At 41.0% G+C, this 576,716-nt stretch overlaps 2 protein-coding genes and 4 pseudogenes across 3 annotated transcripts; 2 read left to right on the forward strand and 4 right to left on the reverse strand.

Annotated features, from left to right (window-relative positions):
- Window positions 1-20,350: 20,350 nt before the first annotated feature.
- COG6 (component of oligomeric golgi complex 6) lies at window positions 20,351-133,838 on the reverse strand. 2 transcript variants are annotated; one of them, XM_070409135.1, is made up of 20 exons: window positions 133,671-133,838; window positions 130,605-130,748; window positions 123,776-123,847; window positions 113,027-113,085; window positions 100,108-100,219; window positions 98,252-98,334; window positions 97,837-97,907; window positions 92,793-92,886; window positions 87,356-87,484; window positions 87,186-87,277; window positions 85,658-85,722; window positions 84,486-84,577; window positions 71,375-71,492; window positions 54,365-54,421; window positions 49,717-49,848; window positions 49,211-49,378; window positions 45,715-45,822; window positions 43,561-43,614; window positions 33,733-33,812; window positions 20,351-27,454 (listed from the first exon to the last, which is right to left on the reverse strand). In XM_070409135.1, the coding sequence occupies exons 1-20, from the start codon at window positions 133,821-133,823 to the stop codon at window positions 27,307-27,309; spliced, it is 2,031 nt and encodes a 676-aa protein (XP_070265236.1). In that variant the 5' UTR covers window positions 133,824-133,838; the 3' UTR covers window positions 20,351-27,306. The 2 variants fall into 2 exon arrangements, with proteins under 2 accessions (XP_070265236.1, XP_070265237.1); XM_070409136.1 differs by lacking the exon at window positions 54,365-54,421 and having other exon boundaries at window positions 20,352-27,454.
- Window positions 133,839-161,159: 27,321 nt separating this feature from the next.
- On the reverse strand, window positions 161,160-162,406 carry LOC139005099 (small ribosomal subunit protein mS27 pseudogene; annotated as a pseudogene).
- An 8,684-nt stretch (window positions 162,407-171,090) lies between these two features.
- LHFPL6 (LHFPL tetraspan subfamily member 6) lies at window positions 171,091-437,192 on the forward strand. The gene is made up of 4 exons (XM_070409137.1): window positions 171,091-171,370; window positions 172,603-173,181; window positions 409,665-409,763; window positions 436,889-437,192. The coding sequence occupies exons 2-4, from the start codon at window positions 172,797-172,799 to the stop codon at window positions 437,005-437,007; spliced, it is 603 nt and encodes a 200-aa protein (XP_070265238.1). The 5' UTR covers window positions 171,091-171,370; window positions 172,603-172,796; the 3' UTR covers window positions 437,008-437,192.
- On the forward strand, window positions 273,638-275,162 carry LOC139005101 (rab-3A-interacting protein-like; annotated as a pseudogene).
- Window positions 285,623-341,467, reverse strand: LOC139005070 (nuclear factor erythroid 2-related factor 3 pseudogene; annotated as a pseudogene).
- An 89,673-nt stretch (window positions 437,193-526,865) lies between the features above and the next one.
- LOC139006251 (glutamate dehydrogenase 1, mitochondrial-like) lies at window positions 526,866-530,108 on the reverse strand (annotated as a pseudogene).
- Window positions 530,109-576,716: the final 46,608 nt, after the last annotated feature.

Here is a 576,716-nt window from a genome sequence, read left to right on the forward strand (position 1 = left end):
CTTGGGGACACACGCAGCGCTCGACTCTAGATCTAAGTCCACAGCCGTGGGAGGCTGCGCCCAGAAAGGCAGCCTGAAGTTGTGCAGTGCTGGGGCGGGGCGGGGGGCGGAGACCAGAGACTTACAGCGGCATGGTTGCTCTGTCTTATTATTTCCTTGCTTTTACTCGCTAAACCCAGTGCATAGGATCTTTCAATTGCAAACACTCACCAAGGCTGCAATGCAGGGGAAGGTGGTTTTGTGAAAGCTGGGGAGAAAAATAAGGAGAGGCGATCAGGAAGCCAGCTCTGGGACAGTCTCATCCCACCAACCCTGAACAGACATTTTTCTCCTGAAGATCAGACCCCTCCTAGCAGCCCAGCTGCACCCAGCGTTGAGCTCAGCAGGGAAACAAAGATTCGAAATACTCCCAGGGAGACCTGGGGGAGGGGCCACTTGGTCCCAGAAACTAATACAGAAACACCGCCACCTAGAGGCCATGTCAGAAATAAATGCTTGTGTAAATACCACTGAAAGCAGGCAGGAAAACAAAGCAGGCAGATTGATCCCACCTGCCTGAAACCAAGGCTGTGGCGTCTGATACAGAGGAGCAGTCAATCACTGGGAACTAAACACGGTGCTGACTACCTAAGAGGAAACTGAGATGTGGCAGACAGAACAGTAGAGAGGGGTCTTAAACCAGCCCCCATGGGACATTAAAACTCAGCTGAAGCCATAACCGGTTTGGCTCAGTGGATAGAGCGTCGGCATGCGGACTGAAGGGTCCCGGGTTCGATTCCGGTCAAGGGCATGTACCTTGGTGGTGGGCACATCTCCAATGGGGAGTGTGCAGAAGGCAGCTGATCGATGTTTCTCTCTCATCGATGTTTCTAACTCTCTATCCCTCTCCCTTCCTCTCTGTAAAAAATCAATAAAATATATTTAAAAAAAAAACTCAGCTGAAGCTAACAAACTTCACTACTTCACTTTATTTTTTCTCTTTTACTTAAGAAACTAATTTTTTTCTCTTTTCTTTTTAAAATTATTTTTATTTATTATTATTATTATTATTATTATTACTTAACCTTTCACTTTTTTGGATTAGTGTTCTACATTCTATTATTATTTTATCATTATTTTATTCTATCTCATTTTTTCCTTTATGCCAACCCTTTCTTCCTCACTTCCCCCTTTTTCATCCTGTTTCTCTTCTGTTCCTGGTTTTGTTTTTCTCTCTCCTTTCTTTTTACTCCTTGTTAAAAATTGATCTTCTTTATCTGCTTTATTGACGCATTACTATTATAGTAGTCTCTGTTGGGTTACTCATATATCTAATTTCCTGTCCCTTGCTCCAAGTACATGCACCCTTCTCTTTTCTCTTTCTTTGCTAGACAATTTTTTTGCTGTTGTTGTTGTTTGTTTGATTGTTTATTAGTTTGTTTTTATTTTTGTTTTTTATTTTATGCTTTTCTTTTTCCTCTCCTCACTTGTTCTCTTCTTCTACTAATAGCTTAATTAGTTTCACTCACCAAACTCAGGCTATCTGCTCACTACTCTATTCTCCTTTTCCAAAAATAGATTAATATATAGATAGACAGATTAAAGAAAAGGGAAAAAATTATTTATATATATATAATATATATTTAATTATTATTTATTATTATTATTTCCTTATTTTATTGAGTGCCCCGACCTGCAGGGCATGCTTCGTGGGTATACCACACCAAATCCTGCAAAGGAATGAGAGGATAGGAGACACGAAGAAATGGAGGCAAGACAAAGTTCTGATCAAGCCTCAATTTTATTTTTACAGCGGGTAGTATTTATGTTGTTCTAGAGGGAGGGGGTGGGCAAGGGGGTCCATGGGCGGTAGCCTATCATTAAGGATGTAACAGGCTCTGGAATGTCGCAGCTATGCGCTTATCAGCGGAGATGTAGCAGCTGTGTGCTTAGGGTGAGGGTATGTTATCTTTTAACTCCAGGCCAAACCGGGAGTTGGCTTGGAGGAGCCATAAACCTATTATGCTGTAAACTGGAGATGTATATGTGATTTATAATGGCTCCCAACAATTGAGTATTTTGTTTTTTACTTTTCTTCTTATGTACTCATTCTCTTTCTACTTCCTCTATACTGAATCGTGGCCATTCCTCCATTCGTTCAATTCCTTTACCTTACTTTCTGGAAATCAGCTCTGTCTCTTCAGATTCAGGCCCCCTGAATTTTTCTGGGTGTTTGTTGTTTACATTATTTGGTTTAGTTGTTGGTTTTGTGGAGTTTTCTCCCCATATATGTATATTTTCCCCCTTTTTTTCTTCTTTTCTTTTCTCTCTTACCTTTTTTTCTTTTCTCAATATCATTTTTGCACTCTTTTCTCTCCACTAATTTTCTTATCACTGGTGGTCACCTTTATTTGGGGTTATCAGTGTCATGAATAAATTCGTGTTTTGTTCCCTCTGTGTCGTGTCTTGTCGAGTTATATTTTTTGCCTTTTGGTCAACCTGGTAGAGAGTGAGCCACATAACCAGACACCCTGAGAGGAGTGAAAATGAGGAGACAAAGAAATAGCCCACATGCAAAAGAAAAGGAGGAATCACTGGAAAAGAAAGTAAGCAAAATGGAGGCAAGCAATTTGTCAGAGGAAGAATTCAGAGCAATGATCATAAGGATGCTGAAAAGGATGGAAGACAAATTCAAGAACCAAGAGGAAATGAAGAAGATCCAAGAAGAAATGAAGAATGACATAGCTGCAATAAAGAACGTAACAGAAGACATCAACAGTAGACTAGAAGTAACTGAGGACTGCATCAGTGAGCTAGAAGACCAGGTAGAAAATAACACCCAAGCAGAACAACAACTGGAAAGCAAACGCAAAAAATAGAAAGAGAGCCTAAGGAAGCTATGGGACAACACGAAATGATACAACATCCACATAATAGGGGTGCCAGAAGGAGAGGAAACAGAGCAAGGAATAGAAAACCTGTTTGAAGAAATTATAACAGAAAACTTCCCTGATATTGGGAAGAAAAAACTCACATAAGTCCAAGAAACTCAGAGTTCCAAACAAGATGAACCCATAAAGACCGACACCAAAACACATCATAATTAAACTGGCAAACACCAACGACAAAGTAAGAATCTAAAAGGCTGCCAGAGAGAGACAGGAAGTTACCTATAAGGGATCTCCCATTAGACTACCAACTTATTTCTCAACAGAAGCACATCAGGCCAGAAGGAATTAGAATGAAATATACAAAGTGATGCAAAGCAAGAGGCTGAATCCAAGAATACTATACCAAGCAAAGCTATCAATCAAAATTGAAGGTGAAATTAGGAGCTTCACAGACAAAAAAGGGCTAAGGGAGTTTATTACAACCAAACCATCAATGCAAGAAATGCTAAAGGGACTGCTGTGAAAAGAATAGATAGGAAGGAAAGAAGGAACACAGGCATAAAGAATAAAAATGGTGACAAACAAGTACCTATCAATAATAACCTTCAATGTAAATGGATTAAATGCTCCAATCAAAAGACATAGTGTTGCTGAATGGATAAGAAAATATGAACCATATATCTGATGTCTACAAGAGACCCACCTCAGAACAAAGAATGCACACAGACTGATAGTGAAGGGATGGAAAAAAAATTTTCAGGCGAATGGAAATGAAAAAAAAGCTGAGGTAGCAATACTTATACCTGAAAAATTAGACCTCAAAGTGAAGACCATGACAAGAGATAAGGAAGGCCACTTCATAATACTAAAGGGAGCAATTCAACAAGAGGATATAAGTCTGGTAAACACATATGCACCCAAAACAGGAGCACCCAAATACATTAAAAAACTCTGGAAGATATCAAGGGAGAGATCAACAACAATACAGTCCTAGTAGGGGACTTTAATACCCCATTGACACCACTGGATAGATCCTCTAAACCAGTGGTTCTCAACCTTCTGGCCCTTTAAATACAGTTCCTCATGTTGTGACCCAACCATAAAATTATTTTCGTTGTTACTTCATATCTGTAATGTTGCTACTGTTATGAATCATAATGTAAATATCTGATATGCAGATGGTCTTAGGTGACCCCTGTGAAAGGGTTGTTCGACTGCCAAAGGGTTGAGAACCACTGCTCTAAACAAAAAATCAGCAAAGAAACATCAAACCTAAATGACTCACTAGATCAGATGGAATTAATTGACATCTTCACTTAATTGACTTCAATTAATTGAGATTTCACCCCAAAGCCACAGAATATACATTCTTCTCAAGTACACATGGGACATTTTCAAAGATAGACCACCTATTGGGACACAGGCAAAGTCTCTTCAAATTCAAGAAGATAGAAATCATATCAAGCATCTTCTCAGATCACAATGGCCTAAAATTAGAAATCAACTACAGTAAAGACAATGAAAAAAATCAAACACTTGGAGGCTAAATAGCATGCTATTAAACAATGATTGGATTACCAAAGAGACCAAAGAAGAAATAAATAGCATCCTGGTAACAAACGACAACAAAAACTCAACAATCCATAATCAATGGTACACAGTAAAAACAGTCTTCAGATAGAAGTTCATAGCTATACAGGCCTACCTCAAAAAACAAGAAAAATGGTAATAAATTATCTAACTCTACAACTCAAAGAGTTAGAAAGAGAGCAACAAGAAAAACCCAGAGTAAACAGAAGGAAGGAAATAATAAAGATCAGTGGAGAAATAAATGACATAGAGACCAAAAAAAAAAAAAAACAACACAATACAAAGGATCAATAAAACCAAGAGCTGGTTCTTTGAAAGGATAAACAAGATTGATGAACCTCTAGCCAGCTCACCAAGAAGCAAAGAGAGAGGACCCAAATAAATAAAATCAGAAATGAAAGAGGTGAAGTAACAACTGACCCCACAGAAATACAAACGATTATGAAAAATACTATGAAAAACTCTATTCCAACAAACTGGACAACCTAGACGAAATAGACATATTCTTAGAAAAATACAAGCTTCCAAAATTCAATCAGGAAGAATCAAAAAACCTGAATAGGCCGGTAACTACTAAAGAAATTGAAGCAGTAATAAAAAATCTTCCAGTAAACAAAAGCCCTGATCCAGACGGCTTTACATAGGAGTTCTACCAAGCATTCAAAGAGGAACTAAAACCTATCCTCCTCAGACTATTACAAAAAAAAATCAAGAGGAAGGCACTCTTCCAAGCTCTTTCTATGAAGCCAGCATTATCCTAATTCCAAAACCAGATAAAGACACCTCAAAGAAAGAGAACTACAGGCCAATATCCTTGATGAACATAGATGCTAAAACCCTCAACAAAATTCTACCAAATCAGATCCAGCATTACATTAGAGAGATCATACACCATGACCAAGTGGGATTTATTCCGGGAATGCAAGGATGGTACAATATCCGCAAATCAATAAATGTGATACATCACATAAACAAATTGAGAGACAAAAATCACATAATCATATCAATCGATGCAGAAAAAGCATTGGACAAAATCCAACACCCTTTCTTGATAAAAACTCTCAGCAAAGTGGGATTAGAGGGATCATACCGCAACATAATAAAAGCCTTATATGACAAACCTACAGCCAACATCATACTCAATGAGCAAAAACTAACTCCATTTCCCCTAAGAACAGGAACCAGATAGGGATGCCCACTTCCACCACTCCTGTTCAATATAGTACTGGACGTGCTAGCCATAGTGATCAGACAAGAAGAAGAAATAAAAGGCATCCAGATTGGAAAAGAAGTAAAACTGCCATTATTATCAGATGACATGATACTGTACATAGAAAACCCCAAAGAATCCATAAAAAAAACTAGTAGACTTAAATAAATTTGGCAATGTAGCAGGATACAAAATTAACACCCAGAAATCTATGGCTTTGTATACACCAACAATGAACTCAAAGAAAGAGAAACTAAAAAAACCCCAATCCCATTTACAATTGCATCAAAAAAATTAAGATACCTAGGAATAAACTTAACTTAGGGGTAAAAGTCCTGTACTCAAAAAACTACAGGACATAAAAAAAAAAAGATAGAGGAAGACATAAACAAATGGAAGAACATACCATGTTCATGGATCGATAGAATCAACATCATTAAAATGCCCATACTACCCAAAGCAATTTATAGATGCAATGCAATCCCCATTAAAATACCAATGGCATATTTCACAGATCTAGAACAAACTCTCCAAAAATTCATCTGGAATAAAAAAGTCCCCAAATAACCACAGCATTCCTACGAAAAAAGAACAAAATTGGAAGGATCACAATACCAGATATCAAGCTATATTACAAAGCCACGGTTCTCAAACCTGCCTGGTACTGGCATAAGAACAGACATATAAACCAGTGGAACAGAACAGAGAACCCAGAAATCAACCCAAGCCATTATGCTCAATTAATATTTGACAAAGGAGGCAAGAACATACAATGGAGTCAAGAGAGTCTCTTCAATAAGTGATGCTGGGAAATTTGATCAGATACCTGCAAAAAATGAAACTAGATCACCAACTTACACCATACATACACAAAAACAAACTCAAAATGGTTAAAGGACTTAAATGTAAGATGGGAAACCATAAAAATCTTAGAAGATTCTATAGGCAGCAAAATATTAGACATATGTTGTAGCAATAGCTTTACCGATAGAGCTCCTAGGGCAGTGATGGCGAACCTTTTGAGCTCGGCGTGTCAGCATTTCGAAAAACCCTAACTTAACTCTGGTGCCGTGTCACATATAGAAATTTTTTGAAATTTGCAACAATAGTAAAACAAAGACTTATATTTTTGATATTTATTTTATATATTTAAATGCCATTTAACAAAGAAAAATCAACCAAAAAAATGAGTTCGCGTGTCACCTCTGACACGCGTGTCAGAGGTTCGCCATCACTGTCCTAGGGCAATGGAAACTATAGAGAAAATAAACAAATGGGACTACATCCAAATAAAACGCTTCTGCACAGCAGAAGAAACCATTACAAAACAACAAGAAAGCCCACTGCATGGGAGAACATATTTGCCAATGCTATTTCAGATAAGGGTTTAAACTCCAAAATTTACAGGGAACTCATTCAACTTAACAAAAGGAAGATAAACAATCCAATAAAAAAAAATGGGCAAAAGATATAACTAGACACTTTTCAAAAGTGGACATACAGAAGGCCAAGAGACACATGAAAACATGCTCAAAGTCACTAATCATCTGAGAGATGCAAATCAAAATGACAATGAGGTACCATCTCACACCTGTCAATGACAAATGGCTATCATCAACAAATCAACAAACAACAAGTGCTGGCAAGGATGTGGAGAAAAAGGAACCCTTCTGCACTGCTGGTGGGAATGCAGACTGGTGCAGCCACTGTGAAGAACAGTATGGAGTTTCCTCAAAAAATTAACATTGGAACTCCCATTTGACCCAGTAGTCCCACTTCTAGGAATATATCCCAAGAAACCAGAAACACCAATCAGAAAGAATATATGCACCCCTATGCTCATAGCAGCACAATTCACCATAGCTAAGATCTGAAAACAGCTTAAGTACCCATCAACAGATGAATGGATTAAAAAAACGGTGGTACATCTACACGATCAAATACTACGCTGCTATAAAAAAGAAGGAACTTTTACCATTTGCAACAGCATGGATAGACTGGAGAGCATTATGCTAAGTGAAATAATCCAGTCGGAGAAAGATAAATACATGATCTCATTCATATGTGGGATATAATGATAAACATAAACTGATGAACAAAAATAGATCCAGAGACAAGGTAGCACTGAACAGATCGTCCAACCTCAGAGAGAAGGCAGGGGAGGAGGGGTTAGAAATCAACCAAAGGACTTGTATGCATGCATATTAGCATAACCAATGGACACAGACACTGGGGCAGTGGGGGCTTGCCCTTGGGGGTGGGAGTGGCCAGGGGGGGCAGTCAATTGGGGAAAAAAGGAGCCATAAGTAATACTTTAAACAATAAAAAGAAAAAAAGAAAATCAGTAAGGATTCATTCAGTCCCCATGGGAGACCCCCATGCCACCTTCCTGAAGATGAGCATTCTTGTTGTTATAGCACCACCCTGGGGAGCGCAATGCCTGGTCTCCGGCTGCTGGCAAGGTCCCTCTGTCATTCTAGGGTCCTGTGAAGGGGTCTGTTGGCTGCACATAGCAGTGAATTTGGGGGCCCTCTTTTTCTGGGGGAGGCTCTTGGCAGAGATTCAGACAGGGACTAAGCTGTGTGGCATTGGAAAGAGGGACAGTCTCTCCCACCTTGAACACAAAGCTGGCATTCCTCCCATCTGTTGAGTCACTTGACTGGCCCTGAACTGAGTTAAACCCCAGGGATGACAGAGTGCCATACACACAGAGCTACGATATTGGGACCATGTTTCTCAAGGAAGCTTTTGTTCAGAAACCAGACAGGCTGGTACCAGGGTTTGAGGCTAAATCATGGGGGAGGTAGGTGTGCGTGTATGTTAGGGGCACTCCTATCTCCCTGGTGAGCTCAGCCCAAGCTACACCAGGAAGGGGAAGGAGTGTCCAAACTCCTCCTACAGGCTTATGGGCACCTCCGCCAATGGGAGATTGGCTGTTTGGATCAACCCTGCCAACTTCCAGATATCTCGTTCCACTGGGCTCAGTTCCATGGGAGGAAGAGAGAGCAGCTCAGAAATAAGACATTCAAAGTGTGACTCCCTCAGAGGCTATTGTCTGGGACCGGGATGAAGTTCTTAGCTTCTTCTGCAGACTGGACTGGCACCGCCTCCAATAAGAGATGCTTTTGATCAGTCCCCCTGAACCTGGGGTGGCTGAGCTTGCTCTCCTGCAGAAGGGATGGCTGACTGCACCCAACCTAAATCTCCTTGGGAGAACTAGAGTTGGAGACTCTGGCAGAGAATGAGTGGTTTGGCTTTGGAATAGGGGCAACTTTTCCTTCAAGGATGAGTGCCTAAGAAAGGGACCAATTAGCCCTGTCCTCCTCATGCAAGTTGTCCTGCCCTACCAAGCTCACAACCTGTAGAAGTAACTGTGGTTCACGGCCAGCAAAGGCCCACTCTACAATCTTTCTTCAGAAGTCTCTGGAGGAAGATCAGGTAAGTTTAGGGGGTGGGGGGGAGTAGCAGACAGGTGGAGGCGGACCACAGGGTGCCTTAGTTCTTTTATAGATCTGACCCCAGCTGGAAGCTGGGGAAAGCCAACCCTTATGCCCAGTTTGGTCCCTCTCATGCACACTCAGGTCCAGTAGATATAGCCACAGTGAACAGCATGGTAGCTAAAGACAGATAGACCAAGACCAGTTACAAATAACATCTGAGATTGATTTATACCTAAACCGCCCCTGCCAAGTAGACCCATAACCAAAACAAGCAGTGGTGGGTTTCAGAACACACCAGAGCTTGACCCAACTAGCCACACAAACATCACACCCAAAGGGAGATTCCAGCAGACACCAGAACTGCAAGAAACAACTCTGCCCCTAGAGGGGAGGCCAAGCACTACACAGTGTCTCATAAATGGTGATTAAGATTTATGTTTATAGTCAGCCAGCCTGAAGGGTTGACGCCACCCATGAAAGGGCCAACAGCATTCAAGACTCAACTATGAGTCTTTTTCTCTTCTTTTCTTTTTTTTTTCTTTTCTTTTCTTTTCTTTTCTTTTCTTTTCTTTTCTTTTCTTTTCTTTTCTTCTCTTTTCTTTTTTTTTTATAAAGCATCATCTTTTTATTTAAGTTAAACAATTTTCAAGGATGGTTTCCATCTATATAATGGACAAAGCACAAGCTCTGTACAGCAGTTCTTTTAAAAAATCAACTGAAAAAAAATTACCAAACTATATTTTGAATTTGCAAAACAGACTCACAGATACCATCACTGGATCTCCAATGGAGACATAGGAGAGACCACCACAGGGAAGACGGGGAGCATCGCCTCGCTTTGCTCAAGGTCCTCTGGGGAAGAATCTTTGTTTGTAAACATGGGGTGGGAGAAGTGGCGGGGAAGACAGGCCCCATGGCTACAAAATAACGCCACCACAGGAAGTCACTTTGGCACACAGTGTCCTATAAACATAGCTCGCCTGGGGGGTGGGGGAGAGGGGCAGCCGCCTCTGCTCCTAGCACCCGCACTGTCCAAGGCCACGGCACCTGCCAGCTTGGGGACAGGGAGTGCCCCCAGGGACTGCATGTGCCAGTTCCAACAGAACAAAGGGTGCTGAGACTTCTGGGTTGGGTGGAGGTGTGTGGGCGAAGGATCAGGAATCTGATCAGAATTTGTTTTCTGTCTGAGCCAGATCTGTTTTCCATTGGGGACATTTTTTTCTAACAGTAGTAACAGCTCACAGGTGACAGGTCTGATGAGGGGACCCAGGCGTGGGGCCGAGTGTGTGGGCAGTGCCAGGGCCTGCCCCATCAGGACTCAACAGCCTGACACAGGTACCTAACTCTCCCAGGAGCCGACTTGGAGTCAAGACCAGCCTCTGGAGACGTAAGTGTGCAAGTCCATCCCTTGGCCACTGCCTGGCAGGGGACGAAAAGGAAGACAGGGGAAACAGCCCCCAGCCATGCTGCCTCACCCCATCCACTGCCTGGAGCAAAGGCACTCAGAGGAAGAGAGACCAACAATGTTCTCTCTCCTAAAATAAATGATCAGGGACCGGCGGTGTGGCTCAGTGGTTGAGCATGGACCTATAACCAGGAGGTCACGGTTCAATTCCCAGTCAGACACATGCCCAGGTTGCTGACTGAATCCCCTGTAGGGGGCATGCAGGAGGCAGCCAATCAATGATTCTCTCTCATCATTGATGTTTCTATCTCTCCCTCTCCTTCCTCTCTGAAATCAATTTAAAAAAATTCATCTTAAAAAAAAAGGAAATGAGCAGGAAAGAGTGGCCCATGGCAGTGTGGACTGGCAGGGTCTTCCAGAGCCACTTTTTACCTGGCTACTTCCCAGTGCCTCCCAGAGGGGCCTGGAGATGTGCCCTCAGGAGGCACACACCACCACCTGGCAGCAGCCAACCTGATATGGGCATGGGTGTGGGAGGGTGGGCAAGGGAGGCGAGAGGTGGACCATGGCCAGGTGACCACAGAGCCTCCTTGGGGCTGGGGCTGGCATGCCCCTGCAGGTGGGGACATTTCAAAGGCAAGGAGGTTCTACAGGACACACCTGTCATTCAGGGCAACACCGCGGCATCTCTCCCTGTGGTTACTTTTTGTTTGTCACTGTCCTTGGTTCACACTGATGCCTGATCCCCAACCACACAGCTGCTTCAGGCCCTGGATCCTCAGTGTCACTGAACAGGCCGGGCCATTCCCACCCATCCTGACAATGATCCAAAGCTCAGGCGTCACCTGGGCCTGGGGTAGATGGACAGGCAACCAGCATCCAGGAGGGATGGACAGGGGAGGGTAGAAATGGATGATCTCAGTAAGAACATAAATAAAAAGATAGTTCGCATTAAAAAAAATAGAAATCATAAAAAAAACAGTCAGAAATGTAGAATACAATATGTGAAATGAGGAATACACTAGAAGAAATCAACATCAGGTTACATGAAGCAGAGGATCAAATCAGTAATCTAAAGGACATGATAACAGTAAGCACTTAAACCGAGCATCTAAAGAAAAAGAGAAATTTTTTTTTAAATGAGGGAAGTCTAAGGCAGCAGTTCTCAACCTGTGGGTCGCGACCACTTTGGTAGTCAAATGACCCTTTCACAGGGGTTGCCTAAGACCATCCTGCATATTAGATATTTACATTATGATTCATAACAGTAGCAACATTACAGTTATGAAGTAGCAACAAAAATAATTTTATGGTTGGGTCACAACATGAGGAACTGTATTTAAAGGACCAGAAGGTTGAGAACCACTGGTAAGGGACCTCTGGGACAACATCAAGCCTAACAACATCCACATCATAAGGGTACCAGAAGGAGAAGAGAGTGAGCAAGGGAAAGAGAGTGTGTTTGAAGAAATAATAGACTAAAACTTCCCTAACCTGGTGAAAGAAAATATCACACAAGTTCAGAAAGCACAGAGAGTCCCAATCAAGATGAAACCAAAGAGACCCACATCAAGATACATCACAATTAAAATGGCAAATGTTAAAGACAAAGAGAGAATCTTCAAGGCAGCAAGAGAGACAGTTACCTACAACAGATACCAGAAGGCTGTCAGCTGATTTCTCAACAGAAACACTTCAGGGCAGAATGGATTGGCACGAAATGCTTAAAGGGATGAAAAGCAAGGACCTGCAACAAAGACTACTCTAACTAGCTAACTATCATTTAAAATTGAAGGTGAAACAGCTTCCCAGACCAAAAAAAGCTAAGGGAGTTCATTACCATCAAATGAATATTGCAAAAAATGTTAAAGGGCCTGCTTTAAGAAGAAGAAATAAAGGGGGAGGGGAGATATAGATAAAAAGAATAAAATGGCAATAAATGCGTACCTATCAAGAATAAACTTAAACATAAATGGATTAAATGTTCCAATCAAAAGAAAAGATCTAAGGTAGCTGAATGGATAAGAAAACAGGACCCGTATATATACTGTCTACAAGAGACCTACCTCAAAACAAAAGATACAAACAGACTAAAAGTGAAGAAATAGAAAAAATATTCCATGCCAATGAAAAGAAAAGAAAACAAAAAAGCCGGAGTAGCAGTACTTATATCTGACAAAATAGGGTTCAAAATAAAGACTGTAACAAGAGACAAAGAAGATAATACTAAAGGAATTGATCTAATAAGAGGATAATGCCCTTTAAATATATATGCACCCGACAAAGGAACACCCAAATACATAAAGAAAGTCTTGGAGCACATAAAGGATCAGACTGACAGCAATACAGTCATAATAGGAAATTTTAATACCTGGCTGTCATCAATGGATAGATCTTTCAGACCAAATATCAACAAGGCAACAGCAACCTTAAATGACACACTGTATGGGATGGATTTAATTGATATTTACAGAAACTTTCATCCCAAAGCAGCAGAATACATGGTCTTCTCAAGTACACATGATACATTCTCAAGAATAGACCACATGTTAGGACACAAAATAAGGCTTAACAAATTAAAGAGGATTGAAATCATATCAAGCATCTTTTCTGACCACAGTGATATGAAACTAGAAATCAACTAGAATAAAAAAACTTAAAAACATTCAAACACATGGAGGCTAAATAGCATGGTAGTAAACAATGAATGGGTTAACAATGAGATCAAGGAAAAAATAAAAATTACCTGAAAACAAATGAAAATGAACACATAACTCCAAACCTATGGGACACAATGAAAGCAGTCCTGAGAGGAAAGTTTATAATATTACTGACTAACCTCAAGAAGCAAGAAAAATCTCAAATAAACAAGCTAAACCTACACCTAAAAGAACTAGAAAAAGAAACACACACACACACACACACACACACACACACACGGCCCAAACTAAGTAGAAGGAAGGAAATAATAAATATCAGAGTGGAAATAATGACATAAAGACTAACAAAATAATATAAAAGATCAATAAAACCAAAAGCTGGCTCTTTGAAATGATAAACAAGATTGACAACCTTTAATCAGACTCATCAAGAAAAAAAGACCCAAATAAATGAAATCAGAAATTAAAAAGAAGTAACAACTGACAATACAGAAATACAAAGGATTATTTTTTTTTAAATCTATGTATATAAAAGCCTAAGCGACTGTTATAACCTGAATGACTGGAACAACTGGTCGACCAATCGCTATGACACGCACTGACCACCAGGGGGCAAATGCTCAGTGCAGGAGCTGCTCCCTGGTGGTCAGTGTGCTCCCACAGAGGGAGCCCCGCTCAGCCAGAAGCTGGGCTCATGGCTGGCGAGTGCAGTTGTGGTGGTGGGAGCAGTGCTACTGAGCGCTGGTGGCAGCAGGCACAGCAGAGATGGGATGAACTGTGGCACAGCAGCTGGCCCTGGCTCAGGCTCCTCCCCAGCGCTCAGTAGCTTCACTGCTTCAGCACTGTTACATCCCTCAGGGGATGTCGGCCTGGCCTGCAGGGATCGGGCCGAAACCGGCAGTCTGACATCCCCTGGGGGGTCCCGGATTTCAAGAGGGCACAGGCCAGGCTGAGGGAGCCCACCCATGCACGAATCCATGCACTGGGCCTCTAGTATATTATGAACAAGTATATGCCAACAAATTGGACAATCAGAGAGAAATGGATAAATTCCTAGAAAAATACAATCTTTCAAAACTGAATCAGGAAGAATCAGAGAACCATCTCTTGTAGCAATATTTTTGCTGATATATCTCCTCGAGCAAAGCAAACAAAAGAAAAAATAAACAAATGGTACTCATCAAACTAAAAAGCTTCTGCACAGCAAAAGAAACCATCAACAAAATGAAGAGAAAACCCACTGTGTGGTAGAACACATTAGTCATGATACATCTGATAAGGTGTTAATTACTAAAATATACAAAGAATTTATATAAAACCAGAAGACAAACAATCCAATTAAAAAATGGGCACAGGACCAGAATATATATTTTTCCAAAAATGACATACAGATGGCCAATAGACATATGAAAAAATGCTCAAGGTCACTAATCATCAGAGAGATGCAAATTAAAACCACTTGCCTGAATGGCTATCATCAAAAAATAAACATACAAGTGCTGACGAAGATGTGGAGAAAAGGGAATCCTTGTGCATTGTTGGTGAGAATGTAGACTGGTGCAGCCACTGAGGAAAACAGTATGGAGATTTCTCAAAAAAATTAAAACTGCCTTATGACCCAGTGATCCCATTTATGGGAATATATCTTAATAACCCCAAAACACTAATTTGAAAGAATATATGCACTCCTATGTTCACAGCAATGTTATTTACAATAACCGAGATCTGCCATCAATAGATGAGTGGAATAAATAGTTGTGGTACACAAAGAACATATATGCATATATGCATAACTCATGAACACAGACAATAGTGTGGGGGATGGCCTGGTGTGGGGTGCAGGATGGGTGGAAAGGGGCAAGGAGGGGTGGGGGGCATCTATAATATTATTAACAATTAAAAAACTGTGGTACATTTACACAATGTAATATTATACGGCCATTAAAAAGAAGGCAATCTTACCTTTTGTGACATGGATGGACCTTAGAGATTATTATGCTAAGTGAAATAAGCCAGTCAGAGAAAGACAAATACCATTTGATTTCACTTATATGTGGGATCCAATGAACAAAATAAAATGACAAACAAAATAGAAACAGAGGTATGGATATATGGAACAGACTAACAACTGTCAGATGGGAGGGAGTACTGGATAAAAGGTAAAGGGATTAGCCAAAAAACATATATACATAACACATAGACACAGAAAACCTTGTGGTGATAGCAACAGGGAAAGGTGGGTGGGGGTTAGGTGGAGGTGGGCAAAGATGGGAGAATTGAAGATGGAAGAGACTTTGCTTGGGGCAATGGGTGCATGATGCACTATGCAGATGATGTTTTATTGGGTTGTACATTTGAAACCTGTATGGTTCTGTGAAGCAGTCATCCCAATAAAATCAATAAAGAAAAAAGAATCATGCTAGGGAAAAAAGTTTAACTTTGCAAGGTAATGGATATTAACTAGACTTATTGAGTAAATATATATCAAATACTTATGTTTTACATCTTAAACTAATATGTTATATGTCAATAATATATCAATAAAACTTAAAAAAAGGAATAAAGTAACATGAGAAGTGGGAAAAAAACTGACAGATAAAGAAATGGAGCATATGAATAGGCCTATATATAGTTTAAAATTTGAATCTGTAATTTAAATCTTTCCCACAGTCATCTCTAGGTAAATTGGTCTCACCTGGAATTCTTCCAAATATTTAAGGAAGAAGTAACAACAATCTTACATGAAACTCGGATAACAGAAAAGTAGAGAATATGACCCATGAGGCCAGTATAACCTTGTTACCAATACCTGACAGGGGCATTAAAAGAAAGGAAAATTACAGGGCAATCTCTCTCATGAATACAGATGAAAAAATTCTGAATAAAATATTAGTAAATCATATCATGAGATATATAAAATTTATTTCAAGAATGCAAGGTTGTTTTGACATTTGAAATTTTCCATATTAAGGAAATAAGGGGGAGGGAGACTATATGGTTATCTAAATAGATATAGAAAATAATTTTGATAAAATTCAATACTCATTCATAATTTAAAGCAGAGGTGCGGAATTTCCAGCCAGCGGACCATACAAAGCCTGCAAAATTATTTGGTCTGGCCCTGCTAAGGCATTAGGTAGGGGTGAGTTAATTGAATGTTTGACCAAATATAGTAGGCTAATTTTTAAGTTGATAATTCTGTATGGCCTGTGAATGATGTTATAAATATCCAAATGGCCATTTACAAAAAAAAGGTTCCCCACCTCTGATTTAAAGTAATCATAACAAACCAGGAACAGAAGGGAACTTTCTGAATTTGATAAGGTTTATCTACAAACAATCTTACCTAAATGTTTTCCCTTCTTCCCCGCATTTTGGAAAAAGATAAGAATGACCACTATTACCACTTCTTTCTAACACTACTATTTTACTAGTTGAACATTACAGTCATAAACCCAGAAAAGGATAAAAGAAACAAAACTGTCATTACTCACAGACTATTGTCATTGAATCTATCTATATAAATAAAACCCTAATATGCAAATAGACTGACCAGCGAAAAAACTGAACACCTGTTTGCTATTACATGCACTGACCACCAGGGGGCACGCACGGAACATGGCAGGCATTGCAGCAGGCGGCAGAGCACGGAACATGGTGGGTGTACGCCGTTGCAGGATGGTGGAGCAGGTGAGCAGGGACGCCAGACCAAGGCAGGGTGGCAGTCGCTGTCATTGGGGCAAGCCTCTGGTGGTTACTGAAAATTCTTTGCTCCCCCAAGCCGCAGTCCCACCTGGCACTCGCACCTGATGCTGGCGCCCAGCTCTGGCCCTGATCACTTCGTGCTGTCAGCGGGTGCAGGCAGTAGCTGCCAACCCTGATTGCCCCTCAGGGCTTCTCCATGTCCACCTGCTCCCGAGGGGCAATCAGGGCCAGCAGCTGCCTCTCACATCCACTGCTGGTGCCGGCCCCACTCGCACCCACAGACAGCACTGGCCCCAATCGCTCTGCACTGTCAGCAGATGCAAGTGGGGCTGGTGCCATAAATGCATGGGAGTGGGGCTTCCGGCAGACAGGGGACCGATGGCCATGGCGGAAGGGGTCGGGCGGGGGCGCGAAGGATGAGCCGAGAACTGCCCCTGTGCCCACCACAGCCTTGAGGCCCACAGTTCCTTTCAAGGTGCTCGAATTCGTGCACTGGGTCCCTAGTCTACACTAATAAAAGAGAAACATGGTAATTGGCGTACGACCGCTAGCCTTTTCATTGGCTAATCAGTGAGTATATGCAAATTAACTGTCAGCCAAGATGGCGGCCAGCAGCCAGGCAGCTGGAAGGGAACATGAGGCTTGCTTGCTGCGGACTCCAACGTTCCCCGCCTGCCTTGCCGGCCTCTGAGCTGGCAGTTTGAAACATTCTAACAAATATAGAAGCTAAACAAACGGCCCGGGATCTCAGAGCTGAAGTTATACATTGTTTTGATTATAGAACCCAAACAAACCAGCAGAAGCCTCAGAGCTAGAGCCAGAGCTAAAGCTGGCCCAGAATAAAAAAAAAAAGAAAGAAAGGAGTGGTTGGGAGCTTCAGTTAATCACCAGCCTTAAGGCAGCCCTCAGCCCCTCACCCAGACTGGCCAGGCACCCCAGTGGGGACCCCCACCCTGATCCAGGACGCCCTTCAGGGCAAACCAGCCTGCCCCCAGGCCTCTATCCTATATAGTAAAAGGGTAATATGCCTCCCAGCACTGGGATCAGCAGAGCCGCGAGGCCTCCTGGCACAGGATCAGCGTGACAGGGGGCAGCGCCCAAACCCTCTAGTAAAGATTATAAAAAACTCTACATGTAATGTTTAGAACTAATAAGTAAATTTGGCAAAGTCATTAGTAATGTACCAAAACAATACTAAATCCATTGAGTCATGCAAAAAGAAGAAAATAATATGATCAATTTAAGATTATCTGAGGAATACAAGAGTGGTTTATCATCAGAAAAACTACAAATGTCATTTATCACATTCTATATAATAAACAGGTAATATACAAATTGACCATCACACCCTCACACAAAGATAGCTGCCCCCATGTGGTCACAAGATGGTCACCACAAGATGGCTGGCAGGGAAGGGCAGTTGAGAGCGACCAGGCTGGCAGGGGAGGACAGTTGGGGGCGACTGGGCTGGCAGGGGAGGGCAGTTAGGGGGAACTGGGCCAACAGGGGAGGTCAGTTGGGGGTGATCGGGCCTGCAGGGGAGCAGTTTGGCGTCAATCAGGCTGGCAGGGGAATGGTTAGGGGGTGATCAGCATGGCAGGCAGAACCAGTTAGGGGCAATCAGGCAGGCAGGCAGCCAGGGATAGGGCCTAAACTGGCAGTCGGACATCCCCTGAGGGGTCTCAGATTGGAGAGTGTGCAGGCTGGGCTGAGGGACACCACCCCCCCTGCAGTGCACAAATTTCATGCACCAGGCCTCTAGTTAACATATAAAAGAAAAAACCACATGATCATCTCAATAGATTCTGAAAGTCATTTAATAAAACAACACTTATTTATAATTAATAATTAAGAGCATATAAGAATAAAAAACTTCCCTCTGGTAATATACTAAAAACCTACAGGAAACATAATTCTTAATGATGAGATATTGGGAACATTACCTTTAAAATCTGAATTAAGAAAATTGTCCATTATCACTGCTATTAACATTTTGCTAGAGGTGCTAGCCAGTATATTAAGATAAGAAAAAGAAATAAAGGGCATACAAATAGCAAAGATAGAAATAATGTTATTCAGTTTCAAAAATATAAATGTCTTTACAGAAAATCCAAAGCAAAATCATTAGAAGTAATAAGTTAGAACAATGCTTGGATCTAATATAATAAATATATAAAAGTCGATTCCATTCCTATATACAGCAAGAAATGATTTTAAAATATAATTAAACATAGATACCATTTACACTATGTACAAATAAGTTCCTTAGGAATAAATATACCAAAATTTTGTTAGATTTCTATGGAGAAAATTATAAAAAAATTTAATGGACACTACTACCTTAATTTAACAGGGAACATTTAACATGTTAATGATCTGAATTATTTAATATTATAAAGAAATTAATTCGACAGCCAGTCGGCCTGGTGGTCAAATCCCTCTAGTGTTAACTACAACAATTAAGGCTTGGCTAGAACAAGACTGCGCACAGAGACCACAAGGGGGTGCACCAAGAAAGCATAAAAGATGCGGAGACAAAAAAACATGACAGAAATGGAGGATATGGAGCTAAGAATCGCAATTTTGAGGGCTTGCCATAAATTTGTGCAGAGCCTCACGAAAACTAATGAGACCCTCGATGCTACGATAAAGAAATTAGAAAGTAAGCATACACGGACTGAAATAAAGAATATTATACCCAATAGCAGACCAGAGGAGCACAAAAATCAAAACAAAGATTTGACAAAAAACACCCAATTGGAAAAGCAAAATGAAAAAAGAATCCGAAAGTGTGAAGATAGTGTAAGGAGCCTCTGGGACAGCTTTAAGCGGACTAATATCAGAGTCATTGGAGTGCCAGAAGATGAGAGACAGCAAGATATTGAAAACCTATTTCAAGAAATAATGGCAGAAAACTTCCCCCACCTGGAGAAAGAAATGGACTTACAGGTCCAAGAAGCGCAGAGAACCCCAAACAAAAGGAATCCAAAGAGGACCACACCAAGACACATCATCATTAAAATGCCAAGAGCAAAAGACAAAGAGAAAATCTTAAAAGCAGCAAGAGAAAGAGGCTCAATTACCTACAAGGGAATACCCATACGACTGTCAGCTGATTTCTCAACAGAAACTTTGCAGGCCAGAAGGGAATGGCAAGAAATATTCAAAGTGCTGAATACCAAGAACCTACAACCAAGATTACTTTATCCAGCAAAGCTATCATTCAGAATTGAAGGTCACATAAAGAGCTTCACAGATAAGGAAAAACTAAAGGAGTTCATCACCGCCAAACCAGTATTATATGAAATGCTGAAAGGTATCCTTTAAGAAGAGGAAGAAGAAGAAAAAGGTAAAGATACAAATTAGGAACAACAAATATGCATCTATCAACAAATGAATCTAAGAATCAAGTGAATAAATAACCTGATGTACAGAATGAACTGGTGACTATAATGAATCAGGGACATAGAAAGGGAATGGACTGACTATTCTTGGGGGAAAAGGGGTGTGGGAGATGCGGGAAGTGACTGGACAAAAATCATGCACCTATGGATGAACTCAGTGGGTGGGGAGTGAGGGTGGAGGGTGGGGTGGGAGCTGGAAGGAGGGGAGTTATGGGGGGAAAAAAGAGGAACAAATGTAATAATCTGAACAATAAAGATTTAAAAAAAAAAAAAAAAAGAAATTAATTCTACACAAAGTGATATACAGATTCAAAATCATCCTGCCCATATTCCCAATTGCTGTTTGAGAAATATAAATGATACTTAAACCTAAGTGGAATAACAAAAAGCCAAGAATGCTTGAGGCAGTCTAGATGAAAATAAAATGGAACATCCTACTAGATACCAAGACTTACTTTAAAGCTATAATAATTAAGACATTTGTTATTGGTGCAGGAATAATAAACGTATGAGAAGAATGCAAAAAAAAAGATCCAGCAATGTATCCACATCTTTGGAAATTTGATTTACGACAGAGATGGCACTAGATTCCCCACAGTTATCACACACAGAAGGTAGGGAACAACATTAATTCTGCACCATTCCCAGAGATCTGCAGTTACCAAGAGCCACACCATGGCTAATGACTTACCACTTGCAAAGAGTCTCTCAGTGAATCATAAGAATGTATTTGTACATTTTTTGGTACCTGCATAATCTATTATGGTTTATTATTAAATGATTTATTACATTAGTAACTTGTTAATACTCAATGGATAAGTAATTTTCCTCTTTTGAAGATTCAGAATAAAGACAGGGTACTTTGATATGCTGTTTTTGTTTTTATTTTTGTTTTTTAACAACAGCTTTTTGCCTTTGAATGCTTGTTTTGCTTACATCTCCATGAAAAGGAACTAATACAGTTTTTAAGCAAAACAATTCCTGGTAGGCTATTAAATACACATTGCAAGTCTGTGGAATATTAATTAAATATTTGGTTTCCTTTTTAAGATTTGGCTCCTAAGGCAAATGCATTTTTCTACTTCAGTTCATTCCTCATTGCCATTTTACATTCCATTTGAGGCATGAATAGCAAACAGCAGCCAGCTCTTTCTTGTCTGAATCCTGCAAACTATGCTCATACACATGATACCCATAGAAAGGCTCATAGCATTTCAACACAGGAGACCCAACTTTTGATGCTGGCTTGCACAAGAAAAACCATTCTTGTTTCTTGTCATTTTGCTTTTTGCAGGCCAAAATCTAATGCTTGCTCCACTAGAATTTCAGGTCCTGAAACTGAGGGAAATAGAATTTAAATAAATTTCCTGGTAGCAAAGCTATAAACTTTGAAAATCCTACATTGGCTTGGACTTTCACTGTTTAAAATACACAATGACAAAACACTTTGTCAAAAATGACATAAAGCTAGCACAAGTATTTCATAAGAAAACCTTTGGCCCTATCAAAAATTTTCCCCAATTCAGCTCATTTTTATAAGCTTAGTATCAGTTATTTTTACTGATTAAATTATCAGTGCTAGGAAAATTTTTACTTTTAACATTCATTGGCATTAATGTTAGCTGAATTTAATGGACTAGCATGATGTTATGAATATGGTTATTATATTAACTTATTAGCTAATTTATAGTAATTTTATATTTAGATCTGTAAAAATACATAATTATATTATCTATCTCCAAAAGCACATTCTCTCTGAGGAGATATAAATATGTATTTTCAAGCTAGTTGTGCTTAAATACAGTTGTAGCCTCCAAATAACCATATGGAGGCCTATCTATATTTTAAATAGCATATTTAACTAAATATGAAAACTGACTTGTTGCCAAGTTTTTAGCATTATTATGTAACTCTGCTTTTTACTTATGTATTTATTTTAATTTCATATTATATAAAAGATGAAAATTGATTGCCTAACACAAGACCAAAAGATTTACATCTGTTTCCTTCTGTTTTATAATTTTTATAAAAACTTATATTTAAATATTTTATCCATTTTAATTTTTGCATATGGTATGAGATATGGGTCCAACTTGAATATTTTTTTAAATATATTTTGTTGATTTTTTTTTTTACAGAGAGGAAGGGAGAGGGATAGAGAGTTAGAAACATTGATGAGAGAGAAACATCGATCAGCTTCCTCCTGCACACTCCCCACTGGTAATGTGCCCGCAACCAACGTAGATGCCCTTGACCAGAATCGAACCTGGGACCCTTGAGTCCCCAGGCCGATACTCTATCCATTGAGCCAAACCGGTCAGGGCTTGAATATTTTTTTTGAAATATAATTTTATTGATTTTAGAGAGGAAGGGAGAAGGAGAGAGAGATACATCAAAGATGAGAGAGCACCACTGATCGGCTGCCTCCTGCACGCCCCCCACTGAGGACCGAACCCACAACCAAGGCATGTGCCCTGACCAGGAATTGAAGAGTGACCTCCTGGTTAATAGGTCAATGCTCAATCACTGAGCCATGCTGGTTGGGTGCCAACTTGAATCTTTTGCTTATGAGTTTCCAGTTGTTTCAGTGCCATTTGCTAAAATGACTATTTTTTCCCCCATTAATGGTCTTGGCAGCCTTTTGAAAAATCAACTGACAATAGCTATATGGGTTTATTAATAAAACAATTCAATTTACAGTAGCACCACAAAGAATAAAATAGGAATAGATTTAAGCAAGGAAGTGAAATACTTATCCACTGAAACCTACAAAACACTGTTGAAGGAAATTAGAGGTGAATAAATAAATGGAAAGACATTATATTGTTGTGGATTGAAAGACTTAATATTAGAAGATTTGATAAGGATTAGTATTATGAATTCTTTAATCATTTTGTAGAATTCACCAATGGAGCCATCTGGTCCTGAGCTTCTTGTTGTTCAAAGTGTATAGATTACTGATTGAATCTCTTTGCTATAATTTACTAGTAGAGTCTCTATTTCTCCTTGAGTCAATCTAGTTTGAGTTTGTATAGGTATTTGTCCATTTCATCTGAATCATCTAATTGTTGACATATAATTATGCATAATTTTGTTATCCTATTTATTTTCAGAGTAATGTCTCCTCTTTCACACCAGATTTTAATAATTTGAGTCTTCTCTGATATCTTGATTAGTCTAGCAAAAGAATAGTCAATTTTTTCAATCTTAAAAAAAAAACAACTTTCCTATTCTATATTTTTACATATATATTTAAACAACTTTCTACATGCAATACTTAGTGGTAAGCACACCCAATAACTGAAATAACATTATTCTCAAAATGACTGAGCAGGAAGCACTCCTAGAAACATTGTCTTACATGTGTCTTTAGACACTTGTCTGTATGCATACAGACATAATGGTCAGTCCAGGCTATAAAGTCTCAAAAATAACATTCTTGTCAATAGGCTGTGTAAGAAAATTTTTTAAACATCTTTTTTATGTGTTCAAACATCTGTATTCAAGCACATCTCCACGTGTTGCAGAATGGTTAGCACATCCACTCGCTAAAATATTTTTCCATTCTATATTTTCTGTCTGTTGTAATTTTATTATTTCCTCTTTTCTTTCCGTTTCTTTTGCTCTTCTCTTTCTAGTTTTTCATGGTGTAAGACTAGAGGCCCGGTGCATGAAAATTCGTGCACTAGGGGGGACCCTCAGCCCACCCTGTGCCCTCTAGCAGTCCGGGATGCCTCGGGGGATGTCCACCTGCCAGCTTAGGCCCGCTTCCCAGGGGATTGGGCCTAAACTGGCAGTCAGACATCCCTGACAGCCCAGGAGGCCCCGGGAGATATCCAATTGCCGAGGAGGTGGGAGAGGCTCCCGCCACCACTGCTGCACTCATAGCCATCAGCCCAACTTGTGACTGAGCGAAGCTCCTCCTGTGGGAACGCACTGACCACCAGGGGGCAGCTCCTGCATGGAGCGTCTGCCCCCTGGTGGTCAGTGTGTGTCATGGCAACTGGTCGTTCCTGGTTGTTCCACTGTTAGGGTCAATTTGCATATTACCCTTTTATATGGTGTAAGATTATGTTAACTTATTTTTCTTTAACGTAGGCTACACATTTCCTTCTGAGCACTGTTTTTGCTGCATCCTACAAGAATTGGTATGCTGTTTCACACCAAGCTTTCATTCATCTCAAAGTTTTCTCTAATTTCCTCTGTGATTTCCTCTTTGACCCACTGGCTATTAAAGAGTGTCTTAATTTTCACACATTTATGCATTCTCAAATTTTCTCTTTGCCATTGATCTTTCATTGCATGACACTGTAGTTGGAGAACATACTTGGTATAATTTTAATCTTTTAAATGTTATTGAGAATTAGATTATGGCCTAATATGATCTACCTTGGAGAATGTAGCATTCGTACTTGAGAGGAATGTGTACTCTGCTATTGTTGAGTAGAATGTTCTACAGACATCTATGAGTTCTAGATATTTTACAGTGTCACTGAAGTCTTCTGTTTCCTTGATATTCTTTGTTTTGTTTATTCTAATTATTGTCTAATATCAATTCATTTCAGCCTCAACGACTCGCTTTAACATTCATATAGGGAAGATCTAATAGTTTTTATCTGGGAATGTCTTGGTTTCACCTATAATTTTATAGGCAGTTTTACTAGATATAGAATTCTAAGTTAACAGTTTTGTTTTTCAAACACTTTGAATGTATCATCCAATGAATGCCTTCTGGCCTCCATGGTTTCTGGTGGTAAATCAGGTGTTAATCTTATTGAGAATCACACATGATCGTTAACTCTCTTGTTTTCAAGATTCCCTCTTATTTTTTGGCTTTTGATAGCTTATGATGTGTATCTGTGTATCTCTTTGAGTTATTTTACTTGGAGTTTGGTGAACTTTCTGAAAAAAAAAAATATATATATATATTTTAATGTTTTTTAATGAAATTTGGAAAGTTTTCTGCCAATATTTCTTCAAATATTCTTTCGGCCCCTTTCTTCCTCTCTTTTCCTTTGGAGACTCCCATTGTTTGTATACTGTTGATGATATCCCACAGGTCCCAGAGGATCTGTTGTGTGTTTTTTTCCATTACTTTTTCTTCCTGTTCCTCAGACTAGACAGTCTCAATGATCTACCTTCAAGTTTATTGATCCTTTTTCCTGCCTTCACAAATCTGCTGTTGAGCTCCTATATTTAATTTTTAAAATTTCGGTTATCATTTTCAACTTGAATCTTCACTTGTTCCGGTAAAGGCCCAGAGAAAAAAATACAGCAAAGTTCAAACAGAGTTGGTTTTTTTTGCCAGTTAAATACCTCTCTCTGAAGGAAAGGCTGGCATGCATTATCTAAGGTTATACTTATGCCACATCAGAGCAGTTCAAAATCCAAACTATGAAGTATATGGAAAATCAAAGTGTTACACTAATGGATTAACACTTTTAATCTCCTTTTTTGACTTAGATCTCAAGATCATATTAATACCACATTCACCACATCAGCCTTCCATTGGTTATCTCAATTTGACCCTATACTGTACTTCCCTTTCTATTAGTATACTTTCTAAAAATACTTTAACAAAATGTATAAAAATACAGCAGATAACTGATCTAGAAATAGTTTAGTATTTTATTTCAGAAAACTAGGTAAAAGGTCAAAATATGCTTTTTTTGTAGAAAACAAAGGAATTCACTAATGCTAAGGCAGCAATCTTTTTCTCAGTAAAAATAAATTACATAAAATTAAAGCTCTTGATTTACATCATACTTTATTTTCTATCTTTTATATATCACACAAAGTTATTGAAGGAAAAAGTCTAAAAATATACAAAAGAGATGATATATAATCTTCTTGCTCCAAGAGAATCATTTAATATAAATAATTATAAATTTCAGAGAGATGAATAGGCTATGTCCTGCAAATACTAATTTGTTATGTATATTTTAATATAAGTGTTAATTTTATCTTACTACTTTTCAAAATATCTTAACCTAGTCAACTTTCCTATGCTTTGGTTTTCTAATTTATAATTTAAGACTTCTTTTGGTTGATTTACCAGAAATTAAGATATTTTGCTAATAAGAAGTATTCTCAAAATCTTATTAACAAAGCAAGGTCACATGAATCACTGAAAATTTTTTTAAAAAAATACACAGTGATTTTGAATATTACTCATAGATAAAGTTCTAAAGTGAGAACTCAAATCATTCTTGGTAAGGGGCCACCATGGAGAGAGATATCAATTAATGTCAATTAGCAATTGCTATTCTGGCATTTTTCTTCCACTGTTAAGAGTAGGTCATTATTTCTTTGGTTTGAACATCAGACAAAATTTGTATATGGTTGAATTTATAGTTCACATTGTATAACAAATATCTATCTTTAAATACTAGAGTTACATGCAGCACAGAATGCTACACACCTAAACCCCATTCTAAGTGCTAAACTTCACATTGAATTAAGCCCAAGGCATACGCAGAGTGGAATCCACACTGTTTAAATTATTTTTTTCCCTCTCCTTTCCCCCTTTTTGCTGAGTGTATATTTCTGCTCCTCAGTTTAAGTGCACCTACTCACATAACTAATGAGAAAGCAAACAAATCTTTAGGTAAAGAGACATTTGTTAGGTCATATCCTCATACTAATTCTTAAATCTAATTTTTTACATATAGTTAATTTAAAACTAATCTTGTAAAAAAAAATCCCTCTAACTTCATCTACTACATACAATCATATTCCAGAATAGAGGGGACACTATAGAGCTGGAGAGGTAGCTAGCAGCTAACAGAGCATCTCTACATAGAGAGTAGAAATGGAGCAACACTAATTCAGGTCAACATACTAGTACGTTACTTAATTCCACAATATTGTGACCAAAGAAAGTAATTATGGGGACTTACAATCTTATGACACATAGAAAACTGTAACTATCAAATTTCAAAGTAAAGATTAACACACTAAATACCAAGAAAACCTTCAGTGTTCTAGGGATGCAATACTTTGCTAACATTCAAATAATATAATCAGGAGAGAAGTGTCTGCACTTGCTGCGGCGATCGGTGTAGAATGCTCTCTGGATCTTTGTATTCATTGACTGGATTCATCACAGCAGTATACACTTCACCATAGGCTCTGCAGACTAATTCAGTAGACTGTTTGATGATCTGCTCTCTATTGATAAACAAACAAAATATGAAAAGATAATTTAAAAATACTAAGAATTGTAAGAAAGCTTTACATTTGAATTAATGCATTTCATTTTCATAATTATCATATCGATAAAAATCATTATACTGCTACCAGTTATCTATCTCGGTTTTGGGATAAAAAATTTATATTTAGTATTTCTTTGTTAAATTTTCCTGATTAGTATGTAGGTTTCAAGAAGGCAGGGACTGTATTTTGTTCACTGCTATATATCTTTTGGGCTGGAACAGTGCCTGATATATAAACAAGAAACAGAAACTGTGATCCACCATCAATGTATTGATTTTGCAAACACAACTGATAACACATTAAAGAAAGGCTTATAATTATTCAAATTGATTAATACTTCAAATCTCAGAAACACTTAAAATAATCTGCCTTTTCACTTATACTAACAGACCTTGTTTTATTGTGTTTTGCTTCATTGTGCTACATAGATGTTGCATCTTTTTATAAAATGAAGGCAAAATCAACTCACTTTATTGTGATACTCTTTTCATTGCAGTGGTCTGGAACTGAACTCACAATATCTCTGAGGTTTGCCTGTAGCTCCTACACCAGTGATGGCGAACCTTTTGAGCTCAGCGTGTCAGCATTTTGAAAAACCCTAACTTAACTCTGGTGCCGTGTCACATATAGAAATTTTTTTGATATTTGCAACCATAGTAAAACAAAGATGTATATTTTTGATATTTTATATATTTAAATGCCATTTAACAAAGAAAAATCAATCAAAAAAATGAGTTCGAGTGTCACCTCTGACACGCGTGTCATAGGTTCGCCATCACTGGCCTAGGGTGAGTGCCCTAACCTCTCTGAGCCCTGGCAATGCCACCTGCAGGAGAGGAGCGCAGGTGGCTGAGGTTTGAAATGACGCAGGGGCCGAGTAGACAGAGCTCAGTCTAGGACTCCTCGGTTTGGCAGTTACATCCGAAATCCCAGGAATTTTCAGCCTTGGCTGCTGCTCATGTTTATGTAGGACTCGCGCAGTTGGGAGAGCCAGGTGTTAGCGCTTCTTTCCTTTGCAGCTGAGAACCAGTTTATCCTTCCCCCTCCTCCCGCCCCGAGAACCCTCCTCTCCTCAACGGTGCCTGGAGAACCTTCCCAGCGGCCATTGTAGACACACGACCAAGGACACACAAAAATATACCCAAGCAAGCACATAGTGACTGTGTAGACAGTTGGGCAAACACAGACACACGACACAGGTTGCTGTGAACAGGAATAGAGCTTCCCAGCACCGGCAAGAGGACTCATTAGGTGGAGCAGTGGCTCTGCAGGCACGTTCACCCCGAGCGCAGCTTCCAGGCCTGGAGTTGGTGAACTGAAAGCCCGGGATAATTAGAGCTAATTACATGTGTGCAAACAGCTGCAGCAGAGGCCGAGGGCGGGCAACCCCTCCCCCGGCCTGGCCCCTGCAATCCCGCCGCAGCAAAGGGCGGATGCCTGGATGCACGACAGGACCCGAAACAAGTGACTTTTCTGAGCTTTCATTTGCACGTCCATACCGTGCATGCCTCCTCTGAGAAGTGGAGTCCAAGGGGAAGGAGAAAGGTGTGAATTCCTCACATTGAACTGCTAGCCTGAATCAGTGATCTAATTTTGTGATTTCAGGAGCCTTTGGCAGGTTGGGTTTGATTGGTGGCGGGGTAGGGTTTTATATTTCTGAACAGGCCCAGTGCACAGGTGGGGACCGCCCGGGGCCAATCGGGGCTGGGCTAGTGGGGGGGAGGGGCAGCAGGGGACTAGCTGGCTGGCCCTGCCCACAATTGGGATGTTGTGGGCCAATCGGGGGCAGGGCCAGCTGGGGAGGGGTCACGGGCAGTTGGCTGGCCAGCCTCACCCCTGATCAGGGTGTTGGGGGCCAACTGGGGGCCAGGCTGGCGGGAGGGGGTGTGGCGATTGGGGCCAGATCAGGCCAGTTGGCTGCCGCAGTGCACGTCATAGCCACTGGATGTTCCGACGTTCGGTCACTGGGCTTTTATATATATACTAGAGGCCCGGTGCACAAAAGTTTGTGCACTGGGGGGGGGGGGGGTCCCTCAGCCCAGCCTCTGCCCTCTCGCAGTCTGGGACCCCTCAGGGGATGTCCACCTGCTGGCTTAGGCCCGCTCCCCAGGGGATCCGGCCTAAGCTGGCAGTCAGACATCCCTAAGGCAGCCTGGGAGCCCTTGGGGAATGTCCACTTGCCAGCGGGGAGCAGGCCTAAGCTGCAGTCGGACATCCTTAGTGCTGCTGAGGCGGGAGAGGCTCCCGCCACCACCGCTATGCTGGCAGCCAACAGCCTAGCTTGTGGCTGAACAGAACTCCCCCTGTGGGAGCACACTGACCACCAGGAGACAGCTCCTGCATTGAGCATCTGCCCCCTGGTGGTCAGTGTGTGTCATAGTGACCAGTCATTCCCAGTCGTTCTGCTCTTAGGGTCAATTTGCATATTACCCTTTTATTATATAGGATAGAGGCCTGGTGCATGAGTGGGGGCCGGCTGGTTTTCCCTGAAGGGTGTCCCAGATCAGGGTGGGGGTCCCGCTGGGGTGCCTGGCCAGTCTGGCTGAGGGGCTGAGGGCCGATTTCAGGCTGGCGGGTGACTGAAGCTCCCAACTGCTCCTTTTTTTCTTTTCTTTTCTTTTATTCTGGGCCAGCTTTAGCTCTGAGGCCTCAGCTGCTGAAAGCAGGTTTCTGGCCTTTGTTTACCTTCTGTATTTGATACAATGTTGCATTCCGGCTGGCTGAAGCCTGGCTGACTAAAGCAGGTTTCTGGGGTTTTGTTTAGCTTCTATATTTGTAACATAGTTGCTTAGAGTAGCAGCTGAGAGGCCGGCAAGTCAGGCGGGGAAAGTTGGAGTCCTCCGTCACTGGAGCAAGCAAGCCTCCCTGTTCGCTTCAGTGCATGGCTGCCGGCCGCCATCTTGGCTGGCAGTTAATTTGCATATCACCCTGATTAGCCAATGGGAAGGGTACCGCTAATTACCATGTATGGCTAATTACCATGTTTCTCTTTTATTAGATAGGATAGACTAGAGGCCCTGGGCACGAAATTCATACACGGGAGGGGGGTTCCCCTAGCCCAGCCTGCAACCTTTCCAATCCGGGACCCTTCAAGGACAAAGAGATGTGAACAAATTTTCAAAAGATAACATGAAGACTGGCTCAAGCCTAGGGTTAGAACTTCAATCTGAGCGCTGCAGAACAGAGATGCAGACAAGAAAGAGGCCAAAGGCTTATTGAACCCTTCTAAGAATCAGGTCTTTTTTAAAAAATATATTTTTATTGATTTCAGAGAGGAAGGGAGAGGAAGAGAAATATAAACATCAATGATGAGAGAGAATCATTGATCAGCTACCTCTTGCATGCCCCCTACTGGGGACCAAGTCCACAACCTGGGCATGTGCCCTTGACTGGACTCGAACCCGGGAGCCTTCAGTCTGCAGGCCAACACCCTATCCACTGAGTCAAACCACTTAGGGCTTAATATTTTTCATAAAATTAAGAAACTCAGACAATATAATCTCTCACTTTCTTCAAACTATCTATCTACACTAATAAAAGAGAAACATGGTAATTAGCGTACGACCGCTACCCTTCCCATTGGCTAATCAGCATATCCTTATGCAAATTAACTGTCAGCCAAGATGGCGGCCGGCAGCCATGAACTGAAGTGAGCAGGGAGGCTTGCTTGCTCCAGTGACGGCGAACTCCAACGTTCCCCGCCTGCCGCTGCCGGCCTCTCAGCTGCAACTCTAAGCAACTATGTACTATGTTGCAAATAAGAAGCTAAACAAAACCCCAGAAACCGGCTTTCATTCAGCCGGGCTTCAGCCAGCCAGACCGCAACATTGTATCGATGTTTTCAGCAGCAAGGCCTCAGAGCTAAAGCTGGCCCAGAATAAAAAAAAAAGAAAAAGAAAAAAAGGAGCAGCTGGGAGCTTCAGTCACCCGCTTCCGGAAAACAGCCCTCAGCCCCTCACAAAGAATGGCCAGGCACCCCAGTGGGGACCCCCACCCTGATCCAGGACACCCTTCAGGGCAAACCAGCCAGCCCCTACCCATGCACCAGGCCTCTATCCTATATAGTAAAAGGGTAATATGCCTCCCAGCACCAGGATCAGTGGAGCAGCGAGGCTCCTGGCACCGGGATCAGCGTGAGGGGGCAGCGCCCAAACCCCCTGATCAGCCCTGCTCTGTGCCTGATCGGGGGGAGCTCCCCAATCCCCTGATGGCCCTGTGGCTCTGTGTGTGACAGGGGGAGGGGCCACAACCTCCCTATCTGCCCTGCTCTGTTTGTGACAGGGGAAGGTGCCCCAACCCCCTGATCAGCCCTGCTCTGTGCCTGATAGGACGGAGCTCCCCAACCCCCTGATCGCCCTGTGGCTCTGTGTTTGACAGGGTGCGGCGCACCAACCCCCTGATCGTCCCTGCTCTGTGTGTGACAGGGTGCGGCGCCCCAACCCCCCCTCCCCCCCACGGGCCCTGCTCTGTGTGTGACAGGGTAGAGCCATAACCTCCCCATTGGCCCTGCTCTGTGTGTGACAGGGGCCGGTGTCCCAGATCCCCTATCGGCCCTGCTCTGTGCGTGACAGGGGGCAGCGCCTCAACCCCCTGATTGGCCCTGCTCTGTGAGTGATAGGGGGAAGCGCCCCAACCCCCTGATTGGCCCTGCTCTGTGCATGACAGGGGGTGGCATCACAACCTCCCCATCGACCCTGCCTTGAGTGTCACAGGGGGCTGTGCCCCAACCCCACAATCGGCCGTACCCTGAGCGTGACTGAGGGTGGCATCGCAACCTCCCGATCCGCCCTGCTCTGTGCATGACGGGGCGGCGCCCCAACTCCCCAATCGGCCCTGCTCTCAGCCTGACCAGGGGCTGTACCTAGGGATTGGGCCTGCCCTCTGCCACCCAGGAGCAGGCCTAAGCCAGCAGGTCATTATCTCCCGAGGGGTCCCAGACTGCGAGAGGGCACAGGCTGGGCTGGGGGACCCCCCTCCCCCCCCCCCCGAGTGCACAAATTTTTGTGCACCGGGCCTCTAGTCTATATATAAAAAGCCAGTGACCGGAACACCGTAAGAACCAGAACAACCAGTGGCTATGACACCCACTGCGGCCAGCAAACTGGCCTGATCAGCGGGTGGGGCAGGCCGGCCAACTTCCCGCAGCCCCTCCCCCTGGCAGTCCCTGCCTCCAATGGGCCCCCACCACCCAGATTGGCCCACAGCACTTCCCCCTCAACTGGCCCTGCCTCTGATCGCCCCCCTCCCCAACTCCAATAGGGGGTGGGGCTGGCCAGCCAACCTCTTGCAGCCCTTCCCCTTGGCCAGCCCCACCCAAGATGGGCCCCCACCACCTTGATCAAGGGCAGGGCTGGCCGGCCAACTACTCGTGGCCCCTCCCCCCAGCAAGCTCCACCACCAATCGGCCCCCCATACTCTGATCAGGGGCAGGGCCTGCCAGCCAACCACCCAGAGCCCCTCCCCCAGGCCACTGGCCCCCTATCGACCCCCTCACCCCATTCAGGGGTGGGGCCAGCCGGCCCACCGCCCACAGCCCCTCCCCATGGCTGGCCCCACCCCTGATCAGTCCCCACCACCCTGATCAGTCCATGGCCCTTCCCCCCAGCCAGCTCCACCCTTGATTGCCCCTCCCCACACCAATCAAGGGTGTGGCTGGCAGGCCAACCTCCAGCTGTCTCTCCTCTCGACAGACCCGGCCCCGATCTGCCAATTGGGGCTGGGCCGGCTGGACCCCACCCATGCACGAATTCGTGCACTGGGCCTCTAGTAATAACATAATGTTTTAATGTTTACAATTCTTTGTCCTGAACACATTCCTGATAAATATATAATACTGAACAATTTTATAATATATCTAGACAAACTGTATAGGTCAAAAACAGTCTATAAAGTAGCTTATCTGCATGACACAATGAATAGTCCATGACACTCTGACATGTTTGTTAATATATGGGAATTTGGTATTATGGTTACATAGCTCCAATTACATTCATGTTGATTTAAAAAATAATTCACTAAATAGAGATTTTGGAGTTTTATGCATGTAAGAAATAAGTACAAACAGGGTAAGGTCTGCTCTCTTAGAGGTGTTGAGGAATAAAAAATGATTGAGAACTATAGATCTTCAATAGTAACTTTCCTCTTAATGAAAATAATTTTGTTTCAAAGAAATGTGCTTAATATTTAAAAATATGTGAATCTTTACCAACTAATTGGAACCAAGATATACTTACTTTACTGTGGTACTTAGAAGGAAGTTCAACTGTGGCATTAACAGGTTGTCTGGGGCTGATAGGTAACGATCAAACTGAACCTAAATGAAACAGAGAAATGTAAAATAAAGTATGTATATTTCCTAACAGACAACTCAAAATATATTACCGTATCTTTTAAGGGTTAAATATTAAGCAAAATTCCATATTCAAAATAACAAGTTCTTTGTGATCAAAATGAGTTACTTCCTTAAATATTCTAACTAAACTCCCTAAAAATGTCAACTTTTTAAAGTATTCAATAACCAGCAATGCCTACTTTTAAAATTCTGAACCTTAGCCGTTAATTTTCATCTCCCTCACCAAGCTTTTGAGCAATAATATTAGCAAGAAGTAAAGTCATTGGATTTCAAATCTACCTTACTTTCTTAAATCCATTGTATTTGTTATTTATTCACTCAACTAATATTTATCAAACATCTATCATTAGAAACGTATTATATTAGGTAATGTAAATATAATGGTGAGTGAAAGAGGACAGTCCCTACCCTCACAGAGCTAATGGCCTAGTAAGAGAGGTAGTAAACAAATAATAATGTAAATAAATATATATTTACAAACTGTGTTAAATGCTAGTAAGGAAGAAACCAAAGTACTATAAAAGCATAAATCAGAAGAACAGACCTATTCTGTATGTTTGACATTTTAAGTAAGATCTTAAGAATAGACATTAAGTAAGTGTATGTGTGTGTGGTGGGGGACTCAGGGAGCAGGGATAGCATGCATGAAGGCTTAAGGACAGAAAGAGAATGGCTTATAGTTAATGTTCAACTTGTATGCTTTTTCAAAGGATTTCAATTCTGACTGTAAAAGCACTAGGAAAGCACTGAAGTAAGGGAATAATCTGGCTATAACAAGAAGAATGGATTGGAAGTTTGTAATGGTAGTTGCAAGGACAATAAATAGAGAACTACTACAGCATCTTAGTCTATAGGGCAATAAAGGTGAAGAGGAAAAATTTGAGAGAATTACAAAGTAAAATTATCAAGATTTGGTTAGAGATAGGATGAAGGGATTGGCTCTCAAATTTTGGATCTGTATAATTTAATTCACAGTATTATCACAAATTATAACTGTATAATTTAGACATTTATTTAGTTGTGTAATAGCTGCATCCTTTACTAGATCATGTCTCTTGTCATCCCAATTCTTAGTATGTTGCCTAGAAAACTGCAGATACTTGGTCAGTAACTGTTGATATAATAAATGGATAGATGCTCTTACCATTGTGGGTTAAGAACACTTGGAAGAACCTGGGATTGAGGGTGGGGCTGGGGAAGAGTTAGAAGAGTTCAGTTTTAGAGATGCTGAATTGAAGCATCCAAGTGGAGGCAACAGACAGTTATATATAAAATGATAGATCACAAACCAAACTCAATCCAGATTTTGTTTCTTTAATGACACATAATGTATCCAAGATAAATATTTTCACCCTGGCCAAGTGGTTCAGTTGGTTAGAACATCGTCCTGTACACCAAGAGAATGTGGGTTCAATTCCTGGTCAAGGCACATTCCTAGGCTGTGGGTTTGATCCCCACACAGGGTGCATATGGGAGACAACCAATCAGTGTTTCTTTCTCCTCTCTCTCTCATCTTTCTCTATCTCTATCTCTGCTCTGTGTGTCTCTCTCTCCCTTCCTCTCTCGCCAAAAAATCAATAAAAACATATCCTCAGGTGAGGATTTTAAAAAAGAATTATTTTCAAAGTTTAAAAGAGGGCAAATAAGAATTTGTAAGGGGTTTAAATATATTTTGTGGGTTTATATTATAGACTGGATATGTGTTGGGTAGAAGAAGAAACAGAGGGAGAAAACACATTTATTGAGTACTAATTATGGTTACTGATCTTTGTGTAGACATGTCCTCATTTTGGGGAGGTAAATATCTTAAAGTGGAATCACTGAGTAGTATGGCAACTATATAGTTAACTTTCTAAGAAACTTATCTTTTAAAATAAATCTAAAATGTATTCATTTTAATTTATTTTTATTTGAATGTTTTATAATAAGAATTTTTGCATTTCTAAATTTTTACTTTATGTTTCACATATAGAGGTTATAAATGTTACTTCTATATATTTTTTTTTATCATGGCATAATGTTCCTATTCATCTCATTTATTCTTTTTAAAATCTACCTTGTCTAATATTAATATTATCAGCTATGCATTCTTAGCATTTGTTAGGTATACTGAGCCTATCCTTTTATTTTCAGTTAAATTATCTCTGTAAGGTGATAGAAAGGAAAGCCCTGGAAATAAAAAATAAAAAAAATCTAAGAGAATTATTTATTAAAGTCAAACTATTGTGGTAGTGAGTATATGTGAGTATTTAAACACTTAGGATAGGCAACATAGTACAGTAGTTAAGAGTGTAAGTACTCGGCCCTGGTGAGCCTGCAACGGCCCCGGTGTGGTTGAAACGGCCCCGGTGAGGTTGAGGCGGCCCCTGTGAGGCTAAAATGGCCCCCGTGAGGCTGGGACAGCCCCTGTGAGGCGGGGACAGCCCCTGTGAGGCTGACATGGCCCCTGTGAGACTGAGATGGCCCCTGGGAAGCTGAGAAAAATACCACATGAACTCACTCATTTATGGATAATAAGAAACATTATAGACTGATGTACAAAAATGGATACAGAGGCAGAGCAGCATTGAGCAGAATGTCAAACTACAGTGGGAACCCTGGGGAGGGTTGGGGGGAGTAGGAGATCAACCGAAGGACTTATATGCATGCATATGAGAATAACTAATGGACACAAGACACTGGGGGGTAGGGGAAGCCAGGGGAATGTCAAGGGGGAGAAAAAAGGAGACATGTGTAATACTCTTTGTAATACTTTAAGAAGTAATAATAATAAAAAAGAGAGCATAAGTACTGGGTTGAATGGGGTTGTTAGAAGGAATAGAGAGTTCACATCTGAAAAACGTTTAGCAGGCTCAATAAAGTTAATGGCTGTTATTATTCATACTTGGTATTATTATTATTATTATTAGTGTTATTATCATAAGTCTTCCAAAAGGGATCATTTTGTGAGCTAAATGAGTATAGTCCAATAGAGGAATTGGATGCAAAGAATATATATGCATACAAAGAATATACATAAGCATGGACATGCTATAAAAAGTGGTGCTCATACAGAAAGGGATGTGCAAGCAAGGTCTTCACTTGAAAAGCAATAATGTGGAGATTCAGTTGAGTCTAACAATGAAGGGTAATATAGTACTTTAAGACCTAAATCAAATTTCAGGTATCATCTAAGAAAGAAGTCAAAAACCATAAGCCAAAGATCACTGACAATAAGTAGAAAGTCTAGAATGTTACAGCCTAACTTTTTCGTGTCTGTCATTTCTGTTTCTCCATTAGGTTAAGAGTAAAATTCTGAAAATGAAAAAACAAAACAAAAACTAAACATAAATAAAGAGTCTACTGGGGTATGATAGAATATTACTACAAATGTATGCCTTCATCAGACTTCCTCAGTAGAAGGAATCCATGTACAATCATTATTATTGGAGCCAGTGTGAATACAGAGATAAAAAAAATATCACCAAATGCAAAATACTTACACAGAAAAAAATTAAGAATAATGTTCAAAAAGCAGCATAAGAAATACAATTAATTAACTATAAGGGAGCTCCCATAAGACTGTCATGTGATTTCTCAATAGAAATTTTTTCAGCTCAGAAAGAATTGGCACAAAATATTCAAAATGATTAAAGCAAGGACCTACAACCAAGACTACCCTACCCAGCAATGATATCATTTAAAATTGAAGAAGAAATAAAGGGCTTCTGAGACAAGAAAAAGCTAAAGGGGTTTATCAGCAACAAACCAGTATTGTAAGAAGTGATAAAGAAACTTCTTTAAGAAGAAGAAAATAAGAACATACAGTAAATGTAAATAATAAAATGGCAATAAATATGTACCTATCAATAATTACATTAAATGTAAATGTATTACCCCCAGTTGGGTGGCTTAGTTGGTTGGAGTGTCGTCCAGTACACCAAAAGACTGGGTTTGATTCATGGTCAAGGTACATACCTACGTTGTGGGTCCCATATCTGGTCAGGACACATATGGGAATCAACTGATTGATGTTTCTCATCTCTCTCTCTCTCTCTCTCTCTCTCGCTCTCTCTCCCCCTCCTCTCTCTGTCTCTTCCTCCCTTCCTCTCTCTCTAAAGTCAATAAAAACATATCCTTGGGTGAGGATCTATAATAATAAAAGTGTAATATGCTAATTAGACTGGACAGCCAAAAGACCTTCCAGACAAACTTCCAGACAAAGCCAGGGGGCCAAGGCAGCCACCACGGCTGCAAGGGCCGAGGCAGCCGCCATGGCTGCGAGGACCGAGCCCATTGCATGAATTTCGTGCATTGGGCCTCTAGTTTAAAAATAAAATAATATAAAATAATATAAATATAAATGGATTAAATGCTCCAATCAAAAGACATTGGGTAGCTGAATAAGAAAACAAGACCCATATATATGCTATCTACAAGAGACCCATCTCAGATCGAAAGACTCAGACTGAAAGTAAAGAAATAGAAAAAGTTATTTCATGCAAATGAAAACAAAGGAAGCTCACTTAGTAATACTTACATGAGACAAAACAGACTTAAAAACAAAGGTTATAATAAGGGACAAAGGAGGATAAAGGGATCAATCCAACAAGAGAATATAACCCTTGTAAACATTTAAAGACACAATATAGCATCTAACTATATAAAAGAAACTTTTGATGGACATAAAGAGAGAGAACAATATTAATACAGTTATAGTAGGGTACTTTAAATCCCATTGACATCAATGGATAAAGCTTCCAAACAGAAAATCAACAAAGAAAGGAGGGCCTTGAATGTCACCTTAGACCAGATGAATTTAATTTATATTCTCAGAGCATTTCACAAGAAAATAGAATATACATTCTTTTCAAGTGCAAATGGAACATTTTTCAGGACAGAACACATGGTAAGCCACAATACAAGTTTCAATAAATTTAAAAAGATTGAAATCATATAAAGCATCTTCTCCAACACAATGAATGTAGAAATAAATTACAAGAAAAAAACTGAAAACACACACACAAATACATTGAGGCTAAATAACATGTTACTAACAAGGACTGTGTTAACAAGGAGATCAAGGAAGAAATCCAAAGATGCCTTAAGACAAATGAAAAGAAAAACTCAACAACCCAAAATCTATGGAACACGACAAAAGCAGTCCTAGGAGGACTCCCATCTCAAGAAACAAGAAAAATCTCAAATAAACAATATAAATTTACACCTAAAGAAACTAGAAAAAGAACAACAAACAAAGACCAAGTAATTAGAAATAAGGAAATAATAAAATTCAGAATAATAATAAACAAAATAGAGTCTAACAAATATACCAGATATATATATATAGATATAGATATATAGATAGATATGTGTATGTGTATATACACACACACACATACACACACACACATACTAGAGGAGGCCCTGTTGCACAAAATTTGTGCAAGGGGCTTGGCCCTCGCAACCGCGGCTGCTGCCTTGGCACTTGCAGCCCCGGCATCGTCTGGAAGGTCATCCAGAAGGACATCTGGTCTAATTAGCATATTACGCTTTTATTATTATATATATGAAACCGAAGACTGATTCTTTGAAAAGATAAACAAGATTAAAAAACCTTTAACCAGACTAATAAAAAAAAGAGAGAACAGCAGAGTAAATAAAATCAGAAATGAAATACAAGTGACAATTGACACCACAGAAATACAAGGATTATAAAAAACATAATGTGAACAATTATCTGTCAAAAATCAGACTATCTGGAAAAATGGGTAAATTCCTAGAAAGATACACTCTTCCAAGACTAAATCAAGAAGAAATAGAAAATCTGAACAGACTGATAATGACCAGCAAAATATGATTAAAAAAAGAACACCTTTCAATAAACAAAAGTCCTGGAATGAATGGTTCCAAAGAAAAACTAACATCTACCTTTCTCAAACTATTCCAAAAAGTATTTTGAGGGAAGGAAGACTACCAAGCTCATTTTACAAGGCCAGCACTATCCTAATTCCAAAACTAGATAGCACTACCAAAAAAAAAAAATTATAGGTCAATATCTCGGATGAACATAGATGCAAAAATCTTCAACAAAATACTAGGACATCAAATCCAATAATACACTAAAGATGATCCCACCATGATCAAATAGGATTTATTCCAGGGATGCCAGATTGGTTCAATATCCACAAATCAATTAATGTGACACACTACATAAACAAAGCAAAGGATAAAAATCACAGGATTATATGCAGAAAGAGCATCTAAGAATATCCAGCACCCATTTATGGGAATAACTCTCAGCAAAATGGAAATATAGAAAACATACCTCCATATTATAAAGGCCATTAATGACAAGCCCGCAAGATAACATCATACTAAATAAGGAAAAACTAAAAATGTTTCCCTGTAAGATAAGTTACAAGACAGGGATGTCCACTTTCACCACTTTTATTCAACACTAGAGGCCTGGTGCATGAATTCATGCACGGGTGGGGTCCCTTGGTCTGGCTGGCGATTGAGGCCTATGGGGGGGGGGGGGGGCAGCCGGCTTGGGGGAGGGACCACGGGAGGTTGGCCTGCTGGCCCCCTCAATCAGGGCCCAGAGGGAGGGACCACAGCAAGGTGACCAGCCAGCCCCCTGACTGAGGCCAATGTGGGGGGCTGGATGGGGGGAGGGGCTGTGGGAGGTTGGCTGGCCAGGGAAGGTGGGAGTGTCACAGGAGGGTGGCCAGCCAGCCAGGAGATGGTGGAAGGGGCCATGGGAGGTTAGCCAGTGGAGGGACCGGTCCGTGGGAGGTGGGCTGCAGGAGCATATTGGCCACCAGGGGGCAGCTCCTGCATTGAGCAACTGCCCCCTGGTGGTCAGTGTGCAACATAGTGACTGATCAACTGGTCGTTACGGTTATTAGGTCATAATGGTCGCTTAAGCTTTTATATATATATTAGAGGCCCGGTGCACGACATTCGTGCATTGGGGGGAGGGGGTCCCTCAGCCCAGCCTGCGCCCTTTCGCAAACCAGGAGCCCTAGGGGGATGTCCAACTAACGGCTTAGGCCCATTCCCCACAGGGAGCGGGCCTAAGCTACAGTCGGACATCCTTAGCGCTGCTGCGGAAGTGGGCCGCTGCGCTTGCCAGCTGTCAGTCCGGCTTGTAGCTGAGCAGTACTTCCCCTGTGGGTGCACACTGACCACCAGAGGGCAACTCCTGCATTGAGTGTGCATCATAGTGACTGGTCATTCCGCTGTTTGGTCGATTTGCATATTACACTTTTATTATATAGGATAGGTAGTATTGGAAGTTTTAGCCACAGCAATCAGACATGAAGAAATAAAAGGCACCCAAACTGGAAAGGAATAAGTAAAACTGTCCTTATTTGAAGATAACATGATACTGTATATAGAGAACCCTAAAGATTCTACCAAAAAACTACTAGAATTCATAAATAAAGTCAAGTAGCAATGTACTAAATACTCAAAAATTGGTTGAAATTTAATATACCAATAATGAGCTATAAGAAAGGGAAAGTAAGAAAACAATACCATTTACAATTGCATTTTTTAAAAAAACCTAGGAATAAATCTAACAGAGAAAGTAAGAAACCTGTACTCAAAAAATTATGACATTAAAGAAACTGAAAAATATACAAACAAATGTAAGCATATGTACACTGTGCTCATGGATGGGAAGAATTAATATCACTAAAATGTCCATACTACCCAAGCAATCTACAGATTCAATGCAATCTCTATCAAAAAATCAATGGCGTTTTTCATAGAACTAGAACAAATAATCCTAAAATTTATATGCTACCTGATATCCAACTATATAAAGACTATTGTAATCAAGAGTATAGTACTGGCATAAAAACAGAACCACAGATAAATGGAAGAGAATGAAGCCAGAAATAAACCTACATGTATATAACCAATCCTATATAATAAAAGGCTAATATGCAAATTGACCAAATGGCAGAATGACTGGTAGCTATGACATGCAATAACCACCAGGGGGCAGATGCTCAACACAGGAGCTGCCTCTTGGGGGTCAGTGCGCTCCCACAGGGGAAGCTCTGCTCAGCCAGAAGCCGGGCTCATGGCTGGCGAGCACAGCGGTGGTGGTGGGAGCCTCTCTTGCCTCCACAGCAGTGCTAAGCCATCAGTCAGACATCCCCGAGGGCTCCCAGACTGCGAGAGGGTGCAGGCCGGGCTGAGGGACACCCCCCCTCCCCGAGTGCATGAATTTCGTGCATCGGGCCTCTAGTTAATATATGAAAAGGGAGACAAGAACATACAATGGGTTAAAGGTAGTCTACTCAGTAAATGGTGCTGGGAAAACTAGACAGATACATGTAAAACAAAAAATGAAGCTAGACTCATTCTTACACCATATACTGAAAAAAAAAATCAAAATGCATTAAAGACTTAAATGTAAGAGCCAAAACCATAAAACTCCTAGAAGAAAAAACAAAGAGCAAAATCTTTGACATCTCTCTTAGCATTATTTTTTCTGTCATATCTCCTTCAGAAAGGGAAACCAAAAAAAAATTAAACAAATGGAACTACATCAAATTAAAAGGGTTTTGCACAGAATAGGAAACCATCAACAAAATGAAAAGAAAACCTAATGAATGGGAGGCGATATTTGCCAATTCTATTTCTGATAAAGGGTTAATATCAAAATTTATAAAGAACCCATACTACTCAACACCAAAAAATAAAAATAAAAAACCCCATGCAATCCAATTAAAAAATAGGCAAAAGACCTGAATAGACACTTCTCCAAAAACAACAACATAGAGAAGCCAATGCTCAATTTCACTAATCATTAGAGAAATGCAAATTAAAACCACAATGAGATATTACCTCACTCCCGTCAGAATGGCTCTCATCAATAAATCAACAAAAAAAGTGTTGTTGAGGATGTAGAGAAAAAGGAACCCTCATGCACTGTTGGTGGGAATGCAGATTGGTTCAGCCACTAAGGAAAACAGTATGGAAGTTCCTCAAAAAATTAAAAAATGAAACTGCCTTATGACACAGCAATTCTACTTCTGGTATATACCGGAAGAAACCCAAAAAACTAATTCAAAAGGATACATGCACCCATATGTTCATTTCAGCATTATTTATAATAGCCAAGCTACAGAAGCAACCCAAGTGCCCATCAAAAGATGAATGGATAAAACAGTTGTGGTAGATATATACAATGGTATATTACTTGGCCATAAAAAAGAATGAAATCTTACCATCTGAAAAATGGGTGAATTTCAAGGATATTATGCTAAGTGAAATAAGTCAGACAGAAAACAAAAAATACTATATGATTTCACTCATACATGGAATCTAAAGAACAAAATAAGTGAACAAACAAAACAGGAATGGACTCATAGACACAGAAAATGGACTGATGGTTGCCAGAGGAGAGGGGAACTGACGGGCTGGTTGAAGAAGGTGAAGGAATAAAGAAGTACAAACTGTTAGTTACAAAACAGTCATGGGGATGTAAAGTACAGCATATTGTAATAACTATTTATCATGCAAGCAGATACTTAAAATAGCAGGTGGATCACTTTGTAAAGTATATGACTGTCTAATCACTATACAGTACACCTGAAACTCATACAAAATAACAATGAATGTAAACTGTAATCGAAAATTATAATAAATTTTTAAAAAGAATAATGTTCCGTAAGGAAACCTATATTGAAATGCTTTATTATGGACTTACCATTGCAGCCTTCAGTGCCACAGAATCTAGGTTGGGAAAATTAGCTAAAGAACCCTAAAATAAATAAATAAATAAATAAATAAACAAACAAACAAAAAAGAAAAGGAAACAAAATACAAAAAACATGCTATGCATTTCAGTTCATTTATAAAATACTAGAGGCCCAGGGCATGAATTCGTGCATGGGTGGGGTCCAGCCAGCCCAGCCCCAATCAGGTGGATTGGGGCCGGGCCTGTCGGGAGGAGGAGATGGCAGAAGGTTAGCCGGCCGGCCACCCTGATCAGGGCCCTATCAGGGCCAGGCTGGCTGGGGAGAGGGGCCGAGGGTGATTGGCTGGTGGGCTCCACCCCCGATTGGGGTGGGGGGACCGATCAGGGGTCAGCAGCCAGGGGCTCTGCCGTGGGAGGTTGGCTGGCCAGCCCCACCCCCGATTTGTGTGGGTGGTGCCAATTGGGGGTGGAGCTGGCCAGGGGGAGGGGCTGCAGGCTGATCGGGGTGGTGGGGACCCATCAGGGGTGGGGCTGGCAGTGGAGAGGGGCTGTAGGAGGTTGGCCGGCTGGCCCCGCCTCCTACTGGGATGGGATGGGGGGCGCTATCAGGGACGGGGTCGGCCAGGGGGAAGGGCCGTGGTGGGGACTGGCCAGCTGGCCCCACCCCTGAATTGGACTGGTTCACTGGCTGCAGTGGGCATCATAGCGACTGGTTGTTTCTGGTATTATGGAGTTCCAGTTGCTGGCTTTTTATAATATAGACTAGAGGCCCAGTGCACAAAATTCATGCACAGGAGGGGGGTCCCTCAGCCTGGCCTGTACCCTCTTCAATCCGGGACCCCTCAGACATCCTTCTCACAATCTGGGACTGCTGGCTCCTAACTGCTCACCTGCCTGCCTGATCACCCCTAACCCCTCTGCCTGCATGCCCGATCACCCCTAACTGCCCTCCCCAGCCGGCCAGATTGCCCCTAACTGCCCTCCCCTACCGGCCTGATCGCCCCTAACTGCCTCTGCCTCGGCCCCCGCCACTGTAGCTTTTTCCAAAAGGAAGGCAGGATGACCAGAAGATGGCCGGTCGACCCGGTCTAATTAGCATATTACCCTTTTGTTAGTATAGATATTCCATTAGTGAATTGCCCACATTTGGAAATTTAGCTTATTTCCAAAGAACTCAAGTATCATCTCTTCAACCTTAATTATAACAGGGATCATGATATGTTCATTTTTATATAAGTAGCAGAAAGGCACTCAATAATATTTGTTGGAGATAGTAAAAAGCACATGTTTATTAACAACGGAAAAATCAGGATATCTCAGATAAGCAAAAAAAAAAATGCAATCAGTTAGAGAATGGCAATGAGACATAGAGGCTTTAAGCGTTAAACTTTGACAATTTTATATAGTATAAAAACACAACAGCATTGGTTCCTTCTGGAAGAAATTTGCTTACTGCTTTATCAAAAGAAAAAATTTATAACATGATTTTTGACAGCTTCATTTAAGAATTCCTGGGATATAAAATATTCTTTTTTTTTCTTTATTGATTAAGGTATTACATATGTGTACTTATCCCCCCATTGTAAAATAGTTTTCATGTTGACATCATTTAAAAGAGTTTTTTGCTTTTTAAAGAAGGATGCTTACCTAATTTTCAAGGGTTTCTACCACTCCATTATCTATTTCTATTGGAATTCTATAACTTAATAAGAGCATATGCTGGCCCCAGAAGTATTTACCTTTCCAAAGTAATATACCATGATTTGCTAAATTAAAGAAGGGATGACTGCTATTCATATAGTAATGCATGAGTTCAATCAACTGATAATGATATAGTTAATATATAGTTAAAAATATAGATAATATTTTCCAGAATATTCTTTATATATTTTATACTAATTTTTGAATATTTTCATTACTTTTAACCCAAACTGTCTGTAATAAAAAGATAATTCATAGAACTATACATGTATTATCTCATTTAATCTGAGACCAACCCCTTGAAGCACATATTATTACCTCCGATCTACAAAAGAAGAAATGGAGATACGTCATTTTCTTAGTGAAAACAGTGGCATAGCCAAGATTCAAACCAAAGTCTAGCTCTAGAACCCATACTCTAACCTGAGGTATTTCTCTAATTAGGTACATCCACATGCTTACCTGTTCAGGTTTATGTTGCTGTATGGTGTTATAGATGTAACTCAATCCTGATCTAGTTAAAACATAAGAAGCTTGCTCATTTATAAGTGTGTCCAAATGTGCTTCAATCTAAAATAAAACACAATAAAAAAATATTTTAAAAGATTGCCCTAACTGGTTTGGCTCAGTTAGAGCGTCGGCCTGTGGACTAAAGGGTCCCAGGTTCGATTCTGGTCAAGGGCATGTACCTTGGTTGCAGACACATCCCCAGTAGGGAGTGTGCAGGAGGCAACTGAATCAATATTTCTCTCTCATCGATGTTTCTAACTCTCTATCCCTCTCCCTTCCTCTCTGTAAAAAATAAATAAAATATATATTTTTAAAAAAAGACTTATAAGACTGATGAGAGTAGAAGTAGACTATCCTGCAATCTTAGTTCTTCACCAAGGGGCTGTTTCTTGAAGTGGCTATGATACCAGACTGTAGGGCACAGGGACTGCTTCTGTAACAAAGGCACTTCCTTCCCCTAAAGAGGAAGTGCTTCTACAAAAAGGAGAGAAAGGCAGATGATAAAGATGATAATCAAAGAGGATTCCAAGACTAGCCACTAGTTCAAAATTTTGAGTTGCTCCTCAGCTCTTTTAAAAGCTGGTAATAAGCCCTAGCCGGGTTGGCTCAGTGGCTAGAGCGTCAGCCTGCGGACTGAAGGGTCCCAGATTCGATTCTGGTCAAACCTGGTTGCCCAGATTGCAGGCTTGATCCCCAGTAGTGGGTATGCAGGAGACAGCCACTCAATGATTTTTTCTCATCAATTATGTTTCTATCTCTCTCTTCCTCTCCCTTCCTCTCTGAGATCAATAAAAATACATTTTAAAAAAAGCTGGTAATAAGTAAAACACAAACAAAAACACTAACAAACGGCAGTGTAAAATAAAATACTTAGTAAGAATTCTGGGAAAATAAGGACCTGATGTTCCTAACCTCCTCACTCCCTCACCCTCCTAACTTGCTGGACTGACTCCAACACAAATACGCCATCTGGAAAAGCCTGAAGTAAATCCCATTAGGGCTGAGGCAGTAAGTTCTCTTGAGGAGAAAGCAGGTCTGTGACAACAAGGGGAGAGTTGAGGAAGGTTGGTTAAAGATTTCAGGTTCAAGAGCTCCCTAAGACCCAGGTAGCAGAAATGACTTGTATGTGCTATCTGCTTTGTGCTGTCTTTGGGAAGCCAGAGGCAGAAGCCACAGAAGGGAACTACCTATTGGGTTGAAGTATTTCCTAGTGGGAAGAAATCTGCTGTTCCCTTAATTTTACCAGTACAGGCCTGAGAGTCTGGAGGTCTTCCTTCTATTCCTCACCAGGAAGTTCCCTCAGTTTTACCAGTTTGCCAGTAACACAGTACACTACTAACTGCTATTATCATCATAATGCTTGCCACTGACTAAGTAACTCCAATAGCTGAACCTCTCCCCCTAAAAAAACTTACAACTAATTTAAAAGAGGTGAATAGCTTCTAAGAGGAAACACATCTGAATAATCAGAACAGGTATCTCTTCTTTTTATTTTTAAATATATTTTTATTGATTTCAGAGAGGAAGGGAGAGGGAGAGAGAAACATCAATGATGAGAGAGAATCATTGATCAGCTGCCTCCTGGAGGCCCCCTACTGGGGATCAAGCCTACAACCCCGGCATGTGCCCTTGACTGGAATCGAACCTGGGACCTTTCAGTCCACAGGCCGACACTCTATCCACTGAGCCAAACCAGTTAGGGCAGGTATCTCTTCTTGAGATAACATTACTGAAAGATACAGAGTACTTTTATTTTTTTTAAGTGAATGCCCAAGTAAGTAAAATGAGTCCTTATTTACTAGACTTACTGAGAATCAAAGAAAAATGAAATGTGCAAACGTAAACATTAAATTAAAGAGTTACTGATAAGAACCAAATCATTATCTGAAAGAAAAATGTGAGAAAAGTAACACGGAATAAACATCAAAGAAATAGATTACAGTGAAGAGATTTAAAAAGAAATTAGAAGACAGACTCAAGAGATAAAGTCAAATAAGTACTGGAGCTTCAGAATATAAAAAGTAACAGATGGACAAGTAATAATTAATTAAAGATAATAAAAACTTTATTGAGAAAAAGAAAGGGTTAAATCTTCAAACTCAAATGGCTCTGAAAAGTCCAAAATAAAAATAAGGGAAAAAGAGATATACCAAAAAATATTCTGAGGAAATATATGAACTCAAAGGAACATCCTCACAAGTTTCCAGATGGATAAAACAGATTCCCACAAACAAAAGAGAAAAAGACTAGCCTGGACTTTTTACTTGAAAGACTAAGTGAAGCTGAGTTAGAGTAGAAGAAAATTAATAGAATTAATAGAAAAGGTCTGAAAATCAAGGATCTTTTACTCAACAAGGTAAACTGCTACTTTGCGGGCCTAAAAAACCATGTCTTCCAGAATCCACATCCTTGTATAATCCGTTTGCACACTATGGGCTGGTCCATGCCACTGGGACCAGTCAACAGCCTATCAACGAGAAGAATGCAAGTGCACACTTAAGCACTTACATAGTGGGCCTGCTCTCTTGAAAAGCAAAGAAAAAAAAGAAAAAAAAAAGTCTATGAATATTTAAGAAATGCAGGTAATTGGTGATAAAACATATTGATGAATACCTGATATACTTAAATACCTAGAAAAAGATTTAGACAAATGAAAGAATTTGAAATTGAATTAGTGATACAGTAAAAACTAATATTTTAAAAAGAAATTTACTAATTCTATATAAAAACATTATGCAAGAAAGGAAAATTAATCACACTTCATTATATTTCTTTTTAAATAGAAAATATCACAAATTTAGATGGAGCACACTCATTCCTCAGAAAACCCCAAAACTTTACAAATGAATGTTTACTATAGCCACTGCCAAACTGTTTATGTACTGTGGTAACACAACATTCAGAGTTTTAAAAAATTATATCTACCAAAAATCACTATTTCAAAATCAGAATTCAAGTATCTGGTAAATTTTCTACAAGGCTTCGTTTTAGCCATTTTATAAAATCCTGAGAGATACCATTTGGTTTAAGGAAGAGAGTGATTGGTATAACAAATTGTAATGTTTTGCCTAACATTGGTTTACACACAGATAAAAATATAATTGTCATCTATAACATCTTCTGCACTAGCCACACCATAGCATATTATTACTTACAGTTCAGAAACTGAAATCTGCATATAGAATGTTCAAATTAATCAGAAAAGCTTCATTCTACCACCACATACTGTGGCTTGAATATACTATCTTACCCATTACATATTCTGACTTCTCCAAAACAAAACTAAAAGACTGAATGTGTGTGTGTGTGTGTGTGTGTGTGTGTGTGAGCAGCCTTCCATCAGACTATAACGAAGAGTTTATAGGAATTAGGGCATAAAGCTAGTAACTGAGATCATGTATGGAAAAATGATTCCATAACAGTGAAGTCATTTTATGGCAAAATTAACCTGAAACTGTAGCATTTCCAGACGTCGGTCAGTAAATTCAAATAGAGCTAATGTTGTCTTCATCATATATAGTGAATTGACCATGAAAGTTGCCATGTCAGCTGTGCCTAAATTGCTGGCTGACACAGTACACATCTGAAGGAGAGGATCCAAGATACACGATAAAACCTATAAATGAAATATAAAATAAAATGTATTATTTAATTCCCAATCAGTGATACATGCCTGGGTTAATGGCACTTCAGAATGAAAGCCAAACTAATTTGAAGGGTGCCAACTTACAGAATCACATAAGAAAAGATTAAATGGCATAATAATCAGAATACTTTTTTAAATGAGCATAATGGAATGAATATTTTTTAAATTAAAGAGGATTAATTTAATATTTGAAAGAAAAATCAATGAAAAAGTTTGTCAAAATATATGGATCATAAAATACCAGAATTTCAACAGAATTTATAATAGAAGAGTAATAAGCAATAATTAAAAATAAATTTACAACATACCTGCACAAAATCAGCTTGACGGGCATCTAATGGTACAACTGAAGAATCGTGAGATGCCAAAACTTCACGCAACAACATGAGTGTCTGATTTAATGCAGAACTTGGTCCAAGATCAGGTGGTGGGAGTTCAACCTAAAATAAGGTGTGGTTTATCCACTGCTTTAATTTTTCAACTAAATTTTAATGTATAAATAAATGACAGTTCACAGTAAAATAATACATGCAAAAGTTATAAAGCATTGGCTGGCACATTAGAAAATCAATTAATTTTTCAATAGCTTATATTATCCCAATCAACACAGAAAGTGAAAACAAAAAGTTTTGTTAATTATCTCAGAATTAATATATCACAGTTAGAAGTAAAGAAATTGTACGTCTAAAATTCAAAAAATTGTGAGAAAATTTAATGTTCTTTGAATTGTAGAATAATATTTTCATACAAATTTGAAGTGGCCCACTGTTTTGTTTCTTTTAGCCAAAGTTACAAGAAAAAAGCAATCCAGAGACACCAAATCTCAAAGATTTTGGTTCAATATGTATAGGTTTGGGGTCTAGGAACTCATCTTTCAACAAGTGCCCCAGGCAATTGTCAGGAGACTTGTCCATAAGGCTACATATACACTTCACAGAAAAAGTGTAACACAGCCACTAAAATCTTAAGCTCTGGAGTTAAGGAGATTAATTTTACATTTTGGATCTACCACTTACTAGTAGTGTGTCCTAGTAAAAATTATTTAACTTCTCGGAGTTTCAGAGGGATTCTGTAAGCATTAAATGGGATTGTTGCATCTAAACTACTGAATAGAGTATTTGACATTTACTAACTGAAAGGTATGCCAACTTCATTATCCCTACTTGCTGGGATCATGATAGCCAAAAAGAGGTGCCTATGAATTTTAAAAAGCAAACATTTTTCATAGTACTTATAATATTAACATAGATTTGTAAGTGAAACAAAATCCCATACTTAGAAGTCCATGTAGCATACTTGTATTTTTTAAAAAATATATGTTTTTATTGATTTCAGAGAGAGGAAGGAAGAGGGAGAGAGAGAGAGAAGCATCAATGATGGGAGAGATTCATTGATCGGCTGCCTCCTGCACACCCTCTACTGGGGATTTAGCCTGCAACCCAGGCAATGTGCCCTGACAAGGAATCAAACAAGACCTCCTGATTCATGGACCAACACTCATCCACTGAGCCACACCAGCTGGGCAGACTATACAGTCTTGTGTCAGGCAGACAGAAAGGCATAAGAATTTTAAAATATCTGATTTATATTAAGAATATTTTATGTATAAAAGCTAATACATAAGTGATATCAGCAGAAATGATAAAGTATGATCTCTAAAAATACTCTCTCCTTCATAAAAACAACTAAAACAAAAAATTATCAGACATGCAAATAAACAAAAAATTATGGTCCATGCACAGAAAAAAAAAATGTCAATAGGAAATTTCCCTGAGAAAGTTTAAATGCTGGAAGCCAAAAACTTTAAACCAATTATTTTAAATATATTCAAAGAACTAAAGGAAGCCATGTTAATAAACCTAAGTATGAGAACAATGTCTCACCAAATAAAGAATATCAATAGAGAAATAGAGATGATAAAGCACAATAACTGAATTTTTAAAAATTCACTACAGGGAACCAACAGCAGATTTGAGCAGGCAGAAAAAATAATCAGTGAACTCAAAGATAGGTCAATTAAAATTATCCAGTCTGAGAAACACAAAGAAAAAAGAACATCAACAAAAAAAATTAACTGCACCTCAGAGACCGCTGGTACACCATTAACAACATAAGTAAAATGGGTGATCTCAGAAGAAGGAAGGGATGCCAAAAGAATATTTGAAAAAATAATGGCAGAAGACTTCACAAATTGATTTTTAAAAATCTATCTAAACATCCAAACTCATGAACTCCAAGTACAATAAACTTAAAATGATCTGCTCTGAGATACATCATAATCAAACTGTCAAAAGACAAAGAGAGAATATAAAAGCATTAAGAGAAATAACTCATTATGAACAAAGGATTCTCAATAAGATTAACAACTGATTCCTCATCAGAAAACATGAAGACCTGAAGATAGTGGATGAAACATGCAAGAGTCGAAAGAAACAGACTGTCAACCAAAAATTTAACATTCAGCAAAATTATTCTTTAAGAATGAAAGAGGAATTCCCAAAAAACACAAAAATTCTTCATTAGTAAGCCTGCTCTACAAGACGTTAAAGGGAATCAATGCTTCAGGCTAAAATGAAGGGACACTAAACAGTAACTCAAATTCTCATGAAGAAATAAAGAACACCATTAAAGATTCTGACATAAGTAAATATAGAAGACAATACTAATGTACTTTCTGTTTGAAACTCCCATTTTTTCTCCTATCTTAATTAAAAGACAATTGCATGAGGCAATAATTATAAATCTATGTTGGTGAACACACAATGTAAAAAGACATAATTCAAAACAATAATACCATGAAGGAAGAGGATAATAGGTCTATATAGGAGTAAAACTTTTGTATATTATTGAAAATAACTTGGTATTAATCAAAATTAAAGAGTTATAAATTAAGATATTTAATTGTAGTTCACAGGCCACCACTAAGAAAATAACAAACTATTCACACACATATATTTAAATAAACAATAAGGGAATTAAAGTAGCATACTAGAAAATATTTACTAAACACAAAAGAAGGCAGTAATGGTGGGACTGAGGAACAAAAAAAATTAAGAAATACAAGAACAAGTAACAAAATGGCATATATAAATGCTACTTTATCAGAAATTACATTAAATGTTAAAGGATTAAACGTACCAACCAAAAAGCAGACACTGGCAGATGGATTAAAAAACAACAACAACATTGACCCAACTATATGCTGTCTTCAAGAAACACACTTTAGATTTAAGGACACAAAAAGCTTAAAAGTAAAAATATGGAAAAAAATATATACTTTGCAGACAATAATCAAAAGAGCCAAAGTGGCTATAGTAATTTCAGACAAGAGACAAAAACTACTACTAGAAACAAAAGGACATTTTTATAATGTTTATTATCATAAAGATATGACAATTATAAAAATACTAGAGGCCCAGTACACGAAATTCGTACATGGGTAGGGTCCCTAGGCCTGGCTGGTGATCAGGGCCGATCTGTGGGGTAATCAGGGCCCCCCGCTTGCACCTGCCTTGGCTGGCCTGTCACTGCCCGCTCGCCAGCCCCGCCACCCACCACCAACACCAGTAGGGGCCTGAGGGCTGGGGGAAGCTCCTGCGCTGAGCGTCTGCCCCCTGGTGGTCAGTGCATGTCATAGAAATCGGTTGTTCCGCTGGTCAGTCTGCCATTCGGTCGATTTGCATATTAGGGTTTTATATAGATAGATGTGTACCTAATAATTGAGCCCCAAAATACATAAAGCCAAAACTGAAAAAATTGAAGGAAAAATATCTCCCATAAAGGAAATATTTACTTCAAATTTCATACCTCCTTCAGTTTTATTTCCCCTTTTCTATTAAATGCAAATAAATTTGACCTAAGAAAAATTTCAGAATATAAAGTCATCTTTATAAAAGTAATTTTATCCATTTACCCCTCCCCCCTTTTTTTAAATTCTCACCCAAGGATATTTTTTCCCCATTTGGGCTTTTAAAAAAAATATTTTTATTGGTCTTAGAGAAAGAGGAAGAGAGAGGGAGAAACAACAATGTGAGAGAGAAACATCAATTGGTTGCTTCCAGCACTCCCCAGCACTGGGATCCAGCCTGCAAACCGGGCATATGTCCTGAATGGGAATCAAAATGGGGAACTTCTGGTGTATGGGAGACTCTTAACCAACTGAGCCACACCAGCCAGGGCCATTCATCCATTTTTAAAGAGTATCTACTAGAATGTTGTTAAACTGATGGTTAACTGTTATTTCCAAGTTGAAAGATTTTAGAAACTTTCACCTTTGTGCCTTTCTGCATGGTGTGAATATGAGTAAATGCATATCAATTTTACAAAAATTGTGATCCCTGTTCCCAGAATTGAATAAAACATGCCAACCTGTTAGTAACAGTTAATTCCAAATGACAAGGTATGGGTGATTGTTAGTCTCTTCTTTGTGTTTTCATAAGTTTTAAAATAAAATTAAACATTTATTTAATAAAATAAGTATATTCATAAGTTTATAAATTTAATTAAAATATGCAGTTATAACATATTAATTCATATATACTCCTAAGTAATGTAAAATGAACAGAAGTTACTCATATAAAAATTATTCGGTGAAATCTCTACAAATCATAAGATTCACCAGAAGTCTAACAGCTTTAATTTAGAATAGGGAGCCACATACATCAGAGAAATGTGTGTGTCTCAGTTTCAAAATACCTTTCATAAATAGAAAAAATAATAACCAAGAATTTACTAAATCCTCCAGGAAAGGTAGGTTTGGTGTAGACCTTTAGTATAACTACAAATACTACATCATTAAGATCCTAGATGTTTAATGTGTAATTCTCTCTTTTTAATTATAAATGACAACATAGTGGCTTTTAGAAACAAAAGAACTTAGAGAATATCTTTCAAAAATTATTTAAAAGTTTTTAAATTGCCATTCAAAACAAGACCAATGATAGAAATCTTACGCACAGATGCAGGAAAGCTGAAAATCTTCTTTTCGTCCCCTTGAATTAAGGTCTTTAAAAGCTGTGCAAATTTAAGCAAAAGTCATACCCTGTCATAATTAGACCTAATCTATATATATAAAACCCTAATATGCAAATAGACCAAATGGCAGAACAACTAAATAACCGGTTGCTATGACGTGTGCTAACCACCAGGGGGTGCACGCAGAACATGGCAGGCGTCGGCAGCAGGCAGCAGAGCACAGAACATGGCGGGCATCAGCCATGGCGGGATGGTGGAGCAGGTGAGTGGGGGCGCCAGATCAAGGTGGGGCACCAGTCACTGTCATAGAGGTGAGCCTCTCGTGGTTACTGGAAATTCTTTGCTCCCATGCTGCTGTCCCGCCCAATGCTCGCACATGATGCCGGCGCCAGCCCTGCTCACACCTGTTGCCAGCACCAGAGCTGCTGCTTGCACCCACTGCAGGCACTGGCCCCACTCACACCTGCAGCCAGCACTGGAGCCTCCATTCGCAACCGCTGCCGGCACTTGGCACCGGTCCCAATCGCTTGGCACCATCAGCGGGTGCGAGTGGCAGCTGCCAGCCCCGATCACCCCTGAGGGCTTCTTCACCTCCCCCTGCTCCTGAGGGGTGATCGGGGCAGCAGCCACTGCTAGCACCCGCTGCTGGAGCCAGCCCCAATCACTCTGCACCATCAGCGGGTGTGAGCGGGGCCAGTGCCGTCAGTGCATGGGAGCGGCGGTGGGAGCAGGGCTGCCAGCAGACAGGGGACTGGGGGCTACAGCAGGAGGGGCCAGGCAGGGACGTGGAGGATGGGCTGAGACCCACCCCTGTGCCCACCACAGCCTCGTGGCCCACAGTTCCTTTCAAGGTGCACGAATTCATGCACTGGGCCCCTAGTGGTAAATAATACAAATGGGTACTACTTGAACTCACTTCATTCAACAACTGCCATTCTATAAGATGCTATACACACATCCCTCAGATCAGCAACAGGTCAGAATCATACTTTTTTTTTCAGTAGAGTGTTAAGTTTTATTTTTTCTAATTAACACTTTAAACTGTGCTCTGATAAGTTTTCCATTTCCTGTTTCTTAATAGCAACTTTTTTTTCAGTTAAAAACAATTTTTATTGTTTAAAGTATTACAAATAGTAGTACATATGTCTCCTTTTTCCCCCATTGACCTACCCCTAGCCTCCCAGAATCATACTTTTAAACAAAGTGAAAAGTATTGCAGTTATTAGATAAACAAGATCTATGACTTTATAATTCTTTTGTAGAAATAACAGAAAGAAGAGAAAAAGAGAAAAAACTCATGGACATGGGCAATAGTGTGGTGATTGCCAGGGTGGGGGTAGGTAGAGGAGGTTATAGGGGGGATATGGTGATGGGAAAAATTTGACTTGTGGTGGTGAACACATAATACTGTGTACAGATGATGTGTTGTGGAATTGTGCACCTGAAACCTTTCTACTTTTGTTAACCAGTGTCACCTCAATAAATTCAATAAAAAAGAAACAATACATATATATTGCTATCCTTCCATCACTTCAATGTAATTTCATTTAATTAAGTGAAATTAATTTCTAATGGTTAATCTTTATAAAACACAAGTCTATTTCTTTGATATCCCTCCCATTCCTGTGCTTACTTCATAATGACCTTGTGTATCTACATATGGCGCTGTGGAAATCAAACACTAGAATTAAGTGGACTTTGTGATTTAGAGAACTATAGGAAGTTATAGCAACTGTTAAAAACAAACAAATTCTATGAACTTCATGTATGACAATAATCACAATACAGAAATTCTAAGCAGTTTTAAGGTGTGCAGCAAATACCAAGTTCTTTACACTCTACTTCCTTGAAAACCAGTCAGCACCAGCAAATGAGTGGCAGATGCATCCTCAGAGTGACGTGAGGGAGAAAGAGGTGTTAATATTATCACTGATACTTGGGCCAGGACTCCAGCTAATGATAAAAATTTTACCCACTGGTGGGAAATAATGTTAAAGAAAATCTAAACTTTTGCCCTACAAATAAATAGCTTCTTCTTTCTTTGTTTGACCTTTACCTCTACTTTTGTCATGATTTTCCTTTAACTCTCAGAAATCTTAGCTAGAGGTTAACCTGAAGCTGGCCACACATGCCAAGCACACAATGTTTTTGTTTGTTTTCCTGGAAGAATAATCTGTAAGGCATAATGTTTAACTCAAAGTTAGAATAGCACTTCTCAAACCCTAACTTGCATATAAATAGCCAAGGAATCTTGTTAAATTCATATTCTGCTTTAGGGCTGGAACTTGAGATTTTTGCATGTCTAATAAGCTCCCAAGCTGCTGGCCCATGTACAATACTTTAAACAGTAAAAAGAAATTCTAAACAGTAACTATATCCTAGAATTTAAATCACAATTTGTTTAAAGGACCATTTGGGTTTTTATTCCAGAGGTCTGGGCAAATTAATCCTAACTACTGTTAATTTGATATAGATTTCATTTAAGACATACTGTATCCTTTTAAATTAGAATTATACTATTACTATAGTAAAAAGAAGTGTAGAAAATATTGTCTAGCTTATATTGATATGGTGTTGTCTTTTGCAGTATAGATACATATTTTCCTTAGACTTGGCCAGATTTGCAGTTATGAAACATTTGTAGAATGTTTTAGGAGAGCCAGGAAGGAAGTACATATACTTTAATACTCAAGGGCTTAAAAATGCTTTGTTAGGGAAAAGGCACATCTTTCAACAAATTGATGTTCTTGAATTTTTCTTTTTTTAATGATAAAGAATTAGGTCCCAAATAGGTCTTTTTAAAAGCACAGAAGGAATTATATGAAAAGAACTCTCCTTTCGCTATACCTTTATTTTAAAAGCTATTGTTCTTGACCTGGCTGGTTAGAGTGGATAGAGCATTAGCCTGTGGACCAAAGGCCCTCAGGTTTGATTTTGGATGCAGGTTCAATCTCCAGCGGAAGGCATCCTATCGATGTATCTCTCTCATGTCAAGGTCAGTCTGTGTCTGTCTCTCTCTCTTCCTCCCTCTGCTTCCTCCCTGCCTTCCACTCTGTTTAAAAATCACTAGAAAAAAATATCCTCAGGTGAGGATTAAAAAAATTAAAAGCTATTGTAATTAGCAATATTACTATCCACTTAAAATTATATTAACAGAAATCTCCATTTGCGAGCTTTGCCAATAATGAAAACAAACCTGGAACAAATGTTATTTTCTTTAAAAGGCTAGAATGTTTTTAGAAGTGAATGGTTTATAATATGCAGAGTAAGATGTAAGTAGTATAAAATATGGAACATTAAAATTTAATAATTATTGGAAGAAACCTGAAATGGTTGTAGATATAAGCAACATAAAAGCTATAAACAGTTATCATACTCCAATCTCAATTTCATGTTTAAAAAAAATACCTGAATGGTCCAATTCACATCTGAGGAAAACATTTCAGGGCACAATTACCCTATATAATAAAAGCCTAGGTGGCATCGCGCGGCGCCATCACAAGATGGCCACCCCACGTCATCACAAGATGGCTGCCACAAGATGGCCACCACAAGGTGGCTGCCCCGCATTGTCACAAGATGGCCACCACAAGATGGCTGGCAAGGGAGGGCAGGTATAGGCGATCAGGCCAGCAGAGAAGGGCATTTGGGGGCGAACAGGCCAGCAGGGGAGGGCAATTATGGGCGATCAGGCCGGCAGGGGAGGGCAGTGGGGGTGACCAGGCTGGCAGGGGAGGGCAGTTAGCGGGGACCAGACCTGCAGGGGAGGGCAGTGGGGGTGACCAGGCTGGCAAGGGAGGGCAGTTGGGGGCGACCAGGCCTGCAGGAGAGGGCAGTTGAGGGGGAGCAGTTAGGCGTCAATCAGGCCAGCAGGGGATCGGTTAGGGGACGATCAGGCAGGCAGACAGGTGAGCAGTTAGGAATCAGCAGTCCCGGATTGTAAGAGGGATGTCCGACTGCCGGAAGTTGGACAGCCCCCAAAGGGTCCCAGATTGGAGAGGGTGTAGGCAGGGCTGAGGGACATCCCCCACCCGTGCACAAATTTCATGCACCGGGCCTCTAGTTGATATTAATGACAATAGTAAACAATAAAAATAGTCATAGCCCATTCACTGCTATAAACTCACATAGGATATAGTAATAATTGGTACTTCATATGTTCAAATTGCAATTACTTTCTTTCCCTGTTATAACCCTATTTTATTTTAACTGTTAACTGGAAGATGCCATCTTGAAAACTTGCTTGTTTTTATTCATTACATTTTCCAATTTTCTTGCAAATTTCATTTTAAACTGTACAAGAGAAATAAAATATATAAGGACCTGGTGATTTTCTTATATAAAACAAAATAAATAGATAACCATTTGGGAAAAATAAATAAGATCCTCCCTTCCCAGCATGGACAAAAATAAACATCAGGCAGGTTATCCTATATAATAAAAGGGTAATATGCAAATTGACCCTAACAGCAGAACGACTGGGAATGACCGGTCGCTAGGACACACACTGACCACCAGGGGGCAGACACTCAATGCAGGAGCTGCCCCCTGGTTGTCAGTGCACTCCCACAGGGGGAACTTCACTCAGCCACAAGCCAGGCTGACGGTTGCCAGAGCAGCGATGGTGGCAGAAGCCTCTTCCGCCTCTTCAGCAGCGCTAAGGAGGTCCGACTGCAACTTAGGCTCACTCCCCACTGGCAAGTGGACATCCCCCAAGGACTCCTGGGCTGCCAGAGGGATGTCTGACTGCCAGGTTACAGAGTAAGATATAAGTAATATAAAATATGGAACATTAAAATTTAATAATTATTGGAAGAAACCTGAAATGGTTGTAGATATAAGCAACATAAAAGCTATAAACATTATCATACTCCAATCTCAACTTCATGTTTGAGGGAGTGAAAGCACATAGGCCAGCAGATGGACATCCTCCAAAGGGTTCCAGACTGCGAGAGGGCATAGGCTGTGCTGAGGGACCTCCCCCCTCCCACTTGAGTGCACAAATTTTTGTGCACAAAATTTTGGGCTTCTAGTAAATTTGATATAAAAGTGAAACCATAGAAAGATCAAAGAACATAATTTAAATGAATTTATTAAATAATTTAACATTTTCCCACTGATAGGTGCTAACTTTAGCAGATATTAAATTCTAAATATATTTTCTTATTGTCAGGAAGTTTTCAAGTATGGCATGCTCCCAAGGGAGAAACAATAAAAAGAAAATAAATAAAAAGCACATTACATTTTACTATGTAAAAATTAAAAGTGACATGTCAGATAATACAACTGGTAAATTTAGAGGCAAATGATAAAATACCTGTAATATATATGACAGTTAATATTCTTAATGTATAAAGAATAACAGAAAATAACAAGAAGATATTTGACTTAGTAGGAAAAAAATGGCAAAGAACATGGAACAAGCAATTCATAAAGTTAATAAACGATTTAAAAACATTCATTCTCACTAGAAGCACCGAAATCCAAATGAAAAAAAAAAAACAATGAGATACAAGTTTTGATGATATTGGTGGTTTTCATAGGAGGTAGTATGGTAGATTTGAGGAAATGGGTGAAAGGAAGTAAATATGAGTGGATACCTAATGACATGTAAGACTGCTGGACTTACATGTCCTTAACACTTCACTAATGCTAGAGACTGAATTTTAGTGACTTCAGTTTGTGTGGTTATATGATTTTCTTTAACAGTGCTCAGCAGTCACAGTACACAAAGAAGAAATTGAAAAGTTAAGTAAATAAAGGGTAGTTTTGCAAAGTAAGTGTGATAAACTATCAAGGGTAACTGAGATTGAAAGTTAATGGCAAGATAATGATAGATCACAGATTAATAGAAAATGAAGTGAACCAGTTATTCATGTAACTAGTATTTACTGAGTCCCTTGTGAATTGGATTATAGGAAATGTATTTAATCACCTTAACCATTTTTAAGTGTACAGTTAATGTTACCAAATATATTCATAATGTGCAACCATTACCACTATCTATCTCCATAGCTTTTCATCTTATAAACTGAAACTCTATACCCATCCTATATAATAAAAAGCTAATATGCAAATTATCCCCTTGACCAGGAGTTCAACTGGGAGTTCAACCGGGGGTTCAACCAGGGGGCGGGGCTGGCTGGCCAACCTCCTGAGGCCCTCCCCCAAACCGGCACCGCCCCTGATCGGCCCCCTACACTCCTAAATCACTGCCTGGCTCCCTGGTGCATGTACATTTAGTGAAAGCACAAAAAAATAACTATCAGTCCCTTCTGCCCCCTTTTTTCTCCCATTGGCCTCTTCTAACCTGCCTCCAGCCCCCACCCCAGGCCTTCACCACCCTACTGTCTGTGTTCATGGATTATCCATATATGCATATAAGTTATCTGGTTCATCTCTTCCCACCCACCCAGCCTCCCCTGCCTTCCCTCTGAGATTCCACGGTCTGTTCCATGCTTCTATGTCTCTGTATCTATTTTGTTCATTAGATTCCACACATGAGTGGGATCATGTTATACTTGTCTTTCTCTGACTGGCTTATTTCACTTAGCATAATACTCTCCAGGTCCCTCCATGCTATCTTAAAGGGTAAGAATCCTTCTTTTTTTACTGCTGTACAGTATTCCCTGAATAGCTATTTTAAGCACTCATCTACTTATGGACACTTGGGCTATTTCTCTTTCTTAACTAATTGCTCTGGCTAGAACTTCTAGTACTGTTAAACAGAAGTGATGAAAGTAAGCATCCTGGCCTTATTCCCAAACTTAAAGCAAAAGTATTCAATCTTATATAAGTAGGTATAAGGTTAGCTGTGGGTTTTTCATATATGGTATTTATTATGTTGAGATAATTTCCTTCTGTTGCTAGTTTGTTGAGTTTTTTATTATTATGAAAGGGTGTTGAATTTTGTCAAATGCTTATTCTGCATCAACTGAGATGATCATGTGGTTCTTTTTTTTGTTTTGTTAAAGTGATAATTACATTAACTTCCATATGCTGAACTATCCTAGCATTCCATTGAATAAATCCCACTAGGTCATGATCTATAATCTTTTAATATGCTTCTTAACTTGGTTTGCTAATATTTTGCTGATGATTTTTGCATCAATATTCATAAAGAATACTGATCTGTAGTTTCCATTTCTTAAAGTGTCTTTTTCAGGCTTTGGTATTAGAGAAATGCTGGCCTCATAGAATGAGTTAGGAAGTGTTGCCTATTTAATTTTTTGAAAAGGTTTAAGAACTAATACTAGTTTTTCTTCAAATGTTTGATAGAATTCACCAGTGAAGCCATGAGGTCTGGAACTTTTAGTTTAAAGAGATTTTTTACTAACTGATTTAATCTCTCGACTAGTTACAAGTCAATTCAAATCTTCTAATTTTTCATGATTTGTTTTTGGTAGCTTTTGTATTTCTTGAAATTTGTCAATTTTATCTAGATTATTCAATTTGTTGGTATACAGTTGTTCAATAATACCCTCTTAAAATCCTTTCTATTTCCACAGATTGGTAGTAATGTCCACACTTTCTTTTCTGACTTTAGTAACTTGAGTCTTCTTTTTATTCTTACTCCATATAGCTAAAGGTTTGTCAATTTCATTGATATTTTCAAAGAACCACAGTTTAACTTTATTAATTTTCTGCATTGTTTTTCTATTCATCAATCTCTGCTCTAATCTTTATTTCCTTCCTTCTCCTAGATTTGGGTTTAGTGTGTTCTCCTTCTAGTTAAATTATAAAGCTAGGTTTTTGATCTGAGCTTTTCTTGTTTTTTAATGTAAGCATTTATAGCTATACATTTTTCCTTGACACTGCTTTCACTGCATTCCATAAGTTTTGGGTTGTTGTTTTCATTTTCATTCATCTCTAAGTAGTTTCTAATTTTTGTTGTGATGTCTCCACTGACTGGTTGGTTGTTTTAAAAATGTTGTTAAATTTATACAAATTTGCGGATTTTCTAGTTTTCCTTGTTATAGATTCAAACTTCACCCCGTTGTGGCCAGAGGAGATAACATGTGGCTTAACATATAGTCTATCCTGATAAATGACCCATGTGCACTTGAAAAGAATATGTATGCTGTTGTTGGATATAATGTTCTGTGCATTTCTGTTCGATCTTATTGGTTTATTGTATTAATTCCTCTATTTACTTAAGTATCCTCTGACTAGTTGTTGTGTCTGTTATTGCAAAAGGGGTACTGAAGTCTCTAACTCTTATTTTAGCTCTAGTTTCCCTTCAATTTTGTCAATTCTTGCTTCACATATTTTTCTGGTCAATTAAAGGCATATAAATGTTTTAATTGTTGTATCTTCTTGCTGTATAGAAACCTGTCTTTTTATAAAAGAGTTTAATCCATTTGCATTTAAAATAAGTACTGATAAGGAGAGCCTTACTTTGTCATTTACTATTTATCTTCTGTATACTTCATAGTCTTTTCTGTCCCTAACTTCCTTTTTTAAAATATATTTTTATTGATATTTTACAGAGAGGAAGGGAGAGGAATAGAGAGTTAGAAACATCAATGAGAGAGAAACATCAATCAGCTGCCTTCTGCACACTCCCCACTGGGTATGTGTCCGCAACCAAGGTACATGCCCTTGACCAGAATCTAACTTGGGACCCTTGAGTCCGCAGGCCGATGCTCTATCCACTCAGCCAAACTGGTCAGGGCCTGTCTCTAACTTCTTGCATTACTATCTTCTAAGTTGATTTTTTGTACTAAGTGAAACACTTAAATTCTTTTCTCATTTCCTTTTATCTATATCCTTTAGCTGTTTGTGGTTATTATGGGGATTTCATTAACATCGTAAAGTCATAACACTCTAATTAGAATTTATAAATGTTTTAATGGTATGTTAACTTCAATAACATACAAAAACTCTGCTCCTTTATAGCTATGTCCCTGCCATTGTTGGTTGCTGATGTCACAAAATTACATCTTTTTACATTCTGTGTCCACAAATATGAACTAATACTTTTAAATGCATTAATCTGTTAAATTCTGTAGAAGACAAAATATGAAATTACAAACCAGTTACAATACCAGCTTTCAGGCTAATATTTTTAAAATTATATATCAGTCTTTTAAATCATATAGAAAACAAAAAGTGGAGTTACAAATCTTTAATACAATACTATCTTTGAATTGCCTGTGTTTTTCCCTTTATTGAGATGTTTATTTCTTCATTTAGCTTGAGTTGCTGTCTACCATCCTTTCATTGTATCCTACAGGACTCTCTTGAACAGTTATTGCATGGCAGGCCTTGTGGCAATGAACTCTCTCAGCATTTGCCTGTCTGGAAATGTCATAATTTTTTTCCACTCTTAAAGGACGGTTTTGCCAGATATAGAATTCTTGGTTGACATGTGTTTCCCCCCAACCCCTCTGAGCACTCTGAATATATCTGCCATTGTTTTTTGGCCTCCTAAGTTTGAAGAAAAACCTTCTGATAATTTTATATGATAAATCATTTCTCTCTTGCTGCTTGCAAGATTCTTTATCTTTGGCTTTCAAATTAAGTGATTACTAGTGGCTCAATGCACGAAATTCATGCATAGGGGAGGGGGGTTCCCTCAGCACGGCCTGCACCCTCTCCAATCCAGGACCCCTGGGGTGATGTCCGACTGCCGGTATAGGCCCGATCCCTGTAAACCGGCAGTCGGACATCCCTCTCGCAATCTGGGACTGCTGGCTCCTAACTGCTCACCTGCCTGCCTGCCTGATTGCCCCTAACTGCTCTCCCCTGATGGCCTGATCATCCCTAACTGCTCCCCTGCTGGCCTGATCGACCCTAACCGCCTCTACCTCGGCCCCCGCCACCGTGGCTTTGTCCAGAAGGACGACTGAAAGATGTCTGGTTGACCTGGTCTAATTAGCATACTACCCTTTTATTAGTATAGATAGATTAGTCAGCTCAGACAGATATAACACAATATCATAAATTTGTGTGGCTTAAACAACAGAGATGCATTTTTCTCACAGTTCTGGAGGCTGGAATTTGGGGTCAGGGTACCAGCATAGCATCATCCCATACACCAGAAAGTGGTGGATCAATTGCCAGTCAGGGCACATACACAGGTTGCAGATTCAATACCCAGTCCAGTGAGTGCAGGAACAACAGAACAATGTTTCTCTCTCTCTCTTCTTCTCTCTGAGATCAATTAAAATGAATGATACATAAATAATGTTCTCTAAGTATGGTTTTAACAGGAAAGATATTAGTGATCTATGAAGCGAAAAACTCATTATAACACATATATACAGCATGACCCCATTTTTAAAAATATATATATATTGATTTCAGAGGAAGGGAGGAGAGATTGAAACATCAATGATAAGAATCATTAATCAGCTGCCTCCTGCACGCCCCTACTGAGGATCAAGCCCAAAATTTGACCAGGAATCATATCGTGACCTCCTGGCTCATAGATCAATGCTCAACCACTGAGTCCCACCAGCCGTGCCTCATTTTTATCAATACCAGGCACATGAGGTACATTGGCGAGATCTCATTCCTAGATGAAAGTCTGAAATTGCCCAAACTTCTTTGCAGCTAGATTTCTGGGTATGAATTCATTTCTGCCGATTGGATGCGTGTGCATAATATTTTGAAAGCAGAAGTGGGGCATAGGCATCTTCCCGCAGTTTGGGCTATTTGCTGCTGGTGATCATGTTTGCAGAGATGTGGAGGTTTTCTGCTTCGGAATCCAGGCTGTGCACAGGCAGTTGTGGCAGAGGCAGTGCCCAGTGACCTGTTTTGTGGGAGCTGGAGAGCATTTGCGGGGGCAGCAGTTTCCTGATCCCCAGGTCACAGCTGTGCCAGAGTGTCCTAGAATTCAGTTGTGGCTGAGGGGGCAGCTCCTCCCACTGGGCAGGGAGTCTTTCCTGGGAGCCCAGCCCAATACCCACTCCTCCAGCTTTCCAATGATTTCCCAAGCAACAATCCCCTGTGCTAAATTCTTTCCTGCCTAAAATAGCAAAGATCTAAAAACATTTTGGATCCTCTACTTTCAACAAAAACAATGCTGCACAGGGTCAGGTCTGAGAAGTGGGTGAGGTGTTGTGGAAGGCTCCCTTCTTTTAGTCTCAGCTTCCTCTTCTGTAGAAGGGAGACCAAAGATTATCTGTTCATAGTTACTGAAGACCGTGGCAGCTATGTTTCCCGAAGATGGACACAACATTTCCTATCCCTCCTGTGGCCTTACCACTTTCCGCCATATCCTCTCTCTTGAAGTGGGGCTGACCTCTGAATTCCAAGGCCAAGGCCGAAAAGGCTTGGGGCTGCAGCCCTACCCACCTCTCCAGGGTTTCCAGTTCTGGCCCCACCCATGCTGCTCGGGGCTCTGTCTGGCACAGGCCTTGCCCTCCTGGCTGGCTTTCCCTCCCATCTGCGGCCCAGTGCCTCGATACACATCATGGCCCACCAGCTGGTGCTGCTGGACCCAGTGAGTGGGGTAAGAGCCCACGTTGGGCCTCGCACCTCCTGGCTCCTGTGTGCCGCTGTCCCCTGTGCCCCGCAGCCCCTATTCCTGCCGCTGTTCTGACCGGGGCCAGATACCCAGGTGCTGTGCATGGTTCGTGGGGACTGCTGTGGCCACCAGGAAAGCCTCCTCATCCCTTCCCCAACTCCAGCACCCTGATCCCGGGTCCCCTTCCGCCAAAGGAGAGCTTTGCCCACGCCACAGCCCAAGACTGTGACCAAGCAACTCCAAGGTCCCTGGACCCCAAATTTCTGCCAGCCAAGGCGGTTGGCCAGTTGGTCCCACCCTGATCAGGGTGTTGAGGGTGATCTGGCCCAGATCAAGCTGGTTTGCTGGCTGCAGTGGGTGTCATAGTGACTAATTGTTAGGTCATTATGGTCGTGACGGCGTTACGGTCTCTGGCTTTTTATATATATAGACTAGAGGCCCGGTGCACAAAAATTTGTGCACTCGGGGGAGAGAGGGGGTCCCTCAGCCCGTCCTATGCCCTCTCGGAGTCTGGGACCCCTTGGGAGATAACAACCTGCTGGCTTAGGCCTGCTCCCGGGTGGCAGAGGGCAGGCCCAATCCCTAGGTGCAGCCCCTGGTCGGGCTCAGAGCAGGGCCGATTGGGGAGTTGGGGCGCTGCCCCCTGTCATGCACAGAGCAGGGCGGATCGGGAGGTTGCAATGCCACCCCTAGTCACGCTCAGGGTACGGCCGATTGGGGGGTTGGGGCACCGCCTCCTGTCACACTCAAGGCAGGGTCGATAGGGAAGTTGTGGCACCAACCTGTCACGCAAAGAGCAGGGCCAATCAGGGGGTTGGGGCGCTGCCCCCTGTCATGCACAGAGCAGGGCCCATCAGGGGGGTTGGGGCTCCATACCCTGTCACACACAGAGCAGGGCCGATCAGGGGGTTGAGGAGCTCCCCCCTGTCACTCACAGAGTAGGGCCAATAGGGGAGTTGGAGCACCGCCCCCTGTCACACACAGAGCAGGGCGGATCAGGGGGTTGGGGCGCTGCACCCTGTCATGCACAGAGCAGGGCCCATCAGGGGGGTTGGGGCTCCGTACCCTGTCACACACAGAGCAGGGCCGATCAGGGGGTTGAGGAGCTCCCCCCTGTCACTCACAGAGTAGGGCCAATAGGGGAGTTGGAGCACCGCCCCCTGTCACACACAGAGCAGGGCGGATCAGGGGGTTGGGGCGCTGCACCCTGTCATGCACAGAGCAGGGCCCATCAGGGGGGTTGGGGCTCCGTACCCTGTCACACACAGAGCAGGGCTGATCAGGGGGTTGAGGAGCTCCCCTCTGTCACGCACAGAGCAGGGCCCATCATGGGGTTGGGGAGCTCCCCCCTGTCATGCACAGAGCAGGGCCCATCAGGGGGTTGAGGAGCTCCCCCCGTCACTCACAGAGTAGGGCCGATAAGGGAGTTGGGGCACCGCCCCCTGTCACACACAGAGCAGGGCGGATCAGGGGGTTGGGGCGCCACCCTCTATCACCCACAGAGCAGGGCCAATCAGGGGGTTGGGGCGCCGCCACTGTCACACTCAGGGCAGGCCGATGGGGAGGTTATGGCTCTACCCTGTCACACACAGAGCAGGGCCCGTGGGGGGGGGGGGGGTTGGGGCACCGCACCCTGTCATGCACAGAGCAGGGCCCATCAGGGGGTTGAGGAGCTCCCCCCGTCACTCACAGAGTAGGGCCGATAGGGGAGTTGGGGCACCGCCCCCTGTCACACACAGAGCAGGGCGGATCAGGGGGTTGGGGCGCCACCCTCTATCACCCACAGAGCAAGGCCAATCAGGGGGTTGGGGCGCCGCCACTGTCACACTCAGGGCAGGCCGATGGGGAGGTTATGGCTCTACCCTGTCACACACAGAGCAGGGCCCGTGGAGGGGGGGGGGGGGGGGTTGGAGCACCACACCCTGTCACACACAGAGCCGCAGGGCGATCAGGGGGTTTGGGCGCTGCCCCTGTCATGCTGATCCCGGTGCCAGGAGGCCTCGCTGCTCCGCTGATCCCGGTGCCGGGAGGCATATTACCCTTTTACTATATAGGATAGAGGCCTGGTGCACGGGTGGGGGCCAGCTGGTTTGCCCTGAAGGGTGTCCTGGATCAGGGTGGGGGTCCCCACTGGGGTGCCTGGCCAGTCTGGCTGAGGGGCTGAGGGCCGTTTTCAGGCTGGCGGGTGACTGAAGCTCCCAACCACTCCTTTTTTTTTTTTTTTTATTTCTGGGCCAGCTTTAGCTCTGAGGCCTCGGCTGCTGAAAGCAGGTTTCTGGCCTTTGTTTACCTTCTGTATTTGAAACAATGTTGCGGTCCTGCTGGCTGAAGCCTGGCTGACTAAAGCAGGTTTCTGGGGTTTGTTTTAGCTTCTATATTTGTTACAATGTTTCTTAGAGTTGCAGCTCAGAGGCCGGCAAGGCAGGCGGGGAACCTGGTTTCCTCCGTCACTGAAGCATGCAAGCCTCCCTGTTCGCGTCAGCTGCCTGGCTGCCGGCCGCCATCTTGGTTGGCAGTTAATTTGCATATCGCCCTGATTATGGGAAGGGTAGCGGAGGTACGGCTAATTACCATGTTCCTCTTTTATTAGATAGGTATATATATATATATATATATATATATATATATATATAGATTATACTAGTGTCCTAGTGCACAGATTCATGCACATTCAAAGGAAATTAATTAGAATAAATATTTTAATATCACTATTTGCATCTTGCTAATGAAAAGAAAATAGGGCCCTAGCTGGCTTGGCTCAGTGGATAGAGCATCATCCTTTGGACTGAAGGGTCCCAGGTTCAATTCTGATCAAGGGCACATGTCTGGGTTGCGGCTCAATCCCCAGTGGGGGGTGTGCAGGAGGCAGCCAATCAATGATTCCCTCTCATCATTGATGTTTCTATCTCTCTCTCTCCCTCTCTTTCTCTCTGAAATCAATAAAAAATATATTTTAAAAAAAAAGAAAAGAAAATAGGATTCTACTGAGTCTCCTATTTACCTATTCCAGGACTTCCGTGAGGATCAAATGAGATGAGCCACGGGAAAACACTTCACAAACATTTGGTTAAACTGTAAAATGTTTGCACCTGGCTATAAAGCAAGTCAGGTTCTTGCGCTGAAGAAACTGCAAGAGGCTAGTCACTAGGGAGAGGAAGCCAGGCGTTGCTACATGACGTCATTACCCGGCACCCACAGCCACTGTTTCTGGGCTGAGCTGGGCTGTGGGTCGCATTTTGCACAATGGGGTCTTGGCAGCATTGGCTGCAATTTGGTGGTGTGTCGCTCTGGGGTGGTGGCGGGGCCTGTGTCCTACTTGGGGGAAGCCGAGCGTTGGTTTGTCGGTGCCAGGTACATGGTGCCATTTATTTTTAAGTGGCCAATGCACGTCATGGAAGCTCCTACATTGAGGGTCTGCCCCTGGTGGTCAGTGCATGTCATAGTTACCGGTCGGACAGATGGACACTTAGCCTTCTATATATATAAACAGATGGGTCTCTTTGAGCTCATCTTATTTAGAGTTCCTTGAGCTTTTGGATATTTTTACTCATGTCTTTCAGCAAACACAGGAATTTTTAGCTATTATTTCTTCAGATATTCTCTCTTCACCTTTCTCTCTTCTTTTTCTAGAATTTCCACAATACTCATGGTGGTCTGATAAATAGTATTCCACAGGTCACTTAGGCTCTGTATTTTCTTTTCATTCCTCAGACTTGAAATTTCCATTGAACTATCTTCAAGTTCATTAAGTCTTTCTTCTACCTGCTCAAATCTTTTTTTTTTCATTGTTTTTGTTTTCTTTTTAGGTTCTCTAACTCTGATATTTCCAATATGTTCATACACTGTTTTCTTACCCTCTGTATTCTAGATACTTATGATTAATATCAATATTCCCAAGTGAATAACTTAGGAATTATTTTAGACCCCTCCCTGTAATTTACTAATATTCAGTCAGTCACCAAGCTTGGAAAATTTATCTTTATCCTTCAAGAATCTATCCCTTCATGGCTCTTCCTAGAAGCCTTAGAGCACACACTTCCATTAAAATCACTTCATTACTGCCCTAATTGTCCTATTTGCAACCTGGTCTTTCTCCTATTTATATGCCATACTACTTTCCAAGTGATTTTTTTACTAAATGAAAAAAAATTTTTATTGGTGACTCACAGCTTGTGTTCTTGCATGTTCTACTTATTTCCTCTACTCAGGATGATCTCTACCCAGTCCCCTTTTCACCTATCTAAATCCCCTATGTCCTTCAAAGTTCAATTCTTATATGTCCCTCTCAGAAAAGCTCCTCTCTGCAAAAGAGTATATGAAGGTATACTCCTCTTAATCTGTTAAAAGGCCTTGAACACACACCTTTCAAAAAACATGTGATTCTGTAGTAACTACTAATTTATTGGACTATTTTCTGCTAAAGGAGAAGCAATTTGACACCAATAGACATTGATTGTTTGATTTGAATTCTCATCAGCTAGCACATTTATTCATGTTAAAAGTTTTTATCATATACAAATAATTTCTTAAAATTGTATCTAAATAAAAATGCCTATAAACATATATACATAACCAGAATTGTTAGTAAACTTCTTGGGCAAACAGAAATACATAAACAGGAAAAAGTATAAGATAAATACGCCAGCTCTACAAATTCATGTTGCTTTTCCAAAAGAATTTGAGTCATGCATGGGGGTCAGAAAGAAAACTGCTATTAAGGTTTCTCTGCATTCAGGAATGTAAAAATTGACAAGATACTCTAGACTGGATTGCTACTGACTGTCATACACTTTATTATAAAACCTGTGCCTAATATAACCAGGCTATTAGATACAACAGCATAGTTAAAAAAGGAGAAGGAGCCAGTAGTGACTGTGATGCATCCTTGAAAAATTTTAGTCTTTAATAATTATAAGTAAAAAAAAAAAATTGATCACTATAAACCCATTCCTTTTGGTCCTATCACAACACACTGCTCAATTTAAAATAAGTTCTCATAGGATTCTTTCAGGTTTCTGTTGTTGTTATTTATTTGGTTTTATTTCCTGGGGGAGGGGTTATTATGATGTTTATTCCCATAATTAATTATAGTACTAAACTCAAAGGAGCATACATTTCATAAAGACAAAGCTGGACCATCGGAGAGTAAAAATACAATAAGCTGTTTGGAAAAAACATTAAGTAAGAGTTCCAGTTTTGTAATTTGTATGTCATTTTAGCCCTGACCTAAATACAGTAAGTTTGATTTAGTTACAAAATTTTGGTTATAGAAAAACGGTAGTGAAACTAGGGCTTAAGATCCTATCTCCAATTATGACTCAATGTTATGCTGTTCCAGGAACACAGGCTATAAACCTAGATCCAGTAAGCCATCTCAAAATGAATTTTGTTATTCATAGGAAGAACCCAAAAAAACATTTTATGGAATGAAAAAAAAATCACCAGTGTAAAAACAGCAAAACATTAAATGTGAAAGATACACATTCAAATAGTTTAAGAATTGCATTTTTCAAACATACCTTGTCCATTAATTTACTTGCATGAAGACTCAAGCTATTGAAGAATATTTTTTTGCTTAGCAAATGCATTTCTTCAATGGTAGTCAACAATGTGGTAGCACTATTTCCAACAATGCCACTAAAAGCAAAGAACATTTCAGGTTGCAAAACAGGCTAAAACAATTCAGTTATTTAATTGAATTATTTAGAAAGATCTAGATTTAAATAAAAGTTTATTTTATTACATTTATTGGGGTGACACTGGATAATAGGATTATACAGGTTGCAAATGTACATTTCTATAATACATGAAGTGTATATTGCATTTTGTGCCCACCACCCAAAGTCAAATAGAAAAAATAGAAGTTTTTATATAGAAGATTGATAATGATGTAAAAATTTACATCACTAACTATGAATTAAAACCAATTACTCTGGTATCACATAAAAATGACAGTTTGGTGTGTGTGTTTTTCATTTTGAGTTAGATAATGAAGAAATGAAAACAAAGTACTATATTTTTAATACTTCATAATCTCTTTCAAAAAAACAGTGTGTTAGAACAAACTCATAATATGCAAACCTGTACTTCTATTTTTCCGCTACTAAAATAAATGCGTGTCTTGTTTATCTAAGAATATATAATTTTAATTGTAGGAAAACCATTCCATCAATAGCTCTACTGATAGAACATTTAAATTTTATTAATACTGAGTTTTCCTTGAATTAAAATTGTTATACCATATCAGTAACACACCTATAAATGATACTTTTTTTTCAAAATTTATAAAACTACCTAAGTAGCAGATATATATTTAGACTAATTATGAGTAATGTGATATTTTAAAATAATCAGCCCATCTGTAATTCTCAATTTGCCATTACAAGGATATTTCTTTAGACCCATCCAAAGGGGTTTCCCATTTTTCCCAGGGTATAAGACAATCATGTATATAAGAAAATTCCCAATTTGATTTTCCTAATTTGTGTACTGAAAGTGATTTTAAAATGTGTTTTTAGGGGAAAAGGGTTTTGTTGATGCAAAAATATACTGTAATCCGCAGGAAATAATTTCCACAGGCAAAATAACATATTACTTACTATACTAAAAATTGTTTTAGATTGCTAAAAATACATATAATGGTATTAATAACAGTAAATAATAAGCAAAAAATACAGCAAATTGACTGAGAACTGACATACTGCATATGCTATAAGAGTAAACACTAATCCTATCTAATAAAAGAGAAATATGGTAATTAGCGTACGACTGCTACCCTTCCCATTGGCTAATCAGGGCGATATGCAAATTAACTGCCAACCAAGATGGCGGCGGGCAGCCAGGCAGCTGAGAACAGGATGCTTGGTTGACCCAGCGATAGAGGAAACCAAGGTTCCCGCTTGTAGCTGCGGGGCTCTGAGCTCCTCAAGCAACAGCTCCAAAAGATACAATGTTTCAATTATAGAAGCTAAGAGATGGCGGTTAATCTGCATACTCAGGCTCCAAGCTGTAGAGCGAAGCCAAACAGCCCTGAAGCCGCAGAACAGAGAGGCTTCACTGCCCGGGGATCAGCGGAGCCGCGAGGCCTCCGGGCCCCGGGATCAGCAGAGCCGAGAGGCCTCCTGGCCTGGGATCAGCGGAGCCTGATGGAAGCCCTGTGTGTTTATGCACCCTGGGGGTGCAGAGGTCCTGTCCTAGGCAGAGGCCTATGGCGAAATTTTCGACTCTGAGAAGCAGCCTACGGGCTGGAAGGCGGCTCCTCTGACCTCAGTGCTGGAGAAGACCATTAAGGAGAAATCTAAAGAAACCAATTTTACATCATTTCCCAGGTGGAGAACAGTTGGCATGTAAGCCCCTGACCAGTGCCCAGCCTCTCCTCTGTCAGTCTATCTCACTCTTAGGTACCATGTTCTTTGTTCTGTCTTAACTGCAACTCATTTTTAAACTAGATTACTTTTAAAAGAAGACTAAATAAAGTTTCCCTTAAGTTATTTAGGTGGTGCTGGGGCTGCTGGGGCTGCTGGGGCTGCTGGGGGCCTGATAGAAGACACAAACACGCAACGGGGGGCCTGTACCCAGCAGCCCCAAGGCCCGCCACCTTGGTCCTGGGGCTGCTGGGGGTATCAGAGACACAAACCCGCAGGCCCGGCACCCAGCAGACCCAAGGCCTTCGTGGAAGCACTAAGGAGCAGCAAGCCAAGCGGTAGGAAGCAGCAAGCAGGTGGGCAGTAACAAGGGAGGGGTCCCGGACTGCAAGAGGGCACATGCTGGGCTAAGGGACCCTCCCATCCATCCCCAGTGCATGAATTTCGTGCACCGGGCCTCTAGTACTATATATTTTAATATATTCTGAAATGAAAATATATTGGGACAAATTCCTATACAGTTAATGGAGACAAAGCAAATTATCAATTTAAAATATATAAGCAGAAAAGTAAAAGCAGATTCCTAAACAGGGAAACATAATAGTAGTATTTTTTGAAAGTTAAAGTATCTCAGTTAAAAATATTATAAGCTAAACACCAAAATAAACTGGAATTCCCACATATGCCTACCCATATGATAAAAATAAATATGCCTCTTAAAAGTATAATACATCAAGTGAAGAGGAAAGAAAACTAAATGGATACAAGAAGAAATTGACATTTTAGTGAAAAATTTAGAGCGAGAACAAGATATATTTACATAATTTATTTTAAAAAACTTGAGTTATCAGCCATATTTTGCAGTTACTCAGATCTAGAATTTACTAACGTTTACTAAGTAATCACTAGACATCAGTAACCAGACCAGCTACTTGTAGATGCTTTTCTGTTTTTGTTTTTCCTTTAGGCTCCCTGCCTGAATTTATTTGGATTCAGACGCCACTTTCCATTGAGCCTACTCTGGTTTCTTTAAAGCCATGAATACAAAGGCTAATCCTTATTATCATGACTCTCAATCATTATCTAGCTTGTCATATTCTGAAGACCAATTCATGGTTTCTAATCACTCTCTTTTTCTCTTTTCTTTTTTTTATTTCCTTCCTCCCTCTCTCCCTCCCTCCCTTCCCTTTTCCTTTTTCCTTATTTTAAAAGTACAATTGACCTATAATATTATATTAGTTTCAGGGGTACAATATAGGGATTCAACATTTATATACCTTATCTTTTGGTATTTCACTTCATATTTCTACCCAATTTGCTCATACTCCTATTACTTAATTTTTCAATGTTAGGTATTACATACAAATTCCCTGATATAGAAGACGAGAGCTAAATTCTATTACACAATGCTCTTCCTCCACCTCAATACATCCAACTTCATCTTTTCCAGGCTTCCTAATTGTTATATCATAGCACTCTAGTAAATAAATATTCAATGTTTCATTATTACAAGCATGTAAATACTATTCAGAGCTGACCAAGGAATCAGGGAATCCAACACAAGAGAACGAGCAGGCTTGTGAGAAGACAAATCCCAGGGTAATATCCATGTGGTAGCCTAAAGAGCAACTAGTTTAAACTGGAGAAGTAGAATGGGGGCTCTGAAAGGGATGTGGGGAAGAGAAGAGAGGAGGTAAATTGGGTGTTCTTGAATATATGGTAGAAAATGCAGAGTCTACTTAATAGTTTAGGTCTAAAATAGTGATAAGGACATAGAAAAGTAAGCAAGTATAAAACCAAGCAATTATTAACTACAGAAAGAAAAAGTTTTACCAGAAAGAAAACGCAATCAAAGTATACTGGATTCCCTGTTTCCTGGATTCCAAATCTTCCCTTTTTTGGTTTACTCCTGCATTGTGATGGAATCTATATCCTCCAGTAGTTTTAATGTACAGGAGAAAAAAAATTTTGGGGACTTGCATTATCTCCTATTTTTCCCCAACTTCAGTGCCTATTCCTTCCCAGTTTTCTTTGGGGGTTTCTTCTCTTCTTAACCACTAAATAAATAAATATTACAAGCATGTAACTCTTCAGAGCTGACCTCATCTAGTTCACAGATATGTCCTACTGGCTATAACTGGCTATCTCCAAAACCAACTACTTTTCACCATCTCCAAGACTATCACAACTGCTTCCTAAATGCCTTCTTTGTCCCCCTTTTGCCCCACCACATTACATTATCCACAGAGTACCCAGAGTCAAATTAATCATAAATCAGCTCAAGTCTTTCAAAACTCTCCCACATCTTCCCCAACCCACTCAGTATAAAAATCTAAAACCCTTGGAGAAAAAATGGTGACCAAATAGGCAGACATGTCATGCACCTCATCCAGGGGACAGGTGGAAATATAACTAAATCAGAAAACAACCAACTGGAATTAACAAACTAAGCACAGCTGAGGAGACAAGCTACAAAAAGGAAGGGCAGAAAACACCTAGAGACCAGTAGGAAGAACAGGACATGGGTTTGAGAGGGCTGGCAGGACGAGAGGTAGAGGAAGAAGCTGCATTACAGGAGTGCCAGCTCCCTCAGGAAAATAGAAGCCCTGCCCAGGCTAAGCACCAAAGCTGCATCCCTTGGCAACAGGCTTAACAGTCAACTGTGTAAAGAAGCAACAGAGCTGCTGGCTACCATGATGCCATGAGGGGAAAACAGCACGGTGCTGTGGGGAGAGAAAGCCGTGATTTCCCTTCTTGTTTTTGGTTTGTTTTGTCTTTGTTTTTCCTCTCTAATCCCAGAACATGGGACTTTTCAATTGCACACACTCACCTGAGGCTGGAGCTCACAGAGGCAGGCACAGACTCAAGGTGCCTGAGGAGGGAAGCAGGTCAGGGAGACATTGGCCAGGAGCCCTGCATCTGGTCTTAAGTGTCCAAACTTAAGCGGCCATTTTCCCCCAGAGAAGCTAGCCCCTCCCAATAGCCTCAGGTGATATAGCCTGCCACACCCTTTATTCCAAGCTTTGGAGGGGTCCTTAATCTACAGCCCTGCGGGCCACATGCAAATACAAATATTGTATTTGTTCCCATTTTGTTTTTTTACTTCAAAATAAGATATGTGCAGTGTGCATAGGAATTTGTTCATAGTTTTTTTTTTAAACTAGAGTCCGGCCCTCCAACGGTCTGAGGGACAGTGAACTGGCCCCCTGTTTAAAAAGTTTGAGGACCCCTGCTTTAGAGAAGGAAACAAAGGCAAAGGCCAAGCCTACGGGTCTGAATAGGAGCCCTTAGTGACTGCATTGGAAGAGGAACCTTCAGCCCTGCTATTCTGGGAACCAGACCTATAAAAACTCCAGGTTTCCAGCCAACCCCAGTGATCTCCTTACCAACCAATGATTCCTGACCAACCAAGGGCAGGGTAATATTTTGGGCCACTCACGAAGGAGTAGCTCTGGGTCAGGAAAAAATACCTATCTTATTCCCTGAAAGCGAAACAGCACCAACTGCACCTAAAACCCGATCAGAAACAGATGCTTGAGTGATTAAAACTGACAGCTGGCACATAGGAAAAGAGAGCAGAATGGCCCTGCCAATTTGTAGCCAAGGCCTACAGAGACTGACATAAGCAGAGGACCTGCGGATCGCTTGGAGCTTCAAGTAGGGTGCGAAAAGCCTGACAGTGGCCAGCACCTAAATACCTAACAGAAAGTCCAGAATTAGCAACAGAACAGAAGAGTGTGGTCCTAAACCAGTTCCCAGGGGGCATTAAAACTCAGCTGAAGTGAACAACACTTCACTTTATATTTTTTACTTATTTTTATTTTTTATTACTTTTTAATATTATTTTTTGCACCTTTTTCTTCCTCTCTTCTCTCATTTTTTACTCCCATTTTGCTTCTCCTTTTCCTGTTTTAGTATTTCTCTTTCTTTTTTCCCATTTAAAAACATTGATCTTCTTTATCTGCTTTATTGATGTGTCATTATTCTAATCTCTGTTGGTTTATTCCTATATCTAATTGCCTCTTCCCTGCTCCTACTCCATCATTTGCGCTTCTCTTATCTATTTGTTAACTACACATTTTTTTTTCTTTTCTCTTGTTCTTTTCTTCTATTTTTTTTAACTTGTTTCACTTCCTAAATTTAGTCGTATCTTCTCTCTCCTCTATTCTCCTTTAAAAATTTTTTTAAATCTTTTCATCTTTACTTCTCATTTCTTTTCTCCTTCCTCTATTCTAAACCATGATCCTTCCTCTATTCATCCAAATCCTTAACCTAATTTTCTTTATTTAAGCTCTGCATAAACAGATTCTGCCCCGCCCTTTTCTATGGGTGTTTTTTGTTAGTGCTTTTAGGTTTATTTGTTTGTTTTGTTGTGTTTTCTCCCCACATTTCTTTTTTTTATTTCCTGTTATTATTCTTGCTCTCTTCTCACTTTCCTCATTCTCTTCTCTCTGGTGGTCACTTTTATTGGGGTCATAGGTGTCTTGTATACATTCGTGTTCTGTTCTGTCTGTGTTGTGTCTTTTAATGATGTATTTTGTGCTGCTCTGTCAGCTTGGCATGACATGGTTCCACATAATCTGACACCCTGAGAGGAGACTTCATCCAAGAAAGGGACAATAACATTAAAGACCCAACTATCTGGAGAACCCAAATATCTCAAGTAAGGAACCTCCCTAGAACATCCAGCCCAGGAGACCTGAGATACTGTGCCACTGGGTCCCACAAAAATCTACTACATAATACCAATTTTAAAAATCTGAGTGGCATAGCAATCTGATTTAATACATAGAAATAATTACAAAGGAACAGCAAAAAGAGGGAGACAAAGAAACAATGCCCAAGTGAAAGAAAAGGAGGACTCACCAGAAAGGGAACTAAATGAAATGGAGGCAAGCAATTTGTCAGAGAAAGATTCAGAGTAATGATTATAAGGATGCTCAAACATCTGGATAAGAAATTCACCAGCATGTGTAAAAATCAAGGGGAAATGAAGAATGACATAGCTGCAATAAAGAACACAATGGAAGGTTTCAACAGTAGACTAGAAGACGCTGAGGGCCAAATCAGCAAGTTAGAAGTTGGAAGAACACCTAAGCAGAACAGAAACTGGAAAAAATAATTAAACATCAGGAGGAGAGTCTAAGGGAGCTTTGGGACAATACAAAACAACACCCACATAATAGGGGTGCCAGAAGGAGAGGAAGCTGAGCAAGGAATAGAAAACCTATTTGAAGAAATAATAACAGAAAAATTCCCTGACTTTGGGAAGAAAAAAAGTCACAGAAGTCCAAGAAGCACAGACAATCCCAAACAAGATGAACCCAAAACAACTGACACCAAGACACATTATAATTGAACTGGCAAATGTCAATGAAAAAGTAAGAATCTTAAAGGCTGCCAAAGCGAGGCAGAAAATTACCTACAAGGGATTTCACATTAGACTATCAAGTGACTTCTCAACAGAAACACACCAGGCCAAAAGGGAATAGAATGAAGTATACAAAGTAATGCAAAGCAAGGGCCTGAATCCAAGAATACTATACTCATCAAGGCTATCATTCAAAATTGAAGGGGAAATCAGGAGCTTCACAGAAATAAAAGGCTAAGGAGGTTTATTACCACTGAGCCAGCAATGCAAGAAATGCTAAAGGAACTGTTGTAAAAAGAAGAAATAGAAAGGGACACAGGCATAAAGAATAAAAATGGCAACAAACATGAACCTATCCTATATAATAAAAGGCTAATATGCAAATCGACCAAACAGTGGAATAACCGGTTGCTATGATGCGCACTGACCACCAGGGGGCAGATGCTCAATGCAGGAGCTGCTCCCTGGTGGTCAGTACCCTCCCACAGGGGGAGCACCACACAGCCAGAAGCCGGCTCACAGCTGGTGAGCGCAGTGGCAGTGGCAGGAGCCTTTCCCGCCTCTGCAGCAGTGTTAAGGATGTCCAACTGCTGGCTTAGGCCTGCTCCACAGGGCCTAAGCCATCAGTCAGACATCCCCCAAGGGCTCCAGGACTGCGAGAGGGCACAGGCCAGGCTGAGGGACCCTCCCCCCTGAGTGCACAAATTTCGTGCACTAGGCGTCTAATAAACAATAACCTTAAACATAAATGGATTCAATACTCCAATCAAAAGACATAGGGTAGCTGAATGATAAGAAAACATGACCCATATATATGTTGTCTACAAGAAATACACCCTACAACAAAGGACACAGACTGAAAGTGAACGGATAGAAAACAATTTTCCAGGCAAGTGGAAATGAGAAAAATGCTGGAGTAGCAATACTTGTATCTGAGAAAATAGGCCTCAAATTGAAGGCCATCACAAGACATAAGGAAGGTCACTTCATAATACTAAAGGAATCAATACAATAAGAGCCTCTAACTCTCATAAACATATATGCACCCAATACAGGAGCACCTTCTGAAGGATATCAAAGGAGCGATTGACAGAAATACAATCAGAGTAGTGGACTGTAATAGCCCGTTGACATCACTGGATAAATCTTCTAGACAAAAAATCCACAAGGAAACAGCAATCCTAAATGACACTCTAGAACAGTTGGAAATAATTAACATCTTCAGAATATTCCACCCCAAAGCTATAGAAAATACATTATTCTCAAGTACACATGGGACATTTTCAAAAATAGACCACATGTTAGGACACAAGCTAAGTCTTTACAAATTCAAGAAGAATGAAATCATACCAAGCATCTTCTCAGACAAAAATGGCATGAAATTAGAAATTAGCTGCAATAAAAACACTCAAAAACATTCAAATACATAGAGTCTCAGTAGCATGCTATTAAACAATGAGTGGGTTACCAAAGAGATCAAAGAAGAAATAAAAAACATCCTGGAAACAAATGAAAATGAACACACAACAATCCAAAACCTATGGGACACAGTGAAAGCAGTCCTGAGAAGGAAGTTCATGGCATTACAGGCCTTCCTCATAAAAACTGGTAATAAGTTATCTCACCCTGAAACTTAAAGAACTAGAAAGAGAGCAACAAGAAAAGCCCAGAACAAGCAGAAGGAAGGAAATAATAAAGATCAGAGCAGAAATAAATGACATAGAAACCCAAAAAAAAAAATACAAAAGATCAATAAAACCAAGAGCTGCTTCTTCAAAAGGATAAACAAGATTGATGGTCCTCTAGCCAGGCTCAACAAGAACAAAAAGAGAGGACCCAAATAAACAAAATCAGAAACAAAAGAGGTAAAGTTACAAGTAACCTCACAGAAAAACAAAGGATTGTAATAAAATACTATGAAAGACTTTATTCCAACAAATGGGACAAGTTTGACAAAATGGACATATTCCTAGAAAAATACAACCTTCCAAAACTCATTCAGGAAGAATCAGAAAACCTGAATATGCCAATGACTACTAATGAAATTGAAGCAGTAATAAAAATAAATAAAATAAAAAACTCCCAGCAAACAAAAGCCCTGGTTCAGAGGGCCTCACAGGAGAGTTTTACCAAATATTCAAAGAAGTGATACCTCTATTCAAACTATTCTAAAAAATTCAAGGAGGAACACTTCCAAACTCTTTCTATGAGGCCAGCATTACCCTAATTTCAAAACCACATAAAGCCATGACAAAGAAAGAGAACTTCAGGCCAGTATCTCTGATGAATATAGACACTAAAATCCTCAATAAAATTTTAGGGAGGGAGAAGGATAGGAGCAGGCCGGAAGAGGTTAATGGGGGGAAAAAAGAGGACCTACATAATACTTTCAACAATAAAGATTTTTTTTTTAATCTAAACCCTCACCGTGTCCTACAAAGTCCTATATCATCTGGCCTCTGCCTATCTCTGTGATTTCATTGCCCCCTAATTCATTCCACTCCAACCACTGGCCTTTCTTCTCCTCTACAATGCAAACTTTTCATGGCTTTAAGGCCAGAGTATGAACCTACATAGAGCACTCTTCTCCAAGATATTTTCAATCCCAACTCCTTTACATTATTCAGATCTCTATTTAAATATCCTCCACCAAAAGACCTTCAAAAACAGTCACACATATATACAACTAGTCATTCATGGCCACTCCTTATACTTTCTACTTTCTTTGTCCTGCTTTATTTCTCCTCAGTGTCCTTTCACACTACTGAAAATTATTTTATACTTGTTTGTCTCTGCTATTAGAATGTAAGTTTAAACTTTGTTCATTGCCATTTTATTAGAACCTAGAAGAATGACATTTATAGTCAACTTTTCAAATTGACTAAATGATAAAATGTGTGTACAAGTAGAAGAGTACATGCAAAACTATCAAAATACCTCAACTGTCATCTTCAAAATTATCTTCAAAGGTAGAAAAGTTATAATTGTCAAAGCCTTAAAAGTTACTACTGTATTCAGAATCCAAATTATTTTATTCTTAACACTAGAGGCCTGATGAACGAAATTCGTGCACGGGGCGAGGAGGGGTGTCCCTCAGGACAGCCTGCACCCTCTCTAATCTGGGACATCCCTCTCACAATCCAGGACTGCTGACACCCAACTGCTCACCTGCCTGCCTGCCTGATTGCCTCTAACCGCTTCTGCCTGCCAGCCTGATCACTCCCTAACCACTCCCCTGCTGGCCTGATTGATGCCTAACTGCTCCCCTGTTAGCCTGATTGCCCCTAACTGCCCTCCCCTGCAGGCCTGGTCACCCCTAACTGTCCTCCTCTGCAGGCCTGGTCACCCCTAACTGTCCTCCCCTGCAAGCCTAGTCGCCCCCAACTGCCCTCCCCTGCAGGCCTGGTCCCCCCCAACTGCCCTCCCCTGCTGGCCTGGTCACCCCCAACTGCTCTCCCCTGCAGGCCTGGTCACCCGCAACTGCCCTCCCCTGCCGGCCTGGTCACCTATAACTGTACTCCCCTGCAGGTCTGGATGCCCCCAACTGCCCTCTCCTGCAGGCCTGGGTCCCCCCCCAACTGTCCTCCCCTGCAGGCCTGATCACTCCCAATTGCCCTCCCTTTCAGGCCTGGTCCCCCACAACTGCCCTCCCCTGCAGGCCTGGTTGCCCCCAACGGCTCTCCCCTGCTGGCCTGGTCCCCCCAAACGGCCCTCCCCTGCAGGCCTGGTCCCCCCCACTGCCCTCCCCTGCAGGCCTGGGTCCCCCCCAACTGTCCTCCCTTGCAGGCCTGATCGCTCCCAACTGCCCTCCCTTTCAGGCCTGGTCACCCCAAATTGCTCTCCCCTGCAGGCCTGGTCCCCCCCAACGGCCCTCCCCTGCAGGCCTTGTCACCCCTAACTGCTCTCCCCTTCAGGCCTAGTCCCCCCCACTGTCCTCCCCTGCAGGCCTGGTCACCCCCAACTGCCCTCCTCTGCAGGGCTGGCCCCTCCCAACTGCCCTTCCCTGCAGGCCTGGTCACCACCAACTGCCCTCCTCTGCAGGGCTGGTCCCCCCCACTGCCCTCCCCTGCTGACCTGATAGCCCTCAACTGCTCTCCCCTGCCAGCCATCTTGCAGGGGCCATCTTTGACCACATGGGGGCGGTCATCTTGTGTGTTGGAGTGATGGTCAGTTTGCATATTACCTCTTTATTAGATAGGATTCTCTGCATTAGTATTGAGTTATCATTATCTTCAAATAATAAATTTCATTCACTTCCATATCGGCATTACCACATAGATAACTTAATTATTTTACCACTGTTGTTGCATAATACAGCATAAACTATGTGTTAGCTGCTTTCAGCTCTTAAGTATGTATCATTCTCTTATTTTAGGAAGCCTATACCTTACAATTAAAATTAATTTATTGCTTTTGAGTCATGGCAAGTGATAAATTTATATCTAAAATTTTAGAGAACCCAAATCCTATCTCTGATCAGTTGCATGGTTAGTTTTATTTGAAAATCTACCAGTAGGACAAGAAATCAATCTCTTAGCTGTGAAGTTTTGAATGTTTAATCTCAGTCATTAGAATCTAGGTAACATCATTGCCAGTCTTTTGGTGATTTGCAAACTAGTGATCCTTACACCTCTCCAGGAACTATTAGTTATAATAATTATCTTCAATTTTAACAATGGACATTCTATTCCTCATACTGTCATATTGGATAAAAATTATTTTTTAAATCATTTTTAATGAACTAATATGGAAACTATCAAAAATAAAGTTTGAAAAGACAGGGTTTTAACATAACAACATATATAATATAGTCTTAAGGTGACATTTATAATAAAGCTCTGGTGTAGGTGAATACCATCAACATATATATATGCAAAGCTAAAATGAATGCAAACTTTGGAGTCAAAGATTATATTTTAAACTAGAGGCCCAATGCATAAATTCGTGCACCAGTGGGGTCCCTCGGTCTGATCTGCGAGATTGGGCCAAAACCGGCTCTCCGACATCCCCTGAGGGGTCCCAGATTGCAAGAGGGTGCAGGCCCGGCTGAGGGACCACACCAGTGCATGATCGGAGCCGGGGAGAGATATGAGAGGTTGGCCAGCTGGGGAGGGACCACGGGAGGGCTCCAGGGCGTGTCCAGTCTGTCTCACTCAGTCCTGATGGGCTGGTCCCCAGCAGCAAGCTAACCTACCAGTCGGAGCATCTGCCCCCTGGTGGTCAGAGCACACCACAGTGACTGGTGGACCGGTCGACTGTCTGCCCCTTGGTGGTCAGTGCACATCATAGCGAGCAGCTGAGCGGCCTTAGCATATTAAACTTTGATTGGTTGAACAGCCGACTGGTCGACCGGACACTTAGCATAATCGGCTTTTATTATATAGGATAAGACAAATGGTCCTTAATCAGATAAAAGTAGGTTTTATTTAGAGACACTAACGCAGCTTTTATTTAAAGATGCTAAAGTAGCTTTATTTAGAGAAGATAAAGCTATGGTTTTGTTTTGTCACTAATAGAAAACTAAATGGTAAAAAAAATTTGTTATTTACATCCAGAATAGGATATTTAACTTATTATGCCTTCTTCTGAGTATAATATATAGTGCTCTGGGTGCTATAAATCTATTTTACTAGTGCATTTACAATGTTATCTATGTTGTGGATGTATGTAAGCATGTATATAATTTTGTTTGAAGAATAAAAGCAAAAGGAAACAATAGACCTGAAAAAATGACACAGATAATTATGCATATGGTTCATTCATTCATGTGGAAGTTTTACCAGTTATACTTAGTCATGCAAACAATGAAAATTAAAAAAAAAAAAAATCTTACACTGTTCTAACTGAACTGAGGTATCACAGGATTTAACAAGCACATTTAACCATTCCACTTACCTGATTGTATGATGGTAAAATTTTAGAAGGTTAGAAATTTTATATAATAAAACCGCTCCAGGTTCAGCGACTATTACTTGTTCAATTCGAACCTATTAAAACATGTGAGAAAAATATTAAACATTTCTTAAAAGCATAACTTTTCTTCACTGATCATTATGTTAAAGAAAGCATTAAAAATAATAAAACTTTATTGTGGCAGAAATCATAAAATCCCTTCTAAATAAAAGATTTCTGAATATTAAATGATACAGGATGGAAAAATAACAAAAATACTTTAACAGATATACTTTACAAAAAAATAATTGCTTATCTACAGAATTTGGCTCAAAGCAGTTGCTATCAGAAATAATCAATAGAATAATGAGCCCAGCCAAAGTGGCTCATTGGTTAAGCATCAACCTTAACCACTGAGGTCAGGGTTTGATTATTGGTAAGAATAAATCATGAAACTTCTGGATTTCAATGTCTATACAGTAAACTGAAGTCAGTCAACAAGGAAAAATAAACCAAAAATTGCAAATTACTCTTTAATAAAGAAAAACAACATCTATTGCAGGCCTTATAGAAGCCAAGAACTACATACTTCATCTACAGTTTTCTCAGTTCATCCCTACACCCCTTGATGGTAGATATTTTTATAGACAGGTTTAACATGAGAAAATTAAGGTGCAGAAGAGTTAGACAATTTGAATAAGTGAACACAACTAAGTTGCAAAGTGGGAATTCTAATTTTGACTTCAAATTCTGTTTCCTGTACTACAAATAGTATTGATAATAACACACTTATTATTTTATCCTTGGATTTATTATTTATTGCTATCACAAAAGTTTACTATACTTGAAGCAATAAAATAAATGGAAAAGTTGTTAGTAAATCTGTTAAGTGTTCAGAAATTAGTTACTTCAATTCAAGGGATTGACAAATTACTATTGGAAACATAATAGGTAAAAATAAAATCAACATATGCAAACTAAGAATGTCTCAAATTTTCTTTCTTAGAAAATTAACAATAATTATTTTTAAATATACATTATTATGTACAATACTGTGTTAATTTGACAAAATTACAGCTTTAATTCAGGCTGTTATCAGTGTGTTTAAACTCATAAGAATAAGGGCATAATCCAACCAGATACCATATAACATACATAAAAACGAAATATTTTACCTTTAGAGGCCTGCACACCCCCTCAGTGATATGCCCAACAACTTCTTGAATATTTTCTTCAACACCTACAATTAATTATAACATAACTCAAAAATTTTTCCATATTACATTTCACTTTCAAAAAACTGAAAAAATACTACATATGACTAATGGCACTAATAACAAACATTTGAAATAAATGTAATCATATTTTATTAAGTTCAATATCCCTTAGGCCATTATTAATTATGTTAATATCTGAGTTTAGAGCCTTGTTAATTCATTTGACTAACAAATTAATTTAGTGATTGATAAAGTGAACACATTTTTTTGTGAAAAAGTAAATATGAGTCAAAAGGGAATGTAAAAGATATTAATTGAAGGAAGCACTGTGAAGATTTATTAGCATTTGTTCTCCAACCACCTTATTCTAGGCAGTGAGAAAAATGGAAACCACACCTTGTAATCTAATAGAAAAACTAAAACTTACTAAGTACTATTTATCAAGCTCTGTACTAGGTACTTGACATTTACTGCTTACAACCACCTTCATTTTTACAGATGATAAAACCGAGGCTTAGAAGAATTAAGCCATTCCCATAGAATAACCTATTTCATCTAACTCCAATCTATTTTCTTCTCAGGTCTTAACACTGTCTCTCATATTAAGTTTTCTGAAACATTTTTTAAGAAATACATTTTCTTAAACTGGGTACTTAAGGATAACAGAAACCAACTTTAAAAAGTTCAGACTTGTGTCTATCTAACAAATATGCTGGAATACCAAAGAGTTAAAAATGAGGAGGTTAAGTCTTATCAGCAATTTGTACAATGGCCTCTTGTGCAGATCATGTGCTGAACCAGAATGATGAGGGCCCAAGCTATGCAAAACAAAAGTGATTCCAGTGACAATAATTCGCTTCACTGCCTATCAATAACAGAATATCTTAATTATCCATTAGCCCCCTCTATGACATTCAACTTCAGGTAGTCAAAACAAAGATCTGAACTTCTGTGAACAAAAGGCTTTAGCAATTCAAAAACAGTAATTTTTCTTCCTTGAAATGAAACCAAAATTTTAAGTACATTTAGTACATAGTTAATTATGCAAAAAACTTTAAAACTCATGAGAATTAAAAGAAGGGTTGGTTAGTAGGAGTCAAAGAATTAGCATCTGAATGACCATAAGCAAGTCACTTAGTCAGCTTACTCACACCTAAATTGCCTTTAAAGTGATGTGGCATGGAAGATCTGAGATAATGTATGCTAAAGCAATGCCTTAAAAGAAAAGCAGAGGACTCCAGATTTGATATGGTAGGGTCCACTATAAAGGTGTGAACAGTTGTGTGACAAGGATAAAGGGGATAGAGAAGAAAGTTTATTAGCAGAAAAAGAAAAACAGGAAGAGGAAATTTAATTAGGATGCTTATTGTACCTTATAGGTGAGAAAACCTTATCCTCGTGAAGGAGTCATCAGTAAGTATAGAAACAGAGAAGTCTTGTGTAATTTTATATATTTAGACATTAGCAATACAATTGGAGGGCCCACCTTGTGTAGTTACATGCTTTAAGAGAGCTTCAAGGTGTTCTTTTTCAGAAGCAGTAGCTTGATGGAGCCAAGCCAACATATCTCCTACATATCTAATGAAAAAACTAAATATTAGTAAAGATTCCCTTCAGAAAACCATCAAATATTCCAATATTGTCTGATTACCATACCTTAAAGGGTCATGGGAGTGCATTTCAATGGGTCTAGGTGTACCTCCTGGGCCCCCTCTTGTAAGAGCATCAATAAATCCACGGACAACTGTACTTCTTCTGGCTGTTCCAAATTCATCTAAGGTATACCTAGAAGAAACAAGTAATATAAAAAATAGTTGTTTTCTTCCTAATGGTTATATCAAACTATTCATGCAATTTCTAAGATAAGCAAGACATCTATAAAGCTTCTTTACACAACTCTCTTAAGCAATACTGTTTTTAAACAAGGAAAATATAGGAAACACGGTATCACAATGAAAATTCAATCTAAAAGTATAAAACTTCACTACTGTTAAGAAAGAATGCTGGGATCTGGGATTAATCACAGGGCAGTGGCAAAAAAAAAAAAAAAAAGAAAAAGAAAAAAAAGGCAGTAGAGCCCCGGCTGATGTGGTTCAGCTGGTTGGACGTTGTCCTGTGCACTGAAGGGTTGACACTTTGATTCCTGGTCAGGGCACATGCCTGGGTTGCAGTCTCAATCCTGAGGTGGGCATGCAGGAGGCACCCGATTGATGTTTCACTCTGACATTAATGTTTCTTTCTCCCTCTCCCCCTCTCTCTAAAAATCAATAAAAATATTTTTTAAAAGCAAAAAAAGCAGTGAATTAGGTAAAAGTAAAAATCAAGGTTAAGGTAGAAATCTTGGACTATTCAGGTTTCATTATCCTCCTAGTCCAAACATGATGCTCCACTGTTCACATAAGGCCATATTATCTAATTCTCAGGGCCAATTACAACTCCGCAATCCAAACTACTAGTACAAGTTTCTTCCTTCTACATTAAAAAACTCTCCTTTATACATATTATCACAACCTACCACCAAGTTTGTCCAAAACATACTATTCACATTTAAAAGCTTATTTTGACTTCACTAGTAAATATATGTTTCTTAAATTTACTGATCACCTTAGCATACATAGCAAATAACTTTCTTTTACATATGTTTACATGTCATCAATTCTAGTTGAAAAAGGGGGGAAAGGCTTTCTAAGGTGAGGGAATTTTAGAGAAGGAAAACTTTGAAATGGGAGATCAAACAATTTGGGGTGAAATTATAGGATGGCTTGTAGTTGCCACAAGTACCCATTTCTTTGATTAAAATCTCCCTTTGTTTCCCATTATCACCACTATTCCTTACACCCATCACCCAAATGAAAGTTCTTTCTTTTTTAAAAATACACAGAAAACAAAATTTTTTTTCACAGTCCAATGGCAGCAGATTCTAGATCCATTAACTTATAAATGCCTAGGCAGTGTTCTAATAGACTAAATATTAAGAATTATTTTATTACTGTACATATAAACTAAAGCTACCAGGATTTCACAAAGGTTTCCAAAGAATTAATTCCTTCAGCTATACTGCTTTCTTAAATATGCTACTGATTTTTTAATAGAATACATTTTTTTAACACAAGCTGGAAGAAAAAATATTTTTAAATAAAAGTGAAAGTGTAGTGAAGTGATCAATAACTATAAATTTTTAGGAATCTGAACCTTTTAAAAGACCATTCAGCAGTAACCAGATCATGGTTCTTTGTATGTGTTTGCATTCTGTTAAACTGATTTTGCAATTCCCTGCAATGACATACTAGCAATACGTCAAGATGGAAACAATATCAAGCTGAGTTTTGTTAAACTGTACAACTGCCTTGCATTCACTTTCTATTTTATAAAACAAATTAGAACAAAAATTTCTATTTTTCCCCTCATGCTCTTAAATTCTCAATGTTTTAGTGTAAAAACTGCATTCTTTTAACTCAGGGGTAAGGAACCTATTTTCTGCCAAGGGCAATTTGGATAGTTATAACATCATTCGCAGACCACACAAAACTATCAACTTAAAAATTAGCCTGCTATATTTGGTCAAACATTTAATTAACTCACCCCTAATGCCTTTGCAGGACCAAACCAAATGATTTCAGGGGCCTTATACGGTTTGAGGGCCGGACGTTCTCCACCCCTTTTAAATAATCACCAATTACATTAAATGACTTTTGATCAAATGACTACTTATCACAAAACAAAATTCAAAAACTTTCAACTTTTTAAATATAGAAAATTAATCCTCACCCTCAGAACCCAACAATCTGATCAAAAGTTATATTAGAAACCACTGGCATTTTAAAAGAGAAGGGGGAAGTTATCAAATCCCACAAACCATGGAATCTAATCTGTATAACTCTATAAGATATCAATAAACAATATTAATGGTAATCCAATTGCAATAATAGACATAATCTGAAGAAAGAATAATGTAAGCTACAATAAACCTTCAATGATATCTGTAGACATGAAACATCTCTTCCCAGAAATAGAAGAAAACTTCTTTAACCAAAACCAGATTCTTTTCCAACAAAGGTCAAAAATTCAAAATGCACATTTACAAAGGTGAATGTAAAATTATGTAAATATTTTAAAATGCCTCTAGTAAAATTAAAATGCCCATTTTTTATAATATCTAGCTATAGTGAAAAGGAAAAATTATGGTCAAAAAGCAAATTAAAAGATGAAAAATTTTGGTCAATAACAAATTAAAGGATAAAAGAACAGTATAAAAGCCTCCTAAGAAATGTAACAAATACAGAAAGAATGAAGAAAAATCAATACTGTACTTATTACATTCTTTATATTTATATTCTGAAGGTTTAGCAAAGAAGACATCTTTTTTTTTCATTTCCACATATAATAAATTTCATTTTGAAGAAATTTCTGTATTTTGAAGAAATTTCAAAAGTTAAGAATGCATTAGCATTCCAGTTATATATTACTAACAAAAACTGAGTATGGCAACTTTCCCTAAGGACTTCAATAACTGACATTTTTCTTATACATGATACCTACACATCTGAGACACAATAATGAAAAGTAAAGCTAGTGTACATTACTTAAATAAAGTTCATATAATGCCATCTGGTGGTTAACATGATACATTAAGTTTGTGCTAAATTTAAAGAATCCACCACTTTGAAGATACATGATTACTTCATGAAAGGCCAATTTTCTTTTTCAGCACTCATCTTATGGTAATCAACTGGTCTTAAAATCCTCCCTTCTCACTCATCTTCCAAGTGCTTCATCTGCACTATTGTCCCCCTATTGCCTATTCCCTGGCATGTGCCATTCAGAGAAAAATCATCTTTCCTCTTGATTATAGCTCTATTCTTTGTCCTTCAAGCTTCTGCCTGGCTGTCATGGAGACCCTAAAAACATTCCTTTTTAGTTGACAACTTTCCAGTTTATCTCTTTTCAAAATAAAAATAATAGCTAATATTTAGTGATGAGCAAAGTATTATGCTAACCACCTTAAGTGAAAAATATAATTTAATCTTCCCAAGAACCTGTAAGATAGGTACTAATATTATCCTCATTTTACAGCTAAGGAAACAGAAGCTTATAAAGGTGCAAGCAAAGTCTTCTCAAAAAATGTAACTCAGAACACACACACACCTTCTAAGCCATTAAACAGTATTGCTCCTTTCCAAATGTTGATCAAAAAGCAAAATTTAGTGAAAATATATTTATAGAAGTCAGTTGACCTTTTCAAATGTCCAAACATAACGGCATTTTTGTTTAAAAAAAGGTTGACTTTGTGAACAAACATGAATCTGTGGACAATGTAACACTTATTAAAATCAAACATCAAATGTCTTAGGTACTAAATGACTTACAACCAAACACCAATACCTTAAAGTGAAGAAGCTAGGAAACAAATTTCAAAGTAAATATAATCTAAAGAGCTGGTGACCCATAGTGAACATTAGCTGATCATATGTACATGCACAAGATTTACGGCCATTATGGTCCGGCTCTTACTACTAGCCCAATGACCAGTGCAAGCTTTTGCAATGATTGCTCAAAGTTGCATGTTCTTTCTTAATCTGCATCTTGGCAGCTGCTGTTCTCTCAACCTAGGATGTTCTCTGCTCCCATTCTTCCTGGAAAATGGCTATTCAACCTTCAGAACTCACTTTACCTAGTTTCCAGAGGAAACTTTCCCTACTGTTCATCCCTATCTCTTACCACAGAATACTTGAAACATGACCTCTAGAACAGCAACTAGTATACTTATAAAATGGATGTGTTTATATCTGGCTTCATAAACTAAAGCAATTTGAGGGCAGTGTTTCATTGATGTTGTATCTCTAACACTTAACAATTCTGCTTAACACAAGAGTGGAATGATATTTTTACACAGCTGTCCCAGCATTTGTGTTCTAGAACCTTATTACAAGCTAAGTAATGTTCCAATCAGAAAGCAGAGTAATGGGAAATCTTGTAAAATATTACTAGCATCTGAAAGGCGTGATTCAGAGTAAGATTCAATGTGTATGTACAAGTCCACTTCCTTTCTGTCTCCTGAATTATAACTACTCATTTGGTCTCCCTTTTTTCATATTATTCCAGTCATTAAAAATAAAAAGTATTTCCTTTTATTTTATACTAGAGGCCCAGTGCATGAAATTCGTGCACTTGGGGGGGGGAGGCGATCACCTCAGCCCAGCCTGTGCCCTCTAGCAGTCCAGGACCCCTTGGGGGATGTCCACCTGCCAGCTTAGGCCCGATACCCCCGGGGATCGGGCCTAAGCCGGCAGTCAGACATTCCTCTCACTGTCTGGGACTCTCACAGTCCAGGACCCCTTGCTCCTTACCGCCCACCTACAGCGGAGGGAGGAGAGGCTCCCACCACCGCCACTGCGCTCATCATTCATGAGCCCAGCTTCTGGCTGAGTGGTGCTCCCCCTGTAGGAACACACTGACCACCAGGGGACGGCTCCTGCGTTGAGCGTCTGCCCCCTGGTGGTCAGTGCATGCCATAGTGACCAGTCATTCTGCCGGTTGTTCCATCATTCAGTCAATTTGCATATTAGAGTTTTATTATATAGGATGAGAAATAAAATAATAAAATTAAAATGAAGATTAATGACAAATATGTAAACAAGTTAATAATGCATAAGTTCTTTTCTATATATTATCAACTTATCTCTTGGCTGGTATAACTTACAGGATCAAAGACCTGGACCCTTTTTTCATTTCTCAGTCTTCTATTTGACCTCTTTCTCTCCAAGATAGTGTTGCTACAGGAGTCTTAGTCACAATTCCAAGGTAGTTAATAAAATGACAGAATGGGGAAAAGCCCCTTAGCCTCTACATAAATATAAGAGGTAGTTTAGATACAGGAACACCTGGGTTTTCCCCTCCATATTTCATTCTTTAGCATATAATATGCAAATGGACTGATGCTAGCATTGATATAGACATAATATGGGATGAAAATATCATTGTAAGTTATTACAAGTATCACTAAAACTACTGTATTTAATAATACCAAAAGTTAAGGTGCATTATAAAAACAAAAGTAGGGCTTTTCTTTTTTAATTAGGAAAAAGTCACTTACTTATATAAGACAGGTCTATCCTGCAGGGCTTCCATTGCCTGAGTTAATACTGGAGATATGTCACATGATTCTTGTGTCAATGTTCTGCATTCACCTGAAAAATAATTAACATTAGAACCTCTGTTAAATTAAAGTTAGGTCTTTATTATGTCTGTTGTACAATCATAGTCTAAATTCTATAGCAAATATTGCATTTTTTTTTTTAATATATTTTATTGATTTTTTACAGAGAGGAAGGGAGAGGGACAGAGAGTTAGAAACATCGATGAGAGAGAAACATCGACCAGCTGCCTCCTGCACACCTCCTACTGGGGATGTGCCCGCAACCAACGTACATGCCCTTGACCAGAATCGAACCCGGGACCTTTCAGTCTGCAAGCCGACGCTCTATCCACTGAGCCAAACCGGTTTCGGCAAATATTGCATTTTTAAAATGCTTGGGCAAACCTAGAGAATATGTCTATCAAGAACTGGTTTATGCTGTCAACCAAACTAAAAATTTAAGCTTAAGTATTTATATAACTCTAAATGACCACATATGCTACCTGGTACACCCCAAACTTATATTTTATTATTGTTTTAAAAAACTATATTTCTAAAAAAAGCATCAATGAAAAAATATTCACTGAATAACTGCTATATACACAGTAATGTTCAAGGCAAGAGGGGAAGAGTATTAAAAATACACACACAGAGACACACACACACAATATATACATATATATTACAAAGTTCCTTCCCTTGGGAGTAATCTTTAAGCATATACTTAAAATGTTTATATGGATAATATGTAGTAATAAGAATATCATTTTAAAAGTTTAGACTTTCAAGTTTCAAAAATCCTTACACCAAATTTTCTTTATTTTAATATTCTAATATTATCATTAAATATCTATTAAGAGTCCATTATGTTTAAAGAACTTCAAACTTGTTTCAGAAATACCAACCTTTAAGATATGAAGACAAAACACTAGCACTGTCCCACAGTTTGGAACCACTATGTTAGAGGTCATGAGAGCACAAAGAAATTTGAGGCCTTTGAAAAAGAAATCTAGATAAAACTCAAGAGAGAGAATCGAAGATGGCGGCATAGGTAAACACCGGAGACTGCCGCCGTGGACAACCACTTCAAAAATACAACTAAAAGTCGGAGTGGACATCAACCAGAACCACGGGAAGGCTGGCTGAGGAGAGTCTCTTCAACCAGAAGCAAAAACAACAGCATTCCGACGCTCAGCGGAGGCGCAGTGTGGAAAATTTAAAGGTACGGCGGTGCGGTGGTGAGGGTGCGCGCGCAAAGCGGGCTGGCGGCTGAGGGCGAGATTGTCGTTTTCAATCAGGAGCGAGTCTCAGACTCTGGGCTACAGATCCGGGCGAGTCTCTAGGGACCCAGACTCAAACGGGAGAAGCGGGACTGCCTGGCTACGGCCCCTCCGAGGTTTGCAGCGATTGCTGGGACAGAGAGGCAGAGCCCCTGGGGACGGACTGAGAGCGGCCATAGCTGCTCCCTCCCCCCCGCCCTGTTGAGCCCGCCCCGCCCAAACCCTGCGCACAGCCATTTGCCGATTGCCTCAGGCAAGGGCTGGACTAGCGCCTCCCCTGAGGACTGAAGTTTTCCCACAGCTGATTTCCACCGCCAGTCGGCCTGGTGGTCAAATCCCTCTAGTGTTAACTACAACAATTAAGGCTTGGCTAGAACAAGACTGCGCACAGAGACCACAAGGGGGTGCACCAAGAAAGCATAAAAGATGCGAAGACAAAAAAACATGACAGAGATGGAGGATATGGAGCTAAGAATCGCAATTTTGAGGGCTTGCCATAAATTTGTGCAGAGCCTCATGAAAACTAATGAGACCCTCGATGCTACGATAAAGAAATTAGAAAGTAAGCATACATGGACTGAAATAAAGAATATTATACCCAATAGCAGACCAGAGGAGCACAAGAATCAAACCAAAGATTCGACAAAAAACACCCAATTGGAAAAGCAAAATGAAAAAAGAATCCAAAAGTGTGAAGATAGTGTAAGGAGCCTCTGGGACAGCTTTAAGCGGACTAATATCAGAGTCATTGGAGTGCCAGAAGATGAGAGACAGCAAGATATTGAAAACCTATTTCAAGAAATAATGGCAGAAAACTTCCCCCACCTGGAGAAAGAAATGGACTTACAGGTCCAAGAAGCGAAGAGAACCCCAAACAAAAGGAATCCAAAGAGGACCACACCAAGACACATCATCATTAAAATGCCAAGAGCAAAAGACAAAGAGAAAATCTTAAAAGCAGCAAGAGAAAGAGGCTCAATTACCTACAAGGGAATACCCATACGACTGTCAGCTGATTTCTCAACAGAAACTTTGCAGGCCAGAAGGGAATGGCAAGAAATATTCAAAGTGCTGAATACCAAGAACCTACAACCAAGATTACTTTATCCAGCAAAGCTATCATTCAGAATTGAAGGTCAGATAAAGAGCTTCACAGATAAGGAAAAACTAAAGGAGTTCATCACCGCCAAACCAGTATTATATGAAATGCTGAAAGGTATCCTTTAAGAAGAGGAAGAAGAAGAAAAAGGTAAAGATACAAATTAGGAACAACAAATATGCATCTATCAACAAATGAATCTAAGAATCAAGTGAATAAATAACCTGATGTACAGAATGAACTGGTGACTATAATGAATCAGGGACATAGAAAGGGAATGGACTGACTATTCTTGGGGGAAAAGGGGTGTGGGAGATGCGGGAAGTGACTGGACAAAAATCATGCACCTATGGATGAACTCAGTGGGTGGGGAGTGAGGGTGGAGGGTGGGGTGGGAGCTGGAAGGAGGGGAGTTATGGGGGGAAAAAAGAGGAACAAATGTAATAATCTGAACAATAAAGATTTAAAAAAAAAAAAAGAAAAAGAAATCTAAACTAGAGAGCAAAAATATACATATACAAAAAGTAATAATAGAGTAGTAAATTACTAAATGCCAAATAAATATTTCCCAACAGTGTTCAGAAATGGGGAAAAGTCACTGTGATTAAATGTAGCCATGGAGAGTTCCAGAAAGATGTAAAACCTACACTCAGCTTTGAAGATTGAGGTAGGACTTGTATATAAAGAGAGAAAGAGACAAGACTCAAAGTAGGAGTAAACAGTGCAAAAAATGAGAGGCAGAAAAAGAAACACATTCTGGAGTAAATCATCTGAACTAGATAAATCATCTGAACCAGGTTTTCACAGTACAGTACAGGTGTTACCGGTTAACGAGATTTAATCCCAACTGCTTCAATCGTCAGTTGGTAACACCTATTAAAATTTCTGTTCTCCTATTCCATTCTTGCTCTTAACTATCTTCTTTGGTTTTAATAGAAAATTTTGAGAACTTATTGAAACATTTTTAAACAAAACTAAAGCAAATAAACCATTTGTGGTAGGCAAAATAATGGTCCTCCAAAGATCCCTAATCCCTGGAACTTGTGATAGTTTACCTTACATAGCAAAGACACTTTGCAGGTGGAATTAAGGTGATAGACCTTAAAAAAGGGCAATTTCCCCAGATTTCCTTAGTGGGTCCAAAGTAATCACATAAGACCTAAAAGTGGAAGAGGCTGGCAGAAGAGGTAGAGATATAGATAGAAGAGTCAGGAGATATTCAAGCAAGAGAGTAACTCGATCCTCCGCTGCTAGCTTTAAAGATGGAGGAGGCCATACGCCAAAGAATGCAAACAGCCTCTAAAAACTGGGAAAAACCCTCAGTGGCAGCCATCAAGGAAATTCAAACCTCAGTCTTACAGACTCAAGGAACTAAATTATGCCAACAAACTGAATAAGTGAGGAAACAGATTATTCCTCAGAGCCTCCAGAAATGAATAGAACCCTGCCAACAGTTTAATTTTATTTATTTTTTAAAATATATTTTATTGAATTTTTACAGAGAGGAAGGGAGAGGGACAGAGAGTTAGAAACATCGGTGAGAGAGAAACATCGATCAGCTGCCTCCTGCACGCCCCCTACTGGGGATGTGCCTGCAGCCAAGGTACATGCCCTTGACCGGAATCGAACCCAGGACCCTTCAGTCCGCAGGCCGACACTCTACCCACTGAGCCAAACCGGCTAGGGCAACAGTTTAATTTTAGTGTGGTGAGAACCATATATGATTCCTGACCTGTGGAACTACTAGAAAATAAATTTGTATTGGTTTAAGCCACTAAGTTTGTGGCAATTTGTTACAGCAGAAATATAGTATTATTCACTATTTATAATAAAGTTATGTAAATAACAAGAAATGTCTAATCGAGATGGCAGAATCTCAGAGGAAAGTCGGGGGAGGTTGAGAGGGTGGGAAGAGATCAACCAAAGAACTTGTATCCATATATGCATAACCCATGGACACAGACAATAGGGTGGTGAAAGCCTGGGGCAGGGGGCAGAGGTGGGCTAGAAGAGGTCAATGGGGGTAAAAAGGAGACATATGTAATACTTTCAACAATAAAGATTTAAAAAAATAATAATTAAAAAAAAATGAAATTAAATAATCTAATCTAGCCCGGCCACCATGGCTCAGTAGTTGATCATTGACCTATAAACCAGGAGGTCAGGGTTCAATTTCCGGTCAGGGCATATGCCTAGTTGCAGGCTCCATCCCCAGTGGGGGGGTGTGCAGGAGGCAGCCGATCAATGATTCTCTCTCATCATTAATGTTTCTATCTCTCCCTCTCTCTTCTTTCCTGTCTGAAATCAATAAAAATATATTACACAAATAAAAACAAAATAATCTAATCTAGATCAGATAAAGTAATCTAGATTAGATAGAATAATCTAATTAGATAAAATAATCTAGAAATGTTGACTTTATTTTTTAATTTCCATCCTTAATCAACATATTGCTTGACTGATGTTAAATGTTCATAATATGTTCAGATGTAAAGTTTGTTTTCTTTTTAAAAGTACTTTTTGATAACTAAAATCAAAATATATCAAATAATGACCAAGTGAGATAAAAAATATTGTAACACTGATATTCACAAATCCAGACCACATGAAAGAAATCACTTACTTTGAGCCCATCGATAAAGTCTTTCATAAGCTGTTTCTTGAAGCAAGGCCATCTGTTCCATAATTTCTAAACTAAAAAAAAATAAAAATAAAAAATGCATTACAATTTAAACTTTAGCCAACAGCTACATCTAAGCACCTAAATATTGTTTAATTACAGAATGATTTGGTTACATCATGTTAGTATTTTATCTTTTTATGGAATGATTTTCAATTTTTTTATAGTCAAACATATGTCAAATTTTATTACCATCACTTTGTTACCCAATTGCTGTTTTACTCTAAGCACATCAGGATATAACTCCATCCTTATCCAAGGACACATAAAGATTAAACTTTTTCAAAAAGAACCTAGAATTTTTTTAATTTTGGAAATATAAGAGGCAATGCAATTATGAACTGAAAAGGTTACTCACCCTGCTGTTTGTTGGTTTGTACGCAAGAGAACTTTGACATCATTATGAATCTGTTTTACTCTTCCCAATCCCTTGAAAAAATCCTTTAAAATTAAGAATGCAATCTTAAAATGTTCATGTTTTCAGGTAAAATTACATTACTCTGAAATATTACTACAAAGGAAAAACAAATACTTTCCCTAGTCTGATCCTTTCTATACTGATCTCAACTTTCTCTAAATTTTTATGTAAAGTGTAATATATTTATTCAAATTTCAAAACATATACTAATTCAATGTTTACTATATGCCAATTGTCTGCTGCCATCGATGAAAAATTTATAAAGAGGAAGTGCATAGTCTAGTGAAGAGAAATGCAAACCTAAAGATTATCACAAAGAAAAATGTGCTATGGAATGCACATTTTATGACTTAGTTAAGCATGGCTTTCTTATCATAAAACATGACATTTTATATATCTTTTATATACCCATTCCTGTTCCCACATCTAAGAGTAGACTGCACAGTTGGATGTATAAAAGATGCTCATTAAATATTAAAAGCTGACAGATACTGAACTCCAAGATATTTTTATTTTAGAAAAACATATTGGAGCCTTAGTTTATAAAAGCAACAGTGTTCTAAATATGAAAATAATGAATGTGTTACTTTTCTTTGATGAATTCAATTTAAATAAAAAACATCCCCTCTAATACAGTTTATTATTTCTCCCAAGAAGAGAAAAGGTGAGATGTCAAATATTTAAAATGTGCAAAGTTCCTCAAACTACAAGGGCTAATAAGCAATGTCTCTACCCACAGGTAACTGCTTACATTCCAGCCTGGACTGTAAGATAACAGTGACATCTATCAGAGCCACTCCATGAGACTCCACCCCCACTTTAATAACTCTTCCTGCCCTCAGACCCCAGAATAATGACAGCAAGTGTACATTTGTAGTTCCTCCCAGTTAGGAGAATGAAAAATTCCTTTCTGGAAAATCTGAATGTTTTCAAGTAAAAAAAAAAAAAAAAAAAAAAAAGAAAGAAAGAAATAAAATGTTTCCCTGTTGTTTAGCATTTTGAGAGGTTTTATAATTCTATGTCAGTTTGGAAAGAATGGCCTAGGATAAAAAATTCATTAGATGAAAAAATAAGGAATTTCCAAATCTAGAAAAGACAAAAAATTGTAAAGTGAAGAACATGTAATCACTGTAATGTCATTGAAAGGAAAACGGAAAATGCCATGCTACTGTACTGTGAGGTACAAAGGAAAGAGAATGTGTGTGTGTGTGTGTGTGTGTGTGTGTGCGCGCGCGGAGGGGGGGGTGGTGCTGAGGGGAAGAGGCTAAATCTTCATATTTCATGTTAGGAAATCAGTAAAAAATAGTTAACACAGATAATTAAAACATATTTGTTAAATGAAAGAACATATAGTTTATTCTTTATAATTGATCTAATATCCTGTACACCCCCATCCCCGGAATAACAGGCACTAAATTTAGTACACATAACTAATAGTAATCTTTAAATGCATTTGATTGGATAACTTACTGCCTTTCCATCCCCACTACATTAAAAGCAAATTCTTTTTAATAATAGCTCTTAAATATAGAATTTACAAAAGGAGCAATTAACAGGTTTGAAATGGTTGACAAAAGACTTAGAGATAAGGAGGAGTAGAAGAGGTGATGTAGCTTTTCTTTATAGGCCTTGTACCCTTTAAAAAGAACATGTATTGCTTTGAAAAAAATAAAACAATTTAAAATATGCATCTTAATTTCCAAATTTAAAAATATTTTCAAATCAAATATTTTTTAAATGATAAAATAAAGCTTGTAACTGCAACACTTTAAATGAATATAACAAAAGCAAGATACCTCAGTAATAGGTCCTTCTCTTGTACCTCGGAGAACACTCATTTCATCAGAAGTTAGTTGGAACTTGGATAAGAAAGCATCGGCAACTTGTGCTCTTATTTCTAATCTTTGACTGTAGTAACAAAAAACAAAAACATAATAAAAATCAAATTCATTGTGCATTTGCACAGCTTTAAAACAAATTATGTCTAACATACTAACCTTTTAAAATAAAGGTGTGAAAGATTCTCAACATCTCTAAAAGTATAATTTCTACCTCAAATACTGGAAGCTCATCAGGTACGTAGGTGATAAAATTAGCTGATATCATTCTACCTCAGATACTTGCACATAGTAAAAGGAGTTAACAATTATAAAAAAGAAGAAAAAAGTTCACATATGGTCCCTACAAGTACTTAAATAGTTCACACTGTAATAGTAAGGTTATCTTACAGGAGAAAACTATGCCCATGTTCAACTATTTTCTTCTCAGTATTAAAATTCCTAAGCTTTGAAGTTTTCACATGAAGTACACAGCAACCAAAAATCAGGTATATTGTTTTTTGTTTTTTAATTTTCAGTTAGAGCTAGAACTCCAAAACTCATTTACTAATTTCCTTATAAACCTATAGTCACTTCTCACTTTTGCCTTCCTGGCTTTTTCTGTACACTATGATAATAAACAAGTCTTTTAAAATATACTAACCCTTTGCGGTCGTATTAAATTTGGACATGGGTGTCGTACTGGTCGGAATTAATTTCCATTGAAAGAGCAGTGATACATAACATGCAAGATTATGAAGGATAAACAAGATTTATTCTTTTTTGGAACTACGTCACTACTAGTTAGAATCACTACAAACGTTATCACTTTCTATGTCAGAGTCAGTATTCAAGGTGCCAAAATAAAACTCTTCATCGTTACTTTCAGATTCGCAGTACACTTCTTTCGGTAACTTTCTTTTTGCCATTTTGGAGTATTATTTTGAAATATCTTAACAAGCGAGAATGCCTAATTACAGTTAAACGTAATTTGTAAAGCTTTATTTGAAATTCTGCGAAGTATCTCCGAAGCTTGTCGATTCCTTCACTCTCAAAAGGCGACTGACTCCCACGGTGTTTTGCATGGCGAGTGTGGAACAACCGCGTTTGTTTATATTGAGTTTCGATATCTCCGATTTGTCGGGGCAATGTTTTGGTTCGTGACAAGGTCGCTTAGACACTTAAGAGCTTTCAAAGAAATTATGAACTGATACATGAATGAATAGAGTTAAGATTGGTACGGTTCCTTGCTGTGGTGGCTGAGAGCAGACATACGACCGGAACAGTAAAAAAGCTTTGGTGGCTGAGAGTAGACAAACGACCGCAAAGGGTTAACTGATTGCAACCTATTTAGACTAGTTGAAAATTAGGAAAAGGCCAACTATAATGTGGAATGCAACTTGCCAGGACCTGAAGGACTGAGCAGACTGACCATCAAAAGGCAAATTAGGAATACAGTGGGGCCTTGACTTACGAGTGTCCCGACTAACGAGTTTTTTGAGATACCAGCTGTCTCTCAGCCGATTTTTTGCATTGAGTTGATAGAGTAATTTGAGTTAATGAGCTCCTTAACGAGCTCCTTAACGAGCTTGGTCTCAAAACAAATTAAACTCGTAAGTCAAGGCCCCACTGTACAAACTACCTGAGCAGAACCTCAACATTCCTGGCTTCTGTATCTTAGCTTTGAAGATATATAAATAAAATTCTAAGTGCTTCTTTAGTAATATTCACAAGGCAGTAATATTCTATAATCTAATAATACCCCCCAAAAATGAACAAAGATAGGTATTAACACTATTTGTATAGATAGTCCAATGTATCTATCATCTTTGGTTTGTACTCTTGGGTTGTGAGGTTTTAAATTCACAAAGTCAAATACTCCTGCTGAGTAACATAAAAAGCTAAAAAGGAAAATTCTTCCAGGTGGCAGTAATGTTCTATTTATAGCAAATGATAACATAAATCACCTAATTAAAGATATAGATTTAAATGGCATGTGTCCTTAATCATCATATTACTGATTATGAAAATTTACCTTAACAGGTTTTAATATTTTTTTAAAAGATTTTGTATTTCACATTAATATATTAACTGGATTTTTTGGTCAAATAAATAGGGAATTCTCTTTAACCATCTCCTCACTTCATGGCAGTCCAAGAGCAAATAAGAGCACATTTGAGTGCATCCAGGGGCACATCGCCAACCAGGCATGAAGCTTAAAGGGAAGAGAGCTGGCTGCGGGGCTGCCAGAGGTTGTGGTCAGCACATACCCCTGTTAGGTCCCAGAGGTCGGGGGCATTTGTTCCAGCCCACCCAGCACATCCCAAATGGCATGCTGGGCAGACACGCTTCTCCAATTCCAGAAGCCCCTTCGAGAGGGGAAAGAGAGAAGGCAATGGGAAGCAAATTCCAGAAACACTAGCAGGAAGCAGAAGGTTCCCCTCCTTGCGCCTCAGAGGCCTGTTCCTGATGCCACCCAGCCCCTGGAAGCTCATGTTAAAGCTCCAAAAGTCACACTGTGGTGGCAACAAAATGACCAAGGTCAGGGCAGAGAAGGCAGGTGTGACTGGGGCAGGAGGCTAGCTGGCAAGGGAATGTGGCCTCCATGGCTAGTCACAGCCCAGAGTGCAAGTACAGAGAATGTGATCAGGGCTGACAGGGTTCTCAGGAGGACCTGAGGCTGAAGATAAAGTGGCTAAAAAATGAGGGAGCTGAAATGGCGGAGGCGGAGGTGGCCAGAGAGTCTCCCCTTGGGTAGAAGCTCCTAGAACAGGGCAGGAACTCAGAGAGGCGCTGAGACCCCACGGAGAGCCCCAGAGATTCTGAGAAGGAAGGGCGCTGAGCAAGTGTCAGTTCTGGGCTAGTGCGGGAAGCTGCAGGCAAGCAGCCCCTCCCTTCTGTTAAAGCCAGTTCCTGGTGTTTTGCAATCAGACAGGGAAGAACGGGCCCCTCACCCTCACCCCCACCCCATCACCCTTCACCCCAGATTTGGCCCTTAGGGGAAGGAAAGGAAAGAGGATGAGAGGCAAAAGGCAGAAGGTGAGGGGTCTACTGGATTTTTTTATCTTCCAGAAGAGGGGTAATGGGCGGGGGGTAGGGGCTGGTTTGTGGGCATGTAGAGTTTGTGTGGGTTGCCCAGGTTGTAATAGGCACTAGCAGCTGCTTCTGCAGCCTTCACTCCGGCTGCAGGAGTGGAGAGGACATCAGGGCTGCTGACCTGTGGTTCTCTGGGCCCAGGGTAGGGTGGTGGTGGGAGCTGCACATATCCCCTGGCCCTGTCCATTATGGGAGGTCTGAGATAGAACTCAGGTGGGGGTGGTGGGTAGGGGTAGCCAGGAAGCACGGGCACATTCCATTGGTGATAGGCAGTGGAAAGACATAGACCCCACTGGGGCAGGTAGTAGTACTCATAGGTTCCAGTGGGGGCTTAGCCTCTGGAGCAGCGGTTCTCAACCTGTGGGTCGAGACCCCTTTGGGGGTCGAACAACCCTTTCACAGGGGTCGCCTAAGACCATCGGAAAACACATATATAATTACATATTGTTTTTGTGATTAATCACTATGCTTTAATTATGTTCAATTTGTAACAATGAAATTGGGGGTCACCACAACATGAGGAACTGTATTAAAGGGTCACCGCATTAGGAAGGTTGAGAACCACTGCCTGGAGGCTTGCAATGCCACCTGTAGCTGTTTAATACTCTTAGATAAAGCTCCATTATCATAGAGGATTAAAGTAATTATAAAACTTCATAAAATTCTTTAAGACCATACAAATTAACTATTTCAACTAAAATATTTCTGGAGCTTCTTTTGAATCTTTAGAGTCTTTGTTAGGCACAAAGAAAATTAATCTCTTTATAGTTTCACTAGAGGCCCGGAGCACAAAATTCTTGCGCAGGTATGGTCCCTAGGCCCAGCCTGTGATCGGGGCCATCTTCCCCAGCTGCCTGCAGCCGGCCCCGACCCCCGCTGCCACCCACCTCGGGTTCCCCGCTTGCCATCGGGTGATCGGTGCCTGACGGCCAGGGGAAGGGACCAAGAGGTCGGCTGTTCCCGCCCGCTCGCCAGCCCTGCCCCTGCAATGGGTGGCCATCAGGCGATTGGAGCCTGCCGGCCGGGGAAAGGAACCAAGAGGTGGTCAGTGCACCTCACAGTGACTGGTCCAGTGGTCGTTCTGGTCATTCTGTCATTAGGGTCAATTTGCATATCACCCTTTTATTATATAGGATAGAGGCCTGGTGCACAGGTGGGGGCCGGCTGGCCTGCCCTGAAGGGGCCCCGGATCGGGGTGAGGGGGGTCCCTGCTGGGGGATGGGGCCGCTGGGGCAGGGGCCACGGGGTTTGCAGGCCAGCCCCACCCCCGATCAGGGTGGGGGTCCCTGCTAGGATGGGGTGGCCTGGGCAAGGGGCCGCCAGCGGTTTGCAGGCCGACCACGCCCGCGATCAGGGTGGGGGTCCCCCCGGGGGGCGGGGCCAGCCTGGGCAAGGGGCCAGGGCTGTTTGCAGGTCAGCCACGCCCCCGGCTTTGTCAGGAAGGATGTTCAGAAGACATCCAGTCTCATTAGCATATTACCCTTTTATTAGCATAGATTTTATTTTTACCAAATCAAGTATTACTTTTTTTTTTGGTTTCAAAATTCATTTATTTATATTATCACAAGAATTTGAACATTACATTTGCCATTTAAAGAAAAGGAAGAATTATTAGTCTTCAACTTTTGTAAACTTTAAAATGATTATAAAAACATTTATACTTTTTTTCATTTACTTGTGTGAACAAAGTTTTCTCTGATGATTACAATCAAGAATTCAAAGAGCTCATTCTTAAAATGTCTTGATCAGGAATTGATAGTACGCATTTCAAGTATACATTTTTATATTAAAAGTTATGAAGAAAAGGTTATTAAAATTTCTACCAAAAATTTGAAAAATATATTTGATATTTATACAATTCAATGTTTAACATTGTCTCTAATACTGTGCATTTATTTTTTAAAATTACATGGTGTGAGAAAGCAATGGCATTTTTATTTATTTATTTTTAGTCTTTATTGTTGAGATTATTGAAAGGGCGAGGGCTAGGTTGCCCCAGGGTAGGGGCTACGTCCTACTCTGCTAGCCACACCCAGGCGGCAGAGCACAGTCCTTTCTCCTCCCCTTACTCCAACCCCCCCTATATAACCGGTCTCCAGGTGGGGTTCGCTCGCTCAGCCACTTGGTTTGCCTTGGTGTCGGTGAGCCTGGTGGATGGGGAGCCCAAGCTAGCTTGAAATACAGATTCTTATGCTTTTGCATCGAATTGGCTCCCTGATGTGGTTTCTTGGGAATCTTGAAATCTGGGCACAACATTTGGGGGGTAGCCCGGGGTTCCCAAGACCATGTAGGGACTCCCCCAATTCGTAGAATCTGCGTGGCCGCGGTAAGTGTCTGTGTGTTGTGTTTGTCTGTTCTGTGTGCTTTATCTGTTCTGTGTGAGCTCACTTCTGAAATCTGTATTCGCCCACATTGACCGTGGACGCACATGGGGGTCAAAGGGCGGGAGGAGTCGGGGGACGCCTCGATCCTCCATCTGTATCTGTAGGGGTGTAATTTTGCTTCCGCCGAGTCGGAAGGTCTGTAGAAACCCCAATCTGAGACGAGGTGGGCAGCTCCCACCGGGTTGGCATAACGCCATCTGCTTCCATAGAGTTGGAAGGCTGTATTTTCGGGCCGATTTAGTTTTCTGTGTTTGTATGTTTCTTTCTGTGAACTTACTGGACGGACATTATGGAATGGACTCAGACTGCTCTTTTGGGTATTGTGATTGATCAGTTCAAGGAGATTGCGGGAGGCTTTAGAGCTCCCTCAGGAATTGGGAAGTTGTTAGGAATTGAATGGATTGTTTAAACTCTGAATGAATGTCTGATAAAAGTATGTGAATGTAAAGGCAGGGGAGGGGTCCCCGCCCGCCCGCGCGCATCCCAGGCAGGGAAGGTGAGCGGGGAATCACTGTGCCTTGGGCCGCAGGAGAGGAAAGATGCGCCTGGATGCGGAGGCTGAAGCCGGCGCGCAGAGGCTGAGGCCAGCGCACCAAGGCTGCTTGCTGCGCAGTAGGGGCGGGCGCCCGGGGGCAGGTGTGCAGGAGCGCGGCGAGCGCAGCCCTCGCCCCAGAGCCCGGCCGCGCCGCGGGCCCAGGCGGCTTGGCGGCAGCAGCGGGCGGGCAGCGGCCCCCGGGCGTGTGGCGAGCGAGTGGAGCCCGGTGGAGCGCGGGGGGGCGGGGCCGGCGCGTCGCTCACGGGAGGCGGGAGCGGCGAGGACCCCGGCGGCGTCGGGTCTTGGGGGGAGGTCGCCCCAGCTAGATCATAAAAGTTAAATATAAAAGTTTTAAAATGCATCTGGGATTTCTGTGCACGTGTAAAGGGGAAAGGCCAGTTTAAAAACGAGTGCGCATAGTTTTGAGCTGAACCTGACCTTTTGCTGTGTACAGAATAAAAACCTGAGACTGTTTTGGCCTTAAAAAGTGGCGGAGATGAACCTAACAAAGAAATGCAGGCTGGTTTAAAATAGCTCTTTTGAAATTTCCCGCCCTGAGGCAAATACCACCAGGAAGTTGAACAGTTTTTCCAAGGGAAAAAAAGATGGTCCTAAAGAATGTGGTCAATTTACATCTGAAAAGACCAGGAAGGCCAGAATCTGTTTGCAGGGCTCAAATGTGGTTTTCCAGAGCCCATTGGAAGTAAAAAAAAAAAAAGCAAGCAGTTTACTCTAATTTGCCTCATGAGAAATCTAAAGAACAGGTTTAAAGTAAAAAAAACTGCTAATATTTGACTTGTGGGCTCTGAAGGTCAAAATATGTTACCCATTGGTCTGATTTAAAAAAAAGGGAATTAATTTTAATATCTCAACTGAATTTTTAATACAAAAACCAGTTTAAATTTACAATTATAAAAGGTATAAACAGTTAATAAGATTTCTGTTTGTCTACAATATAATGTTGGCCATCTATCTTTTAGGGATTTTGGTTTGCTCTTCCCTTGTTTATTGTGAGAATAAAGAAATCATCTTTTCTGTCAGAGAACAGTTTAGACAGCCACAATGCTGAGCTGCGTGACTTGGCAGCCGCCACGTTGGCCGCATGGTTTGCCGCTCCCCGGGGGGCCGCCATCTTGAAACAGCAAAGGCCCCTCCCTCTGATTTAGTCAGGGGTGGAGTTTTAAGGCGGAGTTTTATGGGGCTGCAAGCGTGCTTGCTTCGCGGATTTATTTTTAAACTAATCTCTTAAATCTAGAAAACCCTGCTTTCCTTAAACTAAAGACAATTAAAGGTTATAGCCAAGTCTTTAAAAGGAACTGATAGCAGTAATCCAATTTCTAAAGTATGATTATTTCAGGTAGAAACTGGTTTCTGTAAATTGATCTGTCCTTATTGCTTAAATATATATAACTAGTGAAATTTCTGTGTCTCTTAAAAATTTTGAATGTATTACTAATCTGAGAAATGTTCATTATTTACATGACACCTAAAAATTAAGGCCAAGAGTTCTAACTGGAAGGCATGGCTTTGGTATGATGGAAAAATAAAATAAAATGTTGAATAAATGATAGGCCAGTGAGCTGGGACTGGTCACTGGTGGATTGTGAGAAGGACTGGACGTGGCCTAACTTCTCCTCCCTTGGTACCCCTGAAACGTCAGAGGGTACTTCTGGCCTTGGTTTTCTTGGGTTTTGGTTTTGGATTTGTTTGTTTATTTATTTGTGATGAATGCCATTTCTATCTGGATAAAACATAGGTCAAGGACTTGTTCACTGAAAGAATGTAAATATAAATATTTATTTAATATTTGTATATCTACTTGGATATAATTGTTTGTTCATATACATATGAAAGTCTGAAAAAAAAAAAAGAAAGGCACACGCTTGACTTCTTAAGGCTGAGTGCTCTGACCGATAGCAAAGCACCCTGAGCGGCCGCTGGGATCTTTCCCCAAGGGCGCTTGCTCTCTGCCAGAGGTGGAATCGGCCGCCTAACTAGTAAACATCTCTATCTGTTTGTTTGCTGGGAACTTTGATTTGCTATGTGATATTCTGTGCTGGGTTGGGATTTTAGAATTCTAGGATAAATTTAAAAGGTATTTCTGATTGGGACATTTAAGGATGGGGCTCACAGTTCCTCAAGGCAAAGATTTAATGGGCCCTTCCCCCTGCCTGTGCTGAATTAGATAATACAGGCCAGTACTAAGACAATGGGCCTTGGAATCTGTAAAGATAGGCGGGAATGAAGCTGGTCTAATGTACTGAAAGGATTTGGTACCTGTCTGCTGCTAGCAAAGGAGGGGCTGATACCCCCTCCTAGCGCACTCCCTTGAAACAAACCATGGAACCTGGTGGGGGCCATGGAGTGAGACCCTCTCGAGGTCTGAGAGTCACTGGAGCAGCCGGCCACCATGGAGCCCTGGGGAGAACCAGAGCTCCTGGTGTGGCACCCAGAGGCAGTAGCCTCGGCTCCCCCACTGCCTGTGGGCCTGGAGGTGAAGTTGGGGACCCTGGTGCTCCTGCTGGTGCTCACGCTCATCTGCAGTCTGGTGCCCATCTGTGTGCTACGCCGACCGGGAGCCAGCCCCGAAGCCTCAGCCTTCTGCCAGAAAGTCCTGAGCCTGACGAGGCCCTGGCAGCCCTGCACGTGCGACCTGGGTCCATCACACCCACGTCCAGTCAGCGGACCCATCCATGGTCCAAAAAGACTTCATCACCAAATGGAGCGTCGATCGAGATCAACGCAACCCGCTCAAGCTCAAGCTACGGCGTGCTCCACCTGCCTGATGCTGGTAACATGACTCGCGATCACCCCTGTCGCCAGGAGCCCCCACAGTAGACTTAGATGATGCCTGCATCTTCATGGACATGGCTCCAAAGAGACAGGGACAATTTATAGGAAGATCAGGAATAGACTTTAGTATCACATGTTTAGTAGCGGAAGATTTGGCTGCCTGAAGCGGCCATAATGCCAATATTATGTTTCATTGTATTGATATGTTATATTGACCTTTAATTCTCTTGCAGGTTTGAATGTATATTGGTTATCCTGAAAGAGAACTGTGTGGGGTGACCCCCAAAAGTAAAGGGTGCCTAGCTGCCAAGAGGGCAGGTGCCCAACTGAGCAGGGAACGGTGCCCATCAGGTTTTGGTCTCTGTTGAGAGACAGCTAACAGTTGGCAGCCTGTAATACTGTCTTGCAGGCCTTTGTGACGATGCCCATGTCAGGGGTAGTAAGCTGGGAAAGGCCTGTTTAGAATAGAAGGTCTGAGGCATGGTTATGCATAAAAGAAAAGTCAGAAAATCTTAGAGTAAATCAGTATATTTTTCTTCTTGTGTAATTCCTCCGAAATTTGGCAATGCTAACATGGCAATACGTTTCTTTGCATAGATTCAATAAGACCAGTTCCTAATAGTGGTTTTATTAACGGAAAACTTTGACTGGAGTATCATGTTTTAAAGAGCCCTGTCTGAGCTCTAAAGACTTGAAGCCAGTAAGAATGCCACGAAGAAAGCCTGGTATCCTGCTTGGAAGCCCTGAAGATGGCTGGCGCTGGAGCGTCAGGCCCATGCCCTACCATCACTGGCGGTTGGTAAGAGTAAAAGGGGAGCAGTAGGGATGCCTCTGCGTTCCTGCGGAGCCCCCACACGCTCTGGGCCGCAACAAGTAGGAGAGCTACTGAGATGGGCTTAAAGCCTGGAGCGTGGGCTCAGGTGGAATTGCTACAGGTGAAGGATTCACCTAACTCAGCAGATACTGCAGGCGGGCCTGATGGCAGCTGGGTGGCGTGGCTTCCTGGCCCTACGGGGCACATTAAGATTCAACCATGAGATTCCAGCAAAGGTAGTCAGTTACCATTCTTGTTGTGTTTATGCAAACATCAGGACAGTAGATAAATTAATCTTGATTTGGCTTTTTGATAGCCATGGAGGAATTTTAAGAAGAAAAATCTTATTTCAATAGAAATTGTTAAAGCTAAAATGGTTTCTTTCCCCTCCACCAGACCATTTGTTAAAATATGCCCAGTACGGGCCTCTAGCAACGGTGGAATCAGTCCGTCTCATGATTGAGCAGGAAGTTCCAAGACAAAGGGGGGAATGAAAGGGCGAGGGCTAGGTTGCCCCAGGGTAGGGGCTACGTCCTACTCTGCTAGCCACACCCAGGCAGCAGAGCACAGTCCTTTCTCCTCCCCTTACTCCAACCCCCCTATATAACCGGTCTCCAGGCGGGGTTCGCTCGCTCAGCCACTTGGTTTGCCTTGGTGTCGGTGAGCCTGGTGGATGGGGAGCCCAAGCTAGCTTGAAATACAGATTCTTATGCTTTTGCATCGAATTGGCTCCCTGATGTGGTTTCTTGGGAATCTTGAAATCTGGGCACAATAATTATTACATATGTCCCTCTTTTTTCCCCCATTACTCCCCTCCACCTGGTTCCTGCGCCACTCCAGGCCTTCGCCACCCTATTTTCTGTGTCCATAGGTAATGCATATATGCATATAAAATTTTTGTTTAATCCCTTCCCATCCCCCCATCCCCTAAGTATTACTTATCTTGATCATACAACATTAAAGTTAATTCCCAATAACACAGTTGACTTTTAAAATAAATACTTTGAACCATAGGTTCTAAATCTGCAAGAGATTTGGCCCAAAAATATACTTAACAATGACCACACTGCTAAAGCAAGGGTTTGGATCTCCAGGTGACAACTTTTAAAGTAATGATGGAATAAATTCTAATAATAAAATCATACTACTCTTTAATTTTACCACATATGTTCCTCCACTCCCTCTTCTCTCCCCCGCCGTCTCCCTCCCTTCCACTCTCTCTAGAAATCAATGAAAAAACATCATCAGGTGAGGATTAAAAACAACAACAACAAAAAAAAAACTACTAAAAAATAAAATAAGAAATATTCAGATAGAATGAGAAAGCAAGTAACATAGCTGAGTAAAGCTACTGCAATTAAGCACAAAAGAGCCTAAGCTTGCTAGCCACCACAGCCTATTAGAAATAAGCTATGCTAAACAGGTTTCTTTATCTAACAAAAGAGGAGGGGGATGGAGGAGTACAGTTTCCTGATATATGTCAAGAGCATTCTACACCTATATAAATTAGTTAATCATCACACAGACATTATTCTCTTTTATCAGAGGTGGAAACTGAGGCCCTGGGAGATTAAAAAATAACTTGTACAAAATAAAAAATCTAATGAGATTTAGATTAGAAGTCAGATTTTTGTCCTCAAAGCCTACATTCTTTCCACGTTAATATAGTATACCTCAAAAAGAAACATTCACCAGAGATTTTTTTTCAGTTCAGAGAGAAATGGCGGGTGGGCTTTTACAAGAGATAATAATATATATAATAAATAGTTATTTCAATTGTATTAAAAAAGATGGAAGTATGATCATGTAGATTTAGTCTTTCTGGACCATCAATGATCTAAATATTAAGGGGAAATGTTAAGGTGCAGTTCTATGAAGACAATTCTACATTGAACTTTACCTATCAGAGCATCAGCTATCATAATGACTGACCTTTTTCAACACCAGTTAGAAAAATATTCATATCCTGTATACATTTACTGTCTGAATGAGGATAATATGTTATCCAAATAAGCCCACTGAATTTCTATTTCTAAAGCTAATTGTTTAACAAAGTTTCTTGTAAAAAAAAAATTTAAAAATTTATTTAAAAATGGGGAAAAAACACCTCTGCCAGCTCACAGGAATTTGTTATCATAATTTCTGCTATGTAATTTTCCTTAGATACAGTCACACAAAATCCACTTGGTACAACATTTCTGTAGCTCTTAGCATACTAGAATGTCACAAATTTTCACTTGCTAAAAGTATACCAGGCCAAAACACTCTGATAGGCTTACTAAAATAAAATAATGATCATAACCTTACTTAGTTTTGAAAAAATATGAACAGAAGAACAATGTTCTAATATTTCTTCCTGTAGACATTAATCAGAATCCCATATATGTTATAAGCTCCAATACAATGCTTATTTTTCAGTTTTTATGTTCCTTCCCTGACATTACAATAATTGCATTCCACATCCATGCACTCAAAAATTTTTTATTGAATCCACATGTTAGGCACTGGAGACGCAAGGAGAGTAAGAAATTGTCACTGTTCTCAAGGAACTCACAATTTAGTAGGAGAAAAGATACAATGAAACCAACAATAAATTACAAGAGAATATAATACACACTATGATACATGACTCCATATTGTATTGATTAAGTCAACAAATATTAGTATACCTATTTGTAAACCACTCCAAGAAGAATTTATACAATTACCTCTTGAATATACCAGAGAAAATAAATCATAGTTAAAAACAAAATAGACAATGATTGTAAAAAAAAATTTTTTTTAATCTAAAAATACTGCCCGACTGATGTGGTTCAGTGGTTGAGTGTCAACCTATGAACCAGGAGGTCATGGTTCAAATTCTTGGTTAGGGCACATGCCCGGGTTTGGGGTTCGATCCCCAGTGGGGGGCATGCAGAAGGCAGCTGACCAATGATTCTCTCTCATCATTGATGTTTTTATCTCTCTCTCCCTCTTCCTTCCTCTCTGAAATCAATGAAAATATATTAAAAATATACCTACATTTTAAATAGTAATCATTTTTAATCCTATAGCAAATAATAAACAACACATAGTCAACTCCAAAAAAAGGAATAAATCCCTTAACCTCAATATCAAGTTTTATGTTGGACAATAGCTTAAACCTTATATGTTATAACAATTTTGAATCATGTTTTTTAATATTTTGTTTTAAATTTGAGTTGGTTTTGTCTATAATTTTCTTTCCATTTAACATCCAAATTAATGAAAGGGTGATTATATACAAGAAGAACTTACCTTTCAGCTTGAAGCTTAGTGGTTTTTACTATCAAATCTTGAGTCTGTTCTTTTGCTGCCTAAAATTATAAACATACCTAATATCAGTACATTTGAATTTTATTATACTTCATAAAACTAATACTACCACTTACTGGAGTTTAGACCTACAGCAAAGGAGATCATACTCCAGAACTCAAAAGTTTATAAAAACACTTGAGTTGTAATTAAAACATAAGTTTTAAGGCTCATATACTACCTTTACCAAGAAGAACTCACTCAATGTTCTCAAAACATACATCATACTAAGGCTTACAAGAAAGAAAAAGATATCAGGATGCTGACTAAGGAATTTAACAATTTTTGATGCTTTTTGTGAAAAAGAAGCACTGGAAGAGCAAGGTAAGAATGAAGAATATGACTTGTTATGCACATGTTGAGACACCATGAGACCTCTAAATGGAGTTGCAAGTTAAGTCACTGAAATAGTCATCAGAAATGGCCAAGATAGAGATAAAAATTTGGGAGTTGAGATATAAAAACTACCTCTCATAGAGAGTTTTGGTGAAGATTAGAAATAGCCCTACCTAAAAGACACAGGCTGCTCCTGACCAAGTTCCATACCACGCAGTCCTCCCTTCCCACAAGCCAGAGCTGAATCAGGAGCAAAATCCTGAAAAATAAGGTGCTCTATCCAAGAATAGGCAAATATTTATAAAGTGGATTAAAACAAAAGACAGATTCTCTCAAAAACCTGAAATAAGGCAGTTGTTAATGAGAGAAGAAACAAATGGTTGTAAGACAAAAAGAGACAGAGGGTCTAAGCCTTGAGGGGATATTGAGTCAAGAGTTTCTACACTATGCCAAAACTGGTTTGGCTCAGTGGATAGAGCATCGGCCTGCGGACTGAAAGGTCCCAGGTTCGATTCTGGTCAAGGGCATGTACCTGGGTTGCGGGCACATCCCCCGTGGGAGATGTGCAGGAGGCAGCTGATTGATGTTTCTCTCTCATCGATGTTTCTAACTATCTATCTCTCCCTTCCTCTCTATAAAAAATCAATAAAATATATTAAAAAAAAAAAAAAAAGAGTTTCTACACTAATAAAAGACAAACATACAAACTGACCATACCTTCGCTATGCCTTAAGCCACACCCACCAGCCAATCAGAGCGATTATATGCAAATTAACCCAACCAAGATGGCGACCGGAAGCCACGGAGCTGGAGCAAGCAGGAGGCTTGGTTGCCCCAATGATGGAGGAAGCCAAACTTCCCGCTTGCTGCAGCGGCTCTGAGCTCCACTCAAAGCAACAAAGTTTCAATTATAGAAGGTAAATAAACCCCAGATACCTGCTTTCAGCCGGCCGTGGCCACGGAGCTGGAGCAAGCAGGAGGCTTCCCTCCCACCCGCTCTGGCTGGCTCTGAGCTCCTCTCAAGGCTACAAAGTTTCAATTATAGAAGGTAAATAAATCCCAGAAGAAAAAAAAAAAAGGTAAAAGGAGAGGCTGGGAGCTTCCGTCGCCGGGGGGCTTGGCCAACCAGAAAACGGCCCTCAGTCCCTCACCCAGACGGGCCAGGCACCCCAGTGGGGACCCCCCACTCTAAAGGGGGCTTGGCCAGCCTGCAAACAGCCATCAGCCCCTCACGCAGGCTGGCCAGGCACCCCAGTGGGACCCCCACCCTGATCAAGGACACCCTTCAGGGCAACCAAGCTGGCCCCCACCCATGCACCAGGCCTCTATCCTATATAATAAAAGGGCAATATGCAAACTGACCCTAAGAGCAGAACGACTGGGAATGACTGGTCACTATGACACACACTGACCACCAGGGGGCAGATGCTCAATGCAGGAGCTGTCCCCTGGTGGTCAGTGTGCTCCCACGGGGGGAGCTCTGCTCAGCCACAAGCCAGGCTGATGGCTGCCAGTACAGCGGTGGTGGTGGGAGCCTCTCCCGACTCCTCAGCAGCGCTAAGGATGTCCAACTGCAGCTTAGACCTGCTCCCCACTGGCAAGTGGACATCCCCCGAGGGCTCCTGGGCTGCCAGAGGGGTGTCTGACTGCCAGCTTGGGCCCAATCCCCCAGGGAGCGGGCCTAAACCAGCAGGTGGACATCCTCCGAGGGGTCCTAGACTGCAAGAGGACATAGGCCGGGCTGAGGGACACCCCCGAGTGCACAAATTTTTGTGCACCGGGCCTCTAGTATATACATAAATTCACTAGTAACTGGAAATTATAAAAATTATAAAGTACTAGGACTCTATCCAAAAAAACCAGAAACACCACTCAGAAAGGATATATGCACCCCTATTTTCATAGCAGCACAATTTACAATAGCTAAGATTTAGAAACAACCTAAATGCCCATCAGCAGATGAGTAGATTTAAAAACTGTGGTACATCTACACAATGGAATACTATGCCACTATAAAAAAGAAGGAACTTTTACCATGTGCAATAGCATAGATGGAACTGGAGAGCATTATGCTACGCAAAATAAGCCAGTTGAAGAAAGATAAATACCACATGATCTCACTCATATGTGGGATATAATGATCAACATAATTTGATGAACAAGAATCAATCCAGAGACAAATGGCAGGGGAGGAGGTGGTTAGAGAGCAACCAAAGGACTTGTATGCATGCATACTAGCATAACCAATGGACACAGGCACTGGGCCAGTGGAGGCTTGCCCGAGGTGGGAATGGCTTGGGGGTGGGGGGGTGGTGTCAATTGGGGGAAAAAGGAGACATATGTAAAACTTTAGACAAAAACACACAGAGTGGAGGGCAGTCTGTTAAAGAGAGAATACCAGAAAAAAAACACATGAAGGTGGTTGGGGGTCATTTTCATGCTGGGTCAGTCCAAAAGAAAACTTCTGCTGCTAATGTTTCTAGAGCTGCATTAGATTTAAAAACACCGCCCAACCACCACCTAGTTCTGGGTTCTTAAAGGCCAAGTCCAGATTGTCAATGACATTTTCTCTTACGGATTTATCTACCTCCCCTCAGTCATTAACAGAGCCCCACCCCCATCTCTAAGGAATCTATATTGAGTCTGTTTTCCTTGCAACCAGATTAAGTGCCCAAGAAATAGTAGATATTTTTAAGAAAATAGATTTAAAACTAGATAATTCAGCAGATCATGAACTTTTAATGAGTGGTGCCAAACATGATAGCTTCCATGATACTCTTCTAAAATTATTACTCTTCAGCCGAAACCGGTTTGGCTCAGTGGATAGAGTGTCAGCCTGCGGACTGAAGGGTCCCAGGTTCGATTCCGGTCAAGGGCATATACCTGGGTTGTGGGCACATCCCCAGTAGGAGATGTGCAGGAGGCAGCTGATCGATGTTTCTCTCTCATCGATGTTTCTAACTCTCTATCTCTCTCCCTTCCTCTCTGTAAAAAATCAGTAAAATATATTTTAAAAAATAAATAAATAAATAAAATTATTACTCTTCAAATCCAATAACTTCTTCAAATGTTTATCTTTCCTAATTTCATTTTGCTTTAAAGATCCACTTCCACCCTTTACCTTGCTTTGTACAATTTTTTAAAATATTACATTTCAATTCTAAAACTTATTAACATATTTTAATATGTGTGAAAAACAGTGCTTCGCTAAATCAATATCATAAAATGCTTGTTAGCTTCTTTTTAGCCTCGTTAATTATTAAATAGAGGGTATATCTTACAAACACCACCATCAACTAATCACTGAAATATGATACTTGAGTAAAATGTTATGCAATTAGAATTTTTGCATTATTTCCCGACTCTTCATTTATAAATTGTGGTAATAATTCCAAATTAATGTTTAATAATACTAGTAAAGATTACCCTAAAATAATTTTAGTCAATTTATCTTCAGTGTTAAAGATGATTATTTCTCATTAAATTATAAAAACTACAAATGTAATTTATTAAAGTACAACCACAGCCAAAGGGATAAACCATAGCATAGCAAAAGATTTCTGATTAAATTTCTGAATGTATCTCATAATATTAATTTCTAAAATGTCCTAAATCCAAAGCATTTAGAAAAATTAATTAATTAAATTATAATACTCTATAAGTCATTATAACACCCTATAATGTAAAAGAGAGGGGATATACCAAGAAATACTTCTTTTTATAAATAAACTAGAGGCCCAGTGCACAAAAATTTGTGCACTTGCGGGGGGGGCCCCCCCAGCCCGGCCTGTGCTCTCTCGCAGTCTGGGACCCCTAGGAGATAACGACCTGCTGGCTTAGGCCTGCTCCCGGGTGGCAGAGGGCAGGCCCAATCCTTAGGTGCAGCCCCTGGTCGGGCTCAGAGCCGGGCTGATTGGAGAGTTGGGGCGCCGCCCCCTGTCATGCACAGAGCAGGGTGGATCAGGAGGTTGTGATGCCATCCTCAGTCACTCAGGGTAGGGCTGATTGGGGGATTGGGGAACCGCCCCCTGTCACACTCAAGGCAGGGTCGATGGGGAGGTTGCAGCGCCACCCCCTGTCACGCACAGAGCAGGGCTGATCAGGGGTTGGGGCGCCGCCACAGTCACACTCAGGGCAGGGCCGATGGGGAGGTTATGGCTCTACCCTGTCACACACAGAACAGGGCCTGTGGGGTGGGTGGGGGGTTGTGGCCCCGCCCCCTGTCACACACAAAGAGCCGCAGGGCGATCAGGGGGTTTGGGCGCTGCCCCCTGTCATGCTGATCCGGTGCCAGGAGGCCTCGCGGCTCCGCTGATCCTGGTGCTGGGAGGCATATTACCCTTTTACTATATAGGATAGAGGCCTGGGGGCCGGCTGGTTTGCCCTGAAGGGTGTCCTGGATCAGGGTGGGGGTCCCCACTGGGGTGCCTGGCCAGCCTGGATGAGGGGATGATGGCTGTTTGCAGCTGGTCACACACCCTTCAGGGTGGGGGTCCCCACTGGGGTGCCTGGCCAGTCTGGGTGAGGGGCTGAGGGCTGCTTTCAGGCTGGTGGTTGTTGACTGAAGCTCCCAACCACTCCTTTTTTTTCTCTTTTTTTTTATTTTATTCTGGGCCAGCTTTAGCTCTGGCTCTAGCTCTGAGGCTTCCGCTGCTGAGCGTTCTATAATCGAAACAACGTATAACTCCAGCTCTGAGATCTGAAAGCTGGTTTCTGGGGTTTTGTTTATCTTCTATATTTGTTACAAAGTTTCAAACTGCCGGCTCAGAGGCAGGCAAGTCAGGTGGGGAACGTTGGAGTCTGCAGTCACTGAAGCAAGCAAGCCTCATGTTCGCTTCCAGCTGCCTGGCTGCTGGCCGCCATCTTGGCTGACAGTTAATTTGCATATACTCACTGATTAGCCAGTGAAAAGGGTAGCGGTCGTACGCCAATTACCATGTTTCTCTTTTATTAGTGTAGATGAATTGAAAACATTATTCTAGAGTTGATAGTATAAGTGGGTACTATTAACACTATATCTAAATAAATTAGTGCCAATAATTAAGATTTGCAAAATAACACCTTCTGAGAATAAAAAATGAATGTATCATACATGAGTGAAATCATATGGTTCTTATCCTTTTCCACCTAACATTGCACTTAGGATGGTGAACACACAATGCCATACAGATGATGTATTATACAATTGTACACCCGAAGCCTATAAAATGTTATTAACCAACAGTAACCCCAATAAATTAAATTAAAAAATAATGAATGTAAACAATAAGTAGTATAAAATATTTTTAAATATCCTATACTAGTAGCCCAGTGCACAAAATTCATGCACACTATAAGGGAATTAATTGCCCTAACTGGTTTGGCTCAATGAATAGAGCATCGGCCTTCGGACTCAAGGGTCCTGGGTTCGATTCCGGTCAAGGGCATGTACCTTGGTTGCGGGCACATCCCCAGTGGAAAGTGTGCAGGAGGCAGCTGATCGATGTTTTTCACTCATTGATGTTTCTAACTCTCTATCCCTCTCCCTTCCTCTCTGTAAAAAATCAATAAAATATATTTTTTTTTAAAGGGAATTAATTAGCAGAGATATTTTAATATTGCTATTTGCCCTTTCTCTATAATAGAAGTGTGAGAGATGAAAGGAAATTAGTAAAATGTATATGAAAATAATATATAAATTTATTAATAAATAAACAGTAACAAAAGGATGTAACAGAGGCATGATATAAAAACGACAAAAACATGATATGAAAACAACAAAATATGATATGAAAACAACAAAAACATGATATAAAAACAACAGTGATGCAAACAATGACTGATAAAGTGATTAAACTTATTCTAATATCTCCCTGTACACCACATTAAGAGTGAAAACACTTTCAGAGTGTTTGACTAATTTCCCTTGTGATGAAGTACTTAGAACTTTAACTGTAACATCACATGCTCTTCAAACTCAACAGAAAGCAACATATAACTGACCATGTGCAAAAAATGGGTTCAGGTAGGAATATGCCTACTTTGTCTAGAGTTTGTCCTTGTGATTTATTAATAGTCATCACAAATGCTGGCATCACGGGAAACCGTCGTTGAATCAATTTAAATGGGAGGCCAGTGTCAGGTGCGGACAAATTAATTCTTGGAATCAGAACAGCCTCTCCCCTCTGCAGATCCTGTTAATACTTCAGCTTCGATAATGTTAGGTCATAATCTTTTGATAATAAATCTGGTACCATTACAAAGACCCCATTTACTATTGAGATTTCTCAATAGCATGATGATTGCACCCACTTTCAATTTAAATTTATGACACGGCATTCCCAAAGGAGTAATACTATTAAGAAATTCGATGGGAAAAGTTTCCTTTTCAGCATCATCTGTGGAATCAATGGAATCATCACTCAAATATGTGTGAAAATCTCCATTGAGTATATCCAAATTTTCTTCATTTAATTTTTGAACATGCTCATTTTTTTGGACAAAGAATTGCACATTTAGATATATTTTTAATATTATCTATAGCAGTGGTTCTCAACCTTGGCTGCACATTAGAATCACCTGGGAATCTTTTTAAAATCCTGATTCCTGGGCCTCATCCTCCGGAAATTGTTTCTTTGTTATGGGGTGGGGCCACAACATCAGTAACAAAGAAACATAATTAAAACTTTATTGCAGGGAGCCGCTACAGTGTTTTGGACAGGTTCAAGCCTTGGACTGATGAGAGGGCACAGTCCTCTCATCGCCACGTGCAAGTCCCAGCTTGGAGGGCAGGGCCCTCCCAGCACAATTATAGCCAACAGCTATAGTTGTAAGCTTGAACCTATGGTCCAAACACATGGCCCCACGTGCCTGAGTGATGTAGGCTTGATAGAGTTCAGGTGCATGTAGCTGACTAGGATTGAAACCCACGAGAATGTTATAAACATCTTGGTCACACCCTTACTTTGCCTCGTAGCATCTGCTATAAAATAAAGGCATGGCTGCGGGCGTGGTCGCTGTCTCTCAGAGAAGCAGCATCCCACCGAGACCCGGCTTTCATTCTCTTGTCTGTCTTTCCTAAGCCTTTCAGCCGCCCCCAATCACGTTCACCCCTGGCCATGCTGGTGCGGCACACTTTAGAAAGATATGCCTTCACGCTCCCAGGGTGCGTTCTTGCCTCAAACCCCACCCTTACAAGAAACAGCTCTGGGAAACAGCTCGGGGGAGGGAGCAGCCGTTGCCAAGACATCCCCTGCAGGACTGACTTCCTTCCGCTTGGTCGCGGTAGTTGTGGTCGTGATGACCACCACCCAGGGTTTTTATATTATATAAGTAGACTAGAGGCCCAGTGCACAAAAATTTGTGCACTCAGAGGGGTGGGGAGGGGGGGTCCTCCAGCCTGGCCTGTGCCCTCTCGCAGTCTGGGACCCCTCAGGAGATAACAACCTGCTGGCTTAGGCCTGCTCCCAGGTGGCAGAGGGCACGTCCAATCCCTAGGTGCAGCTCCTGGTCAGGCTCAGAGCAGGGCTGATTGGGGAGTTAGGGTGCTGCCCCGTCATGCACAGAGCAGGGAGGATCGGGAGGTTGCGATGCCACCCTCAGTCACGCTCAGGGTAGGACCAATTGGGGGGTTGGGGCACCGCCCCCTGTCACATTCAAGGCAGGGTCGATGGGGAGGTTGTGGCGCCACCCCCTGTCACTCACAGAGCAGGGCCGATCAGGGGGTTGGGGCGCTGCCCCCTGTCACTCACAGAGCAGGGCCAATCAGGGGGTTGGGGTGCTGCCCCCTGTCACTCACAGAGTAGGGCCGATAGGGGAGTAGGGGCGCTGTACCCTGTCACAATCAGGGCAGGGCTTATGGGGAGGTTTTGGCTCTACCCTGTCACACACAGAGCAAGGCCAGTAGAGGGGGGTTGGGGCGCCACCCTCTATCACCCACAGAGCAGGGCCGATCAGGGGGTTGGGGTGCCGCCACTGTCACACTCGGGGCAGGGCCGATGGAGAGGTTATGGCTCTACCCTGCCACACACAGAGCAGGGCCATTGGGGGGGTGGAGGTTGGGGCACCACACCCTGTCACACACAGAGCAGGGCCGATCAGGGGTTTGGGGCGCTGCACCCTGTCAAACACAGAGCTGCAGGGCAATCAGGGGGTTGGGGAGCTCCGTCCTATCAGGCACAGGGCAGGGCTGATCAGGGGGTTGGGGTGCCTTCCCCTGTCACGAACAGAGCAGGGCGGATAGGGAGGTTGTGGCCCCGCCCCCTGTCACACACAGAGCCGCAGGGTGATCAGGGGGTTTGGGCGCTGCCCCCTGTCACGCTGATCCCGGTGCCAGGAGCCTCGCTGCTCCGCTGATCCTGGTGCCGGGAGGCATATTACCCTTTTACTATATAGAATAGAGGCCTGGTGCATGGGTGGGGGCTGGCTGGTTTGCCCTGAAGGGTGTCCTGGATCAGGGTGGGGGTCCCCACTGGGGTGCCTGGCAAGTCTGGGTGAGGGGCTGAGGGCTGTTTTCCGGGTGGCGAGTGACTGAAGCTCCCAACCGCTCCTTGTTTTCTTTCTTTTTTTTTTAATTCTGGGCCAGCTTTAGCTCTGAGGCCTCGCTGCTGAAAACATCGATACAATGTTGTGGTCCGGCTGGCTGAAGTCCAACTGAATGAAAGCCAGTTTCTGGGGTTTTATTTAGCTTCTTATTTGCAACATAGTACATAGTTGCTTAGAGTTGCAGCTGAGAGGCCGGCAAGTTAGGCGGGGAACGTTGGAGTCCGCAGTCACTGAAGCAAGCAAGCCTCCCTGCTCGCTTCAGTGCATGGCTGCCGGCCGCCATCTTGGCTGACAGTTAATTTGCATAAGGATATGCTGATTAGCCAATGGGAAGGGTAGCGGTCGTACGCTAATTACCATGTTTCTCTTTTATTAGTGTAGATAATAAAAGGCTAATATGCAAATCGATCGAACAGGATGCTATGATGCACACTGACCATTGAGGGTAGACGCTCAATGCAGGAGCTGCCCCCTGGTGGTCAGTGCACCAGAAGCCAGGGTCACAGCTGGTGAGCTCAGCGGCGGTGGCGGGAGCCTCTCCCGCCTCCACAGAAGCGCTAAGGATGTCCGACTGCTGGCTTAGGTAACGGGCCTAAGCCATCAGTTGGACATCTCCCCAGGGCTCCTGGACTGCACTATGAGAGGGCACAGGCTGGGCTGAGCCCCGCCCCCCCTGCCCCACCGAATGCACAAATTTCGTGCACTGGGCCTCTAGTTCAATATAAAAAGCTATGAGGAAATCTTGCAAGTGCTGGAAAGAAAAGTCAAACAAAATCAATTACTATGCAACAAAAGTAAGTACAAAAAAGTGAAAAGAATATATAGAAGTTTATATGATTATTTAGGTATTGTATAATTAACAAAGATCTAAAAATTAGAAAATAAATATAGCAATAATATTTGATATGTTAGTTAAGAATAAAAAAATTAGAAACACTAGGAAAGCTAAAATTTTAGAAACAGGAAATTGACTAGTTCTGCAGACAGATCACACAAGTACCTACAATTATTCTATAGAATATGCATAGATTCATGATTCTTCCTATAATAATTGTAGCTGACAATAGGTCCAAGAGAAGCTTATAGATAAAAGTTTGTAATAAAAATGTGAAGGTAGTGCCCTAGCCGGCTTGGCTCAGTGGATAGAGCCTCGGCCTGCAGACTGAAAGGTCCCGGGTTCGATTCCGGTCAGGGGCATGTACCTTGGTTGCGGGCACATCCCCAGTAGGGGGTGTGCAGGAGGCAGCTGATCGATGTTTCTCTCTCATTGATGTTTCTAACTCTCTATCCCTCTCCCCTCTTCTCTGTAAAAAATCAATAAAAATATCTTTAAAAAAAAATTAAAAAAAAAAAAAAAATGTGAAGGTAGTAGAAATAATGATGACTGAATCTTAACTTAGGAAGAACCTATTCCAGAATCACATGACTGAGGGTAATTAGATTAAATGCTAACTCCACAGCCAAAACAGAGGTTCAGAACAGTTTTAATAAACAGACTATGAGTAAAATTATACATATTTTCCTGAGATTTTTTTTTTAGGCTGAGCATGAATCATAATTAAGCTTAAATTTGAACTTACTCCTAAGGCTTTCTATTAAGAAATTATTTCTGCTGGACTTACAGCATATATGTGGGATTGAAAGGTTTATCAAAATTCTACACAGTTAGCTCTGTACCAGCCAGATCAAAATATAAAGGCTTCTGGAGTTAACTGAACAATATTACAAACTTCCTATAGGGCATGATGTAGTAGATATCCATACATTTTGTAGACCTATCTAACAGTTACTTTGCACCAGGAACTATGTTAAAATCTAGCCATTATACAGTACCTGTAAGCGACTTGTCATATCTTGACAACAGCTACTCATTGCTTGAACATCTTCATTTATGCTTTCAAGTTCCTAAAAGGAGAAAAGTAACACCATTAAATATACTGTTAAAAATCTTTTTCTTCTCTTAGCCAAATCCTGATTTTCAACCCATGAATTTTTTTTTTTCCCCAAAACATAACTAAATATCCCATATTTATGACCGGAAATGATGAAAAAGAATAACATCTAGCGTTAGAAAAGGTGTAAAATAAACTAGTGAAATAAACAACGGCAAATGCTTAACTGAACCAATCTCTTACTATGAAAATACGTCACAAATCACATTTAGCTTCATAATTCACTGTTACCTTCTTTTTCCTACTTCAATTCAGTGTCTCATAACAGAAAGATATGCGAAGAATGAAAGTTTCAGTGGTAGACTGGGTCTTACTGTCGCCCCATTCAACACAATGCCCAGACAGACGTTCCAGTAGAAACTGGACAGTTTTATGAAGGGGTGGGCCAATTGGGGGCATCAAGCAGCCAAGCCCTAGCCAAGTAGCTCAGCTGGTTAGAGCACTGTCCTGAAATGACAAGGTTGCAAGTTCCATCCCTGGTCAGGGCACATACAAGAATCAACCAATGATGTGGAAAAAAGGGAACCCTCATTCATTGCTGGTGGGAATGTAGACTGGTACAACCACTAGGAAGTCTGGTGATTCCTCAAAATATTGAGAATAGAGCTACTGTATGACCCAGCAATCCCTCTTCTGGATATATACCCAAAAATCTCGAAATCATGTATTCACAAAGATATATGCAACCTTATGTTCACTGCAGCATTATTCATGGTGGCCAAGACATGGAAACAACCAAAGTGCCCTGCGATAGAGAACTGGATAAAGGAGATGTGGTACATATACACAATGAAATACTACTCAGCCATAGGAAGGATAAAATACTGCCACTTGCAACAACATGGATTGACCTTGAGAACATTATTCTAAGTGAAACAAGTCAGTCAGAAAAAGACAAGAACCATATGATTTCACTTATATGTGGGATATAAAACTGAAACTCGTGAACACAAAGAACAGTGTGGTGGATACCAGAGGGAAGGGGGTGGAAGAAGAAGGCGGTCCTAATATAAGGTGACGGGAGAAGATTTGACTTTACATGGTGGGCACAGTGCAATGTACACATCTTGTAACATAGAAACCCACACCTAAAACCCATATATTTATGTTGACCAATGTCACCCCAATAAATTCAATAAAAATAAATAAATAAATAAATAAATAAATAAATAATTTTTCAAAAGAATGAATGCATAAATAAGTAGAACAATAAAAATTGATGTTTTTCTCTCTCTCTCTCTCTCTTTCCCTTCCTCTCTCTCTCTAAAATCAATAAAAATAAAAATAAAGCAGCCAAGCAGGGCTATAAATAAACATGAGGATGAACCAGAATTAGGAAGTCACTTATAAGAATATAAGCATAAACCTCAGTTCTAGAATTAAGATTTTTTCCCTTCTCTCTATTAAGTACTTTATATTATAAAAATTATAGCACCAGATGTTTTAGATATTTTCAAATGCTACTCTTTATATCTGTCTATAATCAGTATGTAATTCAAATTACTAAACTAAGTTCTAAACTGTTTTGATATAAATAATAAAAGAAGCAGGTATCAATTGATATCAACAATAGCAGATACACAAACTCATCTCACCATTCCCTTAAATTTTACCGTATAATATAAAAAGAATAGTACTATGACATTATCAGTCAGCTAGGTCAAAAATAACGACTTCTAATATTTACTTTAGCTACCATATTAAATGGGTTTGCTTTGTAAAATAATAGAAATTACATCTCTTAATATATGACTTAAATCTAGAGATTTGCTAAATTGTAATTCAAGGGCTTTTTACACTGTAGTCTTTGAACTTAGAGTAAACTGTCTTCTTTTTTCCCTAATTAAATAAAATTATAGGTTGTGAAATACAACTAGAGTATGATAAATTCTTTAAAATCTTTTTTGTTATGTAGAATTTTCAAAAATATCCAAAAGTTGAGATACTATGAATGCCCATGTACATATTATCTGGTTCAACAATTACCAACTTGTGACCACCTTTGTTTCATCTCTACCCACTTTCTTCCTCTCTCCCCACCCACTTTCTCCTTCCCGCACAAACAAAATCATTTTGAATTCCAGGTATCATATAATTTCATCCATAAACATATCCATATGTATTTCTATGAGGACTCAAAAAAAAAGACACAATGCTATTTACATATCTAATCATTTAATAATAATCCTCTATAATAAAAGGCTAATATGCAAATCGACCGAATGGCAGAATGACCAATCGCTATGATGCGCACTGACCACCAGGGGGCAGACAATCAATGCAGGAGCTGCCCCTTGGTGGTCAGTGCACTCCCACAGTGGGAGCACTGCTCAGCCAGAAGAAGGGCTCACAGCTGGTGAGCGCAGCTGCAGTGGCGGGAGCCTTTCCTGCCTCCATGGCAGCACTAAGGATGTCTGACTGCTGTCAGTCGGACATCCCCCAAGGGCTCCCAGACTGTGAGAGGGTGAAGGCCAGGCTGAGGGACACCCATCCCCTGCCCTGAGTGCATGAATTTCATGCACTGGGCCTCTAGTCTCTTAATAACAAATATCTAATCAGTGTTCAAATTTCCCCAATTGTCTCAATTTTTTACCAATTTGTTCACATCAGGAACTAAAGAAGATTCACAAACAGTAATTAATTGAATATTTCTTTTTTTTTCTTTATTGCTTAGAGAGAGAGAAAGAGAAACATCAATTTTTTGTTCCACTTATTTACTCATTCATTGGTTGATTCTTATATGTGACCTGGATCAAACCTGAAACCTTGGCGTATCAGGGAGGCTCTCTAACCAACTGTATTATCTAGCCAGGGCCCTCCCCCTCCCTCCCTCTCTCTCTCTTTTTCTTTCTTCCTTCCTTTTTTTCTCTCTTTCTCTATCTATCTATCTATCTTTTTTTTTTTTTTACAATTTATTTGTTGAAGAAACCAGTTCATTTGCCCATACAGTTTCCAACATTCCAGATTTTGCTGACAGTCTTTGTGCTGTTAATATACTCCTCTGATGCCTGCATTTCCTATAAACTGCAGTAGTTAGATCTAGAAGCTTGATTATATCTGGTTCCATTTTCTGGCAAGAATTCTGGTGTTGTATACCTTTATTAATAGTCACATATATGGTTTTTCCTCTTTTTGTGAAGGTAGCAGCGAGTGATGACTAAAGGCTTGATCAATGGTTCTCAACTGGGGCAGTTTTGCCCTGCAAGAGGGCATTTGGCATTGTCTGGAGACATTTTTTGATTGAAATAACTGGGGGGAAATGGTGTTACTGGCATCTAGTGTTTAGAGGCTAGAGATGCTACTAAACATTCTACATTATAAAATGTAGAATGTTGAAAAACCCTGAGCTAGACCCACATATTCAAGAGTGGTTGCAACTTCTAATCTAATTCTACCATTTCTTCTTCATTTATTAGCTGGAATCCTATATAATAAAAGCCTAATATGCAAATCGACTGAACGGTGGAATGACTGGTTGCTATGATGCGCACTGACCACCAAGGGGCAGATGCTCAACGCAGGAGCTGCTCCTTGGTGGTCAGTGCATTCCCACAGGGGGAGTGCTGCTCAGCCAGAAGCCGGGCTCACAGCTGGCTGGCGAGCACAGCGGTGGTGGGAGCCTCTCCCACCTCCATGGCAGCGCTAAGGAGCAGCAAGCAGGCAGGCAGTAAGCAGTGAGAGGTCCTGGACTGCGACAGGGCACAGGCTAGGCTGAGCCCCCCCCCCCCCCCCCCCGCAGTGCACAAATGTCGTGCACCGGGCCTCTAGTATTTCTATAAAGAAAAGCTTGCCCTCAACAATCGTATATAATTGGTATAAAAGATAGGATTAATGCTTAATTCTTTCCTTTTATTTAAAAGTTTTCAAAATAATAAGTTGGTTCTCTTATATCCACCAAAGATAACTAATGAGGGTTTTGTTTGGTTTTCGATATCATTGAGAATTCACAGACTAAACACGTTTGATGTGTTTCAGTCCACTGAGTTATTCTTACTGATGCTCAGATAGTCCTACGTTTGGTCAGTAGAAGCCTTTTCAAGTAGCTCCAGTCTTTCTGATACTTTCCCAATCATCATAGACAGCTTTCTTGCTTTCTGGTACTGATAGCATTGTTTCTTTCAGTGGGAAAGGGTGTTTAGAGAGCCAAATCTGGATGTGCTCATGGCTACCAGTTCTTCCTATTTTGGTGAACACCACTTTACTTTCCATTTAACCTTCTAGATTATTAGTCTTTACTCAATGAAAACCTACTAAACTGTTTAAAATGTTTTTTATTAAGTACTCATTGAAACCATGTATCACTCTCATACAACTCACACAGAAATATTAACTATGTAATATTATGATGTCATATTAACATAACTAACAATATCTACACTAATAAAAGAGAAACATGGTAATTAGCGTACGACCGCTACCCTTCCCATTGGCTAATCAGCATATCCTTATGCAAATTAACTGTCAGCCAAGATGGCGGCCGGCAGCCAGGCAGCTGGAAGCTAACAGGAGGCTTGATTGCTGTGGACTCCAATGTTCCCCGCCGGCCCCTGAGCTTCAGTTGGAAACATAGTAACATTTATAGAAGATAAACAAAACTCCAGAAACCTCCTGTCAGTCAGCCGGGATCTCAGAGCTGGAGTCGCAACATTGTTTCGAATACAGAAAACAAAGGCCAGAAACCTGCTTTCAGCCGAGCCTCAGAGAGAAAGCCAGCTCTCAGCTCCAGTGACAGCCATGGAAGGTAAATAAATGCCGGAATAAAAAAAAAAAAAAAAAGGAGAGGTTTGGAGCTCCAGTCGCCCGCCAGCCTGAAAACGGCCCTCAGCCCCTCACCCAGGCTGGCCAGGCACCCCAGTGGGGACCCCCACCCTGAAGCAACAAGATGGCCGCTAATTTGCATACTGAAGGCAGGCGGCAGCAGGCAAGGCTGTCTGCGGTCTGGGACCCGGATCTGTGACCCTGCCGGGTGGGATCAGCAGAGCCGCGAGGCCTCCCGGCACTGGGATCAGCGTGACAGGGGGCAGCGACCAAACCCCCTGATTGCCCTGCGGCTCTGTGTGTGATGGGGGCAGCGCCCTAACCCCCTGATCAGCCCTGCTCTGTGGGTGATAGAGGGCGGCGCCCCAACCCCTTGATTGCCCTGCGGCTCTGTGTGTGACAGTGGCGGCGCCCCAACCCCCCCACGGGCCCTGCTCTATGTGAGACAGGGTAGAGCCATACCTCCTCATCGGCCCTGCCCTGAGTGTGACAGGGTGTGGCACCTCAACTACCCCCACCCCCACGGGCCCTGCTCTGTATGTGACAGGGGGCGGTGCCCCAGCTCCCCTATTGGCCCTACTCTGTGCTTGACAGGGGGGAGCTCCCCAACCCCCTGATCGGCCCTGTTCTGTGCATGACAGGGGGGAGCTCCCAAAACCCCTGATTAACCCTGCTCTGTGCATGACAACGGGGAGCTCCCCAAACCCCTGATGGGCCCTGCTCTGTGTGTGACAGGGGGCAGCTCCCCAACCCCCTGATCGGCCCTGCTCTGTGCATGACAGGGGGGAGCTCCCAAAACCCCTGATTAACCCTGCTCTGTGCATGACAAGGGGGAGCTCCCCAAACCCCTGATGGGCCCTGCTCTGTGTGTGACAGAGTACAGAGCCCCAACCCCCCCTGATGGTACCTGCTCTGTGTGTGACAGGGGGCAGTGCCCCAACCCCCTGATCGGCCCTGCTCTGTGCATGGCAGGGGGCAGTGCCCCAAGCCCCTGATCAGCCCTGCTCTGTGCATGGCAGGGGGCAGCGCCCCAACCCCCTGATCGGCCCTGCTCTGTGCGTGGCAGGGGGTGGCGCCGCAACTTCCCTATCGACCCTGCCTTGAGTGTGACAGAGGGCGGTGCCCCAACCCCCCAATCGGCCCTACCCTGAGCATGACTAGGGGTGGCATCGCAACCTCCCCATCTGCCCTGCTCTGTGCATGACAGGGGGCGGCACCCCAACTCCCCAGTCAGCCCTGCTCTGAGCCCAACCAGGGGCTGCACCTAGGGATTGGGCCTGCCCTCTGCCACCCGGGAGCAGGCCTAAGCCAGCAGGTCGTTATCTCCTGAGGGGTCCCAGACTGCGAGAGGGCACAGGCAGGGCTGAGGGACCCCCTCTCCCCCCCGAGTGCACAAATTTTTGTGCACCGGGCCTCTAGTATTACATAATGAAAATAGACCATAAAAAATAAAATTCATTTTACCTGATGATGAGTAGACTGCTCACTCAAGTATGATGAATCATTATTTACACACTGAAGTATTCACCTTAATTAATCTGAAATTTTTATAATTTAAAATGTATTAAAGGAATTCAACCTTAATTACCTCCAACGGGGAAGTGGTTATCCAAGGGAGGTTTATTCAATGAGGGACTATCTCTACTGGAAAACTATTCAGAGAAATGTTATTTATTATTATCATTATTATTGTTTAAAAAGCTAAAATTCCACAGAGAATATCCTAGAAAAAAATGTTACAACTTTTTAAGAACCAGCATTAGTGGAAGTCACAAATTCAGAAATCACTCTAATCCACAGACCTAGATGCTTCTAGAGTAAGTAGTTAAATTTTCTATTTGAACATGATACATGAATAGCAAATATGTCAACCTAATTAATAAAAATACTTAGTACAGAGTCAGGCATATAGTAAATTTTCAATAAATGCTTAATGAAAAGAGTTTACATACTTCCTTCACTTCCTTGAAAATGCTCACAAATTCTTCATTGATGGCTAAACTTCTGCGTTCAATATCTCCACGTAAATTTCTTCGAGTCCGCAAACTATTTTCAACAAAAAAGGTTGAAAGTGCCTTGAGAGCTTCCAACATTTCCTAAACAAGTGATGATAGAAGAAAATTATTGGGAACAATTTTCAAATGTTTTCCTAGTCTCGAGCCAAAAATTAATAAAATCATTTTCAAATAATTTTTTTTCTGTTAAACAACCCCCAAAATGTTGAATGACCTTCACATTACTGAACAGTACCAGTATTATTTCTGAAATATAATAAGGGTATACTTACTGTGTATTGTGGCATGTACACAAGGTTATTTACTTCAGAACTGTTTGTAATTGCGAAGATTAGAAATGACTTTAATGTCTATTTAAAGGGGATTGGTTAAAGAAATTATGATACATCCATTTTAAAAAGGTGAAAATTTGCCCTAGCTGGTTTGGCTCAGTGGATAGAGCACTATCCTGCAGTCTGAAGGGTCCTGGGTTCGATTCTGGTCAGGGGCACTTGCCTGGGTTGTGGGCTCGATCACCAGTGGGGGGCGTGCGGGAGGCAGCCGATCAATGATTCCCTCTCATCATTGATGTTTCTAGCTCTCTCTCCCTCTCCCTTCCTCTCTGAAATCAATAAAAATATATATATATACTTTTTAAAAAGGTGAAAATTCTTATATGCTTATATAAATCTTTTTCTGGAAGGATATATAAAAGAAATAAATACCAATGGTAGCCTGCAGGCTAGGAACTGAGTAAATAAAAGCAAAATGTAAAGAAACTTGGATAGGAAGGCCTCTTTGATGTGACTTTTGAACTTAGGCCTCAGTGATAGAAAAGAGGCATCAGTGGGGGTAAAGCCTTCTACAGACAAAGGAAATGAATACAAAGATCCTAAAGCAGTAGAAAGGCCAATGTGACTAAAGCTAAGGGAAACTACTAGAGGTTTTAAGCAAAGGAGTAATGTAATATGCTTTACATATTTAAACGTTTGTTCCAACTTTGTGAGGATGGGTGGTAGAAGGGGGCAAGAAAAGCAGCAAGTAGGGAAAAACTAAAACAATCCAAGCAAGATTTGACAGTAGCATACACCAACATGGTAGTAGCACTGCAGGTGACATTGCAAAAAATATTTTTTTCAAGGTAGAGCCTATAAGACTTGTTAATGGATTGGATGTGGGATGTGAAAAAAAAAAAAATGACAGGTATCAAACATTACTTACATGCTTCTTGATTATATGGGTAAAAGATTATGTTCTTTACTAACAGCGGGGAGAGAACCAGTTTGGAGAAAAAGAGTTCTAGTGATGTTAAGTTTTTATTATGTCGATCAAGTATCCAATTGGAGATGCCATATGGACAAATGATTGTACACATCTGGATCTCCGTAGAGATGTCAGAAATAGGATTATAAATCTGAGAATCATAATGCTTTTTGGTATTTAAAACTATGAAAGTAAGAGAGTTCTTCTATAGAGAGAGATGAATAGAGGAGAGAGGACAGAGGACCAGGCCCAAGATATAAAACAGGAACCTAAATCTTACATATATGAATTCCTACAACCAAACTAACACACTATATAGTCTAACAGGCTTACCTTTCCATGTTTCAGTTACAATGTTATTTTGAAATACTGGCTAGATTGACAAAAATAGTAAAGCTATTTAAATTCAATTTAATACTTAAGAGAGAGAAAAAATATCTTTTTTGTCATTGTTGACACTATTACAGATGTCCCCCATTTTCCTCTTTGCCACACCCCCTCCCCAGGCCTTCACCACACTGTTGTCTTTGTCCATGGGCTCTTTAGACTACCATCTTGGAATGTGTTAGGGCTTGGCTACAGCATTTACTGACTACAAAGAAGTAGTCAGTAAATGCTGAATGAACAAAATCACACAGACTTGAGTGTAAATTACAACTCCACCAATTACTAGTTATATGATGTAACTTACACTCTCTACATACCTTCTTTTTCTCATGGGTAAAAGGAAATAATGTCAATTTATTGGAGTAGCTGTATTAAATGAGAATAAATATCAATATTTGACACTGTTTTAAACACTTAATAAATTGTATGATAAAATTAACATTTAATAACAAACAGTAAGTGCCTGGCACTTGTCTGAGCACTTCACCTGGATTCTTTCATTGAACCCTCACAACAATCCTGAGGTTACTAGCAGTATTCACAATTTAGAAATAATAAAACATAAGCTTAGAGAAGTTAACAGATTTACTTAAATCATAATGCACCAATTTGGTGGTTTTATCTAATAAGTGGTAGCCTAGAGACAGTCTTACTCATTACATTAAGCTGTTATTTTTTACACACAAATTCTTATCGACAGCTTGTTTTCAGTAACCTACAAATTTATAAAGCTCAGTGATATATTATCACTGAGGCCAATTTACCTAGAGACTCGGTGATGGAGAAGAGATCACCAGCTATGACAGGAGCTAGAAAGTCCAATCTAAATTTCAGGAAATACTTGGGAGAGGATGTGGACAATCTATTTTGTACAGAAATACAGCTTGAGCCCACAAATCACAGGCATTACTTAGACCAGTAAATATTATTTCATCTTAGCCACGAGCAGGTTCTTTCGCGTTGCCTTACATAAAATATAACATAAATAAGAAATAAAATAAAGTCATATTTTAATTGTTTTCACTTGTCAATGGAAATGCTCAGTTACACCTGACCCTGCTCTCCTGGTCCTCGTGCCCCCGACTCACGGTGTCTCTTGTATGTTGCTCTTTGTCATCGGTTTCTTCTCCTACCCTCTCCCAATTCAGACCCCAACGACCCCGAGGTTTCGCGAGGGACCCCACGCTTTTCCTCCCAGATCCGAAGTTATCAAGAACCTTTCCAAATAGGAGTGATACCAGGAAACCTCTTTCCTTTCCCAGGGCTCCTCGCCCCCACTCGTCACCCTCCCCGCGAGGGACTGGGTGTCGGACAGAGGGTCCCGGTTCAGCCTCGCGGGCGACGCGCGTCCCAGGTCCAGCCAGCTCCGGTTACCTTGTCATTGTCCAACCGCGTCTCCAAAATCTTATGCAGCTTCCGCGACAGCGGGTTGTTGGGTTGCGCCGAGGGCCCGCCTGCCCCATTGCTGAGGCCGTTGGCAGCCCCGGACGCGGGGACTGCGACTGCCTCCGCGCTCCCCTCGGCCATAGCGCAGGAGCCCGCCCCGCCCAGCCGTGGCCGCCGCGGACCGGCAGCCGAGTGCTGCGCGTGCGCTATGTGCCGCGCATGCGCCCGGGGAAGGCTCTGCAGGGACGGCTCCGCTCTGCCAGGCCCAGGGAAGCGATAAGGGTGGAGAAGCCAAAGGGAGGCGGAGCGAAGCCCTCAGCGTGAGAGGAGGGGACCAATGTGGTCTGAATTGCAGTCAGGTTTAGCGTTCTGGATTAATATTTATGGGATTAAAAGGATTTCATAATCCTGAATCTATGAAAGTATAAGCTCATGTTATAGTCAGCCCCCTCTCTCCAAAACCAGAGAGGTGTTACGGACAGGACAGCCCCCTGAGTCAGTGGGAGAAAGCTGCTCCCAATCTCGATTCTTGTCTTCTCATATAAATGTGTTTATATGAGAGACTTTGACTGTATTGTGAAAAGCCAATTTATTAAAGCAATTAAAGCATGCACCTTTATTGAAAAAGCAAAGCAAGCGAACTGATACATCTGGTTTATGACAATGCAGACAGGCTTACAGCTAATTTGAAGAGCAGGTTGGGTGGGGATCCAAAGTGTTATATACCCTTTTGTTTATAGGATTTAAAATTTCTTCGTTGAATATTTGGTATAGATTAATTTTCACAGTTCCTTTTTTTTTACTTTGTTGTGGCTTTCCCAGAAATCATGAGAAGCACCTGGCAACTTTATCTTAAAATTGTTGGCTTCTCTGCTTAAAGAGTAAAACTGCCCTTTTTTGCTTTCCCTGTCTCCCCTCCCTTTCTGCATTGTCTCAGTTGGGAGGGGTTTTTTTTAACCATTTGCTCTCATGTCCTTGGCTGGGGAAGATAATGGCTTGTTGGTTACAAGCTGGCTGCAAATTTCCACACTGTTTGGCCTTTATTTAATTTTCCTGTCTTAGTTTCCCTATTCCTCCTGACTTGGAATCCTGTGACATAAGTATTAGGAAAACACACTGAAACCTATGCCTGGCATTTAAATTCACTAAAAGTTAATTCAAATCAAATTCACCTTCCCTGAATGCTTTTCTTTCTTATTTTATTTATTTATTTATTTATTTATTTATTTATTTCCATCACCATTTTTCCTCTCTATGCCCTCTACCACCTCCCCCTCTTTTGTTTGAAAAGTATTTATTGAAGGCATTTTATGAGCCAGATACTCTGGTAGGCACTGGAGGATCTACATTTTGTGTCTGAGACAAAGGATTTAAAAAAATGTTATTGGACTGTGATTAGTGCTAAAGGAAAGAAAGTGCTGTTCAATGAAATAGTAATGGAGAGAGAGGCCTACTTCACCCAGGAAGGTCTGGAATGTAATTGCCCATTAAACAGATTTGAAGAAAGTGAAACATAGGGTAAAATCATTCCCGCAGGAGAAAGTATAAATACAAAGTTCCCAAACCAAGAAAGAACTTGATTGTTCCACAAATTGGCCAAAGCCAATGTAGCTATAGAATAAATAACGAAGAAATGAATAACTATATTAGAAATATATTCCTAGGAAGGTCTAGATGACAAGCATCATTATTTCTATTCTTTCTTTTCTCACTTTTTAAAATTTGGGTCAGACCCCACCGGTGTGGCTCCAATGGTTGAGCCTTGACCTATGAACCTAGTAATAGGTCAAAACACTCTATAGATTTAATACAATCTCTATTAAAATATCACAGTTGGATTCTTGGTCTGGAAGCATGCCCTGGTTTCCAGCTCTGTTCCTAGTAGGAAGCATACAGGAGGCAGCTGATCAATGATTCTCTCTCATCATTGATGTTTCTATAACTTTTTCCCTCTCTCTTCCTCTCTGAAATCAATACAAATATATATATTTTTTAAATAAGTATTTTAAAATTGGGGTCAGGATTAAATCTCTGAACCTCTTGTGATGCATGTGCCTGCTTTTATGCCAGCACCATGATGTTTTCATTAATATAGCCTTATAGTATAGCTTGATATCAGGTTCTTCTTTCTCAATATTGCTTTGGCTATTCAGGGTCTTTTGTGGTTCCATATAAATTTTGGAATTATTTGTTCTACTTCTGTAAAAAATGTCTTTGATATTTTAATAGAGATTGTATTAAGTCTATAGAGTGTTTTGGATGGTATAGACATTTTAATAATATTATTCTTCCTAACCATGAGCACAATATATGCTTCCATTTATTTGTATCTTCACTTTCTTTCTTCAGTGTCTTATACAGGTATTTTACCTCCTTGGTTAAATTTATTACTAGGTATTTTATTTTTCTAGTACAATTGTAAATGGGATTGTTTTATTAATTAATCTTTCTGATAGTTCATTATTGGTGTATAAAAGTGCAACAGATTTCTGGATATTAATTTTGTAGGAGGAACAGAGAGGGAAAAAAGAGAGGAAAAGAAGGAAAGAAATGCTTTAAAAAGGAAGAAATGGCCTGGCTGGTATTGCTCAGTGGTTGAGCATAGACCTATGAGCCAGTAGGTCATGATGCAATTCCCAGTTGGGATGCAAGCCTGGGTTGGGGCTTGAGGCTTGCAGGAAGTGGCCAATCAATGGTTCTCTTTTATCATTGACTAGAGGCTTGGTGCACGAATTCGTGCACGGGTGGAGTCCCTCTGGGTGGCCTACAGGGATCAGGCTGAAACCCACAGTCCAATGCTGCCTGCAGCTTCTACCTGTGGCTCCCACTCATCCCGGCCCCACTGTGCCTGCCACAGGCTTGTGCCCAATTAGTCCCCTTTGGGAGAGGCTTGTGCTACTGCAGCAGCTCTAGCCAGCCATGAGCTCTGCCTCTAGCACCCTCCCAAGGGGAGTGGCCTGTGGGATCAGGCTGAAACTGGCTCTCCAACATCCCCAAAGAGGTCCCAGATTGCGAGAGGGTACAGGCCAGGCTGAGGGACCCCACCAGTGCACGATTAGACAGGGGAGGGACTGCAGGAGGGCTCCAGGGCATGTCCGGCCCATCTCTCTCAGTCCTGATCGGCCGGACCCCAGCAGCAGCAAGCTAACCTACTAGTCAGAGCACCTGCTTCCTAGTGGTCAGTGCATGTCGTAATGACTGGTCGACCAGTTGACTGTCTGCCCATTGATGATCAGTACATGTCATAGTGACCAGTTGAGCAGCCTTAGCATATCATTAACATATTATGCTTTGATTGATTGTTCGGTTGTTCTGCTGTTTGATCTAATTGCATATTACCCTTTTATTATATAGGATGTTTTTCTCTCTCTCTCCCTCTACCTTCCTCTCTCTAAAATCAATAAAGGCAAATTCTTTTTTTTAAAAAAGGAAGAAAGAAAATGCCTTTATGCAATTTTTACTAAAAATCCAGTGTTATTTTCTAAGTGTGGTTCCTGGAAAACTTGTATGAGCATCACCTGGAAACTTGTCAAAAAAGCAAATTCTCAGGCCCCACCCTACACCCACTGCATCAGAAACTTTTAGGGTGAGGCCCAATAATCTGTATTCTAACTGTCCTCCAGAACACTAAAATTTTGTGTTCTTCTGTTCTGGCTTCATCACATGTGTTTTTCAGTGATGTCCAAATATGACAAGTCCCAAAGAGAAACTTTATTTCTGCAATAATTTTGTTCTCTCTCTCTCTCTCTCTCTCTCTCTCTTTCATTCTCACAAACCTAGAGAGTTTGTGGAAAAATAAGTAAGAAGTGGAATTTGTATGTGGTTTTTGCATACATTCCTCATCAGTGTCCTTGCTTATAAGATACCTTAAAGAACAGTGTTATTCATCTATATATCCCACAGTAGAAATTAGTATAATAACTTATGCATTCAATAAATATTTGTTGATGAACAAATACATAAACTTTCTTATATAAAAATTAAGGTTTTTGGGGTTTTTTTAATTTACAAAGACATCCAGTTAGGATGGTGGTTGTTTATTTACTCTTTGGTGGGCACATGGTCATCTAATGTTACAACATGACATATGTGTTTATAGTTTAAACACAGAGGGAATAAATTGCCACAATCAATAAAAAAATTCAAACTAAGTATCACTAATTTGGGGTAAGGAAAATCAGATTCTTAGTTCAGTCTTAGGTTCTTAAAATATATTCAGTAAATCATGTTTAATGATGATAATATGCATATCAGGGTTATTAAGCCTTTAGGTAAAGATCTCACTGGAAAATTAGGTTGTCATTCCTGGCAACCTAAAGCAAAGTTATGCTGATCAGAAAATTGGAAAATATTTTCTAATAACCAACCTACTAGAAAAAGCACATTAGATGTTATTACTGAAATATGATGAATTTTGAAAATGCTAAGACCATAAAATCAAACACAGATGGTTAAAAGCAATTCTTTTTATGATCACAGATTTATGGATCAGTTAATCAATATTTGAATTATATGTATGTTGCTTAGTTGTTAAACCATTTCTCTACAAACTACAAGTGAATATTAATGAGAAATTCCATGGCATTCAGCAGTAGCATTCTGTCACTGTGTTAGAGTACTTGTCGATTTTAATTTTAAATATTAATACAGTGGAATTTTGGGGTTCAGCTTAAAGCAGTAAGTACACAGAAACAGCAAGATCTAAGTCAGGCAAGACTCTATCATAGGAAATTTGATAGCAAAGCTGTCAACAGTAACTGGTTAGCAAAATTGAATTGCTCTCCAGCAATTGGTGTATGATTATGATTGATTACATTCCTCATAATGAAGAGCTGACACCTAGGGTTATTTGGTTTTCAGTGTTCAGCCAGTCTGTTCAAAGAGATGCCTGGTGTCAAAGATGAAGTGATTCATTCTGAACAAGAAATTCAATCATGAGACCAAGGAACAGAGCCTTCAAAACTAGCTGGCACTTTGTACCATGGAGAGAAGAACTGAGAGAAAAGCTTGGGGAGCCACCTTTGTGAAGCACCAGCTTGGTGTGAGAGGCCTGATAAAATATGGACTGTGAATTATTGAGGTCAGCCCTATTCCTTATGTCTAAAAGAGTGAAAACAGTGTGCTGTAGTAATCTCAGAGGAGAAAAGAAGAGGAAGACTGTTTGATTAAGATGAGATGATTCCAGCCCTAGCCAATTGCTCAATGGTTAGAGCGTCAACCTGAGAAGTGAAGGGTTTCAGGTTCGATTCTGGTTGAGGGCACGTACTGCAGTTGTAGGCTCCATCCCCAGCCCCTGTGGGAAGCAACCAATCAATGTGTCTCTTTCATATCGATGTTTCTCTCTCTCTGTCTCTCCTCCTCCCTTTCACATTCTCTCTAAAATAAAAATAAAAATAAAAATAAAATGTCCTCAGATGAGGATTAACAAACAAACAAAGCAAAAAAAGGAAAAGAAAATGAGATGATTCCCAAAGCCTAATGAACAGAAATGCTGCAAACAAAAAGTATCCAGATCCTGTCACCCTGGCAGGATCCTCAATCCAGACCCAATCTCAGACTTAAAAACATATCAGATGAGTGATGCTGTACAACAAGCGTGTCAAACTCAAAAGCTAACACAGGCCAAATAAACAAGGGTTAAGTTTATATGGGCCGCAAAAACACAAAAGCTTCCATTTTCATAGAAACGTAGGTTTATTTCAATAGAGACATGCTGAATACAAAGGGCTGAAATAAATGAGTAATCGTTAACATAAAATAATAGAACATTTTAATAAAAATTAATATTTTTTCTTGAACATTAACTTACCAGACACTGAATAACTGCATAAATTATTAAGTGTAACCCAAATAAACCTATTTTTCTTGTTCTACAAAAGTGAAATATTTCCTGTTGTGCACACCAAGCAAGTCATTACAAAACTAATGACATGGCAATCGGCTGCTAAAATATTTGCTGCTAGTATTAGTGGAGAGAAATGGTGTGCCTGCACATAAGGCACGTAAGAGAAATGAATGCAACATGATTATAGTAATCAGTCATTATTGAACATTGTAGTTCATTATTAATAATTATGTATAATAGGATATTGTAAAAATTAAGTTACAAAATTTTTATTAAAACATTTCTTACTTACCGTTATATTGGCTGGGTCAAAAAATATTCATTGTGGGCCACATGCGGCCTATGGGCTGCGAGTTTGACATGCTTGCAGTGTACAAGGAAAAATGCTCTCTTTCTCTTGCATAACTGCAGTCTGGCTCCCCAGAGTCCTGTCTCTAAAATCTATTTCCTATTTTTTTAAGTAAAGGATAGGTACTGTTATTACTTCTGACTTATAAATCACCTGCCTCTGATAGAAAGTCAGCATCAAATAAAAATTACTTATAAAGTATATCTCTACATATTTTTCCATACCTGACACAAATTTATGATGATGAATTTTTTAATCAAGAATTTTTTAAGGTCATTGAATTGATGTTCCTTATTCCTGCTTAACTTTATCTATATAATAAAAGCCTAAGCGACCATATGATGTGCACTGATGACCAGGGGGCAGTCGCTTAATGCAGGAGCTGCCCCCTGGTGGTCAGTGCACTCCCACAGAGGGATTGCCACTCAGCTAGAAGCTGGGCTCACAGCTGGCAAGCACAGCAGCAGTGGCGAGAGCCTCTCCCACCTCTGCAACAGCACTAAGGAGCAGCGAGCTAAGTGGTAAGGAGCAGTGAGCAGAAAGCGGTAAGGAGCGAGGAGTTCCAGACTGCAAGAGGGCACAGGCTGGGCTGAACAACCCCTTCTCCTCCAGTGCATGAATTTCATGCACTGGGCCTCTAGTAAAGGAATATAAACTTTTTGTGAACTCTAATGATGCTAATATTACTTTTTTCTTTACAAAAAAAAAAAGCCATTGCTCTGGTAGGTGTGCCTCATTCGTTAGAGCTCTGGCTGGCACGCTGAAAGATTGTGGGTTTGATTTTCAGTCAAGGTCACATACTTGGGTTGCAGGTTCTATCCTTGGCCCTGTTCAGGGTGCATGTGGGAGGCAACCAATCAATGTGTCTCTCTCTCCATCAATGTTCCCCCCGTTCCCACTCCCCTTCCTCCCCTCCCTCCCACTTTCTCTGAAAATCAATGGAAAAAATATCATCCAGTGAAAATTAACAACAAAAGAGCCATAAAATACCATTGAGTTTATTTTAGCTCCACATGTTAATTAGCCATGATTTCTGAAGAAATTCAGGTCAATTTACAGGGTAATTTTCTTCTTCTTTTTTTTAAACTGTACTTTTATTTATTTGTTATTTTTTTGTTAATCCTCACCTGAGGATATTTTTCCATTGATTTTTAGGGAGAGTGGAAGAGAGAGGGGAAGACAAAGAGAAACATTGATGTGAGAGAAACACATCAATTGGTTGCCTCCTGCATGAGCTCTGACCAGGGCCCAGGCCAGGGAGGAGCTTGCAACCAAGGTATGTGCCCTTGACTGGAATCGAACCCGGAACCCTTTGGTCCACAGGACAACACTCTATCCGCTGAGCCAAACCATCAAGGGCCAGGGTAATTTTCTTTAGAAGTAGAAAGCAAAGTTAATTATTTGTTGAAATTATGATATCCTCCAAAAGGTAAGAGATCATTTAAAATTAAGTGTAATAAAAGAACACCTAGTTAACTAGCTATAACTTCTTATAAGCAACAACATTAAAATTACTATTAATGATTTAATAATGAGGTTTTTCCCCACTGGAGAGAAGTAAATAAAATGGAGATAGTAGTCAGAAAAATGAATGCATATTATTGGGCCTAACATTTCCATTTGCTTCCAATAGGTGCAAACAATATCTCCTGGTAAAGTTTTATGTTTAATTCAAAGAAAGTACTTTTACCCAAAATGCCTTAAATAATATTTAAATTGGGATGAATACTAAAACTACTCACACTTTTCCACCTTTAGCATGCTGTATTTAAAATAGCTATGTATATTTGTATAATATTTTGAATGTCTATGTACTATATTGAGTTTTGATTATTAAATGTATGAAAGTGCTACATTAAGTGTATTTTGGGATTAAGAGAGTATAAATAGTAAAAAAAATTAAAAAGTATGAGAATATTCACAAAATTGTTTTAATCTTCACCCTAGGACATGCTTTCAGAGAGAGAGGAAGGAAGAGGGAACAAGAGAGAGAAAAAGAAAGAGAAACATCAAAACCAAAATCTGGGTATATGCCCTGACTGAGAATTGAATCCATTCCCTATCCACGTAGGGGGAGGGCACTCCAACCAACTGATCCACACTGACCAGAGAAAGTATAAGAATATTAACACAAATATATTTTATACATTTTATGTAAATTTTCATTTTATATACATAAATGATTGTATAGACAAACTATACATTTATAAATAATAATATAAGTAGGGAGAAAAATACCAAATTTTCAAAAAGTCAGAGAGATCATATGGGAGAACACAGAAAAAAAAAGGCTTCATTAAAAATGACAGTATATGTTCTTATTTATGTAACACTAGAGGCCCGGTGCACAAAAATTTGTGCACTCGGGGGGGTCCCTCAGCCCGGCCTATGCCCTCTTGCAATCTGGGACCCCTCAGAGGATGTCCACCTGCTGGCTTAGGCCCGCTCCCTGGGGGATCAGGCCCAAGCTGGCAGTCAGACATCCCTCTGGCAGCCCAGGAGCCCTCGGGGGATGTCCACTTGCCAGCAGGGAGCAGACCTAAGCTGCATTCAGATATCTTTAGCACTGCTGAGGAGGCATGAGAGGCTCCCACCACCACCACTGTGGTGGCAGCCATCAGCCTGGCTTGTGGCTGAGCAGAGCTCCCCCTGTGGGAGCACACTGACCACCAGGGGACAGCTCCTGCATTGAGCATCTGCCCCCTGGTGGTCAGTGTGTGTCATAGTGACCAGTCATTCCCAGTCATTCTGCTGTTAGAGTCACTTTGCATATTACCCTTTTATTATATAGAATAGAGGCCTGGTGCACGGGTGGGGGCTGACTGGTTTGCCCCGAAGGGTGTCCTGGATCAGGGTGGGGGTCCCGCTGGGGTGCCTGGCCAGCCTGGGTGAGGGGCTGATGGCTATTTTCAGGCTGGTCAAGCCCCCCAGTGGGGACCCTCACCCTATGGGTGTTTGGCCAGCCTGGGTGAGGGGCTGGTGGCTGTTTTCATACTGACAAAGCCCCCTGACGAGCGAAGCTCCCAGCCTTTCCTTTTTTTTTTTTTTTTTATTCGCTCCAGCTCCGTGGCCATGGTGACTGGAAGCAGGTAACTGAGGTTTATTTATCTTCTATAATTAAAACTTTGTTGCCTTGAGAGGAGGCAGCAGCCAGCCGGGAAGCTTGGCTTCTTCCATCGCCGGGGCAACCAAGCCTCCTGCTTGCTCCAGCTCTGTGGCTGCCGGCCACCATCTTTGTTGGGTTAATTTGCATATAGTCACTCTGATTTGCTGGTGTGCGTGGCTGGGGCGTAGCAGAGGTACAGTCAATTTGCATGTTTGTCTATTATTAGGTAAGACTAGAGGCCTAGTGCACAAAAATTTATGCACTTGGTGGGCGGGGGGTCCCTCAGCCAGGCCTGCACCCTCTGGCAGCCTGAGAGCCCTCAGAGGATGTTCAACTAATGGCTTAGGCCCGCTCCCCAGGGCAGCAGATGTAAGCTGGCAGTCAGACATTCCTCTGGCAGTCTGGGAGCCCTCAGGGGATGTCTGACTAACGGCTTAGCCCTGCTCCCTGCACAGGTTGTGGGCCTAAGCCGTTAGTCAGACACCCTTAGCACTGCCGCAGAGGTGGGAGAAGCTCCCGCCACTGATGCTGTGCTGGCCAGCCATGAGCCAGCTTCTGGCTGAGCAGCACTCCCCCTGTGGAAGCACACTGACCAGCAGGGAGCAGTTCCTGCATTGAGCATCTGCCCCCTGGTGATCAGTGCACATCATAGCGACCAGTCGTTCCCGGTTGTTCTGCCTTTAGGGTCAATTTACATATTATTCTTTTATTATATAGGATTTTCATGTGAAGGTAGAAAAATTAGACATAGACATTCCAACTATAGAAAAGTCCATGACAAATTGTCAAAAATATTAGAGTTTTAAGTCTATAAAGTTTGTTATATAATGGAAAACAAACAATGAAACAAAGAAGAGACACTGGAGATATTTTTGTATAAATGATGATATTTGCTTGTTTAACTAGGAGGATATATAAAAAGATGCATCTGGCCTATTAAAAATGGATAATCCAGGGGACGAGGAAGCCGTGAAAGCTCTTAGCATTTCCTTTACACCTCTTTGTATTATTTCACTTATACAATAAACATATGCTAGTATTTTTTTCACATTTAAATCTTTTGTTGAAGTAAAACAGAAAACTGCATAGATCATGTGTTCAGCTAAATGAAGTATCACAGAGTGAACATAACCATATTATCACCAAACTGATGAAAAAAAACTACTGTCATCTCAGAAGCCCCCCTCATGTCCCTTCTAGTCAGTACCCTCGGGATCCCATCTCTCTTACCTCTATCTCCACAGATTAGTGCCATTACTTTTCAACTTTATATATATAAATGAAACAATGCACTATAGACATTTTTTATATATATTTGTGCTCGGTAATTTAACTTATATTTGTAAGATTCATCCATGTTGTTTTATGTAACAGTAGTTCATTCCTTTTTATTGCTACAAATACTCAGTTTATGAATACAATTTATACTCTACCATTGATGGGAGTTTTGTTGTTTCCAATATTGAGGTAGTAGAAATAATACGAATACTGCTGCAAAAATTCCTGTACATGTTTTTACTGGACATATGTTTTATTCCTTTGGGAATGTATCAGGGTTCTATTTCCACTGAGCAACCTTGACGTGTGAGGTAACATTCTGGACAAAGATCAGGCTTGCTTACTGTTTCCTATAAAACAGCAGGCTCCCCAAGTTCAGTGTTTCTTCTCCCTGTATTGCAACTCACTGTATATGCAGGTGCCATCTGGGCTCTCTGTGTTGCGTCCAATGGAAATGGGGAATAGACATATTTCCCACTGTTCACACTATTTCCTATGCCAGGAGTAATAAAATACTTTGTCTCTGGCCCAGGTCTCTTCTACCAGCATCCTTGAAATAGTAACAGGCTAACTGATTAGCTTATAATAAGAAATAAAATCCCAACTCCACACCCATCACTCCAAATGTTTCAGTGTATATTTTCCACAAATATAACCACAATAAAAACATCAAAATCAGGGAAATAACATTGAAAAATTACTGGCTGTGTAGATTGACTGGCTCAACAACACCAAGTCCTTTGAGGACAGCCACCAGCACAAGCTGTGAGACAAGGAAGGGGGTGATGAATTCCGAAGACTCGCCCACGGTCCTTATAGGGAACAGCGTGATCTGGCTGGGGCTACCGCGGCTACTGCATTCCCTTCATCCTAAAGCATTCCCTTCATCATAGGTCAGCTGGCCAGGATGTACCAGGGCAGCTGCTCTGGCTCTGGCTCTGGCTCTGGCTGTAGCTGTCTGACACTCCAGGACCCTCAGAAGCATTGTGACAGGGCGGCCCCTGGCGCTGGTGTACAGGAGGTCTTCTACAAGCCGGTGTGTAGGGCAGCAGAAGGTGCGCATGCTGAGCCTGCCGGACGGGGGCAGCCCAGGCTGCGTGAGCTGCCAGTGTCTGCTCTCCTGGCATTGCTAAATCCACCCTGAAGTCCCCATAGAACCTTTGTGCCCCGCTGTGGCACTGGCGCAAGGCGGGAGGGAGAAAGGGGGCCGTTGAAGGGAAGAGGTGCAGACGAAGGAAGGCGGAGCAAAGGAAGAAAGGAAATCCCCGGGAAGCCCGGTCCCCCCAGAGACAGGGGATCCAGGTGCCGCAGATTCTCCCACAGATGCTTTGCACAGCCTGTCCCAGACGCTACCAGCACCCTATCTGTTTACTCTCCTCCCAGCCCTTTCCTGGCCTGTCCACAAAGGTTGCGTCACAGTAAATTATTTGATGGTCTTGAAAAAGAAGGACTCAGATCCGTCCAAGTTTCCTAAAGACAAGAATCACAGATGCCTTTCTTATCACTTCTTTATATTCTTCTCAGTCTTGAACAGTTTCTCAACCTTTCCTAACTTTTATGGCTGACACTTTTGAAGAGTATAGGTCAGCCATTTTATAGAATGTCCCTCAATTTCACTGCTGAGCTGTTTCCTCATCATGAGATTCAGCATGCAATATTGGTAGGGATGTCACTGTAATTGATCCTGGGTTCTCTTTGCATCTTATCAGGCAGTGCAGAATTTTATTTTGTCTAATTTCTGATGATATTCACCCTGGTCATTTGATTAAGGTGGTGTCTGCCAGGATTCTTCACTGTAAAGTTGCACCTTTTTTATTTCTAGTTAATGTGTTTAATGGGAAGTAATTTGAAACTATTTAAATATCCCATTTCTCATCAAACTTTAAACTTAGTTGTTTAAGACTTGTAGTTTCTCATTTTATTCAATGAGTCATAATTCATTACTATTATTATTTATTTTTATGCTCAAATTGTCCCAGACTTTGCCAGTAGGAGGCCATCCAAAGTGGCTTCTGTGTCCTTTTTAAACAATTTCACCAATTATTTGCTTGCATTCTGTCATAACATATTTCAGGCTCATTTCATGCTTTTGGTGCTTACATATCCATCCACACATTCTGAAAACCATGAGTTCACATCAATCCTTCTATTTCCTATCGACACCTCAGGATTCATTTTCGTTTTCTTCCTTTCTGATTGTAATTCCCTTCTTAAACAATGGGAAACTTGGCTTCCATTATCCCTAAATTAGTTACTTATTTGTTCAATCACCTCTATGTAAGCTAGTAGAAACCGCCCCCCCCCCCCCAAAAAAAAATGGACAGGCCAGTCACATAAGAAAATATCTAATTGTCAATACGCATAGGGTAAGGTGCTCAATATCATTAATAATTCAAAAATGCAAATTAAAACCACAATAAAAATCTCATTAATACCCAAGTGAAGTTAGGATGGAGAACATAATATTACATTATACTAGTCATCTATAAATTAGTATAACTACTTTGAAAAAGATTTTGGACTTCTTTACAAAAATATGATAGAACAATTCTTCTACTAAAGTACATTCAAAGAGAATATCTATAATATATGAAAAGGAATATTAATAGTAACATTATTTGAAATGAAAACTACCTGAAAGTCCATAAAACTCTAAATACATGAATACATAAGTATATTCATATAAAGAAATGTCATATTGCAATGAACATGAACAAACTGCAAGAGACACCTAACAAAATAGACTAATCTCACAAACATACATTGAGCAAAAGAATGACCTTAAATGATGGTGTTATATGAGGTTTAAGAAAAAGCACCAGGCAGAACTAAACAATGTTGTTAGAATAGTGATGCCTACAGAGGTGAGAGAAAAACTTCTCTTCAAGAAAGGGCTGAGGAGACATTTCTAGAATGCCAGAATATTCTGTCTGTTGGCTTAGAGCTGCTTTGTAATTTTTTGTTAATCTTTACTTATACCTTCATGCCACTTTCTATAGACATATTATATTTTATAGTTTTAAAAGGTTCAAAATCAATTGGCCCTTCCCTGATGCAGATAATTGATGTAAAGTCTTATTGTTTAATATATTGTCTTTAAATGCTCAGTCAGGCTTTTTTTTTTTAATTAAATCTTTATTGTTCAGATTATTACAGTTGTTCCTCTTTTTTCCCCCCATAGCTCCCCTCCACCCGGTTCCCACCCCACCCTCCGCCCTCATCCCCCTCACTGTCCTCACCCATAGGTGCACGATTTTTGTCCAGTCTCTTCCCTCATCCCCCACACCCCTTTCCCCCCCAAGAATAGTCAGTCCACTCCCTTTCTATGCCCCTGATTCTATTATAATCACCAGTTTATTCTGTTCATCAGATTATTTATTCACTTGATTTTTAGATTCACTTATTGATAGATGTGTATTTGTTGTTCATAATTTGTATCTTTACCTTTTTCTTCTTCCTCTTCTTAAAGGATACCTTTCAGCATTTCATATAATACTTGTTTGGTGGTGATGAACTCCTTTAGCTTTTTCTTATCTGTGAAGCTCTTTATCTGACCTTCAATTCTAAATGATAGCTTTGCTGGATAAAGTAGTCTTGGTTGTAGGTTCTTGGTATTCATCACTTTGAATATTTCTTGCCACTCCCTTCTGGCCTGCAAAGTTTCTGTTGAGAAATCAGCTGACAGTCGTATGGGTACTCCCTTGTAGGTAACTGACTGTCTTTCTCTTGCTGCTTTTAGGATTCTCTCTTTGTCTTTTGCTCTTGGCATTTTAATTATGATGTGTCTTGGTGTGGTCCTCTTTGGATTCCTTTTGTTTGGGGTTCTCTGTGCTTCCTGGACGTGTAAGTCTATTTCTTTCACCAGGTAGGAGAAGTTTTCTGTCATTATTTCTTCAAATAGGTTTTCAATATCTTGCTCTCTCTCTTCTTCTGGTACCCCTATAATTCGGATGTTGGTACTCTTGAAGCTGTCCCAGAGACTCCTTACACTATCTTCGTATTTTTGGATTCTTTTTTCATTTTGCTTTTCCGGTTGGGTGTTTTTTGCTTCTTCGTATTTCAAAGCGTTGAGTTGATTCTTGCGATCCTCTAGTCTGCTATTGGGAGTCTGTATAATATTCTTTATTTCAGTCAGTGTGTGCTTAATTTCTAGTTGGTCCTTTATCACAACCTCGAGGGTCTCATTAGATTTCTTGAGGGTCTCATTAAGTTTGTCAGCAGTTTCTAGAAAATTCTTGAAAAACCTTAAAAGTGTGGTTTTGAACTCTATATCCAATAGTTTGCTTTCCTCCATTTCTGTCATTTGTGTCCTTTTTCTTTGTCTCCGCATTTTTATGCTTCCCTGTGTTGATAAAGTGGCTTTCTGTGCTAGGTGTCCTATAGGGCCCAGTGGCTCAGCCTCCCCAATTACCTGAGGAGGAAACTCTTGGTGCACCCCCTTGTGGTCTTTGTGCACAGTCTTGTTGTAGTTTAGTCTTGATTGTTGTAGGTATCACTGAGAGGAATTGACTTCCAGGCCAATTGGCTGTGAGAATCAGCTGTGTCTGCAGTGGGAGAACTTCTGTGCTGGAGACACCCATCCGGGGCAAGACTTGCTTCAGTGGGGCTTTGGTGCTCACTGAGTCTGCCCCCTGAGTGTGTCCTTTATGGTTCCACGGAGCTGCAAACTGGATGGTCCCACTCTGACCTCTGGGTACATTGGCTCCTGGATCTCTAGGGAGGTGCTAATCTAGCCTCTGCCTTAGGCTATCCAGCAAAAGCCTCCCTGCAGGGCTTGGACGGGGCGGGTCCCTCGGGATCAACAGGGCGGGGCTAGCAGTTATGGCTGCTCTCAGAGGCTTTGCTTCTCAATGTCTCGGCAATCGCTGCAAGCCCCTCTGAGAGAAAGCTGCCCTCGAGTTCCAACCGATGCCAGACAGTCCCGCTTCTCCCGTATGAGTCTGGGACCCCAGAGACTTGCCTGGAACTGGAGCTCAGAGCCTGAGACTCCCTCCCGATTGAAAACGATAACTGAGCCCTCAGCCGCCAGCCCGATCCGTGTGCCCCTCTGTACCTTAGTATTTTACTTCCACACTGCGCCTCCTCTGAGTCTCGGTATGCTTTTCTCTTTCCTTCTAGTTGTAGAATTTCCACTCAGCCAGCCTTCCTGTGGTTCTGGATGATGTCCGTTCCGTCTTTTAGTTGTATTTTTGAAGTGGTTGTGCGAGGCAGCAAACTCCGTTGTTTACCTATGCTGCCATCTTGGTTTTCTATTGGAAGGACACTTTAACAACTGACCTACCAGGCCAGGACTCACAAGTTTTTGAAAGGCATATTCTGCCGCATCCATTTATGGCTAGGGTTCAGGATCTGAAGACGGGGCCACGCACAAATGAAAACACTAGACAAGCAATATGAATTTAGAAGGCATGGGGGGCCAGGCAGAAACTTCCCTCTAGTGGAGAAGCTCCCCGAAACCGTGGATGTGTCAGCCTTTATTCCATTTTAGATACACATCTTGCCCTCAGTTAAGCACGGAAAACTGGTAGCAGACAGACTATCTCAAAGGTCGGTAAAAGATTTACTTTGAGGCTATTAGGTCAGGAAATTGCTTTGTGCCATCACTATCTCAAAAGAACAATTGGTGCATGGTATTGGCCCTGCTAATCGTGTAAGGTCCATTGGCCTTCCGAGTTCCTTGTTGCACTTTCATGATAATGTTGACAATGGATGGCTTCCCGCAATGTTCCACTTAAGGAACAACTTCTATCCATTTTTAGTCTGATCTGAAATATGCTTCTTCATAAATGGTTCTGTCCAGTGGATTAGATTTAGTTATTCTGTGTCTCAGAGGTCTTGTTCAATTGATAATTGGCTTCTACATCTAATTAAGCATTTTAATTATAGTAGTATAAGTAATCCAGGTTATTTGAAGAGAGATTCAGAAATATGAATAAGCTAAAAGAAAAAAATCTCTCAATATTATCACTTTTTAAAAAAATCCTCTCCCAAGAATATGTTTTCCATTGATTTTTGAGAGAGGAAGGGAAAGAAGAAGAGAGAGAAACATTGATGTGAGAGAGAAATATTGATCTATTGCCTCATGTATGCACCCTGACTGGGGTATGTACCCTGCCTGGGAATTGAATCTGCCACCTATCAGTGTATGGGGCGATGCTCCAACCAACTGAGCCACACTGGCCAGGGCTCAATATTAGCATATTTTAATAATTTTCAAGTAATTGCTTATTTCAATTACCTAGTAAAAATTTTAACTGCATCAATCAAGGAATAGCTGATTTAGTTAATATATTTCTAAATATGTAAGGATTTTACATTTCAAACTTTTAATTTTTGCTATATGACAATATTTCTAAAGCATCTATACTAATAAAAGGATAATATGCAAATTAGACCAGGAGACCTTCTGAGAGACCTTCCGGATGTCCTTCCGGACAAAATCATGGTAGCAGGGCTGAGGCAGAGGAAGGTTAGGGGCGAGCAGGCCGGTGGGGGGGAGGAGGTTGGGGGCAAGCAGGCCGGGGGGGGGGGGCAGTTGGGGGCGAGCAGGCTGGTGGGGAGGGCAGTTGGGGGTGATCAGGGGGGAGCAGTTGGGGAGAGCAGTTGGGGGCGACCAGGCAAGGGGGAGCAGTTGGGGGCGACCAGACAGGCAGGCAGGTGAGCAGTTAGGAGCCAGCAGTCCTGGATTAGAGAGGGTGCAGGCCGGTCTGAGGAAAACCCCCCCCATTCACAAATTTCGTACACCAGGCCACTAGTATTGTATAATTCAGTGCCTTTAAGAAAAACATAAAAATATGTAATGTAGTTTTTTTGATGTTATAGGGTCTTACATTAATTTTTTCAATCAAGTATTTATTCAACACTTTTCTGATCCCCTCCTAATCACCTCCTTAATGAGGAAGAAGTCTGTTAACCTAAATAGGATGAGATGGCTAAATACATGATACCTGACACTGGACACATGAGGTGACAGAAGTTTATTAATCTTATATACCATAGCCTGGGGAAGGAGAAACCTGCACACTATGCAGGGCCACACTTCTGTTGCACTTGGGAGTAGAGTGAACAAGCAGTGGGTGTGGGAAGCAGGTTTTGTAGTAGCAAGAGGGGAAGGTACCCCCTGGTTTCCAAAGAAGGATGTGATTGACTTATTTGAATAATTTTGGTAGCTGGCAGGGAGGTAACCCATTAAGTTGAGGACCTTGTGGGGTATAGCTGATCTGGCTGATAGGGAGCCAGTCAGGTGATCAGCCTTTCTTTCTGGATGGGGAGGCCCTGTGAGACTCAAAGACATCAAGGTAGCCCATGAAATGTTAAGCCTTACAGTGTAAGCACCTGCTACATGCTTAGCAGACTGAGTAAGGTAGTTCTTAAAGAGTAGTCAGGCTTGGGGTCCATATTCACAACCACACAATTACATTGCATTGTAATAATCTTTTTTGAAAAATTTTTTCTTTATTGATTAAGGTATTACATATGTGTCCTTATCGCCCCATTGCCGCCCCCCCCCCCCACCTCCCCTACTCATGCCCTCACCCCCCTGGTGTCTGTGTCCATTGGTGGAATAAAATGAACAACATAAACTGATGAACAAAAACAGATCCAGAGGCAAAGAAGCATCTATCAGACTGTCAATCCTCAGAGGAAAGGTAGGGGAGGGTGGGAGTAAGAGGGAGAAATCAACCAAAGGACTTGTATGCATGCATATAAGCCTAACCAATGTAATAATCTCTTTAGTGGAAGTAAATTGATTAGAAGCAGAGAGGAAGAACTGGCTAATTGCCTGAGACAGTTGGAAAAGCCATCACATCAAACATCAATTATTATACTGGATTGTCACTATAGAAGTTGAAAAGGTTAGCAAGTATAGCTTACCATTTCCCTGCATATAGTGAATGCCCCTCGAACTGTTAATGCTTCCAAGTTGACATGTATTCCTCATGGCATACCAATACCCACGAGCAAAATCATTGGATCAATATTTTTCCCATTCCTCACCAGACATGGAAAGTACCCTATGTTTGTGCCTTCAAGGTAGACGACACAGCATAGCTATTTGCCCCTCTCTCCCTGGAAACAAGAAACCCCAAACCAGAAATAGAACAGTTGTCTTGTCTCTGTCTTCTCCCTCTCCCCTTCCCTCACTCTGTCTCTATTTCCTCCCTCCCTCCCACCTTCCCTCCCTTCCTCTTTACCTCTTCCCCCTCTTTTTCCCTCTCCCTCTCTCTCCTCCACCTCAACCCTGCTGTTTATCACACTCACCATCACTTTTAATGTCTATCTGCAGATGTGGTTGATGTTGTATACTACTCTTAAATCCATTTTTATTTTTGTATCTTCTGCTTTTTGTCACCTCACCCGTGCTCTTTAGCTTTTAACACACAGATACACTGATCTCTCAAAAACATAACTAGCCAAATAGCATTCTCTTTTCATCTACATATTCACACTGGTTGACAAGTCAACCAGGCACAGCATTTAAGATACAATATTTGGCAATTTGTTTCAATATTAACTGCTTAAAATTAGCTCCCTCTTTTCTCCTTGACCCCATTAATACAGACCTGGTGTTGCTGGCATATTAGTCACAACATAGTAATCTATACTAATAATAGCCTAGGGCCGTCAGGACCGTTGGGATGACCCAACAGTGGGGTGTGGCGGCAGGAGCGATGGGTGGGCCCCGAGCCACTGGGGCGTGGCAGCGAGAACGACCACTCCACCTCGCGGTCCCTTCCCTAGCCGGCAGCTCTCATCCCCCAATGGCGAATGGGGAACCAGGGGTGGATGGCAGGACATGTGCTGCGCCAGGCCAAGGCCCCGCCCCCCATCACCCCACACACAGAGGTCGACCAGCACCAAGGGCAAGGGTGGGGGTGGTGGGGGAGTGGGGGGGGGGTGTGGAATCGTGAACAATGAAAATACATCCTGCATATCAGATATTTACATTATGATTCATAACAGTAGCAAAATTACAGTTATGAAGTAGCAACAAAAATAATTTTATGGTTGGGGTCACCACAACATGAGGAACTGTATTAAAGGGTCGCGGCATTAGGAAGGTTGAGAACCACTGGACCAGTTTCCATTAGTGGGAAGAAGATACAATAAAATAGTCTGGAAACGGCAAGTCTTTTTCCTTATTGATTCTTTATCGCTGGGCTCTAGAGAAATAGTGGCCAGGTCCCCTGTTGGGTCCTTCGGAGTGTCCCAGAGCAAGAGGCAGAGAAAAGCTGGACTTAGCAACCCCACCCACCCGAGGGTTGGGGGTAGCAGAGGGACGTGGTGACTTTGGAGTCACACAGACTCTGCCAGTTAGACCTGTGTAACCTCTCTGAGCCTCGGTTTCTTCATCTATAAAATGGGTATGATAACAGTACCAGCCTCAATGGAGTGTTACAGGTGTGCATAAGATTATGCACGTAAGGCTCTCAGCCTGGTGCTTGACAGGTGCTAAGCACTCACTGTTGACACTGTGATTATCTGCCCCCTGCCCTCACTGGGCCTACGAACCCCAGTGCTTAACTGGCAATGTGGGCAGGTGTGGAAATTGCCTGCTCCGTGTCCCGGGGCCCCTGGGAGAACTTGGATTCCGGATTCCGGATTTCCGGGAAAAATGGCTCTGCAATATAAAACCCCTGAGGGTCAGGAGTCCAGCCGGGTCCCAGCACGTGCTCCTTGGGTCTCCGGGGCAATACCCGCTGCCTTCCCTCTCTTCCCGGCACTGTCTGTCCTGCCTCAGTTGTCACTCACGCTGGGAATTGCTGCGTCATCAGTGTGCACTTCTGGTCCCCAGCAGCCCCCACTCCGTGTGCCTCCCAGCTCTGTCCTGCACTTGGGCAAATCACTTAATCACTCCACGCCTTTGTTTTCTCATCTGAAAGCTGGGAATAATAGTGCCGGCCTCCTGGGGTTGTGGATCAAACCAGGTCACCAGGTGAAGCACTTAGAAGAGCGCTGGGGCCTGTTTTAAGTGGCCATTCCGTGTCAGCTGTTCTGTTATTACTGTTAAAAGGTCAGTCTCCTAGGAGTAGGGGTTCTACGAGGTGCCACTGTCCTGTGAAAACCCTGAATGAGAATCTTCAGCCTCTTTCAGATATGATGAGCTCATTAGCATAGTAAACAACCTGTGAAGGACCTTTTGACTCCTATAAGCATTAACAACAAAGAGTAAGAAGCCTGAGGCCTGGGCCTGGATGTCTGTCCTGTACACCAATAGGTTGCTGGTTAGGTTCCCTGTCAGGGCACATGCCCAGATTGTGGGCTCAATCTTTCTCTCTTTCTCTCTTTCTTCCTCTCTCTCTCTCTCTCTCAAATAAATGAAAACATATTTAAAAAAAATAAAGTTACAGGTGAAGCCATTATGGCTGCAAACTAGAAGAAAATATAACTCAACAAGAATAACAGACTCTTAAAGAAAAGAAATTATAGCAATAAAAATAACATAGAAAACAGGCATCTAAAGGAATCCATGTGGCTACAGGGGAAATCGCTAATGAGCCTAGATTTTAAAAGTTAAACTGGGAAAAATGTATTGCAGAAAATATTTGATAAATACTTAGTATCTTTAACATATAAGAGCTCACACAAATCCTATATAATAAAAGCATAATATGCAAATCAACCGAACTGTGGAAGGACCAGCGGAACGACTGGTCACTATGACGCGCACTGACTACCAAGAGGCAGACGCTCAACACGGGAGCTGTCCCGTGGTGGTCAGTGTGCTCCTACAGGGGGAGTGCAGCTCAGCCAGGAGCCGGGTTCACAGCTGGCTAGTGCAACGGCAGTGGCAGGAGCCTCTCCCACCTCTGTGGCAGCGCTAAGGAGCAGTGAGCCAAGAGATAAGGAACAGGGAGCAGGCGAGTGGTAAGGAGCGAGGGGTCCTGGATTGTGAGAGGGATTCCGGACTGTGAGAGGGCACAGGCCAGGCTGAGGGACCGTCTCCCACTCCCCACCCCCCAGAGCATGAATTTCATGCATGGGGCCTCTAGTATTTAATAAATATTTAAATGTGCTTACTTGCAGTTTGTGATAGTTCCTATTAGGGTCTCTGATAGAGCTGATAAGTGGCACTTTTCCTCTACAGTCACAACTGAACAAATTGAGGGGGAAAGTGGCAGATGAAGATCAAAATATCACTATTATTACTGATAAAGGCTAAAGTGGAGGGGAAGATGTAGCCAACGGGCATGCTAACTAGCATCTGAGCAGGCAGACTTGCCCAATCTCTGTCTCAGCATGTGTCCTCCCTAGAGTTACAGAGGTGCTCCTCCTTGTGAGGAAGATTCACAGAAGAGCAGACAATCAAGAATGCAAGTGCAGTTCCTCCTGGAGTTTCCAATTGCCCCAGGTTCTCAGATGAGTGGACAGAGGCCAGGTGCATTCAAGAGGAGTTGCTCCTGAGGAAAATCAGAGAACTGGGGAAGAAGCATTTCCCCTCTGCTATTTCACAATGGCTGTGATAAAAAATTACTTACTTTAGAAAAATCAGTGTCTAAGTCCCATTAGTGTGATAATACCAAATCAAGTATTTAAGTTTTGGATTTCCTCTGTTAGGTCATTTTATTAGTATATTTGGTCCTTGCAATGCATCTTGTTTTGATGGGGGTAGGGTGGAATTTACAATTTTAAAATACTGTAGAAACAAGTCTTTGTGAACTTTCTTATGAGTTATGAGTGGTTGATGGCAAATATTATTTACACTAATAAAAGACAAACATGCAAATTGTCCGTACCTTTGCTACACCTTAAGCCACGCCCACCAGCCAATCAGAGTGGCTATATGCAAATTAACCCAACCAAGATGGCGACCAGAAGCCACGGAGCTGGAGCAAGCAGGAGGCTTGGTTGCCCCAATAATGGAGGAAGTCAAGCTTCCCGCCTGCCGCAGCCCAGCTCTGAGCTCCACTCAAAGCAACAAAGTTTCAATTATAGAAGGTAAATAAACCCCAGATACCTGCTTTTAGCCGGCTGTGGCCACAGAGCTCGAGTGAGCAGGGGGCTTCCCTCCTGCTCGCCCTGGCCAGCTCTGAGCTCCTCTCAAGGCTACAAAGTTTCAATTATAGAAGGTAAACAAATCCCAGAATAAAAAAGAAAAAAAGGAGAGGCTGGGAGCTTCCGTTGCTGGGGGGGCTTGGCCAGCCTGAAAACGGCCCTCAGCCCCTCACCCAGACTTGCCAGGCACCCCAGTGGGGACCCTCCCACCCTAAAGGGGGTGTTGCCAGCCTGAAAACAGCCATCAACCCCTCACCCAGACTGGCCAAACCTCCATGAGGTGAGGGTCCCCACTGAGGGGGCTTGACCAGCCTGCAAACAGCCATCAGCCCCTCACCCAGGCTGGCCAGGCACCCCAGTGGGGACCTCCACCCTGATCTGGGACACGCTTCAGGGCAAACCAGCCAGCCCCCACCCATGCACCAGGCCTCTATCCTATATAATAAAAGGGTAATATGCAAACTGACCCTAACAGCAGAATGACTGGGAATGACTGGTCACTATGACACACACTGACCACCAGGGGGCAAATGCTCAATGCAGGAGCTGCCCCCTGGTGGTCAGTGCGCTCCCACAGGGGGAGCTCTGCTCAGCCACAAGACAGGCTGACAGCTGCCAGTACAGTGGTGGTGGTGGGAGCCTCTCCCGATTCCTCAGCAGCGCTAAGGATGTCCAACTGCAGCTTAGGTCTGCTCTCCGCTGGCAAGTGGACATCCCCTGAGGGCTCCCGGGCTGCCAGAGGGATGTCTGATTGCCATCTTAGGCCCAATCCCCCAGGGAGCCGGCCTAAGCCAGCAGGTAGTAATCCCCCGAGGGGTCCCAGACTGAGAAAGGGCACAGGCCGGGCTGAGGGACACCCTCCCCCCCAGAGTGCACAAATTTTTGTGCACCCGGCCTCTAGTCCACAATAAAGAATTCTATATCTTTTTATAGAACTCATTATACTCATCTTTGTACATATGCTAGGGAATTTTTTAAAAAATAGAAAACATATTTATAACACTGAAAAAGTCTGAGATGTCTTGATACTGGAAGGGAAAAAAAGAAGAATTTGACAGTATCAAAAGCATAACACTGATTCAATATTAAACATAATTGTGTACAGCTTTAAAATGCATACTGGTCATGTATAAAAGATATATATATAATGTATTGTAGACATTTTCCATTTTGATTGTTTAATAGAAAATATTTTATAACATCACATTTTTTTTCTTTGTATGAATAACTTATTGATTTAAATTTGTATGCCATATCCTATATAATAAAAGCCTAATATTCTGGAGAGAAACCAAGACGGCGGCATAGGTAAACACCTGAAATTGCTGCCTCCCACAACAAATTCAAAAATACAACTAAAAGACAAAACGGACATCATCCAGAACTACAGGAAGGTGGGCTGAGTGGAAATTCTACAACTAGAAGGAAAGAGAAAAGCACACTGAGACTCAGAGGAACTGCAGAGGTGGAGTGCAGAGGTATGGAGGCTCGAGCGCACACAGCAAGGGCTGGCGACTGAGGATGCGGCTGTCTTTTTGAATCGGAAGGGAGCCACAAGCCCCCGACTGCTCTGAACTCCAGTTCCGGGTGAGTCTCTGGGGACCTAGACTCATACAGGGAGAAACTGGAATGTCTGGCAGCGGGCAGAACTCGGAACTCGAGGGTGGCTTTCTCTCAAAGGTGCTTGCAGCAATTACCGGGCCCCTTAGGGCAGGGCTGAGGATCAGCCATAGCTGCTTGCTCCACCCTGCTGTTCCCCTGAGATCCCGCCCCACCCAACCTGCAGCAGAGGCTTTTGCATATGAATGCCCTGGCCCTTTGCAATCTGAAAATTACCTAACAAACTGCAGCTAGGCCAGACAGACCAAGAACTTCCAAGAGAAGGCCCAAGGCCCCACAGCAGCTTGCATTGCTTCACAGCTGGGCCTCATCTGGGCACCTCCAAACCCCAAACAAGGAAGGGGAATCTTCAGATCTCTTCGTAGCTCCTGCTGGGTAGCCTCAGGCAGAGGCTAAATTAGCACTTCCTTAGATCCAAGAGCCAGTGTACCCAGTGGTCAGAGTGGGACCATCCAGATTACAACTCCTCAGATCCATAAGGGTCACACTCAGGGGGCAGACTCAGTGAGCACCAAAGCCCCACTGAAGCAAGTCTTGCCCTATAAGGGTGTCTTTAGCGCAGAAGTTCTCCCACTATAGACACAGCTGATTCTCACAGCCAATAGGCCTGGAAGTCAATTCCTCTCAGTGATACCTACAACAATCAAGACTAAACTACAACAAGACTGTGCACAAAGCTCACAAAGGGGTGCACCAAGAGTGTCCACCTCAGGTAATTGGGGACACCTAGCACACAAAGCCACTCTATCAACAAAGGGAAGCATAAAAAATGTGGAGACAAAGAAACAGGACACAAATGACAGAAATGGAGGAAAGCAAACTACTGGATATAGAGTTCAAAACCACACTTTTAAGGTTTTTCAAGAACTTTCTAGAAACTGCCAATAAATGTAGTGAGACCCTCAAGAAATCTAGTCAGACCCTCGAGGTTATGATAAAGGATCAACTAGAAATTAAGCACACACTGACTGAAATAAAGGATATTATGCAGAGTTCCACTAGCAGACTAGAGGATCACAAGAATCAAGTCAAAGATTTGAAATACAAAGAAGCAAAAAACACCCAACTGGAAAAGCAAAATGAAAAAAGAATCCAAAAATGCGAAGATAGCATAAGGAGCCTCTGAGACAGCTTCAAGTGCACCAACATCTGAATTATAGGGGTGCCAGTAGGAAGGAGAGAGCAAGATATCGAAAACCTAGTTGAAGAAATAATGACAGAAAACTTCCCCTACCTGGTGAAAGAAATAGACTTACACGTCCAGGAAGCACAGAGAACCCCAAACAAAAGGAATCCAAAGAGGACCACACCAAGACACATCATAATTAAAATGCCAAGAGCAAAAGACAAAGAGAGAATCCTAAAAGCAGCAAGAGAAAGACAGTCAGTTACCTACAAGGGAGTACCCATACGACTGTCAGCTGATTTCTCAACAGAAACTTTGCAGGCCAGATGGGAGTGGCAAGAAATATTCAAAGTGATGAATAGCAAGAACCTACAACCAAGATTACTTTATCCAGCAAAGCTATCATTCAGAATTGAAGGTCAGATAAAGAGCTTCACAGATAAGGAAAAGCTAAAGGAGTTCATCACCACCAAACCAGTATTAAATGAAATGCTGAAAGGTATCCTTTAAGAAGAGGAAGAAGAAGAAAAAGGTAAAGATACAAATTATGAACAACAAATACACATCTATCAACAAGTGAATCTAAAAATCAAATGAATAAATAATCTGATGAACAGAATAAACTGGTGATTATAATAGAATCAGGGGCATAGAAAGGGAGTGGACTGACTATTCTTGAGGGGGAAAGGGGTGCGGGGGATGAGGGAAGAGACTGGACAATAATCGTGCACCTATGGATGAGGACAGTGGGAGGGGGGGTTAGGGCGGAGAGTGGGGTGAGAACCGGGTGGAGGGGAGCTATGGGGGGAAAAAAAGAGGAACAACTGTAATAATCTGAACAATAAAGATTTAATTTAAAAAAATCAATATAAAAAAAATAAAAGCCTAATATTCAAATCTACCGAACGGTGGAACGACCAGTCGCTATGACGCACACTGATCACCAGGGGGCAGATGTGCAATGTAGGAGCTGCCCCCAGCCCACAGCCCCAGGCTGGCCAAGGCGGGTGCCCAAGGGGGGCCCTGGTCACCTTGCTAGTCACCCCACAGATCGGCCCTGATCGCTGGCCAGGCCTAGGGACCCTACCCATGCATGAATTTTGTGCACTGGGCCTCTAGTTAATTCATAAAAGAATAATATAGATAAATTATATCACACTTTATATTTCCAAAGTAATTATCAAACTTTTTTACTCATTTATTTTTTATCCTTTTTGATACAACTCTGAATGAGATTGTTTCTTTTTTTTTTTCCAACAAAAGAATCCAAGAACATTTATTTCCACAGGTTCTTGATAAAAGACCACAATCCAGAATAGAAGTATACTGCACTTGAAGGCAAAATTACACATCAAGCAAGAGCTGCCCCAACCCCTTTCACAGAGAAACTTCAGGAATGTTGGCCTCCTGAGGGTTTGATAATTACCCATTCTTTCATGCACTGGAAGCCCACGCTGTCCCAGATTTTCTGCAACTTCTCTGACTGAGATGTGTGTTCACAATCTGTATGTGTGAGTGCATGTGTGTGGGTGTATGTGTTTGTGCACAAAAGGCTCATCTGACCTACTTAATGAAGGAGCTGAGACAATGGGTTGGAAAAAGGTACCCCAACATGATGGAAAAGCTCCCAGCCAAGAAGACTAGCTTTCTCCTCAAGAGTCCGTACATTCTAAAATGCCACAGAGGTTCCTGCAATTTGAAAGCCATTGACTGACCTCCCAGTTCAGGTCTGGGTGAGACACAGTGAAGGAGAATGTGGAGACGGCCCCAGAGAGGAGAAGGGACTGAAGTCCCAGGGCATGCAGTTTGCTTCAGGTGGGAGGAGAGAGACCATTCAAAAGCCTGTGCTTGAGACTGGATACCTGAACCCTGGCACCCCATCAGGAGCTCCGAGGTAGCTGGTGGTTGCAGTCTGACGGTTTTCCTAGTTCCACAGCCCCTGGAACTAAGAGTGGGCAGCCTGCACAGGCAGACACAAGGCCTCTGTCTGTAGAACATCTTGGCGTTCCTAGCACAGGTGGACGTCTAACAGAAGGAGAAGGCAGATGGAGGAGGCTGAGGCTGCCATCACGGTCACAGTGAACCCATGATGGTCACAGTGATCCCATGACGGGGCTGGTGAAGTCCCTGTGTTGGGGCTGGGCCATGGGGCTCTGTTAGGCAGCTGCCTTTGCTGCTTCCTGAGCCAGGTGCTCCTGCTTTGCCTTCTCCCTGCACTCCTGTTCCCGCTGAATCAAGGACAACAAATCCCGATGCCACTGCTGCAACTTCTGCTTGTAGGTGGCGATGTCGTCTGCTTCACAGGCAGGCAGCTGGTCTTTGATGAGCTGGGTGGTTAGTGTCAAAAGACTCTCTTACTCAACTTTGCCCAGAGCCTGAAGCTGGGAATGTAAGGCCTTAAATCACTCCAGGTAGCGGGGAAGCTTGGACTGTTCGATTTCCTCCACGTCCAACTGCTCCACCGCTCTTCTGGGCCCTGGCTGTCCTCCCCTCCTTGGGGCTGTTCCTCTGAGGACTTCTGGGCTGGAGCCATCAGAGCCTGCAGTGCTCTGTCCAGAACGTCGAGCGCTTCTCTACATAGCTTTCCATCTTCTGGGTAGGAGGCCACCTTCTCCATCACCTGGAGGGCTCTGTCAAGGTAGCCTGGTGGCCACAGGAGAGGCATGTTGTGGTACACAGCCCGCAGCCCTCGCTGCAATTCCACCTTCCCCAGAAGTGCATAGCCATACAGCTGGGAACTCAAACCCACTGAGTTCTTTTGCTTTAGGCCTGGGAGTAACAGGGATGCACCGAAGTTCCTCTCCTTTTCCCAAGTGAAGTCTGTCTTCTTTGCCAGGCAGTGGTATAAAACATAGAGGGAGAGAAGCTGGGTGGAAGGTACTTCAAAGGCTTCTTGCATCATGACCTCAAAAACCACGGAAAAAGCATCTTGGTAATTTTCTTTCTTTATGAAATAATCTATCAGTAAATTGAATGTAAAGTTATCTGGGAAAATTCCATATTGAAGCTTATTTACAAGGGTATATAAGGCCTTGTCTTGTGCACCATATTTTAGACACTGCCTAATCCAGTTGTGGATAGTCCATTCTCTCAGGTACCAGCAATTGGGGCTGTGCCGGAATTTGTAAAGCTAATATTCTGCATGATCTATCTCTTCTCGAGATGAAATGTTGTCCACAAACCGTGATATTGTTAAAGAACTGACAGGCAACTTTTTCTTGTATGTTTTATCCATTAAAGATGCCAGATCAGCGAGGTGACAATCTTCTTTTTCTCTTGCTTCCCATTTCTGGCTGTCCACGTATGCTGCAGAAAGCAGACACCTTTTACCTGCCAGGGAGAGGTGAGGCAGAGGCACTTTCCGCACCAGGAGGACCCTGTGCCGCACCATGGGGGCCGCCATCTTGGACTCTCTGAGATTGTTTCTTAATTTTCTTTCTGATTGTTGTACAGATTTTTGTATATTGATTTTGTATCCTGAAATTTTTCTGAGTATATTTATTAGTTCTAACAGATTTTGCTGGAGTCTTTATATATCATTAAGGCCAATGTTTTTATTGATTCTGTCTATTTCATCAATCTATTTATTGATGAAAGTGGAGTAGTAAGGTTCCTTGTTATTATTATACTGCTGTATATTTTCCCCTTTAATATTTGCTTTTTATATTTAGGTGCTACTATGGTGGGTGCATAAATATTAACAAATGTTATATCCTTTTGTTGGATTGACCTCTTTATCATTAACAAATAATAGTAATATATATGTAAAATCATGTCATCTATAAAGAGACAGTTTTACTTCTTGATTTTCAATTTGAATGACTTTTATTTATCTGTCTTGCCTAATTGCACTGGCTAGACTTCCAATATTATATTGAGTAAAAGTAACAAGAGTGGGCACCCTTGTATTGTTTCTGCACTTAGAGAAGAAGCCTTCAGCTTTTTATCATTGAGTATGTTGTTAGATGTGGCCTTGTTATATATAGCTTTTACTATGTTGAAGGATGTTTCCTTTATATACACTTTGTTGAGAGTTTTGTTATGAATGGATATTGAATTTTAAAAAACTATATTTTTATCGATTTTAGAGAGGAAGGGAGAGAGAAAGAGATAGAAACATCAATGATGACAGAGAATCGTTGATTGGCTGCCTCCAGCACACCTCCTACTGGGTATTGAGCCAGCAACCCAGGCATGTGCCTTGACCAGAATGGAACCCTGACCTCTGGGTTCATAGGACAATGCTCAACCACTGAACCATGCTGGCTAGGCTGGATGTTGAATTTTATCAAATTATTTTTCTGCATATATTAAGATGATTATATAATTTTTATCCTTTACTTTGTTAATATGGTGTATCACATTGATTGACTTGCTGGTGTTGAACCATCCTTGAATCCCTGGAATAAATCTGAGGTCATCATGGCATATGATCCTTTTAAGTTATTTTTGTTTTTGTTTGCTAATATTTTGTTAATAATTTTTGCCTGTATGTTACTGAGAGATATTGACTTATGATTTTCTTTTTTGTGTTTTCCTTTTCTGGTATTGGTATTGGGGTAATGCTGGCCTCACAAATGAGTTTGGAAGTATTTCCTCCTCTCCAATGTTTTGGATATGTTTCAGAATAACTGGTCTTAACTCTTCTTTAAATGGTTAGTAGAATTCACTAGTAAAGACCTGTAATCCTGGACTTTTGTTTTTTGGAAGTTTTTTGAGTAATGATTTAATATCCTTAATAGTAATTGATCTACTCAGAATTTTTATTTCTTCACGATTCAGTCTTGTTAGGTTATATGTATTTAGGTATTTATCCATTTCTGTGTTGTCCAATTTTTTTGTATATAATTGTTGCTAATTGTTTTATATGTTTTGGTATTTCTGTGGTGTCAGCTGTAATGTTTCCTCTTTTATTTCTAATTTTATTTATTTGAGTCCTCTGTCTTTATTTTTCCTTAGGGAATCTAGCTAAAGGTTTCTCTATTTTGTTTATATTTTCAAAGAACCAGCTCTTAGTTTTATAGATCTTTTCTATTGTCTTTGTAGTTTCTTTTTCATTTATTCTGCTCTGATTTTTGTTATTCCCTTCCTTCTACTAACTTTGAGCTTTGTTTGTTTTTCTTTTTCTAATTTCTTGAGTTGTAAAGTTAGGTTACTTAATTGAAGTCTTCCTTGTTTCTTAATATAGACATTTATCATTATAACTTCCCTCTTAGGACAGTTTTTGCTGGATTTCAAATGTCTTAGTGTGTTGTACTTCCATTTTCACTTGGCTCAAGGTTTCTTTTCTACTTCCCTTGTGTTTTGTTTTTTCGCCCACTGGTTGGTTCGATTGCATGTTATTTAATCTCTACACATTTATAATTTTTTCAGTTTTCTTTTTGTAATTGATTTATAGTTTTATACCATTGTTTTCAAAAAGATATTTGATATTATTTCAATGTTCTTAAATTTATTAAGATTATTTTTGTGACCTATGATATGATCTCTTCTGGAGAAGTTCCCATGTTTACTTGAGAAGAATGTGTATTTTGTTGCTTTTGTATGAAATGCTCTCTACATGTCTTTAAGTCCATCTGATCTAATGTTTCATTAAGGCCAATGTTTTTTATTGATTTAGCATGAATTATCTATTTTTAAAAATATATATATTTTATTGATTTTTTACAGAGAGGAAGGGAGAGGGATAGAGATTCAGAAACATCAATGAGAGAGAAACATCGATCAGCTGCCTCCTGCACACTCCCCACTGGGGACCTGCCCGCAACCACGGTACGTGCCCTTGACCAGAATTGAACCTGGGACCCTTGAGTCCGAAGGTCGACGGTCTATCCACTGAGCCAAACCAGTCAGGGCATGAATGATCTATTTATTGATGAAAGTGGAGTACTAATGTCTCCTACAATTATGGTATTGCTGTATATTTTCAGTTAAATTTGTTAATATTTTCTCTGTACATTTTGGTACATAAATATTTACAAATGTTTTATCCTTTCGTTGGATTGACCTATTTATCATTATGTACTGACCTTCTTTGTCTCTTTGTTTTATTGTCTACTTTGTCTAATATAATATAGCCACCATAATTTGCTTTACATTTCTTTTGTTTCCAAGTTATTTTAATTTAAAACACCACTTGAGTTGTTTTCTTAATTTTTTCCATTGTGATTTGGGATTTTTTAAACAAGAAACGCAGAAATGAACAAGGACCCACAGGGTTTTATAAGATGGTATACCTAATTACCATATTATGAAGATTCTGGTAGCATGCAACAGGAATGAGACATAGAACCAGACAGACCTGGGTTTAAGTGTGAGTACCAACTCTTACTACTTGTGTAAGTTTAGATATATTATTAAAATCACTACATCTAATTTTTTGCACATATAATTGTAACAGTTGTGGTTAATGTTTTCATTAATTTTGAATGAACTTGACTCAAAACTTCATACATGGGTCCCATTATTCATTTTCCATAGATCAAGGTGTTCTCGTGTTTCTTATGTTTCTTTTAGTCATCCCTGCCTCTGACTTCATGCTCCTATTGAATTTGTTCAATTTCCAGATCATCTCACTTTTCTAAGTGTGTTGTTCTTTTTCTGTGCAACTTGTGCCCACGCTAGACTGTACCTTAATAACTTGGCTCACTAAAATAAGTTTACAAAATTTGTGCAAGGGACAAGCATATATTCTGAGATGTAACAAGCAACTTAAAATTGAATTGAAGATATTTCCGTTCTTACCAAATCTTTGGTGATTCCCCACAGCAATTTCTCACTGGATGTTTTATTTTCTCTCAGGCTCAGCCTGACACCTTATTGCTCATTCTTAACTCTGTCTTCGCTGGTTCCTTCCCTCTCTTGTACCCTTCTCCCAAAATACTTGTTGACAATGATGAAAATGGCACCAGATGTTAGACTGGAGGTGTCAGGCCAGACCGCCATTCAGCAACCTCGATAATTGAGTTCAGCTAAGAAAGAATTCAGAGCCAAGACTCAAACTATAAGAGAAAGTTTATTTATAACACCATAGAGGTAGAAGAAGTGATTTATTGAAGAAATGGGTGCAGGAAACAAGTTACATAGGCAAAAGAAGGGCCCTTAGGAGAGAGAAGGGTAAAGGTAATGCACCTGAGGGGAAAACGAGGATATAGGAAAAGTGCAGGTGTGCTTCTGAGAGGGAGAGCTGCCTCAAACGTTAAATGAATAATGAGGACAGCACACCTGGGAGCAGACCACACACTATATACACCTTATTTTCATCAGCGTTCCTGAAGACTATAGTCATACAAATCACTATGTTTAGAAGCTGTACATAACCAGGTATATACAATTTCTACAAGGAAGAGGGGTCTTGAGTTTATCAAACACATGAAATAAAGTTCATAGAAAAAAAATAGGCAACCCTTTTATAACAGGATGTTGGGATAGCTATGATAAATGTATGTGTAAAAGGGAGAGAATGAACATTCTAAAAGCAAGATCCCACTCAGAGACTACTTGAAATGGAGACCAGGAAACCCAAGAGGTCACTTATCTTGTGGGTTTTTCCCCCCTATATTGAAGAAATGGACACAATGCAGTAAAATATAGCAATTTCCATTTAAATTTGTCTTAAAAGGGAATTCATGAAAGGAAAGGGTAGTTTAGGAAGGAAGTACAGGAGGAAATGGAAAACTTACCAATATCTCAAATTGCTTATTTTATATCTTTCTGTACTGAAGACTGTGATGACAGTTTAAGCCAGTGGAGCATTTCCTGGGGTATCTCACAGTATCCATAGAGGAACAAATGATATATTCTAGTAGATAGCTGAGGAGCTCCACAGCCAGCAGCAGCTAAGAAAAATTTTTCTTCCCTTGCTCTATTTAGAGTCTCTGTTGTTATCCTCTAGTTCTCTTGTATATAACACCTTTCTGCATCTCTCTCTTCTTGGTCTGTATTCAAGGGGACCCTTCCTGGATCAGGCCATTTTATAATACTGAGAATTTCTGTCTTTTTTAATTTCTCAAAGTTAAGACTTAAGGGGAGGCATTTTGTAAGCTATTTTCTTAACTATCCCTGTTTCTATTGACAGATTTTCAGAAGGACCATCTTCTCTAATATGTGTTGGAGACAACGAACACCCACTGCAGCCACCATTTGCTGGAGAATCAGTGCTCTCTTGGCACTATTCTATCCTCTTTTTGCTCTGCTTAGTGCCTCTGTATTTTGTGTTTAATCCACTTTACTGTGGTGCTGACTCCTGGACTGCAAGTGCGCAGTTAATTTGAATAGTATAGCAGGCATATTTTAATTGCTAATAACAATGATTTAAAGAGCTAAGGGTTATTGTTCTCATTCAAGAGATGTCTGAAGATAATGCATCAGCCTAGCAAAGATACCAAGTATCCAGACTCTGTCCACCATTTTACTTCATTATGCTCTGTGTGCTGGCTTTTGTTTTCATCCGTGTCACCTCATGATTGAAAGATGGCTTCTGTGCTTCACGGCACTATCACATCCATTTTAAATTCAGGCTGGAAGAAAGAAGAACTGGATGTGATGGTACCAACACCCCTCCACTTTCATCTTATTGGCTAGCACTGTCACACAGCAACTCAAACTTCAAGGGAGACTGGAAAATGGAAGAAGAGGGCTGGAAATGGACATTGTATCAGCCAAATCATAGTGCTTGCCACAAATGTGAACTGAAGAAGTCCTATTCTAAACTCTCTCCAATGATCAAAAGTAATTGATCCCATGGTGTATGTTCCATATATTTCACTATTCTACTCCTTCCCTAATTTCACATAGCATACCCCATTTTTTAAAAATTAAATAACTACTCTGTAAGCTGAACTAGAACAAGGGTAATAATCACAATGATGTTAATTTGCTCATTAATTACCTCAGCTAATGTAGAATTATTAAGTATCTATCGCTTATTGCCAAGCACTGGGACACAATGTTAACCAATGTGCATTTCATGTCATTGACCATGTCTTAGCTGCACAGTGCTTCACCAATTAAAAATGCTCTCAGATATTAAAAGCAGAAAATTCAAATAACTGTGATTTAAACCATATTATCACTCTATAACTTTCTTTTTAAAAATTCTAAAAGAAGTTTGTAGCTCCACAATATTAGGGTACTGGGGTTATGTCTCTGTGATTCCTTTCATGGTTACAAGAAGGCTGTCACATTTCCAAACATCTCATCCTGCAAGAATGTGTTCAAAGGCAGCCAGGAGGGTGAGAGAACTGTTCTCTCTTGCCTCTTCTTTTTATCAGAGAATGGGAGAATTCAATCTTCCCCAGAGACCTCCTCAGCAGACTCACTGGCTAGAACAAGGTCATGTGGCACCAAAAAGTATCCAGTGAACAAAGGCTAGTGGGTTGAGAATGAATATTGGGTAGCCAGCTAAAAGTGATGTCATAGATGCTTTATAGCTTTCCACACACTTTCACATTGATGATCTCATCTTATGAGACTACTTTCCAAACATACAGAAACTCAAACCTAGAATAAGAAGTATAAATGGTATCTGCTGTGTGGGAACTTCTGGCTGGGAAGTAATTTAAAGGTCCTTTGAAGGTGCAAATTTAATGCAAGGGTTTTAAAGATATAATGTATTTAGCCTATAAATTATACATACAACAGCCCAAGGAGTAATTCAGAAGATTTTTATAGTTTGGGAAGATAATTACATGGTGGAATGAAAAGAGAAATTAGGGTACATGGATTCTAGGCTCAGACACTGGAAGGATTCTGAAGCTCTATTTCATCATTTGTAAAATTATGTATTTGAACAAAGTTAGATGACTCCTAAACTCCTTCTCAAATATAAGAGTACCTATCTAGTTATCATGCTGGAAGTCATGAAGTAGAAGAATATTAAAAGTTGTCTATTCCAACCTCTTTTTACAAGTGAGGTCATTTAGGCTCAAAAAAATCACCATTTGTCCAAATTCACTCATCTAAGTTAGAAATTTGAGTCTTAGTATATAACACACTATGATTTCACAAATAACTGGTATTCCATAGATTTTTTAAAAATTCAGCTCTTCCTTTATCTTCTTTTTTACCCTAGGCAAGATCTCTCCATTAGCCTTTACTCTATTTAACAGAATGCAGATAATAAAATAAAAAAAAATTTAAAGCCTATTTTTTAGCTGTAAGATCTTAACCTCTCTGAAAATGATAATTGTACCTTTCCCATAGTTTTTTTTTCTTCTTTTTTGAGAACTAGATGAAGTAACCTATTAAGAAAAGTTAGTGTATGACTGACACTGCAAGTACTTAATCCCAGCCACCCATCTCAGTGCTTAAAACTCATCCAAGAGTGAGAAAGGTCCTAGACCAATTTCCACAGCAGTTAGTGTGAAGAGTGAATCTGAATCTCATGATCATTATTTTGTCTTCACACAGTCATATCTTTTACCTTCACATTATGTAGATCTGAAGGTTCTGTGTACTAGGTTAGGTAGGATGTAGTACATAACTGGGAGTCAGTCACTATGCTGTCATTGAGCTCAGTATCCAGTGTTTTGTACAAGACCATTTGAATCACTTATATCTGGGATTCATGGATGGGCTGCAGGGGAACAGGGACCCATCTAATATTTCATTGAAAGGGGTTTTTCCAACCATGGTACTACTGACTGGATCATTTTGAGGAGCTGTCCCTTACATGGCAGTGTGGTTAGAAGCATCACCTGCCTCTAACCATTAGACACTAGTAGCACCTCCCTGATGACGGTAATCAAAAAGGAGTACCAAGCTTTGGCTGGGGCTGTGTGGGATGTTTCGTTCTCACATCCCTGTTTCTCTTTCTCTCTCTCTAAAACTCAATTAAAAAATCTTTTAAAAAAAATCATGTGTCTTAAACTTGCCAAATGTGCCATGGGGAGCATAATCTCTCTCCCCCCCTTGTTCCACTGTGATAAAGCTTAATATGTATGTGCACTTCTTTTCTGGGAGGCTTATCAGTTTCATCATATTCTTAAAAGTGTCTATGACCTCAAAAAGACTCTTACTCAAAGCCTTTCAAAATAATAATGAAAGAATGCACATTTCCAGCTGTAATTGTGGGGGAAAATACACCATCATTGCTAAATAAAATGGTGCAATTTGAAAATTTGCTATATACATACTCATTTATTTCTTTCAATTACTTTGAAGAAGCAATTCACAAACTATATCTGGGAAAGTATCTACTTCACAAACTGCTATTCCCAGACTGCAGGATGATTTTCAGTCTTCTACTGAATGTAGCTCTAAACTGCCAAAGGGATAGCGCTCATGAAAAGTAACAACAAACAAAAATCCCAAACCTCGTCTGGAAGGAAAATAAAAATCAGTTGTTTCTTAGAAAATAAATCCAATGTCAGTATTGATTTCAAGATTGACTGGAGAGAAGGAAGGGAAGGAAAGGAGTGGGAGAAGGTGAAAGGAGAGGTGGAGAGGGAGAGAGCGAGCTGGAACGCTAAGCCTTGAAAGTTCCCAAAGGGAGTGTCTTGGGAGAGGCTCCCTTTTGCTGGGAGTCGCCCCCAGCCTCCTCCCTGGCCAGCCTACAAAGACGGCCGCCAGACTATTCATTTCTCATTCCCAAGTCCACATTGTTCACCCACTTCCGAAGTGACCACATCCCAAGAGCGTCCTCAAAGCTCAAAAGGGTCAATTCACCCAGTCTTTACGGCCCCCGTTCTCATCTACAACCGGAGCTTAAATCCCAAATACCAGACCTACAAAAGCAAACAGGAAACGTGTCTCGTCTTCCAAGTCCCCTAGCGAGCTCCCCAAAAGACAATTAACTTTCTCTCCGACTTCTCGGTCTGTCTGCCTCCGCCGCTCTCCCTTTTGAAAGAGTCACAATGAGAGGAGAGCAGGAGGAGGCTCGGGGCTGGGGGAGCCGCGAAAGCCACCCCAAGAGATGGGCTTGGACCCCAGCGCACAGAGGGGTGCGCCCCTCCGCGCCCCGCGCGCCTTGTCCCCGCCGACCGCGCCTCGTCCGGGTCTGTCTGCTCCGGGTCCGCGGGGCGCGAGGGGAGGGAACAGGAGAAAGAGGAGGGCCGGGCAGCGGAGGGAGGAGGCGGTGCGTGCCTCGCCTGCCAAAGAGAGGTCTGTGCATCTGCGTGCGAGCCCCCGCCCGAGACACGCGGGGAGCGCGGGCTCCACTGGTGGCGGCGCAGCTCGTCCTCTTGGGCAGCCTCCGGAGCCGGGCCCTGCTCCTTCTCCCAAGTCTGGCCCGGCCTCTCTGTGGCTTCAGGGGCAGCAGCGAAGAAGGAAGAACGGTCTTCTCGGCTGTGGATGTTCCGTCCGGGAAAGACAGCAAGTTGTGTGTGCGCCCAGCGCGGGGAGAAGGTGGCCGCCGGCCGCCAGCCATGTGAGTGAGGAGCTCGGCCGCCCCGGGGCGTGGGCTCCGCCGCTTTCTCTCCTCGGCCCCCGGTCCCCGGACGCCGGAGTTGCGCGGCTCCCGGGCTCCGACTTCCTGCGCGGGGCTGCCGGCGGGGCTCTCCCGACCCGCCGCGTCGGCTGTTGGCGTCTGCCTCGGGGCGTTGCTGCCTTCCCATCCTGGTCCCCTCCCTTCAGAGGCCGGCTGGAAAATGCTTTGCTCCCTCTTTTTGGATTCAGGGATCTTATGTGTCTTCGAGGGTGGGGGTGGGTGGGTGAGGACATTGCAGGGGCTGATTATGGGCTCGCCTTGGCCTTACCCCAGGGCTCCTTACCCCAGCTCTAGATGATGGCCCCCCGTCCCCTATGTCACCCCCGCTCGCCTTCCCCAGCCTCATGACCCAGACAGACAACTTTAATCGTTAACGCTGGCGCTGGCCGCAGTTGACAAGATAAAAAAAAAAAAAAAAAAAAGTAGCGGGAGCTCCCCTGGAGTGACACACTGGACTGTACAGGGGGCTACGAGGTGGAGAGGAAGCCGCAGGGGCGAGGCTTGGGAAAGAGGAGAGGTGAGGGAAGGGGGCATTTGCTGTGGACTCTGAACGCTGGGGTTGAGAGTTCTGGAAACGGAACTCCAGGGTGCATGGGCTTTGGGCTTCTGTATTTATTTCTTTATGGAAAGTGTGGGAAATGGTTCAGGAACTCTTTTTGAAACAGACGCAGGGGTGGTAGTCAAATGCTTGTGGAACTATTTGAATAATTGGGGTTGGCTGTAGAGTACTGGAAAGTATGGATTACTTTTCAGATTAGACACTGACAATCATTGAACTGGAAAGATAGTTCCAAAAATTTTATTGGCACCAATGAATCAAAATTGCAGAGATGAAAATAAGTCATACACTGGCTTTCTTTCACTTACTCCAGGAGAGGATAGTTAAGATTGAAGGGATTCACAGATGCTATTGCATGAGTACTGGGAGTGCCTATTAGCTCCATCCATTCTATGTGTCTAGACAGTCTATAAAGTTTGGTGAATTTATGGTGCTCTGGAAGTGTGAAATTTATTCTAATCATTTTGTTTGGGCTCATGCAGAGACTTCCCACTTTTGAAGTCTTGAGGCAAGTTTGAGTGTTTATTAATTAAAAGTTGTAGACTAACTGAATTGATGTTATCTACTTCACTAAAAAACATTGAACTCTCAATATTTCTTATTGTTTTACCAGGGATCATCACCCTTACTACAGCGGACCGGAAGTTGAGGCCCAGTGAGGCTGAAGATCCATTCTGTTCATAGACACTCCCCATTACGGAACTGTGGATTACCTGTGGTCCCAACACCTGGTGGTTTCACATCTTCACTTACTCTTGCAGCCCCAGAGCAGTTACTTTGGGTCCTCATTGCCCCATCTGGAGAAAGATGGCATCCAGCCTGACGTGTGCTGGGGTGATCTGGGCTTTGCTCTCGTTTCTTTGTGCTGCTACCTCCTGCGTGGGGTTCTTTATGCCTTACTGGCTCTGGGGATCCCAGCTGGGCAAGCCTGTGTCCTTCGGTACTTTCCGGAGGTGCTCATATCCTGTGCATGATGAGAGCCGGCAGATGATGGTGATGGTGGAAGAATGTGGGCGCTATGCCTCTTTCCAGGGCATTCCCAGTGCAGAATGGAGGATCTGTACCATCGTGACAGGCCTAGGTTGTGGCCTCCTCCTCCTGGTGGCTCTCACTGCTCTCATGGGTTGCTGTGTGTCGGAGCTCATCTCCAGAACAGTGGGAAGAGTGGCTGGAGGAATTCAGTTTCTGGGGGGTAAGTGACTTGCTACATTTGAGTTGTTTATTGGAATCCCAAGTAATATTGAAAATTATGTTCCGGTTGTCTATTGAGATTATTATAATTGACACTTGGAATGCTCTGGAGAAATAGACATGAAATGGCTTTGGTGATAGATTACCAAAGTCAGAGGTTTTTAGTGGAATTGCTTTACAACTTGAGAGTTCTTAAATTTCTGTACATCCTTACACATATATCCATCATTAGCCTGTGAGGCAATAACATGTGAGGTCATTTATAATGTAGTAGGGGAGACAGTTTGCATTCCATCACTTCTCGCTCTTCATGTTCAACAGTAAGCAATTAGATTATCTGTGTCTTACTGGAAACCTCAGGTCTTTAATCAAGAAGACATCATAGAAAAGTAGAAATGTTTTTGATTCAGCATTGTCATCGTAGATCTTTTAATACTCTTTGGTAAAACTACCCTTACCCGATCTTAAACTATATTTCTAAATAAGTGATTACTGTTTTAAATAAGATACCGGTTTTGCATTAAGAACTATGAATTTCACTATTCTACAAAGATAGCTATAGCCATAACTATCTTGTTAGGATTTCATTTCCCTAGGTACTCTTGCTGTTAAGAAAAAAAAAAAAAAAAAAGAACATTTAGCAAATGATGTCTACTTGTCCCAAATGGACTGGATAATGTCACTAACACCAGGACAGGTTTGATTTTTACTTGGGTTTCCTCCAACAAGTACTGCTTCAATATCTCTGGTCATATGGTTTTAATTATACTTTACATATTTTCCGCTGTGCCTTTCACCTCCATTTTTCAACCTGAAAGGCTGAACTTGTCTGATTTATAATCTACCCTGGTGAAATATGACAACTATCATAGATAATGCAGAGTGAAGGGGAAAAGCTAGGAAAATATGTAAAATGTATTTGTAACTTCATTATAAAGTAAGAGTCTGTTACTATTTCATTTGGTGTTTCTTACAGAGTTTTGTGAAAAATCCTGGAAAAACAATTAAAAATTGATAGTTCTGAGATAGAGTCTACTTACTGGAGAAACCCCAACAAATTATTTTAGATTATTTAATATAAAACTTACAAGTAATGTTTAAGTAAGAAAATTCTTGTGCTAAAAAATGCAAGTGGCAAAAAGTTTTGTGTTTTAAAACAAGAGATAGAGTTGCTTGCAGTTCTTTATTTCTTTACCAGATATAACTTTGTTTTCATCTGTTTTTTCTCTGTGGTTTTGCATCTCACTCTGCACTAGAAGGCAATTTGGGGGCCTTAACTCTCCTTTCTTTATTGCTTCAGTGTTCAACATTAACCAAAGTCTTGCATGTGATATGTGTATTCATACAGAAATAAAGTAAATAAAGTAAAACTATTAGGAAACAGAAAGATTATTGTTGAAAGTTGCAATATAAATCCAGAGCTTGAAAACGTGATACCACGGATTTTAAGAATAAAACTAATGCCACGAGTATTTAAATATCTTTAGTTAAGAATAAACTTGATTTGATGTTTTGTTTCACTTGGCTCAGGAAAAGTGCTTAGGCAGTTTCTTTTTTTCCTCTTATGGTAAATATTACTCTCCTCCCTCCCTCTTCATTTTAGGGAAGGAACTGCTATTATATCTGGCAGAACAGGAAAATGCTTACAAAGAGAAATCATTTTTTATTGATTATCTTTAAACATACAATGAAAGAAGGCAACAGAAAGTGAATCTGAGACCCATGAGATTTTATGCTTCCCTCTCTAAACTATGTATAGATTTTTTGGATTATATAGAGCTAAATGTTTTACTTAACAGAAAAACTCAAGAAAGACCATTGTGGAAGTTAAACATATATTTAAAAGGTACTGGTTTTTCTCTTTAGATTTTCTTTTCATGAACTCTGGCTTGGTAAGTGTTACTGACATTAAGCTAAGGATATAGTTTATTACTAGCAGTTGGCATTCTCTCATTTTTCATATATATTTTTCATAATCTGGCAAAAAATTCTGAATGTAAAACTTAAGAGAGTTTTTCTGAATTGAAACTCTTCAGGGCACAAGTAGGTAAATACATACTATTACTCAAATAATAGTAAATTTAGAATTAAAAAATAACTTGAATTATGGAAAAGGCTTTGGGAAAATCTGCCATTGATTGCTATCATTTAATGGTAAACCAGTTGACAGACGCAAAAATACTTCAAAAAGAATTTCTCCTGTTGTTTATTTCATAATTGTCTGAATTTTTATTCATAAACACTTAAGTGGTAAGTAATTTTATTTTATGCAAAATACCAAACCAGTGAGTTCTATGAGTTCCACACATGGCAATACTTCAGAAATATAGTCAACATACTCTCCTATAAGGCGGATTCTCTTACTAAAAATGGTTCACCAAGAGGGTTATGTTTAGCAAAAGTTAGGGTTGTTCCAAAAACACAGGAAGCAGCGGAATGGTGAAGTACAGAGGCATCCTGCTTAACCCTGCCTGCTGTGTTGAGAGTTTGCACATATGGTGTAACATCAGGCAGTAAAACCCCTGCAGTACTTTGGAACTAGTTAAAGGACAAAATGTCAACCTTAATTTTGAATAATCTTGCTATGGTTGATTAGAGGTTAAAATGTCACCTGTCAGCTGATAGAACAACACAAAAAGAGACTGTTGTACATGGGCATTTGCTACCTATAGGAGGAATACTTCTAAGAGTCAATGACTTCAGCTTTTCCTGTGGTAACATAAACTTTGCCACCATCTCCATCTTATATTTGAAGTCATTTTTTTGTCATAATTTTCAAAAGCAAGTCTGAATTCAGTTTTACCCTTAAGAGTTGTGTTTTTGGGTTTTTTAAAAAGATTTTTTAAAATGATTTTTAAAGAGAGAAGGAGGGAGCGGAGAGAGAGAGACATTGATGGGGGAGTGAGACATCAACCGGCTGCCTCCAATACACTCCCTACTAGGGATTGAGCCTGCAACCCAAGCATGTGCCCTGACTGGAAATCAAACTGGCAACCTTTTGGTGTACAGGATGACACCCAACCAACTAAGCCACACTGGCCAGGGCCTTAATTGGGTTTTTAAAAGGCATGCAGAAAGCCTTTGAGAAATATAAGATAACAAAAATGCTAACATTTGCATCGTGTGGAAATGTGCTATGAGAAAATAGAAGCTTTAATGTTTATTTGTTTGTTGAATATAAAATTATTTGCTTTTAAATATTGCTGTGGTCATTAAGTACTATAACAGAGTTTTAAAAAGTTAACATCAAACTTTTTGATGTAAGTGATAGTAAAGTATGTGCTCTGTAGATGAAACAGGTAAGGACATTATAAAGATATATTAACTAAGTTCTTGCAAATGTTGGTATCTGAATTTATAGATTTCATTTTAGGAAACTTCTGGCGCTGTATGTAATGCGGATTTGGAGTAATCCACATTTAGTTTGAATGTGAGTCACATATATTTATAAAATGGGTGTAGAATGCTGATCAGTAGCAAACAACTATCTTTCCAATTTAGAAATTGTTCTGTCCTCACAGGCCATGGGAGACCATCTCCTCAATTAATTGATAGTGAAGTGCTGCTCAAGACAGTAATGATGACAAAGGGTTTCTTTGAGCAGCCTTTTCTCTGTCTGCTGAAAGTATCCTTGCCTTTCTAGTATTCCCTCACTACAGGCTTTCACCTGGGCCTACCTTTCACCCCTTTGGGATAAGGGCTTGGGACTCCCCTTCCTTCACTCCACTTTAAACCTGACCTGTCATATGATATGCCACATTCTGCTTTCCTTCATACCCAGGTTCTTTGTCAAGTGACAGCTGAGGAACAATATAAATGATAAGTGTTGGCATATTAATGAGCATAGTAGCTTTATAGTGACAGTGTCTTAACTGGAGTTGCTCTAATTTTAAGAAATCCAGGCATTTCTTGGGCCAGTTCAGGGTTTACTTTAAATTACATCTTATAGATATTTTATTCATCTCCCTGTAACCTACAACTTAAGGTTGCTTTGAGATCTAAGCCAGGGGTTCTCAAATTTTAGTATGCATCAGAATCACCCATAGGACTTTGTAAAACACAGATTTTGGGGGTCCACCCAGGAATTTCTGATTCAGTAGGTTTGGTGGGGGACTAATAATTTGTATTTCTAATAAGTTTCTAGATAATGCTGGTTCTGAGAACACATCTTAATAATCTTGTTTTAAGTTAACCATTTCGTGTTTTTAAAAATGTGACCTCTGGTAGATGGTTTACTTTCAGAACTTAAAGTTGAGATGTATCATGATCGGATATAAACCTCTTTAATTGGACTATAAAAAGACTCACCTCTGTAATTTAGTATTGTCTGAGCATATCCTCATTCCATCTCTCCTTGTTCTTGTCACAGAAAGTTGTTTTCCTGGAGTTCTCTCTCTTAATACATATTTTATACATATTATAATTATAATATATGCATTATGCAATATATATATGTATGTGTATGTGTATGTATATATATATATATATTCTTTCATTTACAATTATCCTTTACCAGAAACAAGATTCTATAGATGGAGAACTTAAAACAAGACCTTAATGTATCCTCTGTAGTTTTCATGCAGTGGCTTTTCAGTAAGGAATTACTAACTGAAAGACATGAAGACCGCTCAGACCACAGAGTCCAGCCAAGACAGCCTTTGTCCATCTCTGAAAAACCATGTATATCTTGGAAAAGCAGAATGGTTAGGTCAGGAAGGCACTGAGGAATCAGCCAGTCTGAGCTTCTGCTGCTAGGCAGAATGATACATTACTTAAACCAGCTTTGACCTGGTCTTAAACATCTCTAGGGAAGATGTTACACTCTTGTTGAGTAGTAGTACTTTCTAGGGCCATAAATCACACCTGCCATCACAATCAGATGTCCCACTTTACATCCTATTTAATAAAAGGGTAATATGCAAATTGACCCCTGGGAATGACCAGTCGCTATGACACACACTGACCACCAGGGGACAGACGCTCAACACAGGAACTGCCCCCTGGTGATCAGTGCACTCCACAGGGGGAACTCCGCTCAGCCACAAGCTGGGCTGATGGCTGCGAGCGCAGCGGCCGTGGCAGGAGCCTCTCCTGCCTCCTCTGTAGCACTAAGGATATCCCCCGAGGGCTCCCAGGCTGCCAGAGGGATGTCTAACTGCCAGTTTGGGCCCAGTCCACCAGGGAGCAGGCCTAAGCCTGCAGGTGGACATCCCCCCAGGGGTCCCAGGATGCAAGAGGCACAGGCTGGGCTGAGGGACCCTCGAGTGCACGAATTTTTGTGCACCAGGTCTCTAATTGATAATAAAGAGGAACAAGCTTGAGATGGATAGTGCAGCAGTGTGAGCAGGGTCTTGCCAATGAGGAAGGAGTGACAGGGAGATGCAGTGCAGACAACCAGCAACAAACACCACACACAACATCTACTGTGGCTCTGGATTTCTTAAAGGCAGGACATCAATCATTTGACTGATCTTTTATAAAATCTGAAGCATCAAACTTTATATAGTTGTAGCTAATAATGTTTTAAAATTACATTTTCAAAAAGTCGTTGTCCAGTTTTACTTTTTTGCATACTTTTCTCAGAAGAACTGTTTTAAGCCTTAATTTGGAGAGTTTTTCATGGTTTTCAGACCCAAGTCCCCCATATGAATAATAGATATCAAAATTCAATACAATATTCTTTTAACTCTCTCTTGGGCCTAAAAGTCACCTGAGAGTTTATTCCAAGTAGGGAGTCCAAGGCCCAGCCCCAGAGGGTCTGATTTAGTAGGTCTGGGTGGGGTCCACAAGAAGCACTTTGAACAAACTCCTCATGGGTTCTGGACACAGGTGGTCCACCGACCACGTTTTGAGAAACAGGAGCCAATTTTATTAACTTAAATTCTTCTATGATACTGGTGTTGGGGAACGTAGACTTATATGTAAACTAAGTATGGTTTATCCAATCTCTTACATCCATAGTTGTTATTTTGGGGATGATGTGATATAAGCAGCAAATATCAGAATTAGTGTAGGAATGGAGCAATTTATAACTGTGTTTTCCTTTAAGGCATTTTACTGACCTGAGGTGTTACTGTTAATGGGCAGTCCTGTAAGCAGAATAACCAAATTTTTTCCATGCTATGCTTTGACGAAAATTCTATTTTTGTTGCTGGTGGAAATGGGATTCTCCCAGAATCATGGGTCCTTGAAAAGTCATGAGAAAAGCATTTCGGGGACCCATGCATAGGAGGATGTGATCAATTACGACAAGGTTTATTGGAACAAAACCAAAGGACTGTCCCCAGGTGCCTGGTGTCTCATCCAGGACCAGGTGGCTTAGCTCTGTCCAGCTGTGAAAGAAGACCAGCCTCTGGAGCAGCAAGCTTGCACTCAGGCCTATCAGGCCCAGGAGGGCCAGGATGCAGAGATGCAGAACTTCCCTATGTCTCATTTCCCCATCTGCATGTCCGCCGCCAAGGCCTAGTGGAACCAGCATTGTGCTTGGGTGCATGAACATATGAACAAAGAAACAAACTAATGAACAAACGAACCTTGGGCCTTTGTTAAGCTTTGATCATAGCTTTCTGAGTTTGGGAAGGTTGTAAGCTTTCTTTTAAACTATCCAATCTCTTTCCTAGCTCTTTGCAGGCTTGTGCTGGGGCCTCCTTCCCTTATCCAGCCCTTTCCTGGATCTTCCAGGGATCTGTGTCCCTGCCCAATCCAATCCTTTCCCCAGGCTAGGCACCGTCCCTTTATGGTTGCCATCTTGGCTCCTATTGAACATGCTGATACTTCCCCACCATGCTCTGTGTAGTCTGGGAGAATGGACCAGTTGTCCCCTGGGGAAATTGGAAAGCTGGTCCTTTCTCCCTACTGGGGATTAGCTGTAACTTCTAGATTTAATCAGGGTTAGGCTTAGCTAGTTTTGTTCCCTTCTCTTTCATTAATATCTAACTAGCTGCCCAGGCTAACATTTAAATTTGTGACTCCAGCTGCATATTACAAACCACTGTCATTCCAGTGCTATGTTTTGCATCCTTTACCCTTCAAAAGTGAACTGCTGCTGGTTTATGTTCAGTTAGGGTGCGCTCAAAGCCCTGGTTTCTTTTTTAATATATTTTATTGATTTTTTACAGAGAGGAAGGGAGAGGGAGAGAGAGTTAGAAACATCGATCAGTTGCACAATCCCTACTGGGTATGTGCCCGCAACCAAGGTACATGCCCTTGACCGGAATTGAACCTGGGACCCTTGAGTTCGCAGGCCGACGCTCTATCCATTGAGCCAAACCGGTTAGGGCAAGCCCTGGTTTCTTTACTGTCAAGTGTACTCAATCTTTCCCTATTTGATTTACTTGTTTTTACTTCCTAGACTGTGTCTTTGAAGTCAAATGTAACAATAATCATTCTTAAAAATGGTGGAATGAGGAATTATCCATTGCACTGGAAGCTATTGTATTAGAAGCTATGCAAGACTTTCTTCTTAAAATGGTTTAGATTGTTTACTTTTTTTTGACATGGTCCAAATCTTCATTTACTTTATACAGAGTTTTTCTAGAGTACCATTTGATTTTTAACTTACTTCCCTTTGTTACCATCAGCTAACACAGCCAGAGCCAGGCACCACTGAGGCAGGGTCAGTATTGACTAGTTAGCTTTGCTAACTCATAGACTGCAAATATCTATTTTAAAAAATTCAAAACACACACTCAAGAGACCTTTTACATCATCCTATACAGTATCACAAGGTGCATAAAATGTTGCACTCCTACAGAGTTATTGTTGTTACTCTATTAGTATTTTAACTATCTAGTACATTTACTTGGCAAGAGTTGTGTGTTGGTTATAACCAGAAAGAATAACTGCATCAAGTTCAAGAGTTTTACTTTGGATGTCATCGAAGTTCATATTTTTGTTCTCTTAAGGTATCACCTGCAGATGTGTTCTGTAGTGTACCAGTAGGCATTAACAGGAAAAAGCAAAACAGGTTTGGAAAGATACATTTGAGAAACACTTGGTTATAGGAGTTAATAGATTTCATTACAGCAGAAGACACAGAGCCTTTAGTATGTTGATGCCTATTACCAATCTCCTGGGTGCAGGGAGGGTATACTGTTTATTAAGTGTAGTATTAAGTGTTTTCTAACTTATTTGAGCCCAGCACACCAATGGGACCACTCATCTATAGAACACTCAGTTCTCATTTCACCCCAGGGAGGCAGGTAAATTTTTTTCTTTACAGCTGAGAACACTGAATTTTAGAGAGTTATTGGTTGAGCTGTGAATATTATCACCATAAATAAATGTTAATTGAAATTCCACGTTGAATTATATGTAGAATTCAGGATTTCTGACCATTATGATAATAGGTCTCTGAACATAACATTTTTAATGTTTCTTTGGTATTCAGTTTCTGTTTGTAGTACAGTAGAACCGCTTGGAATAATACAATATACCAACATTTGCCAGTTCTCAAGAAATAAATACATTCATTACAGGTTAGTGTTCATAATGTTATGTGTAGTAGAGAGGCCATTAGAGGAGTATGCCAACACATCTGACCAAAGCAAATATTCTGTCTTTAAAAATTATTTAACAGAAGAATTTTATCTTTCACTGTTGCATGCTGGCCAAGTTTTCTAGTTATATACCCCTTGTTAGAAGACTTTGTAATAATACTTTGTTAAGGATAAACATAATGTTAATTCCAGAAGACACTCTTCTTTAACAAAACCAAGGACCTTGTGTCTCTCTTTAGAAATGAAGGATAATATTCTATGTTGTAAGTCTTGATCAATAGAATATTATGATAAAAACAAAGTTCTAGCTAAATCATTCTGATGGAGTCTACTTCTTTCCCAGGGACTTTTGAATGATTATTTTTAGAAGATCACGAGGTTGGAGTAACTTTGCCTAACTTCTGACGCATTGATAGTGCTGACTCATTATTGGGGGATCTCATTAGCTTTTCTTTTTTTTTTTTTCTCTCTCTGTTTTTTTTTTTTTTTGTTAATCCTCACCTGAGGATACTTTCCCATTGATTTTAGGAAGAGTGGAAGAGAGAGGGAAAGACAGAGAGAAACATTGATGTGAGAGAAGCACATTGATTGGTTACCTCTTGCATGAACCCTGACCAGGGCATGGGCCTGGAAGCAGCCCACATCCAAGGTATGTGCCCTTGACTGGAATCGAACCTGGGACCCTTTGGTCCACAGGCCTGCTGAGCCAAACCAGGTAGGGCTCATTAGCCTTTCTTTATATAGTAGACATCTTACCGATTAGTGATTTGTTCTTGGAGTCATGAAGCTCAAACTGTAATGTAAGCTTCGGAACTGATCTGCTTACAAGTTCAGTAAATAATTTTCCTTTCAGTTGTCTCATTTTTAATAATCAGACAACACCAGATACCTTGATGTACTAAGACATATATAAAAATATTGTTGGGTAAAAATAAAATTTCATTATATGGTTCTCTGTTTTTCTTGTCTCATCTCTCCAAATAAAGCAGGAACTTTATCTTTCTAGTCCTGCAGTGAGTAGAATAGTAAACATCTTATATTTTCAATTACTACTTGATGTATTATTTAGTTTTAATTATTTATTAGCAACACTTTTTTTTTTTTTTTTTTTTTTGATGGTTAATCTTTTTTTTATTTTTTTTTATTTTCCTCTTAAAGTATTACAAAGGGTATTACATAAGTATCCTTTCCCCCCCCCCCCCCCCGCCCTTGACAAACCACTACCCTCCCTTACCCCCCAGTGTCTTATGTCCATTAGTTATGCTTATATGCATGCATACAAGTCCTTCGGTTGATCTCTTACTCCCCTCCCTCCTGCCCCCCAACTCTCTCTGGCCTTCCCACTGCAGTTTGACAATCAGTTTGAGGCAGCTCTGCCTCTGTATCTATTATTGTTCAAAAGTTTGTAATGGTCTTTATTATCCATGAATGAGTGAGATCATGTGGTATTTTTCCTTCATTGACTGGCTTGTTTCACTTAGCATAATGCTCTCCAGTTCCATCCATGATGTTGCAAATGGTAGGAGTTCCTTCTTTTTAACAGCAGCATAGTATTCCATCGTGTAGATGTACCACAGTTTTCTAATCCATTCATCTACTGATGGGCACTTAGGCTGTTTCCAGATCTTAGCTATGGTGAATTGTGCTGCTATGAACATCTGGGTGCATATATCCTTTCTGATTGGTGTTTCTGGTTTCTTGGGATATATTCCTAGTAGTGGGATCACAGGGTCAAATGGGAGTTCCATTTCCAATTTTTTGAGGAACCTCCATACTGCCTTCCATAGTGGCTGCACCAGTCTGCATTCCCACCAGCAGTGCACAAGTGTTCCTTTTTCTCCACATCCTCTCCAGCACTTGTCGTTTGTTGATTTGTTGATGATGGCCATTCTGACAGGTGTGAGATGGTACCTCATTGTTGTTTTGATTTGCATCTCTCGGATGATTAGTGACTTTGAGCATGTTTTCATATGTCTCTTGGCTTTCTGAATGTCCTCTTTTGAAAGGTGTCTATTTAGATCCTTTGCCCATTTTTTGATTGGATTGTTTATCTTCTTTTTGTTAAGTTGTATGAGTTCCCTATAAATTTTGGAGATTAAGCCCTTATCAGATATGACGTTGGCAAATATGTTTTCCCACGAGGTGGGTTTTCTTGTTGTTTTGTTGATGGTTTCTTTTGCTGTGCAGAAGCTTTTTATTTTGATGTAGTCCCATTTGTTCAGTTTCTCTTTAGTTTCAACTGCCCTAGGAGCTGTATCAGTGAAGAAATTGTTTTGGCATATGTCTGAGATTTTGTAGCAACACTTTTTTTTATCTGTAAGGTGTGACCTTGTTCTTCTGTACCTCACAGAAATATTTCAAATATCAAATAATATAATGTTACAAATGTGGACATATAAAGCAAAGTCTCCTTAACTAAAGTCCCCTATATAATGTTAGTCCTTTGGGAATAGTATTCTCCAGTCATAGATGCTGAAATGATGCTGCATAACACATCCCTCTCTTCAAGGACATTTTAAAAGCCCTGAATAGGTTTTGTTTATTTTCTGCAATAAGAAACCAGCTGCTGCTATGTTTTAATGGTGTATGCCCCACAAATCCTTTGTTGAAATCCTAATGCCCCATGTGATATTATGAGGAGATGAGGACTCTGTTAGGTGATTATGAGGATTGAGCCATCATGAATGAGATTAATGCCTTATAAAAGAAGTCTGAGAGCCCGGCCGGTGTGGCTCAGTGGTAGAGTGTCAACTTATGAACCAGGGGTCACAATGCGATTCCTGGTCAGGGCACATACCTGGGTTTTGGGCTTGATCCCCAGTCGAGGACATGCAGGAGGCAGCCGATCAATGTTTCTCTCTCATCATTGATGTTTCTCTCTCTCTCTCTTCCTCTCTGAAATAAATACAAATATACTTTTAAAAAAAGAAATCTGAGAGAGCATCTTTGTCCCTCCTGCCAGTGGGGATACAATGAGAAGAGTGCAACCCACAACAGGGTCCCTACCCAACCATGCTGACTCTCTGATTTCTCACTTGCAGTCTCCAGAACTGTGAGAAATAAACTTGTTATTTATAAGCAACTTAGTCTAGTATTTTGGTATATTAGCTCCAAAGGTCTAAAATACCAGCTTAACTTTAATACTGTGTTTCAAAAACTTATTTGGGAATGGCAGAGCCTGAAATATACATTAGCACCCATTTTTATTAATGGCCAGCAGAACAAGCTTTGGGAAATGCTGAGTTTTAAATCCAGGGGATCAGTGTTTATTGAGTGCCTACTATATGTCAAATATTGTGCTAGATACAAATTGAGATAAGAGCTCTGCAGTTGAGCTCATAGTCTTATGGAGAAAACCAACATGTGAAGTATAATTACAGTCCAGAAGACTCATGATACATACACACACTTCCATGCTTGGCTGCACACATGATGAGCGAGGCCCACTCAGCAGCCTAGTGTGGTGCTCACCAACCTCACATAGTGTGCCTGTCATTTTCCATTCTGCCTTCTGCTTGGTCATGTATTTCAGAAGACTACATTTCCTGGAATACTTAACACCTGCCATTTGAATACATTCAGCCAATGGAGGCAGGGAGAAGCCAGGGTATTTCTCCCTCTCTAGCTCTTTTTGGGCATTACCTTTGACAGCAGTTGTCTCTCCTCCTAGAAATTCCAACCCTTCATGGTCCCAGCTCCTATTAGTAAGCCATTGCCATGATCCTACGATAGTCACACAGCCAAGCTCCTCTGTCACTGGTAATACTATCTTCTTCCAATATCACTCCAGTCTAATGGATGGTAGCAGTTTTCTGATGTTGTAAATTTCTGGACCACTTCTTTAACTCCTGCTTGACTTTTTGGCTCTTCCATAATCTGTGTAACCAATTTCTTGTATCATATTAAATTCTCTGTGTTTGAAATATCTAGGGCTGGAGCCTGTTTAGAATACAATACATAATTCAAGTTCCTACCTCAATAAAGTGGTAGATTATGAACTTTTGGGATTTTTGGTGAACAGACAAAGTCATAGATATTTAATCTAGGAATGTCTGGGCCCATTGAAGTGTGAACAAAATGCTATAGGAGCACAGAGAGGGAGTGACCTCCTGTCTGGAAAGGTCTGCCAGGGCTTCATAGCAGAGGCGCTATTTGAGCTGGGTCTGAAAGATGAGCAGAAGACTCCCTGGGCCTTCAGGCAGGGGGAACATCAAAGTTTTCAGAGCCAAGAAGTTATGAAAAGAGCTTATGTGAGTTCAGGGAATGGCAACATATTATAAGGAATGGAGCAGGGATGATGTGACAAAGGATGAAAGTGGGGAGGACAGATGGAATCAGGTTTGTAAGGTTCCTATTTACATTCCATGCAAATAATTCTATACTTAACTACACTTAAGCTTTTCAGTGGTTATGGCTGAAAGTGACTTAGGAACTATATAATCTAGTAGCAACAAGGAATAAAGATTGATTTGAGGAGCCACCAAAACCAGAAAAGTCAGTGAGAGTTGGTATAGTAGTCTAGGACAGAGATGGTGAGAACCTCATTGAAAGGATTTATTTTTGTTCAGAAACCTAATAGATTACTGTCATACTTATGATAGTCATGTTATAGCTGCATAATAACATACAGCAGGAAAGGAAAGTAGTTATCCTTTTATTATTATCTACTAGAGGCCTGGTGCACAAAAATTTGTGCACTCGGGGGGGAAGGGGGGACCTCAGCCCGGCCTGTGCCCTCTTGCAGTCTGGGACCCCTCGGGAGATAACGACCTGCTGGCTTAGGACTGCTCTCAGGTGGCAGAAGGCAGGCCCAATCCCTAGGTGCAGCCCCTGGTCGGGCTCAGAGCAGGGCCGATTGAGGGGTTGGGGCACCGCCCCCTGTCACACTCAAGGCAGGGTCGATAGGGAGGTTGCAGTGCCACCCCCTGTCACACACAGTGCAGGGCTGATCTGGGGGGTTGGGGCTCTGTACCCTGTCACGAACAGAGCAGGGTTGATCAGGGGGTCGGGGAGCTCCCCCCTGTCATGCACAGAGCAGGGCCCATCAGGGGGTTGAGGAGCTCCCCCCTGTCACTCACAGAGTAGGGCCTATAGGGGAGTTGGGGCACCACCCCCTGTCACCCACAGAGCAGGGCCGATCAGGGGGTTGGGGCGCTGCCACTGTCACACTCAGGGCAGGGCCGATGGGGAGGTTATGGCTCTACCCCGTCACACACAGAGCAGGGCACGTGGGGGGAGGTTGGGGCACTGCACCCTGTCACACACAGAGCAGGGCCGATCAGGGGGTTGGGGCACCGCCCCCGTCACACACAGAGCCGCAGGGCGATCAGGGGGTTTGGTCACTGCCCCCTGTCACGCTGATCCCAGTGCTGGGAGGCCTCGCTGCTCCGCTGATCCCGGTGCTGGGAGGCATATTACCTTTTTACTATATAGGATAGAGGCCTGGTGCACGGGTGGGGGCCGGCTGGTTTGCCCTGAAGGGTGTCCTGGATCAGGGTGGGGTCCCCACTGGGGTGCCTGGCCAGCCTGGATGAGAGGATGATGGCTGTTTGCAGCTGGTCACACCCCCTTCAGGGTGGGGGTCCCCACTGGGGTGCCTGGCCAGTCTGGGTGAGGGGCTGAGGGCTGTTTTCAGGCTGGCGGGTGACTGAAGCTCCCAACCTGTCCTTTTTTTCTTTTTTTTAAATTCTGGGCCAGCTTTAGCTCTGAGGCTTGGCTCCAGCTCTGAGGCCTTGGCTGCTGAAAGCAGGTATCTGGTTTGTTTGGGTTCTATAATTGTAACACTCTTGCGGTCCTGCTCACTCCAGCTCTGAGATCCCGGCTGGCTAAAAGCAGGGATCTGCATTTGTTCTATAATTGAAACAATGTTGTGGACCTGCTGGCTGAAGCCCGGCTGGCTGAAAGCAGGTTTCTGGGGTTTTGTTTAGCTTCTATATTTGTAACATTGTTTCTTAAACTGCAAGCTCAGAGGCTGGCAAGGCAGGTGGGGAACGTTGGCTTCCTCCGTCACTGAAGCAAGCAAGCCTCCTGTTCGCTTCAAGCTGCCTGGCTGCCGGCGGCCATCTTGGCTGGCAGTTAATTTGCATATCACCCTGATTAGCCAATGGGAAGGCTAGTGGAGGTACAGCTAATTACCATGTTTCTCTTTTATTAGATAGGATGAGTTAATATTTATGATGAAGGCCATGAAATATGAAATGTACTTTTGTAATTCCAATGTAATTTGTAGTTCTCATATATTTGTCATATAAAATCTTTGAAAAACTTCTTTAGGTTCTAAAATAGTATGATTCTATGACTAAATTTTATCCTCATTTGACATAGTACTCCTAGGTGAGAATTGCTGTGTCTGAGGCATAATTTTTTTTCTTGATGTTGCATGGGATTGGGCACACAGATACATGTGGCAAGAAAGGAGGCCCTAGATCAGGGGTGGGCAAAGTTTTTGACTCGAGGGCCACAATGGGTTCTTAAACTGGACCGGAGGGCCGGAACGAAAGCATGGATGAAGTGTTTGTGTGAACTAATATAAATTCAAAGTAAACATCATTACATAAAAGGGTACAGTCTTTTTTTTTTTTTAGTTTTATTCATTTCAAACGGGCCAGATCTAGCCTGTGGGCCATAGTTTGTCCACGGCTGCCCTAGATGGTTTAGCTCAGTGGATAGAGTGTTAGCCTGCGGATTGATGGGTCCCAGTTTCAATTTCGGTAAAGGGCACATGACCAGATTGCTGGCTCAATGGGTAGGGGGCTTGCAGGAGGCAGCCAATCAATGATTCTCTCTCCTCATTGATGTTTCTATCTCTCCCTCTCCCTTTCTCTCTGAAGTCAATAACAATATTTTTTAAAAAAAAGAAAGAAAGGAGAAGCAGAGGTTTATAGTCAAATTTGGTATAGCTTTATGTTATTCCTGGTCACAGTTGGCTCCCCTAAACAATCCAAGCTTTCCATATTATTTCTCCTCCTCTACTATGTGTGCACAGTTATCTTGGATAAAAATATAAGACTTTTCATATTCTCTTCAATGATGGTAGAGCATCCTTTTTATTGCTGTTCCTTTCTTTCGTTTTTCTTATTTGTCATTGCAATACCTAATTTAAATGGAAAATTTTAATCCTTAGGTATTAAAGGCAATTCCTTTATTGTCTTCATTGTCACTTCTAAGTAAGTAAGAATTAATTCTTCTGATAGCCGAGGAAGAATATCAATTCTAACCTTAAGAGAAGTTACCCTGGTATTTACAAGGCTTGCAAGTGTAGACATACTGGATGTGACAACATGAAGAAAAATTTACTGTGGTGCTTTTATTCATTCATTTACACAGCAAATGACTTTTAAGTGCCTACTATGTGTCAGGCTGTAATTTAGGCGTGAGCTAGAAAGCTGTTCAGAAAGGTATGATTCTAAACTACCTAGAATTTTGGTAAGAGAGATGAACATTAATCAAATACTCCCCCAAATGAATGTAAAGTTATAAATCTGATAGATGTTAGGAAGGAAAGGTGGATATAGGCAATTGTGATCTAGATGGGGTACCAAGGAAGGTTTCTCTGAAGATATCAGGTTTGAGATGAGACCTGAAGCATGGAGGGGTAGGAGGGATGAACATCCCAGTGAGGGAACAGAAGGGGCAAAGCCCTCAGTGTGTCAGCAGGATGCCTTTGAGGCACTCTAGAGCAGAAAGCTTGGGGGATGATATGTAGATGAGGCTGGAAGGCAGGGGCAAGAAGGATTAGTATTAAGGATACTCATGAGATAAGAAGCCAATGAAAAGATGAAGAAGTTTGAGCAGGAAGGTATCATGAGAAGTCTGTTAATTTAAGGCAAGTTGTTAGAGACTTAAGCTGAGAGATAGTTGGCTGGAAATCTCCTGGATTCTTTTATTTATACCAGTGCTTTTGAGGTAAAGGTAACCATTGTTATCATTTGAAAAAAGAAAAAGTCATTTTGGAATTTCTGTGTGTGTCATTTGAATATAAAAGTTAAGTAATACTGATGTATAGGTATTTTGTTAGGAGATACAACTTAAAATTTTGTACCCTTCAAACAAATGCAATGGAATAAAAAATAAATGGAAAAAATTACCGATATACAGTAATTTTTTTTCATGTTGTTGCGTCTAGTGCCTTCATGGCATTGGTAGACTTGTGATTACTTACATAATTTTTGCAGTTTTGTGTACAGTGTCTTTCTTTTCTGATTCGGTGTAACACCTTGATAGCAGAGGCCTCTTTTGTCTTATTCACAACACTATTCCCAGAGCTTAGCAAAGTGCCTAAGAGAGAATAGGCAATAATAGTTTTCTGTGTGCCTGATAATATAACATGGTCTCTATGGAAAGCCATTGTATATATGTTTTAAACCACTTCAATTTTGCAGCTATTGATCAAATTTCTATTTTGCTGAATAGCAGATGTTGGGCCTGCTGTTGAGTACTGACTTGAATATGGTAGTGTCTGGCTTCAAGAGGCACAAACTCTAATATGAGGAATTGTACAGACAAATGTCACACAGATGCTCAGATGATTCAGGGAGATGTTATTTGGTCGATGTCCTCACGATCCTGTGAGATATACATATTGAATAAGCTGTGGAACAGGTCAGGTTTAGCCAGCCTTAGCCAAACACAGCTGCAGACCCTGAGTCTTTTTCTTCTGAATCTTCATTGAAAAAGCCCAAAGGGCCAGACAGGGGTACAATAGAAGCTCTGTAATGTTTTGCTACTGATCAAATTCCTTTGTAAAATACTTTTCCATTTGATGGGGGTGGGGGAAAGCCTAGGTAGCAACATGATCATTTAATGGCAATCTTCTCCAGCTATCTTGCTTTACAGGATTGGCTTGCCTTGATTTCCTTACTTTTCCTAGTCTTCACATCCCCCAGTAAGATAAAGTTTCTCCTGGCTGCATGTCACTTGGTTGGGCTTTGCTGACCCTGCCTAGGGATCTATAAAGTGAGGCTCTGGACCCTGGGAAATGTAAGAGTGAGATATGAAGAATGAGAGGAAAGTACAATGCATGTAAATAGGCAACTGATTGTCATTGGTGAGAATGAATGTCAGTAGTGGCTTTCTCTTTTTACGTCTGTGTGCCTCCTAGAATGAGGCTGCCCCCGTGAAGAGTGAGGTGACTTCAGGAGGCATGTTTGTGAGGCAAGGTGATGAGTTCAGGTCTGGACAGTATGTGGTTCAGGTTCTAGTGGAACTCAAGGTGGAAGGTCAAGTGGGCAATTGGAAACATGGGCAAAGAGCTCATGAGAAAGATCAGGATTGCATATGTACATGTGTGTGTATATATATATATATATACACATACATACACACTAGAGGCCCGGTGCATGAAATTCATGCACTGGAGGGGTGTCCCTCAGCCTAGCCTGCACCTCTCCAATCTGGGACCCCTCGGGGGACATCCCTCTCACAATCCTGGACCGCTGGCTCCTAACCGCTCACCTGCCTGCCTGCCTGATTGTCCCTAATGCTTCTGCCTGCCAGTCTGATTGACACCTAACTGCTCCCCTGCCAGCCCAATCACCCCCAACTGCCCTCCCCTGAAGGCCTGGTTGCCCCTAACTGCTCTCCCCTGCAGGCCTGGTCCCCCCCAACTGCCCTCCCCTGCTGGCCTGATTGCCCACAACTGCCCTTCCCTGCTGGCCATCTTGTGGTGGCCATCTTGTGATGATATGGGGGTGACCATCTTGTGACAACATGGGGCGGTCATCTTGTGACGACATGGGATGGCCATTTTGTGGTGGCCATCTTGTGATGACATGGGGGCGGCCGTCTTGTGAGGGTGTGACAGTCACCTAGGCTTTTATTAGTATATCTATATATCTATATCTATATTTATATCTATATCTATATCTATATCTTTATCTATAGATATATGTGTGTATGTGTGTGTGTATATATATATATATATGTGTGTGTGTGTATATATATATATGTGTGTGTATGTATATGTGTATATATATGTATATATATGGATTGGGCTCCAGCTCATGCCCCCAGCCTTGCAGCCCCACCTGACACCCCGTCTTGGCCTGACACCACCCCCTCACCTGCTCCACCATTTCACCTGCAGGGCGATCGACTGGGGCTGGGCCCCCTGCCAGCTCCCTCAGTGCCTGGGGGCAGGGCAGCGACCTCGCCCCTCCCATTTCTCCGCGTCCCCCCATCGCTGCCACTGGTTGCCATCTGTGGGGCAATTGGGCCCCTGCTCGCACCTGCCTTGGCCTGGCACTGCCCGCTCACCTGCTCCACCATCCCGCCATGGTCCCACTCTCCTCGGGGCCCATTGGAGCTGGCAGCACCTTCACTGCCACCCGCTGCCAGCCCAAGCTTGCCATGTTCCACACCGCTCCCTGGTGGTCAGCACATGTCATAGTGAGTAGTTTAACTCCTGGTCTCCCACTCGAATGACTGCACAAGGGGACAATTTGCATATTAGGCTTTTATTATATAGGATGTCTTTGAAAGCCTTCATATGAAAGTATTAATTCATTTACTCTTAAAAAGACATGGCTCTTGCCCTAGCCAGTTTGGCTTAGTGGATAGAGTGTTGGCCTGTGAACTGAAAGGTCCCAGGTTTGATTCCGGTCAAGGGCACATGCTTAGGTTGTGGGCTCGATCCTCAGTGGGGGGCTTGCAGGAGGCAGCCAATCAATGATTCTCTCTCATCATTGATATTTCTATCTCTCTCTCCCTCTTCCTTCCTCTCTGAAATCAATAAAAACATATTTTTTTAAAAAAGAAGACATGGCTTTAAATCTTGACACTTTTTTTTTTTAACCATTTAGCTGTACTGATTGGAAGTCAAGCTCTTAGGTACATATAACTTAATCATCAATTCTAAACCTCCTTGGATAGTGCCCATTACTTAATAGCTACTATGCTGATTAGGATTATGGAGGAGTTTGCATTTTGCAGGAGTATGTCTTATTTTTCTGGAATAAATTACCAGAAAAATTGAGGTAGGAAAAAAATCATTTTGCATGATGTTAACTAACACAAAGGTACCTTGAGGAAGGAAGAGTCTAGACATGACCATGTAGTGAAAAGGCAGAGGTGTGAAGGATATATAGCTTAACCTTTTTTTTTTTTTTTTTTGGTTTTCATGCATAAAGATGGCATTTTATTTTGATCACTTAGTGAAAGAAAGTCAGGTCATTTATCTCATCTACCCACTGGTGGCTTCCTGATTACTTCTGTAGGCACCATTGAAAATTCAATTTGGCCTGTGCCCTTGGTGCTCAGTAGGTTTCATTAAATCACACAGCAGCGAGCTCTTCTCTGTGCAGGACTGTTTCATGCATATTTGACTTCAGTGTAATTTCAGACAATTGTGCTTTGTGTGGAGTGGTTTTACCATAATAATCTTTTAGTACAGTTAAGGCAGATCTGAAAATTTGAATCTGGTGAAATTTTAAGATGGTGGAAAATATTGGACAGGGGAAATGTTTTTATTCCTTTCTACTTTCTCTATTTAGCTTGTTAGGCTTGTAAATTGTGGCGGATTGTTTTGTAGCATTACTTAAAACATAAGATTAGAATAACAACAGGTTTTTCCACATGGGATGCTTCATAATTTTACATGCATTCAGATTCCAGAAAAAAATGTTTCTATAAGACTAAATAAAATAAAAATGTTAGCAATTTTTTCTTATGTTACCAAATCTTCAAGTACTGCCTTCTGTTCAGGGGTCCTCAAACTACGGCCCGCGGGCCACATGCAAATACAAATATTGTATTTGTTCCCGTTTTGTTTTTTACTTCAAAATAAGATATGTGCAGTGTGCATAGGAATTTGTTCATAGTTTTTTTTTTAAACTATAGTCCGGCCCTCCAACGGTCTGAGGGACAGTGAACTGGCCCCCTGTTTAAAAAGTTTGAGGACCCCTGCTTCTGTTCATGTATTGTGTTCACATTATTCTTTGGCATGTTCGTTGTGTAAAGCAAGTGAACACAAGATCTGGACAACAAGGTTGAATTCTACCACTCAGCAGCTTCATGGCCCTGTTTCCAAACTCAAGGGGTTTGCTGCATGGGGTGTACTATTCAAGAATGACAGGTGGTTGTCACAGGTAGTTTATTTACTTTCAACAAGTAAAGGAGACGGATTCATATTCAAAGCTTTGGCTCCCTGACGGGAGGCTTAGCTATTGCTTATATACACTAATCAATTACATGTTGATTTCCTTTTTTGCAGTTGACTACATTTATCCAGTTTGTCAAACTTAATCTGTTTATAGATTGTCTGCAAAATGTTGTGCTACATTTTAACGTTTAGCAAGAATAGCAATTAGTAAAAATGGGCCAGACCTTGAGACTCTTGTCCTATCTAACAGTCCTGGGAAAGGTACTGGCGCTCAGCTTCAGTTTTCATTTAATACTAATAGTGATACCAACTCACTGGGTTTTCGTGAAGTTTGAATATGTGTAAGTCATGTAATATCAGACCTCGTAAGCCAGATTCCCAATGAATGGTAGCTATTACTAATAGTTCCTTTGACTTAAATTTTTAAACTTAACTTAAAAAGTTTATATGCTTCATTCATTACACAGATACTTATGGAATCCCTATCTGTGCTAGACAACATTCCAGATATTAGGGATAAAGAAGTGAATAGGAGCAGGCTAAGAACTACAGAGAACTATCAGGAAAGAACTTTGGTTATACTTCCATCTACATTTAGTTTGCTATTGCAACCTACTGCATTTCCCCAACCAATTTTTGAACCAGTAATATTCTTACCTGCAGGTATGTTACTAGCTATATGTGACTGCCATAGATCTTAATTTGAGGCACAATATAGATATCTGTATAGATATCCTCAACATCTGAACAAGTGGGTTTCTTTTTTAGCATGTACCCCCATATTGTGGTTTTCTTCATTAGGGTGTCTGTTTCTTTTATATCACCTTAGGTTTTGTGAGTTTTTCTCCTTTAACCCTCCATTTCTTCTTCCATACAATCCCATGTATTTGTAGTTTGATTACTACTTGTCTATATTTTTAAAATATTTTTTATTGATTTTTTACAGAAAGGAAGGGAGAGGGATAGAAAGTTAGAAACATTGATGAGAGAGAAACATTGATTAGCTGCTTCCTGCACACCCCCTACTGGGGATGTGCCCACAACCAAGGTACATGCCCTTGACGGGAATTGAACCTGGGACCCTTCAGTCCGCAGGCTGACACTCTATCCACTGAGCCAAACCGGTTAGGGCTTTTCTATATTTTTATCCCTTATGAATAACAACAGAGGCCTATTGAAAGTAAAATTAGTTCTTTAGAGTTCAAGTCAACTAATGCCAGCTACTTTTAACATAGCATTTTATACTATACAACACACCTTTGTACACATTTTCTCAATCTTAAAAATCCTGCTGCAGCTTTGAGCTCAAAACTGTGATAGGTACTATGGGAGACAAAAGAAGTAAATACAATACAGGGTTGTGACCTCAAGCAGTTTATAAATGCATGGCTTTGGTCACTAGGCTTGCCTCAGAAAGATGTACTTGTTATTCTCCCTCCCCCCTCCTCCAAAAAAAGCTTCAATATTGTGTTATATAGCTAGATTGCTATTTTATCTTCACAAAATGAACCTTGCCAGTGATATTTGCAGGTGTATGTTGAGGTGATATTTCCTAAGATTAGAGCTCAATTCAGGGCTTTTGGAGCTCTGGTTTCTGATCCTCAGGGGAATTGAGCAAAATAAAACGAAAATACCTTTGATGGTTATATATAATTCTTTTAAAAATATACCAGGTATATTGTAAGAGAAAGATAAAATGTATTTTGAAATGGAGATAGAAATGGGGCAGAAGAATGTGCTATAAAACAACACATTATCTATAATATAATATGCTAATTAGACTGGACGTCCTTCCGGATGACCCAGACGATGCCGGGGCTGCAAGGGAAGCCTGGATCCTGGGTGCCAGAGGGAAGCCAGTGCTGGCAGCCGGGGGAAGGAAGGCCTACTCTTGCACAAATTTCATGCCTCTAGTTTTGATATGAGGTTGAATCGTGTAGAATGATGAGAAATTTTGTTGTTTTGAATATACTGTGAGAAAGTTAATGTAATATCCCCTATAATAAGGAGGTAATATGTAAATTGACCATCACTCCAACACATAAGATGGCCGCCCCCATGTGGTCAAAGATGGCCAGCAGGGGAGGGCAGTTGTGGGTGACCAGACCAGGCCTGCAGGGGAGGGAAGTTGGGAGGGACCAGGCCTGCAAGGGAGGGCAGTTGTGGGCAATCAGGCCTGCAGGGGAGGGCAGTTAGGGGTGACCAGGCTGGCAGGGGAGGGCAGTTGGGAGGGACCAGCCCTGCAGGGGAGGGCAGTTGGGGGAGACCCAGGCCTGCAGGGGAGAGCAGTTGGGGGTGACCAGGCCTGCAGGGGAGGGCAGTTGGAGGGAACCAGGCCTGCAGGGGAGGGCAGTTGGGGGGGGACCATCCTTGCAGGGGAGGGCAGTTGGGGGGGACCCAGGCCTGCAGGTGAGGGCAGTTGGGAGCAACCAGACCTGCAGGGGAGGGCAGTTGGAGGGAACCAGGCCTGCAGGGGAGGGCAGTTGGGGGGGACCAGGCCTGCAGGCGAGGACAGTTGGGGGCAACCAGGCCTGCAGGGCAGCAGTTAGGCATCGATCAAGCTGGCAGGGGAGTGGTTAGGGGGTGATCAGGCTGGCAGGCAGAAGAGGTTAGGGGCAATTAGGTAAGCAGGCAGGTGAGCAGTTAGGAGCCAGCAGTCCTGGATTGTGCCCTCAGGGGGTCCTAGATTGGAGAGGGTGCAGGCTGAGTTGAGGGACACACACACACCCTGTGCACAAATTTCATGCACCGGGCCTCTAGTGTAACTATATAATTGAAACATACTACTACAATGCTCATGATTTCTGAGTGCATCATTAAAAAAATCAATTGGCATTAAATATTGTTTTCATTCAGTGTCTTGGTGTACTATATTTATTTCAAATGGCTTAGAAGGCCTGTGCTAGGTAGTGAATGTCTATCATTTGTCTGGGCTCTCTTCCTGCCCACCTGCCTTCCTCCATAACATGTTGCCTTCAGAGTAATCTTTTTGTCAGTGATCATGGCTCTTCATGGCTCTCCAAATACCTCGGTTACTCCCTGTGTGATATAAACCTTCTGCACTGTGCTTCTAAGTTCCACTTGTCATATTGTCATCCACTGACATCCTTCCTGGGCATTCCACTGGGGCCAAGCTGAGGTTTTGTTTGTTTGTTTTGTTTTTAATTTTTATTGTTGAGAGTATTACAGATGTCCCTTCCCCCACTTTCCCCCCATTGCCCTCCTCCACCTGGTTCCCACCACACCCCAGATCTCTATCACACTATTGTCTGTGTCCATGGCCTATGCATATCTATACTAATAATAGACAAATATGTAAATTGACCATCCCTTTGTGATGCCCACAGCCAATCAAGAGTGAGTATGCAAATTAACCCGACAAAGATAGTGGGCCTGCGGGCAGTGCACACAAACACAGGCAAGGAGTAGCCAGGGGCAGGTGTTCCTGCCCCCAGCTGTTCTGGGTCTATGTGCGCAGGCACCAAGCGGGCGGCGGCGGGGGGGGGGGGGGGGGGGGGGCAGGGCAGAAACACCCACCGTGTTGCTATGGTGATGCGGAGGGTGTTCGCGCCCCCTAGCCACTCTGGGCCTACGTGCGCAAGCGCTGAGCAGCTGGGATCCCTGGGATGCCAATGGAGTGTCTGGTCCTGTCAGCTCGGCCTGGGGGTGGCTGAAGTTCCCAGTCCTTTTCGTTTCTGCAGCCCGTGGACCAGAAGCGAAAACCAAGAGCACGGGGAGCACCAAGAATTCTGGGAATCATAGTTCTGGTGGCAGCCCCTGGACCTAAAGTGGTAGCCCAGAGCATGGGGAGCACCAGGAATGCTGGGAATCGTAGTTCTGGTGGCAGACGCATTGCGGGATCTCCTAGACCAGTGATGGCGAACCTATGACACGCGTGTCAGAGGTGACACGCATATAAGATCTCATTTTTTTGGTTGATTTTTCTTTGTTAAATGGCATTTAAATATATAAAATAAATACCAAAAATACAAATCTTTCTTTTACTATGGTTGCAAATATCAAAAAATTTCTATATGTGACACGGCACCAGAGTTAAGTTAGGGGTTTTCAAAATGCTGATACACCAAGCTCAGAAGGTTCGCCATCACTGTCCTAGACACTAGAGCAAAGTGAGCCTGGAGCAAGTTACTGTTGCAGTTGGGGATGGAGGGAAAGCAAAGGTGAGAGACATAAGTAAAGTCAGAGTGTCGAGGAAAAATTAAAAGGAAGATATCCTGCAATTTTTAGGAAATCTCCACCAATGGAGCAAAGAAAAAAAAAAAAAAGAAGACCTCTACTTTTATGAGAGCACAAAACCAAACTGGGTTGGGGTCTCAGACAATTCGCTCATCTGATTGCAAAGACAGACAGAAACTCCCGGATTGGAGAGGGCTCCCCTGAGGGCTCCCAGATTGGAGAGGGCTCAGGTTGGGCTGAGGGATCCACCCCCCATGCACGAATTTTGTGCATCGGGCCCCTAGTATGCATATAAGTTCTTTGGTTAATCTCTTCCCATACCGTCCTCCCCTGTTCCCTCTGAGAGTCATCAAGTCTGTTCTATGTTTCCTTGCATCTGGTACTATTTTGTCAGTTTATTTTTATGTTTCTTGTGCACTCCCTACACAACCCCATTTTATGCCTTTGCTGAAACTATTCCCCTTCACCTTTCTCTTCCCCTTCTTAAAGGACCCAAATCTACTTATCTTTCAAGGCCTGATATGAATGTTGACTTCTCCATGAAGTCTTCTATGATTGCACAGCTTGAAGGAACCCTGCCTTTTCTGAGTTTCCTTTGAACTTTATCAACTTTACCAATTTTTTTTTCTTCTGGTGAGGTCTGGTGGAGGCAGCACTATCTACCATGTATGATTGTCATACCACCTGCTATAATGTCCCAGAACACTATGTACTTATCACAATTTTTACATTTATTTGACTGATGATTTGCTTAGAACCATTCTGGAAAATTTTAAATCCAGGTATTCTCCTGTGCAAGATATTTTTTCTTGTCTTATTACTCCAGGATTACAGGATATTTTTTCCATTGATTCTTAGAGAGAGTGGAAGGAAGGAGAGAGGAGAGAGAGAGAGAGAGAGAGAGAGAGAGAGAGAGAGGAAAGAGAAACATCGATGAGAGAGAGACACCTCAATTGGTTACTTTCCCCACGTGCCCCAACATACAACCCAGGTATATGCCCTTGACTGAGAATCAAACCTATGACCCTTTAGTGGGTGGGCTGATGCTCTAACCACTTAGCAACACAGGCCAGGGCATCATCTGTGCAATATATTAATCTGGAGTCCATGGAATTCTTGGCCTATGTTCTCTATGTGACACTTTTGGCTAGGTCACTTCTTGTGTTCAGTACTCTCAGACCTCATAGCAAAATACAGATTCTATGAAATTTTCTGTAATAGATGCCAATAGCCCTATGCTTGAAATAAAGATCTGTTTATAACTTTTTCTTTTTTAAAAAAATCTTTATTGTTGAGATTATTACAGATGTCCCTCTTTTTGCCCCCCATAGCTCCCCTCCACCCCTTTCAAATAGTTTCCACCCCGCCCCAGGCCCTCACCACCCTATTGTCTGTGTCCATAGGTAATGCATATAAGATCTTTGTTTAATCTCTTCCCACCCCCAACCCTCTTCCCTCTGAGAATCGTCCGTCTGTTCCATTTCCATAGCCCCGATTCTATTCCATTTACGTTTATTCTGTTAATCAGATTTTTTATTCATTTGATTTTTAGATTCAATTGTTGATAAATATGTATTTGTTGCCACTTTGTTGTTCATATTTTTTATCTTTATCTTTTTCTTCTTCCTCTTCTTAAAGAACACCCTTCAGCATTTCCTATAATACTGGTTTGGTGGTGATGAACTCTTTTAGCCTTTTCTTATCTGTGAAGCTCTTTATCTGACCTTCAATTCTAAATGATAGCATTGCTGGGTAGAGTAATCTTGGTTGTAGGTCCTTGCTATTCATCATTTTGAATATTTCTTGCCACTCCTTTATGGCCTGCATAGTTTCTTTTGAGAAATCAGCTGACAGTTTTATGGGAGGTCCCTTGTAGGTAACTAACTGTCTTTCTCTTGCTGCTTTTAAAATTCTCTCTTTGTCTTTTGCCCTTGGCATTTTAATTATGATGTGTCTTGGTGTGGTCCTCTTTGGATTCCTCTTGTTTGGGGATCTCTGTGCTTCCTGGACTTGTAAGTCTATTTCTTTCACCAGGTAGGGGAAGTTTTCTGTCATTATTTCTTCAAATAGGTTTTCAATACCTTGCTCTCTCTCTTCCTCTGGCACCCCCATAATTTGGATGTTGGTACATTTGAAGTTGTCCCACAGGCTCCTTACACTATCTTCATATTTTTGGATTCTTTTTTCTTTTTGCTCTTCTGGTTGGGTGTTGTTTTCTTCCTCATATTTCAAAATCGTTGATTTGATTCTCAGGATCCTCTAGTCTACTGTTGAATCCCTGTATATTATTCTTTATTTCAGTCAGTGTATACTTAATTTCTGACTGGTCTTTTTCCAATTTTTTTGTCATTCTTACTAAGATCCTTGAAAGTATCTCTAAGTCCCTTGGAGGTTTCTAGAAGATTCTTGAGTAACTTTATAACTGTGGTTTTGAACTCTATATCCATTAGTTTGCTTTCTTCCATTTCTTTCATTTGTGACATGTTTCTTTGTCTCTGCATTTTGGCTGCTTCCCTGTGTTTGTTTCTATGTATTGGCTAGAGTTTCTAAGTCTCCTTGAGTTGATAGAGTGGCCTAGTCTAGTAGGTGTTCTATAGGGCCCAGTGGCTCAGCCTCCCCATTCACCTGAGGTGGACACACTAGGTGAACCCCTTAGTGGGCTGTGTCTACAGTCTTGTTGTAGTTGGGCCTTGATTGCTATTGGTGTCATTGGGAGTAATTGACTTCCAGGCCAATTGGCTTTGGGGACCAGCTGCAACTACAGTGGGAGAGCTGCTGTGCAGGAGACACCCTTATGGATCAGCACTTGCTTCAGTGGGGTTTTGGTGCTCACTAAGTCTTCCCCTTAAGTGTGTCACTTATGGATGTGGAGAGTTGTAATCTGGTATGGTTTCACTCTGACCACTGGGTCTTGGGTTTCCAGGGAGGTGCCAAGTCAGTCACTGCCTGGGGCCACCCGGGAAGAGCTACAGAGAGATCTGCAGATTCCTCCTCTTTAATCAGGTTTGGAAGCGCCCAGACGAGGCCCAGCTGTTAAGCAAGGCAGGCTGTTGCTGGTGCCGGGTCTTGGGCCTTTATTGATAGGTTTGGGGCTCCCTGACCCAGCTGCAGCTTGTTTGACAGGTTTTAGGCTGAGCAGGGACAGGCCATTCATATGCAAAAGCCTCTGCACACAGCTTGGGTTGGGTTGTAAATTGGGTGGGGTGGGGTCTCAGGGAATCACAAGGGTGGAGCAAACAGAAATGGCTGCCTGTCAGCCTTTCAACTGAGGAGGTCCCAGCATGGGAACAATGACCACTTTGAGCATCTCCACCTGGAAGAAAGCCACACCAGAGTTCCTTCCCCGATGACAGACAATCCAGTTCTTCCTCCCTTGTACGTGTCTTGGTCCCCAGAGCCTTGCCCAGCACTGGAGCTCAGAGGAAGTAGGAACTTGTAAGTTTTCAGTCTTTTAAGAGGAGCAGCTGGGTCTCCAGCAGACTCTGTTTCTCTGAGCCCCAATTCCCACTGGTTTTTACAGCCCGTAGTTCATACTGCCCATAGAGACTTTTCTTCCCAGCTCTAGGACCCTGGGCTGGGCATCTGATATGGGGCTGGGACCCCTTGCTCCTCCAGGTGGCCTCTGCAGAGGCGATATCTCTCCCAATTAAAAAAGAGGCACATGTAGTGCCAGATCAGCCTTTTCTATGCCTCCGCACCTCTTGCCAGTCTCAGTGTGCTTTCTTCTTGACTTCTTTAGTTGTAGGACTTCTATTTAGCCAGCTTTCCAGTGGTTCTGGATGATGGTTGATCTGTATTTTAGTTGCAGTTTTGATGTGGTTGTGGGAGGTGGCGAGTACAGACATTTGCCTACACTGCCATCTTGTTCCTTCTCAAAATAAAGATCTGTTTAAATATACATATTTCTGATCAGTTAATTTCTAAAAGGTATCTTCTTTACTTGTTCCCATTTTAGTTACATTCAGACCAGTGGACAGCACTGAAATTGTCAATGCTACCACGACAGAGTTCACAGCTATTACTTCATGTTGATTCAGTCTTTAGTATGTCACGGGTCTTTAGTATGGTGCTTTTGTCTTGTGACTCCCCAATGATTGATTCAGCCATTTACCTCAGATAAAACTTAAGTTGGTTGCTATTTTCCTAAAAAGGAAAAAGAGAAATTGTCAGTGATATTGGTTGAGACATCCTGCCAGTGGGTATTTTAAAAGTGGTGAATGTACTGAGAATTCTTTTCAATTCATTCTTTGTTGATAAAGAGCCTTTCTTATTTGTCAAGCTGCCAGGACATTCTTGCTAAAATATTAGCAAATTTAACCATCAATATTGAGGTTGTTAGAAGGAGACCCATAAGCCATCAGTTAAAGCAGATATTGCTATGTTCATTAGGGCCACCATGCCAGACTCTTTCTGGTAGATGGTCACAGTCCTTATCATGGGACAGTAACTCTTGGGGTATGTAGGACTTGATACTTTTGAAACAAGTAGAACTCTTGAGTGCGTGGGCATTGAGTTTCATTCCTTTAACTTGTGTTGGAAGTACTTGTGCTCCTTTCCAAAATGCTAACTTTTTCCAATTTGTAAAATGATTTTCTAAAACTGTGAACTATAATTGGCCCTCAAGTATTGGCTCCCTCAATTTCACTTGGAGGAGCACTGCTTTGTTACTCAGCAAGTAGCATGGAGGAGAGAAGGGGAAGGAGGAAGATTAAGAAGAGCAGCAAAGTTGGGTATATTTGTTCAATTTAGTAATATATCCTTTTTAACTGCCATGTGGAATTTTTGTTTAAAGTTTTAAAGGTCAGCTTAGAATTAAAATATTTTTTTCTATTTAAAGGCTATTTTTCACTATTTTGTTTATTTCTTCAGTCTGTTAACAGCATGAGGATAATGAATATATCTATCTTAGAGTTTCTCACATTTTTAGCATGCAGTCGGTATCAACAAATAGCCATTTAATGAATGGATAAATGAATTCTATTCTGCTAATAAAAAGATAAGGACAATAGATTGATAATGGTCACACCTCTCAAGCAGGATTGGTGACATAATTTTGGGGGTCCAATGCAAAAGAAAAATGTAGGACCCTGTGTTCAATAATTTCAGATGGTGGCAGCAGAGCATTGAAACCAAGTGTGACCCTGTGAGGGTCACATCATGAAGCTGCCCTGCTCTAATGCAGAAAGAAGCCAGAGGTTTGATTTCCCATTCTACTTATTTTTGCTTGCGAATTAAACATATTTTATTATTTTGTTTCTAATAGTATGAATGCTTGCTTCTTTCAGTTCCTAATGAAATAGGGAGAACAAATACTTAATACTAGTACCTGTCACACCAAAAATTTGAACTGATGTTTAATTTACCATTTTTGAAGTCAGTCTGTGCCAGTTTTCTTAGCATAATATTTATTTATTTTAAATTTTATTTTATTTTTCCCCATCACCATATATTCCCTCTATACCCTCTTCCAGCCCCAGCCATTCCCCTCCACCCCCACAATCACAACACTGTTGTCCATCTCCATGAGTTCTCTGTTTTCTTTTTTGCTAACACTCCCTCCCCGCAGCTGTCTTCCTGCTCTCTGTTTATGAGTCTGTCTCTATTTTTCTTGGAGTTCAGTTTTTTCATTAAATTCTACATATGAGTGAAATCATATTGTACTTGTCTTTCTCTGACTGACTTATGTTCTCCAGGTCCATCCATCTTAGCAGAAAACTTAAAGGAGTAAACTCTACCAACCTAAGCAATCTATTCTCATCCACAGTACTGTGTTTTACTGACTTAGTGCTGCATTAGTAGATGATTTGACCCAAATTTAGTCTGTATGAACTCTGGTAAAACTCAGTGAAAAATTAGCTTATTCCTCTAGCTTTGAATTCTTTCTTTGCCTGTGGCTTTATGACCTGGTGGCTCAGAGACCACTTGACTGTGGCTGACTTAGAGGGAAGAAATTAATGGTCTCTAACTGAAGTCTCCCACAAATCCTCTTGTTTAGAAGAAAGATAAGTTTTTCTACCAGTTTTTGATGGCTCGGGTACATAAGCTCACGAGGTTAAGGTTTGGCTATTGGTGTAGTAGTTGAGGATTAAAGTGGATGGTGATGATCAAAGCCAGCAGTGGGTACATTGGACAAGAAGACAGAAAGAGTGAAGGAGACAAAGACAGCCAAAATGAACAGAGGAAGATAAGTGGCTAAGCCTACCTTGTGTAGAAAATTGTATTGTGGTGTGTTTGCCTTTTCAAAAGCCACAAAAATTAGTTATAAAGCTTTTGCTTCTTAAAGAGAGATTTTGAGTAACAGGAAATGCACATAGTGTATATATCATTTATTGAACAAAGGACTTGAACCTCTAAATTAGGACTTCTTACTTCATACATTAATAGAAGATTGACATCTAGACCCTGCATTTGAGTGTGTGCCTGTTAGGGTTGCCCAAGAAGGAATGCAGGAGACCAAAGTGGTAAGGGATTATAAATTTATTAGATCATCTGGATACCAGATAGGCTGAGCCCCAAAATGGTGCCAGCACCCAAGGATGGGGAGTCACAGGTTTTTAAAGGACTCTAGGTGAGCTTTTTCTGGGTGGAGAGTTCTCTGAGTGTGTCCTAAGGGGAAAGATAATGGTTTTAGCAAGTGAAATGTGGTCTCAGTGAAAGGGAATGTCCATCGTGAAGTGGCCTAAAGGTTAGTTCCCAGAGGAGGAGTATCGATTCAATTATTTGATCAAACCTAACAGTACCCATTCTGGAAAGAAGTCTCAGACTTTCACCTGATTTCCAATGGGAACTATAATACACAAAGTTTAAATAAGCAAACAAACCATTACTACAACTCTGAGCCTTAGAAGAGTAACTCTTTTGATCTTAAATGTTTTATTTTATATGTAATTGTATTCAATTTTAGGCGACTTTCAAGGATTTCTTTGAAAGCTTGCCATTTTCCTATCTAATTGTTATTTATGTAGGATGCAAATACTAATCTACTCTAGGAATTCCTTGTCCTGTGGTATACCATTGTCCAGTTTACGTTTTTCCCCCCTGATTTAATTACTACATTTGTAAACTTTCACATATATGGTCAAAAACATTGATTCTTCAGCTTATTTATAATATGAGGCTTCTCTTGAAATTTCCTAAAAAGAACAAGTTTGGCTAAAATTTGGACTGTGTAAAATGCTTTGTTTTTTTCCTTGTTTATACTTTCAATCAAATGGTTATGTGGCTGTACTAATGGGAATTAAGGATTATTGTTTTTGAGTCTGATTGGATGAGAGAATAAAGAATGTAAACCAAAAACTGCTGGTAAAAGAAATAATAGGGTTCTCCCTACATTGAACATTCCTCTTCAAGAGATACGTTAATTTGTTTTAGCCTACTTCTTCAAACACTGAAGAGAAAAACAATAGTATGTGTCCCTGAGCATGGAGACACACACACACACACAGACACACACACACACACACACACACACACTCTTGTTACCAGACTGATAGTTGATATTACTTAAAATGGAACTGTCTTACATCTGCTATGGCTTTAATCACAATTAAATCATTGTTGTCCACAAATGCTAATTGTGTGGCTATTTTCATGCTTAGCTCTTTGATTATCATTCTATCAGATAAGGTCCTACCCCCATCTCCTCTTTTCATGAAATGTTTTTAATGAATCCTGGATATTTTAAATTATATAAATCTTCTCAGGTATGAAGGAGTTCAGCTATTTAAATTTTGTGAGTTTGTGTTTTGGAATGTAAAAGAAATCATTGAGGGGAGTATAAATTTTCCTTGCTTCAAGTTCCTAAAGCTTTCCAAGAACATGTGAGGGAATGCAAGAGGCAAAACAAAGAACGATTTGCTTATTTTTATTGCTGAGAGTTTGATGCAACTTGGCTTTCGTGTTCAGTTCGAAAAGAAGAGTTGGCAAATATAGTATGAACAATATGGCATTTTGGTGAAGGAGGGTTTAGAGTCAGAGCCCTACTTTAGGTTTTAATCCTTAGCCCAGGGGTGGGCAACCCCTGGCACGCGTGCCAAACATGGCACGCCAGTAACTTTTGCTGGCACGCGAAACTCTCTCTTATAATCTTCCATTTACTATTTTTTTCTTAATATCGACTTTTTTATTTTTCAGATAAATTCAGTGTAGGTGCATCTTAGATAAATAAATAATTTTACATAACAAGTGATCTTAAAGACCATAGACATGGATTGACGAGAGAGGGGAAGAGCAATTTCTATGCCTCTGCCTTAACTCTCCCTGCCTCCTAGATCCGACCAGTGTTTTGGTTTCATCCACATACGCTTGTGAATCTTTGTTCTCAGTGATGAATTTTGTTAAGTCTCGTAATAGGAGTAGCCTGACGGAAGAAAGTAGTAGCTCGTGCATATCTCTGAAGGTCACGAAATATAAACTTGATGTAAAATCTCTGGCATCAGTGATGCAGCAGCAAAAGTCCCACTGATAATATCAAACGGAGTCATAAAGTTTTCTGTCGGACTATCAGTGTACATGTATATATTAAAAAAAATAAATGTATTTTTCATCATCATATACTGTGTTTTTGTTGCTCAAATGAATTTTATTATTTCTTCAAGGTTCTTCACATACGTACACCTTAAGAGATATCAAGTAGGTGTAACATGTTCTCAAAAAATTAGGGTTGGCACGCAGAAGAATTTTGAGTCAGAGATTTTGCTGGTTTTGGCACACACTCACAAAAAGGTTGCCCACCCCTGCCTTAGCCTCTACTATTTAACCTTGTGAGCTTAACCTTAAGGAACTTGGACTTTCATTTGATATGATGAGGAGACGTTGAAGGGTTTAAATATTGCAAAGTTATTGTTGTATTTGTTTTTTAGGTAGACCACCTTTACTAGAATAGATTTATACAGAGATATGATTCAGGGTACGGGATCATAATGAGATTAGTGTTCCATTTGGGTCAGAAAAGATGAGGGCACAACTAAAGCACCAATTGAAGTGGAGAAGAGGACTTAGATTTGAATCTAGGTAGGATTTCAATCATCAGAATAAGTCTGTGGTCATGTCACCAATTAAAATAAGGAATTTAGGGGTAAAGATACTGAAGGATTGATGACTTCAGTTTTGAACACTGCTGAGTTGTCAAAGTTCTGTCTTGCAAGCAGTCAGATATGTGATGGTCATGTTTGAAGGAGACATAGCCTGGCAAGACATAAATTTTGTACTTGTCAGTAAATGGTGATATTAAAGCTCTGTGAGTGAATGAGGTCATTCAGAAAGCATGTAAAAGCCAGTAGACCATTAAGCATAATATATGCCAAACTTGTAAAACATACAAACATGACTTTGCAAGAGTCCAGAAAAAGGAAAGATAAGAATAATTTTTAAAAAGTGGAAAGGATGAAGAAAAGTTTAAAGGTAACAGATGTGATGGGCCTTTGAAGGTGAGGAGAATTTTATTAATGGAAGAAATTTAAAATAATAATATAATTAATGTAAAATATTAAAGATAGCTTCCAGGAAAAGGGAAAAGAATCTGCAAAGGTGAAAAATCCTTGGTGTGTTTACCAAACTACACATAATAAAATTTTGCTGGAGTGATGTATACAAAGGAATAAAGAAAGATTAAACTTACCTGGCCAGTGTGGCTCAGTGGTTGAGCATCCTATAAACCAGGAGGTCATGGTTCGATTCCTGGTCAGGGCACATGCCTGGGTTGTAGGCTCAATCCCCCAGTAGGAGGCATGCAAGAGGCAACGGATCAATGGTTCTTTCTCATCATTGTTGTTTCTAGCTCTCTCTCCCTCTCACTTCCTCTCTGAAATCAATAAAAATATATTTAAAAAATTAAGCTTGAAGGCTAAATTGGATCCAGAACCTGCACGTATGGGTTTTCATTATGAAATTATTCTTTTTCTATGTAGATATTTTATAAATTTACAGAATTTTAAAGGGAAAGATACATAAGAGTATGTTTATCTCTCATCATTCTAGGCCATCTCCCTTCTAGACAGTCAGAACCACCCTGTGCTTGAACAGGTGACTTCTGGAAGTTGTCTCATCTATTTTATAAACTTTTTAATTGTTAACATTCTCATTACTACATTATTTAAGCTTGTATTTTCTTCTAACTTCTGTTGTTTCTAGTTGGGCCCTCTGTATATACCAAAGATTAAGACATTACTTTATTAATAGCACCCTTTAGTGATAATTTTTCAATCAGTTTTGAATCCACTTTACCATCTTGCCTTCCAATCTACATTTTTCAATTTTTACCATAAAGAACATTAACATTTGTCAAATATCTTGCAAAAATCAAGACACATTATGCCTGTAACATTTTGCTAACTTATCAAACCTAGACATGAGGTGAGTTTAATACAGTTTATCTTAGTGATATAGCTCTGCTTTCTGGTAATCTCCTTCCTCTTATGTAAGAGCTAATGATACATTGGTGAGAAAAACAGACATGATCTTTGCTCTCATAGATCTTACTCTCTTAGGGTTTTAAATTTTCAAGCAGTAAGGAAAACCAGCATGGAAAATGTTTTCAAGCATCAATGAAAAGGATAACTGCTAAGATTGAGGAGACTGGGTGAGGGTTCAATAGAAAACCCTCTCTGTTTGTTGAATCATCCATCGTTTCTTGATCTCCAGAACTGAGGTCACTGGATAAGGTCAACTCAGATTCTGGTCTGCTCTTGGGAAGCAAAGCAAGAGCCCTTTCAGGGAGGCTGTGTTGGCCTCTACCTAAACTTTATAGGGTGAACAGTATTCAGGGAAAGGGTGGAAGCCAGAGCCTGGAGCTTGAGGTGGGCAGGAAGGAGTTTTGACTTAATGGCGTCATGCAGTGGGAAAGTGAAATACAAAATATGAAAACAAGGTCATAGCACTTTCCAAATTTAATTCTAGGATAATTTACTTTAGTTTCTAGGATGAAATACTCTATTTACAGAATTGTGAGAAAACAACATAGCTTTTGGAAATTATTTGGATTTGCTTTTTGTATTTATATGAGCAGCTATGCATGGTGCTTTGCTCTTGTTATATAGTGTTTTTACATTTTTCTAAAGTGAATTGAAATTGATACATAAACATTTTGAGAATTGAGCCAGTGGGTTATTGCCATGAGTAAACGAAGCAACTGTGTCCTAAAGTACCATGCTAATTCACCCAGTGTTCATATACCACAAAAGGATGTTTTTCCCGCCGAAGTTTATGTTGTATATCCTATTCGGGGTTTTGGATAGGCTGTGTCAGTTTTGTATTGCTTTTCTTTTTTTTTTCTTTCTTTTTTTTTTTTTTGTATTTTTTTTTCTTTTTTTATTTTTTTTTTTCGCTTAAAGTATTACAAAGGGTATTACATAAGTGTCCTTTTTTCCCCCCCGCCCTTGACAAACCCCTACCCTCCCTTACCCCCCAGTGTCTTATGTCCATTAGTTATGCTTACATGCATGCATACAAGTCCTTCGGTTGATCTCTTACTCCCCTCCCTCCTGCCCCCCAACTCTCTCTGGCCTTCCCACTGCAGTTTGACAATCAGTTTGAGGCAGCTCTGCCTCTGTATCTATTATTGTTCAAAAGTTTGTAATGGTCTTTATTATCCATGAATGAGTGAGATCATGTGGTATTTTTCCTTCATTGACTGGCTTGTTTCACTTAGCATAATGCTCTCCAGTTCCATCCATGATGTTGCAAATGGTAGGAGTTCCTTCTTTTTAACAGCAGCATAGTATTCCATCGTGTAGATGTACCACAGTTTTCTAATCCATTCATCTACTGATGGGCACTTAGGCTGTTTCCAGATCTTAGCTATGGTGAATTGTGCTGCTATGAACATCTGGTTACATATAGATGGAAGAACATACCATGTTCTTGGATTGGTAGAATCAACATCATTAAAATGTCCATACTACCCAAAGCAATCTATAAATTCAATGCACTTCCCATTAAAATACCAATGGCCTTCTTCAAAGATCTAGAACGAACTCTCCAAAAATTCATCTGGAATAAAAAAAGACCCCGAATAGCTGCAGCGATCCTGAGAAAGAACAAAGTAGGTGGGATCTCAATGCCAGATATCAAACTGTATTACAAAGCCACTGTTCTCAAAACTGCCTGGTACTGGCACAAGAACAGACATATAGATCAGTGGAATAGAATAGAGAGTCCAGAAATTAGCCCGAACCAATATGCTCAATTAATTTTTGACAAAGGAGGCATGAACATACAATGGAGCCAAGATAGTCTCTTCAATAAATGGTGTTGGGAAAATTGGACAGATATATGCAAGAAAATGAAACTAGACCACCAACTTACACCATACACAAGAATAAACTCAAAATGGATAAAGGACTTAAATGTACGACAGGAAACCATAAAAATTCTAGAAGAATACAAAGGCAACAAAATCTCAGACTTATGCCAAAACAATTTCTTCACTGATACAGCTCCTAGGGCAGTTGAAACTAAAGAGAAACTGAACAAATGGGACTACATCAAAATAAAAAGCTTCTGCACAGCAAAAGAAACCATCAACAAAACAACAAGAAAACCCACCTCTTGGGAAAACATATTTGCCAACGTCATATCTGATAAGGGCTTAATCTCCAAAATTTATAGGGAACTCATACAACTTAACAAAAAGAAGATAAACAATCCAATCAAAAAATGGGCAAAGGATCTAAATAGACACCTTTCAAAAGAGGACATTCAGAAAGCCAAGAGACATATGAAAACATGCTCAAAGTCACTAATCATCCGAGAGATGCAAATCAAAACAACAATGAGGTACCATCTCACACCTGTCAGAATGGCCATCATCAACAAATCAACAAACGACAAGTGCTAGAGAGGATGTGGAGAAAAAGGAACACTTGTGCACTGCTGGTGGGAATGCAGACTGGTGCAGCCACTATGGAAGGCAGTATGGAGGTTCCTCAAAAAATTGGAAATGGAACTCCCATTTGACCCTGTGATCCCACTACTAGGAATATATCCCAAGAAACCAGAAACACCTATCAGAAAGGATATATTTGTATTGCTTTTCTTTCAAAACTTCACAAGACACAAAATTTCCCATTCTCAAAAAAAAAAAAAAAAAAAAGGACAGAAAGAGAGTTTGTTTGGGGCAATGGGCGCACAATGCAGTGTGCAGATGATGTTTTACTGAGTTGTACACTTGAACCTGTATGGTTTGTTGCGGAATGGGGTTACTGGCTGGGACCTCGGTTCTTTTTGTTGATGCAGAAAAGATTTTAAGTTCAATGAAAATGAAAGTAAAGTAAAGGAAGGAAGGAAGGAAGGAAGGAAGGAAGGAAGGAAGGAAGGAAGGAGAGAGAGAGACAGAGAGAGAGAGAGAGAGAGAAGAAGAAGAAGAAGAAGAAGAAGAAGAAGAAGAAGAAGAAGAAGAAGAAGAAGAGAAGGAAGGAAGGAAGGAAGGAAGGAAGGAAGGAAGGAAGGAAGGGAAGGAAAGAAGGAAGGAAGAAAGAAAGAAAGAAAGAAAGAAGAAAAGAAAGAAAGAAAGAGAAGAGAAGAGAAGAGAAAAGAAGAGAAAAGAAAAAAGAAAAGAAGAGAAAAGAAAAAAGAAAAGAAAGAACAGAAAAGGAAAGAAAAGAAAAAAGAAAATGGCTGGGCTGCTTACATTCCAACGAAGAGCTGGCCAGTGGAGAGGGACAGTGATGGGGCTGCTGTCAGCTCACTGGGAATTCAGAGAAAAGGGGGCCTTGGGGCCAGGTTCAGGGGGCTAGCCTGGGATGAGCTGCAGCTGCTTATTGCTCCCCTGGTTGCAAGTCTCATGGGGTCCTTTAGAGGTTGGGGGATAACTGCCTGTGGGGGAAGGGAAGAGGAAAGGGAATGGCATGGGGATGCTCCTTGGAGTTAGAGGACAGAGAGAGAGAGAGAGAGAGAGAGAGAGAGAGAGAGAGAGATTTAGAACTCCTGGGCTTAAAAGAGAGATTTTCTGGGTTGAGCCTTTCATTTGCATTCAGGGATGATTGACAGAAGCTATCTTTCTTCTGGGCATGCCCTTACCCATAATGCGTACAGAAAAACCCACAGGGGTGGAGGGGTCACAGTTGAATTGCAAATTTCATTACAATTAATCCAGGGCCCTAGTAAGGTCACATTAGCATTGAAGTCATGTTGTTTTCCTCTGAGCTTGTGCCAAAACCGGCTGGTCCTGAACCTGCCTGGTGGATTGCTGTCTGGGTTCGCCCATAGAGAGGAGGTCTGAAGGCAGTGTTGGCCCGTCCCTGTTCAGAGCCCCAGGGCAGGCCTCACCCCAGCCACTCAAGTCTAACTTCCTACCTAACAGTTTTGCGAACCAATATCACCCTAATAAATTCAATAATAATAATCTACACTAATAAAAGAGAAACATGGTAATTAGCGTACGACCGCTACCCTTCCTATTGGCTAATCAGTGAGTATATGCAGCCAAGATGGCGGCCAGCAGCCAGGCAGCTGGAAGTGAACATGAGGCTTGCTTGCTGCAGTGAAGGAGGACTCCAACGTTCCCCGCCTGCGCTGCCGGCCTCTGAGCTGGCAGTTTGAAACTTTGTAACAAATATAGAAGCTAAACAAAACCCCGGGATCTCAGAGCTGGAGTTATACATTGTTTCAATTATAGAAAGCAAACAAACCAGCGGAAGCCTCAGAGCTAGAGCCAGAGTTAAAGCTGGCCCAGAATAAAATAAAAAAAAGAGAAAAAAAAAGGAGCAGTTGGGAGCTTCAGTCAACAACCACCAGCCTGAAAGCAGCCCTCAGCCCCTCACCCAGACTGGCCAGGCACCCCAGTGGGGACCCCCACCCTGAAGGGTGTGTGACCAGCTGCAAACAGCCATCATCCCTTCACCCAGGCTGGCCAGGCACCCCAGTGGGGACCCCCACCCTGATCCAGGACACCCTTCAGGGCAAACCAGCCAGCCCCCAGGCCTCTATCCTATATAGTAAAAGGGTAATATGCCTCCCAGCACCGGGATCAGCGGAGCCTCGAGGCCTCCTGGCACCGGATCAGCATGACAGGGGGCAGCGCCCAAACCCCCTGATCGCCCTGCGACTCTGTGTGTGACAGGGTGCGGCGCCCCAACCCCCCCACCCCCACAGGCCCTGTTCTGTGTGTGACAGGGTAGAGCCATAACCTCCCCATCGGCCCTGCTCTGAGTGTGACAGTGGCGGCGCCCCAACCCCCTGATCGGCCCTGCTCTGTGGGTGATAGAGGGCAGCGCCCCAACCCCCCCCCCCCCCCACAGGCCCTGCTCTGTGTGTGATGGGGTAGAGCCATAACCTCCCCATTGGCCCTGCCCTGAGTGTGACAGTGGCAGTGCCCCAACCCCCTGATCAGCCCTGCTCTGCGGGTGATAGAGGGCGGCACCCCAACCCCCTGATCTGCCCTGCTCTGTGTGTGACAGGGGGCGGTGCCCTAACTCCCCTATCGGCCCTACCCTGTGAGTGACGGGGGGAGCTCCCCAACCCCCTGATCGGCCCTGCTCTGTGGGTGATGGAGGGCAGCGCCCCAACCCCCCCCCCCCCCACGGGCCCTGCTCTGTGTGTGATGGGGTAGAGCCATAACCTCCCCATTGGCCCTGCCCTGAGTGTGACAGTGGCGACGCCCCAACCCCCTGATCGGCCCTGCTCTGCGGGTGATAGAGGGCAGCGCCCCAACCCCCTGATCCGCCCTGCTCTGTGTGTGACAGGGGGCGGTGCCCCAACCCCCCAATTGGCCCTACCCTGAGCGTGACTGAGGGTGGCATCACAACCTCCCAATCCGCCCTGCTCTGTGCATGACAGGGGGCGGCGCCCCAACTCCCCAATCAGCCCTGCTCTGAGCCCGACCAGGGGCTGCACCTAGGGATTGGGCCTGCCCTCTGCCACCCAGGAGGAGGCCTAAGCCAGCAAGTCGTTATCTCCCGAGGGGTCCCAGACTGCGAGAGGGCACAGGCTGGGCTGAGGGACCCCCCCTTCCCCCCCGAGTGCACAAATTTTTGTGCACCGGGTCTCTAGTAATAATAATAATAATAATAATAATAATAATAAAAGATTTCCCATTCTCTGTTGTTACAAAAAATATAAAAATACATCCCACCCATTTCAAAAAACATATGGATGTCTGGAAGTTTTCTCTACCTTATGCTAGTTTCTTGTTCAAAATTTATTATTTTTTGGCTTTTACGATTTAATGCTGGCAAGAAAAAATAACTCTCAACAAAGTAACAAGAACTTTTAGTTCTTGTAGTGGAAAGAATAGTTCTATTAATGAAGCATTCTCATTATTAAGGAATAGAAGTTGATAAATATTCTCCTGTAAAGGGCCAGATAGTAAATGTTTTTGCTTTGTTAAAAGCACTCAACTCTGGCCCTAACCGGTTTGGCTCAGTGGATAGAGCGTCGGCCTGTGGACTGAAGGGTCCCAGGTTCGATTCTGGTCAAGGGCATGTACCTTGGTTGTGGGCACATCCCCAGTAGGGGGTGTGCAGGAGGCAGCTGATCGATGTTTCTCTCTCATTGATGTTTCTAACTCTCTATCCCTCTCTATAAAAAATCAATAAAACATTAAAAAGAAAAAAGCACTCAACTCTGTCTTTGGGGTGAGAAAAAAGCCATAAAAAATTTATAAATGAGTGAGAGTGGCTGTGTTCCAATGAAACTTTATTTACAAAAACAAGCATCTGACAAGATTTGGTTTCTGGTCTGTTGTTTGCTGGCCCCAGTTCTAGAACAGGAGTTGTAAAACTATGGCACTTGGGCCAAATCTGACCTGATACCTGTTCCTGTTTTTGTATGCCATAGAGCTAAAAATGGTTCTCATAGTTTTAAACAGTTCTTAAGAAGAAGAAGGAGGAGGAGGAGGAAGAGGAATAAGAAGAAGCCACCGCCTTTGCTGGTAGCTCAGTGGTTAGAGCTTTGGCCCATGCACTGAAAGGTCTTGGGTTCGATGCAGGTCACAGGCACATACCTGGGTTGCAGGTTCAATCCCCAGTCCCTGTCAGGGTGTGTTCGGGAGGCAACCAATCAATGAGTCTCTCTTACATTGATGTTTCTCTTTCTTTTCCCACCCCCTTTCACTCTTTCTAAAAATCAATGGAAAAAATATCCTCTGCTAAGAATTAAAAAAGAGGGGAGGAGAGGGAAGGGTGGAGAGGAGGAAGAGAAGTGACAGAGACCTTAATGTGGCCTACAAAGCCTAAAATATTTACTGTTTGGAGTTTTATGGAAAATGTCTAATGACTCTTACTCTAGACGACTGTATAAACCAAAATTAATTTTAAACTGTAATAAAGAATAAATGTAAATTATTCTCTTATCTTGGAAAAATTTTAAGTGGAAATATAAAACACAATTATGTATTCCTTCTTACTTCTGTGCCTCAAGTTTGCATCTCCCAAACTTTATTTGTGACAGAGCATACTCTATCAATGTGATCTTTTCAATAATTGAAATGTTGTTCATTGCTAACAAAAATATATTAGTTAACATTTAAATCAGTGCTTACTATGTGAGAGGCACCATGATAAGTGCTTAACTTCCATCTTCATACAAGGATTCTAGGAGGTAGCTGTATTTATAAATCCTAGGTTTAAGGCTGAAGAGATCAAGATACAGAGAAGTTAAGTAACTTGTCCATGCTAACAAAGCCAGTTAATGGCAGAAATTAAATTTGAACTCAGGTTTTGGACAACTTGTCCTCAAGTAGAGGTCACATTCAATTTTCCTTCAGTGCTTTTCAAAGTGAACTCTTATCTTATATTCATTAATCTCATAAACTTCTTGTAAGTGATACTATAGATAACATATATTTAGAGTCATTGAGTCACTATTTCTGCTCTCTATGGGTTTATTTTCTTATAATGATGCTTGAAGTATAGCCATTAGAAAAATCAGTTGCCTTAATAAAATATAAAGGAAAAAGAGGAGCTAGAAAATTAGCAGTCAAATGTTAATTTGTTCTTGTCTACAGATAAATACAATTTCCATCCTCTTGAGGTGGTGAGCAATTCCATTTGAAGACTTTCTCTTTTTTCTTTCTTGCCTTTCCAACTGTCACACATCAACATTTTGAGCTTGAAAAAGCTTATCTACACTAATAAAAGAGAAACATGCAAATTGGTGTCACTTCGCTATGCCCACCAGCCAATCAAAATGAGTATGCAAACTAACCCAACAAAGATGGCAGTTAATTTGCATATGCAGGTGCGGATTGAAGACTGAAGGCTCTGGCCTGAGCAAAGACTGAAGACTGAAGACGACTGAAGACTGAAGACTGAAGACTGAAGAGGCTTGGCTTCTCCGCTGCGGCCGGAGCGAAGGCCTGGGTCCTGGGTGCCAGAGGAAAACTGGTGCCGACAGCCAGGGGAAGGAAGGCCTATTGCACGAATCTCTTCGTGCAACATGCCACTAGTACTTGATATAAAAAGTATTTATAGTGTCTCAAGTTCCCAGAACCCCTTTTTGTATTTGTTTGTGTTTCAGGTATATTTTGGGGGTGTAATAGTTTAAAAATTGAGTTAAAATATAAACAAAATGGCCTTATGGCTTTTCTATTGATTTGGATCGTTTTGTTTGGCATCAAACGTTCTCATCACACATTTGTTATTCCTCACCATTACTCCGTGAGCTGGTTTGGGCCTGGCATCCTCGCATACAGTGGGCTGGAACTCATTAGACCCAGGAGCCCCAGTGTTGGTGGTTCAGGCAATGAGTCAATAGGACTGGAATTTGTTCACTTCAGAGTGGTAATTCTTATGCAAATAGTTCTCAGATTTTCAAAAGAAGGGCTTGTCAGCTTCATACTTTCAAGTTGACTCTGCCAGAAATTTACAGGAGTTTTTAACAGATTATATAGCATGCTCTCTTATAAAAATCAAATGTTAATTCAGAAATAAACCAATTAAGGCAGACTGAAAAAGCCCCACCATTCCCACCAAAATCTCATTCAAACTACCTGTCACTTCTCTACTCTGATTCTTTAGTCATTTTCCCCTCATTCAGTAGCTTCTTTTCTGTTGTCTTGATACTTGTGCCAGCATTTTATCTTATTGTACCAACTACACAAATATAAAACCCACAACACCAAAATTAGAGTTGGAGCTTTATTTTGTAGCATTTATGAACTGTATTATCATATGTAATTTATAGTAAACTTAAACTCAGAATTTTAAAAACCCTCTTTTTGACCATAGTTTTTAGAAATAATATTCTCTTTGATATAAGCCAATTGTTTTCTTTTCTTTTTTTTTTTTTTTAAATATATTTTATTGACCCTTCACAGAGAGGAAGGGAGAGGGACAGAGTCAGAAACATCGATGAGAGAGAAACATCAATCAGCTGCCTCCTGCACACTCCCCACTGGGGATGTGCCCGCAACCAAGGCACATACCCCTGACTAGAATCGAACCCGGGACCCTTGAGTCCGCAGGCCGATGCTCCAGCCACTGAGCCAAACCGGTCAGGGCCAATTGTTTTCTTAAATGAATACTTTATCACTCTGTGATATGTTGTAATTTAATTTAATTTCTCTATTTTTTCTTTCTGGGTTTATCTTCCCCTTGGATATAGGATGAGCTGGATGCAAGCTTATTTCAGGACTTGTTTTATTATAAGCAATGGTATCTTTTTTTTTTTAATCCTCACCTGAGGATTTGTTTATGATTGATTTGAGAGAGAGAGAGAGAGAGAGAGAGAGAGAGAGAAGAGAAGAGACAGAAAAATCTATTGATTGTCTCCCATACATGCCCTGACTAGAGATCAAACCCGCAACCTAGGTATGTGTCCTGGCAGGGAATCAGACCTACAAAGTTATTGGGGTACAGACACACCAACCAAGCCACCAGGACAGGTCAATCAATGGCATCTTTTCAATAGCATCGGTTAATTTGATCTTTGAAGTATTCTTAGAACATTGGAATGTGTAAGAAGTGTTTATGCCCTGGGATTGCTAATCATCTAGAGCAGTTTGTCTGTGAGAATCTTTAATTTATTGCCCTTTATTTTACTTATTATTGAAGGACACTAGCTATACAATATCAAGATATAAAAAGGTATATATATATATATATATATATATGTCTTACAGAATCTTGCCCCAATAGGATTTTTTTTTTCATTTTGTCACATTTAGAGTTAGTATACTGCCCAGTTTCCAGATAAAAATTGTTCACTGGCAGAATATTGAAGTGATATTATTAACTTATTATACACACAGGCTTTATCTATAATAATAAAAGTGTAATATGCTAATTAGACCAGACGTCCTTCTGGACATCCTTCCTTCTGGACAAAGCCACAGAGGCGGCAGAGGTGGCAGAGGTCTCTGGCACGGTGGCAGCAGTGGCAGGTGGGGGCCGCAGCAGAGGCGGCAGAGACCCCCAGCCACGGTGGTGGTGGGCAGGGGCCAGGGCCAAGGCCCTTGCACAAATTTCGTGCATTGGGCCTCTAGTATTTAAATAAATATATTTAATCTTTCATCAGTACTTCTGTTTCTTTTTTTTTATTTTATTTTAATAATTTTTATTTCTTAAAGTATTACAAAGAGTATTACATATGTCTCCTTTTTTCCCCCCCTTGACATTCCCCCGGCCCCTACCCCCCGCTCCCCCCGCCCCGTGTCTTGTGTCCATTGGTTAATCTTATATGCATGCATATAAGTCCTTCAGTTGGTCTCTTAATCCCCCCCCCCAACCCTCCCCAGGCTTCCCACTGTAGTTTAACGTTCTGTTCAATGTTGCTCTGCTTCTGTATCTACCCCTGTTCATCAGTCCATACTGGTCCCCTTTATTTGTCCCAACCTCACTGGAGTAGTCTCAAACTCACCAGGGCCGTCTGAGCCTCACCAGGGCCGTTTCAACCTCACCAGGGCCGTTTCAACCTCACCGGGGCCGTCCCTACCTCACGGGGGCCGTTTCAACCTCACCGGGGTCGTCCCTACCTCACGGGGGCCGTTTCAACCTCACCGGGGTCGTCCCTACCACACCGGGGCCGTTTCGACCTGACTGGGGTCGTCCCTACCTCACGGGGGTCGTTTCAACCTCACCGGGGTTGTCCCTACCACACCGGGGCCGTTTCAACCTGACCGGGGTTGTCCCTACCACACCGGGGCCGTTTCGACCTGTCTGGAGTCGTCCCTACCTCACGGGGGCTGTTTCGACCTCACCGGGGTCGTCCCTACCTCACGGGGGCCGTTTCAACCTCACCGGGGTCGTCCCTACTGCACGGGGGCCGTTTCAACCTCACCGGGGTTGTCCCTACCACACCGGGGCCGTTTCGACCTGACCAGGGTCGTCCCTACCTCACGGGGGCTGTTTCAACCTCACCGGGGTTGTCCCTACCACACCGGGGCCGTTTCAACCTGACCGGGGTTGTCCCTACCACACCGGGGCCGTTTCGACCTGACCAGGGTCGTCCCTACCTCATGGGGGCTGTTTCAACCTCACCGGGGTCGTCCCTACCACACCGGGGCCGTTTCAACCTGACCGGGGTTGTCCCTACCACACCGGGGTTGTTTCAACCTGACCGGGGTTGTCCCTACCACACCGGGGCCGTTTCGACCTGACTGGGGTCGTCCCTACCTCACGGGGGCTGTTTCAACCTCACCGGGGTCGTCCCTACCACACCGGGGCCGTTTCAACCTCACCGGGGTTGTCCCTACCACACCGGGGCCGTTTCAACCTCACCGGGGTCGTCCCTACCACACCGGGGCTGTTTCAACCTCACCGGGGTCGTCCCTACCACACCGGGGCCGTTTCGACCTGACTGGGGTCGACCCTACCTCACGGGGGCCGTTTCAACCTCACCGGGGTTGTCCCTACCACACTGGGGCTGTTTCAACCTGACCGGGGTTGTCCCTACCACACCGGGGCTGTTTCAACCTGACTGGGGTTGTCCCTACCACACCGGGGCCGTTTCGACCTGACTGGGGTCGTCCCTACCTCACGGGGGCTGTTTCAACCTCACCGGGGTCGTCCCTACCACACCGGGACCGTTTCAACCTCACCAGGGCCATCCCAACCTCACCGGGGCCATCCCAGCCTTACCGGGGAAACAGGAAGTTTGGCCCTCTGTCCCCTGCCGGCGGCTCCCCACTAGACAAAATCTCCAGGCGTTCCTGGTGTTTGAACATCCAGCACTCCTGCCCTCCACCAAGTGCACAGACTGCCTGTCTGCTGTCCCCCAGCGCCCCACAAGAGACTGGGACCAGTGGGCATGTTTGTGCGCTTGCTGGTACAGCAGTTCCACAGTGCCGGCCGAGTCAGGCCCAGCCCTGGCCGGCCCCGGACCCGACTCTGCCCCCAGATTGCGTCCCTCCCAGATGCAAGGAGCTGAAATCTGCAGCCTGCTGGGATGGGCTCTGTACTTGGTGCCTCTGCACATCCTACTCAGTCTCAATGCGCTTCTTTCTATGCGAGGAGTTGAAATCTGCAGTTTGTTGGGTTGGGCTCTGTACTTGGTGTCACATCCTACTCAGTCTCAATGTTCTTTCTCTCCTTCCAGTTGTAGAGCTTCCACTGGGCCAACTTTCCCATGGTTCTGTATGATAGGTGTTTGTCTGATATTTGGTAGTTTCGATGTTGTTGTGTGAGGTAGCACGCACAGGTCTCTTCCTTATGCCGCCATCCTGGTTCTCCTGGGTCTGCTTCTTGAGTGTGTCTCTCATGGCTGCGAGCAGTTGAAGTCTGCAATTTGTTGGGATAGGCTGCAAAAGCGCAGGTGGGTCTTTTTGTGCACCTGGCACAGCTTGGATGGGGATGTAAATTGATTAGGGTTGAGACTCAGGGAGTCGCCATGGCGGAGCAAATAGCACTGGCTGAGTCTCCGCGGCCCCTTGACTCTCTGCCAGGGCTTTGTGTCCCCCAGTGCCGGCGAGCAGCTGTGCAACAGAGTCTCCCTCGCTTTCTGATGGCTGCAAGGCCGTGCTGCCTCTCCCTGTAGGGTCTGGTGCTTCATGATCCCGCCTGAACCAGCTCAGTGGATTTGAAAGTTTGCAGAAGCAAAGGCGTTTCTACTTGTGAGTCTGGCACAGCCCAGATGGGAATGTAAATTGCGTAGGGCAGGGTCACAGGGAGTCGCCGGGGCGGAGACTCAGCGGCCCCTTGCCTATCCAGGACTCCAGGACTTTGCGTCCCCCAGTGCCGGCGAGCAGCCGAGCGCCAGAGCCTCCCTCGCTTTCTGACCGCTGGAAGGCCGTGCCGTCTCTCGCCTTGGGGCCTGGGGCCTCAGAGACCGCCCGAACCAGCTCAGTGGATTTGAGAGTTTGTAAAAGCAGTTATTCCCTCTTGTGCCTCTGGCACAGCCCTGAGGGTAGGGCGGGGTCACAGGGAGTCGCCAGCGTGGAGGAAATAGTGATGGCGGCGTCTCCGCGCCCCTCGCCTCCCCGGGACACCAGGACTTCTTGTCCCTCGGTGCCGGCGAGCAGCCGCGTGTCAGAGCTTCCCTCGCTCTCCGACCACTGCAAGGCCGTGGCCGCCTCTCCCTGTGGGATCTGGGGCCTCAGAGACCCGCCCCGCGCAAGCCCAGAGGATTCAAGGGTTCGTAAAAAACCGAGAATCCATTTGCAGCCCGCGTGGCGTGTGACTGCGTACCTCTGGTTTTGGTGCCTCCGTAGCTCCCACTCAGTCTCACTGCGCTTCTTTCTTTTCCTCCAGTTGTAGATCTCCCACTGGGCCAACTTCCCCATGGTTCTGAGTGGCGGTTGTTTACTTCATAGTTGATAGTTTCAATGATGCTGTGAGAGAGCAGCACACACAGGTCCGCTCCCTACGCCGCCATCTTGGTTCTCCAGTACTTCTGTTTCTTAAGATCCAAACTCAATTCACTTGCCCATGGTTAGATGCTTTTAATTTGTTTTATACTTCCAAAAGACCACCAAAATAGTGCTTTTTTATGAGTCACATTTGGTGTCACAGTAATTGTTTTTGATGCACACTTCACCTCTAGGTGGGGTGGATGGTTGTAGGTGAGGCATTACAAGCAGTATCTAGGACCATTATTTAGTGCTCTTGAGTTTTGTACTGCATGGGCCACGCATTGCAGTTTAGAAATATGAAGATGCACAGATACTTGTTGCTCTGGCCCAATCTGGATGACATAGTCTAGATGGGTTGGGTATAGATAGACAGACAGATAGATATTTGACATTCATTTTTTTCCTTTACTGCCTTCATTTGGAAGGAATCCAAAGAGGTCACCTCATTTAATCCTGGCAGTAAGCTTTACCATTTTCTTAAATCAAATATTCCTTATTAAGCATTCTATATTTATGATGGTATACTAGGTGCTATATTCAGAGGATACAAAATAGAGTTTATTCCTGGCCTTGGCAACTTATCTGCTGATTTGACTAAATATGTGCTATATTTCTATAAAAAAAAATCTTCTCCAGAGGAAGACAGGTAGGAATGTCCTGGCTTAATGACTCTCCATGGCAGAAAGTTTCCAACGCAATGATAATTGCAACCTATATTTACCGAGTGCTCCCCATGGGCCTGGCATGGTCCTAGGAGACTGACATACATATTATACAAGTTGGGTTGCCTTTTGGAAATATACAACAAGTGTCTGTTCTCTTACTGGGCAGCCTTGGGGGACAGTGTCTATTACCATCATTTCACAGAACAAGCAGAGGCTCTGAGGAGAAAAGGAACATGTCATTTCTAACTCTTAATTTTGTTTCCAATCTGAGTTAGCTGTTATATTTTATGACCTTACATTGTGACTATATTGTTACCCAGGAATAATAAAATATAGAGTCATGACAATGAATTAATAAAGATCTCTTGAGGAGCAAGAACTTCCCAATCACCTCAAGAAATGCTGCTCCCAGGAAAGTGGAAATGATATTCCAAATCCCCTACCTCCCCTTTGCCTGTGTTTTATTCTTATTAGCTAAGAAGGCCTTAAAATATGCAACAATGCTGCTCTTGAGAATGCTCTATATTGCTGATTTGTAAGCTTTTACCGGCTAAGGATATTTTTGGTTCCTTGTTTCATTATCTAACACCTATATTGAACTGTATGAGTCAACCTGTACCAGGCTCATTTATTCTAGTCAGTTAGGATTGTGTTTGCTTTTTTCCCTCTGCACAAAGATATCTTTCTGTATTTTGTTTCTATCATCAGCAAATTTAGTGACTTGAGGGAGAACAGACTAACACAGAAGGGGTTTTCTTTTTTGATTCATCCTTCTACTTTCCTGCTATTTACATGATTTAAAGTTATTAGAATTTCATCTGGATTTTAATTTGTATGTCATTCTGATTTTAATTTTTCACTTACTTTTCCTTTCATTTTGGTCACTGTTGCTTTTCTGGATTATTCAGAGATGGTGTGTGTGTGTGTGTGTGTGTGTGTGTGTGTGTGTGGTATTGCCCTATGACCTTTATGACTCATTTAATGAGGAACTAAAAAAATATTACTCCTATTATATTCATTTTCAGTTAGCAGTCATCTTTCTGCATAAAATATTTTTTCATAGGATACCCTCTATTTCCCCTCTATGAAAATTTATTCTTCCCTTGATGTGTGGGGACAAATTACATTCATAAAAACCATTAATGGTAATGGGAAAAGTGTAAATCTTTGATGCATTGAAAACCAAGTGACAGCCTGGTGGGTCTTTTTTCCTATCTTACCTACCAGATTTTGTTTGGCAGCATGGGGTATAGGTTGGTTAAAGTGCCCTTCCTCATATTTTTCTTTATACAGTATGCACATGGTGTATTCATATGCACGTACACACACACACACACACACGCAAGTGTGGTCTTAGAAAATTAAGAGTCTAACATGTGATTCTTTTTTTCATAGTGAGCCTGACTCTCCATCTGAGTCCTTGGTTTTTCCTTCCTACATATTTCCACCACACTCTGGACTCCCAGCATGGCACTTCTCATGAGGATGAGGATTATTCTTCGTTTGTCGGTATCCCCATGAGAGTGGAACTGATTTGGTTAGCCCTCCTCTGCATCTTCAATACTGTACACAATGCATGGTCCATGTGGGTGCTCAGTAAGATTTTATTGCATAATAAATAAAAGTGCATGGACAAAAAAGCAAAGTGTCTACTAATTCTACCTGGGCAATATTCTAATGCTAAAATAAATATGTGAATTGTTGGATAAATATTTGTTTTTATTTATAATGTATAGGATATAGTATAGGGAAATGAAAAGAATACAGAATTTCAAGTTAGAATGTTTGGACCAACCTCATCTTGCCAATTACTGGCTTTGAGTTTTAGGAAAATTTCTTAAAGTCTTTATCCTCAGTTTTCTCATCTGTAACATAGACAGAATAGCTCCTAACTAGAGGTTGCTGTGAGAATCAAATGAGATCACATATTCACTTTGAGTCAACAAACATTTACTGAGTATTTACTCATTGTTCGGTCCTGTGCTAAGATCTGAGGACTCCACTTTTCTTATCCTGAAATTCATAGACTGTGAGACTTCTAAAGTACACCAGAATCAAGAAGATATTGTTAGCAATGTCTATTCTGATGCTGAGATTTAGGGGGCACTTGAGATCCCTAGGATCTGTTGGTGCTGCAGGTTCAAGAGGTTGGGAAACAAGTATTGATGAAGGATGATAAGGGCTACTATCTTGGCATTTTGAGAGTCTGATGGAAACATAAGGAGGGAGCAATCAGTACTGGGAGAGAAGATTAGGTAGGCAAAGCTTCCTAGCAGTGGGTCATCTGGGTCCTGAAGAGTGGAGTGGATTTACCAGGCAGTAAAAGTGTGAAAAACCTTTGGTCAGAGGGAGGAACATGGATATGGAGAAGGGCTAGCTTGAGTGTAGAGAATTAGTAAGGCAGAGGAAGAGGAAGGATGGAAAGAGAGGAGGCAAGAATACTCACCTGGAGGCAGTTGGTCATGTTTGCCAAGTTAAGACCATAGAGCCAACATGGCGTCATGAGGCATTAGGTGATACTTGTAAAACTGCTTTGAAAATAGCCAAATGCTGTATCATGTTAGGTAATTTCTATAACTTAAAGTAGATTGTGCTTGAATGTTCCCAAGAAATAAATGAAAGGAATAAGACTGCAGGTGAAAGGCAGGTTTTTAGACTTTGGAGTTAAACAGCAAGAATTGAATTCTGGACCCACTAGAAGCATTTTACTTACTACCTATATAGCCTTGAGAAAAAGTATTTACCTTCTGAATCTTAGTTTTCTTATGTACAGAGTGGAGGTAATCAATACTATCTCATAGAATAATTGTGAAGGTGAAATTAGGTCATTTATTTAATTCATTGATACACCATTTTTTGGCAAAGCATACAGTTTGATGTTAACAGGAGGTTTTTTGCTAACTTATCCTATATAATAAAAGACTAATATGCTAAGTGTCCGGCCATCCAATCGGCCACTCAACCAATCAAAGTGTAATATGCTAATGATATGCTAAGGTCACTCAACTGCTTGCTATGACATGCACTGAACATGGGGGGGGGGGGGGCAGACAGTCCACTGGTCTACCAGTTGCTATGACGTGCACTGACCACCAGGTGGCAGATGCTTTGACTGGTAGGTTAGTTTGCTGCTGGGGTCTGGCTGATTGGGACTGAGCAAGACGGGCTGGACACGCCCTGGAGTCCTCCTATGGTTCCTTCCTGGCCCTGTTCATGCACTGGTGGGGTCCCTCGGCCTGGCCTGTGCCCTCTTTCAATCCAGGACCCCTTGGGGGATGTCGGAGAGCCGGTTTCAGCCTGACGGTAGAACGACCGGTTGTTATGATGTGCACTGACACCAGGGGGCAGATGCTCAATGCAGGACCTGCCCCCTGGTAGTCAATGTGCTCCCACAGGGGGAGCACAGCTCAGCCAGAAGCCGGGCTCACAGCTGGAGAGTGCAGCGACGGTGGTGGAAGCCTCTCCCACCTCCGCAGCAGTGCTAAGGATGTCCAACTGCCGGCTCCCGGACTGCGAGAGGGTGCAGGCTGGGCTGAGGGACTCCCCCCGAGTGCACGAATTTCGTGCAGCAGGCCTCTAGTCATTATTAATAATGTTGATTTTGAGCTCATATAAATTCTTGCCTAGAAAACAACTTTTGGGATTGGACAGTTCTCATGTCGATAAATTGCCAAGTGTCTTTTCTCCTGTGTGGTATTCTGATGCCTTTTTAGACTAGAAGCTCAGTTGCTTTTGTGGGTGGCAGAGATTACCAGTTGTCTGATTGGACAATGCTCTGAGAGAATTTAAAAGGTATTTAGTAAAGAGTGGGAAGGGTTTTCTTAAATGTTTAAAAATTAAAAAGTCAAAGAAATATTTTCTTTCTAGGGAAGAGAAGATGGGGAACTTACCTAGTAATTGTCCAAGGATTTAGTTCAACAAAGCATCTATAATAATAAAAGTGTAATATGCCAATTAGACCGGATGTCCTTCTGGACGACTTTCTGGATGAAGCCGGGGCTGCAGGGGAAGCCCGGGTCCCGGGTGCCAGAGGGAAGTGGTGCCGGCAGCCGGGGGAAAGAAGGCCTACTCTTGCATGAATTTCGTGCATCAGGCCTCTAGTATTGAATATATTTGAGAAGGTTTTCTTGACGCAAGCAGTTCTATGTAGGTAGCTTTCTGTGTGTCTGCACCGTGCAGTGACCATCTGCAACACAGCACTCATCACATTTTACCTCCTCTACTGGTTTTGGAGTTTCTTGTGGTGGGGACAGTTGTCTTCATCTCATTTCCTACTGCCTGGAGCAGGGATACAGTTGGCTTTCAATAAATTCTTTCATCTTCATAGTTATTCTATTAGACTAATTTTCCTTGCTAGAAAGGAATGACACAGGAAGGGCAGGTTTAAGAAGCTCCATTTCATTGCTCTTGGAATTTGCAGTGTCCTTTTTGATTAGTCTAATTCTGACTCTGTGCCCTATTTTGGATATTGTTTGTGAGATTGAAGTTCCCTCTTGAGTCCTATCTGCATTCACATCTTGTTTCCTGTCCATTAGGCTAGTCACATTAAGAATAAAGATACTGTCTCTTAATCCCAGCCTGAGGAATGGAGCCAGTGGGCCTCTACTGCATTTGTTGGATGTGGCCATCCTGGGAAGACATCTCCACTTGTATCTGGAGGAGAAGCATTGGGTATTTCCTTGGCCTTCAAGCTGATATCTCCCTTGCTGTTAATTGTCTCTGAGACTTCCAGCACCTGCTGCTGTTATTGTGCTTGGTTTGCTCAATGAACCTCATCTCAGCACCTGTATCTGAACCTGTTTCTCAGCACATCTCCAAGGGGAGCTCTTTTTCCAAACTCTGACCCCTTCTAGACTGTTTTGTTGAATTATACTTGAATGGACCAAAATCCAAAGCGTAATTACATCAAGTGAACAGAAATTTCACAGAATGGAATTGTTCATAAAATATTCGTCATTTCCAAGAAGGGTTTTTAAAAAGGTCAACTTTGTTTAAATATATGCAAACAGGGTAGCATTTAGGGATTAGAAACCATCATTTAAGAAAATGATAGGTTCTCCCCTTCCTAAAATAGGGAAACCTACCTATTGGGGAAGAGAGTGAGGTAGATCAAGGGTTTCCATTCTCTATAGTATTTATGCACACCAAATTTATTGCCAGATATTCCCTTTATTTCATATGTCAGTGTGGAACTTAAGCCAAAACTTGTATTAGATCTGTTTTTATGAAGAAAGTTACTGTGGCTCATTTTACGGCATTACTAGAGGCCCGGCGCACCCACCAATAAATCAACTTTCTATCCATATCTTTGCATCTGGATTCGTGGGGGATGGGGAAGCCTCTAGAAACCCCAGGATCATTGTCCTTTGTCTTCCAAAAAAGGCTGGCAACAGATCAGAACCAGGGAACAAATAAGCCCAGCACAGCAGCCTAGATAGGAGTTCAATAGGTAGGGAAGAGGGAAGGAAAATAACATTTCAAAGGCACAGAGATGTGAAAGAGCAGGTCTGGGTGATAATCCCAGTGTGATGTGACTGAAGAAGTTTGAAGTGATGCTGTAGAAATGACTAAAAGGAAAGATTGGGGCCACACGATGGAGCATTTTGAATCCCACACTAAGCTGTTCAGAACATCTATAAGCAACTGGAGCTGTTAAAGTATATGAGGTGGGGAACGATAAATCTGACATGCATTTTGGTAAAATAATGATTTGATTTGGTAAGAAAATTACTTTAGTGACTAGGAATGTATTAAAGAAACAAAAGAATGAGGAAAGGAGACCTTTTAGAGGACAAATGATGAAGCCCTTTACTAATGGAATGCAAAAAAAAAAACGGGAAAACATACACAGTAGGGCAAAAGTAGTTTTACAGTTGTTTGTATGGAAAATAATACAATAATTAATAAATAATAATACAAGAATAAGCTCTGTGTTTTGTGTACTCACCACAGTAAACCTATTTTGCCTCACCCGGTAGATTTGTGATCCACTTCTGAATAGAAGCTACAAGACTAAGTGACTGATTATGGGAAATATGAGAGAGGTAAAGGTCAAAGTGGATTGAACAATCAAGAATCATACCCACAGTGAAATTATTATGCTTATTCAGGGGACTTGAATGCATCCCTTAGGAAGTGGAATCTTTATGTAAAATAGACACTTGGGAAGTAATTATTAGTAATTACAGGCCCTTTTGTCACAGATTTTGATCCTTTGCGTGCACCAATACTCTCTACTGCTGTTCATGAGGGTGACAATAGTGTGGCCTAACAATGGCTTCGATGCCATTAAGAACAAAAGGGCTTTTTGAAAAATAGTCAGATTACCATTTACTGTCACAATCTAGTCTTTGAATGTAGTCTTATGTTTCTTTTCATGATTTCTCCTTATGTTAATGCGGCTCCTGCCTCTGTTACAGGTTTAAAGGGTACATGTTTAAGCTGGCTTGTTGATATTGTGATTAGGTTACCCATGTGTATGTTTTATTTTGATCAGAAAACCTTAAGAGAGATAATCACATACAGTTTTTAATCCACGAAGGAAATGGTACCTAGCACTAAGCATATTGATTTTTGAAATTTGATGTTTTCATGAATTTTTTTCTGATGTTTGAATACTTGCCCTGTCCAATAAAAAACATAGGTTGACTGCGTTTAACTTATTCACACATAATTAAGGAAGTTAGCCTAGATATTCTGAGCCATTATTAAGTGGAAACTTTTAGGTACAGAGGGCTATCATTACCTAACTGAAAATTTAAAAATATAAAAAGTGTTACTTTTTATTTATGTCTTAGGACATTCCTTTTTAAAGAATATATTTTTATTGATTTTCAGAGAGGAAAGGCGAGGGGGAGAGAGAGAGAGAGAGAGAGAGAGAGAGAGAGAGAGAGAGAAAGAGAAACATCAATGATGAGAAAGAATCATTGATTGACTGTCTCCCTGCACTCCCTCTACTGGGGATTAAGCCCGAAACTCAGACATGCTCTCACTGGGAATCGAACCTTGACCTCCTGGCTTATGGGTCAATGCTCAACCACTGAGCAACACTGGCTGGACTTAAGGACATTCTTTAATGTATCATGTTGACTTTAGGGAATGGAGGTAGGGGGAGACAGGGATGAAAAAGAAGATGCTAGAAATGAAAACTAAATTTCCCCTTAGAAATAAGTTCAAAGAAGACCTGAATAAATGGAGAGAAAAAAACAATGTGTGCTAGTATTGGAAGAGTCAATATTGTTAAGATGTTATTTCTCCCCAATTGATATATAGATTCAGTGCATTCCTAATCAGAATCCCAGCTGGACTCTGTAGATACTGATGAGTTGATTTAAAAATTTAAATGGGAAGGTAATGGAACAAGAATAGCTAAAATAATTTTGAAAAGGAAGAACAAAGTTGAAGACTCATTATTTGATTTCAAGGTTTACTGGAAAGATTCATTAATCAAGGCAGTGTGGTACTGATGGAAGGATAGACGCATAAATCATTGGAAGGGATTAGAAAGCCCAGAACTAGACACATATATATGCAAGAGAGGAAAAGACAACAAATAAAGTAAACGTTCAGTAATAAGTGAATCTGGATAAGTGGTATATAGATGTCCTTTATACTATTCTTATTCTTACAAATTTTCTGTATACTTGACATTTTTTGTGTGATTTTTAAACATTCTTTTTCTGTAGTAGGAAAACCTAACATACTTTAAGAAGGTATCCCAAAATAAAATAATTCAATTTTGGTAAGCAATTAAATTTCCCTTTTCATAAAGCCAATTGTTAGGTTAATAAGCATATGTAAACTGAATTTCTTATTCATAAAATCAAAATAAGTAGAGTCAGAGTTAGCTAGTAGCTTTATTATTGTGACTAGAAATGTGGTTACTGCATTACCACTTTTGATTATTAAAAATGTTTAAAATGTTGTATATAACCACTTCAGTTATAAAAATGCATTAACAAACTATGTATATGGAGTCATTATGATTGTGACAAACCACTGATAACACAGGTTTGGTGGGTAGGTGAACAGTAGTATATCACTCCAATAACAAATTCAAAACAATAAAACTAATGAATATTTTTCTAATGGGAAATGTAAGTTTTTTTTAATACTCACCTGAGAATATTTTTTCCATTGCTTTCCCGAGAAAGTAGAAAGGAGGGATAGAGGGAGAAGGAGAGAGAGAGAAATATCCATGTGAGAGAGACACATGGATTAGTTGCCTCCCAAACCTGCCCTGACTGGGCCTGGGAAGTGAACCCATGATCCTTCAATGTGCGGGCTGATACTCTAACCATTTAGAAACACTGGCCAGGGTGGAAATGTAGGTGTGCTTTTTAAAATTAATATCAGGTTTATTGAGGTTTATTCACTTGCAGGAAATTCATTCTGCTTATCTATTGCATGAGTTTGGACAAATGCATACAGTTGTGTAACCTCTACTACAATCAAGATGCACAATTCCCAATTCCATCATCCCCCAAAAGTTTTCTTAAGCCCTTTTTAGTTCTTCCACCCTTTCCAGCCCCTGACAAAAACTAATCTATTTTCGGTGCTTATAGTTTTGTCTTTTGCAGAATGCCATATACATGGAATCTTAAAATTCATAACTTTTTTTGAGATAAAGTCAAATACCACATAATTTATCCATTTAAAGTGTACAATTCAGTGGTTTTTAGTATACTCACAAGGTTGTGCAGCTAGCATCACAATTAATTTTAGAACATTTTTATTACTCCCAGAAGATCCCCAATACTCATTAGTGGCCACTCCCCATTTCCCCCCAACTTTCCCAGTCTTAGAGAACCACTAATCTACTTTCTGTGTCTAATGTAGCCTTTTCAATCTGGCTTCTTTCACTTGACATAATGCATTTGTGATTCACCAATTGTTGCATACAATAGTACTTTATTTCATTTTATTGCTAAGTAGTGTGCCATTTTATAGACTATAGAGGTATTAGATTTTGGAATTAATATATGCCGGTTGAACAACATTTCCTTTTTTTTTCTTTTCAGTTTTAATGATTATGAATAGAGTTATTATAAACATTTGCCTAAAAGTTTTGTGTGAACATTAAGTTTTCATTTCTCTTGAGTAAGTGCTTAGGAATCAGATTGCTGGATTGTATGGTTCCTAACTTTATAAGCCAAACTATTCTCCAAAGAAACAGTACTATTTTTGCATTCCCACCAACAGTGTAAGAGAATTCTAGTTGCTCTGCATTCTTGCCAACATATTTATAGTGTTTCATGTGCACTAGAGGAGAGTGTATATTTTTGTGTTTGGGGATGATAAGCTCTGTAATGTCAAATGTGAGCTAATGTGTTTTTATAGCCAATATTTCCTTGTTTTCTGTTTGGATTATCTGTCCATTGCTGTCAATGGGGTATTTATGTCTCCTACTATTATTGTGTTTTTGTCCGTTTCTCCCTTTTGTTTTGTTAGTAGTTGCTTTATATATTTTGGTGCTCCAAGATTGCATTGTGTTGACCTCTTTATCATTGTAAAATGTCCATCTTTGTGTCTTGTTACCTTTGTTATCTTGAAATATATTTTGTTAGATATAAGCACGGCTATAGCACTTTTCTCTGGATGACTTTTGCTTGGAGTATCCTTTTTACCCCTTCATTGTGAGTCCATATCTGTCCTTGTAGCTGCGATGGGTCTCCTGAAGGCAGCATATGGTTGGGTTTTGTTTTTTGGTTCATCCTGCTCCTCTGTGCCTTTGGATTGGTGAATTCAGTCTATTTACATTTAGAGTGATTATTGATATACCAGGATTTTCCATAGCCATTTTATCTTTTGTGTTTTGGTAGCTTTATGTCTCCATTGTTTCTTTCTTTTTTATTTTTTGTTAATCCTCACCTGAGGATATTTTTTCCCTTTGATTTTTAGAGAGAGTGGAAGGGAGGGAGGTAGGCAGAGGGGAGTGGACAGAGAGAGAGACAGAGACACAGAGAGAAAGACACCAATGTGAGACACATCGATTTGGTTGCCTCCCTCACACCTTACGACTGGGCCAGGGAATGAACCTGCAACCCAGGTACATGCCCTTCTCTGGGAATCAAACCCACAATCCTTTGGTGCACGGACCAACACTCTAAATACCTGCTATGGCTCCATTGTTTCTTTTTGCTTGTGTTTCTGTCTGTTATTTTAGTTTAGTGGGATTCTATGATTTCTTTCTTCTGTTTCCTCTTTTTCAGTGTCATGTGTTGCAGGTTTAGATTTTGTGTGTGTGTGCTTACCACTAGGTTTATGCAGAAGAAAGTTTCATACATACAATCATCCTTTTTTCTCCTGATTGCATCTTATCTCCTTTTACCTGTGCAAGTCAGGCCTTTCCCTTCTCCTTTTTTATGTTTTTGTTGTCACAAATTATTCCTTTTTATGTTGTAAGTTCATTTCCAAATTGTAGTAAATATTGTCTTCCTTTTGAAAAACTATTATCTCTTTTAACCTTTATGTTATATTTAAATGTTTATATTTAAGTGTTGGATATTCTATTCTGTACAAGGGTTGCAATTTCCTGTTTCTGTCTGTCTTACTCATATATTTGTATTCTTTCATATTTTTGTTCCGGGAAGAAGAGCATCCTTCAGTATTTCTTGTTTGGTGGTATCAATCCCCTTAGCTTCTGTATGAAGAGATCACATTTTAAGAAACACTGGATCTGGATTAAGGTTGATCTCTAGAGGCGGTCACTTACGGATGACCAGCTGGGTTATCTGCCTCAGTTTTCTTATTTGTAATTTCATCATGAGATTTCACAGCCTAATAGCTAATATTTACTGAGGTCTTACTATGGACTAGGCATTCTTTAGTTATTTTATATATATTATTTAGATATGTTAGTTTTTTAAAAGTTTGCCAAACTTCATAAAGTAAATACTATTATTATTCCTATTGCTGAGGTGATGGAAATGAAAGAAGGTAGTAATTTGCCTCCAAATTACTACCTACATCTATTGGTGTTATTCATTAAATAATATTCCAGGTAATTAGTCAAACGAGTATAATGCAAACAGTAATGAAAAAATACTTCTAACTTTTTGGACTCTAATAATTTTTAGCATATAGGTCATTCCTTAGGATTTTTGTATTAATAGTTTTATTTTAGTATAATTCCTTTTACCATCATCTTATAATATTTTTGCCTTTCAAGTATGAATTATTAATGTTAGTTTATTATTTTAAAGGAAGGGATCAATCTCATTCAATGTAGTCTGAGAGGGTTTCTGTTTATTTTAGTTGAACTATTTTTGCTGGCCATTATTACTTCCCCAATCATTACCCAATGAAGGGACCAAATGCACTTGCAGAAGTATCACTTTGAGCACCCTGTAGTCTTAAGGAAGAGTTTAGTGAAGAAAAACAGTAACTGCATCATTAGATTCTCTCTCATCTTAGGCCTCTGGGTTTTGGTTCCTCTTTTTAGATTTCACCAGTTCATTTTTGTCACTCACAAACAGCCAAAGCAGCTTAAACTTTTATGAGGTGGGAAGGTGTCTAATGGTCCAATTACCTTCATAGAAGTTTCTAGAACTATGAAGCATCACATAGTGGCAAAACATACTAGCCAAAGCTGACTGCAAAATAAATTCTTTCTCACTGAGAGAGCCAAAACAATTTTTCTTTAAATTTTACTGCTTTTTCCCCCCTTTCTTTTGGTAGCTTCCACTTAATTGTTCAAGTTTTCAAGTAACACAAACATCATTTCCTTTCATTTCCTTCTGATCCCAAATAATGCTAGTTAAGTAGTCTATTTCCAGTTAGAAATGATACTTCCCTTGCCTACTTATATAAAAGTCTGGGATAATTTTTCAAGTGGTTCAAATGTAAAAGAAACAATACAGTGGAATTATTAAAGAAGACTGTAAATTTTTTTGTATATCATAAGCATTTTAAAATATATATTTTATTGTTTTTTTTCACAGAGAGGAAGGGAGAGGGATAGAGAGTTAGAAACATCGATGAGAGAGAAACATTGATCAGCTGCCCCCTGCACACCACCTACTGGGGATGTGACCGCAACCAAAGTACATGCCCTTGACTGGAATCGAACCTGGGACCTTTCAGTCCGCAGGCCAACTCTCTATCCACTGAGCCAAACCAGTTAGGGCTATCATAAGCATTTTAAGAGTCTTTTTTGACATGCAGATATATTTGAGGCATTTCACCAGGATATTGTTTTTCTGATGTATGCTAATTGGCATTGTGCAATTTTAGAACTGAACAGTTTAGCACCTTTATTTTAGGCTATAACCACAGTTTACTGAGACCTGAGAGGAGCCTGTTACTTGGCATGTTTATAGCATAGCAAAGCTGGAACTACTAAAGTTCATATCTCTGAACTCCTAATCCAGCACCATTTGTACTTATATCTCATAAATACTCTTCTCTGAGCTGAGGAGATGATTTCAGTAAATATTGAGTCTATAGGGGCCAGATGTCACTAGTCTTACATAGAAGAAAATGAGCAGAGCATCAAAGGCAGTGATTACAACTAAATAAAAGCAACCTCAGAGTCTTCTCAGGAGACCCCAGGAAAGTCATTCATTAATAAACAACTATTAGTTGATTACTTATTATGTACCAGCACCACTGTAGACAATGGGATAGAGGTGGAAGAGACACATGTGTGCCAAGCAAAAACAGAACACAAAGTGTATTGGGATAGCAGGTTTTAGATATAGAGAACATATTGGACAAAGATCAGCAAAGTAGTAGGCAAGAACTGGCATGCTTTCCCTGCTACACAGAAAACTCTTCAAAAACAAGAGGCACTGAATGGGTAAACCAAATGTGGTAAATATGTACAATGGAATATTTTGCCATTATAAAAAGAAATTTAATTCTGATACATGCTACAGCATGGATGAATCCTGAAAACATTATGCTAAGCCAGACACAGAAGGGCAAATATTATGTGATTCCACTTATATGAGGAACAAGGATTAGGAAATTCATAGAGATAGAAAATAGAACACAGGTTACCAAGAGCGGGAAGGAGTAAGTAATGGGAAGTTACTATTCAATAAGTACAGAGTTTTTGTTTGGACTGATTTAAAAATTTTTCTGGAAATGGATAGCTGTGATGGTTGCATAGCATTGTGCACTTAATACTACTGAATAGTACACATAAAAATTGTTAAATTATATATTTCATGCTAGGTGTATTTCACCACATACACACAAAAAAACCTTGGAGGCTGCCTTATTCATCATTATAACCCATTCCCTAGCACTTATCACAGAGCAGGCTCAAGTATTTATTGAACTGAATTGACTCAGGTGCCAAAGAAGGAACTCAAGACAGAATTGGGATATACATCATGTTGGGGGTGGCAAACAATTGGAGACTTCAGCTCATGCAGACAGAATGGATTCCCACAGTAAGAAAAGAAGGCTTCCTAGAGCTTTGAGGTTTGGCATCATGACAGTTGGAGTGGCTTGTTACACAGTCAGGGGTGGAACCTAGACTGGTGGCGGGTTCAGAGAAAGCACAATGAAGTGGCCAGTCAAGCAGGAAAGACATTTTGCTCTGTGTGTGTGTATGTTCATATTGTTATTATCCATTCAGTATTTCATTCTTACTAAATGGTAAAACTAGACACCATACTACTTGAAACATCAAAGAGCATTGTAAGTCATGTTTTCAGAAGAATGCATCCTATATTAGTTTGGATTTGTTCTGCTGCTGCTTCAGTTTTTCAACACATATATACATACATACATACAGGGTCCCAAAAATGTATATACACATTTTGAATAAATATAAAGGCAATGTTTATTAAAATATATTTCTTTTTCAAAATTGAGCTATCAGCTGTTAAAGAGTGCATACATTTTTTAACACCCTGTATGTATGTATGTATATGTGCATATATATACTTACATAGATATACTTATAGATATACTAGAGGTCCGATGCACGAAATTTGTGCAAGAGTAGGCCTTCCTTCCCCTGGCAGCCAACACTGGCTTCCCTCTGACACCCGGGACCCGGGCTTCCCTCGCATTCTTGACTTTGTCCGGAAGGTGGTCTGGAAGGACATCTGGTCTAATTAGCATATTATGCTTTTATTATTATAGATATTTATATATATTACAGCTCAAACATACTATGTAAATATCACTTAACTACCATCCAAATGAAGACACAGAATATTTTATGTTTTTAGCACTCCAGGAGGTGTCCCAGTCCCTCCTTTCAGTCAACCTTTCCATTCACTCCCATGTTAACCTGTTCCACACATTTTAAATGAGCGTCTACTCAGTGTCAGGCACTGTTCTAGGCACTGGAGCAGATACAAAGATGAATAAGATGATCCCTGCTCTCTAGCAGATCAGAGCTCAGAGATGGAAATAAGCATATAAATAAAAATGGGCATAACTACTCTAATAATTATAAAGGACAGTGAGAGTAAAGGGAGATAATTCATGTGAGCTGGAGTAGTTAGAAAAGACTGTGCATAAGAGAGGAGAGTTTATTTTAGTTGGATCTTGAAGGATAATAAATAGGATTTTCAGAGGCAGAGCTCAAGATGAGGCCTCCAGGTAAGGAGAACACTAGGAGTTAAGACTCAGAGGCAGGAGTAAGGGTTGCAGTGGCTTATGGAGGGACTGAAATCTTGTGTGAATGCATAGTTAATGACATAATGGCAACCTTTGGAGATGCCTGAACACCAGAATAATGAAACATGCCTGTAGAATTTAATTTTATTTTTTCTGTCTGAAAATTTTCATAAAGAGCAAATATGGAAAAATTGCAGGATTTGATTTATATTCAAGCTATGTCTTTACAGCCACAAAAACCAAACTACCTTTATTAAGAGTGATTCATTTTCTTAGCAGGATAGGGAGATGGAGGGTGCTCTTAGGAAACTATTGGGTTGGTCAGAGGCAGCTTAAGTTTCCATGCTGTGACCCCTGATGGTTTTCATTAGTAAAATCTGCTAAATTACTGGAGAAATAAACCTTTATTAATCTTGTCAGATTTACTCATCTTGTAGAGAAAGTATACTTCTAGTATTTTCTCAGCAACAGAGTACTTGCTAAGTATTAGCTATTCTTGTTTTACTTTGAACTTCTACTCAGAACTGAAATGAGTATATTAGTTTCTTTCCCTGTTCATTTGTGTTCTAATGAGAAAAAAATTTTGAAATGCATTTGTTTCTACTCTGGTAAACTGTCCTTTATCTAAGTTAATAAAGAAAAAGGGTTATCCCAAATTAGCTAAATAGAAGTTTGACAATTTAAAACAATTTGAGAGGTGTGTAATCTTATTATTTCCCCATTAAAACATTTTTTTCAACTTTTAGATAAGTATTATCTAATGGAAGTTTATTTATGGGAGGATACAACTATTTTGTAATTGTGATATTAATTGCTAACCCCCAAACTCCCACTATGGGTTGAAAACTCATCATATGAAGGAGATCACATATATCCCTGATGATCATATTTCCCATCAAAAAATCCTATCTGCTAGGTTAGGGCAGAGATAAATCTTGCCTCCTGTCAACAAATTTACATAAATCTTCAGGCTACAAATTGTAAAAATACAGTAGTATTTCTAGTAATATGTATTATTTCCTGGGTGAGTATAGTTAAAAGTAGGTTATTTTAAAAATAACATGTTTCTATAAACAACTTTCTAATTGTTTCAAATTTCTAAAAATAATTTATTTTTATAATATCTTTTAAAGTAATTTCTTTTTATATCATTTCTGGAGAGTTTAAATTAAAAATCACAAAATAACACATAGAAGTAATAAGAAGACTCTAATGTGATTTTTTTTACAAGCCTCCTACTTTACTGCCCAATTTGAGCCATAATGTATATTACCATAAAAGATGTAGTTCTATATATAGCTTTGTATTTTATTTCAATTATTTTTATGACCTTGAATCTTGGCAGGAGTTCCACTCCACCCTTTCTCCCTCATTTCCAAATAATTTATCAGCTATCTTAACCCCATAGTTTTCTTCCCTAAAAATTTAAATCATGATTTCTTATTAATAAAGCATCTGTATACCATGAATTTTCCCTAAGTTTTTTATTCATCATCTCTCTGAAATTCTTTTAGAAACTAAGTCTATTCAAATTTCATGCCAACCATATTCTATCATGGAAAGTTTATTACATGCAGGTTAACTGGTAGAGCATTAAATTGAATAGACTAAAACTTTCCATTATACAAGGTGGGACAAAAGTAAGCTTACAGTTGTTCGTATGGAAAATAATACAATAATTAATAAATATAGTAATGATACAAGAATAAACTGTTTTGCATACTCACAACTGTAAACCTACTTTTGCTATACCCTGTATGTAAACTTTTAATAGGCAGTCTGAACCAATGGTGAAACTTAATCCTCTAAATATTTTATCCTACTTCTATATTTCTACTGCAATCTTGAAGAAAAATCTGAGTTTGTGGGGATCATTCCTTCAAGATTGCTCATTTATGAGCATCCAGACAGACAGACACATTTGTTTTAATTGAACATGTACCTACTTGGTAAAAGGTCCTGACCTCATCTATTTCGTGTGCAGGTGGATTGAGTCCACTGAGAGTAGTTTACCCAGACCCATTGGGAGCCTCCCAGCCAACTTGGCACATGCATGCACATTGTGAATGAAAATACTGACTTGCTGAGTAACCAGTGTCCTGAGAACCTAAAAGAGTGATTTGTTTGGTTACAGTGGTGTAGTAAGGTGACTTTCCCATTTTTCTTCAAAAGCTTCTCAAGTGCTAATCAGTTTCAGAACCAGAGATCTCTGGTGCATTTGGGACAGAAAAGCCTTTTCAGGATTGAATATTCTTCTTATATACTTATTTTGCTTTATAGTACATTGATTTTTTAAATATAAAATCTCTGAGTCACATGATGGAGAAAAGACTAGCTGTGTAGTGTAGGAAAACACTTGGCAGCTATTACATTCTCAAAGTGGATAGGAACCGTATGCTGCTACTGTTCTAAATGAAAAGGAAAAAAGAATCGAAAGGATAAGGTAATACCCAGCCGGTGTGGCTCAGTGGTTGAGCGTCGACCTATGAACCAGGAAATAGAGATCGGGGCGCATGCCTGGGTAGAGGACTTGGTCCCCAGTCGGGGGAATGGGGGAGGCAACCAATTGATGATTCTCTCTCGTCATTGATGATTCTGACTCTCTCTCCCTCTCCCTTCCTCTCTGAAATCAATGGAAATATATTTTTAAAAAAGATAAGGTATGCCATATTGTATATTGTGGCCAAAGATTATATTTGTTATGAGCCCAGCATCTATTTTTTAATGAAGGGATATATTGGGGCCTGCAAACTATGCCCTGTATGCACCTTTTTTTTGTAAATAAAGTTTTATTGAAACATAGTCATGCACATTCATTTACATATTGTCTATGGTTGTCGCCTTGCTACAATGGTAAAGTTGAGTAAATGCAAGAGAGTTCATAGGTTTCATGGGGGCTAAAAAATTTACTGTCTTGCTCTTTACAGAAAAGATTTGCCAATCCATGGGTAAATAACTAAATAAAATTTTATGTAGAGATATTTTAATGTAAATCACAGATATCCTCACATTCCACCTTTAATTTCTTAAGTTGAGTAATTTTTCCTAACAAGATTATTATACCTAACAAAATTAATAGTTATTCCTCAATGTAATTAGATACATTACATAAACATTTCAGTTCATATAAAAATTTCTGAATTGTTTTCAAAATGTTATTTACAATTGGTTTGTCCAAGTCAGAAGCCAATCTGGTACTATGCATCTGATGTTTGTGTCTCTCAAGTCTCCTTAATTTAAGATATGTCCCCTTTTTCATGACACTGACTTTTTGAAAAAGCCAGGTCATTTGTCCTGTAGGATATCTCACTTTCTGGAATGTATCTGATTGCTTTTGATTGGTATCATCCAGTAAGTTCCTCTGTGCCCTGGATTTACTGTAAACTGGCCATTAGATTTCAACTGAATTCATGTTAAACATGATTGTCAAGAAATCATGAGAAGTGATCCTTAAATCTGCATCAAATCTGAAGATTTTTGCTACCAGTGTTTTAGTGGCACTGAGATCTACCAAGTTATTTTAAAAATAAGAAAAATGGCATATAAAAAGTAAAAATATAATGCAAGAAGTAAAGACTTAGGAAAAGAACTTGCAACCTGACATTGATTTCTTGGTCTCTGTACTGTTCCAGGCTGCTCCTCAGCATGGTAACCTGACCTTGACTCTCCATTGTTTTTTAAGTGGTTTTGTCCTTAGATCATATTCTAACTCAATGAAGTTTTTAGTAATGGTTTAGTAAAATTGGCCTCGACCTGTTTTACTGATAATTGTATTTTGAGTTTGGGTTTTGAGTTACTGAGAGTTTTGCTTTTGTTGTATTCCTTTCTTTGTTGTTAAGTGAACTAATATGAGAAAAAAGGAACAAAATGATAAAGATTGTAAAGAATGATAATAACGTGAAGGAAATTGAAAGAAGTGATTCAGATTTAGTTAAATTTAAGCTGTAAATTAATAATTGCATTTAAGTTATTATAGCCATTTAAAATTTTGAATGGGTTTATATGTATATAGAGAGAGACATCAATATGAGAGAGAAACATTGATCAGTTGCCTCCCATACTTGCCCTGAGTGGGAATTGAACCCACCACTTTGGGTGTATGGGATGACGCTCCAACCAACTGAGCTACCTGGCCAGGGATGAATGGATTTTTAAAGCATTCAAATTTCCTAGTGTGGAAGGTTGCAGAGGCTTTTTCTCTGGCATGAAATAAACTGTAAGGATAAATCTGTCTGACGTAGACACTCTGGAACATGTGCCCTTTGAAGATGGACTTTTATCGTGTTGGTCTGAGTTTCTGTTTTGCCTTATAACTGTTATTTCTTTGGTTCATGAGCTTATGTTTTACAGCCTAGGTATAATTTCTTGTGCACTTTAGCTAAAATTATGTAGAATTGTTTGGTGTGTATATTTAAGATTGTGAACTTATAACAGTCAGTGATCTAACCTGTCCCATTATTTTCAGGCAGGAATGTGTGTATGGCTTTTGCAGAAGGAGGGATAGAGTGAGAAGTGGGAAGACACTACAGAGAACAGTGAATGAACTTAAAAAATTCCACAAGGTTCAAGGATCCCATCAGTAGGAAAACAGTTAATCAAAATGACAGGTGCAGAGGTACAAGTCTGTTGAGGTAATACTGAACAGCCTTGTAATTACCTTAAGGAAATGTCTGAGTTTCTCTTCAATCTTGAATGAACCAGTATTAGAATAAGTACAGAGAGGAGATAGCTAGGGCTCAGGAGTTGACAAAGAATCATGCTTCATTGTTTTAGGAAAATAATTGCCTGAAAAGAAACTGCCTGTCACCTGCTGATGAAGTCTTATGTAAATCAGAACTGGATTCATTACTAACTGACTCATTATAATATAAGTTTAAGTAGAATTTTAACTGCATTCTGCTGGTCAGACATGCAGGAGATCTGGGTTAGGAGGAAAGATCCTGGTGAATGATAAAAGGAGAGGGATTAGGAGGAGGTGGAGAGAGCTGCTAGAGCAGGCTCTAGGTATGGCACCTGGGAATTGAGAGAAGGCAGGAAGAAGGTTTGGTGGGAACAGCTTCAGATTTCAGTGCATTTCTGAGATCTCAGCTAGGTCAGTGGGGAGTCCTCAAGTATCAATTGCCCATTAGAAGAGTCCCAAGTGGGGCAGGAATGACTAACTCTAATAGCAGTGCTTAGTCATTGGCTGGGAGAACATTGGGGGAGGCATGACTTTGGCATTAGTGCAGAAGATGTGGTGAGTGGCATCCATTCTGTTGACCCTGCTTCTCTCTTGAAGGGAGATCTGAGTGGTGAAACTCCATGGCTGCCAAAGCCAGCATTGTCTATGAAAGCAACTTCTATCAATATACATCCCATCTCCCTCCCAACCTTCCCCCCACCTCTCCATCAATTCCCTCCCCCCCACCTCCCCACCTGCCTCCCCGTCTTTTTTAAAAAATATATTTTATTGATTTTTTTACAGAGAGGAAGGGCAAGGGATAGAGAGTTATAAACATCGATTCCTTCCCCGTCTTTATTCTTGGCTTCCATGCCTTCATAGCCATCGCTTGGCTGCATAATTAAATTTAACAAAGAGAATGACACTCTGCAATGTATATTTCTTTAACACTTTAGAGATTGCCCCATGGGAAAATGTTTTGATAGTTCAATTTTATTACTTGCTGCTTGTGAACTTAGGACTGTGACCTGATAAATGGTAGATCTTTTGCCAACTAGATAATGAAAGAGACACTTAACGTATTAAGAGAATGGTGATATTACCATAACTAATTTTTCCTTTTCTACATAGTGTCAAGCAGAATGGCTGAAGTAGGTAATCAATAAATGCTTTGTGAATGGTTGAGAAGGGTTATTCTGATCTCTACTTACTTGAGTTATTTATTTAGATTGCAGATGGTCTCTGTCTAACCCCAGACCCCTTCTTTGTTACGTACCAAGCTTAATTGTTCACTGTAAAAACCAAAACAGGCAATTATGACTCTCAAAGGAAGAGATAAAATCACAGCAGAAGTGTTTTTGTCTCTAACAAATCTTCAATTTAATTTATTTGCTTTAATTTAGGTACAAAATGTAACAGCACACATATCTCTGAAGGTCAACTTCAACCAAATAAAAGTTGGTACTTAGTAAAACAGAATGTGGACACTACCCCTGAATCCACAGAGCAACCCAACCAAGTACCTGAAATTACCTTATAAAGACCTTGCTTCCCTATTAATATAGCTAAAAATATCTACCCTCTGCTCTTTTGAATTTTTATTTAAATTTCTTCCAGCAAGAGATATATTTTTTATTTTACAATGCCAGCCAAATTTTTAAAGGAAAACAAGTGATCATTGGGGTAACATAGCTGCTCTGCTGTTTCGAGCTACTGCAAAAAAGAATTCTTGTTTCATTTATTAAATTTTTTGTCTTAGAAATGTCTATGACATGAAATGAAACTAGTTAGTGTCAAGTTGGTTATAGAGATATTTTCCATGCTACTTTTCAGGCCACTTGTATTCATGAGTTATAGATTTAGTATCCAGTTCCAATGTAAAGGAGGGGTTCCCCCACACCAACAAGTAATTCTCTGACATCAGTTGGGTGTCTTGCAATTCAACTCAATTCTAACACTATCTATCCAGAGATAGCATCAGTTTCTACAGGTTAAGGGCTGCCTTCCACTTCAGATGCCAATTGTAAGTTTAGGTTGTTATTTGTGTTTCTGACTAAATGGCTATAAATCAGAGGTTCCCATGACCCCCTTAGGTTTGACTAATTTGCTAGAGTGGCTCAGAGAACTCAGAAAAACTGTTTATTCACTAGATCACTGGTTTATTACAAAGGATATTAAAGGATAGGTATCAACAACAGATGACGAGATACATAGGGCAAAGTCTGAACAAAAGAGCTTTTGTTTCTGTGGAGACTAGGGTCAGCTAAAACAAGGAAGCATTCTGGTTCCTCAACCTGGAAGCTCTCTGAAGCCCCTCCTTTGGGGTTTTTATGGAGGCTTTATTACATAGGCATGATTGATTAAGTCATTGACCACTGGTGATTGATTCAATCTCCAGCCCCTCTTCCTTCCCTGAAGGAAATCAGGGGGTGGGACTAAAAGTTCCACCCTTCTTGTCATGTTGATTCCCTTAGCAACCAGCCCCTATCAGTAGGTGCTTTCTTTTTTTAAAAAAATATATTTTATTGATTTTTTTACAGAGAGGAAGGGAGAGAGATAGCATTAGAAACATCGATGAGAGAGAAACATCGATTCAGCTGCCTCTTGCACACTCCCCACTGGGTATGTGCCCGCAACCAAGATACATGCCCTTGACCGGAATCGAACCTGGGACCCTTCAGTCCGCAGGCCGACGCTCCATCCACGGAGCCAAACCAGTTAGAGCAGTAGGTGCTTTCTAAGAGTCACCTCATTTGAGAATATCTGAGTACTTCCTACCATTGTGTAGGTTGTCTTTACATTTTGTTGATGGTTTCCTTTTCTGTGCAAAAGTTTTTTAGTTTGATGTAGTCCCTTTTGTTTATGTTTTATTTTGTTGCCCTTTTCCTAGGAGACATAAAAAAAAAAATACTACTATGGAAGGAGGCAGAAGGGCATCGGGAAGCAGCCTGGGGGATATACTTGTGAGACAGGTACTAAGTAGGACAATTTGTAAACCCTCCTTAAGAGGACTCAAAAAAAGGAAGGAAGGAAGGAAGGAAGGAAGGAAGGAAGGAAGGAAGGAAGGAAGGAAGATAAAAGTCATCTCATTAACATAAACTCAGTTGTGGTGCAAGGGTCTTGTTATGAATAACTAGAGGCCCAGTGCACGAAAGCATGCATGGGTAGGGTTCCTAGGCCTAGCCTGTGATCAAGGCCAACTTCTGCCTGCTTGCCAGTTCCCAGTCCCGCCCTGCCTCCACCCACCCCAGTCCTCCATAGTTCCCCATTCGCCACCCAGTGATCGGAGCCTGTGGGCCGAGAGGAGGGACCAAGAGGTCTGCCTTCTACCTGCTTGCCAGTCCCCAGTCCCACCCTGCCACCACACCCACCCGGGTTCCTCATGGTTCCCCGTTGGCCATCCAGCAATCGGAGCCTGCGGGATGGGTGGAGGGATTGAGAGGTGGTCAGTGCATCTCATAGCAACTGGTCAGTTGGTCATTTGGGTCATTATGCTATTATGGTCGCTGGCCTTTTATTATATAGGATGACACCCATTTTACCCTATGGCTCTGAAGTAATTTCAGAACCTGAGAATAAGAGACCAAATATAACAGAAGATGCTCCCATTGCTCTTATTGCTCAGAGAATTGCAAGGCTTTGGGGAACTGTGAGTCAGAAACCATGGATGAAGACTAAAATACACATTTATTATAAATCATAATATCATAACATCTAAAAACAACAACAAAAAAGTAGGGGATGATTTGAAGACAGTAAGTGTGAAAAGTAGTGGGTCAAATAACTGTAACCAGTTTCTTCAGAGCTTATAATGCAAACTAATAACATTAATTAATCTGCCAGTGGGAGGGTATAGTGTGCAATATTTTCCAATATTATTTAATTATGGATCTCTTTCTTTGCAACATTTATTAATGTTTTGTGGAAGTGGTATTCTTCTGAAACATAGCTTGGAATTACAGTGTTACAACTGTCTTGTATTTTATTGTTTGCCGTTAAAGATGATTATAATCTCATCCACTTTGGGTTGATTAAAACTTTTACTCCTAGAAAGAAGCCATGTTTATTTATTTTTAAGGTCTGGAGGAGATTACATTTGGTCCCATGGGCTACAAATATGGTACAAGTAAAAATATTAGTATTTCTCTTCATTAAAGAAAATGTTATGTTTGAATATATGAAAAAATATATTATTATAATACACCATTTTACCTGCTTTATATTATTTGGGTCATTATAAGATTTTATTAACAAAAATGGTGATGCTGCAACAAAAATAATGAAAAACCATTGTTTGTGTGAGTAGAGCAGTGGTGATTGAAAAACATCAATCAGGGCTGTATTGTGGACCGCATGCATTTCTATTTAATTGGGTAAGTACTGGGAGCCATTGAGTAGGCAAGAGTAGGATTAGTGTTATCCTTTAAGGAGAATAATCTGACATCAGAATGAAAAATGGTTTGAGCTGAGAAAATATCAGAGGGAATCGGTATTATCAGTCAGAAATCCACTGCAACCATCTATGGGAGAGGGACAAGGAGGAGATGGTTTAGGGGTAATTTTCAAAATTTCTGTTTCACGGTCCTACTGTTGGCATTATATTTTGTATAGAGTTGTCATGTGGACTTTTAGAAACATAAACCAATAACAAAAGGTCAAAAAGTAGAAGCATACGACTACACCTAAAATATAAAAGCCGTATCTGTTTTCACGGTTGCCTCTTGACAGCTGTTGATGAAGTGCATCAAATGGTTCTTCACAGTCTTAGCCTAAGTCACCTATCTTTTGTCTCAGAGTTCTCCTTTCTTAGGTGTACTTGTGGCAAAAGGGTTGAATTACAAAATTATGTTCTGCAACATGTTTTTTCAGCACAAGTTATTTCCTCTTTAGTTGAATTTTCCTTGTTCTTATTGTGATGTTTGAACTTCTCTGTTAGGGGATTTGCAGATCCTACATTTTTATTTCTAAGTGTATATGCTTGCTTCAGTCCACAAAAATGCTTTGACTTGAGTTGTCTGGAATCTTAACAGAGCCTCAAGGACATGTTAATTTAAAATAACCCCTTCCATTTAATATAGTGTGCTCTCATTTTTTTTTTTGTTTAAAATTTTTATATAGAGGAAGAAAATGCAAGCACAGCTGTGTATTCAGAGACAATGAGATTCATTAATTCTCATTTGCATAAATGACATTTCTACCAGTGCAGCTTCTTTTTCTATTACAAACTAGATGCAATCTATCCAGAAAAAAAAAGAAAAAAGATGTTTCCTAATAGTCTATCACTAGTGTATGGTCTGTGTCTAGATAATTTTTAATACTTGTTCTGACAATAAACTGTCCTCATACAGATCATTGGGAAAAACCTAGACAAATACCATATGATCTCACTTATATGTGGAATCCAATGAACAAAGTAAACTGATGAACAAAATAGAAACAAAGCCCTGAAAACATGGAACAGATTGATGGCTGTCAGAGGGAAGGGGGGAGGGTGGACTGAATGAAAAAAGATGAATGGATTAGCCAAAGAACATCCTATATAATAAAGAGGCAATATGCAAATTTACCATCACTACAACACAAAAGATGGCCGCCCCCATGTGGTCAAAGATGGCTTGCAGGGGAGGGAAGTTAGGTGCGACCAGGCCAACAGGGGAGGGAAGTTGGGGGGACCAGGCCTGCAGGGGAGGGCAGTTAGGGGTGACCAGGCTGGCAGGGGAGGGCAGTTAGGGGTGACCAGGCTGGCAGAGGAGGGCAGTTAGGGGTGACCGGGCTGACAGGGGAGGGCAGTTGGGGATGACCAGGCCTGAAGGGGAGAGCAGTTGGGGGCGACCGGGCCAGCAGGGGAGGGCAGTTGGCGAGGGCCAGGCCTGCAGCAGAGGGAAGTTAGGGGTGACCAGGCCAGCAGGGGAGGGCAGTTGGGGGTGACGGGGCTAGCACAGGAGGGCAGTTGGGGGCAATCGGGCCGGCAGGAGAGCAGTTAGGCATTGATCAGGCTGGCAGGGGAGTGGTTAGGGGGTGATCAGGCTGGCAGGCAGAAGCGGTTAGGGGCAATCAGGCACGCAGGCAGGCGAGCGGTTGGGAGCCAGCAGTCCTGGATTGTGACTAAACGGGCAGTCAGACATCCCTCAAGGGGTCCCAGATTGGAGAGGGTGCAGGCTGGGCTGAGGGACAACCCCCCCAGTGCACAAATTTCGTGCACCGGGCCTCTAGTATATAGATAACCCATAGACACAGTCAACAGTGTGGTGATGGCCAGAGGGAAGGGGGGTTGGGAGCTGGGTGGAGGTGGGCAAATGAGGGGAAAATGGGAAATATCTACAATAGTGGCAACAATAAAAAAAAAGAAAGAACAAAAGAAAAATCTATAGTTTGTTCATTAGCTATAATACATAACTCTGGCATGAGTTTAACTTGCAAATAGTTACTCTATGAAAGGCTGAGGCAGTTAAATGTATATTGCTTGTGATACTGTCCTAATCTATAGGCAGCAGGAGGCAGTGCTTTCAGGTGTTTCTGCTTCTCTAGCCAACACTGTAATTTTGACAGAGGTTTTTTAAGGAGGCTTCTTTGACTCTGTTGAAATGAAGTTGAGAGTTTGAACTTTCACTGCAAATTTTAGGCTTTTTTCCATGTGTGCTTCCCTAGGTTCAGTTGCAGGTATGCAGTATCATTCATTTGCCTTGTCAGGACTTGCATTTACCCAGTTCTTGGTGTGAGGAGACACTATTCATATATGATATAAAGTGCATGGTGCCCTTTGGATTTGTGGGATTTGATGACACTGATCCAATTATCCACATTGAAAACTTTCCAGTGGGATAAGTTCAAGTTCTTAAACACTGGCAGGTACAATGCTCCACAGTGCCCATCCCTTTCCCTCCAGGCACTTCTCTTCCTACAATCTCCCTGCCCACTTACAGTTCTCAGAGAGGAATGTGGCTTTTCGAAGGTTTCCATGCCTTCGTATACTCTCCTTTAATAATGGTTTTACCATTTTATGTTCACCTAAAGAAATCTACTCATTCATTCATTAATTCAATAGTTATTTATTGAACACCTCCTATGTATTATGCTAAGCACATAGAATATACTCAATTATAGCTTTAAATTGGATAAATCAATCTTTGGAAAAGCCTCAGCATAAAATTACCTCTTATAAAACTTTCTTCTTCTTGGCATTTTGTGCACAATTAAAATTTTTTTTTTCACTTTGTTTTCATTTACATTGTGTTGTGGTTGCTTGTTTTATCTGTGTATTTTCTTCCTCTGAACCATAAGTACTTTGAGTACAGATCTTATTTTTTATTTGTTTCCCAACAAATACCTCAATAAATTTGAAAGAGCAAAAGTTTAGAGTAGAATAGACTGAATTCCAATTCCACCTCTTACTAGCTTGGCAAGTTAATTAACTTCTTAAAAACTGAATTCCTCATTTGTGTATTGGAGATAAGAACATGTAATTTAATTAATTAAACAAGGTTTATTTGTTTTCACTTGTGTCCTTAGACTTTAAATGAGAACATGTTTGTACATTTCCAGTATAAATGCCTGGAAATGCCTTCCACGCTGGGTATGAACATTCTGAAGTGTCCACAGTGGTAGTTTTCTTCTTCCCCCTTTCCTGTGACTTTGAGCATAGTAGGAACTAATGAATGTCTGTTGAACAAATGGATAAAGCACACAGGGTTTCTATCATTAAATATGTTTAGATGGAATGGAGGGAATTGGCATGAATTTTATATTTCTTGGTAGTGGCATCTCTGCTGATTGGGTGTTTCATAACAATAACCATATCTTCCAGCTGTCTTAAACAAAAACTAACTGGCCCTGCCTTAACCATCTTTCTTTCTTTTGGCAGAAAAGAGTAATTATTTAAAAATTTAGTCATATCTTTTTCCTTCCAAAGACTCTAAGGAACACTATAAATAACTTTATTATTCATTTTGTGTTAATTCTTTTTGCCAAACATGAAAAATATATTTAGAGGGAATTCCTGGAAAAATATCTGGGAACCTAAAAGTAATAATCATGGTTTTATTTTAAGCTTGTCCACAGGGGTGTCAAGTTCAAGAATTATTGCCCAGATGTACAGGAAGTAGCTCATAAATTCTGTTTCTCACTGTTTTATCTTCCCTACAATGGAAATAATTTTTAATATCATAGACAGAAATGGGAAAATTCCACTCTTATTTGTAAAGGTTAAACTATGGTGACTGAACATTGACAGGGACACTCTCAGTGGCTGGCTTCTGGGAGAGTGAGATGCTCTATACTGTAGAGTTGGTAGCCTGGCATTCAGGATCTACCAGATGTTGCTGGGCCTGTTCCTCTTTGGCATCTCCAAACTGCTGTTTGAGGCCCTAAAAGGTGATCATGGTACCTGATTAAAAGTTCTTTGATTTCCCATTTTAAGTCAAACTTCTTCAATATTCAGGGGCCTAGTTCCCTTTAATTAGAGGGGAGGGGAAAGATTTGTAATTTGAGTAGGGAGTGGTAAACAATCCCATGAAGAAGCAGATTCAACCCAGTTGGGGGTACAGGGCAGCACTAGGGGACATTAGTGAGTGCAGAGCTGACCTGGACTCTGAGGCTCAGTGTGGGGAATGTGCCAAATTGTCCTTCTGTCTAAGTTCTGGCTTGATTCACAGTGTGGATCACTAGATACTTTTTCTTGCCCTCAACAAAAGCCAAAATGGTGGGTTTTCTCTTTGTAGGATCATCTCAAGAGGAAGAAGGTGATATTCTGTATGATTTAGAACTAGACTATGAGCTACCATATATGTACAAAGTAGGAAACAGATCAGATATAAACTTGTTTTTTCTACCTTAAAGTTTTATGACTGCAAATCTTATTTCTAATGGGAGCAACTGTGGGTTCTTAAATCTGTAATTCTAACAACTTGATTGAACTCCTGCCATGTGCAGGGAAGTTTTTGGGATGTAAATAAAGAGAAGTATGAATGTATGTCCCTGTTCTACTGGGTTTATAACCTGTTTGGGAAGGCAAAAAGAAACGTTAAAGGTAAGTCACAAGAGCACAGGAAAATAGCAACTACATAACTAGAAGCAGCCTCAGTTAGATACTGACACTGGGAAGTTTTTGGATTTAGAGCAAAACGTGAAAGCTGAAATAGTTTATTCTGACCACAGAACATTAAATGGTTTCTGCTCCTGGGAGCATAGTGTCATCTTTTGAAACTGACCTCAACTAGGTAGGTCCAAATCTAGCAGCACAAATCTGTCACAGGAAAGAAAGAAGAACTAATCTCAGATATATCTTCAGCTGCTCAAGGAGCATTGTCTTTTTATTTTTTAAAAATATATTTTATTGATTTTTTACAGTGAAGAAGGGAGAGGGATAGAGAGTCAGAAACATTGATGAGAGAGATTGATCAGCTGCCTCCTGCACTCCCCCCAGTGGGGATGTGCCCGCAACCAAGATACATGCCCTTGACTGGAATCGAACCTGGGACCCTTCAGTCCGCAGGCCGATGATGCTCTATCCACTGAGCCAAACCAGTTCGGCAACATTGTCTTTTTAACAAGATTATTTTTAGTGTCTGTCTGTTTAGTGATATGATAATGCATGCATTTATTTCGAACCAATATGAAGATAATACTATGAAATGATAGTAGAGGAAGGCAAGAGACTTCATTGTAAGTAGCAGGACTTGGTTTTATCCATGATGCTGCATTTATTAAGGGTTAGTGCCTGTCAGATAACATTGTTTCTTTGGGATTGGTCAGAACCATTCCTTCCTACATCCACTGAGTTTTAAATAAAATGAGAAGTTGTTACTACATATTAGTAAACTTGAGACTTTTCATGAGGATTATGCTTTTACTGTGTTGATTATGCCTTTTGTGTGAATGGTATACTGGTTTCTATCATACAATTATGAATATTTCCTAATGGGTCAGCTTAAGAAGAGATAAAGTTTTTTTTAATACATAATCTGACTTTTGGAAACATGTATGGCTTGGCCATTCTTATTTTTTTGTCATTGTTCTTCAATGTCAAAGTGCATAAAGAAGATGCAAGGTTACTTAGGCACTTAAGTAACATTTACTAGTCACTCTCCCTTTCTAGTGGCTGAATGCTATTTAAATTAAACCTTGAGAGTTTAATCTGGAATTAGTGAATAACATTAAATTTACTGAAGCTGGACACGAAGGTTAAAGATGATATTAAATGCAGAAATGCAATACTATGACACAAGATGTTCTCAGGAAATTATTTTATCATCTCCTTTCAATTCAGAACTATGCCACAATGCTTTTCACTTTTGAAACCCAAGTATTAAAAAGACAATACCCTTTCAGACTTGTGGGAGCTCCCTTGTAGGTAACTAACTACTTTTCTTTTGCTGCTTTTAATTCTTTCTTTGTCTTTAATTTTGTATTTTAATTTTGATGTGTCTTGGTGTGGGCCTTTTTGAGTTCATCTTGTTTGGGGCTTTCTGGACTTGTATGTCTATTTCCTTCACCAGGTTAGGGAAGTATTATGTCATTATTTTTTCAAATAGGTTTTCAATTTTTTGCTCTCTCTCTCATCTCCCACATGATGTGAATGTTGGTACACTTGAAGTTGTCCCAGAGGCTCCATACACTATCTTCACTTTTTTGGATTCTTTTTGCTGTTCTGATTGGGTGTATTTGCTTCCTTACATTCCCAAGTGCTGATTTGATTCTCAGCTTCATCTACTCTACTGTTGTTTCCCGGTAAATTAGTCTTCATTTCAGTTAGTGTATCCTTCCCGCTGGTTCTGTAGGGGTGGTCTCAGAAAAGGAACAGTGGCCTCTGCCACCATTTCTTTCAGGTAGAAAGCTGTCTTACACCAGCTCTTGTCCTGATGCCAGAGAATTTAATTCATCACCATATGTCCTTGGTTCCTTTCAAGCTGCTACTCCAGCACTTGAACACAGAGGGAGTAAGTATGAGTAAGTCCATGCACAGGCTCTTTAAGAGGAATTGCCTGGGACTCCAGCAATTCTGTTTTCCTCCACCTCAACTTCTTCTGGTTTTTACAGTCAGAAGTTATGGGGACCTCGCCCTAACTGGTTTGGCTCAGTGGATAGAGTGTCGGCCTGCAGACTGATAGGTCCCAGGTTCGATTCTAGTCAAGGGCATGTACCTTAGTTGTGAGCACATCCCCAGTAGAGGGTGTGCAGGAGGCAGCTGATTGATGTTTCTCTCTCATTGATGTTTCTAACTCTCTATCCCTCTCCCTTCCTCTATGTAAAAAAAAATTAATTATATATATATATATATATATATATATATATATATATATATTTATATATTTATGGGGACTTCTCTTTTTGGCTCTGAAACCCTGGGTTCTGAGGCCTGGTGTAGGGTTCCACAGGGGGGACCTCTGCAGCTGAGATATCCTTCCTAATTTTAAATATGTTTTCATTATTGATTTTAGAGAGAGGGGAAGGGAAGGGGAGAGAGAGAAACATCAACATCAATCACTGCCTCCTGCACTCCCCCACCTGGGGATGAAGCCTGAAACTCAGGCATGTGCCCTGACCAGGAATCAAACCAGCAACATCTTGGTGCATGGGTCAACACTCAACCACAAGCCATACCAGCCAGGCTCCCTCCCCATTTTAAACTGCCACATGTGGACATGCCTGTTCCACATCTCCAACCCTCCTCCCAGTCTTGTAGATTCTTCTTTAAATCCCTAGGTGTAGGACTTCCACTCAGCTAGATTTCAGGAGGTTCTGAAAGATTGTTGTTCTATAGTTTAGTTGTAATTTTGATGTGTTTGTAGGAAAATTCAAGTACTGTGTTTATCTACATGACCATCTTGACCAGAAGTTCCAGATTTTCTTCTTTTTTTACAGTATTATAGTATTCAGGTGTGTAAATGTATTGCAGCTTTTTAAAAAAATATATTTTATTGATTTTTTACAGAGAGGAAGGGAGAGGGATAGTCAGAAACATCAATGAGAGAGAAACATTGATCAGCTGCCTCCTGCACACTCCCTACTGGGGATGTGCCCGCAACCAAGGTACATGCCTGTGACCGGAATCGAACCTGGGACCCTTGAGTCCGCAAGCTGACGCTCTATCCACTGAGCCAAACCGGTTAGGCTATTGCAGTATCTACTACTCATCTACTGATGAGCACTTGGGCTGTTTCAGATTTTGATTATTGTAAATAATGCTGTAATGAACATAGTGGTGCAAATATTATTCCAAATTAGTGTTTCAGGCTTCTTAGGATATATTCTGAGAAGTGGGATCACTGGGTCAAAGGCAGTTCCATTTTTAATTTTTTGAGAAAACTCCATACTGTTTTTCACAGTGGCTGCACCAGTATGCATTCCCACCAGCAGTGCACTAGGGTTCCCTTTTCTCCACATCCTCACCAGCACTTATTGTTTGTCGATTTATTGATGATAGCCATTCTGGCAGATGTAAAGCGATATCTCATTATGATATTTTAAATTTATTGTTGACAGTATTACAGATGTTCCTCATTCCTCACCTCCTTTGTCCCCCTCCACCAAGCCCCCACCACAGGCCTTCCCTATGCTATTATTTGTGTCCATGGGTTATGAATAGATGGATATATGTTATTTGGTTAATCTCTTCCTGTCCCCTCCACCACCTCCACTTTGAGATCTGTCATTCTGTTGTATGCATCTATGCCTCTGGACCTATTTTGTTCATCAGGGTTTTTTGTTCATTAAATTCCAAATATAAGTGAGATCATGTGATAGTCTTATTTCGCTTAGCATAATAATCTCTAGGTCCATCCATGCTGTCACAAGAGATAAGACCTCCTTTTATACAGCCATGTAGTATTTTGTTATGTAAAAGTATCACAGCTTTTTTACCCACTCATCAATTGATAGGCATTTGGGCTCTTTCCAGATCTTCAATATTATAAACTAGAGGCCCGGTGCACAAAAATTTGTGCACTCGGGGGGGAAGGGGGGGTCCCTCAGCCCGGCCTGTGCCCTCTCGAAGTCTGGGACCCCTCGGGAGATAACGACCTGCTGGCTTAGGCCTGCTCCCGGGTGGCAGAGGGCAGGCCCAATCCCTAGGTGCAGCCCCTGGTCAGGCTCAGAGCAGGGCTGATTGGGGAGTTGGGGCACCGCCCCATCATGCACAGAGCAGGGCGGATTGGGAGGTTGTGATGCCACCCTCAGTCACGCTCAGGGTAGGGCTGATTGGGGGGTTGGGGCACCGCCCCCTGTCACACTTAAGGCAGGGTCGATGGGGAGGTTGTGGTGCCACCCCCTGTCACGCACAGAGCAGGGCCAATCAGGAGGTTGGGGCGCTGCCCCCTGTCACTCACAGAGCAGGGCCAATCAGGGGGTTGGGGCACTGCCCCCCCCTCGCCCCCCCTCGTCACGCACAGAGCAGGGCCCATCAGGGGGTTGGGGAACTCCCCCCTTTCACGCACAGAGCAGGGCCCATCAGGGGGTTGGGGAGCTCCTCCCTGTCACGCACAGAGTAGGGCCAATAGGGGAGTTGGGGCACCGCCCCCTGTCACACACAGAGCAGGGCGGATCAGGGGGTTTGGGCACCACCACTGTCACACTCAGGGCAGGGCCGATGGGGAGGTTATGGCTCTACCCTGTCACACACAGAGCAGGGCCCGTGGGGGGGGGGGGGGGGCGGGTTTGGGCGCCGCACCCTGTCACACACAGAGCAGGGCCGATCAGGAGGTTGGGGCTCCACCCCCTGTCACACACAGAGCCGCAGGGCGATCAGGGGGTTTGGCCGCTGCCCCCTGTCATGCTGATCTGGTGCCAGGAGGCCTCACTGCTCCGCTGATCCCGGTGCTGGGAGGCATATTACCCTTTTACTATATAGGATAGAGGCCTGGGGGCTGGCTGGTTTGCCCTGAAGGGTGTCCTGGATCAGGGTGGGGGTCCCCACTGGGGTGCCTGGCCAGCCTGGATGAGGGGCTGAGGGCTGTTTGCATCTGGTCACACACCCTTCAGGGTGGGGGTCCCCACTGGGGTGCCTGGCCAGTCTGGGTGAGGGGCTGAGGGCTGCTTTCAGGCTGGCGGGAAGCTCCCAACCACTCCTTTTTTTCTTTTTTTTTTTTCTTCTGGGCCAGCTTTAGCTCTGGCTCTAGCTCTGAGGCTTCCGCTGCTGGTTTGTTTGCCGTTCTATAATCGAAACAATGTATAACTTCAGCTCTGAGATCCCAGCCGGCTATATTTGTTAGAATGTTTCAAACTGCCAGCTCAGAGGCCGGGAAGTCAGGCGGGGAACGTTGCAGTCTGCAGTCACTGGAGCAAGGAAGCCTCCCTGCTCGCTTCAGTGCATGGCTGCCGGCCGCCATCTTGGCTGACAGTTAATTTGCATAAGGATACGCTGATTAGCCAATCAGAAGGGTAGCGGTCGTACGCCAATTACCATGTTTCTCTTTTATTAGTGTAGATAATGCTATTATGAACATAGGGGTGCATATATTCTTTCTTATTGATGTTTCAGGCTTCTTAGAGTGAGATCCCTTGGTCAAAAGACAGTTCCATTTTTAATTTTTTGAGGAAACTTCATACTGTTTTCCACAGTGGCTGCACCATACTGCATTCCCACCAACAGTGCACTAGGGTTCCCCTTTCTCCACATCCTTGCCAGCACTTATTGTTTGTTGATTTATTGATGGTAGCCATTCTGGCACGTGGGAGGAATACCTCATTGTAGTTTTAGTTTGCATCTCTCTGATGATTGGTGACATTGAACATTTTTTTTCATATGTCTATTGGCCATCTGCATGTCCTCTTTGGAGAAGTGTCTATTCAGGTCTTCTGCCCATTTTTTAATTGGATTTTTTTATCTTCCTGGTTTTGACTTGTATATGTTCTTTGTATATTTTGGAAATTCACCCCTTATTAGATGTATCATGGGCAAGTATGTTCTTCCATTTAGTGGATTTCCTTTTTATTTTGTAGGCGGTTTCTTTGGCTTTGCAGAAGTATTTTAGTTTGATATAGTCCCATTTGTTTATTCTTTTCCTTTGTTTTCCTTGACCTAGGAGTTGTATCAGTGAAAATACTGTTGAATGAGATGTCTAAAATTTTACTGCCTATGTGTTTTTTTTCTCTAGTATTTTTAATGGTTTCACAACTTACATTTAAATCTTTTATCCACTTTGAGTTTATTTTTGTGTATGGTATAAATTGGTGATCTAATTTCATTTCTTTGCATGTACCTGTCCAGTTTTTCCAACATCCTTTATTGAAGAGATTGTCTTTAATGTATGCTCTTGTCTCCTTTGTCAAATATTAATTGACCATAATGGTGTGTGTTGATTTCTGGGTCTCTGTTCTGTTCCATTGATCTATAAGCCTGTTCTTATGCCAATACCAGGCCTTTTTTATTACAAACCTAAAGCCAACCTCATACTCAATGGGCAAAAACTGAAAATGTTTTCCTTAAGTTCCAGAAAAAGGGATGTCCACTTTCACCACTGTTAGTCAGTCCTAGCCATACCAATCTGACAAGAAATAAAAGGCATCTAAACTAGAAAGGAGGAAGTAAAGCTATCTTTATTTGCAGATAACATGATGTTATGCATAGAAAACCCTAAAGACTCCAACAAAAAGCAACTAGGTCTAATAGATGAATTTGGCAAATTAGCAGGATACAAAATTAATATTCAGAAATAGGTGGCATTTTTATACACCATTAATGGACTGTCAGAAAGAGAATGTCAGAAAGAGAAAATAAGAAAACAATCCTATTTGCTATTGCAATCACCACACTGTTGTCCATATCCATGAATTCAATCTCTCTCTTTTTTTTTTTTTTGCTCAATCCCTCCACTGTCCCTCCCACCACCACCAGAGTTGTCTGCCTGCTTTCTATTTATGAGTCTGTCTCTATCTTGCTAGGAAGTACAGTTCATTAAATTCCCCATATGAGTGACAGCATGTGGTACTTATCTTTCCCTGGCTGGCTTATTTCAATTAGCATAATGCTCTCCATGTCCATCCATGCTGTCCCAAAGGTAAAATTTTCTTCGTTTTTTTATGGCACAATAGTATTCCATTGTGTAAATGTGCCACAACATTTTTATCAACTCATCTACTGATGGACACTTGGGCTGCTTCCAAATCTTGGCTATTGTAAATAATACTGCAATGAGTATAAGGGGGCATATATTCTTTCAAATTAGTGTTTTGGTTTTCTTTGGATAAATTTCCAGAAGTGGAATTGCTGGGTCATAAGGCAGTTCCATTTATAATTTTTTTGAGATTACCCCATATGCTTTTCACAGTGGCTACACCAGTCTGCATTTCCACCAACAGTGCACAAGGGTTCCCTTTTCTCCACATCCTCACCAGCATTTGTTGTTTGTTTATTTATTGATGATAGGCATTCTGATAGGTGTGAGGTGATATCTCATTGTGGTTTTAATTTGTATTTATCTGATGATTAGAGACATTGAGCATTTTTTCATATGTCTCTGTATGTCCTCTTTGGAGAAGTGTCTATTCAGATCTTTTGTCCATTTTTTAATTGGATTGTTTTTTGGGGTGTTGAATTTTGTAAGTTCTTTAAAATTTTGGATATTAGCCCCTTATCTGATATATCATTGGCAAATATGTTCTTCCATTCAGTGGGTTGTCTTTTCATTTTGTTGATGGTTTCTTTTGTGGTGCAAAAATTCTTTAGTTTAATGTAGTCCCATTTGATTATTTTTTCTTTTGTTTCCTTTGCCTGAGGAGATGTATCAGAAAAAATATTGCTACAAGAAATATCTGAGATTTTACTGCCTGTGTTTTCTTCCAAGATTTTTATGGTTTCAAGTCTTTTTAAAAAAAAACATTTTATTGATTTTTTACAGAAGCCTGAGAAAGCCTGGGAAGTTGACTGCTTATTGGGACAGATCTCGAGGGCTGCAAAGGACTAAGCTTTTTAAAATATATATATATTTTATTGATATTTTACAGAGAGGAAGGGAGAGGGATAGAGAGTTAGAAACATCGATGAGAGAGAAACATTGATCAGCTGCCTCCTGCATACTCCCTACTGGGGATGTGCCCGCAACCAAGGTACATGCCCTTGACCAGAATCGAACCCAGGACCCTTGAGTCTGCAGGCTGACGTTCTATCTGCTGAGCCAAACCGGCCAGGGCATGGTTTATTTAGGTCTCTAATCCATTTTGAATTTATTCATATTTGCAGTGTAAGAAGGTGGTTTAGTTTTGTTTTGTTTTTTTGTATGTATTTGTCCAACCCACGCCTTTAATATTTGACAAAGGAGGCAAAAACATACAATGGAATAAAGATAGTTTATTCAGTAAATGGTGTTGGAAAAATTAGAAAGATTTGATTATTTTAAAGTAAGTTTTGTCTTATGAGTAGATTGCTTTTTGTTGTTATTGTGGGTTTGAAAGGAATTAGATAGAACCTGGTTATGTTAGAGTACTTTAAAAAGTCCAGTTTGAACTCCAAATCCAGTTTTCTTTTAACAGCTTTTTATGTACATGAATTGATAATGTAGTTAGCTGTACTATGCTCTTAGCATGTGTAGACATAGTTTTAGGATTATGTAAAATCTGGCTAGTTTTGATAGCATGAAGCAAGATAATTAGAAATAAACCAATGTTTTAAAATATTTACTTATTTCAAATAGTTTTTTACATACCATTGCTCTCATTTTCCAAGCAGCAACTTTGCTTATTAGTTCATTTTCATATTGACATCAAGTAAACTTTGATTCTGCTGGATGTTATATCAGGGTCCGGATGCTGCTCATCATTTTCTAACTTCAGGGAGCATCAGTAAACACACCTGTTCAGGCCTCATATCTGAAGATTCTGATTCATTAAATCACAGGTGGGGTGCCCAAGCATGCATTTTTTAAAAGCTCTCTAGGTGATTCTAATGTATCCCAAAGCTGAGAAACACTATTGTAGAAGGACTCAACTAAATACCAGACTGGCTTGACCTTTAGAATTTTCCCATCCCTGAAATTCTTTATAGGTTGGTCCAATGTGAGGTATCAGAAAGTTTTAGAAAGATTTAGAAAACTCATGAAAATGAGAAGTTAACAAACAAAAAATATACATTATAAGAGAATCCTTAGCACTCAGGAAGATTTTCTACAGGGCTATTTCAAGTAGAAAGCTTCCATAAAACATTCAAAATATAAGTTGTTTAAAAATACAAAAAGATTGACGCAGTATTTGGAAACACTACTGGGACTATAGACAGAGTGTCCCATAACTCTCTTTTACCAGAAAATAAGTTGGTGAGGATCTGCAATATTGGCTCTTTAATACTTTAAGCATCTGGGAAAACTAACTCTAAGTTTGCATTATTATTATTAACAAGGAAGTTCTAAAATAGTTTAATTCAACAAACGCGATGAGGGATTTACTGAGTGAAGTCAAATCATGGAGGACTCTGAATTTTAGTACTCTAAACTTTATTCTGAAAGTAGGCAAATTTAATGAAGCAGGGGAGTGACCTTATTATATTTTTACTTTAGAAAAATCACCTGGAAGGAGTGGTGTGCTGAGTGAATTGGAGGAAGGAAAGGATGCCCTGCAGATTGGAAGTCCAGTTAATAGATTATTTTAGCAGCCTGAGCTAGGGACAATGCTACAGTCTCACCTAAAGCTGGATGGGTGGAATGGAAGAGGTGGAGAATGTGGATACAGCAACCACATAATTTATCCTTCCAATTTGGACACTGAAAGGAAACACTCACTATTAATGATTGCCCCAGGACAACAGGCATCAATTGGAACTGTCCCAGGCAAACAGGGACTTATAACGGTGTTAGGTGTGGGGAGTATAGAGACAATTTCTAAGGATTTTTTTTTAAATGTGGGAAAAGTTGGACAGAAATTTGGATCTGGAAAGTGTCTGGGATGAAGACAAATATTTGGGATCTTCAATATAAATAGTAGTGATAAAGGTGGATGCCTGGTTTATTTGCAGTTATTTCAGATTTTGAATAAAGAAAAGGGAATCAAGGACCCTGTATCAATTTGTAAACTCAGAACAAAAACCACTTTTTTCACCTGATCCTTAAAATCTTGAATGCCTAGAGCATGAGCAGGTAGAGCTTCCCTCCCTTCCATCAGTGTTCACTGTATTAATAAGTGCTATCTTCCTTTATCCTCTTTTTACTTCATTTTTACCCCCTTTCCAATCAGCAAATGTCATTTTAAATATTCTTAAGTACCCGGGAACTAATTATGTAATTTAGAAGCGTAAAAGTTCTCATTACCTCCCTAAAGTCTACATTATTTTTCTTTGGAACCCACAGAGCACTTTCCCTGTAACCTAGCCATAGCAGGTTTTCTTTAAAGAAATTTCTAGGAAAAGGTATTATTTTTAGATTATGTAGGGAGATAAAAAGAAATGTAAACCTCCTTCTCTCCTTAAAACTAATAGCACACTACATTTCCAATATAAAATATTTAAATTGACGTTATGTAGTGTGCTTTACATTAATGGAATGCCACACAGGCTGGCTTAAGAGACTTTGTATAATTTGTTTGACAGCTAAAGTGATACAACTCACTTGTGCTGGCACTTTTGATGTTTGCTTTGTGTTTTGATTGTCGTCTTTGGAATTGTAAATTACTCTGGAAAACTCATCACAGAAATTAAATCCAACATCTAATTTTTATCAAGATTTTTGTTTTATTCAATTTTACTGTTCAATTAATTGAGGCTTACAGACTCAGGTGCCTCAGGCAAAGTGTCTAGCATGTCGGTGTCTTAGCTCAGATGAGTTTTCTTTTAGAACCTGATAATTCCTGCTTTATATGTTCATCAGTCTGTTCATTAATATCCAGGTCATCCTTGTTGCTCTCTTAAAGAATGGCCCGGCTGTGTTTAAAAGTTCCTCAACACTAGTGAGACTTTATGGGAAGTCTGCATGTTCATTTGTTACCTTTTATCTGCAAATGATGAACATATAGGTATCAATTATGATAATCTCCAGCATGGTAGATGTGGCTCTCTAAGGATTTGTTACCCAGCAAAATCCAGCTGTGTGCTGTTCAGGCTCAACAGTAGGATGCCTGTGTGGGGTGGGATGATAAGTCATGTGCTGTCTGGTATTTGAAGCTGGCACGGCAGAAGGCAGGATGGCCTGCAAATAAATTACTTCATTTTCTGGGGCATGGATCCTTTGCCAGGAGACAAATATTTTACATTCATTTCCTAGAGGCTGCTGGAAGTGTGGCATAGTTAGATTTTTGTTGCTGCTGCTGAAGGGCTTTGTCTGCCCAGATACCAAATGCAAAGCTCCTGGGAATTCAGCTAGGAGACCATTCCAGAAGGATTAGACTATAGGAACTCGTAATTAGCCTCCACAGTCTTATGCCTTTTAGGATATGCTAGGTTGCAAAACATTTTGAAAAATTCTTGGTTGAAATTCAGTTTAAACATATTAGCATGAGTAAAGAGAAGGGTATACTGTAATTATCTATAACTTTTGAGGTATGGATTTATATAAAACTTTACTCAAGCTAGTTTTTTCTCTCCTTAGTAATTATTTTATGAAAGCAAATGTTTTGTATTATTGGTCTCCCCTCTCAGTTAATAATGCTTTTTATTTAAGCAATCCCTTCAATTTGTGTCTCTCCCTTCCTTCATCACCACTCACTGTGGTGTGGCTAAGAAGACAATACTGATGCATTGAGGGGCAATCTGTGAGCAAGTTAATCACCTGCTTCAGCACACATAGCTTAGGAGCTGCTTCGCTGTTCTGTAGGACAGAGATAAAATAGAAAGGAAGTAAGATGATTTTTAAAGCAGTGCCTTCAAATGATTATCAAACAAAGGAAAGCATTTGGGAAGCTGTTAAGTTGGAAGGAACTTCCCAGGAAGGAGAAGGCAATAAGGGCAAATGGTAAAAAAAAAAAAAAAAAAAAAGTCAGCCCAGGTACATATTATGTCAATTCAAGTGACTAATGGCCAATTTGGCACTTGCCTTTGGATCATGTGCTGTTAAATGCATGACCTTGTTTCCTGAGGCTGATTTATAGCTTTGTGTGCTTCAAGCTTTATTTTGCTTTCTGAAAAAATCCTGGACTCTTGACGGAAAAGTAGGGAAAGCCTGAAGTGGCTGCAGAAGTTAAGGCGCATCGCTTCTTGAAGGCAACAGGCTTATCCCTGGTTTGGATTGTTTTGTTCCATAAGTGGAGCTAACAGGCAGGGACTGTACTGTGTCAGAAAACCATCAGGTGTAAAACGGAATAGGATTCTTTGCAGGAGAAGTAGGAAGAGCTGTTAGAAGAGCACCACTCCATTTAAAGGGGATTCAGGTCTCATCAGGATCAAATGAATGAAGTTCAACAGCAGTGGCTCAGATGGCCCTAAAAGGAATGCGTAGGACGGATTGGTAGTTATTTGCTGATTTAGTCTATTCCTGCAAATGCCCAGAAAACTCACATGTTCATCTTACAAGTTCTTTGAGCTTGATTCTCATATGGGGTGATACATGGGGGATAGGAGTCCCTATCCTTTAGCTCGTCACTATTTTTCCTCTGGTTTTTGGTTGGCTGGAAATAAAAACATTTACATCAATCAGTTGTGTCCTTGGTTGGCTTCTGCAGCTTAGGGATATTAAATTCTTTTCTGAGTAAGTGCAGAAATGCATTTACATTTAAGTTGGTGCTTTGCTGCTGGTTTTGAAACTCTGCTGAGTTGGCAAGCCTTCTACCTTTTCCTCTCCCATCCCTTGGCATTCAGTTAACCTTGACTGAATAATAATGAGCTACTCAGGTGGGTTTTGTGGCTCGCATTTCTTTGGTAACTGTTATTTTCACACGTAGCATGGCGTTCCTATGTGGATTCTTGTGATTCCTGTTTGTAACTGGATCACAACAATAACCTGCTTTTTAGAGCAGGAACAAATGTGCTGCCAGGGGACAAGAGCACGTTCCTTTATCAGTGTAAACAGTGAGAAAACTGATCAGCTTCAAGAGAAGAGACTGAGTCATTGCCCCGCTGACCTGCAGGTGCAGCTGCGAGATGACGAGGCTCTCTCTCAGTCTCTGTTTTCAGAAGAGACTCTGACACTCAGAGCTTTGTCACTTGTGGCTCCACCCTTCCTTTTAGTCCATTCATAACCAGGGAAACAAGAGAGAAATGCAAAATACTGGAGCTTGATAAGATTGTAGACGTCATCTTTCCAATCATTCAGTTCACAGATGAAGGAATGAAACCAGTTACCTTAATTCGGCCAGTTTAAATACTCAGTGCCTACACCTGGGCCAGAATGTGGGTCTTCTGGCCCTCAGTCTAAATCATTCTTCTAATCACTCAGCTTCTCACCAAAATGTGTGTAACCACTGGGAGTAGGAATTACAAAGATTAATTGTTGGATTTCAAGAATCAGGTTGAAAAGAATGGGTTCATCAGTTTGTTTTTTTAATGGTTCTCAGACTGAGAAAGAGAGGAATATTCCTTGAATATTCCATAAGATCTAAGTGTTAGTTTTTGTACACCTTTTTAATTTTGCTTGGAGAAAGCCGACCTTTTGCATTCATTATCAGTCAGGAGAAATACAGCTGTTACTGGACGAGCCATTAATTTTTCACTTGCTTCAGTTCCCTCATGTGTAAAATCGGAACAGTTGGCCTCATCACCATCAGTAAGAGATGATATGAGCCATCTACTCTGTCCTCAATTTCATGTAGGAGCCTGATCATTCTGGGGATGATCTAAACCAGTGGTTCTCATAGTGTGGTCCCCACACCAGCATCAGCACCATCAGGAAATTGTTAGAAATACAAATCCTTGGGGCCCAGCCCTGACCTATTCTGTATCACAAGCTCTGGGGCAGACCTTGGCAATCTGTCTTTTAACGAGTCTTACAAATGATTCTAAAGCATTAGAACCACTTATCTAAACAATTCCTTCTCACCTTCCTCTAGTATAGATGATAGTTATGGAATTCAGAAAGTTAAAAGGAAACAGTTGTATGAAGAAAAGACGTATTCACAGAACTAATCATCACTTAAACTACAGGGAGGAGAAACAAATGTTCTGTGGCTCTATTCTATGCTCTTATTATTAGCTATAGGGGGGATCTTTACCAAAATATAATCTCTACAAGGCAGGGATCATACCTAGCGTTTTCCCTATTATTTCCCCAGTATCTACCTCAGTCTCTAGAAAACACTTGGGACTTAATATTTCTTGAAGAATGACTTAATGAATGTTAAGCATGTTTTGGCACCATAGCATGTGAAAGAAGCATAAAATTCGACAAGGAACAAGTCCAAAGTCCAAGTTTGACCCTCTTTAAGTGGGTAAACTTCGTTGAGTTGCTTACTCTTTCGGCTGGAGGGCCCTCATCTGTGTAATGATAGGACTGAGCTGCAGTTGCTTTTGGAGGACTCCCACTCTAACATTGAATCTTCTATGAAAGAAGGTAAAAGGGCAAGGTGAATGTAGATAAAATGATAAGTCCATTAAGGAGGTTGACTTAATTAGCCCTTTTCCATGATGTTTCCCCTGTCTCCAACAGTTCAAGATCTTCTTTTTCTAACATGTTAATTGTATTTTTCTCTATACCTCCCCCATCCTTCCTCCCCAATTTTTTTTATGATTAATGACTCTGACTTAGAAAAAATGGAATATATTCAGATTAAAGGTATTGATATCAGGGTCTAAATTTTACATATTATTTATTCCATAATGTCCTAGGACAGTCAGGATCATATAATACATACTCAATAAATACTTCTTGAGTGTGTTTGAAGAAAGGCATTATGTGAACTAACAAGGCTCATATATGTGTTGTGATCATAAAGGCCTGGGATTACATCTTGTCTTATTGAATTTTGGGGGGTGACATTGGTTAATAAAATTATATGGGTTTCAGGTATACAATTCTACAATATGTCATCTGTGTGTTTTATTGTGTTTACTACCCCAAGTCAAGTCTCCTTCCATCACCATTTATTGCCCCTTGACCCTCTACTACCTCCCCCATCCCTCTTCCCTCTGGCAATCACCATATTGAAGTCTGTGTCCATGAATCTTTCTTTTTTATTTTGCTTAATCCCTTCACTCTTCTTGTCCAGCCCCCAATCTTCTCCCCTCTGACAACTGTCAGTCTGTTTTCTCTACCCATGAGTTGGTTTCCATTTTGTTAGTTTATTTTATTCATTAGATTCCAGGTATAAGTGAAATCATATGGTACTTGTATTTCTCTGACTGGCTTATTTTAGTTAGCATAATAATCTCCAGGTCCATCTATGTTGTTGAAAAGGGTGATATTTCGTTCTTTTTTACAGCAGTGTAGTATTCCATTGTGTAGATGTACCACAGCTTTTTTATCCACTTATCTGCTGATGGGCACATGGGCTGCTTCCATGGCTTGGCTATTGTAAATAATGCTGCAATTAATGTAGGAGTGCTTATATTCTTTTGAATTACTGTCTCAGGTTTCTTTTGATATATTCCAAGAAATTGAATTGCTGGGTCATAAGGCAGTTCTATTTTAAATTTTTTGAGATAACTCCATACTGGTTTCCACAGTGGCTGCACCAGTCTGCATTCCCATCAACATTGCACAAGGGTTCCCTTTTCTCCACATCCTCGAAGCACATGTTATTTGTTGATGATAGCCATTCTGACAGGGCCCTTTGAACTATTCTAAAGGAAGGAAATAGAATTAGGGGAGGGCAAGGCCAGAAAATGGTGAGGATATTTCCTTTTTAAAAACACCCAGCACATTTTGGCTATTGGTCTGGATAACTGGCCTTTCTAGTGGTCAATCAATAGAACAGAAATGAAAGGCAGAACAATGTAGCATGTGACTGAGTGGGCCTTTCCAACCCTGCCAGCTATCCAAACCTTCCAGGGGGAAGGGATGGTCCATAAAACAAAACTGGCTAGAAGACTGCCTGTATTCTTATTTTATCTCCTTCCAGATTCCAAACATCCCAGGCCGTCAAGCTGTTCTGTTTTTAGAATTGAAGAGCAGTCTGAAGATACAGATATTTCCCAAAACAACTTCACGGACTAAAATAAACAAGGGGATAGTATCGGCTCAGTCATTTAGTGACAGAGATGACTGAGAGAGAAATCTGACTTTCATTCTTACATATTTTACATACTATGAAAGGAAGGAATGAAAGTTATTACTTAGTTTTTAGTCAACGAAACAGATGCCACACAAGCAGGGCTGTAGAGTTAGGATGAAATAGGAGATAACTTGAAGACTGGTTATTAAGCATGAAGGAGAAGGAAAGGATTGGGAAGTTGTTGAAATCGTAGATAATATGTAAAAATTGAACTGTTCCTTAAAGTTTTTTTTTTTTTTAATCTTTATTGTTCAGATTATTACATTTGTTCCTCTTTTTTCCCCCCATAACTCCCCTCCTTCCAGCTCCCACCCCACCCTCCACCCTCACTCCCCACCCGCTGAGTTCATCCATAGGTGCATGATTTTTGTCCAGTCACTTCCCGCATCTCCCACACCCCTTTTCCCCTAAGAATAGTCAGTCCATTCCCTTTCTATGTCCCTGATTCATTATAATCACCAGTTCATTCTGTACATCAGGTTATTTATTCACTTGATTCTTAGATTCATTTGTTGATAGATGCATATTTGTTGTTCCTAATTTGTATCTTTACCTTTTTCTTCTTCTTCCTCTTCTTAAAGGATACCTTTCAGCATTTCATATAATACTGGTTTGGCGGTGATGAACTCCTTTAGTTTTTCCTTATCTGTGAAGCTCTTTATCTGACCTTCAATTCTGAATGATAGCTTTGCTGGATAAAGTAATCTTGGTTGTAGGTTCTTGGTATTCAGCACTTTGAAAATTTCTTGCCATTCCCTTCTGGCCTGCAAAGTTTCTGTTGAGAAATCAGCTGACAGTCGTATGGGTATTCCCTTGTAGGTAATTGAGCCTCTTTCTCTTGCTGCTTTTAAGATTTTCTCTTTGTCTTTTGCTCTTGGCATTTTAATGATGATGTGTCTTGGTGTGGTCCTCTTTGGATTCCTTTGTTTGGGGTTCTCTGCGCTTCTTGGACCTGTAAGTCCATTTCTTTCTCCAGGTGGGGGAAGTTTTCTGCCATTATTTCTTGAAATAGGTTTTCAATATCTTGCTGTCTCTCATCTTCTGGCACTCCAATAATTCTGATATTAGACCGCTTAAAGCTGTCCCAGAGGCTCCTTACACTATCTTCACACTTTCGGATTCTTTTTTCATTTTGCTTTTCCAATTGGGTGTTTTTTGTCGAATCTTTGGTTTGATTCTTGTGCTCCTCTGGTCTGCTATTGGGTATAATATTCTTTATTTCAGTCCGTGTATGCTTACTTTCTAATTTCTTTATCGTAGCATCGAGGGTCTCATTAGTTTTCATGAGGCTCTGCACAAATTTATGGCAAGCCCTCAAAATTGCGATTCTTAGCTCCATATCTTCCATTTCTGTCATGTTTTTTTGTCTCCGCATCTTATATGCTTTCTTGGTGCCCCCCCTTGTGGTCTCTGTGCGCAGTCTTGTTCTAGCCAAGCCTTAATTGTTGTAGTTAACACTAGAGGGATTTGACCACCAGGCCGACTGGCTGTAGGAATCAGCTGTGGAAAACGTCTGTCTTCTGGGGAGGCGTTATTCCAGCCTTTGCCTGAGGCGGTTGGCAAATGGTTGTGCGCAGGGCCTGGGCGGGGCGGGCTCAACAGGGCGGGGGGAGGGAGCAGCTATGGCCGCTCTCAGTCCGTCCCCAGGGGCTCTGCCTCTCTGTCCCAACAACCGCTGCAAACCTCGGAGGGGCCGTAGCCAGACAGTCCCGCTTCTCCCGTTTGAGTCTGGGTCCCTAGAGACTTGCCCGGATCTGTAGCCCAGAGTCTGAGACTCGCTCCTGATTAAAAACGACAATTGCGCCCTCAGCCGCCAGCCCGCTTTGCGCGCGCACCCTCACCACCGCACCGCCGTACCTTTAAATTTTCCACACTGCGCCTCCGCTGAGCGTCGGAATGCTGTTGTTTTTGCTTCTAGTTGAAGAGACTCTCCTCAGTCAGCCTTCCCGTGGTTCTGGTTGATGTCCGCTCTGACTTTTGGTTGTATTTTTGAAGTGGTTGTCCACAGCGGCAGTCTCCGGTGTTTACCTATGCCGCCATCTTCCCGGTTTCCCTGTTCCTTAAAGTTATTACATTTTCAAATAAATGGCATTTTAACTGCTCATCGCATTTCAGGACCAGAAAACAGTAGGTGCTAATAGGTGGTCTCAGGGAATCTTGTGAACCACTTTTCTGGAGGAGGACACTTTCAGAGAAGCCACAGGCGTTGGCTGGGTTGGGTGGAGCAGAAAGTACTGGAAAGTCCTGAGGGGATAATAGGCAGTTCCAGTGGAGGGTACGGGAAGAGATCTTATGTCATTGCTATCATCAAAAAGCATTTCTCCAAGACAGCGCTGCACCTATTTTTGTTCCATGAGGTAGATACCTAACAGCAGGCAAAATCTTACACTATGGAAAAATAGATAGCAAATCTACCTTTTCAGTACAGTACTCCACTCTTATCAACAAGATCCCCTGTGGATACCTGAAACATTGGGGAGTACTGAACCCTATATATAATGATTTTATATATACCTACCTATGATAAAGTTTAATTTCTTAATTAGGCATGGTAATAAATGAACAATAACTAGTTATAAAATAGAACAATTATAATAATATACTGTAATAAAAGTTATGGGAATGTGGTTTCTTTCTCTCACCACTCCCTCCCCCTCTCTCTGATAACTGGTTTGATAACTGAGATGGCTACTAAGTAACTAATGGGCAGAGAGTATATACAGAGGAGAGAAGCCGGACAAAGAGATGATGCACATTCCAGGTAGGTGGGACAGAGTGCAATGGTGTGAGATTTCATTACGATAGTCAGAATAGTGCATAATTTAAAACCATGAATTGTTTATTTCTGGAATTTTCTATTTAACTAGCGGCCCGATGCATGTAATTCGTGCCAGGGGTTTGGCTCTCGCAGCCACGGCAGCTGCCTCGGCCCTCGAAGCTCCGGCTTCGTCCAGAAGGATGATTGGAAGGTTGTTCGGCTGTCCAGTCTAATTAGCATATTATTCTTTTATTATTATATATACATTTGGACTGTTGACTACTGATAATTGAAACCACTGAAAGTGAAACCATGGAAAAGGGGGAATGACTGTAAAACTCTTGATCCAGATCAAACTAGACTTTAAATTGATAATTCATTCTAAAATATTACTAAAGTTCAGAGAAAAAAAAGTAGTTTTTTATTTTCTTCCTAACCTTTGCCCTTTCTTTATAAATGTCTGGAAGTTTTTACAGAAAGAAAATAATATGGCCTGAGATTATTCATTTTTCATAAAGCAAAATTTCAGTAATTATTTATAACATCATGCTAGTTCTAAAAATTTCAGTCTCCGCTCCTTCCATCAATGATGGTGATTTTTTTTTTTAACCAACTTTAATCAGTTGATAGAGGATAGGAACAAACAGCAAAGCCTGTGGGAAGTGAGAGGAAATATGTTAAGTATATGTTTCATGCCTTACAGTTCATTCTTATTTGTAAATTGTCAATCAAGAATGATGATGTATTATTTTTAAAAATAAACAAATTTGGTAAGATATTAAGATTTGATAATTTGGGAAGTAGATAATAGAAATGCTAATTATATAAATTCATTACTTTCTGCATATTTGAAATAATATATTATATCAGGGAATGAATATACTACACTTATATAAAGCTACCCATAATAATCTTAGTAAATGTTAAACTCATCCTGTTACTCTAACCTGATACAGTAAACCCTCAATTTTGCAGACCTTGATTTAGTGGACTTTGGATTTAATGGACAAAATTTCTAGTCTATATGTCATATGTGAAAATGAACACCCTGTTAATTTTAAAATGCTTTTAACCAAGATTTGCTTATGATTAAATTAATGGGTTATTTAAAAAAATTAATTCACTTATTTTTAACAAATTTTAGCAAAAAGGCCATATATTGGAAAAAACACTGTAGTTTATTTATTTATCAGACTTTTAATACATTCTTGCAAGAGCGTGTGTCCATCAGATTGAACAGGCACACATAGAGTAGCGATCACAGGCTATTTATCCCTAAGAGTCCCTCCTCTGGTCCTTCATTGGCTGAGTACAATGGGGTTAATAGTTTTTCTCATACGTTGCCTAGGTCTTATTGTCTCCCATTGGGCCATTTAAAAAATTGGATTGAGGTTTTTTCTAGTTGTCTCCACCTCCCCCTGTCTAGTTGAGGCAGCGTGAGGTGTTTTGTCCTGGGTGCCTTGGGGTTTCCCACCGTGATGCTGGCTCACATACACAGTTCTTTGTTCTTATATCCTCTTTCCTCCTCCCTACATCCTGTTTGCCCTGGGGAGATTCAGTAACCGTTTCCATTAAAAGTTGCGCCCTAACCGGTTTGGCTCAGTGGTTAGATCGTCGGCCTGCGGACTGAAGAGTCCCAGGTTCGATTCCGGTCAAGGGCATGTACCTTGGTTGCGGGCACATCCCCAGTAGAGGGTGTGCAGGAGGCAGCTGATCGATGTTTCTCACCGATGTTTCTAACTCTCTGTCCCTCTCTCTTCCTCTCTGTAAAAAATCAATAAAATATATTTTTAAAAGTTGACTATGCTGAAGATGGATCACAGAGGCCTACTTCCTACAGTACATATAAATATTACATACCTACAACTATAGTCTACATATTTAAATCGCAGAGTCACTGCTCATAAACAATGTTCCATGAGTGATTAGCATGTGATCACACCACATTGCGCCCAGTGATTGGTTCTGTTGTCGCGTGGCATGACTTTCTGAAGCAGTTTTAACTCATGCCAGCTGATGTTCTGATGTACACTAAGCCACGCCCCAGCCATGTGCATTTGTTTACTTGTGGTGACATGAATTCACACATTTACTAGACCTATTCAGTATAAATTTAAAATTTACTGTAATACATATAGAAAACTTGTCTGAAATTAAACTTTTCATACATATTTAATTTTAATTATACAAACAGGTCTGCATAAGTAAAAACAGGTAAACTAATGAATTTGTCAATTTTTTAACATACACATTTGGAAAACCTACTTTATTATATAACGGGCTTTCAGCTTCAATGGACACCCCCTCACCCGAATTAGTCCATTTATCAAGGTTTTACTGAATTGTTCTCTCGAAGCTATAGCTTCCATGTTAAAAGTTTTTAAATATACTTTACAATTCAGGAGTTTCAGTTCCTGTGTGAACCCAAGGAGCAGCCTGACTTTCAAGGCCCTTGCTAACACAGACTGCCCAGACACAGGAATTCAACCAGATGGCCAACTCATGGACGCTGACCGTGAGAATCCATATACGGATCAGCAATGACATTGCCTGCGTGTCCACAGCCCATTCCCCTGTCTCCTTGTTTTGCTTTCCCTTGCCCTCATAAAAACCTCTGTCTGCATTGAGATCTGAAGATGGGTTTTTGAGGACTGGAAAAATCCCCCATCTTCTCGAGATGTGGACACTTGAATAAACCTCTTTCCTTTTTTTTTAAAAAATATATTTTATTGATTTTTTACAGAGAGGAAGGGAGAGGGATAGATAGTTAGAAACATCGATGAGAGAGAAACATCGATCAGCCGCCTCCTGCACATCTCCTACTGGGGATGTGCCCGCAACCAAGGTACATGCCCTTGACCGGAATCGAACCCGGGACCTTTCAGTCCGCAGGCCGACGCTCTGTCCACTGAGCCAAACCGGTCAGGGCAAACCTCTTTCCTTTTTTACCAACACCTGTGTCAGGAGTTTGGCTTCCATTAGGGCAGGTAAACGAACATTATAAGAAATATTTTTTAAAATAATAAGCGAACATTATGAGAAATATTTTTTAAGTACTAATCAAGGATACCAATAATTTAATTTCAGGTTTAAATTGTGTATTTCAAATTGCAGTCGTTCTCTTTGACTATTTTTGTTTGTCTGTTTTACTTTGTTTTGCTTAACCTTTCCTCCCAAAATTATCCATTTCCATTTCTGTAAAGAATACTTATTTTTCACTAATTCCTATGACTCCTAGCTTGTTACATTTTCCTCAGTCTGTCTTTTTTCTTCTTTTTTCCTGGAAAGATGCATGCTGATCTCTTGATTAACATAGGGTTTGGTGAAGAATTTAAGTTACAGATCCAGTGATTTCAGACCTATGTAAAAAATACAATATCCCAGAATGAGCCCTACCCCAGCGGTGCACCAGCTGTCCTCCCTGCAGTTCCGGTGGCTCTGGGAGCCTCTCTGAGTGCAGGCAGCGGCCTCTGTGGGTTGATCAGGGCATCTTACAATGAGACTTTTGCTGTGCCTAGTGGCCCCTTGGAAGGCTTCCATGAAGTAAACCATGCTTCACCTACTTCTCCAGACCTTCTTGGCATGTATGGATTGAGAGCTCAAGAGCAGACTACTTCAGCATCCATGTTACAGATCCAGCACTTTGCTCTGATACTTTGGAATATCAGCTAGGTCAGTGGTCGGCAAACTCATTAGTCAACAGAGCCAAATATCAACAGTACAATGATTGAAATTTCTTTTGAGAGCCAAATTTTTTAAACTTAAACTCTATAGGTAGGTACATTGTTATTAACTTAATTAGGGTACTCTTAAGCTGGCCTTTGCTAAAAACGTCCTCAATCTGAGGGTTCGACCTCAGCGAACGTACCCCCACTTCTTCTAACTCCACTTCTTCAAAATAGACTCATCCAGGCCGAAAACCGACTTCTGCGCATGGGCCACGAAGTTTCAATCGCACTGTTCGTGCACACCCGCACGTGGTATTTTGTGGAAGAGCCACACTCAAGGGGCCAAAGAGCCACATGTGGCTCGCGAGCCGCGGTTTGCCGACCACTGAGCTAGGTTAACTAAATTAACTACCAGAAAGGACAACTGTATCACATACAGGGAGTTTATGCAGGGTTCTTCTATAACAGAAGCTTGTGATGGCAATGATAATATTTTCTGGTTGAGTACCAATAGTCTGTCCCATTTATGAAGCCCATCTATTTGGAAGTCAGAGAAAAGGGCTATGAAAGATTAAAAGAAAAACTTGCAAAATCTCAGAGGGAACTGAAGTTAAAAGATGAAGAGTGTGAGAGGCTTTCTAAAGTATGAGGTCAATTTAAACAGGAATTGGAGAAACTCACAGCTACTCTATTTAAGGAAGCTCATAAGATGGTGAGAAAAGCAACTGTCAAGCAGGCAAAAGCAGAACAACAGCTAAAAGAAGCACAAGGGAAAATTGAAGTACTTCATGCTGAGTAGCTGCTTTGTCCAGTTCTTATATTGTCCAGTTCTCCATCATCACCTACCAAGAGCCTTTGCCAGATGAAAAGACACCTTTTAAAAAGGGGCATACAAGAAATAAAAATATCGGCAGTGCTATGAGGGCATTCCTCAGGACCTCAAGGTAATATAGCTGTGGATGAAAAGGGGCCACATTCTAACCTGACAAGTTCAGGAAAGGCCTGTGTGGCTGCCTTGTAAACTCATAGACCTAAAGTAACCACAAAGGATGGTCTGAAATTAAAACTTTTTAGCTACCCAGTTTTTGGTGGGTAGTCATGTCCTAGGCGGGCATCTCCCTTGACAAAGGTCAATCTGTCTATTGTCTTTTTGCATCTATCATAGCGATAACTTATCTTTTATCAGACCCCTCAAAGCACAGCTCTGCGGAGACCACAAATCTCCTCATATTGAGTTAATTATTGACTGTTAACGTTCCTGCACCCATCTATATACCAGTAAAAGAAGTATGTGCCTATCATTTTACTTTTTATCCAATCCCAGAGACTTCCCCCCTTTGCTTTCTGCCACCTCCCTAATCTATCACCAATGGATTTCATGTAACCCACATACATCTCTTTCAATTGTAATGTATAAAATAAAGTGCAAAACTGCCATTCTCCAGAGCATTATCTCAATCCTTTAAGATTTTTGCTTCCTGGAAATTGTCAACAGTTTGGCTCAAACAAAAAATTATTCACAGGTTTGAATATTTCTTATGTTGACACAGCCAATTGTGAAAGAATGCAAAGAGACTAATTTATCTCTGTATAACGAATTCAGATCTTGGCAGGATGAGCCCACAATAGACAGAACCTGTCCTTTCTTAGACAAAATCTATCAGAAAGATACCTTTTCCATGTTTAACTTTATCAAAAAGTGAATTGGCTTCAGCGGTTTTGGAGGCTGTGGAAACAACACTCTAAGGCTTAGAGTCCAAGCAGTAAAGCAGTGGGATTACAACCTGTTGGATTTGTGAAGGCTTCTGTAGTCGAATGTGGAGGACCAAAAAAAAGTCCTCTCACTGGCAGAGTAAGTCCTGTAAACACAGAATTAAATTAGGAGACTCAGCAACTCTTATCATGTTTCTCCTTTTTGTAAATACAGGGTCACTTCTGTATGTAACTTTTTTACATACATTTGATATATCCAGCACGGACTTGTGAAACAGCAGGCTGTTGATCACATGTTCTGGGAAGTTGCACAGTTGAGAAAAGAAATGTCACTGGCAAAGCTGGGATATCTGAAAAAGGAACTCTGATCCTTTGCCTGGGACCATGCATGAACCTCCCTGATACCTGGAAAATGGCTGAATATTTTTATGGTTACTTGATATTTATTTCCAAGGTGTGGGCCCAAGACATTTTCCTTCTTCTGCAAATAACACCAAGAAATACTGTGATTTTTTAAAAACTGACCTATGCTGTGTTTGCTTATTCTTCAGTTGCACACACACACACAAATTACAGCTGTACTAGTGATTGTAATTTATAGTTGCAAAAAAAAGATAATAAGTAAATATTAGATTAAAAAAAATACAACTTTCTAGGCACCTACCATCCCCACCTCTGAATGTTAAAAGTAAAACCCTAGAGCAGCCAGAGAAACAAATGATTCTGGGTTTTTAGTTTCTAGTGATTTACTCCGAGAAAGAGACAAAGGCTTGCTTTTCCAGTGGATACAGACATCTCCACCCCAGTTTGCCCCAGGGTAAAAGTAGCCCTTCTGGAAAACAGTATCATGTTTTATAATTCAGAGAAGAAAAGTTAAAGGTAAAGAAAAGTTGAGGAATGTTACTTAACCAAGAGGGCTCAAAATGTATAATTTGATAGACTTAACTCTCTCTGCCTTTAATGAGTGATGCTATCTTTGTTTTTCAATCTCTGGTAAGGTGCCTTGACAGTATAGAACTCCAGAACAACACACATTTACTATGCTACCTTCACTGTTATTGTCTGCTGAGAAATCAGTAACCACCAGCAAATGGGCAACTGAGTGGGGCTTCAGCCTTCCATGAGGATTCTTTCTCTTTGAGCATAGTGAATTCCTCTCACAGAGCCTATCTGTTTCTTATAACTTGTTAGTTACTTTAATATTGTTTGGTTTGTGCTATTTACCATCTTTATTTTAACATCTCTTGCCTTGGCTGGTGTTTCTCAATGTTTAGAGTGTTGGCCCTCTACCAAAGGGTCAAGGGTTTGACCTAGTCAAGGGCACATACCTGGGTTGTAGGCTTGATATCCTGCCCTGGTCCGGATTTGTCTGGGAGACAACCGATTGATGTGCCTCTCTGACATCAATGTTTCTTTCTCTCTCTTTCTCTCTCTTTCTCTCTCTCTCTCTCTCCTTCCCTTCCACCTTTCCCCTCTCTCTAAAAATCAATGGGAAAATTATCCTCAGGTGAGTACTAACAACAAAAAATCTCTTATTAATTGATCATGGCATTCCTAAAAAACATACCCATTGATAATATTGGAATAGAGGGATGCTTTAAAGTAGTCAAAGCCCGGCTGGTGTGTCTCAGAGGTTCTGTGTCAACCTATGAACCAGGCGGTCATGGTTCAATTCCAGGTCAGGCACATGCCTGGGTTGTGGACTTGATGCACAGTGGGGGGCATGCACGAGGCAGCCAATCAATGATTTTCTCTTATCATTGATGTTTCTATCTCTCTTTCCCTCTCCTTTCCTCTCTCAAATCAATAAAAATATATTTTTAAAAAATAAATTAAAAAATTAAAAATACAAGCCCTCCATTAAAAAATAGTAAAAAAATTTTTAAATTACAATTTAAATATAGAATAGTAAAATAAACAAATAAAAACATACAGTTCATAATTTACACCATGTTCATAATTAACTGCAAACATATTACAAAATGTAAACCCAAACTATAAAACCTCTAGGAGAAAACAGGAAGAAATATTTTTTACCTTGTGTTAGGCTAAGATTTCTTAGATACAATATCAAAAGCGTGGTCCATAATGAAAAAAAAATGACTAAATCTAACTTTGTCAAAAACAAGAATGTATGTTCCTTGAAAAACACTGGGAGAAATTTTTGCAAATCTCATATCCAGTAAAAGACTCGTATCCAAAATATCTAAAAACATTTCAAACTCAACAACAAGAAAACAAACAGTGCAATTAAAAATATTGAACAAAGTAGATATAAGATGGCAAATAGCCATATGAAAAGATTTTAAACCTCATTTGTCATTAAGAAAATGTAAATTAAAGCCACAATGAAATATCATTTAACACCTGTCAGAATGATCAAAGTTAAAAAGACTTACCATGCTCAGTATTAGTGAGGCTGTGGATGAACTGGAACTTTCACACACTGCTGTGGCAATGTGGAATGGTAGAACCACTTTGGAAAACAACTTGGCAGATTCTTAAAAATGTTAAACATACACATACCCGATTATCCAACCATTCCACTCCTAGGTATTTATTTACCAAAGAGAACTGAGTACATACATTCTTACAAAGATTTCTATATGACCACAGCTGCTGTATTTGTATTAGCCCCAAACTGGAAACAATCTGAATGTTCATCAACAAGTGAATATATATATAAAAAATTGTGCTATATCCATACACTGGAATATATTCAGCAATAAAAAAAAGGAATGAATTCAAATTCAAACCAATCTATAATGAAAGAAAGCAGATTAGTAGTTTCCTGGGATGGGAGAGTATGGAATGGGGGTAGGGAGGAATTACAGAGGATCAGGAAGAAAACATGGATAATGGATATGTTTATTATCTAAATCATGGTGATGTTTACTGTTATATACATATCAAAATTTATCAAATTGTACACTTTAAGTTCAACTTATTATATGTCAATTAAACCTCAGTAAAGCTGTTAAAAGGAAAGGAAAGGGAAGGGAAGGGCAAATGGAAAGGAAGGAAGGAAGGAAGGAAGGAAGGAAGGAAGGAAGGAAGGAAGGAAGGAAGGAAGGAAGGAAGGAAGGAAGGGAGGAAGGAAGGAAGGAAGGAAGGGAGGAAGGAAGGAAGGAAGGAAGAAAGAAAAGGCCTGGATTTAAAGTTAGAGACCTGGGTTGGGATCTTGAATCTGTCATTTACTTGCTATGAGCAAATTGCATTCTTTAGCCTCAGTTTTCTTTTCTATAAAATGAGGTTAATGATACCCATTTCATACGCAGATAATGTATATAAAGTATTTTGCAATATGCAGAATGTTCAATAAATATTAGGCATTATTATACTATTTTTAATATTTATCAAGCAGAGGGAAGTTGGAGCAATTTGAGGCATTTCCTACCCACATTGGCTGGAAATGTCTGGAGTCCTTTGGGGCAAGAGGGAAGTTAAAGTGGGTGTGGGGAGCAGAGAAGTAGCAGGGATGTTCATCTTTTGCTGTGAGATGGAAAATAATACCTGAAACTTGTTAGACCACTCATCACACAAGAAATGTATTGCTGCTGCCCCGTTTGGGGTCTTCAGGTCCCAGTATACAATGCTCCAATTTAATGTAGGCCACAGAGCACTGCTAATGTGGATGTACAGTTTCTTTGGGCTACCCCGGTAGAGAGGAACTGAAGCAGAAATGGGCAATAAATTCTTAATGCAATGCACACATTATGCCTCATGTTATTTGTAAACAAAAGGCATACCCTGCGTTTTCTCTGTAAGCTAAAATGCATTTATTTATACTTACTAATGGTGTCTAACTATTGCTTGGATGACATAAAAAGCTTTTATAAACATAAAAATGTTTATAAAGAAATTGTTTAGAAACATGCATATACTGGTACTGTTTTTAAAAATGCAGTTTCTCTTTCTACTAAACATCTACTCCTTTGATAGCACCGAGTGTGGAAGTAGATGCAAAGCACTAAGCCATTTAAAATCTAAATGAGACTAAATTTAATAAGGGAATGTCATGTTTCATTTTAAAGATTCTCTTCACCTCCTTTTCTTAAGCTGTCAAGTGAAAGAAAAGGCAGCTTTGTAATTACATGGCTGCCTCAGCTTCAGATTACATGTGAGATCTCACATTATTTCCTCACACCTTTCTCTCCCTTCCTCCCTCTCTACCCCTAACCTACCTCCTTTCCTCTCTGCCATCCAACCCTCCCCCACCCCAGCTTTCTGCCTTACACTTCCTTCTTAAGCAGCTGACAGAATGATGGAGTTTTGCTGATTAAGTTGCTGAAAGATGGTCGCCCTTATTAATTTAGGGGGTGTCAGGCAAAAAATAAAATAAAATAAATGACAAGAGTGAAAAAAAATGTTTCTTATTGTGGATCATCATCCTAGCCTGTCTGGGTAGAAAATTAGGTGATTTTGGTTTCCACTGCTTGGCAGAGTGTGAAATCAAATGGAACTTAACTTTGTCAGACGTTCACTGTCTTCCATTCCACACTCCCACTGCTGTTCTCGTAACCCTGAGGGCTTTGTTCACATTTGCTCTTAGTGAGCAAAGAATCCCACTGAACATTAGGATTCTTACCCCTTGTTAAAAACTTAGCAAAGGTATTAGCAGAAGTAACAACAGGTCTCCTTTCAGATATATTTTATAGTAGCCTCTTGTTTTTCTAATCACAATTATTAACTGCACTGTTGGTCACAAAATAGGAATAAGCCCACGAAGCCAGTGCTGAATATTGGAAACTATCACATGGTTCCCTAGAAAGTTGTAACAAAGATAGTGTGGAAGATAATGGTGCAGAATGAAGCTGTTATTTTCATTCCATTTCCTGCAGTGATATACTTGGTGTTATTTTGTTTGTAAGAGATGGTTCTTACAGGGTCACCTGCATGACAAGGTGGCTAGTTTTGATTGTAGACTTGATCTGAGTTTAGTGGTAAAGGACAGAGAGAGGGATGTGTCACAGATCCTTTACAATGACTGGTAAGGTCTGAAGAAATTTCGGATAATTCTTTTGTGATAGAAGGCAATGCATCACTGAATAGATAATAATATTTTGTGTATATTATAAACAAAATATTACTTAGACAATGCACTCTATCATTGGAAACCTTAGAGAGAATGAACCTGTTAATAAGAAGGAAGTAAAGAGAATCAGACATTGTTGAGTTTAGTAAAAGTGAGGAACATGAGGCTGTTTGTTTCACCAGGAAGCTGCAGCTTCACAACCCTCCTTCCCCCTTGTAGGGAACAGCCTACCCTCCCACACAGGATTGGAGGGGGAAAGAGGGACTAGGGAGAGGTAAACACATGGGAACTAGTAGTCAAAATGGTGCAGGGGGAGGTGCTTGACCATAGAGGCCTGTCAGTCTAACCTAGGAGAGGGATCATTGACTAGGGGTGGACCCATCAGAAGCCTGAGAAAGCTTGGCAAGTTGACTGCTTATTGGGACAGATCTCGAGGGCTGCAAAGGACTAAGCTTTTTTTAAAAAAATATATATTTTATTGATATTTTACAGAGAGGAAGGGAGAGGGATAGAGAGTTAGAAGCATTGATGAGAGAGAAACATCGATCAGCTGCCTCCTGCACACCTCCTACTGGGGATGTGCCCGCAACCAAGGTACATGCCCCTGACCAGAATAGAACCCAGGACCTTTTAGTCTGCAGGCTGACACTCTATCCACTAAGCCAAACTGGTTAGGGCTAAGCCTTAATATGAAACAGGAACTGTGGACAGTGGTCTCTGTCTTGGCCTTGATGAAGATAAGGTTGGACTTTTTTCATAGCAGATGGACAAAGATGGGGCATTGGGAACCCAGGAGGGGCACTCCTTTGATTTTGCATCATAGTTAAATCACCTTGCCATACCACAATCTCCTGTGGCTAGGCCGTGGGCAAACTACGGCCCACGAGCCGGATCCGGCCCGTTTGAAATGAATAAAACTAAAAAAAAAGACCGTACCCTTTTATGTAATGATGTTTACTTTGAATTTATAATAGTTCACACAAACACTCCATCCATGCTTTTGTTCCGGCCCTCCGGTCCAGTTTAAGAACCCATTGTGGCCCTCGAGTCAAAAAGTTTGCCCACCCCTGGGCTAGGTCCTTGACATGCATTTCTCACGATCCCATGGAAGAGCCCAATTTCTACCAACAGCAAACCTAATGGGCAGAGTTCCTTCTTCAGATTTGGAAGGAACTAAGGAAGTTGTTTATTCTCTACCTGACACATTAATCCTTCCACAGCACCTGCAAACCTCTGTTAGAATATATTCAGTGAGCCCAGCCAGCATTGCTCAGTGGTTGAGCATCGACCTGTGAACCAGGAGGTCACAGTTCCATTCTGGTCAGGGCACATGCCTGGGTTTCGGGCTTGATCCCCAGTGTGGGGTGTGCAGGCGGCAGCCAATCAATGATTTTCTCACATGGATCTCTCTCTCCTCCCCCCTCCTCTCTGGAAAAGGGGGGAAAAAAAAGAATATATTCAGTGAGAGGGAACTCACTACCCCAATGTTACTGAATAATTCTGTTAGTTGGTCTTTTAGCCAAAATCAACCTTTCATGATTTGAACCAATTAATTAAACTCTGTATTCTGGAGCCGGAGAATAAATCCAAGTCCTTCCTCTGCCTGAGAGCCTTCAAGTTTTGTGGACAGCTCTTATATTTATACTAATTCTTTCATTCACCAAGTAAAAAAATTCCTCACTTCTTTAAGTAGTTTCTCTCTCAATCTCCCTAAGGGTCTTGCACAATTCCTTATCTATATATACATAGTAGGCCTTCAGGAAATGTTTGACTTGACACAAGTCTGGCTATTGACAATTGTATTCCACTCAGATTCCACTCTATATAATGTGGAAATAGCAGTGATTACTAGCATTTTTTAAAATTTATTTTAGAGAGAAAGGGAGAAGGAGAGGGAGAGGGAGAGGGAGAGAGAAACATCAATGATGAGAGAGAAACATTGATTGACTGCCTCCTGCACGCCCCCACTGGGGATGGAGCCCACAACCCAGTGCCCTGATTGGGACCGTGACTTCCTGGTTCAAGGTCGATACTCAACCACTGAGCAACACTAGCTGGGCACTAGCATGTTTGCTGTTGATAACATCTTTATGTGGTTGACCACAAACCATTAATTTAACCTCATGTTTCCTCCTAGATTGGTTGACTGATCCTCCCTCAGGTGGATGATGTTCCTCTCTCTTTTTAATTTACACCAGTGCCCAGAAAAAAATGTTTAGGGGGAAAAAAAGGCATGTCTGTGTAGACTTAAAAAAAAAGGACATGCCTATGTAAATCTTAATTGAAATATCTAGGAAGAAAGCCTGAGCTTTGAGGAAAATATAAGTTCTTTTATTCTCCCTAGTTGATGAGAAAAAGTGGAAATCTTAGTTATAGTTAAATTAATTTTAATTAATTCATTTATATTTTAGCCAGTTCATTTCTGTTTATTTTAGGGAGGTGATGCATATTGAATATGAAACTGTGTATTTTTCTTTTAGCTTTTGGTTACATATACGACAGCAGGTAAAGATGTAAAATAATATAGTTATTGCTGAGTATGTTTTAAGTATTAGAATTAGGAATATGATGTTTTGGGATGAATTATGTTCCCTCAAATACATATGTTGAACCCCTAACCCCTAGTACCTCAGAATATGACCTGGAGATAGGCTCTTTAAAGAGATAATCAAGTTAAAATGAGGATATGAGACTGGGCCCTAATCCAATATGACTGGTATTCTTATAAGGAATTAGGAGACAGACATAAACAGAGGGAAGACCATGTAAAGACCAAGGGAGAAGAAAGCCATCTGTAAGCCAAGGAGAGAGGCTTCTGAAGAAACCAAACTTGCCAACACCTTGATCTCGGACTTCTAGCCTCCAGAACTGTGAGAAAATAAATTATGTTGTTCAAGTCACCCAGTCTGTGGTGCTTTGTTATGGTAGCCCTAGCAAACTAACATAGTAGGCAAATGCTTACAGTGTAAATTCTGAAACATGAAGCCAAACCAAGTTTAAAGGATATTTAAGATCCCATAAGATAGAACTACAAATAATTGGTTATAATATTGGGTCTATTAAAGTTGTTCATCTGAATTTATTAATATAAAATAAACCAGTACTTTCATTTGAACAGTTTTGAAAGGAAATCACAAAACATGTTGATTAAACTATAACATTATTTAAAACATTATTCTTTGCTGTAACTAAATTAATATAATTTGAAACATGTTAGTATTTCTTTTGATGACTCACCGATGCATTGTTTAGTATACTCATGTGTTTATTACAACTTTGCTGTGTAACCTCAAAGTTAAATAAGCATGTTGGCAAAGGAATTATATGCCCAAACTTCTAATTTTATCATCTTTCTCATTTGTACATGGAGTATTACAGTTGTTAACCCTTGGAGGAAGCTTTTTGTATTTGACTGATCAAATGGCACATTGTGAGAAATTGGTCTGATGACATAAATGGGCATCCACCACGTTATTGTCAAACAAGCAGCAGAGTTTTAATTGTGTCAGTGCTTTTCATTAATCGAGTAGTGAGTTGCTGCCAACACTTTAATAGAATAGCATAGAATTGGACTGACCTAATAAAGAATATTGACATAGTAAAGTTAAGTATTGTTGGATGAAGTTTTGTTCCAATTACATTAATTAATTAATTCAACATGTATTTATTGACATACCTGGTACTGTTCTAGGTGCTTGGGACAGACGCATCAGTAGACAAACAAACAAAGACCCCTGACCTCATGGTGCTTACTCTGTTGCAGGAGAAGAAGGCTAATAAATAATAAGCATGATAAGTAAATTAAATGGCATGTTAGAAGGGTAGTAAAGGGTATTAGGAATTATAGGAGTGGGATAAGGTTGAAGTTTTAAACAGGATGATCAGGAAAGACTTTATTGAGCTGCTGCTAAGCAGACATATAGGGGGCGAGGGAGTTGGCCATGTGGATATTTAGGGGAAGATTGTGCTAGGCAGAAGGAACAAGCAAGTGCCAAGTCACAAAGACAGAAATTCCTGGCATGTCTGTGGGATGGCAAAGGGCCTGTGTCTGGAGAAGGATGAGTGAGGGAGTGTTGGTGTCTAAGAAGTAAGAGTGGCCAGCTCATATGGCATTTGTAGGCCATTTTAAGGATTCTCGCTGTTATGCTGAGTGAAAATGGGAATCACTCAGGGTTCTGGGCGGAGGACTGACATATATATGAGTTGTGACAGAAATGAGATTATTACCCTGGGATGGTCTCTTAAATTTTGCAATTGGTTTACCAAACAATGCAAATAAGAATTACATGAAGCTTTTTAAAGATTCTGTTTCCCAGCCTCATACAGACCTACTAGAATAAAATGTGTATTTTTTTAATGGAGAAAAAGTTTCTTATAAAATCCACTCTTATAAAACACTGCATTTCTGCAACCCAACTTGGGATTTCACATTATTAAGCAAATGAGTCTTATGGTAGAAATAACATCTGACAGCCTTGATTCTTATTTTAAAATTAAACATTAGACTAACAATATTCATGTTAATAACTCCTTTTCACTTCAATACCATTATTTCTAAGATTAATTTTTTTAGTTCATTTTCAAATACACTTGCCTCTTACTGTCTTGTTTCATATGGTTTCAGTATTCCCAGTTGTTTCGTTATAGGGCCTATGCTCATCTACTAACTCTTTCCCTACTGTTGGTTTGTGTTCTTTTATGGCTTGTAATGTTTTCACATTAAGCTCTGTGAGTTTTTTTTTATTAGACATCAATGTTACGAGTGTGAGGCCATCCCTCTAGGCTGGCTTTACTTGGCAGGGAGTTCTATTTCCCTGTGCATAGGTAGCTCTGTTCTTTCTCTAAAACCTTCTGTGACCATAGAGGTCTTTATTCTCAGCCAGTAAAGCCAATGCACTCTAATATTTTAAAGCTTCATTTTTTTTGTTTTGTTTTTGATACCTTGGTTTAGAGCTTGGCCACTTATAGTTACTGTTTTTTTCATATGGTATGCTGATAAATCCAAGTGGGGATTTCCCTGATCAGTTTAACATACTATATTGACTTCAGTTTGGCTTGAGTCTAAGATGCTGTCCTATTTGCTAGATAGATATTTACTTATATTCCTGCATGTGGGTATTTGGAGGAAAACTATCCAAGGTAAATTTACTTAGAATTTCTGTATATCAGGGAAAAGTTAATTTTTATAAATTCAAATATAAAATTTATTCCCACAGAGAAATACTTTATGAATTTAAGTATTCATAAAGATTAAAATAAAATAGCTTTTGAAAAAGCTCACTATATACTTCAGACTGAATAAACTAAATGAGAATATTCTAGGTGCTTGGGACAGACACATCAGTAGACATATGTTAAGACCAGCTGCATTTCAAGTCATAAAAACTGAAATACTTTTTAAAATAATTACATCCAGTGTTTGCTCTCTTTGAAGTGACCATCTTACTAAAAAAAAAATGGTTACCAAAGTGACTGGATAGTCATATCAAGTTTTCATGTTGGCCTATTCTTTATGCATGTTTATGAATTGTGCATATAATGCAGAAGGACTTCACAAAAATTTGTGGCTTTCCCAGGATTTCCCACAAGTCTGATCTTGAAGTCCTGAACTTCTGTCCATATAAGCTTCAAAATGTAGCCTTACCTGAGTGATTCAAGAAGCAGTACTTAAAAATGCTTATATAACACTTGAGCTAACTATTGAAACAGTTTCTGTGGTTTTCGATCCATACATCATCTTCTGAACCTTACTACTTTATACATATTAATGGAATCCATCTTCAATTTCTTCTCTCACTTTTTCTCTTCCTTTTGCGTTTCCTTGCTGTGGCCTGAGGTCACCAGCTCCTTGGGTACAATCAAAACACTTTTGTCATGGCTGCATTGAAGAGTATATTGGTTTGACTGGCCTACCTTCATCACCTCTTAACCTACTAAAAATATTATGCAAATGTTATGCAGTTGCTGTTTTATTACACTGGGCTCCCTCTCTCTTGAGGGTTTCTTTCTTTGCTTGCAAGTTACATACATCATCTTCTGGAATCAAAATTATGTTCCATTTGTGCTTATGACAGTTCTGAGCAGCAACTTAATTTTTTCCTTTTCATCTAGTATCATGGATAAGTGACACTTGTAAATCTGTCAGGTAGTACCTCCTTAGCATGCTGTTGAAAGAATCAATAGGCATCCAGACAGTTTTAGCTGCCAAAAAAGGGATGTGCAGAGTTTTAGCACAGCATTCATCATAGCTTAAGTTTCTGTCTATGTCATTGATGTATCTACCTACTCCTTTTTATCTGTGACTTCTCAGACCATGAAAAAGATTCAGAAGTGGATTCTAGCGCACCTGCCTGTAAGTGGTAAGTGTGGTTATGGAATATGTATTGAAATACAAGGTCCCCAGGAAAACCAGAATCACTCCTATAATCCATGGGACAAAGCTTATTGGACTCTGAGTAGTAGCTTCCTACAGCCCCTTCTAAGGCATTATGGGAAAGGGATTCGAGGTCACTTTTTAGAACCTATAGCATCTTCTTCACACATAGAGGAATTAGACTTGGTGACAGAGGTGCCACTGTGGCTTGGATTTAAGAAAAGCCCAGAATCAGAATCCAGTTCTTCAAAAAAGCAAGAGACTTGCATTGGAGTAAAACGTTCTTATGTAGCCAAAGACATTAGCTTTATCTCATCAAATATATTTATATCACAGTCATATAGAAGATCTTGGCTTGTTATATTCTTCATCTGATGGTCAACAAGTGGAAGAAATCCTGTCAAATTAGTTGCAGGATGGGTGAGTTCAGGATTGGTGGTAGGAGAATTTAACTGCAGAAATGGTCCTTGTGGCTGTGGAATCCTTGCTACTGGACCTCTTCTAAATGTATTGTCAGGCACAGCAACATGGCCTCATGGAGATGCACACCTTGACTTACAGCCTGGCTAAAATTATGCTTTGAAGTGCTAAAGAATTCATGTCATCATTGATACTTCCTGAACAGGAGGAGTATCTCCCAGTGAGATGCTCCACAGCTTCCCAGCTGTGATGAAAACAACGGAAATAATTCTTCCAGGGAGACAGATGCGTCAGACCCAGTTAGATGTCTCTCATTTATAGATTCAGCGTTTTTTTTTCTGCCTCCCACTCAGGTTTATCTGTCATTGTATTTTCATCTTCATTCTTCTGCTGTGGTGACTTTCCTTTCTGGGCTGACACTGCTCATTTTCCTCCTGCTGGGAACTGCGACCCATAGCTCTTAGTACCTCTTTCTCCTCGCTCTTACATCAGCTGGAATCAGGTACTTGAGCCCTAGGTTTAGGTTTCACATGTGCCTTTCTCCTCCCCAGTGACCAAAGAACTACTTGTAGTCACTCCGAGGTCCTTGCCTCCCTCCACCCACCCATGCATACAAATACCTACGTCTTGGGCCGAAGAGGCAGCAGTGGTACCAGGTCAGTCCATGCCTGTGCAGGGGGATGAAGGGAACCCCTCGTACACATACCTCCCAGAGCAGTTGCCCCTCGGCGTTCACCACGGGTCAGCTCCTGGCCTTTGGGTGCAGGTGGTTCACATGCCCCAACTCTCCTGAGGCCAAAAGGGGCTCAGTTTAGGCAGGATTCCTTGGGCCACCCCCTGAGAAGCAGTTCATCCTGGAGGGAACAGCAGGTAAGATGCCCAGGTCCAAGTAGAGCCTGGTCAAACTCAGCAGAACATGATATTTTTAATAAGCAGCTCAGGTAATTCTTTTGTAATCAGAAGTGTTTGCAAATCACTGACTTTTTAAAAGATCTGAGTTCATCTCCTGTTCCTTCTTAGCAATGAGGCATGGTTAAAGTCATGTCACCTGGAGCCACAATGCCTACCTTCCAGGGTTGTTTTGAGGTGGTCATGAGCAATCTACAACATGCAGCAAATACTCCTCTGCAAATTTTCTCAAGTGCAGCACTTTAAACTGGAAATAACTGGTAAAGAATTCACAAGGGAATGATTTATAAGAAAACAAATTCTGTCTGTGAACAATTAGTCCTGATGCAAGGCTGTTTGTTAACTTCTCAGAAAGTCGTATGGGCCTGGTGAAAGCTGTAAGCCCAGGTCCCCTTTGATCTGACTAATTATAGTGAAGCATGAAAAAAAATGTTATTGTTAATTAGTTCTTGGTTCCTGTTTTCCTTAGCATCATGCTTCTCTGCCCTGGTTCACTTAAGCTTTTGAGCACATGGTTGATGCCTCTTCAGAAACTCCATGACCACAGTAAGAGTAAGGTCCCATCCAGCTTGCACTCTTCATGTAGGTAAATGAAAGACAGCAGGAAACAATTAACCATGTTTTCCTCTTGCTTTTGTATTTTTGTGAAATGCCCAAGTAATAATCCTTCATGGTGGTAATATGGTTGAGAATTTCCTAAATGGAGCCTATGGGAGGCCTCAATATATTTTGTAGGAAAACTATTCATAATTGTCAGGGGGAGAGGAAATGAGGCTATTTTAGCCCAGTGTCCAATTTGTTTTAATGCACAAACTTTCCAGAATTTGAGTTTTAATTGAATTAGGCTGAAGGAAAAAAATCATTTTCTGATATAATGAAAAAAATATGGGTTGTTCAAAGTAAGGCAGTTTTAAACATTGTAATATAACAGAGTAATAGAATGAGACATTGGAAAGGATAATATTAGAGGTCAGTACTATAATGAAAGGTATCTTCATATATGAGATATTGTGGCTGAGTTGAAAGAATCCTGGACTGCAAATCAGAAGACTGTTAACTTCCTGTTGCTAACAGCAATAACACCAGTAATAACAGAATTTACTGAGCACTTATTATGTGCTGAACATTGTGAAAAGCAATTCACTTTTAATCCTTATCCTGTGATGTAAGTTTATTATTGTGCCATGCTATATATTAGGGAATGGAAGTTTAGGGAGAGTAAGGAATTTGCCAAATCAGGGCCATCCAGCACCATGCAAGATCTAGAACCTATTCTGTGTGACCACAGAGTTTGACTTAGAGCCTTGTGCTCTGTTGCCTCATATTATAACTTCTCATGGTCATAGAGAGGCAGAGATGGAGTGCTGGATCTAGAACTCAGTGATCATGCTCTTATGGAAAATAGGGTAGAGAGAAGGAGGACATGCTTACAGGGCAATGGTTTTAAACTGGTCTTCAAACCAGAGTATCAGCATCACTTGGGAAGTACACATTCTTACAATCTGCCCTAGACCTACTGAAAAACAAGCTCTGGAGGTAAGACCCAGGAATCTTGAGTTTTCCTAAGCTTTTCAGGTGATTCTGGTGTTCACCTGAGTTTGGGAAATACTGGTCTTGAGGACACAATCCAAATTTATTGGCCAACTTGAGTTTAAAAATGCATATTGAGTATTTTAACAAATGTTGAGCTTGGTTTTGGTAACCATGTTTAATTTGTTTTGAAATTTCAGATAATATTAAAATAGGCATCGAATTTTTTAGTTATCAAAAAGAGAATCATAAATTTTTAAAGTTTTGAGAACAATCATTATACAGTTCATGGTTCTTTTCTTAAGACATTTATAATTTGATTAAGGAAACTAAGTAATTAGTTGAGGAAGTCACATTAACCTATCATCAGGTGTGTCAGGGAGGAGGAAGCTCCTCCAACCCCCCACTCCTCTTGAGTTCTTATGGCTGGACTAATAGTAAAATTGACACAAGACCAGATTAACCAGAGAAAACCAACTTAATTCATGTGCATGGAAGACATAAAAGATGTTCAGGGAGAAATGATGAACCAGTCAGTGTTTTATACTTTTTAGAAAATGAAACAATAAGTTTGTGATTAATGGACTGGACAAAGAAGCTTATGTTTGGCTACACATTATTAAAGAATCTAAACAGACATGGGGCTTGTGGTAATAAATTAGTAAAGAGTGATAAGGCTTGTTTATACAGGCTTTTTGGCCTTGGATTCTCTAACTCTAACCCCTTGGAACAAGGAGGGCATCTTTCACAGGGGAGATTTATTTTCTGCATTTAAGGAGACAGAGGAGGGTCAATGTGCCCTTCTTGCACTGGCTGCTTATCAAGTAATTTTAATTCAAAGTAATCAATATGCCATTATGGGATATTTGGGGACAGCCTGCCCTGAGCCTTGACAGGTGCATACTAATGGAATATAGGAAATTAAAAAGTGCTTATGAGAAGTAGAATGAAGAATTTGGATGAGTTTTAAAAACAGCATTTAAAGATGCAAAAGACTAATTTTTTTTTTGCAAAAGGAGATGAAAAGGGATTTTGAGGACAGCACTGTGTCAGGACTGGGGGTCAAGGGAGAGGGAAGCTGGCACATCTATAATAATAAAAGCATAATATGCTAATTAGACCGAACAGCCAAAAGACCTTCTGGACATTATTCCAGACGTCCTTCCGGATGAAGCTACGGTAGCGGGGACCAAGGCAGAGGCAGTTAGGGGTGATCAGGCAGGCAGGTAGAGGGGTTAGGGGCGATGAGGCATGCAGATGAGTGGTTAGGGGCGATGAGACAGGCAGGCAGAGGGATTAGGGGTGATCAGGCTGGCAGGGGGGTGGTTAGGGGCAATCAGGCAGGCAGGCAGGTGAGTGGTTAGGAGCCAGCAGTCCTGGATTGTGAGAGGGTGCAGGCTGGGCTGAGGGACCCCACTGGTGCACGAATTTGTGCACTGGGCCTCTAGTCTACAGATAAAGGGACCAAATTGTAAAGAGGAGAATTTGGAAAGAAAGAATGGACCAGTTTGGATTTTGAAGAAACAATGTGAAAATCCTGAGCAAAACAGCACATTAGACAAGCTTTCAAGTAAGAATGTCATGTCAGAAGTGTGTATGATTTGCATCAGTGAGGATCATTTCAGCTTCAAGGAACTAAAAAGGAGAATTTATTGGCTCATATCACTGAAGTCCAAGTCTTTGAGTCTGCTGTGGATCCTCCCCTTCTTGCCATCTCTCTACCAGAGCTCCTTTCTCAGGGAGTTACCCTTCTTGTGACAAAAATCTGGTGACCATGAGCTTCAGGCCTACATAAGATTCTCAGAAACCCAGGGGATGTCTTAGAATTGAACTTCGGGTTTAGATATGCTAGACCAGATCCATGTCTCTCTTGGAAAGGGGTGAATAGAGCCATTGACACCTGAACCTCCTGGGCTGAAAGTGGGAGTGGGGTGGTTCCACTCACTGTACTTTCCAATACCTGGAAGTGTAGGTATTGGAAAGGGGTGCCTAAGTCCTGGGTTGCAAAAATATTGAAGTAAGGAAGAATAGAGAAAAGAAGATAAACAAAGAGGCTGTTGCCCAGATCCAGGTACAGACTAATGAAGGCCTGACTTGGAGTCATTTCTGCAAAACCAGTGAGGACCAACTTTAACCACCATTGTAAAGAAATAATTACCCTCATTTTTCAAAGAAACATACCTCATTGTCATGCTTGGAGTATAGGAAAGATATTGGTTCGTGCACTTAATAGTCATGGTGAAGTTAAGAAGTTTGGAGATACTGCGAGCCTCACATTTCACCATGGGAGGTGTTGGAGTTGCTAGTGAGAGATCCAAGAGGCACTGTCCATCCTACAGCCCGAGATGTAAACTTCAGACATTCGCTCCCTGTGTCCTTCATCCTTGACTTCTTAGCACAGAGTTGGCAGGGCTTCTGTGCCTTTCTGTTTCCTTTGTTAAACTAGGTATTTTAGGGCTTGTATATCCCTCCCATTGTAGCTAGCTATAAGCATTGAGAGCCAGGCTCTGTTTTGGATTTCCTAACCATAGCCTCACACTCTAATTTTTCAGAATTTCATTCTCTACTGATTTTCTCTCCTTCATTTTATCCTTTGAAATAAATAAATCTCAGGAGGAAAAGTGGCTTTCTAAAATTAAAAATATCCTGATACCCCCTGCCTATATGTAGATGGAAATGTGCAAAACTTTGGAACATGATTAACCCCTATTAGCTAGGTTGAGCCCACAGGGCAGGTGCTTGTAAATGGTCTTTATCTTAATGAAGCAGTTGACTGAGAAACAAAGTTTTCAGCTCATTCTTAATTGGACAATAGATAACTCTGATCTTGGGAAAGTCACTGAATGGTTTGAGAAGAATCTCTAAAAACATTTGGAAAATAAAGTGATACTAAAATGTTAAATGCACCATAGGTTAATAAAGTTTCAGAGTAAAATGGGAATGTTCAATGGTTTATACTAGTAATTGATAAAACTCTAGGTGGGGTTGATTTATCCTGGTTCACTGAAGAAGCTTCCACTGTAGCTGAGAAGAGCAAAGCTTTACAAGTGTGTATGAGCACTAAAATCAGGCAGTGTTTTCACTAGAGTATTAATCATGGTATGAGTGGGAATTAAACTTGACAGCATGACAGAGAAGATGACATCAGAATTATTAAATTGAAAAGATTGCCACTCAAGTCAAATCAGATGTTATTACTATCATCTCTGGCACTCTCAACACTATAAAGAGAGTGGAAAAAATAAGCCCTAAGTTAAACAGCTGTGTGCTTCTCCTCCATTTTTGGGATTGTTGTCATTATATCAGAAGATTAAATATGAAATCAAAGCAGAAAGTCTTATCACTGATTGACTCCTATAAAAATATTAAAAAATTTATTAGTTCCAAATGAATTTTCCCATGACTGTAATAAGTAAAAAGACATCTAATTGCACAAGAGAAGTTACTTATGCTAGTAAATTTGAACCAAGTGTTCTGAAAATGTACCCTTTGCTCTCCTAAGAGGTTTGTTCCTCATGCAACTGTAGCATGAGAACATCTCTAGGGATGACATGAAATTCTTTACAGGGAATTTGGTACAGTTCCTGTAAATAGGAGTGTTCTCTCTTAATTTCTCTTCCTCAATCATGGTGAAGTTAGTAGAGCCCATGTATCAAGAATAAAATCAGTTCTTTCAGACCTCTCTCACCTTGACCTTTTCCTCTCCATAGTCTCAGTCAGTGCCAGTAACTGAAGCCCTTGTGGTTTAGTGATCGCCAGTTTCCTACCTCACTTTTGCTCCACATTACCATAAATCCTGAATCATGACCCAGTCTGCCTTTTGAGGATACTTCAGTAAGTGGGAGTTTGGCTTAAAGCCCATTAGTGGATTTGGAAAGTAGTTTACTTGTCAAGATGATGAGTGAAACGATCGATCACTAAATTCATACTTCCTTCTGAAGGTTAGTTGCTCGATTTTTCTGGCTCTGCAATTTAAAGCCAGCAGTTAGACTTGAGATAGGCCTTTGAATTTTAGATTGGGGAGTGTTAGGATTTAAGTTAGTACAGAGGTTTTCTGTGGCCACCTGCAGCCTGCACACCAGAAATGCTGGCAATGCTATGGCCTTTGCTTCTGTGGACTGCGCTACACTCAGGGATTCCTGGAAAGTAATAACCCTATTTCACGCAGTCCTGTCATTGAAAATGCCTCTGGAATGAGTGACATCTGGATCTCTGTGGTAGCCAGCAAGGCATCTGTTTTCTAAAATGGAGTACAATTAACCTTTTCACAAACAGATTGCCTGCTGTCCTGCGGTGATTGTATTCAGTCTCTAGACTCATGAAGATGCACACTCTTTGCTATGCTCTCTACTGGTGAGTAACCCAGTCTGTTTTGTGCAGGAGGGGTGTTTTTCTTTGTCATACAGACAGTTGGTCCTTCTCTGAATTTGGGAGGTGTAAATGCCACTGCACACATGTGTTTCGAAGTGGTGGGTTATGAAAGAGCCTTCTTTAGGGTCTGTTATATCACATTTCATAATGCTAGTCTTATCAAGGTATCAAGGAATTAAGTTGGCTGAGCTCTCCATCTTTATCTCTTTCCCTCTATTCTCCCTTTTCCATAGAGTTATTATTCATTAAATATGTATCATGTACCAACCACTTTATAGCCATTATCTTATTTTACCTATACTTTTGCCCTGAGAGGTTTTCTTCATTGGCTCCAGTTGAAGAAACTGAAGCTCAGAAAAGTAAAATAACTCCCAAGATCACTTAGCTGGTAAACAATTGATCCAGTATTTTAATTCCAGGTCAGTTGGGCTCCTGAAGCCTGAACTCTTTCCACAGCACTACTGGTCTTAACATTGGCTGTATAACAGTATAACCTGGTGAGTTACCAAAAAAAATCCTCAATTACATTTACAAGCTTCTCATATCTCCAGCCCAAGCTTCCTGCCTGGCACTTAGTTGACACATTATAAATATTAATTTGATGCCCAGCAGTTTTGAAAGGTAGTAAGCAGTTTATAATATTTGGGTCATGGAGTGACCATATAAACAAGTCCCAATATGGTTGTTGAAAGGAGATACGTCCTTGCTTCTTATAGTACCACAACTCTTCTCTCTTTACTCCTAACTTCTAAAATGAGCATAATTTCTCTTTATGCCCATAAGTGAAATGTTTTGATCATTCAACAAATGCTTTGAGAAGTATAAAATGCAATATAAATAAAAGGTATTATTATAAAAAATAAAATTATAAGAGAAATATCATATATGATTGACTAGATTCACTAAATCCTGTTAAATAAAATCACAGGTCAGAGTGTAAGAGCTTTTAAGCTGAGAATACAGCTTCGTAAAGAGGTTCTGGGAGCCTCACACCCTAAATTCTGAAGAGATCCATTAACTTGAGATGTATTTTTATGTTAATAAAATACGTTGCAAGGTCTTGAGGCAACACAGTGAAAGTACTTGGAAAATATACTTTTCCCTGTTTGATCTACAATATCTGTTCCTAAAGGCCTATTTTTCTTTTAAGTCTGAAAGTTGATTGAGTTCAACTGCTTTCCATTGCTTTCTTTTACTAACAAATATGAATGTGAGATGGAAAAATGGGGTGCAGTCATTTCATGTTCTAACTTAATACCTAAGGATGATATATGGAGTGTAGAGGCATGATAGTTCATAGTCTCATGATAAATGACTTTCCTGTTTCCAGCCCACGTGATTAGTGTTAATAAAAATAGAAAATTCTGAACTAATTAATTGGAAAAGGAATGCCCTTAGTCTCAGTCAGAGAAACATTTATTTTGGTACAGTGCCTTCCTTATGGGTAGCACTGAAAGACAGCTAGGACTAGTAACAGACCTGCAAGTGGTAACAATAGCTTTTAAGACCAGGTAAATGAACTCAGTCTCCTCTTCATTTGTACTTGTATTGCAACTCTGTCCTATTTATTCAGGGCATAAAAAAATATGCCTAAACAATTCTTGTGTCCTTTGGGATCAGTGAATAAAAAGGAAAGGGATAGAAGGAGAGGCCAAATCCCCCACAGGATCCTCTGTATTCCATTATTATATCTTTCTTTTTTTGTTAGCTATTATTTCTTTATATTTTTGTCTCTAGCTTTCCAACTTCTGGGACAGAAACAGCAGTTTGGATTTTATTTGAACTGGTGCTTACTTTTAATTTCATGTTTGCTACTTTTCCTGTTAATGTGGACTGTTTTGTTTTTGTTTTCATTTTTGTGGCTCTCTAAATAGAAGTTTATAATTTATTTCAGCTCTCCAAAGGTTGTATATAAAATCAGAGTCAGTCACTCAAAAAATAAATAAACAAATCATAGCAGATTTCTTCATTCTTTTATATAGCTTTTAAATAAACATGCATATGAAAATTCATGGAATCATATTATTATACATATATTTTAAGGTCAATAGAGAGCTGAGAGATTATCACGTTCAAACCTTTTGAAGAAGCATCAGCTTAGGGAACTGAAGTATCTTGCCCAAGGTCCCACTGCTCCTGCTTTTGGGCAGCACTGGGACCAAAATCCAGATCCCCTGACTTCAAGGTCATTGCTCCATCAAAGAGATTCTTTAGCTTATGAAATTGAAGAAACTATCAGCTTTGCAAAGCAACTACTCAGGGTTGTGCAGTAGTTTCCTAGATCTTCCAATGGTTAGGTCCTAATGTTATTGTTCAGTGACTTCTACACACTAGTTATGATATGAACATCAACCACAAAACCCTCTGCAGCAAAGAATGTATCAGCTTTGAACATTTTGTTGGCAGACATGTTTTCATAAGAGAGGAGAGACAGGAGTCTTTAAATGATTTGGGTCAACTCATGCATGAGAGTTGTGGCAAAAGGAAAAGTGAAGCCAACAGATCAAGGAAGGCATAGGAGCCATATCAACTGAACAGGTTTCCATTAAGGAAGTTCTGTGCACATCTTCCAAATTCATAATGAAGGACATGGAATCTGAAGCAATATCTACAAAATCACAGGTGTTGAGTCTAAGTAGGGGGTATTGGTGGCAATTTATTTTTGAAAAATTGCACCATGATAAATATCTAAAGACTTTAAAAAATAATTAGCACCATTCATTGCATGGTCTTGGATCGGAGAGCTCTATTATTGAGAGCTCATGTTACTCTTCAGGAAGTGGGAATCTAGGGACTGGTCCTAGACACTGACAGTCTTATGGGGGTCATGTGTCAGGATAAAACTAATTGCAATTAACAGTCTATTACATGATCTAACATGACATAATTATGGCTTTATTTGATAGAGAAGATTTTCTTCAAGTGGCTATGTAATAGAAGCAGAGTTTATCTAACCTGAATCTGCCTTAGACGTTTCATCTTTGATGGAAAAGAAGGACTTAATATGAGAGAGGGAGAGAAGAGGTCATCGTGGTAATGTTAAGGGTGAGAGTGAGAAAAAGAACAAGCTGCTGGGATAAAAGGGAGAATCACTTCATCAGTTATCCATTACCTGTTCTCAGAATCTCATTAAAATTGTCAAAGGCTGATCTTTCACTTGGATAGGTTTATAATTCTCACTAAACTGGGGTAAATAGCAAAAGCAGTTAAAGAATATTTTTTTCTTTTTATGTTACGTAAAGTCTTGCCCATAAAGTAACCTGCATGCACTTTATCGCGCAAAGCCTTTGATGCAATTCTGTGGACCATATATATTAATTAATGTGGAAATCTGCTAACTGTTGTTGAATGCTTTTAAAGCATACAAGTACTTTCAAAGTCCAATATGATTAATTCATAAAACACGTCAGTGAGGTATGTAGGTGTTGAGCCTTATTATTGTTGTCATTATCTTTCTTATTTTCACAGTTGAACACACTAATATGCAAGAAGTTTAAGTGCTTTGCCCAGGAAACCAATAGTGCAGCTAGATCAGGACTGGAGAGCTTCAGGGTGAAAATCCTTTGTCTACTAAAAATTAAGCTAAAAGACACTATAATGTTTTGATAATTGAGACATCTCTATTCCATATTCTGTTCATTCCTTGAATAATGTTGTAGAGGCATATAATATTTTCCAAACTGATTGATGGTCCATTTATCATTTTTAACAATTTTTGAAAGAAAGCTTTTTCAGAGTGGCCCTTTTTGCCTGTGTGATATTAAAGCTTCTCGGGTTAGTTTCTAACAAACAGCTGGCATTTTATTTATCGGTGAGTTAACTACGTATCCTTCTTTGGCTAAAAAGGGCAAATATGCAGTTCATTGAATTGAATGTTGACCCTATGTAAGCTGTGGCTGCCTCCAAAGATTTTGTACAAGAGTCTCTGTCATGTGCTGATTAAGTGCCATTGAATGGATCATCAAGAATATTCAACCAACTTTTAGTAATCTTTCATTAGCAAAGACACGATTTTAATATTTTCTATGGCTACTAACTTGTTCTGAGTCATTTAGGCAGAGTAATGCAGTGGGGAGCTAAAATGTTTTCTCTTTTGAAGTTAGACACTCTGGCATGTTAGCATTTCTTTCTATTCTATAATAGGGGAGCAAAGTGATCCCTGCTTTTCAAGCTGGCGAGGTTGCACTTCCACTTGTAGTAACAGATTGCAATGCTTCTCTTCTTGACAAATCTATCTTTAGGGTGGAGCGAGCCACCCTGACTGCAGTCATCACATTGGCAGGAATACTCAATGACCACTGGGGGTAATACATTTTACCCCCCAGCAACTGCTTCCACTAGGCAAATGGAATGGATCTGTATGTATGCTACCCATTTATAAGTGATAGTACAGGGCCGCATTTTAAAAAATATTAGCTAACAGTCTATACTATACCAACTTCTGTTGGTAGCAAAAGCACTACTATTCCTACACAGTAATTGCATTGCTGCAGCTGGCATTTCTGTAGAAACAACACTAAAACAAACAAAAATCCTCTACCAAAATGGAGACTGGAGACTCAATCAATAGTACTTATTGAGCACGGCACAGAAGACAATGAGCGATGGCACTTCCAGGTCCTTGTCTCGTTCAAGATTCCTCCACTACCCTCCACTGATACTTAGTTTCATTAAGAAAGAGAACAGGGCCTGTAAACAGCTACACTTGACACTGAGAAAGCTGTATGGGGAGAGTCTGGAAGTCTTGCATTCAGCAGTTATGCTGCCACTGACCCAACGAACTTTGTGGCCTTGAGCAGGTTACACACTCCTGGGTCTGTTTTCCTATCAGTAAAATAGGAAAGCTTAGAGGGCTGTTGTGAGGACTAGAAATATTGTGAGATGCCTTACATAGCTTGGAACATAGCAAAAAAGTACAAACTGTTATTATTACTAACAGCAATAATGGCACAAGCCAGCTAAGTGCCAAATTGGTGATACAAACATAAATGCTATTGAAAGTCAAAGCCAATTAAATTTATTTAACTACAATACCTAAATTTGTTCCCCTCTTTGTTTTATTTTCAATTTATCTTTATTGTTGAAAGTATTACAGATGTCCCTCTTTTTTTCCCCATTGACTCACCGCCTCCCCCTACCATCCTTTCCCCAGGCCTTCAGCCCACTATTGTCTGTGTTAGCTTTTGTAAGTAATGCTGCTATGAACATAGAGGATGCATATATTCTTTCTGATTGGTGTTTCAGGCTTCTTAGGATATATTCCCAGAAGTGGGATCACTAGGTCAAATGGCAGTTCTATTTTGAATTTTTTTAGGGAACTCTACACTTTTTCCATAGTGGTTGCACCAGTCTGCATTCCCACCAATAGTGCACTAGGGTTTCCCTTTCTCCACATCATTGCCAGCACTTGTGGTTTGTTGATTTATTGATGGTAGCCATTCTGGCAGGTGTGAGGTGGTACCTCACTGTTGTTTTTGTTTCTTTCTAATAATTTGTGATGTGAGCATTTTTTCATATGTCTCTTGGCCATTTGTCCTCCTTGGAAAAGGGTCTTTTTACTAGTAGTGCTCCAGGGTTCTCCTTTTTCCACATCCTCACCAGCACTTGCTGTTTGTTGATTTATTGATGGTATCCATTCTGGCAGTTGTGAGGTAGTACTTCATTGTTGTTTTAATTTGCATCTTTCTGATGATTAGTGATGTTGAGTATTTTTTTCATATGTATCTTGGTCATCTATATGTCTACTTTGAAGAAGTGTCTAGCTTATTTGCCCATTTTTTAATTGGATTGTCTTCAAGCTATTATGCTCAATTAATATTTTTTTAAACATATTTTATTGATTTTTTTACTGGGGATGTGCCCACAACCAAGGTACATGCCCTTGATGGGAATCGAACCTGGGACCCCTCAGTCCACAGGCCGACACTCCATCCACTGAGCCAAACCAGTCAGGGCTCAATTAATATTTTACAAAGGAGGCAAGAGCATATAAATGGAGTAAAGACACTCTCTTCAATAAATGGTATTGGGAAAATTGGAACATGCAAAAAATGAAACTAGACCACCAACTTATACCATACACAAGAATAAACTCAAAATGGATAAAAGACTTAAATGTAAGTCATGGAACCATTTAAAATCCTAGCAAACAAACAAACATAGGCACTAAAATCTCAGACACCTCACACCTGCCAGCATGGAGGGACCTGGAGAGTATACTGGTATGCTAAGTGAAATAAGCCATTCAGAGAAAGACAAGTATCACATGATCTCACTTACATGTGGAATCTAATGAACAAAATAAACTGATGAACAAAATAGATCCAGAGACATAGAAGCATGGAACAGACTGATGAATCTGAGAAGGAAGTGGGGGGGCAGTAGGGCGGGAGAGATTAACCAAAGAACTTATATGCATATATGCATAACCCATGGGCACAGACAATAGTGCAGTAGGGCCTAGGGTGGGGTTTGGGAGTGGGGTAGAGAGGGTCAATGAGAAAAAAGAAGAGGACATTTGTAATTCTTCCAACAATAAAAATTTTTAAAAAATAGATGAATGGGGCTTCATCAAATTAAAAAGCTTCTGCACAGCAAAAGTAACTGTCAAGAAAACAAAAAGACAACCAATCAAATGGGAGAAGATATTTGTAAACAATGCCACTGATAAGGGGCTAAGATCTAAAATGTATGAAGAATGAGTACAACTCAATAACAAAAACAAAAACAAAATCCAGTTAAAAAATGGGTGAGGATTACCCTGGCCTGGTAGCTCAGTTGGTTAGAGTGTTGTCCAGATATGCTGATGTTGCAGGTTTGATTCCCCAGGCAGGGCACATAACAAGAATCAACAAATGAATGCACAAATAAGTGGAGCAACAAATCTCTCTCTCTCTCTCTCTCTCTCTCTCTCTCTCTCTCTCTCTCTCTCTTTCTCTAAAATAAATTTTTAAAAAAGGGAGGCTAGGGCCTGAACAGACACTTTCCCAAGAAGACATACAAAATGGCCAACAGATATATGAAAAGACTAGAGGCCCAGTGCAGGAAATTCATGCGGGGGGGTTCCTTCAGCCCAGCCTGCACCCTCTCATCTGGGACCCCTTGGGGGACGTCCAACTGCCCGGGATCGGGCCTAAACCGGCAGTCGGACATCCCTCTCACAATCCTGGACCGCTGGCTCCTAATCGCTCACCTGCCTGCCTCCTGGTCGCCCCTAACTGTCCCCTCCCCCCCATCAACCTGATCACCCCTCACTGCCCCCTGCTGCTGGCCTGGTCACCCCCAACAGCCCCCTCCCTGCCGGCCTGGTCACTCCTAACTGCCCCCCCACCAGGTTGGTCACCCCTTACTGCCCCCCTCTGCTGGCCTGATCACCCCTAACTGCCCCCCTCTGTTGGCCTGGTCACCCCCAACTGCCCCTCCTGCTGGCCTGGTTGCCCCTAACTTCCCCCATCTGCTAGCCTGGTCGCCCCTCATGGCCCCCCTGCCGGCCTGGTTGCCCCATGCATCCTGCTTGCTCAGTCGTTTGGTCGTCCCCCACTAACCCCCCTGCCAACCTGGTCATAGGCAGCCATCTTGTGAGGGTGTGAGGGTTAATTTGCATATTACCTCTTTCTTATATAGGATGGCCAACTTCACTAGCTATAAGGGAAATGCAAATTACCACAATGAGATACCACCTCACACCTGTTAGAATTGATATTATCAATAAGACAAGAAATAACAAGTTTTGGAAAGGATGTGGAGAGAAAAGAATCCTCATGCACTGCAGGTGGGGATGTAAACCTTTATAACTTCTATGGAAAATAATACATAGGTTCCTCAGAATACTTAGAGTTACCATATGACCCAGAAATCCTTTTGGGTATCTACCCAAAAAAATTGAAACCATTTATTCATAGGATATATGTATCCCTATGTTCATTACAGCATTATACATAGTAGCCAAGACATGGAAACAACCTAGTTATATATTCAATGGAATACTACTCAGCCATAAGAAAGAATGAAATGCTGCCATCTGTGACAACATGGATGGATCTTGAGACTTTCATGCTAAAATGAAATGTCAGATATAAAAAGTCAAGAACTCTATGATTTTACTCACATTAACCAATATGTAATACATATGGTACAATACATGCATAAATCTCAATATATAGCATATAACCAGCTAATCTGTATTGTTGGGGTCCAACCCCAGCAGATCCAGGGGTCCCCAAAGGTGTGGACGGAGTTGGCGAAGAATGAAGGACACGGAGGCAGTGTTCAGTTGATCAGCATGGTTGGGTTCTCTCGCCTGGTTCTATCCAGGTTCGCCAGCCATGTTCTGTCTAGGTTCTACAGCCAAGTTCTGTAGCCAGGTTCTGTCCAGGATCTGTCCAGGATCTTTTGCCATGTTCTCTCGCTAGGTTCTCTCTCTAGGTTCTGTCTTTTATTGTCTTGTTACATCTGTATTTATACCAGTTGATTTTAATCCTGTCAATTTCTATTCCAAAGGTTAGGGTATTTCTTATCTCCATTCCAAGGAGTAAAGATTATGTAGCTTAAGGGTGATTGTTCGTAGTTAACTACCCGCCTGGCATTTAGTTAAGGGGTTTTATTCCCTCCCTAACTTCAGGGAAAAATCCCTACCTGGGGAAACAACCTTTCTCGGAGAGGTGACCTTGGTTAAAACACATAGCGCCAAGAAGGTGAGCAAACATATTAAGAACAGTATGCCATATACACCAGGTCCCTTGAAACATATGCTGTGCAGATGTTTCTTCCCTGCAGCGACTGTGTCAAGCAGCAAGGATGGACCGGCTTCCGGCATTGTATGTGTTCCTGATAAATCTATATGCAGAGGGTTCAGAACTGAGGTTTGGAAGCGAAAAGGTTTGAGTGAGTCTCTGAGGCACTGGGACTATACAGCAACCATTTTATAGGACTTTCTGGCTGGGCTGTGTGCATAAAAGGCTACTTAGGCATCATTGCTATCTGCAATGTAAAGTGACAACCCTCTCCTTTCTCTCCTCACTAGGCCTGCACTTATCATGGTACAGGAAATTCCTCTAGGGCCGTGGTCGGCAAACTTCGGCTTGCGAGCCACATGCGGCTCTTTGGCCCCTTGAGTGTGGCTCTTCCTAAGCCTTAGGAGTACCTTAATTAAGTTAATAACAATGTACCTACCTATATAGTTTAAGTTTAAAAAATTTGGCTATCAAAAGAAATTTCAATCGTTGTACTGTTGATATTTGGCTCTGTTGACTAAGGAGTTTGCTGACCACTGCTCTAGGGAATTCATTATGAATGTCTTCTAGGAAAAATCCTGAGGGTCAGCAATGAAGTAATGGCAATTAGGATAGAGGAGGGAATAGATTTCAGTGATGTTTTCCTGGTAGAAAAGTGGACATGATAGAAATTTGTGCCTCCTTTGGTATAACCTTCTCTTCTCTCCAGCACCTCAGCCAATATTTCCTTATCCTCGAGTCTTTTAAAATTCAGCATAGGCAATATATCCTCTAGAAAAATTTTCTTTTTCACTCTGATTGAACACACCCAGCTTGTATGTCTGCCATACCTGCACTATAGTTGTTGATTTTCTTGATGTCTCCCTGGCTGGACTCTAAGTCCTTACAGGACAAGAACACTCTTATTTTACTCTGTCGCTCATAATGCCTAGAATAGAGCTTTGCTATCACATTGCGGTTGCACAGTGAATATTTTTTGAGCAAATGTCCTAAGGCCTGACATGGAGAGTGAGAGAGAAAGGAGCATCTTCCAGAGCAGTGATAGCGAACCTATGACACGCGAACTCATTTTTTTTTTTGGTTAATTTTTCTTTGTTAAATGACATTTAAATATATAAAATAAATATCAAAATATAAGTCTTTGTTTTACTATGGTTGCAAATATCAAAAAATTTCTATATGTGACACGGCACCAGAGTTAAGTTAGGGTTTTTCAAAATGCTGACATGCCGAGCTCAAAAGGTTCGCCATCACTGTTCTAGAGTGATGATCTGACTTCTGTTTTGGACCACTAATTGAAATGTTTACTATTATTACATAATAACACTTTATGAATTGAAAGACATTATCTAAAATCTGAGGGATTATTAGAGTTATTTTGAAATCAGAACACATTGCACTCAACTTCTTTTTAAAATTAGAATCCAAGTTTAGAAATTTGTTGGACCAAAATTCTGTCTGGTGTGACTCCGTGGTTGAGCATTGACCTATGAACCAGGAGGTATGTGCCTGAGACAACAATTGGCAATTGGCTTAGAAAGAGACAATGTGTGGTGTTTCATCTTTGCTTCCCAGGTACTTAGTGCACAGTAGATCTTCAGCAAATGCTTTGTGAAATTAATTATACTTTGATTCTATTTCACTTTGATATGGTGATAGATTTAGCTCACTGGGTCGATCAAAAACCACAAATGTCTACTAGAAATTCACTTCATCAGCCTATATGGTCTTCCAAAGTCAGGGCTTACTATACTCTGATGACTTTCTCCTGATTTATTTCTAGACCTGGGCACTTAACCATTTGTTTGCTTTCAAGGCTAGCAAGGAAACCTGGTCTTTGTAGGGAGGACATAGGAGTCAATCTGTGAGCCTCATATGTCTCACACTTTCTATGTGTGAAACACAGTGAAGAAAGACATGAGCAGTTTTGGAGGAGGAAAGAGCCAGGGAACCATGAACCATGTTGGTAAAGAGGGAAGGGGTTGAAGGGGTTGGATGAAAAAGGCAAAAGGATTAAACAAAAAAAAATACACATAAAACAAACAAATAAAACCTCATAGACAGACAACAGTATGGTGATTACCAGAGGAAAAGGGGGGAATTAGGAGAGAGTAAAGGGGGATCAACAGTGATGGAAGGAAACTTGACTTGGGGGTGGTGAACACACAGCGCAATATACACACAATATAAACAATAGATGATGTATTACAGAAATAATCCCTGAAGTCTATATAATTTTATTAACCAATGTCACCTCAATAAATTCAATTAAAAAAAACTATGAGAGATGAATACTGTAAATGGTTAGGAGGAGAATCATTAAATCATCTTTTCAACAAATGTGTATAGAATGCTTTCCATAGGTCAGGCATTGTAGTAAACATTAGGAATTAAAATACAAATAAGACTTGCTAACTAAAGTCAGGAAACTTAGGATCTAGAAGAAAGATAGGAATCATAGGTGAATAAAGATAGTAAAGGAGAACAGGTGCTATAGATTGGGGACACAAATTAGATGGTAAAGACTAAACCCAGACTCCCTTTGTAAATAAGAATCCTAATTGCTCTAGCCCTTTGTCTAATTTTATCAGAACTCACCTCCTGTTCTTTTAGAATGGTAGATCTCTGTGTTGTCTTCATCACTTTGTCACTAAATAAGATCAGTTTATAGAAAATAATGTAGGACTTATAGAATAAAGTGAATAGATAAAGATAGTACAGAACTTCTGTGCTTAGCCTTTATATATTTAATATATGATTACCTAAAAGTTACTTAGAAAAACCTACATAAGAACAACAAAGTTAATTTATTCTGCTTTGTCATCATATGATAAATGCTTAAGAGGTTTGGTCAGGGAAAGTATTTTTAGATAAACTGTGGAGTCTTTTATAATATCATTAATTATTTATTTTACACAGAGATATGAGTGGAGAACAAGAACTTTAATTACCTTTGTAGATGCTGTAAAATGAGACGATATTCCAAATTACATAGGATCACATAATTTGTCAATGACTGAGTCTTATTTCAGCCCAGCCCATCTTATTCTAAAGCCTGGTCTTCAAACTACTAATTAGACTACTCCCCTAAATAAGTACCATACAGGAGAGAATATTCTAATTACTTTTATCTTATTTCTCTTACTAGGGGCCCAGTGCACGAATTTGTGCACCTTGAAAGGAACTGTGGGCCATGAGGCAGCGGTAGACACAGGGGCAGGTCTCGACCCATCCTCCATACCCCCACCCGGACCCTCCCACCATAGCACCCATCCCTGTCTGCCTGCAGCCCTGCTCCCACCACCACCACTCCCACGCACTGACAGCACCAGCCCCGCTCACACCTGCTGACGTGCAGAGTGATTGGGTTTGGCGCCAGCAGCAGGTGCGAGCGGGGCCAGCGCCGTCAGTGGGTGCAAGCAGCGGCTGCTGCCCCAATCATCCCTCAGGAGCAGGGGGAAGTAGAGAAACCCTCAGAGGTGATCAAGGCCAGCAACTGCCACTCACACCCACTGATGGCGCTGAGTGATCGGGACTGGCACCGGGCACTGGCAGCAGGTGCGAGCTGTGGCTCCAGTGCCGGCTGTGGATGCGAGCAGGGCCGGTGCTGGCAGTGGGTGCAAAGAATTTTCAGTAACCACCAGAGGCTCTCCCTGATGACAGCAACTGGCACCCCGCCTTGGTCTGGTGTCCCTGCTCACCTGCTCCACCATCCCGCCATGGCCAACACATGCCATGTTCTACACACGCCCCCTGGTGGTCAGCGCACATCATAGCGATCAGTTGTTCGGTTGTTTGGTTGTTCCGCTATATGGTCTATTTGCATATTAGCCTTTTATTATATAGGATTACTCTGTGAACTTTGTGAAATCAGACACTCTGTATTAATCATACTCATATAAGTGCTTCAAATGTGTGCAAGACGATGAGGTGTAAATGAAGACAAATATTCATCCCTGCTTTTCTCACAATAGTTCTTTGTATGTGCCAAGTGTCTAATTAAGATTTGCTGGTTTAAATTTGTGCTGCTCTCAGGTGGAGGTGAATCTGAATCAGGAGATCTTCCTCTTCTGTCCCCTTCCTTTTATGACTGAGTGTTCCATTTTTCTCAATCTGGGAGGATCTAGATTTATGAGGCAATATTGAGAGGATCTTAGGGAAATCAATCAATCAAACAAACAGGCTCAGCTACAAAAATTTTAGCTGAACATCTTAATAATTCCTAAATAACTTTTGCAAATCTCTCTTCCAAGTGAAAAGTACAGAACTGAAGAATGAAGAGAAGTGGCCTTTCTCCATAAAAGAGATTGAAACACTGGCATTCAGGAGGGAAATTTTTTCCCCAAAGAGCATAGAGGGTAGTGCTCCAAGGAAGGGCATGAACATTGTACCTAGCAGCACCACACTTAGGACCAGAGTCTAGAGCAGTGATGGCGAACCTATGACACGCGTGTCAGAGGTGACACGCGAACTCATTTTTTTTGGTTGATTTTTCTTTGTTAAATGGCATTTAAATATATAAAATAAATATCAAAAATATAAATCTTTGTTTTACTATGGTTGCAAATATCAAAAAATTTATATATGTGACACGGCACCAGAGTTAAGTTAAGGTTTCTCAAAATGCTGACATGCTGAGCTCAAAAGGTTCACCATCACTGGTCTAGAGGAAGCCACCACCAAGCTCCACTAGCCAAGTCTTCTGAGCAATGGGAGGCAATCTTCCAAACAAACATCCTAATAGGTCATCACTGGCCTCTGCCAGACCATGTTTCAGTGAAAAGATCTCTCTCCTTCTCTCTCTCTCCTTTCTTCTTCATGCTGATTCAAAACCAGGATTCTTATAATGTGCTACCTCTGCTCTCTGAGGCAGTCCTGAAATTCTGCCCCTTGGAACCATGTAAGATAGGTTTAATCTTTTTTTTTTTTTTTTACCAATGAACATTTCAAAGATTTTCAGATAAAAATTATAAAATAATTTCCCAGTTTTTATTTTCTAGACAAACATCCCTAGTAACATTCTGTGCTTAGCTCTTAACCATTCCTCCTGGAATTGATTGCCACCATGGAGAATAGCAGTACTCTTATTTTCTTTAACCTAAGATTGCATTAACCAGCTAATAGATGTTTGAAACTATTGAATATGTTGGGAACATAGTTCCTAAGTTAGGGGAATTAATTCTTTAGAAGCCATAGAGACAGGAAGACCCTAGAATTTTTGAGCTCTCACTCATGCAGTGCCTAGGAATTGCCTGGCTGAATGTCTTGTTAATGATAGATTGAGATGCCACTTCCTGTCTCAGGCCTCTCTAAAAATTGGTATTAATAAAGCCATCTAAATGCTTCAGAAAAGAAGTGATTGCCAAGGATCATTAATGTATGGCTGCAGTCAATAACCTGGCAGGTGTTTTTCTCTGTGGTTTCTGATTTCTTTGAAATCCCATGAGAATAAGGAATCTCTCAGGTGATCAGATCTTTAACCCTTCCTTTATTGCGATAGCAACCAAATCTATCTTTACTACTCACATTAGTTAATTAATCCTGGACCCTGATTTATGTTGTTTGACAGCAGCCATCCCTAAAGATTACTGGCTCTTTGTTCTTCCATAGCCCGTAAGTGCCACTACTAAGAGACAGTATTCCAAGATAAAATACACACGAAATTACCTGAAGGACTCCTTCAGTATGTGAGTCTGAGATCTCATTTTAGGATAATTAGCTTGAATAATAGCTAAAGCCATGTTGTCCCCTATTGTATGTTATTGATCGAGGAGAGAAACAAGTGCACAATTTCCAGTTCTCTGGAAATAGGTCATGTACTTTATTTCTGTAGTGAATAAATGTTTAAAACCCAAATCAAGACATTAGGTTTGACTAAAGACTGTCTTTTTTCCTGATATTTGAATTTATTTGTAGTCAGTCTTTCAAATGTTACAGAAATATAATCATAAGTAGTTACATCTTTAGTTAATACACTTCATTGAATAGAATTAAAGAACTTTGTATTTGAGCTTTTTTGCATTTTTGTAGCAGTTTGGTTTTAAAACATATTTTTTACATGCATCTTTTCATATGAAGTCCACTACTACAGTTCATCTAAAATTCAATAGTAATAGGCTTTAGCAACTTTGGATTTTGAGTTTATCTTAAATTTCATTTGACTTGTATTTCTGTCTAGTTAACTACTTTTACGTTATTATTCTTGGTCAAATGTGAAATGATGACTATCGTTTACTCTTTTTATATAGGGTGTGTTTGCTAGCATCAGTCCTTTAAACTTGTTGATTTGTAAAAAAATTACCACTGGAAAGATTTAATTGGCCCCAAAATATCACTTCTAATTTGATATCTATTTATTCTCACTGGTGTTTCTGTGCTGAACTGGAGATTTGTTAAAAATGTGTCACTCCTTTGAGTTCTAATTCATGAACTACTTCATCACTGAGCTTATAAGAAAGAAATGTTAATCACTGACCTACTTGAAAACGCACCTTTTATGAACATTTCCCTAGCTCATAAATCCCTTTGGGTCTGGCATATTTTTACTTCTGTAGAGTTTGTGACTATATAAATTATGACTCCAAGTTCTAATTCTCATCATAACCTTGTCAACAGCAGCATGAGGGTTGCCACAGCTCCATGTCCAATCAGCACCAACATATTAGGCTTGCTCAATTTGCATATCTAGAAAACTCACAGCTAGATCAGCAGAAGTAGCAGACTACCCACAGTCCACAGTGTGCATTTATCATATCTTGGAGTAAATCAGGGTTTGTTAACTTGCGCATGGCCAATTATAATATGGACTATCACAGGCACATACCTAGAGATTAAGGTACTATGACCTTTAGCCCTACCCCAAATTAATATTTTTATTAAAAGTATGTTAATAGGAAAATTTAGATAGATTAGATAATTTCATATTAGATAGTTTTTGATATGTTAAATAGTTTTGTAATCAATATATACACACTGCCAAGTCTACCAGATTCCACCAACACTAGTGAAGTAAACATGGTAAGATCTACTGTAGATCTTTGATATACATCCTCAGTTTTGACAATGTATTATCAATGAACAAAATTGTTTTATGGGTGGGGAGAAGTTGTAGGAATAATGGTAAGTGAGATTGAAGTTATATGAGTTTGAAGTCATTTAGAGACTCATACCAGAAACATAATGGAGTGAGGGCAATGAAGCTTTACTGATTGATTCTGTACTCTTGTCATGGCCCAGAATCTTTTTAGCCATCACCCATGATAGCATCTCTCCATCAATTGACAATAGTGATGACATCCTTTTCCTGTCACTGCCTTAGATGGCTTTGTGGGTGAGGTAGAGGAAGAATGCAGTTGTGTGGGATTTAAGTTCCCTTGGGAGCTACTTCCCCTTCCTGGGCATATTCATGTGATCCTTTCTGGAAGCAGAACCAGCAGGCATCACCTGATAATAGTTTACATTATTGCAGCCCGTTCTGGCTTAGCCTTTCCTTGGGGATAACCATGATAACACTTCCACTCTAACCTGAAGAATGATCCTAAGCCTTTCAGGGAGAGACTTGTCCTCACAAAACTTTAATTCCTGAGGTTGATGAGGGTCAAAAAAAGCAGAGGAAAGGATACCACAGGAACTTAGAGTCACACAAAATTGGGTTTGATTCTTGCCTCTGCCATATAACACTTGTGAGACGTACCTGAATTTGTTTTCTTATCTATAAAATGGTGACAATAATATTCATTCCCTACTTCATAGTGAGATAGTAATGGAAAGTTCATAGTCAAGTATATGTTATTTATTTGTTGTTTAATATAGGTTTCTTCCCTTTTCTAAAAGTTCTCAAGTGACATACAACTTTATATGGATAGGTTGGTAGAATTTGGAAATATTTGTAGAGGGAAATGATTTTGGAGGTAGTGAAAATTATGTGAGTGAGAGCAAAAGCCAAATATTTCCAATTCACTAAAATTCCCCAAAGTCATGGTGCATGTGATACAGTAGAAGGACACGTGTTAGAGAAAAAAAAAAATGGCAACCAAAGCAAAGGAATTTAACTGGAGTCCAAAGGGAGCTCTATCCAGGGAGCATTATTTTGCAGTGACATCTTGATAAATAAATCCTTGGGGGAGTGTGTCTGATAGTTGAGTCATCTCTTCTCCTTTCTCTAAAGATAGTGTTAGCACACTGTCATTCCCAGGGTTTCTGAAGAGGGAGAAAATGAGAGAAAGTGGATCAGCTGCTGAGTGTCTGCTCCACCCACAAAGAGTTATATGATGCATATAAGAAAGAAATGTTCATCACTGACCTAGTTCAGTGAGAGAATACTGCCTGCTGGTGATAAAGTTCCCTGAGCCTCTGAGTCAGGAAATCCAGAGTCAGCTCTACCTCTGCTGAGCATGGATTCCAGATAGGGGGCTGACTTCCCATAATCCCTAGATGACAGATTTAGCCATAGGGCTTCTTTCTACAAATCCTAATGTACTTTGCTGTCTGTTGTTGTGAGATATTTCTAACTAACACTTAAAAGAAATTCAGGGATCAAAAAGTGTAGTAGTTGATAACATGACAAATACCTGTAGTAAGTTCTTATTAAGGGAAGAAAAAGTTCAACTGGAAGTACCATTGTATGCTGGTTTGAGACTTTTTAAATATACATCCTTCAACAGCAAATTTCCAGATAGATTTTTTTGGGGAGGGAGGGGTAGTGGGGGTGGCTTTTGCAACTACTCCTCTACTTCCTCCCTCCTCTGATCCCTTCCCTGGGTATAGCTAGTAAGAAATCATTTTTGTTTGTTTGTTTGTTTCTGGGCATACACTAGACTTAGCATTCTCTGAAAATATCCCTCAGCTGTAAGGAAAAAGTTGCCTAAAGCACAGTGACTTGCGATGGTGCCTGGGGAGTTATGCTCCTCTCTACTTGCCCTTGCACATGTAGCCTTAAACATGTATAGATGAGCACATGTGGTTTTTAGGTATTGGCAGGACCACAGAGGGAGTCTTTTCTCCCCATTAATATTTTCAAAGAGCAAACTAAATGTCTACTCAAAAGGCTCTAATTCCTATGAGCGTCTTTTAAGAATTTAAATCACTTAGGAGCATGAGGCAAAGAAACCAAAAATCTGCATTTGTTTTGCCATCAAATACTTCTTGTTATGTGCCCACAGATGTCCTGAGTTCAATACCAAGTAACTTAAAAGAACCAGCTACTGGTCTTTGAGAAATCACAATCTAGAATGACTGAAAGATGCTGTGAATCTTGGGCTAGCTGCTCGTTTGTCTTCTTTATTTTTCTTTCACTTATTTATTTTAGACTTTGTACAGTCTAAAATCTATCTAAAATAACTCACAAGAGCTCACGACATGTATAAAATTGTTCCTTTAACAGAGCTTTAAAGTTATAAAGATTTCAAAAAAGTTTTGTTTTTGCAAAACACCAAGTTTGAGTAGGACACATGAAAAACAGGGCACATAGAATCCTAGGATTTTTAGTAAGACATTTTATTTGTAATCACACTTTTAAAAAAATCTTTATTATTGAAAGTATTACATATGTACCCTTCCCCCCCGCCCCGATTGACCCATTCTAGCCCGCCCCCACCACCTGCTCCAGGCCTTCACCACACTAATGCCTGTGTCCATGGTTTATGTATATATGCATACAAGTTCTTTGGTTAATCTCTTCCCACCCACCCACTTACCCCCACCTTCCCTCTAATATTCGACAGTCTGTTCCATGCTTCTATGTCTCTGGATCTATTTTGTTCATCAGATTATTTTGTTCATTAGATTTCACATATGAGTGAGATCATGTGATACTTGTCTTTCTCTGATTGGCTTATTTCACTTGTTTTGTGTCCTAACATGTGGTCTATCTTTGAAAATGACCCAAGTGCCCTTGAGAACAATGTATATTCTGCCGCTTTGAATTTCATGTATTACATGTCGTAAAATAGTATTCTTTTAATTTTTTTACCCTTTGAAAATATGAAAAACCATGTCTAGCTGTGGACCTTATGAAAACAGGCAGTGGGTAGGATTTGGCCCACAAACAATCAGTTTGCTGACCCCTTTGAAAGAAATGCAGAACTAGAAGCGAGAAGCCTTACATTCCAATTTCAGTTTACTACCTTTCAGCCTTGACTTAGTCATTTAACTTCTAACCTCACTTTCCTCATCTGCAAAATGAGTATGGAAGGGGCAGGAGTAGAGGGGGTAAGTTAAGATGGAGAAATTTGGCAAACACTACCTCAGCCAGGCAATCAGTGGAAAGTCGTGTTGACAGCATGTACCCTTGATATTTGCCATGAAAATGGTACTTTGGTCTCTGTGATCATCCTCCAAAAAAAAAAAAAACCAATCACCCCAGTCTAAATATGAGAAAAACATCAGACAAACCCAAGTTCTGCAAATACCTGACCAGGACTCTTCTCAAAACTGTGCAGATCATCAGAGATATCTTGTGCCTCTGCTTCACAGGGACTTGGCAAATCATTTCATAAGTATTTGAAATCTTTGAAAAGAATTATAAAACATAATGTATAAATTTATATGTCCTTGGAAAAGAAGCCATGCCTTTAAATTGAGCTATTTAAGTTTAAGGAAGCCAAATAAGACTTTAAAAGCTCTCAGGAAAGTTATATTTTATAGAAGGAAGAAAAAAATGTTGAGAACCTCTGAAGAAAGATTCTTCAAATTATTTCTCTGGTATTTCCTTAAAATATTCTCATTTTACAACAAAATAATGTACTAGCAGGCTCATATCTCACATTCCCATCCAAATTTGGACTTCTTTACCCTCCTTAACTTCTGTTTTCTTTCCTCATTTGTATTTTCTATATTTTTCTTTTCTCTTCTTATCTGTTCAACTTGGTTTCTGACTCTGCTTGCTTTCATTTCTCTTAATATTTACTCTAACATCTATTTTTCTTTGTGCTTTTCCTTTGACATTATTCAGCTCTTCCTCTGCTTTTTTCTTAACTGGTACTTTTTACTGGTGTATTTGTCAGCTGTTCCTTCTTCTGGTGGACATTGCTGTCTCCCCTACCCCCTTCAGCTCTCCTTCCATTCTCTCCTCCTCCCACTCTTTCCTCTTTCATTCTCTAAGGTTTGCTAATGGCAGACTGTCATTAGAAATCTGTTATAAGACTTAGCTTTTTCTCCATTTTGTAATTGAATGTACCCAGAAACAGCTGTTATTACTGTTTTATTTTTCCTGGTGAACATTTTCCCACAAAATAAAATGCTACTGGATGATATTCAGTGTTGGAAGGCAGTGTGTTTGGGCTTGACTTCACATTTTAGGATCTAGATATCTAATCACTCTCCTCTCAAAATCTTCACTGTGTTACTCCATGGTAGCTTTTCCAGGGACTGTGTCATTTTCTTTACCAAAAGGTAGCAAATAAAGAAACATATTTGTATAATTTTGCTTTAATTATTAAGGTATTTTATACAATGAAATTCACCCATTCTGCCCTGGCTGGTGTTATTCAGTGGTTAGAGCATTGGCCCACAGACTCAAGGGTTGTAGGTTCAATTCCCGATCAGGGCACATGCCCAGGTTGCAGGCACATGCTCGGGTTGCAGGTACATGCCTGGGTTGCAGGCTCATCCCCAGGAGGTATGCAGGAAGCAGCCAATCGAAGTCTCTCTCATTAATGTTTCTATCTCTCACTCCCTCTCCCTTTTTCTCTCTCTAAAAATCAATAAAAAAACATATTTTAAAATTCACCCATTTTAAAGGTAAGGCTTAGTAAATTTTGGTGATATATACAGTTGTTTCCCCACCACCACTATTGAGATATAGAATAATTCCTTCACTCTAAAAAGTTTCCTTGTGCCCCTTTATAGTCCATCGTTCCCTCTACCTTTGATCTGCTAATTATCACTGTGGTTTTGCTGTTGTGCAGGCTTAAATTTTTATTTCTCTTGGATAAATTACTAGGAATGGAATTGCTTAGTTGTATTGTAAATATATATTTAATTTTATAAGATATTTTCATACTGTTTTCCTAAGGATCCGTACCATTTTTCATTCCCACCAGCAATGTATGAGAGTTCTACTTACTCTACATCCTTGTCAGCACTTGATATTGTCAGTCTTTTTAACTATAGCCAGTTTAGTGGATGTGTAGTCATATCTCACTGTGGTTTTAATGACTAGTGATGCTGAATATTTTTTATGTACTTACTAGAGGCCCAGTGCATGAAAATTCATGCACTCGGGGGATCCCTCAGCTCGGCCTGCGCCCTCTTGCAGTCTAGGATACCTCGGGGGATGTCCACCTGCCAGCTTAGGCCCAGGGAGCAGGCCTAAGCTGGCAGTCAGATATCCCTCTGGCAGCTCAGGAGCCCTCAGGGAATGTCTGACTGATGGCTAAGACGCAGTCAGACATCCTTAACACTGCCAAGGAGGTGGGAGAGGCTCCTGCCACCACCGCTGAGCTCGCAGCCATTGGCCTGGCTTGTGGCTGAACATAGCTCCCCCTGTGGGAGTGCACTGACCACCAGGGAGCAGCTCCTGCATTGAGCGTCTGCTCCCTGGTGGTCAGTGAGCATCATAGCAACGGGCTGTTCCCAGTCATTTGGCTGTTAGGGTCAATTTGCATATTACCCTTTTATTATATAGGATTGCCTATTTGTATACCTTTTGTGAAATGTCTTCAAATCTTTTGCTCATTTTTAATCGGATTATCTGTCTTGAATTCTTTATATATTCTGAATACAAGTTATTTGTTAAATATATGTTTTGCAAATATTTTCTCTCAGCCTATTGCTTATATTTTTTCTTAACTGTATCTTTCAAATTAAAAAGGTTTTAGCCTTGATGAAGTCCATTTTAGCAATTCTTTTTATAATTTGTGCTTAAGAAATCTTTACTTAATGTCAAAATATATATTTTTTTAGATTTTCTTCTAAAATTTTATTTCTTATAGTTAGGCCTACAACCATTTAGACTGAATTTTTAAATGTAATATGCAGTTAAGAGTCAAAGTTCTTTTGGTTCCCTCCGTAGATATACAGTTGATATAGCATCATTTGTTGAAAAGTCTCTTTTTCCCTATTGAATTATCTTGGCGATTCATTACCAAGACATTCGTTGTCTTGAATTCCTGAGATAAACGCCACTTGGTCATAATATATTATACTAATTATATATTTTGGATTTTGTTTCCTTATGTTTGTTAAGAATATTGTTCTGTTAGTCTTTGGGTCTATTGGTCTTTCGTTTTCTTTTCATGGGACATCTTAGCTTATTTAGCATCAGGGTTTTACTAGTTTCAAAATGAGCTGGATGTATTCCTTCTTCCTCTATTTCTGAAGGAATTAGTTGGGGTTGGCATTATTTCTATATTTGTTTCTGAAATGCAGAAATAAACTCAAAGAGAATGATAGACTGAGTATATAGATACTCACATACCCCCTTCAACCTTTTTATCTCTGGGCTTGTTCTAGACTCTTTGGTCTAAAGTGTCATGTAGGGAAATATGTTGCTCCTTTGATTGTCCCAATTTATAAAAAGTGAAAATTCATATGTTGCTATCTCTGGTCAACTTTTTACAGATTTGGAAGTAAAGTCAAATCCTTGAGTAGCCATTTTTTAAATAGTCCTCTGAAGTTTGGAAGAGTAAGTTTATCTTGTAATGGGCTCCATTTCTGCCAACCACAACTTATCCCCAGGAAGATCTGGCTCAGATTGGTTAATAAGTACCTTCAAGAAACTAACACTTGTCTAGATGTGAGGTTCACATTGGCTTTTGCCCTCGGGAAACTTCTGTCCTTCTCTTGCTTGCTAATAGACTGTTACTTGCTTGTTTACCATGCTGAGTAACACCTTACAGCTTTTACCACATTCCTCCAATCACCTTGAATATATTTGTGTCCTTTGTAGAGTGTTTAGGAGATGATGATTTTTACCCTACCTGTGGATTTCAGAAGTATGCATGTGCACACACATACACACAAGTATGGCTGATAAGTTTAATCAAATTTCTATTATTATTTTATATGTGTTTTGTTATTTAAACAGCAGTAATGATTATGTGATTTTAATGAGGTTAGAAAAAAACTTCTTTCCTCTACTATTTCACATGGTAATTTTATTTGCCAATGATGATTAGAGCAGATGAAGTAAATGCTTTCTAACATTTGATAAATACATTACATCTACCATGAGCAGTAACAAGAGACTTGAAAGCCATGCTCCCTAGTGAAATAAAATCAGGTTATTGTTCTCATAAATTATTTATCTTCCTTGGGCTTCTGAACAGGAGTCATTGCTGCTGTGACTAGCATGTCTATATCTCTGGAACTAACAAAACTCTTGTAAATTTAGAATAACGCTCATTATTGTTAACAAAATGGAAATTGGGGTTTGTTTCCAAATGATTTATTTTACATTGCTTGTCACATACATGCTGATGGTCTATGACAACAGAGGCACACCTTTTTCTTTCATGAGAGCAGAGTATATCTTTATATTCAGGTATTTCAGAGCATGCTGCTGGAAACATGAACTTCTCTGTTTTCTGTATTCAATAACTAACCCAGATTGGGTTAGAGATTGCTGCTGTTCAGTTTGTAGCAGTTCAGCTGCAGAGTTCTGTGTACTCTGGCTGCTTAGTGAATTTTTATTAAGTGATTTAGACATTTAAAAACTTGAAACCCATTTGATTTTTATTAACAGAATCTCCAAAGTGAAAATAATAATAAGGAAAAAAAGTGAAGGGCATTCTACAAGGATAACATTTTTTTTTCCAAATGAGTTAAAATGCCAGCAATTATATGTACATTGACCTTTGGGATGAAAATATTCTCTCTACTCTTTAAACAGTACAACTAAGAAGTCAAAAGTGGTGAATATACACAATAATGAACAGATTCTATCTATGAAAAGTGTTCTTTAAAGCATCAATGTTAATCAGGTGGTGCTGAAATGGAATTACAGAAAGAAGAATTTTTGTTTTATCCTTAAAGTGAACCCAACCCTTACCCAGGCACTTATTGATTATCCACAGGGATGGAGAGAAGCTGGATTGCACCATTCCAAGCAGCTGATAAGTCTAAAATCAATTGCATTTGCCTAGGAGATGCAGTAAAAGACTCAGTTAAAGTAAATTCAGGCATGCAACATGTAACACACTTAACACCTCTGGGACTCACCTTGACTTCGGCCTTTTCCCAGTTCCTCTGGTGGTTGATGGTCCAGTGTATTGAAGATAACTTTAGATTCATATTTTCTTTACATATATCTTACACGGCTTGCTTGTTGAGTCTTTCTTTAATCATGGTGAAGACTTTGAAGTAGTCCATCTGTCTTGTCCATCCCATACCACTGGCATTGAATTAAAGTGCGTCCCTTGCCTTCCCCAGGGTAGCTAGTGAGAAGGTAGAAGTAAAAATATTCCATTACCAATTGTGTGTCTTGATTTTCATTTATCTTCTTTGTACATCATTTTATACTTCTTTTTTTTTCCTATTTTCATTTTTATTTTATTTTATTTTATTTTTTATTGCTTAAAGCATTACAAAGGGTATTACATATGTGTCCTTTTTTTTCCCCGCCCTTGACAATACCCTGGCTTCCCCTACCCCCCAGTGTCTTATGTCCATTGGTTATGCTCATATGCATGCATACAAGTCCTTCAGTTGATCTCTTACCCGCCTCACTCCTGCCTCTCAACCCTCCCCGGCCTTCCCGCTGCAGTTTGACAATCTGTGTGAGGCAGCTCTGCCTCTGTATCTATTATTGTTCAAAAGTTTATAATGGTCTCTATTATCCATGAATGAGTGAGATCATGTGGTATTTTTCCTTCATTGACTGGCTTATTTCACTTAGCATAATGCTCTCCATCCATGCCGTTGCAAATTGTAAGAGTTCCTTCTTTTTTTCAGCAGCATAGTATTCCATCATGTAGATGTACCACAGTTTTCTAATCCATTCATCTACTGATGGGCACTTAGGCTGTTTCCAGATCTTAGCTATGGTGAATTGTGCTGCTATGAACATATAGGTGCATATATCCTTTCTGATTGGTGTTTCTGGTTTCTTGGGATATATTCCTAGAAGTGGGATCACAGGGTCAAATGGGAGTTCCATTTCCAGTTTTTTGAGGAAACTCCATACTGTCCTCCATAGTGGCTGCACCAGTCTGCATTCCCACCAGCAGTGCACAAGTGTTCCTTTTTCTCCACATCCTCTCCAGCACTTGTCGTTTGTTGATTTGTTGATGATAGCCAGTCTGACAGGTGTGAGATGGTACCTCATTGTTGTTTTGATTTGCATTTCTCGGATGATTAGTGAATTTGAGCATGTTTTCATATGTCTCTTGGCTTTCTGAATGTCCTCTTTTGAAAGGTGTCTATTTAGATCCTTTGCCCATTTTTTGATTGGATTGTTTATCTTCTTTTTGTTAAGTTGTATGAGTTCCCTATAAATTTTGGAGATGAGGCCCTTATCAGATATGACGTTGGCAAATATGTTTTCCCACGAGGTGGGTTTCTTGTTGTTTTGTTGATGGTTTCTTTTGCTGTGCAGAAGCTTTTTATTTTGACGTAGTCCCATTTGTTCATTTTCTCTTTAGTTTCAACTGCCCTAGGAGCTGGATCAGTGAAGAAATTGCTTCGGCATATGTCTGAGATTTTGTTGCCTTTCGATTCTTCTAGAATTTTTATGGTTTCTTGTCGTACATTTAAGTCCTTTATCCATTTTGAGTTTATTTTTGTGTATGGTGTAATTTGGTGGTCTAGTTTCATTTTCTTGCATATATCTGTCCAATTTTCCCAACACCATTTATTGAAGAGACTATCTTGGCTCCATTGTATGTTCTTGCCTCCTTTGTCAAATATTAATTGAGCATATTGTTTCGGGCCGATTTCTGGGGTCTCTATTCTATTCCATTGATCTATATGTCTGTTCTTGTGCCAGTACCAGGCAGTTTTGAGAACAGTGGCTTTGTAATACAGATTGATATCTGGTATTGAGATCCCACCTACTTTGTTCTTTCTCAGGATTGCTGCAGCTATTTGGGGGTCTTTTTTTATTCCAGATGAATTTTTGGAGAGTTCATTCTAGATCTGTGAAGTATGCCGTTGGTATTTTAATGGGAAGTGCGTTGAATTTATAGATTGCTTTCGGTAGTATGGACATTTTAATGATGTTGATTCTACCAACCCATGAACACGGTATGTTCTTCCATCTGTTTATGTCTTCCTCTATCTCTTTTTTCAACGTCCTGTAGTTTTCTGAGTAGAGGTCTTTTACCTCTTTAGTTAAGCTTATTCCTAGGTAGCTTAATTTTTTTGGTGTGATGGTAAATGGGATGGTTTTTATAATCTCTCTTTCTGAAAGTTCACTATTGGTGTATAGAAATGCCTCAGATTTCTTGGCATTAATTTTGTATCCTGCTACTTTGCCAAATTCATGTATTAAGTCTAGTAGTTTTTTGACGGAGTCTCTAGGGTTTTGTATGTATAATATCATGTCATCTGCAAATAAGGACAGTTTTACTTCCTCTTTTCCAATTTGGATGCCTTTTATTTCTTCTTCTTGTCTAATTGCAATGGCTAATACTTCCAGGACTATGTTGAACAGGAGTGGTGAGAGTGGGCATCCCTGTCTTGTTCCTGTTCTTAGGGGAAATGGTGTTAGTTTTTGTCCATTGAGTATGATGTTGGCTGTGGGCCTGTCATATATGGCTTTTATTATGTTGAGGTATGATCATTCTATTCCCACCATGCTGAGAGTTTTTATCAAAAATGGGTGTTGGATTTTGTCGAATGCTTTTTCTGCATCAATTGATATGACCATGTGGTTTTTTTCTTTCAATTTGTTTATGTGATGTATCACGTTTATTGATTTGCGTATAGTGTACCATCCTTGCATCCCTGGGATAAATCCTACTTGGTCATGGTGTATGATCTTTCTGATGTACTGCTGGATCCGATTTGCTAAGATTTTGTTGAGGATTTTGGCATCTATGTTCATGAGGGATATTGGCCTGTAATTCTCTTTCATTGTGTTGTCTTTACCTGGTTTTGGTATTAGGGTGATGCTGGCTTCATAGAATGAGCTTGGAAGTGTTCCTTCCTCTTGAATTTTTTGTAGTAGTCTGAGGAGGATAGGTTTTAGTTCTTCCTTGAATGTTTGGTAAAACTCCCCGTCTGGTCCTGGGCTTTTGTTTGCTGGAAGCTTTCTGATGACTGCTTCAATTTGTTCCATAGTTATTGGCCTATTGAGATTTTTAGATTCTTCCTGATTGAGTTTTGGAATGTTGTATTTTCTGGGAATTTGTCCATTTCCTCCAGGTTGTCTAGTTTGTTGGAGTAGAGCTGTCCATAGTATTTTTTAACAATCATTTGTATTTTTGTGGGGTCTGTTGTTATTTTGCCTCTATCATTTCTGATTTTGTTTATTTGGGTCCTCTCTCTTTGCTTCTTGGTGAGCCTGGCTAGAGGTTTGTCAATCTTGTTTATCCTTTCAAAGAACCAGCTCTTGGTTTCATTGATTTTCTGTATTATCTTTTTGGTCTCTATGTCATTTATTTCTGCTCTAATCTTTATTATCTCCTTCCTTCTGCTCACTCTGGGGTTTTCTTGTTGCTCTCTTTCTAATTCTTTGAGTTGTAGAGTTAGATGATTGACTACCATTTTTTCCTGCTTTTTGAGATAGGCCTGTAGAGCTAGAAACTTCCCTCTCAGGACTGCTTTCATTGTGTCCCATAGGTTTTGGATTGTTGTGTTTTCATTGTCATTAGTTTCCAGGATGCTTTTAATTTCTTTTTTGATCTCATTGGTAACCCAATCAATATTTAATAACATGCTATTCAGCTTCCAAGTGTTTGAGTATTTTGGGTTGTTCTTTTTGTAGTTCATTTCTAATATTATGCCATCGTGATCTGAGAAGATGCTTGGTATGATTTCAATCTTCTTGAATTTGGGGAGACTTTGTTTGTGACCCAATATGTGGTCTATTTTTGAATATGTCTTATGAGCCCTTGAGTAGAATGTATATTCCGTGGCTTTGGGGTGAAGTGTTCTGAAGATGTCAATTAAGTCCATCTGATCAAGTGAGTCATTTAGGGTTGCTGTTTCTTTGCTGATTGTTTGTCTAGCGGATTTATCCAGAGATGTCAGTGGTGTATTAAAGTCCCCTACTATGATTGTATTGTTGTCGATCTCTCCTTTGATATCTTCCAGGAGTTTTTTTATGTATTTGGATGCTCCTGCATTGAGTGCATAAATGTTTACCAGGGTTATATCTTCTTGTTGTATTGATCCCTTTAGTATTATGAAGTGGCCTTCCTTATCTCTGGTTATGGCCTTCACTTTGAGGTCTATTTTGTCCGATATAAGTATTGCTACCCCAGCTTTCTTTTCCTTTCCATTTGCCTGGAAGATATTTTTCCATCCCTTCACTTTCAGTCTGTGTGAGTCCCTTCTAATGACGTGGGTCTCTTGTAGACAGCAAATGTATGGGTCATGTTTTTTTATCCATTCAGCCACTTGATGTGTTTGGTTGGAGCATTTAGTCCGTTTACGTTTAAAGTTATTATTGAAAGGTACTTGTTTGTAGCCATTTCTTTTTTTGTGTGTGGCTGTTTTCTTTCTGAGCTTTTTATTTCTTCTTTTTACACCAGTCCCTTTAGCATTTCTTGCATTGCTGGCTTGGTGGTGATAAACTCCCTTAGACTTTTTTTGTCTGTGAAGCTTCTTATTTCCCCTTCAAATTTGAATGATAGCCTTGCTGGATAGAGTATTCTTGGATTCAGTCCTTTGCTTTGCATCACTTTGTAAATTTCTGTCCATTCTTTTCTGGCCTGATGTGTTTCTGTTGAGAAATCATTTGATAGTCTAATGGGAGATCCCTTGTATGTAACTTTCCGTCTCTCTCTTGCAGCCTGTAAGATTCTCTCTTTGTCCTGAACATTTGCCATGGTAATTATGATGTGTCTTGGTGTGGGTCTTTTCGGGTTCACCTTGTTTGGGACTCTCTGGGCTTGTGTGACTTTTTTCTTCCCCACCTCAGGGAAGTTTTCTGATATTATTTCTTCGAGTAGGTTTTCTAACCCTTGTTCCTCTTTCTGTTGTTCTGGCACCCCTATTATTCGTATGTTGTTTCGTTTCATTTTTTTTTTTAATTTAAATCTTTATTGTTGAGAGTATTACAGATGTCCCCCTTCTCCCAGTTCCTCCCCTAGACCACCCCCTTCTCCCACCTTCACCACCCTATTGTCTGTGTCCATAGGTAATTCTTTTTTTTTTAATTAAATCTTTATTGTTCAGATTATTACATTAGTTACTCTTTTTTCCCACCATAACTCCCCTCCACCCAGTTCCAACCCCACCCTCTGCCCTCACTCCCCACCCACTGTCCTCATCCATAGGTGCACGATTGTTGTCTAATCTCTTCACTCACCCCCACACCCCTTTCTCCCCCCCCCCCAAGAATAGTCAGTCCATTCCCTTTCTATGTCCCTGATTCTATTACAATCACCAGTTAATCAGATTATTTATTCACTTGATTTTTAGATTCACTTGTTGATAGATGTGTATTTGTTGTTCATAATTTGTATCTTTACCTTTTTCTTCTTCTTCCTCTTCTTACAGGATACCTTTTAGCATTTCATATAATACTGGTTTGGTGGTGATGAACTCCTTCACTTCTGAATGATAGCTTTGCTGGATAAAGTAGTCTTGGTTGTAGGTTCTTGGTATTCATCACTTTGAATATTTCTTGCCATTCCCTTCTGGCCTGCAAAGTTTCTGTTGAGAAATCAGCTGACAGTCGTATGGGTACTCCCTTGTAGGTAACTGATTTTCTTTCTCTTGCTGCTTTTAGGATTCTCTCTTTGTCTTTTGCTCTTGGCATTTTAATTATGATGTGTCTTGGTGTGGTCCTCTTTGGATTCCTTTTGTTTGGGGTTCTCTGCGCTTCCTGGACTTGGAAGTCTATTCCTTTCACCAGGTAGGGGAAGTTTTCTGTCATTATTTCTTCAAATAGGTTTTCAATATCTTGCTCTCTCTCATCTTCTGGCACCCCTATAATTCGGATGTTGGTACGCTTGAAGCTGTCCCAGAGGCTCCTTACACTATCTTCATATTTTCGGATTCTTTTTTCATTTTGTTTTTCCGGTTGGGTGTTTTTTGCTTCTTCGTATTTCAAATCTTTGACTTGATCCTTGCGACCCTCTGGTCTGCTGTTGGGAGTCTGTATAATATTCTTTATTTCAGTCAGTGTATGTTTAATTTCTAGTTGGTCCTTTATCACAACATTGAGGGTCTCATTAGACTTCTTGAGGATCTCACCACATTTATCGGTGGTCTTACCAGTCTTTTCCAGGGCTTCTAAACAGTTCTTTAAAGATCTTAAAAGTGTGGTTTTGAACTCTATATCCAACAGTTTGCTTTCCTCCAATTCTGTCGTTTGTGTCCTGTTTCTTTGTCTCGGCATTTTTTTATGCTTCGCTGTGTCGATAGAGTGCCTTTCTGTGCTAAGTGTCCCAATTACCTAAGGTAGACACTCTTGGTGCACCCCCTTGTGGGCTTTGTGCACAGTCTTGTTGTGGTTAAGCCTTGATTGTTGTAGTTATCACTGTGAGGAATTGACCTCCAGGTCAATTGGCTGTGAGAATCAGCTGTGTCTATGGTGGGAGAACTTCTGTGCTGGAGACACCCCTCTGGGGCTAGACTTGCTTCGATGGGGCTTTGGTGCTCACTGAGTCTGCCTCCTGAGTGTCTCGTATGTTGTTTCGTTTCATATTGTCCCAGAGCTCCCTTAGGCTCTCCTCCTGTCTTTTAATTCTTTTAAATTTTTCTCCAATTGCAGTACAGTTTGGGTGTTTTTTGCTTCCTTGTCTTCTAATTCACTGATTCGGTCCTCCGCTTCTCCTAGTCTACTGTTGATGCTTTCAATGGTGTTTTTTATTGCAGCTATATCGCTCTTCATTTCTTCTTGGGTCTTGCATATGTTATTGATTTTTTCATCTGTTTCTTCATGCTTCTTGCATAAGTAGTTGATTTTTTCATCTGTTTCATCTTGCTTCTTGCATATGTTGTTGATTTTTTCCTCCATCCGGTTTATGCACGCTAGGACCCTTATTCTGAATTCTTTTTCTGTCATGTTGCATGCCTCTGTCTCACTTAGCTGCTTTTCTGGCGAGTTCTCTTTTTCTTTCCTTTGGGGGTTTCTTTGCCTGCCCATGTTTGATCTCACTGACATATCTAGATGTTGAGTCGTTCAGTGGCTGCTTCCTGGGTGGCAGTGGCTCCTTGAGCTGTGGTTGCTCCTTGGGTGGTTGTGGTAGCAGCTGCCCCTCAGTTGGCAGCAGCTCCTCTGGTGGGTGCTGTTCACAGCTGTGGTGGCTCTTCTGGCTGGTGGGGGGAGGCTTCACGTACAGCTGCTGTTCCTCAGACAGAGGGTGTGGTGATCAGGAGGCTGCAGTTATCAGGGGGCTGCTGTTGCTTGGATCTGCTGCGTTGGTTTAAAGGCACAAAATACAACACAACATGGCACAATGTACCAGGCACTGAACACAAGTGTATTCACGATATTAATAACCCCAAATAGAGGTGACCACCCGAATTAAGAGAATCAGGGGACAAGGAAGAAAGAAGAGAAGAAGACAAAAGAGAGAAAAGAAAAGAAAAATAAGAAAAAAACCAAAAAAAAGGAGTGCAAAAATAGAATTGGGAAAAAAGAGGGGGGGAAAAAAGAGAAAAAAAAGAGCAAAAAGAAAGAATGAAGTAGAAGCGGGGAAGAGACTATTTGTACAAGGAGCAAACTCCAATAGAACTGCCACTAATCTCAACAAATTCCAGCAACAGATCCCTGGAGATGAATGCAAACTACAAACCACCAATAATATCAAGAGGGGCAAGGGAAAACAGAAGCACAAAAATAACGGGGGGGGGGGGGGTGAGGGGAGGGAAGGGGAAAACCAGCAGAAAAAAAGAATAAAAAGAAAAAGCAAAACAACCTCACAACCAGTCCTAAAAAAGAAAAAGAAAAAACACAAAACAAAACAAACAAACAAATAAAAAAAAAAACCCAATATATTCAACAATCAAGAAAACAATAGAAGGATAAGAGAGAAAAAAATGTTTGGAAAGTGAAGAAGGGTAAAGAATAGGTGTATAAGGATTCAGAGCAGTGGATTGGAAATAGGATATATAAGTAGGGTGGAATTAGACAGGGGGTAAAAGGACGGAATTGGGGAAATATAAAGCAGGAATAGGGTAAGAGAAATAGGACACCAAAAGGGGAAAAGTGAGGAAGAGGGTTTTAGCAAAGAGGTGAAATTGAGATAGGGAAAATTAATGCTAAAGGGGAAGCAAGATGGCGGCGATATAGGCAGACGCGTCCCAGGTCTTGTCCCGGAGCAAACGGAGTAAGCAGCTGAAACTAATAACACCCACCCCGAATTGGCAAATTTACTCAGCTGGTGAGACGGCTTGCAGCCTGGAAGGGCAGACCTCCCCTGGAAAGGTTAAAAACCAGGGATCTGGGCAGGAAAGTTTGCCAGACCTGAGCCCAGAGGGTCGGAGGGAGACCGCATGGCAGACAGCCGCGTCTCTTGGGACAGACACAGACCCTGACCAGGGTAAGGAGTTCCGCGGGTTTGCTGGCGCCAGGAGATTTGAGATTTGGATTTTGTGATTGCGGAGAACTGAGACTAAAGGGGGCATCCTGAGGAACTGATCAGACCATGCAGTGCCCATAAGAGAGGAGCGTTTCCCAGACCATGCAGTGCTGGTAAGAGGAGCGTTTCCCAGACCGGTAAGAGAGGAGCGTTTCCGCGGCCGGCCGGCGTTTGTCTGTTTCTTTGTTTTCACTGAACCCTGCTCATAGGACAGTTCGGATACAGACACTCACCTGTGCTGAAGAGAGGGTGAAGGTGCAGACGAGGGGAATCTGGGGAGAGGCTGAGGAAAGAGGGGGAGCCGGAGGAGGTGGCAGCGAATTGAGTGCTGAGACACCCCTGGGCCCAGGACTGGGGCAGCCATTCCTCCAGAGGGTGGAACTCCTCCCCCCAGCCCCCCAGGCAAGGAGCACAGCCACACCCAGATTCCACCCTGTATGAGATAAAGGACTAAAACAAGCTGATTAGTCCCTGGGAGTTACCAGGGTCTGGCCTATAGAGGGATTTTCAGTCCCACCAACAACACAGAGCAGGGTAAGGATTAAAAAAGGATAGAGAAGCTGTATAGCCTCAGAGGCCAACCCAAAAACACTGCCACCCAGAGGTTGAGCCACAAACTGACTCTTAGGGGAATACAAATTAAGGCAGACTGGATCACAAATACGGCCTGCTTTAAAATCAGGACTGTGATTTACAACACGGAGGAACAGTGTAATGCAGGCAAACTCAACACTCTCCTAAATACCTGGCAGGACTAAGGCGAACCAGGCCGAAGAGTAGAAGAACCGAAAGACCATCACTACTGCAAATTTTTTCTTTTTCTTTTTCTTTTTAATTTTTTCACCTTTTTACTAAGAAACCAATTTTTTTTTCTCTTTTTCTTCTTTTTCCATCACCTGATTTTACCCTTTCAATTACCACATTTTTATTTTTAACCAGTATTATTACTCCTACCATTTTACCATTTTTTAAAGTGCCATTTTATTTTCTCTTTATTTTCTTTTGGGATTAGTGTTCTCCATTCTATTTTCATCGTTCCTTTAGCATTAATTTTCCCTATCTCAATTCCACCTCTTTGCTAAAACCCTCTTCCTTACTTTTCCCCTTTTGGTGTCCTGTTTCTCTTACCCTATTCCTGCTCCAGACTTTCCCAATTCCCTCTTTTTACCCCCTGTCTAATTCCACCCTACTTATATATCCTATTTCCAATCTACTGCTCTAAATCCTTATACACCTATTCTTTATCCTTCTTCACTTTCCAACCATTTTTTTTCTCTCTTATCTTTCTATTGTTTTCTTGATTGTTGAATATATTGGGCTTTTTTTTTTTTTTTTTTTTTAATTTGTTTGTTTGTTTTGTTTTGTGTTTTTTCTTCTTTTTTAGGACTGGTTGTGAGGTTGTTTTTCTTTTTCTTTTTCTTTTTCTTTTTTTTTTCTGCTGGTTTTTCCCTTCCCTCCCCCACCCCACCCCAGTTATTTTTGTGCTTCTGTTTTCCCTTACCCCTCTGGATATTATTGGTGGTTTGTAGTTTGCATTCATCTCCAGGGATCTGTTGCTGGAATTTGTTGAGATTAGTGGCAGTTCTATTGGAGTTTGCTCCTCATACGGGGAGTCTCTTCCCCACTTCTACTTCATTCTCTTTTTTCGCTCTCTTTTTTTCCCCCCTCTTTTTTCCCAATTCTATTTTTGCACTCCTTTTTTGTTTGTTTTTTTCTTATTTTTCTTTTCTGTTCTCTCTTTTATCTTCTTCTCTTCTTTCTCCCTTATCCCCTAATTCTCTTAATTCGGGTGGTCACCTTTATTTGGAGTTATTAATATTGTGAATATACTTGTGTTCAGTGCCTGGTACGTTGTGCCTTGCTCTGTTGTATTTTGTGCCTTTAAATCAACGCAGCAGATCCAAGCAACAGCAGCCCCCTGATCACCGCAGCCTCCTGATCACCACAGCCTCCTGATCACCACACCCTCTGTCTGTGGAACAGCAACTGTACGTGAAGCCTCCCCCCACCAGCCAGAAGAGCCAACACAGCTGTGAACAACACCCACCAGAGGAGCTGCTGCCAACTGGAAAGCAGCTGCTACCGCAACCGTCTGAGCAGCAACCACAACCCAAGGAGCCCCTGCCACCCAGGGAGCAGCCACTGAACACCTCAACATCTACATATGTCAGCGAGATCAAACATGGGTAGGCAAAGAAACCCCCAAAGGAAAGAAAAGGAGGACTCGCCAGAAAAGCAGCTAAGTGAGACAGAGATATGCAACATGACGGAAAAAGAATTCAGAATAAGGTTCCTAGAGTACATGCACCACATGTTCAAGAAGCAAGAAGAAACAGATGAAAAACTCAACTACTTATGCAAGAAGCTAGAAGAAACAGATGAAAAAATCAACAACTTAAGTAAGTCCCAAGAAGAAATGAAGAGTGACATAGCTTCAATAAAAAACTCCATTGAAAGTATCAACAGTAGACTGGGAGAAGCGGAGGACCGAATTAGTGAATTAGAAGACAAGGAAGCAAAACACACTCAAACTGTACGGCAAATGGAGAAAAAAATTAAAAGACAGGAGGAGAGCCTAAGGGAGCTTTGGGACAACATGAAACGAAACAACATACGAATAATAGGGGTGCCAGAACAACAGAAAGATGAACATGGATTAGAAAACCTATTCGAAGAAATAATATCAGAAAACTTCCCTGAGGTGGGGAAGAAAAAAGTCACACAAGCCCAGAGAGTCCCAAACAAGGTGAACCCGAAAAGACCCACACCAAGACACATCATAATTACCATGGCAAATGTTCAGGATAAAGAGAGAATCTTACAGGCTGCAAGAGAGAGACGGAAAGTAACATACAAGGGATCTCCCATTAGATTATCAAATGATTTCTCAACAGAAACACATCAGGCCAGAAAAGAATGGACGGAAATCTACAAAGTGATGCAAAGCAAAGGACTGAATCCAAGAATACTCTATCCAGCAAGGCTATCATTCAAAATTGAAGGGGAAATAAGAAGCTTCACAGACAAAAAAGGGCTAAGGGAGTTTATCACCACCAAGCCAGCCATGCAAGAAATGCTAAAGGGACTGGTGTAAAAAGAAGAAATATCAAGCTCAGAAAGAAAACAGCCACACACACACACACACAAAAAGAAATGGCTACAAACAAATACCTTTCAATAATAACTTTAAATGTAAATGGACTAAATGCTCCAACCAAAAGACATCGAGTGGCTGAATGGATAAAAAAACATGACCCATACATCTGCTGTCTACAAGAGACCCACCTCATTAGAAGGGACTCACACAGACTGAAAGTGAAGGGATGGAAAAATATCTTTCACGCAAATGGAAAGGAAAAGAAAGCTGGGGTAGCAATACTTATATCTGACAAAGTACATCTCAAAGTGAAGGCCATAACCAGAGATAAGGAAGGCCACTTCATAATACTAAAGGGATCAATACAACAAGAAGATATAACCCTGGTAAACATATATGCACCCAATGCAGGAGCACCCACATACATAAGAAAACTTCTGGAAGATATCAGGGGAGAGATCGACAACAATACAATCATAGTAGGGGACTTTAATACACCACTGACATCACTGGATAAATCCGCTAGACAAAAACTCAGCAAAGAAACAGCAATCCTAAATGACTCACTAGATCAGATGGACTTAATTGACATCTTCAGAACACTTCACCCCACAGCTGCGGAATATACATTCCTCTCAGGTGCTCATGGGACATATTCAAAAATAGACCACATATTGGGTCACAAGCAAAGTCTCCACAAATTCAAGAAGATTGAAATCATAAAAAGCTTCTTCACAGACCACGATGGCATAATGTTAGAAATAAACTACAATAAAAACAACCCAAAATACTCAAACACTTGGAAGCTGAATAGCATGTTATTAAATATTGATTGGGTTACCGATGACATCAAAGAAGAAATTAAAAACATCCTGGACACTAATGACAATGAAAACACAACAATCCAAAACCTCTGGGACACAATGAAAGCAGTCCTGAGAGGGAAGTTTATAGCTCTACAGGCCTATCTCAAAAAACAAGAAAAAATGGTAGTCAATCATCTAACTCTACAACTCAAAGAATTAGAAAGAGAGCAACAAGAAAACCCCAGAGTGAGCAGAAGGAAGGAGATAATAAAGATTAGAGCAGAAATCAATGAAATAGAGACCAAAAAAACAATACAGAAAATCAATGAAACCAAGAGCTGGTTCTTTGAAAGGATAAACAAGATTGACAAACCCCTAGCCAGGCTCACCAAGAAGCAAAGAGAGAGGTCCCAAATAAACCAAATCAGAAATGATAGAGGCGAAATAACAACAGACCCCACAGAAATACAAATGATTGTTAAACAATACTACGAGCAACTCTACTCCAACAAACTGGACAACCTGGAGGAAATGGACAAATTCCTAGAAAAATACAACATTCCAAAACTCAATCAGGAAGAATCTAAAAACCTCAATAGGCCAATAATTATGGAAGAAATTGAAGCAGTCATCAGAAAGCTTCCAGCAAACAAAAGCCCAGGGCCAGACGGCTTCACAGGGGAGTTCTACCAAACATTCAAGGAAGAACTAAAACCTACCCTCCTCAGACTACTACAAAAAATTCAAGAGGAAGGAACGCTTCCAAGCTCATTCTATGAAGCCAGCATCACCCTAATACCAAAACCAGGTAAAGACATCACAATGAAAGAGAATTACAGGCCAATATCCCTCATGAACATAGATGCCAAAATCCTCAACAAAATCTTAGCAAATCGGATCCAGCAGTACATCAGAAGGATCATACACCATGACCAAGTAGGATTCATCCCAGAGATGCAAGGATGGTACAACATCCGTAAATCAATAAATGTGATACATCACATAAACAAATTGAAAGAAAAAAACCACATGGTCATATCAATTGATGCAGAAAAAGCATTCGACAAAATCCAACACCCATTTTTGATAAAAACTCTCAGAAAGGTGGGAATAGAAGGATCATACCTCAACATAATAAAAGCCATATATGACAGGCCCACAGCCAACATCATACTCAATGGACAAAAACTAACACCATTTCCCCTAAGAACAGGAACAAGACAGGGATGCCCACTCTCACCACTCCTGTTCAACATAGTACTGGAAGTATTAGCCATTGCAATTAGGCAAGAAGAAGGAATAAAAGGCATCCAAATTGGAAAAGAGGAAGTAAAACTGTCCTTATTTGCAGATGACATGATATTATACATACAAAACCCTAGAGACTCCATCAAAAAGCTACTAGACTTAATACATGAATTTGGCAATGTAGCAGGATACAAAATTAACCCCAAGAAATCTGAGGCATTTCTATACACCAACAGTGAACTTTCAGAAAGGGAGATCAGAAAAACAATCCCATTTACCATCGCACCAAAAAAATTAAGATACCTAGGAATAAACTTAACTAAAGAGGTTAAAGACCTCTACTCAGAAAACTACAGGACGTTGAAAAAAGAGATAGAGGAAGACATAAACAGATGGAAGAACATACCATGTTCTTGGATTGGTAGAATCAACATCATTAAAATGTCCATACTACCCAAAGCAATCTATACATTCAACGCACTTCCCATTAAAATACCAATGGCCTTCTTCAAAGATCTAGAACGAACTCTCCAAAAATTCATCTGGAATAAAAAAAGACCCCGAATAGCTGCAACGATCCTGAGAAAGAACAAAGTAGGTGGGATCTCAATGCCAGATATCAAGCTGTATTACAAAGCCACTGTTCTCAAAACTGCCTGGTACTGGCACAAGAACAGACATATAGATCAGTGGAATAGAATAGAGAGTCCAGAAATTAGCCCGAACCAATATGCTCAATTAATTTTTGACAAAGGAGGCATGAACATACAATGGAGCCAAGATAGTCTCTTCAATAAATGGTGTTGGGAAAATTGGACAGACATATGCAAGAAAATGAAACTAGACCACCAACTTACACCATACACAAGAATAAACTCAAAATGGATAAAGGACTTAAATGTACGACAGGAAACCATAAAAATTCTAGAAGAATACAAAGGCAACAAAATCTCAGACATATGCCAAAACAATTTCTTCACTGATACAGCTCCTAGGGCAGTTGAAACTAAAGAGAAACTGAACAAATGGGACTACATCAAAATAAAAAGCTTCTGCACAGCAAAAGAAACCATCAACAAAACAACAAGAAAACCCACCTCGTGGGAAAACATATTTGCCAACGTCATATCTGATAAGGGCTTAATCTCCAAAATTTATAGGGAACTCATACAACTTAACAAAAAGAAGATAAACAATCCAATCAAAAAATGGGCAAAGGATCTAAATAGACACCTTTCAAAAGAGGACATTCAGAAAGCCAAGAGACATATGAAAACATGCTCAAAGTCACTAATCATCCGAGAGATGCAAATCAAAACAACAATGAGGTACCATCTCACACCTGTCAGAATGGCCATCATCAACAAATCAACAAACGACAAGTGCTGGAGAGGATGTGGAGAAAAAGGAACACTTGTGCACTGCTGGTGGGAATGCAGACTGGTGCAGCCACTATGGAAGGCAGTATGGAGGTTCCTCAAAAAATTGGAAATGGAACTCCCATTTGACCCTGTGATCCCACTACTAGGAATATATCCCAAGAAACCAGAAACACCTATCAGAAAGGATATATGCACCCAGATGTTCATAGCAGCACAATTCACCATAGCTAAGATCTGGAAACAGCCTAAGTGCCCATCAGTAGATGAATGGATTAGAAAACTGTGGTACATCTACACGATGGAATACTATGCTGCTGTTAAAAAGAAGGAACTCCTACCATTTGCAACATCATGGATGGAACTGGAGAGCATTATGCTAAGTGAAACAAGCCAGTCAATGAAGGAAAAATACCACATGATCTCACTCATTCATGGATAATAAAGACCATTACAAACTTTTGAACAATAATAGATACAGAGGCAGAGCTGCCTCAAACTGATTGTCAAACTGCAGTGGGAAGGCCAGAGAGAGTTGGGGGGCAGGAGGGAGGGGAGTAAGAGATCAACCGAAGGACTTGTATGCATGCATATAAGCATAACTAATGGACATAAGACACTGGGGGGTAAGGGAGGGTAGTGGTTTGTCAAGGGCGGGGGGGGGGGGGAAAGGATACTTATGTAATACCCTTTGTAATACTTTAAGAGGAAAATAAAAAAAAAAAACAAAAAAAAAACAAAAAAAAACAAAAAAAAAAAAAAAAAAAATTAATGCTAAAGGAACGATGAAAATAGAATGGAGAACACTAATCCCAAAAGAAAATAAAGAGAAAATAAAATGGCACTTTAAAAAATGGTAAAATGGTAGCAGTAATAATACTGGTTAAAAATAAAAATGTAGTAATTGAAAGGGTAAAATCAGGTGATGGAAAAAGAAGAAAAAGAAAAAAAAATTGGTTTCTTAGTAAAAAGGCGAAAAAAGAAAAAAAAAAAAAAAAGAAAAAATTTGCAGTAGTGATGGTCTTTTGGTTCTTCTACTCTTCAGCCTGGTTCGCCTTAGTCCTGCCAGGTATTTAGGAGAGTGTTGAATTTCCCTGCGTTACACTGTTCCTCCGTGTTGTAAATCACAGTCCTGATTTTAAAGCAGGCCGTATTTGTGATCCAGTCTGCCTTAATTTGTATTCACCTAAGAGTCAGTATGTGGCTCAGCCTCTGGGTGGCAGTGTTTTTGGGTTGGCCTCTGAGGTTATACAGCTTCTCTATCCTTTTTTAATCATTACCCTGCTCTGTGTTGTTGGTGGGACTGAAAGTCCCTCTATAGGCCAGACCCTGGTAACTCCCAGGGACTAATCAGCTTATTTTAATCCTTTATCTCACACAGGGTGGAATCTGGGTGTGGCTGTGCTCCTAGCCTGGGGGGCTGGGGGGAGGAATTCCACCCTCTGGAGAGAATGGCTGCCCCAGTCCTGGGCCCAGGGGTGTCTCAGCACTCAATTCGCTGCCACCTCCCCCGGCTTCCCCTCTCTCCTTAGCCTCTCCCCAGATTCCACTCGTCCACACCTTCGCCCTCTCTTCAGCACAGGTGAGTGTCTGTATCCGAACTGTCCTATGAGCAGGGTTCAGTGAAAACAAAGAAACAAACAAATGCCGGCCGGCCGCAGAAACGCTCCTCTCTTACCGGTCTGGGAAAAGCTCCTCTCTTACCAGCACTGCATGATCTGGGAAACGCTCCTCTCTTATAGGCACTGCATGGTCCGGTCAGTTCCTCAGGATGCCCCCTTTAGTCTCAGTTTTCTGCAATCACCAAATCCAAATCTCAAATCTCCCGGCGCCCGCAAACCCGCGGAACTCCTTTCCCCAGTCAGGGTCTGTGTCTGTCCCAAGAGACGCGGCTGTTTGCCATGCGGTCTCCCTCCGACCCTCTGGGCTCAGGTCTGGCAAACTTTCCTGCCCAGATCCCTGGTTTTTAACCTTTCCAGGGGAGCTCTGCCCTTCCCAGCTGCAAACCGTCTCACCAGCTGAGTAAATTCGCCAATTCGAGGTGGGTGTTATTAGTTTCAGCTGCTTACTCTGTTTGCTCCGGGACAAGCCCTGGGACGAGTCTGCCTATATCGCCGCCATCTTCCGGACTCTATTTTATACTTCTTAACAGGATAATAATACTTGCCTTTCCAATGCTACATGTTTTAATGAAAGTTAAATGAAATCAGTAACATAACGTTTGTTTTTAATTTTAGCACTATAAAAAAGCATGATGCATAAAGTTTTTATTTTCAAGATAAAGAGTGCTGTATTTTTATTTTTTTTAATCCTCACCCAAGGGTGTGTTGTTGGAGGAACATTGATTGGTTGCCTCCCATATGAGCCCCAATAGGGGGTCAAACCCACAACCTTTTTTGGTTTACAGGAAGATGACCAACCAACTGCACCACCCAGCCAGGGTGAGGGTTCTGTATTTTTAGATGAAAGGTACTGTATGAGTTTAAATGCACATCACAACACTTCAAGGCTTACAAAAAAAAAAATACTAGGTAAGCTAAAATTTATGTAGCTTAATTAATCTTTCTTAATTAGCCTGATGCTGCATTTTTTCTATACTCAAGTACAAGTTGCTTATTTTACTTGAATAATTAAAACTACTCTTGTCTTAACCCATAACAACAATGTCAGCACTTAAATGTACTTCTTCCAGTAGAGCCAGTGAAAGTACGTTCTCTTACCTAAAAAATGACCCATCTCCCAGGGTGAAGCCAGAAAAAGAATGGCCTATGTTCCTCTGTCCAGTGTATATAGGTGAGCGAAGTCAGCAGGCTTCTTTATCCTAAGTGTCCATGAAAAGCTTTTGATTTGCATCTCTCAGATGATTAGTGACTTTGAGCACATTTTCATATGTTTCTCGGCCTTCTGTATGTTCTCTTTCAAAAAGTGTCTATTTAGGTCCTTTGCCCATTTTTTTATTGGATTGTTTATCTTTCTTTTGTTAAGTTGTGTGAGATGCAAATCAAAACAACAATAAGATACCATCTCACACCTGTCAGAATGGCTGTCATCAACAAATCAATAAACGACAAGTGCTGGAGAGGATGTGGAGAAAAAGGAACACTTGTGCACTGCTGGTGGGAATGCAGACTGGTGCAGCCACTGTGGAAGACAGTATGGAGTTTCCTCAAAAAGTTAAAAATGGAACTCCCATTTGACCCAGTAATCCCACTTCTAGGACTATATCCCAAGAAACCAGAAACACCAATCAGAAAGGATATATACACCCTTATTTTCATAGCAGCACAATTTACAATAGCTAAGATTTGGAAACAACCTAAGTGCCCATCAGCAGATGAGTGGATTAAAAAACTGTGGTACATCTACACAATGGAATACTACGCCTCTATAAAAAATAAGGAACTTTTACCATTTGCTACAGCATGGATGAAACTAGAGAGCATTATGCTACTCGAAATAAGCCAGTTGGAGAAAGATAAATATCACATGATCTCGCTCATATGTGGGATATAATGATCAACATAATTTGATGAACAAGAATAGATCCAAAGACAAATGGCAGGGGAGTGGGGGTTAGAGAGCAACCAAAGGACTTGTATGCATGCATATTAGCATAACCAATGGACACAGACTCTGTGGCGGTGGGGGCTTGCCCAGGGTGGGAATGGCTGGTGGGGGGAAGGGCAGGGTCAAGCGGGGGGGAAAAGGAGACGTTTAAAATTTTAGACAATAAATTTTAAAAAAAATTTAAAAAGCTTTTGTCCAGGGAGACTTGTTGCTGGCGTCTCAGTTTTCCCGCTGATGCCTTTGGCACATGGATTTTTTTAAAAATATATTTTATTGATTTTTTACAGAGAGGAAGGGAGAGGGATAGAGAGTTAGAAACATTGATGAGAGAGAAACATCCATCAGCTGCCTCCTGCACACCCCATATTGGGGATGTGCCCGAAACCAAGGTACATGCCCTTGACCGGAATCAAACCTGGGACCCTTCAGTCCGCAGGCCGATGCTCTATCCACTGAGCCAAGCCAGTTAGGGCTGGCGCATGGATTTTTGCTTTCCTGCAGAGTGGCAGTAAGGTTACAATCTCTGCAGAGAGGAAACTGGGACAGATGGACAAAGCCAGAGAATGGATCATAAGGATAAAGAACAGGGCCAGCTAGGCAAGGGGTAGGCATTAAAAAGAGAAAAGGACTAAGATGTGCTGTATCATAATTGAATGGCCTTTCCGATTAATCAAATTGATAGGTATCTCTTTTTTTAACTTCTACATTTTTTCTGGCTAGTGTTCCTGCTGCTCTTCCTTAGATGGAATTAGTCTTCAACATCTTTTTTTAAAATATATTTTTATTGATTTCAGAGAGGAAGGGAGAGGGAGAGAGAGATAAAACATCAATGATGAGAGAGACTCATTGATCGGCCACCTCCTGCACACCCCCTACTGGGAATCAAGTCCACAACCTGGACATGTGCCCTTGACCAGAATCGAAGCTGAGACCCTTCAGTCCACAGGCCAACGCTCTATCCCCTGAGCCAAACCAGCTAGGGCAGTCTTCAACATCTTAACTCAGTATTTGAAGGGGATTCTTAAAGAGTTGGCAAAAGAGGAATGTGTGTGAGGAACATCGTGTCTGCGTATCATCATACTGGGTCACATCTAAGCTCTGCCACCCACACTCCAACAGATGTGCAAGAGAACTCTGGTATTTGTAAAGAAATGGAGGAGCATTTTCATCACCACTCAACTTTAGATTTTAAGACATTATTTTAATATTGGCAATTGTGGTTTTACATTTGCATTAGCCAAAATGTAAGAGCTCCTTCCTCTTCTCTAAATTGAAGGCTGTATTTCTGAATTTGACAATTCATTTCAAAACCTGGGCTAAATGGCTTAATATAAGAGTTTCTCTTTGAAGGACAAATATTATAGAGGTTAAAGTTTTAACTTCTATTAGTACTTCCTATTCTAGGCTGGCTGAAGATTGCTTTTCAGCACAATTAGCTGTATTTATTTAATTTTTCTATGAAGCTTTGCCGGGATTAAATCTCAAGTATCTTGTGGATTACCTCACTTCCCTCTGCAGCCTGGTGTGGTGTGGGACCAGCTGGTGACATTTTTTTTTTTTTTTTACCTCTTTAAGCTCTCTGTTTTATACTCCTTTTTTCTTTTCTTTTTTTCTTTTTTCAACATGGTGTAGTTGTACACAGGAATTTTCTATAGAAAGCTTTTGTTCCTTTAATATGCAGGGGTCCTCTTGGAACTCTATGATGTCCATGTTCATTCATTTCATGGCCTTAATCCAAAAATTATTTCTTAAGCCCATCTATTTTCAAAAGAGAGCAACACACACACACACACACACACACACACACACACACACACACATGCACATTCTCTAGTGTTATGCTTCTGCTTTCTGTAGTTTTATTACTATGCTTAGATAAAATCCCCACCCCCCAAAAATTAACAAGAATGTTTGAGTATGCTTGAATTTTTTAGAATATTTGTGAAGGATATAACTTGATAAAGCTAAAAACAAACAAACAGGAAAATAAAACCTATTTGGCTTAACTATATGAGACTTATTGGGAAGATAACATTAGCAGTAGAGACCCATGCTAATAGAACATGTAAAGAATTAAACTATCTACACTAATAAAAGAGAAACATGGTAATTAGCATACGACCGCTACCCTTCCCATTGGCTAATCAGCATATCCTTATGCAAATTAACTGTCAGCCAAGATGGCGGCCGGCAGCCCTGCACTGAAGCGAACAGGGAGGCTTGCTTGCTCCAGTGATGGCGGACTCCAACGTTCCCCGCCTCACTTGCTGGCCTCTCAGCTGCAACTCTAAGCAACTATGTTGCAAATATAGAAGCTAAACAAAACCCCAGAAACCTGCGTTAGTCAGCCAGGCTTCAGCCAGCCGGACTGCAACATTGTATCAAATACAGAAGGTAAAGGCCAGAGCCGAGGCCTCAGAGCTAAAGCTGGCCCAGAATTAAAAAAAAAGAAAAAAAGGAGCAGTTGGGAGCTTCAGTCAACCCACCAGCCTGAAAACAGCCCTCAGCCCCTCAGCCAGACTGGCCAAGCACCCCAGTGGGGACACCCACCCTGATCCAGGACACACTTCAGGGCAAACCAGCCGGCCCCCACCAGTGCACCAGGCCTCTATCCTATATAGTAAAAGGGTAATATGCCTCCCAGCACCGGGATCAGCAGAGCAGCGAGGCCTCCCGGCACCGGGATCAGTGTGACAGGGGGCAGCACCCAAACCCCCTGATCGCTCTTCGGCTCTGTGTGTAACAGGGGGCGGGGCCACAACCTCCCTATCTGCCCTCCTCTGTTTGTGACAGGGGAAGGCACCCCAACCCCCTGATCAGCCCTGCTCTGTGCCTGATAGTGGGGAGCTCCCCAATCCCCTGATTGCCTTGCGGCTCTGTGTGTGACAGGGTGTGGCGCCCCAACCCCTTCCCCCCCCCCGACGGGCCCTACTCTGTGTGTGACAGGGTAGAACCATAACCTCTCCATAGGCCCTGCCCTGAGTGTGACAGTGGCTGCGCCCAACCCCCTGATCGGCCCTGCTCTGTGGGTGATAGAGGGTGGTGCCCCAACCCCCCTCCACGGGCCTTGCTCTTTGTGTAATGGGGTAGAGCCATAACCTCCCCATTGGCCCTGCCCTGAGTGTGACAAGGTGCAGCTCCCCAACCCCCTGATCCGCCCTGCTCTGTGTGTGACAGGGGGTGGTGCCCCAACTCCCCTATCGGCCCTACTCTGTGAGTGACAGGGGGGAGCTCCTCAACCCCCTGATCGGCCCTGCTCTGTGCGTGACAGGGGGGAGCTCCCCAACCCCCTGATTGACCCTGCTCTGTGTGTGACAGGGTACGGAGCCCCAATCCCCCTGATGGGCCCTGCTCTGTGAGTGACAGGGGGCAGCGCCCCAACCCCCTGATCGGCCTTGCTCTGTGTGTGACAGGGGGTGGCGCTGCAACCTCCCCATGGACCCTGCCTTGAGTGTGACAAGGGGCGGTGCCCCAACCCCCCAATTGGCCCTACCCTGAGCGTGACTGAGGGTGGCATCGCAACCTCCCGATCCGCCCTGCTCTGTGCATGATGGGGGGCGGTGCCCCAACTCCCCAATGGGCCCTGCTCTGAGCCTGACCAGGGGCTGCACCTAGGGATTAGGCGTGCCCTCTGCCACCCGGGAGCAGGCCTAAGCCAGCAGATCGTTATCTCCCGAGGGGTCCCAGACTGCAAGAGAGCACAGGCCGGTCTGGGGGACCCCCCTGCCCCCCCCCGAGTGCACAAATTTTTGTGCACCGGGCCTCTAGTCATTATAATAACATGCTTGGTTATAAACAGCTTTACATGCTTTCAAAATATACTACTTTATTCATCTGAATAACACAGTTTAGAACAATCTTGTTTAATGGTTTATAAACAGTACAAGTATTTGGTATAGTTGCTTTTTATGAACAGATTTCTCTCTTTGGCTAGGAAATGTAATAGGTTTAATGGAGGTTGTTTCTCAAAAAAAGATGATAAATTATTATAAATCTTGATCTTTGGAAATCAAAAAGCATATACCCAGCTTGAAAAGAAATTTACTTTTAATAAAATCATAATGCCATTTGATGTTTTTCCCCCATTGCTAATCACCCAATATCTTAGTTGCTTTGTTTTTGTTTTGTTTTTTACTAAAGACAACAGCAAAGTTAATAATTTCTTCAATTGGTTCTGAAAACTATTTGTAACAACCCCAACCCCTTGCTAAATAAAAATAACAGATGTAACTCATGACAAGGAGAAGCACCTGACAATTTCCACTTCAGCTTTGGCTCAGATTCCCTGAGTGATCATAAACCAACAATCAGCTATCTTCTGGATAGTAAAAATAAAATAGCCAACATCAGTGTGAGTTAAGATTAAACTCTTCATGGTTAATTTGCAGTAATTGAGGATCCTAATATATGATCTTCCAAATATAAACATTTTTTTCATCATCATGGTTTCCATTAGAATATTAACCATATTTTTCATTCCAGGGTTCCCACTACTGTATGCTTATAACCTAATCTAATTTTATAATTTGCCTAAGTAAAATATAATATGGAGAAGATAAACAAATTACAAAATACCATTAGCTACAGCTTTATGAAATTGTGACTGCTTTTCACCTAAAAAAATGGCATTCACTTGGATCACACCTATCAAAACCCCACTATAATGGTTGAAATCAAGAACCCACCAGTTGAGTGCTTTTAGAGTAAAGGTAAGTTACTGAAAAGTACATGGGCTTCAGAGTAAGTCAGTCCTATGTTTCTGTCTGGACTCTGGTCCTGTAACTCTAAACTTAGGGCCAAATGATCTACCTTTAATGAGCCTAGCTTTCTCATTGATAAAATAAAGATAACAAGAACTACCTTCCTCTGTTATTTTTAGAATTGGAAATAATGTATGAAAAAGCCTAGCATAGTATTTGGGACTTACTACATAATAAGATTTTTATTATCCCAAATACTATGCTAAATGTGAAAGGTATTCAATTGATTGAAAATTACATTCAGGCAGCTTCCAGTAAAGATGGTGGAGTAGTACGCTTGCCTCCTCCCACGATCACATCAAAATTACAACTAAACTATCATTGAAAACCGCCTGAAGTCTAACTGAACAAAAGTCCTATAATTAAAGATATACAAAAGGAGCCATACTGAGACTGGTAGGAGGGGCAGAGATGAGGAATGGGCTGATCTCACACCCATGTGTGGCCATTAAAAATTAAGAGGGATATCTTGGCTTCAGAGGTTCCTCTTGAAGAGAGAGATCTCAGCCCCACAATGGGCTCTGCAGCCCAGAGTTCCAGTGCTGGGAAGAGAAGTCCTCAAAACATCTGGCTGTGAAAATCACCAGGGATTGTGGGTGAGTGAGACAGAGAGCTGCTGGAGTCCCAGCAGTTCCTTTTAAAGGGCCCTTATATAGGCTTACTTGCTGATGGACTCACCCACTCTGAGTCCCACTGCTGGGGCAATAGCTTGAATGTGCCATGGACATACGCAGAAGAACTATTATCTGGCTTTAGGGTGAGGGCTGAAGGGGCAGTTTTCTCCCAGACGGAAGTGCTGGCAGAAGCCATTGTTCCTTTGATGAGCCCTTCCCCCACCCATCCTGTAGGTACAATATCTGAGTTTCCATCAATCTGGCTAACAGTGTTCCTCCCACCCTGGTGATTCCCTGAGATCCCACTCCATCCAACTTGCAGGATAACCCAAGCCACTTCCAGTGGCTTTCCCATACAAACAGCCTATCTTAGCTTATGTTATGGAATTTCTTAAAATCTCTCAAAGGGTCATAAACCCCAAATAAATAGCATCTAGACTCAACATGCCACATACCTCTTGCTAAGCAGCCCCAAGCCCAGCACTAGTGGCAGCCAGCCTCATTTCACAGCTTAGCTTCTCTTGGCCACCTTCAAACCTAGCACAAGTGGCAATCATCAGCTGATCAGTTTGTAGCTATTACAAAAGTTAACCAGGCAGGGCACAGGCATCAGCTGACCTTGGCCTGAACCATAGCCCCTCCCAAGAGATCTCAAAGGAAACACACCTGGTGGACAGCTTTGGACCACATCAGAGCACCACTCAACTACATCCACAAGTGACATACCAAAGGGCTGACTCAGCAGACACCAGAGCTGTGCTAAATCAAATCCTGCTCCATAGGGTCAGCCTGTGTACAGCAGCTTCTCCACTGTAGTCCCAGCAAGTCCTCACAAATAGCCTGAGGATCAGTCCCTTTCATTGAGGTGCCAAAGTAATAGGGGCTTGACTGCAAGAAGAGGACTCATACAACCAACCCTAGGAGAACTCATACAACCACACAAAGGACACACCTGGAGCACTCAGCTCAGGTGATCAGGGAGATTGAACCATTGGGCCCCAAAATGTGCCTACCACATAGGGCTGTTCTGCCAAGACTGGGAGACATAGCAGCTTTACCTAATACATAGAGGCAAACACAGGGAGGCAGCCAAAATGGGAGACAAAGAAACATGTCCCAAATGAAAGAACAGTACAAAACTCCAGAAAAATAACTAAACAAAATGGAGGCAAACAATCTATTAGATGGAGAGTTTGAAGAACTGGGTATAAGGATGCTCAATTATATCAGTGAGAACTTCATCAATGAAATAGGAAATATAAAAATGGAGAGAAAACATAAAAAAGAACTAGTCACAAATGAAAAATGCAATAACAAAATTGAGAATACATTAGAGGGAATCAGCAGTAGATTAGATGAAGCAGAGGATCAAATCAGTTATTTGGAAGATAAGGTAGCAGAAAACACCCATTCAGAACAGAAAAAAAAAATGAGGATAGTTTAAGGAGTCTCTGGGACAACATCAAGCATACCACCATTTACATCATTGGGCTACCAGAAGAAGGAGAGAGAGAGAGCAATGAATTGAAAACATATTTAAAGAGATAATGAAGGAACATTTTCCTAATTGGGTGAAGGAAATATGCAATCCCAGAGTTCCAAACAAGATGAATCCAAAGAGGCCCACACAAAGACACTCATAATTAAAATGTCAAAGGTTAAAGACAAAAAGAGAATCTTAAAAGCAGCAAGAGAAAAGCAGGTATCTACCAGGGAGCTCCCATAAGACTGTCAGCTGATTTCTTAATAGAAACTATGCATGCCAGAAAGGATTGGCATGAACTATTCAAAGTGATGAAAATCAAGGAACTACAACTGAGATAACTCTACCCAGCAAATTTTCATTTAGTATCGAAGGACAGATAGAGCTTCATAGACAACAAAAAAAAAGGAAGAAAGAAAAGCTAAAGGAGTTTATCACCACCAAACTAGTATTATAAGAAATATTAAGAGGAGGAAGGAGAAGAAAGATAAAAAAATATGAATAATAAAATGACAATAACTGTATATCTATCAATAATTACTTTACTTTAAATGTAAATGTATTAAATGCTCCAATGAAAAGATATAAGGTGCCTGAATGGATAAGGAATCAAGACCCTTACATATGCAGCTACAGGAGACACACATCAGATCGAAAGACATATGCAGACTAAACGTATAGGGATGGGAAGAGATATCTTGTGAAAATGGAAACTAACAAAAAAAGCTGGGGTAGCGATATTTATATCAGACAAAATAGACTTTAAAACAAAGACTATAACAAGAGACAAAGAAGGACCCAATAGCCCTGACCGGTTTGGCTCAGTGGATAGAGCGTTGGCCTGCGGACTCAAGGGTCCCAGGTTCGATTCCAGTCAAGAGCATGTACCTTGGTTGCAGGCACATACCCAGTGGGTAGTGTGCAGGAGGCAGCTGAATCGATGTTTCTCTCTCATCGATGTTTCTAACTCTCTATCCCTCATCCTTCCTCTCTGTAAAAAAATCAATAAAATATTAAAAAAAAAGAAGAAGGACCCAATAATTCTATTTCTGGGTATTTATCTGAAGAAACCTAAAACATTAATTCAAAGAGACATATGCATCCAATATGTTCATTGCAGCTTTATTTGTTTGTTTGTTTATTCCTCACCTGAGGATATTTTCCCATTGATTTTTAGAAAGAGTGGGAGGAATGGGGAAAATACAAAAAAAGAGAAACATTGATGTGAGAGAGATTGGGTGCCTCCTGCATGTGCCCTGACCAAGGCCAGGCATTGCACCTGCAACCAAGGTATGTGCCCTTGACTGGAATTGAACTCAGAACTGTTCAGTCCAAGAACCAAAGCTCTATCCACCGACCCAAACCAGTTAGGGTACAACATCCTATATAATAAAAGGCTAATATGCAAATCGACCAAATGGCGGAACGACCAGTTGCTATGATGCACACTGACCACCAGGGGGCAGGTGCTCAATGCAGGAGCTGCCCCCACAGGGGGAACACCGCTCAAGTGCTGCTCAGCCAGAAGCCGGATTTACGGCTGGCAAGCACAGGGCAGTGGCAGGAGCCTCTCCTGTCTCCGCAGCAGCACTAAGAACCCCTCCGGGGATGTCCACCAAAGGGTCCTAAACTGTGAGAGGGTGCAGGCCAGGCTGAGGGACCCCTCTCCCCAATGCACAAATGTCGTGCACCAGGCCTCTAGTTATTTATAATAGCCAAGATATGGAAGCAAGCTCTGTGTCCATCAATAGATGAATGATTAATGAAGTGGTACATATGTAAAATGGAATATTACTCAGCTATAAAAACGAATGAAATCTGACCATTTGCAACAGCATAGATGGACATGGAAAATATTATGCTAAGTGAAATGAGTCATGCAAAGAAAGACAAATACCTTATGATTTCACTTATATGTGGAATCTAAAAAACAAAATGAACAAACAAAATAGAAGCAAACTCAGAACATTTTGATGGTTGCCAGGTGGGAGAGGGGATGGGGAAGATGTGTGCAAAGGGAAGGGATTAAGAAGTACAAATTGGTAGTTACAAAATAGTCATGGGGATGTAAAGTACAGCATAATATAGGAAATATAGTCAATAACACTGTAATAACTACATATGGTGTCAGGTGGGTACTAAATCTTTTGGGATGAACATTTTGTAAGTTATATAAATGTCTAATAACTATGTAATACACCTGAGACTAATATAAATTGTATTTCAACTGTAACTGAAAAATAAAAAATATATATTAAAAATTAAGTTCAGGAAAATTTCAGCTTGAAATTCTTAGAATCTAAGCATCTCTCTTGATAGATGATAGATAGGTATACCCATTTACCCATATATACACATATACAAACATGTATGTAGACATTGTTTTGGCCTTTTAAATGGATGCCTTCTAAAATGAATTAATAATTGTATGACTTGTTAAGTGGACTAACCAAACAAAATAATAACTTTTCTGAATGACCATCAATTTTTTTGCCATGCATATAATACCTATGGAATTGTGTGTTAGGTGTTATTGCTTCTCCCCAGACTATTGTGCTTTTGTCAGTTTCAGTAGCTTATTTCTTCTACTATTGTGGGCATCATTTCTTTCTGCTCTCATAGCACCTATAGCAAGTCTTAACCCCACTTACTTATGGCTTTTAATAGTCTTTGGATTTAGAAAACAGGTCACCAAGCTTGTCATATATTTTTAGCAAAAGCATAAAAGCAGCCCTAACCGGTTTGACTCAGTGGCTAGAGCATCGGTCTGCGGACTGAAGGGTCCCAGGTTCGATTCCTGTCAAGGGCATGTACCTTGGTTGCAGGCACATCCCCAGTAGGGGGTGTGCAGGAGGCAGCTAATAGATGATTCTCTCTCATCGATGTTTCTGACTATCCCTCTCCCTTCCTCTCTGTAAAAAAATCAATAAAATATATATATTTCTTTAAAGTGTAAAAGCAAATGGTTCTGAAGCTGAAGGTGTAAGAGCCTTTTCTTCAAGACACAGTTGCTTGTGAGTTTATGATCTGACTCACTGATTCTGTTATGTTCTAAATATGTGAGATTGCCAGGTAAATATTTGTGAATAAAGGAGGTGTCACAGTAAGGAACCAGGGATGATAAATTCGATGTAGAGCTAGTAGAAATTACCAAATTATTCAATTTTAATTGGTTTTGTTTATTTCACCTCAGAATCATTGAACCCTTAATCATTAGCCTTGGATAGCCTTGGCAATTGAATCACATATATAGTTATTATTTCTTGGTTGACATAATACCATTTAATTTTCAGGGCAACTTCTAATGATGTTTACAGTAATGAAAGTTTAGCTACTTGGAGAATTTGGCTCATCATCTCTATATCCATCTTATATTCTGTTATAAAAACAAGCTCCAATATGTAAATTAAAATTAGGGCAGTATGTGGCATCTAAACTTTGTGGTGAATGTTAATATTTCACAGTCACAATATTTTTGAAAGGAAAATCTACAAATCAACCTTTGTCAATTAAATTGCAGAAAAATCATAGTGCTTGCAACCTTGAAAAAATGCTGTTCCTATCAACATTACTTTCTCATAATCTCTAATACCACATCCATTTATATTCTCAACTATGACATATTTGAAAATATTGGTTATAACTCTAGCCCTTTATATAAGTAGAAATTTCTTTATTCACTTGTCTAATTTAGAATTAAGTGTTAATTTATTGGGTTTGCCATTAAAGTATACTTGAAACATAGATGTACATAGTGCATATTTGAATGTAACTACCATGAAATATAGTAAGGAGTATCACCGATCATTTGGTCCCAAGGGTTTGTTTCCAGTTGACCTGGACTTCTGTTTCTGTAAGAGGCATTGAATGCCATTGAAAGACTTCTCTTTGTGAGGTAAGTAGCACCCTCTTTTGCTCTATTAAACCTTCAAACTAGAAAAAAATTCCCTTTATGCCTCCAGACGGCTGAGGAAGTTTAGGAGGAATGACCACTTTGGAATCAGTGTTTCACAGATCAGAAGATTTCTAGTGCTTCTGCTCGCACAGTTCTGCCAAGTTCCCCTCAAGCTCCTTTCATTTCAGATTTAATCCTATTAGTTCTTTCCCCTTTAAAAAACAAAGCATTACTATCCTTTTTTTTGTCCTGAAATAAACCCATTAAGGAATTTATTATAGCTTTCCAGTAAATTATTGCTATTATAAACAGTTTAAATAGTTCCAAATGATTTTGTCAGTTTAACAATTATGAGTTCTCTCATAAATTATGACTTAACCAAAAATTCCATTAAAAAGAATGATAGCTATGTTATTTCTTTTAAGAAGGTTTTTCTATGTCTAAATCTAGAGTGACCATTAGACATTGTGATAGCAAATTTTTACATAAATTATACACTGTTTACAGAAAATAAAAGTAGAACTATTGGAGCAAATGATGAATTTCTATTGTATGTAATGCCTGGTTTTACTTTTCAAAGTTACAGAATTTATCCAACATACCATATTATTTAACTAACACTGTTTCTGCCTCTTAAGTACATTCTCTACTTTGTACTTTTCTTTGTTTTTCTACTTGGTGAATAAATGAGCACAGTGTAATACAGGGCAAGGCTCCTACATAGAAGCATTTGAACTTAGAAGGTGAGTTATGATATTTAAGATCTAATGTCAGCACATGAACACCTATTTAGCTCAAATATACTTTGGATAACAGTTCTATCAAACTTAGTCATCTTGGAGAACATTATTTCTGTGAAAAGACAGACTTGTAAATTAAAGGCAACCAATAAATCTGCTTTCTGTGAAACTCTGAGCTTTAAGATCATTGCCTTCCTACCATTCCCCAGAGGTGGGTGGGTGTGGGGGGACTCCCAAAAGTCTGAATGTGTGATTGCTGTGGCTGTGGCCTGGCTATAACGGATGAGATTATGAGTTTGGAAATGAATAAGGTTGTGAAAGGAATTATAATAAAGATAGGAGGACGATGTCAGGGGGTTTGGACTGAGGGAGGAGGGATGCAAGAGCAGCCCCAGATGTGTTCCCTCTGTCTTTCTTCCCCTTATCCTTTCTGTTTCTCACTTACCAGCCCTTTCAAAATTATTGAGCATTTATTGTGGATAGGGAGAAGCAATGACCCACAGACTGAACTAGGTATAGGATGCCAACCCTCTTCTTGCTTCCTCTTCTTTTCCTATCCTGCTCTATAAGAACTCAAGTGGGGATGTGGGACTGAGCCTTGTGCAGAGAACATGGTGATGTGTTGTTGCAGAGACCTGATGTCCAATAGCAAGAGGTTTGGAGAAGGGATTCCTTTGTCAGGCTTTCTGGGCTTATAGATCTTAGTGAGTGTGTGGTGCTATTGCTTTTCATTTAAAACACACTGTCTTCCATAGGATATGCCTCAACTCAACAATGAAAGGTCTGATTTTTGCCTATGGAGTGGAGATCAATTAATCTGACAAAAAAAAATGGCACTTTGACCATTATTCTTTTAAATAACCCTGATTTCTAGGTTAGATATATCATCTTCAAAACAAAAAGAATAAAATGATGCAGCAAAGCATAGGCATTATTACTCTAAGATAACGTCAACATAAGATTTTATGTTTAAAAAAAAGATTATAATGTTCTCTTATAGTTCCAGCTGTTTCGGTGGGATGCTCAGAGGGCCTGCAGTATGTTAAGTTGGGGCACATGCAAAACCAGTGCATGTTAACTATGTGCTCCTATAAAGGGTCACCTCAGATTTGTGGTTTGAAAGGATTGAGACCCTAATTTGTTCACTCAATAGTCTATGGCTAATTAACTGACTGGTTAGAAATCAGCCCTCAAGAGCTTAAGGTCAAGGGTTAGTTTCCTTGTGGAACAGTTTATCATCTCTGTTTCATGGTCATTGATTACACTCTTAATCCCTATTTAGATGGCTTGTAAAATTATGTTATTGATTACAGAAATTGGGTATGAATAAGTCAAGCAAGTACTTGGCCAGATATTTTACTTCTCTAAGCTTAGTTTCTCTACAAAAGGGGATGGTATCAGCCCCACAGGGAAGTTATGGGGATTATCAAGATGTTAACTGTTATGATCCTTGCTGACACTGGTCCAGCTCCCCTGGGGTATGCTTTCTGCCATGCTCAATGTCCCTGGGCCTCTTCCCACTCCTCCATGCTCTGCTGCTGCAGACACTCAACTCCCATTCCCTGCCCTAGTTCACATAGCTGCTATCTGGAGCCAGACACCAGGAAAGCTTGCTTGTGAGGGCAATTTGTTTAGTGGTTTTATTTATTTAATGAGGGGCCCAGTGCACGAATTCCTGTACCTTAAAATGAACTGTGGGCCGCAAGGCTGCGTTGGGCACAAGGCAGGTCTCGGCCCATCCTCCACGCCCCCACCCAGCTCCTCCTGCTGCAGCCCCCGGTCCCCGGTCTACTGGCAGCCCCACTCCCACCACCGGCATTCCCACACACTGATGGCACCAGCTCTGCTCATATCTGCTGACGGGGTGAAGCCCTCAGGTGTGATCTGGGCCGGCAGCCACCGCTTGCACCCACTAATGGCGCCGGCAGCGGGTGTGAGTGGCGGCTCCAGTGCCTGCTGTGAGTGTGAGCCAGGCCATCTCCAGTTGTGAGAGGTGGCTACTGGCCATGATTGCCCCTCAGGAGCAGAGGGAGGTGGAGAAGCCCTGAGAGGTGATTGGGGCCAGCAGCCACTGCTCGCTCCCGCTGATGGTGCAGAGCGATCAGGGCCATCGTCAGGCACCAGCAGCGGGTGCGAGCACCAGGTGGGACAGCGGTGCACCGGAGCAAAGAATTTTCAGTAACCACCAATGCCCTCCATGTTCTGCGCACGCCCCCTGGTGGTCAGTGTAAATCATAGCAACTGGTTGTTCGGTTGTTCCGCCGTTTGGTATATTTGCATATTAGCCTTTTATTATATAGGATAGCACCTTTAAACTAACTAAATGGTTCTGAGAGGTGGGAGTTATATAGCACAGGAGAGGAAGGGAGACTAAGATATGTACACAAAGATAAATAAGCCTACTCTGTGGGAGGAAATTATGTCACTGGGCTTAGAGCTGTATATAAATCTCCATATTTCTTCCACTTTAGTAACTGGGCTTTCCAGTGACTTCTAGTCCTGAAGTCATTTTCAAATTTGTGCTCCTGCGTAAGTATTTTGCTTGTTTCCTCATTTGTAAGTTTGCTCATCTCCTAGGAGCAGAGTGGAGGTAATAGGAGCCATACAGAAGACTAGGAATACAGATTATAAAAAAGATCAATAAAAATATATGTTTTTTAATTCTCCTCATAAGATAACTAGCTCTTTTTTGTGGGAAAATGTAAATGTGATGCTAATTATGAAGATCCATCTGTTATACTTAAAGTGCCATAGGAAAACCCAAAGTGTAAAGCAGCTCTGCAGTACTGTGTCTATTGTGAAGACTCATTTTGGAGAGGCTGTTTCCCTTTCAAGCTAACTTTGATGCCCTCTAAGGTAGCAAGTCTTCTTAAAGGACTCTGAGCTACCTTGTGAAGAGGCCAGGTTATTCTGACTGTACCACTTTTTGTTTGTTTTATTCCACAGCCAATATACCTAGTATGGTCTCTACCAAATATGTAATTACTGGACAATTGAATAACTACTTGGAAAAGGCTGCCAAGTAAATTATGAAAAGGAAGTATTAGATAACTATCAACCCTTCAGTACTTATTCAGATTATTTGTCTCTTTTAATACCTTACCTGGCAGAGATTCCAAAGAATACTTTAACAAAAGTTTAATGAAATCTGCACTAGGACTGGGCACTCTCCTGTTAATTTGGGTAAGATCCAACTTAGTAGCTGGGTGAGTAATTAATCTGACCTTTCTCATTCTATGTTTTTTAATTTGTGAAATTGGAAAAGTTATTTTCAACAGGTCTTTGCAAAGTCCTAAGGCAGTGGTCGGCAAACAGCGGCTCACGAGCCACATGCAGCTCTTTGGCCCCTTGAGTGTGGCTCTTCCACAAAATACCACGTGCAGGCGTGCACATACAGTGAGATTGAAACTTCATGGCCCATGCACAGAAGTCGGTATTTTGTGGAAGAGCCACACTAAAGGGGCCAAAGAGCCGCATGTGGCTCGCAAGCCGCAGTTTGCCAACCACTGTCCTAAGGTAAAGAACATCTCTAAGTATTACAAAATTCTCAAATTATTCCGATAACCCATTTCCACTATGTGATGGGACATTATCAGGCCTAGAGATAAATTTGTAAGTTGTTGATGTAGAGGTACTAGTGGAAGACACTAGAAAGGATCAGTTATTTGGAAGAGGAGAGGAGGAGAGAGTGGCAGTACAGAAACTGAGCCATGAGGCCCAGCCATAATTGAAAACATAAGTCCATGGAAAGAGCCAAATACTCTCACACTAAATACCCTCACACTAAAAGCCAAATACCTGAAAACATCTGCCAAATACTCATCTGACAAATACTTTGTCATTTGTCATTTGTTGTTTCAAATAAAAATGTTTCATGAAAAATGAGGCTAATTCAGCTTGAAACTCAAAACACTCAATTACGCAAGTGCTTTACCTCAAGACAAGCATCAAATTTCTGTGTGTATACTTCCCAATTTGTCACACAGAGTATTAAAAAGACATTTATTCAAGGGTTGATATTTAATAAAACTATTAATTTGTACTTCATCGAAGATATTCTTAAGTGACACGGGCATTTTTCAATAGCAGGTATGTAAGTGGTGAACAAGACATGGCTATAGTACACTTTAGTGTGACTACTATTACAGTTTGGTGGCACTACCTCAACTTGTGCTAAGGTGCTGCAGTTTTAGCCACTGTTGATTTTGCACTGTCAGTGCAAATGTCAGCACAGTGAAAATGGTTCTTAAGATTTTAGTGCTATTTCAAAAGCAAATTCAAACTCATGAATCCCCTGCCAATCTGTGGTCCACATACCAAGCTTTGAAAGCCACAGCAATACACTGAAATTTCACAGTTAATTTCATCAACCTCTAAAATTGTAAAGATCTTGTTGGGTTATGTTTCTAGAAATGAAATTGCTGTATTAAAACAAATAAACACTTTTCAAAACCTTTAAGGCATATTACAAAATTCTCCTTTAGAAAGTTATACACATGTCAGCAACAATTGTGTTTTATTTTCATATGGCTTTTCAATAATGGTATATAGTTTTCATGTTTAGAAAATATTTAACTTGGCACCAAAATGATTAAAACATTTGTGTCAATTTGACCACTATGTAATATGCAAAGGAAAAAAATGCCACTGGACTCACTCCTGCTGTAGCTTGATAGAGAAACAGTATGTCTGAGCAGAAACCATTCACTCTGGAGTTAGAATCCTGGTGCCTACTTTGCTTATTTATTAGCTATGTGACTTTGGATGAGTCATTTAACTTCTCAGATCTTTCATTTGTAAAATGTCAGTAACAATGAATTTTCTTATGAAGACACTGTTGTAGGTGTTAAATGAGACTACGTGTGGAAAATGCCTGATATAGTACCCCCAATGTTATAAGTATGCAATAAGTGAAAGTAATTATAGTCTTAATAACGTGAGAAAGTTTTTCAGAATCCAGGAATCTTTCTGAATCCAGAGTTCTCTTTGATAGACCTCTAAGAGTGCAAATCAAAGAGCCCATTGACTGATGTGTTGGCAGAAACTGGGAAGGCTAATCAACAGGAATAAAAAAGCCTGATACAAGAGCCTATAAGAGTCACCAGAACAGAAGAAAGAGGATCAGAAATAGATCCAGAGGAAAAAGAAATCAATGTGTTGAAAGGAGTAAAAGAAACAAGGTTTGGATCAAAGGAGATCCCTGCTGGCTTCTGGATTATTTGAGTTCTCTGTGGCATGGGGAGCTGGTTTATAGGGCCATGATGAGAATTACAGGAATTCCTGTACTTTTAGGCTAAATGAGAATTTTATTGCCAACATGACTACTCTGAGTAGCAATTAAGAGCTCCTGATTCCCAGAAAAACTGAAGTCATTCAGTTTGCACTTAACTTGCCAGTTTTGTTATTATCCCTAGTATAACATTGGATTTTTGGTAATAATCATTTATCACTGAATATCAGATTGACACTAATTCTTTCTCTAGGGTCTTCTATTCAGATCACTGACTTTTAAACAAATGTGCATGTCCAAAGGTCTGCAACCTTTTTTTATTCAGAATTGTGTGTGCACATTTATCATATAAAGTAATAAAATTCTTAATTGCCAATGGTTTCATGTGTATATACTGCCTAACTTTATTAGACCGTATCTTTTAAATATGTCAAGTTTATTTATTCTTAATAAATCTGCCAAAAAAATTAAAGTTACAAAATAAAACTAACTTTAGTAGTTCAAAAAAATGTTAAGATACTTGGTCCTATAAGAGTTCTGGGAAATATTCTAGGAATGTACAGTGCCCTCTAAGTTTCATATTAATTTATTAAAGACAGGAATGAGTTATGATAGCCACACAGATTCCAGTTCTCTGAAAATATACCAGAATATTTTCATCATTTTCAAAAATTACAATGATTTTTTTAACTCTGTAAAAATTCCATCATTTTAAATTGGGCGCTTTCTCACTGCCCATTTATGTGACTGTAGACAGGCCCATAAAGAGATGGTAAATTTTTCTGTAGCTCTACTTTGCATTTTCCTTTACGCATGTTTCCTTCACATTCACACACTGTGATGTTTCCTTCACAGCCCATATTATTATCAGTATGATGAGGCTGAGCCCATGGTGCAACTCTTGACAGCTATATTTGGCAGTCTGTTTTTAACTATTTGCTGTTGCTTATTTTCACATCTTTCATTTAGTTAAGCATTATTATTTAAACTTGATTCCCCTAAATTGTGAGATTTACAAGTTATGGTATAATGGTTCCCCTGAATTGTAAGATCTACATTTTCAATTTTTCATTGAATTTCCGAATCTAAGGTCAAACCATTTTTAAAAGTCCTTTCATTTTATTATCCAATTTCAATAATTTTTATTTCCATGTTAATATATAAGACACTTTAGGAAAAGCCATATTTGATATAACTTTTTTTATGTGCTCTTAAAAATATACTTATGCTGGTTTACAGGACTTTAGTAGAGATTTCACTTCCTCCCTTCCCACTGCCTTTACGTAACTCAAGTCATTATCATCCCTGGATTCTTGCTATAGTCTTCCTAAGTAGTTTTCCGCCTTCTAATTCAATTCTAGACAGAGTGAGTATTCTAAAATATAATCATCATAATACTGCAAAGAATCCTTCCACAATGTTCCATTGCTTTGGGAAAAGAATGCAGACAACTCAATGTGACTTACATAAGATCCAGCATACCCTGCACCACTTTATCTCATTTCTCTGTTCCCTTTCTCATATTTGACTCATTCTCCATTGAAATGTTTCCAGGTCTTTTTCACAGTCACTTACTCCTGTGCCTGGGATCACTCTTTCCCACCTCCTCATTCTTACTTGTTTTTCATGTCTAAGCCTTCCTTTTCCCAAGCTGAGTTTGCTGTTTCTCCTTCGTGCATCTCGAAGCACCTTCATTTCTCCTATCAGAACCTTTTTTAGAATATTCAAATTCTTTTTTAACTGCTTATCCCATTATACCATAAACTGTATGAAGTTGGAGACTATGCCTGTCTCAATCACAATCTTATCTTCAGTGCCTGCCTAGCGTAGTATGTGGTATATGATATGAGGTGAATGACAAATGAGTTATCTTGAAAAGGAAAAGTGCACATAATAAACTAAATGCATATGTGATCATTTTAGAGCAAAAAGTGAGAACTTTTTTCTATTCAGATTCAGATACCTAAGCCAACAATAGGAGTTCTACATATAAATAAGAGGCAACTTAATTAGCTCGATGTGTTTATTGCTTAAGATAAATTTTATCCTACGTGTGTCTTCTAAAATTAAGTCATCTAATTTCTCATATATGAGGTACCTAGAATAGTCAAATTTACAGAGACATAATCAGAATAGTGAGTACCAGGGCTTGGAGGAGAAGAGAAAGCAGGGGGAGTTGTTATTTGATGGGAATGGAGTTTTGGTTTGGAATGATGGAAAAGTTCTGGAGATGAATAGTGGTGATGGTTGCACAAAGTGCAGATATACTTCATACCATTGAACTGTACACCTGAAATGGTTAAAATATACACTAATAAAAGACAAAGATGCTAATTGACCTTACCTTTGCTACGCCCTAAGCAATGCCCACCAGCCAATCAGAACGACTATATGCAAATTAACCCAACCAAGATGGCGGCCGGCAGCCAAGGAGCTGGAGCAAGCAGGAGGCTTGGTTGCCTGGGCGATGGAGGAAGCCAAGCTTCCCGCAGGCCCTGAGCCAGCTGCAGCCTCCGCTCATGGCAGCAGTTTCAATTATAGAAGACAAATAAATGCCAGATACCTGCTTCCAGCCAGCCTCCACTGGGAGCTTGGGTGGCTGGAGGTTGTGGCCAGCCTGCAAACAGCCATCAGCCCCTCATCCAGGTGGGCCACACCCTCATAGGGGGGCTTGGCCAGCCTGTAAACAGCCATCAGCCCCTCACCCAGGCTGGCCAGGCACTCCTATATAATAAAAGGGTAATATGCAAATTGACCCTAACAGCAGAAAGACTGGGAATGACTGGTCACTATGACACACACTGACCACCAGGGGGCAGATGCTCAATGCAGGAGCTGCCCCTGGTGGTCAGTGCACTTCCACAGGGGGAGCTCTGCTCAGCCACAAGCCAGGCTGATGGCTGCCAGTACAGCGGTGGTGGTGGGAGCCTCTCCCGCCTCCTCAGCAGCGCTAAAGATGTCTGACTGCAGCTTAGGCCTGCTTCCTGCTGGCAAGTGGACATCCCCTGAGGGCTCCAGGGCTGCCAGAGGGATGTCTGACTGCAGCTTAGGCCCAATCCCCCAGGGAGTGGGCCTAAGCCAGCAGGTGGTCATCCCCCAAGGGGTCCCAGACTGCGAGAGGGCACAGGCCTGGCTGAGGGACCCCCCCAAGTGCACAAATTTTTGTGCACTGGGCCTCTAGTAGTAAATATAATGTTTATATTTTACCACAATAAAAATTATGTAGAGGTGTGAAAACAAGTAAACCAACTAAAAACTCTATTATGAGGAAAATTACATACATTCTTCAGTTTCATATTATAGCCAATTCATATTGAAGTTTGAGAAAAAGGACAAGATGGAAAATGGAAGACACAGAAAGACAGTCATTGAGAAATGCGAGGTATAAAATTTCCAAGACAAATAGCTCAGGTCATATAGTTTCTTTAGACAAATGCATTCATAATATGCAGCTTCTGTATGTCATAGAGATGCAGGCATTTGAGTAATTATCTCAACTACTATTTTCCTCTCAATTTTTAATTTGCTCTTAATACCCAGAGAAATCTTCCTTATTAATAAGAAAAGAGCATGCCTTTATTTTTTTCTCTTTTTTATTTTTCAATTACAGTTGACATTCAATATTATTTTATATTAGTTTCAGTTGTACAGCATAATGGTTAGACATTCATATACTGTACAAAGTGATGACCCCAATAAGTCTAGTACACAACTGGCACCATACATAGTTATTACATTATTATTGACTATATTCCCTATGCTGTACTTCGCATCTCATGACTGTTTTGTAACTATCAATTATACTTCTTACTGGAGGCCCGGTGCACAAAAATTTGTGCACTCGGGGGGCAGGGGGTCCCCCAGCCCGGCCTGTGCCCTCTCGCAGTCTGGGACCCCTCGGGAGATAACGACCTGCTGGCTTAGGCCTGCTCCCAGGTGGCAGAGGGGAGGCCCAATCCCTAAGGGCAGCCCCTGGTCAGGCTCAGAGTAGGGCCGACTGGGGAGTTGGGGCGCCGCCCCGTCATGCACAGAGCAGGGCGGATCGGGAGGTTGCAATGACACCCTCAGTCACGTCAGGGTAGGGCCGATTGGGGGGTTGGGGCACCGCCCCCTGTCACACTCAAGGCAGGGTCCATGGGGAGGTTGTGGCACCACCCCGTCACACACAGAGCAGGGCCAATCAGGGGGTTGGGGCGCTGCCCCCTGTCACTCACAGAGCAGGGCCAATCAGGGGGTTGGGGCGCTGCCCCCTGTCACTCACAGAGCAGGGCCCATCAAGGGGTTGGGGCGCTGCCCCCTGTCACTCACAGAGCAGGGCCCATCAGGGGGGTTGGGGCTCCATACCCTGTCACACGCAGAGCAGGGTCAATCAGGGGGTTGGGGAGCTCCCCCCTGTCACGCACAGAGTAGGGCCGATAGGGCAGTTGGGGCACCGCCCCCTGTCACACACAGAGCAGGGCAGATAAGGGGGTTGGGGCGCTGCACCCTGTCACACTCAGGGCAGGGCCAATGGGGAGGTTATGGCTCTACCCTGTCACACACAGAGCAAGGCCCGTGGAGGGGGGTTGGGGCGCCACCCTCTATCACCCACAGAGCAGGGCCAATCAGGGGGTTTGGTCGCCGCCATTGTCACACACAGAGCAGGGCAGATAAGGGGGTTGGGGCGCTGCATCCTGTCACACTCAGGGCAGGGCCGATGGAGATGTTATGGCTCTACCCTGTCACACACAGAGCAGGGCCCTTGGGGGGGGAGGGTTGGGGCGTCGCACCCTGTCACACACAGAGCAGGGCCAATCAGGGGGTTGGTGCGCTGCACCCTGTCTAACACAGAGCTGCAGGGCAATCAGGGGATTGGGGAGCTCCCCCCTATCAGGCACAGAGCAGGGCTGATCAGGGGGTTGGGGCGCCTTCCCCTGTCATGAACAGAGCAGGGCTGATCGGGGGTTGGGGTGCCTTCCCCTGTCACACACAGAGCCGCAGGGCGATCAGGGGGTTTGGGCGCTGCCCCCTGTCACAGTGATCCCGGTGCTGGGAGCCTCGCTGCTCCACTGATCCCGGTGCCGGGAGGCATATTACCCTTTTACTATATAGAATAGAGGCCTGGAGCACGAGTGGGGGCTGGCTGGTTTGCCCTGAAGGGTGTCCTGGATCAGGGTGGGGGTCCCCACTGGGGTGCCTGGCCAGTCTGGCTGAGGGGCTAAGGGCTGTTTTCTGGAAGCGGGTGACTGAACCTCCCAACCGCTCCTTGTTTTCTTTCTTTTTTTTTTTTTTATTCTGGGCCAGCTTTAGCTCTGAGGCCTCACTGCTGAAAACATCGATACAATGTTGCGGTCCGGCTGGCTTACAGTCCAGCTGGTTTCTGGGGTTTTGTTTAGCTTCTTATTTGCAACATAGTATATAGTTGCTTAGACTTGCAGCTGAGAGGCCGGCAAGTTAGGCGGGGAACGTTGGAGTCCGCAGTCACTGGAGCAAGCAAGCCTCATGTTCGCTTCCAGCTGCCTGGCTGCCGGCCGCCATCTTGGCTGACAGTTAATTTGCATATACTCACTGATTAGCCAATGAAAAGGGTAGTGGTCGTACGCTAATTACCATGTTTCTCTTTTATTAGTGTAGATACCCTTCACCTTTTTCACCCAGCCCTCCAATGCTCCTCCCATCTGGAAACCATCAAAATGTTCTCTGTATCTATGGGTTTATTTCTGATTTCTTTGTTTATTTTTGTTTATTTCACATACTAGAGGCCTGGTGTACGAAATTCGTGCAGGGGGGCAGGGGGGTGGTGCCTCAGCCCAACCTACACCCTCTCCAATCCAGGAGCCCTCAGGGGATGTCCTACTGATGGCTTAGGCCCACTCCCCATGGTTCTCTGCTGTCTGCAGGGCCTGCTTGGCCGCTCCCGGGTCACTGCAGCAACGGCCCCCCGGGACTGGAGGACTCCAGCGGGGCTGAGAGGACTGGGTGCTGCCATCTTATGGTTATGGGCACCGCCATCTTTTGTGTTTGAGTGATGGTTAATTTGCATATTACTCTTTTAGTAGGTAGGATAAGTGATATCAAATGGTAGTTGTTTTTCTGTGTCTGACTTATTTCACTCATTACCCTCTAGATCAGCAGTTCTCAACCTGTGGGTCGCGACCCCTTTGGTGGTCGAACAACCCTTTCACAGGGATCACCTAAGACCATCCTGCATATCAGATATTTACATTACGATTCATAACAGTAGCAACATTACAGTTATGAAGTAGCAACGAAAATAATTTTATGGTTGGGTCACAACATGAGGAACTATATTTAAAGGGCCAGAAGGTTGAAAACCACTGCTCTAGATCCTTTCATGCTATTGCAAATGGTAAGATTTTATCCTTTTTTATGGTCAACTAATATTCCATTGTATACATGTACCACTTGTTCCTTATCCAATCATCTATTGATGGACACTTAGGTTGCTTCCATATCTTGGCTATTGTGAATAATGTTGCAATAAACTTAGGGGTGCATATGTCTTTTATAAGTAGTGCTTTTTGTTTCTTTGCATATTAACCAGAAGTAGAATTGCTGGTTCATAAGGTGGTTCTATTTTTAATTTTTTGAGGAATCTGCATACTACTTTCCATAGTGGCTACTTCAATTTACAGTCCCTCCAACAGTGCTTAGGGTTCCTTTTTCTCCACATCCTCACCAACACTCATTTGTTGATTTATTGATGATAGCCATTTTACAGGTCTGAGATGATATCTCATTATGTTTTTAATTTGCATTTCTCTGATGATTAGTGACAATGAGAATTTTTTCATATGTCTATTGGCCATCTGTATGTCCTCTTTGGAGAAATGTCTATTCAGGTCATCTTTCCATTTTTTAATTGGATTATTTGTGAGGTTTTTGTTGTTAAGTTGTGTAAGTTCTTTACAAATTTTGTATATTAACACCTTATTGAATTTAGCATTGGTGAATATCTCCTCCCATTTAGTGGGTACATTTTTACCTCCTTGGTTAAATTTATTCCTAGGTTTTTTTTATACAATTGTAATGTATTGTTTTTATGATTTCCTTTGATGTAACTTTTAAGTTTGATGTAGTCTCATTTGTTTATTTTTTCTTTTGTTTTCCTTACCCAAGGAGTTAGAAAAAAATATTACTAAGAGCAATGTCAAGGAGTTTACTGCCTATGTTTTCTTCTAGGATTTTTATGGTTTCAAGTCTTACACTGAAGCCTTTAATTGTTATTGAGTTTATTCTTGTGAATGGTATAAAAAGTAGTCTAGTTTCTTTCCTTTTATCACATGTATCTATTAGTTTTCCCAACACCTTTTACTAAACAGAGAGTCTTCACCTCAATGAATGTTCTTGCCTTTTTTTGTCAGATGTTAATTGATCATAGAGATGTAGGTGTAATTCTGGGCTCCCTATTTTGTTCCATTGATCCATGTATCTGTTTTTATGCCAGTACCATGCCGTTTTGATTACTATAGTCTTGTAGTTTAGTTTGATATCAGGTAGCATGATACATCTAACTTTGTTCCTCTTTCTCAAAATTGCTATGGCTATTAAGGATCTTTTGTGGTTTTATATAAAGAATGATCTGTTCTGTGAAAAATGCCATTGGTATTTATATAGTCAGCAGGGGTGGGCAAACTTTTTGACTCGAGGGCCACAATGGGTTCTTAAACCGGACCAGAGGGCCGGAACAAAAGCATGGATGGAGTGTTTGTGTGAACTAATATAAATTCAAAGTAAACATCATTACATAAAAGGGTACGGTTTTCTTTTTTTTTTAGTTTTATTCATTTCAAAAGGGCTGGATCCGGCCCGTGGGCCGTAGTTTGCCCATGGCTGATATAGTGACTGCATTAAATCTATAGATTGCTTTGACTGATATGGACATTTTAATGATGTTATTCTTATCCATGAGTACAGTTTATGCTTCCATTTATTTGGATCTTCTTTCATTTCTTCAATGTCTTATCATTATCTGAGTACAGGTCTTTTACCTCCTTGGTTAAATTTATTCCTAGGTATTTTTTATGTAATTGTAAATGTATTTTTTTCTTAATTTCTCTTTCTGATAGTTCATTGTTGGTCTATGAAAATACAATCAATTTCTGAATATTCATTTTGTATCCTGTTACTTTACTGAATTTATCAGTTCTAATTTTCTTTATTTTTTTGGTGGAACCTTTAGGGTTCTCTATATATAGCACCATGTCATTTGTAAATAATGACAGTTTTACTTCTTCCTTTCCAATTTGGATGGGAAAAACATGTCTTTAAATTTTACTTTTGAACTTTAAGAGCTACTGGTCAATTTAGCCTTGACTAAAATTTCTTTGATATGTAAAAGTTTATTCTAGTTTTATCTTTTTTGAAAAAATGGTGTTATTTTATTTCATAATACTTAAAGTTTCACTTAACCAAGTGCTTGTGGTTATATGTTTCCATTGACAGTTCAGTCTGTAAAACAGGGACAAGACTTTAACCAAATGTATACATTAATGATATAGGAATACAGACTTTTCCCATAGCAATGATGGACAAGGAAATGGACACATTGGACAAGGATGGGACAAAAATTTCCATGCCTGATGTTCTAATAATGAATTAGACACTAAGAGTTTCTGTCTTATCCATGAGACCACAGATGATTCTGTGGTTACCACCAGAACATGGAATTGATTAAACAAAGTAGGAGAAATAAAGGGTTTTTGCTGGTAAGAATTCTCAGCTATAGACATTGGTATTTGTGAACTCCCATGTAGGCTGAACTTTGATCCCTATAGTCCATATAACTTTGAAGATTTAATTGCATTGTGTGTTTGAAAAGTAAATGCTTCAAATATTCCTTAAGCAAGACTTTTGGCATCTGGAAGTGTTGTTGATATTCCAACCAGGTAAAATCTTGTGTAATATCTGAGATAATCTGAGTACTGCAGGAACCTTTTGAGAGTTACATACCAGTACATGTAATTCATGTGTATAATATATTTTTGGTTCCAATAAAAGCCACCAAATGAAGCTTCTGACCCAATATAAATTGTTGAGGTAAAGGGGAATGTGAGCTTTCCAGATAAAAAGACATCTACACTAATAAAAGAGAAACATGGTAATTGGCGTACGACCGCTACCCTTCCCATTGGCTAATCAGTGTATCCTTATGCAAATTAACTGTCAGCCAAGATGGCGGCCGGCAGCCATGCACTGAAGCGAGCAGGGAGGCTTGCTTCCTCCAGGGACTGCAGACTTCAACGTTCCCCGCCTGCCGCTGCCGGCCTCTCAACTGCAACTCTAAGCAACTATTACTATGTTGCAAATAATAAGCTAAACAAAACCGGCTTTCAGTCAGCCCCGGACCGCAACATTGTATCCATGTTTTCAGCAGCGAGGCCTCAGAGCTAAAGCTGGCCCAGAATAAAAAAAAAGAGAGAAAACAAGGAGCAGTTGGGAGCTTTTAGTCAACTGCCAGCGGGAAAACAGCCCTCAGCCCCTCAGCCAGCCTGGCCAGGCACCCCAGTGGGGACCCCCACCCTGATCCAGGACACCCTTCAGGGCAAACCAGCCGGCCCCTACCCATGCACCAGGCCTCTATCCTATATAGTAAAAGGGTAATATGCCTCCCGGCACCGGGATCAGCGTGACAGGGGGCAGCACCCAAACCCCCTGATCGCCCTGCAGCTCTGTGTGTGACAGGAGGCGGTGCCCCAGCTCCCCTATCGGCCCTACTCTGTGAGTGACAGGGGGGAGCTCCTCAACTCCCTGATGGGCCCTGCTCTGTGAGTGACAGGGAGCAGCGCCCCAACCCCCTGATTGGCCCTGCTCTGTGAGTGACAGGGGGCAGTGCCCCAACCCCCTGATTGGCCCTGCTCTGTGCGTGACAGGGGGTGGCGCCACAACCTCCCCATCGACCCTGCCTTGAGTGTAACAGGGAGCGGTGCCCCAACCCCCCAATCAGTCTACCCTGAAAGTGACTGAGGGTGGCATTGCAACCTCCAGATCCACCCTGCTCTGTGCATGACGGGGGTGGCGCCCCAACTCCCCAATCGGCCCTGCTCTGAGCCTGACCAGGGGCTGCACCTAGGGATTGGGCGTGCCCTCTGCCACCCGGGAGCAGGCCTAAGCCAGCAGGTCGTTACCTCCCGAGGGGTCCCAGACTGTGAGAGGGCACAGGCCAGGCTAGGGGACCACACCCCCCGCCCCCGAGTGCACAAATTTTTGTGCACCGGGCCTCTAGTACTTTTATAAGGGACTCGTGGCTCCTTGGTTACAGTCACCCACTGTATTTTTCTTCTTGAAATGAAATACATCAGCATCATTTTCTTTTAGAATTAATGGTACCTAACATTAAAACATACAATATAGTCTGCTGCCATTTATATAGAAGATTATGATAGCAACATAACTTCTTTTATAACTTGCCATTTCCTGGAACTTGCCCCCAGGTTATTAACCCAAGATTATCTCTGACAAAATCTGCTAAAAATGACAGGACAGGAAACAAGGTCATCTCCTGAAGATTTAAGCAAAACACAAATACATATATCTCAGCCGGTGTGGCTCAATGGTTGAGTGTCGACCTATCAACCAGGAAGTCATGGTTTGATTCCCAGTCAGGGAACATGCCCAGGTTGCAGGCTGCATGGGGTGACCAGGCCGGCAGGGGGGTTAGTGAGGGACAACCAAATGACTGAACAGCAGGCTGCGTGAAGCAACCAGGCCGGCAGGGGGGCCACTTGGGGGCAACCAGGCCAGCAGAGGGGGGAACTTGGGGGTGACCAGGCCAGCTGGGGGAGGGGTAGTTGGGGGTGACCAGCCTGGCAGGAGGAGCAGTTGGGGGCAACCAAGCCAGTAGGGGGGCAGTTAGGGGTGATCAGGCTGGCAGGGAGGGGGCAGTTAGGGGCGATCAGGCAGGCAGGCAGGTGAGCAGTTAGGAGCCAGTGGTCCTGGATTGTGAGAGAGATTTCCAGGATTGGAGAGGGTGCAGGCTGGGCTGAGGGGACACCCTCCCACCCCCCACCCCCCACCCCCACACAAATTTCGTGCACCAGGCCTCTAGTGTTTCATAAAAAGCATTGTTCATATAGCCAGCCTTCAAATTATAGTATTCTGAAACCACTTTTCAACCTTTCTCCACCCACTCTACCCACCACCACCCCCTCATCCTTTTATTTGACTTCTTTGGGCAAGTAGAAACAGATGACAGTTGTGAATTTTCAAAATTACCCCAGTAATTTTTTCATTGTTTACCCGTAGGAATGAACTTGGAACTTTGAGCTTGTTGATCATTAACGTAAGCTCTTGCCAAGTGAATGTTCATTTAGAAATGATGATAATTATTGCTATGAAACATCTGATTTCATACCTTATTAAACAAAACGTGGAAAGTAAACTATTACTCACCCAATTAATTCATCTAAATGACATTGAGAATGGTTTTTAACTTCTTCCAATTTCAGCCATAAAGCTGGAATCTATCTCATCACAGTATATATATTATTGGTGTTTTATGAACATAAGGCTTAAAGATTTATGAATTCAACATTGAATAACATCTTTAAGAGTAATTTTAAATTATTAGTTATATTTTTCAAAATGTTTTTAAACAAACATTTTTGTAATTGAGGAATTTTAAACCAGTAAGCAAATGTGATAATCAAACATCACTCTTTGAAATGCATTTTGAAGTTTTATTTTCACTCTTGGATTTTCTCCATGATTGACAGCCTGTCTGTTGGGGGTATAATAGAAAAGTAAATGGACATCCACACTTATGATTTAGTTTATTTGTGATCTGATAAACAGATATTAGATATTGCTAACATCAGGAATAAGAATGCCCTCCTGGCAAAACAAGTGATAAATTACAACTCCTTTTCAATTCTGTTACCAAACTGTTTCCTGGTTTTAAAAACAAAAACCCTCAGACTCAGAATAAAGGCAAGATATTGCTATTTATAAGAACCACACTGCAGGAAAGAAGGAACAGAGTACTTTTTAGGACAAAACTTTGGGACTTCTGGTACAAATTGAGAAACTGCTGGGCAAATACAGACTGTAAAGTTCATAACAGTTTAACCTGCTTACAGTTATTTGCAGTGGTATACCTGCCACGTCTCACCATATTCATCTCCCTCAAGTATCTCTTGCAATGAAAGTGAAAATACAATTCTTGCAAGCCTTTCAAATAGTCTTTTGAAAGTTTTCTAACTTTTGACAAAGTCTACCTTCTACAATCTTGCTGCAAGTTTTAAGATTTTTTCTTCCCTACCTGTCACAAAGCTCAGCTCCCTTGATATTCACAGGCCAATTCTTGCAGGGGTTCTTGGGTTATACGTATATATAAAAGAAATCCTGTAATTTTGATGTGTTAAGAAAACTGGTGTGATGAGTCTCAGTTTCTGGCTGCAAGCACTCTTTTCTTCCTTTAGAGCAGTTCTTTTCAATTCTTTTTCCCCATAATGGAAGAACATGAATTGCTACTTATAGAAAGAACACGCAAAGGATGAATCTACCTGAGAAAGTTTGAGGCATTGATTACACTTTGATAGGCAAAGGCATACTCTGTATGTTGGGAATTGCGTAATAACCCAGACCATAATGCCTACACATTCCAAAGTCTTTGGGGGGAAAACCTTATTACTTTTCAGCGGTTCTCAACCTGTGGGTCGCGACCCCTTGGGCAGTGGAACGACCCTTTCACAGGGATCGCCTAAGACCATCCTGCATATCAGATATTTACATTATGATTCATAACACTAGCAACATTACAGTTATGAAGTAGCAACGAAAATAATTTTATGGTTGGGTCACAACATGAGGAACTGTATTTAAAGGGACAGAAGGTTGAGAACCACTGCTTCAGGGTGTGGTTTGCCTCAATTAGGAAGGGAGCTGTTGGAAAAAGTAGGTACAGAGTCCAGAGAGCCTCTTTGGAAGGTTTGCCTGACACTATAGAGTCCAGGTGCAGATGAGCAGGTGCAAATACAGCTGGGAAGCTGTGTCTTTTCTATATTTAAAAAAATACCTTTAGTAACTTATTGAAAATCATCACTCCTTCCATTTTTACTTATGTGATATATATATATATATATATATATATTCTCAACAGTTATAGAAAGTACTTGGTTATTTAAAGTATCTCTAGGAAAAAGTTTTTATTAATTCTAACCTATATTGGTAATCTCCAGACTGAGAAAAAACCCTCAAGAAAATAGAAAAATAGTTTATGAATTCTTTGAAGGCAAAGAAACATGATTATATTTTAGGTATGTGAAAACTCATGAGTAGAAATGTCAATAAAAAAATTAAGATTTAGAAGGAATAATGAACTTAAACTACTTTGCTCAAGCAATTAGAAATATAGCAACTTTAGTAGAAATTAAAACATTTTAGAAGACTAACTCAACTTTTTACATACAGTGAATGAGGAATTTATTGCTTGTAAAGCTTTTTACTTAGAATTTTTAATGAATAAAACATGTTTATTTAAATAAGAATTATAGTAATTTATTTCACATTTTTATTCCAGAGAAGAGGATGGGAATACCGAATTTTTTAAAAACCATTTCACCCAAGGCTGCCTGGAAATGTTCCTCTTTTTCTTTGTTCAGAGATGTGTAAAAGACTCTGACCGTAGCCCACTCTGATTCCACCAATGACATCAATTTAAACTTACTGAGAAGAGATGAAATTGTACTTGTACTTTACAAGAAGTCCCAGAATAGAGAAACAACCTGTTATTATGTATCATTTATTTTTCTTTTGTAAGCAAGATTGAGGTCAGTACAGGAGGGAGTGCAGTGTGTCCTAGGTTTTCTGAGACTTGTCTTCATGAACTAAGTGTATGGATTAGCACAATCAACATTTGTCACCTGTTGACAAGTTGGGAATCTTAATCCACCCTCTAACTTTCTTTTAAAAAAGGGGTGTAAGATTACTGAAACATTTCAGAAAAGGTGAATCTGTTGAATTCTGGTCCTGGGCAGCACCTTATTACTAAGTATTGAGTCCATTGTCCACCTTTCCTTCTGAGGCAGCTCAGGATGACTGTGACTGTTGATGCGCTGTAAAGTCTGCAGGGCTGTGGGCCACTCTGGATATTTTACGTTAATGCCAGAGTATAAAATAGGAAAGGGGAAGCTGTTTAATTCCCCGAAGATAAGACAACATTGGGAGATTTTTGTGATCAAATTAGATATTTTATTTGAATAACTAAAGAAAATACACAGCTGCTATTTTGAGGTATTCTGCCTTAATGACAGTCTTGCAGACATGGATCTTCTACTGCAGTGGTTTTCAACTTTTCTAATGCCGCGACCCTTTAATACAATTCCTCATGTTGTGGTGACCCCCAATTTCATTGTTACAAATTGAACGTAATTAAAGCATAGTGATTAATCACAAAAACAATATGTAATTATATATGTGTTTTCTGATGGTCTTAGGTGACCCCTGTGAAAGGGTCATTCGACCCTCAAAGGGGTCATAACCCACAGGTTGAGAACCGCTGTTCTAATGTGTCTGATAATTATCAATGGCTGCACACATTCAACCTGATATTAGCTTCCACCATTTTTAATATGTGGCTTTTACTGTCTGCTGATGCCACTTGCATTATAATGAGATTCCTGGATAAGATGTAAAATATATATAAACCTATTAAAAATAAGGGGGTAATACAAAAGTAAGAAGTGGCCCATTCTTTTTATTCCTATACTAGAGGCCCGGTGCAAGAATTCATGCACCAGTGGGGTCCCTCAGCCTGGCCTGTGGGATCAGGCCAAAACCAGCTCTCCGACATCCCCCTGATCACTGGAGCATGATCAGGGCCGGGGAGGGATGGGAGAGGTTGGCCAGCTGGGGAGGGACTGCTGGAGGACTCCAGGGCATGGCCAGCCTGTCTCACTCAGTCCTGATCGGCTGGACCCCAGCAGCAAGCTAACCTACCGGTCGGAGTGTCTGCCCCCTGGTTGTCAGTGCATGTCATAGCAACTGGTCGACCAGTTGACTCTCTGCCCCCTGGTGGTCAGTGCATGTCATAGCAAGCGGTTGAGTGGCTTTAGCATATCATTAGCATATTACGCTTTGATTGGTGAAATGGCCGACTGGACAACCGAACACTTAGCATATTAGGCTTTTATTATATAGGATTAGCTCTACTGTATCCTAGAACAAACAAACAAAAACTTTATTCTGTTCTTTAAAATTTTACATTAGGAATCAGAGTGTATGCATAGCCAATCAATTATTTATTTTGAATCTATTACACTTCATGTGGATAAATGTGGACACCTACATTAATTTGGTCTTTAAGTTCACTGAATATTTAAATATCACTGCAACATTTTCTTTCAAATCTCATACAGAAGGACAAGCAGGTAATTCAGCTTTTGCTTCTATATTATTCATAGGGAAAAACGTACATACAAAAATATATAGGCCATAGTCAAAAAGGACTTTTTTATTTCATTCATTCATTCATTTGGTCATTTGTTTGTTCATTCATTCATGTTTATCTTGCCAGGGATAGGATAGAAATGGGATGTCAAGGTGGTAAGAGTAATTGTGGGTTTTGTTTGGTTTTAACTTGAGTTTATTTTAGAAAATGTTGTGTAATGTTGTTGGCCAGATCTGCCCCTGGATTGGGTGTCAGGACACAAGAATAAATGCCCTTTCTCTTCCCTCATAATGCACTAACTTTTCTGACAATACTAACCCAGTAACTCCAAATTCCATACTTTTTTCTCTTACTTTCTTTTGCTTTCTAAACATGTTTATGTTATGAATCATACTCAGATAGGGGACCCATTCACAATGGGGCAGGAGGGGTCCCTTGTCACCACCTCACTGAATTGGAATGCAGTACAGAGTCACCATGCCCTGACCCAGGAGCTGGGCTGGGTGAGAATTTACAGATGTGCTGAATTATCACAAAGACCTCATTCTGTGCTGAAAGGTTTAAAAAAGGAGGGGGGAGAGGAAAGGAGAGAAGAATAAAGATGAGGTCTGTGGAGAATGGTTGATTCAGCTAACTTTTGCAGAATGACTAACAAGGAAGAGTTTTTCTGAAAGAAACTTGGTCATTAATGCAACCCATCTCCCTTGTCTTTGCCCTTTTGAGGGGGAGAAAATTTAGATTAGCTGTTTGTTCTATGATAGGGGAACAGAGAGAGAGATTTTTTTAAAGCTAAATAAAAGCTCCCACTTTGCCTTCCAATTCATGCTTTTTGGAATGTAAGCCTTTCATGGATTTGTTCATGCAGCCCTTCCCTCACTTAAAGTTATGCAACTGCTGTGACATAATTTAACCTTGTCAGTCCCTGGCACACAAGTCAGAGGACTCCAGGGGTCCCCACAGATTCTTCTGCACCATGGCTACCAACAGACAGTGCCTTTGGGAGGAAAGTTAGAGAGTTCGTCTCTATGGTAAAGTCCAATCTCATTCTCTCTCCAGAGAGATATGACTATGCCAGGATGATTTCAAGGGAGAGAAAAGACTGATAAGTGTAATTAAAACATCTCGGCCTGTTCTGCCTTTGCTTCTTCCTGGAGTTAAGAGGAGTCTCCATATGCCATTTGGCTTCTAATTTTGTAATAACCCAAGTCTATAGGCAGGAGAGGAGGAATCTGCAAATGACATTGTAAAACAAAATGTATTCGCATTTAGGAAAACAACCTGCTGTGATTGTACAAAATGTATTCATTGTTTAAACACTTGTGACAAATGTTTATACTCCTGTTGTAGGCAGCAAGATAAAAATAGGTGCTGATGCTAGCAGAACTGAGGTTTTACAAACTTGAGGAAAATTTGATTTGTTTGTCATTTACAAATGATTTCTACCACCTCTCACACCAAAGTTATAAAAGTTTAAAAAACTACACAATGGCTTCACAACTTCCCTACGTTTGACTTATGTTCACCTAACAGCAAAAGAGAGAAAGCTGGCATGTTCTCTCTTGCAACTAAATAATTCATCATACATTAAGTAGATAATTGTTTTTCAGCTTCAAACGTTAGCTATTTTTTTGTTCCTCTTTAATAGGATTAAAATGAAGATAAAATGAGGTAAAATATATTTTTCCTTTTTTATTAAATTTGTTGGGGTGACATTGGTCAATATGAACGTATAGGTTTCAGATGTGGGTTTCTGTTACAAGATCTGTGTATTGAACCGTGTGCCCACCATCCAAAGTCAAATTGTCTCTCACCATCATATATTAAGACCCCCTTTGCCCCTACCCCCTTCCCTCTGGCAACCACCACACTGCTGTTTATGTTCATGAGTTTTAGTTTTATATCCCACATATGAGTGAAATCATATGGTTCTTAACTTTTTCTGGCTGACTTATTTCACTTACTATAATGTTCTCAAGGTCCATACATGCTATTCCAAATGGCAGTATTTCATCCTTTCTTATCGCTGAGTAGTATTCCATTGTGTATATGTATCATATCTTCTTTGTCCAGTCCTCTATCACAGGACACTTTGATTGTTTCCATGTCTTGGCCACCTTGAATAATGCTGCAGTGAACATAGGGGTGCATATATCTTTGCAAATATGTGATTTTGAGTTTTTTTGGATATATACTAAGGAGTGGGATTGCTGGGTCATATGGTAGCTCTATTCTCAATTTTTTGAGGAATCACCAGTCTGCTTTCCATAGTGGTTGTACCATTCCCACCAGGGGTGAATGAGGGTTCCCTCTTCTCCACAATCTCTCCAACACTTGTTATTGCTTGTCTTATTGATAATGGCCACTCTAACAGGTGTGAGGTGGTATCACATTGTACTTCTGATTTGCCTTTACCTAAGTGCCAGTGAGGTTGAACATCTTTTCATATATCTATTGGGAGAGGTGTATTTTCAGGTCCTCTGCCCACTTTTTGATTGGGTTGTTTGTTTGGTTGGTTGGTGTTGAGTTGTATGAGTTCTTTATATATTTTGGAAATGAAAACTTTGTGGGAGCTACTGTTTGCAAATATCATCTCCCATCTGGTTGGCTGCCTATTTGTTTTCTTGCCAGTTTCTTTTGCTGTGCAGAAGCTTTTTAGTTTGATATAGTCCCATTCTTTTTTGCCTTTACATCCTTTGCATTTGGGGTCAAGTTCTTGATATTTTATTCTATATAACTTATGTTTTGGGTCTTATATTTAGGTCTTTGATCCATTTTGCATTAATTTTTGTACATGGAGACAAACTGTAATCCAGTTTCATTCATTTGCATGTGGCTTTCCAGTTTTCCCAGCACCATTTATTGAAGAGACTATCTGGACTCCATTGTGTGTTTCTGGCTCCTTTGTCGGAAATTATCTGTCCATATACATGTGGTTTTATAGCTGGGCCCTCTATTCTGTTCCAGTGATCTGTGTGTCTGTTTCTTTGCCAATACCATGCTGTTTTGATTATTGTAGCACTGTGGTATAATTTGAAGTGAGGTAGCGTGATACCTCCAGCTTTGTTTTGTTTTTTTTTCCTCAGGATTGCTTTGGATATTCAAGGTCTTCTGTGGTTCCGAACTAGTCTACTGATTTCTCATTCTATTTCTTTTAAAAATCACATTTGGATTTTGATGGGGATTGTATTAAATCTGTATATTGCTTTGGGTAGTATGGCCATTTTAACTATTTTGATTCTTCCAATCCATGAACATGGGGTATTTTTTATTTTGCTGTGTCTTTTTCAATCTTTTTTAATAATGCTTTGTAATTTTCAGTATATAGGTCTTTCACATTCTTTGTTAAAACTTTAATTTTTTTTGCCCAAATATTAATGTGCTGTATGGAAAAGGAGCCTGAGGTGGAAGAAGAAAGAAAAACCTTTATTCTCTTTTCATTCTTTAAACTGTAAATCACAGGTATCTCTGTGTAACACCACAGTTGGACATTATGTTATCTCTGCTTTCAGTTGAGAAAATGTAAAGTGAATGAACTTTCCAGCTAAGGCACCTAATAGAGTTTAACGCTCTCCTTCCTTTTACTTTTTAGGGGTTATTCATTCATTCAACAAATGTGTGCTTAGCATCTGTAACATGCCAGCCATTGTTCTAGACCCTTGAGATACAAGACTGAATAACCAGATAAAGATACCAGCCATCTTGGGGTTTCTATTCTAGGGCAGAATCTTGGCTTCAGCCATAGAACCTGATTCTAAGTGCTCAGATTCCTCCTCCCACCCCCACCCCCACCCAGATCTTCTCAATATTCTTAATCCTAGCAAAGACTTCAGTTTGTATTCATCTTATTTACCATTTCCATTGCAGTTTACGTCTGCTCAGTGCTCTATTTTCAGATATTACCCAGAGAGACTGCATAATCTCATCCATTGGACATGTCTTCAGCCTATATCCATTCTATTTCTGATTAGGCACTTACCACAAGCAGAGACCTAGGGAGTTGATATCTAAAGGGTCTTTCTAGTTCTTTATTCTGTAAATACCTAAGTATCAAGTATCCACTCGAGCTAGGTAAGTACTGTTTTCTCTCCTTGTTTCTTAATGTATTTACCAAAAGCCAACGAGATGACAGTGAATGGGAAAGGCTTGGGGAGTCAAATTCACTTAGATTATGAAGCTTAGCTGCTTGGTTGTTGTTTTTAATCCTCCCATTTACTTGTTCATTCATTTATTCTTCACCCTGTAGACTTTTGGTTACTGCAAACTATGTGCCAGACCCTAACTCAGCCACTAAGGAAAGCAAGAATAAATCAAACAGCCATTGCTCTCTGGAACATAGTCTGGTGGGGGACCAGGATATAGCTTTGCAAACACGATTCTTGACTTCAAGTCATGAAGGACTTCAGTGTTTCTTCAGCTGGCTTTTGTACTTTTAAAATATCGTTATGATACATTGTACTTGCCATCAGAGGTACATACCATGTGCATATTAATTACAGATTCGAGTCAGCTGACGTGTGTGCATAGGTGACATACACACACACACACACATAGATTTTTTTCCACAATTTTGCTGAACTAAGTTTTCAACTATCTGTTATAGCAGTACAGGGATATACAAGCTTTCAGAACTCCAACGAGATTCATGCCAACTGAATGATTTCATTCTGCTCTCTGTGTCAGTTCCTGGAAATTATCAATAGACCATTTCATGTTGGTCTTTGCTTCCACCAGTTCAGTTATGGTATTTTTCCAGATGTTTCTGTCTCAGGTTGCTATTACAAAAAAGCACAATACAAGTTAAGCCAGGCCACTTGGCCTGTCAAGGAGGCAGGAGGGGCTGAGGAATGTGCTCTTCCCCAAATCACTTGGTCATGTGTTATATAAGGGTTAGGAAAATGGAGAAACACAAACTTTGTCATCTGAGCAAGCCCTTGAATTATAAGTACTTTAAAGAAAAATACCATGTCCAATGTCTTCACAAAGACATTGTTTCAGCCTGGTCCTAGTAAATTATTTATGTTTTGAAATAAGTTAATGTGCTATTTTCTTTCAGTCCAATTTACCTCAACCTGTCTAACATATCAAGGGTCTAAATGACAATAGTCATGAAAAAACCTTTAACTGCCAAGGAATTATGCCATTTGGGTGTTTTGGCAGAAAAAAAGACAAATAATTGACATTATTAGGCTCTCTATCAATGTTTCATAAGCAAAAATTTTATAGCATGTTTTAACACAAATGTTAAAAAATGAGCCCATAGCAACAGGAACTTGAAACATTATATGTGATTAACTTGATTGCTCCAGAAGTAAGGAGAACAAGTAAAAAAAAAAAAAAAGTGCCCCAAGAGAGATTCCCTAAAGGCCCATAACACCAAAAGCAGGAACTCTTATTCTACCTGCACTTCAGACAAAATCAACCATGAAGACTTTTTTTAGATGTCTTGAAACATGTGCCCTAAACCTCCTTTGAGAAGTTAAAAGCAATTTTTTGGAAAATGACAAGAGTCGGGTCTCCTTCATAGGCTATTACCAACCTGTGGCTAATATCTGACTCTATAAAGAGAAATTAGGAAGACTATGTTGTATGAATAGTGACACTTCTATTCTCATCTCCAAAGTTTATTTTTTTAAGGCTTTCTCTTTGGACCTGTGCTATAACTAACACATAACATTATTTACTGCACTTGAATTCCAGGTAGGAAATACCTTTAGAAATTTCTGTATGTTGACAGGAGATTTAACTTTGAATGGTGGGTAAGATCTGTGCAATATACAGATCTTATAACATAGAAACCCACACCTGAAAACTATATGACCAATGTCACCACAATAAATTTAAATAGATAGATAGATAGATAGATAGATAGATAGATAAAAAAGAAATTACTATAAACTCTATGATTTAGCAATTTCAGTCTTAAGTATACTCCAAACAGCAATATGCAGATAGGTGAATGAGAAGACATATATAAGAATGTTCAAAGAAACATTGTAGCAAACAAAAACTATCAACAGTTGAGTGAATAAATTGTAATGTATTCATACAATGAAAGGCTGTGCAGCAGTTACAATAATATGTTTTCATTCATAGCAATATATGAATGATATAATATATCATTCAGCAATATAGATGATATAAACATCTCACAAAGTTGAGTAAAAGAAGTCAGAACAAGAGTACATAATTTATTATTCCACTTATAAAGACAGATACAACCAATCAATTCTGTTGGAAGTTAGGATAATGGTTATCCTTAGGATAGGTGTAATTTAAAAAGAGCAAAAGTAAGGTTTCTGGGGAACTGGTCACATTCTGTTTTTTAATCCTAGCAAAGGTTTCATGGCATATTCAGTTTATGAAAATCCATTGAGCTGTCCCCTTATATGTATACTTTTCAATATGCATGTTAGGTTTCAGTATACTTGTGCAAATGCAAATGCATGTTCACTTATTATAAGGAGAGTATCATGCCAGAAAACTCATTTAACAGATACTTTTTTAAAAAGGTAGATTAGGGTTAGAAGTTGGAATAGAAACATTTTATGAATAATAAAATCTTATTTTAAACTTTAAATGATAATACCTAACTGCCAAGGAATTCCTTGGCAGTTAAAGGTAATAACTATGATCTTTAACTAAGATCTCTAAAGAATTAGCATAAAATGGTGCTTAATAGAAGCATGTATAATTGAAATGAATAATAAATGCTTTTCTTTATAAAATATTCCAAATTTATTTGAGTAGATACTATCTTTCATTTATTTGAAACTACAATGTTTGTGTTCCCCTTAGAGATACATATATTATTTGTATTATACTCAATTTTATAAATTCCTTGGGGAATCAAATCTTATTCATCTTTGAATCTCCTGTGATAATCTGGAGTCAGGCAATACAGTGATGAGATTAAGAAGGTGCACACTGCTCTTTTTTTAAAATATATTTTATTGATTTTTCAACAGAGAGGAAGGGAGAGGGATAGAGAGTTAGAAACATCAATGAGAGAGAAACATCGATCAGCTGCCTCCTGTACACCTCCCACTGGGGATGCGCCCACAACCAAGGTACATGCCCTTGACCGGAATCGAACCTGGGACCTTTCAGTCCGCCAGGCCGACGCTCTATCCACTGAGCCAAACCGGTTAGGGGTGCACACTGCTCTTAATTGCATGGGTTCAAATCCCCTCTCTACCACTTATAAATTGTACAGTTTTGAATATACTCAGGTTTTCTTATTCATAAAGTTGAAATGATTGTGGCACCTGTCTCTTAGGATTGTTATAAAGATTAAATGAGTTAGATTCATAATGTTCTGAAAACAAATACATAAGTGCTCAATAATTGTTAGCCACTATTTTTAGTCATTGCAGCATAGTTATGATTCTTATTGTGCTTCTTGAATGAGAAAAAGAAAAATATTAAAAAATGGCCTAGAAGTGGTTGTCAATAAAAAAAATCATATATAAAATATAGAATTATCTGATAAAGACCCTGTCTATTAATTTCCAAATACAACTCTTTTTCTCTGATCACTTAAACCCAGTCAAATTCTTTTCAATCAGTTTTGTCACGTGCAGTTAGTACTCACTTTTTAAGTATTGGTGATCTCCTAATTCAGTTAGGTAGGCTAGACCAGGGGTGGGCAAACTTTTTGACACGAGGGCCACAATGGGTTCTTAAACTGGACCGGAGGGCCGGAACAAAAGCATGGATGGAGTGTTTGTGTGAACTAATATAAATTCAAAGTAAACATCATTACATAAAAGGGTACGGTCTTTTTTTTTTAGTTTTATTCATTTCAAACGGGCTGGATCCGGCCCGCGGGCCGTAGTTTGCCTACGGCTGGGCTAGACTATGGTAACAAACAGACCCAAAAATGTGTAATGGGTAAAACACGATAAAAGCATACTTATAGTTTACATTAATGTCTAAGTAGATATTACTAGTCAGTTTCCACTTGGTTATTCAAGGACCCCGGCCCCTTCTGTGGGAGTACCATTCCCCAAGCCTCATTTATATCTATATCCAACTGACAGAAGTGGGGAGAGAGTGTGGGACACTGCATCTACTTTTTAAAAGCATGATGCAAAATGGCTCACTTTACTTACTCTCACAATCCTTTGGCTAGACTTCAGTGAATGCCTACATCCAGTTGAGGAGAAGCTGGCAAATGCAGTTTAAGTGTGTTCCCCAGAAGAAGAAATTGAATTTGGGGAACAGTGTTTGCCAGTATTTAGAGGTAGGTGGGCATTATAGCTCCTCTCCCTGACTATCCCACTACAAATAGAGAAGCATACTTAGGACACATTTTTTTACAAATAGTAAGGAAGCCCTACCAATGTTAGTGTCTTTTCTGAAGCTCATGAAAATCCCAGATCTCTGATGTTTTAGATGCTTCAAACAGAGCTGACATGAAGTCCCCTTGAGATAAACATAACACTATTCTAAGAGCAGGACTTCAGTTAACCTGAGAGATGGACTCAGGCAACCCAAGTCCTATGCATCATACCTGGATACAGCACGATTTTGGAATAAAGTCTCAGAAGCCATTTCATTGAGTCTGCCCTCCATAGCTCTCTAGAGTCTTCTAGTACATACAGGTAAGAGTGAAGAATGTCTCCATATTCTAGCCCATCCTTGTATGTTAAGCACCAATAATTTTACTAACCAAACCCCCCACCTCTTACATCCATTTTGTTAATTATAAAAAGTCCTAAGGTTAGTGCAAAGAAAAAATAACTAAAGCAAATCTATAGTAGCCACGTGGAATGTGGGCTTTTTATGAAACACTAGCTAACTACAGTTGAAGTTAAAATGTATTTTCCTAGTTAGAGCAAGTAATTGCCTCTGTGTTTAGAGTAAACATTATTCACATGCATATGTCATACTGCCCATGCAGAAATATGTTCATTATAGGTAAAAGAACATCATGAAAGATAAATATGGCCTTTTATTTAAATATGTTTCTGACAGATATGTTCACCTGGGAAGATTTCCCTGTAATAAACCACTTATTTATAATTCTGTGGTTTAATATGTAATATTTGCTTGCAATATAAAATGTTGATTGGAAGCCAAGCAGTTGTGCTGTGCTATGAGGAAGTTGTAGATTCCTGCCATTGTTGCCTATAAAGATTAATAGAGGACAGTGACTTCCTGATTCAATAATTTTCAGAAAAGATGTAAATAATGAAATGTTAACATTCTTTGCAGACTTTGCTATGGAAAACTTCCCAAGGCCACTGTATGCTGATTGATCATCTCAGTAGGGTTGTCCTCTGGGTGGTTTTATACAAAACTAGAGGCTGGTCACGGATTCGTGGGGTCCCTTGGCCTGGCCGGCAATTGGGGCCGATTGGGGCTGGCTGGCAGGGGAAGAGGGACCGAGGGAGGTTGGCCAACTGCAGGGAGGGACCGAGGGAGGTTGGCCGGCCATTCAGGGAGAGAGACCATGGGAGGTTGGCCATCCGGCCCTGATCAGGGCCACCCAGCGGCGGGGAGGGACTGCGGGAGGTTGGCTGGCTGCCGGAGGTTGGCTGTGGGAGTGCACTGACCACCAGGGGGAAGCTCCTGCATTGAGTGTCTGCCCCCTGGTGGTCAGTGCACATCATAGCAACCGGTCAACCGGTCCTGCAGTCGACCCGTTGTAACGGTCACTTAGGGTTTTATATATATAGATACTTGTGTTTAGGTTGTACAAGTAACTGTACCTTCCCAGGATGTGGTGGAAAGTATCTGTTGTAAATGTTTATACGTTTTTTTCAGATACTGGAAAATTCTTCTTGTCTTTCATGAAGTGAAAGTCTTTGGTTAGTTTTGTATCACTGTTGCTGGTGGGATGGGGAGAGAGGACAATTTTTCTGAAATGGTATTTAAAGTGATGTTTTATAGATCCTAGGTAGAGGATTCACTTCTAAATTATATTTATTTTTGTAATATGTTTTTATTGATTTTTGAGAGAGGAAGGGAGAGAGAGAGATAGAACCATCGATGGGAGAGAAACACCTATCGGCTGCCTCCTGCACGCCCCCCACTGGGGATCGAGCCTGCAACCTGGGCATGTGCCCTGACTAGAAATTAAACTGGCAACCTCCTGGTGCATGGATCGATGCTCAACCACTGAGCCACACTGGCGGGCTATAATATTTATTTTTAAGTTCAGTGGTGTTGTTCCAAAGGACTATTGGAGACCACCCCCCTTGTACTGGGGGGACTGCTATCCTCATTTGCTGTGGTCTTCACCCTGGCAATAGGAATAGAATTTTGGCTCTCTGAGCTCTTTTGCATTCTTAAGTAAGCTTACATAATACTGCTGGGGACAAACCAGTTGCTTGCTGAAAGCCAAATAAATGAATAAACTTGGGCTCAGCATTTTTTAAGTGTTGTGAAAGACGTTTTGTTTCTTAGCTTTTTAAAAAAACAGCTAAAATTTTTTTCTTTAGATGATATTCTTACTATCTAAAATGTGATGTACAACCCAGATAGATAGACCATTTAGCACATAAAAGTTATAGATAAAATAGTTGAATGTCTGAATAAAGATATCCAATCTACATAGTCTTTTAAGAATGTTTTTCTCACATAAAAGCTCTCCTTTTATCCATTTGTCTCACTTTGGTGCTAAGGGTGCTGCAGCACAGCATTCTTGTGTGTGGGACAAAAGTGATAATCTCTCTAGAACCTTGCTTAGAGATCTGGCCATACTATTGAATAGTATTGAACAATAGTGAATCATTCTGTTTCTAGAAGATGACTGATTTGTTTTTCTTGTTTGTTTGTTTTTTTGTCACATTATCTTTTCCTTTACCAAGTACCCATTTTAAATACCATTTTGATAAGTTTTATTCAAAACTAGGGTTCCTGTGCACGAATTCGTGCACCTTGAAAGGAACTGTGGGCCAGGTGGCTGCAGTAGGCACAGGGGCGGGTCTCAGTCTATCCTCTGTGCCCCTGCCCTGCCCCTCCCACCGCAGCCCCTGGTCCCCTGTCTGCCAGCAGCCCCGTTCCCACCACTGCTGCTCCCACATGCTGACAGCACCGGCCCCGCTTGCACCCGCTGATGATGAGGAGCAATTGGGGCTGGTGCCACCAGCGGGTGCAAGTGGGCCGGTGCCATCAATGGGTGTGAGCGGCAGCTGCTGCCCCAATCGCCCCTCAGGAGCAGGGGGAGGTGGAGAAGCCCTCAGGGGTGATCAGGGTCGGCAACCACCATTCCCACCTGCTGATGGTGCCAAGTGATTGGGACAGGTGCTGGGCACTGGCAGTGGGTGCGAGTGGCAGCTCCAGCACCAGCTGCGGGTGCGAGCGCCGGGCGGGACCACGGCACTCGAGAGCAAAGAATTTTCAGTAACCACCAGAGGCTCGCCCCGATGACAGTGACCACTGCCCCGCCTTGGTCTGGTGCCTCCACTCACCTGCTCCACCACCCCACTGTGGCAAACACCTGCCATGTTCCGCACACGCCCCCTGGTGGTCAGCGCACATCATAGCTACTGGTTGTTCGGTTGTTCGGTTGTCCCGGTTGTTCTACAATTCGGTCTATTTGCATATAAGCCTTTTATGATATAGGATACCTCAATGGTTACTCTAGGAAATGTAGAGTTATTATGTCTGTGGAACTGTCATGCCAGATTTGTAGAGTGGAAGGTCAGCATTTAATTCAGTGAGAACTGCTTGGCTCAGATACATATATGAGTATCCAGGGCTTAGACACTGATGACAAAAATGCCCATCTAAATTGGCATCAGGTGTGGTATCTCAGTGCATCTTTTTTAAAATGATATTTTTTATTAATTTTTAGAGAGAAAGGAAGGAAGAGGGAGAAAGAGAAACAAAGAAACATCGGTGTGAGAGTGGAACATCCATCAGGGATTAAGCCGGCAACCTGAGCATGTGCCCTGACCAGGAATCAAACCAGCAGCCTTTTGGTACATGTGTCAGTGCCCAACCAACTGAGCCATACTGGCTAGGGCTCTCAGTGCATCTTAATTTGAACTATAAAGTATTTAGATGTCAGGTCAGATGAGTGAAAGAGTTATGCTGTCTTTAGAATTATTAATCAAAAGACATATTGGCCTGGAGGTTTAAGTGATCGGGACAGGTGCTATTAAGTGATATTAAAGTCTCCTGCTTAATACTATGAATTCCTCAAATTGTGCAGTACACTAAGCCACTTTCCCACCATGGCACACTAACCTGTGACAACTTTATTGTTGTGGTAGTTTGTTACAAAACATTCAGGTTGTTTTGTGTGGAACAAGACAAATGAGAAGTCCTTATTTTCTTAAACATAACCAGTTTAGCCAATTTAAAAAATAATAACAACACAAATTTATCATCCCTTTCATTACTATTAAAACTATTTCTCTAAATTACATTTCTGGTCATGCTGCTGGAAACCCCAATCTGTACTAGTTTCTTTTTTCTCCTCCTCCTCCTCCTCCTCCTCCTCCTCCTCCTCTTCCTCCTCCTCCTCCTTCTTTTTCTTCTTCTTCTTCTTCTTCTTGTTCTTCTTCTTCTTCTTCTTCTTCTTCTTCTTCTTCTTCTTCTTTTCTTTTTTGAAGATGACAGGCAGTTATTGTGACAGGGTCTGTCATGGTCTACTTCTATTTGAACGTGATTTTTATTTTTCAATAACTCAAGCCACAGCAGTTCAGTCTGGTAAGGAGTAAGTGTTTATTGTGTGTTTGTTGCAAAATATAGTAAAGCACCATAACAAAAATAAAATTGGCCCAAATTGTGGGAGGGTGCATTATTTATTAAAGCATTTTAGTTTCCTATAATGTGAACTGAAAAGTCTCTGGGTATCTTTAATTGGTTATGTCCAAGCAGCAATCCTGGGAGATCTGTATAAGAATCAAATAAATTACACTTATTAAAGTGATTATACAAGAAACTTTATAACATTGTTTTCAATTTGAGGTTCAGACGATATTTTCAATATTATGGAATACTTCTTTGACCTTCTGATAGTCTGAGGTAAGACTTCTGCCTGGAGTAGGTCAGGTCAGTTTAGTCTACACATTACCTGCTGAACAGAGTAATAATGCGGATTTTGTAATCAAAGAAAACACGATAATTTCAAGAGAAATATCAAAAGTGCTTTATTCAAAGTAATGTCCATCGCTAGCTACAAATTTCCCCCATCTTTCAGGTAATTTGTGGATACCGTCCCAATAGAACTTTTCTTGTTTTGAGGCAAACCATTCAGAGACCCAATTTTCCACTTCTTCGTATGTTTTGAAGTCCTGCTCAGAAAGTGCGTGTGCCATTGATCGGAACAAGTGGTAATCTGAAGGAGCAAGGTCTGGTGAATACAGCGGGTGGGTTAATACTTCCCAGGCAAGATCTTTTAATGTGTCTTTGACTGGTTTTGAAGTGTGTGGTGGTGCGTTATCATGAAGCAAAATTACTTTGCCGTGTCTTCTGGAACATTCTGGTCATTTTACAATCAAAGTGTGGTTCAAATTGATTATTTGTTGTTGGTAGCAATCAGTATTAATGGTTTCACCTCGTTTTAGAAGCTCATAATACACCACACCTTCCTGATCCCACCAAACGCAGAGCATTGTCTTCTTTCTGAAGCGATCTGGCCTTGCAGTCAATGTTGATGGTTGACCTGGATCAACCCATGATTTTGTGTATTTGGGATTCTCAAAATAAATCCACTTTTCATCGCCAGTCACAATTCAATGCAAAAAAGACTTTCTTTCATGCCATTGAAGCAACATTTTACTGATGACTTTTTGGTTTTTCATTTGTCTTTCGTTCAGTTGACGTGGCACCCATTTTCCTTCCTTTAAAATCTTTCCCATTGCTTGTAAACAATCAGAAATTGTTTGCTGAGCAACATTTAATCTTTCTGCAAGTTGTTTTTGAGTTTGACATGCATCTTCATCCAATAATGCTTGTAATTGTTGGTCTTCAAACTTTTTCGGTTGACCTGGACATTCTTTGTCTTTCACATCGAAATCATCACTTTTAAAGTGTTCACAAGTATCTTGAGATGGAGCATGTTCACCATAAGCTTCCCGAAGTATACGATAACTTTCAGCAGCACTTTTCTTCAAAATAAAGTAATGAATTAAAACTTCCCGCAAATGCTCTTTTTTTGGCACGAAATTCGACATTTTTAAGCGTAAAAATATCTATGATGTTAACACCTTCAGAAAATTTGACATATGAAATTTTGAAGCTTGCTGTCAGTACAACAAAATAGCATATTTAATCACATATATATCAGCATATGTGTAACTCCATCTATTGAAAAAATCTACATTATTAACTGGTACAGATGGTAGACCAAACATGTCAAACTCGCGGCCCGCGGGCTGCATGTGGCCCACAACGAATATTTTGCAGCCCAGCCAATATAATGGTATGTAAGAAACATTTCAGTAAAAATTTCGTAACTTAATTTTTACAATATCCTGTTATACATAATTATTAATAACGAACTACAACTTTCGCTAATGACTGATTACTTTAATTGTGTTGCATTCGTTTCCCTTACATGCCTTATGCACAGACGCACCATTTATCTCCACTAATACTAGCAGTGAATATTTTAGCAGCCAATTGCCATGTCATTAGTCTTTTTTATGAAAATTGAAGCTTTTGTTTTTTTGTGTGGCCCACATAAATTTAAACTTTGTTTATTTGGCCCGTGTTGGCCTTTGAGTTTGACATGCTTGCCTTAGACCATCAAGATATTATCATGAATACAATAGCAATTTCAATTTACATAATTGACTTATTGATAGGTATACCTAAAACTCAGCTACTTCTCAGCATAATTGAATAGTTTATTCAGTAATTTTTGACATTTTCGCATTGCATATATATTGTTTTTACTTAATTTCCGTTGTATTTTGCAAAGCATTTGAGATAGCTGAGTATAAACATCCTGCTTTACACTGTGGCAGATACAAAGATAAATTAAGTAGCCTCTGGCATTCTTTTTTACTCCTCAGTTATTATGCTGCAGAGAAGCACAGTGCCGGACACTGAGTCCCAGACAGGCGCCTAAGCCCTCAGAAGGACTCCTGTTTCTTTACAGAGAATCCAGTACTGTTTATATGACTCTAATCATTGGTTTGTTATATAGTCATTGATGGCTACATAAACAAGTCAACTTTGGTAAAGTGGTCTTTGAAGAAAAAAAAGAGAATAGGTCATAAATTAGTTATTAAAAATCATGTGCAAAGGTACATGTTTTGTGCAGTTATGTGTACAGATGAATCAGTGACTATTAAGGTGAAACACCTATTAAAAATATTTACTATGTAGAAAATCATCACCCTCATAGCATATTACATTTAATTACTATTTTCAGCTCAGATTTTTTTTTTTCAGTCACAGGCAAATATGTTTAAGTTATTTTCCATATCAAATACCAAGTTTTGATGGCATGACCTAATTCCTTCAGTTTTCAATTTCTGAGATGCTTGGCCTATGCGCCATCTGGCATTTACCTGGGAAGGATCAAGAAAAGTTAGTGAAGACGTTTGTAGCTAAAAGTCTGGAAAATGGAAACTTGCATGCTATCACTTGAGGCCTTCGCTTGTATCAAGGTTAGCTTCATGCTGAGCTATGTTTAGAATATGAGGCACTTCTCAGGGACTTGCTCTGGAAAAAAACAGATTTGATTTTAACCTAGAAATTCTACAGGTGGAAGATCCACATAATATTGGAGAGACTGGGAAAATCATAAACTACTTGGTCAGTACATTTTATTTTTAAAATAGAGAGAGTCTGTAGAATCCAATGAAGAAATTAAATATCTATAAAACCCAAATAAATACAATTGAAACAGCGAAAGATATTATCTCTAAACTTAATGAGGGTTGCAAAATTCTGTCAGTAGAGGAAAAGCCAGGAGACCTGGGCTGGAAGTCACGTTTGTTGGAGGATATGGTCTTGCTATCCTTGTGGGCCTAATGACTGTCAAAACGGAGCTTCCTTGGGGTGGTGGTAAGTAAATGCACTGGATCTCTTGTAGTCCCAGTGTTTACCTCTAGGTTAAAACCTGCAGTTGATATTCAGTTACTTTCTTTTTTTTTTTTCTTTTTTTTTTTTTTTACAGTCACATTTTTTTAAAGCAATTTTTTTTTTTATTAGTTAAGGTATTACAAATGTGTCCTCATCCCCCCCCCTTAACCCCCAACCTCCCCCCCCCCCCCGCCTTTCAGTAGATAAGGTAGCCTCAAACATCTGCTTGTCAGTGTCACCATAAAGTTGTTTGAAGTAATCTAGCTGCTTACATAAGAAGGCTTAAAATTAAATGAGCAATGTTTAAGAAAATCACCCTATAATATAAAATGCTTTTACAGAGGGAAATGCAAGTGTATATGGCAGCTTAAGTGGTTATCTTCATTGAGCCATGTGATTAAATTAAAAATGGGTAATTGACCATTTTATTCAGACTTGTAGTATTAAGTTGAAATATTAAGTTTAGAAACAATACTGAGCCATTTGAGATAACTTAAGATCCACTATCTTTAAGGCTTAATTATATAGTTTATGAGAACTTACGTGTGTAGTAGGGTTTGTTTGTACTCAGACAGTTGAGGCAATTGAGGAAATTAAACATAGTAAATTTGTAATGTTAGCTTAAAATGTTTAGGAGCTTGATTAAATTAATAGACCAGTTATTGAGCAAAGTTCACTTAAAATAAATTGTTAAAATTTGCTAAATTTCAAAAAATAAAATAAAAGATTTTACAAATTGAATTTGGAAACTTCATGGATTTTATTTTTTAAATAACTTTTAGCTAATCTTACCTGTGCACAAAAATTACCCTTGGGGCCGAAACCGGTTTGGCTCAGTGGATAGAGCGTCGGCCTGCGGACTGGAAGGTCTCAGGTTCGATTCCGGTCGGGGGCATGTACCTGGGCTGCGGGCACATCCCCAGGGGGTGTGCAGGAGGCAGCTGATCGATGTTTCTCTCTCATCGATGTTTCTGACTCTCTGTCTCTCTCCTTTCCTCTCTGTGGAAAATCAATAAAATATATTTAAAAAAAAAAAAATTACCCTTGGGGATACTAAGAGTCACACATTGATACTATTCTGACACAATTGTTCCTCAAATAATATGTTTATTGAAAAGAAATGAACCCAACTAGACAACATTTTACGTAACAATCTCAAACCTTAATTGGGAAAGAGTATCTTCTGCCTTCTAAGGCACAGGAGTGAGCTGGCTGGAGGAGTAAAACTGTGCTGAAGGCCTTATTGTGATTTCCCAACCATCCTGAACTCTGGGGAGCTCAGTTACAATGCAGAATAATAAATTAATGTCAGTCACACCCATGAGATCTTTTTGATGTTACCCATTACCAAACTAGTTTGAACAAATTATATCCTTTGCTTTAATAGGATGAGTCCTGCCATTAACTTAGATTTAGTCAAGTAGCTTTGACTAATCTCACATGTCCTTCATTAGCACTTCTACCACGTGCCTCCTTTCACCCTGTAGCTCCTTGGAATTTATCCATCCTTTCTCTCTGCTGTGGCCTGTGAACACCACTTTTATTTGCAGAAACTGCTTAGGAGGCTGAAGGGCCTGAGAGCTTCTTTTGGTCTGCTAGCTTATGTGCTGCCTTCTTGAAATTACCAAGAACATTTATTGCCCCTGGTCTCCAATCTGGGTTCCTGCTCAGAAGTTATCTATTCATGCTGGGTGCAGAAATTGTGGTTTGCAGAGACAGCTCAGAAAATATTTATATCATCAAGGATTTGGGTGAAAGATTAAAATGTGAAGAGAATAAATACTTTAGAATACATAGACAGCTCTATGATTCAACAGGCTAATCCTAAATGCTTGATAAAAATTAAATAAAAATGACAATCTGTTTCAAGATGATGATATTTCTTCAAAGTTTGTGACTGGGTCTAGTTTTCTGATTCAGATAAGCAAACATTTGCTGATTTAGGAGAACGTTGTGTGATGATCAGGAAGACATTCCGGGTAGTGGAATTCAAAAATCTGAGAGACATAATGCAAAGCTGGGATGGATGGAGACAACCTGCACTATATGACTTATAAATCTAACTGTATACGCCCAACTTCCCTCAGGTCTAGGAGAACATGTGTCCATATATGTGTTACTCATCACCTTGCATTCCCCATCACTTTATTTAAACTCTAGCTTTTAATATATTCTGCCTAATCCAGTTCTCCTAGGATTTCATATGCCTTAATCATGCTTATAAATAGACTACAAATTCCCTCCTATCATTCCAAAGTACCTGTTAGAAGACTGGTCACACAGCTAGCACTCAAATATTTGGTTAGTTGGATAGTTTTAATTGGGGAAGAAAGTACCAGTGAAAGATAAATATTGAATTAACTGATTCATTAATTTTGCACAAATATATACTGCGCTCTTCCTATGAACCAGGTGCTGTGCTAGCTGTTTCAGATGCTGAAATGAGAAAAAACAGTTAGGTTCTTGGCCCTCATAGAGCAGAGAGTCAAGAGGTAGATGGCTCCAAAACAAGAATGACACAGCTAGTTATAAAATAAGAAATGTACAGAGAGCTTTGAGACAAAGGAAACTAAATTATAGAGAAGCCTAAATTAGGTAGAGTGATTAGTGGTCTTTGGAGAAGAAAAAAAATAACACTGAAGCCAGTGGTTCCTAAATGGCTGCACAAATGGAATCACCCAGGGGATCTTTAAAAATTTTTGATGCCTGACTTCCACCTCTAGACATTCTGATTTAGTTTGTATTGGTGTGACCTGGGCTGCAGGATTTTTTAGAAGCTTTCTGTGTGGCAACCTTTCAGTGCACGGTTGATGCTCCAACCAACTGAGCCACTCCAGCTGGGCACCCCTAAGACACTTTTTATGGCATTCTAATACTACTGCTCCTCTTTCTGTGTACACACACACACACACACACACACACTTACACATACATACACACAACATATTTATGCATACTGAGTCTCCTAGACCTCAAGATAGTTCAGGGGTTATGGCTTTAAATAAATGGTAATTTTGGAATAGATTGGGCCTTTCTGAGCAACCCTTTCAAAAAAAGTGGGGGGGGGGGAAATTAGAGATAATTTTCTTCTATTCACCAGGAGCTCCCCAAAATAGGTTACATGGAAATACGAGCATCAGCTTCAAAATAAAAGTGTGTATATTGAGAAAAGAAAAACTGAACAATTCTGAAAACAAAAATAAGAAAAAGTAGCCAAACCTTGAGATACCAGAAGGAAGGGGAATACGTGACCTTACTTTGCCTTATTTATGGCTTGCGAGGATTAATTAAGTCTGTCAATTTCTTTGAGTCCGTTGGAGAAAGAAGCTTTTTAAATATAAATTGTGATTATGCAGCTTGCATCTCACATATCAAGCATGCATGGTAAGTTGTGTCTGGTGTGTAAGTTATACTTCCTCCAGATTATACCAGTGAGGTTCCCTGACCAACCTTCATTCTTTGACCCAGTGGTAAGGTAGAAATTTATGGTGTTACGTGTGGCCTCTGAGTGCGGCTGCCTCTTTGAACCTCAGTGTTGTGCTTGAAGAAACCAGAGTCTCCACGTATGTCCCTTCTTTGAGGCATTTTCTTAAGAGACCTGTGGGGAGGGGTGGGCAGAGGGGCAGGAGTTGGTTAGTAAACTGAGAAAATAACTTTCTACTTTTTAAAAAAATTTTATCTTTATTATTGAAAGTATTACAGATGTCCCTTTTTTCCCCCATTGACCTCATCCACCCCCCCAGGTCTTTTCTTTATCCACTTATTCCCTGAGAGGTTAAAAAAAACTAAACTGGGAAAAGAAAGGCCCAATCATGTAAGTTAGTTTCCTGAAGCTGCTGTAAGGACCACAAACTGGGGGGGCTTAAAACAACAAACGTTTATTCCCTTTTAGTTCCAGAGTCTGAAGTATGAAATCAAGGTGCTGGCCAGGTCTCCTCTGAAGATCTCGGAGCATTCTTCCTTGCCTCTTTCTACCTTCTGGTAACCTCAGACATGATGGCGTGTGGCAGCACCACTCCACACTCTGCTGCCGTGTGTACATGGCCAACCTCCCTGTGTCTGGGTGTCCTCACATGGCTGTCTTCTTAGAAGGACACCAGCGATATTGGACTAGGGCAGTGGTCGGCAAACTGCGGCGCGGCAAACTGCAGCTCACGAGCCACGTGCAGCTCTTTGGCCCCTTGAGTGTGGCTCTTCCACAAAATACCGACTTCTGCGCATGGGCCACGAAGTTTCAATCGCACTGTAGGTGCGCCCGCACGTGATATTCTGTGGTATTTTGTGGAAGAGCCACACTCAAGGGGCCAACGAGCCGCAGTTTGCCGACCACGGGAGTAGGGGCCTGCTCTGCTCCAGTATGATCTCATCTTAACTAATTACATCTGCAACCGCCTTATTTCCAAATGAGGCCACATTCTGAGGTCCTGGAGGTTAGGACCTCAACATATCTGTCTGGGAGAGAGAGATATACAATTCGATCTCTATTATCAGGTTAGGATAGCTGTCAAAAATATTTAAGAGCTGAACCTTTCCCTCCTATAAAATATCACGTGGAAGCCCAGTAGCAGAGCAGAGCAGCCTTGGGTGAAGTAGCAGTGGAGCCCAGGGCCTCTCCACCTCTTTAGTCTCCTCACCTGTCCCCACCTGCGTTCATGCTCTTTAGACACCAAGGAGATCCCCCCATCCCGCCACACCAGGCCTCAAGGGGCACAATATGAAAAGCTATGGAACTAGGTGTTCCATTCGGTTCCTTTCTCAAGTAAAATCTTATATCTTTATAGCTGGCAGCTTTAAGGAACATAAATTCTGAAAATAGGTCTGTTTAGAAAGCTTGTTTGAAAGTTGCATTTCCTTTGTTTATTGGTTGTAATATAAAGGAAATAGAATCTATATATACTGAAAGCAAACCTCCTCCAGTGTCACCATAGTATTGTCACCAGCAGCCATTCAAACAGAGTTGGGTGAAAAAGCTTAATGCAGACGGATTGAATTTCTTCCCCCCTAAATTTAAACACCCATATAAAATCTTGGCATGCAGTTCACCCTCTAGAATCTCACTCTCTCCTTTCATACAAGTTGGAAAAGTAGAAACTCATCCTAGAAAGGATTGAAACAGACTGACTTACAGCCAGTCCCACCTGCTGGGCAGCACCAGATCCACCAACAAAGCCAATATTTCCCAACAGAAACTCGGACAGAGCCCCGCCGAATCCTGCCCTGAGGATGGAGCACTTGCAAATAGTTGCCCAGGCTCCTGGAAAGAATGCAGACTTGCTTCCCAGTCTTTGGGAGGTTGTAACCCTCCCCCGGCAAAGAGAAATAATTGTATTTTTTAGATGGCTAGAATGCTGTTGGAAGAGCGGGGTTTGGGAAAGAATACACAAAACAGCCTAACAGGAAAGTCCTGACTTTAACTCCATAAAAGGAGGCTTTAAATAGTCTCAGTTGGTCCATATTTTTAGAAAATCGTTTTGTCTCAGCCTGCCTGACTGTAATGCTATTGCCAGAACCAGCAGTGAAAGAGATAAACATGGTGTTGAGGTCTTTTTATGCCTTCCAAGAAGTCCTGGGTAATACAAATCATGCTTGACAGCCTTTGATTAGCAGCTGCTCAGCTCTACGCAGGAAAAGAGGCATTCATCTGAGGCTCTGTTCTCCCTTTGTAAATAAGCTAGAAATTTCCATCCCCTGGAAGAAGCCTGCTGTAAGTCATCTCCTTCACACCACTAGAAGCTGTTCTGTGTGTGTGTGCACACGTGTGCATGGGGAGGGGGGCGGCATGGTGGGACCTGGTGGGCCCATGGGGCCAACTTTGGGGAAGCATGTATCTCATGCTATGGTAGCACTGGGTGAACACTGAATCTTTTTGCATGTGATGTGCCCTGTGCCAGTCAGATCAGGTCTTTCTTTTTCTGTGTGACAATGTGGTGTTGCAGAAAAAGCTTTGGACAGAGGGACAAGAGATATTCCATCTCTGATTCCTTTACTGTCACTTTGAGCATGTCACTTATTCTTTTTGAGCTGCAGCCTAGATTCATAGATTCATTCTTGTAAAACTGAGCTCCACTCTTACTAAAAGGGGAAAAGGCTAGTGTGCTATGTGTATGTGAAACCACAGGATAAACCCCAAATATCAATTTTACTTCAACTCCATATTGCAGAAAGCATTTTTATACAAAAAGAAATGCTATCACCCTGGCCCAGTGGCTCAGTTGGTTGCAGTGTTGTCGCATACAACAAAAGATTGTGGGTTTCATTCCTGGTCAGGGCACATACATTCAGGTTTAATCCCCAGTTGGGGTGTATATGGGAGGCAACCAGTGGATGTTTCTCTCTCATGTGGATGTCTCTCTCTCTCTCTCTCTCTCTCTCTCTCTGTCTCTTTCTCCCCTCTCTTTTTACTCCTCTAAAATCAATAAAAAACATATCCTCAGAGAAGAATTTAAAAAATAATAATGCTATCTCTGAAATTCAATGGAAAATCCCACAATAATTTTTCAGGTTGAAATCAGACCTTCTGTTTTAGAGGAGGACTGATAAGTAATGTAGGACTTCTGACTGCATAAGGTATGAGGTTCCCTTCTCTTGGTCTTTAGAAATATTTTGATGGCAAATTTTGAGAAGCACTAGATTAGATCATCTTGAGGGTCCCCTTCAGCTCTATGTTTGGGAATTCAATTCACAAACCGTAAGATCCCTTTGCCCACTAAATAAATCCAACTTTCTTGGCCCAGAATTAATGACCTTCTGCAAAGGTCACTTGCCCCTTCTCAACCATTTGACCATCACTCCTCTCTACTCCCTTAATTCTCAACTTAGTTTAGTTTCATTTTCCCCAAATTTGTCCTGCACCTGCCAATTGCCAGACTTTCCTTCACCTGGGATGACTACATCTACTTAGAATTCCTGATTCTACCTTCTACTAATTCTGCTATGTAAGATGCTATAGTACCCATTTGCCATGCCCCCCCATCTATACTAATAAAAGGGTAATACGCTGATTAGACCAGACATCTTCCAGATATCCTTTCGGACAAAGCCATCGTGGCGGGGGCCGAGGCAGAGGCCGGCAGGGGAGGAAAGTTAAGGGTGACCAGGCTGGCAGGCAGAATGGTTAGGGGTGATCAGGCAGGTGAGCGGTTAGGAGTCAGCGGTCCGGAATTGTGAGAGGAATGTCCAATAGCCGGACATCCCCTGAGGGGTCCTGGAATGGAGAAGGTGCAGGTCAGACTGAGAGACTCCCCCCTCCCATGCACAAATTTAGTGCACCAGGCCTTCAGTTTATTTAATATGCCTCTTAGAATAATATATTTGAAAAAGATATGAGTGACTCATTGTGACTGCTTATGCTAGTATTTATAATACTCAGAATATTATAAAAATTTCCCATTGTGAAATACTTCTCATTTCTATGTATGTTTTTTAAATATTTTATATTTTTAAATATCAAATGCTCCAGAGAATAACAGTTTTACAGATTAGAGGTATGTAGGACAGAATATGGTATTTTAAAATTGAATTAAAATACAGTGAACTGACTGGAAACAACTTCTTGAGTACTTTCAAAACTTGTTTGGGATTAATCAGTGAATCACAGATGGAAAAGTAAAAAGTTTCAGTTATCCTTGACATTTCAAAAGGGAAAGAAAAAAAATCATTATAGATGTCTTGAAAGAATTTGCTTCCAAATTGTTTGTCAGCTATTCCAGATGGCTTTACTGTTTTTAAATGGACTTGATATTTTTAAAAGACCTGGGGAAAATAAAATGACGTTTTTCTTTCCTGATGTCCCTGAAAGTGAAAGAAGGGGGAAAAATAGTATCTTTAAAGAATTGTCTGTTTTAAGTACCTTGGCCACTTGTACCACCTCACTGTTAGCACACAACAATGATTTTATATATTCACTGGAGACCCAGTGCAAGAAATTTGTGCACTGGTGGGAGGGGGGGGGGGGCGTCCCTGAGCCCAGCCTGTGCCCTCTCACAGTCCTGGATCCCTTGGAAGATGTCCGCCTGCTGGCTTAGGCCCGATCCCCCCCCACCCCCACCCCCGGCCATGTCTGCCCCTGCCTATGTTCCCCCGCCTTTTTTTCCATTGGACCCCTGCCTGTGTATTTGCCTGTCAAGCTAACTCTCTCACCATAACAATGAGATCTGAGTTGAGGACAAATTTTTTCCAAGAAGGGAAGGACAGGTAAATGGAAGGCAGTCAGGTCTTACAGCTTTCACTGCAAATAAAACACTGGAGATCATTTCTATCCTGTGAACTGTCATAATCTGAGTTTTGCTTTCCACCTCATTTTTCAGTGTTTGGCATCTAGTATAATATTTACATAAGCCATGAAAAGAGTACTAACATTTATCTTATACATGTTCAGTAATAATAAACAGACTATATAGAAACACTCAAAGAACGCATATAACTATTACGACTAATATTAGAAGACAGGTAAAGATGAACAGATTCTGAGTTCAGTACCAATCCATAGATATACATGCCTGTTGATGTCTTGGGACAGTTGTCTATCTCTGGTGTCAGCAGCTTCTCATTGATGTTTGTTGTAGGCAGAGGTGAATGTCATAGACAGGGGCAGATGTCTGTTTGTGGTTAGGTGCCTGATAAGTTCCTCTCCAATGAGGTTGGAGACTGTCTTTTATTTGATGTTGTTTCCAAAGAGCAATATCTAAAGTCTTTGTCTCCTGGGAGCTCACCAAGTTCACCTGATGCAAACTGGGGAGTCAGTAGGCACAGTAGGTCCTTGTTTGTACCTAGCATTGGTTTAGGGTTCACAGGGAAGTTTGGGGTGTGCTTCATAGGAATCCTGCTGTACTACTTCAAGTAAATGTCATACACACAAAAAGTGTCCAACCCTGTAGAGAATTTTTATGAGAGTGTATTTGAGCCAATTTGATAACATATACCAGGAACAAGATCTCAAATGCTCCCTACCCTAACACGTTTTTTCAAAGACAAGTAGTAATGAATGAAGAATGTTTGGAAGCACAGAATTTGTCCATTCTTGGGCATTTGCTATATTGGTTAAAGGCACTAGTGAGGAGAGAGGTTTTATTCTGTTTCTTAAATATTGTTATGAACTGAAATAGGCTCCTAGTATGGAACTCATCACTCTTTTAGATTTCTCTACCTGATTCTCCTTTGTTCTGGGTAACTTTATATTAGGGTAACACAACTAGGGAGGAAGATATTTTCATCCAAATAGTTTCCTCTCTGTCTGTGCTTATCCTTAACCATCTGCAGGGCACTTTGCCTGTCACCAATTCCTGGAGTGTCTACCTGCACTGGGTAACCAACATGCACTCTCTGATCATCACACCATCCCTGAAAGGTACAGGTGGCTTATCTATACTGGCATGAGGGAGGTGCTAAAGTTTAAAGTGAGTGACCTGCCTAAGCCACCACAAACCTGTGCAGAGCCTAGCCCCACAGGGAAGGATCTCTGGCTCCCAGCCTCCCACCCTGTGTCCACAGCAGGCTTCCAAGTCAGGATCCCACTGGAGTTTAAATCTAGCCAGGCCCATTCTTCAGACTCTGTAGCTTTGGGTGCTAATTTAAAAAACAGCAAATTAATGTTTTTTGCCGCCATATGAAAAGACTCATTCTCTGATCCCCTTCTCCCCAACCCACAATCAGCCCTGCCTCTCCTTTCTCCCAAGTGAATCTGGTTACTCACTTCCCACATTTCCCCACTCAGTCAGGCCCTTCCCTCAGACCTCAGATCCATAGGTCTGCTATGGATTAGCCAAATGAACATAGCACTTTCTCATCAGATATGCATAGAACTAGGGCAGCTTGGTTCCACTGTTGTCTCCATTCAAACAGGATACAACCCCCAAATTTGCTCCAATTCTTGTAGGAGACAGTGTATTTCAGGAGCCTTGTCCCCTGCCAACTGTCTATGCACTGCTGCACCCTCGATCCCACCGCCAGTGTCACTGGTATCAGCTCACCCAGGCCTCTGGGAGGATTGCACAGTAAGCCATCAGGCATATGTGATGTTATTCCCCTTGTCCAGGCTAATTCACTCCACGGGACTGAGGGCAAGGAAGCTGGGAGTTAGTGCTTTAGCAGGAATCAAAGCCAAGATCTGTAAGCATGTCAGGGGAAGACTCAGAGGTGGCTGGGGATGGCAGTCTAGTTTATGCTGATATGTTAGAATGTGTTACCTTAAAACTTAGGACCTATGGCATCATGTGCTCTATAATTCCAGCAAGTCCTGCAAACGTGTGGTAAAAGCAGTGCATCCCGGTGGCAGTGCACTTTTTTTTTCATAAAGTGACTATTGTATAAATAAATGTTTAGAGTGTTACCTTTCCTTCTTCTTCTTCATCATTTCATAAGAGGGAAGCTACATCTATGTGCTCTGTACTATACTGGGACATTTTGTCTAATTCTCTCAACAACTCTGTAAGGAGACACTGGTAGATCCATTTTATGGATGAAACTCTTGGGGCTCAAGTTTAAGAGACTTGCTCCATCAATATCTAGTAAGACCCGACATTCCAATACAGGGCTCTCTGACTCCACCCGCCTTGCTCCTAACAGTTTGCTTCTGGAATATTTATCTGAGTGTAGGTAATCACAATTTGCCAACATGCACTAATTGAGTCTGGTTTGGACTTGATGTAGGATGGGGTCAAGGTTTGCAGTGTAAATGTACTTACAGGTGGGTTTTTTGTTTGTTTGTTTTTCATTTTTTGGTTAGAACTTTTTGACAGGATATGTTGGAGCCTGCCTCTGCTCCCAGAGAGCTTTCCTGTTCAAGTGCGATGATTGGGTTAGCTCTTTTTTTTCTCATTTAGGGGGTATCAGGAATGATTTTTTTTATACAAAACAGCAGTGATCCTTAAAGAATGTATGTCCACTGAAAACCCTGAGCTGAATGGCTGGGCTTTCCTGGAACTTTTTATGTCGTCACTCTGGCTTTTGTAAAATGTCTTGTGAAGCCCTATCCAGTTTGGCTCAGTGGACAGAGCATCAGCCAGGGGACTGAGGGGTCCTGGATTCGATTCCAGTCAAAGGCACATGCCCAGGTTATGGGCTCAATCCCCAGTAGGGGACGTGCAGGAGGCAGCAAATCAGTGATTCTCTCTCATCATTGATGTTTCTATCTCTCCCTCTCCCTTCCTCTTTGAAATCAATTAAAATATATTTTAAAATAAAATAAAATGTCTTGTGAAGTTTTTATTGGTTTATCAGTGTCAGACAGCTGAAGCAAGCTGATCCTATTTTGGGTTGTAGGATGGTAGTTTGAGAAATTTTTGCATGGCTGATATGACTGTTGGGGTTCAGAGGTAGTCATTGCCCTATATAAATTACTTGTATATAAATGTGTGTGTAAATCACTTCCAGGTAGGTGGTATCCAAAATTAGTGCCATCAATCTGTAAAGCAGTGTTATATCAGTTATGGCTTTTGGGTCTAACTTTTGGGTCTGCCTCATAGGTCTGTGCAGACTAATGGGCCAAGGGAAGGAAAGGGGATGGAGTATGAATAATGAAAAGAGACTTCATATGTACTGATGTTTGAAACTTACTATGACAAACATCTCCCCTCTCCCCAAAGAACGGATTGATGAATCAATAGAGGAATGAGAAAATGGATAGATATGTGATAAAATAAATTTTATAAACTTGTTTATCCTAGAACTTAGATGATGTATATGGGTGTTTATGATACAACTAGAGGCCCGTTGCAGGAAGATTCCTGCAAGAATAGGGCTTTCTGTGGCTGGAGCGAAGCAGAGAAGGGAGCGAAACCCGCTGAGGCGGGCTTCGCTTCTGCTCCCAGCCGCTGTGGCTGGGTTTCCCCTCCCGCTCTCAGTCACTGCAGCTGGGTTTCCCCTCCCGCCCCTTGCCTCCGCAGCCTTGGCTCCATTCCTGTCTCCGCTGCCTCTACTTTGCTCCCTTCTGTAGCACTTCGCTTCCACGTTGTCTTCAGTCTTTGCTCCCAGCCGGTATATGCAAATTAACTGCCATCTTGGTTTGGTTAATTTGCATATAGCCGTTCTGATTGGCTGGTGGGCGTGGCTTAAGGTGTAGCGAGGGTACAGTCAATGTGCATGTTTGCCTTTTATTAGTGTAGATCCTTCCAACTTTTCAGTAAGTTTGAAATTTAACTTAATATAATGTTAGGGGAGGGAAAGAAATGTAATAATTCTTAGCTTATAGAGATGTGGTCAGCTCCAGAAAATGTATTTGTTGTGAAGCTGTGCGCAAGCAGTAAGGCAGAGACCTCTGACTTTGATTAGTGTTTTTATTTTTTTGTTTTAAACTGGTGAGCCTCTTTCGCTGCTAATGAAGAATCTGAAATTGGCAGGTATATTGGAGTGAAATGTATGCAGTTCTAACACAGCAGCAGCAGTGGTACAATTAATTACATTATCATTTTGTATCATTGAATCAAAACTACTATTTACTGATCCCCTTTCTTATGCCCAACACTGAACTGGGCACTTTTATTAAGCCTTTTATTTATTTCTTATAACAATGCTCAAAATATCGACAATGTTATGTATGTTTTATAAATGAAAGTCTAAGCTAAGAGAAGTTAAAAGAATGCTGCTCAAGATCACACATCTGGTTAAGTAGTGCCAGGATTCAAACCTGACATAATCAGCCCACACTATTTCCAATAGAGTCCCTCCCTGTTCAATAGACCCTCACTGTCCTAGACAGCAGCCTTGCCTCCAGGAGCTGGTTCAAAATACTAGAGATCTGACCCTGCCCCAGAGATACAGAATTGGAATTTGCATCTTCACAAGCCTTCTAGCTGTGTCCCAGCTCTAGTTCTGGTTATCCACTTGATGACACTCAGATCTCCCCACTTGTCTGTCACTCCATTCCTTCATCTACCAAATGGGGACATCAGTATTAGCTCTACCTGCTTCCCAGAAAGACTAAAAGTACCTTTAACAATAAAAGAAAAACAAAACAAAAAACAGAATAGATAAAAGTGTTATTCTCTTTGTGGTAGTGAAACCGGAAAAGTTGGTGTTCATGCTACTGGTCATTACCAGAACCAATAAGCAGAGACAAGGATTGAATCTTTATGGACGCTTTATTCAGATGGCCGGAAATATGAGAAGACAAATGGCAAGTTACATCTTACAACTCATCTCAAGTTGACCTTTTTTCATAAGAAGAAGAGAAGTGTTGGTAAAGGGTTTGGAATTTAGGAAAAAGTAGGTAAGGGGTTTGGAATTTGGGGAAAAGGTTAATCAGATAAAAGCTGCAGTCCAGCAATTTTCCTAGCATCCCTTCATTTGCGGACTGGTGATTCTTTATCTGTACCCTGGGCAGCAGACGGAGAGGTTCTGTCCCTGAAGCACAATAGCTCAGATATCTCGATCACTTGCAGTCCTCCAGGGTACAAAGGTCTAAATGTGTGCAGGTCTCCTGGGGTCAGGGTAGGTCCAGTTATACATTTCAGTTCCTGGAACAACAGCTTTCTACATGCATTAATTACCAAGCCTATTAACTATGTAACTAAAGCTAAAAAATTTTTAACTTCTTGAGTTCCTCGTCATTAACATATGAATTATTTGCCTAAGTGTGAGGGTGATGCTGTGGCACTTTCATTTGTGCCTATGGAGGTTTGCATGGGTGATAGGAGCATTAGGGCAAGTGTTCTTTGCTCATAGTTCCAGGAATGTCTTGCTGGAACTCTCCCTGCATTCTATCTAAGAAGCAAACCTCTGAGTGCAGAGGACTTGATTTTAAGCATGTTTTTCAGGCATTTCTACACACAGTGGCTAGAACCAAATTCACCACCCTGTTCCACATATAATACAAAGCCTAAAGCTTAATAATAGGGACCATTCATTGAACTCTTACTGTGAAGTTCTGTGCCCATCTCCTTATATATACTATCTCATTCAATCCTTGCAACAACCCTGAGAGGTAGATATTTTCCCCATTTTACAGATAAGGAAAACTAAAAAAGACCTAAAGAAGTGAAATGATGGAATTGAGGTGCTCTTATCTACTAAGGTTAAAAGATGTTGCTTTCAATCAGATGTAATTTATAAAAAAAAACCTATTATATACAGAAATTGCAAACTCTTCCCCCAAAGTTTCATTATTTGAAACAACTTTATTTACTTATTTTTTATTTTTTTAATAATGTTTGCCTAAAACTCTAGAAAGAGCAAAGTTGACAAGTCACTCATGGCTAAAATTAGCTTGTGAAGTTTTTGCTCTGAGGTAAGGAGCAGGTATTCTACTGTATGTCTTCTAAGCAAAAATATAAACAGAGCCACTTTAAAATGGAGCCACCGCTGCCACACCGGAGGAACTGCCTTGCATGTCTTATATCTCAAACCTTGGAATACTAAAATAACTTTGTGACTGGCCTTATTTCCTTATTTCCTAAAAATATATTTGCACAGATAACAAGAAAGCAATTATTATGACTACTGGACTGAAAATAAAAAACAGTTTTTAGATAAATGTTATGTTATCTGCACCATAGAACTGCCTTCCTTCTAAAATGTAAACATTCCTCTTCCTTTTAATAAATACCTATTGCCTTTGTCTCTTAATGGGAACATTATTTGGGCTTCTGGTTGAACGAATGATTCTAAATAGTTATTTTTATTGATCTCAAATAAATGCTTGTTTGAATGGCTTTTTTATTTTAGGTTAACAATTTTTTTGTGTCTTCTTGAAAAAGAGAAGAAATGAGAATCAAAGAGCTGTTAGATTTGATCAAGCAATTAAATCAATACCACCCCCCACTCCCCTCCCCCCACCCCCGAGAACTGGCTTTTCAGGTCATTTCACTATGGACATTTCCTTTGCTGTGACCACATTTCACTTGCGATGACCACATTCCATTATCTCCCCTCCGGTTTTGCATAAAGAAGTCTCTGCCCAGAAAAAAAGCCCGCCAAAAGTCCTTTAAAAACCTCTGACTCCTATCACTGGGTGCTGGAGCCATCCAGGCTCAGCCACCTGGTGTGCGGATGATTGAATAAATTCATAATCCCTCGCCATTCTGGCCTCATGCTTTCCTCCTTCAGCGACCTAACAAGAGCCATTTGGGAAAACATTTTAAGAAAACCTAAAGCATTTTCTCTTCTGCAGGATGTTTTCAGCAAAGAAACAGTTCTGTGATTTGTAAAACTATTTTTGACAGTTCAAAAAATGATCATATTTCTATTTTATATTGTATATGGACAAGGTATCTTTCCGTGGTTTAACTTCTGATGAACAGAGAGCTTTATGTGCTAGACCTCACAGTAGGGTCCCAGGGAAGGGGGAGTCTGTAGGGTTCCCCAGAGGCCTTGCCTTAGGTCATAAGCAGCAGTAGAATCAATCCTGGAGAAATGGCAACTTGAAGTCTCTCTTGACCTCTGCTCTATTCATTCTTCTCCGCTTATAATAGGGTTCAGTACATGCATGGACATGGGAAGTCAGCCCAAAGCTAGAACTTGGGGATTCGGGAGGCATTTGAAGGTGGAGGTAAAAAAAATACTGGGTTAGGACTCAGACAAACCTGCAAGTAAGTCCCTGGAGTTTCCATATAGTAGCATCAAGAGCATGAGCCTGCTCCTCCAGACTTCAGTTTTCTTCTCTGCCAAATGAGGTCAATCATCTTTTTTATATTATGTATTATATAATCTTATACAATGCCTGTATTCTGAGACTCTTATAAATACCAAATAAATAACATTACTTAATATTTAATATTTAACAAACATCATGAACCAATGAGTTGGAAAGCAAGTGAATGTATAGTAGAGTTTCTGGCCTTCTAAGAGAAGTAATACTTACAAATAACTACAATGTAAGGTAGTAAGTCCTAAATAAATGGTACATAGTACCAGTAGAGATCACAGGAAAGGGTAAAACCTAGGGCTCACTTCTTTCCTGGGGGATGGGGGAGGGGATAGGGGGTGGCAGGCTGCCTACTGAGGCTTCTAGACATTTACAGTTGGTATTTTCATATGGTAGAGTTTGAGCATAAGGTAAGGAGGGAGAGTATCTCAGTCAGAGAGAAGAGATTTAACTTTCAGAGATAAGAAGTTTAAGACATATTCAAAGAACCAGTAATTAATGGGTGCAGTAGGCCAGGGGATTCCCATTAAGAAATGATTCTGGTACTGACCAGGAGTCATTTAATAGGACTGTCATGGCTTGGCCCTAGCCAGATGTGTGCAGGCTCAGTATTGGCACATCTCTCAATTTGTGGTAGGCATTTAGAGACATGAGCAGAGCAAGGACGATGGGCCAGGTATAGAAGGTCACCAGGGCTCAGACCCCCTGACCTTACACATTGCTGGTCATGTAGTTAGGATCCTCCCCTGACCTTTCCTCCCCTGGCATGTCACTAGTCATGTTATAGACCCTCTTAGAAGAAGAACAAGGGGCTGAAGAGTGGCCTCATGCAACTTCCATGCTGGCCTTTGCACAACTACTCCTTTAAGCCTGAATCCCCAGGGATAACATCTAGGCCTCGGTAACATTTCAGCTCCAGGCCCAGAAAAGCAGCAACACCAGACACGCAACACTATGGCTGACTTCAGGACCCTTTGCCCTGGCTCCATCTAATCAGTGGAGACCATGACCCTGAAAGGATGCACCTAGAAAGCTGATGAATATTTTATTGAGACCTCCCCTAAAATCTCTACCCTTAAGAGCCCTTAGGTTGGAGGACTTAGCAAGCCCTCCCAGGGAGGGCACTTGCCCTGGAGGGAAGAGGCCCTGGGATTGATCTGGATAAGCCTCTTCCATCCTCTGTGCCTCCATTTCCAGAAAGCACTTTGAAAGGAAATGTGGTTTATGAGAGAGAGCCTAACCAAGCCTCCTTCTTGTAGAATACTTAAGTAGATTCCCCCTCATTATGCTTTCAAGGTCTGAAGAGCTAAACACTGGCCCTTGCTCTCTTGTTCACTCCCCACCAATGGATTTATTTTGTTGTTACATTTTGTAAAGGGACCATTATCTAGTTCTGGAAAGGGACAAATATCATGTACATAAATTAGCATATGGAGACTTGAAAATGGAAAAGTGCCAAAGTGTTCCAAAGAGAAGTCCAGATAATAGTCTACAAGACTGAGTAGCTTTCATGAGAAAAGTAAAGAAAACAATTTCCCTCATTGCTTGTCACTGAAAAGAAGATAAAGGAACTAGAGAAAGGATAAAAGTATCCAAAAAACATAAAAGATGCATTCATGGGAAAAGCTGGTTTGATCATTGAAAGGGCAATAGGTGGAAAAAGTCACACTATAAAAAAACAAAAAACCCAACTGTGGAAAAAGAATGGAGCAATAGTCATGGAGAGAAGTGAGATCACATAAAAACTTTGAAGAGTAGCCTGGAAAAAAAAAAGAAAAGGCTTCATGACTTTAACATGAGGACTCTATTCTTACTACTTTTGCAGAGTAACTGGCATTTGGTGACTAGAGATTTGTGTTGCTTTTTTTGCAAGAACCCAATTGTCATGTTAATATGCTGATGGCTATGTGTTAAGTACTGACATTGAATAGAAATTGCTGTAAGGAAGGGAAAATTCCCAGAGTCCTTTTCTTACTTGGACCGCTAAGTTCTTTAGGAGCTTAAGACTTCATACTCAAATTCTAAGAAATAATTAATATCATGACAGCTATTTCCAGCATTGTGCAAAAACAAATACAGCTTCAACTACAGGTGGTTTATGGGCTGCCAAGGCATACTGGACTAAGATTTAGGCACAGGAGCCCATGTGGAGCTAAAGGCAGACCTCTTTTACAACATAGCATCACTACACAGCTCCCAAATGCTGATCTCTGTGCATTTATCTGTGCTTTCTCTTCTCCACTAACACTGGCTTCTCCTTAGAGATCATTTCACTGACCTAGTTCTTCAAATACTTTGTCTTGTACAGGGTGAGGCCAAAACCCTTGGGTACTCAGGTTGAAATGGCCTAATAGTCAATGCAATATTCACTTTTTTTAAATTTAAGAAGTATTGAGTTATTTGTTGAATTATTGTCTTTTCTTTTATAGGAGGCAGCATCTCCCTAAATTCCTAAAACCTTCCACAGAATTATCTTCCTAATGGTCTATATAGCCTCCTGATAGCTGATTCCAACTAGGTAATGAAAGAAAACTAAGGATAGAACTAATTTACACTAATTTGTGATTTATTCATGACCCCTTAAAAGTTACAAAGTTTTGCCCTGACTGGTTTGGCTCAGTGGATAGAGCGTCGGCCTGCGGACTCAGGGGTCCCAGGTTCAATTCCAGTCAAGGGCATGTACCTTGGCTGCAGGCACATCCTCAGTGGGGAGTGTGCAGGAGGCAGCTGATCAATGTTTCTCTCTCATCGATGTTTCTGGCTCTCTATCCCTCTCCCTTCCTCTCTGTAAAAAAAAAAAAAATCAATAAAATATATATTTTTTTAAAAAGTTACAAAGTTTTGTCCTAGTTGATGTGGCTCAGCTGGTTGGGCGACGTCCTATGCACAGAAAGGTTGCTGGTAGAGTTGTGCAGAAGACAGCAGATCGATGTTTCACTCTCACATCAATGTTTCTCTCTCTCCCTCTCCTTTCTTTTCTCTCTAAAAATCAATTTTTTAAAATCTTTTTTTTTTAATTTACAAAGTCTTTCAGATTGCAAAGTCTTTTCTGAATTGCAAATGAGCCATAGCTGCAAATGATCTCACACCTCCTCCAACACCCCACCTCTGTTGCCATCTTCCTCAGTTTGTTTTCTAGCTTCACAGCCTCTTTTCTCACTTCCACTCCTATAGGCACATATCTCCCAAATGTCCTACAATGTGACTTTTTTTCATGATGTCTTTTATGGCAGTGACAGAGGAGTTTGGTTAAAATGCTACACAATTAAGTCCACGTGGTATCCACAAGGTTTACAAATCTAATCAAGAAAATCTGTGTAAATGATATAAAAACATGTGAGTCAGAAGATTCTAATAGAGCCATTCACTTCCCAGGAGCAAATTAGTCCATTTAAACTCATTCTGTTAAGCCGAAACCGGTTTGGCTCAGTGGATAAACTCATTCTGTCATTAAGATATCATTTGGGCAATGACTTTAGATTCCAGAATCTTTTCTGAGCCCTATTTCAGTGTACAGTATTATAACCGGACAACCAAGGGATCCAGGCTGCTTATCACTACTTCAGCCAATTAAGCCGAGACAGGGTTGAATCATATATGAGGGTTTATTTCAATAATGCTGGCATATGGGAGAGTAGCAGGTCACCCACAAAAATCTGCTTTCTGGCCCACCATAAGCCAACTGCTTATATTGGGTAGAAGGACAAAGATTACGTGGGGAAGTAGGAATTAAAGGTATGGGAAAGTAGGCACGCAATAATCATTACAGGTTACAAGTCATGCGGGCTGGTGTGGTGGGGAGTAAGGTATATTATTTAGATACACAAAGACAATAGACAATTTCATAGGTAAAGATTGACCTTTGTCAAGAAAGTTGGAGGCCTAGGACATGACTACCCACCATGCCCTGCTTTACGTTAGGAACTTTTACATTCAGACCAGCCTGTGTGGTTATTTTCAGTCTCTGAGTTTGTGAGCACTGTCATGTGGGCCACTCTTGAGCTTTTCAGATTTAGTGTATGGCCTCTTTTTCATCAACAAGTATAATATCTAAGTGGTATCTAACTCACGGATTTTCAAACCATGGTTCCATCAAACATTGATTTCGACAACATGATACAAGTTTTAACACTGCTAAAATGAACAATGGCAGATTTTTTTTCCATTAAAAATATGTTCTCACTTTTATGTTTAATTGTCTCTAACTTTACAATTTTAGTACTTAAGTTTAGCTGATAAAATGACATTCGACTTCAATCTAAGGTCGGTTAGTTAACATTTGAAGTACCTCTTCTTAAAATCCACATTCCAGAAGAGGTTAATTAGCATAAGTTCCATAACTGGAGACCACAACCACAGAGACCGTTAACATAAAGCCTTCTAATATTACTATCTGTACTTACCCCCAGGATTAATAATTAGCATAAATCATATTAGAGACCATTGTTGTTAGGTCGCCAAAGGAGGAACCCATGAGGCCAGAGTGGTGAGGGGTTACAAATTTATTCGATCATCGGCACACCAGGTGGCTGAGCCTGGATGGCTCTGAGGAGGGAACTGGTCTTGCAAGGCGTGTGAGGCCATAAAAACTGTGAACAATGCACTGCCCTGGGGGGAGGGGAGGTCGTTATCACTGGCCCCAGAACAGATCATCGGATATGGCCTGGGGACCCCCAACACCTGGGGGCCTTCCTGTAAGCCCATGAAAGGGGGTGGAACCATATCTGCAAGACAAAGACCCCAGAAGGTTATAAAAAGTGAAGCCTCTGCGTGTTACTTCACTCTGATTTGGAAATTATTCCCGGAGTCCACTAGTGTTAATAAACAGGGTCCCTCCCTTTCTCTAGGAAGTGTGCTTAGTATTCCTTTGGTCTTCTGTAACAGCTCCAGCACCCAGTGACAGGAGTTTTTAAAGGACTTTTGGCAGGCTTTTTTCTAGGCAGAGACTTCATGCATACCCGGAGGGGAGATAATGAATGTTGTCTCAGCAAAGGGAATGTCCATAGTGAAGTGACCTGAAAAGCCAGTTTTCAGGGGAGTGGTATCAATTCAATTGCTTGATTAAACCTAACATTGTTAATTGAGAAAGTGGATGATGTTCAAGTAATAGAATATGATAGAAAGATATGCATCAGCCCCTCTGCCTTTGAACAAGTTGTGCATGTACCAGCCAGGGTTTGGCCAGTAAAAGGAACCACTCTAGATATTTCAAGTAGGAAGGAATGTAGCCCAGGGACACAAAGTTTCAAAAACCTATTAGAAGGTCAGGGGAAGTGAAGTTCAGAGACAAATGCAGGAATTCAGGAAGTGCAAGGATTGAAAGAAGTTGCAGTTGATGACATGCCCTTAGTGGGTGATGCTAAGGGTATTCCAGGTAGCCATTTGCAAAATCACATTTACTGTCTGCAGAAAGACATGTTCCTAGCTGCGGCTGCCAATGGGGAATATGGTTTATCTCTTTTACCTTCTAAATCCCACTTGAGGGCTTCTCATTGACAGAATATGAACCAGAATTACTGTTAAGAGGAGAGTTTTTGAAATGTAGTTTCCTGGCCTCTAGCCCCACCTAGAAAGTGAGAATCTAAATGAGCAGGTATGATTTTGATTGTTAACAAGCAGTAGCAGGCACAGCATATAAGAATCTGGTCAGTTTTGAACAATAATAGATACAGAGGCAGAGCTGCCTCAAACTGACTGTCAAACTGCAGTGGGAAGGCCAGGGAGGGTTGGGGGGCAGGAGGGAGGGGAGTAACAGATCAACCGAAGGATTTGTATGCATGCATATAAGCATAACTAATGGACATAAGACACTGGGGGGTAAGGGAGGGCAGGGGATTGTCAAGGGCGGGGGCAGAAAAAGGACACTTATGTAATACCCTTTGTAATACTTTTAGCAAAAAATAAAAATAAATTTTAAAAAAAATGAATCTGGTCAGGCCAGCATCCCTTTGAAGTGGTGTTTTAGGTCTAGAACAGCCCTCCCCAATAGCACATTATGCAATTATGAAAATGGTCTATATTTATGCTATCCAATATGGTAGCCACTGGAGTCATGTGGCTATTAGGCACTTGAAAATGTGGCTAATGCAACTGAAGAACTGAATTTTTAGTTTTACTTAATTTTAATTTATTTAAATTTAAACTTAAATAGCTACATGTAGCTCATGGCTACTACCTTGAGCAATGTAGATCTAGAACTCTCTTTGATCCGATGCCCCCTCTTCCATTCCATTAAATGGAAGATATCACCTGATCTGATCTGAAGTGGCCTTGATCCTGCCATCTGAATATTTGTTGTATTTGTGTGTCCAAGGTACGACTATCTGATGGATTTGGGGGAAGGATTTCACTGAACTAAGAGAATTGATCCTCTGACTACTTTTTGTGCCAGCTTGCTAATAAACATTTGTTTTATATTTGGTTGAATTCACTCTGGGATTTGCTTTCACCTTAACATACAATGGTAGCAAGGTAGCTGGGGAGATCACTGATATTTACCTACAGAACTTGATAACTGTGACAGTTAATTAGCCTTATCAGTTTGCAACATACACTTTTCTCCCAGAAATGTTTCCAAAAACCTTTGAAATCTGCAGAATCTTTGCTCTTAGCAAATATTAGCAGATGACAAAACAAAAACTACATAAATATTAATATAAAAATCAAGGGAAGGTGGTTGCCCTCCACTGAACACTTCTTTTTAATGTGAGCATATTTAAGAGTATTTTTTAAAAATTCATACATATAACACAAATCTCCTATGTATAAAATGGTTCCTAATTTATATGGTTGAACCTATATTTCAACAGTGTCACACAGACAGCCCAATATTCTACAAAAGAACCCTGACTGCCAAGTGTACTACCACTTATATAACCATAGGCCTACTTGCTCCATATTGTAGACCCTAGAGGCCTGGTGCAAGAAATTCGTACACGGGGGGGGGGGGGGGGGGGGGGGGGAGTGCGTCCCTTAGCCCGGCCTGCACACTCTCCAATCCGGGACCCCTCGGGGGATGTCCGACTGCCTCTCGCAATCTGGGACCTCTGGCTCCTAACCGCTCACCTGCCTGCCTGCCTGATCACCCCTAACCCCTTTGCCTGCCTGCCTGATCACCCCTAACCACCTCTGCCTGCCTGCCTGATTGCCCCTAACTGCTCCCCTGCTGGCCTGATTGCCCCTAACCGCCTCTGCCTCACCCCGTACCCGGGACCCAGGATTCCCTCCTCCGGCTGGTTGCAGGCACCCGGGACCCAGGCCAGCTTAGCCCGGGCCCTCCGAAGCTGCAGGGGACCATGGGTGGGCAGTCCAGGGTCGCAGTCCCTCTCCTGGGCCGCAGGCGCAGGCACAGCCGCTGGCACCTGGGACAGTGGGGCGGGCTGTTTGTTCTTCTCCCAGGCCATAGGTGAAGGTGCAGCCATTGGCGCCCGGGACCACGGGGTGTGTGGTTTGTCCCTCTCCTAGGCCGCAGGCGCAGGCACAGCTGCTGGTGCCTGGGGCCACAGGGTGGGTGGCTTGTTTCTATCCCGGGCCGCAGCCTAGCTGGCCCCCATTCCTCTCTTGTGAGCTCATTTGTGTCTGGCTGGTCTCCATTCCTCTCTTGTGAGCTCATTTGCATCTGGCTGGTGCCCAGTGTTGAGTGTCTGAGCCATTACGGTGTGATGGCGTGAGGGCATGACAACCATTTTCATATTTGCTCTTTATTATATAAGATTTTAAACTCCTTTTGATTTAGTCTCCCAAAGTGCCTAAGTCATATTAGACCAAGGCATGTGCTTTCATGAATACATGATACATACTAGTATTTTCTGCCATACTGAAAAAGAACATTAACAAATCAGATTGTCTATCATTTGTTTGCCTATCAGATAAAAAGAAAATGATGGTTTAAATGTTACTATTTTTCATTTTTCTTACTCTCAAACATCTTCTGGTTTAACTTTCTTTCTGCATTAAAAATGTTGCTCACAAGATCTCAAAAACTAGTGTTACTTATTAATTTAAGATGTCAGTACATCATGAAATGATGTCACATTATTTATTCATGGAATTCAGTTTACACAAACATTTATATCCTCATTAATTATCTCTTTACTTGAAGCTGGATAACACTAATTTGGAATTGTTATAAAAATACATATATATAGGCCAGTCAGAGAAAGATAAGTATCACATGATCTCACTCATATGTGTAATTTAATGAACAAAATAAACAGATGAACAAAATAGACTTAGAGATATAGAACCATGGAACAGACTGATGAATTTCAGAGGGAAGGTGGGGGTGGGGGAACTGGGGGGTGAGAGATTAACCGGGGAACTTATATGCATATATGCATAACCCATGAACACAGACAACAGTGTGGAAGGGAGCGGTGGGTGTGGGGTGGAGGGGGTCAATATGGGGAAAAAAAAACAAAAACAAAGGGAGCATCTGTAATACTTTCAACAATAAAGATAAATAAATAGATAGATAAATGCAATGGAATGCTTCAAAATAAGAATGCCGTAAATGCTATCATGAGAGGAAAGCCTAAGGAAACCAGTCACTGGAATGTTTGCTTGGTCTGCAAAGCCCCCACCACTGCTTCTAAATTACTTTTCAGCCTCAATACAATTCATATTTATACATAGGACATCCTGGGATTAGTGATTTGCAGTTTCAATTTGCAGACATTCCCTCACATCACAGCCCCTTTGCATTGGATATTCGCTTTGCTGTTAACCAAGGGGCAGATTGGAGGTGGGGGCACCAGGGTGGGGAATGTGTGTCAGTTCATGGGGAAGGTCTCTCCATACTGCTCAGCATAGAGGTCAGGTGTGGGGGTGGAAAGCAGCTTCTCCTTAAATGCCTATGAGAAAATAAACTATTTGTATGAATTATAACTACTCAAGTCACCCACAAGGGGCAGTGGGGAGAAAAGCCAAAGGGGGGAAGGAAGACCAAAGGAAGAGACTCAATCCAGAAACAGTGGAGGTCTCTTCGAGGTACAGTTGGGGCCCTGTCATTCTGCCTCTACATTACCATGTTAATGCATTTTCTTATTTAGGGGGGCTCCCTCATTTAGCCCCTGATAACCCACAGTGCCTCCGACCAGGAAGATATTCTCACCAATCAGAATGTGTATGCGTTGGTCCTACTGGCCCAGCACACTTGTGGGGCTTACAGGTAAAGATAGTACTTACTGATTGACATGATAAGATGTTACTTTTATATTAGCCCTCAGATTCCAATGGTGGGTGCTTAAATCTCATTCAGCTTCTTGTTAAACCATATGAGGCTTTAATGCAAAACTAAAGACTCATCAAGCCAATGGAAAGCTATCAGGACAGTGTGCTGCCATGATAACTTAATCAATATTAAAATAAATCCATCACTTTATTCATTTCAATCATCAAACCTTTTGTTCTTAGCTGCAAGGAAGACTTAGATTACAATAAGTGTCTGTCTTCTTAGGTATTTCTGAGACAAGTGGATGCTCCTTGATTTTCAGCGTCTCAACAGAGCATTATAACAGGTAGTGCACAATCAATGTGCTGAAGTGATTTATGAAAATCTTTATGTTCTCTCTGCCTATGGTAAAATTTGATGATGCTGAAACATTCTATTTTGATTCTTAAATTAGAAAAACAACCTAATGAATGAGGAACCATAACCTATTAGGCACTTTTTCTTGCTGTTGAATTACTTTACATGGATTGATGGTGGAATTGGTTGGCTTTTTATAAGAGTAGTTAAAAGGACTTATTTCCTAAACAAGATTGTATTTCCTAAAGCAAGATTTTTGATGCTTTGAAAGGCAAAGTTGGAACCAAACTAAGCCATTTGTCAAGGTGTGTGTGTGTGTGTTTTTTTTCTTTTTTCTTTATAAGCGGACTTGAAATTGTTCTTGGAATCTAACTTTAGATTGCTTGAGAGAGCTGTGACTGCTAATTTCTTAAAAGCAGACACCATGCTACTTTGTTATATTGCTAATATTGATCCCCCTCCCCCCCCCCCCCCCCCCCCCCCCCACACACACACACTACCTTTATCTAGGGATGCAGAAGGACACTGCTAAGGCTCCCTTCATTTATCTCTTTGCAGGCTTGTTGATTGGTGCTGGCTGCGCCCTCTACCCCTTGGGCTGGGACAGTGAGGAAGTTCGGCAGACTTGTGGCTACATTTCTGGCCAGTTTGACCTGGGTAAGTTCTTTTCATAGAAGGCACTCCCTTTAGAGAAGAACCTATTTGATCTTTCATAGGAGCAGAAGGTGGAAAAGGGATGGGGAAGAAAAACACATCCCTGTATTGCAGCCAGAATCATGTGTAACAATACCTGTACATTCATGATCCTTCTGTTTTAGTGAACAGTCATTGATAATCAACTGTTTGTCTGAATTAGGGGAAATATTGTAGATACAAAGAAAAGAAATAATCCTTGCTCTGACGTGTTTATATTTATTGATTAATTCTTTCAAAAATCATGTATTTATTACTCATTGTAAATATTAAAAATAATTATCTATGGAATTCCCATTCTATCTGAGAAATAAAGCAAACAAAACCATCAAGGAAATGACAGTAAGGGATATGCAATCTATAGCAATTTCCACTCCAGAGCAACAGACAACTTTATGACAGGGATAAGAATCAAACTGGGTTTTGAAGAAAGTGACATGTGTGGATTTTCTGGCAGTAGACAGAAACACCTTGCTGGCAAGGATTATGGTATAGCAAAGGCACAGGGGGGGAATGAGAAGAGTTCATCAGGAGACCATACAGAAACTGGAGAGGCGGGAATTCACACATTGATGAAGGGGCTTATGAATTTTCCTGTGTACTAATTAGAACATTCAGATATTTTTCAAGTGTAGATATAGTGTATTCTGCTTAGCAATCTATAAATTTTTTAAATATATTTTTATTGATTTCAGAGAGGAAGGGAGAGGGAGAGAGAGAGAGAAACATCAATGATGAGAGAGAATCATTGATTGGCTGCTTCCTGCATGCCCCCAACTGGGGATCGAACCTGCAACCCGGGCATGTGCCCTTGAATTGAACCTGGGACCCTTCAGTCCGCAGGTTGACGCTCTATCCACTGAGCCAAACTGACTTGGGCTCAACCTATAATTTTTTTTTCATACTACATGGTTTCACCATTATAAGTTGTAATGATAGGATAATATTTCAGTTGGTTTGTAAACCTCCATTAATTTCATCACTTCCTTATTTCTTTCTTACTCTAGTTTCTGTTATTTAAAGACATAGTATAATGAGTAGTTTAATTAATATGTCTTTTCCTAATTGAATTATTTTCTTCGGATGTTCTTCTAGAATTGGTGTTATTAGAACAAAGACTATGAACCCATAAGATGCATTGCTATATGATAACAAATATTTTCCCCTGATATGTGGATAGACAGATTGTTTTTGACCTTCAGTGCATAGTGAGTTACTAACTTAAACATAGACTTTTCACATTAAATGTTTTACTTTTAGAATAAAAATTTTGAGGGAATTGGTCTAATGGCAGTATCACCATATCCCAAATCGTTTAAAATATGCTTATGTTAGAACTTCTATGAAAAATTTGTTTCTATGAGATATTGGGGGAAAAATGGACAGATGTGATACCATATCAAAGGTCTGTGAATTTGTAATGAAGCAATTTTATTTGACTCAGTGGATGACAAACACCCTGTTTCACTCAAAATAGCACCTGCTCTTTTGGTAGAGAATATGGTGCTCTAAACATCACCTACTTTGCCCGAATACAAACTGCCCATTCTTCCTCCTTGATGATGAGGCTTTCCTAAGTCTGGGTTCATTTGTGCTTGCCATAAATTAACTGAAGGGGAAAATGCTGGCATAAACTTGACTATCAGCATTTGGTTTTCGTTTTTTTTGTTTTTGAAAATCAAACTGGCCAAAACCGGTTTGGTTCAGTGGATAGAGCGTCGGCCTGTGGACTGAAAGGTCCCAGGTTCGATTCCGGTCAAGGGCATGTACCTGGGTTGCGGGCACATCCCCAGTGGGAGATGTGCAGGAGGCAGCTGATCGATGTTTCTCTCTCATCGATGTTTCTAACACTCTATCTCTCTCCCTTCCTCTCTGTAAAAAATCAATAAAATATATTTTAAAAAAAAAAGAAAAGAAAATCAAACTGTGTCCAGGGGAGATATTTTAAAATAGTGTTTGGCATTTTCCTTTCTCTGGTGTTTGAAGCTTTCTTGGCTGTTTCATACAGGCCTCAACTTGATTAGAATACTGCTCTAGCTGACCTCTCTTGTTATTGTGTGCTGCTATACTAATCATCAGGTTATAATGAAATGGAGATCTTGTTGTTTATCTTCATTACTGCACCTCAATGTTCTATATCTTCTCAGCATTGTGGATTAAAAATGTCAAACTTAAACTTACAAAAAAACCTCTTGCCTCTTTACTAGTGGTAATAGTATCTTATGTTATTAAACTCACTGAAGCCATTTCAGTAATTTAAAAACTGTAATGTCATTTTAATTTTTGCCTTTTTATTTATAAATTTCTCTTAGACTGCATGCTAAGAAAAAAAAACACAAAACAAAACTGGCATCATCCTATATAATAAAAGCCTAATATGCTATGTGTCCAGTCATCCGTTCAACCAATCAAAGCATAATATGCTAATGATATGCTAAGGCCGCTCAACTGTTCGCTATGAGGTACACTGACTATCAGGGGGCAGACGCTCCAACTGATAGGTTAGCTTGCTGTTGGGATCTGGCCAACCAGGACTGAGCAAGACAGGCCAGACACACCCTGGAGCCCTCCTGCTGTCCCTCCTGGGCTGGCTAACCTCCCCTGTCCCTCCCTGGCCCTGATCATGCACCGGTGGGCCTGCACTCTCTCGAAATCCGGGACCCCTCGGGGGATGTCGGAGAATCGGTTTCAGCTTGATCCCGCAGGCCAGGCCGAGGGACCTCAATGGTGCACAAATTCGTGCACTGGGCCTCTAGTTTACACATAAAATTTGTTTCTAGATCCCCTGAACAAGTATTTTGAGTGTATCGAGTTTGCTTTCTTCAGATTACTATTATTTTTGAAGACTCTGTTATCTTTATTTTAGAAAGAAAATGTAGAGAAACTGGCATAGAGATATCACTATGCCTATCTCACTGGATTGCCTATATTTATTATCTTTAAGAAGTTGTTACTGTTCCCTGAACACTAACGAAGGCTGAACTTCAGTGAGTGAGTGAAGTCACAGATTATGGGGTTGGCAGCAAATTTGGGGTTGGGAGGCACAGCATGCATGTGAGGGTGAACATTCTCGGTAAGGAGAGCTCTGGGCCTCACTTTCAGTGGCATACACCCTACCTCTGCAACTTCTGAGAATCTTAGCTTATTTCTGCCTCCTCTCAAAGGAGAGAGTATGTAGTCACATCTTCCTCCCAGAGGTTGGGAAATGTTCATGATAAGGTTCATGTCCCCCTTTTGTGGAAGATGGGTCACTTTCTTGGCATGCCTTATTGAAATGTTGTTACTCTCTTTCTATAGCACATCCTGAAAGAAACCATTGCTTCTGTTCCCACATGAAAGATTATTTAAGGAGCACATTCATTCACTCACTCAGCCAACAGATATTTATGGGGTACTGCCAGTGTGCCAGACCCTATGCTAGATGCTTATGACCCAGCACCAGCAAGTAATTTAAAAAGACACTATTCACGGCCCCCAGGGAACTTAAAACCTAGCAGGAGCGGCAGATATTCCAGAAGATAATATACATGGGAAGTATGTTAGAAAGGAAAAGTGTCAGACGAAGCAGTAGGCACTGTGGTTGCTTTGCCAATATTATTCCACTATAGTTGGTGACTCCAAACCAGAGGCTGGCAGACATTTCTGTAAGAGACAGATAAGTAAATATTTTCAGTTTTATGAACCATATATTCTCTATTTTAACTACTCAGCTCTGCAATTGTAACATGATAGGTACTTCATGTATGAGTTTGTATGACTGTGTCCCAATAAAACTTTATTTACAAAAACAGGTGGTTGGACTGTAGTTTGAAGCCCCCTGATTTCAACCAAAGCATACCCCTGACATGCCAGAAATGTCTTCATTCCAGATGTGCTCCTTTATTGATCCCTTCAGCCCCCAGGTCAGGGCTTAGGTCAGTCCAAGACTGCACTGAGCAGTCCCATCCAATTATCCTACAGCAGCGGTTCTCAACCTGTGGGTCGAGACCCCTTTGGGGGTCGAATGACCCTTTCACAGGGGTCACCTAAGACCATCTGAAAATACATATATAATTACATATTGTTTTTGTGATTAATCACTATGCTTTAATTATGTTCCATTTGTAACAATGAAAATACATCCTGCATATCAGATATTTACATTGCGATTCATAACAGTAGCAAAATTACAGTTATGAAGTAGCAACAAAAATAATTTTATGGTTGGGGGTCACCACAACATGAGGAACTGTATTAAAGGGTCGAGGCATTAGGAAGGTTGTGAACCACTGTCCTAGAGTATGCTACTAAATACTACAATTTTCTTGTTGTGTAGTGTTGTAATATAAGGTTGCAAGCACTGTAAATTAATTTTAGTTATCCTACCTCTTAACACTAGCATGCGATGGAAAGCCTTAAGCCCATTTGGGTCAGTGAGACTAGAGGAAATGTTTCCAGAGACTTCTGAGGAAGAAGAGATCACATGCCTAAGGGAGAGGTTCCAGAAGCTATGTTCTCCCTCCCTCTGGTTGTAATCTCTGACCAGCTGGAGTGGTAGGAAGAGCAACCTGGTGGGCAGAGAATTCAGCCGATGGATAGTCATCCCTGAAGCAGGCCTTTCCTAGGAATTTCCAACATAGTTGATAACAAGGTAATTCATTACCTTATTGGGTAAAGTTTTAGGCATGCTTTCTCTTATTTGTAGCTAAAAGCAGCCTGACTGGTATTTTATTTGGTTCTATCACCATTCAAGGGGGCCTGGCCTCACCTGGGAGCTTCTTAAGGAAGTATATTATTTTTAGCTGAGCCCTTAAGGCTGTAGAGGGCTTAGGAAGGTAAACAGTGAGTGTGGGCATTTTTCAGGGTGGCTCAAGGGATAGGTTGCAGAGATCAGGAAGAAGAGCCAGGAAGGAGGCTGAGTGACACTGCAGATCTACTTTAGGGACTGCATCCTTGTTTCAACCAGTTTTAATTCCATGTATCAGCCATGGTAAAAGTAATACTTTAGTTTAGAGAGAGTAGGTGGGGCCTCCTAGGGAAAGAACACTTAAACTGAATCCAGAAATTTAAATAGTAGTTAGGCAAGGAAGGGTCTTCATAAAGAGTTCACATTTGTGGTTGTAATGTAATATGATAAGAATCTAATAGAACCTAATTTTTTAAATACCTCCTTTCTTTAGAAAGGTGATTTTAGGAGAATATTTTTTACCTACCTTGAAAACAATTTTATAAGGCTATTGAGTATTTCTCAAGAATTTTAATATTTTATTCAGTGTAAAGCTTTGACACAATTTTTCAGAAATACTCGCTTTTACAAATTAAAGATTGCTACTCTGTTTACTTTGGATCACACTTAGGTAGGAAGAACCAAGGAGCAGGTTTGAGTACACACATCTTTACAACAGAGAAACAAGAGTCCAAACAGGCTGCATCATGAATTTCTAAATTCCCAACTGAAAATATATAGCTTGCCTTTACAGTAGCTCTCAACCTTTAACATTAGAATCAAAGGTAGATTTGTTGAGACTCTGGATTTTTATTTTCTGTACCCCAGAAGTTATGATTTTCTCATTTGTGATATAAACAAACTAGACGCCTGGTGCACAAACTTTGTGCACGGAGCAGGGGGTCCCCTCAGCCCAGCCTGCACCCTCTCCAATCTGGGACCCCTCGGGGGATGTCCGACTGCCAGTTTAGGCTTGATCCTGGGGATCAGGCCTAAACCGGCAGTCGGACATCCCTCTCACAATCCTGGACCGCTGGCTCCTAATTGCTCACCTGCCTGCCTGCCTGGTAGTCCCTAACTGCCCCCTCTTCTGTTCTGATCGCCCCTAACTGTGCCCCCTGCCAGCCTGGTCGCCCCACGCAGCCTCCTTGTTCATCCCTCACTAACCCCCCTGTCGACCTGGTTGCCTCACGCAGCCTGCTTGTTCAGTTGTTTGTTTGTCCCTCACTAACCCCCCTGTTGGCCTGGTCACCCCACACAGCCTGCTTGTTCAGTCATTTGTTCACCTCTCACTAACATCCCTGCTGGTCTGGTCGTAGGCAGCCATCTTGTGAGGATGTGAGGGTTAATTTTCATATTACCTCTTTATTATATAGGATATCCCAGGTGATTCAGGTACAAGTGGTCAGTGCATATACTTTGAAAAATAGTCCTAATTTATATAGAAATTTAAATTTCTATACTTTGCTAGAATTTAGTTTAACAAATATTCATTTTTTAAATATAAATTATGATGTTCTAGTGTTAGGTTAAAAAAATCTGGCTCCAACTGGCTTAAACAAACAAAGAAGACATTTAAGATATCTTATTACAGGAAGGCCAGAGCTACAGTGAGGTGCAGACTTGACCAATCCAGGGGCTCAAATATGTTGTCTGTCTTCATGTTGGCTTCATCCTGATGCCAGCTCTCCCTTTGGTCATAAAATGGCTGCATTTGGCACATGGGGCACTAAGCATCTTGTTCATGTCAAATAGGAGAAGGAGAGCTTCTCCCCAGTAATGGACTAAAATTCTCTCAGTCTAGTTGGGCCAACTTTGTCATGTGTCCACTCTTGAATGAATAGCTGCTGCCAGGGAATACCATGTGCTAATTGAATTCTTATTATGATCAGCTTGGATGTGTTCAGAGTTGTATAGAACCATATTATACTGACAAGCTGGGGTATTTGTAAGTAGAAGATGAGGCTAAGAGGAGGATGCTTCTCAGAGTGTCTTTTGTTGGATGTCAGCGCCCTATATTCCTTCCATCATAAATTCCAGGTTATGGTCAGTGATGGTTTATGCTGTTTAAGAGTTACCAATGGTGATTTTATTTATTACTTTTTAAGAGAATGAAATAGTACAAGTGATGAGAATAATACATAGTGTAACACAGCATCGATACTAATAATAGAGTAATATGCAAATTGTCCAGGATGCCGTCACAGTAACAGTAACGACCAGCTGGCTGCGTGGGGCAACCAGGCCAGCAGGAGGGGAAGTTGGGGGCAACCAGGCCGACGGGGGTAGGGGCAGTTGGGGCAACCAGGCCAGCAGGGGGGGCAGTTGGGGGTGATCAGGCCAACAGGCAGAGGCAATTAGGGGTGATCAGGCTGGCGGGGGGGGGGGGGGGGGGGAATTAGGGCCAATCAGGCAGGCAGGCAGGTGAGCAGTTAGGAGCCAGTGGTCCAGGATTGTGAGAGGGATGTCTAACTGCTGGTTTAGGCCTGATCCCCGGACATCCCACGAGGGGTCCCTGATTGGAGAGGGTGCAGGCTGGGCTGAGGAAACCCCCACCCCGCTCACAAATTTCATGCACTGGGCCTCTAGTCTTCACATAACAGAAGCTCAAAAGATGTTTGCTACTGTTATTCATATTATTTAGGCAGGACCATTTTAAGAGAATATTTGCTGGTAAAACCTTACTCTTCCTTTCACATTTCATGACTGCAAGTTTGAATTGACACATAACGTCTTAATAATCACATTGTCTAATTGATTTAGTTCATGCCTCAAAGATATTTTTATCTACCAAAGATTTTTCTAATTATATCCTTATGCTCAAAAGTAGTGTTTCAATTAATTTGTTTTGCCAATTTGCCAAGTGAATTTGAGTAATTATTGCTTTCATTTTGTTATTTAACTTGAATGAGAAGCCATCATGTTTCCTGTTCTTGAAATTATGCTCTTGGGTTCTCAAGAACAGTACCATGAACTCTGGAAACTCAGAACCTCTTTATATTGGAAAAGATGAAAGTCTGTTCTTTCATATTTCCAATCCAATGAGATATCTCTTCTCCTCTAGTCCGAACAGTGACCATCTACATCTCTTTATACTTGTTACCTTTAGCTCTGTGACTCCTGACTAATGTTTTCTCTTCTCTCAAATCTAACTGCCTTTGAGAAAACTGATTTGCAAGTTATGGGGAGATCAGTGGGCAAGAATGGGGGAAAAATAGAATTTGTTTTTTTGAGCTTTTTCAACCTAGGTGATAGTGGGTGCTTCATAAGCTTAGTGACCCAGTTTTCCTGATGTCCACACAGAAGTCTCTGTTTCTGCCAATACCAACAGAAGAAGCTGCTGTCAGCTTCTGTGATATGTAACACAGCTGTGCACCAGAGTGGGACTTGCCTGGGAAGTGCTTGCAAAAAGCAGCAGTTAGTGTCTGCCACTGGGTTCTGGAAGAGACCTCTAACATTTGAGGCATTCTGGTCATTGCTTAAAGTAAACTTATGATCCCATGCTGATATTGCTTTTGGGGAGATGGGGTAGTACTAAAGTGTTGAATAGGCATTGAGTTTTAGCCAAATATAAAGTTGTTAGAGCAGCAATGGCTTTTTACTGGACCTGTTCCAAACTTTTGACACTTAAGGCCAAGTCACCGAAAGTCACTTAAAAGGTCCAGCAGAAGGCTGTGTTCCCTCACGCAGACAGCCACTGCAAGGAGATGACAGAGGAAAGCCCGGCAGCAGCTATACGTTAACCAAGAACCAAACTGGGTAAGCCCAGGGACACCCAAAGGAACACTCTGGAATGTGACACCAAACGAACTGGGAAATTCCCACAGGCAGAGGAAGCCCAGCCTGGCCAGTGGTGAAGTGAAAAATCCTGTCCTGTTCAGGTGTAATCCCCTGAATCCTCTTGCCTTCATGTCTTGCCACATGCACTCATAGCTGAAGCTGCCTGGGACAGCTTTAATTGCACATAAAAATTCTGTGGTCTTTCTCTTAGGGAGCACCTTTCTACATATCAGCTAGATACGAAGTTGGCAAACTGCGGCTCACGAGCCACATGCGGCTCTTCGGCCCCTTGAGTGTGGCTCTTCCTAAGCCTTAGGAGTACCCTAATTAAGTTAATAACAATGTACCTACCTATAGAGTTTAAGTTTAAAAAATTTGGCTCTCAAAAGAAATTTCAATCGTTGTACTGTTGATATTTGGCTCTGTTGACTAATGAGTTTGCCGACCACTGAAGAAAAACCCCTTCCTTTAGTGCAGCGGTTCTCAACCTGTGGGTCACGACCCCTTTGGGGGTCGAATAACCCTTTCACAGAGGTCACCTAAGACCATCGGAAAACACATATATAATTACATATTGTTTTTGTGATTAATCACTATGCTTTAATTATGTTCCATTTGTAACAATGAAAATACATCCTGCATATCAGATATTTACATTGCGATTCATAACAGTAGCAAAATTACAGTTATGAAGTAGCAACAAAAATAATTTTATGGTTGGGGGTTACCACAACATGAGGAACTGTATTAAAGGGTCGTGGCATTAGGAAGGTTGAGAACCACTGCTTTAGTGGGACATGTTGTTTCCCATGAAGTACATAACCACTCAGTCTTTGGGAGGCCCGAGAAGTTCTGTGGAGGAAAATGTGCCCTCTGTGCCTGTGCACTGCTCTGGTCTTCTGTGGGAGGCGCCTGGAGGAGATGAAGTCTATGCTCCATTCCCTGTCCATGTGGCCACACTTGTCCTGCACACATACCCTCCTCACTTACCACTTTCTGTTATTTTATCATTAATGCCTAAATATCGTCTTTATTATCTGCAGGCTGTTTGCTCCGTTTTTTTGTGGTTGGCTGTGGTTGGTGGGAATGGGCTGTGGCCCAAACAGGGACCTCCTCATTTATCCCGCTGTGTGCTGAACTCAGCAGAGCAACATGTGCAAATGTCATGTAAGAGCTGAATGAATACTACACAATGCAAATTGTCATGTGCAGGTTTCTCATTTTGCATGTCATATGACCAACATATTTATTGAGTGCTTGTTCTTCATACTTACAAGTATAGGAGTTGCCCACTGATTTTACACATGTATGTATATGCATGCATATGTGTGTGTGTGTGTGTATAGCTAACTTTTAATTCATATTTGTTTACATTTGATTTTGAAATAATTTCATGTTTATAGAAAAATTGCAAAAACAAAGAATTCCCATATACTCTTCCCCAGATCCCCTTAATGTTAAATTTCATCATATTTACTTTGTCATTCTCCCCCTGCCTTCTGCTCTGTTCCCTCTCTCAGACAGAATGTCCCTCCAACCTTAGGTAGTTAAGTGAATAATACCTTAAAATAACATTATTTTATATAGCAGCACAATTACCAAAATTAGGAAATTGTCATTGATACAATACTTCTTTCTAATCTATACCTTTTTTATATACTTTATATAACAAATTGTGCATGAAAGAAATGGAATTTACTTCTTTTTCTTTTACTGGGTATTGCTTGTTCTGGACTTTATTTCAGCTTTATGGTTTTCCATTTGTATAAAATAACAAACACAAAGTAGTATTTAAAATCTCCAGATGTTCAAAACTAAAAAGAATGCTAGCTACCCATACCTACACTCTAATATGAGAAATTATTAAGAATCCAGAAAGTATTAATAATTATAGTAATAGTAATAATAACAAACAGAGCTGTCTTTTGTCTTTTTCTCTGATATATAGTTTGGGCTCGGTATGACTGAACCTCATATCAAGTCCAGCTACTGTTCTTACTGTCCTTCCCTTTCATGAAGTTGAGCAGCTGAGGAAAGTATGACCTCAGATCAGTACTTTCTGGTACATCCTCAAGTTGATGATGGCTAGCACCCTTTCCTTGAGGCACAGTAATAGCACTTGGGTAAATTCTTCTCTTTTTCCTCAGCTCCTTATCTTAGAGGTGGAGCTATGGGGGCAAGAGAGACAAACAGAGAAAATTAAAATTACAACTCTTTAGCAAGATTTTTGGGGGAAATCCAGCAGAGAAATTTATACCATCTAATCTAATAATAGACAAACAGGGTAATTGACCGTACCTTCACTACGCCTCCCATTGGCTAATCAGTGAGATATGCAAATTAACCACCGACAAAGATGGCAGTTAATTTGCATACATAGGCGCAAAGTGGTGGAGTGAAGACTGAAGGCTGCTCCGGCCAGAGCAGCGGGGGCTGGAAGGCGGTTCCCGACAGAGCAGCGAAGACTGAAGGCGGCTCCGGCCGGAGCGAAGGCCTGGGTCCCTGGTGCCGGAGGAAAACCGGTGCCGGCAGCCAGGGGGAGGGAAGGTGTATTGCACGAATCTTTTTGTGCAACAGGCCTCTAGTTGAATATAATTGAAAGAATCTACAATTCAAGATTTTTCCCTAAAATATGTAACCCACGTAACATGTTCTGATATTAGAATATGGTCCTCGAACAGCCAGTCATTGCCCCTAATGTACTCCTCTGTATATCTCTCACCTCACTCCTGCTCCAGCTACAGAATGATTGGAGCTGTACTGAATAAAATTTATAAGGATGATATAAACTTTCCTATCAAAATTCACTGTAATATATCTCCTTAGACATAGTGCTGTTATGAGCTCTTTGCCAACACATCTTTTCCAGAGAGTAAATCCCTGCTCTCTCTGACATATTTGGTTGTGTGTAATGGTAGGAACTGGCCCCCACCCCCCACTTCCCCCTCCGCCCGTCACCAAGTAATGCCACAGCTTGAATGCATTAGTCCTTAACAATGGACATGTCTGCATTTTATGTTCTGACTCTTTACATTCTGGTTATCTCTGTGGAGAAATAAAGCAAACAAAGAAGGTAGGGGCTCTTTTAAAATTTTTTTGCCTCCTCTTTTTTTGAAGTGGCAAAGTTCCAATGCTTCAAGCTGGAGCGACCTACATGAGGCATGCTATGTGTTTTGGGTGAAAGGTATTCAACTGCCAGGAGAGTTCAGCCCCTAAACCTGGGAGTGAAGGGGCAGGAGAGGTAGGAAGATATTGTCAGCCTAGTACATTAGAATCAAGAGCTGCAGTTCTTGAGGAGAGATGCTGGACTTCCATCCACTGTGCTCCTGTACACAGACTCAGTGCTCAGTCTTTGGTGGTGGCGGGGGGCGGGGGGGGGGGGGGGGGGACGGTTCCTACCATTACTCATAAGTCTGCTCTGTCTACTCCTGGGAGGTACTAATGGGGACCCACTACTGAGTTCTGCTTGTGGACAGCACACCCTAGAACACATCCTAGTGGGTACATAGAGTACATCTTGAAATTGTCTACAGAATGACTCAGAGAAGCAATGTGAGTTTCTACTTCCAGTAATAAACAACAGGAACACTCAGGGGAGCTTGAGAAAGAGCCACACCTCACAAGCTTTCTTTCCTCAGACAATTTACTTCTGCATTTTTTGGCCACCAACCAAGTTTGGTGTTCTTGTCATCTCTTTTCAGACCCACGAGGGATCATTTTAACTTGTTCCATTAAAAGTTTGAATTAAAGCTTTTGTATGTTTTAGGTCAAAGGTTTAAAACCTGTTTCTTTTTTACTAGAGATACCTTTGTTCAGTAACGTCACAAAAGAACAAAATAGAATCAGTCCCATGACAGATTATTTTTGTCCTTGGTTTTAATGCATATGCAAACAAGATGGTCTGAATATGAAGAGGCAGGAAGGAATTTATTCAAAAGGAGAGAGACACCTATTGAACTTTTGTTCATGGCATTTAAAGTACAGAAGTTTTTTTCTCCATTGACCCTTTCACCTTCCTGCCTTCATTATTTATACAGCAAAAAAAAAAAAAAAGGTGAAATATAATATGCCTGCTTCTTCTCTATACGAACTTTGCATTTATATCTTAACTTGTTTAAAAAAATTAAATATCAAAGATGAAAGATATTCTGCCTTGATAAATGAAGACAGTCAACTTATTATATCTGGACGCAGGCACTTATGGCCACAAGGCTGGGCACTCAGCAGTGACCTAGTGAGGAAAGAACTAAGCTGGGAACTGTGGGGCTCAGGTACAAATGGAAAGCACAGGAAGGCCCAGAGCCAAGGGGGTTTGTGTTCGACAGCTTTAGTCAGAGGGCAGGACAATCTGAGTTGCTGTGTTTCGTGCTGTGCTTACCAGAGCAACACTGTGCTGTTAAGGTTGTGTTGCGGTGCTGTGGCAAGGTCTCTAGGTAGGAGTGAGGATGGTGTGGTGTCTCCTGTCAAAACACTGAGGGTTTACAGGCAGACAGCAGTCCAACACAGGAGCCGGGTGTGCCCATGACCTGGAGTCCTTCATCAGTTGTGCTCAAACTGTGTCAGGGATGGTCAAAAACACCCAGTTTGGGGGGTGAGGGTGGGGAGTATGTGTCCATGGCTGGTTTCTTACCCAGAAAAAAATCAGTTATCTGAATTCATCAAGCAAGTTTATTGGGCCCCACTTCCTACATCCTCTAATGATGGGGAAAATAAGACTTTTGGGCGGGGGGGATGCTAGCAATCTGAATTTGTGCCAGTAACCTAATGTACATTCTTGATAACCTATAATTAAGCATTGCCCCTTTCTCCTCAAACTGGTCTTGCAAGACCTGTTACCTAAATGCTCACATTTCACAGAGGCCATAAACCATGACACAGCCCCCAGAGAGGGGTTCAGTGCTGACACCAGGCCAGGCCCTTAGATATGATCTCAAGACCCCCATCCCAACCCACGGGGCTTTTTGCAAAGCCCACGAAAGCTCCGGAAGTATAATCCATATTTGGGGGACAAAAACACCAAAAGGGGATAAAAGAGGGGCTTCCACCATATTGGTTTGCTCAGATTTTGGAGGCGACTCTGCTGAGACTGACAGCATAATAAAGCTGTGTAATTCCATTTCTCTAAGCGTCGCTTGGGTTTCTTCAGTCTTCTACAGCACTAGAAGGGATAGGTTTGCCAAGACAGTGCCAGTTTGGTTCCATTGGCTCAAGAATTGGGAGCGCCAAGTCTGCAAGATGTACCCTTTTAATAACCAGAACCATGCAAGGTGGACACAGGTCCCTGGAATCTTCTAAGAAGACTGATAAATTCAAAGTGGTAAAAAAGAGTTTTTGATCTGATGGTGTGGCTCAGTGGATTGAGTGTTGTCCCATGCACCAAGAGGTGACTAGTTTGATTCCTGTCAGGGCACATGCCTGGGTTGTGGGCTCGATCCCCAGTAGGGGGTATGCAAGAGGCAGCCAATTGATGTTTCTATCTCTCTCTCCTTCTGCCTTCCTTTCTCTCTAAAACCAATAAAGCATATTTTTTAAAAATTACTATATAACATGGGAAAGATACATTTTATATAGATATTTTTAATATATAATCTGAGCACAAGAAAAAGTTCTGGAATCAGTTTGAGCCAAGTTCAAGTTCAAGTTTCACTATTTATTTGTGATACTGGGAAAGTTACTTATTCTTCATGTATATTAATTTCTTCATCTTCAAAATAGGAATAATGTTGGGGAAGTACAAACAGATTTGCTTCTCTAAATTCCTGAAAGCATCATAGCAAAAATAACTAAATGAGATGCCACTTCTAAACTTTATAGCACCCAGCACACATTCTATACATGACAGCTATTGTATGATTATTAATTTCAGATCTTTATTCTAAGCACTAGTATCACAAATGTCTATCTATTTTCTGCTGTGATTAAGGCATTATACTAGCATAAAAATGAAGCCTGCAGATACAGTGATACATAGTAGACTCTGAAACACTAAACAAATCAATGAAAAGGCAGATGTTAAACTACAATGTCCCCAAAAGATGAACTGATCACTGAAATTCCATTGTTATTTGTATAAGATAGTGTTCTTTGTACCCTTTTCTCTGTCTCTATTACTAATAAAAGCTCCACTAAAAACCAACTTGAGCTACCCTAAAAAATCAGCCACACCTCTCCTACCCCATCCTTTTTCTGGGACTGCCCTGGAATGCCACCATGACATTTTTTTCCCCCATTGACTTGGCATGTGATGTGATTTGTTGCTTTCTGTCCCTTTATTGACATATAAAATATTGATATATTTAATCTGTCAAGAATAATATTCCCCATTGTTGAAAGCAGCAATTTTCCAATCAAGCAACTCAGAGTCTTGTTTGGTGGAGCATTATAGGGAGCAAAAGAGAACGTTTTAACAGATTTACTTCTCTAACTGAAAAGATTACAGACAAAACTTGACCTCTGGTAAAAGGCATTCTATTTGTATTATAATAACAAGCATTTATTGCCATGACTGGAAAGACAGAGGCAATGGAAGAATGGCACCATAACTCCTGGTTTAAATTAGTTCCATTACTATTCATGTACTACTATGCTGTTTAAGACATATAAACTTAAAGTCTGTGTTTTTCTAATATCCTCATATACTCAAAAAGACTTTTTTCTCATGTTACTGTAAAATGCAATGCTACTTTCTTATTCTTGAGCAGCCAGGTTTTAACAATGACTCATGCTCAGAAAGAAAAAAAAACTCTATTTTTCCTGTGAAGAAATTCAAGGTACAGTGTTCAATCTGTAATTTAAAAATTCATAGTCTTGCCCTAGCTGGCTTGGCTCAGTGGGTAGAGCATCAGCCTGCGGACTGAGGGGTCCCAGGTTCGATTCCGGCCAAGGGCACATGCATGGGTTGCTGGCTCGATCCCCAGTAGGAGGCAGCTGATCAATGATTCTCTCTCATCATTGATGTTTCTATCTCTCTCTCCTTCTCCCTTCCTCTCTGAATCAATAAAGAAATATTAAAAAAAAAAATTCATAGTCTTGGGAAGATCCAAGATGGTGGCGTAGAAAGTGGAAGTTAAATTCATCTCCTTCTAGGACCAAACTGGAACTACAGCTAAATTATAGAACAATCATCCTGAATAAGCAACTGAACACTAGCTGAAGAGAAGTCTTATAACCAAGGGTTTACAGAAAAAGCCACATTGAGACTGGTAAGAAGTGCAGAAATGTGAAAAGGGCTGGCCCTGCTCCCATGGGTGGCAGCTGAGGTTTTGGAGGGATGTCTGACCTGCAGGGGGTTCCCCTTGAGAAGCATGGGGACTAAGCCCCAAACTGGGCTCCCCAGCCTAGAGCACCAGAGCCTAAAAGAGGAGCCACATAACATCTGACTGTGAAAACAGCAGGATTTCTATCTGGCAGAGGGATACAGGAGTCTACTACAGACACCAGCATCCTGTTATAGGGCCAACACACAAAATTTCATTCTCAGCCACTCACCCTGGGCTCCAGCAGACTAGAGTTGTATGAGGAGAGTCTGGGATTTTGTGTCTCTGGGGAGAGAGCTGAAGGGACAGCCACCAAGATCACTGTGCTAAATGATTCTCCCATACCGCAGATGCCATATTTCTTGGGTAGAGCACTCCCTACTATGGGGGAAAGCAATACCCCACTATCTGGAATCCCTCCATGCTCCACTCCATGGAGCTGACACCATACTAAGGAATGCAGCTGAGGCTCTTTCAGTGATAGCCAGTGGGCAGAGTCAGGCAGAGGTAGATCTAGGGGTTACTTGGGATTTTGCTGACCTGCCCCTGGGCCCAGTTCTGGTCCTCCCCACATGCACCCAGACCCAGCAGAGACAGCCACAAATTGTGGGTTGTTTGTAGCTCTAAACAGGTTGCTGAGGAGCAATCACAGACAGTGTCTTACATTAGCCTTCACAAGAGTACCACCCAAGAGGCCCAGAAACAACACACCTTGTGGCCAACTTCAGACATCAGAGCAGGATCCAATTAGATTCACAAGTGGCATACCAAAGGGAGATCTACTGAGGCAAATTCTGCTTTGGGTAGTCAGCACCTATACATAAGCTTGTACACAATCAGTAAGTAAATCAATCAATAAATTGCTATTTTAAAATTATTATTATCATTGGATATGGGAAAGGAGAAATCAAGGATGGCATGTAGGTTGAGAATTGAATAACAGCTTATTGTCTGTGTACATAGGTAATGCCCTAGTTACTTTTGAGATGTGGAAGCCCTTAATCAAATTTTGCCACTCTTTACTTACGATGACAAGCCAATGACTCACTTTACTTTGCCTCACCTAGCCTTCTAATCTATAAATAGGTCACATGCTACCTACCCCTCTAGTAAACATCAATAAAGATAGGAAGTCAAATTGCATGCTACACCTGTCTTTGTATATTTTAATAGAGAAGTTATTAATGAACAAGATAAAACTACCTGACTTGTAAAAAAGAGACATGGCTTTTAATTATATGTTCAATGAATATGAAAAGTATGTTGGTGCATGTGTTCATGTCTAATGTAATTTGCAAACAAGAACAAAAGAAAAGAGAGGAAAACAGTTGTTGTTGGAGTATTTTCTGATCAGATCATAAGACTAAAAGACTGATTAAAATTGGTGAAGAAAAGACAATGTTCCATGAGAAGTATAGAAGCCTTCCATACTGTGCACTCAAAAAGAATAACGCGGATGCTATAACAATAAAAATAATTAATGAATACAGAAACCCATTTAATTATCTCAGGATATTTTGAGTCAGTTACTTTTAATTCTTACAAGTTGTACAGGTTTGAGTCCTAGCTCTGAGGGCATCTTGGTTGCTTCAAAGTTTTGAAAATTATGGATAAAGCTTATATTAAAATCCATGTGCAGATTTTTGTGTGGACATAAGTTTTCAGCTCCTTTGGGTAAATACCAAGGAGTATGATTGCTGGATTGTATGGTGAGAATATGTTTAGTTCTTTAGGAAACTCGCAAACTGTTTCCACTGTGACTGTAATATTTTACATTCTTACCACCAATGTATGAGATGTTCCACATCTTTGCCAGCATTTGGTGGTGTCAATATTCCATATTTTGGCCATTCTAATAGTTGGGTAGTGGTATCTCATTGAATTTCTCTGATGGTATCTGATGTGGAGCATAATTTCATATGCTTATTTGTTATTTGTATGTCTTCTTTGGTAAAGTATTTGTTAAGACCTTTAGCTCATTTTTAATGAGCTTGTTTGTTTATTTGATTGTTGGGTTTTAAAAGTTTTTTTTGTCTATTTTGAATAACAGTCCTTTATTAGCTGTGTCTTTTGCAAATATTTTCTCCCAGTCTGTGGCTTGTATTCTCATTCTCTTGATACTGTTTTTCAGTTTTTAAATTTTAATGAAGTCCAGCTTATCAATTAGTTCCTTAATGCCTTTTACCTTTGGTGTTCTATTTAGAGTCATCTAGGTTTTCACTTAAGTTATTTTTCTAGGAGTTTTGTGTGTTACATTTAGATCTATGATTTATTTTGAGTTACTTTTGTAAAGAATGTAAGGCCTGTGTCTAGTTTCGTTTCTTTTTTTCTTTCCTTTTTTAATTTTATTTATTTATTTATTTACTTACTTACTTACTTATTTATTTACTTATTTATTTATTGCACCTGGATGTCAGGTTTTTCGAGCATCATTTGATGAAGAGACTATCTTTACTCCATTGTATTTCCTTTGCTCTTTTGTCAAAGATCAGTTGACTGTATTTATGGGGTTCCATATCTTGGTTGCTCATCATTGAGCAAGTTGTCTATTCTTCACCAATTACTGGAGATTTAAGGTAAGTCTTGAAATCAGGTAGTGTCAGTTGACTAACTTTGTTTTTCTTACTTAATATTGTGTTGGCTTTCTGGGTCTTTTGCCTCTCATAAACATTAGAAACATTTTGTCAATATCCACAAAAAGCTTGCTGGGATTTTGATTGAGATTGCATCGAATCTATAGGTCAAATTAGGAGGAACTAACATGTTGACAATATTGGTTCTTCCTTTCTATAAACATGAACTACCTCACCATTTATTTAGTTCTTTGATTTTGTATATATTTTGTTAGGTTTACATCTAATTATTTTACTTTTGGGGTACGAATATAAAGGTATTGTGTTTCCTGTTCTCAAAACAGCCTGGTACTGGCACAAGAACAGACATATAGATCAATGGAATAGAATAGAGAACCCAGAAATCGACCCAAACCACTATGCTCAATTAATATTTGACAAAGGAGGCAAGAACATACAATGGGGTCAAGACAGTCTCTTCAGTAAATGGTGTTGGGAGCCTGCTGGACGAGGCCCTGCAGAACAGCAAGGTGTCTCCCTGATCGCGCAGGGCTTGTAGCACATGGTCAGTGGCCTCAGGATCCGGCGCACCCCCCACCTGAACGTTGGCTGCTGCATTGAGAATGTAATGCTGCACCAGAACCTGTCAGCAGCCAGAAAGGGAGCGAACCAATCCCGGGAACCACAGGCAGCAACACAGAGATCCCAGGCGACTCGGAGGCGGGGAGATCCAGGACCTTTGTGACCGCCATCGCGTTGTTGCTGACCGTGGTCGTGGCGGTGGCTGCAGGCTGGTGGTGCAGGAGCCGGTGTCCCGGCTGGGGCTTCGCAGGTGCCCAGGCTGCGAGGCCAGAGCCGGGATTCACCGACCACGTTTGACAAGAACTCACCACCCAGGACGTGGACAAGGCTTCCGAGAGATGCCACCCAGAGGGACGTCAGAAGGCTGCTTGCCACCTGCAGGCCGGTGGCAAAGGGGAGCTCAGCCTGCGCCCTTAACAAGGAGCTTTATGGACACGAAGTGTCTCTGGCCTGGGGTCCCTTCCCCTGGAAAGACTGCACTTAACCCCACGTGAGCGGGCGCCCCAGCTTCCCTGCCAAACAGCAGAAAGGGACCCCGGGACTGCTCTTTCCCGCCTCCAGCCCTTCTCCGTGTCCCCAATGAACGCTGTGGGGCAAGGGGTCTGAGAGTGACAGGAGGACAGGCCCCGTGTGGACAATAGAGGGAAGGCGTCCGCTCTCCCTGGCGGCCCTGCTGGGTGAGGTGCGGAGGGTGTTTGCTGGTGGGGGGGGTGGGGGTGTGTGAATGTCTGTGTACACGTGCGCGTCCCGCGTGCAGGGAACGGTCAACACGGAGACCCCGGGGATTCGCTTTCCTCTGGGACCCTCACTGGAGAGAAACAACCTCGGGTGTTTGGGTGAAAAGCTAAGCTTCCCTCCTGTAAAAGAGCAACCGAATCCACGCGAAGAAGGTTGCTGCAGGCGCCCACGTGCCTGGGCCCCGCGGCTCCGGAGGGATTGAGGACACGCGCGGTCAGTGGACACGGACGTGTGACCGCCAGTCCTGAGAGGGGGGCGCGGCGGCATGAAGAGGGCTCTCCAGCCGTTGGCAGCCTTCAGAACACACAGTAATTTCCTCAACGTGTGGTCTGGGCAGCTCCCTGCACTGTTGCCACGGCCTCTCGCCCCGCTGCCCCTGAGAACCTGCAGGGGGTGATGGAGACCCCAACTCAAACACCGGCTCCTCGGAGCCCACGGGCCCCCCAGGTGATGGGAGGGGGCAGCGTCCTGGCCCTCCCCGGGCAGTGTCCACGTTGTGGCCTGGAATGAATCTTGCAGTTTGATGTTTCCAGGACGTTCTGCGAAGGAGGCTGCCAGGTAACCCAGGTGTGCACAACCCCGAAGATGGGGCCTGAGGTTCCGCCCATGGCCCTTCGGCACGGATGGGCCCCAGACCCAGACTCGGAGAAGAAGTGAGGACCCGGCTCCGTGGTGAAGCCGAGTCCCACACTAGTCACAAGAAATCCTTGGTGTGTCCTTGTGGCAAAAAGCCCTCGTGTGGCTTTTACGTGAGGGCGACAAGGGCCCACCAGACTTTTCACATGGAAGCAACAGAAGACACGTGTCATCCTGAGAGAGTGACAGAAGGGCCACTAACTGGCATTTGGAGCAAAGCACTGGATGTGGTGCCCCCCCTCCGTCCCAGGCCCTGGGGGCCCCGGAGGTGACGGGGCAGCCGCGAAGAGAAGCTGGTGTCCTCCTCGGAGGCGGCGGCAGGGGAGGCCACCTCAGCCTTCTCCCAGCACGTGTGGACCTGGACCTGGGGCTCCCGATGCCACGAGCATGCTCTCCAGGCTCCGTGCCGATTCCTCATCTCGCCGCTGGTCCCGACAACCCTCAGCCACAGCCTGGCAGCCCCTCCCCTGGGCCCGGGGAAGGTGGACTGGCCTTGGGACACAGCGCACTTCCGAGCCCTCCAGGCTGGCACTGTACCACTCCGCCTCCCCCGCCCCACTGCCATTTGCTGCCTGTGCTGTAGACCTGCCGAATCCCCGTGCTTGACACCTGTTCCCACAAACCCAGTTGGAGAGAATGCAAGATAAGCTGTGCCGTGGCTTTGCTCAGCTCAGCTCATCCTCACTGCAGGTCTGGGCCCCTGCCTTGCCCATCGGCTCTCGCTCTGGGGGTTTCTGCGCCGCCCCACCCACCCCCCCCACCCCCCCACCCCACCCCCCCCCCCCCGCCCCGGGACGCTGGGAAGGTCTGGAGACATTTTAGTTGTCTCACTGGGGGATTGCTACTGCCCTCCGAGGCCGCTTTCCCAGGGTGCCTCCCACCCCATCCACACTGGGTCTCGGAGGAGGTGTATGGTTAGCAGGGCTGGGCATGGAGGGTCCAGGTCAAGACTGTTGCCCCCCGACCCCATCCCAGTCTACACCGGGCCCTCTGCTGCATCCTGGCCAGGACAGCCTCCCTTTGGCCTCCAGATCCCAGATCCCCCGTGGTGCGTCTCCTTGGGGATGGCTAATGCTTTCCTCGAATCCATACTTGGCCTGCTTAATCAGGGAGAAGTGACAAGCCCCGGACTTCTGTGAGGAGGGTGGGGCCAGGCAGCTCCCCAATGTGCAGGGTGGACCGGGTCCGAGGATCCAGTGGTTTTTAATTAAATGCAAATGGAGTAAGTGCTCCCATCAGAAGACAAGCTGTGGCTGAATGGATAATAAAACAATCTCCTTACATATTCTGTCTATCAGACTCACTTCGGATCAAAAGACACACACAGACTAAAAGTACAGGGATGGGAAAAGGTATGAAAGTAAAAACAAAAAACTGGTAGCAATACTCATGCTGGACAAAACGGACTTTGAAACAAAGGCTATAACAAGAGACAAAGTCCCAGCAATTCCACTTCTGGGTATTTATCCAAAAAGCCCAAACCCTAAATAAAAAGACATGTACAACCATGTACATTAATAAATAAATAAATACATGGTGTTGGGAAAATTAGATACATGCAAAAAAAAAATGAAACTAGACCACCCCCTTACACCATACACAAAAATAAACTCAAAATGGATAAAGGACTTAAACATAAGTTTCCCATAAAAATACTAGAGGAATCCAAAGGCAGCAAAATCTCAGACATATGCCAAAACAATTTCTTCACCGATACCGCTCCTAGGGCATTGGAAACTAAAGAGAAAATAAACAAATGGGACTACATCAAAATAAAAAGATTTTGCACAGCAAAAGAAACCATCATCAAAACAAGAAAGCCCACTGCATGGGAGAACATATGTGCCAATGTTATCACCGATAAGGATTTAATCTCCAACAATTGCAGGGAACTCATACAACTTAACAAAAGGAGGATAAACAACCCAATCAAAAACTGGGCAATGGACCTAAATAGATACTTTTCGAAAGACATAAGGAAGGCCAAGAGACATATGAAAACATGCTTAAAGTCACTAATCATCCAAGAGATGCAAATCAAAACGACAATGAGGTACCAACTCACACCTGTCAGAATGGCTATCATCAACAAATCAACAAAGGACAAGTACTGGCGAGGATGCAGAGAAAAAGGAACCCTCATGTACTGCTGGTGGGAATGCAGACTGATGCAGCCACTGTTGAGAACAGTATGGAGTTTCCTCAAAAAACTATAAATGGAACTCCCATTTGACCCAGTGATCCCACTTCTAGGAATATATCCCAAGAAACTAGAAACATCAATCAGAAAGGATATATGCACCCCTATGTTCATATCAGCACAATTCACCATAGCTAAGATTTGGAAACAGCCTAAGTGCCCATCAGCAGATGAGTGGATTAAAAAACTGGTACATCTACATAATGGAATTCTTTATATTTTTTTTTATTGGTTTTTTACAGAGAGGAAGGGAGAGGGGTAGAGAGTTAGAAACATCGATGAGAGAAACATCGATTCAGCTGCCTCCTGCACACTCCCTACTGGGGATGTGCCCGCAACCAAGGTACATGCCCTTGACCGGAATCGAACCTGGGACCCTTCAGTCCGCAGGCCGACGCTCTATCCACTGAGCCAAACCAGTCAGGGCTACATAATGGAATTCTTACCATTTGCAACAGCATGGATGGAACTGGAGAGCATTATGCTAAGCCAGTCAGAGAAAGATAAATATCACATGATCTCACTCATTTATCTACACTAATAAAAGGGAAACATGGTAATTAGCGTACGACCGCTACCCTTCCCATTGGCTAATCAGCATATCCTTATGCAAATTAACTGTCAGCCAAGATGGCGGCCGGCAGCCAGGCAGCTGGAAGCGAACATGAGGCTTGCTTGCTCCAGTGACTGCAGACTCCAACGTTCCCCGCCTGCCTTGCAGGCCTCTGAGCTGGCAGTTTGAAACTTTGTAAAAAATATAGCCGGCTGCGATCTCAGAGCTGAAGTTATACATTGTTTCGATTACAGAACGGCAAACAAACCAGCAGCGGAAGCCTCAGAGCTAGAGCCAGAGCTAAAGCTGGCCCAGAATAGAAAAAAAAAGAAAGAAAAAAAGGAGTGTTTGGGAGCTTCAGTCAAAACCGCCAGCCTGAAAGCAGCCCTCAGCCCCTCACCCAGACTGGCCAGGCACCCCAGTGGGGACCCGCACCCTGAAGGGTGTGTGACCAGCTGCAAACAGCCATCATCCCCTCATCCAGGCTGGCCAGGCACCCCAGTGGGGACCCCCACCCTGATCCAGGGCACCCTTCAGGGCAAACCAGCTGGCCCCCAGGCCTCTATCCTATATAGTAAAAGGGTAATATGCCTCCCAGCACCGGGATCAGCGGAGCCGCGAGGCCTCCTGGCACCGGATCAGCGTGATGGGGCAGCGCCCAAACCCCCTGATCGCCCTGCGGCTCTGTGTGACAGGGTGCGGCACCCCAACCTCCCACCCACAGGCCCTGCTCTGTGTGTGACAGGGTAGAGCCATAACCTCCCCATTGGCCCTGCCCTGAATGTGAGAGTGGTGGCGCCCCAACCCCCTGATCAGCCCTGCACTATGGGCGATAGAGGGCGGCACCCCAACCCCCCCTCCCACACACGGGCCCTGCTCTGTGTGTGATGGGGTAGAGCCATAACCTCCCCATCGGCCCTGCCCTGAGTGTGACAGTGGCGGCGCCCCAACCCCCTGATCGGCCCTGCTCTGTGGGTGATAGAAGGCGGCGCCCCAACCCCCTGATCCGCCCTGCTGTGTGTGTGACAGGGGGCGGTGCCCCAACTCCCCTATCGGCCCTACTCTGTGAGTGACAGGGGGGAGCTCCTCAACCCCCTGATGGGCCCTGCTCTGTGCATGACACGGGGGAGCTCCCCAACCCCCTGATTGGCCCTGCTCTGTGAGTGACAGGGGGCAACACCCCAACCCCCTGATGGGCCCTGCTCTGTGCGTGAAAGAGGGTGGCCCTGCAACCTCCCCATCGACTCTGCCTTGAGTGTGACAGGGGGCGGCGCCCCAACTCCCCAATCAGCCCTGCTCTAAGCCCGACCAGGGGCTGCACCTAGGGATTGGGCCTGCCCTCTGCCACCCAGGAGCAGGCCTAAGCCAGCAGGTCATTATCTCCCGAGGGGTCCCAGACTGCGAGAGGGCACAGGCCAGGCTGAGGGACGCCCCCTTCCCCTCCGAGTGCACAAATTTTTGTGCACCGGGCCTCTAGTGGAATATAATGAACAACATAAACTGATGAACAAAAACAGATCGAGAGACAGAGAAGCATCAATCAGACCATCAAACCTCAGAGGAAAGGTAGGAGAGGGTGGGGGTAATGGGGAGAGATCAACCAAAGGACTTGTATGCATGCATATAAGCCTAACCAATGGACACAGACAACAGGGGGGTGAGGACATGAGTAGGGGGGTGGGGGGCAATAGAGGGATAAGGACACATATGTAATACCTTAATCAATAAAAAAAGTAAAAATAAAAATAAAGGTATTATGTTTCCAATTTCAAATTCTACTTGTTCATTGCTGGTATATAAGGAATAATTGACTTTTATATATGACCCTTGTATCCTACAACCTTGCTATAATTGTTTATTAGTTCCAGAGTATTTTGTGGATTCTTTCACATTTTCTACATAGACAATTATATTATCTACAGAGACATGTTTATTTTTTTCCCTAAATTGTATAGCTTTTGTTTTCTTTTCCTGCCTTATTGCATTAACCAGGATTCTAGTTCATATTGAAAAGGAAAGGTGAGAGAATACATCCTTGCTTTGCACCTGATCTTAGTGAGAAAGTTTTGAGTTTCTCACAGTAACTATAATATTAGCAATAGGATTTTTTATAGAATTTTTAAACAAGTTGAGAAAATTCCCCTCTGTTTTACTGGCAGTTTTTGTCATTAGTGAATGAGTGATTTGTCAAATACTTTTCTGCATCTATTGACATGATCATGTGATTATTTTTTTTTTAGTCTGTTGATGTGATGGATTGTATTAATTAATTTTCAATTGTTGAACTAGCCTTTATACCTGGGATAAATATCACTTGGTCATGGTGTATAATTCTTTTTTTTTCTTTATTAATTAAGGTATTACATATGTGTCCTTACCCCCCATTGCCCCCCGACCCCACTAATACCCTCACCCCCCTGGTGTCTGTGTCCATTGGTTATGCTTATATGCATGCATGGAAGTCCTTTGGTTGATCTCTCCCCCTTACCCCCACCCTACCCTGTGTATAATTCTTTTTTATATGTTGTTGGATTTAATTTGCTAATATTTTGTTGAGGATTTTTGGATCTATGTTCATGAGAGATGTTTAACTATAATTTTCTTTTCTTGTAATATCTGTGTCTGGTTTTGGTGTTAGGGTAATGCTGGCCTCATAGAATGTCATTGATTTCTACTCTAATTCCTATTTAGAAACCTATGTTTCTAAAGTGGAAACAGATAATTAATATTAGACCTTTCTTTTTTTCTAATATTTGCATTCGATTTTCCTCTCAGTGCTGTTTTTACTGAAACCACAAATTTTGACAAGTTGTGTTATTTTCACTTAGTTCAAAATATTCTAAATTTCTTTTGAGATTTCTTTTTTGGCACATGTGTTATTTAAAAGTGTGTTGTTTAATCTCCACAAATTTTGGGAATTTTCTAGTCATTTTTATGTTATCTATTTCTAATTTAATTCCATTGTGATCTAAAAGCAGAGATTGTATGATTTCTATTCTTTTAAATGTGTTAAGTTTTTTTATGGCCCAAAATCTTGGTGAATATTTCATCTTTGTTGACAAGAATGTCTATTTTGTTGTTCTTAGATGTAGGCTGGCAATGTAAATTATATTTAATTGATTAGTGGTGTTGTTGAGTTCAGCTATATCCTTATAGGCTTTTTCTACCTGCTGGACCTATCCATTTTTAACAGAGGGGTATTGAAGTCTCCAGCTATGATAATGAATTTATCCATTTCTCCTTGAAATCTGTCAGTTTTTGCCTCACATAGTTTGATGCTCTATTGTTAGGTGCATACACATTTATGGATTATTATGTCTTTTGAGAGAATTGACTCCTGTATCATCGTTAATACTTTTCGTTATTCCTGATAACATCTTGCTTGGAAGTCTGCTTTTTCTGAAATTAATATAATTGCTCCTATTTTCTTTTACTACTTGTATTTTTAGTATTGTGGATGCTATTATTAGTACAAGGACTAAGCCAAGTCTTAGAGATCATTTGGACCTTGTTATTATGTTCTCATTTACATGGTGCTTTAATTTAAAGGTGAGTGTTAACCTCAGAAGAACCTGAGAATTTTTCTTCTCCAGTTCAGACTGTATGCATAATTTAACAATTACATGTAAATAGCAGTATTCACTTCAACATTATCTTTCAAATGGGTCTCCTCCATAGAGTGGTCCTTTTCAGAAGGATTTCATCTATTTTGAATTTTTCCTAAGGTACCTCATTATGCATATGAGTTTGGTTGATTTAAATTAGATTAATAGCTTCATCTTTTCTATCCTGATTATTGCCATTCTTCCTTTTCTTCATTAGGACTGTGGCCATTGGAGGCAGGAGGCATAGGCCTAAGATCTTCCTGAAATGCAAAGAAACCATTCTTGCGTTCTTCAGTCTTGAGATAATTTTCAGCATGCATTTTCATTCCATTTGCTTGAGTATACCATATTTATAGTGGGTATTTCAATGTCACTTCTGTACATTAGGAACACACATACAGAACCTCCTACAAAATCATCCTGATCTGTGCCTCTTTTCCCTTCCCTTCTTGTGTCTCTAGGTAAGTGTGAAATCGGCTGGGCCTACTACTGCACAGGAGCAGGTGCTGCTGCTGCCATACTTCTGTGCACATGGCTGGCTTGCTTCTCTGGCAAGAAGCAGAAGCAGTACCCATACTAAGATGGAGCCACCAAGAATAAAGAGAGGAGAAGATGGGCTGAAGGGGCTAGGAGGTACTAAAAAATCCAGCTACTTTCAAAAGGTGGAATAGTGGTTCTAATTAGTACAATGCTAATGAAATAAAATCCAATGGAATCAGAAACATTATATACTGTGGAAGGGTTGTACAAGATTTACAAAAGAAATGAGCACTTAGAATGATAGGGAAAAAAATGGACCAAAGGCTAAAAATATTGAGGGGGTATTAGTTGTTTCTATTCCATAGAGTATTATTAATGTAGAACATATATGCAGGCAAAACAAATCTATATATGCACACAAGGGTTTTAGATTTTTTTTAAAGATAAGGACTCAGATAATCAAAAGGGCTAGTAGAAACAGTATTATGTTGAGAAGTCGGGTAACCTGCAGATGTTCCCTGTAGGTCATGGTGCTTCTGAAAGCACACAAGCACATAGAGACATACACATTCACACACATGCCCATGCACAAACATATAAAATTGTCACAAATACTGTACAGAGGTTTAGGTATGCATTACTCCTCTGTTTTTAATATACATTTAAAATACTGTATTGTCACTTTATAAAGCATACATTAAACCTAATAAATGTACCAATAAGCCACTCTATCAGTATTTTGTATAGTCTGCATAAACTCTTTAAGCCCTCAATCTGTTGTCAGTGTTTATGCAGACCTTTACAGTTAAGCCTTTGTGTTTCAATATTATTCAAAACATGCTACATTTCTCTGAGTAGCTTCTGCTATGATATACTTATGAAGTAAAGGGGAATATTTCTATCCTTTTTTCAGGCATTAGACCTTATTTCTTTTGTCTGTTATTATACTGTGCTGTACCACATTTATTTCAATATTCACTTTGTGAAAAAAAAAACAAAAAATGCTATTTTGTTTGTATTTTAAAAACTCTGTGAATAAACTCTCTCTTTAATCAATAACTAAACGAGTCATAGAGTCTTAAGTTCCCTGATTTGCTTCTTTAATCTCATGAATATAGCCTTTTTACTCCAATTGTCCTGTAAATTTTTCTTTTTCTTGTAAGGCCTCAGATTAATTCATGGGATATTAAAGGTGAGTATGAAATACTTCCTGCTTTCAACTTCAATGCTTTGCAACCAGAATTCTAACTTCCTTTTCATTGCACTTCAATCATGACTAAATTTTTATGAGAGAAGTTTCTTGTTTATTTAAGATTACATTTGAGAGGGCAGTGAGAGCCAGCTCATGGTTCAGGAGGTGTCTGGGCCAACAGTCTCCTGGATGATGAAAGAGTCACCACAAGCTGCATGTGACCTGCTGCTCCTTTGCTTTTACATGTGCTATATCTTCGGTACTTCTGTGCTAGGGGAAATTTCACACCTCTCTTTCAGGAATCTTGGCCACTTGAGAAAGATTATCCCACACTCCTGATCCCAGCATTAAAACCTTGGCTAAAGAGAAAATTTTCAACCCTTTCATGACTCCCTAACAGAACCAAGTCCTTCAGGAGCCAAGATTTTCGTACTGGATGATGGATAGATTGTTTTATTAGGCAATCTGAGGTATTGCATCAGATCCTTAAAAAACTTCAGTTATAGTTAGTTTCTAAATTATATACTTTCACATCTGGCTAGTTATACATATAACTATATTTTCTGTTCTCTCTATATAATTATCATCTTAACTTGAATATCTGAATATCATGCTTGCTTCTGGTATTTTTAATCATCCAAGGGTGAGGATTCAATACAAGAATCTGGCCAATAAAATTCTGGGCTTTTTGAGGCTTTGTTGCTATGGTAAAAGTCACTCTGTTCTCAAATGCTTAATTCATAATGTGCTGAATGTAATTTGATTGTGTCTTGTCCACTGAGCAGGGGATTCGCCACTCTGGGTTTCCTGCAGAGAGGGTAAGATGGCACTTTGCTTCCTCAATTAGATCATCATTTTCCTGTACTGTTGGTGCTTTTCAATTTTTTTCATGGCACTTTTCCTGTCTCAATAGTATTATGACTTCTTAGTTCCCATTATCAAGTTGAAGTTCTCTATGGAATTCATTAAGGTCTAATTTCTTGAACAGATTTAATGACAACCTTATAATTTTTATTTAGTTTTAATGATTTTTTAAAATTTATCTTTATTTTTTTTTTTGATCAAGCCTCAATTTTATTTATTTTTTTTAAATCTTTATTGTTCAGATTATTACATTTGTTCCTCTTTTTTCCCCCCATAACTCCCCTCCTTCCAGCTCCCACCCCACCCTCCACCCTCACTCCCCACCCACTGTGTTCATCCATAGGTGCATGATTTTTGTCCAGTCACTTCCCGCATCTCCCACACCCCTTTTCCCCCCAAGAATAGTCAGTCTATTCCCTTTCTATGTCCCTGATTCGATTATAATCACCAGTTCATTCTGTACATCAGGTTATTTATTCACTTGATTCTTAGATTCACTTGTTGATAGATGCATGTTTGTTGTTCATAATTTGTATCTTTACCTTTTTCTTCTTCTTCCTCTTCTTAAAGGATACCTTTCAGCATTTCATATAATACTGGTTTGGCGGTGATGAACTCCTTTAGCTTTGCCTTATCTGTGAAGCTCTTTATCTGACCTTCAATTCTGAATGATAGCTTTGCTGGATAAAGTAATCTTGGTTGTAGGTTCTTGGTATTCAGCACTTTGAATATTTCTTGCCATTCCCTTCTGGCCTGCAAAGTTTCTGTTGAGAAATCAGCTGACAGTCGTATGGGTATTCCCTTGTAGGTAATTGAGCCTCTTTCTCTTGCTGCTTTTAAGATTTTCTCTTTGTCTTTTGCTCTTGGCATTTTAATGATGATGTGTCTTGGTGTGGTCCTCTTTGGATTCCTTTTGTTTGGGGTTCTCTGCGCTTCTTGGACCTGTAAGTCCATTTCTTTCTCCAGATGGGGGAAGTTTTCTGCCATTATTTCTTGAAATAGGTTTTCAATATCTTGCTGTCTCTCATCTTCTGGCACTCCAATAATTCTGATATTAGTCCGCTTAAAGCTGTCCCAGAGGCTCCTTACACTATCTTCACACTTTCGGATTCTTTTTTCATTTTGCTTTTCCAATTGGGTGTTTTTTGTCGAATCTTTGGTTTGATTCTTGTGCTCCTCTGGTCTGCTATTGGGTATAATATTCTTTATTTCAGTCCGTGTATGCTTACTTTCTAATTTCTTTATCGTAGCATCGAGGGTCTCATTAGTTTTCGTGAGGCTCTGCACAAATTTATGGCAAGCCCTCAAAATTGCGATTCTTAGCTCCATATCCTCCATTTCTGTCATGTTTTTTTGTCTCCGCATCTTTTATGCTTTCTTGGTGCACCCCCTTGTGGTCTCTGTGCGCAGTCTTGTTCTAGCCAAGCCTTAATTGTTGTAGTTAACACTAGAGGGCTTTGACCACCAGGCCGACTGGCTGTAGGAATCAGCTGTATGGAAAACGTCTGCCTTCTGGGGAGGCGCTAATCCAGCCTTTGCCTGAGGCGATCGGCAAATGGCTGTGCGCAGGCTTTGGGCAGGGCGGGATCAACAGGGCGGGCGGAGGGAGCAGTTATGGCCGCTCTCAGTCCCGTTCCCAGAGGCTCTGCTTCTCAGAACCCCGGCAGCCACTGCAAACCTCGGAGAGAAAGCTGCCCTCAGGTTCCAACTGATGCCGGATAATCCCGCTTCTCCCGTTTGAGTCTGGGTCCCTAGAGACTCGCCCGGATCTGGAGCCCAGAGTCTGAGACTCACTCCCGACAGAAAACGACAACCACTCCCTCAGCCACCAGCCCGCTTTGCGCGCGCACCTCGGTACCTTTGTATTTTCCACACTGCGCCTCCTCTGAGCCTCGATTTGCTGTTCTCTTTCCTTCTAGTTGTAGAGTCTCTCTTCAGCCAGCCTTCCTGTGGTTCTGGGTGATGTCCGTTCCGTCTTTTAGTTGTATTTTTGAAATGGTTGTTTGCGGCAGCGGTCTCCAGTGTTTACCTACGCCGCCATCTTGGTCTCTCCCTCCTTATCTTTATTGTTGAAAGTGTTTCAGATGTTCCTCCTTTCCCCCCATTGACTCCCTCCCCCGACTTCCATCTCCTCCCCAGGCCTCCACAAACTATTGTCTGTGTCCATGGGTTATGCATATATGTATATAAATTCTTTGATTAATCTCTTCCCACCCCCTTCCCACCTCCTCTCTGAGATTCGTTAGTCTGTTCCATGCTTCTATGTCTCTGCATTTATTTTGTTTGTAGGTTTATTTTGTTCATTATATTCCACATATAAGTGAGATCATGTGATATTTGTCTTTCTCTGACTGGCTTATTTCGCTTAGCATAACTACCTGGAGAGTTTTTTTATGATTTTAGACTTTAGTGAACTTCACTAGATTAAGAGGTTGATCACTTTGACATGATTACATCAAAAGATAAACCTTTATATCTCAAATTCCTTTTACTCATATGTGGTAATTTTTTTTTAGAGCAAGCAAAGGATATTTATTCAGAGCTTTTATAGCAAGGGTGTCATCCATCATCACTGTGTTTGGCAGAGACACAAATACGGGAAGAGAGTGGTAAATATTTATAGGGGGGAAAGAGAATGCTTCAGGTATGCCCTGATTGGACTTTGTTGAATTGAGGAAGCTGTAAGCAGGCTAACTGGTGTGTCCTATGTGATTGACTAGGAAATGATATTTAGCTTTCTCTTGTTATTCCTAAATTGAAAGTGTGGACAAAAACTTAAAAAACTGACAAATATTAACCAAATCTTGATTGGTTTGGCCAATTACTCTAAGATTATTGTTTACTTTCCTGGGTTGGTTACTACAGACAGTAGGTTGGTTTCCTGGACAGGTTGTGGCTTAGTTTTATGTTTATATATAATCTACTTCTTATGCATTTTTATACTAATCTCTCACCTCTAGCACCATTTTATTAGGTAGATTATAACATGGCTTTGCAACAACATTATGAATACATACCTCTATGTGCTTCCCACGTAATAGTCAAACAGTGTTTAATCCTTTCTATTAATGGATAATGAAAAGAACACTTTTACTGCTTCAATGTCATCAATAGTTATCAGTCTATTCAGGTTTTCTGATTCTTGCTGGTTGAGTTTTGGAAGATTGTATTTTTCTAGGAATATGTCCAATTGGTCAAGGTTGTCCAGTTTATTGGAATAGAGCTGTTCGTAGTATTTTTTTACGATCATTTTTATCTCTGTGGGGTCAGTTGTTACTCTACCTCTTTCGTTTCTGATTTTCTTTAGTTGGGCCCTCTCTCTTTGTTTTTTGGTGAGTCTGACAAGAGGTTCATCGATCTTGTTTATCCTTTCAAAGAACCAGCTCTTGGTTTTATTGATCTTTTTTGTTTGGTTGGTTGGTTTTTTTGGTCTCTATGTCATTTATTTCTGCTCTGAGCTTTATTATTTCCTTCCTTCTACTTACTCTGGGCTTCTTTGTAGCTCTCTTTCTACTTCTTTAAGTTGTAGGGTTAGATAACTTATTACTAGTTTTTCTTGTTTTTGGAGGTAGGCCTGTAGTGCAATGAACCTCCCTCTCAGGATTGCTTTCATTGTGTCCCATAGATTTTTGGTTGTTGTTCTTTCATTGTCATTTGTTTCCAGAATGCTTTTTATTTCTTCTTTGATTTCTTTGGTAACCAATTCATTGTTTAATAGCATGCTATTTAGCCTCCATATGTTTGATTGTTTATGATAGTTTTTATTGTAGTTGATTTCTAATTTCATGCCACTGTGGTCTGAGAAGATGCTTGATATGATTTCAATCTTCTTGAATTTGTAGAAACTTAGCCTATGTCCTAACATGTGGTCTATCTTTGAAAATGTCTCATGTGCACTTGAGAAGAATGTATATTCTGAAGCTTTGCGTGAAATGTTCTGAAGATGTCAATTAGTTCCATCTGATCGAGTGAGTCATTTAGAATTGCTGTTTCTTTGGTAATTTTTTGTCTCGAGGATTTATCCAGTGGCGCCAAAGGGATATTAAAGTCCCCTACTATGATTGTGTTGTTGATCTCTCTCTTGATATCTTCCAGAAGTGTTTTTATGTGTTTGGATGCTCCTGTATTGGGTGCATATATGTTTACCAGAGTTATATCCTCTTGTTGTATTGAGCCTTTTAGTATTGTGAAGTGGCCTTCCTTATCTATTGTTATGGCCTTTACTTTGAGGTCTATTTTGTCAGATATAAGTATTGCTACCTCAGTTTTGTTTTCATTTCCATTTACCTGAAGAATTTTTTTCCATCCCTTTACTTTCAGTCTGTGTGAGTCCTTTTTCTGAGGTGAGTCTCTTGTAGAGAGAATATATATGGGTCTTTTATAACAGTCCCTTTAACATTTCTTGCATTGCTGGCTTGGTGGTAATGAACTCCCTTGGGCTTTTTGTGTGTGTGAAGCTCCTGAATTCACCTTCAATTTTGAATGGTAGTCTTGCTGGATAAAGTATTCTTGGATTCAGTCCTTTGTTTTGCATCCCTTTGTATATTTCATTCCATTCCCTTCTAGCCTGACATATTTCTGTTGAGAAATCAGTTGATAGTCTAATGGTAGATCCCTTGGTGACCTTCTGTCTATCTCTTGTAGCCTTTAAGATTCTTTCTTTGTGTTTTATGTTTGCCAGTTTAATTATGATGTGTCTTGGTGTGGGTCTTTTGGAGTTCATCTTTCTTGGGACTTTTTGTGCTTCTTGGATTTGTGTGACTTTTTTCTTCCCAAGTCTAGGAAGTTTTCTGTCATTGTTTCTTCAAACAGGTTTTCTATTCCTTGCTCAAGTTCCTCTCATTCTGGTACCCCTATTATGCAGATGTTATTTCTTTTCAAGTTGTCCCAAAGCTCCCTTAGACTCTCCTCCTGTTTTTTAAATTTTTTTCCAGTTGCTGCTCTGCTTGGGGGCTTTTTTCTACTTTGTCTTCTAATTCGCTGACTCAGTCCTCAGCTTCTTCTAGTCTACTGTTGAAACCTCCCATTGTGTTTTTTATTGCAGCTATGTCATTCTTCATTTCCTCTTAATTCTTATTCATGTTGGTGAATTTCTCATTCAGCTCCTTATAATTCTCACTGAGTTGTGTGTATTTGTCATCCAGACATTTGAGTATTCTTATAACCATTACTCTGAATTCCTTTGCTGACAAATTACTTGCCTCCATTTCATTTATTTCCATTTCTGGCAATTCCTCCTTTCCTTTACTTTGGGGTGTTTCTCATCTCCCCATTTTTGCTGTCCCATTATATTTGTTTTTATTTCTTAGATCCAGCTGCTATGCCACCCATTTTTTGTTTTGTTGTGTGTGTGTGTGTGTGTGTGTGTGTGTGTGTGTGTTTGGGGGTGGTGAGGGGTGGTCTTATGTATTCAGTGATTTGTGTGACCCAGTTGTGTGGTTTCTCAGATTTCCTGAGCTGGGTATTCTAGTGGAGCTCCCTACTTGAGTTATTTGGGCTCTCCTGATATAGTTGGGTCTTAAATGTTAATTTCTCATTTGTGGATATAGTCTCCTCACAGGTTGTCAGACAATGTGTCTCACCCCTGGCCTCATCATGCAAGCTGTGGTAGATGTGTTTGTAGTTCCAGCTATTGTATTATAGGTTGCCTGAGGTCTCACTGGTGTGCGTCTCACCGTGAGATCCCAGAGCCCACGGGAGGGTAGCGGGGATTCTGGGGTCCATGGTTGAGGTAGTGTGACTTTGGCCACTGTGTTGTGACTGTTACCCAGGAGGTGTCGGTGAGTCTCAGGATGCCCCTCCTGTCAAGATGAATGAATCCCTGCAGAGATCCCAAACCCATGTCCTGGGAGGCAGGCGTTCTGGCGTCTGTGGGTGCGACAGCAGGACTCTGGCCAGGGTGGTTTCACTCTGTGAATCACGAGGGGGTCCAGGGGCCAGTGGCTGGGTATGCGGGCGTCACAGGTTCTGCTGCTGAAGCAGTGCAACCGAGGTATCCAGGAGCCGGCAGCCAGGAGTTGCGAGTTGAGCGGGGTCTGCAGCTGAAGCAGCATGGAGTTGGCCAGAGAGGCGTGCACTCAGTGTCTCACCGAGGGGTCTAGGAGCCAGCAGCCTGGGAGGCGGGAGTCGTGGAGTCTAAGTCTGAAGCAGTGCAAACCAAGGGGGTCCAGAAGCTGGCGGCTGAGGAGGTGAAGGTCGCTGTGTCTGCAGCTGAAGCAGTGTGGACTTGGGCAGAGAGGCACACTCCAGGACTCACTGAGGGGTCCAGGATCCGGCAGCCGTGAGGCAAGGGGATCTGCGGTGGAAGCGGTGTGGGCTTGGCAAGAGAGGCATGCACTCCAAGACTCACCAAGGGGTCCAGGAACCCAGGTGGGGGTCGAGCAGGGTCTGCGGCTGAAGCAGCATGGCATTGGCAGAAGGGGCATTCGCTCCGGGACTCACAGGAGCTGGCAGCTGGGGAGGCTGGAGTCCTGGGTTCTGCAGATAAGGTAGCAGGTCTTTGGCCGGAATGGCTGTAGGGCCCGGGGAGGTGTCTGAGGCCAGTCTGGGTGGTGGTGAGGCTGGGCTCCTAGTCACAACAGTTCTCCCCTTCAAGATGGCATGGTTTCTGTGCCAGAGCCTGCTGCCTGGAAGTGCTTGCAGTGGTAGCAAGGGCTCCCCATCCAGGACAGCCTGTTCTGCCAGCCCCCGAGACTCCTGCAGGATCTAACAGTCCCTCAAGCACACACACACATACACGTACACACACACACACACACACACACACACACACACCACGTACACACACTCCCCTTTCACTCCCTCACTCGCTCACAGTCTCTTCCTCACTGCTGTCCTGCCAGCCGCCATCTTTACAGATGTCCATTTCTTAAATCTATTTCTTCATCTGTCCTAGGTGCCTTTCTATAGACTATGATAATATCATTCACTTTGATGGCTTGGGGAACCACATCTCTCTTCTGAACTTCTGGTCCATATATCAACCTTTTCTCTAATGTGAACTCATAGAAGTCCTATAAGATGTTCTAATTCAGTGTATGTCAAACTGGATGCTGATCTTTCTTACCCCATTCATTCTATTTCCTGTGCCAGAAGCCTAGTTATTGCTTGTAATTCCTCCCTTATTTTATTTTATGTATCTAATCAATTCTACCTTCTATAAACTTACCAATATGTCCCCTCACCTTTTGCTTTACTCCCGCAATCTACTTTAAGACAACCATTATTTCTCATCTATCTTTTTATAATTCTATCTTTAATCTGGTCCCTCTAATTTTTTCTCTCAGCCTACTGGGCTTTCCTAAACTGATAAATATTATTATTTGCTTCTTCTTTAATACCCTTCGATGGACCTTGTTGTTTTAGTACTACACTTACATGCCTTAGTATGACATATGGCTGTTTTATAATCTGGCACCTATATTTCTCTTCAACCCACCTGGTGAACTGTATTTTCTGTTGGTCTGTTCCATCATACATGGAAAGAAATTGGTTTAAGGTAATGTGTATAAAGAAATCTCCTATTAGCCTTAATGAACATTTTTAAATATTAGTTCAAATAGTTATGCTATCGGCTTTTTACATTAGACAATTGTATCATTCATAATTTTTAAAAATTTTTCTATCAGTCTATTTTTATTTCCTAAGGATGTTTGCCCATAAAGAATGACAAATATCTAATCAGCAACAATACATAATCCCACAAAAGTGAAGTAATACCTTAGTAGTTTTGAGGAAAGTAATTGTCAACCTAGAGTTATATAACTAATACTACTGTCATTCAAGGCTGAGATGAAACAAAAACATGTTTTAAAAAATTAATATCTAGAGAAATTACTTTCCATAGGCTTTCACTAAAGTAACTACTAAAGGATATGAAAAAGAAGGCAGTCCTGGCAGTTCAGGTAGCTCAATTGGTTTGAATGTTGTCCTGATACACTCAAATTGCAGGTTCAGTCCCCGGTCAGGGTACATACAAGAATCAACCAATGATCTATTTATATAAGCAAATTTTATATATGGACACAGACAATACAATAGGGGGGAGGGTGAAGGCCTGGGCTTGGGGGTGGGTGTGGGCTGAGAGAGGTCAATGGGGAAAGGGGGGGACATATGTAATACTTTCAACAATAAAAATATTGTTTTAAATGTTTTTACCAGTAAAAAAAAAAGTCAACCAATGAATGCATAAATAAGTGGAACAACAAATCAATGTTCTAAAAAGTATTGGATATAAATACATAGCAATAAAAAAAGTATTTTGCCCTAGCCAGTTTGGCTCAGTGGATAGAGTGCCAACCCGTGGACTGAAGTGTCCCGGGTTCAATTCCTATCAAGGGCATGTTCCTCAGTTGCAGGCTAGATCCCCAGCCCTGGTTGGGACATGTGCAGGAAGCAACCAATTATCTGTCTCTCTCACATCAATGTTTCTCTCCCTGTCTCTCCCCTTCCCTGCCACTCTCTCTAAAACTATCAATGGAAAAATATCCTCGGGCGAGGATTAACAAAACAAATAAAAGATCATTTTTAATGGGTTTTTTTAAAAAGTGAAATGGTGTGGCTCAGTTGGTTGGAGCATGTACACCAAAAGGTTGTGGTTTGATTCCTGGTCAGGGCACATACCCAGGCTGTGGGTTCAATTGCTGGTCTGGGTGCATAGGGAAGGCAACTGATCAATGTTTCTCTTCCACACTGATGTTTCTCCCTTTCTCTCTCCCTCTCTCTTCTTCTATCTCTGAAATCAGTAAGAACATATCCCTACGTGAGTATTGGGGAAAAAACTGTGAAATTAAAACAATATACAAAAATATGGAAGATGGAAATGTAAGATCACAGTTTAAAGTTCTAAGATCCTTGTGTTGTTTGCAAGAATAATGAGAAACTTTAAATAATAAGGAATTGTATATTTTATTAAATTGTGTTTATATGCAAAGTATTAAAGCTAACGACAAATCAGTAGAGGAAAAAAATAAAAACAACCAATTTACATAATAAATAAGAGAAAGAGAGGGGGAATGCAAAGAAAAGAATTACAAATAGAAAAATATAAAGAAATGTGGCAGAAATAAGTAAAACAATATGAGAAATTATGAAAATTGACATAAAAGTCATTGCCCTGACCAGGTAGCTCAGTTGGTTAGAGCATCGCCCCAATATGCCAAGGTTGCAGGTTCCATCCTCGATCAAGGTACATACAAGAATCAACCAATGGATACATAAATAAGTGGAACAACAAATCTCACTCTCTCTCTCTCTCTCTTTCTCCCTCCCTCCCTCTTCTTTCTGAAATCAATAATTTTTTAATCATTTTTAAAGAAACAAAAGTCATTAGTTTATTAAGAGAATGCTACATCAAATATATAATTCACGCAATTATGGTAATACTGAATAAAAGTAACCTCACTGACCTCAACTAGAGGATTTTAGGAAACCAAATCATTTCTCTGAAAGTTGATAAGTCTAGGGAAAGAATACAGCCTTTATCCTGACTTTCTAAAACAAACTGAATTTCTAAGTAACCAAATAGTTAATAGGAAAATTTTTTTGTAAAATTGCAACTAATAAATGAAGAAATGACAGAATTAGAAAACCACCAATTCATACTAAAACTAGAGGCCTGTTGCATGAAAAGATTCATGCAATAGGCCTTCCCTTCCCCTGGCTGCTGGCACCGGTTTTCCTCCAGCACCGGGGACCCAGGCCTTCGCTCCAGCCGGAGCCACCTTCAAACCTTCGCTGCTCCAGCCAGAGCCACCTTCAGTCTTCGCTCCACCACTTCGCGTCTACATATGCAAATTAACTGCCATCTTTGTTGGTGTTTAATTTGCATATCTCGCTGATTAGCCAATGGGAGGCATAGTGAAGGTACAGTCAATTACCATGTTTGTCTATTATTAGAGAGGATAATAAGTCTAGGACAAAACTATCAAAAGATGTTAAAATCATTGTATGAAATGCTGATGAACTTTGTAATAGAGGAACCAAGAGGAACATCCTTAAAAGTGGGATGTGCCTAAGACATTATGTGCCTCATAATGTGGTACAATAAGAATATCAACACTGACTATGACTGAGTCTACCCACCCCCACCTATTAAGCCTGAATTTAACTAAATCTCTAAATCTAATTACCAGCTTATAAGAATTATATGGGGGTAAAGAAACAAGTTAAAAGCAACCAAGAAGAAGCAAACTACCAGATTGAGGATGTGAGATATTTTAAAAGAAAAATAATATAATTTTTCCAATAAACCAATGACATTGAATAAAAAGAGAAGAACAGGGGAAATAATTTTATAATAAAAGAGACTTAAAATGCAACAAAAAATACAATAGGTGAAACCTCCTTTGGATTCTGATTAGAACAAACCAACTGCAAAGAAATACATTTCATACCAATTGGGAAATTTTAATATAGACTGGTTATTAAATATGTTTAAAATTGTTGTTAAATTTCTTTCAGATTTTATGATGAAATGGTTATGTTTGAGGAGAAAACTCATTAATTAGCTGTTAAATTTACTGTAAAATTCTCATGCAAAGAAAGAGAGTAATAAAGAAAGAAACTATTATGAGGAATGGATAGGTGAAACAATATGAAAAGCATGACTATAAGTGCTGAATCTGAGTGATGAGTTTATGGGATTTATTATACTAATAGAGGCCCAGCACACGATTAAATCGTGTGTGGTTAGGGTCCCTAGGCTTAGCTGCAATCAGGGCCATGTCCGCCACCTCCGTGGCCCTTGCCCCGTAAACCTCCATGCTCATACCTTGCCCCATAAACCTCCATGCTCATAGCCCCCACCCTGGTAGGCTCCTTGGCTTCAGCAGCCCAAGCCCCCGCCCCCCACACACTCCTCCACCGCTGCGAAACTCCATGCTAATAGCTCCTAGGCCTCACTGCTGCCCACACCCTGCAATGCTCCTCTGCCTCAGCCACCCCAGGAAGCTCCATGCTCACAGCCGCCCGCCCTGCGAGGCTCCTCAGCCTCCATGGCCCCACCCCGCCACACTGTGAGAGCCAGATCAGTCCTTTGGTCATTTGGGCCCACAGCTCCCTCCTCCTGCCACACCGCGGGCGGCCGGGGGCCCACAGCTCCCACTCCCTCAGCTCCCCGAGCCTGCTGTTTAGTCATTCATCCGGTCATGACAACACCTGGCTTTTTATATATATTAGGATTTTATTTGAAATTTTTCACAATAAGAATCCTATAAGAAAGGGAATATTCTTATCAAATGATATTTTAAAAATCCAGCCCCATACTGCTTTATAATAATCAAATCTACAAGAAATATCAACTCACACCTGTCAGGATGGCTATCATCAATAAATCAACAAACAACAAATATTGGTGAGGATGTGGAGAAAAGGGAATCTTCATGCACTATTGGTGGGAATGCAGATTGGTGCAGTCACTTTGAAAAACAGTATGAAGTTTCCTTAAAAAATTAAAAATGGCCGAAACCGGTTTGGCTCAGTGGATAGAGCGTGGGCCTGCGGACTGAAAGGTCCCAGGTTCGATTCCGGTCAAGGGCATGTACCTGGGTTGTAGGCACATCCCCAGTGGGAGATGTGCAGGAAGCAGCTGATCGATGTTTCTCTCTCATCGATGTTTCTAACTCTCTATCTCTCTCCCTTCCTTTCTGTAAAAAAATCAATAAAATATATTTTTTTAAAAAATTAAAAATGGAAGTCCCTTATCACCCAGCAATTCCACTTCTGGGAATATATACAAAGAAACCCAAAACACTGATTCAGAAGAATACTGTATATGCACCCCTGTGTTCATTGCAGCATTACAATAGCCAAGATTTGGAAGCAGCCCAAGTGCCCATCAGTAGGTGAATAGATAAAAAAGCTCTGGTATATTTACACAAATACACCAAAGCCATAAAAAAATAAGGAAATTTCCCTTTCGTGACAGCACGTATACACCTTGAAAGGATTATGTAAAGTTAGATAAGCCAGTCAGAGAAAGATACATACCATAGGATTTCACTTATATGTAGAATCTAATGAACAAAATAAACACAGAGAATAGAAACACACTCATAGATACAGAGAACAGACTGACAGCTGTCAGAGGGGAAGGGTTTGGGGGCTGTGTGAAATTGCTGAAGGAATTAAGCAAAAAACAAACAAAATGCACAGACACATACAACAGTACTGTGATTACCAGAGGGAAAGGGGGTGAGGGCGAGAAGAAGAGGGTAAAGTGGGGATAAATGGTGACAGAAGGAGACTTAACTTTGGGTGGCAAACATACAATTCAATATACATATGATATATTATAGAATTGTACACTTGAAACCTATATGACTTTATTAACCAATGTCACTCCAATAAATTCAATAAAAGTTGAAAGAAAGAAAGAAAAGAAAAGAAAAAAGAAAAGGAAAGGAAAGAAAAGAAGGATTTAGTAAGGACAAAAATATTTGAAATACAAGTCCCAAACCTAATCTAACAGCTGCCTATAAACTCTTGAACTAATAAATAGAGAACATATATCCTTTTCAAATACCCATGGAAAAGTTATGGAAACTGACCATACTTTAGGCCATAAAGTTCAAAAGCAGTAATAACCTATAAACCAATTTTTAGCAGAATGCAATTAAATTCAATATCAACAATAAAAGATGCTAAAAGGTAAATAACAGTGGAAATCATGAATTTCATAAAAATAATTTCCAAAGAAAGTTAGCAGTGTTTAGAGAAAATTTACGACTTTAATGACATGTATTTTAAAAAAGAAAGCTTAAATATAACAATAGAAACTACAGCTGAAAACAACAGAAAAAATACAAATGAGAATAAAGGAAATAATAGATTAGACTAGAAAATAATTAACAAAATATTTAGATATTACCAAAAAAACAAAAGCTGATTCTTTGAAGAAAAAAAAAGGTAGTAAATCTCTAAAAACATCTATATTAATAAAAGGGTAATATGCTAATTAGGCCAGGTCAACCGGACATCTTCTGGTTGTCCAGTCCTCCTCCCAGACAAAGCCACGGTGGCAGAGGCCGAGGCAGAGTGGTTAGGGACAATCAGGCAGGCAGGCTGATGAGCAGTTAGGAGCCAGCAGTCCGGGATTGCGAGAAGGATGTCTGACTGCCAGTTTAAGCCTGCAGGATTAGGCCTAAACTGGCATTCGGACATCCCCCGAGGGGTCCAGGATTGGAGAGGGTGCAGGTTGGGCTGAGGGACACCACCCTCCCCTGCTGTGCACAAATTTCATGCACTGGGCCTCTAGTATATCAATAAAAAGAGAAAGTACTATTTTATTTTTCCCATCACCATTTATTGCCTCTATGCCCTTTTCTACCCTTACCCATCCACCTCCACTCCCTGCAATCACTACTGTTGTCATGAGTCTCGCTCTCATTTTTTTTTCTTTTTTGCTCATCCCCTCCCCACTCTCTCCCACCCCCTGCCCCCCAGAGGTCTGCCTGCTCTCTATATATGAGTCTGTCTCTATTTTGCTTAGTAGTTCAGTTTGTTCATTAAATTCCACATATGAGTAAAATCGTATGGTACTTGTTTATCTCTGGCTGGCTTATTTCACTTGGCACTATTATTTAATAAAAAAATTATTATTCAGGCTAGTGTATGCAACAGTAAAAATAAATAAAAAATTTCAATTATTTAACCAAATAAAAGCAGATTTATGCTCACAAAAAAATCCTCAGTGTATTTAGGTAACTCTTAAAGGTCCTCCTGGAGGTCTCAGTATTCCAGGTTGCTTTGATCTTCTGATATTTGCCTCTATGATCACCCCACACACATATCTCTTCCTCTCATGTTACACTGGACAAACCAACTCAGATGGCCAGTCATGACATCAAGGAGTTAGAAAACTGTAACCCCCCTGCATGCTTCCTGAGGAGAAGATAAAAAATACAGACAAACATTAGTAATGTCCACCCAAATTATGAATAATTTTGTGATAATAAATTGAAATATTTATATGAATTATAAAAATTTAAAGAAAACAGAACTTATCAAAACTGACTCAAGAAGAAATGTAGGACCTAAACTATTTGAAAAAATTGGATCAATAATCAAGAACCTCCTCATCTACCCCCAAATACCATCACCAAAGTTAGTATTGCAAGTGTTAGTAAATCTTCAAGAAACAGATAATGTCTCACTTATATAATTAAGAATATTTTTAAAAGATTAAAAGCTACCCAACTAGCCGCCGAACCGGTTTGGCTCAGTGGATTGAGCGTCGGCCTGTGGACTCAAGGGTCCCGGGTTCGATTCCGGTCAAGGGCATGTACCTTGGCTGCGGGCACACCCCCACTGGGGGGCGTGCAAGAGGCAGCTGATCGATCTCTCTCATCGATGTTTCTGGCTTTCTGTCCCTCTCCCTTCTTCTCTGTGAAAGATCAATAAAATATATTTAAAAAAAAAAAAAAAGCTACCCAACTATAATTATGAGGTTATTATAATTTTGGTGAGAAACCAGATAAAGATCATATCAGAAAGGAAAACACTATAGCCTATATGGTACAGCCCATTGTTCTTAGGCTGCAAGCCTGTACACAAGTCATTGTACAAAACAATATGGGATTAAATTAAGTACAAGAGAAAATGATTCTATCAAGAGATAGGATAAACATGAGGTGTATGAGGCCAATGCCAGCACAACACAACATACTGTTTTACAGAAAACTTTTAAGATATAAGTAGAAAGAGTAATGCTAAAATAATGATAAAAAGTATAGTATAGTTAATACATAAACCAGTAACAGTCATTTATATGATTATCAAGTATTATGTACTGTACATAATTGTACATGTGATACTTTATATAACTGGCAGTGCAGTAGACATGCTTACACCAGCATCATCACAAATGCATGAGTAATGCATTGCTCTACCACATTATGACAGTTAAGATGTTACTGGGTGATAAGAATTTTTCAGCTCCATTATAATCTTACTAGAGGCCTGGTGCATGAAATTCATGCATGGGGGAGGGGGTGTCCCTCAGCCTGGCCTGCACCCTCTCCAATCCAGGACCCCTTGGGGGGATGTCCAACTGCCGGTTTAGGCCCGGGATCAGGCCTAAACTGGCAGTTGGACATCCCTCTCACAATCCAGGACCACTGGCTCCTAACCACTCACCTGCTTACCTGCCTAATGCCCCCACCTGCCCTCTCCTGCTGGCCTGGTTACCCCCAACTACCCTCCCCTGCAGACCTGGTCACTCCCAACTGCCCTCCCCTGCAGGCCTGGTCACCCCCAACTTACCTCACCTGCAAGCCTGATCTCACCTCCAACTGCCCTCTCCTTCTGACCTGGTCACCCCCAACTGCCCTCCCCTGCTGGCCTGATCGCCCCTAACCCCTTGCCAACCTGATCTTGCCCCTAACTGCTCTCCCTTGCCAGCCTGATCACCCCTAACTGCCTCTGCCTCGGCCCCCACCACCATGGCTTTGTCCAGAAGGAAGTCAGGCATCCGGAAGATGGCCAGTTGACCCGGTCTAATTAGCATATTACCCTTTTATTAGTATAGATAGATTATATAGGATAGAATTGCTTAAATAAGGGGAAAAGCCTTTTTCAGCAGGAGGAGATGCTCTTGGCAGACAAAAATACTTAACCCCTATATCTGGACTGATAGCCAGCCATATGCCAAATTGGTTATTAAAAAACTAGAGACCTGGTGCACAAAAATTGTGCACTCGGGGGGGGGGGGGTGGTCCCTCAGCCCAGCCTGTGCCCTCTTGCAGTCTGGGACCCCTCGGGGGATGACCACCTACTGGCTTAGGCCCACTCCCCGGGAGATTGGGCCTAAGCTGGCAATCAGACATCCCTCTGGCAGCCCAGCAGCCCTCGGGGGATGTCCACTTGCCAGCGGGGAGCAGGCCTAAGCTGCAGTCTGACATCCTTAGTGCTGCTGAGGAGGCGGGAGAGGCTCCCACCACCATCACTGTACTGGCAGGCGTCAGCCTGGCTTGTGGCTGAGCAGAGCTCCCCCTGTGGGAGCACACTGACCACCAGGGGGCAACTCCTGCATTGAGTGTCTGCCCCCTGGTGGTCAGTGTGTGTCATAGTGACCAGTCATTCCCAGTCCTTCTGCTGTTAGGGTCAGTTTGCATATTACCCTTTTATTATATAGGATAGAGGCCTGGTGCACAGGTGGGGGCCAGCTGGTTTGCCCTGAAGGGTGTCCCGGATCAGGGTGGGGGTCCCGCTGGGGTGCCTGGCCAGCCTGGGTGAGGGGCTGATGGGTGTTTGCAGGCTGGTCACACCCCCTTCAGGGTGGGGGTCCCCACTGGGGTGCCTGGCCAGCCTGAGTGAGGGGCTGATGGCTGTTTGCAGCTGGTCACACCCCCTTCAAGGTGGGGGTCCCCACTGGGGTGCCTGGCCAGCCTGGGTGAGGAGCTGATGACTGTTTTCAGGCTGGTCAAGCCCCTCCCCAGTGGGGACCCTCACCCCATGGAGGTTTGGCAAACCTGGGCGAGGGACTGATGGCTGTTTTCAGGCTGGCCACACCCCCTTTAGGGTGGGGGGGGTCCCCATTGGGGTGCCTGGCCAGTTTGGGTGAGGGGCTGAGGGCTGTTTTCAGGCTGGCCAAGCCCCCCAGTGACAGAAGCTCCCAGCCTCTCCTTTTTTTTCTTTTTTTTTATTCTGGGATTTATTTACCTTCTATAATTGAAACTTTGTTGCCTTCAGTGGAGCTCAGAGCCAGCCGCGGCAGGCGGGAAGCTTGGCTTCCTCCATCACTGGAGCAACCAAGCCTCCTGCTCGCTCCAACTCAGTGGCTGCCAGCCGCCATCTTGGTTGGGTTAATTTGCATATAGTCGCTCTGATTGGCTGGTGGGCATGGCTTAAGGCATAGCGAAGGTACAGTCAATTTGCATGTTTGTCTTTTATTAGATTAGATTGAACCACTTTCTTACACCTTACACCAAAGAGCTGTTGCCCTTAAAACCCCTCCTCAGCCCCCAAGTTAGGTTCTGCCTTTGCAGTTCACCCAGATTAGGTTCTGATTGGTTGGTTTCTATGCCAGTCAGCATCAAAAGCTCTGCCTCCTAGGCAGCCATTGGCTCCTCACAGTGCACCCAGATTTGGTTCTGATTGGTCAGTTTCTATGCCAGTCAGCGTCAAAAGCTCCGCCTTCTAGGCAGCCATTGGCTCCTCTGGGAAGTCCAGAATAGCCCTGCCTTCGCATTGGCACTAGCCCTTCAGTCACGTCCCCAGTCTGCTACCGAATGTATCTCTGGCCGCTCTGAGAAACAGCACCTCAGGTCTGTGCTGGTGGCAATTTTGAATTCTCATCCCTAACCTAACCTTCTTATATATATAGATGAGGCCACTGTTGTACATATATGCGGCTCATCATTGACCAAACATTGTTATTGGGCACATGACTACAGTACAGTTTTCTTGATACATAAGTGTGCTTAAGAGGTTAAATGCAAGGACTGGAAGGGCATTTACCAAATTTGTAATTAGGTTGCCCATGAAAGGGAAAAGTTGAGTAAGAGAACAAAGAAGACTTTAATTCTATTGTAAAGTTTTAATGTTTTAGCTTAAAATTTAAATTAAAAATAAAAACAAATAAATAGGTTAATTCTCAGTGTTGGATACTTGCAGTTGTTCTTAACTAAGTTATTTTTTTTTTTTGTATTTTTAAAACTCCTTAAAATAAATACTAAAAAATTGCATGAAGTGTCATTCCAGCCCTAATTGGTTTGGCTCAGTGGATAGAGCGTCGGCTGCGGACTCAAGGGTCCCAGGTTCGATTCTAGTCAAGGGCATGTACCTTGGTTGCAGACACATCCCCAGTAGGGGGTGTGCAGGAAGCAGCTGATCGATGTTTCTCTCTCATCGATGTTACTAACTCTCTATCCCTCTTCCTTCCGGTCTGTAAAAAAAATCAATAAAATATATATATATATATTTTTAAATATATTTATTGATTTTTTACAGAGAGGAAGGGAGAGAGATAGAGTTAGAAATATCGATGAGAGAGAAACATCGATCAGCTGCTTCCTGCACATCTCCTACTGGGGATGTGCCCGAAACCCAGATACATGCCCTTGACCAGAATCGAACCCGGGACCTTTCAGTCCGCAGACTGACGCTCTATCCACTGAGCCAAACCGGTTTGGGCAAAATATATATTTTTTAAAAGTGTCATTACATAGAGATCATAAAAGACAATAATTAGTGGGTGTGGTCATCTGCACTAATAAAAGAGAAACATGGTAATTAGCGTACAACTGCTACCCTTTTCATTGGCTAATCAGTGAGTATATGCAAATTAACTGTCAGCCAAGATGACGGCCAGCAGCCAGGCAGCTGGAAGCGAACATGAGGCTTGCTTGCTGCAGACTCCAATGTTCCCCGCCTCACTTGCCGGCCTCTGAGCTACAACTCTAAGCAACTATGTACTATGTTGCAAATAAGAAGATAAACAAAACTCCAGAAACCAGCTGGACTGAAAGCCAGGTGGACCAAAACTTTGTATCGATGTTTTCAGCAGCGAGGCCTCAGAGCTAAAGCTGGCCCAGAATAAAAAAAAGAAAGAAAGAAAACAAGGAGTGTGGGAAGAGCTCAGGAGATTTATCTCAGTGCTGCGGCAGATGCAATGGCGTGAGCACACTCCGCCTGCACAAGCTTCCTCGGCACACCAGGAAGTGGCATCACCAGCCTGAGCTGACCTCCTAGAGCCCCTACATAGTACCCTGATCTTTCCTACTATTGGTTGCCCTATGGATGTTGTAAACTTCTGATTGGTCTGGAATGTTATATATACTGCTGCACTCACACAATAAAGTTGGATCTGTGTCACTGAACCGGTCCCCGGAGTCGGGCATGCTTTGTTAGGACTCCATTCGGCCTCACCCCTGTGGACCCCCTGTATCAAAGGAGCGGTTGGAAGCTTCAGTCACTCTCTTCCGGAAAACAGCCCTCAGCCCCTCACCAAGACTGGCCAGGCACCCCAGTGGGGACCCCCACCCTGATCCAGGACACCCTTCAGGGCAAACCAGCTGGCTCCCACCTGTGCACCAGGCCTCTATCCTATATAGTAAAAGGGTAATATGCCTCCTGGCACCGGGATCAGCAGAGCAGCAAGGCTCCCAGCACCGGGATCAGCGTGACAGGGGCCAGCGCCCAAACCCCCTGATCGCCCTGCAGCTCTGTGTCTTACAGGGGGCGGGGCCACAACCTCCCTATCTGCCCTGCTTTGTGCCTGATAGGGGGGAGCTCCCTAATCCCCTGATTGCCCTGCGGCTCTGTGTTTGACAGGGTGCAGCGCACCAACCCCCTGATCGGCCCTGCTCTGTGTGTGACAGGGTAGAGCCATAACCTCTCCTGACCCGAGTGTGACAGTGGCGGCGCCCCAACCCCCTGATCGGCCCTGCTCTGTGGGTGATAGAGGGTGGCGCCCCAACCCCCCTCCACGGGCCTTGCTCTGTGTGTGACAGGGTAGAGCCATAACCTCCCCATTGGCCCTACCCTGAGTGTGACAGGGTGCAGCACCCCAACCCCCTTATCCGCCCTGCTCTGTGTGTGACAGGGGGTGGTGCCCCAATTCCCCTATTGGCCCTACTCTGTGAGTGACAGGGGGGAGCTCCTCAACCCCCTGATCGGCCCTGCTCTGTGTGTGACAGGGTACGGAGCCCCAACACCCCTGATGGGCCCTGCTCTGTGCGTGACAGGGGGTGGCGCCGCAACCTCCCCATCGACCCTGCCTTGAGTGTGACAGGGGGCGGTGCCCCAACCCCCCAATCGGCCCTACCCTGAGCGTGACTGAGGGTGGCATCGCAACCTCCCCGATCCGCCCTGCTCTGTGCATGACAGGGGGCGGCACCCCAACTCCCCAATCGGCCCTGCTCTGAGCCTGACCAGGGGCTGCACTTAGGGATTGGGCCTGCCCTCTGCCACCCGGGAGCAGGCCTAAGCCAACAAGTCGTTATCTCCTGAGGGGTCCCAGACTGCGATAGGGCACAGGCCGGGCTGGGGGACCCCTCCCCCCCCCCCCCCCCGAGTGCACAAATTTTTGTGCACCGGGCCTCTAGTCTATAATAATAAAAGCATAATATGTTCATTAGACCAGACGACCTTCCAGACAAAGCTGCAGTGGCAGGGGCTGAGGCAGAGGTGGCCGCCGCGGTGGGTGGGGGCCAAGCCTCTTGCATGAATTTCATGCATCAGGCCTCTAGTTCTAAATAAAACTATCAGCCAGAACGCTTAAGAGATACTAAGGTAGGAAAAAATGATGGAATATGAAGGGCATTCAGTGATAAAGTGAGTTGTGGTTAGGTAGAAGTCCTACTAGGCATCTGAATTTGGGCTTAATTCAATAGCCAATGAGATTCAATGAAAATTTCTAGGTTAAAATATAGACTTTAGAAAGATGTCTTTATTTTACAAAATTGAAAAATGTATGCATACATGTGTAGAAAAAAGAAAAAGGTCTACTGGAATTTTAATTTAGTAATTACATGTGGCCTTCAAGAGAGTAGTTTCATCAGAATAGAAAGAGAAAGATGATAAATTACAAGGAATGAATAGACTATAAGAAACTGAAAGTGAAACTAGATTACTTGGTTTAAAATAGAGTAGGCAAAGAAGTGTGGCTTGAGGAGCTATTTGGACTGGAAGAGTTATTGTTTTCAATGATAGGACACATATGAGTATACTTATGCCCAAAAAGTAAAGTGGTGGGAAGGAAGAAAAAGAAAATGCAGTAAGTAGTTCATGAATAGAGTAGTATCCTGGAGTGAGAAGCAGTGTATGAGATAAAGTAGAAGTTATGAACTTAAGTGTGTTAAGGAGAAACACCATGCTCTCCTCAGAAATAAGAACAAAGCAATAAAAGACAAGTGAAGATGCCAATAAATTTTGAGTTGGAGACACAGAAATGCTAAAATCACAATGTATGTTCTGAATTCTTCAAAATGAGGGAAGGTCATCTATTGAGAATGAGGAATGTAAAGGTGGGGTTATAAACTGAGAAAAGTATGGGGAAAATGTGGCATATTTGTTGGGGAAAATTCTAGACAGATTGAAGCTTCTGGATGCTATTGACATCACTATTAGAGCTGAGATCCAAATGTGGGAAAAGAGTGGACACAAAATTATCTCAAGTGGAATCTCACTTTAAATATTTAAATATGGAAAGCATATGCTCTATGAAAGTTTATTCCCCAAGAAAAGTTTAGCATCCAAAAAGACATTTCTCCATCTAAGAAAAATATTAATATGTTAAAAGACGTCTGATAATTTAGGCCAACATGCACCAACAGTAATGACAAAAAAAATGCTGATTTCTGACTGCTTGCAAAGTAATTAGCCCAGCTGTGTTTCTTTTTAAGATCCAAAGCGTGCCAGTAAGGAGAAGACTAAAGGAACCAATGAAAATATATTTTCTGTTACATACGTTATGGAAGAAACCCAAAAATATTCAAGTGGTAAATATTTGAAATAGAAACAGTGGAGGGAGTCCAAGTTCTCAGTAATTCCACTGGAATAAGTTTCATAAGACATGTATGATATTTATTTTAACCCACTTATGTTCTAAAATAAGTCACCAGGATATAACAAAAGGTTGTCATGTTTTAATTAAGTTAGAAAAAGAACTCTTTAGAATTAGACCCAAGTGTTAAATTACTGAAGCTAAATCACATGCAATGAAATTAGGGATAGGCCAACTATTGCCTGCTGGCTGTTCTTGTTTTTTTGTGGGTTTTTTGTTTTGTTTTGTTTTATTTTGTTTTGTTTTGTTTTGTTTTGTTTTAATGGCTCAGGATCTAAGAATGGCTTTACATTTTTAAATGGTTTCCTTTAAAATGGTTACATGATTTTGGTGTTTTCCACCTTCATAATATCTTTGATGTTGCTTTTTGGATAGCCAAGTCTAAAATATTTACTAGTTGACCATGTACAGAACAAGTCTGCCAATCCCTAAACTAAATGATCATAAGAGTAGGAAAGTTACAAAAGGAGGCAAGCCTCAAGAAGGGTGGATGTATCCCTAGATGTAATGACAGTATGATTATGATGCTCTTTATCCGCTAATACTAGTCCATTTGAACTAGTTTTCCTGTAGCAGTGAAGGGTTTGCCCTGCATTTTATCACTTATCTCCATAGTGACTTAAAAAAACACACAGCAACAACAATTAGTTCTATGAATTTGCAAATGGCCTTAAGGTGCATAATTGTGTTGGTGAGTGACTGTGCATTACTAAAGATGGCAAGTTCTGGAATTAAATTAACCATTTGTTGAAGGAAATAAAGGTGAGTATGATGACTAACCCAGATGGTGAGCAAAGGTGCTCTGAGATCACAAAGCATTTTTGTATTAGATGTACAAAGACATGTGGTTAGCTAATTCAAGCCTAGAGCCTTCTCTCTGCATGCTTCCAATAATTTTGTAAGCATCTGTTTTCCAGGTTTACATCCCTTTCTGTGTAAAATAGAGAAGCTTCAGCTTGATTCATACACTCTTTTTTTGCTTCCCTCCCCTTCCTGGTTTACTTCCCTTATTCCCACAGGATAACTCTCACTTCCTGGGATCACTTCCCAAATTAACAACATACATCCCAATCCTTGCATTAGGGTCAGCTTTTGGGGGATTCAAATAGAGAAAACAATGAACATGTATTACTCTTATAATTTGGGGAAAAGTTCTTTTAAAATCCTGTTACAAGGAGTTGTCAATATTTTGAAAAACCTTATATCTGTTAAAAAGGATATTGCTATTTGCTTTTCAATTTATAATGAAGGTATAAATCTTCATTTTCTAGTATGGTGGGATCATATTTGGAGAATATGGATATTTTTTCCACATCTGTGAGCTCATTAAAAAAAATCTTATTTCTCCCAATCTGGTCAAGTCATCCAGAGAGGAACCAGAAAAATAGGCTACAAATGGAAGGAAAAAAATTTTAAAACAAGCCAAACCAGCATACAACTTTCTGCCCTAGAGGAAATAAATATGTAGTTGTATACTTGAATAGTGAAGCTTTTCCATATCAAAATGGCCCTGGTTGGTTGTGGCTCATTTGCCGGACCAATTCCCAGTCAGGGCACATGCCTTGGTTGCTGGGTTGATCCCCAATGAGGGGTATACAGGAGACAGCTGATCAATATTTCACTCTTGCATAGATGTTTCTCTCTCTCCCTTTCCATCCCTCTCTCTAAAAATAAATAAAATATTTTTTTTAAAAAGCTAAATGCTCTTCACAGTGGCTTGGATAATAAAGGAGCAAGTGAAAGGACCAGAATACTGGCTGGGATTGGAACTTTCCCTCACAGCAGCATTTTGGAACAGTTACAACCTGGAGCAGTATGTTAGTCTTGTTGCCCACTTAAGACTACCAAGCTTTAGGAGATAGCACATTTCCTATCCATTGATTCTTCTGGAATTGTTCTCAACTGAGCTCTGAAAACTTGTCCGAGCACCCCATCTAACCCACACCATGTGAACAATTCCTATCAGATATAGCAGGATGCTTATAAACTCTACCTTCTGAAACAGGGTGGGAGATCAGGACCCTTTATCTGATTGTATTGATGCAAAGGGTAAATCTTGCCTTTGAGGGAGGTGTAACAATATACTAGTAAACCTGAATTGAAATTTCCTCCTGAGCTGGAAAGTGGTGAAAACATCCTTCCATTACACTATAATTGCTAATACTAACAGTAAATATTGATATTTTAATGCTATGCTCTCTATTTAATCTCACAGCAACTCTTATACAGATATACATATTTCTCTCATTTTAAAGATGAGGAATCTGAGATGCAGAAAAGGTAAGTAATACAAGGATTATACCACTAATGAATGCAGGACTGAACTCTGACACCAATGCCTGATGAACTAGTAACAGCTATAGTACATACAGCATAAATTCTTACTACTGTTACATCCTGAAAAAAAGCAATGGAAGGGACACATTTAAAACAGCAAAACAGGTTAGGGATGGTTATTACATTGTAGAGTTAAGAGTGATTAATCATCCCAAGTTGTCCACTAAAATATGACATTATTAATTATCCTGATGTTGTTTTTGCTTACTTTGCTTTATTGGCTAGAGTCTTGGGTTTCAGAGCAGTAGCATCAGATTCTCATTTTAATGTTATAATGAGAATGGGCTTTGTTTGTGCCTTTTCTTGCTCATGTTATCACTGGCACCATTAGGAGAGATTCATGTGGTGTTATTCCTTATTCCAATTATATTTATCACAATAATATGGTTCAGTATTGGAATTTTAATGGCTCATATATTCTTTGAAACATAATAATAAACTGTAGTGCTCTGACTTCAACTTTTTAGTATTTGATAAATTGTTCATTCCCTATCCACCTTGCTCCCTCCTTTCCTCATGAAACTTAAACAGGTATGAGGTGGAATGAAAAGTCATTCTAAGCAGCAAATACCAAATGGAAGGCCCGTTTATAAACCTATTAAAAGTGTACAGCCATTCATGTTCTATTTTGGGGAAAAACAAATCACCATTTCTCCTCAGAGAATACAAGGAGAATACAAACTAGAAAGACTTAAATCATATTTATTCCAAGGATTACAAGAACATAAAATGACACATTTATTATCTATTCTTGTGACAATGTCTAAACTGAGAGCTGAATGCATCACAAATACAACTTCCTCCTGAAGTTTGCTTCACATATCTGTGGACAAAGTGGAGAAATATTGGAAGGTGAATGAAAGACAAATTCAACATCAAAGTACAGCCTCATTGTTTATTTAGGACTTATTCCACAACTCAAGTATGTCAGAGGAACAGAAGCTTCCATGGAGCTGAGCAAGAAATACCATGGCTAAAAGGAATCATTGAGTCATATGTGTCACAGTTTTATCTATCACTGGGTTCTTTATCACAGGGCTCTAAAAGCAAAAACTACAATTACTCTTGTTACAACTTTCCATGGGAAATGAGGTACTATGTTTTTCTGGTTTCAAATTATGTGTCCATCACTTTTCTAGAAAAGCAGTGACAGCAAAATGAGAAAATTTGACATCAAAAGGTGATGAAGTTTAAGACAGTCCATGAGAATGAAGAGGGTGCTAGAAAAGAAAAGTGGGTTGAATTACCTGGAGTATTAAATATGCTTTAAGTTTGTCCCTCAGTTCTACAAATCCAGAAACTCAGTTTTCCATTCCCCAGAGTACAACAAGCTCAAGTTTTTTTAGGTATGCAGAATTATTCATGATATAGTATAAGCAGAATGCTAATTTATTAATTTACTAATAGCCCAGTGCACAGATTCACACACATTGAAAGGAAATTAATTAGAAGAAATATTTTAATATCACTATTCACCCTTTCTCTATAATAGCAGTGTCAACCAAATTCACGATTGATAATGACAGATCGAAACACACACGTGCGATTGGCAAGAGCTTTATATGTATCATGCATGCACAAGTCAACTTAGCCTTTTATATATATAGAATAAACTTGCTTACTTAGACCTGCTTTCTGATTTAGCTAAATTTTTTCCAGCCCAATGAAGCACCCCAACTTCTCTTTCAGGTAATTATCAACAACACAGCAGTAAATATCAACATGAAGCAGATTATTATTGTAGATCGTGCAGGGAGAACAAAGGGTAAAATATTTAACTGCAGCAGTGTTTGACTATATTCTACGCAGTGAGAAAACCTGAAGTTTCCAAAGTCCACCATTTCTTACTTCTTTTCAGTCAGGTCAAGTTTCTAAGCTTTCTCAGTCTCCATTTTCTGGCTAATGAAAAGAAAATAGGATTACCAAGTTCCCTATCTACCTACTCCAGGATGTCTGTGAGGATCAAATGAGATCAGGCACGGGAAAACGCTTCACGGACATTTGGTAAAACTATAAAATGTTTGCACCTGGCTATAAAGCAAGTCATGTTCCTGGACTGAAGAAACTCCAAGGAGGCTAGTCACTAGGGAGAGGAAGCTGGGTGTTGCTATGTGGCATCATTACCTGGCACCCACAGCAACCATTTCTGGGCTGGGCTGGGCTGTGGGCCACATTTTGTGCCATGGGGTCTTGGCAGCATTGGCTGTGATTTGGTGGGGTGTCGCTCTGGGGTGGTGGCAGGGCCTGTGTCCCACCTGGGGGAAGCCAAGTGTTGCTTTGTGGGCACCAGGTCTGTAGTGCTGTTTCTTTGTAAATGGCCAGTGCACGTCTCTGCAGCTCTTGCGTTGAGCTTCTGCCCCCTGGTGGTCAGTTTACATCATACCTACCAGCCAGTTGGATGGTCGGAAGGTTGCTTAGCCTTTTACATATATACTAGAGGCCCAGTGCACGAAATTCATGCATGGTGGGGGTCCCTCAGCCAAGCCTGCACCCTCTCCAATCAGGGATCCCTCAGGGGATGTTCGACTGCCTCCCGCAATCTGAGACCGCTGGCCCCTAACTGCTCGCCTGCCTGCCTGCCTAATCACCCCTAACCCCTCTAACTGCCTGCCTGATTGCCCCTAACCACCTCTGCCTGCCTGCCTGCCTGCCTCCCTGATTGCCCCTAACTGCTCCCCTACCAACCTGAACGTCCCTAACTGCTCCCCTGCTGGCCTGATACCCCTAACCACCTCTGCCTTGCCCCACACCTGGGACCCAGGATTCCCTCCTCTGGCTGGTCACAGGCACCCAGGACCCGGGCCTGCTTCACCTGGGCTGGCTGCAGCTGCAGAGGACCATGGGCAGGCAGCTTGTCCCTCTCCCGGGCCACAGCCACAGCCACTGGCATCTGGGACCATGGGGCGGTGGCTTGTCCCTCTCCTGGGTCACAGCCTGGCTGGTCTCCATTCCTCTCTCACGAGCTCATTTGTGTCTGGTTGGTCCCCATTCCTCTCTCCCCAGTGTTGAGTGTCTGAGCTGTTACAGCATGACAGCATGACGGCGTGACATCCATTTGCATATTAGCTCTTTATTATATAGGATAGGTTAGTTTTAGGTGTACACCGTAGTGATTAGACATTTCTGTAATTTATGAAGTGATCCCTGAGATAAGTATACTACCCACCTGGCACCACAAATAGTACTACAATGTTATTGACTGCATTCCTTATGCTGTACTTTATATCCCCATGATTATTTTTTAACTACCAATTGTACTTCTATTACTCTTTACCTTTTTCACTTATCCCCAAACCCCTCTCCCATCTGCAACACTCAGTTTGTTCTCTGTATCTATAAAACTGTTTCTATTTAGTTGATTGGATAAGAAAACAAAACCCATACATATGCTATTTACAGAAGACCCACTTCAAATCGAAAGACACACGGGCTGAAAGTAAGGGATAGGAAAAGATATTTTATGCAAATGAAAATGAAACAAAAGATGGAGTAGCAATATTTATATTAGGCAAAATAGACATTAAAATAAAGGCTATACAAGACTATAAAACATGCTTCTAAATAATGAATGAATTAACAAAGGAAGAAATCAAAAGATAATTTGAGACAAATAAAAATGAAAACACAATGACCAAACAGTTTATGGGACATAGAAAAAAAGCAATTCATTGCAATACAGACCTACCTCAAAAACAAGAAAAATCACAAATAAACTGTGGAAGAAAGGGGCTACATGCTAACCTGACAAGCTCAGGAGAGGCCGGCATAGAAGTCTTGCAAACTCAGAGACCTAAAATAACCACAAAAGATGGTCTGAAAATTAAATATTTAACTACAAACAGGTTATAGTGAGTAGTCATGTCCTAGGCCAGTATTTTCCCTGACAAAGATCAACATTGCCTCTAAGAGAACATATCTGTGAAATGTCTGGGTAACTTGTAATTCCCTTTTTTCCCCAGATCCCTCAGGGCACAACAAATGGCACCAGGACATTCACTCATTGTTATTGTTATCAACTGTTAATTATGTTAAACTATCCTGTACCCATCTGTGTAAAAGAAGCATATGTCCATCATCTCACTTTTACCCTAACCCAGAGGTTTGTTTCCCCTGCTTTGCTTTATCCCACCTCCTTAATCTATCACCAATGAATTTCATGTAACCCACCTACGTCCCTTTCCTTTGATTGCAATGTATAAATACAGATGTAACCCGCCATTCTCCAGAGCATTACCTCAATTCATTGAGGTTCTGCTTCCAGGCATATGTCGACAGTTTGGCTCAAATAAACTCACAAAAATTCTTTACAGGTTTCAATGGTTTTTTACGTTAACAAAACAATCTAACTTACACCAAAGAAATTAGAAAAATAAAACAAAAAATGAGTAGTAGGAAGGAAGTAAATAACAAAGATCAGAGAGAAATAAATGAAATAAAGTCTAAAAATATAGTACAAAAGAACAATGAAACCAAGAGCCGGTTCTCTGAAAAAAAAATTAATTAAAAATTAAAAAGTGAAGTGTCATTCGCTTCAGCTGAGTTTTAATGCCACATGCAAACTGACTTAGGACCCCACTCTTCTATTCTGTCTTCCAATTCTGGGCTTCCTGTTAGGTACATAGGTGCTAACCAGTGTCAGGTACTGTCTTTTGGCTTTTAGCACCCTGCTTGGAACTCCAAGCGATACACTGGTCCACTTCTGTGTCTATCTCCACAGGCCTTGGCTCCAAGCAGGAGGGGCCAATCTTCCCTCTTTGCCTGTCCACCAGCTGTCAATCTTAATCACTCAAGAGTCTGTTTCTGGCAGGGCTGTAGGTGGGGTTGGTGCTGTTTCACTTTCAGGGAATATGATGGGTATTTTTTCTTGTCCCAGAGCTACTCCTCTGTGAGTGGCCCAAAATATTACTCTGCCCTTGGCTGGACAGAGATCCTTGTATGGAGACCAATGGGGTCAGCTGGGACCATGGAGTTCTTATCAGTCTGGTTCCTAGAATAGTGGAGCAGATGACCCCTCCTCCAATCCGGTACTGAGGGTTCCTTGAGACTGTTCGGACGTGTAAGTTTGGCCTCTGCCTTTGTTTCCTCGGTAAAGCTCAAAACGCTGGGTGAGGCAGGCTATATCACCTTGAGTGGGTTTTTTTCCCTTTACCTGCCCTTGGGTGTTGGGAGCAGATAGCTCCTCCCAGGGAAAATGGAAGCATATGAATGACTCAATGCTGGACTCCTGGCTACTGCTTTTCCAAGTCTCCTAGCCCTGCCTCCCATCCGCACCTGCCCTCAGGCACCTCAAGTCCACACTTCCCTCAGTGCGCCAAAACCTTGGGTGTGTAGTTGCAAATGAAAACTCCTGTGCTCTGGATTTAGAGATTTTTTTTTTAAAGAAAAGGGGAAAAAAAGGGCAATCTAAACCACGGCTCTCTCTCCCCCACTGGATCTGGTCTGCTGGGTCTAGATTCCACTGCTGCCAGCAGTCCTGCTACCATTTGCAACTGCTTGGATGATAAGGGCGCCACCAGGGCTTGTGGGTTGTGCCACAGCAGGTCGGGAAGCTCCGACACGACACCTGCCTGTGCTCCCAGAACAGTTTTCCCGATATCTCAGCTCCCTCCTCTCCAGGAAACCCCCCCTCTTGTGAGCTCGCCCTTCCCACTGGTCTCCAGGTACCTTCTGTTCTTCTTTGTTATAAGTCACCTCCTCAGCTAGACCACAGTTGGAAATTCCAGGTGAATGTTCTTCAGTTAATTTTATTTCCAGCTGGTCCTGGGATGAGGTGTAGGACAGGTCTGTCTATTCGGCTGTCATTTTCCTCTCATCTAACTCTTTCTTTCATTTGTCTGGATGCCTTTTACAGTTTATGCCAGGGTCTTTCATGCAGATGCAATCCTATATTTTTAGAGTGGGAATGGGAAAATAGATTTCCAGAACAATCTCATTCATTATCACCTTAGACTGCTAACACACTACCTCAGCGAAGAAGTTAGAAAGTTAAATAAAATGGTTAAAATCATCCAAAATTCTCAAATGACTATAAAATAACTAAGGAAATAGTAAATATAAGTACTTTCTTGAGAAATGTTTTCCAAACGATGTATTAAGATAGCTTTTTAGGATTTGAAGTTCTAAAAGAATCTGAAAGGTATAGCTGCTTGTTCTAGAATAGAGCATTACAATCCAATGCACCCCATGATACACACAGGTTTTGCCTTTCTTAAGATTTCTGTCAGGTTCTATTATTTATTTCTGTTTAAAAGAGCAGCTAGACTCTTTTCCCCACATGTTGGCAAGGCATAAGAAAATCAAATCTGCAGCCATTGGCAGGTCTGGCCAACATTGGCATGCCTCCCCCAATCTAATTCATATTTGCCTCTCAATGTTTTCTTAAACTTTTGAGAGCTGACGGAAGCCAAGGTACATTTCTTCCAAAATCTGTGTTTCAAATCCAATTTGAAATTTAACAAATGTCAGCCTAGTCTTCTTGACAGAAAAAAATAATAATAAACCCTTAACTATTTCATTTATTTGCCGTGTTTCTCCTCCTGAGAGGAAAAGTTAGAACAAAGGTAGATTTATAACTCTATTCCTAAAAGTAGACTTGTCCAAATGGCTTCCTGGCATAAATTTTTAAAAGTAAGTAAGGGTTTCATTGTGCATTTAACCCTCACCCACAGATATGTTTTTGTTTGTTTGTTTTATTTTGTTTGGGTTTTTTCTTATTTTTTATTTTATTTTTTATTAAATTTATTGGGGTGACATTGTCAATATGAATATATAGGTTTCAGGTATGGGTTTCTATGTTACAAAATCTGTATATTGCACCATGTGCCCACAAACCAAAGTCAAATCTTCTCCTGTCACCCTCTGTAGAGAGCGCCTGGGAAGGCACATGGGCATTTCTTTAATTATTGTCAGCTGAATCCAGTGTCATCGGCAAAGCCACGTCCTGGAAACACGCTTTGCCAAAAGGCAGGAGTGTTGTCAGCTTGACCTTCAGCCCAGGTGCCAGGGGGTGGGTTTTGTTATTTAAATCCAGCCAAGCACCAGGAATGAATACGACTCCCACCCCAAGAATGCACATAATCTCCTTTGTCTTGACTTTTAGTAAAACTTCCTGGTTTTTGCTGTATAAAATAAATACGTTGTATCGGCTCTGGGTCACTGTCTCTGTCCCTGTGTCTCCATCAGAGGACAGTGGTCCCACCTGGCCCCAGCTATTTGCTTCCATCTCTGTGTCTGTCTCTTTTTTTCATTTTCTCAATCCCCAGCCGCCCCTACTTAGGAACTGGACCGCACTCTAGCTGCGCTGGACACTGAGAAGAGAGACATATTTACAGCCCTCTTTACCCCTCATTCCTTCCCTCTGGCAACCACCACACTGCTGTTTGTGTTCACAAGTTTCAGTTTTATATCCCACGAATGAGTGAAATCATATGGTTCTTAGCTTTTTCTGACTGACTTATTTCACTTAGCATAATATTCTCAGGGTCCATCCATGTTGTTGCAAATGGTACTATTTCATCCTTTCTTATGGCTGAGTAGTATTCCACTATGTATATGTACCACACCTTCTTTATCCAGTCCTCTATTGCAGGACACTTTGGTTGTTTCCATATCTTGGCTGCCGTGAATAATGCGGCAATGAACCTAAGGGTACATATATCTTTGCAAATACATGATTTTGAGATTTTCTGGTATATACCCAGGAGAGGGATTGCTGGGTCCCATGGTAGTTCAATTCTCAATTATTTTTCTTTTGGTACATATTTTATTTTTCTTTATTTTTTTTTTATCTTTATTGTTGAAAGCATTATATAGGTCCTCCTTTTTCAACTATTAACCTCTTCCAGCCCATTCCCATCCCTTCCCCCACCAGACCCTCACCACCCCAATTTCCATATCCACAGGTTATGCATATATGCATACAAGTTCATTGGTTGATCTCTTCCCACCCATCCTTCCCTACCTTCCCTCTGAGGTTCAACAGTCTGTTCATGCTTCTATGACTCTGGGTCTATTTTTGATCATTAGTTTTTTGTTTCATTAGATTTCACATATGAGTGAGTGCATGTGATACTTCTCTTTCTCTGACTACCTTATTTTGCTCAGCATAATATTCTCTAGGTCCATCCATGCTGTTGCAAATGGTAAGAGTTCTTTCTTTTTCATTGCCATATAGTATTCCATTGTATAAATATACCATAGTTTTTTTATCCACTCATCTCCTGATGGGCACTTAAGCTATTTCCAAATCTTAGCTATTGTAAATTGTGCTGCTGTGAACATATATTCTTTCTGATGAGTCTTTCAGGTTTCTTAGGATATATTCCTAGAAATGGGATGACCGAGTCAAATGGGAGTTTCACTTTTAATTTTTTCAGGAAACTCCATACTGTTTTCCACAGTGACTGCACCAGTCTACATTCCCACCAGCAGTATACTAGGGTTCCTTTTTCTACACAACTTTGCCAGCACTTGTAGTTGGTTGATTTGTTGATGATAGCCATTCTAACAAGTGTGAGGTAATATCTCATTGTCGTTTTGATTTGCATCTCTCAGATAATTAGTGACTTTGAACATTTTTTCATAGGTCTCTTGGCCATCTGTATGTCCACTTTGGAGAAGTGTCTATTTAGATCCTTTGCCCATTTCTTAAATGGATTGTTTGTCTTCTTTTTGTTAAGTTGTATGAGTTGGAGATTAACCCTTTATCAGATGTATCATTGCCAAGTATGTTCTCCCAGATAGTGGGCTCTTTGTTATTTTGATGATGGTTTCTTTTGCAGTGCAGAAGCTTTTAATTTTCATATAGTCCCATTTGTTTATTTTCTCCTTAGTTTCCATTGTCCTAAGAGATGTATCAGTAAACATATTGCTATGAGAGATGTCTGAGATTTTGGTGCCTATGGTTTCTTCTAGGACTTTTATGGTTTCACAGCTTACATTTAAGTCTTTTATCCATTTTTAGTTTATTCTTGTGTATTGTGTAAGTTGGTGGTCTAGTTTTATTTTTTTTTGTATGTATCTGTCCAATATTCCCAACACCATTTATTGAACAGACTGTCTTTGCTCCATTGTATGCCCTTGCCTCCTTTATCAAATATTTATTGAGCATAGTGGCTTGGGTCGATTTCTAGGTTCTCTGTTCTGTTCCATTGATCTACATGCCTTTTCTTGTGCCAGTACCTGGCTATTTTGAGTACAGTAGCTTTGTAGTATAACTTTATATCTGGTATTGTGATTCCTCCAACTTTTTTTTCTTCTTTTTCAACATTGCTGCAGCTATTTGAGGTCTTTTTTGGTTTCATATAAATTTTTGGAGTGTTTGTTCGAGGTCTGTGAAATATGCCATTGGTATTTTAATAGAGATTGTATTGAATCTATAGATTGCTTTGGGTAGTATGGACATTTTAATAATATTGATCTACCAATCCATGAACCTGGTATATTCTTCCACTTGTTTATATCTCATACTAGAGGCCCAGTGCATGAAAGTCATGCACGGGGGTGTGGGGGGGGGCGGGGGGAGTCCCTCAGCCCAGCCTGCACCCTCTCGCAATCTGGGACCTTTCAGGGGATGTCTGACTGCCAGTTTAGGCCCAATCCCACTTGCGGATCCGGCCTAAACTGGCAGTCAGACATCCCTCTTGCTATCTGGGACCACTGACTCCTAACTGCTCACCTGCCTGCCTAATCGCCTCTAACCACTCTGCCTGCCTACCTAATCATCCCTAACCACTTGCCTGCCTGCCTGATCACCCCTAACCATTCGCCTGCCTGCCTGGTCATCCCTAACTGCTTCTGCCTGCCTGCCTCATCACCCCTAACCACCCGCCTGCCTGCCTGATAGCCCCTAACTTCCTCTGCCTGCCTGCCTGCCTGCTGCCTAATCACCCCAACCACTTGCCTGCCTGCCTAATCACCCCTAACCACCCGCCTGCCTATCTGATTGACCCTAACCACTCGCTGGGGGGCAGGGCTGTTCTGGTCTCTGGTCATTCTGGTCGTTCTGTCTTTTTGGTCACTGGACTTTTATTATATAGGATTTTTGATGAATTGCCAAACTGCTTTCCATAGTGGCTATACAGTCTACATTTCCCACCAGCAGTGAATAAGGGTTCCTTTTTTCCTACAACCTCTCCAACACTTGTTATTGCTTGTCTTGTTGATAATGTCTACTCTAACAGGTGTGAGTTGATATCTCATTGAAGTATTGATTTGCATTTCCCTAATTGCCAGTGAGGTTGAACATCTTATTATATATCTACTAGAGGCCCAATACATGAAATTCATGCCTGGGTGCGGTCCCTAGGCCTGGCCGGCGATTGAAGTGTGAGCGTCTGGTGTGGAAGGGCAAGTCTCAGCTGACCTCTGGGCCCTGGGCAGCACCTGGGCCCCCAGACCCCACACGCCCTCCTCCACCTGAGTCACAGCACCTGAGTCCCACGCGGAGATTCGGTGAGCGTGGCCAGATGCCATGGACCAGGGTGCAGCATGGGCCTCTGGGCCACCCAGCAGCACTGCATGGAAGCCCGGTGGGCAGTACACTCTCTCCTGGCTGGCCTCTCAGACCAGCTCCTGCACGAACCCACAGGGAGCCCGACCAGCCCCTGCAGTTCCAGCAGCTGCCACCTGGTTCACCCAGAAGAGGCTGCACAGGGTGGGCTCCTCATGGGCACCCAACACCTGGGTGCGGGGGATTCCCTGGAGCGTGAGCCATGGTGCCCCAGGGGAGGGTAGCAGGGGGAGTGAGAGCGAGCTCAGCAGATACCCCACATACTCACTGCACCTCCATCCCCATCACCCCTGTCCCCAGGTAGTCAGCGAGAGGTCACAGCATGTCACTAACGCCCACCATGTTCCATGATGCCCCCTGTTGGTCAGCACACGTCATAGTGAGTGGTCGAACTCCCGGTCTCCCTGTCAAACTCCCAGTCGAACTAAAGCTCGAGGGGACAATTTGCATATTAGGCTTAATATATAAGATTGGATGTTCGAATGTCTTCTTGAGAGGGGTATATTTTCAGGTCCTCTGCCCACTTTTTGATTGGGTTGTTTGTTTGGTGTTGAGTTTTATGAGTTCTTTATATATTTTGGAAATTAAAACTTTGTGGGGGCGGCTGTTTGCAAATATCATCTCCCATCTGGTTGGCTGCCTCTTTGTTTTGTTGTCAGTTCTTTTGCTGTGCAGAAGCTTTTTAGTTTGTTATAGTCCCATTCATTTATTTTTGCCATACTTCCCTTGCCTCTGAGGTCAAGTTCATAAAATGTTCTCTATGACCAAGATCAAGTTTGATACTTATATTTTCTTCTATGTAACTTTTGGGTCTTATTTTTTAGGTCTTTGATCCATTTTGCATTAATTTTTGTACAGGGAGACAAACTGTAATCCAGTTTCATTTATTTGCATGTGGCTGTCCAGTTTTCCCAGCTCCATTTATTGAAGAGACTATCTGGACTCCATTGTGTGTTTCTAGCTCCTTTGTTGAAAATTATCTGTTCATATGCATTGTTTCTATAGCTGGGCTCTCTATTCTGTTTCATTGATCTGTATGTCTGTTTCTCTGCCAATACCATACTGTTTTGATTATCGTAGCTCTGTAGTGTAATTTGAAGTCAGGTAGAGTGATAACTCCTTCTTCGTTCTTTTTTCTTAGTATTGCATTGGCTATTTGGGGTCTTTTGTGGTTCCATAAAAATCTGATGATTTCTTGTTCCATTTCTTTAAAAAATGAAATTTGGATTTTGATGGGAATTGCATTAAATCTATAAATCGCTTTTGGTAATATGGCCATTTGAACAATGTTGATTCTTACAATCCATGAACTTGGGATATTTTTCCACTTTGTCATGTCTTTTTCAATATCTTTTAATAATGCTTTGTAATTTTTAGTATATAGATCTTTCACAATCTTTGTTAAGTTTATTCCAGGTATTTTATTCTTTTGTTTGCAATTGCAAAAGGAATTGTTTTTTTTCATTTCTTTTTCTGAAGTTTTGTGTTAGTATATAGGAAGGAAATGGAATTTTGCACATTGATTTTGTATGCTACAACTTGACTGCATTTGTTTATTGTTTCTAATAATTTTTTGGTGGAGCCTTTTAGGGTTTTCTATATACAGAATCATGTCATCCACATAAAGGGACAGTTTTACTTCTTCCTTCCTTATTTGTATGCCTTTTATTTTTTTCAATTGCTTTTATTGCATAGGACTTCTAGCATTATCTTATAAAATAAAAGCCTAATATGCAAATTGTCCCTTCTACCAGGAGTTCAACCATTCGCTATGACGTGCGCTGACCACCAGGGATTGGCGCAGAACACAGCAGGTGTTGGCGACGCAGCTCTGGTTGCAGGTGGCAGTGGAGGTGCTGCCAGTCCCAATGGGCCCCAATGAGAGCGGGACCACAGTGGGATGGTGGAGCAGGTGAGTGGGCAATGCCAGGCCAAGGCAGGTGTGAACCGGGGCCCAATAGCCCCACCAATTGCCCCACAGACAGTGACCAGCATCAGTGGTAGGGGGCAGGGCCACTGCCCAGCTTCCAGGTGCTGAGGGAGCCGGCAGGGGTGTGGGTGGGGGGATGTGGAGGGCGGGCCTGGTCACCCCACAGATGGCGACCAGTGGCCGGCAGGCGCTGATCACCCAATCAGGGCCAGGCCCCGGGCTGGGACGGAGAACTGGGGGTGGGTGGTGGCGACCAACCTCCCATGGCGCCCGGGTGGGGGTGACAAAGACGGAGGTGCGGTGAGAATGCAGGGTGTCCAACAAGCTCGCTCTCACTCCCCCTGCTACCCTCCCCCAGGATGCCAGGGCTCGCACGCCCGGGAAGCCCCTTTGCTCAGGTGCTGGGCGCCCACAAGGAGCCAGTCCCGCACCCACGTGGCCTCTTCTGGGTGAGCTAGGCTGCAGCCGCTGGGACCACAGGGGCCAGTCGGACTCCCCATAGGTTCGCACAGAAGCCAGTCTGCGAGGCCAGCCAGGAGAGAGTGTGCTGCCCACCCAGCGTCCATGCAGCGCTGCTGGGCGGCCCAGAGGCCTATGCTGCACCCCAGTCCGTGGCATCTGGCCATGCTCACCGCATTTCCGTATGGGGACTCAGGCCGTGACTCAGGCAGAGGGGGCATGCAGGGGCTGAGGGGCCCAGATGCTGCCCAGGGCCCAGAGGTCAGCTGGGACTTGCCCTTCCTCGCCAGATGCTCTCACTTCTATCACCAGCCAGGCTTAGAGACCACACCCATGCATGAATTTCACGCACTGGGCCTCTACTGTTAAATAAGAATGATGAGAGTAGAGAAAAACTGGCGGCCAAATAGGCAGACCTATCGTGCACCTTGTCCCAGGGTCAGACTGGAAATACAACTAAATAGGAGAACATTGACCTGGAATTACCAACTGAGGTCCAGCTGATGAGGAGATTTATATCAAGGAAGGACAGAACACACCTGGAGACTGGTAGGAAGGGTGAGTTCATGAAAGGACCTGACCCAACTTCCAGGGGCAGCAGGCCAACAGGCTAAATTTTAGAAGGGAACACTGGGCTATAGGAGGTTCTTTTCCCTCAGAAGATAGAGGCCCGGAACCGAGGCTGGGCTCCACACCCAGAGCACCAGAGCCAAGACTCATGGCCCATGTAACAACCAGTTGTTAAAGGCCGCAGGGCTGCTCGCTGCAGTGGTGTCTGGAGTTGGTAGATCAGAGCCGGTTGAAGAGAAAGTCGCAGTTTGTTTAGTTTGTGTGTGTGTGTGTTTGTATGTTTTTTAACCCAGAGCACAGGAGTTTTCATTTGCAACTACTCACCCAAGGCTTTGGTGTAGGGAGGGGAGGGGGACACGGACTCGAGGTGCCTGAGGAGAGGCTGTGGTAGGAAGCATTGCAGGGAGACATGGAAAAGCAGTAGCCAGGAGCATTTGGTTGTAGGCCCCAAACCAAAACAGCCATTTTTCCTGACAGTAGCTAGCCACTCCCAGTAGCCACAGGGCAGGAATCAATGGTTAAATTGATTAAATGTAAATTAAATCAATACATAATTGTGGGGGGAAATATCAGTTTTTCCCACACTTATGTATGCTCACTGGTTAGAGCATCGGTCCATGGACTGAAGGGTCACAGGTTCAATTCCAGTCAAGGGCATGTACCTCAGTTAGAGGCTCAATCCCCAACCCCAGACAGGGTGCCTGAGGTAGGCAACCAATTGATGTGTCCCTCCCACATCGATATTTCTCTCTGTGTCTGTTTCTCCTCCTCCCTTCCATTCTCTCTAAAAATCAATGAAAAAAAATATCCTCAGGTGAAGATTTAAAAAATAATAATTAACACAGTATAATTTTTAAAATAGAGCTTTACTCATGAGAATGAAATTTTTTGTGTATGTTCTCTATCACCAAATTATTTGCAAATATTCGTCTGTAAAAACCATTTTTTGTTTAGCATATACTCTTTTATTGAAAGTCCTTCATTTTTTCTTATATTTTCTTTATTTCTTGACTTTTTGTATTAATGCTGTCAATATTGGCCCTGATTCCTGTTTGTTTCTTTTTTTAATTTTATTAAATGTATTGGGGTGATACTGATTAATAAGATTATATAAGTTTCAAGTGTACAATTCTACAATACATTATCTGTATATTGCATTGTGTTCACTACCCCAAAGTCAGGTCTTCTTCTGTTACCATATATTTGGCCCCCTTTACTCTATTCTACTCCCCTCTAACACTCTTCTCCTCTGATAACTACAATTTATACAATGGAATACTACTCAGCCATAAGAAAGATGAAATACTGCCATTTGCGATGGATCTTGAGAATATCATGCTAAGCAAAACAAATCAAGCAAAAAATGTGAGAACCATGTGAGTTCTCATATGTGGTTTTAAAACAGAAAGCAACAAATGATCAAACCAAACAAACAACAAATACAGACAAGAGTGTGGTGAAATGATATTTTTAAAGCACTTCAGCATAGCTTTATTTTGATTCAAGACATAAGGAACAGGCACACAGAATATAGCATGGAATAAAAATATTTTCACACAAAGCCTTTTATGGTCAGTTTAATGGATACAACAAATACACTAAAAATTGAGGTGGTTTTAAGATAAATCAAATCACTTTAGGTCACGATTTAAAGCAACTGTCACCAAGGCTTCAATTAATCCATTTTAGTATTCAGAATATTGCTTAATATAACAAACTGTCCATTGAAAAGACACTATGTGATGAGTACTGAAAAGCTAGGTATGGGATGCAAAATACCACATTGGTGGGCATGAAGTCTTCCCAAAAGTGAAAGTAAAAACAGGGAGGAAGGTAAAGAAGTTGTGTGTTAGGGGTGGAGGGGTGATGGTGGGCAGAGAAGAGTTCTCATATAGAGGAAAAAGCACTGAAAGACAGGACTTAAAATGATGCTTTGAGTATCCAATATAGCTGGGGAGTCAAATGGATTTAAGAGGTAGAAGTGAAAGATGCTGGAGTGATGAGAAGAAAAATAGATTAATAGGCATTGTGTGCTTAGTATCATGTAACCCATGGGTTAGGGTTGATAGCAGGGAGACTTTGGAAGACTTTCAGCATGAAAGTAACATGGCTAGATCTGTACAGCAGAGAAATTACTCTGGTTCAGTGTGAACAAATAAGGGATCAAGAATAAAGTTTGGGGCAGCATTTAACAGGCTGCTGCAGTAATCCAAAGAGGAAGTGATGGTAATTTGAACTAAGGAAGAAGTTTCTAAATAAGGTGGTATATTTGGGAGATATTAGAAAAGTAGAATAAATAGATCTAGTTGGCTGATTGGACATGAAGAAGGAAGAGAGAAGGTGACACCAGGTTTCTAACTTGACATTGGAGTGGATGCCACATTATGTCCATTATGAAAGGGCACACAGAAGAAAAGGAAAGGACGAGGTTGAGTTGGAGGTCACTATATCTATTGTTTCTAATACAATAGAAGGCCCTCAGATATGGGACTTAGGAAAATATATGCATTTTCCACTGCTGTGTAACAACTCACTAAACACTGAGCAGCTTAAAACAGCACCTATCTTTTGGCTCTCAGTTCTGTAGGTGAGAAGACTAGGTGTGCTCTCCAGGTTGGGTCTAATCCAGTGGTTCTCAATCTTGTCTGCACATTAGAATCACCTGGGAATCTTTTCAAAATCCTGATTTCTTGGCCTCATCCTCCAGAAATTCTGTTTCTTTGTTATGGGGTGAGGCCACAACATTAGTAACAAAGAAACAGAATTTCTGGAGGATGAGGCCCAGAAATCAGGATTTTAAAAAGATTCCCAGGTGATTCTAATGTGCAGCCAAGGTTGAGAACCACTGGTCTAATCTGAAAGCTCTGGGAAGAATTTGTTTCCACCTTTTTTAGATTTTTAGCGGAATCTGGTACCTTGTGGTTGAGGGTCTGAGGTCATCATTTCCTTGCTGGCTGTCAGCTCAGCCAGAGACTGCTCTCTGCTCCTAGAAGCTGCCTGCATTCCACCAAACCAGCAAAAGCACATGGAGTGTCTCATATAGTACTTTGGATCTTTGGGACGTTCTTTTTTCTCGCTACCTGAAAAAAACTGCTTTGTTTTTTGGTGTATGTTTTAGGGGTTTGGGCATTGCTAATGTCTGAAGAGTTGCATTTATTTATTTTTGTTATTTTTATTGAATTTATTGGGATGGCATTGGTTAATAAAATTATACAGTGTTCACTTGTACAGAGAACAGAGAGAATAGACTGAAAGCTGTCAGAGGGGAGGGGACTTGGGGCTAGGTGAAAATGGTGAAGGGATTAAGCAAAACAAAAACAAAAACAACTCAGAGGCACAGACAACAATATGGTGATTACCAGAGGGAAAGGGGGGTGGGGAAAATAGAAGAGGGTAAAGGGAGAATAAATGGTGATGGAAAGAGACTTGACTTGGGATAGTAAACATAGTAAAATATACAGATGATGTATTATATAGAAAACTCTGCTTTTTAAGGGCTCATTTGATTGAGTCCAGATAATTGCCATATCTTAAGGTTCAATAACTTGGCATAATTAATTATATATGCAGATGGAACTTCCCTATAATTGATACCTATTATTCTTCATTTTAATTGATTAATTTCAACTTTTTCTTTAAATTCTCTCTTGTTTTAGCCCTGTTGGCATTGTTCAGTGATTTAGCATCGACCTATGACCTGGAGGTCATGGTTCAATTCCCAGTCAGGGCACATGCCTGTGTTGCCGGCTCTATCCCCAGTATGGGACATGCAGGAGGCAGCCGACTAATGATTCTCTCTCATCACTGATGAGTCCATCTCTCTCTCCCTCTCCTTTCCTCTCTGAAATCAATAAAAATATATTTTTTAAAATGAAATGGTTGCTTAAGTAAAGAAATGAACAATGAGCTTCTCACTTAGTTACTTCTCAGTACTAAAAACCCTCCATGGGGCTAAGAGCCTTCCCCAAACCCTGCTTATGTTACGTGTCTAAAGCCCCACCAACTATCCTCTTCCAGGCTAGCCCCTTTTCCCACAGTATGGACTCTCTTCTTTTGTTCACAATTTTGATTAGGGACTATGTAATGTTACCTTCTCCCTGACATTAAGCATCTCTGCTGCCTAAAGACCTCTGGGACAGCTGAAGCTGACCTCCCTACTTTACCATGTCCCATGAACTCCCAGCCACTTCTTTCAAGGGCCAGATCTTCAAATGATGCTACTACTGAGTCAAAAACCATAGTCTTTTATCCTGCTTCTCTGTTTGCTGAGTCTATTGAAATCCTAGTATGTCTTGAAGCCCAGCTCACTGTATCTCTGACACAATGAGATGCCATAATACTTGGTTTCTAGAGTTTAGAGCAGGTAATTATATTAATGCTATGTGAAGTTAGAATGATATCAGAATCACACATTTGCTGATTAGGTAACATGGATTTAATAGGCCTATGGTGGTGCTGGGGAATTTGTATTTTCAAAAGTTCCGCATGTGAGCTCTCTGATGAATATCTTAACTTATGAATCATTATTTTTGAATCGTGTGAGTTCTATTGACTTGAAAACACAGAAGTAAATGTAATTTAGGCGAAGAAGTCAGGGACCATTGAAGGAAACAATGATTATCTACATAATAAAAACAATGAACTTGGAATCATTAAGGTCCTTTCCAACTTGGAAATTCCCAGGTACAACATAGAATGCAAAGCCTTTCACAGTACTGGGATTCATGTCGAGACAGGGAAAAACACAACTTTGGGTCAGACAGACATGAGCGTGAATTCTGCCTTAGTCATTTATTAGCTGTGAGGCCATGGCCAAATTATAAAGTTCTCTGAAACACAGTCACATCTGAAAAATAGAGATAATACTGGCTCTCTCTTACATTTGTTATAAACTATAAGGCAATAATATAGAGATAAAAATTGTATTTACTCTGTGGGTTTGATGTGAGTATTGAATGAGTTAAAACACATAAAGCAGGACTGTGCACATACGAGTGTTTATTGTTATTATTTTATTATTATCTTAAAGAACCTAAACAAGGACTAACACATACTAAATGCCAATAGATGTTAGTCCCTTTCTCTTCACCAACCCTCTGGATAATTAATCTACCAAAGGACTTTGAGCAGAAAGGTCCTAATCTCAGTGAAGGTGTCAAATTGGCTTTAACTGGCTGATTTTGAACTCTTATCTCTGAACTCCTATGAATTATTTCTTCTCTTTACAAGTAATAGGAATGACACTCACTCCCCACTTAGTACATAAAGCTTCTTCATTGAGTATTGTTCACCTGTTACCTTACAGGCAAGGTTCTCTCTATTGTTTTGTGGGCAGGATAATCAGGTTACCTGTGGGAAATGGCAGTCATAAAAGACAAACGAGTATACTGTATGGTCTGAATTAATATCAGCTGCTGCCAAATTAAAAGTGAAACCACAAAAACATGTTCCTAAGCACAAACAAAGCAGTCTTAACAATGGTGTTCTTAATTAAGCCATGGGGAGTTACAGGTGTTCAATGACTCATTGATTTGAGCAGATTCCATTACCTCTAGGAATATGCTATGCTAGACCTTAGTGGATATGAATGGATTTTCACAATCATTTCCTGGAAGACTGATTACATGCTACTTCAGCAGAAATGGAACTGAACAGATGTGAAATACAAAATCTTGGCTGTGGAAGCTCATCTGGTCCCTCTCACTTTAATCATGAGGAGACTGAGGTTCACAGAGGTTGGATGTTTTCATACCAGTGAATTATGAGTGTAGGCATTTTATTTGCACAAAGGTGGATGATCAAAGCTATAGAATGGTTTTTATTGGGACATTTAAAATTTAAACATTTAGTGATTGGAACTTCTACATCCATATACAAACATATGTTATTTATGGCAGAAAATGTCGGCAGTACTGAAATTTATGTGGGTACAATGAGCAGAGTGCCTGAAAACAGGACGAACAGAAAATCTAGGGTATATCATAGTGATTGCCAAAGACTACATGTCTTACTCCCACTGAGAGATGGGATAGCTAAGCAATTAACAAGTAGACTCTGAATCTAGACTGCTTGGGTCCAATGATAAATTCTGCCCTCTTACCAGTTGCATGTCATTGAACATGTTACTTTTGTTCTCTATGCCTCAGTATCCACATTTGTAAATTAAGTGTCCGCATTTGTAAAATGGGATAGTAAAAGTTAGTAACTACCTCATACTGCTAACTTAAGTGAATTTATATAAATTATTTAGAATGTTATCTATATATAGTAGACACTATAAAATATTAGCATTCTTCTTATGTTTCAAACCCTCACAGTAATATTAACCGAGTAACTCTAGTTTTCAGTTTTAAAGTACTCAACAGTTGGGTGCTAGTGAAGGAAATTTCAGGGAATGGGGCTAAAGAGGCAGAGCCCAGTAATAGGGCTTTCCATGGAGGGTCTACATTTGGGGAGTAATTGTGCTGCCTTGGTGATCTGTTAGATTTATGATTTTATTTTTTCTTTGCAAAACTCATTTCTAAATTACTTCTACTCAAATCTGTTCTTAATAGTAATCAAAATTATCATTAATGTTTCCTGCCAGGGTCATAGAGCAGTTTACCATTATAACACATGGTAACTGAAACCAAGAGTCTCATCTTTTGCTCTGAAGAATCTCTGTTCTAATGTTCCCATTGCTTTGTGTCTTTTTCTTTCGCACACACAATTCCTGCCCCCAACTAGCCAGTCTGAATGCACCATTTTTATCTTCCCATATTCCATGTATATTTTAAGCATAATTTTTTCTTCTATAAGAAAAACTATTATTTTAAGTAGCTTAGGCATTGTCTGCTTGATGATGACTCAAGGCATGGTCATATTAAAACTTTTACCAATCTCTGTCAAGATTGTAGTGGCCCTTGAACATCCTCCATTCCACAAAATATATAATTCAAAATAAAAAGAATATTATACCATAAAATCCTATCTAATAAAGAGGGAATATTCTAATTGACCCTCACACCATCGCAAAGATGGAGGCACCCGCAGCCAATAAGGAGGGGATATGCTAATTGACTGTCACATCCTCAAAGATGATGGCGCCTACAGCCACAAGATGGCAGCGTCCAGTCCCCTCAGCGCCGTTGGGGCAGCAGGCCCGGTGGGCCTGGCCTTGCTGCGTACCCTCCCCAGAGTCCCCCAGTCCCTTCAGCCCCCCAGCCACCCAGGGCCGCCTGAGGCTCAGGTAACCAGGGCCAGCCAAGGTTTGCTCTGCCAGCAGTGGCAGCAGCAGAAGTGTGATGTGGGCATCACCTTCCCCTGATCGCCGGGTCGCCTCCCGCCCCTGAGGGCTCATGGACTGTGAGAGGGGGCAGGCTGGGCTGAGGGATCCCCCTCTAGTGCATGAATTTTCATGCACCGGGCCTCTAGTGTATATAATAAAGTGCAATAAAATTCTGATTTCCTACCCTCCCCCCATCATGACCAGTTTATTGGTATTTTAAAATATCATATAGAGCCCAACTGGTGTGGCTCAGTAGCTGAGCATCAACCTATGAACCAGGAGGTAACAGTTTGACTCCTGGTCAGGGTCCATGGCTGGGTTGCAGGCTTAATTCCCAGTAGGGGGGATGGGCAGGAGGCAGCCAATCAATGATTCTCTTTCATCTTTGATGTTTCTATCTCTCTGTCCCTCTCCCTTCCTCTCTAAAATCAATAAAAATATATTTTTTAAAAATATCATGTAGAAAATTTTCTCTTTTTTGATACTCATGTCTTCTGAAATATTCTTGGCCAAATTTCTCTTTACAGACCTAAAACTCCTTAATATTTACCAGACTGGTAATGAATTTTCCCTTCTTGTGAGAAATAAGAGAGACTAGCAAATCTGTTGCATACAGTACTAAAATAAATCACACAGTGAATTTCTATAAAAGATAAATATTTCATTGTTGCAATTAAATTGATTGAGATAATGCATGCAAAGTTGTAAGAAATCAATGCAGTATCACTTTTTAAAAATTCAGAGAGGGATCTGTTGTTTCTGCCTTAAAAAAAAACAAATATATGGTAATAAAATATTTGTTGGACTTCACCATGTCCAATCATTTATACTCCAAAAGAGATAATAAAATTGGTCCAAATATCTGACCCCATCTGGAATCAGATGTTTTGTTATAAATCAGACCATTTGTATATGTGCCCTAAACATGTGGGCTACATTTCTTTGGAACAATTGAAACAAAAGGAGAAATCCCACTGAAACCAGACAAAAGAGTCCAGCTGCCCATGGCTACCAGAGTCAAATAAGTAGAGACAAGGTTGAGTCCTTGTGGTACATTTACTAATCAGATAGCTGGCAATCCAAGCAAACAGTCGGTGTAACATTCAGAAAAGATCGCTCTGACATTTCATTTCAAGTCAGCCCTTATATATGGTTAGAGGGTAGGAAAAATCTAAGTTCCCACGGTCTGCCTTCTCTCATTGTCCTTGCAAAGATTAGCCCCGGAAAAGATTAGCCCAGAATGCTATCTCCTGTCAGAGAGTTCCTGTCCTTGATCTGTTCTTGAAATGTGTTTTCTTTTTAGTGACAGGATCATCAGGGCTCCAGGGCTGCCTTATCTCCAGAGCCTGTTCTCCTTAAGGCATCCTTCAGTTTCCCAGGGTCTGTAAGAAAATCTCTTCTTTATAGTGAGTACCTATTAAACAACTATGGTTCTATTTCTATTACATGCCCCCTCCCCTATCACCATCAGTAGAGGGCTGAAACCAATGTGGTACTGTGTTGGTTACATACTAGGCATAAGATTGTATAATAGTGTTTCGAGGAAAAAAAAATGGATGTGTGCAATAGCCCCTTGACTGGTGGCTGGATCGCTTTGTGACCAGAATCTCCTGCTTCATTTACTCATTTTAATTTTTATTTTTAAGAGAGGTACAATTAAGCCTAGTCAACAGAAGGCATGACTCTAGCTTTGGCAGATACCTAAATGACTGATTCACTGGTGCCTTGGCAGGGACTTAGGTCGCTTTTTATTTTTCTGGAATGGTGTCTAATAAATGATATTACAGGAAGAAGACTGTAATATCAGGCAAAAAAAGAAGGGGAGGAGAAGGAGAAATAGAACAGGAGAAAAAGAAAAGGGGAGATTAGGAGAGAAAAAGAAGAAAAAATGGGGGAAGTGGAGGAGAAAATTAAGATGGAGAAAAACCACAAAGAAGGAAGAAAAGCTGTTGAGTATAAATTATGTACTAGATACTCTTACTATACAAACTCTTCGTAAAGTCTCAATAAGGAATGCATTTTTATCTTCATTTTACAGAAGAGGCATCAGAGGCTGAAAGTCCAATAATTTTCACTGGGTCACCAAATGTGTGTTTTCACAGTGATATACTTTTCATCTCTGTCTCAGTAAAGTATGCCTTGATTTCTTCAGATGGATTTCTTGGTCTCTACCCTTTCTATGCCCACACAAGCACTTTGTACAATGATTACATTCCTGTAACTGGTAGATTACATTTCTTTCCCCTACAACTGTGAGCTTTCAAAAGGTAGGAAGGGTCAATGCCAAGAAGAGAGTAAATAAGTAGCAAATATCTTGGGCGAGAATGAAAGAACTATGAAGTCAAGTAGTATTTTATAACTTAGGTTGAAAAAGTTAACAGCACTCTAAAGAAGACATAATTCATTATTGAAAAAGGCCTACCAATCTAAACCAAAGCAGTAGTTTTGAGCAATTTAACTTAAGAAAAAAATTGTTGGAAAACATTTTTACCAAAATAACTTAAATAGTATTACTCTTTTATTTTTTTATAAGAGATACTTTTACAAAGTTAAATAAATCTACTCATCTATTGCACTGAATTGTGACTAATCTGTGCAGCCAGCTCAATTAAAATTGCTGAACTTTGAACCTGGCCGGGCAGCTCAATTGTTTGGAGCATCATCCTGTACACCAAAAGGTTCAATTCCCCATCAGGGTATACCAGTATACCTACGTTGCAGACCAGGGGCAAGTTCGGGAGGCAACTGATAGGTGTTACTCTCTCTCTCCCTTCTTCTCTCTAAACATATCTTCAGGTGAGGATTAAAAACAAAACAAACAATCAAACAAAAACTGCTGGATTTTGTGTGTAGCCTAAAACGAGAAATGTTGTTCTTGTTTTTGTCAACTCCTGTAGAGAAATATGTTCATCATCAAATGATCACAGCCTATGTATAGAACATATTTTTATAAGAGATTTTAGAAAATGCTTTTATTAATTTGCTAGGGCTGCCATAACAAAATACCACAGATTGGGTGGCTTAAACAACAAAAACCTATTTTTCACAGATCTGGAAGCTAGAGTTTAAGATCAAATTCTGGAGTCCAAGATCAAGATGCCAACAGAATTGGTTTCTTCTGAGGCCTCTCTTCTTGCTTTGCAGATGGCTGTCTCCCTTGCCAGTATCTTCACATGCTCTTCCCTCTATATTCTAATTAGGTCTGAGTTGTAATTTCCTCTTCTTATAAGGACACCAATCATATTGAAGTAGGGTCCAGCTTGATGACCTTATTTTAACTTAGTCACTTTAAAAATGCTATCTCTAGCACTGACCGGTTTGGCTCAGTGGATAGAGCATAGGCCTGCGGACTGAAGGGTCCCAGGTTTGATTCCGGTCAAGGGTATGTACAGTGGGGCCTTGACTTACGAGTTTAATTCGTTCCGTGATGGAGCTCGTAACTCAAATTACTCGTATGTCAAATCTTAAAGTGAACGAGTGAGACACGTGATGCTGGGCTGATGTGGAATTCACTGCGACGTTCGCTGCGCCAACTAGCGGTGGGGTATCTGAAGCTGGCTCGTAACCCGAATTTTAGCTCGCAACTCAAAGCAAAAAATCAGCCGAGAAACCGCTCATATCTCGAAAAACTCGTTAGTCGGGACACTCGTAAGTCAAGGCCCCACTGTATCTTGGTTGCGGGCACATCCCCAGTAGGGGGTGTGCAGGAGGCAGCTGATGGATGTTTCTCTCTCATCGATGTTTCTAACTCTCTATCCCTCTCCCTTCCTCTCTGTAAAAAATCAATAAAATAATTTTTTTTAAAAAATGCTATCTCCAAATATAGTCACATTACAAGGTACTGCAGTTAGAACTTCAACATATGATTTTTCGCAGGGCTCAATTCAGCTCACAGCAATGCTTAATGCTTACATTTCCTCCATGAGATGGCTCATAAAACAATGAAGCTAATAACAGCGTTGAATATCTCCACCCAGCAGGGCAGGCCCAACACTGCCCCTAGTGGACCATGTGTTGTTAGGTTAGCTTGAACCTACTAAATTAGATGGAATTCGCCAGGAAGACCCAAGTCTAGCTTTGTACTTTCCAAAAAGGAACTCACAGATTTGGTGCAGTGAGGGATCATGTTCTTTTGTGACTTACTCTCCAAACATGTTCCAGTCTCATGAGCACTAGAGGTTATCTACAAATGTAATAGGCAAAATAGTACCCAATAAGCCTCTTTATCATCTCAGAACTATAAGGAAAATAGTGCCTCTCTAGCCATGAGCCATGTCCAGATACCATTGAGCAGGTGTAATTGCTGTAGGGTTTGACCTTGGTGCCAACAGATGCAGAGCCTTCCTGCTTGCAGAAGAGGAAATTTCTCTGATGAAAATGGATTTATGGTGTTTGTGGAGGAGCTGCTCTAATTAGGGACCAGAGGCAGCTTATGGTATTCTGAATGCCCCAGAACAGGCCTGCTGTGTAAAACTGTCCCTTGAAATTATGGCATTGTCTTCTGTCTATTAGTGGTGTAATTAAGAAGATAAAATAAAACTCTTATGACAGGTGTTTTTGTTTCATGACTAAGAGTTGATAGCTTTGTGAGTTGCAGTATGTTTTTATGAGCACACATAACATAACTCACTGGAATATGCACTGCAGTGCTGCTGCTTCAATGAGACACAGGCAGAGGGGTCAGACACAGATTTAATTTGACATAAACATCCCTGTTTGCCTAAAGCCCACGTGTAACCGAAATGCTCAAAGTGAAGAGGGAGAAAACAAACTTCTCCTGGCTGCCATCTGCTTTAGGCCACACTTGCTTGCAGCTAAGAAGACAATGTGAGACAAAGTACACATTGAAATTAGCTCAACCTGTTATGAGTTCTTGTCCCAGCTTCTGAACTTGTGAAGTAACTAATAAAATGATAAAAGGTGATTTGATATCTCTCACTCTGGCTTTCACCTCTGACTTTGTTTACAGTTGCTGTGATGGTTTAGAAGCCTGATCTCTTTTTTAAATTTTTTATTGAATTTGTTGGGGTGACACTGGTTAATAAAATTATATAGGTTTCAAGAATATGATTCTATAACACATCATCTTAATATTGTATTGTGTGTTCACCACCCAAAGTCAAGTCTACTTCTGTCATCATTTATCTCCCCTTTACCCTCTCCTACCTGTCTGATTTCTTCTAGAATGTCTATGAAGAGAGACTCTCCATAGAAATAGAATTGAGAACATTCCAAAATGTATTCCAAGTTTAAAAAACAAAAAGTTGTTTTAAAAATATATTTATTGAAAAAAATTAATTTCCCAGAAAATTTATTTTCTCCCAAAATTGGTTTGTATATTATTCAATATTTTATGGGACAGGGGCAGAATTACATTCATTTTTTAAAATGCATATATCTGAGCCTATGTCTTTCTTTTACTTATACTCATGCCTATAGAAGAGGATGTTACTTATGGATAAACTAACTTCTGGGAAATAGCTTTATTTTTTGTGTCAAAAAATAAGAAATAACATTTTTATTATTAGATCAATAATAAATAATGTAAGATATACCTAGAATATGAGGCAGGCAAACATACTGATTATTTTATCAACAACAATTCTAAGTGGTGCTTTAGAGTATGAATTAAGTTGAACTGAGCTCCATAACATTAGACACAGCAGTTAAAAACTGTACAAAATATCTAAATTATGGTATTTTGAAATGAGGAGTGGCCCATGGTTCACCCACACTAGTTCATGAGTGATGACCAAGAGGATAGCACCTGGAGTTGGCCAGATATATCTGGTATGAGTGACACCCAGGGAATGGTGGGAAGTAAATCATGTCACATTTTTACTACCCTGGTGACCTTAGGAAAGGTAACTTAAGTATTTTGCCTCTCATCCTACTTTATAACATTTTTCTCATATTTTATAATTACTTCTATATCATGAAGTCACTTGAGGTATAACATCTCTCACATTTTTCTCTGGTGTAATCTTTCTCCTAACTTTCAGACCTTTTTTTTTTCCCCTAAGATGTATAAGTCTATAAAAGAAATATGAGTGTTCTAAAACCTGCATCTTCAGAGCTAATTTCATTACCCTCTCTCCCTATAATTCACTCTTCTTTTTTTCTTCATCTAATAGCTCAATTAGATAATTTCAAATTGTTCTGCTTCTTTCTTTCCTCTCTCTTTCCTATATCTAGTCTCTGCATTTTTCTCAAATTCTTCCCATACTGCCTACTGCCTACTGACTTGTTTATTTGTTGAGAATTGGGTGCTAATATTAATGTATTTATAACCTTCATTTTATAAACTCTTAATTAGCAGGTATTGCCACAAATATGGCAGTAACTATGTTAAGCAATGAAGATTCAGAGATAAAAGATACTAGACTGAGGTTATAGATCAGGAAAAATAAACAAAAATGGGAGGGGGATGGGGGGACACTGGAGTGTATTAAATCTAATTGGTAGAAGGCAAATGGTAGAGGTAAACAATAAAGATGGAGGCTTTGATAATGTTGATGCCTGAGTAAGGTTTTGAAGGATAAGTAGAATTAGTTAAATAAAGAAGTAGGCCAGATATTACAAGCATACGGAATGGCATATACAAAAACTTGAGCATAGAGAAATAGCAGTGAGTTCGTACAGCTAAGTCATTAGGCAGTGCTGAAGGATGAAGATATAAAGAAAGTAATATGAATATTGTAAAAAACATTGAAAGATTTTTAGAAGGTGCAATGGTTTTAAAATATGCCTGTAAACTTTTTCATGGTCTTCTCTCCTAAGATGGAGCTTATTTACCCTTGCTTTCCTTCTAAAAAATAGAATGTGGCAAAAAGTGATTCTGGTGACTTCTGGAGCTAGATCATTAAAAGGTCGGTTTTTCATGGCTCTTCCTCTCTAGGATCACTCATGGTAGGGGAGCCAGCAGCCATGGTGTAAGGACAATCACGCAGCCTGTGGAAAGGTTCATGTGGGGAGGAACTGGGGCCTCCTGCCAACAGCCAGCATCAACTTGCCAACCATAGGAGAGAGCCACCCTGGCAGTGGATCTGTCAGCCCGAAACCAAGTCTTTGACGATTACAGCCCCAGCCAACATTTTTATTGCAATCTTTTGAAATACCAGTGTTTTCCCCCACAAACAGCTATGCCTTAATTCCTGATTCACAGAAATGGAGATTAATAAATGTTTATTATGTTTCAAGCCACTATGTTTAGGATGGTTTGTTATGCAGCAAGAGACAACTAAAACAAAAGAGGAGTATTCAGACATATTTTATAACAAAAAATTTAATGGCATAAATTATAGAGATATGATTAAAGATGAAATAGAATAGAGGTAGTTAATAAATTTGGTGGCTGTGACAGTAATTAAGTTGGGATGTGATAAGGACCTGTATTAAGTTCTCACCATTAGGGTATAAGAGAAGGAAAAAAATGTTTGAGCGGTTCAGGGAGAAAAAAGCAACACAATTTAGTGCCTGATTAGAAGTGAAACATGAGTAAAAGGAAAACTGTTAAAGATATGATTCACATTTATTGCTTAGAAGATGAAGGATAGGCTGGAAAAAATGGCGGAGGCTTAGACGGACGTGTTGGTGCTTTGTCACGGAGCAGAAAAGGGCGAGCAGCTGAAACGGGTAACAATCAGCCCGAACAAACAGAGGAGATTCAGCTGAGAGACAGTCTGCAGCCAGGAAAGATAGAGAACTCCTAGAAAATGGGGATGGTTAGAGATTGAGGCTGAAACCTCCCCCTGGGCGCCAGCTCAGCAGCGAGGCGAGACCACACCATCTTGAGTAGCTGTTATCCGCATCCAGAGATCGGCTACTAACCCAGAGGCAACGGCTCTCAAGCAGCGTGACTACATGAACTCAGAGGAGACCTGCTTCCCTCCACGGAAAGCAGATTCAAGCAACAGCGGCCTCCTGATCACCACACGCTCCGTCTGGGGAACAGTTGCTGTGTGTGAAGCCTCCACCAGCCAAAACAGCCACCACAGCTGTGAACAGCACCCACCAGAGGCCCTGCTATCAACGGAGGAGCCACTGCTAACACAACCGCCCAAGGAGCAACCACAGCCCGAGGAGCCACTGCCACCCAGGGAGCAGCCACTGCCACCCAGGGAGCAGCCACTGAACGACTCAACAACTAGATATGTCAGTGAGATCAAACATGGGTAGACAAAGAAACCCCTAAAGGAAAGAGAAGGAGGACTCACCAGAAAAGCAGCTAAGTGAGACAGAGATATGCAACATGACGGAAAAAGAATTCAGAATAAGGGTCCTAGAGTACATGCACCAGATGTGCAAGAAGCAAGAAGAAACAGATGAAAAAATCAACTACTTATGCAAGAACCTAGAAGAAACAGATGAAAAAATCAACAACTTTAGTAAGTCCCAAGAAGAAATGAAGAGCGACATAGCTGCAATAAAAAACACCATTGAAAGTATCAACAGTAGACTGGGAGAAGCGGAGGACCGAATTAGTGAATTAGAAGACAAGGAAGCAAAACATACTCAAACTGTACTGCAAATGGAGAAAAAAATTAAAAGACAGGAGGAGAGCCTAAGGGAGCTTTGGGACAACATGAAACGAAACAACATATGAATAATAGGGGTGCCAGAACAACAAAAAGATGAACGTGGATTAAAAAACCTATTTGAAGAAATAATATCAGAAAACTTCCCTGAGGTGGGGAAGAAAAAAGTCACACAAGCCCAGAGAGTCCCAAACAAGGTGAATCCGAAAAGACCCACACCAAGACACATCATAATTACCATGGCAAATGTTCAGGACAAAGAGAGAATCTTACAGGCTGCAAGAGAGAGACGGAAAGTTACATACAAGGGATCTCCCATTAGATTATCAAATGACTTCTCAACAGAAACACATCAGGCCAGAAAAGAATGGACAGAAATCTACAAAGTGATGCAAAGCAAAGGACTGAATCCAAGAATACTCTATCCAGCAAGGCTATCATTCAAAGTTGAAGGGGAAATAAGAAGCTTCACAGACAAAAAAAGTCTAAGGGAGTTTATCACCACCAAGCCAGCCATGCAAGAAATGCTAAAGGGACTGGTGTAAAAAGAAGAAATAGCAAGCTCAGAAAGAAAACAGCCACACACACAAAAAGAAATGGCTACAAACAAGTACCTTTCAATAATAACTTTAAATGTAAATGGACTAAATGCTCCAACCAAAAGACATTGAGTGGCTGAATGGATAAAAAAACATGACCCATACATCTGCTGTCTACAAGAGACCCACCTCATTAGACGGGACTCACACAGACTGAAAGTGAAGGGATGGAAAAATATCTTTCACGCAAATGGAAAGGAAAAGAAAGCTGGGGTAGCAATACTTATATCGGACAAAATACATCTCAAAGTGAAGGCCATAACCAGAGATAAGGAAGGCCACTTCATAATACTAAAGGGATCAATACAACAAGAAGATATAACCCTAGTAAACATATATGCACCCAATGCAGGAGCACCCAAATTCATAAAAAAACTCCTGGAAGATATCAAAGGAGAGATCGACAACAATATAATCATAGTAGGGGACTTTAATACACCACTGACATCACTGGATAAGTCCACTAGACAAACAATCAGCAAAGAAAGAGCAATCCTAAATGACTCACTAGATCAGATGGACTTAATTGACATCTTCAGAACATTTCACCCCACAGCTGCGGAATATACATTCCTCTCAGGTGCTCATGGGACATACTCAAAAATAGACCACATATTGGGTCACAAGCAAAGTCTCCACAAATTCAAGAAGATTGAAATCATAAAAAGCTTCTTCTCCGACCACGATGGCATGTTAGAGATAAACTACAATAAAAACAACCCAAAATACTCAAACACTTGGAAGCTGAATAGCATGTTATTAAATATTGATTGGGTTACTAATGACATCAAAGAAGAAATTAAAAACATCCTGGACACTAATGACAATGAAAACACAACAATCCAAAACCTATGGGACACAATGAAAGCAGTCCTGAGAGGGAAGTTTCTAGCTCTGCAGGCCTATCTCAAAAAAACAAGAAAAAATGGTAGTAAATCATCTAATTCTTCAACTCAAAGAATTAGAAAGAGAGCAACAAGAAAACCCCAGAGTGAGCAGAAGGAAGGAGATAATAAAGATTAGAGCAGAAATCAATGACATAGAGACCAAAAAAACAATACAGAAAATGAATGAAACCAAGAGCTGGTTCTTTGAAAGGATAAACAAGATTGACAAACCTCTAGCCAGGCTCACCAAGAAGCAAAGAGAGAGGTCCCGAATAAACCAAATCAGAAACGATAGAGGTGAAATAACAACAGACCCCACAGAAATACAAATGATTGTTAAACAATACTACGGACAACTCTACTTCAACAAACTAGACAACCTGGAGGAAATGGACAAATTCCTAGAAAAATACAACATTCCAAAACTCAATCAGGAAGAATCTAAAAATCTCAATAGGCCAATAACTATGGAAGAAATTGAAGCAGTCATCAAAAAGCTCCCAGCAAACAAAAGCCCAGGACCAGATGGCTTCTCAGGGGAGTTTTACCAAACTTTCAAGGAAGAACTAAAACCTATCCTTCTCAGACTACTACAAAAAATTCAAGAGGAAGGAACACTTCCAAGCTCATTCTATGAAGCCAACATCACCCTAATACCAAAACCAGGTAAAGACAACACAATGAAAGAGAATTACAGGCCAATATCCCTCATGAACATAGATGCCAAAATCCTCAACAAAATCTTAGCAAATCGGATCCAGCAGTACATCAGAAATATCATACACCAAGTAGGATTTATCCCAGGGATGCAAGGATGGTACAACATCCATAAATCAATAAACGTAATACATCACATAAACAAATTGAAAGAAAAAAACCACATGGTCATATCAATTGATGCAGAGAAAGCATTCGACAAAATTGATAAAAACTCTCAGCAAGGTGGGAATAGAAGGATCATACCTCAACATAATAAAAGCCATATATGACAGGCCCACAGCCAACATCATACTCAATGGACAAAAACTAACACCATTTCCCCTAAGAACAGGAACAAGACAGGGATGCCCACTCTCACCACTCCTGTTCAACATAGTCCTGGAAGTATTAGCCATTGCAATTAGACAAGAAGAAGAAATAAAAGGCATCCAAATTGGAAAAGAGGAAGTAAAACTGTCCTTATTTGCAGACGACATGATATTATACATACAAAACCCTAGAGACTCCATCAAAAAACTACTAGACTTAATACATGAATTTGGAAATGTAGTAGGATACAAAATTAACCCCAAGAAATCTGAGGCACTTCTATACACCAATAGTGAACTTTCAGAAAGAGAGATTATAAAAACAATCCCATTTACCATCACACCAAAAAAATTAATATACCTAGGAATAAACTTAACTAAAGGGGTAAAAGACCTCTACTCAGAAAACTACAGGACGTTGAAAAAAGAGATAGAGGAAGACATAAAGAGATGGAAGAACATACCATGTTCTTGGATTGGTAGAATCAACATCATCAAAATGTCCATACTACCCAAAGCAATCTATAAATTCAACGCACTTCCCATTAAAATACCAATGGCCTACTTCAAAGATATAGAACGAACTCTCCAAAAATTCATCTGGAATAAAAAAAGACCCCGAATAGCTGCGGCAATCCTGAGAAAGAACAAAGTAGGTGGGATCTCAATGCCAGATATCAAGCTGTATTACAAAGCCACTGTTCTCAAAACTGCCTGGTACTGGCACAAGAACAGACATATAGATCAGTGGAATAGAATAGAGAGTCCAGAAATTAGCCCAACCCAATATGCTCAATTAATATTTGACAAAGGAGGCAAGAACATACAATGGAGCCAAGATAGTCTCTTCAATAAATGGTGTTGGGAAAATTGGACAGATATATGCAAGAAAATGAAACTAGACCACCAACTTACACCATACACAAGAATAAACTCAAAATGGATAAAGGACTTAAATGTACGACAGGAAACCACAAAAATTCTAGAAGAATCCAAAGGCAACAAAATCTCAGACATATGCCAAAGCAATTTCTTCACTGACACAGCTCCTAGGGCAGTTGAAACTAAAGAGAAAATGAACAAATGGGACTACATCAAAATAAAAAGCTTCTGCACAGCAAAAGAAACCATCAACAAAACAACAAGAAACCCACTGCGTGGGAAAACATATTTGCCAACATCATATCTGATAAGGGCCTAATCTCCAAAATTTATAGGGAACTCATACAACTTAACAAAAAGAAGATAACCAATCCAATCAAAAAATGGGCAAAGGATCTAAATAGACACCTTTCAAAAGAGGACATTCAGAAAGCCAAGAGACATATGAAAACATGCTCAAAGTCACTAATCATCCGAGAGATGCAAATCAAAACAACAATGAGGTACCATCTCACACCTGTCAGAATGGCTATCATCAACAAATCAACAAACGACAAGTGCTGGAGAGGATGTGGAGAAAAAGGAACACTTGTGCACTGATGGTGGGAATGCAGACTGGTAAAGCCACTATGGCAGACAGTATGGAGTTTCCTCAAAAAGCTGGAAATGGAACTCCCATTTGACCCTGTGATCCCACTTCTAGGAATATATCCCAAGAAACCAGAAATACCAATCAGAAAGGATATGTGCACCCATATGTTCATAGCAGCACAATTCACCATAGCTAAGATCTGGAAACAGCCTAAGTGCCCATCAGTAGATGAATGGATTAGAAAACAGTGGTACATCTACACAATGGAATACTATGCTGCTGTAAAAAAGAAGGAACTCTTACCATTTGCAACAGCATGGATGGAACTGGAGAGCATTATGCTAAGTGAAATAAGCCAGTCAATGAAGGAAAAATACCACATGATCTCACTCATTCATGGATAATAAAGACCATTACAAACTTTTGAACAATAATAGATACAGAGGCAGAGCTGCCTCAAACTGATTGTCAAACTGCAGTGGGAAGGCCAGATAGGGTTGGGGGGCAGAAGGAAGGGGAGTAAGAGATCAACCGAAGGACTTGTATGCATGCATATAAGCATAACTAATAGACATAAGACACTGGGGGGTAAGGGAGGGCAGGGGATTGTCAAGGGCAGGGAGTAGGGGAAGGATACATGTGTAATATCCTTTGTAATACTTATTATAATATTTTTTTAAAAGAATAAAAAAAAGAAGATGAAGGATATGAGGTATAATTTATGAAAGTGAGGAATGAAGGAGAAACAGTTTGGTTAAAGCAATAGAGCTTTTAGTTTTGAACATAGTGATATTGAATTGCCATGGAAAGATCTTCATAAATAATCTTCTTAGTTATATTGACACAAGAATGTAGACCTTGGGAAAAAGAAAGACTGGAGTTAAATTTGGAATTATAAGAGAGTGAACAGTGAAATACAAGGTGGCCAATAATAGAACATTAAATCACTTCAACATTTAATGATAGAAAAGGAGACAGGGGCAGGAGTGTGAAAGATTAAACAACAGCAACAATAAAAACCTAGAGAGAAAGCACAGAAACCAAAACAGGAGAGAATTTATTTTTAAAAATATTTATTTGTATTGACTTCAGAGAGGAAGGGATGGGGAGAGAGAGATAAAAAACATCAATGATGAGAGAGAATCATTGATTGGTTGCTCCCTGCACAACCCTCACTAGGGATCAAGCCTTCAACCCAGGCATGTGCCCTAACTGGGAATCAACTGGAATGGAACCAAGTCTTCCTGGTTCATAGGTCAAAGCTCAACCACTGAGCAATGCCTGCAGAGCTAAAACAAGAGAGAAGTTAAAGAAAAAGTTGAAATTAACCAATTAAGATGAAGAATAATAGGTGTCAATTCTAGGGAAGTTCCATCTGCATGCTCCCAGCACTGGACCAAACTGCAGAACATTCAACTTGAAAAAAACAGCTGGAAAATAGCTGATCTGAAATACTGTGAGTGGGGAGTGCAGAGAGGGGACAGAAGACATGGAGTGGGGTGAGCCAACTCACACAGCTGCGCAGTGCACCTGGGAAGCCAGAGGGAAGGTGTGGCAGCACAGCTCCTGCTCACTGGGAGCATGGGGTCTCAGCCCCACACAGGGATCCCCAAACCAGAGAAACAGAGAAGGGAGGGGAGCCCCTGTAGCATCGGACAGTGGAAATCAGTGGTGATTTGGTCCACCTGGGAGACTCAAACTGCACTATCCCAGACAAAAATGATTGCTTAGTTACAACACCAGCCTGGGAAGTTGGCCGGATCTGTGTACACCGAAGGGGCCATGCAGCAGAACTCCAGTCCAGGGGAGGGGGTCTGACCAGTTCACCCAGCAGTGAATCTGAGGGTCCATTCCTATATAATAAGAGGGAGTATGCAAATTGACCATCACTCCGCCACAAAGATGGCTGCACCCTCAGCTGAGGCTGACCAAGTTCCCCTAACGAGCCTTAAGGAGCAATCAGCAGGGACCTGAGGTTGCACGCTTCCCCACTCCCATGGGGCTTGACAGGGGACCTCAGGCCATGCCCCCTGCCCTGGCGCCAGACTGGGGGACCTCAGGCCGCACCCCCTGCCCTGGTGCCAGGCTAGGGGACCTCAGGCCGCGCCCCCCACCCCGGTGCCAGGTTGGGGAATGGCAGGCCGCTCCCCCTGCTCAGCGAGGCTTGACGGGGGACCTCAGGCCGTGCCCCCTGTCCCGGCCTGGGCTGGGGGACCTCAGCCAGGCCAGGGGACCTGAGGCTGCGCCCCCCACCCAGTGGGGCTTTACAAGGGTGGGACCGGCCGGGTCTGGATCTAGCCCAATGAGGGGGCCGGCTGGGTCTGGGTCTTGCACGATTTTGAAGCACACATGGGTGGCTGGGGACTTGACTCTGGGTCCCATGGTGCACCTCAGACTCTGACAGGAGGAAGATTTTCATATACATTTTACTAATTTTCTTTCATCTCTGACACTTCTATTATAGAGAAAGGGCAAATAGCAATATTAAAATATTTCCTCTAATTAATCCCCTTTTAATGTGCATGTATTTCATGCACCAGGCCACTAGTTATTTTATAAAAGACTTTTGGCAGAAAGCAGGACAGGGGCAGACAGAATACCCTGGGAAAGAGGAGCAATCCTCCCACCTTGGGAGAAGAGGAGGTGCCCCTTCCCCCACCTATGGAATGGCTCTGGGCTGGAAGTCTGCACCCATGTAGCTAGGCCTGGTGGTGCAGGGGACTCAGACATCTGGCCTGGTGGGAGCCTGGGTAGAAGCCCCACCCAGCAAGGGCCGGCCGTGCTGAAAGAGTAGAGTCAAGTGGGCCTGGGTTTTTTGGGGTTTTGTGGGGGGGTTTTTATCCCCTCCTGCTTTGGGTGGCGACAAGGGGATTCCAGTGACCCAGGTAGAGCTAAGAGATTGGAAGGAGAGGAAGTGCTCGCCTACACCTCCTACAAGCTATGGGCACCACCCCTAATGCCAGTCTGTTTAAACCATCCTGACCATGACTGGGACACCCTTATAGAGCCCAGTTCCATGGGAGAAGGGAAAGAGCTCAAAACAAGAACATTCAAGGTGTGAGTCCAGAGGCAGGCACAGCCTATGGTCCATGGAGGTCTCACCTGCTGGACTACTTGGGGATCCTCCCTGCCAGGCTTAGATAGGTACAGCCATCCGCATTGGCCTGCACAAGAGAACTTCCCAGGAGGTCCAGAACCAACAGACCAAGGAGCCAGATTAAAAAACATCGAAGCATAACCAGTGAGCTCCACAAATAGCAGATCCTAAACTATTTTGTTTTGTTTGCTTTTTCTTTCCCTTTCTTCTCTTTCTCCTTTCATATTTTCTTATGCCTATCATCCCTTATTGTCTATTCTTTTTTCTCTTTTCTTTACTTTTTTACTTTAGTTTACTTTTTTGCTTTTTTCTTTTCCTATTCTATATTTTATTCATTATTATTACTTATTAACATTATTACCATTATTTCATTTATTTTTTCTCTCTTTTAATTTTTATACTTATTCCATTACTTGTCTCTTCCTTCTTTACTTTCAAATTCTCTTTTTCTGTCTCTCTTTTTTTTCTCCTCTAATTCTTTTGGTCTTGTGCCTTTTAGTATACTTTGTTTGTTTGTTTTGTTTGTTTGGAGAGGTTTCAGATTTTTTGTCATTGTTGTTTTATTGCTGTTGTTTTCTTTTCTTTCATGTTGTCTTCAGTTTGTCTTGTCTTGTTTTGATTTTTCAGCACCTGTATAATAGTTGGCATGACATGGTCAGGGTTGAGACTCTCAGTCAACAAGTCTGAGGGCTAAGCCCACCCACAAATGGGACAATAGCAATCAAGACCCAAATTCAACAGGAGGGCCCACATAACACACACAAGGGACATTTCTAGAGCACGCAGGTCAGAAGATCAAGGGGACTACACCACTGGGTCCCACATGAAGGCCACCCCACCTAGACTGGGAAGCATAGCAGTCTTATCCAATACACAGAAAAAACAGCAAATGGGGAAACAAAGAAACAGACCCCAAATGAAAGAAAGGAGGGATCTCCAGAAAATAGCTAAATGAAATGGAGGCAAGCAATTTAACAGGTATAGAGTTCAAAGAAATGGTAATAACAATGCTCAAACAATTTAGTGAGAACTTGGTGGAAGCTACTTTAAAAAAATATATAGAAAACATGATTAAGAACCAGAGATGAAGAATGATGTAGCTGAAATAAAGAATAACCTGGAAGGAATCAACAGTCGCTTAGAAGAAGCTAAGGAGCAACTCAGCAAATTAGAAGACATGGCAGAAAAAAAAATAACCACATTAGAGCAGCAAAAAGAAAAAAAAATACTTTAAAAGCATGAGGAGAGTTTAAGGTAACTATGGAACATGAAATGAAGCACCATCCACATCCTGGGGGTAACAGATGAAGAAGAAAGTGAGCAAAGGTTAGAGAATCTGTTTGAAGAAATGTTGACAGAAACCTTCCCTAACCTGGTGAAGGAAAAAGTTACATGAGTCCAGGAAACACATTGAGTTCCAATCAAAATGAACCAAAAAGCCCCACAGCAAGACACATCATAAAATGGCAAACATTAAAGAAAAGAAACAAATTTTAAGAGCAGCAAGAGAGAGACAGAAAGTTACCCACAAGGGAAGATCAATAAGGCTGTCAGAAATCAACTGAACAGAAACACCACAGGCCAGAAGGGAATGTCATGAAGTGTTCAAAGTAATGGAAAAAAAAAAAAAAAAAAAAGATCTGAAACCAAGAGCACTCTATCCAGCAAGGCTATAATTGAAAATTAACAGTGAAATAAAGAGCTTCCCGGACAAAAAAAAAAAAGATTTATTACCACCAAACCAGCATTGTGAGAAATGTCTGTTATAAGAAGAAGAAATAGGGAAAGAGAGAGGAACATAGGTATAAAGAATAAAAGTGGCAATAAATAACCTATTGATAATACCTATTGATACCTATTGATAATAACCTTAAATATAAGGTTATTTAATACCTTATTGATACCTATTGATAATAACCTATTGATAATAACCTTAAATATAAATGGATTAAATTATCAGAGAGGTGCAAATTAAAACTATTATGAGGAAACACCTCACACCTGCCACAATAGCAGATTGAACTCTCTAGAAGCTCACCATGAACAGGAGAAGAGGCAGCCTCCCAGTTGTTCATCCTGCCTGGATTCTGTCCTCTCTTTCTACTTCCCACTTCTACACATTAGAGCTTGTCAACATCCACATCTACCCAGGCTCCTGATTAAACATGGTAGACCAGCCTCATGTAATGCTTTCCCATCAATGACAAGATTCCACTTAAAAAAGGAAAAGGAAAAAAATTAAGTTAAATCAAAATTATCAGTGAGTGAAAAATATCAACTAATTTTTGGAGGAAGGAAAGGAAAAAAAAAAGGATTTGCAAAATAAAGGGAGAGAAAAGTTCATCTTCCTTTAGAAGACTGAAAGAATCTGCCTAATTACCCTCATAGGATCTCTGGAATTCCCAGGTCTTGCAGACATGAGGTGAGACAGAATTAGTGAAGTGCTTGGCTGAAAATTTGAAAATTAATTTAAAGACTATTTATACACACTGGCTGAGTATGTTGACATTTATTTTCTGTGTAAACAGACCAGTGAGATTCCCAAGAAGAATGCCTTCAATACCAAAAATTTAAGAAAGACTCTTGAGAGACTTCCAGCTTTACTTTAAAGATCAATATTGAGTTTAATTTGCTCTTGGTCTGTGGTGTTTCTGTTCAGTTGATTTCTGACAGCCTTATTGATCTTCCCTTGTGGGTAACAGAATACATCTCCATCTCCTGCTTCCAATTATATAGTCTATTTGATCTCTATATTGGCTACCTGGTGACATTCATGTATACCGTTGTCTGTTTAGTCGTGTAAAGCATGTATTTGCAAGAGAGAAGTTGTTGGTGGCACAGAAATCCACAAGTTGACCCCCTGGTTTATTTCTGACTGATAGTCCAAATTTTCCAATGACAGTTGATTTTGTTTTGTTTTTTCCTACTTTTGTATTTCAGTCATTTATAATTAGTATTAGAAGCCTGAGCCATAGAAATCAGACAAGAAAAGAAATAACAGGCATCCAAATTAAAAAGGAAAAAATAATACTCTCATTATTTGCAGATAAGATAATATTATAGAGAGAGAACCCTAAAGAGTCCAGAATAAATTATCAGAACTGATAAATGGATTCAGTAAAGTAGCAGGATACAAAATTAATATTGAGAAATTGGTTTCATTTTTATCCTATATAATAAAAGGTTAATATGCAAATTGTCCCTCGACTGGGAGTTCAACCGGGAGTTAAACCAGGAGTTCGACCAGGGGGCGGGGAAGGCTGGAAAACCGCCCATGCCCCCCCCCCCCCCCGACAGCCCCACTTCTGATTAGCCTCCCCCACCCTGATCAGGGGTGAGGGTGTTCAGCCAACCACCTGCAGCCCCTACCCCTGATCAGGGGGCAGGCCAACCCACCAACTACCCATGGCCCCTCCCCCTGGGTGGCCCCGTCTGATCGGCTCCGATCGGGGTGGGCCATCCCCCACCCATGCATGAATTTGTGCACCCGGCCTCTAGTATACCGATAACAAACAATAATCTCTATATATAAAAGCCTAAGTGACCGTTATGACTGGAACGACTGGTCGACCAATCACTATGATGTACACTGACCACCAGGGGGAAGACACTCAATGCAGCAGCTGCTTGCTGGTGGTCAGTGCATTCCCACAACCAACCTCCCATGGCCACATACCCCCTCTGACTGGCGGGCCAACTTTCCACAGCCCTTCTTCCCCCTGGCTGGCCAACCTCCCGTGGTCCCTACCCTCTGTCCAGCCCCCCAGTAGACTTCAATCACCAGACCCCACCCATGCACGAATTCATGCACTGGACCTCTAGTAAAAAATAAAGAAACAAAAAAGCCCCAATCCCATTTACAATTGCATAAAAAACAACTAGGTATAAGTTTAATCAAAGAGTTAAAAGATCTGTACTAAAAAAAATTATAAAACATTGAAGATTTTTTAAATAAGTAGAAAATTTGTGAACAGAAGCAGATACCATGCTCATGTATAGAAATAATTAAAATTGCCCAGCCAGTGTGGCTCAGAGGTTGAGCATTGACTTATGAACCAGTAGGTCAGGGTTCAATTCCCAGTCAGGGCACATCCCCAGGTTGGGGACTTGATTCCCAGTAGGGGCCGTGTAGGAGGCAGCCAATCAATTAATCTCTCATCATTGATGTTTCTATCTCTCCCTTTCCCTTCCTCTCTGAAATCAATAAAAAATATATTTTAAAGAAAAGAATTAACATCATTAGAATGTCCATACTACACAAAGCAATCTAAATATTCAATGCAATTCTTACCAAAATACCAATGGCATTTTTCACAGAACTAGAACAAATAATCCAAAAAGTTATATGGAACCACAGAAAACCCTGAGTAGCCACAGCAATCTTGAGAAAAGAAAGTATGTTGGGGTCCAACCACAGTGGTCCAGGGGTTCCCAAAGGTGTGGACAGAGTCGGCGAAGAAGTAATGACATGGAGGCAGTGTTCAGTTGATCAGCATAGCCAGCTTCTCCAGCCAGGTTCTCCAGCCAGGTTCTCTTTCTATTCTCCTGTTACATCTGTATTTATACCATTTGATTTTAATCCTATCCATTCTATTCCAAAGGTTAGGGCGTTTGTTATCTCCATTCCAAGGTCACTACTCTACTGTTCTGTTAAGCTACAAGGAAGTAACTGAAGGAGATTATCCTAAGTAAAGATTATGTAGCTTAGGTGTGATTGTTCATAGTTAAGGTGATTAACTACCCGCCTGGCACTTAGTTAAGGGGTTTTACTGATTTATTCCCTTCCTTAGTCCTGTTAATCCCTAACTCCAGGGAAAAATCCCCACCTGGGGAAACAACCTTTCTCAGAGAGGTGACCTTGGTTAAAACACATAGCTCTAAGGGGAACAAACATATTAAGAACAGTATGCCATATACGCCAGATCCCTTGAAACATTTGCTGTGCAGATGTTTCTTCCCTGCAGCTACTGTGTCAAGCAGCAAGGATGGACCGGCTTCCAGAAAAAGTACAAAGTTGGAGGTATTGTGCTATCTGATATAAAATATACTTCAAGACTACAGTAATTAAAACAGCATGGTACTGGAATAAAAACATACACATAGATCAATGGAACAGAATAGAGAGATCAGCAGTTAAGCCACACTTACATAGTCAATTAATATATGACAAAGGAGGCAAGCATATACAATGGAGTTTGCACTGTCACTTCAATAAATGGTGTTGGGGAAAACTGGACAGATACATGGAAAAGAAAAAATATTAGACTGCCTTCTTACACCATATACAAGAATAAGCTCAAAGTGGATTAAAGACTTATATGTAAGATGCAAAGCCATAAAACTCCTAGAAGAAAATTTAGGCAGGAAATTTTCTGACATTGTTCTTAGTAATATTTTTTTCTAATATACCTCCTCTGGCAAGGCAAACAAAAGAAAAAACAAACAAATGGGACTAAATCAAACTAAAAGTTACTGCACAGCAACACACACACACACACACACACACACACACACATATATACACACAAACACACACACACAAATGAAAAGACAGCCTACAGCATGAAAGAACATATTCACCAATGACATACATGATATGGGATTAGTATTCAAAATGTATAAGGAAATTATGCAACTTAACACCAAAAGGACAAACAATCCAATTAACAATTGGGCAGAGGATCTGAGTAGACATATCTCCAAAGAGGACATATAGATGGCCAATAGACATATGAAAAAAATGTTGAGTCACTAATCATCACAGAAATGCAAATTAAAACCACAATAAAATGTCACCTCACACCTGTCAGAATGACTATCATCTGTGTTGGCGAGGATGTGGATAAAAGGGAAGCCTTGTGCATTATTGGTGGGATTGCAAATTGGTGCAATCACTATGGAAAACAGTATGTAGGTTCCTCAAAAAATTAAAAATACTTGACTTTGGGTGATGAATACACAATACAATATACAAATAAAGTATTATAGAATTGTAACTTGAAACCTATATAATTTTATTAACCAATATCACCCCAATAAATTCAATTACAATTTTTAAAAAAGAAGTATCCTATATAACAAAAGCCTAATATGCAAATTGACTGAATGGCGAACAACTGGTGGAACGACCGGTTGCTATGACATACACTGACCACCAGGTGGCAGATGCTCAATGCAGGAGCTGCCCCCAGCCTCCGGCCCCAGGCCAGCCAAGGTGGGTGCCAGCAGGGGCCCCCCCAATTGCCCCACTGGTCACCCCTCAGAGGGAGGCAACCGGCAGTGATGGCAGGGGGCAGGGCCGGAGAGCTGGGTGCCAGGCTGGCCAAGGCGAGTGCCAATGGGGGGCCTCCAATTGCCCTGCCAGTTGTCCCACAGATCGGTCCTGATCACCAGCCAGGCCTAGGGACCCTATCCATGCATGAATTTCATGCACCAGGCCTCTAGTTACATATATACAGAGGAGTATTACTCCATTAGAAAGAATAAAAATCTCACCATTTGGGACAATATGGGTGTACTAGTGAGTATTATTCTAAGTGTAATAAGTCAGACAGAGAAAGACAAATGCCATATGACTTCACTTACTTGTGGAATCTAAAAAACAAAAAATAAACAAATAATACAGAAACAAACTTAGATACAGAGAACAAACTGATGGCTGCCAAGGTTTGAGGGGGTTTGGGGATAGATGAAAAAGTTGAACAGATTAAGAAGTAGAAATTGGCAGCTGTAAAATACTCATGAGAATGTAAAGTATAGTATAGGGTATATTATCAATAATCTATATATATAAAAAGCCAGCAACCGTAATGCCAGAATGACTGGAACGACCGGTCGCTATGACACCCACTGTAGCCAGTGAGCCGGCCCAATCAGGGGGTGGGGCCGGCCGGCCAACCTCCCGTGGCCCCTCCCCCCATTGGGCCCCGCCCCTGATTGGCCTCTCCCACCCTGATCGAGGGCAGGGCTGCCCGTCCAACCCCCCGACTCCGCGGCCCTTCTCCCCAGCTGGCCCCGCCCCTGATTGGCCCCCATTACCCTGATTGGCCTGCAGCCCCTCCCCCCAGCCAGCCCCACCTCTGATTGCCCCCCGACCTAAATAGGGGGCGGGCCAGCTAGCCAACCTCCTACACCCCCTCCCCCCACACAGCCCCACCCCAGATTAGCCCCACCACCCTGATCAGGGGCAGGGCCAGCCAACCAACAGCCTGCAGCCACTCCCCCCAGCCAGCCCCACCTCCAATGGGCCCCCACCACCCCGATCAGTCCACGGCCCCTTCCTCCAGCCAGCTCGACCCTGGATCAGCCCCCCCACTCTGATCAGAGGCAGGGTCAGCTGGCCAACCACCCATGGCCCCTCCCCCAGGCCACTGGTCCCTGATCAGCCCTTCACCCAATTCTGGGGTGGGGCCAGCTGGCCCCAATCCCAATTGGCCCCCCCACACTAATCGGGGTCATGGCCCGTGAGCCAATTGCCCATGACCCCTCCCCACAGCCGGCTCAGCCCTGATCAGGCCCCGATTGGGGTGGGCTGGCCAGCCAACCTCTTGCCATCTCCTCCTCCCAACAGGCCCTGCCCAAATCCGCCCCAATTGGGGCTGGGCCAGCCAGACCCCACCCATGCACGAATTCATGCACTGGGCCTCTAGTCCTATATAATAAAAGCCTAATATGCTAAGTGTATGACCATTTGTTCAACCGTTCTGCTCAGCCAGAAGCCAGGCTCACTCCTGGTGAGCGCAGTGGCGGTGGTGGGAGCCTTGCCTGCCTCTGTGGCAGTTGGACATCCCCTGAGGACTCCTGGACTGCGAGAGGGTGCAGGTTGGGCTGAGGGACACCCCCGCCCTATGATGCGCACTGACCACCAGGGGGCAGACACTCCAACTGGTAGGTTAGCTTGCTGCTGGGGTCCGGCTGAACGGGACTGGGCAAGTCAGGCCAGACATGCCCTGGAGCCCTCCTGTAGTCTCTCCCCAGCCCTGATCGTGTACTGGTGGGGTCCCTCAGCCTGGCCTGCACCCTCTCGCAATCTGGAACCCCTCAGGGGATGTCCACAGGCCAGGCCAAGGGACTCCACCAGTGCATGAATTCGTGCACTGGGCCTCTAGTATTGTAATAAATATGTATGGCATCAGGGGTTACTAGACTTATTGAAGGGATCACTCCATATGTTTTATAAATATCTAACCACTATACTGTATACCTAATAAAACTAATATAATATTGAATGTCAACTGAAATAGAAAAAAATTAGAAGAGAGTAATGCAGATCAGTTCTCTACATCTGTATCTGTCAGACCTCTAGGGAAAGGCTGTGGTTCATTGAAACTCTGTTGTCATGGCAATCTTCTCAGCTAACATAATTTACACTGTAAGCTTGCAACTCAGCAGGTGGGAGCAGAGACACAGACCCAGGCAGGTACTAATAAAAAAAAAACCTGGAAAATAACAAAGGAAGTATTTTCTGCACTCATCAGAAAATGTCACCCGTAAGAAGTGCAGCTTTGTCTGTGAGGCATGTGGGCTTCATCATGGCTCACTTGGCAGAGCGAGATCAATACTGTTGTCTACAATGGGCACAATACACACTATTGTAGCTGTGGTAATGACTTCAGTGACAAAGCAGGATAAATGGCATTTGGTTCCTTTATCCTGAAATGCCCATGTTATTGAGTGGCCTACCTCCTACCTTTCCCCCTTTTCATGTTTAAGTCAGATTCTAACTAAAATGCCCCATGGTTATGCTGCCCTGTTTTAAAGATCACCCAGGTTCTACATTTCTGTTTATTTTTCAATATTCTAAAGTCATATCTACACTAGAGGACCAGTGCACAAAATTCTTGCACTCGGGGGTGTCCCTCAGCCCAACCTGCACCCTCTCGCAGTCCAGGAGTCCTCAGGGGATGTCCAACTGCCACAGAGGCAGGCAAGGCTCCCACCACCGCCACTGCGCTCACCAGGAGTGAGCCTGGCTTCTGGCTGAGCAGCACTACCCCTGTGGGAGCACAATGACCACCAGGGGGCATCTCCTGCATTGAGCGTCTGCTTCCTGGTGGTCAGTGTGCATCATAGTGACCGGTCATTCCACCATTTGATCAATTTGCATATTAGCCTTTTATTATATAGGATGTGCAAAAAAGAAAAGACTGATTCCCAAAGACTGACTAATTTGATTTTCACATACTCCTCACCTGCCCTAACATATTTATGTTTATAAATTAGACCAAGTTGAGTTTTGGTGCTTCTCCATTCCACAGCACATAGGTTTGGCATGGTACATAGGTTACTCAGGTTGGAAAGAAATAAATCCAATAAATGAATGCACACTAAGAAGAGAGTGGTAGCCAAAACCGGTTTGGCTCAGTGGATAGAGCGTCGGCCTGCAGACTGAAAGGTCCCAGGTTCGATTCCGGTCAAGGGCATGTACCTGGGTTGCGGGCACATCCCCAGTGGGAGATTTGCAGGAGGCAGCTGATCGATGTTTCTTTCTCATCGATGTTTCTAACTCTCTATCTCTCTCCCTTCCTCTCTGTAAAAAATCAATAAAATATATTTTTAAAAAAAGGAAGAGAGTGGTAAATTCAATTTTTCCTTACTGGAATCTATATATATAAAACCCTAATATGCAAATAGACCAAACAGCGGAACAACCGAACAACCAGTCGCTATGACATGCACTGACCACCAGGGGATGTGCACAGTACATGGCGCATGTCAGCAGCAGGTGGCAGAGCACAGAATATGGTGGGCATCGGCCATGGCGGGATGGTGGAGCAGGTGAGAGGGGGTGCCAGACCAAGGCAGGGTGCAAGTCACTGTCATCAGGGTGAGCCTCTGGTGGTTACTGAAAATTCTTTGCTCCTGCACGCCGTGGTCCCACCTGGCACTTGCACCCACTGCCGGTGCCAGCCCCACTTGCACTGCCGGTGCCAGCCCCACTTGACTGAGCCACTTCGGCTGGGAGATAGCAAGCATTTTTATGGTACATATTTAAGGGAAGCGCCAAAAAAAAAAAAAAAAAAAAAGTCCAGGGAGATAGGTTAAATGTACTTTTCCTTATTCTTCCCATTATGTAAAACCAAAATCCCTGGAAATTATATATAAAATGAACATAAGCACACTCTGAAAGCTGAAGAGAAGGCAGACTTACTAGGGACCTCCAGGCCGTAGTAGAGGAGGGAATGGAATGACACAGTGATGAGTTTCTTGACTTTTCTTCTGCCTCATATATCCCAAACTGGGTGATGGAGAAACCAGCAACCAAGAAATGCCAATGGGTGCAGACAAAATAAAAATAAAATGCCTGCTCTCTCCACCCAAAGGACCAGTAAGGGGCAGACTAGCAAGACAGAAAGTTATTAGACAATAATTGTTCTACTCTAAACAAATGCCATGAGAAAACGATGGCCCCACCCTAATCCATGCCAGCAAAAGCAGTGAGAAGGCCAGCATGTCTCCTGGCCCAGGATGTAATGAGGTGCCTCAATTCTCCTCACACAGACCTCCAAATGGTGTCAGAGCAGGCCAAGTAGTGAGCCGGGCCGTGCCACCCCAATTTGGGAGAAATGAAATGCACTACCTTCCCCAATGGGTAGTGTTAGAGGAGAATTAGTGGGAAGTCAGGGCTTTCACCAATACCTAGCAGTAATGAGGGACCCATCTGGTGTCAATGGAGGCTGTGTGGGAAAGCTAGACTTCTACCCCCATATGACAGTAATAAGGTGAACTTTCTCCTACTTCCCCTGCTAGATCACTGACAAGAAAAAAACAACAACAACAACACCTAGCTAAAACAGAAAATTTAAGTCAGATCCAGAAGCTCATAACATAAAATGTCCAGATTCACTTGTCACAGGAAGATATCAAATTGAATGAAAAATCATAGTCAGTAGATGCCAATATCTAGATGACAGCGATATTAGAATTGTCTTACAAAGATTTTTAAAGCAGCCTTTATAAAAACACTTCAACTAGCAATTGTGAACACAATTAAAAAATAAAAATAAAGTTTCTGCAAAGAAATAGAAGCTATAAGAAAGAAAAAAATGAAAATTTTAGAATTGAAAAATAAAATAACCAAAATTTAAAAAGAATAAAACCTTAATGGATGGGCTCAACATTAAAATGAAGAGGACAAAAGAAAGATGGAATAAAACTAAAAGATAGCAAAATAGAAATTATCCAATCTGAACAACAGGGGGAAAATAGAGTCTATATGAAGAACAGAGTCTCAAGGACTGTGGAAATATAATACAAGACTTAACATTTGTGTCATTAAAGTTTCTCAAGAAGAGTTAAAAAAAAAAAGAGGATGAGGCTGAAAAGTACTCAGAGAAATAATGTCCCTACAATTTTTTTCTTTGTAGTGACTTTATCTGGTTTTGGAATTAGGATGATGCTGGCCTCATAAAACAAGCTTGGAAATCTTCCCTCCTCTTGAAACTTTTAGAATAGTTTGAGGATGATAGGTATTAGTTCTTCTTTGAATGTTTGGTAAAATTCATTTGTGAAGCCATCTGGTCCTAAGAATCCCAAAATACCAGTCAGAAAGATTATATTCCCCCAGCAAGAGCACTGCACAGCATTGCTGTTCTGAGTTGTTCCGAGCCCGTATATTCTTCTAAATTCTTTCCGACTACATCAGAGTAGGTTCCTTCTAGAACCCTACTGGCTACACTAACTGTGGGGAACTTAGTGCAAGTTCCTCCTTTAGCCTCCGCTCACTAGTTACAAGTGTCAGGTCCAAGCCCCTCAGCCTAGGGGCTGGACCTTCTTGGATGCCCGGTCTCAGACAGAGAAGCCATGAGAAGTTGTGGGTGTATGAGAATGAGTCTTTATTGCAGAAGCCAGTGGCCATATAGCCATCAGACAAAACTGTCCTTTACAGCAATCCCATATAGGGGGCCGAACACTAGCTGGTAAATGCATATCTTTATCACACAGTAGGAGCAGTCTCTGTACCAACAGTTACTGTCTGAGCAGCCGTATGCTGGCCCCTAGACCTATAGTTTTACAAAGCAATAGTACCTGCGCTCTCCCTCAGAGCTACAGCCTCAGCAGCCTCTCCAAGCCTCTTTGGCTCAACAGCTTTTCCTGTCTCCCTTGCCTAGCTCATTGGCTGGTTTCTGTAGCCTCATGTAGTAACTACCTCCGGGTTTCTCTCTCAGCACACTAGTTGGTTAACATGATAGCTATATCTGAGCTCTCTATGAGCTCTTAGCCTTACATCATATCAGTACCAGCTCTCAGCTCCGTCTGAGCTCTCTAGCCTTTTCCCTCTCTCACTTCTCCAGCCTTTGTAACGTACTTTTAATATTACTGACACAAAAGAGGCTAGTTGCCAACAGTGATATCAATCACTTGGGTTATAGAAGGGCACAGCATACTGTGAGATCGCTGTGGCCTTGCACCTGCTTATGGTATCTCAGCCTTGAACATTTGATTACAATTCCCTTGTTCAGAGTGGCCTTGGCCATCTGGATACTATCAACAAGGCCTCCACACTTTAATTAGCCTTGACTATATGGGGACTCTGGCATGGTTCCCACACAACCCTATGTTTATAGCAGCATTATTCACAAGATTTAGAAACAGCCCAAGTGCCCATCAGTAGATGGATTAAAAAAAGCTGCGGTACATTTACACAATGGAATACTACCCAGCTATGAAAAAAGGAATTCTTATCCTTTGCAACAACATGGATGGAACTGGATATTATTGTGCTAAGTGAAATAAGCCAGTCAGAGAAAAGACAAAAACCATAGGATCTCACTTATATGTGGAATCTAATGAACAAAATAAACAGACAAACAAACTAGAACCAGAGGCATAGATACATGGGAACACACTGACAGATGTCAGAGGGGAAGGAGGTGAAAGAAGGTGAAGAGAGTAGCCAAAGAACATATATGCACAGCCCATGGACACAGACTACAGTGTGGTGATGGGGGGCGGGGGGATTCAGGAGCTGGGTACAGATGGACAAAGGAAGGGGGTAACAGGGGACCTCTGTAACAGTGTCAGAAATTTTTTTAAAAAAGAAATAATGTCCTAAAAGTTCCTGAATGTGGAAAAAGATATAAACATACAGATGAAAGAATCTCATGGAACTTCAAGTAGATAAACTCAAAGAAATCTATATCAAGAAGTATAATAATCAGTTTTTCAAAAACTAACAACAAAGAAAAAATCTTGAAAGGAGAGAGAGAGAGGGAGAGAGATAGAGAGAGAGAGAGAGAGAGACCTTGACTATAGAGGTCAATTAGAATGAGAGCAGATTTCTCATAATGGAATCATAGAGGCCAGAAGAAAGTTGTATGACATTTTTAAGTGCTGAAAGTAAAGAACTGTTGACACATAATCCTATACCCAGTGAAAAAATCTTTCAGGAATGAAGGGAAAATCAAGTCTTTCTCAGATAAAGGAAAACTAAGAGAATTGTCACCAACAGTCCTACCCCCAAAGAAAAGTTAAAGAAGTTCCCTAAACAGAAAGGAAATTATTTTTTTAATTAAAAAAAAAAGCTTGGTTTATCAGGAAAGGAAAAAAGAACATGCAAGCAAAAGTACAGGAATTTTTTATTTATTATTATTATTTTGGGGGGGGCCTGGGTTGTGGGCTGGATCCCCAGCAGGGGACATGCAGGAGCCAGATGCTCGATGTTTCTCTCTCATGGATGTTTCTATCTCTTTCTCCCTCTCCCTTCCTCTCTCTAAAATCAATAAAAACAAAAAAATTTTTTTAAGTACAGGGAATTTTTGAAAGTGCTTGACAGTTTAAGCAAAAATTATAACACTGTCTGATGCGGTTATAAATGTATATAGAGGAAATATTTAACACAACTATATTATAAATGGGATATAAAAAGAGATGTAAAGGGAGATTAGATCCTACACTTCACTCAATCAATTAAATGATAACACTTATATTGACATTAACATATATGTCTGTTCACCTACCAAGAGTGGTTCCTGGTGGCTAACTGGGTTAAAATTTACAAACAGCCCAGCACCATTGCTACACATGGGCCTCTCACACAAACTATGCTTCAGGGAGAAGCCTGCAAAAAATTGCCACCTGCACTGAACTGCCTGCCTCCCACATTGAATTGACTGCCTGTAATGTATTCCTGCTATCTAAGCAAATCTTTATAAAGGAATTTCTGGAACCATATTTCAACCAATAGGACTGAGACTTTTGCCATCCAGTCAAAGCTGTGCACTATATCCCAATTAGCATGTTCACTGACCAATCAGAGTGGCCCCATTTGGACCAATCAGGACAGTGCTTTTTGGACCAAACTGTGAAACTTTGGAGTCCTCATTTGCATAAGGACAGACAAATCAGGGATCAGGGCTGGGGGATTTCTATGTATAAGTCAGCTTTCCTCTGGCTCAGGGAGCACACTTTCCCTTTCCTCCAAAGACTGAAGACTGCATTTCCTCTGCTAGAGCTTAAACAACTCACTTGATCAGAGTTAAGCAGACTGGAGCAGAGCAGAGTAGAGCAGAAAAGGGCAGAGTGGAACAGAACAGAGCTATTTAGCTGGAGAGGGCTCTTACCCACCTCACCTGAGAGCCACCTCACAGCTGTGCTGTTTCATAACTGAGCTGTAACAGTATTGAGCTGATTTCATAGCTGTTCTGTTCCACAGCCATACTACATCACAACCCAGGCAACTACGCTGCTTACATTGAATAAAGTTTCCTCTTCATCACATCCCAAATTAGAGATTTCTGTTGGCTTTGAATTGGCATCAATGATCATTGGTTGACATATCCTATCCAATAAAAGAGTGATATACAAATTAACCATCACATCCTCACTCCGTCAGTCCGTCACAAAGATGGCGGCGGCCACAAAGCTGGAGCCAGCAGGAGGCTTGGTTGCCCCGGCGATGGAGGAAGCCAAGCTTCCCGCCTGCCCTGGCCAGCCCTGAGCTCTGCTCAAGGGTACAACGTTTCAATTATAGAAGATAAATAAATCCCAGATTCCTGCTTCCTGGCCAGCCCTGTGCTCTGCTTAAGGCTACAAAGTTTCAATTATAGAAGTTAAATAAGTTCCAGATACCTGCTTCCAGCCCGTGGCCATGGCCAGCCTGAAAACGGCCATCAGCCCCCCACCCAGGCTGGCCAGGCACCCCAGTAGGGCCCCCACCCTGAAGGGGCTGTGTCCAGCCTGCAAACAGCCATCAGCCCCTCACCCAGGCTGGCCAGGCACCCCAGTGGGAACCCTCACCCTGAAGGGGGTGTGGCCAGTCTGCAAACAGCTATCAGCCCCTCATGCAGGCTGGCCAGGCACCCCAGTGGGGACCCCCACCCTGAAGGGGCTGTGGCCAACCTGAAAATGGCCCTCAGCCCCTCACCCAGGCTGGCCAGGGACCCCCCAACCCTGAAGGGGCTGTGGCCAGCCTACAACCAGCCCTCAGCCCCTCACCCAGGCTGGCCAGGCACCCCAGAGGGACCCCCACCCTGATCTGGGACACCCTTCAGGGCAAACCAGCCAGCCCCCACCCGTGCACCAGGCCTCTATCCTACATAATAAAAGGGTAATATGCAAATTGACCCTAACAGCAGAACCACTGGAAATGACTGGTCACTATGACACACACTGACCACCAGGGGGCAGATACTCAATGTAGGAGATGCCCCCTGGTGGTCAGTGCACTCCCACAGCCGGAACTCTGCTCAGCCACAAGCCAGGCTGATGGCTGCCAGAACAGCAGTGGTGGTGGGAGCCTCTCCCGCCTCCTCAGCAGCACTAAGGATGTCAGACTGCAGCTTAGGCCTGCTCCCCGCTGGCAAATGGACATCCCCCGAGGATTCCCGGGCTGCCAGAAGGATGTCTGTCTGTCAGCTTAGGCCCGATTCCCTGGGGAGCGGGCCTAAGCCAGCAGGTGGACATCCCCCAAGGGATCCCAGACTGCGAGAGGGCACAGGCCAGGGTGAGGGACCCCCTGAGTGCACAAATTTTTGTGTACTGAGCCTCTAGTTATATGATAATATGTTATTAATTGTATATGAATGCATATTAACATTAATGTATACATCTTGTCACTGATTAAATGTTACATACCTATACACACATATACTCAAAGTACACTTAAAATACTATAATCAAAATTAAATTTTTAAATGAAATAGAAAGCCTCTTGAGTATTTCATGCTATTCTAATGTAATCATTTTTCAAAATAACAATATCCATTTCTTTATGGAATTCAGAGTACACATATCTTTTATTTCATTGTACTTATATTTCATTTTTTATTAACCAGGATTTGATTAACAAGATAATATACTGAGAAATTCTCTTTGATTAAACATGTCCTTATTAGAGTTTACATTTTACAATGGAATTGAGAAAATAAATGGAATTGAAACAACAATTGTGTAAAAGAAATGCTTTGTTAGGGCAACTGGATTCCTGACCTTTCTCTTAACAAGGATAGTGTTTTCTTTCTTTCTATGCCTTTCCTTACTTACTTACTCCCTATGCCCCAGGCTCTCTGAAGTTCTCTTTGTGCTGATTACATAAAGACAATTGAGTGCCTTCCCATCTTTTCGTCAAATGTTTTTTCTATTAACACTAGCAAGCATAAAGAACTGCTCAAAAGTTGCAAAGTAGCCCAAACCGGTTTGGCTCAGTGGATAGAGCGTCAGCCTGCGGACTCAAGGGTCCCAGGTTCGATTCCGGTCAAGGGCATGTACCTGGGTTGCGGGCACATCCCCAGTAGGAGGTGTGCAGGAGGCAGCTGATCGATGTTTCTCTCTCATCGATGTTTCTAACTCTCTATCTCTCTCCCTTCCTCTCTGTAAAAAGTCAATAAAATATATTTTAAAAAAAAAAAAAAGTTGCAAAGTAAATGCATTTCAATTTAAATCTGCCACTGAGGAGCTAACTCCAAAGAAAATAAACTGTAACAGGAACATTAATCTCCAGAGTAGATTGCTCATCCCTAAGTGATATTTTATTTGACCACACCCGCCAGCAGGAAACTTATTTAAAAGAAATGGAAGTTGAAGAAACAAGCAAGTTTCAAGCTAGCAGTTTTCCAACACCTGATGGTTGCAAACAGGCAACCATAACACACATCACCAATGTGTGCATGTTTTTTTAAGTTTGAATTAGTTGCATTTATTTAGAAACTCAGAAAATGTATTGAACAATTTCTCTTTGAGTAGGTCCTCACTTTTCTTTAATATTTTCTTTCAAACATGCTATAATGAATGCAAAGTTTTCACATGATAGAAGTATAAGTTCATGATAAATTTCTAAAAGAGGACTTAACTTTCTTTAAATCTGAATGTTTGACTCTGAAAAAATGAGAGATCTGGCATGCTGAGGCAATATTCCTCAATGGTTGCAATTAGCTGGAGCTGAATATCACATGCTACAAATATATAGAGCATAAAAATTCTTTGCTGCCATTCCCACCATTCCTTATCACTAAATCTGGTTCACTTCAGTCATTTTCATTACTCATCTGGCATAAGTAGATATTTGATTTACAGTCCCTGTTGCTAAAAGCAAGCTACCCTTTGCAATGCCAACAGTGCATTAGTATCTTTAGTTATGAGAAATATCCCTCTGTTCCTGGAGTAGTCAAAGTTCTTTCAGACCTCTGAGCCTTTATTTATTTCATTTACTTTGTTAAGAATAAGTTCTCACCCAACATTCCACTTTGGAGAATTCCTGCATCTTCTTTAAGACCAAATTCAATAAGATGGCAGATTAGGAGGTCCACAGTCCATGTTCTCCTATAGAAACAAATATTTGGCAACCATACACGGATAAAAGTACCTTTGTGGGAGTTTAAGAATTCAGGTAGGATATGGCAATCCCTCAGTGGAGCCCAAGACCAAAAAGGGCCACTTGGGGAAGGCAGGATCATACACTGGTTGCTGACTCATCAACCATGGTACCAGATGTGGACTGTAGCAGCTCCACCAACCTGTGGACTTGGCCCTTGTCCTGCTTATTTATGGGCTTACCACAAACCTTGACCTTCTTCCATGGAACCTGGGTTCCCAACCTCAGATTCAACTCCAGTGACCCAGATCCAGTCCTGTACTACTATGGTCCGAAGGAAATCCAGCCCGCTCAGGCACCAAACCAGCAACTGACAGTAGCATGCTGTATCCCTGGTAACAAGCTTGCCAACTGTAAAACAAACTGCAGACCCAACAATAGCCATAAGCCTTGATTTCAGTTTTGCTGGACTGTGACAGTAAAGGCAGGCCCATCAGTTTGGGGACCTGACAAAACAAGGTTTTTACCTCCTAAAACTAGTCTGTAAGATTGGAATTGTGTCTGCTTCTTCATATGCACAGACACCAACACAGAGCTACATGGATTATGAAAACTCAGACAAACATACTCCCAAAGGAAACTTTAATAAAGCTCCAGTAACTGACCCTAAAGAAATGAAGATCATGCCTGACTGGTATGGCTCAGTGGTTTAAGCATCAACCTATGAACCAGGAGGTCACAGTGCGATTCTGGGTCAGGGCACAAGCCCAGGTTTCGGGCTCAATCCCCGGTGGGGGAGCATGCAGGAGGCAGTTGATCAATGATTCTCTCTCATTATTGATGTTTCTATTTCTCTCTCCCTTCCTCTCTGAAATCAATAAATATATATTTAAAATATATATTTTTAAAATCCTGCACACCCCTGACTGGGAATCAAGCCCACAACCCGGGCATGTGCCCGTGACCAGGATTGAACCTGGGACCCTTCAGTCTGCAGGCTGAAATGTCTTGGTGTTGGCCTCTTTAGGTTTATCTTGTTTGGGACTCTGTACACTTCCTGAATGTGTTTGTCTTCTTCTTTCACCAGGTTAGGGAAGTTTTTAGTCATTATTTCTTTAAATTTGTTCTATAGTAGATGTTTTGTGGGACCCAGTGAATGGAGTCTCCTCTCACAGTGTCTGGTTATGTGGCTCTCTCTCTTACCACATTGACTGAACAATATGAAATACAATTCGACAAGACACTACACGAAGGGAACAAAACGCAAATGTACACACAACACCGATAACCCCTATAAAAGTGACCACCACAGAAAAGAGAATTAGCCCAGAACCAAAACACCCAGATTTGACATCAGACCACATCAGTCTGTGTCCCTTGTGTGGGTCATTTGCTCTCACCTCTTCTTCTAGTACCCTAAATGATACAGCCATTGTTACATTTGATGTTGTTCCAGAATTTCTTTAAAATTTCCTCATTGTAATTTTTAATTTTTAAATTTAAATTTTTTTCTAATCCTCACCTGAGGGTATTTTTTCATTGTTTTTTTTAGAGAGAATGGAAGGGAGGGGGAGAGACACAGAGAGAGAAACATCAATGTGAGAGAGACACACATGTGCCTCCCGCACATGCCCTGACCAGGGGCCAGGGATCAAGCCTGCAATCGAGGTATGTGGCCTTAACCGGAATTGAACTCAAGACCCTTCAATCTGCAGGCCAATGCTCTATCCACTGAGCCAAACTGGGTAGGGCTAAAATCACATTGAAAAAAATTTTTTTCTGCTCTTTTTGTGTGTTTTCTGCTACATTGTCTTCCAAAATTCTGATTCAGTCCTGTGCTTCATCAAATCAACTATTGACTCCTTCTTGTGTATGCTGCATTTCAAATATTGTATTCTTCATTTCTGACTTTTTTATGGTATTTATGTTGATTTTTTTAGATCTTTAAGTTCTTTGAGCAACCTTATAACCATTGTTTTTAGTTCTGTATTTAGCATATTGCTTATCTCCATTTCATTTAGCTCTTTTTTTGGGAAGTGGGGATTTTTCCTGTTCTTTCATTTCTCCTGTTCTTTCATCTCCCCATTTTGGCTGCACCTTTGTATTTGTTTCTGTGTATTAGATAGGATGGCCTTATGTAATAGATGTCTTGTGGGGTTCATTGGTGAAGTCTCCATGGTGCTCTAATAATGTCCCATGTGTGGGTTATGTGAGCTCTCTTGTTGTAGTTGACTGTTGAATGCTGTTGGCTCATTTGTGGGTGCAATTGACCCTCAGGCTGGCTGACTGTGTGGATTGATGCTGACCACAGTGTATGAGCTACTTGGGTGGCTGACCCCACAAAGTGGAATTTGGATCAGCAGGGTTTGGTGTCTGCTGGAATCTTTCTTTAAGTGTGCCCCTCATGGAGCTAATTACATCATGCTCCAATGTGGGCTGATGTCAATCCCTGGGTGTTTTGGTTCTGGGGCCTCTTAGAGGTCTCCAGTGCAGGTCAATATCAGATGTTGCTTGTGACTGGCGCTGGGCCATTTTTTAAGATCTACAAAACAATTCACAGCAGCAGGAAGGTCGGGGAGGGTTGGGGGGTGGGGGGGGGGGGGGGTAAGAGATCAACCGAAGGACTTGTATGCATGCATATAAGCATAACCAATGGACACAAGACACTGGGGGATAGGGGAGGCCGGGGGATGTCAAGGGGGGGAAAAAGGAGACATATGTAATACTCTTTGTAATACTTTAAGTAATAAAACAATAAATAAATTTTTTTAAAAAAGCAATTCACAGTTGGTGGTTGCCTCTGCTGGGCCTGGGTGTGTGTGTGAAAGGATCCAAGCTGAGTACAAGGCTGGCTTCTACCAATTCTGAGCCTGGGCCAGCTCAGCAAAAGGCCCAAGGCACCATGAGATCCAAGGCCAGCTGCTGGCTGCTTGTTAGGCTCAGCCACTGATAGAGCCTCTGATGATACATAAGTTGTGTGAGGCATATTTTGAGTAACCAGTTAGGAGGTGAGTGGTGTTCAACATTTTGATACAAATTTAACCTGGACATCAGTACTGGGTCAACAAACACTCAGCAAAAGTCTCAGGGTCAGCCACCATTTCCTGGGGCTTGCAAACCTTTGTGGTAAGGTAGGGTCTCAGGGAGTTGTCAGGGTGAGGCCAGTAGAGCTCATCAGGTTAACACATATTAAAAATTGGCTGTGTGGAAGGAGGGGTCTGCCCAGGAATGATGAGGGGAGAAAATGGCCCTTGCCCAGAGTCACATTACTTGGTTTCTCCCTGAGTATCTCTTTATCCCTGAGTCTGCCTAGACCTTTTCAAGAGCCTTCCATGAAAGAGTGCAGTGGACCTAAGCTTCTTGCATCTAGCTAATTGTTGGCAGGGTGGAGCCACAGGGAGTTGGGAAGGTAGGTCTAGCAATTCTCTGGTTGGGCATTTGGGGGAAAATGGCCCTCACCCAGGAGCCACACAACTCAGTCTCTCCCTTTGTATCTCTGATATCCCTTGAATTGGCACCAACTTCCTCGAGTGCCTTTCAAGAAAGACTGTAGCAACAAAAATAAACTCAAAATGGATAAAGGACTTAAATGTAAGACGGGAAACCATAAAAATCTTAGAATAAGCCATAAGCAGCAAAATAGTAGACATTTGTTGTAACAATATCTTTACCTATACAGTTCCTAGGGCGATGGAAACGAAACAGATAATAAACAAATTGGACTACGTCAAAATAAAAAGCTTCTGCACAGCAAAAGAAACCATCAACAAAACAACAAGAAAGCCCACTACATGGGAGAACACATTTGCCAATGTTACATCCGATAATGATTTAATCTCCAACATTTATAGGGAACTCATACAACTTAACAAAAGGAAGATAAACAATCCAATTAAAAATGGGTAAAGGACCTAAATAGATACTTTTTGAAAGAGGACATACAGAAGGCCAAGACACATATGGAAACATGTTCAAAGTCACTAATCATCTGAGAGGTGCAAATCAAAATGACAATGAGGTACCATCTCACACATGTCAGAATGGCTATTACCAACAAATCAACAAATGACAAGTGCTGGCAAGGATGCAGAGAAAAAGGAACCCTCTTGCACTGCTGGTGGGAATGCAGACTGGTGCATGGAGTTTCCTCAAAAAATTAAAAATGGAACTTCCATTTGATCCAGTAATCCCACTTCTAGGAATATATACCAAGAAAACAGAAACACCAATCAGAAAGGATATATGCACCCCTATGTTCATAGCAGCACAATTTACAATAGTTAAGATTTGGAAACAGCCTAAGTGCCCATTAGCAGATGAGGGGATTAGAAAACTATGGTACATCTACACAATGGAATACTATGCTGCTGTAAAAAAGAAGGAATTCTTACCATTTGCAACAGCATGGACAGAACTGGAGAGCATTATGCTAAGTGAAATAAGCCAGTCAGAGAAAGATAAATATCACATGATCTCACTCATTTGTGCAATGTAATGAACAACATAAACTGATGAACAAAAATAGAACCAGAGTCATAGAAGCATCAAACAGACTGTCCAACCTATGAGGGAAGGCGGGTAAATGATCCACCAAAGGACTTGTATGCGTGCATATGAGCATAACCAATGGACACAGACAGTAAGGGGCTGAGGGCATGTGCTGGGGTGTGGGGGTGGCCAGGGAGAGGTAAATGGGGGGAAAAGAAGACTCATGTAATACTTTAAACAACAAAGAATTTTTTTAAAAAAGATGTACACTGAGTGTGGCAGGCTGTATTAGCTGCCTTGAGGCTGTTGGGAGGGGCTGGCTTTTTAGGAGAGAGAAGGCCACTTAGGTTTGGAGGGTCACAAATGTCTCAATGATGGATTCCCTTTCAGCTCTCCCTGCCCTGCTTTCTTCCACAACCTCTCCCCAGACTCTATAAATCTGCACCTCTACCTGCATCGTAGCCTCCAGTGAGTGTAATTCAAAGGTCCTATGAACTGGGTTTAGCGAATAAAAGCAAAGACAAAACAAAGGCAAAACAACCACAAGACTGCGAGTTTCTCACCCCACCAGCACCACGCTGCTCAGGCAGCTCTTCAGGACACCTTTCTAGGTGCAGCTTCTCACGACTGTGGACTTAGATCTAGAGTCCACAGCCTCCAGCATCCCTGTGGACTTCCTTTCCCCAGTTGAATGTTACGCCTGTCCCCAAGGGACACAGTCTTGGTGCAATGCAGCTTCCTCCTGACCTTCTTGACCCAGTGGTCGCACAACTGTTTCCAGCCCAGATACCTGATTCTACCATTCTTCAGGCACCCTTCCCAGCTGCAAATTCATTTAGAAAATCTTAATGTGTGAGAATTATTGTTCTCATGGCAATGTGTTTGTTTGCATAAGTCCAATAAGAATCTGATTTGTTCATAACAGAACATAAGCCAGTTTCCAATTGTGGTTTTATTAACCAAGACTTTGCTGGAATGTCATGTCTCAGAGAGACATGCCAAGACTCTGGATGTCACCAGAAAGCCCTAAGGAATGAAGGTTGACCTTGACGCCAATAAGCCCCTTGGATAAGTAGCCTGATACCTTGCTTGGTCACATGATTCTTGGGAATCTTTCCAGATAAGGAATGAAGGTTGCTTTCCTGAAAGATAGCAAGAAGGAACCTCAGGACACCTGTAGGTCCTCAAAAACTTGAGGAACTTATCCAAACCTACAGGTATGGCAGGCAAAGCCTGATGGCAACTGTGTGGCTTGGCTTCATCCCCTAGGAGTAAACTTTCTCATGAGAATCCAGCAAAGCACATTTTTTTTTATAGCCTATGTGATCAACTGTTATTCTTGTTGTGTTGATGCAAACAATCAGGCCAAATTATAACTAGATTTAATACAGTAAATAAATTGGTCTTAATTTGGCTCTTTAATAAAAATGAGGGTGATTTTAAGAAGAAAAAAATGTGTTTCAGTAGGAAATTATTAGAACAGAAATGTTTTTTTCCTCCCACCAGACCATTTGTCAGAATTCTTGCTGTTCTAACTTTTGCCCTATAATGCTAAATTTTATAACACAGTTTGTCTCCACCAGGTTACAAGCTCTACTTGCACCTAGAGAATACCACCTTTAGGCACCATTGCCACCTTCTTCTGTGCCCAGGCCTCATCATCCCTCTGATGGAGAGCAAGGATCTCTTAGCTCTGAAGGAAAACTTCATCCCTCCTCAGCATGAAGCAGTTACAGAAGAGATCCTGTGACCCTTTTCTCAGACAGAATTCAGAGCCAAGATCCTTGAGGGGAGATGTGGTAGGTAGTTAGACAGACATAGGCAGAACAAGGATGATGGACCAAGTAGAGGAGAAATGAATAGGACCCTGAGATGAGCTTCTCACCACTCTAACTGCTCTGAAGCTGGCAACAGAGGAACTTGCGTAGAACAGATCTTTACATTTTGCTGAGTAGCAGTTGGGACACTTATATGTCACCTAAAAATAAAGGTTTCTAAGGGTTAAGAATTCTAACTAACTGAAAAGACTATAGTTTTCGTATAATAGAAGGCATAAGACATAGAGATGATTTTGAAAGGAAAAGAAAGTGGATTCTAAAACTGGTTATTTCTGGAGTGAGCACCAAAGCCCCATTGAAGCAAGTCTAGCCCCAGAGGGGTGTCTCCAGCACAGAAGTTCTCCCACTGCAGACACAGTTGATTCTCACAGCCAATTGGCCTGGAGGTCAATTCCTCCCAGTGATAACTACAAAAATCAAGGCTTAATTACAACAAGACTGTGCACAAAGCCCACAAGGGGGTGCACCAAGAGTGTCTACCTCAGGTAATTGGGACACTTAGCACGAAAGGCACTCTATCGACACAGCGAAGCATTAAAAAATGCCGAGACAAAGAAACAGGACACAAACGACAGAATTGGAGGGAAGCAAACTGCTGGATATAGAGTTCAAAACCACACTTTTAAGGTCTTTAAAGAACTGTCTAGAAGCCGCCGATAAATGTAGTGAGATCTTCAAGAAGACTGGTGAGACTGCTGATAAATGTAGTGAGATCTTCAAGAAGACTGGTGAAACCGCCGATGTTGTGATAAAGAACCAACTAGAAATTAAGCATACACTGACTGAAATAAAGAATATTATACAGACTCCCAACAGCAGACCAGAGGATCGCAAGAATCAAGTCAAAGATTTGAAATACGAAGAAGCAAAAAACACCCAACCAGAAAAGCAAAATGAAAAAAGAATCCAAAAATACGAAGATAGTGTAAGGAGCCTCTGGGCCAGCTTCAAGCGTACCAACATCCGAATTATAGGAGTGCCAGAAGAAGAGAGAGAGCAAGATATTGAAAACCTATTTGAAGAAATAATGACAGAAAACTTCCCCTACCTGGTGAAAGAAATAGACTTACAAGTCCAGAAAGCGCAGAGAACCCCAAACAAAAGGAATCCAAAGAGGACCACACCAAGACACATCATAATTAAAATTCCAAGAGCAAAAGACAAAGAGAGAATCCTAAAAGCAGCAAGAGAAAGAAAATCAGTTACCTACAACAGAGTACCCATATGACTGTCAGCTGATTTCTCAACAGAAACTTTGCAGGCCAGAAGGGAGTGGCAAGAAATATTCAAAGTGATGAATACCAAGAACCTACAACCAAGATTACTTTATCCAGCAAAGCTATCATTCAGAAGTGAAGGTCAGATAAAGAGCTTCACAGATAAGGAAAAGCTAAAGGAGTTCATCACCACCAACCCAGTAATATATAAAATGCTGAAAGGTATCCTTTAAGAAGAGGAAGAAGAAGAAAAAGGTAAAGATGCAAATTATGAACAACAAATACACATGTATCAACAAGTGAATCTAAAAATCAAGTGAATAAATAATCTGATGAACAGTAAAACTAAATAAATAAATAAATAAATAAATAAGTAAATAAGTAAATAAATAAATAAAACTGATTATTTCTGAATGATTTAAGATGAAACAAACTGAAAAGGACTAGGTCAGTTGCAGAAGGTGTGTGTAAGTTACAGAGGGTCTGTGTAAATTAAAGAAGAATTAGAGTTGAGGAAGTAAAAAAAGTGAGAAGGGCTATAAAGAAAGAGATATAACAGGAAGAAAGGATATTGGAGTAGGAATACTTAAGAAGGGGATGGAAAAAAGTTATAATATTGGTAGTAGAAGGCATGAGGCATGGAGATACATTCTGAAGGAAGGTTTGTGAAAGTTGTAGAAGGTTTGTGAAAGTCCTAGAAGGGTTATGAAGAAAAATCTTAAAAGAAAATTATAGGCATACTGAATAACAACTTAATTAATTATATAAATGAATCTAAAGGAAACTAATACAGAATTTGTTTGGTTCTTTTCCAGTCTGTTAAAAGGGAAGGCTTCTTTACAAAGGAATTTACTACTCTTACCTCAAGGCTACCCAACTGGGCTAGTATAAAGGAAGCCTTCCTCATTTTTTTTAATTCATTATAGTAATTAGTTTAATATCTTGTTGCTGTATTCAATGTATGCCTCTCTTTTCTAGTACATTTCAATTCATCAGACTTAAAAGGGGTAGTCACCATGTAGCAGGGGAGAAAGTAGTGGCATTACAGCAATATAATAAATTAAAAATAAAATGTATTATAGTATAAAGTTGATACCCATCTACCTAATCAGAGAAGAAAACGATAGGGGGACTTAAAATCTGATTGAGCACCTGAATTAATCTGAAAAATAATCATATTATTTTAAATCTTAGAACACATATACTTATGTGAATAGGGGGTTATGTTTTTCTTAAGTTTCCTTTTCAAGGCCTGTGTGAAGCGACTGAGGAGGTGACTCAGCTGTAAATACAGCAAGCAGAACCAATAAGCATAGTCAAACCAACCCACCAGGAGTCAAAACATCATCTTATCACCTGATGACTAAGGACAATAGCTGACATCTATGGATCTCTAGGACTGAATGTAGCTGCATTCTGTTCCCAGCCTCACCCTGGCCCATTCCCCTTTATAATCCTGTCCCCTGCACCTTGTTGTAAGACAGGATTTGAATACTTGTAAGCATCCTGTCTTCTTGGTTGGCTAGCCTTCTCAATAGATGCCTTATATGATTCAACACTGCCTTCGTTATTGGGCACAGCAAAAGGCAGCCTGAGCCCACTTGGGAGTTTCCTGGTAACACTACTTACATAAATAATATCTAGCACTTCATTGGGACACTACTATTTAAAAGGCCCTGGCAAAATGCAACACAACCCCGGTTGTTTTCAGGCTGTTGTTAATGAAGCTGCACGTAGAATGTGAGGCCTCTGAAATAGAGCACAAAGTCAGGGCGAGTTGAAGCATTACTGGCAATGCTCAGAGCTGCTAGCCAGACTCCAAAGAGGGAGCCCAAGTGGTTTTTTTCTAGGACACTCTATTTGAATTATTGTTCAGTCAACACAATAGATTTTCAAAAGAGAACAATTAATTAACATGATGAGGAGGTTACTGCATTCTTTGGAATATATGTCATAATGTGGTTAGTAAATTCCAAGAGTCTTTTTTTTTTTTAGTCCTCACCCAAGAATATTTTTCCACTGGTTTTCAGAGAGAGTGGAAAAGAAAGGGAAAGAGAGAGTGAGATCTATGTGAGGGAAACATATTGATTAGTTGCCTCCTGCACGAGCCCTGACCAGGGCCTGGACCAGATAGGAACCTGCAATGGAGGTATGTGTCCTTGATCAGAATCAAACCCGGGACCCTTTGGTCCACTGGCCGACACTCTATCCACTGAGCCAAATCAGCTAGAGAACCAACAGTCTTAAAAATAGCCTCCATCATTTGTTATTCAATGATATGTATGAAGATAACTTAATTCTCCATTGGGCTTTTTGTTTTGCTGGACAATATACTAGTGATAAGCTATAAATGGTATTGTTTTATGTTATAAAAATACCAGCTTTTTTCATTTATTATGTTTATAGGCATTCACTGCTTGATCTTGGTTTTGATTCTGAGTGCATTGCACTTGGTCAGCTGCTTCTCAATGGCAGCAGGGATCAGTATGTCACAGTCGGCTTCTGAGATGCTCCCTTCATAAAGCTTTGCTTTGGAGAAGCCCAGGATTTTTTTTTTCTTTATTGATTAAGGTATTACATATGTGTTCTCATCCCCCCTTTGTCTCCCCAACCCCCCACACATTCCCTCACCCCCTGGTGTCTGTCCATTGGTTAGAGAAGCCCAGGATTGATCCATGTTGCAATTTGAAGTTTTCTAGTTCCTTTTGGTCAATATCATCTGAATTCCATATGCTCCCATCACATTCACCAACACTAACACATTTAACACCAAAGTGATGCAAATATCTCATAGAGTGGCCCACATTACCAAATCCCTGAACAACAAATGTTTTATCTCCAAACCCTGGTATCATTCCTAAAATGTTCATGTAAGTAGCTTCATTGGTGAAGTTTTCAATCCCATGGAAAATTCCCCGGCCAGAAGCAGAAATCTGCCCTGAGATTCCACCCTGATTGATGGGCTTACCAGTGACAGAGGCACGGGCATTAATAGAGTGCATATGGTGCTAGAAGAGAAGTCAGCAATTCAGGACATCTCTGCCTCACCCATGCTCATGCCTGAGGCAGACATATCAGTGCCGGGACCAATAAAGCCATTCTTTGCCCGTTCCATGATGAACCTCCTTGTGATCTTTTCCAGTTCATTATCAGTATAGTTCTTGGGATTGATGTTAACACCAGTTTTGGCGCCCCTAAAAGGCACATCAACCACTGCGCACATGAGTCATCAGAGAAGCCAAAGCTTTTACTTCATCTACACTCACATCAGTGCTCTAAGGAATAACTCCTTTGCGAGGTGCGCCGTGCTGGCTGTGCTGGGCCCGGTAGCCCTCAGATGAACTCCAGGAGCCGTGATGGCAGCAGATGAGGAAGGACAGGCTCAGCACATGGTTACAGGGCGATGATCGTCAGGATGCCGTGCACCTGCTTCTGCTTCTGCTTCTGCTTCTGCTCCTCACTCTCCCGGGTCTTGAGGTCCTCTATCACCGTGTCCTCCATCATGCTGGCGCAGGGGTGGAAGAAGCCCTCCAGCGTCTTGAAGAAGCTGGGGTTGTTCCATGGTAAATGGGGGCGGGCTGCCCACAGCCTGGGAGCAGCAGTGCTTCACCCAGGCAGCGGTGCAGGCGGTGGGGCGGAGACTCGCGGACCGTGGGAGGGAGGAAGGGCCCAGCAGAGGCTGCCCTTTTAAGACACAGCTCCCTGCCTTCCTAGATGTCCCTCCCCGCAGCGCTCACCACCTAACCACGAGGATGGACTTTGGGGCGGGGGCCTCTGAATGGCAAGGTGGGGGTGTGACTTCAACACTCTTTATTTTCCTTATTCCTTGAGATTTTCTTATCTTTTCTTTCATTTCTAATACATTTGTGAAAAGCAAAGGTATTTTCCTCCCTTCTTATCTCAAGCCAATTGCCCCCTAAGAAGGAGATGGGGTTCATGTTTCCTAAACTTTAAAACTCTGAGACTGAATTGGATCCAACAGTTTTTATTTACCTAAAAGAAACTACATAAATTTAGATAACTTTTTTCTTTTAACAACTGAAAGACTAGCCTCGTCATAAAATATAAGAAATGAACTCAGAGAGGCAAAGGAAAACCATCTTTGGAAGCTCATGAGTCAGACTATTTTAACTAAACAAAATTCAGAAGTGGTTGCTTTCAGAAGCTATTAAACCCTATAGAATATGCTAAACCTGCTGATTCCATCAGGCCTGTGCTCTGAAGGGATCTTGAGACTAGAAAGCTACATACTAAGAAGTAAACATGACAGAAATTCCCGTTCCCTTGTCACTCAGAAGAGCCATCTGCTCCTAAGTTAAAGCCATTTTCTATTAAATTCACCAGCATACTAATTAAAGAATGACTGGAGGATGGTGAAGCTGCCAGATGCTATAAAGATATATCACTGTCTTTTTATATGGTTAGGCAAACATTTAATTAAACCTGCAGATGCTATGTCTGCTCTACCCACCAACACAGCTAAATACCATTTACTGAGAAAGTCATTTCATATTAGTGTTTTTTAAGAGATTTTGCTGAAATATTTAATGCTTTTGTACATGATTTGATTAAATGCATCAGTAATTACATCAGGGTGACTTGAACTTGACTTTCCTTGGAGTCTTGTGTCTCCTCATAATTAATCAAACATCTCCTCAATAGTATCCTTATTTGTAGGAGTCAAATTACAGAGAGCCTAGGTTTAAGTATGGGTGCTCAGCCTGTCTCTGACATTTTACTAGGTTGTAATTTTTAATACATTTAAAAGGCCTCTTTTGAAGAAAATTAGAGAAATCTGAAAGGGGATAGAAATGAAATGCCATCCCAGAGTTTGCTTTATATGGAATTCTTTTTAAAATATATTTTTAATTGATTTTTTTTTGAAAGAGAGTAAGGGAGAGGGAGAGAAAAACATCAATGTGAGAATGAAACATCAATAGGCTGCCTCCTGCACACCCCCTACTGGGGATCAAGCCCACATCCTGGGCATATGCCCTGACCAGGAATCCAACTGGCAACCTTTCACTGCACGGGATGATGCCCAACCAACTGAGCCATCACTGGCCAGGGCTGTTATGGAGCTCTTGCTAATAACCAGAGAACTCTGTGGGCCTAGACTGACCACTCTCTTCAAGAAAATGTATAGCCATTTTCTTTTGTAACAGAATGTGTTTGAATTTTGAAATTATACACGTTCTTCTCTTTAATTGAGCACAATATTTTGATCATCAGTGATTTTAGCCAGAAAACATGCTACATATCACTAAATTTAACAACAAATTATAACTATTAATGGATGCTAACTTTGGGCCAGAATGGAGACCATTATTTTAATTGAGGATATAGTCTCTTCAATTGATGGGTTTTTAAGTTAATTTCTTAAGGATCTTATGCAGTGCAAAGGAGAAAGGTAGGGTTTAAAAGCAATAGGTCTGCTGTGAGATGAGCTTCAGCTGCACCCACCTTTGCTTCCTGACTCAGCTGGGTCCCCTGAGTGCTGTAACAGCAAAGTTGGTGAGGTCATTTGTCTAAAAGATGTGGCAGGATACGGCAGTAAATTTAAGACAACCATCATGTGCCTGGATTTGTGCTGTAAATGTAACCCAAAGAGTTTTGGATTCCATTGGCTGTCTGTTGCCAGTATGCTTGGCATCCTAGCAAGTACTTGCCATGTATGACCAAACCATCAGTCTTTCCTTCAGACATTTCAGTACCAAGGCTGTTTCCCTCTTGCAAAAGCTGTTACCTTTTCAATGGGTGATATTTATATTGTGCTGGTGCTGGGGCAGCATGCTGGGATTTGGGTTTTCTTTCTTGCTGAAGAACCTGAAGGAGCCTGCTGGTATAGCTCAGTGGTTGAACATCGATCCATGAACCAAGAGGTCACCGGTTTAAATCCTGGTCAGGGTACATGCCTGGGTTGCATGCTGGATCCCTGGTGGGAGATGTGCAGGAGGCAGCTAATTGATGTTTCTCTCTTATCAGTGTTTATATCTCTCTCTAAAATAAATAAAAACATATTTTTAAAAAAAGAACCTAAAGAAAGTTTTCTTAGAGGAAAACTGTGATATTGTCAGTTTGATTCAGTGAATATTTTTTCACACTGGTAATGGGACAGTTTGATGTTTCACCAACTAACTTTAGAATAATGAGCAATAAAAAAGAGTTTCTAAAGTCAATAATTGAGAATGCCCAAGACGTAATAAAGGAAGCACATAGGGAAGGTATGAAACAGTGAGGGCTTGAGGGTAGAGCATTGTTTAGTGAGCCTGCACGCTAGTGTGCATTTTGATCCATTTTATTTTAATAATGTCAGATTGTATGACTCCGAAATCTGTGGAATTAGCTTTTATCTTTTTGGGTTTGTTGTTGTTGTTTACTTTTGTTTTTTGTTTTTAAGGAGAACATTCACCATCCCATAATCACATAACCTCTGCGTTTTGACAGCATGGAACACAACCACTAACATACTGTTCTCTTTCATATTTTTCATTTGGAAATAAACCAACACATAAACTAAGAAAGCAGACACACAGATTGAAGTGGGATTTCTTTAAGCAACTTGATGGGAAAGTGTTAGACCAGTGGTCGGCAAACTGCGGCTCGCGAGCCACATGCGGCTCTTTGGCCCCTTGAGTGTGGCTCTTCCACAAAATACCAACTTCTGTGCATGGGCCATGAAGTTTCAATCGCACTGTACATGTGCGCCCACACGTGGTATTTTGTGGAAGAGCCACACTCAAGGGACCAAAAAGCCGCATGTGGCTCGAGAGCCGCAGTTTGCCGACCACTGTGTTAGACCATCTCTCTTATCTGGTCTGTTTTAAATCAGTCCTCAAAGTGTCCCCCTTTCTGAGTATTAAATTGACTCTCCAAATTAAAAAATTAAAAAACAGGCAATCAATCAGAAGGTTACCACTTGGCTTATGCTTTTCTGGTTTCAAACACACAATTTACTGAAACTTTTCCAATGGGAACAGTCCAAGAAAAGGTCTCTTGTATGCTGGACTTTAAGATATTAAAACAAAATCTTCAAATACAAATAGATATGCTACCTATTGTTCTTTCATCAGGGTCAACTGATCAGGAAAATTCCCCATTCTTTCTAAAAACACACAAAGTAAACAAGTTTGAGTTCTTGAAAATATAATTCAAAAAATTAAGTAGCTAGAGAAATCAAGATGGCAGCATAGGTAAACACTGGAAATTGCTGCCTCCCACAACAACTTCAAAAATACAACGAAAAGACAAAATGGACATCATCCAGAACTACAGGGAAGCTGGCTGAGTGGAAATTCTACAACTAGAAGGAAAGAGAAAAGCACACTGAGACACAGAGAGAAGCTGCGGAAATAAAGTGCAGAGGTAAGGAGGCTCGAGCACGCTCGCGGAAAGGGGCAGGCACCTGAGGACGCAGCTGTCTTTTTGAATCAGGAGCGAGTCACAAGCTCCTGACTGCTCTGAACTCCAGTTCTGGGAGGTCTCTGGGGACCCAGGACTCATACGGGGAGAAACTGGACTGTCTGGTAGCAGGCAGAACTCGGAACTCGAGGGTGGCTTTCTCTCAGAGGTGCTTGCAGCAATTACCGGGACACTGACATGCGCGTGGCCCCTTAGGGCAGGGCTGAGGATCAGCCATAGCTGCTTGCTCTGCCCTGTTGATTCCGAGACCCCGCCCCACTCAGGCTGTGGCAGAAGCTTTTGCATATGAATGCCCTGGCCCTTTGCAATCTGAAAAGTACCTAACAAACTGCCGCTGGGCCAGACAGACCCAGAACTTCCAAGAGAAGACCCAAGGCCCCACAGCAGCTTGCATTGCTTCACAGCTGGGCCTCATCTGGGCACCTCCAAACCCCCCAAAAAAGGAAGGGGAATCTGCAGATCTCTTCGTAGCTCCTGCTGGGTAGCCTCAGGCAGAGGCTAAATTAGCACCTCCTTAGATCCAAGATCCAGTGTACCCAGTGGTCAGAGTGGGACCATCCAGATTACAACTCCTCAGATCCATAAGGAACACACTCAGGGGGCAGACTCAGTGAGCACCAAAGCCCCACTGAAGCAAGTCTTGCCCCAGAAGGGTGTCTTCAGCACAGAAGTTCTCCCACTGCAGACACAGCTGATTCTCACAGCCAATTGGCCTGGAGGTCAATTCCTCCCAGTGATAACTACAACAATCAAGGATTAACTACAACAAGACTGTGCACAAAGCCCACAAAGGAGTGCACCAAGAGTGTCTACCTCAGGTATTTGGGGAGACTGAGCCACTGGTCCCTATAGGACACCTAGCACACAAAGCCACCCTACCAACACAGGGAAGCATAAAAAATGCGGAGACAAAGAAACAGGTCACAAATGGCAGAAATGGAGGAAAGCAAACGACTGGATATAGAGTTCAAAACCACGGTTATAAGGTTTTTCAAGAATTTTATGGAAACCACCGATAAATTTAGTGAGACCCTGGAGGATATGAAAAAAGACCAACTAGAAATTAAGCATACACTGACTGAAATAAAGAATAATATACAGAGATCCAACAGCAGACAAGAGGATCCCAAGAATCAAGTCAAAGATTTGAAATATGAAGAAACAAAAAATACCCAACCGGAAAAGCAAAAAGAAAAAAGAATCCAAAAATATGAAGATAGTGTAAGGAGCCTCTGGGACAACTTCAAGCGTACCAACATCAGAATTATAGGGGTGCCAGAAGAAGAGAGAGAGCAAGATATTGAAAACCTATTTGAAGAAATAATGACAGAAAACTTCCCCTACCTGGTGAAAGAAATAGACTTACAAGTCCAGGAAGCACAGAGAGCCCCAAACAAAAGGAATCCAAAGAGGACCACACCAAGACACATCATAATTAAAATGCCAAGAGCAAAAGACAAAGAGAGAATCTTAAAAGCAGCAAGAGAAAAACAGTCAGTTTCCTACAAGGGAGTACCCATACGACTGTCAGCTGATTTCTCAACAGAAACTATGCAGGCCTGAAGAGAGTGGCAAGAAATATTCAAAGTGATGAATAGCAAGAACCTACAACCAAGATTACTTTACCCAGCAAAGCTATCATTCAGAAGTGAAGGTCAGATAAAGAGCTTCACAGATAAGAAAAATCTAAAGGAGTTCATCACCACCAAACCAGCATTATATGAAATGCTGAAAGGTATTCTTTAAGAAGAGAAAGAAGAAAAAGGTAAAGATAAAAATTATGAACAACAAATACACATGTATCAACAAGTGAATCTAAAAATCAAGCAAATAAATAATCTGATGAACAGTATGAACTGGTGATTATAATAGAATCAGGGACATAGAAAGGGAATGGACTGACTATTCTTGCGGGGGAAAAGGGTGTGGGGGATGCGGGAAGAGATTGGACAATAATTGTGCACCTATGGATGAAGACAGTGTGTGGGGAGTGAGGGCAGAGGGTGGGGTGGGAACTGGGTGGAGGGGAGGTATGGTGGGGAAAAAGAGGAACCAATGTAATAATCTGAACAATAAAGATTTAATAATTAAAAATATTACCAAAAAAAAATTAAGTAGCTATGGTGACATAAATGAAGAGCCATTCATTATCCTGTGAGTCTAATAAAGAGGAAAAATACTAATGTCCAAAGTCAGTTACAGGAAAGTAATTGAAAATTGCTCTTAACTTATAAATATGGCACTTTTAGACCTCTGCTTACGAGAAAATGGATTTTGGATTAATTTCCCAGCAAAGAGGTCATTCAGTTTTGCTTTCTTAAGATGACTGGTTATGGCTAAGGATGTGATTTGTAACTTTGTATTATGATGGGCTGATTGATCTTAGCCTTGTTAGGGCCATCTACTAAACAGTTGACATGAACAGTAAGAACAGAGTAAAAAATTGTAGAAAAAGTATTATGTGTGTTTTCAGGAAAGTTACCAATCATAGCTTTCAAGTAGATAATTCAGATGGGATACTTTATTAGTCAACTCAGGTGCCATAATAAAATACCATAGACTGGGTGGCTTAAACAACAGAAATTTATTTTCTCGCAGGTTTGGAGGCTAGATGTCCAAGTTCAGGGAAGTCCAGATAGTCAAGTTCTGGTGAGAGCTCTCTTATTGGTATGTAGACAGCTGCATTCTAGCTGTGTCCTCACAGAGGAGAGAGACACAAGTAGAGGGGGTGGTGTAGTGCTCTCTGGTATCTCTTCTTATATAGGCACTAATCCTATGATGAGGCTCCATCTTCATGACCTCATGAACCTAATCAATTCCCAAAAACCTCATCTTCACACTGAAGGTAAGGACTTCAACATATAAATTTTAGGAGAACACATCTGGTCAATTAGCAGTTAACAAAAAACACATTTATGAGCATTTCTGTTTTATTCATTTAGCAATTATTTTTTAACACCATTATGGACATACAAAGGATGCAAAGATGAATAAGGCACACATTTCCAGACCTGAAGTAGGTCATAGCCCAGTGAGGAAGTTAGACATGGAAATTCAAAAATTACAATAGGAAAGGAAAAAATGGCGACCGAATAGGCAGACGTGCATCTTGTCCCAGGGCCAGACTGGAAATACAACTAAATCGGAGAACATCACCTGGAATTAACAAATTAGGCCCAGTTGAGGAGGCAACTTATAGTAAAGAAGGACGGGAAAATGCCTGGAGACCGGAAGTAGGGGTGGCCAGGGCTCGAGAGGGAGAAGAGGAAGATGCATTGCAGGAGTATCAGTTTCCTCAGAAAAATAGAAGCCAGGCCCAGACTGAGCACCAGAGCTATATCCCTTGGCCAAAGGCATAACATTCAACTGTGAAAAGCAAAAGCTGTAGGGCTGCTGGCTGCTGGGGAGTCTGGACCTGAGACTACAGCCTTGAAAGGCTGTGCTGTGAAAGATGGGCCCCATAAAAGGCAGCATCATGAGGGAAAAGCAGTGCAGTGCTGGAGGGAGGGAAAGCTGCGATTTCATTGTGGTTTATGTTTTGTTTTGTCTTTGTTTTTATTCTCTAAACCAAGAACACAGGACTTTTCAGTAGCAATCACTCACCTGAGGCTTTGGCAAAGGGAAGGAGGCACAGACTTGAGGTGCTTGAGGAGAGGCACAGACTTGAGGTGCCTGAGGGGGAGGAAAGCAGGGCAGAGAGACGTGGCCAGGACTTCTGCATTGGTACCTTCTTAGCTTCCAAACCTAAATGGCCATTTCTCCCCCAGTAACCTCAGAACATGGAATACAGCCTGCCACACCCTGCAGTTTGAGCTTTACAGAGGAAACAAAAGCAGAGGCCAGCGATCAGGGCCAATTAGATTCCCTACCTCACCGCTTCCCCACCTCCTCCTTCCCTTGCCACCTGCACCACATGGTTCCCCACCCCACCGCCCCCATCTCCCTGCCTCCCCACCTCCTCCTTCCCTCCCTGCCTCAGTGCCCCGCCTCTGCTGCTGGTCACCTGCCATGTTCAATGCCGCCCCTTGGTGGTCAGTGCACATCATAGCAAGCGATCAAACTCCTGGTCTCTTGGTTGAACTCCCAAGGGGACACTTTGCATATTAGCCATTTATATATATAGATTATATATATAGATCTAATTTCCTCTTCTCTGCTCATACTCCATTTCTCCTTCTCTTTCCTTTTTCTTCACTACTCGGGGTTTTTTTCTCTTCTCTTGCTCTTTTCTTCTCCTTATTTTTTAACTTGTTTTACTTTCTAAATTCAGGCCTATCTATTCTCTCCTCTATTCTACTTTTCAAAAACAATTTCTTTTTCTTATTGTCTTCTCATTTCTTTTCTCCCTCCTCTATTGTAAACTGTGGTCCTCCCCCTATTCCTCAAATAACTTAACCTTATCTTCTTTATTCAAGCTCTGAATTTACAGATTCTGCCCCCAACCCATTAATCTGGGTGTTTTTCCTTTGTGTTTTTTTGGTTTCTTTGTTTGTTTTGTTGTATTTTCTCCCCAAGTCTTTCTTTCCTTTTTTTTTTTCTCACTGTCATTCTTGCTCTCTTTTCTCTTTCCTAATTCTCTTTCTCTGGTGGTCACTATTGTTGGGATTATAGGTGTCTTGTATACATTCATGTTCTGTTCCTTCTGTGTCACATCATGTCATGTTGTATTTTGTGCTGTTCAGTAAGCACCTCCACAATGGCTGGCACGATGTGATATGGAACAAGCCACATAATAAGACACACTGAGAGAAGACTCCACCCACAAATGGGGCAATAACATTTAAGACCCAACTGCATCAGGAGAACCCAATAGCTCAAATAGGGGACCTCCCTAGAACACAGCACAGAATACCTGAGAGAATGCAACACTGGGTCCCACAAAACATCTACATAGACCAACCCAAGATCTGGGTGGCATAGCAGTTTGATCTCATACACAGAAACAATTACAAAGAAACATAAAAATGGGGGGACAAAAAACAACCCCCAAAAGAAAGAAAAGGATGAATCACTAGAAACGCAACTAAATGAAATGGAGGCAAGTAATTTGACAGAGAAAGAATTCAGAGTAATGGTTATAAGGTTGCTCAAATGTCTCTATGAGAAATTCACCATTATGTGTAAGAATCAAGAGGAAATGAAGAATGACATAGCTGCAATAAAGAACAAAATGGAAGCTTTCAACAGTAGACTAGAAGAAGCTGAGGACAGAATCAGCAAGTTAGAAGAAAATGTAGAAAAAGCACCCAAGCAGAGAAGCAACTGGAAAAAATAATTACAAAGCAGGAGGGGAGTGTAAAGAAGCTTTGGGACAACATGAAATGAAACAACATCTGCATAATAGGAATGACAGAAGGAAAGGAAGCTGATAAAGGAATAGAAAACCTGTTTGAAGAAATAATGACAGAAAACTTCTCTGACTTTGGGGGGAAAAAAGTCACACAAGTCCAAGAAGCACAGAGAGTCCCAAACAAAATGATCCCAAGAAGACTGACACCAAGACATATCATAATTAAATTGGCAAACGTAAAAGACAAAGAAAGAATCGTAAAGTCTTCCAGAGAGAAAGACAGGGAATACCTACAAGGGATCTCCCATTAGACTGTCAACTGATTTCTCAACAGAAACACGTCAGGCAAGAAGGGAATGGCATGAAGTATACAAAGTAATGAAAATCAAGGGACTGAATCCAAGAATACTCTATCCAGTAAGTCTATCATTCAAAATTGAAGGTGAAATCAAGAGCTTCGCAGACAAAAAAAGGCTAAGAAAGTTTATTTCCACAAAACCATCAATGCAAGAAATGCTAAAGGAACTGTTGTAAAAAGAAGAAATAGAAAGGGAAGAAGGAACACAGGTATAAAATATAAAAATGGCAACAAACAAGTATCTATCAATAATCATCTTAAATGTAAATGGACTAAATGTTCCAATCAAAAGATATAGGGTAGCTGAATACATAAGAAAACATAACCCACGTATATGCTGCCTAAAGAAACCCACCTTAGAACAAAAGACTCACAAAACTAAAGTCAAGGGATGGAAAAAAAAACTCTTCAGGTAAATGGAAATATTAAAAAAGCTAAGGTAGCAATACTTATATCTGACAAAATAGATCCCAAAGTGAAGGCATTAACAAGAGATAAGGAAAACTACTTCATAATAATAATTGATACAACAAGAAATGATAACTCTGGTAAACGTATATGCACCCAATACTAAAGCATCTAAATATAAAAAACAAACTTCTGGAAGATATCAAGGGAGAGATAGACAGCAATACAATCATAATAGGGGACTTTAATACCCCACTGACATCACTGGATAAATCTTCTAGGCAAAAAATCAACAAGGAAACAGCAATCCTAAATGACACTGTAGAACAGATGGAACTAATTGGCATCTTCAGAACATTTCACCACAAAGCTATGGAATATACATTCTTCTCAAGTGCACATGAGATATTTTCAAAGATAGACCACATATTAGAACACAAGCTAAGTCTCTACAAATTCAAGAAGATTGAAATCATATCAAGCATCTTCTCAAACAACAATGGAATGAAATTAGAAATCAGCTACAATAAAAACACTCAATGACAATCAAATGCATGGAGGTTAAATAGCATGCTATTAAACAATGAATGGTTTACCAAAGAAATAAAACACATCCTAGAAACAAATAACAATGAACACACAACAATCCAAAATCTATGGGACACTGTGAAAGCAGTCCTGAGAGGGAAGTTCATAGCACTACAGGCCTACCTTAAAAAATAAGAAAAATTGGTAATAAGTTAGCTAACACTACAACTTAAAGAATTAGAAAGAGAACAACAAGAAAAGCCCAGAGTAAGTAGAAAGAAGGAAATAATAAAGATCAGAGTGGAAATAAATGGCATAGATTAAAAAAAAATAAAGATCAAGAGCTGGTTCTTTGAAAAGATAAACAAGATTGATGAACCTTTAGCTAGACTCACCAGGAAACAAAAGAGAATACTCAAATGAACAAAATCAAAGATTAAAGAAGTGAACTGACCCTACAGAAATACAAAGGATCATAAAAAATACTATGAATGGTTTTACTCCAACAAACAGAACAACCTGGATGAAATGGACATATTTCTAAAAAATACAACCTTCCAAAACTCAATCAGGAAGAATCAGAAAACCTGAATAGGCTGATAATTACTGATGAAATTGAAACAATAACAAAAATTCCCAATAAACAAAAGCCCTTGTCCAGACAGATTCACAGGAGAGTTTTACCAAATATTAAAAGAACTCACTCCTCTACTCCTCAAACTATTCCAAAAAATTCAAGAGAAAGGAACACTTTCAAACTCTTTTATAAGGCCAGCATTACCCTAATTCCAAAACCAGATAAAGACAAGACAAAGAAAGAGAACTACAGGGCATAGTTGCTAAAGTCCTCAACAAAATTTAAGGAAATTGGATCCAGTAAAACATTAAAAAGATCATACATCATGACCTAGTGGGATTTATTCTGGTGATGCAAGGCTGGTACAATATTTGCAAATCAATGAATGTGATACAGCACATAAATAGATTGAAAGACAAAAATCACATGATCATATCAATCAATGCAGAAAAAGCATTCAACAAAACCCAACATCATTTTTTGATAAAAACTCTCAGCAATGTGGGAATAGAGAGAACATATCTCAACATAATAAAGGCCATTGCCAGAAGCCGGACCATCCTTGCTGCTTGACACAGTCGCTGCAGGAAAGAAACATCTGCACAGCATATGTTTCAATGGACCTGGCATATATAGCATACTGTTCTTAATATGTTTGCTCCCTTTAGCGCCATGTATTTTAACCAAGGTCACCTCTCCGAGAAAGGTTGTTTCCCCAGGTGGGGATCTTTCCCTGAGGTTAGGGAGGGGATACAACCCCTTAATTAAGTGCCAGGCGGGTAGTTAAGCTACATAATCTTTACTCCCTGGAATGGAGATAAGAAACGCCCTAACCTTTGTAATAGAAATTGACAGGATTAAAATCGGCTGGTATAAATACGGATGTAACAAGACAATAAACATCAGATCCTCATCAGTTCCTGACCAGAACTTTGGCTGGAGATCCTGGCTATAGGTCCTGACTAGGCTGCTGATCAACTGAAGGCTGTCTTCCTGTCATTCCTTCTTCGCTGACTCCGTCCACACCTTTGGGGACCCTTGGACCCGCTGGGATTGGACCCCAGCAGGCCATATATAATAAACCTACAGTCAACATCATACTCGATGGGAAAAAAACTAAAACCATGTCCCTTAAGAAAAAGAATAAGACAGGGATGCCCTCTTTCACTACTCTTGTTCAACATAGTTCTGGAAGTCATGGCCATAGCGATCATATAAGAAGAAGAAATAAAAGGCATCCAAATTGGAAAGGAGGAAGTGAAATTCTCATTATTCACAGATGACATGATACTGTACATAGAAAACCTTAAAAACTCCATCAAAAAAACTACTAGATTTAATAAAAGAATTCAGAAACTTAGCAGGATGCAAAATTAACACCCAAAAGTTCATAGCATTTTTATACACCAATAGTGAACTCTCAGAAAAAGAAACTAAGCAAGCAATCCCAGTTACCATTGCAACAAAAAATTAAGATACTTAGGAATAAACCTAACCAAAGAGGTAAAATACATGTACTTGAATAACCACAGGATGTTGAAAAAAGAGATAGAGGAAGATATAAAAAAGTGAAAGAATATACCATGTTCATAGATTGGTAGAATCAATATCATTAAAATGTCCATATTACCCAAAGCAATCTATAGATTCAATGAAATCCCTATTAAAATGCCAATGGCATATTCCACAGGCCTAGAATTTATATGGAACCAAAAAAGACCCCAAATATCTACAGCAATTTTGAGAAAGAACAAAGTTGGAGAAATCACAATACCAGATATCAAGTTCTACTACAAAGCCACTGTACTCAAAACAGCCTGATACTGTCACAAGAACTGGCATATAGCTCAACGGAACAGAACAGAGAATCCAGAAATTGACCCAAGCCATTATGCTTAATTAATATTTGACTAAGGAGACAAGAGCATACATTGGAGCAGAGACAGTCTCTTCAATAAATAGAGTTGGGAAAAATGGACAGGTACATTTAAAAAAATGAAAATAGACCACCAACTTATACCATGCACAAGAATAAACTCAAAATGGATAAAAGACTTAAATGTAAGTTGTGAAATAGTCTTAGAAGAAACCATAGGCACCAAAATCTCAGATATCTCTCATAGCAATATGTTTACTGATACATCTACTAGGGAAAGGGGAACTAAGGAGAAAATAAACAAATGGGACTACATGAAAATAAAAAGCTTCTGAACAGCAAAAGAAACCATCAACAAAGCAAAAAGAGAGCTCACTGAATGGGAGAACATATTTGGCAATGATATATGATCAAGGGTTAATATTCAAAATACATAAGGAACACATACAACTTAACAGAAGGAAGACAAACAATCCAGTTAAAAAATGGGCAAAGTGAAAGGGCGAGGGCTAGGCCCTCCACCTTGCCCCAGGGTAAGGGCTATGCCCTCCACCTTGCCCCAGGGTAAGTGCTCCATCTTACCTTGGCCACGTGCTTGGCAAGGAGCTTCTTCCCGGAAGTCTAAGCCTCTGCTAGCCACACCCAGGAACAAGACACAGACTTGTGCCTGGCCAATCGGCAGAGCACAGTCCTTTCTCCTCCCCTTCCTCCAACTCCCCCTATATAACCCGTCTCCACACAGAGTTAGCTCTCTCTGCTTCCTGCTGCTGTGTCGGCAAGGTGGGGGAGCTGAGCTAGCTCGAATAAAGACTCTTATACTTTTGCATCGGACATGGCTGGCTCCCTGATGTGGTTTCTTGGGGATCCTGAAATCTGGGCATAACATTTGGGGGCTTGTCCGGGATTCCCAAGACCATCCAGGGACCCCCAGTTCGAAGAGTCTGACTGGCCACGGTAAGTGTCTGTGTGTTGTGTATTCTGTTCTGTGTGATATATGTTATCTCTAAGGGACTTTTCCTGTATCTGGAGGAATGGCTTCTACATGGTACTCACCGTCAAAACTCGGACTGGCTAAGGGTTCGAATCTGGCCTATCTTTTAAAAAAGGTAGAAGAGACGCATTCCTAGGCAGTTTTCTACTGCCTCTGTTCAGGGACTTGTTCTGTATCTGTTCTGTGTGAGCTCACTTCTGAAATCTGTAATCGCCCGCAATGATCTAAGTGGACGCACAGGGGGATCAAGGGTGGGAGGAGTCGGGGGACGCCTCGACCCTCCATCTGGAGGGGTGTAGTTTTGCTTCCGCGGAGTCGGAAGGTCTGTAGAAACCCCCTCAATCTGAGACGAGGCGGGTCGCTCCCGCCGGTTTGGCGTAAGGCCATCGTCTAGTTGCTTCCATGGAGTTGGAAGGCTGTTCTTTGGGGCCCTCTGTTTGTCTGTGTCTGTGTTTTTCTGTTTTCTGTGGACTTACTGGACGGATGTTATGGGACGGACTCAGACTGCTCCTTTGGGTATTGTGATTGATCATTTCAAGGAGATTGGGGGAGGCTGTAGAGCTCCCTCAGGAGTTGGGAAGTTGTTATTGTTTAAACTCTAAGTGAATGTCTGGTGAAAGTGTGTGAGTGTGGAGGGAGGGGGCCTGCCCTCTCCCCTCCTTTGTGTGGCTCCACGACTTCGGTCAGGTGGGAATCTGAGTGAGGATCTGTGAAAATAGGTCACCCCCTCCCCAAGTAAATGCATCTGGGATTTCTGTGCACATGTAGAGAGAAAAGCTGGCTTAAAACTAAAGCGCGCACTGTCCGATTTTGGATAGAGTTTTGAGCTAGAGTCTCTTTGCAGATGTGCAGGATGGAGCCCAAGACTGATCATTTACCCAAAGGAAAAAAAAAAAAAAAGGGATGCTAGCTAGATTCTAGACTGATTGAGAAATGCTGAATATTTTGACTTGCCAGCTAAAAGTTTAAGGTTCCGATTGAATTGGGAAAATTTGTGTAATTCTGGTAACTAAATGCTTTTGCGTATTGGTCCTGATTTGCAAAAAAAAGTGTAGACAGCCACCATTTTGGGCTGCATGACTTGGCAGCCACCATGTCAGCCACATGACTTGCCGCTCCCCTGGGGGCCGCCATCTTGAAACAGCAAAGGCCCCTCCCTCTGATTTAGTCAAGGGTGGAGTTTTATGGGGCAGGAAGTGTGCTTGCCTCACGGATTTATTTAATACTATTTTTTTTTTTTCAGTTGATCAGCAGCCTAGTCAGGACCTCTAGCCAGGATCTCCAGCCAAAGTTCTGGTCGGAGTTCTGGTTAGGAACTGATCAGGATCTGATGTTTATTGTCTTGTTACATCCGTATTTATACCAGCCGATTTTAATCCTGTCAATTTCTTTCAGCATTTCATATAATACTGGTTTGGCGGTGATGAACTCCTTTAGCTTTTCCTTATCTGTGAAGCTCTTTATCTGACCTTCAATTCTGAATGATAGCTTTGCTGGATAAAGTAATCTTGGTTGTAGGTTCTTGGTATTCAGCACTTTGAATATTTCTTGCCATTCCCTTCTGGCCTGCAAAGTTTCTGTTGAGAAATCAGCTGACAGTCGTATGGGTATTCCCTTGTAGGTAATTGAGCCTCTTTCTCTTGCTGCTTTTAAGATTTTCTCTTTGTCTTTTGCTCTTGGCATTTTAATGATGATGTGTCTTGGTGTGGTCCTCTTTGGATTCCTTTTGTTTGGGGTTCTCTGCGCTTCTTGGACCTGTAAGTCCATTTCTTTCTCCAGGTGGGGGAAGTTTTCTGCCATTATTTCTTGAAATAGGTTTTCAATATCTTGCTGTCTCTCATCTTCTGGCACTCCAATAATTCTGATATTAGTCCGCTTAAAGCTGTCCCAGAGGCTCCTTACACTATCTTCACACTTTCGGATTCTTTTTTCATTTTGCTTTTCCAGTTGGGTGTTTTTTGTCGAATCTTTGGTTTGATTCTTGTGCTCCTCTGGTCTGCTATTGGGTATAATATTCTTTATTTCAGTCCGTGTATGCTTACTTTCTAATTTCTTTATCGTAGCATCGAGGGTCTCATTAGTTTTCGTGAGGCTCTGCACAAATTTATGGCAAGCCCTCAAAATTGCGATTCTTAGCTCCATATCCTCCATTTCTGTCATGTTTTTTTGTCTCCGCATCTTTTATGCTTTCTTGGTGCACCCCCTTGTGGTCTTTGTGCGCAGTCTTGTTCTAGCCAAGCCTTAATTGTTGTAGTTAACACTAGAGGGCTTTGACCACCAGGCCGACTGGCTGTAGGAATCAGCTGTTTGGAAAGCGTCTGTCTTCTGGGGAGGCGCTAGTCCAGCCCTTGCCTGAGGCGATCGGCAAATGGCTGTGCGCAGGGTTTGGGCGGGGCGGGCTCAACAGGGCGGGGGGAGGGAGCAGCTATGGCCGCTCTCAGTTCATCCCCAGGGGCTCTGCCTCTCTGTCCCAGAAACCGCTGCAAACCTCGGAGGGGCCGTAGCCAGACAGTCCCGCTTCTCCCATTTGAGTCTGGGTCCCTAGAGACTCGCCCGGATCTGTAGCCCAGAGTCTGAGACTCACTCCTGAGTGAAAACGACAACCGCGCCCTCAGCCACCAGCCCGCTTTGCGCGTGCACCACCTCACCACCGCACCACCGTACCTTTAAATTTTCCACACTGCGCCTCCTCTGTGCGTCGGAATGCTGTTTTTTTTGCTTCTAGTTGAAGAGTCTCTCCTCAGCCAGCCTTCCCGTGGTTCTGGTTGATGTCCGCTCCGACTTTTAGTTGTATTTTTGAAGTGGTTGTTTACGGCGGCAGTCTCCGGTGTTTACCTATGCCGCCATCTTCGATTCTCCCTCTATTTAATACTATTTTTAAGCTAATCTCTTAAATCTAGAAAACCCTGCTTTCCTTAAACTAAGGGCAGTTAAAGGTTATATGTTCCCTCCCTAAACAAAAGTTAAATAGCTTATGTCAAAGTCTTAAAAGGGACTGATAGCAGTAATCCAATTTCTAAAGTATTATTTCAGGTAGAAACTGGTTTCATACTGGGCTTAGAGGGCACATTTTTCCTTTGCCTGGGAGGGACGGCATGGCTGTCCCAGGATCAGAGGGCTCCAGTTAACTTATCAACTCAGTGTTCTGGAGACCCAGGACTGTAATTTAGATAATATGCCTAAGTTTAACCCAGGTTACCCACGGGCTCTAGATAATATGTTAATCAAACTAGGTTATCTGTTGGTATTTTGTGCTGTAAATGTGGCATGGGCCTGTGTAAAAGTGTTTTTGTTTATTCCTGTTTTGTTTTGTTTTCTCCTGTGGTGATTCAAAGTTTTTAATGGGAAATGTTATCTGTCTTTCTTGAAAATTGTTTAGCTAGTGAAATTTCTGTTTGTGTCTAAAAAAAAAAAAAAAACAACAACAACCACAGGCTTGATTTCTTTGAGGCTGAGTGCTCTGACCGATAGCAAAGTACCCTGAGCGGCCGCTGGGATCTTTCCCTAAGGGCGCTTGCTCTCTGTCAGAGGTGGAATCGGCCCGCCTAACTAGTAAACATCTCTGTCTGTTTGTTTGCTGAGAACTTTGATTTGCTATGTGATATTCCGTGCTGGGTTGGGATTTTGAAATTCTGGGGTAGATTTAAAAGGTATTTGTGGATTTTCTAGTCTGATTTGGACATTTAAGGGTGGGGCTCACAGTTCCTCAGGGCAGAGATTTCATGGGCCCTTCCCCCTGCCTGTGAAAGGAAGGCAACGGGCCCTAGAATCTGTACGAGACCAGCCCAACCCCAACTCCTCATCAGCACAGACCAGGAGATTGGGTCTACGACAGAAGGCACCTCCAGGAGACCCTCGAACCACATTGGAAGGGTCCCTACACTGTGGTGCTGACGACCCCCACCGCTCTCAAGGTAGACGGCGTAGCAACCTGGGTCCATCACACTCACGTCCGGTCAGCGGACCCATCCGTGATCCGGGAAGACTTCGTCACCAAATGGAGCATCGATCGAGATCAACGCCACCCGCTCAAGCTCAAGCTACAGCGTGCTCGACCTGCCTGATGCTGGTAACATTGCTCGCGATCACTCCTGCTGCCGGGAGCCCCCACAATACTGTGTAATAGACTTAGATGATGCCTGCATCTTCATGGACATGGCTCCAAAGAGACAAGGACAATTTATAGGAAGGTCAAGAATAGACTTTAGTAGGATTTGGCTGCCTGAAGCGGCCATGATGCCAATATTATGTTTCATTGTATTGATATGTTATATTGACCTTTGATTCTCTTGCAGGTTTGAATGTATGTTGACTGTCCTGGAAGGGGACTGTGGGGTGAACCCCAAGAGTAGAGGGTGTCTGGCTGCCAAAAGGGCAGGTGCCCAACTGGGCAGGGAAGGGTGCCCATCGGGTTTTGGTCTCTGTTGAGAGACAGTTGATGGTTGGCAGCCTGTATATTGTCTTGCAGGCCTGTGTAACCATGCCCATGTCAGGGGTAGTACAAACCTCAACTGTAGAAAGCTGGGAAAGGCCTGTTTGGAATAGAAGGTCTAAGGCATGGTTATGCATAGAAAGAAAGTTTAATGCCAACAGTTACTGTTTTGTTATAACTCCATGAAAAGGAATTGGCAAGGAAAAATCAGAAAATCTTAGAGCAGATCAGTATGTTTTTCTCCTTACATAATTCCTCTGAAATATTGGCAATGCTAAATAAGTCATGGCAATACATTTCTTTGCATAGATTCAATAAAACTGGTTCCTAATAGTGGTTTTATTAATGGAAAACTTTGACTGGAGTATCATGTTTTAAAGAGCCCTGTCTGAGCTCTAAAGACTTGAAGCCAGTAAAAATGCCACGAAGAATGCCTGGTATCCTGCTTGGAAGCCCTGAAGATGGCTGGCACTGGAGCGTCAGGCCCATGCCCTACCATTATTGGCGGTTGGTAAGAGTAGAAGGGGAGCAGTAGGGATGCCTCTGCGTTCCTGCGGAACCCCCACACACTCTGGGCCGCAACAAGTAGGAGGGCTACTGAGATGGGCTTAAAGCCTAGAGCGTGGGCTCAGGTGGAGTTGCTACAGGTGAGGGATTCACCTAACTCAGCAGATACTGCAGGCGGGCCTGATGGCAGCTGGGTGGCGCGGCTTCCTGGCCCTATGGGGCGCATTAAGATTCAACCATGAGATTCCAGCAAAGGTAGTCAGTTACCATTCTTGTTGTGTTTATGCAAACATCAGGACAGTAGATAAATTAATCTTGATTTGGCTTTTTGATAGCCATGGAGGAATTTTAAGAAGAAAAATCCTATTTCAATAGAAGTTGTTAAACCTAAAATGGTTTCTTTCCCTTCCACCAGACCATTTGTTAATATATGCCCAGTACGGGCCTCTAGCAACGGTGGAATAGAAAAGCAGTCCATCTCATGATTGAGCTGGAAGTTCCAAGACAAAGGGGGGAATGAAAGGGCGAGGGCTAGGCCCTCCACCTTGCCCCAGGGTAAGTGCTCCAACTTACCTTGGCCACGTGCTTGGCAAGGAGCTTCTTCCCGGAAGTCTAAGCCTCTGCTAGCCACACCCAGGAACAAGACACAGACTTGTGCCTGGCCAATCGGCAGAGCACAGTCCTTTCTCCTCCCCTTCCTCCAACTCCCCCTATATAACCCGTCTCCACACAGAGTTAGCTCTCTCTGCTTCCTGCTGCTGTGTCGGCAAGGTGGGGGAGCCGAGCTAGCTCGAATAAAGACTCTTATGCTTTTGCATCGGACATGGCTGGCTCCCTGATGTGATTTCTTGGGGATCCTGAAATCTGGGCATAACACAAAGGACCTAAATAGACACGTCTCCAAAGTGGACATACAGATGGCCAAGAGACATATTAAAAAATGCTCAAAGTCACTGATCATCACAGAGATGCAAATCAAAATAGAAATGAGGTAACATCTCACACCTGTCAGAATGGCTGACAAGTCATCAACAAAGAAACCAATGACAAGTGCTGGTGAGGATGTGGAGGAAAGGGAACCTTAGTTCACTGGTGGTGGGAATTCAGACTGGTATAGTCATTATGGAAAATAGTATGAAGTTTCCTCAAAAAATTAAAAATGGAACTGCCATTTGACCCAGTGATCCCATTTCTAGTAATATATCCTAAGAAACAAACAAACAAACAAAATCAAAAAGAATGTATGCACCCTTGTGTTCATAGCAGCACAATTTACTAGCTACAATCTGGAAAAAGCCCAAGTGCCCATCAGTAGATGAGTGAATAAACAGTCTGTGGTACATTTTTACTATGGAATACTATGCAGCAGTAAAAAAGAAGACTCTCTTATCTTTTGAGATAGCATGGAGGTTCCTGGAGAGTATCATGCTTAGTTAAACAAGTCAGTCAGAGAAAGACAAGTATCACATGATCTCACTCCTATGTGGAATCTAAGTAACAAAATAAACTGATGAATTGAGTGGATCCAGAGACATGGAAGCATGGAACAGAGTGTAGAAACTTGGAGGGAAGGTGGGAGTGGGTGGGTGGGTGGGAGATAATCAGCCAATGACCGTGTATGCATATATGCATGGACACAGACAAATGGGGTAGTGAGGGCCTGAGGTGAGGTGGGAACAGTCTGGAGGAGGTCAATGGGGAAAAAAGGAGGACATATGTAATACTTTCAACCATAAAGAATTATTTTTAAAAACTGAAGGCCATAATAAAAGATAATGAAATTTACTACATAATACTAAAGGAATCAATCCAACAAGAGGATAAAACGCTGGGAAACATATATGCACAAAATATAAGAACACCCAATTATATATTTTTTAAAAACTCCTGGAGGACTTTACAGGAGAGATTGACAACAATACAATAATAGTAGGTGACTTTAACACTCCACTGATATCACAGGGTATATCATCTAGACAAAAAAAAAATCAATAAGGAAATAGTGACCCTAAACAACACACTAGATGAGATGGAATTAATTGACACTTTCAGGACATTTCACCCCAATGCTACAAAATATACATTCTTCACTAGTGCACACAGGTCATTCTCTAAGATAGACCACATGTTATACATAAACTAAGTCTCTAAAAGTTCAAAATGATTGAAATTATATCAAGCATCTTCTTGGATCACAATGGCATGAAGCTAGAAATCAACTACAATAAAAATACTCAAAAACATTCAAACATATGAAGGCTAAATAGCATAGTATTAAACAATGAATGGATTACCAATGAGATCAAGGAAGAAATAAAAAACTTCTTGAAAACAAATGAAACTGAATAGATAACAACCCCAAATCTATATAAACACAGCAAAAGCAATCCTGAGAGGCAAGTTCATAGCAATACATGCCTACCTCAAGAAACGAGAACAATTTCTAATAAACTATCTAAACCTACAACTTAAAGAATTAGAAAGAGAACAACATGAAAAGCCCAGAGTAAGTAGAAGGGAGGAAATAATGAAAATCAGAGGGGAAATAAATGACATAGAGACTGAAAAAAACAATACAAAAAATCAATGAAACCAAGAGCTAATTCTTTGAAAAGATAAACAAGATTGACAAACCTTTAGCCAGACTCATCAAGAAACATAGTGAGAGAACCCAAATAAATAAAATCAGAAATAAAAGTGGTAAAATAACAACTGACACCACAGAAACACAAAGGTTTGTAAGAAAATACTATGAACAATGATATGCCAACAAGCTGGACAATGTGTATGAAATGGGTAAATTCCTAGAAACATACAATTGTCCAAAACTCAATTAGGAAGAATCATAAAACCTGAGTAGGCTGATGAAATTGAATCAATAATCAAAAACTCCTAGCAAACAAGAGCCCTGGAACTGGCGGCTTCACAGGGGAGTTTTAACAAACATTCAAAGAAGAACTAACACCTATCCTCAAACTATTCCAAAAAAATGTAAGAGGAAAGAACACTTCCAGCTCCGCCGCCTCCACTGGGGCCGCGGGCCCGCAGGCGCCAGCGCGGAGCCCATGAGGACGCGGGTGGGTGGCGCAGTCCTGCCCGGGCCCCGGGAGCCGGAACCAGTGCGGCCTGAGCGGGGAGCCCTAGGCGGGAGCCATGGCCGAGGAGCATGCAGGCGCGAGGGCCACCGGTGGATGAGGGCAAGAAGGCTTTGGCTGACCACATGTGTACCATGTTGCAATTGTAATCTTCCTTGAATTCTTTGCTTGGGGCCTGTTGACAACTCCAATGCTAACTGTTCTACATGAAACATTTCCTCAACACACATTCCTCATGAATGGTCTCATTCAAGGTGTAAAGTCAGTCTAGGGCAGTGATGGCGAACCTTTGGAGCCCGGCGTGCCAGCATTTTGAAAAACCCTAACTTAACTCTGCTGCCGTGTCACATATAGAAATTTTTTGGAAGGAAAAACCAAGATGGTGGCATAGGTTAACGCTGGAGTTTGCTGCCTCGAACAACCACTTCAAAAATACAACTAAAAGACGGAACAGACATCATCCAGAACCACAGGAAGGCTGGCTGAGTGGAAGTTCTACAACTAGGAGGAAAGAGAAAAGCATACCGAGACTCAGAGGAGGCGCAGTGCTGAAGTAAAATACTAAGGTGCGGAGTGCATGCGGAGCGGGCTGGCGGCTGAGGGCGTGGTTGTCTGTTTCAATAGGGAAGGAGTCTCAGACTCTGAGCTCCAGATCTGGGTGAGTCTCTAGGGACCCATACTCAAAAGGGAGAAGCGGGACTGTCTGGCTTCGGTCGGAACTCAGAGGCAGCTTTCTCTCCGAGGTTTGCAGCGGTTGCTGGGACTCTGAGAGGCAGAGCCCCTGGGGACGGGACTGAGAGAAGCCATAACTGCTCACTCCACCCGCCCTGTTGATCCCCTGGGACCCGCCCCGCCCCAAGCCCTGCACAGAGGCATTTGCCGGATAGCCTCTGGCAAAGGCTAGATTAGCACCTCCCTAGAGGACAGTTCTCCCACTGCAGATACAGCTGATTCTCACAGCCAGTTGGCCTGGAGGTCAAATCCCCCCTAGTATTACATACAACAATCAAGGCTTAACTACAACAAGACTGCGCACAAAGACCACTAGGGGGTGCACCAAGAAAAATGCGGAGACGAAGAAACAGGACACAAATGTCAGAATTGGAGGATATAGAGCTCAAAACCACACTTCTAAGGCCTTTCAATAATTTTCTAGAAACTGCCGATAAACTTAATGAGATCTACAAGAAATCTAATGAGACCCTCGATGTTGTGATAAAGAACCAACTAGAAATTAAGCATAAACTGACTGAAATAAAGAATATTATACAGACACCCAACAACAGACCAGAGGAGCGCAAGAAACAAGCCAAAGATTTGAAATTGCGAAGAAGCAAAAAACATCCAACTGGAAAAGCAAAATGAAAAAAGAATCCGAAAATACGAAGATAGTGTAAGGAGCCTCTGGGACAGCTTCAAGCGTACCAACATCAGAATTATTGGGGTGCCAGAAGATAGGAGAGAGCAAGATATTGAAAACCTATTTGAAGAAATAATGGCAGAAAACTTCCCCTACCTGGTGAAAGAAATAGACTTATAGGTCCAAGAAGCGCAGAGAACCCCAAACAAAAGGAATCCAAAGAGGACCACACCAAGACACATCATCATTAAAATGCCAAGAGCAAAAGACAGAGAGAGAATCTTAAAAGCAGCAAGAGAAAGAAACTCAGTTACCTATAAGGGAATACCCATACGACTGTCAGCTGATTTCTCAACAGAAACTTTGCAGGCCAGAAGGGAGTGGCAAAAAATACTCAAAGGGATGAATACCAAGAACCTACAACCAAGATTACTTTATCCAGCAAAGCTATCATTCAGAATTGAAGGTCAGATAAAGAGCTTCACAGATAAGGAAAAGCTAAAGGAGTTCATCACCACCAAACCAGTATTACATGAAATGCTGAAAGATATCCTTTAAGAAGAGGAAGAAGAAGAAAAAGGTAAAGATACAAATTATGCACAACAAATATGCATCTGTCAACAAGTGAATCTAAGAATCAAGTGAATAAATAAGCTGATATACAGAATGAACTGGTGATTGTAATAGAATCAGGGACATAGAAAGGGAATGGACTGACTATTCTTGGGGGAGAAAGGGGTGTGGGAGATGAGGGAAGAGACTGGACAAAAATCATGCACCTATGGATGAGGACAGAGGGTGGGGAGTGAGGGCAGAGGGTGGGGTGGGAACTGGGAGGAGGGGAGTTATGGGGGGAAAAAAGAGGAACCAATGTAATAATCTGAACAATAAAGATTTAATTTAAAAAAAAAGAACACTTCCAACCTCTTTTTACAAAGTTAGCATTATTCTAATTCCAAAACTAGATAGAGATACTACAAAGAAAAAGAATTACAAGACAATATCCCTGATTAACATAGACTCTAAAATTCTCAACAAAATATTTACAAATCTGATTCAGCAATATATTAAAAGATCATACACCATAACCAAGTGGGATTTATTTCAGTGATGCAAGGATGATACCATATTAGCAAATCAATAAATGTTATACATCATATTAAAGAACTAAAAGACAAAAATTACATGATCATATCAATAGATGCAAAAAAAGCATTCAACAAAATCCAACACCCATTTTTTATAAGAACTCTCACAAAATGGGGAAAGAGGGATCATACCTTTACATAATAAAGAATATGACAAACCTAGAGCCACATCATACTCAATGGACAAAAATTAAAAATATTTCCCCTAAGTAGAGGAATAAGACAGGGATGTCCACTATCACCACTATTATTCAACACAGTTCTGGAACTCCTAGCCACAGCAATCAGACAAGAAAAAAAAAGGTGGAAAAGTGAGGAAGATGGCGGCGTAGGTAAACACCGGAGACAGCTGCCGCAAACAACCATTTCAAAAATACAACTAAAAGACGGAACGGACATCACCCAGAACCACAGGAAGGCTGGCTGAAGAGAGACTCTACAACTAGAAGGAAAGAGAACAGCAAACCGAGGCTCAGAGGAGGCGCAGTGTGGAAAATACAAAGGTACCGAGGTGCGCGCGAAAGCGGGCTGGTGGCTGAGGGCGCGGTTGTCGTTTTTGGTCAGGAGTGAGTCTCAGACTCTGGGCTCCAGATCCGGGCGAGTCTCTAGGGACCCAAACTCAAACGGGAGAAGCGGGATCCGGCATCAGTTGGAACCTGAGGGCAGCTTTCTCTCCGAGGTTTGCAGCGGCTGCCGGGGTTCTGAGAAGCAGAGCCTCTGGGAACGGGACTGAGAGCGGCCATAACTGCTCCCTCCACCCGCCCTGTTGAGCCCGCCCCGCCCAAACCCTGCGCACAGCCATTTGCCGATCGCCTCAGGCAAAGGCTGGATTAGCGCCTCCCCAGAAGGCAGACGTTTTCTACACAGCTGATTCCTACAGCCAGTCGGCCTGGTGGTCAAAGCCCTCTAGTGTTAACTACAACAATTAAGGCTTGGCTAGAACAAGACTGCGCACAAAGACCACAAGGGGGTGCACCAAGAAAGCATAAAAGATGCGGAGACAAAAAAACATGACAGAAATGGAGGATATGGAGCTAAGAATCGCAATTTTGAGGGCTTGCTATAAACTTGTGCAGAGCCTCACGAAAACTAATGAGACCCTCGATGCTACGATAAAGAAATTAGAAAGTAAGCATACACGGACTGAAATAAAGAATATTATACCAAATAGCAGACCAGAGGAGCACAAGAATCAAACCAAAGATTTGACAAAAAACACCCAACTGGAAAAGCAAAATGAAAAAAGAATCCGAAAGTGTGAAGATAGTGTAAGGAGCCTCTGGGACAGCTTTAAGCGCACTAATTTCAGAATAATAGGGGTGCCAGAAGATGAGAGACAGCAAGATATTGAAAACCTTTTTGAAGAAATAATGGCAGAAAACTTCCCCCACCTGGAGAAAGAAATGGACTTACAGGTCCAAGAAGCGAAGAGAACCCCAAACAAAAGGAATCCAAAGAGGACCACACCAAGACACATCATCATTAAAATGCCAAGAGCAAAAGACAAAGAGAGAATCTTAAAAGCAGCAAGAGAAAGAGACTCAATTACCTACAAGGGAATACCCATACGACTGTCAGCTGATTTCTCAACAGAAACTTTGCAGGCCAGAAGGGAATGGCAAGAAATATTCAAAGTGCTGAATACCAAGAACCTACAACCAAGATTACTTTATCCAGCAAAGCTATCATTCAGAATTGAAGGTCAGATAAAGAGCTTCACAGATAAGGAAAAGCTAAAGGACTTCATCACCACTAAACCAGTACTATACGAAATGCTGAAAGGTTTCCTTTAAGAAGAGGAAGAAGAAAAAGGTAAAGATACAAATTGTGAACAACAAACATGCATCTATCAACAAGTGAATCTAAGAATCAAGTGAATAAATAATCTGATGTACAGAATGAACTGGTGATTACAATGAATCAGGGACATAGAAGGGGAATGGACTGACTATTCTTGGGGGGGGGGGAGGGAATGGGAGATGCGGGAAGAGAATGGACAAAAATCGTGCACCTATGGATGAGGACAGTGGGTGGGGAGTGACGGCGGAGGGTGGGGCGGGAACTGGGAGAAGGGGAGTTATGGGAAAAAAAGAGGAACAAATGTAATCAGAAAAATAAAGATTTAATTTAAAAAAAATAAAAAAAATAAATAAAGATTTTAGAAAGAAAAGAAAAAAAAGGCATTCAAATTGGAAAGAAGGAAGTAAAACTGTAGTTATTCACAGATTACATGATATTGTACATAGAAAACCCTATAGACCAGGGGTGGGCAACCCCTGGCACTCATGCCAAACATGGCACGCCAGTGACTTTTGCTGGCATGCGAAACCCTCTCTTATTATCTTCCATTTACAATTTTTTTCTTAATATCGACTTTTTTATTTTTCAGATAAATTCAGTGTAGGTGCATCTTCAATAAATAAATAATTTTACATAACAAGTGATCTTAAAGACCATAGACATGGATTGACAAGAGAGGGGAAGAGCAATTTCTATGCCTCTGCCTTAACTCTTTCTGCCTTCCTAGATCCGACCAGTGTTTTGGTTTCATCCACATACGCTTGTGAATCTTTGTTCTCAGTGATGAATTTTGTTAAGTCCCGTAATAGGAGTAGCCTGACGGATGAAAGTAGTAGCTTGTGCATATCTCTGAAGGTCAGAAAATATAAACCTGATGTAAAATCTCTGGCACCAGTGATGCAGCAGCAAAAGTCCCACTGATAATATCAAACGGAGTCATAAAGTTTTCTGTCGGACTATCAGTGTACATGTATACATTAAAAAATAAATGTATTTTTCATCATCATATACTGTGTTTTTGTCGCTCGAATGAATTTTATTATTTTTTCAAGGTTCTTCACATACATACACCTTAAGAGATATCAAGTAGGCATAACATGTTCTCAAAAAATTAGGGTTGGCACGCAGAAGAATTTTGAGTCAGAGATTTTGCTGGTTTTGGCACGCACTCACAAAAAGGTTGCCCACCCCTGCTATAGACTCTACCAAATCTACAAGATTTAATAATAAATTCAGCAAAGTAGCAGGATACAAAATTAACACCCAGAAATTGATGGCATTTCTATACACCAATAATGAATTCTCAAAAAGAGAAACTTAAAAAAAATCTCCCTTATCGTTGAAACAAAAAAGTAGGATACTTAAAAATAAATTTGACCAAAGAAGTAAAAGACCTGTACTCAGAAAACTACAGGACATTGAAAAAAGAGCTAGAGGAAGATACAAACAAATGGAAGAATATAGCATGAGTGTGGTTTGGTAGAATTAATATTATTAAAATGTCCATACTACACAGAGCAATCTATAGATTCAATGCAATCCCTATTAAAATACTAATGGCATATTTCACAGATCTAGGTCAGTGGTTTTTTAAAGTCTCCTACTATGACTGTATGGCTATCAGTCTATCATTTAAAGTCCAAAAGAGTTTTTTAAATATATTTTGTTGCTCCTGTATTGGGTGCATATATGTTTACCAGGGTTATATTTTCTTGTTGGATCAATCCCTTCAGTGCTATGTAGTGCCCTTCCTTGTCTCTTGCTCTGGCCTTTGTTTTGAAGTCTTTTTTTTTTTTTTTTTCAGATATGAGTATTGCTACTCCAGCTCTATTTTTCCATTTGTATGAAATATTTTTTTCCATCCCTTCACTTTCAGTTTATGTAAATGTTTTGTTGAGGTGGGTTTCTTGTAGAAAGCATACATATGAGTCATGTTTTCTTATTCTTTCAGCTACCCTGTGTCTTTTGATTGGAGCATTTAATCCATTTACATTGAAGATTATTAGTGATAGATACCTACTTTATCACCATTTTTATTTTCTTTACTAGAGGCCCAGTGCATAAACTTCATGTACTCAGATGGGGGGTGGGGGAGTCCCTCAGCCCAGCCTGCGCCCTCTCACAGTCCAGGAGCCTTCAGGGGATGTCCGACTGCCATGGAGGTGGGAGAGGCTCCCGCCACTGCCACTGCACTCACCAGCCATGAGCCCGGCTTCTGGCTGAGCAGTGCTCCCCCTGTAGGAGCACACTGACCACCAGAGGGCAGTTCCTGCATTGAGCGTCTACCCCCTGGTGGTCAGTGCACGTCATAGCGACTGGTCGTTCAATTTGCATATTAGCCTTTTATTATATAGGATAACTATTTTCCTCCATCTTGTTTTCTACTTCTTAAAACAGTCCCTTTAACATTTCTTGCAATGCTAATTTGGTTGTAATGTACTCCTTTAGCTTTTTTATTTTATTTTATTTTATTTATTTATTTATTTATTTTGTCTGAGAAGCTCTTTCACCTTCAATTTTAAATGATAGCCTTGCTGGATAGAGTAGTCTGGGATTCAGGCCCTTGCTTTTCATTACTTTGAATACTTCAGTACTCCCTTCTGGCCTGAAGTGTTTTTATTGAGAAATCAGTTGACAGTCTAATGGGAACTCTTTTGTAGGTAACTTTCTGCCTCTCTCTTGATGCTTTTAAGATTCTTTCTTTGTCTTTAATGTTTGCCATTTTAATTATGTGTCTAGGTGTGGGTCTCTTTTGAGTTCATCTTGATTTGAACTCTCTGTGCCTACTGGATTTGTGTAACTTTTCCTTTGCCAGGTTTGGGAAGTTTTCTATCATTATTTCTTCAAACATGTTTTCTGCTCCTTGCACATATTCTTTTTCTCCTGGTAGTTGTATGATGCAGATGTTATTACATTTTCTGTTGTCTCAAAGTTCTCTTAAGCTACATTCCTGCTTTTTAATTTATTTTTTCTATTTGCTACTCTAATTAGGTGTTCATTTCTACTTTGTCTTCCAAATCACTGATTCCATCCTCCCCTTCATCCAACCTACTTTTAATTTTTTCTTGTGTATTCTGGGTGTCTAATATGGTATTCTTCACTTCTGACTGGTTCTTGTTTCTGGTTTCTATTTCCTTTTTCATGCTGTTGTAATTCCCACTAAGTTCCTTATAATTCCACTGAATTCCTTGAGCATCTTTGTAACCATTATTCTAAATTCTATGTCTGATAAGTTGCTTGCCTCCATTTCATTTAATTCTTTTTCTGAAGATTCCTCCTTTTTTTTCATTTTGGGGTTGTTTCTTTGTCTTCCCAGTTTGGCTGTCTCTTTGTGTTTGTTCTTATGTATTAGATAGAACTGTTATGCCTTCTATTCGTCATGGGAGTAAAAAGTGTTCTGTGGGTCCCAGTGGTTCAGGCTATTTGATGTCCTGGGCTGGATATTCTAAGAATGTCCCTCATGTGGATTATTTGGGCTTTCCTCTAATAATTTGGACTTGATTGTTGATGTCCCATTCATGAGTGTGATCTCCTCTCCGACTTGCTGACTATCAGGCTCAACCCCAACCATGCTGTGCTAGCTGTTTTACAGGTGCTGACAGAAAAAAAAAACAAAAAAAAACAGAACAAAATAAGACTGAACTGAAAACAACACACAAAACAATCTCTATATATAAAAGCCTAAATGACCCTTATAGCTATAATGAGCACTGACCACCAGGGGGCAGATGTTCAATGCAGGAGCTGCCCCCTGGTGGTCAGTGTGTTCCAACAGCCAACCTCCTGCAGCCAGCCAACCTCCCATGGTCCCTCCCCCGGCCGGCCAGCCCCAATCAGCCCCAATGGGGCTGGATGATACAGCCCCAATCAGTCCCAATCGCTGGCCAGGCCAAAGGACCCCACCTGTACACGAATTCATACACCAGGCCTCTAGTACAATCATAACAAGGTAGACACAAAAATAAAAATAAAAGAAAAAAAATAAATATAATACTAAAAGACATGAAACCAAAGAATTAGAAAGGATGAGAAAAGAACTAGAATAAGAATAAAAAGAACTCAATTTGTGGAATATAATGAACAACATAAACTGATGAACAAAAACAGATCCAGAGACAGAGAAGCATCAATCAGACTGTCAAACCTCAAAGGGAAGGCAGGGGAGGGTGGGGGGAAGAGGGAGAGATCAACCAATGGACACAGACACTAGGGGCGTGAGGGCATTAGTGGGGGGTATGGGACTGTGGGGGGATAAGGACACATATGTAAAGCCTTAATCAATAAAGAAAATAAATAAATTTTTTAAAAGAATAAAAGGAAACAAAAACTAAATGAAATAATAATTTTAAAACATAACAATGATTACATTAAAATATATTACAGGAAAAGAAAAGAGAAAAAATAAAATAATAAAAATTTAAAATATCAATATAAAGAAGAAAAGAGAAAGAGAATAAAGGAATAGAGTAAAAGAAAAGAGAGCAATAAGAGATATGAAAGAAAAAAAAGAGAAGAAAGAAAAAAATTTTTGATCTGCTATTTGTGGAGCTCACTGATTTTGCTCTGATGTTCCTGCATATTGCCCCTTGATGTGTTGATCCCAGGCCTCCTGGGCAGATCTCTAGTGCAGGGCAGTATGAGTCCTTGTCCCTGCCTGGCCCTGGGCAATCTGACTGTACCCCAAGAGGGTGGAGTCCCAAGTAGTGGAGTGGGTGGTGCCTCCATAGCCCAGAGGCTGGTTCTGCCTTGTGTTTAACACCTTGAATGTCCCTGTTCTGAGTTGTTCTCCCTTCCCCCATGGAACTGGACTCTGTGGGGATATCCTGGTCTTGGCCAAGATGGTTTGAACAGACTCAAGTATGGGGTGGTGCCTGTAGCTTTATGAGGGGAGGGGAGCAGGCACTTCCTCTCCTTCCAATGCTTCAGCACTGCCTGGCTTGCTGGCACCCCCTCACAGCCACTACAAGCAGGGTGTATCAAAAAATCAACAACAAAAGAAATGAATAAAGTAAAAATTTTTAATTCATAAAAAGCCTACTTGGCACTCCAAAGTTTCAGTGCCACTAGCCACTGATGGGCAGGGCTTCTGCCCAGGCTCTGACCAAATTTCTGAGTCTCCAGTGCCACCAGCCCCAACTGCAGGGGTGCAGACTTCCAGCCTGGAACCATTCCCCTTTACATCGGGTAGTTGCAGGGTGGGTCAGAAGCAGACCTCTGCAGGTGAAGGAGAGGGCACCTCCCCTGCGCTCGAGGTGGACAAGGTTGATCCTCTTCCCGGGTCCTACTGTCCAGCCCATGTCCTGATCTATACCAAGAGTTCCTCCAGGAAATAAAGGGTGCCTCAGATTTAATGCAGGGTGTGTCCTTCAGTCACCTTCACTGGCCCTGAGCTCCACCACGTGGTCTCTCCCACATAAACAGATCAGTTTGAACTTCACAGGCAGAATGATGGCAGGACACTAGCACTGCTCCCTCCTGGGGGGTTTCAACCTAAGGCTCCTGCCACTGTGTTCCACAGCCAGTGCTGACCAGGCCGCCACTCTCTGCCCCAGACACTCTGGCTCGCCCACAGATCCGCAGTGTTTTCAGTCTCTGTACAGCCCTCAGTTCTAGCAGTGCCTGGGCCAGTGAGGTTACAGCCCCCTCCTTGGCTAACAGCACAGTTCCTGCCCCAACTTCTGGCAGTGGGGCCGCCTAGCCTGCCAGTGGGGGGCAGCAGTGCCAAGTCCAGCCTGGAGGTCCAGGCATGGCACATCAGGGCCACAGCATGTCCGGATGGCAGCCTCAGTGAGACTGGGTGCCAAGTCGCAGCCGCTCCCCACAGCCTCCACCCGAGGAGGATCTTGCAAAACCTCCAAAATTGCATATGTTACATTTTAAAGACCCGGATCTCTAAAGATAAGGAGAGAAAAGTGCTAGAAACTTGGGTATCAGTCATCAATAGGGGAAACTGAAGCCATGGGGTGGATGAGAGTGCATGTAGAGATGGAAAGGAATGCAAAGAGAAGTGACATAAGCACAGAACTTTGTTGAGAAATATTTAAGAACTCAAAGCACATCAATGGTGACCTAGTCCAAACTTTCCTATTGAAGAAAAATGCATTTTATCTGTACCGAAGAGCCTTGAGACTTAGAGATCAAGTCAAATTTTTAAAATAATAATAATATAAAAACTAGGTTTCAAAGATCAAAAGCAAGGTCAAATTAATTCTATGCTTAATATTTGAAAAATCCATGCTATCTTAATTTGAGAAAATATTTTAGAACTTTTATTAAAATATGTCTACAGAAAAGTACACATATCATAAAAGTAAAATTTGATAATTTTTATAAACTAAACAAATGCTTTTAATCATAACCCAGAAAAAGGAATAGTATATTACCAACAACTTAGAAGCCCCTATCCAGTCACTATCCCCCAAGGTAACAATGTCACATGTTCTAACAGCACATATTACCTGAGCCAGTTTTGTACTTTATTTTTTTTATTCCATTTTTATTTATTTTTTTTAAATATATTTTTATTGAGCTTTTACAGAGAGGAAGGAAGAGGAATAAAAAGTTAGAAACAGGATGAGAGAGAAACATAGATCAGCTGCCTCCTGCACACCCCCTACTGGGGATGTGCCCGCAACCAAGGTACATGCCCTTGACCGGAATCGAACCTGAGACCTTTCAGTCCGCAGGCTGATGCTCTATCCACTGAGCCAAACCGGTTAGGGCCAGTTTTGTACTTTATATAAAAGGAATCATACAGTATCTATTCTGTTGTGTCTGGCTTATTTGCTTAACCTTATGTCTGAGGGACTCATCCATATGTATGTAGATCTGTCATACATTTATCATTATATAGCATTCCTTTGAGTTAATATTTTATGATATAAGTATCAATTTTAATGTCAATTAACATTTGGTAACTTCCAGTTTGGGACTAAATAATGCAGCTGTAAATATTCTAGAACATGTTTTTGGTGAATATGTATAGGAGTGGACTCACTGGATCATAAGCTATGCCTTTATTTCGTTTTTCTTGTCCAAAGTTTACATTCAAGCAGTATCGTGTGAGTTCCAGTTGGAGTAAGTTTTCAAACAGGAGAAGTTGTCACAAAGGGATTTCTTCAACACGAAAATAGCCAAATCCCAAGAAGATATAAACCAAAGAATTTATATACTTATATGCATAGCCCATGGATACAGGCAATAGAGTAGTGAAGACCTAGAGGTGTGGGTAGGGCCTGGGAGGAGGAAAGGAAGTGTTAGGTCTGATGAATAATTGAATGGATACCTCCTCCCCTAGGAACTGACCTGTAGACCACTTCACAACAGACATTCCCTTTTACTTAGCACTTGCTAAGACCACATTCCACTTGCTAACACCATTATCTTTCCCCTCAGGACCCATCCAGAGAATTCTCCACCCAGATAAAACCCGCCTAGAGTCCTTTAAAACCCTCTGACTCCCCATCTTTGGGGCTGGCACCATTTGGGGGCTCAGCCCATCTGGGTATCCAGATGACCTAATAAATTCATAATTCTTCACCCTTTTTGGCCTCATGCCTTCCTCCTTCAGCGACCCTAACAGGAAGGGGCAAGGGTGAAGGGGAAATGGGAGATATCTGTAATACTATCAATAATAAAAAATATATTTTAAAAATTTTTTAAAGAATGTAAAAATAAATAAATAAAAGTGCCCTTGTTATGAATACTCATAGATAGAGGGCAGACAAGCAACTCTGGGGGCTGGGGGTAGGAGAGTGGAGGAATTGAGCAAAAAAGAAAGCAAAGAGACAGAGAACTCATGGACATGGACAACAGTGAAGTGGTCGTGAGGGTGGAGGGGGATGGGTGGAGGTGGAAGAGGGCATGGAAGGGATAAATGGTGATGGAAAAAATTATTTAAATTAAAATTTAAAATAAATAATATAAATCAGAGCTTACACTAAAAAAGAAAGAAAGAAAGAAAGAAAGAAAGAAAGAAAGAAAGAAAGAAAGAAAGAAAGAAAGAAAGAAAGAAAGAAAGAAAGAAAGAAAGAAAGAAAGAAAGAAAGAAAGAAAGAAAGAAAGAAAGGAAGGAAGGAAGAAAGAAAGAAAGAAAGAAACCAAATCCCAAAACTACTTCTTTTTTTCTCATTTTAATTTTTTGTGGGCTAAAAGCCTATGATGGAAATAAGAATTACTCTATACTATATATATATATCATTTGTATTAAATCACTGTTAAACTATAACCCCCTTGTCTTGTAACTTAAAACTCATTCTCTCCAAGTCCAACTCAAATGTTACTGTCTCCATAAAGTCTATCCTCTTGATTAGCAGTGGTGTCATTCATTTAAACTTTTTTTCACTTTTTACTGTTCATGGTCCAACTTGTATTTTAGCCAAATTGTGTATCTTATCTCCCCTGACTTATTACTGGCATGAGGAACTTAAAAAAAGTATTATTGTCTATTCCACATAGGTTTTTGCTCAGAAAGGAAGATTTTAATACACATCAGGTCCTCAAATAATGATGTCTTTGTTCAACATCATTTTGTTATATTGATACAAAAAAATGAATCCTGACTGGGGCCACTTTCTGTGTGGAGTTTACATGTTCTCCCATGTCTGTGTGGGTTTTCTCTGAGAACTCTGGTTTCCTTCCTTCCACAAACCAAAGATGTGCATGTTAGGTGAATTGGCCTAATTGGGACAAGTTCTGGTCTAAGTTGTTTTAGTCTGCGTGAGTGTGAGTATTGGTTTGAGTACATCCTCTGATGGAAGGGTATCCTGTCCAAGGTGGGTTCCCACCTTGCTCCCTGAGCTGCCTGGAGAGGCTCAGTCCACCCACAACCCTAAGTAGGGTGGGAAAAAATTATCTTCCTTGATTTTATTCATCTTTATTAAACATATGTTTAGGTCACATTTATTTCAATGTTTAGAATTAGAAGTGTTCTGGGCCTTTATTTAGAAGTTTGTTGATGTTTTTGTGGCCAGAAATACACCATAGGAACTTAACTCTGGTTTATATCAATTAGTCTGTGGTAAAATTGATTTCATTATATGTTAATTTTCTTAAAGTCACAGTTCCCAAGAACTCATTGACAATGTTAAGTGAGGACTTACTGTAGTTTTTCAGTGAATAAATAATTTTCACCTTTATTGTGATGAGTTCCACTTATTTATTTCCAGAACCATCATGTGTATCTTCTTGCCTTAGAGAACAAATGACTGAAGTCTTGATTTTTTTTAATTTTTAGTTTGGAGCTCATCTCCAACTAGCTCCAGGGATCATGGAGTGGAAAGGAATGTGGAGGAAAGGCAGAAACTCAAGAAGTTTTTATTGTTTAGAGGAATGCAGTGCTATTGGTTCTCTTGGAGCTCTGGGGGTTTAAATGTCAGAGGGATTGACAGCAGCATATGCAGCAATGTTTGAGAATGCTCATATGGTATATGACTGCACTGTGTCTAGAACTGACAGTGCCATCTGTTCCTTGCTTTATTGAGCAATAGGATTTAGCCTTCCCCTTCCAAGTGTGTGTGTGTGTGTGTGTGTGTGCACGCACATACGTACATATAGCCCCAACCTCTACCCCAGCCTAAACAGAAACATTGACTTTCCATTTCAGGTTTGAATCTCAACAGGAAATTTAAATGAGTCAGGTATTTGATAACAGCCATACTGGGATCCTCCTCTTTCATGGAGAATTGTGAGATCCAAGGGACTAGGAAACCAGTAATTATCACATGCAAATCCACTCAGCTTGCAAGATGACAGATGGTACCAGTCAAAAAAAAAAAATACCTACATAGAAATAAGCATGCTGGGAGGGTTATCAGTGGATTCAGTGTAGAAGTCAGACACGAGCAATGTAATAAAATAATACAAAATGATTGAACCAATTTTTAAGAAATGTTAAAAACTATTTTGTTAAGTATACTTTTATATCTATCCATTGTTTAGATATAGTAATTTCCTCATATCATCTTCATCAAATACAGAAAAACAAGAGAGCTCAATGTTCAATAGGTGTACTGGTGTTTTAAAAGACCATATGTCCTAAACAGAAAGGGAGAGGTTGAGCAACATGATTAATGAGCCATAGATTCAGAGAACATATGTCCAGTATTTTCTGTGATTGTCTCAATTTTATGTAATTTCATTCTTTAAAAGAATATGACTGAGAAGTAGACTAAAGTATAATAACCTAATTTTATTTTTACACAATTACACAATCTTTTTACATAAAAATATTTCACAAATCAAGAAAAATCTTTTCTCAGGATAAGAGTCTTTATTTTGACTGAGAAAATGTAGCCAATTATAATGATAAGAAGAATATAAATGTATGTTGGTGTCACTATATGTGGGTGGAAGCAAAATTCATTTTCAGCAAGATGTTGGCATAGTTAATTTGAAAAAAAGTCTTCCATTGCAAAACACAAAGAATTGCTGGATATAACAAGCATTCTTTTAAGTGTATTAATTGAGTTTGTAAAACAGTAAAAAGTAATTCCTGCAAGGCCAACGTGGAAAAAACAACCACAAAGAAAATCTGTGAGGTAAGCTTATAAACTGACCCTGTGGAAAACCTCTCTTTGGGGGAAGGGAGAAGTTTCAGTAACCTGAAAAGTTTTGTTTTATGCACACAGAATACTAGACCTTGGTTAGCCTGACACAAAAGTTGAAATCCAAATAAGATATTAGCATAGATTCAAAGTGTCTCCCTCTAGTTAAGTAGTAATTACATAGAGAAAAATAGTAAATTTATAATGGAGCATTCTGGGAGACATCATTTTAGCCAAGTGATTGGAGTTAACATCATAATACATATAAATTGACATTATGCACTCACTGATATGATGCAGTGATATCCTTGCCAATGATGCATGACTTCAGCAAAATCAGGAGAAAATACCAAACAAACCCCAAGTAGGAGACATTCTACAAACTAACCAAACACTACTCTTGGAAATTGTCACAGACATGAAAGATAAGAATGAGGCATTGTAACAGTTTGGAGGAGACTAAGGAGTCATAACAATGTAATGATAGATCCTGGATTGGATCCTAGAAAAGGAAAAGAAATTAATTGAAAACTTGGTGAAATCTGAGAAATTTTTATTATATGGGACTAGAGGCCCAGTGCACGAAATTCTTGCACTGCAGGGGGCTGTCCCTCAGCCTGGCCTGTGCCCTCTTGCAGTCCTGGAGCCCCACGATCGATTGGCCTGCAGAGAGAAGCCCCACCCACCCACCACAGCACTGCCACTGGGTAGCCTGGGCCTCCCTCTTTGGGGCAATCAATCACTGGACTCAGCGATCAGTCGCCCCAAAGAGGTAGGCCCTGCCCACCCGGCCGGGGCTCTGCGATGGATTGTTCCTGCAGAGGGAGGCCCTGCCCTACCCCCACAGCCCACCAGTTGGTGGCCTGGGCCTCCCTCTTTGGGGTGATCATGGAGCCCCCCGATTGATCGTCCCCCTGGCCAGTTGCCTGGCCCTCCCTCTGAAGGGTGATCATGGGGTGATGGTGGGGCCCCCGACCAACCACATTGCACCCGCCTTGCCTGGCCTGGTGCCAGTGGGTGTCATAGTGTGGTCGTCCGAATGGTCGTTCCGCTGTTCAGCTGTTCGGTTGATTTGCATATTATACTTTTATTATTATAAAAGCCAAAGTCTGGAAACAGCCCAAGTGCCCATCAGTAGATGAGTGGATAAAAAATACTGTGCTCCATTTACACAATGGAATACTACTCAACTGTAAAAAAAAAAAAAAAAAAAAGAAAGAAAGAAAAGAAAAAGAAAGAAAGAAATCTTACCTTTTGCAAAGCATTGATGGATCTGGAGAGCATTATACTAAGTGAAATAAACCAGTCAGAGAAAGACAAGTATCACATGATCTCACTTATATGTGGAATCTAATGAACAAAATAAACTAATGAACAAAGTAGGTCCAGAGGCATGAATACTGGAACAGACTGATAGTCTCAGAGGGGAGGGAGGTGAGATGGGAGGAGATTAACCAAAGAACATATGTGTATATATGCATAACCCATGGACACAGCCGACCCCACCCCCTGGTCAAATTCCTGGTTTAACTCCTGGTCAAACTCCCAGTCGAGGGGACAATTATTAGCTTTTTGCATATTAGCCTTTTATTATATAGGATAATGAGAAGTTATGGGTGAGAAGTGAGAAAAATGACTATTTCCTCTTCCTGTGTGGTATGCTCTCTTTTACTTTCCCAATTTGGTGGAAGGAGCTTAAAGCATAAAGAAAACTAGGGTAAACCACATTTCCCATTCTGGATACTACTATTCCTTTCTGTGTTGACTATCCCTTCTTTCCAATTTTCAAACTCAATGCTCTTTTCAGAAAAATTGTCCAGTTCTCTCCAATATCCAGACACATGAATACTTTCAACCATGTATCCTTTCTAGCTAGCTACCACTCTATTACTCTTCTCTTCTAAGGCAAATTTCTTGAAAATTAAACTTCTTATTTTTCTTTCTCCACCTCCAATTTATTTCTCAATTCACATCAAATTGACTCTATTTTTTTCCCTAATTTCTTAACTGAAATTGCCATTACCAAAGTAACTGATAACTTACTCTTGGTTCAGCCCAATTGTCATATCATTATTTTTTTTTAATTCATTTTATTGATTTTTTACAGAGAGGAAGGGAGAGAGACAGAGAGCTAGAAACATCGATGAGAGAGAAACATCGATCAGCTGCCTCCTGCACATCTCCCACTGGGGATGTGCCCACAACCCAGGCACATGCCCCCGACCGGAATCGAACCCGGGACCCCTCAGTCCGCAGGCCGACGCTCTATCCACTGAGCCAAACCGGCCTCGGCTGTCATATCATTATTTGAACTGTTTTTAATTTTAATGCTGACTACATCCCCTTCTTGAAATTATTCTTCTGGCTGCTGTAACTTCTGTCATGTTATTTTCTACTGAATTTCCTTACATCCTTCTGGTTGCTCCTTCTCAGTGCCCTTTGCTAACTATTCTCTTTTACTCGCCTCTTAATATTAGTCACCCCCAGACTTTAGTTCTACATCTTATTCTATTATTCTTTCCGCTCTCTGAGTGATCTCATCTACTTATTTTTCAGTTTTACCTAAGCAAAGATGTCTTCCAAATCCCCATCCTCGATCCAGACCTCTCTCTTGAGCTGCAGGATGGGATATATAACAGCCTATAAAACATCTCATGTTAAATATACCACAAGCATCTTAAGCTCAGGCCATAGCCCAAATTAAGTTAATTGCTCTTTTCTCCAAACCTGTTGAGACTCTCCTAGTTCCTTTTCCAGAATCTCCAAACTAGAAATCTGGAGTTGCTCTTAACTTCTCCCTGTCCCTCAATCTCTTCATCTGGTTCCATTGAATCCAAGTGTTATAGATTTTAAAGTCATAAGATTACTCATTTCCACTTCCTCCATTAGACTCAATGGCCTTAGGTCAGATCCTCTACATATCTTCCCTAAACTACTTCAATAATTTAGAGAGTCCCTGCCATTGGCTATCTGTGTCCTTTATCATCCTTCCAAAATATTCTCTCCACAGTGATTAATATGATCTTCCGAAGATTAGTAAATTTTACCTTGATGATATACTTCTGTTTTACAGCCATTAATATCTTCACACTCCATCAGTCCCAAAGCATGAGCTCAAGGATTGTTGTTGGGCTGTGTTCAGTAAGCTGATATGAGGAATTGCATGGAGGAGAAGGAGAAATGTACATTTTTTTTAATATATATTTTATTGATTTTTACAGAGAGGAAGGAAGAGAGATAGAGTTAGAAACATCGATGAGAGAGACATCGATCAGCTGCCTCCTGCACATCTCCCACTGGGGATGTGCCTGCAACCCAGGTACATGCCCTTGACCGGAATCGAACCTGGGACCTTTCAGTCCGCAGGCCGACGCTCTATCCACTGAGCCAAACCGGTTTCGGCGAAATGTACATTTTTAATAGTTACCATCAGAGTATTCTAATGCACAGCTAAGTTTGAACTTCTTAGGAAAAAGACAAAGTTTATATTGATAATGGGGGTTAATTAATTTGGATGACCCTCTTATATTAATAGGAACGTGACACAAGGGGTACCCTGTATAATTCAGCACTGTTGAGAACCTATAATTAGTAGAATCAAGTCAAAACTCAGCAGGTATAGAGTTCCCTATAACCTGGCCATTGACTTAATTCCCTGTGCAATCCCCCATCCTCTCCAAGAGTCCTTTGTTCCAACCATACTAAACTATTTTTAAGTCCCAAAATTTGCTATGCAATTTTGTACCTCTGTAGTTTTTCAGATGCTCTTTTCTAGTCATGGAATGTCTTTCTCCTTCTCTTCTACCTGAAAAACTTTTTCTCATCCTTTTGGCTACTTTCAAGCTTCTTCATTGTTTAAAATTCCTACACTCAAGAAATCAGACCAGATCACTTCCCATTTATGCTCATATTCTTTCTTGGACATGTTTCTATTATTGTACTTACACTGCATTTAACTCTTATAAAGAAAAAATTCTCAAGCAGCCAGGGAAAAGAAGATGGTACCCTATAAAGGAAATCTTATTAGATTACCATTGGATTTTTCAGCAAAAACTCTACAAGCCAGGAGAGTGAAATCAAATATTCAAACTATTGAAAGAAAAAAAAAACAACCAGTGGAGAATAATATATTCAGCAATGTTATCCTTAAAATATCCTTAAAACATGAAGACTTTTTCAAATATACAGAAGCTGAGGAAATTTACCACCACAAAACTTGAATTACAGAAAATACTGAAAGATGTTATTCTACCTAAAACAGACAAAGTAATATAAACTATGAGTAAGTAACTCACAGACAGACAGAAACAGGAAATTTCAACCCTTATTCAGAATAGAATATTATATACTTAAATATAACATAAAAGTTAAAGGAAGTAAAAAACTTTTTTAAAAAAAGAGAAAACAATAGCTACTGAAATTTGGAAATAAACTCACAGTATAAAAAGAGATAATTTGTGACAACAAAACAAAAGGGAAGGGGATAAAGGTCTGAATTTGCTCATGGAAATGTAGATAAGATGCAATTAGAAGAAAAAAGACTACTGTGTATATGAAACTTTCTTTTACATAAGCCTAATAGTAACTACAAAAATAAATCTACAACGGAGATACATAACATAAAAAGAGGAAACAGATTTTAAAAATCATAGAATACCACCAAACTAAAGTAACAGACAAAAACACAAGAAAAAATAAATGGAGACACAGAATTACCAGAAAACAAAAGATAAAATGGCTATAAAAAATCCTGATATATCAATAATCACTCAAAGTATAAATGGACTGAAACTTACCAAAACAAAAAGGCATACAGTAACAAATTTGATTAAAAGACAATACCCAAATATATGCTGCCTCCAACAGACTCATCTCAGCTGGAAGGACAAATCTGGACTCAAAGTAAAAGGGTGGAAAATTATACTTCAAGCAAATGGCATCCAAGGAAAAGTGAGTGTAGACATACTTATATCTGATAAAATATATTTAAAATTTTTTAAAGGTATAATTATAAAAATAATAATCATCAAGACATAATGTTTTTTCAATATATACAAACCCAATCAGGGAGCAATAAAATATATTCAGCAACTACTAACAGAACTAAAGCAAGAAACTAACAAAAACACAATTATAGTAGGGGACCTAAATACCTCATTGATAGCTACAGATAGATCATCCAACTAGAAAAATCAATAAGAAAATAGCCTTGCCTGGCTGGCGTGGCTCAATGGTTGAGCATCAGCCTATGAACCAGGAGGTCATGGTTCAATTCCTGGTCAGGGTACATGCCTGGGTTGCAGGATCAATCCCTGGTGTGAGGTGTGCATGAGGCAGCTGATTAATGATTCTCATCATTCATGTTTTTCTCTCTCTCTCCCTCTTCTGAAATCAATAAAAAAATATTTTTAAAAGAGAAAGAAAATATTGGCCTTAAATGGCACATTAGGGCCCTAGCAAGTTTTGCTAAGTGGTTAGAGCATTGGCCCACAGACTGAAGGGTTGGGTTCAATTCCAGTCGAGAGCATGTATCTTGGTTGCAGGCTCGATTGTCAGCCTTGGTTAGGGCACGTGCAGGAGGCAACCTATCGATAGGTCTCACACCAATGTTTCTTTCTCTCTGTGTCTCTCCCCTTCCCTTCCACTCTTTCTAAAAATCAATGGAAAAAATATCCTTGGGTGAGGATTAACAACAACAACAAGACACATTAGGCCAAATGAACATAATCAATATTTACAGAGCCTTTAATCCCAGAACACTAGATTATATGTTTTTCTCTAGTATACAATGAACATTCTCACAGATAAACCATATGCTGGGACACAAAACTACATTCAACAAATGTAAGAAGACTGAAATTATACTAAGCATAGTCTCTGAACAAAATACTTTGAAATTGGAAATCAACTGCAAAAAAAAAGTGGGAAAAATTACAAATATGTGGAAAATGAACAATATGCTACTAAGCGAGTGGATCAAAGAAGAAATCAAAGAAGACATCAAAAAATACAGTATTTTTCTGTGTATAAGACACTATTTTTTTCTAAAATCATTAGACTGAAAATCAAGGGGTGTCTTATACACGAAAGTCAGCCAAAGCATGTAGCTGCCCTTACCTTGTTAAACAGGCTTCCTCCAATCATAAGCCTTATTGTTACTGACGTCAGCTGATGCTGTAATTGGAGGTGGAGGTGGAGAATGCACAGATGCAACAGGGTTCTGAGCCCATAAAGATGTCAAAAAATAAAAAAGTTAAATACCAGTAAGCGATTGTCTTACTCTGAAAAATTCAAACTGAATGTAATCAGCTATGCAAAAGAGCATGGAAATAGAGCTGCAGAGAGACAATTTGGACCTCCTCCCACTAAGTGTATGATCAGACAGTGGAGAAAACAGGAAGAACAACTCTTTAAGATGCCAAAAAAGAAGAAGGCCTTAAGAGGATAATGAGCAAAATGGGAAAACTTGGAGCAAAGACTTAAGACTTAGATTGTGGAGCAGCGCCAGAGTGGCCTATGTATGTCAACCAAGCTTATTCAATGTCAGGCAAGAATGCTTGCAAGCAAAATGAACATTGTTGATTTTACAGGAAAGGCAAAATGGTGCTTCAATTTCATGAGGAGAGAAGGGTTGACCATGAGAACACAAACAAAGTTAGCTCAGAAAATGCCACCAGTTTATGAGGATGATCTCACATATATAGACAGTGACTCAGAAGACAGCAGTGATACAATAGAAGTTGAAGAAATTGACATGTCTGAAACTAATAGTGATGAAGAAGAAAGCAGTGATGCAACAGAGGCTGAATAAAGTGATATGCTGCATAATATCACAGTACTGGTATGTAAACATTACCTGCAGTAATTACTAAATAAAAATGTATTCTGTTTTATGTTTAAAATTTTGATTTCTTAGTTTTAAGTTGGAAAAGTGGGGGGGGGGGCATCTTATACACAGAAAAATACAGTACATAGACACAAATAAGAATAACAATAAAACATTAAAATGTTGGGGAAACCGAAAAAGTTGTAATAACAGGGAAGTTTATATCATTGCAGGCCTATCTCAAGAAACACTCAAACTCATCGATGGTGCGGTGAACACACAATACAGTTGATGTATTATAGAATTGTACACCTGAATCCTATACAATTTTATTAACTCTCAAAATAAGTAAATAAATATCTTAAAACCCAAAAGTTTACAAATTATACATGTTCAGCTGCTTAGCTTGCTGATCAATTATTTAGCATAGCAGAGTGGAATAATTTTCAGAATTTAAATGTTCCTATTTTGCCCGCCCAGTATGGTTCAGTTGGTTGAGCATTGTCCCATGCATCAGGACATCACCAGTTTGATTCCTGGTCAGGGCACATGCCCAGGTTGTGTGCTCCATCCCCATTAGGGGGCATGTAGGAGGCAGAGGATCATTGTTTCTCTCTCATCATTGATGTTTCTCTCTCCCTCTCTCTTCCTCTCTGTCAATTTTCCAGCCTCATCTTCAACACTTAGCCCAGCCAACTCCTACCTTCTTAGGAGTTTCTGTTTTCACCCCTTCCAGGAAGCTTTCCCTGACCACAGTTGTCTTGTTCACCTTTTCTCACTGCCTGTAGAGAAATGACTTAGTTTGACTCTCCGCTCCACTCTGGTGGGTTTGACCTTGAATATGAGCCTTCAAACTTACTTTGGAAACTGGCTGGGGAAAGTAGCTTCATAAGTAGTGTTTCTTGAGTTGCAAGGTAGCTGTGACAGTCCCCACCACTACTCTGTGTGGGGATTCAGAGCTGGTCACCAGAAGACATGTTTCTGTAGTGTGTGGATTATTTTAAGCTGAGGGCAATTTAGCTGTGGGCTCAGGAGAAACTTCTGACTTCACCTCCCTTGACTACCTAGAAGAATTTTAATTAGAGGCCTTGCCTATAATGGGAGATTACCATAGATAACCTCTTTTGACCTGTCTGTAGGGCAATACAAACTTCTCTTTACTAAACATCTGCTCTGTTTATCATTCTGCAATGACTCTTTTTTTAATATATATTTTTATTGATTTTTTACAGAGAGGAAGGGAGAAAGATAGAGAGTTAGAAACATCGATGAGAGAGAAACATCGATTAGCTGCCTCCTGCACATCCCCCACTGGGGATGTGCCTGCAACCCAGGTACATGCCCTTGACCGGAATCGAACCCGGGACCCTTGAGTCCGCAGGCCGACGCTCTATCCACTGAGCCAAACCGGTTTCGGCTGCAATGACTCTTATCCCCCAACGTACCTTATCTCATCCCTAGCTCAGAATGTCTTAGATACCCATGTACCCTTTCTGTCTCTGAACCTCTCCTGCATGTAGGGTCTCTGACTCTCTCATGTATGTAGGGTCCCCATACATATGTGTGTATTAAATTTGGTTATTTTGTTAATGTTTCATGTCTACTTGTTATGCCCAGACTTCAAGATTCCCAAGAAACCACATCAGGGAGCCAGCCAATCCGATGCAAAAGCATAAGAATCTGTATTTCAAGCTAGCTTGAGCTCTCCATCCACCAGACTCACCGACACATCGGCTAGCCAAGTGGCCAAGAGAGAGAACCCCGCCTAGAGACGGGTTTTAAAGGGGGGGTTGGAGTAAGGGGAGGAGAAAGGACTGTGCTCTGCCGATTGGCCAGGCGCAAGTCGATGTCTTGTTCCTGGGTGTGGCTAGCAGAGTCTGAGACTTCCGGGAAGAACCTTCTTGCCAAGCACGTGGCCAAGGTAAGATGGAGGACATAGCCCTTACCCTGGGGCAAGATGGAGGGTGTAGCCTTTACCCTGGGGCAAGGTGGAGGGCCTAGCCTTTATCCTGGGGCAAGGTGGAGGGCCTAACCCTCGCCCTTTCATACTTTGTTATTATACCAGTCAAAAGAACCTTGAGGGTAGAAGAAAGTTGACACTCCACTACAGCTGCAAAATATTCCATTTTTGGCTAAGGATATTATAAATATTTGGAGTTACTTTGAGAATCCTCAAGGAAAATATGGATAGAAAAAAGTTTGAAAACAATGTTTTAGCATTTAGATGCAAATCTTTAAATAGTTACAGTTTGTTTTCAGTGTCTTTGGTGATTTCAGCACCTCCATCAACAACAAATCCAATAATAGTAATGGTGCCCACACTGTGTGAGCACTGGGATATATCAGTGAGCAAAAGATACAAGAAATTCTAGCCTCCTAGAGCTTAAATTCTAGTAGAAGAGACAATTAGCAAAACACTCATCCACTAAATTATATAGAGTGTTAGAAAATAATAAGTGCTATGGGAAACAATGAGCAGGGTAGAGGCAATGGAATGTGGGGGTCAGAATGCAGTAGTAAATAGGGTGGTCAGGGTGGGCCTCCTTGAGAAAGGGAGATTTGTGCAAGAAGTGAAAGATTATCCATGTGATTATTGGGGAGCCAACAGAGAAAGGCAGGGAGAGTAGCCAGTGTGAGGCATTAGACAGGAGTATCCTGACATGCTTGAGGACCAGAATGGCTGGAACAGAGTAAATAAAGTAAAGGCAAGGGAAGGGAAGGGAAGGGAAGGGAAGGGAAGGGAAGGTCAGAAAAGTAATGCTGGGTCAGATTATGTCAGTTATCATACCTCCTTGTGTTTGGTTTTTCCACTGAATGGAATGGGGAGTCACTGCAGACTTTTGAGCTGAAGAATAATATGATTTAACTTGAGTTTTAAAGAGGATCACTCTTGCTGCTGTATTGAGAACAGCCTGCAGATGTCAGGGGAGAAGCAGAGAAAAAAGTTCGAAGGCAATTTCTGTACACATAGGTGAGAGATGATGGAAATGTGGACCTGCAATTAGAAGAGAAAAAGTGAGAAGTAGACAAGTTCTGGGCATGGTCTGAAGATATAACTATCCTGATTTTCTGATAAATTGGATATGGTGTATGAGAAACAAAGAGAGGAGTCAAAGATAAAACAATAGAATTGAGGAAGTTCCATCAGCTGAGCTGAGGAAAGTTGCAGGAAGTGTGGTGTGGGTGGATGGGGAAGTGGGGTATAGATAAGGAATTTGGTTTTTCTTATATCTTTTAGATACCCAATGGAAGAAATAGAAGTATCCAATAGGAGTTGAATATACAAGCCTGAATTCAGAGGACAGGTCTGGGTAGGAAATACAAGTTTACAGATTATATTTAAACCCACTGGACTATGTGAATGATCAAAAGTGAGTGTACATAGAGATGAGAAGTAACAAGTTGCCCTAAAACACTCTTGGTTAGAGGTCAGGGTTGAGAGGTGGAACCAGCCAGAGAGATTGAGAGGATTAGAAAAATGAAGTAAGTCTGGCAGGCCCCCAGAAACCAAGTGAAGAAAATGTTATCAAGGAGAAAGGGGAGATTGACATGTTCAGGGCTCCTGAGAGATCAAACACAGAGAGCACTGAGCAGCATGGAGGTCTTCGATGACCTTTACAAGCTGAGTTTTGATGGGGAAATGAGGATGAAAAATTAATTGAAATCAACATAAAGAAGGAATAAAATTGGAAACAAAATTGCTACATAGGGGAGCAAAGAGGTGAATTAGTTGCTGGTGAAGAAAGTAGGGTTGAGGTCTTTAAAATAAGAAAAATAGCAGCAGGTATGATGATGAGAATAATGAATAGAGGATGAAAAACTGATAAGGTGGATGATGAGGTGAACTGCTTATTCAATGCCTTTGCAAGGAAATGGAGCTAATGCGACAATGTACTCTGGCCAGGAGCAGTTGAAGTGAATGTACAGTAGCTAGCAGGAGTGTAGGCCTGATGCTGATGGGTGGGAGAACATGCTGGTGGCAGCAGTCTATGCAAGTCCTCTTTTCTAAATTATCTTCTTTTTTCAGTGAATTAGAAAGAAAGGTCCTAAGCTGAGAGTAGTTAGGAGGGAATGATGTTGGGGTTCTGTAGAAAGGAAATGTGAAATTGTATCAAGGACAGTGGAGAGGATCTGAATAAGAATATACAGTCTGATTGCCCAGTAGTATCAAGGCCCACTGGAGGTCTCAGGTTTGGAGTCATGAATTTCAAGTATAATCAGTTGACTAGCTTGTGTATTTTTCTCCAGCCAATTTCAACTGCATTGGTACAGGCAAGCTGCATTTGTCCCAGTGTGTGGTCATACCAAGAGAGTAGAACAAATCAAGACAGGGGCAAAAAAGTCAAAGGTATATTCAAGGCAATGTTTAGAAATCTCCAGATACTCATTGGCTTACAACCCCTCTGTATTAGTTCTCTGGGGCTGACATAACAAAATACCACTTAAACAACAGATATTTCTTGTCTCACAGTTCTGGATGCTGGAGGATGTCCAAGATCAAGGTGTTGGTTTGGTTTTTCCTGAGGCTTGTTTCTTTGGGTTACAGATGGTCGATTTCTCACTGTGTCCTCACATGGTCTTTTCTCTGTGTGCACACATCCCTGGTCTGTTCTTATAAGGACATCAGTAGTATTAGATTAGGGCCCACCCTAACCAACTCATTTTTACTTAATCATCACTTTGAATGTCCTTCCTCCAAATACAGTCACATTCTGAAACACTGGGGGGTAGAGTTAAAACATACAAATTTTGAGGGCATACAATTTAGCCAATCACACACACACACACACACACACACACACACACACACACCTGTGCAATGCATCCTAGATAATTATCTCAACACACCACTTTATTTGTACTGGTTTGCTTTAACTTTCTGCCTCTGAAATACAAGTTACAGCCTCTGCCCTGGGGCCCTTCAGGTAGAAAGTGTTGTTTTTCTAAGAAGTGGGGTTGGTATCCTCCCTACTCTCCAATTCTTGCAAAATATTTCAATCAACAGCAAAAAAATAAAATGTATTTTATATTTGTCCTAGCATACGCATGCTTAGATATATAACTGGAAAACATTTCCACAAAACAATGTGATGCACTTT

This window comes from Myotis yumanensis, unplaced genomic scaffold, assembly GCF_028538775.1.
Source record: "Myotis yumanensis isolate MYYU_CA2020_CCGP unplaced genomic scaffold, mMyoYum1.0.hap1 SCAF_3, whole genome shotgun sequence".
Taxonomy (NCBI): domain Eukaryota; kingdom Metazoa; phylum Chordata; class Mammalia; order Chiroptera; family Vespertilionidae; genus Myotis; species Myotis yumanensis.

Bases quoted from the DNA above. Each gene is read 5' to 3' on its own strand.
- LHFPL6 (XM_070409137.1), top strand. From the start codon at position 172,797: ATGGCATCCAGCCTGACGTGTGCTGGGGTGATCTGGGCTTTGCTCTCG. The intron at 173,182-409,664 runs GTAAGTGACTTG...ATCTCTTTGCAG, and splicing joins AGGAATTCAGTTTCTGGGGG to GCTTGTTGATTGGTGCTGGC. The intron at 409,764-436,888 runs GTAAGTTCTTTT...TTGTGTCTCTAG, and splicing joins TTCTGGCCAGTTTGACCTGG to GTAAGTGTGAAATCGGCTGG.
- COG6 (XM_070409135.1), bottom strand. From the start codon at position 133,823: ATGGCCGAGGGGAGCGCGGAGGCAGTCGCAGTCCCCGCGTCCGGGGCT. The intron at 100,220-113,026 runs GTAAGTTCTTCT...TTGTTACTACAG, and splicing joins ACTAAGCTTCAAGCTGAAAG to TCAAAGATTAGAAATAAGAG. The intron at 71,493-84,485 runs GTAAGTGGAATG...CTTTGCTTTTAG, and splicing joins TTTTACCATCATACAATCAG to TGGCATTGTTGGAAATAGTG.